The 506,195-nt window shown below is 42.1% G+C and overlaps 8 protein-coding genes and 1 pseudogene across 17 annotated transcripts; 5 read left to right on the top strand and 4 right to left on the bottom strand.

Annotated features, from left to right (window-relative positions):
* Positions 1-6,075: 6,075 nt before the first annotated feature.
* CYP26A1 (cytochrome P450 family 26 subfamily A member 1) lies at positions 6,076-8,924 on the top strand. The gene is made up of 6 exons (XM_074999554.1): positions 6,076-6,300; positions 6,526-6,813; positions 7,029-7,178; positions 7,827-7,961; positions 8,296-8,451; positions 8,583-8,924. Exons 1-6 carry the CDS (start codon positions 6,094-6,096, stop codon positions 8,922-8,924), a joined length of 1,278 nt encoding a protein of 425 aa, XP_074855655.1. The 5' UTR covers positions 6,076-6,093.
* Positions 8,925-92,582: 83,658 nt separating this feature from the next.
* Positions 92,583-101,614, bottom strand: LOC142015799 (endothelial differentiation-related factor 1 homolog pseudogene; annotated as a pseudogene).
* Positions 101,615-115,361: 13,747 nt separating this feature from the next.
* MYOF (myoferlin) lies at positions 115,362-245,185 on the bottom strand. 4 transcript variants are annotated; one of them, XM_075000384.1, is made up of 54 exons: positions 245,005-245,182; positions 227,540-227,595; positions 224,655-224,746; positions 203,305-203,413; positions 199,725-199,815; positions 193,454-193,614; positions 192,771-192,899; positions 190,203-190,265; positions 190,044-190,094; positions 187,989-188,019; positions 187,349-187,464; positions 185,775-185,901; positions 183,870-183,973; positions 181,838-181,906; positions 181,676-181,719; positions 180,673-180,755; positions 177,823-177,861; positions 173,769-173,893; positions 172,670-172,786; positions 172,027-172,204; positions 171,049-171,173; positions 170,409-170,515; positions 167,369-167,561; positions 165,873-166,028; positions 163,480-163,611; positions 161,266-161,429; positions 159,021-159,135; positions 158,553-158,658; positions 157,433-157,575; positions 156,952-157,125; positions 155,150-155,261; positions 153,088-153,165; positions 147,007-147,188; positions 146,753-146,911; positions 146,526-146,624; positions 144,527-144,688; positions 143,866-144,031; positions 142,416-142,492; positions 135,041-135,052; positions 129,729-129,827; positions 128,522-128,647; positions 126,870-127,025; positions 126,646-126,737; positions 125,552-125,722; positions 124,793-124,941; positions 124,384-124,523; positions 123,579-123,667; positions 123,378-123,473; positions 121,429-121,570; positions 120,926-121,025; positions 119,260-119,453; positions 117,647-117,756; positions 116,526-116,673; positions 115,362-115,969 (listed from the first exon to the last, which is right to left on the bottom strand). In XM_075000384.1, the coding sequence occupies exons 1-54, from the start codon at positions 245,090-245,092 to the stop codon at positions 115,934-115,936; spliced, it is 6,183 nt and encodes a 2,060-aa protein (XP_074856485.1). In that variant the 5' UTR covers positions 245,093-245,182; the 3' UTR covers positions 115,362-115,933. The 4 variants fall into 4 exon arrangements, 3 of the variants coding, with proteins under 3 accessions (XP_074856485.1, XP_074856486.1, XP_074856487.1); XM_075000385.1 differs by lacking the exon at positions 177,823-177,861; XM_075000386.1 differs by lacking the exons at positions 115,362-115,969; positions 116,526-116,673; positions 117,647-117,756; positions 120,926-121,025 and having other exon boundaries at positions 119,265-119,453; positions 245,005-245,185.
* Positions 245,186-251,700: 6,515 nt separating this feature from the next.
* On the top strand, positions 251,701-289,349 carry CEP55 (centrosomal protein 55). 2 transcript variants are annotated; one of them, XM_074999568.1, is made up of 9 exons: positions 251,701-251,883; positions 253,865-254,149; positions 260,049-260,055; positions 271,049-271,107; positions 273,919-274,060; positions 281,918-282,234; positions 283,991-284,062; positions 286,074-286,199; positions 289,143-289,349. In XM_074999568.1, exons 1-9 carry the CDS (start codon positions 251,701-251,703, stop codon positions 289,347-289,349), a joined length of 1,398 nt encoding a protein of 465 aa, XP_074855669.1. The 2 variants fall into 2 exon arrangements, with proteins under 2 accessions (XP_074855669.1, XP_074855670.1); XM_074999569.1 differs by lacking the exon at positions 260,049-260,055 and having other exon boundaries at positions 271,045-271,107.
* Positions 289,350-303,735: 14,386 nt separating this feature from the next.
* FFAR4 (free fatty acid receptor 4) lies at positions 303,736-318,679 on the top strand. The gene is made up of 3 exons (XM_074999551.1): positions 303,736-304,730; positions 306,147-306,275; positions 317,929-318,679. The coding sequence occupies exons 1-3, from the start codon at positions 304,065-304,067 to the stop codon at positions 318,328-318,330; spliced, it is 1,197 nt and encodes a 398-aa protein (XP_074855652.1). The 5' UTR covers positions 303,736-304,064; the 3' UTR covers positions 318,331-318,679.
* Positions 318,680-319,593: 914 nt separating this feature from the next.
* RBP4 (retinol binding protein 4) lies at positions 319,594-327,745 on the bottom strand. Its single transcript, XM_074999552.1, has 4 exons — positions 327,615-327,745; positions 327,339-327,445; positions 324,076-324,288; positions 319,594-319,768 (listed from the first exon to the last, which is right to left on the bottom strand). The coding sequence occupies exons 1-4, from the start codon at positions 327,725-327,727 to the stop codon at positions 319,755-319,757; spliced, it is 447 nt and encodes a 148-aa protein (XP_074855653.1). The 5' UTR covers positions 327,728-327,745; the 3' UTR covers positions 319,594-319,754.
* A 14,193-nt stretch (positions 327,746-341,938) lies between these two features.
* Positions 341,939-387,085, top strand: PDE6C (phosphodiesterase 6C). 4 transcript variants are annotated; one of them, XM_075000379.1, is made up of 22 exons: positions 341,939-342,418; positions 352,874-353,026; positions 353,137-353,226; positions 353,460-353,600; positions 354,122-354,196; positions 354,287-354,351; positions 354,466-354,532; positions 355,435-355,482; positions 355,733-355,882; positions 357,142-357,285; positions 357,369-357,437; positions 361,203-361,349; positions 361,785-361,892; positions 362,002-362,111; positions 370,544-370,631; positions 375,460-375,560; positions 376,890-376,997; positions 377,292-377,355; positions 379,109-379,183; positions 379,320-379,403; positions 380,363-380,516; positions 384,494-387,085. In XM_075000379.1, the coding sequence occupies exons 1-22, from the start codon at positions 341,939-341,941 to the stop codon at positions 384,550-384,552; spliced, it is 2,580 nt and encodes an 859-aa protein (XP_074856480.1). In that variant the 3' UTR covers positions 384,553-387,085. The 4 variants fall into 4 exon arrangements, with proteins under 4 accessions (XP_074856480.1, XP_074856479.1, XP_074856481.1 ...); XM_075000378.1 differs by having other exon boundaries at positions 384,479-387,085; XM_075000380.1 differs by having other exon boundaries at positions 383,796-387,085.
* A 150-nt stretch (positions 387,086-387,235) lies between these two features.
* Positions 387,236-446,387, bottom strand: LOC142016147 (protein FRA10AC1). Of its 2 annotated transcripts, XM_075000382.1 has the most exons (14): positions 446,147-446,387; positions 437,966-438,042; positions 435,736-435,831; positions 435,612-435,657; positions 429,679-429,755; positions 428,659-428,742; positions 428,073-428,157; positions 416,703-416,748; positions 402,954-403,067; positions 400,409-400,451; positions 393,371-393,495; positions 392,849-392,887; positions 390,183-390,267; positions 387,236-388,157 (listed from the first exon to the last, which is right to left on the bottom strand). In XM_075000382.1, the coding sequence occupies exons 1-14, from the start codon at positions 446,177-446,179 to the stop codon at positions 388,115-388,117; spliced, it is 993 nt and encodes a 330-aa protein (XP_074856483.1). In that variant the 5' UTR covers positions 446,180-446,387; the 3' UTR covers positions 387,236-388,114. The 2 variants fall into 2 exon arrangements, with proteins under 2 accessions (XP_074856483.1, XP_074856484.1); XM_075000383.1 differs by lacking the exon at positions 428,659-428,742.
* Positions 446,388-488,462: 42,075 nt separating this feature from the next.
* Positions 488,463-504,828, top strand: LGI1 (leucine rich glioma inactivated 1). 2 transcript variants are annotated; one of them, XM_074999550.1, is made up of 8 exons: positions 488,463-488,653; positions 489,004-489,075; positions 493,116-493,187; positions 493,283-493,354; positions 500,983-501,054; positions 502,772-502,941; positions 503,377-503,541; positions 504,388-504,407. In XM_074999550.1, the coding sequence occupies exons 1-8, from the start codon at positions 488,463-488,465 to the stop codon at positions 504,405-504,407; spliced, it is 834 nt and encodes a 277-aa protein (XP_074855651.1). The 2 variants fall into 2 exon arrangements, with proteins under 2 accessions (XP_074855651.1, XP_074855650.1); XM_074999549.1 differs by lacking the exons at positions 488,463-488,653; positions 489,004-489,075 and having other exon boundaries at positions 493,057-493,187; positions 503,625-504,828.
* Positions 504,829-506,195: the final 1,367 nt, after the last annotated feature.

Below are 506,195 nucleotides of genomic sequence, written 5' to 3'. Positions count from 1 at the left end.
ATAGTCTTAGGAAGAGACGCCAAGTGTGCAAATTCCTACACCTAAAGCATTGCCGGCCTCGAGCAGGGTGATGGCTGGTGGGGACCCAAAGCCACCGCTCTAGGTCTGGAATCAGAATCCCCCGGGCTTTAGATTCACGTGCTGCTTCTCACCTGAGTCTGGAGAGGTTCGGGGACGGCCCTAACCGCTGAACTGCCCCCGAGTCGCGCTGCTGTCCCGCCTCCCACTTCTGGCTGCGCAAAGAGCCGATAATGCAGATACGGCAGCGAAAAACCAGCAGTTTCTAGCACGGGTCGCTTACAGCTGCGGCCTGCGGATGGCCGGGGGTGGCCTGTTCCCTGTGGAGAGGAATTATGCCATAACACGCGATATTTGTAAGGGAGGGTGGGTTGAGCCACAGCCTTTTAGAAATGGCCATGGATATCGAAGAGACGGCTCCGAGGCGTCGCGATACATCCCAATTATCGGTCGTTTTCCAACAAGCCTCTAACTTCCCACTGACTGAGGTAACCAGTGTGTTTGCACGTCAGCTCACGCCTCTCCTTTCCCTTGGAGTCTGCGTGATAAAGATGCGTTCTGGTCCATCCGTTCATGCCGCACGTTAACACCCCTACAGAGGGACTGTGCTGCTAGTATTAAGGGGTCCTCTTTAAATCCCGTTTTCGGGCTAAATGTGCTAGACTCGAGTTCAGTTGCAGGTTGAGGCCTGCAGGGAAGACTCAGCTTTCAGCCGGGAAGGGATCGCTTTACAAGAAAGAGTCGGGCTGATTAACTGGTGGGTTTTCACGGGGACACTCCTGGTTGCGAAGAGCGTTTCTTGTGCCGACACCCCGGCACCTCTTCCAGCTGAATAGCCCCAGCGATAGGCGCAGGGCCCTGCGGATCAGAGCAGGCGTTGAGGAGTGAGACCATCTGACCCGCAGCACGTGGCGGGCGGGGGGCAACGGTGTATTCCCGCGAGTTCAGTGCCACTGGCGCAGGGGGAAGGGGGTTAGGGTGGATAATAGGATTTGTGCAGAGGACTGAACACATCGTCCCGCTTTCCCCGAGGGGCCTGAGGGCAGCCCGGCCGGGCTTTGGCTCAGGCGCACCCTACGTACAGCCTGTGTGAGCGGCCAGGATGTGGACAGGGACACATCCGATGGTTGCGCCTCAGGCGGTGTGTCCTGAACATGGCGCCTGCTCTCGGCCCAGCGCTTGTGTGGGATGGCCACGGAGCAGGCCCCTGAGAGGAGCAGCAGAACAGCTACCCCCCACCCCCGTCCTGTTCCTTTAGGATGTGGTTCCCTTGGCGAAGGCTCTGGGATGGGGGCTCCACGGAGGCGTCCCCAGTACACTTGCTTGGCCTTGCAGGGGGAGGGACAGCCGAGTTAGTCTGTGACTGCGGAAACACCAGGAAGTCCCGGGGCACCTGAGGGACTCGCGGGTATTTTGGAGCAGGAGCTTTCGTGGGCAAAGACCCGCTTCCGCCTCCCACGAAAGCTCCTGCACCAAAATACCTGCGAGTCTATCAGGTGCCCCGGGACTTCCTGCTGTTTCTTGCCCGAGTGCGATCTCCCAAAGGCGAGAATCCGGCCGGTGTGAACCCCCCCCCCCCCCACCGCGGCCGCAAATCCCCCCGCCCCCGCTAACCCAGCGGCTTCTGGATTAGCCGCCCCCGCCCCGATCGTTCACCTGCAGCGGCCTTTCTGCCCAGACACCGGAACGCGCGTCAGGCACTTCCACGCCGGGCACCGTCCCCGCGCCCCCAACGCGGCTCGCCGGTGGGCCAGGTCAAATCCGGGAAAGGTTGTACCGGGAGGCGGAGCTAAGCGCCGTTGGCAGGTTGACCCCTTAGTGAACCAGAAGCCTGTGCTCCGCTGACCTTGTCTATAAGGTGAATCTTTGTGCTGAAGGCCGGGGCAACCAGTAGGCGGCGGCTACAAGTGTCAATGACTAACTTTAATTAGCGCCGCCGCTGAACTGACCCATCCGAACGCCGCGCACGCTATTGTTGAGCCGCTATAAACGCCAGGCGAGGCTTTGAGCAGCTTCTAGGGCTGCTTTATTCAGCGGGAGCTGGCTGCTCACCTAGGCGCTACCGGCTGAGAACCCCCCGGCCGCCGCGGCTCTGCCAGCCTCCTGCTGCAGCTTGGCCGAGGAATAATCATGGGGTGGGGGTGGGGGTGGGGGGGATATTCTTTAGGGCTGAGCTAAAAATCCCCCCCCCCGCGCAGCAGCACTGTAACCGCTTTGTTGTTGAGTGATGTAATGTGAACCCAGTTAAAAAAAAAAGACTTGAAACCGATTTTGTTTTCCCAGTGAACACGCGCATTTGCAAGGGGAGTGTAGCAATTACTTCTTGTAATCAAAGTCTGTTCCTATCAGGCTGTTCATTTCTTGACCCCCTTCCAAGATGTCTTTAATTATCCCTTTCACTCTTTGCGATGTGGTTCTTTTCGGCCTGACGACTGTAGAATAGATGGCTGTGGCGGTAATAAAGGTTTCCTGTGGTAATTATCGGTGCTCAGGCCACCGTATCTCGTTATTTGATGGACAGTGAACTTGGCGAAGTTGCTCGCAGGGTTCATTCAGATGTCACGGTCCGTGTTGTAGGTCACAAGCGGGTCAGAGCATGGGAATGGGAAAGAGCCCCGAGGTCCTGCCACGTCTCCCAGCGCCCTTCTCCGGCGGTGCGCAGACACCAGAAAACGGGCACCCCTATTAGGCAGGGAGCAGCCTCGCCAGCTTTGCAGGGCTCACAAGCCGCCAGCCTCCCCCCATTGGTTGGGTTATATAGGTCAGAGGAGCGGCGGGGGGATGGGAGAAAAGTGAGGGTTTGACACACACAAGGGAAAGTTTTTCGACAAAAGGGAGAGAATTAGCGGATTAAATTTAGGCCGAAATGTAGATAGATCCCAACTTTGGGTCACAGCAAACAACAGGCACACACCCTTGCATTATTTGCAGCTACGTGGATAATAGTCACCCTGTGCTTCAACCCTTTCCCGAGCTGTGATTGTTAGCATACATCTTCAGGAACGAGGACTTCGTTGTATTTCAGTTAAACCCCAGGCGCTTGGAAAGCGCTTAGCTCTCCGCCTCAGCTTCTTCGCGGATTTTGCGCCATTTAAAATACATTTGCGTTTTTCAGCATAGGTCAAGTGCCTCGTTCCAGAATCTTTAAAAAAAAAGTCAAAATGTCCGCTGGCACCTTACAAACTAAAAATTTTCTTCTGGCATTCGCTTTTTTAAAACGATTATTTCGAATGTGTATGCGGGACAGATCTATCGGCTTTCCATAACTCCATTGTCAGGTACTGTCGGAGCAACTCAGTAGAAATACTTTTCCCCCGACTCTTCCAGAACACATCAAACGGGACACATCACAGGACAACATTAGGTTCTGTTTAAAAAGCCCATCGATCTAATGCTTATTATGACTGGGCAGGGAATCGGAAAGTGAAATTGACTAGACAAGACTGAAACTGATAAGTTCACAGGTACCGTCCAAGGTGAGTGAAATGGGGTAAAAATACGAATTACGGCGGACCCCAGAGTGACGGCTCTTTGGCTTTTGTCGCCGTGTTCTTTTTCAATGTGCTACAGTGCTATGGGTATTAGATGCAAGGACGTTTCCCAGATAGTAATATTGCTTTGATCCTCGGAGTGCCCCTGTAAACATTTCCCGGTGTAATCACTAATTCACAAAAGAAGTTCTGGGGATCATTTCAGCCAAGTGGGGAGCAACAAACGCAGGAGAAAGAGTTCTGTAACTGGAACGTTATCCAGGAGCTTGTTTCTATTCATTTGCCGCCTGCCTACCAAACGGCGCTTAAGCGGGGTACAAATGTCAGATTTTGTGGTAAGTGCTGATCATACTTCGGCTGGTTACTGCTGCGTTTATTGCACTCACGGTAACCGCGAGCCAGTGATTCGTGGCCAGGTGTTAGCCGGGGTAGGTGGTATACCAAGAGCCTCCCTAGCGCCCCAGTGTTCGAGTACCAGTACCTGCCAATGGTAAAGCTGCCGACTGCAGTGTGACGCCCAGGGCCGAGCTGGAAAAGCGACCAGTGTTTTAGCAAACTTTTGGCTGCTCTTCTGGCGCCCGGCCTGTGTCCTGCGGCCCTGGCTGCACGGAGCGGAAATCCAGCTTCCCTCCAAAGTACTCTGGAAGGCTTCGCCAAGGGACAAAGGGCAGGATCCCCAAACGAGCCGGGTCGTCAGACTAGCCCCGATCCTAATTTCCTTTCTGGCGCCCTCGTATAAATCGCCAGCCTTGAGTGGGCGGAGCCGGGGCCGGCAAACACCCTTTCCCAGGAGCCAGCCCTACCCTTCCGAGCTGCCTGGCGGGACGAGAAGCTGCTCAGCGTCAGACCAGAGGCGCGCAGCAGTCCAGTCCCCTGCCTGCGCTACACGTGAACGCCTGACCGCGGGCAGGTTCTGGGAGCACGCCGTCAGGCTGAAGTCCGCTTTCCAGGAGCCCAGAGCCGGCTCCCAGCCCGGGCCGGCAGATCTGATCGCCCTCCGCTCGAATTAAAGCGCTGGGAGAGCGCAGCGCTCCCCAGCCCCTTCCCCGAGCGCTGCGGCGGCCTGGGGGTTATCCACCCACGCCCCGCAAACCCCGGCGAGCGCCCTGCCTGTGAAAAAGGCAACCCCCGCCCCCCGCGCGGCTTGGCGCAGCTCCGATAACCCACTGTCCCAGTAGGGCTGCGGTGCCGCGCTCCGGGCTCTAAGCGCCCATAAGAGGCGGCGGGTGGCAGCCGGCGTGGTGTTCCCCGTTGGCCCTAACCTCTCCGCCCCTAGCTGACCCGCGTTTGAACCTGCCCGGATTTGCTCCTGCCCACGCTTCCCCCGCTTGGGCTACGAAAGCCGGGCCAGGCGCTACCGGCAGAGGCGAAGGACATCTCCGTGGCGCAGCTTTGTGGTTCTCTCCCCTACACCCTAACCTGGCTTTCCCGCCAGCTCTGAGCTTCGCGGGGGAGTCGTGGGAACTCAGCCCTGGCCGGGGCTAACCGGGACTGGAGAGTCAAAGCGCCGCGCCCCGGCTCGGCCCTCCCCCCTCGTGCGGTCACGGGTCGGCGCCTTTTGCACCCTGGGGCTGCAGCCACTGTGCTAGCGGGCGGTAGCCCCCCGCCGCACCCAGAGGAGATCGTATTAACCACTCCTGGCCGTGCCGGCAACTGCTCGGCCCTTCCAGTGCAGCGCCGCCCAGCACAGGAGAGACTGGAAAGCGAGATCGGTTCTGGGTGCGGGTCTCCCCTCGCCCCGATGAGCTGGGCGTCAGGCCAAGGTCAGGGCGGTGTTGCCCTGATCTGCCTCCGGCCGCGCTCGCAGCGGTAACCGGGGAAAAGGGGGCGCAGGTAACCAGCCGCCCTCCCTGGCTCCTGCCCCGTTCAACGCGCGGCAGCGGCGGATCCCGCCCGCACGGATCGCTCGGGGAGCTGGGAGGTGCGGCGCTCCGCGGGCCCCGGCGCAATTAGCGCCTCTCCCAAGCCCTCCCCGCGCCTCGCTTGTCCGCAGCTCCCGCAGAAGCCACCGCGCCGAGCAAACCGTGAAGGATGCCGGGGGGAGGAGCCAGGCCACACTCAGCAATTAAAGCTGAACTTTGGGTGAACTAATTGATCTGCCCAAGGTGGAGTGGGCAGCAACCTGGGGAGGGGAGGGCAGGGCTATAAAAGGCGCCCCGCGGCCGGGCTCGCCCTGTGCGCTCCAGCGAGCCAGGTAGGTCGGGGCTGGCCGCGCTGCTCGCCCGCCATGGGCTTCTTCTCCGCCTTGCTGGCCAGCGCCCTGTGCACCTTCTTCCTGCCCCTGCTGCTCTTCCTGGCCGCCGTGAAGCTGTGGGACGTGTACTGCGAGCGCGGCCGGGACCCCGGCTGCCGCCTGCCTCTGCCCCCGGGCAACATGGGGCTCCCCTTCTTCGGGGAGACGCTGCAACTGGTGCTGCAGGTAAGGAACGCGAGCTCGCCCGGCTCCGGGGAGGGGCAGTCCTCGGAGAGTAGCCCGGGTCACCAGCTCCTCCTCCGGCGGGGTCGGGCTGGCGGCTGCCGGGCGCGCTTGGTGGGACCGGCTGACACGGCCCTTCTCTCCCTCCAGCGGCGGAAGTTCCTGCAGATGAAGCGTCGGAAATACGGGTTTATCTACAAGACGCACCTCTTCGGGCGCCCCACCGTGCGGGTGATGGGGGCCGAGAACGTGCGGCACATCCTGCTCGGCGAGCACCGGCTGGTGGCCGTGCAGTGGCCGGCGTCGGTGCGCACCATCCTGGGCGCCGGCTGCCTCTCCAACCTGCACGACGGGCAGCACAAGCACCGCAAAAAGGTACCGCCAGGCCCGGCAGCCCAGCTCCCGCCGCCCTCGCCTGCCCGGCAGGCTGGGCTGCAGCCCTCCGGCTCCCCGGCCGGGCGCGCTCCGAGCCCCCGGAGCTGCTCCCTCCCGTGCGCCGCTAGGGAGGTGTCGGAGCCGCGGCCCGGCCCCTGCGCGCTCTCCCCGGGGTGGCGCCGTGGCGCTGGGGGCGGCGGCCTGAGCCTGCCCCTTCTACCGCAGGTGATCGTGAAGGCTTTCTCGCGCGAGGCCCTGCAGCACTACGTGCCCGGCATCCAGGAGGAGGTGAGCGCCTGCCTGGCGCGCTGGCTGCGCAGCGGCGGCTCCTGCCTGCTGGTGTACCCCGAAGTGAAGCGCCTCATGTTCCGCATCGCCATGAGGATCCTGCTGGGCTTCGAGCCGCGCCACGCGGACCCCGACAGCGAGCGGCAGCTGCTGGAGGCCTTCGAGGAGATGATCCGCAACCTCTTCTCCCTGCCCATCGATGTGCCCTTCAGCGGGCTCTACCGGGTAAAGCTCCGTCCGGCGGCCGCGCTCCCTCGGCTTCTGGGCGGGAGGCTGCCTCAAGGCCGGCCCGGGCGGTGCCGCAGGGGGGAGCCGACTCCAGGTGCTCGGCCAGGGCAGCCGGAATTGAGGGCGGGGGGAGGCCCAGGCAGCATGCGCCCCGGGTGGGAGGGGAGCGGCCTGGCAGCGGGCTGACCCGGAGCCCTTTGGGTCCCCCCCAGGGCCTCCGCGCGCGGAACTTCATCCACGCCAAGATCGAGGAGAACATCCGGGCGAAGATGGCCCGTAGGCAGCCCGCGGGCGGCTGTAAGGACGCGCTGCAGCTGCTTCTGGAGCACACGCAGGGCAACGGGGAGCCGCTGAACATGCAGGTGAGACGCGCAGCCGGGCGCGCCGCACAACGCGCCAGCTGCGGAGAGGGGAGCAGGATCGGCCCCGGCTGTCCCCTCCCCCAGCAGCGCGGCCTCCGGGACAGCGGGTGGGGGCGGGCAGCGAGACCTCGGCCGTAGCCGGGAACCGCTTCAGGGCCACGCATCTGACGATGTTGACCAGTGAGCGGGCAGCGCCTGGGTTCCACCCGCTGCCTGTAGCGGCCCCACCCGCCCGGGATTCAGGGCTCCCAGGGCGCGTCCCACTCGCAGCGCTCCAACCCCCCGGCGCTTCCCCCGGGTCCTCCGCGCCGTTCGGCCCGCCCACGGGAGGTGTCCAAGCCAGGGCGACCCTTCCCCGAGCGGCCGCCTCCAGCATCACTTCCCTGACAAGGAGTCTGTGCTCCCCTCCCCACCTCTCGGTGGCCTGCGGTGGCTTCACGTATACAGGTAGCCCCCTGTCGGCGTGGAGCCTAGGCTGGCCCTGCTGGCCCTCGGCGGGACTTCCTGCTTCATGGGGGTGCGGCTTCAGAAGGGGCTTGCGGGCAGGGGATGAGACGGCCCCGAGGCTTGGGCGCTTCACCCGCGTGCTGGGTGGTGGCTAGTACCACCAATAAGCCTGTTTTTTGTTCATCCTGCTCTTTGTCTCAGGAGCTAAAAGAATCTGCCACAGAACTTCTGTTCGGAGGCCATGAAACCACTGCCAGTGCAGCCACATCTCTGATCACCTTCTTAGGGCTCCACCGGGCTGTTCTGCAGAAAGTGAGGAAGGAGCTACAAATGAAGGTGAGGTCCTCTCCCTGGAAGCTAACCACATGCCTCTTTTTCCAGTGTAGTGTCTGTGCCTCTTGTCAGGAAAGGGAAACCTATTCAGTGCAGCAGACTACAAAATAAAAGCTAGTATTTAATGTCCCTAAAACAACTTGTCAGAGCTGAATTTCTCATTTGAGAAATGAGAATGCTCAGATAAGCTTGAATCGTTGCCCATTCTCTTGTGATAACTGGCAACTTGACTACTAGTTTGTACCCACCCCTTTACTGACAGCAATGCAGTGTCCGGTTATAACTGTAGTCTGATTTTTAAGTGCCCAGTCTTAGGTTAATCATGTTCTCTTCGTAGGGCTTACTGTGCAGCCTGAACCAAGACAACAAACAACTAGATATAGAAGTTTTGGAGCAGCTGAAGTACACTGGCTGTGTTATCAAAGAGACTCTCAGGCTGAGTCCACCAGTTCCTGGAGGATTTCGAGTTGCACTCAAGACTTTTGAGTTAAATGTAAGCTGGGTTGCTTGGGCTTTGCTTCAATTAAATCCCCTTTGCAGGCTAGAGTTTGTCTCCATTGTGATTTGTGACAGTAAGTCAAAACTGACAATTTATATAGATTTCATATGTATTTTTTTCAACAGGGTTACCAGATTCCTAAAGGCTGGAATGTTATTTACAGTATCTGTGACACACACGATGTTGCAGACATCTTCACCCACAAGGATGAATTTGACCCTGATCGCTTCATGTCTCCCTCTCCAGAAGATTCCTCCAGGTTCAGTTTCATCCCTTTTGGAGGGGGCCTGAGAAGCTGCGTGGGCAAAGAGTTCGCAAAAATCCTTCTCAAAATATTCACTGTGGAGTTGGCTCGGAATTGTGACTGGCAGCTGTTAAATGGACCACCTACAATGAAAACTGGCCCCACAGTGTACCCAGTAGACAATCTGCCTACAAAATTCATAGGGTTCAATGGCCAAATCTGAGGTCAAAGGTTACTTAGAACTTCATCCAGACCATTTAAAGTACATATAGCTTTTTATAGAAACCTAAATTCAGTATTAAATATTTAACTTGTAAATGTATAATTATTTATGTCTTTCTAAAATATTTTAATCTATTACATGGCAGAAGTATGGCTGTTTGAGCACTACAGTTATGGGTCACCATGGTCCATATTAAATAATTTATTTCTATAGAAACAAAAGTTTCCCTTCTATTTAAGAATCTTACTGAAAGCTTGTCAATTTTAGCATTTGAAGGAGCTTAATGACTATTCAGAGCCACTTACTTTTTAACAAGCATATGAAACTATCAGGACCTAACTGCACATTCTGTGACCAAAATACACACCTGGGTTATATTTAAGCAAGGAGAATGCATTCAGATCACTTTTTTGATACTTGGTTTTGTCTTCAAAGTTTATGGATTATTATGACAAAATAAAGTCTATTTTTGAAGATGCTTTGCTTTAACTATCTCTAGCTCTTTTTTTGCATATACTAAGCTGCTCCGTGTATAAACAACCTCCGCCCGCAACCCCTTCGAAGTAGTGGAGTTCTTTCATTTTAGCCTCCCATTCTTACCGCACGTGAGTTCAGTAAGAGTTAAACAGCTCACTTTTTAGAGATACTGAGGCTTAACCAAAAGAACCTAATGCACCTAAGCCTGTCCTAAACAGGTTGACTAATCCTATAACTTCTTCCCAACTTAGATTTATAGCATGCACTCAGAAAACTTCCCCTCTCTACAGCTTGCTAAAATCCCAAGGGGCGAAGAGAAAACAACACAGCCAATTTCCCTAACCTGCTGATACATCTAAATTCAGGACATGGTAAACTGAGACAAACACACTCAGTGCCCCCTAGAATAAGCTGTTAGCAGTGTAGGCAAAGACTAGAATAAAACACCTTTAGCATCTCTTCTCTTACCATATTCTCATTCAGCTCCCTGAATGTTCGACAATGCCTCAATTTCTCTGCCCTTTGAAGGTGTCCCTTATCAATAAATATATTGATAGCTAGGTGTCTTTCCACATATACCTAAAATGATTTAGATTACAACTGTAAATGCTGGAAGGGAAGATGGGGTTTGTCATTTAACAATTCTGGTGTTTCTTAAAAAGCGAAATACAAAAGCAGTACTGAATCAGGCCTGGTCAAGTGTACTAGAATCACTGACCACGTGAGTAGAAGAAGAGCAGCATGTTTGGTATGCCTGTCCTTCAAGATCAGCTTAATTTAAGTTAAGCCTCTCTGGCTACGTCTACACTAGAAGCATCTGTCTACAGCAGTTACTGTCAGAAGAGGTGTTCCGACAAAACTTCTGTCAACAGATAGTTTCAACACATAAAAGTGGATCGATCTTTCGACTGCTCTGGTGACAAGGGCCCCTTGGAGCATCTACGTGGTTTTTTTGTCTACAGTTTGTCAACAAAACTCATTTTGTGTGCAGATGTTCCCTGAGTTTTGTCAATAAAACTCTCCTAGTGTAGACATAGCATTTGTCATCTATCAGCGCTAAAAATCAAAATACTAATTTCTAGGAAAATATATTAATCACAATCAACATCTATTACAATAAATAGTTTTATTTTGTATCTCATATTAAAAGTGGTTTAAGTTCTAGAAGAAAACAATATATTGGCTCATTACAAGGCTCTATGTTCAAATAGTGTTGAATCCATTATAAAGATGCTTTTTATGAAACTCACTGTTTGCCAAGACTTTTCGGGGTAGTTTGCCAAATTTTAAGATCAATGGAACTTTATGTGAACACTGTGGATCTGACTGCTATTTATACTTAATTTAGATCCTTTTAAATTGCCAGAGTGGTATAAAGTGGCCTTGCTATAGAAGAGAATCAGCCTATCGATTGCAAACACTTTATGCAGCATCTACAGTCATCTGTAATGCAAAGGCCAGTCATGCACTTTTAAATAGCACAGTTAGAGTCCTGTTACCCTTTACAAGAGTCTGCACATAAAAATAGATATTAGATAATAAGTATTCTGGAATTGAAGGTTTTTTTTTTTAATGGTTGCATGTGGCTAGTCATGGATATGCAGGTTTTAAGTAAAAAGTGCACTTGCTACAAACATCTTTAACCAAGTGTCCAGCCATATAGACTGTTCCAAGAAATACACGCTGAAGTTATGTTGGGAGAAAAAATGGCTATATCACAGTGTCAGTTTAGGATGGCACTTGTACCACAGCAGTATTTTTTCTGTCCTACTGATGCCCACGTTTGAGCCATTCGGCAGCGATTTGTGTTTTCAGATAAAATTACGTAGCTGTCTTATTTATGTCAGGTTTTGCCAAGGTAGCTTGGGACAGATTCTCAGAGGGGGTAAATTGTAACAATATACCCTAGCGTCGGGTCTGCCCCTAAACAATTTTAGTTTTTCAACTAAACAGTAGGGCCAAAAGGTAAATTTTCAAAAAAAAGTCTAAATCCCATTTTCAGATTCATGAGCTACTTTTGAAATTTTTATCCAAAGATCTTCCAAAGTGCTAGTGCTACTGCTACTGTGTGCCTAACTTGAGACCCTCTTAAAGGGGCATGATTCTGTGAGCCTGTGGTCTGCCCTTTATAACAATCAGACTCCTAAAGCATCTCAGGTTAGGGCTCACATTTACTTGTAATGTTTTTTTAACATTTTTGGCTTGTATACACCTTTTAAAAATACAGATGATCAACTATGTTCTGCAGGCTGCACTTTATATGAAATGCTGTGCTTGCTTTTTTTTGTGGCACCATGATGGTTTTCTAGATGTAGCATGGACTACCCGATACACCCATCCTTAATCTATTTGAAGTAAAGCTTACCACACTTTAGTATCATCCATCAGATTTTTAAAATCTGCTGTGTGATGTTATATAAAGGTTAATTCATTATTAAATATGGTATTAAAGAATACATCTACCTGATTCCTGATTGAAATGCAGAGATCTATTTACATAAGGTCAAAGATGGGTAATTAGAGAGAGACAAAGCAGATAAGGTAGTATTAACAGAAGTTGATTCAATAAAAGATGTATTACCTCATCCAGCTTGTCTTTTCTATATCACAGGATCAACATGCCTACAAGAATACTGCTTATATGTATGGCTAATGCTGAATTTAAAAGTAATGAATCCGTGAATAAGCAACAACTGCATAAACAATGTAATGAACACTTCAAACTGAATTGGGAGAAAAGGATTAATGTTTGATTGAAAGAGAATTTCAGCCTATCGATTGCCATTTCTCAGTGAAATTATACAAGGCTCAGAATATTTTAACAGCTGAACAATAAAAGTTTTGCTTACTAGTTTTAAAAACAAAAAAACTGGACCACCTAGAACACTTAAAAATGTCCTTTTACAGTCAACATCTTGTCCTTTGGTCAGACTTTCAAGAAATCTGTTCCTATCTTTCAGAGATCCCATTTTTATACTGAGGTTTTTCTGCTTTGCATGCTTGTTTCTATCTGCATAATGTGTTCTTATGTCACTCTCTCTGATGACTTAGAATACTTTTTGAGGAGTACTGAGCAAAATAATCATTTAGAGACAACATGTACTCAAGTACCTAAGTCACTTGTGAAAATGGGATTTAGCCACATCTGGATATTTTTACCATTGGCAGTATTAATGAGGAGGGATATCATTTGAAGATTCCATCACAGAGGATTTTGGCCAAGGTTTGTAAAAATGGTTGCCTAAGTTAGCCCCCTAAATCCATATTTCAGCTTCTAAATAAAGCTGCATATGCAACAACAAGAATAGAACACCTTTAGCACCCTCAATTTTCTGACATGCTCAGACATTGCAGTTAACATTGATGTCAATGGGAACTACAGTGGTCAATGGCTCTGAAGATCAGGCCAATTTTGCTTCCTACATATGGCTTTAGGAGCCTAACAGCAGAGACGTGCATTTGAAAATTTTTGCCTTAATACATAATTATTTGGCATGGTCAGATAAAGCTAATATGGTGTTATGTTTAGCTTTGGTGCAACCCCTGAATGCAAGTGAGCAGAAAAAAGTTTGAAAGCACAAAAAGAATGAGGTATCAGGCGAGTCCAAACCAAACTTTGCTCTAGCAATATTCTGGCAATGTTTCAGAGATGAAAAGATGGTCAGAAACACTGCTATTGGTGCTTTGGGGTGTGCACAGTTTAAAAGATTGTGTTCCATCCCAGAAGTGGTTACAGATATTCCCATCTGCAAAACACTTAAGGATAAAAGGCTCTGTGTAATGTAAGGGACGTTTTTCCCTTGTGTAGTAAAAGGGGGTGGATAGGTTTGAATAGCATTTGTTAGTATGAAGAGTTTTGTTTGCCAGGTGGTCTCTGTTGTAAATTCTCTGTGTCAAGCTATATAGCCAGAATGCACTGCAAAACATATACAGATTAGTGGCAAAGATTCTTAAAGTTTATTAGTTGCAACCATTAGCCTGATAGATTAGGAGTAAGGCAAAGTAACTGGCAGCGAGTTTAGAGAAGGTTCATTACCACACTGGCTTGCCTAGCTTGTTTAATAATGTCGTATGAAAATGTTATATGAGAAGTTTAATGAATAATGCAGCCTTCATTAAGTGATGTAAATGAATGTAACTTCGTGGGTGGGTTTAAGATGAAATATTTCACAAATCTGTTTCCATCCAAAGAATAAGAGCAGTATAGACAGCTTTTAATGAGTTTCAGATGAAAATATTTAAAAGCTGGCAGACGATTTTGTAAGGTGACACAGTAGAGCCTCGGAGTTAAGGACATCAGAGTTACAAACTGACCAGGGAACCAAACACCTCATTTGGAGTTGGAAGTAAAAAAGTGAAAGTTTAAAAAAAGACCCTGTTTCTGTGCTTCTTTAATTTTAAGTTAAGATGACTAAGAGGGGCATTTTCTTCCACATAGTAAAGTTTTAAAGCTTTAATAAAAAGTCACCATGTTTGTAAACCTTTGAAAGAATAACCAAAACGTTTTGTCCAGAGTTACAAAAAAAACCCCAAAAACAAAAACCCCCACCAAAAATAAAAAAAAAAACAAAACCCACACACCACCCTCTTGTTCTGACGTGTTCATAATTCTGAGGTTCTCCTGGAGAACAATTTTAATGGACTTCTTTACAACTGCCTTTATAGTTGTAATATGAGCAACTAATATATTGAATATATTCAACTAATAGGGGTATTGGATGTTCCTTTTATTAGCATCCATACTATTGTCCTGCTTGTATCTTGTGTAATTTTAATACCTTAAATCAATGTATGGAATTTGTGATGTCTGCAATACTAACAAATTAGTATGATCATTTTAGCAAGAGTGAGTTGTCGTATATTCATACCTGTTTGCAAACTGATTAATACAGTACAGGCCCTAGGAATGATCTGATTTTATTTATTTATGTTATTTTATAATCAGTTTAAAATCAAAAGTGTCTCTCTTGTTGCTCTAACCAGCTTTTGACACATTTAAATCTAAAATGCCATAAAAGATAACACCACAAGCTTCCTCTTGTTCCAATACTAGAAAATAACTAACGAACCAGAGACAAAATCAAGCCAATGTGCTACCCCACCTGACTCATAGATACCATTCCGTATTGTGTTCTTCCCGCCACACACTATAGATAAAAAGAAGGGCTTGAAAGCAACCTTCAAAGGTCAAATATTTTGGAGGATATTTTGGACCCAAGGAGGGAATATAATACCAAAACTGCGGGCCCCTTACATGCTTTCTGAGAGAGAGAACCACAGAGCCACATAAAGGCAACCCCTTTTGCTCCCAGGAAGATAGCAGGCAAGTCCACAATGAGCAGTGGCAGAGAGATAGCCATGTTAGTCTGTATTCTATCAAAACAAAAAAGCAGTCCAGTAGCACTTTAAGGACTAACAAAATAATTTATTAGGTGATGAGCTTTCGTGGGGCAGACCCACTTCTTCAGATCTCAAGGGTGTGTATATGTGCAAATATAGTTTAGGAAAACTTTATGCTCTCTGATCCTGATTTAAATCAGGCTGCACAGAGAATCACAATCAGCAGTTTTTTTTTTTAGTAGCAAGCTATTTCTTCTATGCTGCAAAGAGGGGTTATAGTCTATTTCAATGTGTTTTAATACACATGCATCAGAAGAATGCGGTATTTTTTATTATCCAGAAATTATCAACTGAGCAAAAATCCGTTTGTGGCATTGTGGTGCCATTGATTTTAAAACATTTTCCCTATTTGATTAGTTGGCTGACCCTGTAGGGTGACAGAAAGTTGAAGGATAAGGTATGTTTTTCAGAATAATGTTTTGTGTTTATACAGTGCACACCCTGGGTTAACAAGTGGCTTGTATCCTGTTCTGAAAGAAAAGAGGGAGTTTAATGCATCGCAGGCTATATTCTATCATGACCTGGAGGCATCAATGTACTTTTTTTCCTCTTGTGTAAAAATAATGTATCGAGCTGTAAAACATGATTTTTGAGGGGCATAGCAGGCAGGATCTACTTGCCACCTAATAATGGGCCTACAGACCTGAAGTGAAATAGCCAATATGGACCCTACCTTTAAGTATTATTCCTACTTCCTCTCACAAGCATAGAGTTCAAGGAGTTGGGAGAAAAGCAGAGAGGAGCATGTGTGTGCTTAGAGAGCTGCTTCCGGCTACAATTCAGATGCCTTGGCCCTGTATGTTACCCTAGATGCCAGGCACTTGCCAGAACTGGTCACATAATGTATAGATTGTTTACATTTTAATGCCATGCTTCTTTCACTGGCTTCTCACTCTACACAATGTTATCATATTAAATATACATTGCTTGTGATAATGATGTCCACTTTGCTGGAAGCAACAAGATAGTTCACGCTTTATAAATCTAGTATTTGAAGGAAAACGTTAGTTAGTCTGTCACCAAAAAAGCTTGAATTAGTAGCATCTCAAGACTTTTTTGCCAGTGTGTGAAATTAAATAGATCAGATTTGTGATATTTCTATAAGAACTTTTACTGGGGTTGGAGCTGGGACGGCACTGGGTGTTCAAATTAACTCATGAGACAGCTATTTCTGAAACGATTTCAAACTACAGTTATGGAGAAACACAGAATAATGCATTTTTTTATCGTGCAAAAGTATAACTTCCTAAAATAATCACATTGTAAAGAAAGGTTTTATTTTGTTGTCCAGTTAGTCTTAAATATGTTTCTTTTTTCAGCAGTGGCTGGCATGTGCCTATTATCAATACCTTTAGAGGGAGAAAGAGCAAAGCAGAGTATGCAGACAAGGAGACATAAAAGCCCTTGGAAAGTAAAATGCAGATTATGAGATACCATCAATTTATTTTGCTGATCCCTAGGGCACTGCTCTTTTCACCTTTCAGTAACCTGCTAAGAGATCAGTCCTTGCAAACTAAAGAGGAAAGACCAATGCACAATATGCTGCCCCAGGAATGAGGTCACAAAGAGGGAACATGTCCTGAGTACAACCCCAAAAGAGAAATAGAACTCTGACGGCAGTTACACTAGGCTGCCATTACACTTTACTAGCGCTACTGTGATTTACTGTATCAGCTCTACTGCTGACACCTTTATGTCCCTCCCTCCTATCCCAGCAGGCCACAGAGACACAGTCCATGATAGATGCTGGTGAACTTTTCCTCTGATCACCTTCTGAAGAACTTTCCCATAATCTATTGTTTTCCATCACAGTGGAAAACAAAACAAGTTTTTTTCTTTACTTTCAGTTACCAGCTATTTTGCCCTAACTTTAAAGCAATGTACTGAATTTATTACGGCAGTGTGAAAGAAGTTTTAAACTCTTGTCTCTTTATCCCACTCCCTGAACTTAACATGGTCCAGAGTAAATCAACGTAATTGCTGTTAGTCTTACATTGTTGCAGGAATGTTTTATATTCCATGTTGTCAGTTATTTAGAACAGTTAATTGAAATTGCAAAGATAAAAAGAGCAAAGCTACAGTTAAGAAGTTAACTTTTTGTGCCTGTAAATACTGTATGAATTATACAAAAACCTAACATTAACATGAGACTTAAAAGGGATGACATACCTAAAAGAAAACTATACAGCTGAGGAGGCAAGGGGAATATTTCCGCTTATTGGTGCTATGCAATGCTATAAGATCCCATTCAGGGCTGAGGGGTGCAGGTATTAAACAGCTGATGTGGTGTTCCCACCAGTACCACCAAAATATGTGGCTGATCACTGAAAAATTTGGTGGGTTTTGGTATCAACATAATAATTGCCATGGACTGAACCCATTTTTCTCTCGTCAGCATTCGGTATCATTACCATAGCATGAAGGGGAAAGGAAAGTCACCAGAACACTAGGAGAGAAGATAATAAAGAGAATATACTTGGAAGGAACAAGAGCGAACTGTTCCGGGTTTGTTTATTCTCAATCTATTGCAAAGATTCTTCTTAGCTTATTCTGCATCCGTTAATTGCTATGCTGCCGCAGTCTGTGGATAGAAGCTGCAGTGATAAACATACAACCAACCATACCTGGCACACACACACACACACACAGCAGCTTGGACAGTGTTGAGAATTAGCTAACAGCCAGTGTGGGGAGGAGTGGCACGATGATGGGTGATCACCCGCTACAAAGAAATAACTGTGCTCTTCGCTGCTGCTCTGACCAATTTCATCCTTTGAGCTGCGAGATAGATCAGAGGAAAGTGACACTCTCTAAAGTTCTTCAACTTTATCAAAAGTCAAACACACAATTCTGTCTGGCTTTCAGCAGCAGACCTATGTACTCCTATTATATGCAGGGTAATGGACAGTTTTTGCAGCAACAGACTGTTCAGTTTATTTGGCCTTGAATGACATTGGTAGTATTTTTACTACTAGACTCTCTTTTGTGGGTTTCACTTTGTGTCATCATTCTCTGAGTAGAAGTATTTTGAATGGGCAGACTGTCAAAAACCAGGGCAGAACCTGAAACTGGTGGTGAATTTTAAACTTGGATTTCACCAGCTACCTGCACCAAGTACAAATTCCTCAGGCACATTAACAGCTTTAACACAGAGTCCCTGACTGTCCCCTTGGATACGCTGCTCTCTCTTGCCCATCCAGATGAGCATGTTTCTGTGATAGAGGGCTCCTGAGACCAAGAATCACAGCACTGTTCTGGTTATCTCTCATCCATTTACCCCAGGTCAGTTGTGCCACAGCTCTAACACCAAGGCCCGTGCCTGTAACCAATTCTAAAGGCTGGGTCTGCACTTGCTGTGGAAGATCGAATGCTTAGGTTCGATCTTCTGGGGTGCCGTTTCAACCCCAGAACTCCTTGCGAGGCGCAGGGATTAAGGAATGCTGACACGAGGAGTGGTCCCATCATCATTCTGCAGTGAGGACAGGGACAAATATCAATGGCTGAAAAACTGATTTTTGGTACGTAATCGGCATACCTAAAATTGCGCAGCAGCGGTAGATATTCAACGTAAGTATAGACCCAGCCACAGTAAACGATATGAAGATGTAGTGAATATAAGAAGGAAATTAGAGGCTTATTTACAAGGTTAGAGCAAGCGAACAGACTCACGTGCATTAGAGTTTTAGATTTCAAAAGGTAATATGGGGGCTATAATCAGCAGCTCTATTTGTCCTTTAAGGCTAAGCAGTTGGCTAGAAATACCTCCCCACCTCCAGACTCTAAGAAGTATAGAAATCCAAAGCATTTGTGATTTGGGGTTTTAAACCCCACCTGCCATGTGCTCTGAGCTGCACTCTCAGCTGATGAGAGAAGTGTACTTGCATGACTCATCTTCACAGAAAGGAGAGCAGAAAAACAATAAGGCTCTCAGTCTAGTCCTTGTGTTGACTATTTCTCAAGTGAACATAGGGAGTTTCCAGATATAAGACCTAATCACCACCTGACTGGTATGGATGGTCCCTTTTTTTGGGGATGAGTGTAACAAATTCCATAGAAAAGCATCTCGTCTCACAAATGAGTACCCTTCTCCTGTCTGGAGATTCATACAGACAAAGAAGCTTACAAAACAATGTACAACTATTACAATACAGTAAGGAACAGAGCTAATTCAAATAGCTCCAATAACGCATAGAGCAATTTGCAAGCATTCATCAGAGTTTAAACACTTTCTTATCATTCTAGTAACTATTTTACCCATATTAACCCCCAGGTGAACCAGATAGATTCCAGCTATATCTGTTATGACCAGATGGGACATGGTGACCTTGGTATTAGTGATGGAATAGAATTAGGCAAGACATAACTTTATATCTCTTGCTCACAAAACCAGGAAGACCTGCAGCAATGGGTTTCAGCGGGTACAAAAGTAGTGCTGATCACCCAGGCCTGCTACTCTCACAGCTTGAATTCTGAACGCGATATATGGCCTTATTATTGCTGTGTTCTCTGGGAAAACAAACATCTGTTTTCCAATACTGATGCCTACTGCTTAAGAACATTTCCCTGCAATGTCCTCTGTCGGGGTTAACACTCATACAGCTAGAAAAGGCCGGCGTGCACTTCCTGAATATTTCTTAGTCTTGCTTTCTGCCACCATGAAAGCATTAGCTGACTTTTAAGCCTACAGGTATGTGAACCATCATGCTTGGGAAAGGCCAGATTCTGCTCTTGCTTAGAGTGGTGCAAATCCAAAGGAATGGAGGGAAACAGAGTTCATATCCCTATAAGTTCTGAGAAAGATCTGGCCACAGTCCTTTTATAAAATTCAGAAGTCTTAATTCAGGCTCTCACTCTGCAAACTAGTCTGCTCCTGCTTAGCTCCCTTGGGCCCTGATCTCAAAGGTATTTAGGTTCCTAAGTGCCAATGATTTCAGTGGAAGTTAGGCTTCTAAACACAATTCAGGGTTTAGGTGTCAATATTTAGCTGCAGTTAAGGGTGCTTTTAGGGTCACCTACACATGGGTTCAGCAGATGGAAAATATTGAAATGACACAAGTGCCCAAACTCTAAGACTGATATTCTGGCTCTTCTTGTCTAATTCTAGGAACATATCTGAAAATGCTGATCATATCAGACCTGTTGTTTAGTAAGAATGTTTACTGGCTTTATATAAATGCATACGGGCTTAGAGAAATGCTCTTAACATTGCATTACTTCCACTGAACAAGTGGATGGAATTTTGCTCTGGAATCTTACCATGGTAACACCTTCAGAATATTACACTGTACTGGACATCTAAGCTCACAGTTAACTGCCAGCGAGAGCAAATATGAGAGTTTGAGATTTTTATTAAGCTGCAAACACCTCCATGTTGGTTATGACAGAGCACTGATCCTTCTCATAGTTAAAGAAAAGCATTATTTTCTTCCATTGCCTGACTGCTATCTTGATCAAGTGCACAGGAGTTCAGGAAGTGATTCTGGCCTCTTGCGCTAAAGCCATCCTGCCCCTTCAACAATAACCAGAGTGGCTGGAGGAAGGAACTCAGGCCACTGGGTGTGGACTTGCAGCTGCTTTTCTCCAGTCTCAGTTTGCCTGACTTGAGGACAAAGAGCTGTGCTCTTGAACCGGTACAATGGGAAGAGGTGACTTCTCTGGCTCCTTACCCAGGGATCTTACAAGTGCAGCCTTTGGTCTTCAGAGAGGGATAGGAGGGGCTGAAGGCGAAACTGTGTGCTCAGGAGGTGCTGACTTGCATGTCCAATGAACTGGTCCATTGTTTTGGCTGAATCTGTTGTGTACCTGTTGCTCATTCAGGCAGAAGTGACTCAGGTCACTAATTCTCTTTTGAGTGGCACTCAACTCAATACAGGCAAATCCTGGGCAAAGATTTTTTTCCAAAGGAAAATTGGTTGAGAGCTGCTTCTGCGCTGTCAGAGGCCGGGCCCTTTAGCAGATGTGCTAACAGTCAGTAGCCATACGCAGGGAGTGCATTTACTTGACTAATGTAGCCTTCCTGTCACTGGACTGTTTCTGACATGCTCATGATCTAAATCTGGATTTGAACTGGGCGCACATAGTCAAGAGATAGGAGCTTCATGAAGTCAGCTAAAGGACAACCTAGTAAGAACATAACTAAGCCTTTCTTCCCTACAGGGTCATTGCATATACGTACTTTCACCTTACAGGGTTACTCACAGGAAGCTATCAGGACACTTAGACAAATTGTGCTGAACTAATAGCCAGAAGCTCCAGGCTGACTTGAAAGTCTATTGTTTAGCTCACCTCATCTTACTGACCCCATTGCCTCTGCTAATGTCTGATCATATACAACCACTGAACTTAGTTAAATAGTAACAGAGAGGAAGCCGTGCTAGTCTATACACTATCAAATCAAAAAGCAGTCAAGTAGCACTTTAAAAACTAGCAAAATAGTTTATTAGGTGAGTTTTATGTAATATGTAAGCCTAATAAACTATTTTGCTAGTCTTTAAAGTGCTACTTGACTGCTTTTTGATTTGAACTTAGTTAAGACTCTGACATTTTGAGTTCCTTCCACAGGTATAAACAGATAAGTTAAATGTTTTCTCCTTCTGATCACCCATGCAGGTATGCTAAGCTCTTTCTGGGAAGGAGCTGAATATTACTGATTCAATGAATAAGCTTAACTATATACAAAATGGGAAATAGCTGTCTAGGAAGGAGTACTGCAGAAATGGATCTAGGGATCATAGTAAGCCACAAGTTACATATGAATTAACAGTATGACACTGTTGCAAAAACAAACAAACAAAAAAAACCCAAACGCCATTCTGGGATATATTAACAGGACTGTTGTAAGCAAGACACAGGAGATAATTCTTTCAGTCTGTTCTGTGCTGATTAGGCCTAGCATTGTGTCCTGTTCTGGGCTCCATATTTCAGGAAAGATTTGGAGAAGGTCCAGAGAAGAGCAACAAAAATGATTTAAGATTTAGAAAACGTAACCTATAAGAGAAAAGTGAAAGAATTGGGTACGTTTAGACTGGAAAAGCAGGGACCGAGAGGTGACATGATAACAGCTTTCAAGTACCTAAAGGGTTGTTACAAGGAGGCAGGAGGAAAATATTCTCCTTAGCCTCTGCGGATAGGACAAGAAACAACTTAAATCCATTGCAGCAAGGAAGTTTGTAATCAGGAAAAATTTTCTAAGTGTCAGCGTGGTTAAGCACTGGAATAAATTGCCTAGGGAGGTTGTGGAATCTCCATCTTTGGAGATATTTAAGAGCTGGTTAGAAAAACATCTGTTAGACGTGAACTATATGGTAATTGATCCTGCAGTTAGTGCAGGGGACTGGATTTGATGACCTCTTGGGGTCCCTTCCAGTTCTAGTATTCTACGATTCTGTATCAGGGATGGGAAACCTTGAGTAGTGGGTGGGACACGTGAGTGGCCCTCCACTTCAGTGGGCTACAACAGCACTCAGTCCACTGGGCTGCCACCTGCAGACCGCTGGCCCCATGGCTGCACCCCTCCCCCACGCAGTTCTCCCACACCAGGGCACCAGAGTCCACACTTATCTGCTCCCTCCTAGCACTTTCAGAGTACACAAATTTCCTGATTTGTGCTCCATCTCTGCTTCTTCCCCTTCCTCCCAGAGCTGTAATGCCATGAATGAATAGTCTGTGGCATTCCAGCTCAGGGAGGCAGCGGGAGGAGTAGGTGATTCATGGCTCTGAAACCCCTGATAGACAAGTGGAGGCACAGGAAGTCCAGGGCTCCAGTGCCCTAATGAATGAAAGGTGCAGAGGTTAGGGGAGCAGCCAGGGGGTTGGGTGGGCTGCAGGTGGAGTTCCAGTGGCCCACAGGCTGCAGGTTGCTCACCACTGTTCTGTATGACAGGATGCCTTTAAATTTGCTTGTGATGAATTGATAGGCTGCTTTTCATGCACAATTTAGTACTTGTACCTTCTGCAACTAGAACGCCATTGCAGTGCCTCTGTCCATGTATTTCCACGCAGTGCAGGGAAGCTCAAAAAGGGAGACTTATTTTACTTAAGAGACTGGCACATGGTCTCTTACGCTGACTGCGCCCTGTTTCATAGACAGTCCAGCTGAGCAGCGGCTGAAAGTTGTTACCATCTGAGAGATTGTCAATGACCCTTAGAAAACAAGCTGTTGCCCTCAATGCTGTGCTCAGTAAACAGGTGACACCAACCATAAAGTAAGTGCCCCTCAACCAGCAGCTTCAGAAACTAAATGGGAAAGAAAATGAACTGCCACCTACTCAGTCAGACTTGAAGCTTTTTGGGAAGAAAGGATGGGAAAAATATGCGTTGTTGCTAATATATGTCACAAACATTAATAAGCTAAAAAAACCCAAACCCTTAATTCCAACTGGCACAACATGTACCAGAAATTGTCACATCACTAGGCTCAAACCAAGTGTTGTCTTTAAAGCAAATACCAAGAAAACTGCCTTCTCTTGCACTCCGTCCTTGTCATAAAAACATAGTTTACCTCTCCAGCTGAGGAGATTCAGTGCAGTTTATGCTTCAGAATTTATAATTGCACTGGCATCTGCCTTCTCAGAGGTGAGATAAGTAGGGGTATTGCAGCCAACAAAGAATGTCTAAGATGATCACGGTTATTGCCTTTTTATAACCAAACTCTGCCATCTGGTGAACACCACGCCTCTGAGATCCCTTATGCTACAAGGAGATTATTGTGAGAACAGAATGTTCTGTATCTTTCACTCTTATCTTTTGCAGATTAGCTAATTTAAACTGAGTGCTACCGAAGATGTAACTTTATTTAGCACAGAAGCAAACACTGGAACTATTGATCAGATATCAACCAGACTGAAATTAAAGTCTTTGCAATTCCAATGCCAAAGCAGGACTGCCAGGTTTTTAATTTCCCCTCCTTATAGTTTTTGTTTATAAATCTTCTTTAACCACCATTTCATCAGTCACCTGAAGCTGCCCTTTTAACTATCACTAATCTCCTTAACTGAACCCAAGTAAGGAGTTTATAGTTAGGAAATGCATTATGCCTTAGGACTGGGTGACTTTGGGTTATGAGAGGTAGGGAGGGAGTGTTGGCCTTTCATCTTTCAGCTTTATGATCTGATCAAAGCTCCTGGACGATAACTGAGCAACATGCTCACCTCCCCCTCCTCCAGAGATGGTTGGAAACAGCAAGTATTTAGGGGGGCTTGAAAATCAAAGGTTTCTTCTTAAACAGTGCATCACTCACACAAACACACCACAGCAGTTCACATTTCCAACTGAGATTTGCAAGTAAAATGATTCAGTGGTTTCTTCTAACCAGTCAATCCCCTGTGGGGGCTGTTGGGCATCCATTGTGTGAAACTATGGCATAACTTGTGGGTGCAACTTCCACAACAGACTAAAAAGCTGCTCAAAGTTAGGGATCTTCTATGCAAAAGCATCCCAGTCTGTACCACAGGAAAATGATGGCAAAATAGGACCCACTACACAGGGGAAGATGGATTTTTAGGTATTCTTATAGACTTATCAAATCCTACATGGTATCTGTACATTCTGTGTTGTAGAATCTACAGAACGTAGATTTTTTTTTCTGACAGGAAATAATTTTAGGAAGACAATTGGAAGAGAATTCTAGCTGGGCTCTTGGCACTGCTGGCAGCCTGTTGCACCATTTTTCCATACCAAATCTCTTAAAACCCCCTCCAGGTTGTTTGCCTAATTTACCCTATGTGCTTGCCGAGATTTAGAGTTGACTTTAACTTTCCAACATTTTGTTAAGCCACCCAAATCAAGTTCACAGATAACAAAAATAGTTGTGGTCAAGGTAGCATTGTTTATTCCAATTGATTCAAAGGAGATTGCTTCATATATTACCTGTAAGACAAACCATAACATAAAGAAGAGAGAGGGTCACATTACAGCCCTGTTTAAGTCAGTGGCAAAAAATGAAAAACAAGCAGCTGAATTTAACACAGCCAGGATGTCGCACAGTAAACATCCATGAATTTCCCAATATACCCACTGCTCACTGTCAGTTAGAGTGGCCATCTTTAGTTACAGATAGTATTATTGTTTGTATTGTGATAGCATCTACCAGCTCTCTTCATATACTGGAACCGCACTGTGCTGGCTGCTCTACAAACACAGAATAAAAAAGAATTGCCTTCCCCAAAACTCTACCATCCAAGGAGACTAATTCAGCCATGGTGATTATTCTATAGAGCTTCTTTTTCATCTTATTCAGAACATAGAAAATGAAGGCAACTCCTTCCCCTTCACAAATGTGTTCCTGTTTCCATTTAATGTCAATACATCATTTGTTTTTCATCATGAAGTTCATGTTGTACTTCTCTACAGATGAAATGATACCTGTTGAGAATATGCTATGTGCGTTTACTGTACTTTACCTGCCTAAGTATTTCAGGTAAGTAAAACCACATGTCATGAGCTTCAACGTGCTTGAGAGGGAAATGTTAAATCCATAGAAACAATTCGTAAATATTAAGTAACCTTAATAAACGGATTGACAAGGTTTATTCCTAAGATAAAACCAGCAATGGTAGGCATAAATAGCTCTATGGATAAATAATAACTTAAATTAACACATCTGTGCCTGCAAGATGGCTATAACTGGCTGAACTGGTCTTGAGCTAGTGTGAACTGAGACCAATCAGCTACCTTCAATTCCTTTGATCACAAGAAATTATTGACTTCTCCGTGGACGGTAGCAGGTGTGGAGAGGCTGTTTTTAGGCAACTGCATTCCTCCCTTGACAAGTGAATGGTTTTCGGCAGCTACTCATCATGTCTAATCATAGGTGCTGGAACTAGGGGATGGGGGGGAGGGTGCTACAGCACCCCGCCCTCCCACCCAGCTTGAAGTGGTTTCCATTACATACAGAATTTACAGTTTAGGTCAGTGGCTTTGAGCACCCCCACTTGTAAAGAATTGTTCCAGCCCCCCTGTCTCAAATGGTGCTCACGGATGGAGATGCACATGGTTCCATCTCCTTCAGCTCTCACCACCTGTAAAATGCTCATATGTCATGTTAGTAGCTTAGACTCATGTGCAGGGCTGGCAACAGACTTCACCAGTCCCTAGACCATGTGGGATGGGGACCCTAAAAGGGACGGGGCCTCTGGTGTACATGGCAGGACTAGGGGCAGCCAGCCCTCAGCACTACCAGGACCACCCTGCACTTTCCCCAGTCAGCCCTCAGCCCCATCAGGACAACATAGTGAAGGGCTTTGGCAACAATTTAAAGGGCCTGGAGCCATGGGCCCTTTTAAGTCATTGGTCCCCAGGGCAACTGCCTTCCTTGCCCCTCCAGCTCCCCACACCTCCACTGGCACCACTGCTTACGTGACGCACGGTGTTCAGGAGATGTCTAAAGCCAAGCCTCACATGACTCAAGCAGTACTACTGAACATCTTTCCTAACATTGGGATCTGGATGAGCGTTAGCTGTCTTGAAGCCCAGATTGAGTAAGGCTAGTGTGCTGCTAGTAAATTGTAGGAAGCAAATATAACATGGAAAAGATTAGGTTTATCTGCCTAAGCATGTTCTACTGAAATCCATAACCAAAATATTTGATAACTGCCATCTGAGCTCTCTGAGAGTGGCCAAGATCTGGCTGAGATAAATTTCTGACAGGAGCATATTCCAAAGGGTGAATGCCTACCACCAAGAAGAGCTTAATTCAAAAAGGATCAGGCCTTGCCCTTGAAGACATATAGTGTATATGTTGCAGATGACGACTTTCAAGGACAGTGCAGTTGGAGGGCTGTCTGAGCATTGATGATAATGACGAACACTAAAGAGGAAGCAAGGGATCAGGAATGGTGGGGTTGGCTCAAAGCAGGGACACCCTGAAATCTAAATGGAAAAAAAACAGATGTCCCGCCAAGTGTCAGGCTTTACCTGCCTAAATACGCCCCTTATCCACTTCATCCCTGTGCAAGCTCACTTGAAAAGGTGACCATAGTAGTAATTCCAGGTGTTCACAGATCTGGACACCCATGGGTATTTTCCCATGGCATAGGACGACGTGATTAATAATTTTTAAATATGGAAAATGTATTGCCTTTTTGTTGTGTGGAAAATATAAGTTCTCCATTCTTCCAGCTTCTGCTCAGTATGCTTATTTCATTTCTGTCCTAAATGGGTCCAGTTTTGCAGTCCTGGCTCACACTGCTATTCTAACTGAGATAAATAAAATTACTTGCATGAGTAAGGAGCATTCAAGGACCTGAGTAAAAGTTGTAGGACAGGGCTCTAAATCATCAATGATTAAAAACTGGCATTTTTTATTATATGCCAGGGAAAACAGGACCTAAAATATTAACGAAAAAAAGACCCATTAACCCTTTTCCCCATCTTACAGTATGTACCTGAATATTGCCCTCAAGATATGACCAGCGTCAAGATTTTTGTATATTTCTATATTTACTATTGTTTTATGAAATGGATTAGTTTGCCAAATTTATTTTCTTCAGTATCAAATGGGGGGAAAAGGAACAGTGCTTTCTAGGTAGAATTGTATCAGGCATAATATTTCCAGCTGACAAATTCAGCTTTGTTATTCTACAACTAAGTAGTTATTTTAATATTTGTGCAATTAACCAAGAAACATAATTTACCTTTGATTAGGGCATTAAGTATACTTCCAGATAATAACACTCCTAGCTTCTAAAGATGTAAATGGTTGCTTTAATAGAAAATAGAAATCCTATGGAAGCATGTGCCATAAATCAAATATTCACCCTTGTACACCAAACAAGTTTGCTTGATCTGATAGGTGATCAGGGAACAGTGTAACTCATCTCAGGCTGATAACGAGGTGGAGCTCTGCACATGTTATTAAAAACAAAGCAATAGATATCCTACTTTCTGATTATTTTCTAAAAGATACCCTGCAGTTCTTATCTGAGCAAGCCTACTGTTTAAATCAATACATCTCTAGAGACACATGTACATTTCAAATATTTTGAGAGGACTGTCTAAGGGCACTGACTGGTTATTCTAGAATTCACTAATGTTTACAAATTGACTGTTCTCCCTCCCACTCTGGATAAAATGCAACAATAGGAGAAACTACTAGAAATGAGAATCTGATCTGCTTAGATGCTAACATAGGAGAATTGGAATGAAACATGGGATTCTTCAGCAAGGGTAAAATTCTGGCCCCAGAGACAATCAGGAACAATCTCCCATTGAGTTCAGGGGATTCAGGATTTTGCCCTAACTGTCTGTGCATATTTTTTTCCCTAATGACAATCTAGATTAATATAGTGGATAATTGGTACAATTCATTTGTCTGTGCAATAGTGATAACTGGTCAGAAAAGATAAAAATTGTGTGGCGCATGAAGGAATAAACATTTTTTTTATCTAATCTATATGTCTAATCCAAATCAATGTAGTATTTATGATGTGTATGTTTCTGAGTTACGTGTATGAGATAGACACATTCTGAGATCAGAATTTAAGATTGAAGAGAGGAATTCTCTTTTAGGTCTGTTATGGACACCCTCCATGCAAATCTGTTTTACCTTTTCAGTGGTATTTGTATACTACGTTAATAAGAATGTCATTGATGCTTACACATTGTTTAGACCCATTTACAGAATATCTTCAATGTATTCGCCATTTTCCTTTTAAAGTGGGGAATTCCTCACTTCCACATTATAGTTGTATGTATAAAGTTTCTTTCCACTTCAAACAATGCCTTCAGATATGGTGCGATAGAGTCAAAATATCTTTCCTTATTTTTGAATGACTACACAAACTCTATAAATGTTGAAAAACGTGACTGGGTAAGCATCAATGTTTACCTGTTTTGGCAGTGAAAGACGCCGTAAGCAATAGTTGGCTGTCCAAACAGGATCTTTTTTTGTAGTGCCATGATACCTGAATTTCAAACTGAAAAATAATAAGGTGAACATTTCAGCAAATGAATTTAGCCCCAGACACCTGGTTTTGAAGTTCAGAACCACCTGTGCTGCATTAAACAGGAGAGGAAGGAAGTACAGTATATAAGGTAAAAAGTACAGGGTGAGGTAATGTGCTGTGTCCCTTAGGTCAAACAAGAGGCTGTTGGTAAATGACCCGTTCTGAGGCAGACATATGACTTCCCAAGATTGTAGCATTCTACAAAGGGATGCATAAATAGCAGTTGTTCACAGCAAGGGTTATACTATATGGCTATTAGAGTGAATAGAAGCAGCTCAATTCTTGCCAATGACAGGAAATAAGGTCAAGTAAAGATAACAGGTCTTTGAATTAGAGGTTTTCAAAATATTAGTCTTATGCCTTCGCTGTGGAGTTGAATGAGTGGGTCTCTTCAAAATATTCCTACTCTGAAATGCACCCCTTACTAGAGAAACCCACAAGATGAAACAAAGCAACTCTCATGTTTTATATCAACTAACAACTCACTTTGCTAACTCTACAAGGCAATGCTCATACAACCAGTAGTGCTGTCAGTCCACATGTAAATAACTTTTATAGTGCAGCTGAGGTTACACATACGAACAAGAAATGTTTTTATTTTGGCCACTGCCATTACTGTATCTTCCTAGCTCTTCTCCTAAGATTCTTCTCTTAGTCCCGTGGTAGGTGTTTCAACCGAATCATTCGTTTGGACTATCGCTGTAAAAGTAGAGGTGAGAAGTCATGAAGTATCGTAATGTCTTATTATACATTTTGATGGTTATTAGACATAATTGCCTGGGAAAATAGTGGACTTGTGAAAAAAAATGTTGTTGAATGCCAGACTTTAAGGTAGGCTCTGTCCCCCTCACCTCCTGCTGTTAAGTTTAATGCACCCTAAGGATTACTGAATGCTCCTCAGGGCAGGGTAGATTGCACCTTCCTATTTGGCGTCTGATAAAGTGAAGGCTATATTCACAGCTGGAAACTGGCTCAGAGCACCTTATGTATCAAATTAACCTACCCACTTTCAGAAGTCATTGGCTTCCCTTGACTATGATGATAATGTTTGAAAAGATAAGAATTTAAATGAGTCATCATGGATTGTTAGTTAATTAGAAATATAATAAAATGATCTCCTCCTGAGCTGTTATATTTTTGTCACCTCTTAAGAACATAAGAACAGTCATACTGGGTCAGACCAAAGGTTCATCTAGTCCAGTATCCTGTCTTCCAACAGAGGCCAATGCCAGATGTCCCAGAGGGAGTGAGCAGAACAGGTAATCATGAAAGTGAGCCCTCTCCTGTCAAAGATTTATCTTCTTGCCAGTCACTTTTTAAAACACCACTTTAAACAAGAATATAGAAGTGATCCACAAGAACAAACTTTTCAAACCAGTAAATGTTTATTCTTGGACACCTTGAAAAGCACCAATAAGTGAGCCTATATAAAACATGCTGCAGAAGGGGTGAGATAAACTTGACACGGTGTGCTCTCTTTTGCTATCTCATTTAATGCTGTGTTCTTACTCCCACTGGTTTCAATGTCTGTTTACCTCTTTTGTGTGTGGGCACTTATGATTTAATAAACTTGTTAGCCAGTAATAAAGAAAATCAGGAAAAAATGAAACATACTGTATTTTCTAATTGCCTTCTAATACACAAAAGCCTGCCATGAATTTTGTGTTGACTGGAAAAATTAAACATAATCAAAACTAAGTTCAATTCGAAATTATTTGTTATATATGGCACACAGCTCTACTATAAGTGTAACTATGATATATTGTAATATATATAATTTTATCTTGCAAAATAAAACACCTTTCAGCAAAATTATTGCATGCTTACCTAATGGTGCCGTTTGGTACTTTATACTCAGTCAATAAACCCAGGGGGTATAAACTATACAGTGCATGTTTTGTTCTATTGTCTGTGTATATATTGTAAGTCTTGTGAAATGTATAAGGAATGATACATTATTTTTAAAAAGAAGAGAATGTAAATTCTCATGTCCTATTTAGCAAGAGAGGGTCAAAAAGTTGGCATCTTCATGATGGCCATTAACATGTGTTAGGCGCCCCAGAAAAGAGATGTAAACATCCTTCCATATTATCCCTTAATCATTGGCAATTTCCTCGATGCTGGAGTTTCATACCTTTCAAGGGGATGTCAAAATGACCCATCTAAATAGATCAGCTGCAAGACAAGAGGAAAAGAACTTCACACTCATGTGTTTTTGCAACGCTCTAGCATCTTCTTTTAAAAGGATGAAAAGTACATTTCTGCTTGAAGTTTTGCATTTAAACGAAAATGTCTTTCATTTAACATTTTTATATCTTATTCACCACTACAATACAATTTACGTTACCATAATCATACATCAGCAAAATATTTGTTTGCAGTGGAAATATTGTGTCCAAGCATCAGAAGTCTGTGATATTAATTTATAATTGTTAACTATAGAAAAGCTATAGTGATATTCTAACTGTAGAAAAGACAGATGCCACAAATAATGGGGGGGTTAAAGATAACTGCCACAGAAGCATGGTATGTAAGAGGCCCTATATCTGATTTTTTTTTATAACTCATAATAGGTGAGTGATAAGCAAGCAATGTGAACTGATTTTCAGCAGAAACAATCACTTTTTTGCCCAATCTGGAGAAACAAATATGATTACTTTTTTAAAGCTGATTAGAAAGAAAGAAAGAAAGAAAAGACCCTTCCAAAGCTACAGAACCGATCACTTTACAAAACTGGAGATATTTCTTCCAGCTGTGAGTCTCTTCCAGTTATTTTTACATGTTCTTGTCTGTGGCCTCGTGGGGGTAGAATTAAAAATGATATATTATGCTTTTGAGGCGGCCAGAACTCACCAGATCACAGTGTAAAGGTTCACTCTCCATCATGTGTGACATCCATGGAGGTTGTAGAAGACTCCATAATGTTCATAGTAATGGAAAGTTATTTGCTCTATTTGTGAGAAGTACAACGCGTATTGGAAAATGGCATATTTGTTAACTCTTTAGAGGAATGAACAATACAGTCATCTGTAACAAGTACCAACTTACGCAAGAGCCTCTCTCCACCCTTCTCCCGATGCGACACATTTCCCCAACCTTCCTCCACCCTTGACCCTCCTCTTCCTCTTTCCTCCTCACCCAAGTGCCCTAACTCCTCCTTCCCAGCACGTCCTGCACACCACTGAACTGGGAGGGAGGGGGAAGAGTTGATTCCCAGGGTCTCTGGGCCCAGTATAGAAACACTGTACAGTGGCAATCTTCAAACACAATGGAAAGAACGTTCAGAAAATCTTGGGTCTGACAAATCAACCTCGGGAGGGGCATCAATAGGGTGACTTGGCTAAATATGGGACTCCCTGGGGTGGGGCTGTGGGGGAAGAAACAGACAGAATGGGACAGATGATTATCCTGAGTCAGGCAGTGGCTGTGAGGGGCAGCTGTGGCGCCCGCTGCTCCATTCCCGGGGGTGCTGGGACCAGGCTGCGGCCCTGCGGCTGACCTCCCTGTGCCAGTGCTCCTCCCAGCTCCCCCAGCCATGGGGAGCCAGGAGCCAGTCACAGCTGCACTGGTTCTGTTCCCAGCTCCCATGAGCAGCAGGGAACAGGGAGCCAGTCACAGCAGTGCTGTCAGCTTCCAAGCTCCCACAAGCGGCAGGGAGCTGGGAGCCAGGTGCAGCCACGCTGGTTCGGTTCCAGTTCTGGCTCCCACAACTGGCGGGGAGCCAGGATTCCGGCGGCAGCCATGCCGTTGCAGCTGCCCCAGGCAACAGGGACCTGGGAACTGGGCAGCAGCCACGCCCGTGCACTCCCAGCAGCCGTGCAAATATGGGACAATTAGCCCTTTTGTTAAAATAAAATGGGATGCCTTCCTGGTGCCCAAAGTATGGGGCTGTCCCACCCAAAAGGGGATGGCTGGTCACCTTAGATATGAACAATAGGAGTGTTGTCTCTCACCTCACATGAGCCTTGTTTAAATCAGTATCCTCATTTAAAAAATGGAAGCAGATTCCTCATGTCCTGTAGCCTGAACTATCTTTCATATGAAAGTTGTTCTTCCTTTTCTTTCTCAAAGATGTTTCTGGTCATCAGACTTCTCCTCATTTTTGATTACAAATACCTCTGTCATTTTTCTAGAAATAATTCATATTAAATGTGCCTTCTGTAGTTGCAAATGCTGTACCCACTTCTTTTACCTATCATTTACTGTCTAAATACCTCACTGCCCTTTCTCTGTAATCCGCACAACCTACTCATCATTATCAGTAGATTCCAGATCCAAAAAGGACTCAGGAATTGAAACACCAAGCATCACATACCTAATTTCTAAGTGCCTGAAATCACAGGGACAATACTTTGATCCCCAAAGCCTGAGGTAGACACTAAGGTTCCCATTGCAGAGAATGGGGAGAGATAGCTACTGTGGACTGAGCCTGCAAAGCCTGCACACCAGGCATAAAGCCATCCAAATTAGCCTGTGGGTGACGCAGATGAGAGACTTGAGTTCTAAGTCCTGCCCCTCTCTCTTAGACAGAGTTCCAGTCTGGGTTGCAGGAATGTGCCTATCTCTGCTAGCAATCAAAAAACCTGGGGAAGAGAGGAACTCCTCAATGTAAGGTAGGTGCCGAGATAATCCAGTAGGCATGCTCAAAGCCTGCCTAACTCCACACAGAACAACAGGGGACTAGACCTTTGATATAACCTTTATCCCTGTGGTTAAGGTACTCCTCAGAGTCAAGGCTCCTCACTATCTGAGGTGAAGATCTCTCAGGAGAATGCTCTAACCCAGGGGGTAGCAACTTCTGGCTCCAGAGTCACATGTGGCTCTTTAAGGAGTCATTTGTGGCTCCAGACACCGACTCTTCTGTGGCTCCCTGCCCTGCCACTGCTGAAACAACAGAACTCAAATTCAGTTGGTTTAATGGCAGATACACAGGGCGCACAAGCCCATTTGGGCCCCAAAAGAGACCAGTCTGGCCCTGGAGGGGGGCACTAGAGGTAGCAGTTTTGGGTCCTCCCCCACCATCTGCATCTTCCACTGCATTGGCCAGCTCTGGCTGCCTTCTTCCCTCCCTCCGCCCAGCTGGTGCAGGTCAGCAACAGGGCAGCATGCCAGAGAAGGTGGGCGGGACTGAAGGCTGACAGGAGAGAGGAAGGCAGAATGAGCACGGGAGGATGGAGGAGAAATTGGTGCTGCTGGGTCTCTCACAGGGGACTCCTTGCAGCTGCCTCCTGCCTTGCTACCTGCCTCTGGAAGAATGTCCTGGTTCCCTCCTCAGCCCGGTTCCCTGCCCCACCTTGGCAAGGAATGTCCTGGGCAAGTTTTCAGCAAAATTTCCTCCCTTCCTTTGGCTTCAAGGAGCCCCTACCAACTCATTCAATACAATCAAATATTAATGATTATTTAAAATCTCCATTAAATTCTGAACAACTCATATCTAAACAGCAAATTATATGTGACCTCAAAAGGTTGGATAACTGCCCCTTTAATATGTACAGTGCATTGTGGGATGTGTGCGCACTGTCCTTAAAATATGGGTTACAAAAATATGGTTTGACATTATTCATTAAGGACTGTCTCATATTCACATGCACTGTGGTTCTTGAAGTATTGATTTTGTAACTGAATTTGAAAAAAATGGCTCTTCTCTCTATTTTGGTTGCAGACCCCTGCAGTGGTGGTCACCCACAATCTAGGCAAATACCCTAAATACTAGACTAAATCTTATTCTTTTCCCCCCAGCAGCCTTTGGCTGTTTTGTGTGGATTTAGGTGGCCTTTGAGAATGGTGACTGAATTGTGCCCTACATATGACTTCAGTGTTTCTTCATCTATCTTCTCCTGGTCTATGGATTGCTCTGGCCTGGGACTTACACAGGAGATAGGCAAGCAAGGGCCTACATTGAGGCAACAGGCAAGCACGCAGGTGCTAAGGAAATGTCTACTGCATCTGACGAAGTGGGTCTTTGCCCATGAAAGCTTATGCTCCAAAATATCTGTGAGTCTATAAGGTGCACAGGACTTCCTGTTGTTCTCAAAGATACAGATTAACATGGCTACCTCTCTGATACTTGCAAAAATGTAGGCACTTAATGAGTTTGAGTGCCTCTAAAGTGTTAGGTGGCAGCAAGGTGGGAGTTTGGGGACCAGAGTAGTACCTAAAAATGGGACTTGGGACCTCAGTATCTTAATGAAATGCCCCTGAACCTGATACAAAGTACGTTGCTATTTCTGTTCTTTCTGTAGAAGGAAAAATTGGTGTGATGAACACACACTCATGATGTACACAGAGACGTTGGATTCTGAGGGCCAAATTTTAAGGAAGGAACCTGATAGCCACATGGAAAAATGTATGGCCAATTGTGGGACTGCAGACAAATTGACTATAATTGTGAAGACAAAGACAGGCACACCATTTTTTTTTGAGCACTAATCAGAAATCCATTGATAACTTAGTCCTTGATACCAATTTGATTTGGAGAGTGAATTGGGGGCCCTCTTGCATACGTAAGGTGTAAAATCCTGGCTCCATTGATGCTAATGACAAAATGTCCATTAACTTCATTAACTTCAACAGGGCTAGGATTTTACCCAAGATGTTTTAGTGTTCATTCATTAATTATCGCCTTCCTGTTCTGCCCTGTATCTTAATACAGGATCTAAGTGTTTGTAATTACGCCCATTCTCCTTGGCTCCCTATTAGACTACAGATGCTTCATTTTGTTGTACACTGCTTTCAGACAGAATAGAGACCTCAGTTACTTGGATGTCTTTGGTTCTTTGGAGAGCATTCTGGTTTGGCTCCTTTGGCACAATGTCTTACTTGCTCTTGGGAAAAATTTCTTTCCTTCTTAGCTATCCTCTTGCTTGTCTGTTGCAACTGTAGGAGGTTTATGTGATCTTGCCTGTGTACCAATGTGTATTCTTGTGCTCTGCTTTTAACATGTGTTCACTTGGTCATTCACCGTCTACACTGTCTTCTGGAACAGTGCTACAAAATTCTACATAATGACTGTAATCCTGGGTAGCTGAAGAGGTTCATCCATCGGTATTGAGTGATAGTATGAAATTATCCTACTAGCAGTAACTTCTGGGTGTGCAATATTCCTGACAGGCAACAGATATCTCTACAAGTAAGCTGGTATCTGCAAAATGCCAGCAAGAACCTTGCATGACCCCTGTTCTACTGTACACTTATCAATTTTAACTCAATAGGAAATATTGCCACACCAGGGACCTATGTATACATTTATGACGAGCTTACTGGTGTTATGCCTAACAGCTATGAAGACAAGGTTAAAGAGCTGTTTATATAATTGTCCCTGAAACACTGCCAAGGCCAGTGCATTCACAGGTTATTGAGCATTGCAATACCAGTAATGCAAGAAAAATTACCCAGGGCATAGGTAGGTTATTGTCTGATGGAATAGCTTAGTAGACATGAATGATGTATTGTAAAAGATGGGCGCTAGAAAGTAACTAATCATTCTGGACGAGAGTCACTGCTTCTGCATTTTGACTTCGTGTAAGTATACGACAGCTGTGATGCTTTCAGTTTGCTCCTGTGACCTTGTATTTCAAGTAGTTTTTCTTGGTGTTTATGCATATTTTACAAGAATATTCTGCTAATTAAACATTTTTTTCTGTAAAGACCTCAAAAGCTGTCACTTCCAGCATGAGTGCATTAAAAACCTATTAATGAGACTATACATATATTGATAGCCTAATATAAAATGCATCTAGTGCTACTTTTAATGGGTAAACAGCTTAGAACATTAGAACTGCTCTGTGTAATAAATTAAAAAATGGAGTCTTGTGAATTGTCACACACAAACAACTCTAAACATCTCATCTGCTTTCTGGCACTAACTCAGCTGAGACCTATCTACCATGTAAAAAACAGATTAAATTAACATCCATCAAGGTGAAAGATAATTATTGCTTGTGTCAGACAACACCTGTTTTTGCTGCATTCCTCAACTCCGTTAAACTGGAGACATGCTGAAACTTTCCACTGAATTTTATATTTGACAGTTGCCGTAGGCAGTTGTGTCTGTGCAACACCTTCACCTTTGCCTTTGTTTACATTTTTGGCATAGCTTGAAATATTCAAATATTGAACATAACTTTGAAAAATCAAAACGTCATTCCAACAGCAAAGTATGTAAATGCCATAGAGGAGCATTTGTTAGAAAACACATTTGCAGGGATTGAAAACTGTAGCAATTAGGGAAGTATTTTTTAGAAGGCTTTTATTTAGGGCTGAGTCCTGCTCATGCGAAGAGGTCCGATGTCTTTAGAGGGGCAGTTCACAAGACTAAGGCAAATAAGAGATGCCCCTTTGGGCAAAAGTCTATCCTCAATTATACTTCATCCAATCCTGTTGTTTTATTGAGACTTCATGAGTCACAACTGAAGGCAGAACTGGGCCTTTGTTTGTAAATTGAGCTGCATTTTGCATACACAAAACTTCTTGTTTTGATTGAGTCAGATAGCATAAAGGAATTGTATAAATAAATGCTATAGATTTCATACAGCAGCAGATGGAAACTTTTGATGCTTCCTTTACAGATGTGAGATTAAATGATTAGTCCTGCAATTGTGGGGTCAAACTAGGTCCCTTTGATAAGAGATCAGGAAGTCTGTGCTGTAAACAGAAAGATTGAGTGGTCTTTCTCAGCCAGTGTCTACTTTGCAAGATACAATTAAAATCTGTTAGGCTAGCATATTAAGGGCCTGATCCAAAGACTACTGAAAGCAAAAGCAGACTTTCTAATGACTTTAATAGGTTTGGTATCCTGCATAATAGAAAAGCATTGTTCAATCTTTGAGACAGATTGTGCAGAAGTCTGACCACAGATGAGCAAAATAAGGAAAATGTGTTTTAGGAAAGGAAAGATGGACAACATACTACACACAGAGCTGAGGTGGACAGATAATGGACCTGGGAAGGCCTGTAAACGGCGTGGCATGCGGCAGCTCATTAAAAAAGTACCCAACACATGGTAAAATCCATTCAAAAGGTAAGTGAAAATGTCCCTTTGCAGAAATGTGCTTCCCAGGACAGGATCTCTGAGGTCACAGATGTGCTGTTTATTGGGGCAATAGATCCAGAGACAGCACAGCATGCTTCGGTGCAAAAGGAGGCAGCAGTTAACAGTCATTGGTACTGACTGTTTTTAAGGACACGGTACTTCTAACAAAGTGGCTGCAGCACTGAAAACAAACATGATCAGATGGGGAGATGGGAAAGAACTAAAATGGGTAACCTACAGGTCTTAAAGAAACAGGAACTTCTGCAAGCCTATTGTGGGAAGCTGAGACACAGGGCTCTACGTGGACAGGTCTCTTTGTCAAATCACTTTGTGGGAATGAATTTCTGCTGGGTGCAATCCTGGCCCGTAAAATACTGAGGTCATGCAACACATTTTACAACAAATGATACAAGCTGTCATACAAGAGCGACATGATCAGTAAGCAAACCAAGCTGCAGAAGCAACAACAGTACTGAGCTGGGTACAGCTTTCCTTATAGGTTTGAGGGGAGTGACATGTTACCTTTTGCATGAAACATTCACTTGAAAGACACAATTTAATCAGTACTATATGCCCTGGCACAAGTAGCAATGTTCTTCAGAGGGCTATTAAAAGAAGCGTAAACACACTAAAACCAATAGATGTGCTCAGAGGCTGGGTAAACTCAATGGTGCATGTAAGAAAACAAAACAAAAGCCCCACGCTCACGGGAATTCAGAATGTGTATGAATCCCCAAATTCTCTCTGAGATTATAATGCAGGAGCAACATCAGATGCTAACAATGGAAATAAAAACTGGTGAGAGGAGCAGGGTTAGTATTTTACAAAACTGGATTGTGGCAGTTGCAGTTAGATGACAAAACTACTCTGATACGTATTTCACACATCCCTGTGGCAACTTCCAACAGTGTTATATTACGCTCTAGATGTTTTCCATCACTGGACGATGATATTCAGAGGAATTGGTAGGGCCCAAATTTACATTGATAATACGGTTATTTGCGGGCAAGACTTACAAAAAAACATAATTGCAAGTGTACCGAAAGTGTACCGATGCTCTGGAGACAAAGCATCACTGTGGGCTGACAGTGGAGAAAACTGCCAGTTTGCTGAGCAGAAATGTACATTCTTAGCCATATTAACTGGTCTACTGGGCTGAGCCTGACTACATAAAACCAGTACAGGAAATGCAAATGATTAAAAACCATCTGTATTTTTCAGTATGATAAAATTGATAGACATGCTTATATGTAAGTTGGCACCTACTAAAGATGATGGATTTCTTTAAATTTTTAATTATTAATTCCTCTGCTTTTAAATATATGTGCTTAAGACATGAGCCAGATGCAACAAAAGTCTAATTCTTTTTTTTTTAAAATGCATCTTTAATCACTTCAGACAGGGAGTAAGATACACTGGGGGTAAAGCAGAGGGGAAGAAGCAGAGAATGCTTAGCCTCTCTTTAATGGAGAGAACTACTTATAGTTGAGAGATTATAATTCAGATGTTGCTAGAATACTTATTAGTCAAAAAGCTCTAGTACAATTTGAACAAACTATCAGATCCCAAATGGGAAAAAAACTAATATTTTGGGCATGTACGAGAACAGCCATTGTCCTGGTGTTTATCATCCAGAACACACTAATAGAAGCACAATGGACTGTATGCATTTCTGCAAGTATTGACTCCCACTCCTATATTGCACTGTCAGAGTTTGGTAAGAACTCACCAGGGAACAGCTTGCATCTTCTCAAAAAAACCCAAGACGTGTGGGCAACAGCTAATTGCAGGTGACTACAGAAGATGGCTCCAACACTACTGTACACATGTGAAACCTGGCCAACATATAAGTGTCATTGGAAGGCACTTGATCAATGCTGCCTCAGGAGAATCCTAACTATCTCTTGGGAGGATAGGCACACGAACACTAGCATGCTGGAAGAGCTGAACATGAGCAGCATTGAAGCCATTATCATTCACTAATAAGTGTGTTGGACTGTCTGATCAGCACCTCCCAAAACAGATTTTGTTTTCAAATTTGGAGGGAGGACAGAGGAACGTTGGGGTGAGAGAAAGCGCTAAAAGGACACACTGAAGGCACACACATGAAAAAGTGTGGCATCGGTATCCACAGTTGCGAGAACCTTACCCAGGACCGCCCCCAGTGACGAGCAGTAATCCGGGGGGTGGTGCAATTTGAGAGGTCCCACTGCTGCACAGACTAGGAGAGGTGGACAAGGAGAAAACTTCCCTGTGCCCCTGCAACAGCTACTAGCTTGTGCCCCTTCTGTGATAAGCCCTGCAGCTCCAGAATCGGGCTGCTCAGACATCAACAGAGTCAAAAATAAGAGGGTGACAGGAAGATGTCCTACTCATTATCGAGCAACCACTGAGAACAGAAAAGATGGCATGGGCACAGCCAGGGAAGCTGACAGTAATCTAGATGGGAAAGGATTGGTTTCAGCAAACCACGTACTGTGAATAGTAACAGAGAGGGAGCCGTGCTAGTCTATAAACTACCAAAACAAAAAGCAGTCACGTAGCACTTTAAAGTGCTACTTGACTGCTTTTTGTTTTGATACCTACTGTGAATTTTTTTTGTAAACAGTTCTGGAAATGAAGCAATAAATGTTTTGTTTTCCCACCTGAAACATTTCAAAATGGTAGTTAACTAATAGTTTTAAAAAGTCAAAATCAAAACAGAAAACATTTTTAAATTATCAGAACAAAAATTGTGCCAATGCCATCTTCTCTCTTCCCATAAACTGCTTATGTAGGTAAACCAACATCACCTTACATTACAAGGTATAGTACACCAAGCATAACGGGTCAGGAAAAGGTATATAGTCACATACACCACAACCTATTCCTTTAGGTTTTGTGGTGTGACTACTCACTACTCACTACAGAATTCATCGGGGAAGTGGGATATTCCCTTGTCAGCTCCTAAGTTTCCTCCTCATACAACCCCTGGTTGAAAGATGCATGGATCAACACAGAAAGCTAACCAGCCACCTTAGGTCTTGATTTGATTGATCCTTATGTAATAGATTACCAATTCTACTCTGACAATACATTAGAGAGAGATGGGAGAGCAGGGGTTAAATGCCAAAGGTCAACTCCCTAAACCTCATAGAGGATTCAGTGTTCCAAGCTGGAAATGGCTTTGACACACAGTTCTAAACCTCAGTGAGGAATTATGAGGGGATCTGGCAAATTGAACACACCACAGTCATCCATTACGTGTCATAAACCATGCAACAGCAGCCTCAGGGTTTCTGGCAACAAAATCCTTCCGTGGTTCCATTCAAGACACCAAGGTTACTCTCCCTGATCTTGAGATGGGTGCCAGGAAGCTGCTCTTTCCCTGCCTTCAACTAGGCCAAGCCCTCTCAACCTTCATCCCAAGGAAGCTGCCATACTTTCAAAGAAAAGGGGAGGACTCTCTCTTGCATTGCAGCTGTCTTGGTTTAAAAGTGAAAGTGGTGTTCACGAAGGCCTAACAGTAGGAAACGCTCAAGAACTCCGTGGAAATCATACATTAGGAGGTTATCTGCCCTGTGGAAAGTGAGTCAGGTCACTTACTGGACCTCCCAGATCACCCATGGAATGTTTGGAGGGAACGAAACAGTGGCAGTGGTCTTGCTTAGCCCTTCCTCAAAGATAGAAGTTGAAGTAGCAGTAATTAAAATTCACCTTACAGCCCAGAGCGAGAACAGTGAGTCCCTTCTTGAAAATCATACCAATAATATGGCTGAATTTTTTGAGAGAAAGTGTGTTTGGCAGAAAAGATTAGGGCTGGCTAGAGGAAGGATGTTTCACAGATTCACAGGTGTCCCTGCTGTGCAAACTACCTTCCCCTCAAGTTTGAAAAAAACTGTTAAACCTCAAATCCTGGCTCTCTTAGAGCGGGTATGCAGTTATACACAAATATTTTGGCCAGCTCTATTTGTTTCTTTCCATGGCCTGATGTCAGTCTCAAGTCCTCAGTGGTTTGCACAGCCCCATGAAATAAATGAGCCTTATCTTCACCTTCCCAGAGAAAAACAAAGAACTTTTGGAAAAATATGATATGCCTCATCAAATGCAAATGGCCAGGACTGTCTCATGTTACGTGAGGAGATGGAAGGGATCTGTCTTCCCCAGTGAAAGTAAGGAGGTTTATCATGCAGTGTCTGGGGCATGAATTCAGCTGTCTCATGAGGATATAGGAAACTGCAATAAATTATCCCGATGTTTTGCGAATATTTGATAAAAAGTAAACATCTGAGTGTACAAAATATGGCTGCTTTAGAATATGCCCTTAAAGAGAAATTCATAACTGGTCCTTGTTCTTCAGGTGATTGGGCTTTATTTACTTATTTAGGTGTGGGTGCAGAAGAAAAGTGAATTCCGAAGATACTGACTACTGAGCACAAGGTTTGTGAAGTGGGGTACTTCTTCCAAACAAAGATGTAAGAAAGGTGTTGATTGAATGCCTGTCAGAGCAAAGATATAAATGGTTTGCATAGCAAGGTTAGAAGAGGACCCTTGAGGGGCAGAGGAAATTGTTGCTCCACCTTCGACCTCCAGCCAAGTAGGGAAATGGTCAGAAAGCTCCTGGGCCCAGAGTAAGAAACAAGTGTAGTTGTCCCCACTAAGATGGGTCCCTGGGTGCTATGGGCCTGTTCTCTTCTGGTATTTAGTAGCATGTCCAGTGTGCCATGACTGAGAGGGAAGTGTTGAAGCAGCTTCAGTTGCTAGACCCTTTAGCAGTGGGAAGGAATAGGGAGGCAGCCAGTGGTCTGTGGGCCACAGGTGGCCTATCGGGGTTCCATATGCAGCATGTGAACCCCCCTTCCCCCAGGTCTTTTGTACTCTGGGGGCCCCACAATCCCTCTCCAGCACTTCGGAGCACCATGAATCAGCTGATTTGTAGCATTCAAACTCTGAGAGGGAGGGGGAGGAGCGTGGATGGGGTGCAAATCAGCCAATTCATGATGCTTCGAAAGTGCTGGGAGGGATGGGGAGAAGCAGGGACGGGATGTGCTTGGGAGAGGAGTCGGGAAAGAGGCCGGGCGGGGATTTAACAGTGTAAATTAAGTGGAAATGTTTCTTTTTGTGTTATGTGGAGCTCATGGCAGTTATCTTAATATATGAATGATTAAAGTATGACTACTTGTTTTGGAATATTCAGCATGCCATTGGTTAATGTATTTAATCTTATTCTTGGAGTCATAGTTAGAGCACATGGCCAATTTCAATCATGCGGCCCACTGAGATGAAGGAGGGCCAGTCCTGTGGCCCACTCACTAGCCTTGGTTGTCCATCACTGCTCTGTAGGTTGTAGCACCATGTTGCCCCCAATAGGAATTCAGACACATGGCTCAAACAAGATGACCTTCCTTTTGGCTGTCAGTAAATGTCGTAAAGCTCCTAGGCTTTATGACTTATGCAACTGAATTTAACAACAGCAGTGGTGTTGCCGAGGTTGGCTCTATCTGATAGTTAGTGCTCCTCAGGCCTAGTATCTAGGTTGCTCCTTTAAATCCACTTCACGGTAGAGGTGACGAGGGATCCTGGCAGAAGCTAGAGCCTATCTCTCTGATATTTCTTGCCAAGGGCCTCTCCATGCTGTAATGTTGCAGCTCCCACCAACAGGCTTTATTAAGTGTTGAATGGAAAGTCATCTGCTCCAACCCCTAAAGCACCATGTTTCATAAACTAATGGCCCTCTCCTTTGAGCACTTTTGTGAAGTACAGAGTGCTCTCAACTGCCACTGGAGACAATATTAGAGGACTTTGAGACTCTTAACTGCAGTACTAAAGTATTCATATATCTGCCTACTCGATTTGCACCTCACAGTTGCTGGGACTTCAACTGTCTGCAGGTTCAAAATGAGAGCTCCTGCCTAAAAATAAAGGCTTGTAACATGCATTGCATGAGTAAAACCTGTTAATGCACATGATCAGAAAGGGAGCGACAGTCTTTGGCAGCAGCCCCGGAAAGTGTAAAGTCTTGTTAAATGTAGTGTGAGGACTTCCCGAGTGGGTCAGACATATGAATGCTTTGTCTGTGCACATCTGAGGGTCAAATATGTTTCAGTAAATGCAGTGTAACCTAGAATGGATAAACTGGATCAAACCCTTTCCTTTGTAAGGGATTGTAAATGTCTGGTTAAGGATGTGCCCTCTCCGCCTTCCCTACAACACCATAGAAGGAAATAGAATAGGGCCTACCAAGCCCTATATACCATCCCATAATCCCCTTCTCTGCCTTGTTGGTTTGTTTTACATGTGGTTTCTGGCTGTTGGTGGGCGAAAGAGAGAGGTCTGATCCTACTCCAAATTCAAGACCTCCTTTTTGAGAACAACCATGTGAGCTCCTAAACTTTCCATCCTTCACCTATAAGGGTGGCCTTGAAAACCCATTCTCCATACCCAGATTTACAGGGGACAACTGACTTGTCTTCTCTCTTTTGTGTCTTTCAGGGCCATCCAATGAACCTGCTACTTTGACCCATTGAGGGAGAATCATCTAAGGATGAGTGGCTGCCTCCATCATTATACAGCAAAACATCTCATTAACATCTCTCCAATGGGTCCTGTTACACTGAAATTTAAGAGGCACCAGATGTACAAATTCCTTTCTCTATCCCTGCAAAAGGCTCTAATCTCCTGGGAATGGATGAAGGGAGAGAGGATCTTAGAAACAAAACCTGGTTAAAAAAATAAGTAAGATTTTAAAAGTGCAACTATAGAAATGTTCTTTGGTATTAGCAAGTTGACAGCTTTAGTAAGAAGGTGAAAAAGCTGGCTTATGTCCTTAAACTGCTTAAGCATTTTGTAGACTCCACAAATTATCTTGCCATCACTCTCCAGCTAAATAAAAGAAAAAAATCTACAGTCTTCATTAGTTTACTTAATGTTTAGAGGATAGTGTTACTAGACTAGTTTTACTAGTGACTGTCACTGCTAAAAGTGACTAACCTTATCTTAGCTCTAGTTGAGTTACTTCACTATCTGAAAGTCATTGTTAGATTATGTTTTAAAGCATATTTGTGTGTGGAAGAAAACTGTAATATTATATTCTTAGCAGTTGGGGTATTGAATCATATGCTGTATGATTGATTTCTCAAATTACCCTTTCTTGGGAACAAAAATGATTTTAGTGCTTTATTAGTAGTTCTTCAAAGTCCACCTTTCTCTTTAGGAGCAATTGAATCACTGCATGTCAAGTGACAGACGTGTCTTATCACATAAAAGATTATTGCCTATATTTGCTAGTGATTTAAGAAACAGGCCATGAACTTGAATTGAAGTACACTGAGTAAGATCATAATAATAATGTAAACAAAATTGTTATGCAGCAGTAGTTTTACAAAGTTGAGCAGGGAGATGTAAAGTAAGGAAGAACTGAAGAAGCTAACTAATGGTTTGCTCTTGCTGTCAAATCTTTAATTACCGTAGGAAGCAGAGCAGTGGCCACAGTCCTGGTTTGTCTTATTGTGTGGCTGTGGCAAACATTCACAGACAAGCAGGCTGAGCATTTGGTAGATGAAAGAGACTGCAACAAGAATCTTAAACATAGTGTTATTAAAGAAATGACTTGCTAAAATAGGTCAGGAATGCTGATAACAATATATTTCTTTTTGTACAATAAACACCCCCAAAACTACGTTAAAATGTCCCTTTTCCTAGGATAAAAAGAGTCCACAGCAACATAAGAAAAGAGAATTGCAATGCAGGGAGCTTGGTGAATTCTGTGTGCACTGTTAAAAAAGCCACTATCTGTGAACTCCCAGCCTTGGAGCATTTGAAATAAGATAGGAAGCTGCAGCCTTGTCACAAATCCTGCTACAACTTGTCCTGGGGAAGCCTTCATAATGGGGTCAGGTAAAGTTCAATGAACTACCATACCAGCACTATTTCAGAAATGCTAAGGTGCTCTTTCCACTGATTTCCCCACTCTCTCTGCCTGTTATTAAACTGGTAGTTTTTACAACATCAATAAAGAACTTTCCTACCCAATTGCCCCAGACAAAGGCCTGAAAGCTAGGTTTAAACTATGAAAACTTTGTGTTAGGTTCATTTAGATTGTTTTGCTGTGTCGAATACTCACTTGAGTTCAAAAGTTCAGATGAACCATGAACTTTGTCATTTCACAGCAGGCAGTTTTACAAATATAACCCAAAAGTGAAATAACATACAACATTTGATGCGCACTTGTTGTTTTGTATGGAATATACTTGGAGCTCTGTTTTTACAAAGTTTTACTTAATTTAAAAAATCTCTAGTCTTTAACATATCAAAAGATGGGGGAAAATAAACACAATTAAACCAAATAATTCCTTGATCCCTGACCTTTTAGGCTTTCAGACCAACACATATTCAGTGACTAATCATTAGTGCACAAGTTAAACACAGATAATCTTAATAAATTGTGAAGTCTTCTGGCTCATGTTTTCAGTGATGGCTTTTCTCTTTGTCTGGAACAGTAGAGAATATCAAAACAAACAGGTCATGGCTTTATGTATTTGTTTAAAGTTTGAATTCATGTCCTCTCATGATACAGTCTTGAGCTGAGTAGGTTATACAAGCGTATGTGGAGCATGCAAAGATTAGGAATGGAAATGTACTGATGCAGTTTCATCTACTAACTGGATACAAAGTAAATAATAAAAAATATGGGGACAAAGACAGTGTATGAAATACTGCTTTTAAAACAGGGAAATTCACCACCTTCAAAAGCAAACAGACAGACAGACTCTGTTAGGTGAAATACAACTGTATTTTTGCCAGGCAAACTTCCCAGCAGTATTGACAGCTCTCAGGAACAAGTTGTGTCTGCTTCCCTCATCTAAGTTTAGAATCTGAGATAGGATATGTACATGACAAGATTGTCAACCCCAAGCATTCAAAAGTCTTTGATTAGTCATCAGAAAACAAAAGATAAGCCTACAAATCAGCACAATTTCTTTAAAAATAACACATTTTAGATGGGGGGGGGAGTCATATGCTTTCTAGTTTTTGATCCCTTGGTAGTCACATTTTCAAACTTAACTCCCCAGTCATGAAGGCTAGAAACTCACTTCTTGAGATTCTCCCATAATCACAGGAATCCAAGAGCAGACAATGTAAGAAAAACACCAAATAACACAAGACTTGTGATAAAATTTCAAGAGTTGGCAACACAGTGTATAAAGGACATGTTGATTTATCATTTGTAGAAACAGTCCGTTTTAGTGATGGAATTGCTCGGAGCTGTTTTGCTATATTATGTGATTATGCCCAGATGTAAATAAAATCCACAAAAGAGGTGAGAAGAGAGGGCTTGTTTTCTCTGGACACCAGTGAAAAGGGAAAGGAGGGAATGCCAAGTATGGTGGTTGTCCTCAATAATTTTACAGAATGGAATTTTTTCAAGACGCGTCTCTCAAAAGCTAGGTACCGTAAGTGAAGAAATGCTCATTACATGTGATGGCTTGTTGCATAGATTACTAGGTATTTAGCACTTCCACAGAATCATGCTGTGGCTACTATAGTACCTCTACCCACAGTAACATTTCCAACAATTTTGTATTCCAACATGCCTGAAATAGATAATGCTACTACCCATCTTTGTCACTGCAAACAGGACCTTTTTGCTAAAGTCTAAGTGCAAAGCACTATACTGTGGGATTATGGATCATGGAGGAGAGGTTGACCCTCTTGAGTAGAACTCATGCATTGCAATGCTTGTGACTTCCTGCCAGAATTAGGTGGAAAGCATATTAGACTGCACTGGTTCTGCCAGAAAGACCGGAGGGGCTGAGCTAAAGACCTGCTCCAAGATAGGATGGGTCGTTTACAGCCAATGCTTGGAAATTTCTGGGGCAGGCTATAAAAGCACAAAAAGGCTTTAAAAGTGCTGGAACTGGCAAGGGTAGGTTGTCCTCTGAAGGCCCCCAGTAAGTCTAAAGAAGGCATGTTTGGGGTGGGATTACAACATAGGGCCACAGAGATGCTAGGCTGCCTTTTATAATTTAGCCAGACCTCCAGGCTATCTAAATCATGCTGAGAGCTACAGAGCGGTCCAAGTTCATGCAGACACAAAGATATCTTAGCAGAGACCTGATACTGGCTTCTCTCCTCCTTCCTTACTCCCTCGTCTCTCCAGGCAGTGGAATCTGACTTCAGCATTGATCCTCTTATAGCCACAACACAGAATGTCACTGAGTGGTTGAATTACTGTTGCTAGGTGAATATGAACCAAACAACGGTTTCTTACAATGCTATTTCCTTTTACATACACAGGGCCAAAGTCACATGTTATGGTTGAACTCTGGCTAAGGACAGCACATTCAGCTTCTACCTGGAGTTCAACACAGAGCTCTGAACATCTCAGCGAGGGGACTCTCTAGTGCTCTGGGTCCTGGGGTTGATGTAGCAGAAAAAGAGGCAGGAAAGCGAAGTTATTTCCATCTCCTTCCACTTTCATAGGAGAGAGGGGGCAGTAGGACATTGCTTCTGGCTCCCTCCTGGGGGTGTGACCAAGGGGGCCTTAGGAAAAGTGGTTTAAACTAATATTTATGCCCCATCCACACTAGGGAATAGCTGGATTATTTGACAATTATACTCTCAGTCTGCCTTCATTAGAATGGTTAGATTGCGGTGGGCAATAAGTGGTCCAACACAGTTCACCAAGGTTCACCTCTGGCAGGCCAGCAGACACGTTATTTTCCTGAGCGATGGCCCAGCCGGTGCCACTTCCTGCAGCTCTCATTAGTCGTGTCTACATGTGCACGCTACTTTGAAGTAATGGCACTAACTTCGAAATAGCGCCCGTCATGGCTACACGTGTTGGGCGCTATTTTGATGTTAACATCGACGTTAGGCGGTGAGACGTCGAAGCCGCTAACCCCATGACAGGATGGGAATAGCGCCCTACTTCGAAGTTGAACGTCGAAGTAGGGACCGTGTAGTCGTTGCGCGTCCCGCAACATCGAAATAGCGGGGTCTGCCATGGCGGCCATCAGCTGAGGGGTTGAGAGACGCTCTCTCTCCAGCCCCTGCGGGGCTCTATGGTCACCGTGTGCAGCAGCCCTTAGGCCAGGGCTTCTGGCTGCTGCTGCAGCAGCTGGGGATCCATGCTGCATGCACAGGGTCTGCAACCAGTTGTGGGCTCTGTGGATCTTGTGTTGTTTAGTGCAACTGTGTCTGGGAGGGGCCCTTTAAGGGAACGGCTTGCTGTTGAGTCCGCCCTGTGACCCTGTCTGCAGCTGTGCCTGGCACCCTTATTTCGATGTGTGCTACTTTGGTGTGTAGACGTTCCCTCGCAGCGCCTATTTCGATGTGGTGCTGCACAAAGTTGATGTTGAACATCGACATTGCCAGCCCTGGAGGACGTGTAGACGTTATTCATCGAAATAGCCTATTTCGATGTCGCCACATCGAAATAGGCTACTTCGATGTAGGCTTCACGTGTAGACGTAGCCATTGTGTGGGAACCGTGGCCAATGAGGGTTACAAGTAGCTGTACCTGTGGACACCCAGATAAATAAAATGTCTGGCAGCCCACCAGGGCCTAACCCTGGCCAACCATGTCTGGCCCAGGGGCTGCTTATTGCTGTTCCCTAGTTTAGATTCATTAGTTTCCAGTGTACAGAGACAGCCCTTTGGAGAAATGTGTTTCATACATACTAAATAAATATTAAAATCACAAGACAATTAGGTTTCATCATTATTTGTTCAGATCAACACCTGAAAGGCTGCAAATGCACCCAAATCTCTTGAGTTTGCAAACTTTGCCTAGAAACCATGCACATAGAACCTCCTCTGGGAGACTTCCAGTACTTCTTGTTACTGGCACACTTGGAAATAGCCAGAAAACAGCCTGGCCCAGGCTGTCAATTCCTGAAGTCCTATCAAAGGAAGGGCTACTTACAGCAAGAAAAGTGTAAATTAGCATCATTCCACATTTCATATAGCTGGTAATATATGAAGCTGGAGAAGACAATAGCCCTGTTGCTGCTAAAATAAATAGGGTATATTGTGGCTGATAGAGGTATATATATATATACCCATTTACATATATAGATAGATAGAAAGATAGATAGACAAGTGGGAATTAATTCCATGGAAATGTATAGACCACAGAATAAACTTACATAATACACATACATATTTGAACAATATAGTACAGAGTATTGTCAGCAAAAGGCCCCAGTGAGGACAACTAGGGGCAAGGCATGGCTTTCACATTCACATTCCTATCCTACAGAAGATGTTGATAATAGCTTCTTCCAAATGGCCTGATTTCCCTTTCATACAGAAGTGTGAAATTGAATTGCCCAGTTGTTTATATCTGTGCCACATTGGGGCTGTAGCTTGGGAGCAGTAGATTGTACAAGGGCAAGAAAGAAAAATAACATTTTTAATTTAAAATTCCTAGCAAAGTAAATACATTCAAGTTGCAAGGCAAAATGAAATGACTTATCAAGGATAAAATTTTCTTCCATAGGTCTATCTTTGCCTGAAGAGTGCAAGCTCGAATCAAATCATGGACCTAAATATCATATTTTGCTGAGGATTTCAGCTGCACTACTCGTTTGCCTCCTCCATTCTATGCTGATTTTGCCTCATATTTTACTGGTTTACTTTCTTAAATGTGTTTTTGGCTTTAGCCATTAAAATAATCTACTACTATAGCTTCCTCTGGCCAGCAGGAAATCAGAAAGTACCAACATCAGCCTAATATAAAAATGCACAACTACAGGCAAGTGACTGTGGGGGAAAGTAAGCAACCAGCAAAACAGTATTTTGCAGTTTCCACGTACAGCTTTCCAGGAGAGTGCAGCACTGCATTCTGCCACCAGATGGAGCCTTGTGAGGTTATAAATGAGTGACACTCCCAACTTCATTGACACGGCTCCAAGATGGCATCCCTCAGCATTGCTGACTTCTCTTTAATTCAAACAAAACTTAGAACACTAGGAAGCTGATTATTTTAAGGTAAAAACTCTGCGTGCTCTACCTCTGGAAGGTAAAGGGCACTGTGCAAGTACACACTGGGTTAGACTTTCATCACAGCCAGGTTTAACTATTTGTTCTTAGCAAGAAAGTCACTGCTAACAGTGTTTGTGGGCATTGGCATGCTTCACTGTCACTGACAAAGCCATATTCCATGGGATTCCAACTTCTACTGGAAATGGGTGATCTACACTATTATTGGAGGCACATCCCAGAGTTTTCACTTGCCTGCAGCAATACTTTGCTTCAGTAAATTACTGTAAGGATTTTACGGTAGCAGTTGGAATATTAATTTTGTTGAAAATCAGGTTGTTCATGATGAAAATTGAATGCAATTGGATGGATGATTTTTTTCAGTGTTAAACTTCAAATGCAGACCTTTAAACACAGATCTCAGACTTACCAGGCTTTTTACTTGATTTTTTAGAGGTTTTTACTTAAAGCTATATATAAAGTAATTTATATAGGTCAATGTTTAAAATGTTTGTGGTTCCCTAATTGTACTGTATGTGAAAAACTGTCTAGCAGTATCTTATTAAGCTATCTTAAATATCCATCTCTTGGCCATGAATGTTTTATAATTATTGGTAAGCTGTATTGCTCAAGATATTATTCTTTTAAAAAAACAAGAGTTAATATGCTGCTACTTCAGCAATGGGATTTGGGTATAAATTCTTTAAATATGTGTTTTGCTTTTGCTTGCTTTTTAATGTTTTGAACAAGCTCTGCTAGTTCTTTAACAGCTGCTCGTCTGGTCAATTGCATTAGTGTTCTCCCTTTTCAATGTTATGTTTTAATAATAACCTGGAGAGTTCTTAGTCCTGTAGTACTGTATTCCTCTGTAATGTCTGCCCCAGGAATCGATCTTCCCCTTCTTTAATGGAGGTGCAGTCTGTGGAGAGATGCTTCTCAGACTCTTACATAGTTCACATTTCCTACTGTCACTGACTTCTTTTTCAGTCCCTGTTTCATCTCATTTGCTTCTGACCTTTTTGCAGAGGTGTTTTCATCATGAAGTATGGATGGTGAATCTGAATGAAGCTCTTACTAAACAAGAACCCACCAACAAAAAACGGTATTGTGAACTATCCCTACTTCACACAGATAATACCTTGCTTTGTTTTTGTTGTTGTTTTTAACTACTTAGGGGCTACATATTCACAGAAGACATTGATTTTTCTCCAAGTTCAGCTAATCTCTTAGATTTGGTGCTTTTTAAGCATTATTTACATACCATCTAAAAATACCAATGCAACATCAGAAACCCTGTAATACAGAGAGTGTGTCTGTATTACAGGCACCAAATCTTCAAGGAATAACTTATATTTTACTTTATGTGCCAGAGACGCAGATGGCACAGCCTAGGAGAGGGGAGACAAAAGTGGCTCTATGTTACCTTATACATATATCTACTTCAATTTTACCTTATATGTAGACATAACTTGGAGCAGCCTTGCCTAGTTGCCTCTGGGATGCGCTGGAGTCCGTGATAGCTGGAGTACAGAGTGCTCCTGCCATGCCCGGTCTTACCTTCTCCTTTACTCCTGTACAGAGGGATGTGCAGGAAGGTGGCACAGGACTGTCAAATAGAATGGGAAGAAGGGAAGGATGGAGTCAGGTGCTACAGCAAAATGTGGTTCATGGAATTAGAGTGCAAAGGCAGAAGAGGCCAAAAGGTCAGCTAGTCTGACTTCCTGTATTTCACAGGCCATCACCACCACTCAGCCACCCGCACACCAAATCCAACAACAACTGAACTGAACCCAAAGTATGGTTGCCCACAGGAGATGTAGCTATTGTGTACCACGGATAGAAGTGCACCAATAGCCAAGGCCCTGCAATGCCAGGGAACTGACTCGATAGTTACATAGATGGTTGAGTGGAGAACAAGGATGGATGCATCCCAGCTGTTGGTGGTATTTTCTAACCTAACTAAAACTTTTGAGGTTCTTTTATCTGATCTGTATATGGAAAAATCTGCCCTCCTGTCCACTGGACTTGTGTAAATCACTTTTCCCAACTTAGACACACGCTCCCTTATTTCCCAACTTCATCATTCATCTGTTACCACCAGATACGAACTGGGTTCCTGCTTCTCATTTCGTTGCTCGTTTGAAATGCCCTTCAACTCCTCTCTGCTTTATGCCTCCTGGCGTACCATGCGTCTTCCTTTTCCCCTCACCACTTGCACTGGGACACTGCAAGTGATAGGCTTTTAATTTTATTGTTGGGCAGGCTACGTCAAGAAGGGAACTCCCATATGGAAAACACATTTTTTGTGGTATGTGATTTACCAAGGAGCTCCTTTTAGATTTAAAAAAGCATCTATTTTTTGGAGATGCTTCCTGATTTCATACCCAGTTTCCAGATGGACGGATTGAGGCACCAGTCGGCAAGTGACTGGGCCACAATCAGACAGTGAGTTGATGCTATGTGTTTGTACTGCTCCCAGTCCTTTCATCATACAGCATCTTTCAAAGCTTTAGTTCTGTTCAAAGAATTAAAAACACAGAGTTTGAGTGCCTAATTCCCAGAATGTAGTTATCCAGCCTTGCTCCGATTACAGTGAAAACATGTTTTTCTAAGTACATAAGCTTAGCCGTCATCTCTCTCTGCCTACTCAGTCATTGGTGATAGTGCAATCTGTTTACACAGGGTCTGATATGAGAGGGAAAACATGATGGGAAAGAATTCCAGAAATCAGTGATTCAGCAGAGCCAAACCTTCATGGATGTTTTAGGCTCAATGGTGAGGACAGACTCATATTGTTGTCGTGTTGTGTAGTTTGGGTGCCTGTTTTGTTGAATTTGGACATATTGCTTTTGGATTCTGAGATTCAACATCACCACTCCATTCGTAGTGTATGCATATCACACGCAGTTCCTAAGTCTGGATCCTATACATTATTTGCATTTCTAGTTAACTCTCTTTCCAGAATGAGAACTTGGGTGACTGTAACCTCCTTAAAAGTGATCACACAAAAAATTAAATGAAAAGAATGTTAAGGTTGCAAAATCAAGCATGCAGACATTAGAAAATTACAAAAATAAGACTGCCTGCAAAGCATTAATTCAGCCCCTTTGTATGTACTCATTATGATACAGTCTATTCACATATTATTTTTTCCATGTGACTCCTGTCTTGTTCAGTGTACAAGATGGACAATGCTCACTAAGTGAGCAGCTGTTCCATGCTTTGTTTGTCTCTTTGTTCGATGTGTGGCCCAACTTTTATTGACACACATTCCAGTCCGACTCCAATGGCAGAATTATTAATTCCTATGGGTTTTTGTATGGCACTCCTCACGAGACTAGAGCACTTGAGTGTTTTACAACCATTAGTGATCCTTCCGAATAGCCACATGTGATGAAGGGGTGTTATCTTCATTTTTTAAATGCAGAACTGAAGCACAAAGAGATTAGTGGATTCTTCTGCACCCAATTTAGGGCCCCCAGTCTGAGCTGCCTAGGCCTGAGCTTTCAGAAAACTTACTTTTCATAGCACTATCTATGATTTTAATGTAATTTCTTCGATTTTTAAAAAAGGAAACTGAAAAAAATATCCCTTATGAAATTCCATCAAATACAATACAAATACATGGATTATCAACAGGGTTGGCATTTTGGGATCCACAGCATAGTCCTCTGTCACTGAAGTACAGAGTGAAGGATAGCATTGGATGGTTTGTCTGTGGGTCAGCCACAGACGGGGAGCGACACTTTGCCCGCAGAAATCCCGGATATTTGCTGACACCAGAGGAATAGTGAGACACAGGAATCTTAGGCTCCGTCTGAGGATCTGGAGAGGAGTGTACTCTAGTGGGCACAGATGCTGCAGTCACTGTCTAGTCCATCATATCTCTGTCCCATGTCTCGACTCTCTGCCTGCTCCTTTTCCCTGTCTTCCCCTCCTCTGGGCTACCCACTTGAGCTACAATCTCCCACTTCCCCAGTTCCTACTCCCCGTCTCCCTTTCTGAGCTCCTCATACTGATCTGTCATGTCTCGTGGTTGTCTCCCCAGGCTGCCTTTCCAGTCTCAGCCTTCCATTCCTGAGCTCTGCATTCCAGTCCTCTCCATGCTCCTTATCTTAGGCTATAGCTCCACTACAGCTTAAATCAACAAAAGTTATGTTGCTCGGGTGTGAATTAATTTCCACCGATTTAACGACTGGTGTGAACAGCGCTATGGAAGCGGGAGCATTTCTTTGCAACAACTTAGGCTTTGCCTATATTATAGAGCTTTTAGTGACAAGGCCATGCCACTGAAAGGTTGTCAACAAAATACTTCCACTCCCCCGTGAGCGGCATTCACATTGTCAACAGGAAAGTGTTCCTGCTGAGAGTGCGCTGTTTTTACTGCCACTTGCCATGGCAAAACTTTGGTCTTTCAGGAGGGGTTTTCTTAGCACCCAAAAATCACAAAAGTTTTGTCGTTAACTGGAAGCGTAGACAAAGCTTTTGGGTGGCTCCACTAGGGCAGCGGCTCTGAATCTTTCCAGACTACTGTACTTCTTTCAGGAGTCTGATGGGTCTTGGCTACCCCTGTCACCAAAGATTTATCTCACTTAAAAACCATGTGCTTACAAAATCAGATAGAAGAAACAAGTGTGTCAGCCCACTAAAACTGAAAAGTTGCTTACTTGCTCAGTTTTACCATACACAGAAGCATAATTGCAGGAAAAGTCTTGTTTAGTTCCAAAATTCTCACCTTCACTTTAACAAATCTCTATTGAACATATGCAAATTGAGATTTTTTTTTCAAAGGATTATATGTTGACCAAATTTGGGCACTTTTTCACGGAGTCAGAAAAAGGCTCCTTTCTGACACAAAGGCAAACCCCACTTTTAAAACTCAAGACCTGTCTCCAAAGCATGGAAGCACCAGAGTTGCTCAGAGAAGCAGTTGTAACAATGCCAACCAGTGTGTTTCCCCCCTAAACTTGTTCTGGAAACTGGTTGTATAATTTTTCCTGACACTTTACAAAAATTTAGCCTAAGTCAGACACCCAACATGGAAAATGTTGAACAGATAGTTTGGCAAAGTTACAAGGTGCTGAAAACAGGGTCTCATAATGGGAAATGCTGAACAACCTCAACTGTTGGTGTCACTAGCAACTCTGCCTAAAATAAACCTGATCACAGAGTATCTGCTTTGTAAAGAATAATATGTCATTGCACCCAGATGGCAATGGGGCTGAATTCAGATGAAAGAGAACAGAATTTGACCCATCAACTCTGTATCCACAAATTTTTCTAGATATTCAGATTTTACTTTCTTTCTCGTTTTCTGTTGCACAGGATGAAGGTGCTTGGTTTGCAGCCTTTTGTATCAGCTCACAAGTTGTTAGAGGTAATTCATTTTTATGCCTGCAATACTGATAAAATTCTTATCCTCACTTTCCCCTTTGTGTCACACTGCTAATATGACTTCCTGATGGAACATTCTCTGATCCTTTGCAGTTATTTAAAATGCAGATACGTGTCTAGTTTTGAAAGCACAGAAGTGTGACCAAGTCACACCACTTTTGGTCTGGCTAAACAGATTATCTGTGAAATACCATGTTCAAAGTAAAATTTTGTTGCTGACCTTTAAAGCATTGAACTGGCAGGCACCATCTATTCAAGAGCACTCTTGAAGATATATGTTCTACAGTGCTCTTTATTCATCTCAAAAGAGTTAACCTTCGAGACAATACAATTTAGATTGCCCTTCCTGGGTGGCCTTTGTTTTAACAGGTTGGAGGCTTTCCCGCTAAACGTGGAAACTCAGCCAATTTTGGGGGTTTAAATCTGAATAATGTAGTTTTGAATTGCTCTTTAGTAAGACTTGGCATCTTATTTATTATGGTGGTTTTTAAATTTCATTGTAGAGTTTTGAGGTGCTCCGTGTATCAACACGATGTAAGTAACATTTATATAAGAGCTACATGGGCATATTTCAACAGCTGAAAAAAGTTAGCAAATGCCAAATGTTAGGACTGCCATGGCACGATAGGGCTGAGCATTATGCTGCATGTGGTGGCATTGCCTGCCGGTTATTTTTAGAAAACACAAGACTGGCCATACTGGGTCAGGCCAAAGGTCCATCTAGCCTAGTATCCTGCCTTCTGATATTGATAGTGCCAGATTAAGAAAGGGGCTTTAAGGCTAAGGGAGCCCGGTGCTCTGGGCTAAGGGAGACCCTGCAGAAAGATCAACCATGTGGATATTTTTGTGGGGTACCCTTAGCTCAGGACCCTGGGCTGCAGCCATGAAAGCCCCTGTGTTCTGGCCCTGCCTGGCAGATGGGGAGGGAGGGATGCAGCTCCATGCACCGCCATTCCCCTGCCCCTCTTGGCTGGAGCTGCAGGCATCTGGTAGCTCTGTCTGCGCACTTCCACGGCTATGATTCCCAGCCAATGAGAGCTGCGGGAGCGGAGCCTGCAGTCGAGCACAGGGCAGTGCACAGAGCCATCTCCTCCCTCTCCTCCACTGGGACCTGCAACACCAAAGAGAGTTGCCTCAGGTAAGCACCTCATACCCTAATCCCCAGCCCTGAGCCCCCTCCCACATCTAACTTCCACCCCCGCCCCCCATTCCAACCGCCAGCTCTGAGCTCCCTCCTCTACTCCAACCCCCTTGGCTCCAGTTTGGAGGCTCCTCCTGCTCCCCAAACCCTTTATTCCCATCCCCCAGCCAGAGCCCTCACTCCCTCCCACACCCAACACCCTGCCTCAATTCACAGCCCCTTCACGTTCTGTGAACCCTGCATTTTTGGCCCCAGCCCAGAGCCTATGGGGCCCACAAAATCTATTAGCTCTGGGCCCCAGAAGAGTTAATCTAGCCCTGGATATTGGCCAGTTGCAAATGCTTCATAGAGAATGAACAGAACAGAGCCATGTCAGCTGTTCAAATCTGCTTTCATCCAACCCCAGCCTCCAGGAGTCAGAGGTTTGGGGACACCTCGAGCATGCGGTTGTGTCTCTGACCACCTTGGCTGATAGCCACTGATGGGCTTCCCCTTCACGAGCTTTACTGAAATCTTTTTAAAACCAGTTATACTTCTGATTTATACAACATCCACTGGCATGGAGTTTCACCAGTTGACTATGGGTTGTGTGAGGATGTGTGCTCTTAAGTTTGGTTAAATCCACTGCCTAATAATTTTGTTGTTCTTGTGTAACCTAAAGAGGTAAATAACACTCCCCTGTTTGTTTTTCACACCATTCATGATTTTATGGCCTCTATTTTACCCCCTTTAGTGAGTTCTTTTCTAAGCCATTGTAATTTCTCACATGGAAGCTGTTGCATACCCCTGATGATTCTTGTTGCCCTTCTCTGTATCTTTTCCAAAGGGGGGTGCAGCCAAGCCTGACTGTCCTTGGCCACCCCCCCCGCCTTCTGGGGGCAAGGAGCCAGCCCCCCCCCCGACCTTGTCCCCCGTCCCACAGCAACTGTCAGCGCCATTGATTCCAGGTATGTGCTCGTGTTAATGACCAACTATGGTGCACCTGGCTAGCTTCTGGAACTAGTATTTCATACATGTTACCGCTTAGCCTGTATCCGCACTACACAGCTTTTAGAGCCAAGACTGTGTCGACACATCCCTGTTGCTAAGCGTCACCTCACACGAACGCTGTTTGGTAGCACGTTAGCCAACAAAATAGTTCCGCCTCCAACAAGGGGGTTTGCTGTGTCGTCAGGAGAGTGCTGCTGGTAAGAAAGCAGCAATCACATTTGTACTTGCCACAGCAAAATTTTGTCATTCAGGGCCTTTTTGCTAAGTACCCCTGAACAGGGCCCTCTTGGGGCAGCACATGGGGCCAGGGGCAAACCCATTCCAGTGCCTCAAGTGTGAGGCCCAGCGCAACCCCCCCTGCTGCAGGCTCCACCCCACATCTGCTCTACTCCTGGCCTGCCCCTGTTCCACCCCTTCCCGCCAGCCCCACCCTCGTTCCCTCCCCCACCCTGCTCCTTTACCAAAGCCCCCTCCCCCAAGCAACACAAGCCAGGGAATTAGTTAGGGAGAGGGGCCAGACATGGGGTGGCCGCAGTGGCTGGTCGCCCTCACGCACTCACTGCGGCAGCCCTGTCACACTCTGCTGCACCCTGCTTCTCTGCCCCTCTTCCACACTTCTCCTTGCTGGTGGAAAGCACAGAGCCCTGGGCCTTGGGCGTTGTGTTTCCCGCTGCCATGGTGAAGCAAAGCGCAGTGGGTGGTGAGGGGGCGGCAGGGCGGAGTAGGCTGCTGGGCTGGGGTGGGGTGACTGCGTGTGTATATGGGGAGAGGGGGTGGACAGCTGCAGCCACTGTGTGCCAGGCCCCTCCCCCCAAAGGTAATTTTCCCAGGCTGCCCTGGGACCTGTTCACACAATGGATGAGATGGCCACTGCAGGGCTCAGACTGTCCTATGGAGGGGATGGCTCTTCCTGTGAATGACAAACGATTTGTCAATCAATTGCAAGTGTAGACGTAGCCTCAGTAATGATACATGCTCAGAGCTGTTCTGTCTATGGGATAATTTGGGGCAGTTGCCTCAGGCTCTGCACTTCGGTGAGCTCCGTGGCTGCTGCCCCAATTGTCCTATAGATGGGGTGGTCAGCCTCGCGTAACCTGGGGGATTATCTGAGGGCGTCTGGAGCTGGCAGCAGTGTTTGCCCCGCCACCGCACTCACCACAGCAGCAGGAAACACAGGAAGTGGAGTGATGCAGCAGCAGCAGCTTACCCCTTTCCACTGCCATCTCTAAGCCAAGTCTCTCTGATTTACTGTGGCAGCAGGAAGTGGAGTAACCCAGCCTACTCTGATCCTCTGAGAGAGAGAGATTCAGGGAAGCAGAGCGGGCTGGGGCTGGGTCACTCCATTTCCAGCTGCCACAGCCAGATGGAGTGAACTGGCTGGGAAATGGCAGTGGAGCAGAGCAGGTTGCTGGCTCACTCTGCTTCCCACGGCTCCTGCTGTAGTGGTGAGCTCAGGGGGGACCCAACCCCTGCTGCTGCTCTGTGCTAGGCTCCCCTCTAATCCCCAAGTTTCATCTCTCAGAATAAGCCTAGGGGCTGAGTAATATATCAAATCCATTATATCAAAATCAGCCATTTTGATGACTGTTAGCTTTACTCTTCAACAAAATTGTAATCTTATCATGCTAACAAAATAATTTTTGTGTTAGAAATAATTGGTGCTTTTCCACACAGGACAGTCACAGACTTTGATACAGCGACGAAAGCAAAATTCTGTCAATTAGATAAAGGTTCTGCCATAAATTTCCTCCTCACTTACAGAAGAGATACAGCTCTCACAAAACAACGATAGTTATTTTAGCATAACTCTTAGTGGACAAGTCCATACTACAAAAAGTAGTGCAACTTTTAGCACTAATTGACACCCTTGGATAAGCCAAGAAGGTAAGGCCTGACTAGGAACAAAGACCATTGTAGCATCTCAGTTGCAGAGGTGGTTTCTCTAGGTGTGATGAACCCTCCCTGAGTTACTTTGGAGCCTGAGCCTGCTTACACCTGATAAGTATCAGAGAGGTAGACATGTTAGTCTGTATCTTTGAGAACAGCAAGAAGTCCTGTGGCACCTTATAGACTAACAGATATTTTGGAGCATAAGCTTTCATGGGCAAAGACCTGCTTCATCAGATGCATCTGACGACACGGGTCTTCGCCCACGGAAGCTTATGCTCCAAAATATCTGTTAGTCTATAAGGTGCCACAGGACTTCTTGTTGTTCTCTTACACCTGATTACATTCACTCAGGGTTCAGCCAGTCCACAGGCAAGAATCCATTCAGGTACCAGATATCCGAATCAGATATCTAGGCTCTTCAGGGAATAGTGTCTCCAGTCAGCTCAACCTTACTGTCTGCACTGGAATCCTCCCATGGCTTAGTAATTCTGAGAGACTGTCCCTGTTCCTACCCCATGCCTGTATCCCTGCTAGACTGTTCCCCTTTCCAGCCTGCATCTGCTGATTCCTCAGTCGTGTTCTTTGGTGTTTCTGACACTGGAGCAGGACTGAGACATGTTGGCCAAGGACTGCAGGCATGTTCCCGTTGCTGGTGAATGTGCTGTGGATGATGAGAGGACAAAGATCTCCATGGGTGACCCTATTCACAAGCAGTGGTTCACTTGCACAAAAGTGTATTTAAAACCTCTAATGGCTTCCTCAAGAGGCCTTAGGAATTAATTAAAAGACCCAACAACAAGTGCACCAGAGTTCCCTGAATTTCATAGTAATCTTGTATCCTAGCCTGGACTTTCCAAAACCAAAATCCTTTGTGACCTTGCTCCCACCCATGCCCTGGGATGTCATTCCCACCAGACTGTAAACCCTCTGTAATAGGGGTTGCTTCATTTACTATATATTTGTACAGCTTCTAGTACAAAGAAATTGGGCATTGTCAGGAACTACAGTAATCACATATTTTTATCAAAACCCTTGGAGACCCAAATCATCAGGGCCTGCAAGCAGAACATGCATTCATCTCAACTAGAAAAATATACAGAGTGACGTGTTTAATGGCTGTTTTTAGTGGGGAATGGGAGTGACTGATGTTGAGAAGGGCAGGAAAAGTTCTGTGGAACCAAAACTTCTGGAGCTTTGATTGCGTGCCAGCCAATTATGGATGCTCAAGATACAAAGTTTTTTAAGCCAGACCTTGCATAACTTTTCAGTTAATGGGAGACGTCTGAAATACAATATTTATCAAACTGAATACAAATAGCCCCTTCCAGGTACCACGCTAATGTCTTTAAAATGGGTATTTTAGCAAAAGCAAGAGCTCTAAAGTATGGGACAGTGGAGAGGAAGGGATGGGACACTTACCCTAATCCTCCTCTTTTTTCCATATAGAGATAGACCAGGAAGGCCATGTTTCAATCCGTGTTAGTTTGCTCCAGAATCTGAAGAAGTGGCTCTTACCCATGAAAGCTCATTACCTAATAGTAAAATTGTTAGTCTTTAAATTGCTATAGGACTGCTTGGTGTTTTTTAGTTGTTTGTTTTTTTTGTGAAGCTATAGACTAACACGACTACCCCTCTGAGAGTAGGTTTAGATAAGATTCCATTTCATGGCTGAATGGAGGCTGAGTTAGATTAGATGACACCTGTAGTTTTTAAGATTTTGGCGTGAAGTAGGGAATCATCTCAAGATTAGCTGTTGCTGTAAGACTTCCACGCTTTAAGGTTGAAGCATCATGAAAACTTTAGTTCTTGTGGAATTTCACCTGCACCCGAAATGGAACTTGGAAATAGACTCCTCCTGGTTTTGATTTTGACCTGAAATCAAAACCAGGGGTGGTAGCTGACCTCCGTGGGATTACTTTTATGGTTTACATGGAGTATGTTCACAAGTGCTTTGATGGAACAGGGTTTTGGATTTGAGGTTCTGGTTTTAGTCCATCACTAATACCAACTGCTCGTCAAAATGTGCATCCCAGCCTGCTCTGGAATGCAGAGTGCAGAGGGAGGATCAATAATTTCTTCTCCAAAATTTAGGTTTAAACGCTGACCGTAAAATTTTCCAAAGCTCCTAAGTGATTGAGGTGCTTTTGAAAATGAGACATAGATGCTGTTTTGAAAATTGTACCCTGGCAGCATAAACAATTCAACACATTCTTATGATATGCACAGCTCTTATATGAGACATAACATCTGTGGGCAAACTCTGTAGTTTACTCCTCCAGGTTCCTTGTTTTAATGTTATCTATTTGAATGACTGGTTTGGAGACTATCAAAATGAATGTTGCAGTTTAGCTCCAGTCTGGAGAATGTCAGAAACAGTAGACCAAACTTTATATTAAAAGGAAAATACTTTGCTTTCCAATATTAATTTTATGACATTTACTTTAATTTGAAGCTTAGTCATTTTCATTCTGAGGTAGCGAAATAGGAAAAATATGTATTTTGAAAAAGGAATGCATGTGTAATTTAAGCACAGTTAGCTGTGCAGTTAGTTTTAGTGCTAGTTTTGAATCTGTAAAGACAGTTTTTCTACTCACTGAATTATTACCGCATGCTCATTTACTTGTGGGAGTACAGTATAAAAATCAGTGTAAACAAATGCATTCAAATGATAGGAGATGAGGGTCAGTGAGACCCATCTGATTTCACCTGCTTCTGCAATAAACTTCTAACTTCGCAGAATTTGTATAGAAGTCCACTGGCGTGTTTAAATTACTGAGCTACCAGTCTTTCATCAAATCATTCAGTAACAATCAGTGCTTGGAATACTGGCAGTTGCTCCTTTGGGTTTCACATGTCTAGTGCTTGAACTCAATTCTACTTTCACTCCTTCGCATTCTGCTTTTGCTGTAGTTTGGTAACTTTCTACTCTTCTTGTCTTAAACACCAAACAAGACCAGCGATGGATTAATAAGCTTGGGCAAGGCTTCAGTAATTTTGGCTGAGGGGGTGGAGGCGGAGAGGAGATGGAAATATTTATCTTCATCTTTTTAGTGCATCTTTCCTCCAAAAACACTTTACAAACTACATAAGCACAACAATTTCAGATACAGTTTTTCACACAACTGGAATGAGGGTACTATACTAGAAAATGAAACATTTTTTTTCCTTTAAACTTTCCTCTTATTTTTATTTCAACTGTCCTGTATTTGTGTTCCAATATGTCTCTGGTCTCAAAAATAGCTTCTGAATGTTACACTGGGCACTTGTGAATCATACACTATGTCTCAATATTGTATGAAATAATAGGATGATAAGGAAAAGATTATATTAATCATGGATTAAGTTTTTTTCTGCAAAAACACGATGCCCTTGGAATACTTAGGTGAAAATAAACACTGTCCTCATATTTATCTCCATAAATATAATTGATTAAAATCACTTCAGAGGAAAACCTAGCAAATCCTTCCATCACTTTCAGATAAAAATGACGTACCCGTATAAATCAGACCCAGTCTAAAATTATATTTGCCTGGCTTGCTGGGTGGAGAAAACTCTTGTGAAAAATCTCTTTATAGCCTTTTTGAATTTTCTTTTTAGTTTGTTATGATGTGGTAGCCCAAGAAGGGCTGGATTTTTCCTTTCCCCCCACTGGCATGAATTCTCAAACAAGTAGCAAATTATTTAAGACAAATGTCTACTGCTGTAGACAGCTGCCAGAATAGAAGTGAAAATAAACTGGTGAAAGGAAACTGCCCAGTTCATGGAAAGGGCAGCAACGATATAGTGCAGCAAGTCCATGACACTTCTGGATACACATGCTGAAAGACTTACCCCGGCTGGCCTGCTACAAATCTCCCAGTAATTCATTAAGGGGAAATGCTCCTTGCAACATTTCACTCCTATTTTAACACCCTTTGTCTTTACCTTCCATACTCAGTGGGTTCATTCCTATGTCAAATGAGCCTCAGTCAGTCTCAGTGAACCTGTTTTTCATTCCTGATAGAGCACACTGTTTTGCTTTACTAGCAAGGTTAAATGGATGCTTTTACTGTAAGTATTTTAACAGTCTGCGGAATTTTTCAAGGTTTGGGATCAAAAGAAGGATATGATTATTGTGGTGGAGTAAATAATAGATAATAAAATAGCGTGACTGGTGACCGAAGTGGTAGGGAATGTTATCATGTCTTGTTATAAACAGGGAGAAAGCTTCAAAAGGAACAATCATCTTTTATATAAGATCTAAATACATTGTGCTAAGATAAAAATAGGACAAATGTAAGATGTTTTAAAAGTCTGTTTCAAGCATTTGAAATTATAGAATTAATACACAGTAGCCATCTCACCACTAGTCAGCTTTTTCATTCCTTTTTCAATAAAAGGTCCATTGACTTCCTTGGAAATTTTGCCAGAACTCAATCTTGTGTATTTAAATGACAGAGCCAGCCATTCCAGGGGATTTTTCATTTCATAGTGTGTCTTTACTCTCCCTTGTTTAACTTCACTACCTTAGAGAAAGTCAAAAATCATAGCTGAGTGTTTCATTCTAGTAAGCTTATATTTCTGAATGAGTTACGTGGCAAAATTTTAATGCATACAATGGCTATTGAAATACTCTGTTAGGTTGTATTTGGATATAGAATGGTGGTGCAAGTTGAGCCTCTCTTATCTGGAACTGTCTCAGCCAGTGAACTCTATAATCTGGCATGGTGTTAGCCAGATGTCCACTTATCCTGGGTTTGGCCAAGTTTCCCATGGTCCCATAAAGTTTGTTTCCAGCCACCAGTCCTGGCTCTCAGTGTTCTGTGCTGTTAATTTAGCTGTAATTTACCTGTAAATGTCTTCTCAGAGCCCAGTAATCAGTGGAAGTGTTGGTAATGTGCTAAACAATATTGACCTCCTGTCTGGCAAATTCTCGTATCTGGTACTGGTCAGGTCCTGAGGGTGCTGGATGAGGGGTTCAGCCTGTAGTTATAGCATAGGTTGGTGCAGCCAGGGATCAGAATCCTCTTCTCTTCTCCACTCCCTCAGCATACATACATACACTAAAAAGACAGAGGCTGCCTCAGAGAGCTTACTGGGTTATCATATGATGAGAGGACAAACAAATGTTGTGGGGTGGAAGGATGAGAGAAGAGAGAAACTAATATGTTTGGTACCTGATAGCAATTTTTTAAAAAAGAAAACATATAGTGAAATAATTATGCAAAAGATTATTGAAAACTGCTGCTATATGTAGCAGGACTTTGATTTTTATTAGCATAGGCTCCCATCCTACCAGGGGGGTCTTGAGAAGGCATGAGGACCAGCTGTTGCAGATCTGAATGCACGATTGGGTCCATGCGGGGCAAGATGAAAGGAATAGTTTATTTTACATGAATGTCTCTAGCCAAAGATAAAAGTCTTGTTATTTACCAGTCTACACACTAGTTCTTAATTGGTGACATTCCATGAGTCTTCTAAAACCCATTCACAAATCTGTTCAGACTTTCTTGATTTCCATGACCTTGAGACACGAAGCTGCATGAGAAGAAAGATCATATTACACACTCACCTCTGTTTAAATGAAGGAGACTTGTCTCTGGGACAGAGACCATGAGGCATCCTCTGATTCAGTGAAGAATATTCCTTCTGTCCTAAAAGTGTAACTATTTGTGTTGGTCCCCATTTTAAAAAGGAAGGATTGTCACTGTTAGCTCTGGTGCCTGTCTTATGTGATGCTGTAGTTTAACCCTTTTTATGTCAGTGGTATTGGTTGGGGGTGGGATAGCTCAGTGGTTTGAGTATTGGCCTGCTCAACCCAACCTTGTGAGCTCAGTCCTTGAGGGGGCCATTTAGGGATCCGGGGCAAAGAGAAAAACAGGGAGGGGGAAAAAAGGGATGGTGCTTGGTCCTGCCAAGAGGGTGGGGGCTGGACTCAGTGACTTCCTGAGGTCCCTTCCAGTTCTGGGATGTGCATATCTTCATAAGTAAGGGTGAAAAAATCCGATGCACAGTGACTGACATTAAAAGCTCACATCAAGTTCAGTGTGGAAATGCAGTGGATTGTCCTGACCAATTCTCCTTTTTGGACAGGTACTTGCTGGTACTGAGTACAAGCACCTCGTCAGCCCCAGATATGGGATTGATAGGCAGGTGAAGTGGGTACATACACACACACAAACACACTTGTTGTGACCCACTTATAATGTTCGTGCAGATGGATTTCCGTGGGCTTTTGGCAGAACCAAGATCACGTCACACATACAGCTACCAGGCCTACTGACTGGTAGGAGAGCAGTTGTAGGGTGACCATCTGTTGTGTACTGGGTGGGATGGTCCCATATTTGGGACGACAAAAAGGTGCCCTGATCTTTTTTTAAAAAGGGACTAATTGTCCTGTATTTGGGCTCCCCCACAGCTTTGGGGAAGCTGGGGGAACGTGGGCAGCTGCGTCCCTGGGGCTCCCGGGGAGTGCTGGCAGCTGTGGTTGCCCCAGAGATACAGGGGATCGCCAGTGGCTGCTGCTTTCCTGAGCTCCCTGGGAGCACTGGCAGCTACTGCCTCCTTCCTGGCTCCCCAGGGCTTGGAGGAGCCACCCCTCCCCCGCATATCTCCCTGTCCCGCATGTGGCTGAATCTCCAGGACTCTTAGAAATGTAGTGGAGCACTCTGCTGCCAGTCTGCTGCTTTGAGGGAGCATGGGGAGGACCCAGGGGTGACTGCACTAAGCCCAGCCCCTTCTGTCTTTGGCCCTGCCCCTTCTGGGGGGCGCAGAGCTGAGCCTGCAGCGGCTATTGGCACCATTGTAGCTACCACTCCACTTCTGTGGGGTTCAATATCATGGCACCTATTTCACTGCAACTTTGATCCCCTCTAGTCCTTGTCAGTGCAGAGAAAGCTTCTGGCTTGTTTCTGAATAGGTGACTATTCATTTAAATACCTGTGGTTCTAAAATGTATTGTTAATGTTTAATTAACCTAATACCGGTATCCTACTAGTGGCAGTGTTTCATACTGCACATATGTCACATTATTAATGTTGAGCCGTTTCTCTCTATATGTCTTTTTCCTTGTCCTTAATGTGTACCGTTTCTACAGAATGTGACTGTGTTTTGGGCTCGAATTAATTTTATGTGCTAGAATTAGTTGAGCATGGAGAACATTGCCTCTTATGTCAGATACGCCTATCCCTGCCTTTGCACATCCATTGTATTCTTTTCCCCATAAAAACAGAGTACAGGGTGAGGTGACCTGAGCTGGAGCACTGGGCATTTCACAGTGCTCCTCTATGCAGTTTTGGAATCTTAAATTTCCTTCTTCCACGTTGTGTAAATTCCACTGAATAATACAGAGTCTCTGTAAGAGACTATCCCATCCTGCAGAAGAGGTGGAATGAGAACAGTCCAGTATTGTAGGCAGAGATAATTTTTCCCTTAAAAAATGAAGAACTCACTTATTTTTAACCAGGAACATGTATATCCCTCTCTTCTAAATTTCACTCAGTGCTTTTCATGGCTTGTTGTATTTTAACTATTTCAGGTTAAGTCATTTGTGTAATAATGGCACAGATCATAGGTGCCAGAGGTTTAATCCTTTTTCAGCTCAAGCAGTTTCACAATCTATATAATCAATCTTCATCTAAAATGTGTTCCATACTGGTTTGATCTTCCCATGTGGTCTGTGCCTAGAGATTGTATTCCCCTTTGGGTGTGTTGCTTTTCATTTATGTTCCTCCCAGTATCCCCTCTTTTCATAATCCTGAATTCTGTAGCTGTGTGTAGTTTTCTCAATCAGTTATTTTAATGTTGCTCATATTGTCCTCCCTGATGGTTCTCCACATCTTGTTTGTAAATTGGGGCCTCAAAATATCCAGCATCAGCTTCTGGGCTGTCCTGTCAAAAACAAGTTGTCAACAGGCTGCCAAAACAATTAATATTAAAAAGAAAAGCAAATGGTGGTAAAACCAGACAAACTAAAATTTCCTAGTGAGATTGTAATCTTGCCAGATGACAGAGGAGAAATGAGTGTGAAGTCAGTACACTTTCTATGCTACTGTGATGGATATGATTTGAACCAATAGCTTATTTCGCTGAGACATTTGTAATGACAAACTAATGTTGCCTAGTAAACCTAGTGATGCTATTCTAGATCTGTCTTGTACAGCCAGTGTAATTAATTTATGAAGAGGTGTAGTCTTGATTATTCTTAGCAGGCATTATCAGCAAATGTAAACAATAGCACTTAGCCTAGCTCAGAAATGCAGGCTGTGAATCAAGTTACTATGCTAGTCTATATGTTGCTCCTTGATTTTATATTTTACTAACACTTTGCACTCTTCTTCGTTGACTTGGATGAAAGAACAGGACAAGTTAAAAAAAAATCAAACTGCAAATGTTACGTATACCATATATATTGACGCTGAACATTATGATCAATTATTTATTTTTATCATACATTTTTGTAGCATCATTGGAAGTCAACCTCTACACTGTTTTTGATGTTTTATATTATGCGATCTTGGTTATCTTTCTGACTGAATCTTCATAAAACATAAAAAAGCCCTTTCTGACTGAAAATACTGACCTCCTGTGGCACAGACAGCATGTTAATAAAGTAAACAAAGAAAAAACATAAAATGGTATTGTCTTTTCAGATTACTTTAAATCCCTTCTGAGACAAGGTCCACCTAAGCTCCACCTTTTAGTCTGAGTTCGTTTCCTGGTGGAGCATAGGAGCGGAAGGGTGTGCTGTATGGTTTCTCAGCTAGGTTGTGAGAGAGATTGTCAAAGAGACCTAAGAAAGTTAGAACCTATTTCCCCTTGACTTTCACTGGGATTTGAGCATCTTACTGCCCTTTGCCTTTGAAAATTTCCCTTTGCGTGTTTTATTTTGGAACCTTTGGAAAGTTAACTTTAATCTTCATGTACATGCAGACAAGATTATCTGTATGTCTGTTGCAAGGTTGAATTGGTTGGATATTCACGAAATGTCAGGTGATAGATTACTTTCACCTTATATGGTGAGTAACTCACTGGTTGACCAGCTTTATAAATGGTGATTCTAATATCGCCAAACAAATACGTGGTAATGTGGTGTTTCATCAATCAGGAGACCATCTCAGCTTTCAATATTTTTGTCTCCCTTCCCACCTTTGTCTGTGTTATCTGTTTAGATTGAAAGCTCTTCAGGGCAGGGACTATGCATTGCTTAGTATTAAAGGGAATTAATCTGGGAACAGGTCCCACAGGTATTTCTCCACTCCCATCATCTACTCAGGCAAGTTTCTGAAAAACTGAGGCTGGCCACCTCAGGAGACAAATGTAGGAGGACATGGTAAACAACAATGTGCAATGGAAGGTCTGTAAAAGTTAGATCAGCAACTTCTATTCACTCTTTTGCATAACACAAGTACACAACACACACAATTAATTAAAAAGAAATATGTCTTCTGAGCAGTGCTAACTTCTTTCTCAGATCTTGTTAATTGCTTGTGATTAGGATAGGAAAACAAATCTGAGACTCAATAAAATATACAGAATGGGGAGAGACTGTCTAGGAATGACTACAGCAGAAAGGGATCTAGGGATTATAGTGGACCACAAGTGTGATGCTCTTGCAAAAAAAGCAAACATGATTCTGGGATGCATTAACAGGTGTGTTGTGAACAAGACATGAGAAGTCATTCTTCCACTCTACTCTGTGCTGGTTAGGCCTCAGCTGGAGTATTGTGTACTGGGCACCGCACTTCAAAAAAGATGTGGAGAAACTAGAGAGGGTCCAGAAGAGAGCAACAAGAATGATTAAAGGTCTAGAGAATGTGACCTATGAAAAAAGGCTGAAACAATTGGGCTTGTTTATTTTGGAAAAGAGAAGATTGAGGGGAGACATGATAGTGGTTTTCAGGTATCTAAAAGGGAGTCATAAGGAGGAAGGAGAAAACTTGCTCTTCTTGGCCTCTGAGGATAGAACAAGAGGCAACGGGCTTAAACTGCAGCAAGGGAGATTTAGGTTGGACATTAGGAAAAAGTTCCTAACTGTCAGGGTGGTCAAAGAGTGGAATAAATTGCCAAGGGAGGTTGTGGAATCTCCATTGCAGGAGATATTTAAGAACAGGTTAGATAGACATCTATCAGGGACGGTTAGATAGTACTTGGTCCTGCCATTGGGGCAGGGGGCTGGACTCGATGGCCTCTTGAGGTCCCTTCCAGTCCTAGTGTTCTATGAGTCTATGTGAGAGTAACCATACTTATTAAAACAAGAAAATAAAGTTTACTGTACATAGAAGGCCAAAGCAACATCTTGGGGTTGTACTATTTCTAGCAGGGATGGGAAGTACTGAGGAGACAGCTCCAGGGGTGAAAGCTATCTGATTTTGGAAAGTTTATGCTGCCCCTACCCACTAGCAGGAGGCTGTAATTTCACCCTCAGTTAGCACATGGGATGAAAACTGCTCCTTAAATTCAAAATTAAAGAAATCTGAAGTTGCCCTTTATTTGACAAGACACAATGCAGTCCTACCACAGGGGCCATCTAATTTCACAGGACATCCTGTATTGGAATTCAAATTTCCTTTACACAGGTCTGACCTCTCTAGTCCGGCACTCTCTCATCTGGCAACATCTGTAATCTGGCATGATTTTAGCTAGCCGGATGACCACTTATCATGGGTGTGGCTAAGCTTCCCATATTCCCATAAAGTTTTTTTACTGCGATCAGTCCTGGCTGTCAGTGTTCTGTGCTGTTATTTAGCTGTAATTTACCTCTAAATGTCTTCTAAGAGTCCAGTAAGCAGTGGAACTGTTGGACAATATTGATCTGCAAGGCAATATTGATCTTGCCTGTGGTTTGGTAAATTCTCTGGTTTGGCACCGGTCAGGTCCTGAAGCTGCCAGACGAGAGAGGTTTAACCTGTACTGGAAGTAACTTCATCAAGGTCAATCCAGCATAAGGGAAATCAGATTTGGCCGTATGCCTCTGGTTAGAATGGAAGGGTATCATCTAGAGCCCAGTGTATCACAGAGCAGAACAAGCAATAGTGAGTAGCAAGCCTTGCCAATCCCAACAATAGTGATACATCTCTTCCTGATAGTGCCAATTGCTTGAAGCATCAACAGTAGGAAAAAACAGTCGCATGTGCGGAAATAGAATGCAACTAAAACAAACAAAGAAAAAAGTGAAATGTAAAACTGTAAAAGTGAAATGTAAAATGTCCCCACCAGGCATCTTCAGTGTGGAAGTAGAGACAGGTGCAAACAGCGAATTCACAATTGCCACACAAGCGAAATCACAAAATCAATGAGTATACACTCCTGTGAATTTACTGTGATGTAAGAATTGCGGAAGGGCGAACAAGAGAAGTTTGCTGCTTCCCATAAGTCCTCTTCCCCCTTCCCTAGCATTGATATGCTTGTCATCTGTGCAGTAATGAAAAATGAGACTAAGACAGGAGTTTCCCCTCTGTAATTAATCCATTGGTTAGGGTACATTAAACTCCAAGAAACTGACGAGGTGGAATGAGGAAAGAGGTACAATATATCTGTTGCTATGTTCATCGTTTTAAAGCGTAACAGTAAAAGCATTAACAGGACAGTCCCTACAACAGCATGACATGCTGCAAAGAACAGAAAAATGTGTGGCAATCTGAGAAATTAATCACCTAAAATCCTAGGCCTGGTCTACAGAACAGCGTGAGGTCGATGTATCTGCCTTGCATTGACCTACTGGTTGGTGGAAGTGTCTTCACTTAAATTTGGCTCCTGCTGAATAAAGTGCCTCTCTGTGCAGATTTATCAGAGAGGTAGTCTGTATCTTCAAGAACAACAAGAAGTCCTGTGGCATCTTATAGACTAACAGATATTTTGGAGCATAAGCTTTCGTGGGCAAAGACCCCCTTCCTCAGATGCATCTGACGAAGCGGGTCTTTGCCCAAGAAAGCTTGTGCTCCAAAATATCTGTTAGTCTGTAAGGTTCCACAGGACTTCTTGTTGTTCTATGCAGATTTAGTAACCCCATCTCTCTGAACGGTTTAGAGTTATGCTGATGTAATTCTATCAGTATAATTTAACTCTAGACTGCTTACATCAAGTGTTACTAGCTTACAGGAGCCATTCCACAATGCCTCACACTGATAAATGCAAGCTCTCTTTACGAGGACATGCACTGCAGACACAAAGAGCCAGGACTGCACATGCACAAGCAATTTAATAACTGGTGGCTCTGTGCAAGATAGGTGGATATAATTTTGTAGTGTAGACATGGCCTCAGCAATGAGTAGTGATGGACAAAATGAATAACTCTGTAAGATGGCACACAGAGTAGAGGTTTTGGTCAGCTGGCTATTCCCTGGATCGCGTAATAGTAAGGTGCTGGCTGTTAGCCCATTCTTACCCTTATCACTTCAAACAAGCCATTGGCTTCTTTCATTGTGTACTTAGACTTCTGGTAATGGCAGAGTCCAGTAGTTTTGTACCCCACAGCCAGCTGAGTTGTTCCCCTCTTTTGTGTTTGAGGGCCTGAAAATTATTTATTTCCCCATCTCAGTCCATTGAAAGGACTTCAGGGAAAAGGCTATTTAGGGCCTGTTTCTGCAAGAATTGGAGCTCCTCCTGGGATACAGTAAATGCCCTCGGTGCTCTTTAACATCAGGGTTGGAGGCTATTAAGTCATCTCAGCATGCGACCTTTAGCTGCCAAAGGTATTAGAATTAGCTCCAGGTTTTTACACCCTGTGGAATTTTGGCTCTGAAGTGACTAAACCCCTATGCCAGAGGTGAGGAAACTTTTTACATTGGGCCCCACTTTTCGTCCCTGTATTTAGCAGGGGCCTTTCAACTTGTCTAATGTAATCCAAACCGATGGAAATTTTTGTTATGTTCATGTGAAAAAGAAGAAAAAAAAACTGTTACCATATGTAAGGAAAATAGGTATGTAGGATGTAAAAGCTTTATTAATCGGTATAGAAAGGTGAATACACAAACCTAAAACAGTAATTTCTCGCATGTTGAATAGTAGCAGAGAGGAAGCCGTGCTAGTCTATATACTATCAAAACAAAAAAAGCTGTCAAGTAGCACTTTAAAGACTAACAAAATAATTTGTTAAGCTACGGTCTGAAGAAGTGGGTCTTTCCCATGAAAGCTCACCTAATAAATTATTTTGTTAGTCTTTAAAGTGCTACTTGACTGCTTTTTTTGGTTTTGATAAAACAGTAACATATTTCAGCATTTTTGATGAGATGGATGAGCCTGATACCCAGCACTGATCATGCTTTGCCCTTCTTATGACATTTCATGTCCCCCAAGGAGCCTGCCTCCCCACTTTGTGCACCCCGCCCTACGCCATGGCATCCAACCAGTTCTGAAGCTGTAGCCACATGGCTACTGCTACAGCAAACTAGCCATGTTATTCTGAAAATATATTTATTATTCAAGCTAACTAGCCACACTGAAATGGCCGAATAGCCACATGTGGCTAGTGGCTAGCATGTTGGACACCACAGCCCTATAGAAAATGGGGCATAGCCTGCTAAATCAGTTAGGCACTGTAACACTGAGTGCAGCTAGGCCTAAAATTCCTTTAAGAATCTGTGCCCTAGTCATCACAATCTTCCTTTTAGGTAGGTTTGGATCTGACCAGCAGACAGATACAAAAGTCTGTATCTGTGTGATTGGATTTGCCTTCCTATCACAGAACTAAAAATATGGCACAGAGATTGATTCTGTTTCAGCCAAACAAACTAGTGTTGAACTCTGGTGAACCCTTGATAGGCTGTGATGTTGCTGCTAACAAAATTAGAACTAGAAGTAGCACTTTAAAGACTAACAAAATATTTTATTAGGTGAGCTTTCGTGGGACAGACCCACTTCTTCAGACCACAGTCGTACCAGAACAGACTCAATATTTAAGGCACAGAGAACCAAAAATATTAATCAAGGTGGACAAATCAGAAAAAAAAAATTATCAAGGTGAGCAAATCAGAGAGTAGAGTGGCAGAAGGTGGGGGGAGCCAAGAATTAAATTAAGCCAGGTATGCAAACGAGCCCCTATAATAACCCAGAAAATTCCCATCCCGGTTCAAACCACGTTAGTGTTGAATTTGAATACAAAAGAGAGTTTAGCAGCCTCTCTTTCCAAAGTAGCATGAAAATTCTTTAGTAAGACGCAAACTCTTCAGTCATTAACAGAATGGCCCACTCCATTAAAATGTCGGCTGACCGGTTTGTGGATCAGGAGTGTTTTTATGTTTGTTTTGTGTCCGTTAACTCTTTGTCTAAGAGAATTTGAAGTCTGTCCAATATACAAAGCATCTGGGCATTGTTGGTACATGATGGCATACATGATATTAGTTTAGGAACATGACAATGTGCCCGTGATTCTGTGAATAACCTGGTTAGGTCCAGTGATGTTATCTCTAGAATAGATATGTGGACAAAGCTGGCAGCAGGCTTTGTTGCAAGGAAAAGTTCCAGGACTGGTGTTCCCGCAGTACAGACTATGGTTGTGGGTGAGAATCCTCATAAGGTTGGGAGGTTGTCTGTAGGAGAGAACAGGCCTATCACCTGTCACTTGTCATTCTCACGTTTCTCAACTAACATCATATATGCCATCATGTGCCAACAATGCCCACATGCTTTGTATATTGGACAGACTTCAAACTCTCTTAGACAAAGAGTTAATGGGCACAAAACAGACATAAAAACACTCCTGATGCACAAACCGGTCAGCCAGCATTTTAATGGAGTGGGCCGTTCTGTTAATGACTTAAAAGTTTGCGTCTTACTGAAGAGGAATTTTCACAACACTCTTGAAAGAGAGGCTGCTGAACTCTTTTACATTCAAATTCGACACATTAACACGTGGTTTGAACTGGGATGGGAATTTTCTGGGTCATTATAGGGGCTCTTTTGCATACTTGGCTTAATCTAGTTCTTGACTACCCCTAGACCCCTCTACTCTCTGATTTGCTCACCTTGATAATTTTTTTTCTGATTTGTCCACCTTGATTACTATTTTTGGTTCTCTGTGCCTTAAATATTGAGTCTGTTCTGGTATGGCTATGGTCTGAAGAAGTGGGTCTGTCCCGTGAAAGCTCACCTAATAAATCATTTTGTTAGTCTTTCAAGTGCTACTTGCCTGCTTTTTTGTTTTGTTAGAACTAGAAGGTGATTACTTAGAATAGTTGCCAAAGAGGGATAGGAAGTAAGTGGAAATGAGAGTAAATTGTAAAGAGAATGGATACATTTAGATGAATGGCTGGAAGTGGCAGATGCTGTGGTGTGGGAAAGGACCAGTTGTTGGTGAGTGAAGTTTTGTTTGCTGTGGTGAGAGTAACTCAAAGCACTTACTGTATGAGTAACGCAGTAGAGTAAGGGTGTATGTATATGTGTGAATAATAAAAGGAATCCATAACAACCATAACAGAGCTGGATTCTCCTCTTCATTGTTGTAAATGAGGAGTGAATCCACATGTTACAGTGTTGGTAAAATGGTGTATGACTGGTGTCAGATAAGAGGTGAATCAGTCTAATAGAGAAAACACAGGGATAAAAGAATAGCAGGTGGTGTTTAGAAGGGAGAATTCTGAATTTATATTCAGTGCAGATTTTATCTGGTAATCCTGTACAGGTCCAGGGGAGAGCTCATGGCTTTGATTCTCCTATACCTTTCACTTGGAAATCTGTACAATGTAGTTGTAAAGTGCTGCCATATTTGAACTGTAGAATGAAGTTGCAAGGTGCAGGGAACCAGGCAAAGAATGGTTTTGGAAGTTGTAGTAAATTTAACTGTCCTAAGTTTCATTTGATCCTGTGGAATGCTTCAGTCTTAATTATTGTCTTCAATTTTGTATGTGCTCATGAGTTTACTTGCCTCAGTTGCATACAGTGATAAGGAAAGGTGATAGAGACAGCTGATCTTTCTGCCTAAGGTAGCTGTGTTTCTTCTGTCTTGGCAGTCAATCAATAATGAGTAGGACATCTCTAGCCATGTCTACACTAGCCCCTTCCTTTTGGAAGGAGCATGGTAATCAGCAAGGTCGAAAGATGCTAATGAGGCACTGCCATGGATATGCAGCACTTCGTTAGCATGATGGCATCCACGGTAATTCGAAAGTGCCGCTTTCGAATCACGCCACCCATGTAGATGGGGGCCTTTTGAAAGGACCCCCCAGTCTTCAAAAGTCCCTTATTCCTATTTGGTTTGAGGAATAAGGGGCTTTCAAAGACTGAGGGGTCCTTTCGAAAGGCCCCCTTCTGCACGGGTGTCATGATTCGAAAGCAGCGCTTTCAAATCGCCATGGCCTCTGTTATGCTAATGAGGCACTGCATATTCATGGCAGTTCCTCATTAGCATCTTCCGACCTCGCTCGTTACCATGCCTCTTCTGAAAGGAAGGGGCTAGTGTAGATGTAGCCTTTATGTCACACTCCCATTTGTGAATACGTTCATGGCGGATCAGCCTGATTCTGGAGCCACAGGATTTACCACAGAAGGGTCAGGCACTGGTAGCTGTTGGAGGAATGCAGGGCAATCCATGCTGTTCTTTTCTCCTTCTCCACCTCTCCTTATCTGCGCTGCAGTGGGACCTCTTAAATTGTGCCACCCCCTCATGGATTACCGCTTTCCACTGGGACTGGTCCTGGGTGAGATTCTCCCAAGTGTCAACACTGAGGCTGCAGTTTTTCATGTGTGCCTTCAGCATGTCCTTAAATTACTTTCTCTGGCCCCCAACACTCCTTCATCTTTCCTTCAACTCAGAAAACAGAATCTGTTTTGGGAGGCAGTGGTCAGACATCCAGATCACATGACCAGTCTAATGACGTTGTTGGTAAATGATAACAGCTTCAATGCTGGTCATGTTCAGCTCTTCCAGGACACCACTGTTCATGCACCTATCCTCCCAAGAGATATTTAGGATTCTCCTGAGGCGGCATTGATGATATTGTTCAGGTGCCTTTAAATGATGCTTGTATGTTGTCCAGGTTTCACATGTACACAGTAGCATTGGAACAACCACTGCACGGTATACAAGGAGCTTTGTCTTGGCATACATACCCGAGTTCTCAAAGAACCTTTGTCTCAAGCAGGCAAAAGCAGAGTTTCTGCAACTCAGACTATGCTGGGTTTCTGTGTCAATGTTGATTTTAGTGAAAAGGTAACATCTGAGGTATGGAAAACACTCTGTGTTTTCCAGCAGTTCTCCACTGATTTCAAGAGAAGGTACATGACATTGTCTCATTGGCAAGAGTTGGTCGTGCATCATGATCTTTTTGATGTTGAGTGTGAGGCCAAGATTCTCATAAGCTTTGGCAAAGGTGCTTAAGGTGGTCTGAAGGTCTACAGGAGAAAGAGCAGCAACCAAGTTGTTATCCACATACTGGAGCTCCATGATTGAGGTTGTGGAGGTCTTGCTTTTAGTCTTTAGTCTCCTGAGATTGAAAAGCTTCCCATTAGTTCTATAGATCATCTTCATGCCATCTAGAAGCTTGCCATCAATGAGGTGAAGGATAATGGTGATGAAGATGCAGTACAATGCTAGGTCAATGACACAGCCTTGCTTGACTCCTATTTTGACCTCAGAGGGGTCACTTTGGGATCCATTGTTGCTCAGTACTGTGACAGTCATCTTGTCATGAAGCAGCCTCAAGATGCTAATAAGTTTTTTGAGACAACCAGTCTTTGAGAGGATAGTGTACAGGGTGCTATGATTGATTAAGTTGGGTGCTTTTGTCATGAATGAATGAGTCATGAGTCAATGAAATTCGTGTATAAGGCTTGATTTTGTTCACAGCATTTTTCAGCAGTTGCTGGGCAGTGAAGATCCTGTCCACTGTTCCTTGGAATGGTTGGAAGACACTCTGTGATTCTGGGAGAATTTCATCTGAGAGTGGCAGGAATAGGTTTGCAAGGATTTGAGCTGAGGTTTTCCCTGCTGTTGCCGGGAGAGAGAAGCCGTGACAGTTTCCACAGTCCAACTTGTTGCCCTGCTTGAAGAGACTGATGATCAGCGTATCTCTGAACTTTCATGACATCTGCTCCCTATCCTGGATCTTGAGAATCAGGAGGTGGAGCGTGTGGAGCGCTGGCCTGCCTTCTTTGAAGACTTTGGTGGGGATTCCATCTGGTTCAGTTGGCTTATAGCACTTCATTGCTTTGGTGACAGCTTGGACCTCATTCAGAATAGGAAGTGTTTTAAAATTGTCCCTAGTGGCTGCTGAGGGATTTGGTCACGGGATTCTAGGACCACAGTGGAGGGGTGGTTCAAGAGCTCATAAAGGTGCTCACTGAGAAGCAATGACTTCGTTGTCTTTCAAGAGTTGGGGACCATCCTTTGATCTCAGGGAACTGATTCCATGGTTCTTAGTACTTGTGTACTAGGAAAGAGCGCAAGCTGCAATGAATGGTGCTCCATTCTGCCTGGTGGCAAGTGTTTCTTTGGTTCATGCATGGCTCTGGGGATATTTAGTATTGGATGATAAATGGTTTTGTTCAGGTGGCAGGCCTGATTCTTATATTGTAAATTGAAGGCTCATTAGAGAGTATTTTTTATTTAAACTTCGAAAGTGTTTTCATAACCTGGGCTTCTGAGGTAGCACAACCATCAAGGATGACTGGTGGTCTTGATCTTGCCTTAAGAGAGAAAAGAATAACTGGACAGGCTTCCCAGTAGGCCCATTCCCATCTTCAGTGATCTCTGAAGTGGAACTGCCAAATAGATACATTTCTTTTGAGAGTGATTTACTTGTTTGAATCTAACCACATTGGAACACTGGGATTCTGGCCCTGTGTTCCCCGAGAGATTTGTTTATGTTGCGATAAGGCCACTAAACAAGACTGAGAGAAATTTGGAGTGTGATGTCCTCAGAATGCTTATGGCATGCTGTGTTGTGTTTCATTTCCATTAAGTAGCTAGCCAACCACGAGAAAAACAAGCCGTCATTGGAAATTGAGTGAGGGCAAACTTATTGAGGTACATTCCAAACAAAATAGAAATGAGATTAAAACTTTAGGGTCTGGGATCTTTTACTATTAGATGTCAGTGAGTCCTATTTTCTGAAAAGATTTATTTTCCCTTTGTTCTGGGGGTTCACATTTTGGGGTTCTCATTAGCTCTTGAAACTGTGTGTTGCATTAATGGTTATAATACCTCTCCTCACCTGTGGGAGCTGGAGATGTTATAAGGGGCAATGAGTCAGTTTAATATATGCCTGGTGCTTCTTGCACAAGGGAGAAACTCACTCACTTGTTTGCTTCAACCTTTAAGCAAACACAACTAAAAGGAATGATAGCAATTTGATCAGTTGGATGGTCCTAAACTAAGCAGTCAGTAGGCCTGAAAAGGAATGTGATACTTAGTAAGAACTTTGGCAGCTCTCTGAGGAAGTGGTTAAAAATGCTTTTCACACTCTAAAGAATCAAACAAATCAGGAGTAGAACCTTTTCACAATTTGTTGCTGTCACTTTTTTATTCTGGGTGCCATGGGGAACATCACGCACCATGCATTGCATTGATTACAGAGGGGACACGTGCCAAGTAAGGGAGTACGTTATTTATCAACACAGAGTTATTTTATTGCACCCTAATGTAGTAATTTGAATTCTCAGCCAATTCTTTTAACAGTCTTAGAGCTTGAGCTCTGAAAGGGTCTTACTAAGATAGATAGTCTCAGAGGAGCAGCCATTGTAGTCTGTAGTTGCACAAATAACAAGCAGTCCTGTAGCACTGTAAAGACTAACAAATTTGTAAGATCATGAGCTTTCGTGCGTAAGACCCCCATTTGACAGATCGTGAAAATGAGGCACAGAGAGGTTCTGGCACAGACTGTTGAGCCTTTACCCACACTGGTAAGCAACCAGTTTTGAGGAAAGTCCCTCGAAAACCAATGAAATTACAGTGAACGCTCGATTTAACAGCCCCCGCTCCCATCCACCTGCACAAAGGTAGAGCATGGCTGCCCCCACACTGCCAGCGAGCAGCAGCCTCCGACACCATGGCTGCTGCTCAGTGCCATTGCAGGCAGTGGCAGCTAGGTGCCAACATGCTCCATGCGCACAGGGCTGGGGGAGAAGAGCTCCTGCACCCTCCACAGGCCCCACTCCCTGCTCCTCTGGTGCTGGTGGCCTCAGCCACTCTGGCAGCTCCTCCAGCCCTGGCAGCAGCTCTGGTGAGTCTCAAGCATTTATTTAGGTGGTTTGCCCCAGGGATGGGGGGGTGCAGGGGTGGTGCTGGCAGACAGCGTCCATTATTTCCGAAGTCTGTTGTATTGGGGGTCCATTAAATCAAGGGTTTATTGTACTTGAATAAAGGGTCTGTAACCTGTCCCTTGCTAAATAGTCCCTCACTAAACTAAATAGTGCACGATCATGTGACAAATTGGTGGTTGTGCCCAGAACAGTCCAGTTCTTCTGGCTTCCAGTGCAGTAACCTATATATTTCCAAAAGCAAACCAGGTCACTGAAGAGCAAAAAGAGGTGAGTTTTAATATGTAGAGAGAAGTGCCGAAAGGCTATTATGTTTACATTTTAAACCTACTTGAATTAAGAAGATGCTCAGAAAACTGAAGTGGACAAATGAACAAAAGAAAATAAATGAAAAATTACAAGTTGATTATCTTTCATATAAATTCATTTTTATGAACTGCAGAACTATACAGTTAGCAAAATATATTTGCAAACTAGATTGGTCAAGCTTTTAAGCCTTTGTCTTTTTGAGAGATTTTCTATAATGAGAATTTTGCATAGATTTTAGTACGCTGCATTATGTTTCTTGCTAGAATTTATACAACTATTTAAAAATGTTTTGACCTGCTTCAGAGAATATGCCTGACTTATTTGAGTCCTTTTTAAATCCAGTTACACATTTTTAAAAGCTAATAATAATTTTTCTCACTACAAAAGACGAGGCTCTCATTGAAAAAGGCTTTTATATGATGATTGATAGGTCTAGATGTACTGTATTTCTGTTTTAAAAACTCACTTTGTTCATTTCTTTTCTTTGCAAAGTAGAGTAGTGTCAATATTACACTCCACTCAGACAAATCCAATGCACGCACTCAAATGTCAAAACGTTTCAAAAAACATATAAAAAATAAAGAAATGAATAGAAGCTTCCTTGTTCCTTAAATTATTACTGTGTTACCCTGAACTGTAAGTGAACCCTTTTTGCTTATAAAAGAAGCAGCTGTTCATGCGATTGAAACCATGGTTCATTACAAGCTGACCTCAAATTCAGGAGTAAAACTTCCTCTATTTTACTACAACTATTCAGACATGGACTGGAGATAAACAATAATCAAAATCAGGATGAAACTTGACTGGGAAACCCTCTATACTCTTTGGCAGAATTATAGCAGCTCTTGGATCACCAAGAGTGATATAATGTTAAATGACCCTAAAACATTCCCTTCTCAAATGCAGCAGGTCGGTGCTGCCAACTCCGGAGCAAACAAAGGCTTATTGTAATGACTCCTTAAGCCTATGAGTATAGAAACATTAATTATAACATTTTTTCACATTAAAGAGTTACTGAGAATCAAAATGAAACGGGCCTGTTTATGTTAATTTTACGCTCCCTTTTGGGTAAATGATGTGATTAAAACAGTTTTTCCTCACACCTTCCATTTCTGTATACAGGATCTTTCCTAAGTGGTTTCTCTTGTTAGCCAACTCTTTAATCAATCTAAATGTAAGACTAATAAAAATAAACAAATTTACATCAATTCTCTTCTAAGCAAGGATATATGTCTAACATAATACTGCACCATATAAAAAGTATTCTAAATTAATGCACTTTGCAGGCAAACTAGATAGATGAATTAAACCAGTTACCTAGTGCTTTGGATATATGTTTCCTTTTTTGGCCCATGGTGTATCCGTCCCTTTTAGTGCTTCTCTTGTTCATTGATGTCTAATTTTGAGACACAGTGATCCTTCCTAATACTATTCCCGCCCCATAAAATGAGACTTCTTTTAGAGATAAAGATTATCCAATTTACTGGAGCTTTAGTTATAATTTTTAAGACATCCTGATTTTATGTAAATAACATTAGCAGTTGATGAGGTTTGTTCATTTGTTTTGAGATGTTAAATAAACAATTTATTCCACAGAGTCTAGAGTAAAGTGTCTGAAATAGCTACACAAATGTGTGTGTTGATAATTGTGAATGCAGCTAACAGAAACATTAATAATTCTGAGTGTAATGTCACAAAGGATTCTTGCACTGATTATAGCTATATTAAAACAATTCTAGGTTCCGACCTAGCTTTCTTCTGGGAGACGCCAAAACAGTTGCAGAATTATATAACCTGTAGGCTCTCTAAATATCAGTGGGCTTTACCAAATGTTTTTTAAAAAGTCACAGAAAATTGTAGCAAAACTCATGTATTTCCTAGAGTGCCAGTGCTATTTTTTTTGTAGTCTAAAGTTTTCATTTTGGTCAGAAATGTACTGGTTAGTATGGTGCTGATATAGCCTGAGGGTTAAAGCTGATGTCTTCTTCCATTGATCACCCACATCCCTCTGCAGGTTGAACCTCTCTAGTCCAATACTCACAACACCTGACCAGTGCTGCAAGAGAGAATTTGCCAAACAATGGGAGGTCAGTGTACTCTAGCAGGATTACCAACACTTTGACTGCATACTGGGTTTGTAGAAGACATTTAGGGGTAAATTACAGCTAAATAATAATAGGGAACACTGAGAGCCAGGATGGGTGGTTATAAACAAACTTAATGGGACTACAGAAAACTTGGTCACACCCATGCTAAGTGGATATCTGGCTAACTGAAATCATGCGGACTATGGATGTTGCTGGAAAAGAGAGTGCTGGATTAGAGAGGTTGACCCTGTACCGTCAAAGATCATGTAGTGGTTGGTTCTATTTACAAACGAAGATAGTCGTGATAATGTACAATAATTGTTAATGTATGATACGGGGCATCCTATGTTGAGGTCTGTAGGTGAAAAGTGTTCATAAAGATGGGGATCATTCCATTATGCCAAATCAAGTTTAAGGACTTCGTATTTAAATGTTAGCAAGACTAAACAACTTGTTCTGCTGTATATGGTACAATATTGAAAAAACAAACTTAAGTAGAACAAATATTCAAATCTCTAGAACCATTGATGACCAGAGCGGGGGCTCCTTCAGCTGCTGTTTCCTTGCAATGCACGTATCACGTGCCTTCTCCCTACAAAAGAGAATTCCTTTCTCTTTTTTCACTTTTGCTTTTCTACGTATGCTGCCCCTCTTTGTTTCTCTTCCTCTTCCTGCTATTCTGTGTGCTCTGGGGTCTGTCTACTTTTAGGGCTTTGTATCATTCTGAGTGCTGCTTCTCTGCTGCTAGAGGCCTACCTTGCACCCGTCGTTATTCTGGGTGGTGGAGCACATTGATGAAACTCTGCTCCTCATGATTCCTTGGGCCAAATTAATGGTGGTGTGTGAAGTGTAATTGCAGATGCCCCACACGACTGCTAAGTACAGTACCTGCTGGAGTGCAGGGGAGTCTAACTTGATATTATTTTCACGCTGATGAGGCCAGGAGATAACTTGTATTCCTAATTTCCCTGTATTTTTATGACCTTTATGTCTGTCTCTCCTGTTCTTCACTTGCCTTTTTCCTTCTGTGGCACAAGGTTTACCCCTCAGCACAAAACTGTTCTGCTTCCGGCATCCTACATTCTATTTTTTCCTCTCAGCCAGCAAACTTTTCACTGCCATACCCACTGTTTCTGGTTTGCAAGCAGGACCTCTGAGCCTCTGATGTGTTTGTCTCTTCTCCTTTTTTCTCTCTCTCTCCCTGCTTTCTCTCCATCCCTCTGCATCTGGAATTCCAAGTTCTGGGTTTCTGAGATGCAGCCTTTCTTTCTTTCTTTCTTTCTTTCTTTCTTTCTTTCTATCCTGAGGCCCATATTTAACTTTCTCAGTGTATCTAGCACATTTTTTTCACTACAGGTGTGTGATTGTTTTACTATGCGATTGTTCAGTATTTTAGTTTTTCTGATTCTGTCACTGAAGCTGCAACTGGTCATCAGCTGAATACATCTGCACCATCAGAGATGTACCTTAGGCTCTAGACTGTTTAGACTCAAATCCACAGCTGTAACTTAAGCTAAAGAAATGGCAGGAGGGATGACTAAAGAAAAAGGATCCCTCTCCTCTGGGTCTCTCGTGCTAGCTGCCTATCCCTCTTTCCTTTCTCTTTACGTCCCAAATAATAGGCTAGTGGGTCACCCTTTATCTTTCTATTTTGTCATCTGAGTACACTTGAATGTTGGTAGATATGTTTGGAGGTATCTTTCAGATGCACTGAAGTATATGCGAATGAGAGAGATAATTGGGGGGCTCATAATGTAAAATGTCACTTGTTTATAAAAAAAAAGAGAGAGTTAATGTGAAGTAGATGCTTTACGCTCACTTTCTTGTCTGCAGGAGAGCACAGCCTTTTCGTTCTCACGTCTGTCATTTCGTTGTAGTCACCCTGCCATCTGCTCCAGGTTGATCGTTGCAATTTCTACTGAGCTAGTCTCAAAGAAACATTACTAAGTGCAATTTAAACGTCTCTGGCCTGATTCTCATTGACAAGTTGTGTTTGCACCCCACTGAATGTTCTCCTTTATACCACTGGAGCTGTATAAAATGTCTTTTCTGTAAATGAGAATCAGGCATCAAAAGTTAAAGTTGATTCTGACTGGAAATTTCAAAATGTATCTGTTCAAGCAGGTCTTAGATTAATTTCTCAGAATTTGCTCCTTCAGTGTGTGTTCAGCACTGCTGTGGATAGAAGAATCATATTGAATAAAGGGTTCATGCCCAAACACTGGATAGGAATAAATAGTTCTTGTCATAGCAATGGGATCACTTAGATAATGAGCGAGTGCCTGCTGGACCAGTCCCGAATTTACCAAGAACTTTACACCGAGTGAGTAAACTGCTTAAAAAATGGAGCCGGTACAGAAAAGAGAGGTATTTATTTGCTTAAATTCTAAGCACTGACGCAATTTCAAAACCATACCAGACTTCAACCCCTGCTGAGTTATTCATTTGAAACAGAATTGTTCATACCTTTGAGTTATAGAAACAAGACCGTAAACTGACATTGACATAATGGTGGTAATGTAATGCAGTGTGTGAACTTGATACACTCCGCTTTCTTCAGGAGATTAGTTTTCATTATATTCCTTATTTATGCAGCAGAGAATTCTACTAGAAATGGTACAATCTTTGAAAACAGTACAATTTTTTAACGTCTACTGTAAAGTGACAGCTTAAAGGTAGGACATGCATGCTGCTACACTAGGTTTATTTTATGTCTCATGTACACCAGTTCTGCTTGAACCTCGTTTCTTTCAGGTCGTGTCTACACTAGCCCAAATCTTTGAAATGACCATGCAAATGGCCATTTCGAAAATTACTAATGAGGCACTGAAATACATATTCCTATCTGCTGATAGGAATAAGGGGATTTCAAAGTTGCCAGGATCCTTTTGAAAAGGATCCCTGTCTGCATGAGCCGCATGGCAGCGAGCTGCAGTGATTTCGAAGTGCCATGGCCGGCAGCGTGCTAATGAGGCACTGAATATGTATTTGAAATGGCATGGCCATTTCAAAGATTTGGACTAGTGTAGATGTAGCCTCAGGGTAGTTACTCCTAATTTATACCAGCAGGTATGTCTACACAGCAAAATTATTTCAAAATAGCAGCTGCTACAAAAATGTCATGAAGTCTTTTATGCTCCCACATGGTCAGGAGCCTGCTTTTACCTCTCGTCTGAGAGATGGCAATCCTAATGGCATAGTGCTCTATAGAAGACCTACTCAAAGCCTGGAAAAATTAGTGGGAGTCTGTCCATTCATTTCAATGGGCCCTAACACCACACTGAGGTGTTGATTCAGTACTGACTCAGAGGCTGTTTCTACACAGGCCACTTCCTTTGGAAGTGACATGCTAATACACAGAGCGAAAGATGCTAATGAGGTGTGGATGCAAATTCCCCGTGCCTTATTATTACGTCACGTAATTTGGAGTCTGGAAGACTGTTTTTCCAGACTCCAAAATGCTGTGTAGAAGCATGGCCCCGGGGGGCTTCTGGAAGGAAGTCCTTCTTCCAGAGGCCCCTTCTTCCCAAAAATTTTCAGGAAGAAGGGGACTCTGGAAGAAGGACTTCCTTCCAGAAGCCCCCCCAGGGCTATGCTTCTACACGGCATTTTGGAGTCCGGAAGAACGGTCTTCCAGACTCCAAATCACTTGACATTATGCTAATGAGGCATGGGGAATTTGCGTCTGTGCCTCATTAGCATCTTTCGCTCTGTGTATTAGCATGTCACTTCTGAAGGAAGTGGCCTGGGTAGAAATGGCCAGAGAGAATAGTGCCATCTACTGAATCATTCAGACCAATGTGTGCCACACATTGGGTTTTCTGTGTAGGTCACCCATCCAAAGACCAATTCAGCTCCACGGCTTGGCTAATGAGATCTATTGAGAGCAGTCTGAAGTGATACATCTTGCAGACATTAACGTGTTTCCCCTCCTGAAACTCCCAAGTAACTGTCATAGCTGAGGCAGTCTTAGCTCATGCCTTTTCTTCACCCAGCAGTTTGAGGTAAAGAGAAGTGTCAGCTGTAACTTTGAATTTCCTGCCCTTTTTCATTTTAAGCCAGGTCTTTCACATTATTTAATCACACCGTGATATTTTAATACTGCTATTGACAAGCTGTACTTGCTCAGGCATGTTTTAAAAACAAACAAACATCTTCAAGTTAAAAAGTAAATGCCGCAAAACAGAAAAGTTCAAGGAACAAAGTTTGTTTGGTTTATCTTCCTTTACCTCTTTAAAATGAATGTGGTTATTGCAATCTAGCCAAGAATGAACTTTTAAAAATTACATTGAACTTCTGTGATTGGAAGGGGATAGTTTAGTTGTCAGGCTTGGGCTATCAGGACGTGATACAGACAGTTAAAGAAGTGGTTTAAAATGTCAAGCACCGAAATGGTTAATTTGAGGGGTTAAACTTTCCAATATTTTAAAAATTTCAAAATCATGAATGAAAATCCAAAGTTATTCAGTCTTGTTCAATATTCTTAAAAAAAGAACTGCTATCAAAATGTAACCTTGGAGTAAGGTCCAAGTAGCATTTAATTAGCTACTTTCAAAGCAGTTTTGTAAAATATGCTGTTTGATGTTGTCATGGCTATGGGAGATTTCCCCATGGTCATATTGGATTGACTGAGGAAAACATACAAGCACCTAAACATGTAAGAGGGAGGTCTGTGACTGACTAGCTGTTGGAGGTTGCTCAAGAGCAGTAGAGCTTGTACTCTGCTCAGTCCCCTTTCCTAAAGGCTCAGCATCACCCCTCCAAGGGAACATACTCAAACCCTAAGGTAACCTAAATATATTGTATTTTCACTGCCTTCTTTGTTCTGATCTGTGAACATCTGCCCCGGAAATGCTGCCCTCTCATTCACTCTAAGTATATACAGTATTTCCAGTGTCCAAATGTTATATAATGCAGTGGGTTTTTCTTAGAAATGTGTAAGAACGCTGCTCCTTTTATGAAAAGAACATAACGTAAATAGACAAATTACATGGATGGGAGCATCTTTGCCTGTGATTTTGTTTTGTCAGCCTTGCCTATTCTGCCCCTATTTTCTTTCTTTTGTTCCTGTTTATTTTCTCTTTACATGTACCTATCTGTCCTCTGGCCCTTGTTGATTTTTATTTAACCCTTTCATAATCTTAATATTAACCTTTTCCTGTCTTCTATGATTTACTTGCTTTTAATCCTCTCCTATTTTTATGTTGGTTTTAAAATGCCTTTTTTAAATTGTGAAATGTAACTATTTTCTCTTTTTAATGGTTTTATTTTAAACCGTGACCTGTGTAATTATACCTTATCTCTTACGAACCTTTAGCAAGCACCCATGTTTCTGATAAAAGTGCTAATTAGTCTGCTAGGCACTTCTGAAGTACTTGAGCCACTGGGTTCCTACGTGATCATGAATGGTATGTGTAAAGCAGCCATGAAAATTGCACTGTCCTTCACCTCTCCTGGTCTTCTCTGTACTTGAGAGCCTGCAGGGTTTTGCCGTGTAGATTCCCCGCCTGCTCCCAAGAACACAGCACACCGCCAAAGGAAACAGACGGTGTGGCCTGCACATGTTCATCTCCAACCAAAGCCACAGCTGCTGGGTGTAATTGTAAGACTCCAAGCCTTAGCAGTGGCCCCAAAGGTGATTTACTTTTATTTTGTATATGGTTGTTGAGGAGCTGAAGAAGAACAAAGAATATCAGCTTTACCACAGGTGTCATTTTAATCCCAATCCAACATTTAGCAAAAATTGTTTTACTATCCCAGCTAGTTTAGTTAAAGTGTTTCATAGGAAATTGTGTGTAATCTATATTTTCTTTAATGTGGCATATCAATAAATGCTGATATCCAGATACAAAATTCACACCTGCTTACTGTGTTATACTTGCTGCATTACATGATCTCAATAATTGGGCTATCTTTGTCATCTCAGATAAATTGTATATACTTTTAAATGTCCCAGGGTCAGCAAAATCACCCTATTCTGAAGCACTGCCAAACCATTCAGGAAGAAATTGCATTAATACATCCAGAACAATTACTAAGTGAAAGGAAGAGCTGTGCCAGCAAAGATATATTTCAGCTCAAAGTTCACGATCTGTGGGTTAGCTTAAGGCCAGAAACGGTGAGAGTTTTTTTGCTACTCCACTCATGCCTCTTTTCTTTTGATTGTTTATTTTCTGTAAGAGAAAACAGATTATGCAGCATAGCAGAGTGAGCAGGGATTGAATGGAACAGGTGATTTAGAGACATGGAGTTTCTGCTGTTCTTTGTGGAATAAATATATAAGAAAAACCAGTTTGTCAGCTAGGTAGGGTGTGAATAGGCAATTCATATTGAGAACAGTTTTTTACAATCTGAGAAGAAAGTACACTGCATATTGATTGTCCACATTTTGCAATGGATGGGTAAATAAGTATGGATTATACAGGAACTAACCTGAGGCATCCTTAACTTTAAATTTTGAAAACATCCAATGAACTCATTGGAACAGTTAGTGATTTGGCAATTATTGTCAAAGACATTATCAATACTGATTTTGTATTCCATTGAGGTAGTAATAGTTATATTCTGTATTTATAAACAAAAATTTTCATTCAAGGGTCCTAAATAGAGCTGGTGGGGAATTTTTGACAAAAATTTATTGAGTCACTTTCAATGAACTTTTTTTTCAAAACTATTTTTTTTTTTGGAAAAAAAGAGTCTCTGACTATGAAAACATTCATTTTGACAGTTTTCAAAATGAAAAATTCCAGTTCAAAAGGACTTTTTAAATTTTGAAACTTAAGCTAACGGCAGTTAAAATAAAAGCAAATTAAAAATTCATAGCAGTCAAAATTGAAACAAAAGGTTGTGATTGACTGAAAAAAATAGATTTTTGGTTTAAGAAAAATTGAGGACATACTTTTTACAATATTGCAGTATTTTTCAGGGGACAAAAACATTGTTTTCTGCAGAGTTGTAATCCTACAGTGCTTTTCAGCGGTGGCTCACTATCTTTTTTACAGATGGACAAAGTGAGGTACTGGGAGATTAATGGTTTGCCTAACATCAGACTGTAAGGCTGGGTCTACACTTGCCAGTTTCAAAGGGGACATGTTAATCAGGGCTACCTGAAATTACTAATGAAGTGCTGCGGTGAATATGCAGCACTTCATTAGGCTAATTCTCCCCCATGGCAACTTCGAAGCTTCATACTTCAAAGTGCTGGCATGCGTGTAGCCATGGGCACTTCGAAGTGCCCACGCTACTTCAAAGTCCCTTTATTCCTCAAAATTTTGAGGAGTAAGACAGTCAGATATGGAAGTAAGTCACATTTAGTCCTGGTATAAGCAGGTGCAACTCCTCCATCTTCATTGATGCCACAACTGTTTATACCAGGATTGAATTTTGCATCCGTTGCTCTGTCTCTCAAGTCCTCTATTAATCATGAGAGAGCCTCTCTCCCATTGTAAGTAATGAGATTTCTTTGAGCTGGAAGTCTTCCAGTATTAAAACACTGACACAATTCTAATTTTTCTTAGAATACTTGACACTGAATAAAGGCAGAAGAGTGAATTGTATTTCATATTCATGAGAGGAATGAGTGAGAATATTGGCAGAACCCTAGGGCATCACTAGGGCAAGCATACCAATTTACATATAGCTAATGCCTTCATTCCAAAGGTTCTCAGAACTTTGCAATGTTCCGGCAACCAAAATGCAGCTACCTTGTAGACTACATGGACCTATTTAATGGGTCTGTGTAAGAAATTAAGAAAGGTTATTGCCATCCCTTGTATCACCCAGTGTGCTGTAACGTGAATGCACACTTATCAGGGCCTATCTTTGTGCATCATTCAAGTCTGTGCACACCTACAGAATTAAAGCTCGTGCAGAAAGAGCCATGGTATGTTTAATGTCCACGAAAGGCAGGATTTTTATTTTATATCTCATCCAGAAGAGAGCAGCTCCTGTGGTGCATGCTGAGGGTTTGGCTCATTACTGCCTCAGCAGTAAGAATACATTGGTGCTCCTCCAGTTGCAGACCTGTAATGTCATCTCTGTCTGGAAGCACCATTAAGAATGCTGTGCTAATGTTTGCTGTAGTATCGTTTCTAAATGCATGCTCTCAAACAGCACAATGAATGGGAACTGTAGGGGCTTTCCTTTCAAGGTCTGCAAAATACACTTCATGCAGTTAATGTGCAGGCTGCTTTTGTGTTGCTGACGGTCTGTAAAAGAGTTTTTCGTGTTCAAAGTGGATCTTCTGTTGTCATCTGACCAAAACCAGCTCTAATATTTAAGACCCTTAGATGGTATAATCGCAACCAGAAACTACACGGAGTCGGAAGGCAGTAGATAACATCAGGTCACTCAGTGAGCAGGAGTTCAACAGGAGCAGCAGGGTAAATCATAGTTCATTGACGTGTTTTTATTGCCTCAGCTTTGTATCCTGTTTATCTGTTATAACACCCATGCTACTGGTGCCTGCTACTGCGGTGTAAAGTGCTTTACTAGGGCAACAGTGGTGAAGAACCCCTCCATACTATTGTGCAAATAGATCTTAGAGGAGAGGATTTTTGTCTGAAACAAGTGTTACCTTGTTCTCTTGCCTTAAATTATTTTAAAACAGGCTGGCAAAAGTAGTAGCTGCAAGAGGAATGTCCAGACTGCCTCAGACTTCTGTTCTGCCCCACTTTGATAAATAAAGATTCTGTCATTGGATTTCTCTGTTTTAACTAAAGGTTGTGACCTTCTGTTTTCAGGAATCTGAACTTTTTATTCATGGTCTTCTCACTTGAAATCTAAATTGTGAATCTATTCCATACGTCTCCTCTGCCTGCAGAGAAAGTGTTTACCTTCATCACATGTAAAATAGGATGTAATTCGTAAATGATTGTGCCCTTTATCTTTGTTAACAATCTGCTGTGTATCTTCAGAAGTACACAACAGCATGTCTGGTGGTATTGATTAAGACAAGCTTCTGCACTACAAACGTATGCCAGCCAGGGGTGTGAAGTGGTGGAATCAGACTGACTGACATAGCTGTGCCAGCAAAGCCCAGAATAGACACAATTATACTAATAAAACTGCACTTTTGCCAGTATAACTACAGGTTGAACTTCTCTAGTCTAGCAAACTTGGGACACGATCAGTGCCAAACAAGAGAGTTTGCCAGGCCACAGGAAGTCAATATTATCTAGCAGCTATACCGTCACTTCTGCTGTTTACTGGGCTCTTAGAAGACATTTAGGGGTAAATTACAACTAAATAACAGCACAGAATAGTGAAAGCCAGAACTGGTGGGTGTAAACAAACTTTATGGAACCACGGGAAACCTGGCCACACTTTTACGATACATGGATATCTGGCTAACTAAAATCATGCCCGACTATGGGTGTTGCTAGATAAGGGAATGCCAAATTAGAAAGGTTCAACCTGTAATTTCTCTTTGGGGTGGGATAAACTACAGCAGTAAAAGCTTGGTTTTGCTTAAGAGCCGGTAAGAGAGCTTGGGAGAAATGAGCATTTGACGTCCTCATGCTACTCCAAGATAGTAATTTGCCCTGGTTATAATGTGCTTAAAATTTGCTGTGAACAGGCCCGAGCAGTGCAACAATCAGGCTACATAACTGACCTGAAACTTTGGAGAAGAGGAAGGATTTACCCTGATGAATGCAAGATGCTACCCACCTTACAGTTTTAACCAGGTTAAAGTTATTCTGACTGTCATGTTTCTGTTTTGTCTTTTTACAATAGGTGGAAATTCTGCAGGTCTCTCCTCCCCCTCTTGTTCTGCTTGGCAGTACAAAGATAGATTCTGGTGGTTGAAGAGTACCATCCAGATGAGATCAGTTGGAACAAGCTGATTTAGAGGTTTTGTTTTCATTTCCCTTTTGGGCCCATCTCAAGTGGCTTTCCAATATCTCTTCCACGTAGCTTACGGCCGATGGCTCTTTGGATCTTGACCAGAACTTGGTTGTTGAGGATTGCCCTTCCGCATTCGTAGTCTGAATAACATGTTTTTTCATTGATTTTTGTGGCCAAATCTTTTTGTGTCAGGCCTTTGCTCTGTCGGCCCTGTTGGATCACGTTGTCAGCCTCAAAGGGGAGTCTGTCGTGGTGTAGCTCCTTTGTCTCCCGATCCAGCTTAGCTGTGTTCTTAGTGTTAGAATGCTGCTTGCTCTGGCCTACCACCCATTTCTTGGAGGACTCTACATCTCCTCTTCTGTGTGCTGCCATGATTCCCTGCTTGGACTTGGCCCGGGCTGCACTCGCCCCTTCTTGTGCAGCACCATGACCGTGTCCCGGTCGCTCTCCACCAGCTGGTGGATTGCTGAGGCAGCCTATGCTCCATGTTCCAACAGAAGACAGGCAGAGACAAGCCATCTATAAAGAGCCACTATGGGGCAGGAAGCCAAGTAAAAACAGAGAAAAATAATCAAAGCTTTAGATAGAAATCCATAGTTTAAATACAAATTTTCATTGATTCATCCATGATTTCCCCTTCACCAACTTGCGGTCTTCACTGAGAAGTCTGAAGGAATGCCTAATATAGTGAATGCTAGTGGGAAAGGGGTAGGGTTAGAAGTTGAAATAAAAAAAGAACAAGTTAAAAATCACTTAGAAAAATTAGATGTCTCCAAGTCACCAGGGCCTGATGAAATGAATCCTAGAATACTCAAGGAGCTGATAGAAGAGGTATCTGAGCCTTTATCTATCATCTTTGGAAAATCATGGGAGACAGGAGAGATTCCACAAGACTGGAAAAGGGCGAATATAGTGCCCATCTATAAAAAGGGGAATAAGAACAACCCAGGAAACTACAGGCCAGTCAGCTTAACTTCTGTGCCAGGAAAGATAATGGAGCAGGTAATTAAAGAAATCATCTGCAAGCACTTGGAAGGTGGTAAGGTGGTAGGGAACAGCCAACATGGACTTGTAAAGAACAAATCATGTCAAACCAATCTGATAGCGTTCTTTGGTAGGATAACAAGCCTTGTGGATAGGGGAGAAGTGGTAGACGTGGAATGCCTAGACCATAGTAAAGCATTTGATACGGTCTCGCATGATATCTTATTAAAAAAATAGGCAAATACAATTTAGATGAGGCTACTATAAGGTGGGTGCATAACTGGCTGAATAACCATACTCAGAGATTGATAGATTTCCACTCCATACGGCTAAATGCAGTACCTTGCGTGGTGTCAAGTATCAGAGGGGTAGCTGTGTTAGTCTGGATCTGCAAAAGCAATGAGGGTTCCTGTGGCACCTTATAGATGAACAGAAATGTATGAGCATAAGCTTTTGTGGGCAAAGACCCACTTCGTCAGATGTAGGTCATCTGTATCTGACGAAGTGGGTCTTTGCCCACGAAAGCTTATGCTCATCCATTTCTGTTCATCTATAAGATGCCACAGGACCCCTCGTACTCAGAGATTAGTTGTTAATGGTTCTCAATCCTGCTGGAAAAGTATAACAAGTGGGGTTCCGCAGGGGTCTGTTTTAGGACCGGGTCTGTTCAATATCTTCATCAACGATTTAGATATTGGCATAGAAAGTACGCGTATTAAGTTTGCAGATGATACCAAGCTAGGAGGGGTTGCAACTGCTTTGGAGGATAGCGTCATAATTCAAAATGATCTGGATAAATTGGAGAAATGGTCTGAGGTAAACACGATGAAGTTTAATAAGGACAAATGCAAAGTGCTCCACTTGAGAAGGAACAATCAGTTTCACACATACAGAATGGGGAGAGACTGTCTAGGAATGACTACAGCAGAAAGGGATCTAGGGATTATAGTGGACCACAAGCTAAATATGAGTCAACAGTGTAATGCAGTTGCAAAAAAGGCAAACATGATTCTGGGATGCATTAACAGGTGTCTTGTGAACTAGACACGAGAAGTCATTCTTCCGCTCTACTCTGCGCTGGTTAGGCCTCAGCTGGAGTAGTGTGTCCAGTTCTGGGCACCACAGTTCAAGAAAGATGTGGAGACATTAGAGAGGGTCCAGAAAAGAGCGACAAGAATGATTAGAGGTCTAGAGACTGTGACCTATGAAGAAAGGCTGAAACAATTGGGCTTGTTTAGTTTGGAAAAGGGAAAATTGAGGGGTGACATGATAGCGGTTTTCGGGTATCTAAAAGGGTGTCATAAGGAGGAGGGAGAAAACTTGTTCTTTTTGGCTTCTGAGGATAGAACAAGAGGCAATGGACTTCAACTGCAGCAAGGGAGGTTTAGGCTGGACATTAGGAAAAAGTTCCTAACTGTCAGGGTGGTCAAACAGTGGAATAAATTGCCAAGGGAGGTTGTGGAATCTCCATTGCTGGAGATATTTAAGAATAGGTTAGATAGATGTCTGTCAGGGATGGCTTAGACAGTACTTGGTCCTGCCGTTAGGGCAGGGGGCTGGACTCAATGGCCTCTCGAGGTCCCTTCCAGTCCTAGTGTTCTATGATTCTAACTATTGTGATAAATCCACCCAATGATTACATCCAACTCTAGACCATACTTCATGTAAGCTAGAGATGGCTGGATATTTTCAACTTAAAAGTATATTTATTAAAAGTGCTCATTTTTCTACAATAAAATGTGAACTTTGTTACTTTTATAGTTCTGGGGTTTTCAAAAATTGTTAAACTAAAACCGCTTTTTAAATAAAACATCTGACATTTTTTAAAAAGCAAAAGTTACATTCTTTTTTTTCCAGGAAAATACTTAATATGTGCAGACCAGCTATAATGACAAACAATATCTTAAATCAACAGCTATTTTCTTCATAAAAGAAGAGGAGGGGGAAACTATTAAGTCCTTGACTAGTTCAGATTTAAAAGACAAGTGCCTTTGATCTGATGGAAACTAAATCCCTTCGTAGGCTCACCAGCTGAAGGAACTGTTTCCAGTAGAACAATAAGGTTTGAAATTCAATGATGTCCTAGGGTAGACTGCATGCCTGTGAGCGATATTCCTGTGGGATGTTGGGGAGGAGTAACAAGTGCTTTCATCGCGCAGCACTGTGCCCTAAATTAACTTGCACCCCAGAATTCTGGTTTTTTTCTGCAAGGGAAATCACAGAATCATAAAACACTAGAACTGGGAGGGACCTTGAGAGGTCATCAGGTCCAGTCCTCTGCCCTCCCAGTAGGCCCAGGCACTCTCTAGACCACCTCTGATAGGTATCTGTGTAACCTGCTCTCAATTATTTCCAGTGATGGAGATGCCACAACCTCCCTAGGCACTTTATTCCAGTGTTTAACCACCTTGAGAATTAGGAAATCTTCCTGCCGACTAGAGAGGTATCCAGAGAACTTACATTTTTTTATTTCAGTTATGTGGAATGTTTCCCTATGCAAAGAATAGCAAATAGCAATGTAAATTTAGAGTGAGAAGGTGGCCAGGGTGATATCTTTTACTCTACTGATGAGAGAGAAAATTTTGAGCACATTGTGTCTTTTTCAGATCTAGAAATTGTACTCAGAAGATCTGTCTACGTTGCAGTTAGATGCCCAAAGCAGCTGACTCAGTCTTGTGGGGCTCAGGCTCAGGGCAATGAGGCTATATCCACACAGCAGCCTAAACTGGAAATAAGCTATGCAATTTATGTGGTTGGAAATAAGCTATTTCAGAATATGGTGCTGTCTAGACAGCTCCAAATGTTGAAATACTGTGCTATTTCAGGCATCCCTTCCTCCTCCTGCAATGAGAAGTACAGTGATGCTGAAATAGCACTCCCATTATTTTAAAAACTATTTTGAAATGATGGACACATGTCAAAGACATGGAGTAGCCATTTTGGGATACCTCTGGTATCCTGAACATAGCTCTGCTGTCTAGATGTAGCCTTTTATGGCGGTGTAGATCTTTGGCCGGGGTGCCACGTGCTGTTGTGACAGGTATGTATATGAGCCATGGAGCTTGAAAGGTGTGTTGTAGGGGTGTTTTCGTCATCATATCACTGGAGATACAGGTACAGTTTGGGGTTCTGTTGTTTTGGCTGGGTTTGGAGCCACTTTGAGCTGCAGTGGTCTGAGGGTAGCTTGATCTTCGAAGAGGCTGGGGGATTCTTGAAACAGGTTCTCTGAGTATTTGGGTGGCCTGTTCTCTGATGTGACTTTTCTTATCCAGTGGCCTGTCCCTGTTAGATGAAAGTGGTTTCAAGTGTGTTAAAGTTTATTTTTAGGTAGACCACAAAATGGAATGTGCCCCTCAGCCCCTCCCCACGGCAGCACATCACTAGTTGTCATCTGTCACCCCACACCGAACTCCTGTGGGTATCTTCAAACAGTTACATCTTGTTCTCAGTGGGGACCATCTCCTGAAAGAAATCTTTCTTGGCCCTCTAACAACCTCCCCAAAGGAGGGTACCTCAACCAGTGTACTCAATTCCCCAATAATAACTTGTGAAGAAGTAGGGAAAAGAGGGCCCAGCATCCAAGGTGTTAAAGAAAGCCCCTGGGCCCAGCTAGCCCCACACCACATTACCTGCAACCAATGCCCGGCTTGGAGGGAGGTGAAAAGGAAGGAGTCTGGCTCAGTTTGGGATTGACGAGTGAGGAGGCAGAAGCTTTGTTCAGCAGTCCCAGGGCGCACACTACAACCTGTCTGCTGAGCAGCCATGGGAACAAGTAAGCCCTTACCCCTCTGGGAAAAGTGGGAAAGCCCCAACTAAAGTGAATGTGGATTCTTGGGGCCACACCTCAAATTTAAGAGCTTGAATAGGGAGTGGCTCAGAGTTCTTGGGCCAGGGACGTAGGGGGACAGGGAGTCAGCCCCTAGCCTTTCTGCCCCCCTACTCGGCAACCTAACTGGTTGGCTGCACAGCCTTCAGGGTCCCAGCCACACAACTACATGGATGAAATGGGACAATCACAATGTCCTCAAATGAACTAGTACTGAAAAGTGACAAAAAGACAAGATCACCACCTCACCTGTGGGTGAGCACCTTTCACAGAGTGCGCATGGTATATCTGATCTTTCAGCTCTCATCCTCAGAGGAAACCCCCATTGCACGTTCAAGAGACAACCCTGACAGCTTAAATTCATAACTCTGCAAGCCACCAAAACCCACTAGCCCCTCCCAGTTTAGCTCCCTGTTCCCCAGTGACTGGAGAAGTGTTAACGTGCTGCTCCTCCTTGAATAATCCTTTGACATCTGTTAGCGCCTGATGTTAAATAATTTGGTCCACCTTGAGTTTAGCTCTGAGTATCTCTCCCATACCTGAAGCAGAGTCCTGTGTAGCTTCAAAGCTTGTCTCTCTCACCAACAGAAGCTGGTCTCATGAAAGGTATTACCTCCCCCCGTTGTATCTACTGAGACCTACACAACTACACCACCACTGAATACAGCAAAGTAAATGTATTCAGGCTTTTATTAGGAAATATTTTTTCATCTGATGCACCCAAGAAATGAAAACATAAACCATCCTTTGTTGCCACTCTCTTTCCTGGAGCAATTTTTCTCAGATCTGATTAATCTTCCCAACATCAAGACTTTATCCATAGGGTTGAAAATTAAATTTCAACTGAGAAATATTAAAGGGAAATACCATGGTGATAAGAGAAGCAATCCATGACGGGAGGAGGATGTCAATTTTCCTGAAGGCTCTTAGTCCACCCTCACCCCAAAGTGGTGGTTGCCAAGTATCTGAGGCCTGCTTTAGAGGCCAGGGAATGTATCTGCCCTCTTTTGTGGTTTAAGGTTGTTTCTTTATACTGGTAGATATTTTCAGATCAACCATTGTATCATGGAGCCTCAGATTGTTCCCAGGGATTTGGAAATCCCTTACAGGAGTGGGCATTTTCCCATCCATCATGAAGTATAATTAATGTAATTGGAGAAGGAGGGTCTAATAGGCACTGCAATGCTCAGGCCAGGACTGCACAAGGAGGTAAAATCGATTTTAGTTATGCAAATCCAGCTACAAGACTTGCTTAGCAGGAATCGACATATCTAAAATCAATATTTGCCACCATTCACAAATCGGGGTTGAGAGAAATTCTCCCATTGACTTCCCTTACTTCTCGTGACTGCCAGGAGTTCCAGGGTTGACAGTGGCACCATGACAGTTCACTTTAGTACATCCCCTCTATGCGTACTATATCAAACCCCTAAGACTGACCATCAGGGAGTCGATCTTCAGCTAAGTGTAGACGTAGCATCAGCATTTCCTTACCTCAGTGCCCCTTCTGATTCCCATTGTGCTTCACTTTGCCAACTGTAAAATGAGCATCATAGTACTTACCGCACTTCTCAGACTGCTGTGACAATAAATATGCTAATGCATTAAGTGGGAGGCACCTGTGTACTGTGGTGGTGAAGGCCTTATAGATACTGTCATAGGTAAATCATCAATGCTGCATATTTGACTCTCACTGCTGGATCTTATCTTGTTTTTCTGTTGTGGCACTTTAACGGACGTGTTTAAAAATTAATAACAAATGAGGCATCGCGTTAAACATACATGAAGAAGTCCAGATAAACGTAAGATCCCGTGTCACAATGTACTCAAAATTCAAACTGTGCTTTAGCTGGGACTTGAAATACATTTTTTCAGCATTCTGGCCGTGTCTACACGTGCCCCAAACTTCGAAATGGCCACACAAATGGCCATTTCGAAGTTTACTAATGAAGCGCTGAAATGCATATTCAGCGCTTCATTAGCATGCGGGCGGCCGCGGCGCTTCGAAATTGCCGCGGATTGCCGCCGCGCGGCAAGTCCAGACGGGGCTCCTTTTCGAAAGGACCCCGCCTACTTCGAAGTCCCCTTATTCGCATCAGCTCATGGGAATAAGGGGACTTCGAAGTAGGCGGGGTCCTTTCGAAAAGGAGCCCCGTCTGGACGCGCCGCGCGGCGGCAATCCACATCAATTTCGAAGCGCCGCGGCCGCCCGCATGCTAATGAAGCGCTGAATATGCATTTCAGCACTTCATTAGTAAACTTCGAAATGGCCATTTGCGTGGCCATTTCGAAGTTTGGGGCACGTGTAGACACGGCCTCTGTGTGTTTGTCTCTCTTTCGTGCCAGCCCAACCATTTCTCGGCTTGGTCAATATGAACAGCAGCAATATTGCATTCCTGGAATGAGGTCGTTTGTGACTGTGCTGGCACAATATTGTTAAGTTGCACTGGAAGACTCACAGGGAACCTGGCAAATCTCTAAACCCAATTCCTAGACCAAAAGGATTGTCCCAGAAAGTGTAGACAAAGCCTTGGATAAGAATCGATACGCTTGCTTGCTTATTCCAGCTGAATCTCTGTCCCTTCTGGTTCTCAGCCAGCTGTAACATCATGACAGGAGAGGAGGAGGAGTCCACAGGTTGTCACCCCAGACATCCCATAGGTCCATGTGAGGGTTGCTGGAGCCCATTGTCTCTTTCCACTCCTGGCACCATTGGCTAGACCTGCTGCCTGATGGTTGCCTCCCTCACATTCAGGAATATCCCCACCAAGAGACTTCCTCTCTCCTTGTGCTGATTAAGTGACTCAAAGGGAGAAAATCAGGGCAGAGAATGAGCCCCAATCAGGTGAAGTGGGTCTTACTCATGGAAGCTCATTACCTAACAAATGCTAGTCTTTAAGCTGCCGCAGGACTGCTTATTGCCCCACTATATGTGTTGGTTACTCTTAATTTGTCAAGTTTAAGGTGTACAGTAATAACAAGCCTTGTCAAATTGTTTAGTTAAGTCACTGAAAATGGAGAGGCAGTATGGCCTTACTGTGTAGAGCACAGAACTGGGGAGCTGTTCCCGGCTCCGCCACTGACCTGGCTGGGTGACCTTGGGCAAGGCATATAATTGCCACACGCCACAGTTTCAAAAAGGGACAACGATACAGACCTCCTTGAAAATCGCCTTGATATCTAGGCAGTGTTGCTGAAGTTGTACGTAGCACCAACAATTTGTCTCCAGTATAAGAATGTTCTTTGTGCATTCCAGTGCAGTCGCGTGCACATGCATGCATGCCCAGTTGGTAGCTGTTGGGTCGGTGCAGCACCCATTGGAGTAGCGCTGCTATAGTGCCCAATATAGGCACTGCCCGCCCCATCCCCCGCTAAGTTCTTTCTTGCCACAGTGTCAGTTGCTGGTAGTTCCCATTGCACATTCAAGCAATCTTCTTAGTTAGATGGTCGTGCTTGGGTCTTATCTGTAAACAGTTCCAATTAGGTGTTAATACGTTTAAATTGTTTAAATAGTTAATAGTTAAGAGGTCTGTTGCTATTAGTTAGAGTTGTTTGTTGGGTCCGGAGTAAGGAGGTCGCTCCACCTCCTCAAGGTCTTGGTGCTGGGGCAGGTCAAGGTCACCAGGCTTCAAAGTCTGTGTTGACTGTGGGGAGTGCATGCCAAAGGGTGACCTGCATTCAGCCTGCTTTAAAGTGTCTGGGTGAGAGTCACCAGCAGGACCACTGTCCAGTCTGTAAAATCTTCAAGCCAAGGACCTTGAAGGACAGGGTTCAGCGCCTCAAGGTCATATTGATGATGACAGCTGTTCAGCTGGAGAAATCCCCATCTGCTGGGCCAAGTGCATCTTCCTCAGTTCAGAGTGCACTGGCACCAAGCTTGGCTATGGCGTTGATGGAGAAGGGAGTCTGGTGCCATGGTGAAGGGCCGGCATCTCAACCTCCTCTGAGACATAAGTCTTAATCCCTAGTGTCTCACAAAGAGAAAAGGCATGATGGGGCCATTCTCCTGCAGTGTCCAAGCACTGGGAGAACTCCCAGATGGTGTCAGGAGAGGCATGCCACAGGCAGACTATGGAGGGTTGGGTGTTGACTTTGGTCCGTAGGTCCAGTTCCCACCCACTCCCCGCAGTTATCGTCAATGCTGGAAGTATTCCAGGCAGCACGGAGCCTCCTGCAAACCATGCTGCTTTTCTCATTGCTGAGGAGAAACCCATACCTGATGCAGGTGTTGAGTCATCCTCCGTCACGGGGCAAGCCCTCCACTTTGGCACATCTGCCTACACCTCCAGCGACTACAGTGCCGTCACTGTCCTAGCCGGTGCTTATGCAGGTGCCCTTGGGACTGGCACCTCCTTTGTCTCCAGTGTTGGAGGCCTCTGAGTCAGAGTCTGACTCCTACTTCTCCAGCTCTGGCAGGAGTAGGAGTGCTCACTCGTCGTCCACTTGTAATCAAAGCTCCGCACTCAGGCAGTGGCCATCAAACTGGCAGCCAACTTTGCAGCAGCTATTTTGGACCCCATGGACATTCCATGAGAGCCAAGGGTAGTTCAACTGCCCTCCATCCCAGGCTCCATTGCAGGTGTTGGCAGGTCCTCTACTACCACGTTCAGCACCGTCAGCCTCACTGGGAGCCCCTCTGTGGGATGGTTCATTGGAACAGCTGCTTCCCATGGAACTGTCCTTGTTGGTGCCATCAGTCATCTCGTCACCAACCGCCTTGATGCCATTACTGTTGTCAGCTTGGTGCCTTTCCCTTCAGTGCCATCTGCCTTTGCGCCAATCATGCCAGCATTTGTGGGACCTAAAGGGCTCCCGGTGACATCGTTGATGATGGCTCCTCCTCTTGTGGAGTGGGGCTCAGCACTGCCCTCTGTGGGCTCAGCATCATGCAGGCAGGCATCAAAACTGTTCCCCTTGCATCAGGGGGCAGATGGTCTGGACCTGACAGGAACCGTGGATGTGGACAGCACAGTTCAGGCAGGTGTGTCTTTGTCATCTTCCCTGGACAAAGCACTCACAGGGTCTTCTGCCTCCCCGGTCCTGGAGAACAGTTGGTCCCTTCAGCAGCTGCTCCGCCAGGTGGCCCAAGGCTTGGGAATACAGGCAGAGGAGGTGAGTGCAGACTCTGGAATGCCCACAATTTCATGGGCGGCCCTCACCCAAAAAAAGACAGGCAAAACATTTGGACCTGAATGGTAGGGAAGTTTATTCAACCGGGGGACTACAGGTGCACATATATAATCAGCAAGCTCTTGTGAGGAGATACTCATACAATACAGCTCCCTCCCGCTCCAAGTTCACAGAGCTGATCCCCCAAGATGCCAAACCCAAATTTATGGGTTTAGTGGAGAACAACCTGATTTCATGTGCAGCTTTGCAGGCCACCCTGAACGCTGCTGATATGGTGATAAAGGTCATGGCATCAGGTGTGGCCAGGAGAATGGGTGCATGGTTACAGGTCTCTGGCCTTTCCTACGAGGTATAGCAGACCATTCACTCAGGCTTTGCCCTTGGAGAGGCTGACCCGGGAGCAATGGAGGAGGTTCTTCAGCAATTCAGGAGCCAGGCATTTTACTCCCATTATTTTCTCAACCCAAAATCAAAAGGGGGAATGAGGCCCATCATGGACTTGTGAGGCCTGAAAAAATCTGTAAAAAACATCAGATTTCTTATGGTCTCTCTCTGGGGCTCATTATCCCATTGCTGGATCTGGGGGACTGGTTTACCACCCTCAATTTACAGGATGCATATTTTCACATTGTAATCAATCCTCCCCACAGGAGGTTACTCAGGTTTGTGGTGACCGGGAGGGCAGTTAATTGGGCCAGAGCTGTGCCAGGCCTTAAAAATGTGAGCAAAGGCTTTCCATAGGCTTAGAATCACATGGTGTGCGGGTGACACTTGATCTTATCCTACCAGGTGGGAAAGACCACAACAAATGGCTAATTCTTACCATATTAGCTCTTTTGCTTTAGAAAGCACTTTTCAATCATTAACTAGGCGCCAACAATCTGTGAGGAAGTAAATTAGTACTTCTGTCTTTGTGTCCTTAGGTGAAGAACCTTAGGCTATATGTCTAGATTACAGCGATTTATTGACAGAAGTCTTTGTTGGAAGATATCTTCTGTCAACAGATCGCAGCCAAATTGCCAAGCGGATCGCAAGAGAGTTTCACTTTGTCGACAGTGTGTGGCCGGACTGTCCATCCACTCTATCAACAAAACGGCCAACCGGAAGCACAGCAGACAGGGCAGCCTGGTGTCTCAAAAGCCCTGTCTGTTGACAGAGGGCCCTTCCCGGAATTTCCAGACCAGCTTTCTGTTGACAGATCTCTGTCAACAGAGGTCTTATGCCTGGTGGGGAACGGGATAAGACTGTTGACAAAAGTGCTGCATTCTGTCAATTTACTGTCGACAAAACCCCTAAGTGTAGACATAGCCTGGAGAGGGTATGGAGTGACTGGCCAAAGGTCATGCCATGAATGGGTGTCAGAACTAGCATTCAACTTCAAATGTTTTGGCTTCCAAAACAGAGGCAATGGCCTGCAAAGAGCTACAGGGATAATGGATTATGCCCACATGCAACTTCACTGGTGGTTATAGGGATGACCATTCCAAGAGAATAAATGACTAATAGCCACCAGAATCTCATTAATTGCATTATAGTCACTTAGCTTGGGGCTTGTGTTTTAAATGTATTAAAATTCTGTATGCGCAGTTTACAAGGGGGTTCACATTGCATAACATAACCAGTGTAAGTCCCAGTGAATTTGTACAAGACAATCCTATGTCACTGATTTCCACCTGGCATCACATTAGTTTCCAGCACAGTTTTAATTAACATGTTCATGAAAGGGCAAAGGGACATTAACATAGTCATGAAGGGGCAAGAACAGAGTGATGCAGAAGTTTCAGCCAGTGCCAGTGTAACCCACACACCTACTCTGTGTGGTTCACTGTCCCATCTAGTGGCACCTGGACCACGTAATATAAATACGCGGAGATACACATCTCATAGAACTGGAAGGGACCTTGAGAGGTCATTAAGTCTAGTCCCCTGCCCTCTTGGCATGGCCAAGCACCATCCCATTTTTTAAAAAATTTATTTGCCCCAGATCCCTAAATAGCCCCCTCAGGGAGGGGCTCACACCCCTGGGTTTAGCAGGCCAATGCTTGAAACACTGAGCTATACCCACTCACAGAGAGAAAGAATGAGTCTCCTCTACAGCTTTCGTTAAAGCTGGCTCAGAGACTGTAGAAGCTGTTACTAAGCTCCAGATGTCCGAGGTTTGACTCAAACTGTGGGCAGTTACACTAGCAGCATTAACTCCACTGGTTTGGCAGATAATCCGATGCTTCTGCAAGAAGGATTTTGCTATCTAGAGTAACTTCCTAACTCCGTGTCTCTGACCATCTCCTTCCCGTGCCCTTGGCAAGAAGACTTACTTCCAGGAATCTTCTGCTGGCTCACAGGGAGCAAGGTGCTCTGGCTCTGCGGCTACGTTTGTTTTGGGGCCTTTCCGTTACCCTGTTACTTTTATTTGCTTCTCTCTTCCGGTCACATCTGAGGGAAGCTGCAGGGTAAGAGGGTGAGGGGAAATTAAGTGAACGGATAATTCTTGTGACTAGATAATTCTTGCTCTGTGCAAGTAGACCAGAGTAGCCAAATTTACATGAAAACAGTAGTCCTCAACTTAGCTCTTTACATTTGAAAATAAGCTATTTCAGGTCTATTTTCTCTCTATTGTAATGTGTTTTGTTTAGTGTGAATGGAGGATGTTTTAGGGGGACAAAGGTCTTGTTTGGCTATTCAAATGCACTAGCAAGGTTTCCAGAGTCAAGGTGGGTGATGTAATATCTTTTATTGGAACAACCACTGTTTAAGCAGAGTTTAATCAGGTAATACTCAGAGCAGCATGGGTGGCACCTCATATTTCTAACTATAAACACACACACTTATGCAAGTGAAGTAATTGACATAGACAGTTATAAAGCTGAAAACTTATACCTGGAAATTACCAGACTTTCTTATTTTTTCATTTTTTTTATTTTCATGAGACAATGGAGCCATCGCCACCATTTTAATTTATGATTCATGGTCAGGAGACAAGAAATTACACCCAAAACACTCAGCCAGTTCCTCAGTTGTTGTAAATTGGAATTATTCCAAGGAGTTACACAGATTAACACTAGGTGAAGGTCTGACCCACTATCTGAAGTTATTTTCAGTTAACTTTGTTTCATAGCCATCTGTTTTTATCTTCCTCCTCACCTTACAGGCTTTTTCTTTGTTAATAGTCTGTGAAATTAAAATATTTAAAGTAAAAATACAGGTCTTAATGGGAGAACAGGAGATTTATGTAGTGAATTTAAATATTCCTAGCAGGGTGAGTCTAATGTGGATGTGGTTAGTTTTGAAAGTTTTACCAATTTGCTCCTAGTTCCCAAATAGGAACTTGTAGTTCTTACCAAAAATGTGTTGAAACTGACTAACTCTTCATGGTTGTGAAACGCCAACAGACCCAGGTTGCTGGCCCCAGGGATAGAGCCTCCAAGCATAGGGTCTAAAGCCCTGCACTCTACCACGTGAGCTAAAGGCCAGCTGGCTCTCAGCCAAGGCTGGAGAGCGGAGACTTCACTCTCTCCAGATGAGGTCTCAGTGCCTCTGGGTACTACAGTTGGATGATACTAACACGCAGAAGGTGGGTCTCCACTAGCAATTTCTTTTGAAAGAAGCGGGGGGTCTTTTGAAAAATCCCACAGAGTCTCTACACACACAAAGCGTTCTTTTGCAAGTAAATCAAAAGTGCTCTTCCACTCCCGTTTCAAGAAGAATACCCTCTTTTGAAAGCTTCTTTCAAAAGAAAGCGTGTGTAGACAGTCCGCGGGGCCCTTCTTTCGAAAGTGCAGCTCTCATGGGGCCTGATTTTTCAATCCCTGTCCTGTTCTTTTGAAAGACTGGGGGGGCTGGTGAAAGCTCTCTAATGAAAGAGCAGGTCACTCTTTTGATCTGTCTTTTTGTGTGCGGATGCACTCTTTCAAAAAAAAAAAGTTCTTTCAAAACAGATCTTCCGGAATGGCTTCTTTCAAAAGATCTCTGTAGTGTAGACATAACTAGGGTGACAGGAACACAGAGTAGGTGCTAACAGCTCAGTTTTCTAAAGACACAGAATATCTGCAATTTCCTTCAAACTTCCCAAGTGTGCTCTAGAATTCTAACAACTCAGGATGTAACACCTTACATGAGGGAACTAATTTGCCTGGGTACCAATACTCAGATATTGGGACCCAGATATCAGAACATTTGCTAATTAAATTAATTGAAAAAAACACTTTGTATATGCTGCTTCTGGTGCAAAAGACTATTTAAAAACCTCTGTATGGCATCGCTCAAAAGGGTAATGCAAAATGTTTCATTCTGCTGCAGCAGCTCAGTTCTGTTACTGAGGAATTGCATGGAAGCAGAGGTCTTGCTTATAGTTGTAACTTTAGTTGTCTTGCCATCAATATACTTGTTTCTCATTATTTTAGAATAAACTTTGAATCACTTTAAGAAATCTTTAACTGTACTGCCAATTCAGTCGCCTCATCCTAGTTAATCCTTCAAAGATATGTCTAAATAGTCATCAGAAAGAGGCTGTCTGGATAAGTAATGTTATTTGTTTGATAAAGGTCTATTGGGAAGATAGCAATAGAATACTATAAAGAACATGCTGTTTAAGTTACTGCTGGAGGATGAAATCTGCCTCATATACATTGACTGCAACAGCCCCAACAACTGAAATCCTAATTCTGGCAAACACATATGCGCTTATTGTTACAGGCTCATGTGAGTGCAGTTAAGCACATGTGTAAGTATTTGCAGCATCAGGACCCAAATAAGCCTCAATGAACCCCTTAAAATGGGTTTTATTAGCAGTGTGTTTGTGGTGTATAGGATCTTGCAACAGCACTCTGTAAGAGGGAATTATTTACTAGGATGATCTATGAGGAGTGTGTCAAACACCTGGCCACAGACAGTTTTGGAGCATTTGTTGTATTTGTGGCCCAAATGGCAGCTGCAGAATTCAGCTTAGTTTAAAAAAAAAGTTACTAGCCTGCATGGCTGCAAAATAAAATAAAATAAAAAATTAACTTAAAACAAAAATAATTTTATCTAAGTTTAACTGATGCAGTGTTGGCTTCCTAAGTTTGCATGCAGCCTAAAACAGTGCTTAGGAGGAGAAACACTGCTACCTCAATTAATCTCACTGGTGGTGTTGGCTCTGAAGCTGAATGAAGAGTCTTTACAGGACATCATAGATTATTTCTTTACTGATCATTTTATCACATGACATGAGTAATAAGTGAAGCCCATAAAAGAGAGGAAGTTGTGAGCTGCTGCAGAGAAGAATGTGCAGGGTGGAAAAAAAAGAGGAGAGGTGCAAGGATAGAAAAGGAGGAGAGAAACGGAAAGGAGATAGTGATGCTATTAGTAATACTTCTGTTATTGGATTCTGTAGGAGCTCTGGACATGTGTAAGTACTTCATTGTGCTAGGTGCTGTGGAAATGCAGAACAAGCAGGTGAGTCTATTTTCAGTAAAGAACAATGCTGAATGCTACAACTTAATAGTTATTCTGAAAACTTTAGTTAATACATATGGGCTGTGTCAGGGTCTGCAACCTGTGGCTCTGGAGCCACATGCGGTTCTTTTAAGGATTTATTTGTGACTCCCAATTCCATAATTGTAAAGTGTAAAAATCCCTCCTGATTATTTGAAATAAATGGCAAACATCTAAAAGCCCAATAATGAACAACTCATCTCTGAATAGGAGTTACAAAAAGTATGGTTTGACATTATTTCTTAAGGCCTGTCTTGTATTCCCATGCATTGCGGCTCTTGAATTATTGTTTTTTAATGTTTTTTTTTTTGAATGTGGATCTTCTTGCTACTTTGATTGCTGACCCCTGGGCTATATGTTATTTTTGAGCTTGTGTTTCCATCCAAGTCTGTGAGAAAGCTGCTGTGTTTCCCTAAATGCATGTCCCTCCCTATTGACTGTCATTAAAAAGGAGATTTGGCCCTCACAGAAATAAATTTGATGCCTTTGATTTGTAAAACAAAGCGCACCCTAATGGTCTGTGTAGCCCAACACATAGGTGATGAGAGTAGTCGGTGCATGATCCCTCAAGGATGAAAAATACCAAAACGTCTAGTTTGTGCAATACTATGCATTGTGAAAGAAACATCTTTTGCTCATGGAACATCTTCTGGCTGGGGATTCCTCCTTTTACGCTTCTTATTTCTTGGAGTGTAAGGGTTGATGGGACTTGTAATATTCACCTAACGAGTGTAACAGCAGGTGTTTTTAAAACTTTACTAAATAATTTTTCTCAATCATATCATGTGCAAGTGAGTGAATTGACTTTGACTTAAACCTTTGTACTCCGCAACAGCATGTCTTCTTCAGGCTCTTTTAAATCTTTTCTTTTTTAGTTTGTGTCCCTTGTGGGATTATTTTTGTTTTGTTCCTACAATGGGAAAGAATAAGGAGGCCTGTTTTCTGTCCGTTCGCATACTACTGTCTTTCTTGTTACTTCCCAGGCTTGTTTCATGATTTCTTAATTTCTCCCATATTAAAGCTCTCCGATGCCTCCATGCCACTACTTGTTGTTGCCCTGTGGGCCATTTCTTGTCATGTTGCTTTTTTGAGATCTTGTGACAGTACTGACTACAGTATCTGCAGTGATGCTAAATCAATGGTTGGTTTAATAGCATTGTAATAGCTTCTCTTATCACGCGTCCCTATTTAATGGTGTCTAGGACCTCACTAACTTTTTCTTAAGCATGTTAAGCCGCACTTAATGACACAAAGCTTTTTCCTGAGTGGTTACAATAAATTCAGTCCTTCAGTGTTTTCAAGAATATATTTCTCACCACCTCCAGAATATGCTTCACCTTGTACACATCTCCAGCTAACTTAGTCTGCTCTGATATTGCCCAGTTGCATGGTTTTGCCAGTCCTTTCAGATTTGAAAACCATCTGGCATGGAGACTAGCGCACTGCCCGGGGACTCAGGAGACTTGAGTTCTAGTTCAGACTTTGCAGCTGGCCTGTTCATGACCTTGAGCATATCCCTGCTCTCTTTTGTAGATAATGGTAGTATTGGGAGAATGATGCTGAACCTTTTTGTGAAGTGCTCTGGAATCGCCAGCTAAGAAGTAGCATATATTGGCATTATTGCCAATTCCTACCGGTTAAGGAGCCACAAACATCCATGAATTCATCTCTGAATGTGGCCATCTCATTATTCACCTTGATTTCAGGTTGTTAATAACTATTTAGGCTTCTAATGACTTTGGGATTGAAATCCTGACTCCATTGATGTCAATGGTAGAATTCTCATCATCTTCAGTGAAGCCAGGCTTTCATTAAGCTCTTTTCTCCTCTTGCCCCCATATTACACCTTGTTACAACATAAGATTCTTAGCTGTCAACTACTTTGCATTCTACAGAAGCCTTAAAGCATGTGCCGTAAGCTGGAACTGATTGTCTTAAATTTTAAAAGCACCTCATTCCACAGCTGTGGAATTGGACTGCATTCCTCCGCATTTATTTTGGGTTAGAGGACAAATATGTTCTTTTTCCCCTGAAGAGATCTGTGAAAACATGATACTAACAATGACATCTTGTGGGTGACTGTAGAAATGCAAGATCAGGGTATGGTGGTGATCTTTTTTTTTGTTTAACTTCAACCACTGTAGGTGCCATTTCTCCTCTTTGAGCCATGTAATGGTTCTTTCTTGCATGTTCTGTCCCATTGATCATTGTAATGTACATTGGCAGCACAAAGATTAGAAAGACTAAACCATGTGTTTGGGAGACTGTTTTCTACCCTTTTGTGTCCTGCCATGCTGAGAAGTCAGGGAGTGGGTTCTTTGGGTACTTTCTATTTGACACCTTTAGGGAAGTTATTGTAGAAAAACTGGTATAGAAAGTGAGGGCTTGCATTTTGCTGTGAAAAGAATAATGGTCACACCAAGCTTTTGGAGAAGGGAGTTCCACCATTATTAGTCAGCTACCAGGAACACCTGATCAGGAGCTATCACAGAGCGCAGAGAACACGGATGATGTGTTATCGTGCCGTGTTGGACGAAAGGCAAACTGAGGTTTCTTCATGTCAGTGACTGTTAACCTGGTAAAGCATGTTCCATTAGTCAGGTTTGGAGGAGACAAACACATGATTAGATTGGCAGCTGACACGAAATCACACTGCCTTCTGGGCAGCTGAATCAACTGATGGCCTCCTGTCCATAGGATGGTTTGGGGCCCACCCTAGGCCCTGTGCTTTGGGAGCCCCACAGCAGGTGCCTCATTTGTCCTGTGGATGGGATGGTCCCCTGTGTTAGCTGCAGGGCCCAAAGCACTGAGGGTGCCTTGGGTGCAGAGAGGTCCTGTCTATAGGTTGAACTAGGACAGCTGCCCCAAGCCCATACTTTTGGGGGCCCTGCAGCAGCCACCCTAGCCATCTTATGCATAAAGGGGGAAGAGTATCTGGGGCAGGGTGCGGCAGCAGCACTCGCCATGTGGGCGGTACAGGTGGCAGCCTGCTCCACTCTGCTCTGCCCCCGCAGCCGGCCGACCCCTGCGGCAGTGGGACACAACCTCCACTTCCAGCTGCCTGCAGAGAAGTGGAGCTCAGAGGGCCGGGAGGGCACAGCATGGCGGAGTAGAGCAGGCTGATACTTGCAGCAGCCATGTAATGAGTGCGGGGGAGGGGGAAGGCCGGGGGGGCGACAGCCTCCTCGTTGCTGCCACCGCCTGCTGCAGCACCCCGCCTTTGGTAGTCCCCAGCGTGGCTGGCCAGGGCCGGGGTAAGGCGACCGGCTGGGAGCGGGGGAGGGGGTGGGGCGTGTGGCGTGGGGCATTGAGGGAGGTCCCCCCCCAGGTCCTCTCCTCAGGAGGGCCCTGCCTGGTGGGGAGCCTGGCGTCGGGCAGCAGCTGGGCTTGGGCCTCCTATGCTCACTGAGGTGATGGGAGCTGCAGGAAATGGAGCCATGCCATGTCCTGTGTCACGCCACTTCACAATGGCAGCAGGAAGAGGAGTGACCTTGCCCCCAGCCCATTCTGCTTCCCTGAGTGATACAGGGCTTGAGGGAGTGGGCTGGGCCTGGGGCACCCCATTTCCCATTGCCACAGTGAAGTGGTGCGACCTGGATGGGAGATGGCAGCAGAGCACAGCAAGCTACTGCATGGCTCTGGGGTGCAGCTTTTGTGGGGAAAGGGCCTCAGAGAAAGGGTGCAATGGAACCAGGGGTGGGGGCAGAGCAGGGGTGGGAAGAGTTAGGGAGGGGGTGGAACAGGGGTGGGGTTTGGAGGAAGGGTTGAGTATGGGTGGGGCAGGGTGGAGGGTAGGACCTGGGTGGGCTGTCCCAGATCCTGTCCCTCCCTAGGGATGGCCCTGACATCTCACAAGCTCAGCCAATAACCCAGAAGGGCCCTGAGACAACATAATACCTTGATGCTCCCGGGGAAGACATCCGTGATTGGCAAGGTTTGTTTTGGCCATTGCTACAGAATATTACTGTCTGCCTGCCAGCTTCCTCTCTGCCTTGTTCTTGCCCTGGTGGCGTTCCAGCTAGCTCTGCTAACAAATCTCAGTGTTGCAGAGGCACTGGGAAAACTAGATGATGACACACTTCAGTTCTTGAGCTGCAGAGACCATCTGGGATCCAGATAATTTTCTCTGGGAGATGGGCCTGGCAGTCTGAGTTAGAAAACGAGAGAACAGCAGTCAGTTCACAGCCCAGAATATTTTTGCAGGCAATGGCTGTGTCATTGCTGTAGGAGAAGAGAAGTCTTTATTGTGGCTCTGGCCTGTGGGGCTCTGTTCTCCTTTTGCATCTCTAGGGCCCTAGCCCCTTCTCTTCATTCGGTCTTTGATGCAGGTGCTCTGTAGAGCTATGGGGTGGAAATGGCAGTGATTTACTGAGTGTTGTGGATACTAGCTGCTCCAGCAATGGCTGGCTCCCTCTGCAGGGCTGCACCTCTGTTATTAATATTAGTTTCCCAACTGGTTGGGTCCTGACACACATAGGATGTGTAAAGCTACTACAGGCCCTGAGTGGTGGCAGATGTGGCTTGAGTAGAAGTGGGATTCTTGGCTGTGAAGTGTCACCAACATTACTGATGCTGAAAGTAGCATTTCTCAAATCTGTACCTACTGTGTCCACATCCAGCCACAGCCTCCTGGGCTGTGATTTGGGGGAGAGCCTCAAAGCAGTGGCCGGTCTCCCTCCCTCGTTCTCCAGGAGGCAATCTTGGTTGTTGGTTGCTGGGACTACCCACAGGGGTTTGGCTCTGCCCCCGGGGGGAGCTACCAGAGACACAATGCTGGAGGAGCAGGCACCAGATGACCACACACAGGCCAGTAAGGAAAAGCCAGACGACTGCTCCTGCCAGGCACCTGGGGCTCTATTCCAGGCTGGCTGGCTGGCTAAGAAGCAGGTGGCCAGGCAGGTGAAAGGCACTGGCTATGGGCACGGCCCCCCCAGCCCCTAGCTCCCCCTGTACCCTTTGTGGGGTGGGGAGGGAGGCTACAGTCGCATGCACCCAGGAAGCTGCTTATCTTCCCCTTTCCCTGATAATCAGAGCAAGGAGAAAGTGTGCAGCTTGTGTACATGCCCCTCGCTCCTGGCTGCCAAGTGGGGGGGCGTGGGGGGTGCCACAGGAGTACTTCACGCAAGCTGTGCACTTCCCCTCGCTCCGTGACCATTGGGGAAGGGCAAGAACAGCCGCAGTCCCAGTATGTGCAGCTGCAGCACACACCCTCCATCCCCAAAGTGTCATTGCCCACCTGCACTTACCCCTACACATGCCAGCTCCTTGCCCTGACCCCGTACCCTTGCTGAGCCCCTCTTCACCCCCAGTACTGACTCCTGCACCCCCACACTCCAACCCCCTGCCCTAAGCCTCTTGCCCCCTGCTGTGACTCCTGCCCCCCCCACCCCAACAACCTCTGTCCTGAGTCCCCCACACCCCTGCCCTTGGCCCATCCTCCCACCAACTCCTCAACCCTGTGTCTAGTTCTATTAAAAATCTTTTCACTGTATTAATGACTGGATTTCCCTGTTGCTGACAATTCTGTGCTCCCTATTCGTGGTTTTGGTTTTGTTTTTTTTTTCAAATGACAGGTTGGGAGACAGGATGATTTCTGAAGCTGTTCAGTTATGTTTTTAATAACATCTGCCTAATAGCAGTGAAACTGCCAGGCCTGTACGTGCTTGGACAAAGAGCGTCTCTGGAAAAGGGTCAGCCGAGAAGGGCAATACCTGCCACTCTTCCAATCCTAGGTGCGCAGGACTGTTCAGATCTCTTACCCTGTTTTAGAATGGTTTCTGAGGAATGCTGTCCTTGAAATAACTCTCAAATGCTTGTCTAATTACAACACTCATAAGCTGCCCAGTTTCTAGCCTTATAATGAAAAACAAGCCTGCTGTGATTTTTATCCCGTCAGCTTTCTGGCATTGATTGAAGCATATTTTAATAACAAATGATCAAACATTAGCTGATGCAATTGCTGCTTGTTTCTAAAGTGTTATTTTGTGAATAGTGAAGTGTCAATCCATCTCGAGGGTGATTAGTTCCAGCTCTGAGCTATCATTTATAGGTCGAGACTCTAAAGAAGTTTCTTAACAGCCAAAAACAAGGGGGCTATTACTTTTTGACAGGGTGACTGCTGGTTATTTCATGCCAGCCAGTATTGCTCCACACTCTGGAAATTATTTCATGCACTCGCCTTTCTCCAGTTGGTTCAATGTGAAGTAAATCAATGTCACTTGCCCCGGTTTGCTGAAAACTGACACACACACACAGAGCAGTTGATGAGATATTTTGGGGCAGATTTGCCATTTCCTATAATCAGTGCAGAGGTTTTCAATACAGAAGTATTAATTCCTGCAGCTATGATTGTCTCATGTCTTCAATGCTAGCACAAGACTTGATCCAGTTGGAAATGAGACTGCATTACAAAATTTTGAAATCTGTTCAGGTGTCATGCCCTCCCAGGATTTGAGCATGTTCAGACGTACAATTCCAGCATGGCCTCTTATAAATACAGTCTTGAATCACAGTCTGGTTGTCAAGTATCAGAGGGGTAGCCGTGTTAGTCTGGATCTGTAGCAGCAACAAAGGGTCCTGTGGCACCTTATAGACTAACAGAAAAGTTCAGAGCATGAGCTTTCGTGAGTTAACTCACTTCTTCAGATGCTGGTTCTGGAAATCTGCAAGGCCAGGTATAAATAGGCCAGAGCAAGGCTGGGGATAACGAGGTTAGCTCAGTCAGGAAGGCTGAGTTGTATTGTCATCAGTAGATCTGGAGGTGTGAACTCCAAGAGAGGGGAAGCTGCTTTTGTATTTAGCCAGCCATTCACAGGCTTTGTTTAATCCTGAGCTGAGGGTGTTGAATTTGCAGATAAATTGTAGCTCAGCAATCTGGTTATGGGTTCCAGGCTGAATGTTTTTTCATTTTTTTGGTGAAGGTAGAGCTGGAGTAGGATATTGAGAATTATGGCTTTTAGTTCAACTCAGAATGAACACCTGGGCTTGGGTCTGAGTTTCAAGCCATTTGGATGTGCCAGTTCAAGAGCAGCTTTTAGTCTAAAGAACAGTAATGAAAATCTGCATCGATAAGCTTATCAGGAAATGAATTTCAAGAATTGAAATGGACAGGAGTGACTCATACAGAAATGTTAAGTAGGAAAATTTGCTGGGCTTTTTTTTTTTACACTAACGAGTATAAAGGTATCTGTTACAGGAAGGATTATACCACTTAACAAAGATAACTAGATTGTAAACTCCTTATGACTTATGTCCTTCAGTGAGTTTGTACATGGCCCAGTGCACTGGTATTCAATAAAGTGTGCTAGTTCTGAGATTTCTCTCTTTTGTTGGTAAGGTACTTAACAATTTGTATAATGAAATTACTCGGTCACAAGGTAACAGTAATTTAGTATTGTTTTATTTCATTTCTCTTCTCATCATTTTAAACTACAGTGTTCTAAGAATGATTTTAATATAGTAATATTGCATATAGAAAATATACACAGTGTATATCGGTGTTCTAACAATGATTTTAATATCACAAAATACAATGGTAGAACATTATTGCACTTTTGGTTTGCTTGCATATAAAAATAAGTAGTGCTTGTTTGGATTTTTTTCTAAGTTAAGAGACAGTAGAAAATAATTCTCAAAATAGAGTGTCCATTGTAAAAAAAATAAGAGCCACTACAGAATTTTTTATGAAAAATCTAGTTTAAAAGCAAGGAAGACCAAATTTCACCACATACAGATGTTATCAAAGTCAATACATAAATGGAACATGACTTTTTACACTAGTCATGAACCTTTGAGTAACCTTGGTTAACTTCCTATCACTTATCTATTTCCTTGTTTAACATATGTGAGAAAAAGTTTAAAACCACAATGCAAGCCTTGCAGAATTTGGTCCACAAGCTGACTGATGTAAAACACACTTTATTGCCATTCAAAATGTAAAAATAAATTCTTTCCTTTAGAGCGGCTTCACAATCTTCATTGATAAATAATTCTAGAAAAAAGGAAGAAAGAATCAATAAGCAGAGGTAGAAAAAATATGCTAGTCACTTAAATGTATACATTATACAAAGCAAATATAGTAATAAAACCAGATCATAATAGGTTATAATTAATCTGGTGAAAAAACCGTTGTGGTAAATTATTTCATAGTTGTTCGATCTAGCTTATAATGTATTGTATTTCAAATGAAAGTCAAATAAAAAAACAGTCTCCAAAATATATACTTCTATCCACATTCCTGCAGCTATGCAATCTAAAAAACACTTTTAAGGCACTTCTTAATTGCCCGACTCTTTTGCTTAGAACCAGGTAAAATACTCTATCCATCAAGGCATACATTACAAATAACTGCCCAACAGGTTGAAAAGTATGAAAATTTAAAAGTTGTAGATGTAAGGGTCCAATCTTGTGCTCTTCACCAAAAAAAGAGTTAATAGTTATTCTTAGCAGAATAAAGATGCAGGACCAGGTCCTGCTTTTGACCTTAAATAAAGCCACAGTTATATCACAATTAAACAACAACACAGGACATTTTTAAAAATGCTTACCGGCAATGAATATAAGAGTATTGCCAAAAACAAGAGTACAATCAGTAGGATGATAATGCCTATGAAGAGCCATTTAAATCTGCGCCACACAATAAATTTCATTGTCTTGCATGGATTTGTGAACCAAAGGAAGGAAGTTTCTGGTCGGCTGCAGTTTGAAAGAAACAATATTCATCACGTTATACAGGGAGAGTTAAACATTTCACGATAAGAATACAATACAATTCAATTAGTAAATAACTATATGGAGTTGAAAAAGGTACAGTACAAAGACAGTTTCATTAAAATAGTACAACTATGCAGAAAACACTACATTTTTATTCTGATGCCATAGAAAAAATTATAAGATAGAAATTATACATGATGTTTCAGATGTCAGCTGTGTGTGTGGCTACGTCTACACATGCCCCAAACTTCGAAATGGCCACGCAAATGGCCATTTCGAAGTTTACTAATGAAGCGCTGAAATGCATATTCAGCGCTTCATTAGCATGCGGGCGGCAGCCGCACTTCGAAATTGACGCGGCTTGCCGCCGCACGTCTCGTCCAGATGGGGCTCTTTTTCGAAAGGATCCCACCTACTTCAAAGTCCCCTTATCCCCATGGGTACACGGCTTCAAATTGTATTCCCCCATGGGAATAAGGAGACTTCGAAATTGACGCGGCTTGCCGCCGCACGTCTCGTCCAGATGGGGCTCTTTTTCGAAAGGATCCCACCTACTTCAAAGTCCCCTTATCCCCATGGGTACACGGCTTCAAATTGTATTCCCCCATGGGAATAAGGAGACTTCGAAATTGACGCGGCTTGCTGCCGCGTGTCTCGTCCAGACGGGGCTCCTTTTCGAAAGGACCCCGCCTACTTCGAAGTGCGGCTGCCGCCTGCATGCTAATGAAGCGCTGAATATGCATTTCAGTGCTTCATTAGTAAACTTCGAAATGGCCATTTGCGTGGCCATTTCGAAGTTTGGGGCACATGTAGACACTGCCTGTGTGTGGCAAATTATAGCTGACATCTGAAGTATCTTTTGCCAAATGTGGCATAAACAATATTTTGTAGTTTGCAGGTGAGAATCGCAGACTTCTTCAAGGTAACTAAAAATAAACAAAAAAATGTATCTCACTTTGGTGGATCTAACTTGGGGTTCATGTTGGGTTCGTCTCTTCCTTTACCAGCCGGCCTTTCTTCAGCCTCTCTTTCATTGAGTACTTCCAGAGTCATCTCAATTTTACCCTTCAATAAATAAAGACATATGATATCAAAAATAAATATTTCACTTAAACATATGTAAAGGTTTGTATGTCTGTAAATCTCCTTGTACAGTAAACCTTTGAGTTACGTGGGGGTTATGTTCTTGAAACCCCCCACGTAACTCGAATTTTCATGCAAGTTGGCGGGGAGAGGGAACCAGGCTGTTACTTGGTTTCCAGCTCCCCTCCACTTGCAGGACTGGAAAACTGACCAGCCCACCAGGGTTGGTCAGTTTCCTGGCTGCTTCTCTCTGCCTTCCTCCAGTGGCAGGGCTGTCAGCTGCCAGGCTGAGGGGAAGACAGAGGGAAGGGGCCACAGAGCAGCTTTAAGTTGTGCTTAACATGCATTAAAGCGAGTATGTGCAACTTGAAGCCGTGTATTTCAAGGGTTCTGGAGAACTGTTACATTTTAATCAGCTACTTCATCCCACTACTACGGTTTATAAGTAAATCTCTAGGAAGCAGCAATTGGATGCATTTGAAAAAGTCCAGTACTTTATCATAATCAGTATTGGCCAGTGGTTAATCTACAGTCTTAAGGCCCGAGCCTACCAACACTTGCTCATAAGAGTAACCTTGTGAGTTTAGTTTTACTACTACACTGTAAAGCTGCTCATGTATGTAAACATGTCCAGGATTATGCCCTTAGCCACCTTTACACAGCTAAAAGGCAAAACAGTTACTGACCTTTAGAATTGTGTTGGCCTGATACTTTAGCAAATAGTATGGCTTCAGTAACTACACATTATATTTGCAATGTAACAAAAACCTTTGGATTCAAGCTTTCCCCCTTACTGCACTCCACACGTGCAAAGAAGCCAACTACTCCTAGTGAGATATAGTGCACTAAACTCATCCCCAGAATAACTCAAATGGCTTTAATGGGGATATAACCAGAATGATTTTAGCGTAACATTTTCTGAACTCTACTAGAGATTTAAAAGTACTTTAGTATTAACTACTAAAATGATTACAAGTACTTTAAGAGGAAATAACTTCCCGGCCAAACAAGTCTTCCAAACCCTCTGTCTGCTAATACTCCCAATGGTCAATTGGTTCATCTGTCTATAAGTTTGAAAACATAATGGATGCATCTACACTAGGAACTAACTTTGAAGTTAGGCACTACACTACATCGAAGTAGCCAGCAGAGAGTCTACATACATTTCCCTTACTTCAAAGTTAACTTAGAAGTAGGGAGCCCAACTTTGAAGTCCTTACTCCATTCCCTGGAATGGAGTAGTGCCCTACATTTTAGTTTAATTTTGAAGTAGGGTATGTGTAGACGCTCAACTTCGAAGTTGCACTTTGAAGTAAGCAACTTAGAAGTTATTTTTATAGTGTAGACACAGCCAGTGATCACTAAAGTTATTCATATCTCTTCAAAGCAGCTCAGCTGAAGGGGAGTGCTGATACAATTAAAGAAACAGAAGGGCTGGCAGTAAGCATAGCAAGTAAGGTACTTTATGCAAGGAAATAATCTTACAGCCAAAACACGTGAGCCATCCTTGTTTGTGTAACACGGCCACCATCCCTTCATGGACTTCTGTTCAAAGAGTGAGACAGTCTTGGGAGCCTTGGGAGGGTTGTTTGCCTTGTGTTCTGGAATCATGTCTAGACTGCACTTTTCAGGAACTTTTGCTGGAATAACTGTGTTGTATAAATCAAGTTCAACAACACCTACCACAGAAAATGTAAGAGAAACACAGAAGTTCAAGTCAAATCCTCCTTGAGCCATACATGAAATGAGTCATCTAGTTCAGTCTAGCTGCTTGTGATTGTATGTTCTGTACAGCTAAAACAACAATAAACATTAATTTACCCTTACAATAAGCCAAGAAATAGAATAGCAAGATGCTGCTGGCCAGGACAAAAGTGCATTGGTCCCGGTGCATGTCTGGGAAGTGAGAGCCCTGTGAAGACCCTACCACATACTGTTAGTCATAAGCTGGTGCAGTCAGTAAAACTCACTGAGCAAAATTAAAGAAAAAATACACTAGACAAAATATTGTACACACACCTCTGATATTTATTTAATGGCATATTTTGATTGCTTTAGAAGTTATAAAGCCACCTTTATAACTTGTGCTTTCAGCTCCTTGTAGCTGTTTGCACCACGGCATAAATGTAGCGCATGCTGAGGGCTACACTAATGAACTGCAGGCGGTCAACCCTGCACAGCATAGCAGCAGAATTGGAGTCTGAGCTTTAAATGCCTTTTCATAACACCTCCAGATCTGTATTGTGTGCAATCTAGGATTTGTCCTCAAGGTTCCACTTGGGTTCAAGCAGCAAAATTCAGATTAGAAATCAAATATCTCTGAATATGGGATAGTGGCTTTGTGATAAAGAAGTCCTGGTACATTGTGCACTGGCAAAAAGAGTCCAGTTCCTCCTCAGGACGTTAAATGGTTAGGAAATGCTGACATTACTCAGCAGGAAATGAGATGCAGGATTCTGAAGAACGCAGTCTTATTTACATCACCTCTCCTGAACGAACAATCAAACTATGAAAAGGACCATGGGTAGCAGATAATGTAGGCAAGGGAAGACGCTGCCTACACCCTCCAGCCACCCAGAAGGCCTGGCACGGCAGCCCAGCTCTCTGGCTGCCTGGTGCTCTGACTGGCTAGGAAGTGTGGGGCCATGCCAGCCACTGGTTGCGGGGGACAGTATGAGGCCTGGGGATGTTCAGGATTGAGGGTTGCCTACATGGGATGGAGGTTGTGGAAGGGGTGGGGCTGCAGCTTGCCTTCCCCAGCTGGGCCTTCACCCAGGTAAAGGGTGGTATTTTGAAAAAGGTCCTCCACCCTGCCTCCATCTGCATGCGTGCAACTTTTCAAGCACAAATGATCCACAGAGGAAGATTTTTCATGTTACCTTTTGTCTTCACAATACAATATCAGATGAGTGGAAAAACTGCTGAGCTCAATTTGCCTGCAGAATCTTTGTGTCAAAATTCCACCATTTGGGATCCCAAAGGATGGTATATTGTATGCACAAGGAGTAATAAGATACAAAATTATGTATGAACAAAAGGACACTTGGTAGAGCTCCATATGAAAATTTGGTACTTCTGCTGTAACTTGCAAATACTCATTTGTGATCCCTCTCTTTACAATGATGATAATTTTTAGCTGTGAAAGTCATACCCAAGTAGTCATCCAAGGAGAACTTGTCGTTATCCCATATCTGAATGATCACTTTGGGTGGGATTCTGAATTCTGTTTTGTCAAGACTCCAAAAATGCTCCTAAGAGTAAAATAATTTCTGTTAACAACATCTTTAAATGTGTTATGCACTGAAAATGCAAAATAGCTTTCTGATCTTACCATGAAATTTCATACATGTGCATTTCACAACCCAATCCTGCCCTGCTTGCTAGCAGAAAGCTCCCACTGGGCTGGGAGCTGCAGCTCTGTAACTAAGGACTGATTTGTACCCAGTGAGCTCAATTGTAGTTTGCTTGAGTAAGGTGCATAGGCTAGGTCCCTCATTGAGCAAAATCAACTTACAGGGCTCAATTTTGCCCTCAGCTGTGGGCATCCAATTCTTTAATGGACAAATACAATTGAAGGCAGAAGTTAGCTCAACATGCTTTACTGCAGACTAATGAGTACACGAATTCTTTATATTGAACTCAAGAGAAACTCACCTTTTTGGAAACTAGACAGAGTTGTTCAGCTGGAAGGTATTCAAAAGGGAAAACAAATCTCCAGTTAAAATTCCCTTCACCATCCAGTGACCTATAGTGCACATCTGTTTTCTGCTTATTTTCTTCATTGCCAGGCATCCAGCTGAAAGTGAAGTGCAGATGTACTTAGCAGTAAGCAGCTAACCTCATTAGTGCTTGTTTATGTTGCAACATCTTGCAGTGATTACAAACATAAAGCATGGGATTTGTAGGTAAAACACTGGAGAGTGGTATTCAGAGTTTTGGCCCTTTAAGTCTGGTTCCATTCCAGCAATATAAACAAGAATGTAAGTTACCCTTGATTAAACCATTTCTCAAGCTATCCAATATCCTCACAAAACAAAAAAAGCAGTCATGTAGCACCTTTAAGACTAACAATATTATTTATTAGGTGATAAGCTTTTGTGGGACAGACCCACCTCTTCAGATCTGGAGAATACTGATAACTGATCACTGAGAGAAAGAAATGAAAGAAAAAAACCCAAACAAACCAGCTAGATAAGGTGGAAGGATGGTAGTTGGGGGTGGGGGAAAAGAGGAAAGGGAGGAGAAAGAAACACTGCAAGTGTCTCTTAAGTGGGATGGCTGCAGTCATTGCAAATATCAAAGGTGGGGAAATTGTCCTTGTAATATGAAAGATGATGTGTTTGAGTTCAAGGTGATAGGTATCAAACTTTGGTAATCACACACATCACACGATCTATCATTTATAGTCAAGCCTTAAGATACAACCACATCTCTCCAATCCTACTGACGGAGATCAAACCTTCAAGATCTCTACCAGGCATTCATAAATCTTAAATCTTTCTATCTTTTGCTTTAAATTCTCTTCCTCTCAGTTATCAGTTATGAATTCTCCAGATCTGAAGATGTGGGCTTGTCCCATGAAAGCTCATCACCTAATAAATAATATTGATAGTCTTTAAGGTGCTACAGGACTGCTTTTTTTGTTTGGTGAAGATACAGACTAACACAGCTACTTCTCTGAGACTATCCAATATCCTGTTAGTACTTAGTAGTAGCTGTGGAGCATGAGTCTGTGTATCCCTAATGTTCTTTTTTTTTTTCCCCTATCAAATGTATTTGTTTTCATAGCTATGTAAATGCCTCCCACCAAGCTGTTAATTATACACTATGTCTATACAGCAGCTGGAAGGTGCAATTCCCAGCCAAGGTAGAGGTACTAGCCCTACCTCTACTTGAGATAATGCCTAAGACAAGACTGAAGTGCCACAATCACATTGCTAGCCACCCAAGTATGTCCCCGGGGTTGGGTGGGATTATATGCTGACAGCTAGCCTGAGCTGCTACTCATGTCACCAAGGCTACGCTGCGAATTTAAGCAAACTAACCCAAGTGGAATTAGTCCATATATAGACACATGATCTGGGAATCAGACCTCCCAGCTGCTGTGGAGGCCTGCAGGAGATTTTGTGGCAGGTTAATTACTACAGCTACTCAGGAATTTTTTGTTGGAAAATGCGGATTTGTCTAAGTCAAAACTTAGCACAGAAATAAATTGTGATGAAACTTTCTCAAGGTCAGGATGGAATTTTGAGAAAGACTCGCCCACCTCAGTGCCCTTTCCTCCACTGGCTGGCATTCAAGGAAACACCCAGTAGGCAGGATTGTTCAGTGTTAAGATACAGGCACCAAGTTAAAGAATTTACAGTTTTAATACTTTCCCATTTGTAGACCTCTTTTCAAGCAGGATCAACCTCCAGTTGATGTCATGGATGGTTATTTAGTTAGACTTTATTTCAAAACACTGAGGTTACACTTAGACCACGACAGCACTGGACTTTTTGTGTGATTATTTATTTGTGGATTTCAGAGATGCTTGACATAAGACTTGGACATTGTAAAGATTTCATTAAATGCCCTCACATGAGCAGGGAGGGCGCCCTTACCCTTTCACATAGATGTCACTCATTTCTTCCCCTGTGATACTTTTTTCATCCAGAATGACATCCTTTGTGTTCCAGATAATCACCCGCATGATGTACCTGTGAGAGAAGATGATGGGGGCGGGGGGGAAGGTGGAGAGAGTGAATCAATCAACTTGGTACACCCACGTGTGTCCAGTGAACAATCAACGCATGGCTACTCACTTCTTGGCTTTGCGGGGATTGATATTGAAGGGAGGGCCAGGAGGTCCCAAGCTTTTGGGGAAAATATCCACCCACATCTGAAGCTTTCCCTGCATTGAAGAAAGCAAGTAAGGGATTTTTGGTTATGTGTTTGAAAAACATGCAGGTGTGAAAATTATGATTGAACCTATGGGTTTACATTAGGCTGTGCAGAGCCTCCTGCACATTCTACCCTGAATGAAACTGGCACAGACATTTGGGATAGAATCTTGGCTCCACTGAATTCAGTGGCAAAATTCCCGCTGACTTAAATGGGGCCAGGATTTCACCCTTGATATACTCAAAGAACATGTTGTTAGTCTTAACACACTGTAATTCACATCTCTCAAGCTTTTTCTCAGTCTAAATAGTTTACTATGGAGGAAATGTTGTAAATGTTCCTGGCTGGTACAAACTTCCCTCCTTTCACTCCTACCCAATGAAACTTGTGTACCGAGCCTTTTGAAACTGCCTTCTCTGAAGGCTTTGCAAACCATCCCCTTAGCTGCTTTCTTGTCTCATAGTTAGTTACTTGACTGGGTCGTGGATAAACTGGTTGTCACCATGATGAACTCTACTGGTGAGATAAAGAGATTTTTGAGTTGTGGTTATGCAGTCTGGTACCAGCAGTTCAAGGGTGAGAGCCCCTATAGTTGCAAGTTTATCAGCTCAGCAGACTACTCTTCTCCCCTCATCCACCACAATCACAGGAATGCCATGTGCTGTGAAATTAGGCATACAAGTGTTCTGCATTGCAGGAATCAAACTTGAAACCATTTTTTAGTACTTGTGAGATGTTGGGCTGGAAGGTGCTGTATAAGGTCCTTGTCTCCACATGTTCAGGGACCAAGCCCTGGGTTCTGAGGATATGAAGGGCTAGCCGCTCTTCACCTGGTCCAAGGTGCTGGTGCAATTTTTTGTTAGCCTCTGAAATACAAAATAAAAACTAAAATAGAGCTGAGCTCCTGACCCAGAATTTGCATGTAGGAATTGGCTGTATTCATACTTTTAAAAAAAAATCAAACTGCAACCATTCGTGTATTTACCTGGCCATACAGAGAGAGAAGGCACATGTTAGTGCAAAATGTACTTGATTTTTAATCTAATTCTTCACATTGTTATAACTTAAAGCTTCACTTTTCTATAAATCTGTGAATTCAAAAAGATAAACATGCAACAAATAGCAATGAGCTCACCACATTCCTCTAAGGTGTAGTCTCGTCCTCCATAGTTGATCCTGCTTCCATTTTCTGAGAGGATAGGAGGAGAGTAGCCTTTAAACTTGGCTACATTTTGCAACAACTGTGTTGGTTTCAGTTGATCCCGCCAGGTATTTATACCTGAACTTTTAAGAAATAGAGCAGATTGTGGAATTAGAACACTACATGCTGTTTCCCCCCTAAAAATTAAATATGTGATAGCTACATACTTGGTGGGTGAATTTTACCAGGCCTACATTTTGCCACTTCACTTTGATATATTACAGAGAGGGTTTTGTAAAGATCAAATTCCGTTCAAGGTCAGTTAAAGTCATTCAGTAAGTGTGTTAAATTTTAAGCTTCATCTTTGTTTATTGGGAAAGGAGAAATCATTGCAGCAAATTCATCTTATTGCAACTCATGTTTTTATATTTAATGCTCTGTGCTTGTCAGATAAGTCAACTACCTATTCTCGTTCTGCAAATAATACTTATTACTACTAACAAAAAGGCCATGTCTGGAGAAGAAACTACCTAAGAATGTGTGGAATCACAGTTTTTGTAAACTCTTTCTAGCATATTGCAGTTTATGTTTAGAATGTAGCTGATTCTGTAGGTAGACCCAAACAGGTAACAGAGAGGCATAGCACTTTCTATTAAAACCAAACAATGGTGAAGAAAGCCTGAATTTTTTCAATGACTGGGAAATCTTAATATACTGGCACAATGTCTGAACAGATGAAAAAGCATGACTTACATGCAATATTGCTGTGGTAAACCACAGTGAGCTCCAAAGCGAGAAAGGAACCTGTTCTCAAGATCAATGATGGTTTCGCCAACTTTTTCATCACGAGTCAGCATATCATAATCATAGACTGAAATTTTCAGATCCTTCTCTTGAGGCAAGAAGCAGCTGAGTTCATACATTCTAAATGTACAAGGTCCAGTTAACATTAATGGTCACGACAGTTTAGTTCTGAGAAACAGCCATTTAAAGAAAAACTCTTGGTGGTGATAGACCTAAAATTAGAGTACCACTGCCACTTTGCTTTGTGCCTACATACATTAATAAATCTGTATCTGTTCATGTGCATATTGTGGCTTTAAGAATCCTAGCCCTGCCTCCTGCAGATTCTATAGAAGCAATATAATCAGAGGCAGCCAAAATTGGGACTTAGACAAGAGTTATCAATAGTTTAGGGAATGCTCTTTCAGAGACACTTGTCTGGTGCCTGATCGCTACTTTGCACAATTCATGGTTATTAATCCAGAAACTGTAAGAGTACAAAAACTTTGAGTTTCCTCTTTGCAGAACTTCAACTAATTTGGGGCTCCTGTGCAGTAGAAATATCATAACACCTGAGATATGCACACTTATACAGATCCCACTGTGTCTCCATTGCACATACTTACTAGCAACTTCCAGAATGTTACAAAGAAAACTCACAAGCAATACAGATGTCTATTAGCAATTCACAATATATAGGTAGCAGCTCTTTATATGTATAGCAAAAACATTTATACCATCTTAAACCAATGGCTTGTTTAGACTTTGGGTGCTTAAAGTTAAGCTCCTAAATCCATACAGGCACTGAGAAAATGCAGGTTCTACTGACTTCAAAGGAAGAGCCGGGAGATCTGCATATTCCAGGAGATGCTTAGAATTTTACAGAATTGGGCACAAGTAAATAGCCTACAGATATGAGTAACATATAAGGGAGTTTAGAAAATACATAAAATAAGATGAATGTGGTATAATACTGAAGCTATGATGGCAACGTGATGATCTGTTCATAGACAGATGTTGTAAAATCATTTGAGAAAACACTGATATGTTAGAAAATGAGTTACCTGCCAAAATCTGGATTGATGGTATTGGGAACATAATGATCTCTGTCTTCAATTACTTTTTTGTTTAGTGTTATTTTTATATAAGGGTCACACTGTTTGGAAACAAGATGGGAAATAATAATGTTGGATTTTTTTTTCTTTTAGTTTGCCAATTTGGCATGGCATCACTAAGTTCTTAAGCATCAAAGTTAGCGCCTAAACCTCATAAAAGCAAAGTGTCTCACCAGCCCATTGTTATCCTGGGGTTGGAGATTTAAGGCTCTAATGATATAAATTCGCACAATGCACTCCTGAGGTCCACTGTCTGGTAACTCACGGAATTGACGAGGAGGAGCTGGTACAGTGGGGTCATCAGATAATGGATAGATTCTAAAGGAGCCCTAGAAAGAATATGCATCAGAGAATCATACAAGTTAGAGGTAGAGGAGACCATTTGTGAGGTTTATTTTGTCCGTCTCCTGCCTTGGTGAGAGACTGCGGTGCACATGCGCAGAAAAATTTGATCCTGATCTTGCCTGTTGAAGTCAATAAGGCTAAGTCTACACTAGGGAAATAAGTCAATTTCAGATATGCAGTTCTAGCTACGGCATTTGCGTAGCTACAATCAACATACAGAAAATGACTTATTTCCCTAGCGAAGACCTAGACTCTATACTCTCCTGTCAACCTCCCTTACTCCATGCAATAGTATGAAGTATAGGAGTTTAACCCTGACCCCAAAGAGACTCATTTTTGCCATGTCTTCACCAGACATGCAAAGTCAAACTCTGGCTGGGTCAGTCTTTCATTTAGTGTAGACAAGCCCTAATTGTCTTTGCATTGACTTCAGTGGGCTTTGGATCAAGCTCATAACACTGGGTACAATCCTCAGCTGGCTTAAATCTGTTCTTTTCATTTCACTGGAGCTATGTCAGTTTGCTCCAGTTAACGATATGGCCCAGTGTTTTTGTGTACTTCACCATGCCAAAGATGTCTCTGCAGTTTTCTGTCTGTGTACAAATAACATTGAAAATATTTTCACCTTTAAAATTGTAAATGAAGTCACAAAAAGAGAGCAGAATGGAGTTCATAAGCTGTCTTAGATTCAATTCCATAAGCACACCTGACTGAGAAACATGGGTGAAATCCTAGCCCATCTGGAAGTCAACAGAAGTACTGCTATTAACTTCAATGGAGCCAATTTCAATGTATGTCCTTTCATTATCTTAAAATTGGCACTGAATATCATGTCCTCTGCTGATGTAAACTGGCCTTCCTCCACTGAACTCCAGCTGAGCTAAACTTACTCATAGTAGTTGACCTGTCCTGTTTTCTTCAACTATATAATAATGTAAAATATATTTTCAACAGATACAGCCAAATTGTATTTTTTTTGTGGGTGTGGGAGAAGGGAGTTGATTTTTGATATGTTTAAGTTGATTTTATATTTTAAACCAATTATTTCAAGATCACTAGCAGTCACCTCTGAAAAATAACATACTTCTCAACATATGTGTTTGGATTTGTCTCTGAATTAAAATGCAGGTATACCTGTAAGGGGGAGAGAGATGCTATATTGTTCTCTCACTGTGCCACTGAAAACAAAGGGCCTGATCCTGAGAGATTCTACACCTGCAGTTCCCTTTCAGGCAAACATCCCTACTTAGCAAAGCACCTACACATGTGGGTAAGACCCAAGCAAGTCAGTGGGATTTCAGCACATTCAGAGTGCTTAACTGAACAAGAACGGATTCAAGTATATGCTTAAGTGGTTTGCTGAATCCAAGCTTGAGTAGGGGAGGTGAGTGGAATGCACCTCTCAGAATCAAACAATGTGTCTGGCACAGGAGTAATCTCTATGTGCGTGCCATCTATAGGTCTATATTTATTTATTTACCTTAAATTCTCCTACCACTGAAGGGTCATCAGTGTCCTCCGATTTGCCTCTGTATAGTTTAAATGTATCACAGAAGTCTGTCAAGTGTTTAAATTCAGGTATGTTCTCCAGTTCACAGTCGTACTCCTAAAGTAAAATTAATGTGACATTCAAAAATGTAATACGTATGCCAGATCCATTAAAAAGGTGGCATCATTTTAGCACGGCTAAGCTGTACACCATTTAGGAGATGTTAGGGCTCCAAAGCAGCCAGCATTATTTGCACTCTTGCTTCTCTACAGAGGGAAAATGGCAGAATCTTTTTGGAAATTGTGAGTTGTTTGTACTGCCAATCCCCATTTGTGTCTTTATCAAAAATGATTTTTTCCACAATGTCAGCCTCACTTTCATCTATACATTCATGGGAGGCATACAATTGGGAGTGGGTTTTGAAAGGATATTTCTGGTTCCAATTTATACCGATGTATGCAGAAATATATTAAACATACACAATTGCATACTCCATCTTTTCAATGTGCAGCTGACCTTTTATCCCAGACAAATCAATGGTAAAACTCCTGTTGAGATCAGCGGTGTAAAATCAAGCTCTTTAATATCTGTATCTAGCCAATGGAAAAAAAAAAAACAAACGCAAGACCTTTCCGGAACACCTTTCACTCCTTTTTCCTGTGCCTCCTCAGATGCCCTGCAGCATAAATAGTGGCACACTGGATATTACAACTGTCATTACGAATATTAAAGTCAGAAGGCTATTAAGGGTGTTACCTTAGTATTGGCTTCCATGTTGCACGCCTAAAATAATTACAGGTGGTTATGTACCTGCGTGTGTTTGTGGTTGCATCTGATAATGAGATACTTCACTAGTTTTGAACCTATGTATCAGGTAGGCAGACATCTAGATGCCTTTTTTTTTTGGATGGGAAATTGACTCCATTCCATTTAGGACTGTGCAAAAATACCAGTCTCACTGTTTTGAGTTGTGTTATGCACAATATGATACTTTGTAGAGCAGTTAGATGTACCCTGCGATGAGCAAACTCTAAAATCCCAAATTGCCATGGATTGGATTGCTCACAATTATGGCCGTCTGAAAAGACAAGTTTTAATCATTGGTTTTGGAGACTAACAATCACATATGATTATGTCAAACAGGGAGAAGGTTGTTGACCTACAAAAACATGTCCCTTTACTTTATCTTACATAGTACCTTTAAAGTATCATATCCTTTTTGAATGTACTGTCCACATTTTTCATGCTCTCCTGTTGAGGCATAAAATTTGCTCCACCAATCAACAATTTCTTCTTCCTTAAAAAAAGAACAATCCCTGTTAGTGGTAGACAAGAATGAACTTTATAGCATGCACTTCAGCCTCTATCATCTATGAAATGGATGGAATGTCTAATTAAAATTATAATAAAACCTATTAACATGACTCACGGGCTACGTCTACATTACTGAGATCTATCAACAGAAATTACAGTCAGAAGGGATTTCCTGACAAAACTTCTGTCAACAGAACATGTCTGCACATAAAAGCAGATAGAAAAAGTGATCTGCTCTGTTGACAGAAAGTGGCCACATGCTCTGGCCACTTTGTCAACAAAACCACAGAAGACAGGGTTACATGGATGCCAAGCCTTTCTGGGACCGCTGGCCAGGCTTGCCTTAAAGGCTTGCCCCCGTCTCCCAACCCACGTTGCCTGTCCATGCTGAGGTTTGCCTACCTCCTCAAGGGATGGCAAAGCTGTTGCAGGGATCCCTAGACATCTGTGAGAGACCCAGGTCTTTCCTGACCACAAGCATGTCAGAGAAATCCCTGGGCTCACCCTGGACTGATGAACAGCTGCTGCAAGGTGTGGCCAGTGATCATGCTGGCCGTCTTCTACCACATCCGGGGAGGGGAGAGCCTGCCAGCTCATTCATGGTACCCCAGTGCCCTGCCAGCCCTCACGTGCTCAAGTCAGTCTGGAGCAACCAGCAGTGGCTCCAGACTGGGATGACCAGCAGTGGCTCCAGAATTTCTGGATATACAAGGAGACCTTCATGGAGCTCTGCACCTGGCTCACCTCACCCTCTGACGACAGTCCTGCCCCGCCCCCCCCCGCCCTCAAAAAGTGTGTCACCGTTGCCCTATGGAAGCTGGCCATCCCCAACAGCTACTGTGCCATGGGCAACCACTTTGGTGTCAGGAGGTCCACCCTTGGGGCCAGCCTCATGCAGATAAGGCACTCTCAGGCTGCAGGCCCAGCAACTGGGGTGGGGGATGGGTTGGGGGAAGTCCTGTCCCTGGGGGACTATGCCACCCCACCCCCACACAGTCCTGCTGATTGTGGTGGGGGCGGGGAGTCGGTCCCAGGACGGGCTCCCAGAGAGCTTGGTGGGGAAGGGAGAGAGGATGGGAGGGAGCTGGGGAGCCCGCCAGGGCCCAGGGGGCACTCTGTCCCCTGGCCTCTCACGTGCATGTCTGGTCTCCCTTCACAGGTAGCGTGGGTCATTAACACACTCCTCCAGAGGCTCGTGTGCATCACCGACCTGGATGCTATCCTGGCCAGTTCAATGCCCTCGGCTTGCCCAGTTGTTTCAGGATGATCGATGGGACCCAAATCCCCATCTGGGCCCTGGACCAGATCAATCGGAAGGGCTAATGCTCTGTTGTGCTGCAGGCTCTGGTGGACCACCATGGACGTTTCCTGGACATCTATGTTGGATGGTCGGGGCGGATCCACAACATCATGGTGTTCTGCGACTCCAGCCTGTGCTGGAGGATGGCGGCGGGCACCTATCATGCCAGCACCTCTGCCCTCCTCTCCCAGGCTTCCCCCACCCTGCCCATACCTCCACATGCTCCCAGCCCCATCCCATCTCCGATGGGGACCCCCCCGAACCTGTGGGGGAGAGGATCCTGTGGCCCGTGTCACTGGGGGTCCCACTCCCTCGTGGGCTTGTTGCCATCCACCCCCTCCATGGACGAATGCCCCCCACCCCACCTACAATGTACGTATGTGAATAGTTTGTTATCTAAGAAGGGTTTATTTCAGTTACATTAATCTACAGTTTAGTAACCGTTCTGTTTTCACCACGCCCCATCCCTCTTTATTGAAGAGGGGCTGGGGGGCTGAGGAGGAAAGGCAGGGGTGTTAGTGGGGATGGGGTAGTCTTGGAGACCCAAGGCCCTTGTGGGAGGTGCCTCAGGGAGGGTCATTGGGGGCCTCACACGAAGCTTTCCCATAGGGCTTCCTGGATGTGCAACCCATCCCTGTGCATTTAGCGGACCAGAGCGGTGCTTGGTTGCTTGTAGGTACCTCCGCCATCGGCTCCACCCCAGGTGAAAGGCCTCCACAAGATTGCAGAGGGTGCAGCAGGCAGCCACAATGTGGGGGGTCATTCTGCTCCCCCACATCCAGCCATAGCAGGAGGCAACAGAGCCTTGCCTGAAGGCGCCTTCAACCTGTTAGCATGCTCAGTTGAAGTGGATGTTGAACTGTTCCTGGGTGGATTCCAGGTGACTGGTGTAGGGTCTCATGAGCACCGCATGGGGTGGGAAGGGGGCTGTGGAGGGATGCAAGCACGGACACCAGGGCTGCCCGGATGGCAAGGAGGCAGTCAATCCTGGCCAACCACTGGTCTGAGGCCCATGCCCACTCCCATCACCACTCCTGGTCCTCCTGTAGCCGTTGCTTCAAAATGTCATTTTGCCACTGGAGGGCAACTGTGTACTGCATCGTCAGCATGGTGCCTCTGGCCGTGGCCCGTCATGCTGGTAGTGGGGCGCTGTCCATGTGGGGTGCAGCTCCCAGGCTGGCCAGCTCCAGGAGCAGCATGGGGCTGGCCTGGCCCTCAGATGGTGCAGCTGTAAGGAGAGAGGTGGAGATGGGGAGTCTTTCCTGCAGCACAGCCCTCAAGACCCCACCTCCCAGTCCCTACAAGCAGCAGCCCCCACCCCCAGAGAGCTGTCGCAAGAGCATGTGCCTGGTGACTCACGGACCAGGCTGATGGCTACACCCCCTGCCCAGTGGGGTTGCAACCCAGGAGAGGGAGTAGCCGCAGAGGGGTTCCCGCAACTGTGGTGGGCAAGCAGGCACTTGTGCCCCCACCACATGCATGCAAGCCCATGGCATTGTCCATGGGGGCAGGGGCAGCCTGTCACTGTAGGCATGCCCTGCGAGTCAAGAGCTGAACCCCTCAGTGGTGTGTCTGGGGTCAGGTTGTCGTCTGTGTGACTAGCCTGCTCCCAGCCATGCAGGGGTAAGGCCCGCCCCTCCAGGGCCCTAGGGCTCTTGCCGTGGTGCTGGCAGCGGGCTGGTGCCTGTGCCCAGGGGCTGCCTGCTGGGTGCTGGTGGGATGCGCTGCTGTGCACAGAGGTGCTCATGCTGGGTCCACAGCATGGTAGGGGAAGAGACAGCTCAGTGGTTTGAGCACTGGCCTGCTACACCCTGGGTTGTGAGCTCAATGTTTGAGGGGGCCAGTTAGGAATCTGGGGGTAAATAGATTAAAAAAAAAATCTGTCAGGGATGGTGATACGTCCTGCTGTGAGGGCCGGGGACTGGACTCCATGACCTCTGAAGGGCCCTTCCAGCTCTGTGAGATAGGATTGGTGGGTTCCTGCCTCAGCCAGCCTGGCAAGGCTTGTGGCGTGCCCCATCTAAGCCCCACCCCAGGGTGTGCAATCTGTGGGGTACTCACCAGAGGGTTGTCCAAAGGTGCCCTGGATGTGGTCTTGCTGGAAGGCCCTGACTCCAGGGAATGGTCAGGTTCCTCTGGCTGGGCCGCTGCTGGCGTTCCTAGCTCCTCCAGCTGCATTGGGTGGGGCCTCCTCTCCCCTGGCCCCTTGGCTGCAGACATCATACTTGCACCCCAGGAGCTGGTTGAACTTGTTGCAATAGGGCTGGGGTGAGGTGGGTGTGCCCCAGGGCATTGTAGTGCTTGGCTGTGGGGTTGAGGAGAATGGTGCCCACACCATGAGAGGGCCCACTTCTTGGACCCCCAGGGTGGGGCCTGGAACCCCTTGGACTTGTCCTTTGAGGGACTGGGGGCGGGGTCTTAGGCAACCTCTGCCATTTTTGTCTGTCTGGGGAGCAGCTGCGAGGCTGTGGTCCTGCCTCTCTCTCTCTCTCTCACACACACACACACACACACACACACACACACACACACACAGAGCGCGCGCGTGCTTCCTGCCATGGGGTCTCCAGGGCTCCCTGTGCCTTTAAAAGCAGCTGGGGGCAGAGCATAGAGCTGTGGTTTCAGTGGAGAGGACACCTCCTTGGTGCCATGGAGAAAAGGGCCCCCCCAGAACATCCACACATTTTTTTTGTTTGTTTTTTGGACAGAAACTGCCGACAAAAACATTCTCTCTCATCCCCGAGAGGCAGAACACTGTCTGTGGAAGTGCCAAGTTTTGTAGACAGACTGTTGACTAAATGTATTCTGCATGTAGACGCTCCATGAGTTTTATCAACAAAACCCTCTCATGTAGCCATAGCCATAAAGAACAATAAAATGTAAAGTTAGGGCTTGTCTTATGTACCTCAAAAGAATTACAGTACTGCATCTGACCAATGCTTTGTTTTTACTGGTATCCTGCTTTATAGCAGTACATACTACTTTGGCTGCCCCTTCTTCTTGCATATGCACCTAACCGCAGCTATCTATGCAGTTTGCTATTGCAATGAATTCTAGATATTTTGGTGACTGTCCCCTCCAAAATCCATAGTACCTAAAGTAAATCGGTCATACAATTCATTAACATTGAGGTTAAATATGTCAGTCCTGACACAGGTACACCTCCCATTGAGTTCAATAATACTAACACAGTTAGAATTACACCCAACCAGATCCTCTGCTGGTGTAAACTGCATTCTCCCCACTGAGGTCCATGGAGGCCTGCTGCCTTTACATTTGCTGAGGATTAGACCTATTGCCGGTCAGGCTATGTCTATTAGGAAGAAGTAGCAGAACCATCAGTGAATTCTGGAAACTATTACCTCACTTTTTTCCCCTCATATTTCAAAACTGTATGGAAAAGAAATGTATTTTGTCCCTGTGCCACCCTATTAGAGTGACCAAGGAACTAATTTTAAGGGTTTCTTTCAATTATTTTGACTGCATCTTACCACAGATATTTTGTGTATCTAACTCTATGGGGATTAGACCTGTTACTAGTAGAAAGTAATCAATCTAGAGAAATAATCAAGGTAGTAATTGCTTTTATTCACTGTAAATATATGAAAAATACGAAAGGATTGTGGCATTTACAGAGGTGATTAGTGTTAATCAACTCAATAAATCTGTTTCTTTTTTAATAACTCTTGGACTATATTTTGGTTTTGCGTAATTTTCTACATTTTCCTTTCTGATCAAAAAATGAAGGCGGCATTTTATTTTGATGTTTTTCGGAAGTTACAAATCCCTCCTCCAGCCTCCAGAATCAGAGGATAAAGTTATCTTATCGATTTCTATTCAGAGCTTTGACTTTAAGAAAGTGCCATGCTATTATAAATAAAGAAAATTGTAATTACCTTTTCTGTAAGCTGCTCAAAAGGATCCATTCATAAAAAAGAGCAAAAGAAAAACAGAGGGTAAGTAAAAAAACAAGATTTACAATGTTCTACATTTGGTTGTAAGTAATCAACACAGAACAGTTATTTTTCATATAGCAGTTTTATATTTAAAAAATGTTTAATTTATTTACAAATTATTCCAAGATTATTTGTTGTTTTATTGGTTGAACTACATACCATTTTACTACGACATTTTACATACCCAATGAAAAGCTGAAAGTTGTCAGAATAAGGGAATTTATTTTTTGTTTTTTGTCACATGGTTTAAAAAAAGTAAAAAGAGAATATACGTGTATTTATATTCTTGTGGGACCCAAATACAGCATTCTTCTCTCACCCCCAATTGTCTGTCACTGATTGTTTGTAGTTTGCAAGGTATGCACACTCTAACCCATTCTTTGCTTGGTTGGTTTACTTACAAGGAGGTCCAAGACTAACTATAAACTGAACATAGTCATTTTTCATCCACAGGAATTTTGTTCCAAAGGATCTTCATATGTAATCATTTGAGTTTTGCTCTTTTGGAAGACCCTCATATCTTACTCCTTACATGTGTATAAAATATTTGCTAGTATTCATAAGTCTTTGTCTTTTTATTGCCAATTTGCAGCTTTGAAAATTGTGGGCATTCCACAGTCTGAAAAAATATGAAGAATTGTACTTGCAACAACCTTCACAATCACAAAGTTAATGGAAGATTCTGTTTCATACTAATTGTACAATTAACAGCAAGTATTGTACCAGACTTATTTAGAAACAATGATTACTGCTAGTGATTTTCTGACATCACATCACTCACTGTGTTCTAATTTAGAGGCATAACACTAGATTCTTACGCAAACCAAAAGAAATCCCCAAAATAGCATTTGAGTATATACAACAAGTGTACTACTTAAAATTCCTCATTTCTGTCATGAAGGTAATTGTCCTGTATTGTATTTCAGTCAGCATTGCTAAGCTTAAGATCAAATCAGAAGTATCCAATGGTTGCAAATAATTTCATCCAGTATGAGGATTTATGACAATTTCTAAAGGAGCAGTTTGTCTGATACCTGTAGTTGAACAGATAGAGAATGTAATGACTTTCAAGACCTTGAATTTTTAATCTTTATTTTTTCAAAACTAGTTCACAATGCTGAAGATAGCTGAATGAAAGTTTCCATGGGGGAAAAATCTGTTTGAATTGCTATACGAAAAGCTTCATTCATAATAACTAAATTAAGAGGCTTTACCACAAAATTTAGTTATTTATGGTCTATGAATATTTCATCAGATCGTAATGTTCAAGGAGCTGAATGGTTTAATATGAATTTTGCGTGATAGTTTTTGAAATATCTTTTCAAATAATATTTTTAATACCTTGGAAAAATGTTTAAAATCCAAACTGCACAAATCCTCACTGCAAAGTGTAAATATAATCTATATTTTCGGTGCTGTTATAATTAATAAGCAAGGGTCATTTAGAGAATGCCAGTGATTTAAGCCAAATCATTATTCGATAAACTGAGATTTTGGAGAGAGAGAGTCACTTGGCAACAATCAGCTATTCAGTGACTTCATTAGCTATTATTATAAATTTTCTTTCATAACGAGTATTTATTTATTTGCCCCAAGTTATGGAGACCTGGTAGTTTCAGGCACAGTGGAGTCTTAGCAAGATAACAGAATTACGTTTTTATTTACTCTTGATTAATTTTATCCAACAGTATGTTTTCCTGTTGGAAAATTTCATTTTAAACAAAATTCAAATAGTAGTAGTAGTAGTAGTAGACCAAAACTAATAATTGATTCTGAAGCATAGCGGTGACATTTAAAGGAACTGGAAGAACTCTCATGTAATAGTAAATATTCTGCTGTACTTGATATAAAAGCATCCTTCACTCCAAAATCTCTCTATAGAGGAATTATCAAAAGCAAAGTGAAAGCCTCATAACCAAGGAACCTCGATCCCCACTTCAGTTATCTTCATGCATTAGCGTCATACATACATGCACTGCTGTTGGAGAAGCCATTTTGCTGAGTGCTGTTGACATACTGCTTAAGCACTGGAAATTGGAATGTAATTGATGAAACTTCTACATCTGTATTCTTAGTGTGTTATCTGCACATCTCATATGCTTTCCAGAAAGGTAGTTATAATTCTTCTAACGAGTTCTTACATCATATGGATGCTACTAGTGTATACAATACAATAGTACATTTACTAAATTGATGTCCAGCTCTAAAACAAGTTGTCAAGCACACTACATAGTATTTTATATGTTTTCCCTTCTGAAGGTGAAATCCTGGCCCCACTGAAGTCAATGGGAGGTCTGCCATTGGCTTTACTGGGACTGGGACTTTTACCCTAGGTATCTCTTTTGTATATAATAAAGTGACATAAAAATTCCTAATATCATTGGGAACTTGGAAGGCATTGAGATGATTAGCACAAAAGTCCTGTTTTTATCTACTATTTTATGTTAAACATCAAGTTCCTATGCAAAACAAAGCAAGCAGTCCTGTAGCACCTTTACCTAATAAATAAAACTGTTAGTCTAAGGCGCTACAGGATTGCTTGCTTTGTTTTCTGAAGACACAGACTAACACGGCCCCTCTGAGACTATCAAGTCACTATTGTGTGAGAAATAAGAATGTATGGAAATGCACTATTATGAGGTCTCTAAATGAGTCCACCCTTTCTAACATTAAGATCCTGAATGAATAGTGAAAAAGGCAGATGTGTACAACACATTCAGGCCGTGTCTACACGTGCCCCAAACTTCGAAATGGCCATGCAAATGGCCATTTCGAAGTTTACTAATGAAGCGCTGAAATGCATATTCAGCGCTTCATTAGCATGCCGGCGGCAGCCGCGCTTCGAAATTGACGCTCCTTGCCGCCGCGCGGCACGTCCAGACGGGGCTCCTTTTCGAAAGGATGCTGCCTACTTCGAAGTCCCCTTATTCCCTTATTCCCATGGGGTCACTATTGTGTGAGAAATAAGAATGTATGGAAATGCACTATTATGAGGTCTCTAAATGAGTCCACCCTTTCTAACATTAAGATCCTGAATGAGTAGTGAAAAAGGCAGATGTGTACAACACATTCAGGCCGTGTCTACATGTGCCCCAAACTTCGAAATGGCCATGCAAATGGCCATTTCGAAGTTTACTAATGAAGCGCTGAAATGCATATTCAGCGCTTCATTAGCATGCGGGCGGCAGCCGCGCTTCAAAATTGACGCTCCTTGCCGCCGCGCGGCACGTCCAGACGGGGCTCCTTTTCGAAAGGACGCCGCCTACTTCGAAGTCCCCTTATTATGGGACTTATTGGGAATTATTCCCATAATAAGGGGACTTCGAAGTAGGCGGCGTCCTTTCGAAAAGGAGCCCCGTCTGGACGTGCCGCGCGGCGGCAAGGAGCGTCAATTTCGAAGCGCGGCTGCCGCCCGCATGCTAATGAAGCGCTGAATATGCATTTCAGCGCTTCATTAGTAAACTTCGAAATGGCCATGCAAATGGCCATTTCGAAGTTTGGGGCACGTGTAGACGTAGCCTCAGTGAACACAGTAGAAACAGGGCCAAGCCACAAATTTTGTATCTGAATATAAACTTTTCCTAAGTTCTAGAGTGCTTTCATTCATGACTTCTGTTATATTAAAAAGTCTTTGCTTGTAGAAGAGGAAAAATTGGAATCACACAAACCAACAAAAAGAAATAGTCAATCCTGAAGCTGTTGACATATGCTTAACTCTAATATGGATGTGAATAAGCAAAAGTTCCTATGTTTGAAACATTTGTCTTCTAAACCTGAATTTTATCAGTCTGCTTTTATTTTTTAAGAAAAAATTGATATCAAAAGTATGGACTAAGACTCTGCACAATTTAATGTTTTTAAAAGTGTTGAGGTTGTTTGTGTTGGTTATTTTTTAAAAGAAATTTGTTAATTAAAAGTATTTGAAATCATGTTGAATAGTAACAGAGAGGTAGCCATGTTAGTATATATTCTAACAAAACAAAACAGCAGTCATGTAGCACTTTGGTTAGTCTTTAAAGTGCTACATGACTGCTGTTTTGTTTCATCTGCAGTCAGTAATCTTTGAAAAAGGCTATAAGTTATGGGACAAATTTTGCAAACCTAAAATCACTGTGATTTGACCTCACATTTTAATAAAGAACAAACTTTTGTAATTAAATTACAAATACGTATAAAATAAGGTTTTATAATAGGATTGCTGAAGGAATCAGACCAGTACAAGAGCTACAAGACAAAAAGGAAACAAATATACAATACTCAGGGGCTGCAGAAACATTTCACTTGATGTGAGTTTGGAATGGCCACAATACTCAGGAGGTAAGGATGGTGGCAAAGCTATGACTGAGATGTACCTGTCATGTCAAATGAGCATTAATAAATCCTTTATACCAAGGTCTTGATTTTCCACTCCTTTCAAAAAGGAAGAACAGAGCCAGTTGTGGCTTCCTGAGTCACAGGTGTCAAATCCCAATGTCAGCTCAAATTTATGCCAGTGAAGGACTGGGCAATTCTTTGCCATAGCCGCTCAAATTACCCTATCACCACATTGCATTCCCTTCATTCCCAGTATGCTCAAGGTGAGGGTGGAGGGAAGATCAGATAGTTCAAGAAGAGGCAGAGAGTTCCCTTGCATAAGCCACTGAAACATTCCCTGATCTCTGGCTGGTTCAAGGTCCTTTTGCACTGCATGAAGACAGTTGACCAGAGAAATTCCTCCCCCTGCATTTGGTTTATTTCACTTATTTTTAAAGTGTTTGGAAAGCATTAATTGGTAATATATTTTGCATGCCACTACCCTAGTCCTTGTTTGGCCTTGCATCCACAAATCCATCCTCTCTTGGCTGTTTCTATAAAAACTTTAAGCTTAGTGTGGCTAAAATTAACAATGTGTCACTTATTTCTTCCTCCAAACCCTCTCTTCTTCTTGCTTTCTCTTTTACTGCTAACATCATAATCCGCTCTGTTTCTTAGAAAATAATGTGGGGATATCTCCACCTTCTTTCTCTTTCTGTTTTTCACATCCATAATGCAACCTTCAAACCAAATTAGGTAAAATATTTCACACAAACAACATAGAAGACTCACTATTTTGGTGTATTAATGTATTTGGTCAGCCATATGCAAACAGCAAATGATTTTCAGATGTGACTGTGTCAGTGAAAGGTAGGAGAGTGGACTGAATGTATACTGTTAACTGCTTGCAAATATTAATATCTGTGTTGATATACCAGCACTCCTGTGATAAACACCTGCTGCTTGCACAGACACTGTTTATAGATCATAATTACAGAGAAGTTATGCAACATGAAAGACAAAAGAAAATCGCAGAGAGAGGGAGCCTCAGTAAAGCAAGAAAAGCATTTCAAAACTAATGCACATCATAAGTGCAAACACCAATGACAAAAGCAAAAACGTTAAATAAGCACAGAAGTAGTTGTTTAAGATTCAGTGTGTTAAGCATTAAATCTGGGCAAATCTCTCAAAACTGTATAGCAAGTGTGTTCTCAAACACTTCAACCTGAGTGGTGTTTACTATTGAATTCACGTTGGCTTTTGTGGTTGCTTTATATGAACAGTTCAGAAAACAAGTGCATGGGCCAGAGTGGACACAAAAACATTTGAAACTAAGCAATAATATTCATAGAGCACAGGTTTAGAACTTGTCAATGCAAATATTCACAACAGAAACTTGATACTAAGTGTAACTCATCCAACCAGGAAATGGAAACGTGCTATATAACCTATGAGTCCAATCAAGCCAATCAACGTTTCTAGAATTTTATATCTGAACACCAATAAGAAATTGCTCATGAATTTCCTAGTGATTAAAAGTTATTCACCAAAGGTATTTAGTGAATGATTTGAAATAGAAAACTGTAAAATTATAAACTACTCACAGACAATTCCTGACCAGATAGAATAAACTGAGAACAGAATGCATTGGTTCATAGAATCCAGTGCTTTTTTTCACTAGGAAAAAAAGGAGCCAGAACTCAAGTTTGATGATTCCTCATAGGGGTTAGTGTATTCAATTTTAGAGAAAATAATTAAAAATAACGGTCTTAAAACACTTTTTTGATGGAAAGTGATCCACTGGAACTGTACATGCTGGACGTGTAAAACTGCCTAAAATATGTAACAACTATTTTAAGTTAAAGGGGGAAAAAGGCAATGTCGGGGGTTGAATCTCTGCCCCAGCACCTCCCACTCAGATGTCTGGGAATCAGCTCTACTGACCCCCTGATGTAGGGCACCCTCTGCTAGCAGTGTACCACCACTGTCACTTCCATTCCTCTGCCTGTCCAGACCCCACACTGGTTTCAATCCATGGCCCACGATGGGACACCTTTGTATTATTGCCCTGCTCTTCTTCCAATGGAAGCAGCAACCCACTGTCTTGTCATGAGTCTCAGGGGTCCACTGCAGTCCTCAGTCTAGCTCAGGGATGGGTAATAATTTCTGATGAGGGGCCATACCAAGAATTTGGTAAGTGGTCAAGGGCTGCCCCCTTCCATATTAATGGAGGAGGTGCAGGATCTGTGGGGTCTGGAAGGGAGTTTGGGTGAAGGAAGCAATTGTGACCTGGAGCAGGTGACTGGGATGCAGGGTACGGGAGTGGGTACAGGAGGGAGTCAGAGGATTTAGATTACATGGAATAGAGTGGCAGGAGTAGGGGTCAGATGATTGGTGAGAGGGCAGGTCTGGGGTGCCAGAGGCAGGCACTGGCCAGGAGACTTACCTGGCCAACTCCAAGCCAGCAGCTCTGCAGGTTTCCCAGGCAGGCTCCCTGACTGCCTGGACATATGGTTTGTGAATAGCTATGAGCTGGAGGTGAGCGCCCCAGCCGGAGGAGCTCCATTGCTGGAGGCACTCTGCAGTGCATGAGCCATGACTGGAGAAGCCCCGCGGCATGTGATCCGCGGCTGGAGGCACCCTGTGGCTGGATGCGCCCCATGGCTCTAAAATAATGGGGGAAAAGGTAGCGGAATGCTGTTTCAATGTGTTCTGCCACGCAAAAAGCCCTGATAGAATCATAGGTTGGGAATACATTATTCTTAATTATTTACTCAGCTCTACCTTGCATAGAATATGTAATTTCAATGGTAACCACAAAAAAGATAAGAATAATTAAAATACTTCCTTTGCTCCACTGCCACAGTACACATTTATTGTAAATGACACTCCAAAATGCTCCAATAATTTTACAGCTACTTCTCGAACTTGCGCAGAATGCCAGCAAAGTTGTATGCTAAGTAGTTATTAGTAAATCATGCATCCAAAATATGAATGTCAAGCATCAAATTTCAAAGATTACCTGAGCTGCTAGCAGTGGTTGTGCGTCCTCCATTTCAATGACCACATCCTGACGAGGCGCCGCAGACAGGAGGCTAACTGTGAATGAAACATGTTCCTAAGATGAAATACGCTGATCAGTTTTGTTATCAGAATTTAAATTCAAATGCTACAGATGTCAAAACGTTTATTTGGCACTTTTGACTTTTTAGAACAAGCAATTATTTGCCATCTTTTGTTAACTACTACTCAGAATTAGCTAGAATTAGTTACATACATACATATTTTTCTCTCACACACAAACACGTAACAAATCCAGTAGACTGTGACAGGACATTTTCAAACCTGCAAATGGCAGGTAGGCGCTAACGTCTATTGAAAGTCAATAAATGTTAGAATCTTATCTGCCATTTATGCTTTTCAAAATCTTCCCATAATGGACTGCAATGGAAAAAATGATGTCTCGTATACATAATATGATGATACAGCACAGTAAACTGAGGTGGTCTGTTATGAATCTTATCTTCAAGTTGATCTATTTGGATACTCAAGTGGCTACTTATGGTTTTTGCTTTTCTGTTTTTTAAAGCTATTCTGATGTTTCCATCCATTCTCTCGAATAACGATGATGGCTTTCTAAGAAGCACTGAATGTAAACTAGGTAAAAGGTGGGAAGTTTAAATGAAGAATGGCTTTGAAAATAAACTAACCCATAAATTGCAAAGCCATCTTTCTAATAACTTCCCCTTTGCTTTTCAGTCTTTCATCTCTCTGAGTGTGGTTCTTTGTATCACTACTACCAATTACAATGGTAATTTAAAGGCAGTCATACTGTATGCACATGCTACAGAAGCCTTTTGGAGATGTCATGTAATCCAACTGTCTGACACTGTCAGTTGTAAGAATACAGATGTTACCCTGTAGGTTGTTGCCTCTCTTCTAAGGCTCTATATCAGGGTGGGTAATAAGTTGGAGGCAGTTCAACAGGGTTCGCTGTGGTGGGCTGCCGGCACTTTATTTACCTGTCTCTCTTCAGGTCCAGGGACTTGCAGCTCCCATTGGCTGTGGATCACCATTCCCAGATAACGGAAGCTGCAGGAAACAGTACGGACCAGGGCATTGCTTCCTGCAGCTCCTATTGGCCAGGAACAGCTATCTGTGGCCAATAGGAGCTGCAGGTGCTTAGACCTGTGGAGGCTCAAGTAAACAAAGTGGCAGTAGCCCCCCAGAGCTAACCCTACTGAATTGCCTCCAGCGCATGGGCCTGTTATTGCTCACTGCTTCTCTGTAGACTGCTACATTGCTCATTAATACAGTGGGTTTGATTTTCCACTCAAGCCACAACGTCACAAACAACATACAGTACTACATGGCTATAAATCTACTCAGTATACATAGAAAGAGAACATTCAAGGTGAATTACTCCAATCTTCCTCAGGAAAGGATAACTGTTGTCTTTTTTAGCTGCCTACCTTTTAATTGTGGTGCAATGTCTTCTTCAGTATTATAGGGGTCACAGCGGAAGTCTTCCAGGGAGTCAATGGTACACTGTCCCACAACTGGTTTCCGCCCAAATTGTCTGTGGTCTACCACTTTAATAACTAGTGGTGGAGTGTAGAGCTCCTCTTTGGGCAAAAGCTAAAAGTAAAAAATAAAGTTTAGTTTCTTGTGTTTAGAACCATGATGGATGAGAATACAGATTTTTTTTTTGCCTGAGCAAACATTAGATTGGATCACATTTTCAGTAATTTTACATTGAATTCCCTTCATACAACTCCATTCTATACTAATGTAATGACAATATAACAATCTTTTAAAATGCATATATTTCTTTAAAATAAGATTTTTTTCAGCCTCGTATATACCAAAAATGAGGGCTTATAAATTCACACATGCAGCTGTAAACAGATAAGCAACATAATTATATTGATTAGTAGCTAATGGGAATACATGATTTGGTTAGAATGTATGTAGAAATGTTTAATTATCATTATGAGAACATTCAGAGTCAAAGATGAATGTCTTATGTTAAGCTGAATGTGCTTGTGTTATTGATTTTTACACTAAAAATTAAACCTAGATTGTAGAACACTTAATACCACTGCAGATCTTTGCACTGTAATGTTATCATACCACTTTCATGAAGAGAACAGAACATGGAAAATTTGGTGTTTTTTTTAGGTTTTTGATCACAACAGATTCCACCATTTCACCACCACACTCTACAATAAGACTTGGGGAAGTTACAGAAGCCATTTGGTAGCTTTTCATGTTTCGTAAACCCCAGGCAAGAATCTGTAAATAAAATATAAAGTAAGCGTTACTAAGGTTAACCAGTGTGCTAAAATGATACTGAAATACTAACAGAAAGGGGGAAACACTGTCTTTCCAATTATAAAGTATGGCTCACACATATATCAAGGTTTTTTACATAAAAATGTTAATGACACTGTACTGGAAAATAAGCCATTTGTATCTATTTCATTATGGCTACGTCTATACTAGCCCCTTTTTTTTGAAAGGGGCATGGTAAAGAGCGAGGCCAGAAGATGCTAATGAGGTACTACCATGAATATGCAGCAGCTCATTAGCATAGCAGCAGCCGTGGCCATTCAAAAGTGCCACTTTTAAATCGTGCACCACCCGTGTAGATGGGGACTTTTGAAAGGACCTCCCAATCTTTGAAAGCACCTTATTCCTAAAACCGAATACAGTAAGGTCGCAGCATATGCAAAGGTTCCGTTCCACGCACCCTTGCGTAACCTGGATTTCATGCAAGTTGGGGTCTGGCTTTTTCCCCGGCAGAACACATGTTCTGCAGCCAGGGAAGCAGCAGAAAGGTAAGTCCTGGAGTGGGGGGGGCAGTTGGGGAGCATTAAGCCTGGTGGTGGGTTGGGGCCACAGGAGGTAGAGGGGGAATAAAGCTGGGGTGGGTTAGAGCTGCAGGGGGGAGAGGGGTGGAGTTAAGCTGAAGCTGTGTGCGGGGTGGTGAGCCAGAACCCTTCTCAGGTGGCGAGCCAGGACATGGCAGGAGGCTGAACGGAAGCCAGAGCCAGGCGCAGGTGGTGAGACGGCGGGGGGTGGGGGTTTAAACTGGGGCGGGAGGATGGAAATGGAGCCGCGCATGGGGGGTGAACTGGAACCATGTGTGAGGGGTGGTGAGCCAGAGGTGAGGGTGGCAGGTGAGCTAGAGCCACACGCGGACGGTGAGCTGGGCCACGGCGGGGGTTGAACTGGAGCCAGAGCCGAGCATGGGTGATGAGCTGGCAGGGGGGTTGAACTGGGACTGCGCATCAGGAGTTGAGGGGGGTTAAACTAGAGCCACGCACGGGGGGTTTAAATCGGGGCAGGAGTATGGTAATGGGGCTGTATGTGAGGGGTTTCAATTGGAACCACAGGTGGGGAGTTTAAATCAGGGCAGGGGGTGGAGGGTAAACCAGAGCCATGCGTGAGGGTGGTGAGCCAGAGCCGGGGGGGAGGTGGCAAGTGAGCCAGAGCCGTGTGTGGGGTGTGAGCCAGCAGGAGGTGTTGAACAGGAACCAGGGGGTTGAGTCGGAGTCGCACCTGAGGGGTGGTGAGCTAGAACCAGAGGCAGGGATGGCCAGGGGGTGGGGGGGTGATCAGGAGCTACGTGTGGGTGGTGAGCAGAGCTGTGGAGAGGGGGAGGCTGATCCCGGGCCGTGCAGAGCCAGTGGGGTTGAGCCAGGACAGAGGGAGCGAGTTAAGCGCAACTGGAAAGCACACTACAGGGTTTACAATAAGAATCGGGGTCAGGCACATAAGAGCAGGGTTGCGTACTCTGAGTTTGTGTACTCTGAGACCTTACTGTAGGAAGAAGGGGCTTTCGAACTCTGGGGGGCCCTTTCAAAAGCCCCCATCTACACGGATGGCACGCAATTTGAAAGCAGAACTTTTGAATTGCTGCGGCTGCTATTATGCTAATGAGGTGCTGCATATTCATGGCAGTGCCTCATTAGCATTTTCTGTCCTCGCTCATTACCATGCCCCTTTCGAAAAGAAGGGGCTAGTGCTGACAAAGCCTGTGACATTGCTTATGGAAGCAAAGATATAAAGACATTTTCTACCTACACATGGAGATTCTTATTCAGTTTATTTCAGCAGCATATAGTACCTCAATAGCAGTGAGCTGCACAACAGGTCTAATTCCCTGAGGTACCATGTAAAGCTGAGGTGCTCTTTGTGGTGGAAGAATTGGAAGGTTGGAGTCATCCTATGAAGACAGATACAGAAACTTGTTTCTCTCCTTTTTCTTAAATAAAGTACAAGTATATAGGCAAACATACGCTGCTGTGGGTGTTTCAATATACCATTCAGATTAGATGAATATATTTAAATTACCTTGTCCCTCAGAATAAGCTCAGCAGCAAAGAGGATGTCTCCACAAGCTTTGCCACCATTCATTACAGGATACCAGAGAAGCTTAGGTGTGATATCCACTCCTGGATTTAGCTTTACCATTGGAGAACAAATACTTCTTCCTAGAAACTCATCTTTGCCCTGGACAAATTGGCCAATCAGAAATCATAAACTTAATTAATCTGTTACCTTCAAGTAAATAACCAAAGGAGAATCAAGACAAAAACTTCACATACCACTTGGTCATTGTCAAAAAGTTCAATAACCACATATGGTGGATTTTGTGCTACTGCCTGTGGGTCTCCATAGATTTCAATTTCATTAAATATAAGCGTTTGGTCCCACGTAGGATTCAGAGTTGAATGGATGATCTCAGTTGTTTTGCTTCGATGGAGGAATGAAACATGAGCGTATGGATCTGAAAGACCATACAAAGATTTAAAATATATACTTTAAAAAAACAGGGCCAGATCTTCAGATGGTAAAAATTAGCCAGCAAAGATGATCTGGCCCACATTGTTTGTCTTCCCTTTTTGTCTCTTCCTAGTTCAATTCACTATACCTCAATCCACAACAAAGCACTTATGGGGACTGGGGGAAGGGCACAGCTGGCAGAAGACATCCCTATTACAAAAGTATAACATTCTACTGTATTGATTAGAAACAGATTATCCTGCTAATATTGTACGCATTGCATGTAACTCTAAAATCCAATATTCACTGACACCACAGTGAAAGTGTGGTAGAAATAACTAGATACGTTACTCTCCACCCACCTAAAATGAAGTAGCCGCCATTTAGAGTGGAAGGGTTTTAACTGTGAACCTCTGCATGTGAGCTATGAACACTAATCCGACTTCGAGCTTCACCTACTCCTCCACTGAACCTCTTGAGGCTTGAAAAGTTCCCCATTTTTTCTTCACTTTCACATTCCTGTGCACTTCCTGTTCCAGCTTGACTCACAAATACTAGTGCCTAAACACCATCACACAGAAATAATAAAAATAATTATTTTTGGCCTGATGATACCCAAAAATTGTTGACAAGTATTGGAAGGGTAGTTGTGTTAGTCTGTATCCGCAAAAACACCAAGAAGTCCCGTGGCACCTTACAGACTAACAGGTTTTTTGGAGCATAAGCTTTCATGGGCAAAGACCTGCTTCGTCAGATGCATGTATTGGGGATTCCAGAGGCAGCTCATAAATATACAGGCTCATGAAAAGAAGGGAGTCCCAGTCAAGATGAAAGGCCAGAGTTGACAAGGTCACTTCAGTCAGGGAGGATGTTGCCCACTCCCAGCAGCTAATTTGAAGGTGTGAACACCAAGAAAGGAAAAACCTGCTTTTGTAGCTTGCCAGCCACTCCCAATCTTTGTTCAGTCCTTGATTGATGGCATCAAATTGGTAAATGAATTGTAGCTCTGCAGTCTCTCTTTGGAATCATTTTTTGTTGTAGGATGGCTACTTTTAAATCTATTACTGAGTGTCCAGGGAGTCTGTAATGTTCTCCTATAGGTTTTTGTATGTTACCGTTTCTGATATCTGATTTGTGTCCATTTATTCTTTTACATAGAGACTATTCAGTTTAGCCAATGTATATGGAAGAGGGGCAATGCTGGCACACGGTGGCATATATTACATTAGTAGATGTGCAGGTGAACGAGCCCCTGATGGTGTGGTTGATGTGGTTAGGTCCTGTGATGGCGTCCCTAGTATAGATATGTGAGTAGTGTTGGTACCAAGGTTTGTTCCAGGGATTGGTTCCTGAGTTAGAGTTACTGTGGTGCGGTGTATAGTTGCTGGTGAGTATTTGTTTCAGGTTGGCAGGCTGTCTGTAGGCAAGGACTGGCCTGCCTCCCAAGGTCTGTGAGAGTGAGGGATCATTGTCCAAGATGGGTTGTAGATCACTGATGATGTGCTGGAGAGGTCTTAGCTGGGAGCTGTAGGCAAGGGCCAGTGGTGTTCAGTTGTCTTCCTTGCTGGGCCTGTCTTGTAGCAGGTGGCTTCCGGCTTCCGGGTATGTCTGGCTTTGTCAACCTGTTTCTTCTCTTCCTTAGGGAGGTATTGTAGTTTTAGAAAATCTTGGTAAAGGTCCTGTAGGTGTTCGTCTATTTGCCCCAGACCCCTAAATGGCCTCCTCAAGGACTGGACTGAATGTACAACCCAGGGTGTAGCAGGCCAGTTCTGAAACCACTGAGCTATCTCTCCCCAGGTTTATGGATCTTGGGCAGTAGATAGAATAAACTTGGTTGGGGCTCTAAGACAGTGTCTGTGTAGATTTGTTCCTGTGCTTTTGTCGGGAGTGTCTTGAGCAGATGGTGTAGTTTCTTAGTGTACTCTTCAGTGGGACCAGAGGACAGTAACTTGTAGAAGTTGTATTAGTTGCCTGGCAGCCTCTTTTTTGGTAGTCTGTCCTATTGATGATGGCAACAGCACCTCTTCTGTCAGCCTCTTGGATTTTACATCAGAGTTGTTTCTGAGGCCATTGATGGCATTGCATTCTGCACCACTGAGGTTATGGAACAAGCGATGCTGTTTTTCCAGAATTTCTGTCTGCACACATTGGCAGAAGCACTTTATGTATAGGTCCAGTCCATTGTTTCAATCATCGGGGGGAGTCTATGCATAATTATTCTTCTTGTACTGTAGGTGGGAGGGTATCTGTGGATCAGTACGTTGTTTGGTGTCATGTTGAAAGTATTCTTTGAGTTGGAGATGGTGAAAGTAGTCTTCCACATCCCTGTAAAACTGCATTGTGTTTGTGGGAATGGTGGGGCAAAAAGAGAGTCCCCAAAAATATCGAGAACTTTCCAGTGAGATTTCTAAGCTGGTCTTGGGGAACCAAAGATAGCTTAATGGAGCTAACCCTGCAGGGAACAGAAAAAGGCTCAATCCCATTGCTCTTGCTATTTGCCCACTAGAGGGGCCAAAACTTAACTTTCAATTCCCCATGATAACAAATGTTCCAGTTTTGCCTTAAACACCCTTCATTCTGTGTGTGCTGCATCACATAGAATCATAGAACACTAGGACTGGAAGGGACCTTGAGAGGCCATCAAGTCCAGCCCCCTGCCCCAATAGTAGGACCAAGTACTATCTAAACCATCCCTGATAGATGTCTATCTAACCTGTTCTTAAAATATCTCCAGCAATGTAGATTCCACAACCTCCCTTGGCAATTTATTCCACTGTTTGACCACCCTGACAGTTAGGAACTTTTTCCTAATGTCCAACCTAAACCTCCTGTGCTGCAGTTTAAGCCCGTTGCCTCTTGTTCTATCCTCAGAGGCCAAGAAGAACAAGTTTTCTCCTTCCTCCTTATGACTCCATTTTAGATACCTGAAAACCGCTATCATGTCCCCCACCTCAATCTTCTCTTTTCCAAACTAAACAAGCCCAATTCTTTCAACCTTTTTTCATAGGTCACATTCTCTAGACCTTTAATCATTCTTGTCGCTCTTTTCTGGACCCTCTCTAGTTTCTCCACATCTTTTTTGAACTGCGGTGCCCAGAACTGGACACAATACTCCAGCTGAGGCCTAACCAGCGCAGAGTACAGCGGAAGAATGACTTCTCGTGTCTTGTTCATAACACACCTGTTAATGCATCCCAGAATCATGTTTGCTTTTTTTGCAACAGCATCACACTGTTGACTCATATTTAGCTTGTGGTCCGCTATAATCCCTAGATCCCTTTCTGCTGTAGTCATTCCTAGACAGTCTCTCCCCATTCTCTATATGTGAAACTGATTGTTCCTTCCCAAGTGGAGCACTTTGCGTTTGTCCTTATTAAACTTCACCCTGTTTACCTCAGACCATTTCTCCAATTTATCCAGATCATTTTGAACTATGACCCTACCCTCCAAAGCAGTTGCAACCCCTCCCAACTTGGTATCATCTGCAAACTTAATAAGCGTACTTTCTATGCTAATATCTAAATCATTGATGAAGACATTGAACACAACCAGTCCTAACACAGACCCCTGCGGAATCCCACTTGTTATACTTTTCCAGCAGGATTGAGAACCATTAACTACTACTCCCTGGGTACGGTTCTCCAGCCAGTTATGCACCCACCTTATAGTAGCCTCATCTAAATTGTATTTGCCTAGTTTTTTTATAAGAATATCATGAGAGACCGTATCAAATGCTTTACTGAAGTCTAGGTATACCACATCTATCACTTCTCCCTCATTAAACCCTGTCCTTTCTATCTAAAGGACTTGAGCCATCAAGTTCCTGGGATCCACACAGGTGAATCCAGTGGCAAAACCTAAGATGTCACAAGATTAGTAATATTTTTCACTATCAGACATGCCTGGATTTGAAACTACCACTTGAAGGTAAAAACCTCCCACATTTATTTACCAGTTCCCTGAGCCATCTGGTCCCCTTTTCAAAGCCTTCCATGATACACAAATACATCATCACACGCAATGGAACAGTTAACACAGAACTGATGATGAACTTTTAAATTCATATTCTGGTTACTGCAGAATTTGCATGCTGAACATAACACTAATATGTGAAATAATTAAAAAGTCCTATGAATCAAAGTTAATTTGAAAACTAAAATTAAATTTTGGCTATCCTAGTCTTCTCTTAAAATTATTTATCTGTATCTTTCATCTAAGCTTTTCCTTGATGTCTGTGTTGATGTACAACTCTATGGAGTCATAAATAATACAAAGAGATCATTCTAGTTCTGACTAGTTGCAGAACAATAAATTCTACCATGCTATTGCACAGATCAAGCTTTGGTCTCAGACATGCTTATTTATGGCATCCCCTTCCTCTTATGAAACAGAACTAAATGAATACAGTGTTCTAGGCCTACTATTAAGTATACCTCTAAATCATCTGGATCTCTGAAGAAGGTATTTGATGATGGATATTAACATTTCCTGTACAAATTGTCATTACCAAACACCAGAGGCTATTTTAAAGGTTATCTTTAGGTCAGTTTCAACAGCCTCTAGTTCTAAGTAATTAATTCACATTTCATGTGTTTTGTGTAACTCTTCAAACATTATTGCCATAGAAGTACAAGTTTAGGTTTACTTTTATCTGCATTTGAGGTACTGGTTTTGAGCTAGACGTACATCAGCTAGGGGGACTGTTAGAATTTCTTTGTATTTCTTTTAAATTGCTGTATATTCAAAAATTCCCAAAACAATGACACATGCAATGTAAACAAAAACTGATCTCATGCAATGTAAGAGAAAACAATATTGTGGCTACACTGTTTGTACTCATTCTACATTTCTGTTACAAATGATGGAATGCACTAGGCCTGTTCAATTCATAATAAAAAGGAAAAAAGAGTGAGAGGAAGAGGATGGAAATGTGGAAAAACAAACAACCCCACCCTGTAAAACTCAGCCCCTCATGTACAATGTATTCATTCTAATCCTACCCTGCTAGAAGTTCAAAGTTATGTTTATATGCTGCCCCACCAGGGGAATTTTTCATTGCAACTAACAAATATTAAGTACAAGATCATCCTAGAGTTAGTTTACTCAGATTACAAAGATACAGACTGGTACACCTAGAAGAAAATATCATACTTTCCTATGGAGCTATGACAAAGTCAGACAAATGAATACCATAAGTTAAAGCAATTTATCGGATCATCATGCTACCATGGATAAACTATTACAATTTATTCATCTTTACAGGAAATAATGTGTCACTATTGCCTATTGAGGGGTAAAGCATTTTTTACTTCCTGTACATTTAAAAACTGATGAATATGTTTCCACAAATAAATAAGATCCAGGCTTAGTCATAAGGCACATATAATTTGAAATTGGCATACAAGTCAATATTATTGCTTAAGTAAAGTAAAACTTTAGATAAGGCAAGAACTTGTTGATACAACAAGCAGCTATAGCTCCATTTACCATTGGTCCCATGGGCGGAAGGCAGGGCTACACAGCATACAGCCTTGGACCAAAAAGGGGATTGGTAGGGCCCAGAAGAGATTCACCTCTTGAGAAGTACAGGCAATGTTTGCATGGCCCTTTTCTCTGCAGGTATCTCCTGGGGAAGGCAGCAGGCAGAGCTGTCAAGGGGATGCTGCTGAATCAGTGAATTCCCCAGACACACTAACTACCCCTCCTTACTGGTTAGTACGGTTCACTTTGGGGATGTGCTCACCAGCTTCAGATCCCACTAAGTAAAGCTGTAATTATTGCCATAGGGGCCTACAGCAGGTGAAGCAAACTATCCGAAAGCTGAAACAAGCTATTTGTTCATTGTAGGGAAGGGCTTTGTTATTGTGGAAATATGCTGAGACTTTAATAGGACTTTTACATACCTGAGAAACTGTCTTTGTCTAAAGCCATAAGACTTCTTGCCTGATAGAGGTAGCAGCGAAGGTGGTAACTAAACACTCCTATACAAAATAAACAAAATGAGAATCCAAATGTAGTGCTAGAATTAAACAAGCATGATTTCTTTAATTAGACTATTTAGCATTTATAAAATGGGCATTCAATAGCTTCTCAACTAATATGTTACATAGTTTCTAACAATGTACATTAGGGGATTTGTGGTTTGAGCATTGGCCTTGTAAACCCAGGGTTGTGAGTTCAGTCCCTGAGGAGGCCGTTTAGGTATCTAAGCAAATAGATTAAAATATATATATATATATATATATATCTGTCAGAGATGGTGCTTGGTCCTGCCGAGAGGGCAGGGGACTGGACTTATGACCTCTTGACGTCCCTTCCAGTTCTATCAGATATGTATATCTCCATGTATTATTATAAGCACAAGCAAGGTTAGCACTATATGTTAACATGATTATTCATGATCAATATGCTGGCATCATCAGGCTCATATGTAGGAGCTCCTTCTACAGCCCAGCACAAAGTAGATCATGATCCCTTGTAGGGGTCAGCAACCTTTCGGAAGCAAAGTGCCAAAATTTGACCTTTTGACCTCTGTGTACGGTCTGAGTGCTGGTGGTACTTTTAAAAGTCACTAGGAACTAACTTCGAAGTAGCCAGCAGAGAGTCTACACACATTTTTCCCTTACTTCGTAAGTTAACTTCGAAGTAGGGAGCCCAACTTTGAAGTCCTTATTCCATTCCCAGGAATGGAGTAGTGCCCTACTTTGAAGTTGAACTTCGAACTAAGGTGTGTGTAGATGATCAACTTCGAAGTTGCTTACTTTGGTAAGTGGTAAGCAACTTCAAAGTTATTTCTGTAGTGTAGACACAGCCTAACAGTCCTACTTACAGCAGCTTCATTAATAAATTAATAAAGATGCAGAGCTTTACCATTTAGGTGGTGGTTGGTAGCATTAGCTGGTCTTTTGTTAATCCACAGGCAGCATGGCTTTGAGCAAGCTCCCAGCTGCATGGGAGAGGAGGAACAGGGATGAGAGCCTGCCTCACACGCCAATGAAATTTGGCTCGCATGCCACTCTTGGCACCTGTGCTAGGAGTTGCTGACTCCAATCCCTAGCATCCTGTTTGAATCCCGAAAACCAGTTAAACAGATTATAATCCAAAACTATGGGACCTTTCCCTCAAGCCACTCTCAGATTTGACTCTGGTTAAAAAGAAGGTAGAGGTCTCAGAGGTACCAGTAGACTGAAATAAGAGGATGTGTAAAAAGTAGCAGAGACAAGCTGACAGAGGATCATTAAAATCAAGATCTAAATTATGTTGTCTGGATCTAGGTTAGGTCTGAGACTGAAATGCAACTCAGTTTTGTATTCTGATTTGGCAATGGAAAGTCTGGTTGACTTCTTTGATTGCATAGCCAATAAAACACACTTTTGTTTCCAAAAGAGTAGAGTGAAAGGAGGGTCAATTGTACAATGGTCTATACTGAGATGTTATTAATATGTTACATCTTTTCTATCAATCTACATTAGAAATCTGTAAGGCACTTATCAACACTATTACTCATTACCCCTAAGGCTGTGAAAGTTTTCATTATGATTATGAGCTGTGAGAGATTTGGCCCATGTACAGCCCAGTGTATTGGTTTTGGTCCTGTTCACTCAAACGTATTTATTATTTTTTCTCCTGATAGGATTTACAATTAGATTTTCAAATGATGGAAAAAGAGTTAAAATTCTTAGTTGTATTATGTGTTGTTTGTCTTCCAGTAGCCACTCTAGGGTTCCTGTCAGGGATCATCTTATTGCTCGGAGCTCTACAAGCATATAATTAAAATACAGACCTTGTCCTAAACAAATTACAATCTTGGTTAGTAACAAGATGCAACAAGTGGATGACAGAAATAAACAGGTAGGATGTGGGCGAAGGAAGATGAGGTCCACTACTTGGCTACCGATTATCAGGGATTGGAATGTATAACAACAGAAGCGTGTCAGTGAAGAATATATCTGGCAAAAAACTTACTGTCAAAACTGCAGGAAACAATTGGAGTGTTGGCACCAAATACATGTGTAGCAGACTCTTTGGCTTTTTCTGAGCTCTTCCCCTCTCCTTCATCAAGGCTAGTGTCTGCTCCCTAAAATCATACACAAAACCAAACTCCTGATTTTCATAGACAGAAATAACCTGATCTTCATGTGAATCGCTCCTTATGTACACTGTGGGCCTCATTCACTCATGCTGAGGCAAGGAGAGGTGCCGACTGTACCTCCCTGAACAAAAATGAAGCCTGGTGTACAGCAAAAGAGCTTCACGCTTGGCTGCAGCTAAAGGTGTTTGAAAAAAATTTAAATTGCAGTCAGACTGCTACGGAAATCAGCCTGGTGGCCACGTCCACTTCCTGGGTCAAGGCTGCCTATTTTGGGGAATAAACTGGCCACTCACCAGCACGGCAAATCAAGAGGAGAAAAGGAGGGAATAATTCTATCATAGGCCTGAGATGAGGGGGGGGACCACAAAATGTCTAACATCTGTACAAATAAAGGGAAATGGAATGGGGTGGGGAACCAGGGAACATGATATACTAGGGCCCCATGTGTCTCTCAGTGCAAGCGCCCTACTACAGGAGAGGCTGCAAACACTCTATATTGGCCACCATTTTCCTGTGGAGAGCTATTCTATTTCTGGGTTGGTACCCCCTCAGTTACACTGGCACAAGCTGGCAGCAACTATGAGCTGTGTCTGTCCCAATGTTAATAGCATTAAAAGGAATAGAGACACTAAAAAATGAATTTCCAAAATTCCATGGGAGTCAGGACCAGGGGAACTGGAGGACAGAAGATAGGTATTATATACTAGATGCCTGTTGTCTGCTGCTTGTGAGGCAAAACAGGAAAAATGTAGAGGCACTGCCACAAATTGGATTTTTCCTAGTATGCTGCAAATAACCCTTTCAGCATTCAATATCCTAATAAATTACATTATTTTCTCATTCTACATTCTTTATAGTATCCCCCAGTTAATGCTTAGGGTTTAAAATATATCTTTCAATAAACCTATACAATAATTACATCCTGATGATCTGTTAGTGAACTTACAAATACCGTCTGTCTTCTTTCATATTGCACTGTCCCCCTAGTAGTTTGATTGCCTCATCTAGTTGCAGCTATTCACCAAAGGCAATGCTTGTCCGTATCTACTACTGACACAATTATTCTTTATGCATTTGATTTAGACCCTGCCTTGAGCAGCTTTACTATAGTTCGACCACTTCTTTTATATCTCCAGCAGGGTTAGTCGCTATTTGTTCAGATTCTGCCACCCAGTATCATAACATGCAACTAGATAAACAATTCTAGGAGTCAAATAACATATATATTACGCTGGACGTTAGATAATATGGTCATAATGGTCCCTTCTTGACTTAAAACTTATGAACAGCTCAACAAGAAGTCCTGTGGCACCTTACAGACTAACAGGTATTTTGGAGCATAAATTTTCTTAGGCAAAGACCCTCTTCGTCAGATGCATGAGTGGGCATTCACTCATGCATCTGACAAAGCAGGTCTTTGCCCATGAAACCTTATGCTCCAAAATACCTGTTAGTCTGTAACGTGCCACAGGACTTCTTGTTGTTTATGAGGATACAGAGTAACTCGGCTACCTCTCTGATATATGAATAGCTCAGTCACATTGCAATTTAATGTTTATAAAGCATATCATTCGGTAGCTTGCTGTATTTAATATACATGCAAAAGTTCCATCACTAATTTTAAAATCTATTTTCCTGTTATTTAAACATTTGCTGCTGTAATTTTGCTACTTACAAGAGCACCTTCAAGTTTAAAGATAGCTGCTGCACCATGAGTGTCTGAAGGAGCCATTTTTCTCCTCCAGCGTCTACGGCGGAAAGTATCAGAATTGCGTTGTTTCCAGTGAAACTTCCAGCCAATCAAAGATGCATATTCCCATCCTTCTCGATCTTCATAGGATGCCATTAGCTAGGATATATCAGCAGAAATATAAACCATCTACCCTGTACTTACAAAAATGCCACAAAATGTCTGCTAAAACAATCAACCCCTTTCAAGATAAACTTTTAAGTGAAAGATGCTATTCCACTGCAGGAAAGGGAAACTGACAATGTCATCTAAAGTTGGTCTAAAATACTTTCCTTTCGGTAGAAACAGACTGTCGCTCTGCACCCAGCAAACTTATCTGTGAGATAGATGGTTTTAGAGCTGAACATGTTTGAAATTAGCTGCATGTAAGAAACCTGTAACTACAGTTTAAATCTGCTCCTATTACCTTTCCTCCTGTCGTTGCTTGATTTGGATCCTTTTTGCGTTTTCGCACCAGTCTTCGTCGTCTGTGCGTATGATACATTTTCTCTGCAGCAACCCAGGACTTTGGCTTATTGTCTGGAGGAATGGTAATTCCATATTCCCACCCTAAAACAGGATTTGTTAGTTATCTTTCAGTTAAACAGTGTAAATTATAAACAACAGGAATTTGTGGATCAGGTGCAGAAATAAAATAAATTTACAAGGGACTATTTTGGTATTGCCAACACTAAATATTTAAAAGTCATGGGTCAGGTAACCCGCCACCCAAAAAAAAAAAAAAGAACAAAACCCCCAAAACCCAGCAATATTTTGTCTTAAAATAACAAAATTGTATTGTTTAAAAACACATTTTGAGTTCTTTTTATTTACTTACTGGGTTTTGGGCGTTAAAAGTGTTTGGGGGCCATATTTTTATGTTCTAACCATTGATTCCTCGTGCACAGGCTGGCTTAGAAATATTTCCTGCAAACATCACTACAGTATCCTAACAATCATCTCATTACATGATTTACGTAACACCCTCTTGAACCACTTGCTGCTGAATTGATGGGTCCATTTTGCATTTGGACTAATTCTGAACAGGTGAACATAAAAGTGGTTCTAGTAACAAACAGCGTCTCTTTACTGTGCTTGCATGCTCTTGGTTGCTTGTAAAGGTTGAACCTCTCTCGTCTGGCACCCTTGGGACATGACCAGTGCCAGATGAGAGAATTTGCCAGATCACCAGAAGTCGGTATTGTCTAGCAGCATTACCAACACTTCCACTACTTATTGGGCTCTTAGAAGTCATTTAGGTTATAAATTAGAGTTAACACAGAATGCTGAGAGCCAGGACTGGTGGCTGTACACAAACTTTATGGGACTGCAGGAAACTTGGCTAGACCCACGATAACTGGTCATCCTGGTGGCTAAAGTCATTCCAGATTATGGATGTTGCCAGATGAAAGAGTGCCATCTTACTGCCTGCATTTCAAAACACTGTAGTGAGACATAATTGGCTCAAAGTTTTGAAATATATTCTTCTATCTGGTTGATTGTGAAGAGTTTGTTCTAATAAGTATAGTCTAAATAGTTAATCTTACCTTTCTCATCCACTGCTCGATTTACATCATAAATCCAAGCATCATCTTCCCAGATCCATCCCAGGGGACAGCTAATGTCACCAGGTGCTACAGCTTTTTCTCCATTCTTTCAGGTAGAAAAAGACCAAAGAGTTATCATACCTTAAAAGATGTAAAAACTTGCACATGTAGCATAAACATTTTGTAGAGCTGAATAGGAAGTTGCTTTGAGCCACTCTCAGCTGTAACTCAGGATGAAGCAAATAGTTTTGTAATAATTATCCAGTGAAACATCCCTGTATTATTCTGTACTCATTTGTTTTAGGACACTTGTATTTTGCTAAAGTCAAAATAAAGTATTAGACATTTCAAAAGCCCTTGATGCAGTGAAAATTTAGGTCACTGGGGAACAAGATAGCTCACAGCTGACCAGAACCATTGTAACCAGAACTTTTTAAAATGAAAAGTGTTAATTTGTAAGAATCTCACCACATCTGTGTAGGGCTCCTCTGCTGCTTTCCATTCTCCTCCAGGATAACGACTCTCATTTTGGAACACTTCATCTGTAAACTCACTGTGCCCTGCATCGGCTTCAGTCAGCAAGCTGTGCAGTCAAAAGCAATTATGTTATCAAAGCAAATCGCTAAATGTCCATTTCCAAATAGAAGTACTACAGAGTGTATGCACATGTGCATGCATACACTTACCTCCACTGCACAACCAAGTGATTCGTTTTCTATGTGCCAAAAGCCTGACTGTTGTTAGCTATTGGAGATTTTCCTTCACCCATAATGGCAGAAGCCTGTGCTTTTGGAGCTCAAAGATTTGAGCTTTGTTACTGTGAAGTTCCTAAAGCCACAGAATATATTTTTTCTAGAATTTCCCATGATTGCTATCTAGACTTGCGCTGAACTCTCAGAAAGTGCATATATGTAAATATATCAATTATTAATGTATATTATACGTGTACACAGGTATATCATATAAACAATTCTCACAGAGTTTTCTTTCACATTTTTTCAGATCATCAGATCACTTATTCTATGTAAATCACAAATATTTTCCAAATTTGTTTTGTCTACTTGCCCTGCACTAAGTGCAATAGCTGTATCATCGTTCTAGTTGAAAGCCTGACAAAATGCAAAAATCAACATTTCTCTGAAGACTACATACATGCTACACATGTACATAGCAATTAACACAGGATAAGGAAGGCAGAGGCAATTAAATGGACTGCTGATTCTTTTGTCACAGCTAGTCTATTTGTTCATTAAAATGTCACCAAAATGCATCCAATATCAAATTTTCACCTACATTAGAGTACTCAAATTTCCCAATTTTTCAAAAAATGTTAGCTGTACTGTGAGTTTGGACCAACAACTTTTTTTTGTCTCCTAGTTGTGATTAAGTTTAAAAACAAAGTTAAATGTTTGGCTGATATACATTTAAAACTGCAAACATGATGATTATAAGATTACTTATTATTTCAGATGAAGTAAATATCTCTTGTTTTATCTTCTTATCAGATCTGATTTCAGAAGGAGCTGAAATCTGTTTTGTAATGCCATCTGCTGGTCAAATAAAAGTACTTGAGTTATTTTCAGTCTCGTGGAATAGATAGGCATAAATGCATATATTTCATATTTTTACAGGAGGCCTATCCTTTATCAGCTGAACTTATTGTTTTTCCAAATATCGTAGCCCATCTTGAAAATCAATCCTTTCATATCAAAATTTAACTGCTCCATTTTAAGAAGGACCCAACAGGAGGAACTTCCTATTGTACAGAGGCAGTCATCCTGTGCTTGCTCACTGCCAGAATACAAAAAGAAAACACCAGTGAAATTCTTGGCCCCACCAAAATTCTTGGGCCAGATTTTCACCCTTAGTAACTGTTACAGTTTAATCCATTCCACCCTTGTGTACATGACCACACCCTGTTGTTAGGCAGCATTCCAAGTAAAACCTTCCAGATTCAGAATGAACCCAGGGAAAGTTTCTGGCCTGGAATTTACACTAGCAAATGATAAACTGCAAACTCTGAACTATGAGTGAGAGGTCAGCCTCGATCTGATAACTGTGATAATCATTTAATGAAGAGCACAGAAGCTCTTAGCACACACAGCAATAAATACATACAAAAAGTCCTTTGAGATGATCTCGTCATGATGATAACTGCAAGTTTCTAATAGATTCCACAGTAAGCCAAAATATGAAGCTTTTGTTAAACAGCCACCTGATCTATCTTAAATACTTATATGGCCACATCACTGTTTTAATCTATGCTGCTCACAGCTGGCAGTGCATCCCTAGTGTTATCCTCTCAACAACTCAGCTGTACCTCCATCTTATAAATGGAGAACAGAGGCATAGAGTGTCTGAGTGACTTGCCCAAGGTCACATAGAAATTCTGTTGCAGAGGAGGGAACAGCAAAATTGCGTCCAAGTCTTTAGTGTCCCAGACTAATCCTCTTATCACTGGAAATAATTTTGGCATTTTCACAGCAGAAGGATCATCCATCCTTCTAATGATGTAAATACTGATTGAACTGTTATTAAAAAACTTTGACTGCCCAACTTACTCTCCCGCAAAACCTCTTGTTTAAAACCTACCCAAGCACACTTAAACCCAACAGGTGAGTTTGTTCTGCACATTCTGAAGTTCCATAACTAGGAAACATTGAACCCTCCCCTCTTCATTACTGTATGATTGCGTAGGAATAAGAAATCTGACCTTCTTTCAGGATCAACCTTCCAATCTCCTTCCCACTCCCAGCCCTTTGGGGGCAAAAAGAACTCTTTTTTCAATTTGATTCTTCCTGTGACATCAGAGGACTTGTGGCGACCGACTAGTCCTGAGGTGCCCCACTTCCCAAACATGAGAGCCTGATTTTCATACTGTGTGAGAGAGAAGAAGAAAAGAACAATTTAGGGTCAAAAGAAAAGCTCTTAGGGAAACAATCATATATTTACATAATCATTAGAATTCAAATATTCTACTATATATGGCCCGTATCTGTAAAGCCCTGAAACCTGCGGCTATCTACTTTATATCCATGGGTATCCACATCAGTGGATGTCACTGCGGGTATCTGCAGCTCCTGTTTGTGGATATAGATGAGGATGCCGATACAAATTTTGTATCCATGCAGGGCTCTACATATCTGAAATCAAAAGGATCGACCTACTGGATAGGAAGTATGGGTAAGTCAGGCTTACAAACACTATGCCAGGTAAACAGAGGGAATGCTCTAATTTACCAAATCTGGCCATATTCAAATCCAAACAAGCAGATCAATCAGACAAATATTTGTTCCTTTGAACATATAGAAACCACTCTATTTCACTTCATTATTCATTACTAACTTCCCAAAAATGGCACTAGAATAAAATAAGAACTACTGACTGGAAGAAGCTAAAGATGATACTTCGAGCATGGTGTTAAAGTGTAGGTCTCATAGAACTGAAATACAATGTAACTAACAGCATCCTTTTTGTGCTTCAGGGACAGCTGTTAGTAAATTCACTGGCAGGACATATTTTCATACTGCAAACAAAAATGAATGGGGGTGCAGTCCCCTCTATATCTGCTGTCTCTGTCTCCTACCACATTTTGTCCTCACCCCTATTCTGTCACTGACAACTTCAGCGATCATTTCATTTTTTTTCTGCCTACTCTCATCTCAGGGCTTCTTCAGTGTTGCAGTGAGTCCTCTTCCAAACTGCATTCACTCTTCATTCAACTCTACAAACTTACTGCTTCCACGCTGCCTACAAGAGACAGCAGCTTTCACTTTTTGGTAAATAAATTTCCATTACCATACAAACACGCTGTACCATAAATGAGTCACTGCATGATCTTGTTTGATCTCCTCCACGTCCCCCTTGTCCTCTTTGTTATACATCTTGTTGAGTCACATGTAAAACTGGCAGGCTTCCATTGACTTTAATTAAATTATTCTAGATTTACACTGCTGTATGTTGAATCAAAATGTGATCCCAGATTGTTTTTGGTTTGGGCTTTTTAACCCTTTCCTGCTGTAAAATTTCTTTTTGGATTAATGTACAAGAGTAAAAATGTTGTGCTGAACCATTCATATTTTAATCTTAACAATAATGGAGTCTGACATTCATTTTCCATGTTAAATTACTTTTGCTACAAGTGCCTGAGTACTGCCACCTCAACTAACTGTAGGGGTAACAGCTGCACAGGCTGCTGTCACGATGTCATATGAGCAGTGCATGGATGGTTCATCAACTATATAGTTGTTGGTGTCCATTACTGGTTCAACACACTGCAGCCATTGGTAGGTAGGGCATGTAAAGAATGCTCACACCTTATCATTAACAGAAGAATAAAACTATTTCCTAGATTAGTCTAGATTCTTCTGATATTTTGGTCTTTACAAATACAGCATATTAAGAAGACTAATTTTAAATGGTACACATGGTAACTCTCACCTTGTTATTGTATATTCTATTACACTGGAATTTGCTGGGTTTGCCCCACTTTTTTCTGTAATGTTTGTTTCAGTGAGTTTTTTGCTTCTGTGGATTAGCCCTTAATAAACAGTACAACCTATGTTCATCTATTCTCTGCTCAAATACGAACAAGCAATTAACGTAAAAAGGGTCTTCATGGAGTAACGTGCTAGGGGCAAGATTTTAATCTTAATTATGCAAATATAAATCTAGAGTCACTCCAGTGAAGTTGATGGAGATGCTCCAGATTTCCACCTTTCTAACCAAGATCAGAATCTTATTTTATGAGTTTGTCAGAGAAACCGTTTGGAGATGTTGGGGCTGATTCTCCACTATCTTGAACATAATTTAGGCATTTATATCAGTGTAAAATGACATCAGTAATTTATGTCAGAATTTCAGCATGTTCCAGAGTAAGTGACAAAGTTTCACTTAACAGGAGTAAATGTAGCATTAGCAGGCATACCATTTCTGCAAAAACACTGAATGTTCCTTCCGCAAAGCTATTAAACTTCTTTTCAACTGCAGTTAGCCCAAGCCAAATGTTAACTCGCAGCTGCACTGGAATTTTGGCACCTTTGTTCTTGTCCTGTGGGTACTGGAGTATGGAAAAAAAGAATAGGTATCTTCTGTTATCTTGGATAGTAATCATAGGCTCTGAATAAATATACAGAATAGCTCATACAGAAAATACATGGCTTATCCAAATACTCCAGCACTGCAGTTTCCTGTTTCAGCAGTTATTCAAAATGTCTTTATCAGCAAAACCCCTTTTGCTTAAGAGTTAGCACCAGAAAACATCTTAATTTAGAAACCCCTGCCCCCTGCCCTGCCCTTGATTTACTGGCATGTAAGAGCCAAACACAGTATAATTGTTGCTTAACTCCTTTCCTGTTTTTCCTTTCCCAAGTCTCACCCCCCTGTACTTTGCCTCAGCCCAGTACTGAGAACAGCTTCATTGTTCAGCACTGGTATTAGTATTGCTTTGTCACAAGAGACCTGAAACACAGAGTTCAGAAAGACTCTTTCACTCAAATAGGAGGCACAAACTACATGCAATATACAGATGCGCACGTTGGAAGTTTTAAAGTAAACTTGGGAAATTTCCTGGCATAACTATGCTGATATACCAGTCTAACTCGGGGGTGACAGTAACTTAAGTTTCTTACAGGTACTGTCTATTGCACCTCCCCGGGTGGTGGGGTGGGGGCCCTCAAGGCAGGGAGGTGGGAGTGTACATATGACAGTACATGCAAGAAATTTAAATGTGGAGTGGGGTTGCTCAATGCAGGAGGTTGGGAAGTGTTGGGAGGCTTGGGGGTGGGGATGTGGGGGGTGCAGGAGTCAGGGCCAGAGATTTGTGGTGGGAGGGCAGGGGGCTGGAGGTGTGTTTGGGGTGCAGGAGTCAGTTGGGGGTGTAAGGAGGGACTCAAGGCAAAAAGTTGGGGATGTGGGTAGTGGAGAAGTCAGTATTGGGAGGTTTGGGGGATTCAGGAGTTAGAGCAGGAGGCTGGGAGTGTGGGGAGAGGCGCAGAGCTGGGGGACATGGGGTGCAGAAGTCAGAGTTGAAAGGTATGAGTGGGGGTTCTAGAATCAGGGCAGGCACCTGGGAGTGTAAGAGGCTCAGAGCAGGGGACTAGGGGCATTGCTGGGGCTCAGGATTCAGAATGCCTTTTTCTGATTTAATTCACTTTCAAAGAAACAAGCTTAACCAAGGTCATTCTAATGCTGGACTAATAGTATATGCCTGGAAAGTTATACCAGTGTAACTATAGATACTAATTATACTGGTATAGCTATGTGGGGAAATTTCCTCATGCAGACAAGCCCAAGTATTAGGTTCAGATTAACATCCAAAAGGTTGAATCTGCAGACTCTCTGAATTACCCAAACCCCACACATTAAGAGTCCATGTGCCTTCTAACAGTATCAGCCCCCACACTGGCAAAACAAGCAGATTATACATCTGAGCTCTCGGATGAGGTTTTGAGCCAGGGACCAGACACTGATTCTGATTATCGTTACAATGGGCTTACCCTCTGGCTATGGCTAAAATAGTGAGTTTTTTCAACAAATCCAGCATTTTGTTGACAAAACTTGCTGCACTTCCACACACAAAATGCATTTTGTTGACAGTCTGTCAACAAAACTCGACACTTCTGCAACAACCTTCTGCCTCTCCCAGATGAGGAAAAGTGTCTTTTGCTGACAAATTCTGTCGATAAAAAAGCTGTGTAGACCCTTTGGGGTGCCTTCTGTCAACAAGCAGGGCTTCCAGGACACTGTTGTGCGTCCAGTCTGTTGTTTTGTTGAGAGAGTGGCTGGGTGGTCCAGCTGCTCTGTCGACAGAGTGGATTGATCTTTTGATCCGCTTTTGTGTATGGCCGCACCCTGTTGACAGACATTTTGCTGGAAAATCTCTTCCAACACAAATGTCTCTCAACAGATGCTTCTAGTGTAGCTGTAGCCTCTCTGATCTGAGTGCTGTTCTGGGGAAAGTATATGTAATTTTGCTGTTTGTGGCTGATTCCTCCCACCGCAAGTCTTGCGGTTTCTATATCTTCAGAGTCCTTACTCCTCTCCTCTGCTGCTATCAGACTGTGCCATACTGAGGTGCCAGCAGCAAGCTGCTTAAGCTACTGTCACAAGTTCTTCTGCATCATTTTGTAGCAAACTGCATTATAAATATCTTGCTTCTGTGCTGAGGTACAATAGGGCCTTATGTTAGTGGAGGTACACATGTATTTAACTTTACATAAAAATAGCTAAGGGAAAAATTCAGATGATAACAAAAATAGCACATTAACCACTTCAAATTGAATTTAAAAACAATGTGACACAATGATCTTATCAGAATACCTTTAGAAAGATGGTCTGGGTTTTTCCACAGTATTTACCAGATGCTTCAGTACTTGTAGTAGAATACAAAACTTGGTGCGCAGGAATGCGAGCATAAGCTAGTCTCTTCTCCCCCCGGATCATCCAGATGATCACATCGGGCATACTGTTTTGTGGCTGATATTTTTCAAAGGAAAAAAGAATCAAAACTATATTCTGCAGTTAGCAGAATTTCAAATTAATCCAATATTCAGAGAGAAAAACAGAAAAATGGATTCATAATACTAATACATGGGAGGAAAAAGTCTTTTACCTGCAAATAATTAAATGTCACCTTGTTCTGAGAGGATAATTAGAAAAAACAAATCAGGTATCTGGAAAGCCAAAGAAGTTCTAAAGAAGCTGGAGGCTTTTAGGAATATATTCCTAAAACAAAAGGTTTATAATGAATAAGCTAGGCTATATCATTTGAGAAGGTGGCAGCATCTTGGCCTGGATAAAGCCTAAAATCAATGGCACTTAAATACACATATCAAGGAGAAAGGATGGACTTAGACCTATGCTTAAGTATTTTCCTAAATCAGGGCCTCAAAGATATCATTGTAACAAAAACTTTAGCGGAAGCTAAGTGAAGAGCCTGCCAGCTCTGTGCTGACCCTTAAACACTTCCGTTGGCTGTGTGTTAACTGCACATTTAAAACTGGTTATCCTGGTTCTTCATCTGTGATTTTTAAAATTAGCAATGGTCAAGAGAAGATTAATATTGCTATACATGATAGGAAAACAAATTAAAAGCAACTATCTAATGTGAAAACAGGAATTTATTATGCTCTAAAGTTACACGAGGAATTAAAACAAACTAGAATAACTGGTCTAAGACCAATTTAAACAGGCTTCTATAACTGCTGACCCACAGAATTCTGGGTGTACAAACCCTAAGGCATCGGTTCCCAAACTCTTTCCGGTCATGGAACACTTGGACGTCACAGCACTCTGCGCAGAACACTTTATTGTTTTTACATCATCATACTACGAGGAATATTACCTTCCCTGAGAATGGGGAAGAGACCAACATTACTCTATTTCAATGGTGGAATACTTATAGCTCAAGAAACACCAGTGTTCCACCAGAACATAGTTTGGGAACAGCTGCGCTAAGGAAATTTGCAATTCTGCAATGAAAGTGAAATACTCTCCTCCTTTATAAGGACTCTAAACAGGTTTATTAGGCAGACAGTGCTGCCACTCTATCTAGATTAGACTCAAGTCTCTGGGACTTACTTTTCTAAGTCAAGAAAAATTCTCAGTGATGTCTACTACAATTAAAAGCTTTACAATAAAATACATTTTAAATATGTTCCTGGAAATTATTGGGACAAGAAGAATGGATGAAAGTTTCTTTTAAGTACTGTGCAATACATCAGCTTGAATCTACTTTATATGCAGGTAATTTAGTCATTTTGCTGAAACTGTGTCTTTTTAAACCGACTGAATAATATATATTTTGAAGTACTGACCTCTTCGGTCAGTTGCATTAATTTATCCAACCAGTCTTCAATTTCTACCAACGTGGCCTTCACATCGGTAGCTGACTGTCTCATCCTTGTTGCTGCTTCTAGAATGCTGTTGAGAGTCTTGAGGCGCAGCTTTTGTATCTGTGTGTCAAGGACTGTAACATTGGATTTGCCTTCAAAGACAGGTAATGGCTTACTGAAAAGAGAAACAAAATTTTAATAATATAAATCTTCTCTCATAGCATCTAATTTTATGAAACAAAAATTTTAGGAGCATAGGTGTTCATACTCAAAAGGAAAAAAAATAACTAAAGGCTAGCCATGATACATCATGCTAGAGGGTTTTCCCATGGTGACAAAAATAATCAAAATCCAACAGAACACCACCACTATGGACCCCAGTCCTGTGGCCCCTCCTATTGGGCCTAGAGCTTACTACAGAGTTTAATCCCAATGAGTGCCAATCAAAACTTATCAATAGTAGAAAACAACCTCAGACAGATGTAATTTCTTTTGCTTCACTTTTCATTTTCTACATTTATCAATGTAGAAGATTCATGTCTAGAAATGGATTTCAAAGATAAATTCAGCAGTTTCAAACTAAAGTTAGACTCCTTTCATTGACTAAAAGTTGTGTGTGCTTGGCAGTTCTGAAAAGTAAACCACTTATTTAACAGTTCAGCTATGAAGTAAGGTATCTAACTTTCAGGCACCCAAGTCTGAAAATTTTCACCAAAGTCCACTGGATAGAAATTGGTGAATGATCACGAGCACAGTTACTGCAAGCAATGAGCATAACACGGAAATTCCATTGAACAACGGACTACCCTGGGAGAGAAAGTGATTGTACTGATTTGCTAAAGCAATAAATAGCTTTTCTGAGGTCTTCAAATATTTTCCTTTCACAGGAGCTCCTTGATTCTCAGTTCACTAAGGTGCATTTAATAGGGCATCAGAAAAAGATCTTCTTCACAGCATTTTTCTGAGCTGTTGGTAAGACTGAAAAGATTTACTAATCTCTGAACTAAGCAATCAGAAACCAGGTATGCAAAACCTTAATGCTGGCTATATCGCATATTATTATTAGCAATCTCATTGCCTTCAGCGTAATAGTAATAAGTGCTTGTGGCACTGGGCCTAAATACATTAGAAGTCAGACTACAACAGCTACCTCTTGAAAGTTTCTGCCAATTTCAAGCTCATAAAGGGTCTTAAAGCTTCTAGCAAACTTCTAGTCACCTAAAATATAGGGTGAAAAGGAAAATTCTTTTACAAACAATGTATATCAATTTGTGTTTCCTTAATGCAATTTATATGTTTATTGTAAACTCCTTGGTATGTGTCATTTACTGCATGTTTGTACAGTATCTAGAACCATAGGGCACTAACTTATTTGAGGTCCCTGGGTATTACCAAATAAATATGTTTAATAAAGCCAGAAGAATTGTTTGAAAAATTATGTGTATGTGCACAAGCGAGAAAGAGACCCTCATTTTTCATGAAGTTGTAATGATAGGAGATGAGGGTTGGTCATTGACTGCGTGCAGTCCCAAATGAATTTTTATTATACCAATCTCCTTTTGTCCCTCCCCTTATTGACTATTTTGTTGGGTCATTTAAATTTAATCTAGGAATTAAACTTACTAAATATAGAAGTCTATTTTGTTAGTTCTTCTCTTTCCTTCCTTATTTTTTCCCATCCATTTGCTGTGTATCTTGCTGAATCTCATCCTTCTTCTCTTTGTTTTCTCTCCATTTCTCCCCCACTTTTTTCCTGTTTTAATGTTTTTCTCATTCATTTTTCCCCATGAATTTTCAATCTCTCTTTGCACACTATTCATTAATCTCGCTCTCTCTCTCTCCTTTCTTCTCCAATCCTTTATACTTTGAACGTGAAACTATAAAGTACGTGTGAATGTGTAAAGGGAACAAAGAACACAGCATCTCCACAATTTCAAGAATGGCCCTACTCAACAGATCCTTTTCTTAAAAAAGTTCAGTTTCACTATTACTATTAATATAAAATGGAATAATACGGCAAGAGAAATGGGTTCTTAGGTGATTTTCACATTGTGTTGTCTTCACGGGTTCTTTTGGAGTTCCGCTTTTCAGGTCACTTTATAAGCATAACCAATTTTGCAAGCTCTGGAACTTGCCTCATGCTCCTTCAAGAACAACAGTCAATTTTTGGGTGGCCCTAGGACAGGAGTCAGCAACCTTTTGAGGTGGACTGCTGAAATTTGACTTATTGACCTGTATGTATGGTCCCGAGTGCTGGTGATACTTTGATACTTTTTAAAGTCATGAATACAGGTTAAAACACCCAAATCCAGCACTCTCTCATATGGCAGGATACATTGTCCAGCAGGACCATGGATCTTGCAGGACCAGAGAGTCCCAGGGCTGGGACTAGGAGGGACCAGCCAGACCAGCAGCAGGAGCCTAGGGCAGGGCAGCCACAGCTGGTCTGGCAGCAGAAGCTGGGGTGTAGCAGCAACCAGAGAGCAGCGGCCCAGGCTAGTAAGCTGGCAGCTCGTTGCCAGGGCCAAGTGGGAAGCCACAGCTGTGGGAAGTTGCAGATGATGGGGAGTGGGTGAGAGGCCAGGTGCTGCAGCTGGGAAGCCAGTACCAGGGCAGAGGGGGTCAGAAAGCCATTGGCAGGGAGCCCAGGAGCAGGGGCTGAGGCCAGCAGGGAGGCAAAATTGACTATCTCAGTATGGCAAAATCCCTAATCTGGCACTGCTCAGGTCCCGAGGGTGCTGGACCAGGGAGGTTGAACCTGTAGTCCTACTTACAATAGTTTCATTAGTAAATAAAGATGCAGAGCTTTACCATTTAGGTGGTAGTTGGTAGCATTAGCCGGCCTTTTCTTAATTAGCAGGTGGCATGGCTTTGAGCAAGCTCCTGGCTGCAAGAAGGAGGAGGGGCAGGTCTGAGTTCCCACCTTGCATACCTATGAAAATTGGCTCGCACGCCACTTTTGGCACTGGTGCTGGGGGTTGCTGACCACTGCCCTAGAATGATGAAGTATGCAATAGCTTACCTTGTATCTTCTATAAGTTCATCAATCAACTTCAGCCGTATCTTTGCCAGCTGGTTTTCAGAAACATTAGCCTGTACTCCTGACTTTAAGGCAGCTATGTTGGATTGCTGGTGGATTTAAAAAAAAGGTGCAGAGCATATACAAACTTAAATTCTGTTAGTTTTAATGTAAGTTTAAATCCTACATTCAGCAAAACAATATTTATTCTGCTAGAAAAACACAGGCCACAAAGACAGATGTTCATATATAATTCATACTCAGTAGGCTGGATTTCTTGCAAAACTACTGAAAATTGAGTGCACAGTTAGGCCCAGTATGCTTAACAGTGTATAACATTACACCTACTTTCTAATTAAAATGCACTCCTATGGCTCTGATTATCCCCTCCTGCACACCCTTCCTTCTGGCAGGAATATACTAGAAGTGGGATGGCTGTCACTTTCCAGAATACTGACATACAATTAACTCTCCTTTTGCAGCATTAATATATTATTCTGAAGAGTGAAATGAGTGTGCTAGAATTCAGTTCCTGAATTTGCTTTTAAAGCCTTCCTTTCCGCCCCATCCCTAAATCTTAAATTCACATAAACAATTTACATAGAAAACATGAGAATAAAATAAGGAGTCCTGAGTCCCTTACCAGTCTTTCAACCATGGTTAGGATTAAGTTCACAGAGTCTAGTCTATGACTTATGTCCTCCCAAAAGGAAGTCAGCGTCACCACTGGCTTTATGTTTCCCCACGGCAGGTAATAATAGTAGTTACCTGATATGAAATATTCATGTGTTAGTGTTGGTTTTTGAGGGTATGAATACATATTTACTAAGGACTTGACACAGTCATCTTTATTTTTGTTAAGTAGTTTCTTATTCTGTGAGTAGCACCATTGGTTTCAGTAAGCCTATGCAGGCAGGCAGGTGTTATTCAGTGGGAAGGTGCAGACTCTTACCCTAATTTATCTAAAGGTTAATTAGTGTCCCTTGGCGAATAAGCATTTGACTTGAATCACTTAGAAAGGCAATAAGGTTTTTATAATCATTTGATACTATTTTTTACAGTATTCTACCTAATAATTTGCTTAAGAAAATAGATTTTACATATACATTCTTTAGAATAAAAAACTCAAGCTAATTTTATCAGGCCAAAAATCTTTGTTTTGTCTAGTAAATTAACAAAACATGAAAACAAAACAAAAGTGTGCTAAAATAAAAATGTTAGTTATATTTGTTTCTAATCAATCTAGTCTAATCAGTTTAGTCTATTTGCTTGTAAGATGTTAATCACTTGTCCAAGTACTGAACTAGCATTATTATGAAAGCACGGAAAAGTTCAAAATAATATTTTCCTCTTTCATATTCCTAGTTTTTCTGTTTTTGTGTTTATGCCCATCGTCTATGACGTCAACTGGGATTTATATCAACCTCAAAATATGGACAGGTTTCATGTGCAGTATATTGGAAGATATAAAGAGCAAATACAAATTTACATATTACATTGTCATATCTTCAGTAGTCTTTCAACAAATTAAGTTTGTTGTGATCCTACATTTTAAAAAAAGATTTGTTTTCCAAAACTAGAATTTTGTATCTTTAAAGCCACACTTCTGTAGTGTACTTACCATCAAATACAGCACGGCTATACTGAGTTGTTGATGCCAAAGGCTTACAGGTGGTGTCAAACTTGTTCCCATAATTACCAATGCTAACCTCCAACTGGATAGCCTCACCAGTATCTTGCAGCATGGAAGCAGAATGAAACACAGCAGACAGGCTGAACTTTCGTCTGCGCTGATATTTCTGGACAGTATTACAAGAAGTTTTTGTTTTAACTGATTAGCTGTGTGTAATGGTAGAAAATTGGAGAAACGTAGTAGTATCTGCATGGAGATTACATTTACCTTAATACTTTTACACCTTCATATGAAACTCACACATATATATATATATATATACACACACACACACACACACACATAAACTCCAAATAAGCAGAGGTTAAAAATAGAAATACGTAGTAAAATAATACATCTGAAATAGTAAAGATTTCTTAAATTACAATTTCTAAGCTGGAAAAAAAGAGAAAAAGTAACTCTTGCAGCCATATAATCAGTAATTTTTGTGGGGAGATTGTCCGAGTGTATTAACTACCTGAATAAACAACAGATTTAATTAGTGCAATTTTAGTACATCATATAATTCCCGAAAAAGTGTAAAACAAAGCATTGTACATCTATTCCTATTGACAAGTGCACCAAGAATTACCTCAACAGCCAGTACGTCATCACTGGAGATAGCCTCAATCTTTTTATTTAAAGGTTTACTTTCAAGTACTGTAGACAGCGCAACTAAGATTCTGCCTCTGTAAGCAACTCCTTCCTCCTGTAAGACAATCACACACAACTCTATAACTAACTGCTAAAAACACCACACTTCTTTGCTGGCCAACAATGTTGGAGTTTGAAGACAGTCTTCAGTACCGCTATTGATTTTAATGAGGTCAGGATTTCACCCAGTAGGGTAAATAAACTTACATAATTACATAAATAAACTTACATATTTTACATGTAAAATAATAATGGGCTTTAATTTCTATGATAAATGAAGAGCATGCAGCGCCCAGACGATTGGTATTAAGCAAATATATTTGTAGAGTAATTGAAAACTGCTTTCCCTTAGTAACAGAAAGAAAGCCGTGCTAGTCTGTATACTATCAAAACAAAAAGCAGTCAAGTAGTACTTTAAAGACTAACAAAATAATTTATTAGGTGAGTTTTCTTGAGGGGCAGACCCACTTCTTCAGACCATAGCCATAACCAGAACAATCACTGAGTCCCATTAATATGAGAGTGTTCAGATATGCAAAATAGGAGATACTTCAAAATAATGTTGGTGTGTTCCACCTTCTGTTATTGCTACAACATCCCTGGGGGATTGGATGTGACAGTCATGGAATAGTCCATAGCCATCAGATGGGACATATCTATAAAGAGGGGGCTTCTGTTGGAGAAGAGGTACAATATGCAATTAAATTGCTGTTCTCCCCATAAAGTTCTTCATCTGAGATCTGTCCCATTTCATTCCTCTATGCCAATGGGACGAGACTAGCAATCTAATGGCTTCAATCTAGGATTTAAATGCTCTTTCAGAAATACATATAAAATTGAAACTTCCACAAATAAAAAAAAATCCTGTTCCATGTATTAAGTGGTGACATTATTGCTAAATGTATGTTATTCTGAATAATAATAAAAAAAGTTCTTTCTTTACATTTATCTTAAATTTAGTAATTAAAACAAATTCAGTTTTCTTTTATTGATAACAATTGTTTTGATCTATTTGTGTTTATAAAGGAGAAACTAACCTTTCCGGAGTTTAGTTCATCATAGGGGTCCGGGAATCCAGTGTATTCCCTTGGGCTTCCATAAAGATTTAGGTAGCAGGGTCCAAACGTTGGTAAAAAGCCCACCTCTGATTCCCCAGTGTTTACTAATAGGCAAACATCATCATTAGAAATTAACTAACCACACTTTATAGCCACAAGGGCATTGACCTTCAAAATCAGATGCAGTAAAATAAATATTAGATATTAGTTGTTAGTAAAGTAAGAAAACTTTTGGTTGCAAGATTTTTTAAATTAGATAATACTTGATGTAACAAAACCCCATAGAATAAATTACCTTATGCTACATATCCACCATCAAAACTTCATTTATGTGAAAGACCAATATAATTTTAACACAATGAAAAAACTTTAATGTAAAAAAATATTTTCACAAATAGATTAAACTGAATACCATTCACTTAAATGTACCAAGAATTATGTTCTAGGTAAAAATAAAGATGTTCACAGTAACTGGGAGATTAGTGTTCAGCATCACAGAATATGCCAGGTTAATCTACTGTTTTCAGTGTGCTATGGAAGCAACTTGAGTCTGTTAGTAGACGGACTAGAAAAATGAAAATTACTAAAGTATACCACCATATGTAATACTACTAAGTAGCCTATTCACTGTACCCAAAGGTCGAGTAGTATGTCTTTGGGATTTTTTGTTTGTTTTTTGAAAAATAGAGAGCAAAATCAGGTTTGGGGGGCACTCATCTAAAAAAAAAGATTTTCCATTACTGCAAAATAATTAAAAGAACTGCTGTATTCTCAGATCTCAATCCTGCTCCCAATGAAGTCAATTACAAAACTCCCATTGACTGAAGATGGAGTATAACTAGGCTTGGAAACATTAGATTTACATTAGTAAATGTGAATAATATTGAGTTCATTGTACACATAAAAACAGATGAAAAATATTTTCCTCTATAAGAGAAATGTACAGATAGGCAAAGTTAGAAAATGGTTGCTTGAGAACTCAGTAGTTCAAATCCACTGATTTAGACTTTTGAATTAAGCTTGTTAAAAATGGACTAATAAACGAACAGTAAAAACGTGTATGATCTGATGATGTAGGGATATTTATAGTTTGATACTGATTTTGGTAATTGTGTTTTAACAGTTTCTAAAGCGTTACCTGTCATTTGCATAGCTAGAATCAACATATCTGCAGTTGACCGTGAGGTCTATCCGCACAATAGCAGTACAGGGGTTCAATTGCTTATCCCAGAGATAAAGATGCATGAAATTGAACTCCTGAAGATCGACCCTAAATATGTCGATCTTCTGATAAGTATAGATAAGCCCTAAGAGAAACAAGTTTGTTTACATTTACAGGAGGTAATGTTGCTCAATTCTTGTTTACAATGGCACCCGTTACAGCCTCTGTAATAAAGGCCTTCATATTCCAAACTCCTTTCTGAATGTCTAAAATTTCACTGAAGCAGGAAAGTCTACACGTTTAGTTTACACATTCAAAATGGCCAACATAATTTATATATTTTTACTAATGTTTGGGTTAAGAATTTGTGTGCCAAACCTAGTGCTATATCAAATCATCATGCTACAGGGACAAGAAAAGGTGTTTCTCATTTACTATTACTGTAACTTGAATTTTATGCTACCTTTCATAATCTGATGTTTTGTATAAAAATCATTTGTAGATAGAACCACTACTCAATTATTGCTATAGCATTTTCATTTTGTAAAGATATACTGCAGCATGTACAGGCTGAATCTCTCTAGTCCTGTCCTGTCTAGTCTAGTCCTTTGCGGTCCACAAACATCCATGATCCAGTATGTTTTTAGTTAGCTGGATATCCACTTATGGGTATGGCCAAGTTTCCTGCAATCCCATTAAGCTTGTTTATAGCCACCAGTCCTAGCTCTCTGCGTTCTGTGCTGCTATTTAGCTGTAATTTACCTCTAAATGTCTTCCAAGAGTCCAGTAAGCAATGGAAGTGCTGGTAATTCTGCTAGACATAATTAATCTCCCATGGTCTGGCAAATTCTCTGGTTCAGCACTGGACACAACTACTTTTTCATTTTAATATTCACCCAGACAGCTCATGTTACATTCAGATTATGTAGCTGTTTCTCTTTCTGAGCTGGGTTTTGAACCCAGAGAGATTCAATCATAGGTCTTTATTTGAAATAAAATCAGTTTACCATTGCAGAGGGGGGGAAAATCAGGAATTGGCCCAATGACCTTGTAATGTAAAACTAATTGAACATAAGGAAGGGTAATTATTAAGTGCCCTAACTCTTCTTATAAAGTCCTCATAGTTCACTGAGGTTGCATATGTGTAACTGAAGACAGAATTTGGCCCAAAGTTGCATTTATCTTGAAGGTGAAATGCTACTATACCGAAATTTGAGCATTGTCTTTTGCCTTTAGTGGTGCAGAGGCACAAAGGTAGTAGTTGGGAATAATTAGTGGTAAATGCTTGGTCCTGTAGAGATTTGTATATTGCTTGTACATAAGGCCCTACATAACTTGCAATATTACAGAAATTTTGGATTCCACCATATTGTGCTTTCACCACAATTTTGACAGCAGGAGCTTACTCTGAACAAGACTGACAGTGGTAGCCCTCGCCACCTCCAGGCTAAAAGCAGGATTCCCTGTTCTTGGCTCCAGGAGGCCAACAGAGGGAACCCCCTGCTTTCATCCCACGTCCCCAACAGTGGAAGACCTCACTCTCAGCCCCAGGAAACCAACCCTGACAATGGGAGCTGCTGCTCTCAGCCCCAGGCAGATGACAGTGGGAAAGTACAGAAGAGTAATAATGGACTTTTAGTACATTTTTCTGTGATTTTTCCATGGCTTGCCTGAAATTCACAGTAAAATGAGCTTGCTTCATGAAACTAATGATCTGTATTTGGTAAAACAAATCAACCTAGTTTCCTAAAATGAAGGTCTGTATGACCATAATTTTGCTTAAAATTGTGGATGCAGTATATTTTAAAACTGAATGTAAGCAGAGTAAAACTTTAGTGCGAGTAAAATTCAACTCTGTGCAAAAGACTAAGAATCCCCCAGACTTTTGATGAGCAATACTAACTAGTGTAGAAATTTCTCTCTCAACCCTAAATATTTTAATTTTCCTGTGTTTCTTCTGCCTTCATACTAATACCACTGAAGTCATCTTCCAATGATTGCTAAATAACCCAGAAACAGTTGTCTCATATTAGAAGCAAACATAGGGATAATACTAACAAAAAACCCTTTTTTCTAAAAATAGATTTATATTTTAAATTAATATGTCCGTCATATGCTGATAAATTCATACAAAGGCACATTTCTAAAGAAATCAATGGTGTTTCATTTAAAAACAGCATGCTTAAGAGCTGATTATCAAAGAGGCTGGAAAGTGCTTCAGAGTAAATCATTTCAAGTTTTATTCACTATAACTGTATTTTTCATTAAGCTACAATTGGTGCACTATGCTGCACTTTCATATCTGAGATCAGAAACAAAGATTTTGGGTGGATAAATTTATTAATATTTACATTTCCGCTATATTTAAACACTTTTCATTTATTTCTATTAAATAAATGGAATTTTTAACTTTATGCAAAGAAAAGTTGTCTGTAGTCAGAGTAAGTCAGTTTCATTTTTCAGAGTAATTTATTTACAGTTAAGCATAATCAAAAAAGCTATGAAATCTTTTAGGCAGTTATTTATTTACAGCAAGCTCTAGAGCAGCACACAGTTAATGCTTTCATTGCTAGCTGAAGAATTGCAAGCTATTTGTTAGAGTGCTTAATAACTGAAACATGCTCAGCTCTAAAATGCAGCACCACACATCAGCCAAACAGAAATATTTCCAAACCAGTTCCAGGGCCAAAAATTATTTAAATAGCAAGTTACATTTAAAGTCTCCAAAAGTAAAATTGTACCTTTTGAAATATGTTTAAATCACTTCTTTTAAATTAAAAACTTTTTAAATATCTTTTTGTTTTGTTTTGAGATAATATTACTCAGATTGGCACTGGACACCAAGATCAAAATAAAGACCAAGATGTAAACCTTCATATGATGAAGCCCCAGTTCCCGAAGATGAAAATTCTATATTATGAAAAGACAACAGGTTATATAACAAGAAATTATAGAGCTTAAAAGATTAAACATATCAAAGTTCATTCCGCATTAAAACTAAATTAAAACTGAAGTGATTCTGGAGTTTTGCTGCCTGAATAAAATGGAGTGTGATATTCCTGTAGATCAGGGTTCAGCAACCAAAATAGCAAGAAGAGCCATATTTTTCAAATTTGGTGAAAACTCAATAATTCAAGAGTCACAATGAATATGAATACGAGATGGTCCTTAATAAATACCTTCAAACCATACTTTTTGTAATTCTTATTTTAGGAACAGTGCAACACATTGATTTGCAATGCAATACAAGTTTACTGCAGGATGTTCACAAACTTTTTACACATTCTGTTTCTTCAGAATTTACATGTGTGTATTTGTATTGCTGTTTTCCTTACTTTCACACCCAAGCCCACTTTAATTATCCAACGTATCAAAATCACGTATCATTTGCTATTTAGATATGAGTTGCTCATTTGGGGGCTTTTAGATGTTCACTGTTTATTGAACATAATCAGGAAGTTTTTTTTTATTTAATTTTACTTTTTTGTAATTTTGCAATTTTAGGACTGGGAGCCACAAAGAAGTCCTTAAAGAGCGACATGTGGCTCTGTAGCCATAGGATGCAGACACCTGCCTTAGCTTTATAGATTCCAAACAGTGAAAGACGTGCCTAGGGTTGACATCAAAATATAATTTTAATGGCTGAATTTCAGCACCTCTGCATGGGTCGTATGGATAAGATATTTTATCGAAATACTTTTAACTACTACCTTAAAAACTAAAATCATACGAACTATGATTTATAGCTACCAGGTTTTTCACTGAAGGAAACAATCAGGCTACAGATGAGAGCACAGTAGGATACTTTCATTTAGTGGAATGATCAGACTAATTGTAATCGGCTGCCCTCTTGAAACCCAATTCTGCACCCTTGAAATCAGTGGTATTTTGCCATTGAGCTCCAGGGCAGAGTAACTAGGATCTTATATTGAAGATCTGCCACTGGAATAGCAATTTTCAGAAGAGAGAGAAATCCAAGCAAGACTTTTCAGGTAAGTATGCCTCCATATTTCAAATCAGAAACAGAAAAAATTAAGTAACTCTATCGAAGGGGAGAAGGTAGGACCTGATTCATGATCCCACAAGGATGGTGCACATGTTTAACTTTACACATGTAAATAGTTCTGAGATGAGTAGAAGTATTCACATGTATAAAGTTAAATACCTGTTTGAGTCTTCAAAGGATTCAGGATAATGTAGTTTTGTTTTTTAATCTACTTCTTATCTGTCAGCTTACTCATGGACAAGCAGGGCTGTTCTTAGACAACAACTATAAAGGTGTTTCATTACATAGATCAAAGAAAACTATGCAGAATTCAAATAACGGAAATTATTTGGGAACAGCTTTCTTCAAGATAAACCACCCTACTTCTTATATTATGCAAATATATAAATATCAAGCATGATTTACCATGAATAAATTCTATGAGGAATTAATATACTGTAAAACTTTTATGACAAAGATTAAATATGTATTTCTGACTAAACAACACAAAGTGCTTGACATGAAGTTGGCTCCCTAATAAAAGGTGTGCTGCTATAAACAGATAACTATAACTATACACCCCACCCCCAATTAGGTTATATGTAGCTTATAAAGAAATTATTAATAAAATAAACTACCACATATTACAATTAAAGGGGATAAAAAAATTACAGTGAAATCGTTATAAATGTAGCATAGCAGAAACAGAAAGGAAATCTCAATTTTGTCTTTCTTTAATTAGCAGTGGCAAGAATAATGCTTTTGAAGTATATATTTCTTGTAATATTTCAATAATTTCACAGATCACACAAACCCTGACAGAGAATGTATCTCAGGAGGATAGATACCTTACTTATCTAGACAGTTCTTTTGTCATCATCATCAATTCAGTTTTTAATTTGTCCCAATAAGTAGCCAATCTGTTTGACTGAACTGACCAGAAAACTTTGACCAATGCTTGGGCCCACTTAAACAAATAATTTAATTGAAAGCTGTCAAACAAATCCACTGATTTGAAGTTTAGATCCAGTGATTTTGGAGTCCTAGATCAATAGTCTGATTAGCAACCCAAAGCACTGTCATTTGACCACTATTCAGTGGCATATATGGGAAATGAGGGGTGATCTTGGACAGTTCTTACCAGATAGCTGTTCACATCACAATTGGCATCTTGGAGGGAGTCTCAACAGGAAGACTGGCTCATCCTCTCTTGATTTTAGGCTGTTTTCTATAATACCCGAATTTGGGCACAATGCCAAAGAAGTGGGGTGGGGGGGCAAAGTCATATTTGCTATGGTTCCCTCCCCATCCCATATTGATTCTGAAATGGAAAACTTCAAATTGGCCCTTTTCGTAAAAACTAAAATTCACTAAAAATATCCTGTAGTACTCTGGATTACAGATCAAAGTTTAATAAATGACATGGAGTTTGAAATATTCAGTAAAGTTTTCTATATATTCCAGAAAACTGAGTTTTGAATTATCTAGCATATATAAGAAAGTATTCTGTATTTTGTGAACTAGGCATTAATATCTCAGTACCCTAAGATTTCTTAAAAGTAGAGTTATTGTTCTGGAAAGTGGCCAATTTGAAAGCATTAAAAACAAGGTCTTCTTTTAGCCACAGAACTGGTATAATATAGGGAACTCCACCAAAGCAAACTACCCAACACTCCCACCATTTCTTTTAATACACAGAAAGTGATTGCTGAATTGTGTGATGATGAATAACTCACCTTCTACTTCTCCACCAGAAGCAGCGATTTTGGAGAGACTTAAGTATGTTGTTCCTACTACATCATTTTTTGTCAGACGATCCCTATATGAAATGTAAGATTGTCATTAAATTCAACATAAAGGCATCCTAAATAGCGGTGAGTTACAAATGCTAAATGCATTTACAGTGTATATAGTTTTAGATGATCTGGCATGTTTTATTAATAAAACACCAGATGATGTCTGGCACTTACATAGCTGTGTACTAGGAGGGGAGAGCATAAAAAGCTGTTTCCAGCATTGCAGAGTTTTATGTAAGGGTCAGGCTGAATTTCAGTCTCAGAACTAGCAAGCCAGCTAGAGAAAGCAAGTTTCATCCCATAAAGGTGTGTAGTAGCTAGAAATGTGCAATCTCAGCACACTTGGAAACATCAAGCAGTAGTCTGCTCTGCTTCATGGGAATTAGGTGGCCCTACCTCATCCTATGACTACAGCGAGCAGGAACAAATAGGCCCATAATAAGAATAATAAAACTCATAACTCAATCAAAAGTTGGACACAGGCTTGATGCACTCAGTATCAGCCAATTTCTTATTAATCAATGCAATATACATTGCTAATGAGAGTTAGGCAAATAATTACAAAAACAGTCACTTAAATTTTGGAAATAAACATAATATGGAATTAATGTGTGCTTGCAAACATTGGTAACATATTTGCCTACCTCTACATGCTGGGCAAATACTGGGAAAAAATTGTAAAATAAATTATTTAACCCACTCTAATATTGTAGCATACACAAAAACAAACAGTGCTCCAATGCCACAATATATGACGCTACTTTGGGAAATCATCCCCAATCAAGGAGGGTAATCACTCAACCATTTCCTTAAGTGTGTTGCAGAATCAGGGTTTACCAGTTCCAAAACCCTGTGAATTATATAGAAACAGGATTTTTTTCCACTCAATACAATTTTAATTAGTCTGATACTTTACACACATACAACAAAAGTCAAAACTCACCAGTCAAAAACTGTTAACCTTATTTTTTCACACATTGAGGGAAACTGGAAAAAAGTAAAGAAAATAAAGTGATTCATTATGTATCTTTCACATTTAAAAATAATTTTCTGAATAAATAAATACTTCATGGTGGATTTTTAGAGAAGCAAAAGGAACCCTAACCTTGATGTGAAGATTAACAACTTGATTCCACTCTGGATTAGCATTCTTCTCAATTATATTTGTGCAAACCTGCAAAAAACAAAATAAACCAAAAATCACCTCTAATGAAACAGAGTTTATAGTAACTCAAGTGCAAAAAGCAGAGAAGCATGAAACCTGACACAAGTTAAGATAATGTCTATTCAGGCTGGTCACATGATATGCCATCACAGATTCTTGCAGGCTACATCTACACTAGAAGCAGCTGTCAACAGAAGTTACTGTCAACAGAGAAATCTCAACAAAACCTCTGTTGACTTATTGCTCCTACACACAACTTGCTCTGTTGACAGAGAACTACCAGACTGCACTGCCCTTTGGTGACAGAAAGCAGAATATCAGAGAGGTAGCCGAGTTAGTCTGTGTCTCCAAAAACAAGAATTCCTGTGGCACCTTATAGACTAACAGATATTTTGAAGCATAAGCTTTCGTGGACAAAGACCTGTTTCATCTGATGCACCAAACTGGCAACAGGGGGATTTAGCCAGCAGATGCATGTCCACACGACCTCGGCAGTGCTGGCACCCCCTTCCGAACTCTCTCAGGGCTATGGTAATGAGCTTTGGGAGTATGTTACTGGCACACCGTTTACAGTCTCGAGAAGCTCTTTTTGCATAGCTCTGCCAGCAGCAGTGCTGGTCGAAGAGCCATGTAGACCCAGTCTATGTGTGTCGATGCTCCCTGAGTTACGTTGACAGAAGGACCCTTCTGTCAACAAAGCTCTCTAGTGTAGAAACAGCCGCAGTGATCAATGATGAATATTCAGTTTTCCATGCTTTATTGAAATATTGCTAATTACTTCTGATCTGCTAATAAAACCTAAATGCAAAACTATTCCAGTGTTGTCAGGACAATGGTTCTCAGTGCTGGAGTGAGTAACTTGGGAAGAGAAGTAGGTCATCAACTCCCCCAGACATAAAAAGGCGCTAACAAAGTGGAACCTGGATATGACTGAATGACAGCAGGAAAACAAAACCAGAAGAAATCCTCAGACATGGTGAATTCATGTTTGGTTAGCCTAAATGTTGAACAGGATTGTTTTGGCAACCAGATTCCCTTTGTGGTTGATGGCTATTATTGGCCCCATTGCTGTAGCATTATATGCAACTGTCTACACCACCTGTGCTTAAAACAATTGCTAACTATAAGATGTTTGGATGGATGTTAGTTTTTATTTAATGGAAGCAAGTCATTGTGACAAACTAACATACACAGGCTGTGCAACTATGCCCTTAGAGTTACTGTCCCAGAAAATCTCCAATCAATTACACAAAGCAACTAGGAACGCCAGATAAACTAGTTATGCCCCCTACATCTTCGGCTGCTTCTACACTCTCACCTTCCATCAGAGGTGGCATAGTAATGAGGCAGTTCAAAGCAGGCTAATGAGGCACTATCGTGCATATTCAGCAGCTCATTAGCATAATGGCAGCCACACAAATTTCAAAGTGCAGACTCCGAATTACAGATTGACAGTGTAGATGCAGGCAGCTTCGGAAAAAGCCCCCTATTTCGACATTCCCTTACTCCGATCTAGTGAGGGACTTATTTCAAAGCCATATCGAATTGCCTCATTATCATTTCACCTTTGATGGGAGAGTGTGAGTGAAGAAGCAGCCTCAGTCATGCATTCTTTTAATTGGGATCATTAGCACACCTTTAAAAAGCCTTTCTACAGTATGTTATGGTATGTTGAATATGCTTTTTTGGCCCATTCCTATAAATGCTTATGTAGACGACTAACTTTAGTGTCTATCAGGTAAAGTTCCCCATGATTTTATTATTTCATATTCCATGTGTACACCTAGATTTTTAGCTCCATCTATTCCTATTTTGGCAAAGTGTTGAAACAGATACGCGAAAAGTCATTTTCTTCTGTTGGCAATGCACTGTGGATCTACAGTTCAATCATTTTAGGATAACTTAGCCATGTGAATATAGTTTTCAGACATCTGACAAATGCAAAATTTTAAATATTAATTCAGATAAATACCTTTTTCCCAGCAAAACAAACTTCCACAAATGGATCTACTAGGTTTTTCTTGTCTGCATCACCTCCAAACATTTCCTTAACAGTCTGTGCAAAAGCATCATCCACTGAGGAGAAATTATAAGGCAAAAATTAACTCTGACCCTTCTCTTAAAGACTTCTTACAATCTTACTTAAGTTACTGCAATTGCATAGACATAACTAAGGTCAGAATCTAGCCCTATGTATTCAATTTTTACAAATAAATATTTGCTGCTACAAATGAAAAAATAATTGAGACTTAGAAGCTACTTCTAAAATCTTGGTCCTGAGAAGACCATAATTAGCTGTTATATTAGCTTAGAGCTGGGTAAAAGGGAGTTTATACAATCCTTTCACACCTTCAAGCAAGTAGCAGTAGATCAGCAGTATAGGGTCTGGTGGCCTGCTTGTCATAGCAAAAGCAAGAGTGAGTTTGAAGGCGATGGATAAGATCTGGAAAAGCAAAGTGATTAGCTTAGGAATAATGCGGAGTGTCTTGAAAACGTGTATTCAGCAGCATGCTGTATGCATGTGGGACACAGGTGATAATGAAAGATTCGAAGAAAAGGATACTGGCATTCAAAGGAGTTGTTACAGAAAGATCCTGAGAATAGGATGGATGCAGAAGGTCACCAACGAGGAATTATATAGGAAGATACAAGTGAAAGAGAACCTACTGCAGAAGGTTATACAATAGTTACAGCTATTCGGACATACCTGCAAAATGAATGACAAGCCAAAAGTCAAGACCCTGGTATTCAGCATAACGGACAGAGTTCGAATAGGAGACGCAGACCCCACAGAGAATAGGTAGATGATATAGGAGATTGGTGTGGAGTTAGTCTACAGAAACTAAGCCACTCTGCACTAGACAGGGAAAGATGGAACGAGGCATTGGACTCCAAACAGGCAGTGAGCCCATGGTTGTCGATGATGATGATGATGATGATGATGATGATGCTTGTCATCCCAGCCATAGGGAGGGTGCAATGAAGGGGAAAGAACTGAATATACTGTACTGTTACCAAAAATGGCATAAAGAATTTCCAGGGACACACAGTACTTTATGTATTAAACACAGGTACTACTTCCATTCTCCCAGTGACAAGGCCAGTATCTATGAACAGAATTCATTTTCTGTTGTTTGCATTTAGAGTAAGTTGGAAAAGTGATAGGCATTGATAACTTTTTTTAGGAACAATTTGTTTAACCTATTGAGTTTTGAAATCTTCTCAACCCTTTTACTTGGGAGAAAGTGTCAGTAATTAAAGAGAAACAATTCAGAATAAAAGGATGGATTTAATACACAGACTTCCTAGTTAGTTGTATTACCATCCTGAATCTCTGTTTGAGGGACAGATCAAATCATACAGCCCAGCCATTTACAATAAAATTTCAGCTCTGACATGACAACATTGCACTACCCATTAGCAGAGGTGGAAAAAAGCACCCCAAAAGTTACCTGAATAAAAGTTAGCTGCTTTCACTTCTGCATACTTGAGCAGAATACAAATTGTGTGTGTGCGCGTGCATGTGCGCACACACATTTACTCAAGTAGTTTTCCAGAGGGACACCGGTGACTTCTACTTAAGTATACCCCCCCCCCCCCCCCGAAACAGCTCAAGTAACTTTTTTACTCAAGTAACATTTTAGGCACTTTTGCTACCTCTGCTCATTACACAAGTCACATAGATTAGACTGATTATTGGGAAAAAAAAGAAATAGGCTGCTTAAACCATTACAGAATTAATGGCTCCTCAAACTATGCAGTAATCCACATTATTGCTTGTTTTATGCCTGGAAGTTTTTTAATCAATTAACACAATTCATTAACTACAGCTTATCAATTTCAGTGTTGTACAATCCAGAAATAAGAAGCTATATACTCTGGGGAATATCCTCGGCTCTGTAGATTTTAAGAAGGAACGTGACCCATCGAAGCACAGTTCCAGCTGGCAGTAAAAGATTACTCTCCACATCGTCATTTTCATTATCTCGCTCTCTGTTTTCCATCTGTTGGAGATACATTGGTGTATATTATCAACCTGTATATAAGAAAAGCATCATATGCTAGACAGTCATGTATAATAATATGTAATTGGTAATAGCAGTATCCTTTAGTCACACCATAGGTTAAAATCTATCAGCACTTACATTAAAATCTAGGGTTCATAAAATGGCATAACTATAAATACTCTGCTTAAAATGTGTTATTTTCAGTATCAGCCTCATCAGTATTAAACTGGAACAACTATCTTTTTTCTAAGCATTCCATATAGCTATTTTTAAATAATGAGCATAAAACCTGAAGATGTGATATTTGTATGTTTCAGGTGGTTTTTTGCATTCATATGCAGTACTGACTGCATCAAATTTTGACCATCCATCACCAGATTTCCTGACGAAGCGAGTTACTGAGGACGGAAACTGTGAACAACTCTGAAGAAATTTGGGAGAATTTATAACTTCCCTTTTGAAACAAAAACAAACTGTCGAATTCCCACAAAAAACCTTGTAATTGCCAGAATCGCCAGGACAGAGAAGGGGAAGACACAAGTGGAAGTCACTCTGCAAATACACCAACATATTGGGAAGAAGACAACAATGGGAACAAGGAAACAGCAGAAAGAGGCTTTAACAAGGGACTAAGTCACCACAATATGAAAGCTGGTATGGCAGTATTTGGGCTGAAGGCAACAGTGGAGTGAAGTAGTTAGGAAAAGAAACATATTGTAAGTAGGTTCTATATTTTTAGCTCTTTCTGGCTAGTACCATGTATTTCAAGGTCAAGATTTTCAAAAGGTAGCTAATGTGGTGAGTGCTGAACCTGAGACGCCTCAAAGGCACTTGATTTTCAGAAAATAAGAGTCCTTTCAAGGTACCTTGAGTTAGGCACCAAAAAAATCAATGGTTATTTTGAAAATCTTGGCCATAGTTCCTGTTGAAGCTCACAAAGACCATGTCTACACTAGTAAGTTCTTCTGGAAAAATCAAGCTCTTTTCTGAAAGAACACACGGTGCATCCACACACAAAATGTGCTCTTTTGATTTGAAATCAAAAGAAAGTGGCTCTTCTTCTGGAACCCCTCTTCCGCTCCTGAATCAGGAAGAGCACCTTCTTTCAAAAAATAAAAATAGCACATGTAGACATTTTGGAAGCCCTGTGTGTGAAAGAGCAGTCCTCATAGTGCCAGATTTTTCGATCCCTGGCCTGTTCTTCAGAAAGAACGGGGGCTGTGTGGATGTTCTCTATCCTAAAAGCAGATCGATCTTTTGATGTGCCTTCTTGGGTTTGGATGCACTCTTTTGAAAGAAGATCTTCCAGAAGACCATCTTTTGAAAGATTGCTATAGTGTAGAAGCAGTCAAAGTGAATTAACCAGAACAAAGCAAGTAGTATATAAGTAAGAGGGTTCTGCGTACATGATTAGAAGACAAACATATTTGCAAATTGAACCTACTGGTGGCTCATCTCCAGCCCCCAGGACAAACATGCTGACTTTCATATAGCCTTTCGCTCCTGAATTTGTCTCTTCGGGATCACTCAAAAGAAGCCACTTTCTCATGACTGCATGGCCTGAAATAAAGCAAAATAAATAAATCAGCTTTCTCCTTTTCACTAAAGTAGAAGTGTACAACATACAATCAAGGCCAATCATCCCAAAGTGGAATATCTCCTAAACATAACTTAAAAATAAAAATCCTTCTGATCTTGAAAAGTCCATTCTCCAACAATCTGTGCAACCAAGTTAAAATGTGAGTGGCATACTAACTCAGAGACACCATTCTCTCTTCATGTTTTTGCATGACTTTTCACGCTTCATTTTTAAGTTAATGATGTAAAAATTAAAATCCTCTGTGGGGAAAAAAATAAGCTATTTACACACTGCATTTGGAAATCCCTGAAGTGCTAAATTGATATGGTCTTTTTGTACCAAGTTGCTGCAGGCATGAAGCATCTGTCTCAACTAACTTTGCATCCACATATTTTTAGGCCTGGTTTTCTACTTCAGAAACACAGCTGAAAGGTACAGCCATTTTAGTTGGCATCTCAAGCCAAAGGAAAAACAAAAACTTAGGTTTGTGGAGACTGTTACTTACCAGGTTCATCATAAACATAGCCAACGTCAATCTGAAATAAAGGTTAAAATATGATATCCAAGTAGCAGCAAAATACAGTCAGAAATGCGTGTGTTTTGCTCCAATAATATAATCTTAGAAACTTAAGAGACTTCAAGGGGCCTCCAGTTTATCACTGCTGAAGCAGGACCAAGTGTACCTAAACCATCCATGATGAGCATTTGACTAACCTCTTTTTTAAATCATCTGATGATGTGACTTTCACAACCTTTCTTTGTAACCTATTCCAGTGTTTACCTACCCTTATCGTTAGAACTCATACATTAACCTAATCACATTAGGTTAGGGGGTTAGGTTGTAATTCCTTTCAGTTTTTCATACTGTTATTATATTGCTTCTGGGTTCTGAAAACTAAAAGCCTTGTGTGGCATGCTCCTCTGAGGACTAGAAAGGAACAGAGGCAAGAAAGGGGACTGATTTGTATAGTATGCCGGTAAGTGATGCTTTGAAAACATAATGGAGAATATGCCACTTCGTGTGGCAGGGGATGCAGCCTCAGGAAGACTAGATGAAGGAGACATACATTTATTTAGAAAAATATTCCTTTCTACCAAAATAAAATATTCCAGAAAGTGACTTACCTGGACATACATAGATAAACAAGTTAAACTATTCTTCAGGCTAATTTAATTGACCTCACCAGCATTAATGTTATGCAACTGACAAAATTAAACACTTACCAATATTGACCTTGTGGAATTTATAGGAGTGGACTGTCACCAATATGAATTACAACTGCTGGATATTTTCTTCTACATTGTTTTGGGTAAAAACATCCATGGTATAATTCTCCACTTCCCGAGGCAGATGCTTAGCAGGTGTAAATTGTCATAGCTTAACTGGTTTCATGAGAGCTAAGACAGTTTACACTAACTGAGGAGATTCCCCTGCCTTTCTGTTACTACACACTTATTTTTAAAAAGGGACACATTTTTCTGCAGTTTTGAGATTCTGTATCTCATGATACAACATATGGCAAAGTATTAAACTAAGGGCAGTTTGTTTCGATTCCTCCTTCAAAACCCAAGTGATACAAAACAGCTGACAGTCACCTTCCACAGCAGTTGTTTTACCTTTTAAAGACTGAAATTTACTTTTGTCTTCTTAGATTATCCAGATTCTCACTACTAGCTTTGGGGGAGATAGTCTTATTGCTTAAGGTAGGAAAAATAATACATATTAGTTGTTCATGAAAGGTACATCTGTTATACAGACCTGGTAACTGAACTTGCATTTTGCATTTAGTTATATTACAGTATGGAATAATTCCCCTAAACCTTATTTAGTTCTCTTAACTGTACAGCAAGGTATCCTCTAATTTTTTCCATCTGTGTGCAGAATAAATTTTGTTATGTACACCAGCGCACCGGCAGATACGTACTACGAGTAGAAACAAAACTACAGGCTGTGGACGCTCTGCTAATCCAGCGGATGGCAGTTTAATCTCTCTTGGGTGGCTACTCAAGCCCTCAGTTAACAGAGAAAACTGCTGTGTGGGCTGTGCAGTGCTACCAGGCAAAGACAATGGTCAACAAACAAAACAGTAGGACTGACTGTCTCAAAGCTAATGGCCGGAGCAAACGCTCACTAGCATTAAAAGCAAACATTGTAAGGGTGACTTTTTGTTCCCTTTCAAACACAAACTTCGAAGTGTTAAACTTTGAAGTGCTGGCTCGCGTGTAGCCATGGCTAACCCGCCAGTACTTCGAAGTGCCTGGGCAACTTCAAAGTACTGGCAGGTTAGCCGCAGCTACACACGAGCTGGCAGTTTGAAGTATAACACTTTGAAGCTGCCACAGGGGAGAATTAGCTTAATGAAGTGCTGCATATGCAGCGTGGCACTTCATTAATAATCTCCCGACACCGTACTTAACCATCCTCCCTTCGCACTAGGGAGGCAGTGTAGACACAGCCAGTATCTAATAATACATTTAAAACTGATGCTTTAAATATTCCTCTAATAATCCTTGGAGCCCCTTACATATATGCAGAATATGGAAGTCTGCTTGTACGCACCTTAAATTCTCCCATCAGAGAGTCTGCTCGTAAAGAATAAGAATCATACACCTAAAAGAAACAAAAAGGAATGAAACCCCTTCCAATCTTTATACAGCACTGGCTCACCAGAGTCATGGTGCATCCAGTGAGTTTGCTAATGTATGTATTTTTCCTTACCCGAATGCTTATTGTTTCATCGAGCAGCTCCAAAGGGGTCATGTGGACATTGTAGAAAAACATCTGTTAAAATAATGTGAACTGATTTAGAATTAATGTCATGATTTGCAGCTACCTACAGTATGTAAGTAGCTTACCAGACATACATCTGTTGACATACATTTAGGCAGCTTCTTATTTGGATGTTTTGCATGGGAATTTAGCACTGCCCTGAAAAGTGAAATTCACTGTTTATCCACAGAACAGGTAGCATGGGGAATTGCACTGCCAATCTGCCAAGGGGATGGAGCGCTTCAGTCTGCAAATTCAGCCAACCTTTAGCCTCTCTGCTCAAATTACCAACTAGGATGCTAATTAGTACCCATTAAGATAATTCATGCCCTAAGAATTTCATGACTATCTGCACAGAAATAAAATTAACTTTGGTAGCACGGATTTTGTGGAATATTTTTGTTTATAAAATACACTTAAAAAATAAAACTTAAATTAAAAAAAAAAAAAACAGGCTTGACATGCAGGTACAATCAAGCTATGTTCAGCACTTCCCAAAGTGGCAGGGGAAGATGCAAAGAAGTGACTGTACTCCAGGTTAGCCTGCGTATTGATCCTGAAGCTGGCCAGAGGTTGGTTTGAACCCCATTGCCCTTTGCACTGGCTGGTATATTGGCCACTTGCGAGCCATTATCAGGCAAGGGTGGGTGAAATGCACAAGTACTCCAGATGCATTATCTTTCCCATGTGCTCCGCTGATGTATTGCCTATGCTGGTGGCAATGGTGGGATAGGATGGTATAAAACAAGAAGCTAGGCATTCCACCAGGCTGGAAAAAATTCAGCTAGTTAGTTAATCTTTCATTGTGGCTCCTTCGTGTCATCACAGGAGTGAAAGATACCATCGTTTAGCCCCTATTCTTTTATACTGTAACAAAAATAAATGCCACTTATCTCATGAATACTAATTATTCAGATGTCATATACTAAATTCTTCCATAAACTCAACCCCACATTCAACCTCTTCTCTTCAATACAAAGTCTGTGGGACAGATTGTCTCCTGTACCCATGGTTTGAATCACTTCTCAGATATTCTGAGGTGAACCTCCCCCATCTCAGTCTCATCCGAGCCCAGGCAGAGACCACATCACCTGTATTTGATAAAGAAGAGATAGAGACCTGCACCTTATCCCTATATGGTGGTGTCATATCCCAAACTGTCTCACATATACATGTTGAGCAGGTAAAGTGACAATAGAATTTGGTTGAGCTTCAGAGGAGAACAATTTTTTAACACCACTCTATGTCCTTTCTCCCTATGAGAAAAGAACAGAACCATTCAGGGAATTGGTCTCCCCAAGTCACTGTTACATTGCATGATCAGGTGTATCCCTGTAATGGGAGGTTGAGTCTTGCCAGAAATGATGTCAATTGAGTTTTTTGATGTGAAGAAATTTTTTTTAAATTAACTTTACACATTAACCAGAATTACCTTAACACGTTAAAAAAATCATAGAATCATAGAACACTAGGACCGGAAGGGGCCTCGAGAGGCCATCAAGTCCAGTCCCCTGCCCCGACGGCAGGACCGACCACTATCTACACCATCCCTGATAGACATCTATCTAATCTGTTCTTAAATATCTCCACCAAGGGAGATTCCACAACCTCCCTTAGCAACTTATTCCAGTACTTGACCACCCTGACAGTTAGGAACTTTTTCCTAATGTCCAACCTAAACTTCCCTTGCTGCAGTTTAAGTCCATTGCCTCTTGTTCTCTCCTCAGAGGCCAAGAAGAACAAGTTTTCTCCCTCCTCCTTATGACACCCTTTAAGATATCTGAAAACCGCTATCATGTCCCCCCTCAATCTTCTTTTTTCCAAGCTAAACAAGCCCAATTCTTTCAGCCTTTCTTCATAAATCATGTTCTCCAGACCTTTTATCATTCTAGTTGCTCTTCTCTGGACCTTCTCTAATTTCTCCACATCTTTCTTGAACTGGGGTGCCCAGAACTGGACACAATATTCCAGCTGAGGTCTAACCAGCGCAGAGTAGAGCGGTAGAATGATTTCTCGTGTCTTGTTCACAACACACCTGCTAATGCATCCCAGAATCATGTTTGCTTTTTTTGCAACAGCACCACACTGTTGACTCATATTTAACTTGTGATCTACTAGAACCCCTAGATCCCTTTCTGCTGTACTCCTTCCTAGACAGTCTTTTCCCACTCTGTATGTGTGAAACAGATTATTCCTTCCTAAGTGCAGCACCTTACATTTATCTTTATTAAACTTCATCCTGTTTACTTCAGACCATTTCTCTAATTTATCTAGATCATTCTGAATTATGACCCTATCCTCCAAGGTAGTTGCAACCCCTCCCAGCTTGGTATCATCTGCAAACTTAATAAGCGTACTTTCTATGCCAATATCCAAATCATTAATGAAGATTTATGTTTATTTGTTAAGCAGAGTAGGAATGCTTCATTATGAATGGGGGATCCCTCTTTCCCTTCTGAAATAATAGATTTTTATTGATTTGACTGTGTGTGCTAACTGTATTTTCTAAATGCTTACCTCGTCAAAATACGGATTGTTTCCTCTTTTGATTCTTGTTCGGTGTGTCTGCCCACAAATGTGAACTTTGACTACTGGTTTTATGTTATTTCCGAGCAACTGACGACCTTCAATGACCCTAACACGAATCTGAAAAATTAAATACACAAGGCATGCAATAGTTGATACCTTACGCACATGTGATCATGCCTATACCAACACCATCTCTCCCTTCCATTATCCTACCAAAATATATTAACACCAAAGCAGCTAGCAAATTTAGACTGGTTAGCCATTTCAGACCTCCCAGCTACAATAATTACAACACTACTTTTATTTTCTTGCTAGTTCTGTAGTTTAATTTTACAAAATATTCTCCAGTGAACTCTGGGACACAACTTTCTCAGACAGCATCCTGAGTTTTAGACATGCTCTTACAACAGTTACTTTTGAAATCTTTATTGTTCTAGTTTAAAGTCAACAGTTCAGCAACAGGTGAAGTTCCCCCATATTTTAGTAAGAACTCCGAAAAATACCTAGATTTCGTTTTGTGAATACTTGAACTTAACAGACATGCTTGAAAGATGGGCTTGCAGGCAATCCTATTAAGCTAATCTGCATCCCTTTAAATGCAGTGGCTTGTATTTGACATTCAATGGATCATAGGTTGTGCAGGAAAAGTGCAACATTTAAAACTCAACTACCTGGAAGTCTTGGGGTTTGTTTGAAAGAATTCGACGTGTTTTCTTCCCTTTAGTGACACGCCGAGCAAGCTGGGCTTCCTTTGTGTCACTTGGACCTGCTGGGGCAATGCCACCAACCGTACCACCCGTCTCATCCTCATAACCTCCCTCTTCTTCTCCAGCTAACACATGAGAAAGCAGCACAATTAGTAAACACATAGTTTAATATTAAAATTACAGTAATAAAAGCATGAGGTCAAAGACTTGCACTGAAAGCGTACTAATACTGCTTCATTGTAACAGTTTCAATCAATATGCTTCCCTCCTTCTTGAAAGCAGGTGGAGTTGGAGACTCTGCAGCTACTTCTATACTTTAAATGCAATAACTACGCAACTATCTAAGGGAGCCTCCTTGCAATCTACCAGATCTGACTCCTAAAAGCTGCTGGAAAAGCAGAACCCAGGCAATATCCTCACCACACCATTACATGATTAGTGCCTGCAAAGCAGGGGACCAGTTCTGCTTCAATGGCAGTTAATTTTAATGGGAATAAACTGGTCCTTAACATTTAACAAAACGTTTTACATCAGGGTCCTGTTTGAAATAGATCTGATTATTTTAGACTCTTCCCACTTGCCCATGGAGAGTAGTATAATTGTCTTTGTATCTGCTGGTGCCTGTGTAATATGTAGCTTATGAATATCGGTAGGTTTCTGTATAGATCACTTAAATATCAACCTTTTAAATGAATTAAACTTGGCACGACAACACTGGCTCATTCATTAAAATCCTGCTATTGCAAAACTTCCACAAGAATCAAGCCACAAAAGGGTGCCTGTTCTTGTCTCCTTTGTTCATTAAGGAATAGTGTATGCTATAAGCTTTACCAGATTGATGAAGTGTCTAGATGGTATTAAACACAAAAATGCAAACTAAAGTTCAAGGTGCTTTGGTTAAATTAAGTTTTTTAGTTATCCAGAAAAACAACACTACTTGAGAACTTAGGAGAACCTTAGACCAGTACCAGTACACTGTGCAGCCAAGAAAATGTTCTATAATCCGTAGGGATGTACCACAACTCTTCCTCCATTTTCCCATTGGCCATAATTGAATTACCTGAATATCCTGTCACTAGAGAGAGTAACATTTAAATTTGGAGGCACAAGAGTCCTGCATAGAGATAACTCAGTTGCCAGAGAGCTGGGCTGTGCCAAATCCAGCAGCCCCAATGGTAATCGGTAGCTCTACAGCAGCAGTTCTGCAGGGAAAAACAAAATTCTGCATAGAACATTAATTCCGTGCAAATTCTGCATTGCATAATAGTGCAAAATTCTCCCCAGGAATAAGAAAGATAGCTCAGCTGCTGGACCCTGTACATTTGTTAGCTAAAGAAAGGGTCTTGAGGGTAACATGAGATTTATTTTTGGATGAAGTGATGGAAGTTTAGTAAATTGAGCCATCAGTTACAAAGAATCTGAAGCTAGCAACTTATGGATAGAAGAGAGTCAGCTTCAAATGTTGAAAAGCACTGTTTCAGGTAAATGAACTTTAGGGAGACAAGCAAACTTGATGAAAGCCAATGTTATATATAGTGAATTATTCTTCACTGAACTTTTCTGTGTACTTCGTCATTCTGCATGTAGATGAAAAAAATTAATGACTTGTGAATGTATCTTAGTGGGATGTGAACCTTGATACGTAGACAAAGTAACTATACTAAATTTGTCTATAATTTCCAACAATGCACAGTTCCCTCTTGCTAACATGTGTCATAATCTGTCTCCAGTGCTGACCATGAGACTGCCTGGTGACGTGGCTCTACTTACAGGGCTGTCCTTACATTTTGTGAGTCCCTGTGCAACTGATGCGGCCCCTGCCCATGCAGCTTCTGGTAGGGGTCTGGATCTTCTCTCCCCCACTGATCCCCCTGCACGACTTCTGCCTGGAGGCCAGGGCTTGAAAAGGTGGCTGCATTTAAGTGCATTTATCTATCTAAAATAGGCACAGATATCAGATATTCATCAATGTAGATTAGTTCTTTTGCAGTTCAAATCAAAGTTTGCATAGTCCTGCTCTGAACTTCAGAAATTTTCACCAAAGTCTTTGTTAATTTATAGTATCGCACCCCACCCCTCAGGGAAAACTCACATTGTTTGGGCAAGGACATCACCTAAGATATCTGTCATTTTATTTTCTCTCATTGTTATGAAGACCTAGCTGATTCACTTAATACAGTGCAATCCAAATATTACAGATGACACATCCCTAAAGTCAAACTAGAGGAACAGGTTTCTGTAACTGTGGGGAAAGGTTACGCCTGGACCTAAGTATGTGTTTTACACAGAACACTCCCATCTCGCATGTACACTAAATCCCTATAAGCATATTGCAGACTATGCAACAGTCTTTCTGCATAACAACCGAATTTCAGTAATAAGAGGCCAAAATCTAGGACAGACTTGAAAACTACAACATTAAATGCCATCAGCAGTATCTGCTGAATACCACAGTGAAGCAGTTAGTTTCAGGCATAACAAGTTTCAGAACTGGCTGCAGAATGAGGTGAAAGACATTCAGCAGGGCTGGTTAAGGGCTAGAGAAAACAGAGTATAACTGATAACTTGGGGAAAATAATATCTATAATCCAGAGGTCCAACAACACTAACAGCTTTGTATACTGTCATTTTCTATACTTTGAAAACAAGACTAATATGGGGGGAGAATGGAAATTATCAACACTATATTACAACAATTTATGCACTGTTTAAAAATGTTGCATGTTTTTTGAGAACCTATCAGTTCATTAAAAAGCAGTATTTTGAAGCCATGAAATGAACCAGAATTAAACTGATTTTTTAAAATATTTCCTATTTTCACAGAATCCTTTTTAGCAATCATGAAAGATAAATTAAATTGTTTGGAACCAAAGGATTTGCACAGCAATGGCTCCTCCAGCCTTCCATCCCTTGTGGGTTAGACTCGCCCCCAAATATAGCTTGTGCAGTCAGGATACATTGGGCTGCCTGTGGAGCAGGTGTCTGGGCACAAAACATGACTCTCCCACATTCTGCTGTTTACTTGAAAAACAGAACCATGCAGATTCTCCTTCAAAGTGCCCTCTGCTCCTACACAGGTAACAGGCAGATAAGACCCACAGGGAACAGGTTGAATATGTTTAATTTTCTGATTTCATGGGTTGGAGGAATTTCTAATAAGTCTTCATCTTTATATGTGACTTGGGAGGAACTCAACTTATGGGAATACTTACTACTGCAAAGCCGTGCCAGGGCCCTATTGATTTGTTCTGTATCAGCTTTGGAACAGATATAGGGGAACTGGTCTCTTTGGAAACTGGAGTTATCAGTTATTACTGACTGCTTACACCTGGCATTTGGTAAAACTAAACTAAATGATTGCTTAGACTAGTGCAGGAGTGTCCAACCTTTTTTTCATAGGGAGGCCACGTGGCAATTTTTTACGTGTTCTGGGGGCAAAAAGCAGAATACCCCCAAACTTCGCCCCCACCCCAGGCTTAATCCCTCTCAGCCCCCAGGCTTAAACCCCCCACAGCCCCTAACCACTGCCCCCTACCCCCAGGCTTAAATCCCTCATAGCCCCAAACTGTTGTCTCCTCCATCCCCAGGCTTAAACACCTCACAGCCCCAAACTGCCGCCAGCCTGCCCTCATAGTCCCAAACCACAACCCTTCCTCAGACTTAAACTCCTTGCAGCCCCAAACTGCTGCTCCTCTGCCTGCAGGCTTAACCCCTTGCAGCCCCAAACCTAGGATTAACTTACTTAACGCAGGTGTTCTGGGTGCTGCTGTCCCCCAGTGCACCTTCGCCGGGCCACCATCTCCTCCTCAGCATGACTGCATGACTCTCCCCAGCCCTCCTACTCCCTCCCCCACCTGCAGCACACAGGACTCACTGCACTGCTGTCCTGAAATAATGGAACTCAATTTAATTGGTTTAATGGCCGCATCCCTTCTGCTGGACATTAAACCAACTAAATTGAATTTTATTTTTTCAGTGTGGCATGGCAGGGAGCTGGAGGAGTGGGACCCACAAATGTCTCCTTAAACAGCCACATGCGTCTCGGAGCCACCCAGCGAGCTTTCAAAACGGTGATGCTGCCAGTTCTATGGGCTGGATGTAAAAAGGCTCCATGGGCCAGATTCTGGCCCACGGGCCACGTGTTGGACACCACTGGACTAGTGTTTCTTAAACAGAACACCAAACAAAATTTTGAGGAGTAAAGCGACTTCGAAGTTGCACCAGCACATCGAAGTACCGGTGGGTGAGCTGAGGTTAGACGCGTGCAGGTACTTCAAAGTTTAAAACTTTGAAGTTGCCATGGGGGGTGGGGGGGAAATTTGCCTAATGAAGTGCTGCATATGCAGCGCAGCACTTCATTAGTAAACTCCCAACACCCTACTTACCATCCTCCCTTCGAAGGAGGGTGGCAGTGTAGACAAGCCCATAGTTTAAGAAACACTGGCTTATTCTGACCCATCAGTTTAAGCTACATAATTTATCCTAAACTCTACAGAAGTTAAACAGATGAATTCCCACACAATGTTTTGAATGGAAGGTCATTCTCTCCCTCAGTAATTATGATCCTATACAAATAACTTCGTCTAGTAAGAATTCTGTATATTTTTCAATGAATCTCAGACCTTTACCTGTACAGTTTTTATATAAATAAAATCTGGCCATGACACAAAATAAACATAATAAATTATTCTGAATTAAAATGCTTGAGACAAGCAAAGTATAAATATCCACACAAGATGTCAATGGATAGTATGAATGATTTAACTAATCTATATTAGCAGACATATAAGTCATTCCTTTGTTGCTCGGCAAAACACAGATCAAAGCATTATTAAATTAATGATTTAAAGTTAATAAAGATTATAACACTACCTTCTATCTTCATTTAGTCCTTTATTAAATAAAAGAGAGCCTCTATTGCTTTTAGAAGTACAGGTTGAACCTCCCTAGTCTGGAACTTTCTTGTCCAGAAACATCCACAATCTGGCATGATTTTAGTTAGCCAGATGACCATCTATCATGGGTGTGGCCAACTTTCCTGTGGTCCCAGAAAGTTTGTTTAGAGTCATCAGTCCTGGCTCTCAGTGTTCTGTGCTATTATTTAGCTGTAATTTACCCTCAAATGTCTTCTAAGAGCCCAGTAAGGAGTGGAAGAGTTAGTAATGCTGCCAGACAATATTGACCTCCTGTGGTCTGGCAAATTTTCTCATTTGGCACTGGTCACATCCTGAGGGTGGTGAACTAGAGAGTTTCAACCTGTACCACACTACTGAATGTATCATACAAAAAACCTGAAGTGCCTTTATTTCATCTAGCTGACATTTGGTGCTACAGAATATAGAAAGGCCTGACAGACTACAAGTTAACACAAACTTTCAGAGACAAACAAATAAATATAAATCTTCAGATAAAGTGGCATTCTTGCAATACCTTTTAGTGGATTGTATTATATGTACTAACAATAAACTTCTACTATTTAACTGATTAAAAATTATATCCATGCTCATATACTACCATAACTTGTGTGCACACTGTTAGCATAGACCTTGGTATTAGGGTTGGTTAGTTAATTGGCTGTTGCCAAAAATGACAATGACAAATTTCACATCTTTCTTCCATGGTCTGCAACACTGGAAGCTTTTTAAAAACATTCTTAGTAGGTGAGCAATTAATTTAAAATATCTTCAATAAATAGAGACCCAAGAATTTTCCTTACTAGTTTATAAAAACAATAGTTAAATCTGAAGCATACCTCACAACAATATCCTCCAATAACAGTCTACTGTGGACAACATTTTTAATGTTTTTGCAATATGTCTTGGTGTGCAAGGATTTAGAGTATATTCTTAGTAGCTATGCACTTCTCTCTTTTTTTTTTTTTTCTGGCCTTTCCTACAGCATTAGATCTCCTTATTATTTTTTTTCTGTTTCTTAGAATAAAGTTTCTTTCTTAAAAGAAATACGGCATGTCAGCCTTTAAAGTGCTGTTGATCTAAACTGTCCTGAGTAATAATGTTCCCATTGAAAACAATAGTGTCAAAGAAAGTATGTTCTGTATGCAAGCTTTAGCAAGAATCAAAATTCTGGTTTTCAGTTCTGAAGCTTTCTGACTACCTGACCATATGCCAGTACTGACATGCTTGATTGTCTGCTACTTTCCATTCTTTCTGATGAACATTTCTGTTTCCCTAACAAGACCTTCTGAATATAAAATTTTGGAAAAAAAATTATATACCTTCAGTGTCTTGTGCATTGGTCCCCCCTGGATCATTTGGATTCGCAGGTCCAGCGGGTGGCTCATATCCCACCACTAAATCAATTGTTGCCTGGGTGGAAATTTATAGTTACATATGTAATAATTGACAAAGCAGGATAAACAACTGATCCTACAAGTAAGCATTAACACCAAACAAATATTATTTGACTACAGTTTACAATGAAAAATTGAAAACAAAGAAATAAATACACATTTTCCCCTGCTGCACTATCATAAACCTACAAACACTAGAGACCACACTATTTCCAATTAACCTGAAAATGTATTTAAGAAATTGAAATACAGGCTGACCCTCTTAAATCCGGTAACCTCTTGTCTGGAAATATCCAGGGTCTTTCTGGACTACGGATGTTGCAGACTAGAGAGTCCCGGGGCAGGGGCTGGAGCATGATTAGTGGCCAACAGCCTGGCCAGGGCCAGAGCTCCTGCCAGTCCCGCTGCAGCACGGTGGTGGGGGGCACAGCCCCCACTGCAGCATGGGGCCAAGGATGGAGCCTCCACCTGATGAAGCCCTGGTGGTAGATCCAGTAGCGCAGGGCTGAGGGCCAAAGCCCGGCGGCATCTTGGGAAACCTGGCACTACAGGGAAGCAGAAGGCTGGGGCCGCCCGGGGCAGGAGCTTCTCTGGTCCAGCAAATTATGTCATTTGGGACCTGTAAGGTCCTGGCCATGTCAGACCAGAGGTGCAACAGTAACAGAGAGGGAGCCGTGCTAGTCTATACACTATCAAAACAAAAAGCAGTCAAGTAGCACTTTAAAGACTAGCAAAATGGTTTATTAGGTGAGCTTTCGTGGGACAGATCCACTTCTTCAGACCATAGCCAGACCAGAACAGACTCAATATTTAAGACACAGAGAACCAAAAACAGTAAGCAAGGAGGACAAATCAGAAAAAGATAATCAAGGTGAGCAAATCAGAGAGTGGAGGGGTGGCGGGGAAGATCTCTGTGGAATTCTTCTAGAGAGACTTTAACAATCTACACCCCACCATCAACTTATGTCTCGATTACAACATGCAAGAGATACGTTTCCTGGACACTACAGTACTAATCAAGGATGGCCTGATCAGTACCACACTGTACCGAAAACCTACTGATCGCTATACTTATCTACACCCTTCTAGTTTCCATCCTGCACACGTGACTAGATCCATTGTTTACAGTCAAGCTCTTAGGTGTAATCGCATTTGCTCTGATCCAACTGACAGAGACCAAAAACTACATGAACTTTACCAAATATTCATAAATCTGAATTACCCACCAGGAGAAGTAAAAAAACAAATCGACAGGGCCAGACGAATACCCAGAGACCAGCTACTCCAAGATCGGCCCAAAAAAGCCAAGAACAGAACACCACTGTTCATCACCTACAGCCCCCAACTCAGACCACTGCAACGAATTATTAAAGACCTACAACTTACTCTTAATCAAGATGCCACACTCCAGAAGGCCCTGAGTGACATACCTGTTCTCTCCTACAGACAACCTCCCAACCTCAGGAGGATCCTCACTAAGAGCCACAGTCTATATCCCAGGAACACCAGTCCTGGAACCTTTCCCTGCAACAAAGCCCGCTGCCAGCTTTGTCCACATATCTTCTCTGGAAATACCATCCCTGGACCTAACCAGGTTACTCACAGAATCACGGGCACTTTCTCATGCTCCTCTAATAACATCATATACGCCATCATGGGCCAACAATGCCCAGATGCTTTGTATATTGGACAGACTTCTAACTCTCTTAGACAAAGGGTCAATGGGCACAAAACAAACATCAAAACACTCCAGATCCACAAACCAGTTAGTCAACATTTTAATGGAATGGGGCATTCTGTCAATGACCTAAAGGTATGCGTGTTAATGAAGAGGAATTATCGCACCGTTTTGGAAAGAGAAGTGGACGAGCTGACTTTTATATTCAAATTCGGCACATTAACACGTGGTTTAAATCGTGATGGGAACTTTCTGAGTCACTATAGGAGTTCGTCTGCATACTTGGCTCAATCTAATTCTTGATCTTCCCCCCCCCCCCCCACTCTCTGATTTGCTCACCTTGATTATCTTTTTCTGATTTGTCCTCCTTGCTTACTGTTTTTCATTCTCTGTGTCTTAAATACTGAGTCTGTTCTGGTCTGGCTATGGTCTGAAGAAGTGGGTCTGTCCCACGAAAGCTCCCCTAATAAACTATTTTGCTAGTCCCCAGAGGAGCAACATGTATGGTATTTATGACATATAAAAAAATCATATCATACGGAGTTCCAACAATTTAACTGTATTCTATGCACTTATTTAATTAAACCCTCATAATATCCAGGCAGGCTTGGTGAGTGGTATGATCCCCTTTTCTTACAGATGACAAAATTGAGGCAGAAAAAAAGAGAAAATGATCTGTTCAGTGTGACACGGACTCCAGATGAATCTAGAATATAATTCTCCTAACTTGCAAGCTATGCTTCTACCCTGCAAATGAGCACTGTGTCTTTTTCCAGTCTCTTTGTAATACTGATTATACCAGTGTCTGTGGCACTTCATTGCACTTTTCATCCTGGAAGTCTTAACAGGGTATGACAAAAAGTCAGCACAAGGAAACGTGAAAAAATACAGACGACTCTGAATTGCTTCAAAGAAGATAACTGAAATTGGCACCGACGTCTCACTCTTGCCTCCGAGCACATAAGAATGTTTCGCCAGGAATCTAAATTCAGCTACACTTCATTCATGTACTATGTTCCTGATGCAGCAAGGCACCCCTGTTCAGGACAGCAATTAAGCACAGGCTTAACTTTAAGCACATGCTTACACCAAAGTATTTAAGTTCTGTTCTGAAGAGGAATGGATTAAACCGATTAGGTGCTTTCCAGAATCAAGGCCTTTCACAGTAGCTGATGTTTACAAGATATGCAGCAAAATATGCATATGGGTGTGGAAACTGTCAATTAAATAAGTAAATGCCATTTGTTTCCTGCAATATCTAGTGTTGCACAGGGGAGCCAACAGACTTTTGGGGGGAAACGGACTGGCTCTGTGGTCCTGGAAGGGGCAGGGCCTTGGAAAGGAGGGGCAGGGCTGAGGCAGGGCTGCTGCCTGGATTGTGCTGTGCCAGGCTCCGGTAGCAATTTAAAGGGACCAAGGCTCCTTGCTGCTGCTGTTGCCACTGTGGCAGCAGGAGCCGGGAGCCTGGCCTCTTTTGCATCAGCAGGCTCCAAGGCATTTGCCCCCTTCCTTGCCCCTCCCATTGATGGGCCTTATGCTTTGTTATTTCTCATTAACTATATATTCTATGTCATAGTACATATTATTGAAAACTGACATATTTAGTTAAAATGTATTTGCATATATTGAATACCAATTAGATGGTGTTAATGTAGTTGTACTTTAATCATCTTTGCACTCAGTGCTTTTGCCTATAAATTCACTAATAATTCTATCTATAAAGCAAAAAGTGACATGATCGTGAAATGTTTTTGTTTCTTATTAAACCCTCTTGCTTTGCCATTTAATTCAATAAATCACTAAAACAAAGGTAAGGAAATCACTCACTCCAATGTTCTCTCCCCTTTCATTTAGCAGGGGAATAAGCTTGAAGGGAAGAGATCTGCTCTGGCTGCCAACAAGTTCCTTAAGCGCTACTGATGCACTTGCAATTAATCTGAAAAATAAGTGAGAAAGATATTATATTAGCATATACTCTGTATTATGCACAAAGAAGGATCCTGTTCTCTGTAGCCAGTTTATCTTTGCTATCCCTAACATAACCAAACAAATCCAAAAGAGTAGAGCTTATAAAGACTTGAAAACAAACAAAAGCAACTAAAACAGAGGTTGAGCCTCTCTTGTCCGACACCTTTGGGACTGGACCAGTGCTGGATGAAAGAATTTGCTGAACCACAGGAGGTCAATACTGTCTAGCGCATTACCAACACTTCCACTGCTTACTGAGCTCTTAGAAGACATTTAGGAATAAATTACAGTTAAATAACAGCACACAACACTAAGCCAGGACTGGTAACTAAACAAACTTTATGGAAGCACAGGAAACGTGGCCACACCCATGATAAGTGACTGTTTGGCTAACTAAAATCATGCCAGATCACAGATGTTGCTGGACAAGAGAGTGCCAGACTAGACTAGAGTTCAACTTTTATTGCAATTATTCTCTAGTTCTACACTATTAACTATTAATTTTTTATTTCAGCCCACACAGTGTTCACTTTCTTTCACTGAAGATACAATTCTTACCTAAATGAGTTTATAGTTTCAATTTAAGACTTAACAATGAATGTTTGCTAACCTCACAGTGAATGAGGCAGGCAAACACTGGGGAGGAAATACCACACAGGAAAATAAGGATTAGAGCTATATGAAAATGCATTTCCCAGTGTAAGCATAGGCACTTACAAGTTCTATAAATGTTATTAACATTTTCACGCACTGCATAGAATGTAATATGCATGTGCGTGTAGCCATCAGGGCAAATTAGTTCACCTCTCAGCAACAGAGTTCCTGTTGATTAACTGGAGATGATGATACTCATCTTCCTTTGTACAGCATTTTGAGATCTACAGATGAAAAGCACGACATCAGTACTTGGTATCAAAGCTTTATATATATGGAGAATAAAGGAACAGATGGCTATAAGTGAATCACTCATTGCAAGCAACACTAAATTAATTTACCGGCTTATTGACTACATAGAGACTATGCCTTGGCTTAGGCCCCTCTGCTGTCTGGGAGCAGACTGCAGATTTAGAGCATGGCTCAATACCAGCCATGCTGAGAAAAGCTGCCCAGGCAATTTTCTAGCTCATGTCCTCTCTCAAACCACCCTTGTCCACTTTTAGGTTGCACTAGCAAGCTCCGACCTCTCATAAGAATGCAGCTGTGAACACTTTGCACCAGTGCAAATCTCCTTTCAGAAAGAATTAATTCTAACGCTGTGATCTCCCTGTCCACAGTTATGTTGGAAGAAGTTGTAAAAAAGTGGCCATCCGTCCCTTTTTTTTTTTTTTTTTTTTTTTTTTTACCAGGACAGTCCCTTCTTTAAGCTGTCTCATGGGTACCCTGACATTTAAAGAAAATGGACAAATTGTCCCATATTTTATAGGGCTCCTGTTCCATGGCACCTGGTGTCTCAGGGCAGCAGCCCCCACTGCCAGGAAGCTCCTTTGTGGAGCAGTTGCTCTGTTCTCAAGGTGGCACCCCTTGCTGCCAGCAAGCTCTGCCATGGGGCAGCTGCCTCATGCCCTGGTGCCCTACGGCTAGGGGAGGCAGCTCCTGCCTTGGGAAAGCTCCTTCATGGGGCGGCTGCTCCATTCCCTGGCATGGCAGCCCCTGCTGCCCGGGACCTCAGCAAGCTAATTGATTCCCTGTCCCCACCTCCACCAGGAGTCTGAGGAGCCCTTACTCTTAGCATCCTCCCACCAAAGATTGCAGATCCCCCCCATCTTCCACTGCCCCTCATTGGGAGGCTTTAGAACCCCCATCCCTGGTGCCTCACCATGGGGCAGCAGCCCCATAGCCAAGAAGCCCTGACATGGGACAGCAGCACCTCATTCCTGGAAGCCGGTGTCCCATATTTGCCATAGGGCAATGTGGTCACCCTACGTTGTAGTCATATTACCAGATTTGGTGTACTTAATCCTAAAAAAAATAAAGGTGTTTAACAACATACAAACCTTGATAGTGCAACTGATCTGTAAATGTAAAAAACAAGACATTCCCTAAACTGAATTATACTGCAGGTATGTAGTGCTGATTTGTTCAAATCAAGAAGTAGATTCCTAGAATAACTGAGATCTCTGCAGATTTGATCACCTGAGCCAAATTTACTGTGCAAACATTTAACATAGCACAGCAGTATTCCTGCCAAAATGAGAAAAAGTCCTCTGCTTCAGAGCTTAAACTGAGGACCCTTTTGACAGACATTTGTAGCTTTCCAGGCTGAAGTTAAGATCTTTCCAAATTTAAGAGGCAAATCGAATATCATAGCCACTTTTCTGTGCCTTAGTAAAATATGTCAGAAGCACCTAGTTTATTGTTTGCAAAGTGCTTTAGGATTAATTATGTACAAAACATTTAATGTAAATATATATATATATATATATATATATATATATATATCTATCTATCTCATAGGCTGTTCCAGTCTATTTACTTTATTTTTCTATGCAGAAAGACTAACCGTATACCTTCAGCCTGAATCACTTCTTAGAACAGATTAAGGAAAACAGACCAAGAAGTACACTAATTCTTCCCATAGGCTGGTCGTGCGAGCCCTACAGCTTGCACATGTCACATCCTATCTGGAATAAGAACATAAGAATGGCCATACTGGGTCAGACCAAAGGTCCATCCAGCCCAGCATCCCATCTGCCGACGGTGACCAATGCCAGGTGCCCCAGAGAAGGAGAACAGAAGACAATGATCAAGTGATTTATCTCCTGCCATCCATCTCCTGCCCTTGTTATGAAGGCTAGGGCACCATACTTTATCCCTGGCTAATAGCCATTTATGGACCTAACCTGCAAAAATTTATCAAGCTCTTTTTTAAACCCTAATAGAGTCCTGGCCTTCACAGCCTCCTCGGGCAAGGAGTTCCACAGGTTGACTGTGCGCTGTGTGAAGAAAAATTTCCTTTTATTAGTTTTGAACCTACTACCCATCAATTTCATTTGGTGTCCCCTAGTTCTTGTATTATGGGAAAAGGTAAATAATTTTTCTATATTCACTTTCTCCACACCATTCATGATTTTATATACCTCTATCATATCGCCCCTCAATCGCCTCTTTTCCAAACTGAAAAGTCCCAGTCTCTCTAGCCTCTCCCCATATGGGACCCGTTCCAAGCCCCTAATCATCTTAGTCGCCCTTTTCTGAACCTTTTCTAATGCCAATATATCTTTTTTGAGGTGAGGAGACCACATCTGCACACAGTACTCAAGATGTGGGCGTACCATAGTTTTATATAGGGGAAGTATGATATCTTTTGTCTTATTATCGATCCCTTTTTTAATAATTCCTAACATCCTATTTGCCTTACTAACTGCCACTGCACACTGCGTGGATGTCTTCAGAGAACTATCCACTATAACTCCAAGATCCCTTTCTTGATCTGTCGTAGCTAAATTTGACCCCATCATGTAGTACGTGTAATTTGGGTTATTTTTTCCAACATGCATTACCTTACACTTACCCACATTAAATTTCATTTGCCATTTTGCTGCCCAGTCACTCAGTTTGCTGAGATCTTTTTGTAGTTCTTCACAATCTGTTTTGGTTTTGACTGTCCTGAACAACTTGGTGTCATCTGGAAACTTTGCCACCTCACTGCTTACCTCATTTTCTAGATCATTGATGAACAAGTTGAACAGGATCGGTCCCAGGACCGACCCCTGGGGAACACCACTAGTTACCCTCCTCCATTGTGAAAATTTACCATTTATTCCCACCCTTTGTTTTCCGTCTTTTAACCAATTCCCGATCCATGAAAGGATCTTTCCTCCTATCCCATGACCACCTAATTTACATAAAAGCCTTTGGTGTGGGACCGTGTCAAAGGCTTTCTGGAAATCTAGGTATATTATGTCCACTGGGTGCCCCTTGTCCGCATGTTTATTAACCCCTTCAAAGAATTCTAATAGATTAGTTAGACACGACTTCCCTCTGCAGAAGCCATGCTGACTTTTGCCCAACAATTCGTGCTCTTCTACGTGCCTTGCAATTTTATTCTTTACTAGATGCAAGAGAGAAAGCCCAAAAACCAAATCCTCTTTTCTTTTATGACAGCACAAGCAGCCAACCTGTATTCTTAGGACAACGCTGATGTCACAGATTTGGGAATGGCCTTTAAGAGCACCACACATAGGTCAGTGTCATGGAAACAGAATGCTGTAATCTATGCAAATATGCATCTCAGTATTGTATGCTAGGATAAAAAGAAAATGTGCCAAACCAGGGCTGCATGCTCCTGCGAGGTACAAAGCACATTCTGAAGGGTGGTGAATGCCTCTTAGATTCACATTGAAATCAACAGGAGCAGCATGCTGCACTTTTATTGGACACTCCCTCAAAGAATTAACAATACATTATTCCTACAGTACTTCAGGCTGGGACTTTCAAAGGTGGCCAAGAGATATGCCTATGCTACAGTTTGAAGCTGTAGCAGAGAGTCTCGGCACCTGGATTTACTGGCTTCAGTTTGTGCTGTGGCACTAAAGACAGCTGTGTAAGCACTGAGGCTTGGCGGTGGGGGAGGGGGATTGGACTCACAAGTCTGAAGGGGAAGGTGAAATGCAGTGGCAGCTGTGTGCCTTACATGTTCCTCTGAAAATCCCAATCCTAATTCATAAACTTTCATAAACTTGGATTGTAGAAAACCATAATAATATTGCTAAAACTGCTTCATTTGGTTTATAGAAAGCAACTTATTCATTTAATAAAGCTACAGAATTGGAGGTATATGGAATTGTTCTATGAAGAAGTGACTCACAATACAGTTTGAGTTGCAAAAATGGATCCAAAAGAGTAGAGTGTAGAAGAGCAAAAGTATCTCCATGGCTCTTCCACGCAGCTGCAGCATTTCACCAACATTTCAAACAAAACTCATGAGAAATATGTTGCATCCTAACTGATTAGAAGCTTCTGGAATAAATCACACAGATGCAGTAAAGTAAGATTCCACAAAGTGCTGGTTTACTCCTCTAGCTCACAGACACACCATGCAGCTCCTCCTGTAGCTAACTAAATCAAAACCAGGAATGGATTCATGTGACCTGAATACTACACTCTATATGCTAAAAGACCAACATAAATAATGGAATGGATTCTGTATAAGTATCACATCCATCCTTTTTCCACAAACTTTAACAATAATTATTAAACTCACCACTTTGAAATACATCCACCTAATTAATCAAATACAAGCACCATAGGATAAGTGAAGCCATGTCAAAAGACTGACAATTGTTCAACATGTTGACAAAAAAAAACCTTACGTTTAAAGCTAAGAGTTTTATCATGGTTGATTTTAGTTAAAAAAAAAAAAAGTCAGACAGGTCACAGGTAACAAACAAAAAATCATGGAAGCTGTGACCTGTCCATGACTTTTATTAAAAATACCTGTGACAATATGGGAAAGTGGAGGAGACGGAGGAGAATACAGAAGCCAATGTTGCTGTAGCTCTGTGGTTTCCCACACTGCTGTGGTGGCTGGGAGATACAGGGCTTCCTCTCTGCCCGCAGCATCTGGAAGCTGCTGGGTGACCTCCAGCTACTCACACCATCAGGATGCTGTTGCCCCTTTTTCAGGAGGTTGCTCATTTTTCAGGCTGTTGCCCTGGAGAGAATGCTAAGAATTCAGTGTGTAAGGCTGTCATCATGAACATCTTCTTGTACCATGGCAAGACAAGTTCCACAAAGCTGTCTGACATGAGATGCACTTCATGTGACTTCATGGGACCCTCTCTGAGCAGTGACCATTGTGCTTCTGACCACTGTGGTCTTGTAAGGCTCAGGATCAAGAGAGGTGGCAAGTTTGTTGCTCAGCTGAAAGTCTCTGTCAAGAACTGTATCTCTCATGTTGAAAGATAACAGTAATGGCCCTTGCTGGTTGGCATATAAGTGACAGTCACAAGGGGCTCTCTGTGACTGAGCCCATCACACAGGGGTTTTTTCCTCACCCAATCCCTGGTGACCTTTGTGACCCAAATTAAACGTGAGATCCCACAATGAATGCAGAATAACAAGTCTTGTATCTTAGAGTCGGAGATCTCAGCCCAATTTTAAAATGGTCAAAGTATCATAAACCTGCTTGTGTTTCAGGAGTCAAACACTGTAGACTGAGCAGCTTCCCAGACTTCATTATAAATGGTTTTGATGATTGCTTTCAGACGTGTCAGTCTCTGCAGCTGATTTTATTAGTTGTAACAAAAGAGTTTTGCAAATGGTGTTAGAGAGTCAACAGGGCCAACAACCACCACAGGCCTGGGGGCAAAAGGGGGGGGCTCAGCCCCCTGCTCCGGGGTACCCCACACACTCCCTCAGATCTGTGTGCACAGTGGTGGCACAGCACTCCACATTGTTTCAATGGGGCCCAGAGGTCCAACCATGACCACTGCTACTTCAACTGAAATGCCAGGCCCTGGTGCAACTGCCCCCTTTGCTGCATCCCTCCTCCCCACAACCCAGTTGGCCGGCTCGGAGAGGGGAGGAAGTTTACACGCACTTTTACTTTCACCATATGTTTGGGATCGTTCAGTGTTTCACGAATAAGGTGCCTGAAGACAACAAACAACTTTGTAGTCATAATCTGGTAGTATCCACGGCTCAAAGAGAGCTGCTGGGCAAAAACAGGATTGCTGAACATAGGCCGGTTCAAGGGTCTTGTGATTAGTCAGATTCATGAAAAGACACCTGTAAACATACAACTGAGAATGGGAACATCCCCAGGCTACAGTCTGAGAGCATCATTGTTTCATGGGTGAAAGAGCCTTTCTCCCATAAATAGTTATGTGAATTTGACCACATTAGTCAACCTGTGTGAGGCCTGCTTCTAATCCAACAGTTCAGTTCTCTTGGAATCAAAATATGACACGACTACATCATAGGTAAAGGATTTCCTTAGTTCCTCAAATTTACTTTGATGTTCTTCTGATCATGCCCTCAGTCATGTTTCCTGGTTAGAGCGTTCAGAGTCTGTGTGATAGCGGCTAACCTCAGAATGAATTTGCCACAACCACTTACTCGCCCTTGTAGCTACTAGTTCAGGTGGGTTCATGGGCACAGTGAGGGTTTATCTACACAGCAAAGCTATTTTGGAATAACATCCACTATTCTGAAATAACTTTGCGAGCCCATGGACAGCCACACAGGGCATGTGCATGGGAGGACATGGGGGGAGGGCAGACCAAGCCTTGCTTACGTCCCGCCCATGCATGGACCCCTCCGTGCCCGGGATGCCCCAGGGCCTCCACCCCCATGGGCAGGAAGGGATGTCTGACAGGGATGGGGCCCCTGGCCCACATAGCCTAGCTGCTCGACTGGTGGGGCACCCCGCTCTTCTGTTCTGTTTTTAAGGCCTTGACGTCTGGGAGCCAGCCCAGCCCCCTCGATGTCCTGAGGAGCCCTGCTGCAGCTGGCAAGGGGGACAGGATGACACCCCCAAGCACCAACTGCTGCGCCCGGTGGGCATGCCATCGCAGCTGCCTGGAGGACCTCATGGCGACATTCATGGCTGCGGGGTGGGTGCAGAACCGTCTCCTGTGGGAGTGGCTCTCAATGGAGCGAGCAGCCTGGGCCTGGGTGACCAGCTCCCTTCATGCCCTCACCCAGGATGTCACCACCCACCCAGACCAGCCGCCTCTCCCGCAACCCCTCCAGCCACCCCTGCCTTGCTGCCCTGCTCCCACCCGCCTCACCCTAGCTGAACGGGAGGAACTGGTGCAGAGGCTGCAGGCAGGAGCACCTACCTCAGGCATGATTCCTCCTGCTCCCCAACCAAGGCTGAGGTCGCCACATCCCCACCACGCCCCTACATACCTTGGTCCTGGCTCCAAACCAGCCCTGCAGGAGGCCCCACATCCGGGGTGGTCGTGGCTCCCATGGGTGCTGTGGGTCCCATTCCCCAACCCTAGCAGATGAGTATGGCATCCCTTGCCCCTCCCATGTACAGTTGGAGTTACGGTCAAGTAAACCAACAGTGATCTTATTGCTACAACAAGTGAAGTACGTGGTGCCCATCATGATTTGGGTAGGAGCGGTGAGGTATGTGAGTGCAGGCAGGGATGAGGGTGGGGCAGTGGTGAGGGGTGCATGTGCAGGAGCGTGGTCATGGGATGCAGGCTGGTGGCAGTCACAGGGACCTCTGGGCAAAGGCCTGTCGAAGAGCCTCCCTCACACACACCCCGTCCCGGTGTGCCTGGTGGCACAGGGTCGCACCCAGCTGTTCATAGTGCACTATGGCCTCAGCTGCCCACCACACCATGAACAGCTTGTGCTTGCTCTCCACTAGATTGTGGAGAGCACAACACATGCCCACCATGGTGGGCACACTGGGAAGACCAACCTCCAGGCGCATCAATAAACACCGAAGCATGCCTTCAGGTGCCCAAACGCTTGCTCGACGGTATTACGGACCTGGTTGAGCCAGGTGTTGAAGCAGTCGTGGCTTTCATTTGTGTGGCCCGTATAGGGCTGCATTAGTCAGTCCTGGAGGGGTATGCGGCATCAGCGACTATGGATAGAGAGCACAGCTGTGTCTCCCACCAGGAGCTCCCAGCAGGGAGGTAGGTCCCATCCACCATCCTGCGCCTGAGCCAGGAGTTCCTGAAGATGCGAGCATCATGGACCCTGCCTGACCAGCCCACACAAATATCCATAAAGCGCCCCCTGGTGTCCACAAAGGCTTGGAGGGCGACTGAATGGTACCCCTTCTGGTTGATGTACTATCCGCCACTGTGTGGTGGGGCCCAGATGGCGATATGGGTGCTATCCACAGCACCAAAACAGTTGGGAAACCCCAGCTGCTGAAAGCCAGCCTGGTGGCATCCAGATCCCGCAAACGGGTGAACTGGTGCAGGAGGATGCTATTGAAGGCAGCGACAACCTGCATGGGATAGAGGGCAAAAGCACACGTGAGCATGTGGCAGGGTGCATGGGACACCTGGGACCCCTTCCGTGGGACCCGTAGAGGGTGGATGACACAGGCAGACATACTTCAAGGAGGACGACACTAATGGGGGCCTTCCCCACCCCGAATGGGTGGCTGACTGAGTGGCTGCTGTCTGGGGTGGCCTGCTTCTTGAGGGGAAGCACGGACCACATTCGAGTGTCCTGGTGCTGAAGGCTGGGTGCCAGTCACTGACAAAGCCCCAGAAAGGTGGCCTCGGTCATATGAGAATTGTGGACCCACCGCTCATCATCCCACTCCTGCATGATAAGGCGTTCCCACCATTCCGTGATGGTGGGTACCGCCAGAGGCGACAGCATACCTGGGGAAGGAGGTGCTCCGGTTGCACCGAGGGAGAGGCCTGCAGGAAGCCAAACACATGGTGGACCGTCCGGAGCTGCAGCTGGACAGCCACAAGGACACCCATCAGGCTGCCCATTGTGGATGCAAGACATCCTCATCATGGAACTGCTGCAGATCCATGCTGCAGTGTGGTGTCAGGGCTGAGCAGGCCTCTGTCGGTGCTGGGCTGGAGAACACGTGCTGCATGCAGTCTGAGCCCTCAGCATGTGCACAGGGAGGGTGTTTGGGAGGGGCCCCTTAAGGAAGCAGCTGGCCTGTGCTCCCAGAAGGGCTTGTCAGCCATTCTACCCTTTCTGCGCCATTTTCTGACTCTTTACTTCAAAGTAAAGCTCTGTGCTGGGTAGTCACTCCCTTTCACAAGGATGGCGAAGGCTTTCGAAATTGCGGATCACAACATCAATCCACTTTTTGTATGTAGTTGCTCCATTTCGAAAGATGACATTTCAAAATGGTTATTTGGAGTTTCCCCTTTTGAAATGTAGTGCTAGTGGGGCCACAGCCTGAGAGCAGGGGAAATACTCCCAAACTGTTCACATCAAAATGATTCTGCTGTGCAGAGAGGAGCGACAGTCAAAACACTGACTACACACACTCCTGAACAGGATGTTTGAAATTCAGATCCAGACTAGCTTCAAAATGAAAATTCAAACAAGGGTGTGTTTTCGACATGCACTATGTTAATTTTCTTACTAAATTTCTCACACTGCAGTATTATTTAACAACAAATGAAGGGCAAACCTCAAAGAATGAAGGGGTCATTTTACACAAATACCCAAAAGATCGTATGCTAATCAAGGATTTCATCTGAACGACACTATTTAAGCTTCAGAGGACTGCAAAACAGTACTGAAATCTCACAGCAACAGGAGTACTTTCACCTTTTAAAAAAAAAACCAGATTTCATCATCAGGCTAGTAGAGCGCGCACTTGAGGGTGGGACCAGAAGGAGATATCTATAATGTACGCTTAGGAATAAGCATGTTATATATTCTTAGCTGCACACGTTAGAAAACAACACACATTCAACACTAGCCTAGAGGCCAAAGTAAAACATGTAGTAGGTATAGTTGCCAATCCTCCAGGATTAGTCTGGAGTCTCCTGAAATCAGCATCAATCCCCCGTGCCTGTTGAAAGCAATCCTGAATATTTTAATAGGCTATTTAAAGATATTTAGGATTTTTTTATATTATAACATGCTGGGGAAATAAATCTGTAATTACTACAGTCAGAGTTGGCAACCCTAACAGGACTGCAATTTCTGTCACCACAAATGGACACTCAATACTGCTCAAAAAGTAATTGATGAATGTTTTCTGGTTCACTGTTAATGTAAAAACTTTCACTTATCTTTCTTTGAAATAAAGGCCGGCAGGCATACTCAACCAAGTAGAAATTTAAACTGAAATTCCTCTTCGAGGTAGAGTAAGGTTAGGAAAAGCCAGAATGAGATAGTTAATGAATGCACAGAATATTTTGTACTAGGAGGTTTATTCTTAGTTCCCACCTGTCCCTTCATTTGTGTCTTGCCTACTAAGAAGAAAGATGGTAAAATCTTTGTTACCAAAATTTGGGAATGGTTGTTAATCGTAAGTAAGGTCAATTATGGCTTTAAATATTAGCATAAATCCAGCTTATAAAACAATAGATGATTTTTCAGAAAAAAAAAAGACATAAAAATTGCCTTTTTTTTGGGGGGGGGGGGTCTCTCCATGTCCCGCAATATGGTGCAACACGGGACCATATTTACTTGAAATTTTGTACAGAGGAGAAAAAAAAACAGACCTCAAAAGGTATTAAAGCCACCTTTACTGTGTGAAGATCAGGAATCCCAAAGACAGTAACTGAAGCTGATGGACAAAGCTGAACAGAAAAATAGAAGAGGATCTGGCCTTCGACCCGTGATTCCCAAAACTGTGGAGCCATCTATTTTGAGAGTGCTAGAAATCTATAGAAGAATTTCATCTATCATCACGTGCACAGATCAGTATTAACAGATGTAAATAACAAGTATCCAAATTTCACTTTTGCTGGTGAGGGAGATAATCTGAGCTGACCTGTCCATAAACGGTAAAGCCAACTCTGATTCTGTGGAGAAACAGAGGCTTTTTTGGAATTGATTTTTTTACTTAAAGAGTTTCAGAAGTTTTGATAATTTGATGCAACGTACCTGGCAGTGATTACCTGACCAACTCAATATGCATAACTGTCCACACACTTCAGAGAGAATTTATAATGCCAGATAAGACTAGGCTCACATGCTTTCTGAATGCGTCTCATCAACCACACCCTTGGAACCCATGACACTTGCTCAAGAATAGCTGTACAATCATGATGGTATTGAGATTTTCCAATTTAAACTTAACTCTTTATGCCTGCCTACCATGACTAAACACAATTATAGTGGAACACTTGTTTGAATATGCTGCAAGTTTCAAACTGCACAATGGGAAGCCTCCTGGAGTACAATCTGAGAAGTATAAATAATTTGTGTAATCACATTTAGCTTTGGAGCTCTATAGTGGATCTCTTTACAGTAGCAGATTTCAAATAATAAAATCCCAGTTTCAAGTGTACCTGATCACTGTGCTAGGCCTGCAGCATTTCCCCTATATGAATAAAGTAAAACCCATAAACTACAGGTATGCAACTGTTAAATACAGCATTGTACTTTTGGCATAGCCAATTAACCCATTGGTGCTGGGCTTTACACTTCCCAACAGAATCCCAAATACTAGAATTGAAACCCCACAGCTTTGGCAAGTGTCAGAAAATGCTAATCCATAGCAATACCTAACAAGTTTATGTTTCTCTCCAGTGTAATATGAAGTATCTTTCTATAGTATTCCTAAAATTGCCAGACCCTCACCAAGTAAGGCTACTCTATAGCATCCCTTGTTGGCCAAGCATAGCTCTGATAATGCTCCCTTCTTTACTTTTCCTCCCCAAGGTGAGCCTGCGCAGTCCTCCATGCATACAGCTGCCCTAGTAGTATGGCTTAGCCTTCTAGGCAAATCATAACACCCCTTTCAGGATACCAAAAGTCCAAACTAAAAAGTGCCCACCACACAAAAATATTCCCCTGCCCCTTGGGTTTTCTCTTTGACATGCTCTTAGATCCTGCTCCTTGCCCTTTCTGGATTCTGTGCCTCACATACTTCCTAGTTCCAACGTTGTTTCCCTCAGGACACCCTTTTCTTTACATTCCCTGGTCCAGGGCAAACCCTTATTGACCACCCAGGGACCCAACTCCTAATGGGGCTTGCTCTTGGTCCTGTTATAAGGCCCAGCTGTCCATTAACCCAGGATTTCCCCCTTTCATAGTCCCATCTGCTCAGGCTGGGAAGCAAGTAAATAATTATGATGCAGATGTGGCTGGCCCCATATCCTATAAAGAAGCTAGGATATCACCACTACTTTTAGTGGAGGCATACCAACATCCTCATTTCTCCTGCACACATTATAATGGCTACATCCAAACATTCTTGCTGTCTCTTATCTGTCACAAGGCAAAATGTAGCCTACACTTTCAACACCATCTTTTAATATTTACTCTTGCTGTTAAATATATTTGTTCAAACAGAAATAGTACTATTTTAATGAATTATTGGATACTACTTTTTGAAAACAAAAATGTCATGCACATCATATACAAACGTGAAATCTTCAGAGGAAAATTAAAAAGACATGAATAGGTAAGACTGCAAACCGCATTCAGGTCTATGCAGGCTGACTCTGACTTGCGTTCTGTTTCACTGTCAAGCACAGAGGCCCACACATACAGATCCAATTGCAGAGGGAGGGTCCAATTATTTTTGGTTCCAGGTTAAGACATTCATTAAACAACTTTAATTACAAACCCAAAAGTTAGCTGCAGTTAATGTTCCCTGCAGTAGAGTTCAGACTACACTCTTCACTGAAAGAAGGGTGTGCCCAAACTATTTTCTGCCAGTGTTGCTAGGAGACTAACTACTCAGTCTGGAAAAATTTATACAACTGGTGACTTGCCCTCCTACACATGGAATAAAATCACTTCACTCAGACCACAATGTAACTTCCTGTTGAGAATATGGTTTTTTGTAACTTTGTAATCTACCCTTTCCACTTCAGTTGCTAACAACTATCCTAAGTGATACATTTTCCTTAAACTGTGTAAAGATTCATTTTGCTTTTTGGAATGAGAGATTTTAAATTCTAAGTTAACACCACAATGGAAAACAGATGTGTTCTCTTCCCAGCCATTTTTATGTGGGAAAAGCCAGCCCTGCGCTTTGGTCACATGTAAGCGCTCTTTGTCTGTCCCCGGAGTGATCTGTTTGAGCACACTTTGGGGCTGGGGGTCTTTTTAATGTAAATATTTTCCCAATAGGTCAGTCTTTGTGTCATGATGCTTATTTAATATTAGTTTGCTCTTACAGTAAAATTGCTGCAGGTAACACTATATTCTGATCGCAGGAGAAATAGAAAAATACGCATAATGTTCACATTAGCCTAAACAGCAGACACATTACATACCACAGCAGTGAGTAGTGCTTTGGCAGTGTGTAAAAGCCAGGGAACTTCTATTGCACTGATTCTCCTGCTCTGTGGAATTCTGGCCTATGTGCTTTGCTGTGTAATTTTTCAGGAGACCATCCCCTTGTTCTACAGCAGGGGTAAGCAAACTTTTTATTTTGGGCCGCACTTTTCATTCCTGCAATTAGCAGCTCCCCCCCCGTATAATCCAAACTGATGGAAATTTCGGTTATGTTCATATAAAAATAAACTTTTCCACATATGTAAGAAAATAAGAATGTAGACTGTAAAAACATTATTAATCGGCATATAAATGTGAATACACACACACATAAAAACAGCAACATACTTCAACATTTTTACTTAGATGGATGAGCCTAACTCCTACCAGACGAGCATGGTGCATCCCCCAGCTTTGCTCTCCCCTCTTCTACAGCACCTGCCCAGATTTTTGCAGCAGAAAAGTTAGGGTTGTATACCTGATGCCTCCCTGGGAGTAAGTAGGCAGAGAAGGATGGCAAGGTGGAATCAGGTGAGACCTACAGTTCCATTTCTATCTTACATGCCAGTCAGAACTGGTTGATGCCAGGTAGGGAGTAGGGTGTGCACTGAAACCAGTTATATCAATTACTGTCCCCGCCTCACTCCAGCACAAGATAAATGAGGTCTGTTGGAGAACACTCAAGTTAAACCTAAAAATTTACCCTCTGACAGCAAAATAAACAGTGAATAGGAATGTGAGCTCTTAGACCTGGGGGGAATATGGGCACAGTAACAAATCCTGTTTGCCTTACTCATTTGAACTAGTCACATTGATTTCAAAGTCCTTATAAGCTAAGGTGAACAGGATATGGCCCACAGTCAGCATGTGCAATAAACTTTCACCTCCAGAAGCCTGAGTCCAAATCATAACAAGTTTCATCAAAGTGAATGTGATGGTTTCCTATTCTCCACTGTGATGGTGATTTGCATTACAGTAGTATTGTGTTTGCACAAATCCCCAAACTGCCATGTGTGCTAGCCTAAAGCAGCCTGTTCTGCTGTCTCCCCAATAGTGTGTATCTCCTGGGAACTGTGCAATGGCACCGTTCAGGACTGAGGTGCATCTGAAGAGGCAGGCCAAGAGGATTATGGGCATTATTTTGGCTGCTCAAGTCATGGAGAAACTAAATCATTCACAAATAAAAAATAAACTCTTTGTCCAAATTCACAAAGCTATTTTAAAAATAAACAAGAATTAGGGTAGAATGAACAGAATTATGTAATCCGCACAGAGTTCATTTACCACATCTTAAAAACCGTTGATAACTTCTAAATAGTTCCATTTATTTACGCATATTGGGTAAATTCCACATTCCACTGGTGTCAATGGGAGCACTACTAATGGAATCTTTTTGGGGAAAAAAAATCATTTCAGTAATATACAGCTAACACCTTAAAAAGGAAAAACCTATAGCTGAGCTGTTCCTTGCTGTAAAAGAGCATGAAACTCTGCCTTATAAAGCGCAGGTCTAGTTATACAGTAGTGGACGATTTAAACTAGCAAACAAAATCCTGCAATTGACTACCCCTGTTGCTGCTGAATGTGAGGCACTGGATTGCTTTAGAATCCTGTTGAACAACACATATGTAGCTATGTTTAGAAAAACCTCTTACAGTGCTCTTTTTTACATGGTGCAGTGAGTGAACTCTGTCATCTTTTTATTAACTCTTTGAGGCAGGACCATCTCTTTGTTTTGTTTATACTACACCTACCGCTGTGGGGTCCTGCTCCAGGAATGGGACTCTCAGGCACAGCCATCCCTTGGGTATGGTAAACGGGGATAATCATTCTGGGCCAAGCCTTTGGGGGAGCCTGAAGGCCAGTGCAGGTGGCCAACGTGATTGGTCCCACAAGATATAGATGCAGGGGGCACTATAGTCCACAGCACACCTGGACTCTAAGTTTCCAAGTACATGTGACTGGGGCCTTGGCCGCTGCCCTGTGTGGTACGTGGGTCCCAGCTGCCACCCACACAACTGGGGTCTTAGCTGTTGCCCTAAACAACTGGGGCCTTGCTCTGCAGCAGATGCCCCGGGCCGGTACAGTCTGATTTGTCCCTGGCCCTACACCCCTCCCTGGGGACAGCCCTATTGTAACATACTACAGTAATACAATAAATAACATTACAATGTTTCACACATCAATAGAATGCTTATGTTCCACCTGCAAATTTTTTATCTCAGGCTGCCACTTTAACTATACCTGTAATATACTCCAGTTAAGTCAATACTGCATGAGACAGAAAGACCACGGTGTGGCTTTCAGATCCTTGCTTGATCTTACAGGCCTGGCAATTAAAAAAAAATCTCATTCACTGTAAATTGAATGGATTTCCTCTGGACTCACTGAGAGACAATAAACGTGAAAGACCACAATACAATTTATATCAACATTTGAAATGCATTTGTTCTGTATTATTGATGGTGTATGAAATTTTTATAAAGTTTACTTATTTACATAAAGTATGGACTACTGTATTTAATATGAAAAGTTGCTAAAAGAACAGAAGTTGTGAAAGACTAGTGTGACTATAGTGTGAAACCCTAATGACTTTTGTCCTAAATCCTACTAGTTTATGCCTTTTCACTTTGGAAATTATGCTAGCTATTTTTACATTAATGGTCAACATCATGTGCACAAATCAAATGAGCATTAGTTCCTGACCCTTAAACAGTTGATGTGAGTAAGAGGATGGTGAAAAAGCTACTTCCTAAACTTCTCATGAATATGCTTTTCACAACTTACATATTGTACAGTAAATAGTTTCAGAGGGGTAGTGTTAGTCTGTGGCATCACATAAAAAAAAGCAGTCCTGTACTACCTTAACACACCCTGTTTTGCTCTTTTCTGCTCCAGAATCTGAAGAAGCGAGTCTTACCTACAAAGGCTCATTACCTAATAATAAAATTATTAGTCTTTAAGGTGATACAGCTTGTATCTCATTCTCACATCTAGGTGTCTTTGTAGAAACCAAGTCACATAAATTGCTTTACTCATCTATAAAATGTGGAAAATTGCTACTTCTGTGCCCAGATACAACACATGAGAAATTTAAAAATAAATAGAAAAGTTTTATGTTAATGAAGGGCTAGACTTTATGTCATAATAAGTACTCTACATCTGAAAGTTGTCTTCTTCCCTCAGTCCCTGATTTTGTCAGACTTAGAGAAATAGTTCATAGCTTACCTCAAATATTAAAAAGCTAAAAATTTTGATTACTCATGTATAACTAGGCCAAATTCAACTAAATGGCAAAAACTCCCATAGAGCCTGGCATCATCCATCTGATTTACAGAAACATGGGCATAGCCATGTGGAACCACAGCAGTGGTCCAATCTTCTGTCTGCAACTTCATAAGCAGGTGTGAGAAACCCTGCAGTAGGCAGATGTAAAACACCTGTCCACAAGGAAAGTTTCTTTTAATCCCTAGCAGTGTTGCTCATTGATGAATAAAGGTTTCTATCCCTTCACTTTCTCCATGTAAAGGCTGCTTAGTTTTCTCAAATATTGTACGTCGCTGTCCCAGGGGTCATCTTTGTTCTGTTTTTATGTTTGCATACATACTTCAGTGTGACCCAACTCCCATCAAAAAACAAAAAGTCAGTATTTATAATGATCAGCCCTTGATCATTCTTTTAAGACATACAAACAGACACAGCCGATGTTTGCAAATATAACTTTGGATTAAAGACAGATTATCTCATCTGGAAAAAAATAAGAATCAACTGGAATCTTAGTCCAAATATTGCGCTGACAGGGTTCAAAGGTTCAGATAAGAATTGTCCCATCTTTTGGTGGTGGCAAGCAATCTCTCTCTCAAGAACTCAGCATATCTGGCATATTTTCTTGTGTCAGTTTCTTTTTCAGATATGTGGACTTCCTTGAGCTCAGACACATCCGGTGCATTCTGGGCCCCTCTAATTTTGGTGAACCTCAAGAAGATATGAGATTCAAATACAACTGGCCTATCAGTGATACAATGGTGGGATTTACTGGGTATCACCAAAGGCAGGAGAGTCACTTGGATATCGAAGGAGGAAAGAGAAGTGGAGGTTCACTATGAAAAGAGAACTATTACCAGTTCATACAGAATTTGCACATTAGTCAGTACCATAAAAGCTCAATACCTTAACTGAAAATAAGATAAAAATAGTATCCATCATCACAATGTCAGCAGTACTACTAGAAGAGAGAAAGAGGTGTTCTACATGCATGTGGTACCACTGCTGAGCATAAGCACTTTGCAGATGTTTCCTAGATATTTACTCTAGGACTCCTCCCCACAGAGTACCAGCAATCAGTACAGATTGACCCTCTGTGGTCTCTGGTGTTCCTGCTGCTCTCCTCTGCTCCTCTCAAACCTGTTCTCTCACTGCTCCTGCCTCCTTGTGTCTCTCTGCTCACCTCTCACTCTCGCTCCCTGCCCTTCCCCCTGTGAAGGGTTTTAAAGACCTCTTATTCGCCCAGTCATTGGGGCCAGGTGGTTTTAATTAGGCTGAGTCATCTCCCACCCAGCTGTCTGATTGCCCTTCTGTCTGTTTGGGCTCCCTCTGAGGGGTCCTTCACCCTGGCTCTGCCACACTCACGACAAATACTTTGCCAAGTGGTAGCCAGCAGAAGGTCCTGAACATGATGGGAACAGAGTGGTTCCATTGTGTAATGCAGAGGTGAAGGCAGTAGACAGCCTGCACAGACAATACAGATATGCTCTCCAGGGATCCCATCTGCCCTGGCATATGGCGTGTTGGGTGGATCAGAAAGAATGCAGAGGCACTCTCAGAGAATCTATGCTTTATGGATTCATTGGTTAAACCTTCCATGAAACACAGGAGATTACATGGGGGCCATGAAGCAAACATTTGGGGGAAGGTTTGGGAGTCTCCATGACTTCCCACACACAACAACCTTAGAACATGTCAGCACAGAACCCAATTTATTTAGAGTTTGTGCAAAGGAAAGGGTTTGCTTCATCGGCTCAAAAACTTGTGTTGAGATTCTTTAAATAAAAATATAAAAAATATATTTTCTTATCCTAATGAATCTATGGTGTGTGCAGTTTTTAGCATGTTAGAGATGGAAAAAAATGTGATTGCAGTGTTGGTGAATGCAGAAGACTAGAAATATCATATAATTACAAAGATTCCTCTTTTTATGCTTCTAAAGGTTGAAATGGTGGCCCTGGTGAAGTCAATGGACATTTTACCACTGAGTACAGAGAGTACAAGACGGCACCAAAAATGCACATTATTCCTTACTCTGGAGTGGGGAACCTCCAGCCCACAGGCCATGCACAGTTCATCAGCGATAGCTGCTGGCAGGCTGCTAGATGGTTTGTTAACCCGAGAATCCCTGCAGCTCCCTCTGGCCACAGTTCACTATTCATGGCCAAAAGGATCTGCAGGAAACCACATGGGCTGGGCCACCACTTCCTGCAGCTCCTATTGGCTGGGAATGCTGAATTGTAGCCACTGGGAACTGCAGGGCTCTGTACTTGTGCATGCTGAGGCAAACAAACTTGTCTCACTGCCTGGAAGTGGCTAGCGTTCATGAACTGTGTGCGTGTGGCCAGCATGCCAGAGGCTCCCCACCCTACCTTGCTCTCTCTCTAAAACAAGAAAAAAAATTATATTAATAATATCATTCCCCAAAGAAACTTTACTTCTTATTAGCTGCAGGGAGCGGGATTGCCACAAATGATGAATCATAGAATAATAATACACTACAAGAGGTAACTAAACTGTCATTAATACTTTCATTTTTTGTAATTTAAACATCCTCTTATGAGGTGTGCTTACATACATTGTTTTCGGATATCCTGCACAACTTCACTTCTGACATTAAGAACATACTAAAGCTTCAGTCATACAGACCCAACCCATCTCTATTTTTTCCTGTAGCACTGCTTGTGGTCATTGCCCTGTCGTACCACTCAGAACCATGAAAACATGTTAGAGAACATGTTCTGTGTTCGTACAGTGTCTACCACAATAGGGTCCTGGTCTACAACTAGGACTCATAAGCACAATGGCAATATGAATAATAATTATGACAAAATACCAAATATCCATACTGCAGTTATCTATACACTATATGTAACCAGGCCATGATTTAATTGCAGTGAAACTTTTCCATGCATATCGTATAGTTTTATGCAAAATGCATTTTGCAACATAACCAATTTCTGTTACATGTCTAGGAAACTATTATAAGCATATACCATAGCCAAACACAAATGTTTTATGTTCCAACTACACAATCCCCCTGGGAAAAAAATGATTCTTTGGATTTTAGTAAGTGCCCTATAGAGTAGCGTTTTACTTGTTTTTGTTATACTGACCAACTTAATTTACAGGATCTTATATTTATATTTAATTTTAGCTTTCAAACTTTTTTTCCTTTTTAAACAATTCAACAAATTAAATACTTCCGATGAGCATTTTTCTTGATAGTTATGCTAATCGCTGATTGCAGTCTTGGCTCATTCTATCAGCAGACATGTTATAAAAATGTAAGGATAAAAAATGAAAACCCTAGGATACAAAATTTCCCACTCCAAAAACAAAGAATATTGCATTATCCCCTGACCTTTTAGTTATGTCTTTTCCCTTTCATGTAAAAATAGCTGCCTTTATACAGCCTATTTCTTTAATACCATTAATGGTAAGAAAAATACAGAGACATCCTTGTTCTGAAAGATCTTCCACCGAGGAAGGAAGAGACCAGAGATACAGTACTTTCTACAAAACCATCTTTCAATAGCCTATAATTATTAGTTTAGTGTTAATTTATCAGTGCTTCATATAGTATTCATCCAAGCAAGAATGAGTTTAACTACCTTTCATTTATTACACTGACATTGTTGAAACTAACTAGAACTATTTCTCTGACTGCTGTTTGGAAGGGTTTTTGTCTGATGCATTTGATCTAAACCTGACGAACATCAACTTCATGCACGAAGTTCAATCTGTAGCCTCTCAGGGCAGGCAAAGGGAGGAAGGAGCACAAGGAAATAACTTTATGGACAAGGTCAAAGGCCTGGAGAATCTGGTTGAAATCCCCCTCTAGAACAACAACACAGAAGCACTGGATGAAGGAGAAGACCCTTCATATAGGAAGGAGAAGACTCGTCATATAGGAAGAATCATTAAAGCTCAATAAAATAATAAAATGTCAGCCAATTCAACCAACTAATCAACCAACCTAATAGCAGCAATTATTTGTGTGCAGTGAAATAACAGCTTCATGGTTTTTGTTCCGCCTTTTTAATTGCATTGAAAATAGAGGAGCTTAACAAAAAAGTACATACTTGTTTTGCCCAATTGTTTCAAAATCTTTCACAATAATTGTCAGTGATGATGAAACATCGAGTGCTATCCCCTTCAAATCAAATTCAAGAATCTGTACAAAGACAATTGAAGCAAAAACAATTAATCAATTGAGTTAAAATATAAAATACCTTAACATGAATATTGTATTTGGTTGGTTTTTTTTTTTTTTTGGTATTAAAAAAAAGAGGAGATGGTAATCAGCCAGCTCTCCACCCACCCCACCAGGCCAATCCTGCAGCTGGGGCTGCCAAGGTGCTGGTACTCCAAAAGTACTGCATTTAGTAACACCTGACTGATCAGAACATATCTGTAGTACATTTTGACTAGTTACCAGTACATTGCAATTCTAGCTCTTCTAGTTCTGTTCCTTTTTATTGATATAAATAACTTATTTTCCTTCATAAGTCCTGATCCTATTCTCATTGTGGTCAAGGGGGAAAATGGGTTGCCAGTGATTTCAGGCCTTTATGTTTCTACACCTTTCTCTTATTAGTAGATATGATGACTCATGACCTTCATGAGCATGTACTTTAACCTCTCTTCTACCTCATTAAAGAGAATGCTAAGCATAGCTAGAACACTAACTTATGCAGCACCCATTTAGATACCTATCCTTAACCTGTATTATCCTTTTTCGTTACTTTTTGTGTCCAGTTAATTATCAAAGTGGCAGTGCTCATATCAGGGACCCAATCATGCCACTATTAATATCAATGCCAAACCTTCCTTTGAGTTCAATGGCAGGAGAAACAGCCTCAAATAAACTAGAAATCCATCTTCCTTTACTTAAAATTGGATGAGACACGATTGTCACAGCTCGTAAGCATGTAATGGCAATACCAGGTTAGACCAATGATCTGTCTATGACAGCTTGGAGTTGAGCAGCCACCAGCAGCCATGCTCCGCCCTCTGTCTCCCTTACCACACTGCTGGTGGCCCCACTGACCAACTCCTCTCCTGCCCCCTCAGCACTTCTAGAATGCCCTGAACAGCTGATTTGCAGCATTCAGGAAGCTCCAGGAGGGGGATGATGTGGGGTAGGGGCAGTAAAAGGTGGGGGGGGTCTTGAGGAAGGGGCTGGAATGGAAATGGGGCAAGGGTGAGACAGGAATGGGAAGAAGCAAAGCAGGGGAGGTCTTGGGGAAAGGGAGGTGTGGGGGTGGGGACGGAGCAAAGGGGAGGTTCTGGTACCCTTTGGTTAGAGGCGAAGTTAACACCTATGTAATTGGCATCCTTATTTTTCATGGTGGTTGGTGCCAAATGCTTCAGGGGGAATGAACAGTACAGGGCAATTTATCAAGTCCCAGTCACAGCTTCTAGTAGTTGGAAGTTTGGGCACATCCAGAATATGGGATTACATCCCTGACCATTTTGGCTCATAGCCATTAATGGACCTGTGTTTATCTAATTGGTTTTTGAACCTAGTCCCACTTTTCTCCTTCGCAACATCACTTGGCAACAAGATCCTCAGGTTGACTGAGCACTGTGTGATGAAATACTTCTTTATGCGTGCTCTAAACTTCCTACTTGTTCATTTCATTAGTGATCCCTGGTTCTTGTGTTATGTAAAAAGGTAAACAACAGTCCCAATTCACCTTCTCAACACCATTCATGCTTTCATAGACCTCTGTTTTAGCCTCTCAAGGCATCTCTTTTCTAAGCTCCATAGCCACACTATTTTTAATCTCTCCTCATATGCAAACTGTTCCATACCACTAATAATTTTTCTTGCCATTCTCTGTATTCTTTTCTTTTTTACAATTATATTCATCTTTATTTTAAGAAATGGAGACACCAGAACAGCACGCATGGTCTGGGCATATCTTACCTTTAAATACTGAAATAATGATATCTTCTGTCATGTTATCTATCCCTTTTCCCAGTGGTTCCTAACATTTTGTTAGTTTTTTTGTCTGCTGCTGCACACCGAGCAGATGTTTTCAAAGACCTGTCCATCATGACTTCAAGACCTCTTTCTTGAACTGTAACATTTAATGTAGACCCTACTGTACTGTATGTATAGTTAGGATATTTTCCAGTGTGCATTACTTTGCAATGATAAACACTGATTTTCATATACCGTTTGGTTGCCCAGTCGCCCAGTTTTGTGAGATATCTTTGTAACTCTTCACAGTCTGCTTTCGATTTAACTAATGAGTAATTTTGTAACATCTGCAAAGTTTACCACCTTACTATTACCCCTTTCAAGATCACTGTGAAAACACAGCATTTATTCCTATTCTTTGGTTCCTATCTTTTAAACAGTTACTGATCCATGAGAAAACCTTCCCTCCTATCCCATGACTCCTTATTTTGCTTACAAGCCTTTGGTGAGAGACTTTTTCAAAGGCTTTCTGAAAGCCTGAAGCTACATCTACACTTACTGTAGAAGACTGACTACTCCAGGTCAATCTTCCAGGGTGCCATTTCGCCCATGTGCAAAACAGCACATTCCAGGGTCAACACTGACCCCAGAACTCCTCACGAGCCACGAGAATTAAAGAAGGTCGATCGGAGAAGTGCTCCCATCAAATTTCTGTCCAGAAGACAGGCACCTAAATCGAGGGCTGCAAAGTCAATTTTTGGTACACAATTGGCATACCAAAAATTGTGTAGCAGCTGTCGACCTTCAAGGCAAGTGTAGACATAGCCTAAATACACTATATCCACTGGATTACCCCTCCCACTTACTGTTTGTTTCTTCAGCTGCAAAACACATTTACTGTCACCTTACATCAAAGTATTTTACTTTCACTCCTAAATGTATCTCAGATTCATAAATGTAGTGACTGATGTACTAATTTTGTAGCCATAACACACCATATAGCATACTAAAAACAAAAACGTTATGAGAACAGGTCACCTCGTTCCAAATAGGGTTGAGTTCACTATCAATTTTCTTTGTTTTCTTTTTTTCATCTGCAAATAAAAATAAAATGTGATTGTTCACTTCCATTAAAGGATTAGACTATTAAGTAAAACAATAATAGAATCTTCCCATTTTATTTCATAAAAGATTTTTTAAAAGCTTAATGTCATCAAATTATTTTTGGCCTATCCAATATCTGTAGTTTTTGTTGATAAAAATTTCTTTGGATAGTTTTTAGTTGGTGTACTTGCACAGTAATTTGTTTTCATTTATTTTGTTTATGCACAAAAAATATTTCATGCAGACTGGATCCTGTAAAACCTCTGTGTCTTAGTCCTTTTTCTTTTATTTGAGTTTAGCATTGACGAAACATGAATCCAACAGCCCAAGACTAACAGCTGAACTTTTTCATAAGAACATAGCAATCATTTTGGCTAGTCACTTGTTTGTGTTCTTGGATTCTTTTTGCTTAATATTTGTAAGCTTCCTCTGAAATGGCAGCAATTTAAACAAAAAACAGTCTAAGCAGAGGAATGTAGACTTAAAATTGAATACATTCGCTGCTTCATGTGTGCAGATATTGATACTAATGAGAGTGACGTATGCAGGACTGCCAACAGAGAGGGGCAAGAGGGACAATTGCATAGGGGATTGGTGGACTCAAGGGGTTCTAGGGCTGCCACTACCACCAGTGCTGCTGAAGCCCTGCCTGGGCCCCAGGCCCTTTTAAATAGTGCTGCTGTATCAGTGTGGTAGGACTGCAGGAGCCACAGAGCTCAGATAAGTGGACTTGCAGGGTGGGAGGGGGCCTGGATGTTGTAACCATGTGAGTAAGTGGAGGGGACGAGAACCAGGCTGGGAAGAGGAGGGTCTGAGCCTTGGGGATAAAGCCGGGCACAGGACTGCAGGGAGCAAGGGCCGAGGAGGGTGGAAGAACTGGGCTGGGAATGGAAAAGAATGGAGTGATGGGGGGCAGAGGTAGGCAGGGATGGCTGGGAGAAAGTTGCTGAGTGGGGATGGGCACAGGACCCCAGGAGCAAAGGTGGGCTAAGGGTGCAGAGAGGGGAAGGGGCCAAGCTGGGCACAGGAAAACTGGAGGCAGAGCAGGCCAAGAGATTGCTACGAGGGCAGAGGAGGAAGGAGCCAAGCTTGGCACAGGACCACTGGGCAGGGCGGAGCTGTGACAGTGATGGCAGAGAGTGAAAGGAAGTTTACAGGAGCGTGTCCAGGCAGGTGGGGGATGAGGTTGTGATTGACCAGGGGATCTTCTGATGGGGGGGCTTGGGGTTTTCCCTGGGGGGGTGGAGTTGTGGCTCTGTCTGAGGGACAGGGACAGGGACCCCATTGATTGTGCTACCCTGGGGCCCAGAATTCCTGTCAGCAGGCCTGGATGCATGCACATAAAGGGGAATTCATCCCTCTGAGTAAACAGGCTCTGTGCAGAGGTTTCTAGGAGATTAAGTAGATGAAAGTCATGGTTCCAAATCGCAATTTTGCAATGTATCACCACCCTGACAACAACTGCAGCATAGCAATTGTAATAGTTGCTCCCCACAAGTAAAAGCTCCCAGCCACAGGCTCTTCATCAGTGTAAACCAGTCTGGTACACCTGGGGTAAAACCATGGTGCATGACAAGGGTAGATTATTCTACCATTCTACCCAAGTTCCTCCCTTTCAATGGCTCTTACAAAACCCTTCAAGACCTGTGTGAATTTCATCCATACAGAGGGGAACAGAATCCAAGAGGATTCTCCTGTTACAACAATTCCACATCAGCTAACATTTAGGTGTCTTGACTTTTTCTTTACTGTTATGCTTAATCTTAAGCCTATATATAAATATATATATGGAGGAAGGAAAACATTTGTCTGTTGCTCAATGCTTGACAGCATAAAATGCAGTACAGTTACTGAACACATGCAAATTTAAAAAGGGCAGTATAACCACATCTAAAATACATTTGCCTTATTCATTAATTGTTGAGTCATTGAATACAAAGAAATCACTAGAAAGATTGACATACATACTTGTTCCTTGCTCTTTTTCTTACCTTTACTTCACTCCTTTAGTGAAGCAATATTACAAGCTCACAGTATCATTTGCAATTTACAATTATACATTGTCAGTAAAGCTTTGTGAAGATCTGTGTAGCAATAAGAAGTCAGTTTGCACATTGGTGGTGGGCTTTGATGGTTTTTTCCACAGGATGAAAGAGGAAGGCACTGAAAAATTAGCCCATACCATACATTGCAGGGAACTGACTCACATTTCTGTAACAGGAATTGGCTACAAAAGTTTCAGGATACTGACTCACAACATACCACAAAGGAAACAGCACTTATAATCCATGGTGCTGTAAATTCATACCTCATAGAACAAAGAGCTAATTCTCAAATAATCAGCCTGAATTCCACTTAATAGTTAGAGCTAGTCAAAAAAAGAAAACCAAAGGACACTCTGAGGATAATATAAATGTTTGGTTTGATATCTCTGAAACAAAACATTTTGATTTTTCAGATGACTTTTGGTTTAGAAATTTCCTTCAATTTTAAACATTAAAAAGCTCAAAGCTGAAAGTTTTCAATCTGAAATGCTTTTCATTTTTAAATGCACCAAACATTCTGAAATATGTATTTAATTTTGACCCAAATGTATTGTTTTTTAAATTTAATTTTATTATTTATTTTTCAGAAATGCAAGTAAACTGAACAGTAAGTTACTCTCACAATCCTACATACTGAAGTCATCTAATCAAACATGCTGCACTGTTGAGCATGGCTGTCTGGAAAATTTGGGGTTCAGGATAGGTCTGGAGATTCTGAGGTTGTCAGGGAAAGAATGCTCTCATTACTAGTGGCAGGGTCTTGTAATGGGGACATTGTACCATAGACATCTCTGACTGAACTGACAGATCAAAGCACTGCAATCCCACTCAAACCAGCCTATATCTTGTCACAATCCTGTAATGTGTGGAATGGTATAGTGTACACACAGGACAAGATTATTCTTGACAATGGTCAGAGGCATAACAGGGTACCTGTGTTAGTCTGTATCCGCAAAAACAATGAGAAGTCCTGTGGAACCTTATAGACTAAACCTGGGTCTGCACTGCAGAGTTCTGTCAACAGAAGAGGCCTTTTTCCCAGCAGCTTTCCCAGCAGAGCTCTGTCTTGACCATACATGGCATAGCACCTCTGTTGACAGATTCTATCAACAAAAAAATAATGTAGGTGCTCCTGAGGGGCCTCTGTTGACAGAGAAGGCTTCCAGTTCACTGGGCTGCCCTATTTGCAGAGCTTCCAGTTGGCTGTTCTGTCAACAGAGGGCTAAGCAGTCTGGCTGCTCTCTGTCGACAGAGTATGTTGACAGGGGAGCCTGTATTAGATGTGGATGTGATCTGTAGACAGAGGCTGTGTCAGGAAATATCTGTTGATATCAACTTCTGTTGACAGAACTCTGTAGTGTAGACACAGCTTAACAGATATATCAGAGCATAAACTTCCATGGGCAAAGACCCACTTAATTAGATACACTGGAGTGAAAATTCCAGAGGCAGATATAAATATACAGGCACATGAAAAGAAGGAAGTACCAATCCAGAGGAAGGCCAGAGTTAATGAGGTCAAGTCAGTCAGGGAGGATGTGGCCCACTTCCAGCTGCTGGTGTGTAGGTGTGAACATCAAGAGATGAGAAACTGTTTTTGTAGCTGGCCAGCCATTCCCAGTCTTTGTTCAATCCTAAATTGATGGTGTCAAATTTGCAAATGAATCATAGCTCTGCAGTTTCTCTTTGCAGTCTTTTTCCTAGTTAATACACCTTGGCAATGGGGAGACCGCTTTTTTCACTACCAGGTACTAATTACTTAAAAAGTGGTAAAATAAAAACGAGGTCTATGATTTCATTTCTACTGTACATATTAAAGTGTATGCGAAGAAAAATATTTTCTGTCACATATTTGAGAGTAATGAGAAGGACTTTGTGGTGTATAGGTTAAATTAAAAGGATTTTGTTAAACAACATACATAATCTGAGTCAGTCCATGGGTGAAGTTAACACATTTCATGTTGATTTTTAGCGTTTATTCCCTTCATTTTATGTTGCCTCTTTGTATTAGTCTATTTCACCATTGTCTTAATGGCAGTAATTTGACTTAGTTTCTGTACCTGCAGCAAAGGACTTTCCCCTTTCCACCTAAGATACCAAGCTATAGCAACATTTCTTGGCTGAGAAAACTCTTTGGGGGGCCCTTCAGCATAACCCATTCTTCAGTGACTGGGATCACTTTTATGTCAAATACTCACTACTCTACTGGCTATGACCCTAGCCACGAAAAACAAAACTCAAAATCAGATCATTTGATAAGAATCAAATCTGGGTAAATTACACAGAAGGGTCAGTGGGCCACCCATTATTTTTTCCTTTTCTCCTCACCTACAGGCAAGGAATGACCACATTAATATACTGTATATGGGATACTGCTTACACTACTTTGTTGCCAAAGCACACTTAATATGCTGATAGCAGACAAAAGTCAGCTTATATCACTCCTGTTTCATCTTTGTTACTTTCAGTTTACACACAGAATTATTGTAGTACTGTGACGCTGGCACGCCAGCAGCCAGTTCTTGCCAGAACTGTAGGCACAAGCTAAAAATTGACAAAGGCATAGCTAAAGACCAAACCCTTCAATTACATTAGTGTTGATCAAAATACGTATTAGTCTTATAAGAATGTGTTTAGTGATTAGATGTGACAGACAGAATGTCTGCAAGTTGCTGCATGATTTTATTTGGTGAATAGTCACAAGTTGCGTCTACACTACAAAGTTCTGTCTACAGAAGTCACTGTCAGAGTTTTGCCAACAGAACCTCTGTCTACAGAATACATCAACACCTAATAGGGGCTCCCCCTCTCAACACCCTCTGTTGACAGAAGCCAGACTGCCCGGCCCTCTGTCGACAGAACAGCCAACTGGAAGCCCTGAAAACAGGGCAGCCCGGCGACCCAGAAGTGCTCTCTGTCGACAGAGGCCCCCTGGAGTGTCTACACTACTTTTCTGCCTACAGAATCTATCTACAGTACTATGCCTCAAACTTTCAAGACATAACACTGCTAGGAAAAAGATTATGTTCTGTCAACAGAGTCTAGACAGAATGCATTTGTAGTGTGGATGCTCCTGTTTTGTCGACAGAATGCCTCTCCTGTGGACAAAAGTTTGTAACGTAGACACAGCTACAGAGAACTAGCCATGTTAGTCTGTATCTTCACAGAACAAAAAAGCAGTCCTGTAGCACTTTAAAGACTAACAAAATAATTTATTAGGTGATGAACGTTTATGGGACAGGCCCACTTCTTCAGATCTGGAAAGTTTCCAGATCTGTCCCATGAAAGCTCACCATCTAATAAATTATTTTGTTAGTCTTTAAAGTGCTGCAGGACTGCTTTATTGTTTCACGATCTTATTTGTTATGACCACACTCCACGTGATATAGGAATATGTAAATTCTGCTTTAAAACTTAGAACATGCTTGCTCTAAACTTGTGAACTTGAAAGGAAAGAGTGTTCCCCCTCCCATCCAGAATAACTATCAAAATCAAATGACCCATCAAGAAATATGGCAACACAAAGGTCTGATGAATGCCCCTATTGTACCTTGGAAACACTACATGCTAAAGAAATTTCTCCTATGCATGTAGAAAGCTGAATGAAGGAAATAAAACAGAGACAGGTAAATTATATTTTCAATGTTTAAACTCTCATAGGGCCAGAGACAACACACTGAAACCAGAAATTCCCCAGGAGTTACCCCTGCGTCTGCCCTGAAAGACACTTTGATTTGACAGATGACTCTAACTGTGTCACTCTTAGGATTTATATGATAACTGTGTATGTTCACATTTGTTATTGACTTGATGAAATCTAATTATAGAACACATCACTAGTTTGGGGTTTCTGCATTGTTTTTGACAGTCTGCCCTGAGGTAGGCACTCAGGGTCATGAGCTACTCCAGGCAATATGACAACTGGTGTAGTCTTGGCAGAATTCATATGCCACAGATCAGTTGGATCTGTTAAAAGCTTACATTTGACCCTGAGAGATTTTAAGCATTAAAGATCAGTCACAATGAGTGAATTGCAGTCTTACGTGGGTCTTGATAAAAAGAACTTGAAAAATTATGTGACAACAGGGGATTAGCCCATAAAAAGAAAGCCTCTGATCAGAAAGAGAGAGCTTTGCTCACAGATTTTGAACAAGGAAGAGGATCTGTGCATCCCACTGCCTCAGATGCCTTAGAAACTGCTGCAGCAGAACTGGTTCTAGAACAACTGTGCACGGTACTGATGAGGTAAAAGCTGCCATCTGTGCTTTAAAAACCTTCCCATTTTGGAGGCAGCAGAAATTTTTCATAAATAGATCACATCAAGGGCGCTTGGGAGGAACAAACACAGGGAAAAAGGAAATCCTTCTGCTCCCCTGATTAAGAGGGCAGAAGGGTCTAGGAATAAACCTAACCCCAACCTGATTTTAAAAAAAAAAAAAAAAAAAAAAAAAAAATCAAAGGAGGCCAGATTTAAATACCTCTTATCCCAAGAAAAAGCAGGTTGTCTGACATCACGGTGGGACTCTTGGACATATAAACCCAAATTGCCTCAAACTTAAGGTCTCCCCCATAATCTGTACCCAAATCCCCCACAATGACTGTCAGTGTTACCACCAAGAATGCGAAAGCTAACATCCATGATCCCAGAGGAAACAGTACAGGACATATGGCTTCAATAAAGTATACTAGGGCTGAGTCTTGGTAAGATAGCGAAGAATTTATTAAGATTCTAGAATAAATGGCATTGAATGTACAGACATCCCAGGTCACTTTGGCTATGGAAAGTTTGATAAAAGAAAAAGACACTTTCTGGCTCATCTTAACATTTTGCATAATTTTCTGTGGCTGTGCCCTTTAACTTCCACTTTAAATGGAAGGATTTTAAGGGTGAAATTTGTTTGTCTGTCATTTTAGCTACATCTAACCAGGTTCATGTTATTATATGCAGCCAGAGAAAGTATGACTCTGACTCACCTGCTCTGTTTATAGAGAGTGGGCAAATTTATGGGTGTGGGGAAGAACGCCTTCAGTCCTTTGCCTATTGAGGTAAGTAGCTTCTAAGCAGGAACTTGAGGATTCTTCTGCAACTGCTCTAAACTTAAGTGAGACTAAGGCTTGGTCTACACTAGACTCTACAGTCGACTGCAGATATGCAATTCTAACTATGGCAGTTGCATTACTAGGATCGACATATCTGCACTTGACTGTAAGGTCTGTCCTCACTGAGGGAGATCGACTTCCCTTGCTCCTCATCAGAGGAGGAGTGCAAGGGGTCAACTACTGACCCCACGGGTATCAATTTTGTGCATATTTACCAGACGTGTGAAATCAAACTTCGGAAGATTGACCCTGAATAGGTTAATCTCCCGGTAAAGATAAACATACCCTGAGAAGGAGTTTGTGAAAGCGTAGCAAGATAACCCCTCTCTGGACAAGAAGATTGGGCTACAGCTCAGAATCAAAGTAATACTCCAGCTGACAAAGGAAATGTTTTATAATTTGTATGAGACTTGTATAACAGGGAGCGCGATGCCTTTCTGGGAGGGGGATGCTTGCCTCCCCCACAGTCAAGTCGAGCCAGGACATGCCTGGTGTCAGTCTGCAGGAGGATAAGGTGCTGGATAAGGAGGCGGCCAGCCAGGTGACCATACCTACTGGCCTGGAGCTTCTATTGACCCTGGAGCTGATCCACCCGTCCCAGGATGTCTCCCAAGCTTCCTTGCTCCAAGGACTCAGGTAGAGCACCTCAGGTGACTTCTGTAACTTTCCCCACCCACAAATGGGGTAGGCAAAGGGCTATGAGAACCTGCATGCTCCCATTTAGCCTACTCAGCCTGAAGGTTGTGTAATCTGGCTGCACAAGAAGTGCCACTCAGCTCCCTGAGGCTCTCACATAGCAACCCCTCACTCCTTCCCATGAGGTTCCTGGAGAGGTCTGCCCCATTCTGGCCTCCATGGTAGGATGTCATCCATGACAAGCCACCACTGAGTGGCGGCTAGCCTGTCCCAGTGTCCCTCTTCTACTCCCAATTGGCAGCCAGTGCTCCTCTTCGAGTCCCTGTACGAGGGACTGCAGGCAGGTCAAATGCTCCCTCATGAGGTCATCTTGGCCGCATTTCTATTTACAGATTCCTTGCAGTGGGGGACACACCAAAGTTGCAGCCCTCCTAGCTGTGATGAAAGGTCACAGTGGCAGTCATCACAGGCCACACTGTGTATGAAGCCTAGCCCTGATCACTGAGCTGACACCAAAGGCCTCAGTTCAGATCATGACAGTGTGCTTTGAGCAAGGCAACATGTTTCCTAGACATACACACACAACAATGCTGCTCACCGCCTAGGGTCATGTCCACACTCAGACAGAATTTGCAGTGCAGTGACTGATCTTGTGCATAAGAACCTGCTGGTGGGGAGCAAGAGTAGGGGAACCCATTAGCCCCCTCTCTGGCAAGTGATGTCTGCCACTCACACACACCTTCCCCCCCACTGGCAGGAATAGAAGTTTTCTCCCTGCAGGACACCTCAAGTGCCAGACCTGGCACTCATGGGACACAGGAAGATGTTGAGATGCTTGTTCTCCCTCCTTCCCTTCCCCACTGCCCACACGATCCTGGCCTAGACAGCAGTGACCCCATGTCATGGGTGTTGCGATGCTCCCCTGAGATGTCTGTGCCTCCTGGCAAGTGCTCATTGTCTAGGAAACATGTTGCCTTGCTCAAAGCACACTGCCATGATCTGAACTGAGGCCTCTGGTGTCAGCTCAGTGATCAGGGCTATGCTTCATACACAGTGTCTCCTGTGATGACTGCCACTGTGACCTTTCTTCACAGCTAGGAGAGCTGCAACTTTGGTGTGTCCCCCACTGCAAGGAATCTGTAGACAGAAATGCACCCAAGACAACCTCATGAGGGAGCATTTGGCCTGCCTGCAGTCCCTTGTACAGGGACTGGAAGAGGAGCACTAGCTGCCACTTGGGAGTAGAAGAGGGATACTGGGACAGGCTAACATGCCAACACAAATTCATACGCTTCACCCTCACTACAAAGGCTCATCACCTAATAAATTATAGTGTTAGTCTTTAAAGTGCTACAGGTCTGCTTTTTTGTCTTCTGAATGATGCAGTGCATGGCATTGTGCCTGGAGCAGGCCACCAACAGCAGAACCTGTTCTAAGTCAGGAATGGCAAAAGCTTGTTATAACAGAAATTCCAAAAAAAAAGATAATTTAATACTGCTTATTTAGCATTAGTGGCAATTTCAGTGAGAACAAACAAAATACAGGATTATTAGAAAGAACTTTGAAGTGATGTAAAGAGTGAATCAAATCACTTATGATTTAAGGAAACAGTATGGCAAGGGAACTGTACAAACAGTACCTGCCAATAGACGAAATGTTTACCACAGAAGGAAGATGGCAGTGAATCTGATTTATAGTGCTGATGAAGGAATGTTTAATTCTTAATTAATTTGGTCAGGGAGAGCAAGGAAGAAACTCCCCTGAAGTACATTTCGGTCAGGGAGTTTGGCTCCAACCCAAACACAAAGAATGCTGGCCTTTTGGAAGCACCACAAACAGGTATTTTCTACCTGGCCAGGTTTAACTGACAGAATTATACACTCCACTGAAAGTGCAGGGCTACACCCTGCTCATAGCAAGGTATATTGTTCTAAAAGGGAAACAATCCAGGAAGAGGTAGATAGTATGCAGATCCAAGATGTAAATAGCATGCTGGAGACAGGGGTAATTACTAAGTCAGAAAGCCATAGAGTTCCTGTTCTAATACCTAAAAAGGACAAAACAATGAGATTTTGTATAACACCTAGCCTGATGTTGTATAACCTAGACCACAAACACCACACCCCAAATAGAGGACATAGTGGTTTTGTTGGGAAGTACAAAATTCTTAAGCGCATTGGATTCAACTCGTGTACTGGCAAATCCTCTGGGATGCTAAAGAAAAATCAGCTTTTATAGTGGAATGTGGCTTATTTAAGTTTAAGGGTATGGCCTTTGAATTAATCAGTGTAACTGCTATATTTCAGAGGCTTATCAATGAGGGGCTGCAGGAGTTACAGACATTACCAAGACCTCTGTAGATGACTTGGCTATTTTCAGTAGTCTCTTAACTCTCATAGGAATTGTATTACAAAGGCTACATGAAAGCAACTTCACTACCAATATCTTCAAATGCAAAACGCGAACAGCAAAGTTATCCTACCAAGAACACAGAGTGGGCAGTGGTTTTGTTTGCCCAAGGGAAGAAGCTATTGAGAAGTTTCCTGCCTCATGAATCCAAAAGCAGCTCCAATCCTTTACTGGTCTGGCCAGCTATCAATGGAGATTTTAAAGAAGTTGAGAGATGTTGTGGCACTACATAGTACAGACAAAGGTCTGTGAAAAAAGGCTTTCAGAACATGAAACGTTTTGTCCAAAAAGCCTGTTTTGGCCACTGCTGATTTCATCAGCTCGTTTATATCATGCCAGTACACGAGTTGAATCCAATGCACTTAAGAATTTTGTACTTCCCAACAAAACCACTATGTCCTCTATTTGGGGTGTGGTGTTTGTGGTCTAGGTTATACAACATCAGGCTAGGTGTTATACAAAATCTCATTGTTTTGTCCTTTTTAGCTATTAGAACAGGAACTCTATGGCTTTCTGACTTAGTAATTACCCCTGTCTCCAGCATGCTATTTACATCTTGGATCTGCATACTATCTACCTCTTCCTGGATTGTTTCCCTTTTAGAACAATATACCTTGCTATGAGCAGGGTGTAGCCCTGCACTTTCAGTGGAGTGTATAATTCTGTCAGTTAAACCTGGCCAGGTAGAAAATACCTGTTTGTGGTGCTTCCAAAAGGCCAGCATTCTTTGTGTTTGGGTTGGAGCCAAACTCCCTGACCGAAATGTATTTCAGGGGAGTTTCTTCCTTGCTCTCCCTGACCAAATGCTTTTAACATCAGGTTAGGCAAGCTCCTAAAGTAGAATGGCCATGGGAAACAAGACCCAACCCATTGCCTTCCTGAGTAAAAAACCCTAACCATACTGAACAGAACTATGCTGTCATAGAGCAGGAATGCCATGCCATTGTTCGGGCTGGTAAGCAACATACATCTTATTTGTATAATAAAAAAATCTCAGGTGTTGACAGAACACCACTTTGACATGGTTGCACTGAGCTAAGGGAACCAGTCCTAATTACTTTGTTGGAGTCTAGCCACACATGAATTCGATAAAGGAGTAATTGGTTTCAAGGGAAAACAAAACACAGTGGCTGATGCTTTATTAAAAATGGACTTATTCTGGTACATTTTCAAGAGGGTCACTAATAGCCCTTCCTACACCTGTTTTGCATTAGAGGTGCATCCCAATAGCCAGTTACCAGATTATGCAAAGGCTGCAGGCATTAACTGAGAACTGACAAAATCACAGCTGTTCACATAGGTGTTAATGTTGCTCAAAATAGGTATTAGTCTTACAAGACTATGTTTAGACAGGATAGAATGTCTGCAATTATCAAAATCAGATGAGCCATCAAGGAACATGGCAACACAAAGGATTAGTGAATGCCCCTATGTACCCTGGGAGCACTATCTGCAAGGAAGCTTCCCCTGTGGACTTGGAGGCTGAATGAAGGAAATAAAACAAAAATACAGGAAAAAATGTTTTTGCTGTTTCAACTATCACAGAGCCAGAGACAACAAACTGAAGCCAGAGATCCCTGGTAGGGAGCTGAGGAAGATCCTTTGTTTGCACTTTGAACTGGCAGATCACTACAACTCTGTAATTCCTAGGACTCAGATTCTAACTTATTTGTGTATATGTTTCCTTGTTTTAACCTGTAAATAACTCTTTCATCTCTTTTGCCTAGTTAATAAACACTTAGGTTAGTTTATTACAGGATTAGTTTACAAGCATTGTATTTGGCGTGAAATCTAAAATGGAAATTGATCTGGGGTAAGTGACCAGTCTCTTGTAACTAGAAGCAAGCTGAATATTTTGTAATTTTTGATTTAAGTAATTATCTATCACTAAGTGCACCTTGCCTGTGTGGCCAGATAGATTATAGATTTTAAAAGAAGTGGACTCTAGGGCAAGACTGTTACAGTGATCCAGGAGTTTACATTTGCTACTGGCTTGATGAAATCTAATTATAGGGCATACCTTTAGTTTGAGGTGTCTGTTCTGAGGTACGTACTCACAACTGTCAACCACTCAAGACTGTGCAACAATTAATTCTATCCATAATTTTCTAATACTTTGTACTGGTATCCATTTTTAGGGTGAATTTGTCAGTACAGTAAGCTATGTGCTATCCGGCAACCCCAGGCCCAGGAGGTTGCTAGATATTCAAATATTCCAGTTAATGGAGAGCTGCTGAGGAAAGGCACAGACAGTGGTCAGTGCCGCCCCCCCATAAGAAAATTCAGCTCTTCCCATCCCCCAGTGCCAGCTCCTGCTCAACTACTGCCTCCGTCTACTTTTTGGTGGGAACAGCAGGAGCTACTTGTGGGGAGGCAGACACAGCTGCAACCTGAGAGGAGCCACTTGTGGGCAGGGGGACATAACCTCACAGATGGCCATGGGGGGCTCCCACTCAGCCTGGGGTGAGGGCTTGAGCAGCACCCTGAGACTCTCAACGAAAAACAAAGGGGGCGGGACACACCTTGTTTGCTGGTGTTATGCGTTATCTGAGAGTTCCAGTTGATCAAATAGTGGATAAACAAGAATTTACTGTGTCCTTGATAAGTGGTGAGATAAGCATGCTGACCAGAAGAATTTCGTTAACTAGATATGAATTTTGTTTCAGATAAAGTGTTCCTCCTTTTAAAATTCTATCCTTACCCCTATCAACCAAACTCAGAACTCAGATTGACTCACATTATTATAATTCATCGTTATTTACTTCAGTGAGTCACACAATAGCAGAAATAAGTATTATATGGTGTTCCAAAATCCTGATATCTGCCTTTTAAAAATCATCTGATAGTGGTATCATAAGGACAAATACACCACACTCCCTTACCAAAACACACTTTAAAAACCATCATCCCTAACTTTAAGATAATTAAATATCCCCAAATGTCTTTAAGACAGAGTTATGGTGATCCAGTGATCCTTTGTGTCCTTTCAGAATGGGGAGAGTGATTAAACTTCTAAAATCCAGTAACTATCAAGTTGCTATGGATTCAAGCAGAATAAAGTCACTATTATTCAAAGTGCATCTCTGTGGAAGTTTGCACAGGCATAGCTATAGTTTCACAATTATACCACTATAATTCTGCCAATTGATTTTCTCAGGTGGAGAAGCTCTTTGACACAGCAGAGAAAATTAAAAAATAAAATAAAATAAAATAAAAAGCGCATTAGCCCTGTTGCCTCAACAAAGCAGAAGTCATAGCTCCAAATATGGTTAAGTCAAAACTAAATGCTACAGAGATATGTTAAAAGGAAGCAACAAGTCAATAAATATCATTCCACTGATTACACACATAAGCAAACATCTTTAAATTACACCTAAAGGAAAGAAATGTCAAGCTTTTTTTTTATGTTTACTATATATCACATGTAAAAATATTTTATTGCCTTAATTTTTAGTGTTGACTGCCATTTTGGCATGATTTCACACTTTTTTCCTTATCCATTTCCGCAATGCTTTTATTTTGTACAAAATGATGCCAAGCTCAGAATTCTGCTGTATCAGGCTTGGTGTCTGCAGGATTGGTTTACACTTGGGTGTGTAGTTCTTTTTAAATAACGAGCTGCTCCTTATGTAAATAAAAAACAGAGATACAGCTCATAGTGTCAAGAATAAAAGTTCTTGAGGAGAAATAGAAAAGCTACTGCTGATACAGTCTACTACTATAGGGTTTTGTGCATATTCCCTAATAACATTTACTTATAAGATAGTGTATAATTACACCAGCTATACATTACTATGTAAAAATTAATGATTTCTATTCAAGGTGCAGATAAAATTGTACTTTTACACCTGATACACACATCAGAAACCAACAAAAAAAAAAAGCCCTAAGGCCATGATCCTGCAAATGAAAATGAAAGTGAGACATTTTCACATGAGCAGAGTCACGCTGAGTTCGCTAATCTGTACAGATGCTGATGTCCATAAGGCTGTGTCTACACTAGCCCAAATCTTCGAAATGGCCAGCGGATAAGAATAAGGGGATTTCGAAGTTCCCGGGGTTCTTCAGAAAAGGACCCCCATCTGGATGAGCCACATGGCAGTGAAAAGAGGCAATTGCAAAGAGCCATGGCTGGCAGTCTGCTAATGAGGCGCTGAATATGTATTTCAGTGCCTCATTCGTTATCTTCAAAAGGGCATTTGCATTGCCACTTCGAAATTTGGCCTAGTGTAGATGTAGCCTAAACGTTTGCATGACCAGGGCTTAAACTGATATATCTTTTTTCATAACTGGCACGTGTAAGAGCCTAATCCTAACAGGTACTGAACACAAACAAATCTCACTGAAGTTTTACGCCAGGGTCAGCAACTTTTTGGAGGTGGAGCGCCTCTTTTGACCTCTACATATGAGCCAAATGCCAGTGATACTTTTTAAAGTCACTAATAGTCCTACTTCCCACAGCTTAATTAATAAATAAAGATGCAGAACTTTATCATTTCAGTCTTTAAATCTCTGCCCAGCTGGGGTTTCTAAATATCTAAAAATGTCCAGGATATTAATACAGGCTGAACGTCTCTTATCCCGGATTCTCTAATCCAACAATATCCATGGTCCGGCACGAACACAGATGTTACTGAACCAGGGAGTCCCAGCCACAGAGACTGCCTAGAGAGAGGCTTCCCCACTGCTCTGACTCTCTGGCATTCCTGCCAATCAGAGCAGTTGGGGGAAATGGGAAGTGTCTGGGAGTGTTGGAGAAAAGTCTCTTTAGGGCACTTTTCTCTCCGCTGAGATCCCCGATGGGGGAAGTGACAATGCTGCAGGGAGATAAGCACCCTCCTCTTCACCCAGCCTGCTCCTGTCCCTTCCTCCTGCCCTGACCACCTCACCCTACTCCTACATCCCCTCCTGCCCAGACACCCCCACCCCAACCCTGCTCTTGCCCACACCCCCACCCTCAGCTGGGTCCTGCACCCTCCCTCCCACCCAGACCTCTCACCTCCAGCCTGCTCCTGAACCCCCCACCCACTGTTGCACCTTACCTCTCACCCAAATCCCCAAACCTCAGTCATTCCTGCACCTCCCCAACCAGACCCCAAACACCCACCCCAGCCCATTCCCGCACACCCTCCCACCCAGGTGCCAAACACCCATGTCCAACCCACTCCTGCACACCCTTCCCATCCAGACCCAAAACACCTGTCCCCAGCTGCTCCTGCACTCCCCCTCATGACCAGAACCTACACATCAACCCTCAGACCAGCAGGGAGGGAGAGCGAAACGAGCCTGCAGCAAGTTCTTCAGGGTTCCACGGTGGGAGCTCCAGCCTCAGCCCTGCACCAGAGTGGGGACTCCAGGGAGTGAGGGGGTTCCAGCCCCAGCCTATCTCCATACAGAGCTCCAGCCCCAGCCCCATGGCAGGGACCTGTGAAATGAGAACTCCTCACCACTAGGTCCACCTCCCCAAATGACAAGATCCTGCTGTTTTCTGGCCCCTTGTGCTCCTCTGGCCAGAACGCAAAAAAGAGAATTTGGAACATCATGTGTAATGCAGGTATGCAAAAATAAATGCACTATAGGATAAGAAATTATACAGTCTATTAAAACATTCATGAGACTGAATTTGGGGGTGTTAAAGGTTAACTGGCTAATCAGTAAGCCTCACTCTAAACAGATGAGGTTTACCAGTTACAGTTAACCTGTACAGGCTAGAGCAGCCACCCCCGCCACCGCCCATCTACCTGCTGTGGACAGCAGATTGCTCTAGTCCTGCAGGGTCACTGCAGGTGGGGCACTCCAGCTGTGCCAAAGTGGAAGGGGAGGGGCAGCTGGGCAGGTTGCTCTAGCTCAGCTGGGCTAGAGAGGCCCCTCTGCTGTAGACAGGGGCTGCTCCAGCCAGGCTGGAGCACCTCACCCATGGCACACCAGGACCAGGGCTTATTCAGCCCAGCAGGTGTGCCCAGGGCCACTAAAGATGTGGGCTGCTCAAGCCTGGCAGGAGCACCACCGCCTTGTGGTGCATCCAAGACTGCCTCAGATAGGAGCTGCCTTGGCCGGGCTGGAGCACCCTTCCCAAAGTGCTCCCAGGCCAGGCTGCTGAAGACGGGGGCTGCTCTGGCCACAATGGAGCATCCCCCACTTGTGGGAATAAATGGGTGCGCATCTTTTTGACAATAAATTACTTCCAGATTGCAACAGTCTCTTCAGCTATTCTCAGGGGATAGACCACCTTTCCCCATGACTTTTGGGTTCACTCTGCTGAGGTACCAGATGTCAGCAACTATTCTTATCCTTTAAAAAATTTATTTCCAGTGCAGGTCACATTGGTGCAATAATACTTTCATGAGTAAATTTAAATGTTGGCAAGAGTTGTTTGACGGCTGATACAAGTTTATTTGGCTCCTCCACATCCCGTGGGGGACAACACTAAACTTGTAACTAAGCCAGTTTTGGTGCTGGAGGAAGAAGAAGCAAGAGCAACTTAAATCAGTTTCAAAGCTTATATAAAATAAAATTAACTAACCTACATAAGATTGAATATTAATAAGTTTTCTCTTCCTCCCTTAAGCAATAAGTATGTGACCTTAAAAGTGGTGATATAGAAAGTTAGATTTCAAGGTAAAGAAAGCCCCCTCCCCCAAAAAGCAACAATAAAGCTGTAAACAAAAGAAAATAAACTTCTACTTATACTAAAAGAAATTCTAATATTTTAGTAAAATAATTACAATAAAAGGGAACTGCTGCAGAAGCAAAATCGGTAACAAGCAGCAGATGCTGTGCTAAATCAAAAAGAAACTAAAGATGAGAGATTTTCCAGATAAACATCAATGGTGCTGGATTGCAACTCAAGGTCACATGATTTAGGCTTTAATTAACGATATCATTAAAAGTAGATTTATAAGTAAAAACAAGGGAATAAGCCCTTTAAAATATATTGGAAACTGAACCTTGGGAAAGCATCCCCAAAGGCAAAAAAAAAAAAAAAAAAAAAAAATCACACCCACAAACATTCTCCACCCATATCATGCCCTGCACAGTTACCTTCAGCATTTCAGGAAAAGAGCGTCTTTGCTCATACTATGAAGAGGTTCAATTTTGTGCATCATCAGTATTTTATAATTTTAAAATACCAACATAGAACATTTTGTTATGTAGCCACAAAAATATCCCAACAGAAATCTGATTGAGAACATTTGCTAGTTTCCTTACCTTTAAAAATAACAGAAACAATAGGATCTGGTTTTCCAAATTTGGTTTTTGGGATATTGGTAGCAGATTCCACAATCACCCGAAGCATTGTTTCAAAATGTGTATTAAACCACTGCTGTCAGAAAAGGAACTTTAAGAAAGTCTGTGCTTCAGACGCCCTGTGTCCTCCTCCAGATGAAGCTAGGAGGAGGAGGCAGCACGGAACAGTTTGCCTACAATGAAAAAGGGCTGATGGGTGGATCTAACTGACGGACTAGTTACTAAAGGCTATAGAAAAAAAAGTACCTGTAAACTGACACCATAAATTCCTGTGCTGCACAAGCACCAACCTGTGAAGTTACATACAATCTTAGTATGAGACACACCACAGCTCCCTTTTTTAAACAATAAATCTGAATGTACTATATCACTGGAGCTTTATGATGGTCTACTCTTCTCATCTTTTCTTTCAATGTTTCAAGTTTTAAGATATTTTCCATGTTTCTTTCCTATTTTGTAAATCTACAAAATATCGCCATTCTTGAAGACAGTTTAAGTATTCCCCATTCTGTAGGGCTCAAGAACATTTTTAATAACCTCTCCCATACTATGAAGGTACTATACAGTCTGCACTTAATTGCACAGTTATATAAACATTAATTTAGCCCTTTATGATCAATAATAAAAATAAGTATGTAATAAAATGGAGTGTGAAGAAAAATATGAAAGTTGTTAATCCAAAAGGAGAGAAGACTGTCTCTTGGACAGTGACCTATAAATGATTACTCTTAACTAGGGAAAACTGGGGAGTTGAATCCCCTGAAAGGAAAACAATTAGAAATGGTGAGTCATAACAAAGAATTTGTTATACCAGTTCAAACCATTAGTCTATTTAGTCCTGTTTCCTGCCTGAAGTCTCAGAGGAAAGAAAACCAAGCCAGAATTACAAAATATGTCTGTCTATGCAACAGAAGTACATGGAGATGAATTTCATCCTGATCCCCGTAAATGTGACATTATGCCATTGAACCTCAGATCTTATTATTTTTAGCCAGTATTAACTGCCTGTATTATTGTCATAAAATTGTTTATTTTACATGCTGACCTTCAGATGAAGTACATTCTGTATATTAACTATTTATTGCTTAGCTTTTGTGGGACAGACCCACTGTCCCACGAAAGCTCATCACCAAATAAATCATTTTGTTAGTCTTTAAAGTGCTACATTTCTGCTGTTTTGTTTTGTTGGAGTAAAGACTAACACAGCTACCTCCTCTCTGTTACTATTTGTTGCTTGAAGTAGTATTTTATCTCATTGGGTCTATATGAACTGGGAATTTATCACTTTGCTCCTTGTAATTGCATTATGAGACTGACCTATGTGGAGAGTGACTTTTTATTTCCTAAGATCTCTGATGGAATGAATACCTCTGCTTCTGAAAATTTAAGCTAAAACCTCCCATTACAAAAAAAAAACATAGCACAAACTATAGCAAGAATTTTTAAAAGCATGCAGTCAAAATGGAGTGTGTACCACACCTAAGCACAAAAATGTTACAGAAAACAAGTTTTAAAATGCCTATGAGTGCCCAATTTTCCTAGGAAAGGAATTAAACTCAGAGGTATACCTCACCCCATTATACTTACACAATTCTGCATTTGGTACTGACTCAACTCCCACTGAAGTCACTGGAAGTTTGATCAAGCTTCCCCAAAACAGCAATATTTATGCATAACAGCACCAGTTTTGGCAGCTACCCTTTCGCCTCACCTTTTTGATGAGAGAGGAGGATTAAATACTGTTATAATATAAGAATGTTCACTTACACTGAAATTAGATGAGGTTTGTTCTGTTATTATAAATCCACATTTTATAAACCAAAATTTAACTCTGTAAGAAAAATTCACCCAAAGGGAAATTTAATTTGAAACCTCAGGGCCCAAAGGAACATGTTTGTTTGCAGTTTTTAAAACTAGATTTAAGGGTTAGAAAATCCTCAAAGCCAGATATTAGACATTTAAGGTGGCAGTAAATTTTCCTTACATAAAATAGTATGTTGAGTACCTGTTAGTCATTTCTGCTATTTGTATTATATTATTGTAGATGATGTGGAAATTTCTTCCCACAGCTTGATGATGTATAAACACAGGCTCCTGGCTCAGAGTGGGGGGGGGGCTCACTGCACTGTGTCAGTTTTTCATTGTTCAGACTGACTAAGCATATCGGCACTAATAAATGGGAGCAGATGTGATCATACAGATTTATTATGCACATGGAGCACTCTGGAGCTGCTACAGAAACACAATGATGTAGCCAGGGTCTCAGACCCCCAGAAATGCTGCTCTTCACCCCACTTACCAGATAAATGACTACAGAAGTTCTCCTTCCTCCCTGCCCTGGACACACTTCTTCCTACCGGGCCTCTTACCCACCCCGTTCTCTCGCTCCCCCTATCCCCTTTGCCCCTCAGCCCCACCCCAGCTCCCCCTCGATCTTTCTCTCCCTTAGTCCCTCCCACCTCTCCTTCCAGCCCCTCCCTCGTTCGCTTCCCCGCCGGCGAGCGCCTGCCCTTCTCCTCCCGCTCCCGCCCTTCTCCCACAGGTTCCAGCCCCTCCCCATCCACTTCTCCTTCTACCTCATTTCCGTGTGTCCTTCCCGGCGTCCCGCCTCCTCCCGTCCAGCTCGCGCTCTCCACCGTTCCGCCCACCGCGGCCAAACCGAGGCTGTAGCAGATCCGTGGTTCGCTTCCGGGAGTGAGGCTCACTAGCGGAAATGACGTTTCCGGAGCCGCGGGATTCAAACTCCCGGAAGCGGAGTGGTGGCTGAGTGGAAGGAGGGTTGTAGTGTTGTTGCCCTGGTCGGGGCGGGTGTAGCGGTGTTGCTGCTGGGGTAGTCCGCGGGGAGAGGTAAGGATGGCGGTGCAATTTCGGGGGTCTGCATGCTGTGGTCTGAACCCGGCGCTGCCCCGGGCGCGCGCCGCTTGTGGCAGACGAACAACGAACTGCCGGTCCTATGGAGGGCGGGCAGCTTTCTCTGTCAGCCCGGTGGGCTCCCCCGTCTGTTTCTCCCGCGGGCCCATTGAGCTTCCCACGCCTCATCTCCCTCATTGTTATGGTGTAAGTTCTGTTAGCTCTTTGGTAAACATTTAGGGTAAAAAGGAAGGGGCTTAAATTGCAGCAAGGGGCAGGCTGGGCATCCGGAAAAGCTTTCCAACTGCCATGGTGGCTAAGCACTGGCACAGATCGCCTAGAGAGTCTGTGGTATCTGCATTGTTGGAGTTTTACAGAGCAGGTTAAACAAACACCTGTCAGCGATGGTCTACAGGGTGCTTGTGTTGCTCTGAGAGCAAGGGACTGGAGTTGGTGATCTCTCAAGGATTGTTCCAGTTCTATTAATCTCTTGCAGGCCAAGTGGTTAGGCTTGCCACGCATCCAGTATTGAACTGGACAGTCTGGTATTTGGGTTTTCTGTCCAGTTAAAAAAAATCTAAGAATAAGGGACATGTGAATGCCTGGTATTTTTGTGGAGGACATCTAGCCAACCCTACCACTGCTGATGGCCAGGGAGGGGCTGCCCTGAGGTGGGCAGGGCACTGCATGCTCCCTGCCTGCTCAGACCTGCTAGCCAGGGTAGGTATGCCCACCCCCCGCCAGCCCGGCTGCTGCAGCTCTAGCTGCTAATGCTGCCGTGGCTGGACAGGCAAGAGGAAGGCGGAGTAAGGTGCACCGTTCTGCCTAGCTGGGCTCGCAGATGTCTGGCTGGTGCTATGCCCTGTGGACCGGGGTTGGTGCCCCCCCAGTGCGGCTGGTCTGCTGCTCCTTTCCTCACTGCTACACAGCCTCCATGGTGAGCTGGGGCTGGTGGGCAGAGCAGGCCCAATTCTGTGGCAGGAAGGATCCGGTGAGCCCCCCTGCACTGGGCTTGCTTGGTGGGATTGGGATGCTGGGGTGAGAAGGGGTTTTGGTCCTGGCCAGCCTCACCAGGCGATACAGCCTGCACCCTGCCCCCACATGCAGCTGTGGGCCTGCAGGGCCCCCTTGATGTCCCAACTCAGGGAGCAACTACATTCTGACCTTTTCTTCTCTCTCTCTCCCCCCCGCTTTCTTAGAGGGGTCTGACGCACACCCAGGAGCCTCTCCCAGGACAGAAGGCTTCTTGAAACACCTTCGGGTTGGAAGGTTATAAATAACCTGTTTTCAATTCTATAACCTCCATCCTGTCTGTTTTTTGTAAAGCCTTTGGGCTGCCAGCTCCGCCCTCTACCCCAGAGCTCTCTTCACCCACCAGGGGCAGCCCTCAAAGATCAGGGGTGGGAGCACAAAAGCAGGCTCTCTCCCATGCCAGCCAAGGAAACGTTCCCCTTGCCAGGAGGTATTTTTAATGCCTGGGTTGGCCATGGTGGAAGTGACTATAAATGAGCTGAATTCCTTTCAAATGCAATAGCTGGTGTCTAGCTGGAGATATGGCCCCAAGTTTCAGGATCAGGTGTGTTTCTGGCCAGGTGCACCCACATTAAGATCTTATCCTTTGTGAGCAGTGCGCATTGAAGCTGTCATCAGTGTAGATGTGGTGTAGACAGCTCTGCTAATTAGGAGTTAAGTGTTCTAACAGTGTTGACTCCAGGGTGCAAGAGAGATGAGTTTGTCCCAGCAAAAGATTTTAGACCATCTTCTGCTGATGAAAGAGATGAGGTCAAAAGCTTGTCTCAGCAATGAAAGTTAATTCAATGAAAGATATCTCACTTGTCTCACTAAAGAAGTAAAAATGCTCTCCTGGACACCAGAGCTTACCTTACTGATAGTACTGGACCATGTGCACCCTTGTTGTTCAACAGACATCTTGTAGACAAGGAAATACAAGCTGAAAGCCAAGACAGGCTATCCAACTTCTGACCAGTCCCTGTTGTTCTTAGCTCCTTTTCCAGCAGCTAGTGTTGTGCATTGATCTTCTTTTTACAAAAGTAACAGGTTTTATTTCTTCCAGTTAGATCTTTTGTAAACATTTCAAGTCCTGAGTTAGTAGTAGTTGAAGATTAATGTGCCTGGCCACCTTTTTTGCTTTTAAGGTGGGGGGGTTTTGAAAAGTATATCAGACACATTCTGACAAAACACTTTTTCAGGGGAATTTGCTGCTTAGTCAAAAATTGAAATGTGCCATAGGCTTCTGTTGGAAATGGTACTCTGTTCCCTTTCACAGAGAGCTTCTGAATGTTCCATTTCCCATCAGAATCAGAACAAAACCGCTTTCAAAACAACAAAACTCTGTCAAATGGATTTGCCTTTTTGTGCCCAGCTCTACTGGCTATGAAGGATAAAGGTCTTGTTCCATCAGTTAGACTACATAAACTTTTAGTTGGGGGTCTGGATGATGCTAAAGAGGTTGGTGGAGTGAGGTCTTCTCAAAAATCAAAAGGGGGTGGGGAGCGTGATGCTGAAAAATTTGGGAACCACTGCGCTAGACCTTGTCACTACTTTCAAGTGAGAAAGCAGCATCCATTGCAGAGAAATCTGAGAAATTAAGAATGGAAGTCTACCAAACATGGTTTAATTGGCGGATATCTTCGCTCAGGTCCACAAAAGATGTTTCATCCCATGTCTTGGCCTGAATCCAGCTTGTGTGGTATTTAGGATTTTGCTTTGCTTCAATTAAATAACTTGTAACTGACCTTTGGCTGCAGACTAGGATTCAAGACCATAACTGCATTTCACTTCTCTCTTGGTTGGCATTTGCGAGGTTACTTCTACACTCATAAAGACTAAGCATTTAATAATTAAACAAAAGCTTAATTTATAAAAACTGATGTACTGATTCCTCTTGCATAAAGGGTGTGGGTGTCTTCAAGCTCTGCCATTAATGCTAACCTGTAGAAAAATAGCTTATATTAAAATGTTTTGCACTTCTATAATACCTTGTATCTGCAAACCAATTAATTTAACCCACTATTGTTGAGACTCTTCACAAACATTTGAGGGAAGTAAAGCAATATCATCTTCTTATTGTGCATGTGAATACAAGATGGTCTTTAATAATGTCAAATCATACTGTCTGTAACCCCTATTTTAAGAGCAGCACACACACTGATTTGTAATGTGATACGTGTTTACTGCAGGACATTCACAAAGCTTTTACATATTCTATTTTCTCATAATTAAGGTGTGCATTTGTACTTCTATCTTCACTTTTACTCCAAAGCCCACTTTAATTATGCCAATTTTACTTCACATTAAATTTGTTTTCTTTCTTAAAATGCATCTTGCCTTTCACAGCAGGAATTTTGCCAGCTTCTATTTCCTTTTCAAAATCAAGATTTCATTAGCAATATGATCAAAACACAGATACATTATCGTATCCCACCCACAATGCATTGCACAAATTAAAGAGGGAGTTATCCAGTGTTTCAGGATCACATCATGTTTATTTAGATATGAATTGTTCATTGTTGGCCTTTTAGATGTTCATCATTTATCAAAAATAACCAGGAGGTTGTTTTGTTTTGTTTTTTTGTTTACTTTGTAATTATAGTGTTAGGAGCCACAAAGAAGTCCTTAAAGAGCTGCATGTGACTCTGGAGCTGCAGGTTGCAGACCTCTCCACTACAGCATGTCTTACTGATTTTGCATAAAGTATTTTTGCTAGGTCTCTGGAATCTTTAATATTAAACACAGGAAGAGACCATCATTTACATTATTCTTTTATTTTCACAGAACACTTGGAGGATGACATCAAAGGCCACCAAAGATATAATTACTGGCAAGTGGGGATTCAAATCTGGTAACTCTAAATCTGAGACTGAGTTGGAGAAGTACAAAAGAGAGAATGCAGCTCTCAAAAAGTCAATGGAGGAAATTATTAAAGGGAAAAACAAAATGACAGATACAGAAAGGAATAGACTTCTAGAGGTAATGTGCACAGTGTCACTTTGGGCTCATCTTTTATGGTGCCATAATAGTTCAAACATTACAAACCAGTGACTATTCTCCTTGTAACTTTAACATCATATTTTTAAAATGTAATGTTCTAATAGGGTGCACGCATTCTTAGGTATTTCTTAGTTGTCTGCACTAAAATTCCTGTATCAGAGGGGTAGTTTTACAAAGTGGTTAATATAGAGGCCTGAGGCCAAGGGCCTCAATTAGTAACAAAAAACACATCTTCTGTAATGTCTTGATGCTTTTTCAGTATGCTAAAATGTTGTTAATTTTGAACCTTGCTGTTTTGGATGATTATATGCACCTTGGTGAATGAAATGAGCTCTCATAGGATAGCATATCCATGCACTTAATTTGAACTCTTGTGCAGTTCTGCTCCCATTCAGATTCATCTAAAGGTATGCAACCTCAACCACTATGAAATTGATAGATTTCCGTTCCATACAGCTAAATGCAGTCCCTTGCATGTTGTCAAGTATCAGAGGGGTAGCCGTGTTAGTCTGGATCTGTAGCAGCAACGAAGGGTCCTGTGGCACCTTATAGACTAACAGAAAAGTTTAGAGCATGAGCTTTCGTGAGTTAACTCCAGCATCTGAAGAAGTGAGTTAACTCATGAAAGCTCATGCTCTAAACTTTTCTGTTAGTCTATAAGGTGCTACAGGACCCTTCGTTGCTGCTACAGATCCAGACTAACACGGCTACCCCTCTGATACTTAACCACTATGAAGTGTCTTTATGTTAGGACAGGCAGAGAGCAGGAACTTGGGGATGTCTATTGGTGCCCTTCTGGTCTATTTGTTTTATTAATTAGCTTAAATATATTAAGCACTATCTTTGTAAGGCTTTCTTGCCTTTTAGTCTTGTGGCTCCACTGAGGCTTTCCTTACTCCACTCAAGACTGTTTTGCTAACTTAAATGAGCAGAAACAGTGTGTCAGCTGCAAGCTGTATTCTTCCTGTGATGGTATCATGTCTCTGACTGAAATGCAATAAGTCTCCTCTTTGCTGTGAAAGAACACAGTCCCAACAAGGGCTTCAAGTGTGATCTTCACCAGCTTCACTCATTGAGTGAGCTACATTAGTTCTGTCTCCAGATTGCACACTCCACTTGTGCTTCAGGCCTCCAGTAGCTTCATAGTTTCAAGTATCTAGGCTTGAACCTCTACCTCTAGTGTACAGAAACCTGTGAAATGATGCGCACACATTAAAGTACAGGATCAAACCCAAAAGAGCTGTTCTAATATCTCATGTTAGTCATCAGTAACTGAAAATACAATGAAGTGAAGCACAGTTTAAAGCTGAAAGATCATATTGTATGGAGACAGGATTTAATCTGTTCTGACATCACTTACTTTTTTTGGTGTTGGGGTTCTGGCAAGCTAAATTGCCAGATGAAGAGCCCCTATTTACTGTGTTCTAATGGAACTGAAAAATGAAAACATGGCCTCTAAAAAGCTACCTGATGCAGCAACTGTGATAAGAAATATGCCAGAGAAAAATATTTCACCTCCAAAGACTCATGCAATGCTCGTTGTATATATGTTCCAAAATAATTTTAATTTGGAATAACTTCTTTTTTTTTTTTTTTTTTTTTTTCAACTGGAATGGCATGAGTGTAGGTGCTTAAGAACAACAGAAATTTCATTGAGTTGGTATAATTTCCATGGCTACATCTGCCATAGACTCATTAGTGTATGTGTGGTTTTTTTTCATTCTGTACTTAGTCTAGCTTTTCTTGTCTATTAGTGGTAACACTGTATTTTCCAAATTATTGCATATGTGTTATATGTTTCAGGTAACTTCTGTTCAGAATAAAATAAACATTCACAACTAAACAAAAGTGCATCTTTCAAAATTCAAAAGTTTGGATTCTTGGGGACTTTGCATCACATGTCCATGTAGTAATTTTTATTTGCTTATCAATAGTAATGCTTTTGTTTTGTTCCATGTAGAAAATACTTGCCCTTGAAACTGAAAAGGAAAAATATATTTGCCATCTTGGGGAGAAGGAAAAAGAAATCCAAAACCTAAAAGACAAGCTTAAAACCAGAAATAAAAGTAGCGATGTCATGTCACTACTTGGTCAACTTGAAGAAAAAACAAAGGAAGCAGCAAGGAGAGAACAACTACTTAATTCCTTGTCAGAAGAGACAGACCATTTGAAGCACAATTTATCTGCAGTTACTGCAAGATGCTCTGAACTTGAAAACATAACCAGAACCTTTCAATTGTCCCAGGTACATGTTGCATAAATACCCCATTCATTTATAAGCTTACTTTAGAATTCTTTATTGTGAAGCACAGAAATCCATTCTGCAACAAGATGCACTGATATCCTACTTCCCTTTCTCTGAAGTCCTATACATGTACTACAGCATAAGGGAGAGACAGTGACCAACATAAACACTCTACTATAGCAATAAATGGAGTAGTCCATTTACTAGTTACTGTCTGAGGGAGTCTCCCCTTTCAAGCATACTTCGTACTGCCATAGCAGCTTAGAAAGGTCCCTAAATGCCTCACATATAAATATATTGTTTCCCAGCATGGACATGGAGCAAGGCACCTTACACTGCACTCTGAGACCCCAGCCACAAGCTGGTGTGGGTGAAGGCCTTGCAGGGAGTGAGGAGCTGTGGCTAGAGAAGATGCTGCATCTGCCATTCTGCCTGTGCTGAAATTCATAGGGCAGTCAGGAGGCTGTCAGAATTGAAACATGTCAGGAAGTGTTTGAGTATCCTAACATTCCAGGACCACAGAGCTGTCATCTTGGCTGCCCTCTCACTGAGCTGCTCTGTTTTGCCTCTTTTTTAGTTTGAGAGTGTAAAGTAGTAAAATCTCATTCAGTGGGCAAGTTAGTGCTGGAAAGGAAAGGGGAGGTGTCACTGGATTTGTTTAAAAAAAAATACAGAATCATACATTCAATAATGTTGCCCTCTGCAACTCTGGCTAGGTATATCGGACCTTTTGATTTTTTTTGCCTGAACCCTGTATTCCCATTCCTGGTTTCTGCCTTGCTGCCTAGTTTCAGATCCCTGTTTTTTTTACCTTCTGGCTCTGGATTCCAGTTCTGGCTAAAAGGCCTGATCACCACTGTTCTGATGATTAGATCCGATTCTTCTGTCCGGCTCTGACACTTTCATGCAAGTATGACATAGCTTTTTTTCATTGTGACGTTGAAGAGGTTTGTGGAGTCAATTATTTTTGTTTAGGACAGGTGCAATACCGATACGAATGAAGCTTTTTCTCATTTATTGAGCATGTATCTCATATATATCAACTGTGGTTGCCATGCTGAAAGGCCTCTGCTGGCATAAATTATGTGTGTCTCTTGTGATAGGTACTAGTTGAAGAAAACCATGCAAGATATTCATTAGCTTGCTTTTTACCTAGGATATGAGCATTGTTTCATCACATGCAAACTTTGGTTGTGTTAACTTGGAGAACTGGTATTTTTCCAAAGTCTCTCATAGATCAGCATCAAGCTTGAGGTTTGGACATGACCAAGAGATGAGTAAACAACCTATCTGAAGTTAGCTCAGTTCCACTTTGGTTTTCTTCACATTCAAGCACAGTTTTAATCTGCTTTTTGTTTTTTTGTTTTTTAAGACCATGGATTGATAAAGCCTTTGGTTTCTAAAGGCTTCTTGCAAGTAATGAACTATTCTATTAATTTGACAGACAAATTTAGCTATCTCATTACTGAAGAGTGTGTGTGTTGTGGGTTTTTGCTTTTTGTCATGAAATTTAGAAATTTTGGTCCATTATACTCGTTCTTGCAACTAATTTGTGTAAGTTCATTCTGTAGCTTTAAAATTGCCCTTATTGGCATTTAACAACACCTAGTGAATCTAGATAGTGCTTGGTTACTTTTATTTAAAAAAAAAAGTGGATGCTTCTGTGTGCACGAAGTCCCCTGCCCTGGCCCCATCCTCCCAATAACTTCCATGGCTCTATTTTTATGTTCTAGGACTTGGCCTGAACAAAGTGTACAGGAGTGAACTGGCAAACTTGTATCAATCCAATTTCCTTTTGGAAATTCTTTCCATATGTCAGTGTGAGTCTTTTCTACACCTCGTATTTCAGGGAGATAGCTAACAATTTGTTTCAGGACAGTTACGGTAAACCCTCAATTTTACGGACCCCTATTTAGCAGACTTTGGGAACAACAGACGTCCACCAGTGCCCCTGCCTCCATTCCCAAAATTTGCTGGGGTTCATAAAATCCAAAATTATCCCTCCCCCTCTCCCCCCAGAGGTAAGTGAAGGGACTTACCGCTGCCGTGGACTGGAGAAGCTGCTCCTCTGTGATGTGTGCGGTTCCTAGGGCTCTACTGTCATGCGCACAGATTCCTAGGTTCATCTAGTGCTCCCTAACTGGGTTAGGCTGGAATAAGGGGTTAACTAAAAATGGGTTAACTGAAAAGGGGGGTCCCAGTAGTGAGTCTGACTGCAGCCCACCTGTCAGTACTGACAAACACACACCACTCTGTCCTGTAGAACATAGAGGTTCAGCAGGGCACACTTCCCAGCTGAGGCAGCTTGCTTTCAGAACTTTCTGGTCATTGGGCCAGAGCTCTTTTGGGGGTCCTGGGGCATCTTTGCCTCAGCCTTACACATCGCCCTTATAGGCTCATGAGCTAAGACATAAACACACCACGATACACAGTTAAGGATACCTTTCCCTCTGACAGCTTGTCAGGGTACTGGGTTAAAAAAAGTGGATATGGGTGACGAACAAATAAGAGAGAGACAAATTTAATACAAACAATATTTTTTACTTACATGTAAATTGTGTAAGGTACAAAGATAAAACAACAAACTGTTGCATTATATTGCTAGGGCTATACTTATACAGGTTTCTTCACAGTACCGATAAGTATTTGCACACTACTCTAACTCGTGAGCAGGCAGGGGGAGCAGCATAGGGTGATCAGTCCTCAGCGCAAGTGACGCTCAGCTTCTCCAGGGCATCGGGAGCTCCCTCCTGGGGCTTGCTGTTGCACTCCTATATAGGATTTCTGATGTCACTACTTCCCACAGTGATATATGCCTGTACACCAATCACTTTAAAATATTTCACTTTTTCCCTTATATGGGATATAGGAGAGGAAGGGTATTTTAATACATTTCACTTGGTCCCTTACTTGAGATGTGGAATGGGGAGGGCTCACCAGCCTTAGCTTGATTATCATATTCTTTGTTATGTGTTTAGTAACCGCTTCTGCTCCTCCAGGCTCCGTGTTTGTTGCATGTGGTCAAAGAGGACTCTGCACTTCCCTTTTTCTTCTCTTTTGAGACACTTACCCATGTTCTTTAGCTGAGGTCACAAGCTGAGTGCCTGAGCTATGCACCTGAGGTCGGCAGTGCTGATATGGCCTAACCGACGTTTGACACACTGGAGCTGCTGTGCACTCCTTTCACCAGTGGTGGGGTGCATACGCGCCCCATGTCTGGTGGAAGGAGTTCACGGCGGCTCTGGCGACAGCTCCTCCAGGCTGTGCGGTGGGTCCAGCAGCTCCAGCCATGCGGAAAGGTATCTCAAGCTGTGCAGCAGGGTCCCAGCTGAGGGTCCAGCAGCTCTAGCTGCTAGGCGGACTACAGCAGCTCCTCAAATTACTTCCTCCATTCTATGATATTGCAGCTCTCTCTTGTGCACAAAAGGTCACCTTGAGTAGAGTGGACACTGGATGTGTGTAGCTGGCATGGAAGTCTAGTACCATTTGGAAATTATTTCAAATTGCTCAGTTTGCTTCTCAAAAAAAGACATCAGTTTTATGTTATGTACTGTAACTATGTGCACACCATTTGCAGATGGAGTCCACTGATTCTGGCTGCATCTTGACCAGTGCCGCATTACTTCTTTTTTTGACATAATAAACAAAGCTGATGATCAACACTACTGAACTGGTTTTTAAATAAATAAATCAGCTGGAAGTTCCCCTTCCATTTACAGTAATCTGTAACATTAAAAAACTTGGCTATGTTCTGAGCATTAGCAGATAATACAGAACTGTCTGTTGAGGGCCATGATTTAAGTTTTGTGAGGGCTGGACATTGACCTGTTGTTGGTAAAGTATAATTTAAGGTCACTTTTCAGACGCTTTCTTGAATCTCTATTGACCATACATGTTCTAAGTATGTCATGTTTGGTATCATTCTATTTGTGGAAGAATGAGCTTTTGAATGATACCTGACTTGACACTGTGTTATCAAAATTTCCACCAACCAGAGAACCAGGATCTGCATGAAAGGAGCAGACAGGGTAGTAAGACACACTCCTATATCCATGTCATTGAGGTAAGACCTGTGAAATTATGATTTTGTAGAATTTTACAAATCAGAGACCTTCCTTATCTCTCCATTGTTAACTTGCTCACGGACTTGCACGTGCTCACAGGCTGTTAAAGGGGCGGCACATTTTCATGCTGCCATTTTAAAGAAATGCTCATTTTATTCCCTGCCTGACCCTGGTGTGGTTGGGGGCCGGGGGAAAAAAACATTGAGTTCCTCTGTTTCTTTGATTTTTTGCAAATTTTTATTTACTGCTCATGCAATTGTGAGAACTGGCCACTTGTCATGTGTGATGTAAACCACAAAACAGTACATGACTGTTATGTGCTCACAGAAGGCCACAGGCAAGCCCGCTCAGTCTACATGAGGAGGTGGGTAGCATGGGAAATGTACTACAGCTGCGTATATTCAGCAGTCCTTTTTTTGAAGACCAAAACTGTTCCTTCTAGTGAACATAGGTGTGTGATTAAATTACATTAGCAAAACAGTTGCAGCTATTCAACCTAATGTAAAGAAAAATTTCCAAAGGACCAGACTTGATTTTTTTTATTCTCCCCCCCCACCCCCCCGCCCCAACAGGTGAATTGTTCTAAGAGCTTTGACTTCCTATTCTTGGGGGTGGGGGAGGGGGGAGAGGAAGGGATGTAAAGCGCTTATACTGTAGGTAGGGTCATAGAATTTTTTCAAATCCTGTATTTTATCAGTTCAGTTCTGTGCTGCCATTCCCTCCCCTTTGCTTTACAAGTGACTAAGTACTGTAAGAATTAAGGCCTAAACATCACAGTTTCATACACTCTAGCAGTTAGATCCATTAGTTAAAAGTATATTTGAGGTGGGGTGGGAAGTTAGGAAAATGTAGAAACTGTAAGGTCCTGCATCCTAAGACTTGCCAAGACAAGAAATGCTTCAGCAGTTTCAATAACAATCCCTTCTCTCTGAATCCAAAGGCCTCTCTTACTTGAAAATTCTTCACCCTTCCCATGAGACGCAAATCATCTCCTAGAGCAATAGCTAGTTTTATGAACAATTTGTTTTTTCTTTCTTATACCACTGTCACCCCACTAGCATTGTGAAAGAAGTCTAAACTGGGAGTCAGCGGCCTTTCCAAGATGGAGTGCCAAAATTTGACCTTTTGACCTCTATGTACAGTCCAAGTGCTGGTGATACTTTTAAAAGTCACTAAGGCTGCGTCTACACGTGCACGCTACTTCGAAGTAGCAGTGCCAACTTTGAAATAGCGCCCATCACGGCTACACATGTTGGGCGCTATTTCGAAGTTGAAGTTGACGTTAGGCGGCGAGACGTCGAAGTCGCTAACCCCATGAGGGGATGGGAATAGCACCCTACTTCGAAGTTGAACGTCGAAGTAGGGCACGTGTAGACAATCCGCGTCCCGCAACATCGAAATAGCGGGGTCCGCCATGGCGGCCATCAGCTGAGGGGTTGAGAGACGCTCTCTCCAGCCCCTGCGGGGTTCTATGGTCACCGTGTGCAGCAGCCCTTAGCCCAGGGCTTCTGGCTGCTGCTGCTGCAGCTGGGGATCCATGCTGCATGCACAGGGTCTACAACTAGTTGTCAGCTCTGTGTATCTTGTGCTGTTTAGTACAACTGTGTCTGGGAGGGGCCCTTTAAGGGAGCAGCTTGCTGTTGAGTCCGCCCTGTGACCCTGTCTGCAGCTGTTCCTGGCACCCTTATTTCGATGTGTGCTACTTTGGCGTGTAGACGTTCCCTCGCAGCGCCTATTTTGATGTGGTGCTGCCCAACGTCGATGTTCAACATCGACGTTGCCAGCCCTGGAGGACGTGTAGACATTATTCATCGAAATAGCCTATTTCAATGTAGCGTGCATGTGTAGACGTAGCCTAATAGTCCTACTTACAACAGTTTCATTAATAAACAAACAGTAAAGCTCTGCATCTTTAATTTAGGTGGTGGTTGGTAGCATTAGCTGGCCTTTTGTTAATTCACAGGCAGTGTGGCTTTGAGCAAGCTCCAGGCTGCATGAGGAAGGAGGGGCTGAGCTCCTGCCTCATGTGCCAGTGAAAAATCAGTTCAAGTTCAACCCTTGTCACCCATGCTGGGGGTTGCAGTCTTCCACAATCAGTTCTTGCCTCTGCAGGGTTCACATACACAAGGTTCAACTTGTGTCTTGGTCTACCCTCCTCTGAGGTTCACTCCTTTTTATTTTCCAAATTATTCACTTCCTCCTATGTAACCTGTGGCCAATTCATTCACCCTCCCTCCACGTCTCCCCCCCAAAAAAACAAAACAAAACAAAAAACACGTTTGCTGAAAATCTAACCCTGGTACAAGGGAAATAATGTCTAACTCTTCCTCCTGTCCTACAGTGTTCATTCCAAAGGTGGGGGGGGAGAACACACAACCCACGTTCCTGATAACGGTGCCCAAAATAAGTGCCTTCTCTCCTCTTCTCCCCAGCAATGCTCAATCCTGGCTTCTAAGTAGTACTTTTTCCTCTCCTAACTTTATCCGCACTCACTTCACAAACCTACAAAACTATCTCTCAATTCCAGTAAAATGGTATTCTGCAGGTCCCAAGGTGCTACTGGTATGTTACAGTGAAGTAAGACATCTCACCTGGGATTAGGAGATCTAACTCTCTTGTTTTTATATATAGTGTGTCCAGGTACAACGAGATTTCCTGCATTTATAAAGGTATTTGTTCCTATTTCTGTCAGTTCTGCACTTTCTGAAAAGCATAGGCACAAAGTAAGAGGGGTGCATGTAAACACAGTTGGCAAACTCAGCTATAAACATGTTCGGTGTGCTTTTTCTGAGTCCTGGTGTGAATGAGCACAGAAAGGTGGTTGTTTTTATTTTTTGTTTTTCAGCTCTTGGTCAGTAGATGGCACTGGTCACCCTAAATTTGCACGATTTTAGCTGAATAACTTCTAGAAACTTGCTTTATGACAGATACTTGTGCTTTCTTATTTAAGAATCAGTCCTCGCTCTTGATTTCAAAGAAGGAAGCTTTGTTCTGAATAATATGCTGTCAGAAATGTCCTGTCTTTCTGATGCAATACCACTCTGAATTTGGCCTGAATTTTATGTGGGCTACTTCATATTATTATGCCACTCTTAAGCAGAGTTCAGGAACGTTTTATACTTAAATAATGAAAATTCAAGCTAACTGAACAAAAAGTCATTCAAAATAACCTAAAAAATCAATAACTATTATAGTAATCACTTGTTTTAGTGGGGATATCAAAACAGTGTATAGTCTGAAGTCCGAAACTCATACCTTGAAATTAGGTGGTAAATAATGTCAGGAGCTAGACAGTCTGTTACTAGATCCATAGTGGATAAAAAAATCAGATTTTTTAATTTTAAATCTGGTTTTAAAAAAAGCAAAGTACTAAATTGCTCATTTTAAAAATAAGTTACAATTAAATCTCATCACAAACATGCTACACATACTTGGTCTCATAAAAATGAATAAATGGCTTTAGTCTGTCCAGTCTTGCTTCTTGCAAGTTCTGGGCTTTCAGTTTCTGCTTCTCAACTGACTAAAATGTAAAGAGAGAAGCTGGATAGGATTGCTTTTGTTCAGTGCTTTTGTGGTGGTGGTGGCCGTTTGACCTTCCACAGTACAGGTGTTAGTTAAGGTTTGTTGAGAGAGAGAGAGACAATATATAGGAAAAGACAGAGGCAGCACAGAAAAAAACAGTAGAGTAGACCTAGAAAGAAAAAGGGAAGATCTTATTCAGCGCATGCAGCTTTGCGTATTTCTCCACACTTTTACCACAGAAAAACAGTGATGGCATGTGGTATAAGGGAGGCCTTATCTGGGAATATTTTGAAGAAGTTCATTGCCTGAGTAAAAAAGGAAAATGTGCTAAGCATAAGCTGTGCAAGAAGATGTAGGGCCTAGTTGCAAGAATGAAACATAATAAAGAAAACTGCTTATTGGGAGAAAATGATGTGGATATGTCTGAGTAGATCAATTGGTTATTAACTCAAATAATCCACTTTGCAATGCATCATTCTTCAAGATTCTCTGTGCCTTTTTAGTACAACTGTGATTTGACAAGTAAATTCCCAATCTGTTTGCTGTGTTGGATGTTGCTAGAAAAAATGTTTAGCTTAGCTAATCCTTTATGGCTTGATTAGCTAACTAGGTTTAGAAGCTAGTACTCAAGTATACGATACAGAAAGCTGCAATAAGAGAAATCTAGATTTGTGAGTTGGCATTTCCTTATTTTATATTACATAATATCTGCCCCTTATTTTGGAACATCATGGCCACAGACCATAATGGTGATATCATAAGTCTTCCCTATTTTACTTCAGTATAACTCAGCTTTTTCAAGGGAACCCCCTTCTATAATTGTTTTCTCAAAAAACAGAAGTGACTGAGAGTTCAGTAGAGCTTACTCCAAAATTAAGTGCACTCTAAGCTCAGTCAGTCTCTGAACTTTTTTGGTAAGTTGATTTTAAATCGGGAATTTCCAATCCTTTTTTTTTTTTTTTTTTAATATTGGGGTGGGGGGGGTGTCACAGCAATTTTTTACATATTCTGGGGGCCGAACACAAAATAGCCCCAAACTACTCCCTTTGCCCTCAGCCTTACCCCCTCTCCCTGCCCACCCTGTGGCTTAATACTCCTCACAGTGCCAGACCACTATCCCCCAAACCCAGGATTAATTTACCCAGGAGCTCTGCGTGCTGCCTCCCCGGCTGCTTCTGCCCTGTAGCTGATGGGCTTAACCATCTCCTGTGGATTCCCCTGACCCTTGTGACGTTCCACTCCCTGGCCCCAGGGTGGCCGGCAAAGTTCTGCTCCCTGGAGGAGTTCCCCATGCCCCAGGGCTGCCGGCATTGCCCCACACCCCAACAGAGCCCCAGGGCCAGCTCCTCAACAGAGCCTGGGGCCACTGTCAGAGCCCCTCATGCCAGGGCTGCCACCAGAGCGTGGTTCTTTCAGTGTGGCAAGGTGCTGGGACCTGCTCCTGCTGCTCTGTTTGCGAGCTAGAGGCAGATTGGCAACAGAGGTGAGAGCCTCAAATGACTCCTTGGAGAGCCACATGACGCAGAGCTTCCATTTAAAAATGGTGCCGCTGCCAGCTCAGCGGGCTGGATAAAAAGGCTCTGCAGGCCAGATTCTGGCCTGTTGACCTGATGTTGGACATCCCGATTTAAATCAATGACTTTTTTTTTCTTTTTGTGATTTTTAAATCAATTCACCCTAGCTAGATCTCATTGTATACATCTATCGTAGTACATTATAAAGCACAGACTAACAGATAAGTGTTTGTAAACTTACTTACAGTAAACCCTCCACATACATGGCTTCAAGTTGCGTGTAACTCACTTTAACACGAATTAAGCATAACTTGACACTGCTCTGCAGCCCCTTCTCCCAGCCACATGGCTATCAACCTGACAGCTGTGCCACTGGGGGATGGTAGGGAGAAGGCTTTTAGCTCACCTAGCTGTCCTCAGCAGCAGGCAGCTAGGAGAGTTAAAAGCCCCTTCTCCCCTGCCTTCTCTGAGCTGCTCGGCTGTCAATCTGACAACTGCGCTGCTGGTGGAAGGCAGGGAGGAGCAGCCAGGAAACTGACTAGCCTTGATGGACTGTTCAGTTTCCCGGGCCTGCAAGCAGAGGGGAGCTGGGAAACAAACAGCAGCCTGGGTCCCATCTCCTCCCCACAACTTGCATGAACACAACCCCTGCATAACTCAAGGGTTTACTGTATTGGGTCTTTCTTGATCTCTCCCTTTCTTCAATAAAATACTATTTCTTTGCTTCTGGGTCACTCACTTGTGGAGGTCCTACTCTTTTACCCCATCCTGTTTTACTTCCACATGAAGTTATTGGGTGGAGTGAAGTATACAGATGACAGGGTATGTCTATACTGTAACATAGGCCTGAGCCCTGGTTTGAGTCTAAACTGTCCTCCAGTTCTATGCACACCTCTCTCTGGCTTGGGCCTAAGATTCTAGGATGCTGCAAGGCTTCACAGTTTGACCCCTGTTGCTCTGCGGTGTAGACACAGCCCCCCCAGTTTAGGTTCTTGGAGTCCACCAAAAGTGTCCCACTATAAAAAAGGCCAACTTTCTTTGTTCTCTCTGCACTAAGAATCTCCAAGGAAACAGAAGCAGCTCCCCTTGGTTTGAAGAGTCAGTGTTAAATGTTTCTACCATATTGTCTTCTGAACACTAATCCTCAAAGTTCTCATAAGAGAGCCTTCTGTGCTCACGATGAAGACTGAAAAAGAAGCTCCTTCAGGAGCACAGCCAGATTTTATTAACTCTCTGGAGTTTTTAGCCTGCAAAACAGTGGACTTGAAAACTAACGGGGCGAGCGTGCATATCAACAAATAGTGAAGTAGGCACAGTTGCATGTTCTTCAGGATGAAGACCAATGCAGGGAGTGGATTAAGCAGCTCACAACTGAGTGGAAAATGAGGGATCAAAACCAATTCACCAACATCGTGCCCATTTTATGATGAGTTTGAGCATGTGCTGGGAACTGCACTGACCACAGAGTTGAAGTTAGTGCATGAAGATGTGGCCAGCTAGGTGTCCTCCTGGCCCTAGAATCTTATGCAAGGACAAATGGGAGTCAGCAACAGGCACCAAGTGAGGACAATGAAGCGGCTCTTCCTGAAGCCAATTCCAGAGAAATCTTGGAGCAGCTGCAACACATTCTGGGATCATATTCAGAGAAGCTGTTTGGTTGCTTCCCCCCTTCATTCCTCCAGTTCTCTCCTGGCTGAACAGCCTGCTTTGGAAGCCTGTTCCGGACACAGAAGGGACAGATGATGCCCCTCAGTGTGGTAAGTTTGTTGTGTGTGCGTGGGTGTTTTTGTTTTGTGTTTGTTTTTTTTTTTTTAAATCTTCATTTTAATGTTTAATACAGAAATGGAGGGTTTTCTGTCCTAGAAACCAATGCAAAAGCTATTAGAAGTCTCAGATAACCGCATGTGTCGGATAATATGGCACCAGCACCAGGTCTCCCCCACCTCCCATCATGTGGGGTTCAAAACAGGTAAACAGTAAAAATGCCTGGAAAGTGAACCTCTGTCTGAGAGAGCAGTTTTGCTAAGGTATTCCTGTTTCTTCAAAATGAGATATGAATTGCCATGTCTATAATTACCCAATGTTATATTAAGCTATCTGGAAACAGCAACCTGGTGGGGAAGGTGGAAATGTGTTCCATTTACAAATCTAGTTCATTTCAGTTAAAGGTAGTCCATGGTCAACAACATTGTTTGTGCCAAATTCAGTTAGTGTGTGTGAAATATTATCCAAAAGTGTGGTGAGGAAGGTTAGCTGTGGAGTTCTGCCTGTTTTGCATGCATCCACATGGAAGTCAATTGTTCATCCTGGTGATTTACCTCATGAATTCTGGCCCACTCCTGGATGCAGATAGCTCCACATTTTTCTTGAAGTAGGAACTCCAGGTATGTCTGTCCCTGCAAACTACGTATCTTATTGGACCATTTTGGTAGCTATGTGAGTGGAACGGGCAGGTCAGTGACGGAACGCATTTTTGTTTTAACACTTAGCTTGCACGCACACTGCAGGTTTCCCATCAGCAGCTTGGAATAACAATCTTCCTTTGTCAGCTGGATACCACAAGAACTGCTATGCCCTCCAAAATGTGGAGTGTCAGAAATGATGGAACAAGCTTTTGTAGCAAGGCCATTGATGGCACCTTTCTTCTTCCCCCTCCCCCATCTAGTTAGGTCTGAAACTTTTTTTTAGAGAACAAGAAACAGCTTTGAATTTTTAATATACCACTGTGTCTGGGATTTTCACCATAGAGATTAATGAGGCTGTGTCCACTGAGATTTTGTGGTTTGACATATCCCTTTTACAATGTTCTGAAGTTCAGTCTCAAAAAGAGTAGCATTTTATGTCCTTGAAATTCCATAAGGATTTTTTTTTTTTAATCTGCTCCTGCACTGAGGTATTTGAGATAACCCTCTGTCTTGTGCATGTTTTTCCCCAGGCCCCTTCATTTTTACTGGCTACTTCCACAGCTTCCCATGCAGCAGCAGAAGTCTTGGCTATTATAACAACACAGACTTCCAAGAGGAAACGTTTCTGTGATGAACTGATGGTTGAGGTCCTGGACGAGACGCCAAGCAAGTCTAGTACCACACGTAGAGGGTCGAGAGGCGTAGTGAGAAACAAGAGGAAATGCTGGGGCTGACCACACAGCTGAAGGATGGTGTTTCAGCGAAGAAGGCACTTGCTTCACGGTTCCAGGAACAAGAGCCAAGAGAGGAGGACAGAGCTCAGCAGAAGTCAGTGGCTCAAAAAGTCGTATCACTAATGACTGCAAAAGAACTGACTCCTACTGCATCACCTGCACCATAGCCTGAGTCCCTTACATGCTACCTTGTGTGATGCAGTACAGAAACAGCTTAAAAAAAAAAAAACCATGCCACATAGCTCAGTGCAGCCCTCAAGATAGACCTCCGTGGATATCTCCACCTCTGGCACCAAGTGTGTGGCAAACAGGGATAGAAGGGCAAGGACACTGGGTGAGGCGGTGGGGGAGACATGCCATGGTAGAGGGTTATATCTTCTACATAGCTTCGTTCTTGAAGTTGTTCATGGTTGTGTTTATTTTGTTTGTTTGTTACTGGGGTCTTGGTGTGGTAATGGCAGCTGGCTTGCCTGGCAGTGGATTGAAGTTGTACTTTTTCTAATACATATTTCTAATTTTTATTTTATGAAGCGTGTTTTTCTTGTTATCACTACATCACTTCACATAGTGTGTATTTAAAATAGTACAATATGCGATCAGAGAACTTGTGTGCAAATACTGTTCCTCGGTACAATTGTCTGCATCAATCCATACTGTGAATTGATCCTTCCTCCTGCCCTTATTTAAAAAATGGTCTTGGTGTTTGTGAGTATATTGCATGGCAATTGCTCTCCCTACCCCCGACACAATGAATTAGGCTTATCCCACCCAAGCACATTCATAAAGGCTCTGTTCTTCCTCCTGCCATTGGACCTTTGAAGTTTGCATGTCAGTTTTTCACTCCTCAAGGAGGACTATGGGCATGTAAGTCCTGTCAATGGCCCCAAGGTAGTGTGGAAGCCCCATTATCTCAAAGCCAGCAGTTACTTAAGGAGTTACTACTACCTGCCATCTTGGCTTAACCCATGTGCTTGCTTGCCACAGAAACCTCTGCCATCTCTTTACCACCTGTGGCAGTCTGGGGGTAGCCAGCTTCTGGATTGTTATAGCCCCGAAGTGAATTGGTAATGACTTCTGTAATTCATGTCTTTATGCTATTCACAAGTTCTGAACTGGATGTTTGTACCACTACTCCAAAAACACCAGCCTATACCAGGGGTGTCAGCAGATGGTCATGAGAAGCACAAGCTAGCTCAGGTCTACTGTATCTGTGTTTGTTGTCATTCTCTATAATATGCTCTGTTAGGTGCCTATTGTTGGTCAGAAAATGCCACCAAGATGTCCATCAGTGTCTCAAAGGCTCTGTCTGCTTCCTGGCATGGGTGTGAGAGCCTAAGAAAGAGGATTTCTTCCAAAGGTGCCTCATCCATGTTGCTGGCTCAGGGAGCTGGAGTGCACAAACCAAAATGACTGCTTGGCAGAATGTGTTGGCAGGCTGTTTTGAGCTTCCTGTAATGTACAGGGTGAACACTCAAGTTTTCCTGCAGTGCAGCATGTTTAAAGGGCTAGAGAAGTCATGTTTTCAGAGTGCTCTGGGGAGTTAGATATGATTGGTTTGATTCAGGTTTGCTTGCTGCAGAGTAGACACTGGAGATGCAGGTTTGAGTCTAGGTCAGAAAATTCTTAATGTAGGATTGTTACTCAGTTTTGACACTTTAGTCTTGGATTCTCTAACCCTGGTCTGCTGATCTGAGTCCTGCTAACCCTGGGCTTACATTGCATTGCAAACATACCCACAGTGTTCTCAGGTGCTAGAAAGATGCTGATAATACCCAGTTCTCAGAAGTCAAATATGCCACTGCAAGCTATCCCCCGGGCATACGTGAGATCAGCACCTGGATAAAAAGTGACTAGCTTCATCTGAATCAAAGCAAAATGGTTGGAAGAAAAATTAGTATTTTGAATGCTAACCCTTATCTTAGTGTGACAGTGTGTTGAGGAAACCTACCCTTACCTAACACAAATAACTTCTGAATACTCATGGACTCTTTAGTGAATGCTGCTTCCAGAAATGTATCGTTCATTCCACAGCTGGCCAATAGTTTGTAAATAATAGGGCTACAGTCATAGGTCTTTAACTCCCCCAGTCTGAGCTGCTGCAACTTGATAGCCTTAAGGGCAAGTACATAGCCTGAATGTTTTGGTTAGTTGCCACAGCCTGCTTCCTTTCTTCTGGAGATCCTGATGGCAGATCCAAACATCTCTAGTTTCAGTGTTAAATTTCTAGATTGCATTTCCTCAACAAAGTGGGAAGAACAGATAGAAGGTGAAATTTTCTGTCTTCAGGAAAGATACTGTTTTTGAATTGGTTTTGTTCAAAAAATTCATGCTGCATTCAGTGCTTGTATCTTCAGAGGAAATAACTAGGAACTGACTTTGTCCCTGTAAGGAGCTACTTTCTTTAACAACAAACCTGAACTGCTGAGGATGGCAAATCAAAGTAAACATCAGTTGGAGCTAGGGCAAAAATCTTTGTAGTTCGTAACAGCCAGTTGTTAGTTTCTTTAAAGCTGTGAAATAGACCCAAAAATTATTCTGCTATTAATCTGTGCTAGTTTTCCTGCATAGCCACAGCTGAGAGATGGACTTAGCAGTCAGTTAGTTATATAAAGGATTCCTGTTTGCTTAATCTTAAACACAAAGCACAATGGGGCAGATGAGTGGACTACTGCCCTATCCTTTCTCGTCACTAATCTTAAAACAGTACAGCAGACCCTTGACTTACATGATTTCGATTTATGCATTTCTTGCAATAACACAAGTTGAAATCATGAGTGGCACGGAGCTGGGAACCAGTCATTAGCCTGGCTCTCAGCTACCCTCTGCTTGTCAGAGCTCAGAAACTGACCAGTGCTGCTGTGCCTGGTTCCCAGCTGCCCACCACTCCCAGGAGCCAGGAAACTGACCCATGCAGGAGCAGTTTCCCGGCTTCGAAAGCAGAGGGGAACCGGGAGCCAAGCTGCTACCTGGTTCCCAGCTCCCTGCCACTCCCGGGAGCCAGGAAACTGACCAGTAGTGCTGCTCCTGGCTCTGCGTTCCCTGCCACTCATGGAAGCAGGAAGCCAGATGCTGCCAGGACCGGGGAACCCAAAGGTGGCATGGCCTCTCCCTCACCCGGTTCCAACTTACATGAAATTTGATTTATGTGTGGTTGCCCAGGAACGCAACCTATGTTTAAGTCGGGGTCTACTGTACCCCACATGTTCTTGGCTGACTATTCTGAATGGAAACAGATTGCCACAAAAGTAATTTTTGCCAAAGCAATTTGTTTTATCTGTGGAGCAGGCTGATTACCAAAATAACTTTAAAGACCTTCTTTCAAATTGGGGTTAAATTAAGTTTAACAAAGAGTAAACTTAAGACTTGGATGTTTTCAAAAGTTTGAAAACATATATTGTCATGCCTCTTATGACTGCTAGGTGGGGAAAAAGTAGCATGTATAACGCTAGGAAAAAATGAGGACATTCTTAAGTCCAGACATCAGACACTGAGTGTTAATATAATATATATTTGTAACGAGTGTTCTTTTAAAGTAACTTCTAGCACATGTAAATTGGAAGGTTCTTCAAAACATAAACAGCGTAAAACTAATGTGTTGATGCCATAAACTCTGCAATTGCCACCTGTTGTCATAATTAGGTCTTAACCCTGAAACTCTGACAGCTTAAATTTCAATACTATTTCACAACTGATCTTTCTTACAGGAACACCTGCCTAATTATGTCCATCCTCCCTTGGCTTTCTTTCCCCTCATTCCCACAATCTCATGCTGGCTCCCATGTCTTCCAGTGTACTAAAAAGGCCCTACATAGCTGTTGAAGCCTTCTCCTCCCAGTTCTGAATTATCAGTAAAAATTCTTTAGTGCAGTGACAATTCTGCAGCAGAGCAAAGGTCAGCTTAATAACACTTCACTGACTTTTATTGACTTCCATATTAAAGTTACACTTTCAATTTTCTTAACTTCTCGGAAGCTACAGCACAATACCACAATGTCACAGAAACCAAGACAGCACATATTTTAGAAACGCATTCTATCTTCACCAGGATTTATGGCTGCATCTACACTACAAAAATAACTTCGAAGTTGCTTACTTCAAAGTACAGCTTCGAAGTAAGCAACTTCAAAGTAGAGCGTCTACACACACCCTACTTTGAAGTTATGCTTTGAAGTAGGGCACTACTCCATTCCCAGGAGTGGAGTAAGGAGTTCGAAGTTGGGCTCCCTACTCCAAAGTTAACTTTGAAGTGCGGCAAAAGGTGTGCAGACTCTCTGCTGGCTACTTCGATGTAGTGCTTAACATCAAAGTTAACTTTGAAACTAGTTCCTAGTGCACCCTATGGGCTTGATGAAGGAATTGAAACAAAATTGTATGGCCTCTGTTTTGCAGGAGGCTGGATTAGATAAGTCAGTTCTGATCTTGAAATTTGTGAGGGTTCTACTGCGGAAATTAGATTCGCTTTCATCCAAATACAAGAGGGTGAATCAAAATGTCTGATATTTGGCACACTTGTTATAAGATGACTTCTTTTGGGCATCTTCATGATATTCGAATTACATGTGTTAGTTTTTATTGGTGCTGCTAAGTGCTTCAAGACTAGCTGAGTACACTTTTTCTAGAGGAAAAACAGATTGACAGATTCTTCTTTTTCTGCAGGAAGCTGTAATTTGTGCTGCATCACCAAGTAATCTTAATGAAGTTGAAAAACAATTGAAAGATGTAAGTTTCTTTTATAATATTCTAAATGTGTATTCACTATTGTAAGTATCTCCATCCATGAGGATGTAAACAATACATAGCACACTTGAAAGGGAAATTGAAAGACCTATTTCACTCTTTTAAAAAAAAAAAATTCAGTATTGTTAAAAAATAACCCTTCAAGGTATTAGAATTGGCTTTGTTATTCATGTAGTCAGTTTAACTAGTTTTGTGGTGCATATGTACTTTTAGTTTCCCATCCTGCTGGGATTCCACTGTTCACATGTGTTCTTTCCAGGCCTTGTCATTAGGTATGTGACAGGTTTAGAGCTACATCAGAACTGAGAACAAAGAGGCATAAAGAGCAGGAGCGTGGGCACATTTAGTGCTGTATTTTCAGCAGGCCTGAAATCATCGGTAGGGGAGCAGAACAAACTCTTACCAAATTTGTGGTTACTGTATTTAAAAAGAAAAAAAATCCAAACATAAGCCATCAGAAAATGGCTCTGAGTCCATTTTAAGAAAGATCAAGCTGACAGTTGTCCTTTACAAAGAAACTGAGAAAATCATTGCCTTCTCAGAATGGAAAAAGACTTGCTAAAACCTTATGCCATCTTCTAAAAATTCCTTGGAAGCATTCCATCCTGGAATGTTACACATTAATGAGCAGGTGAAGTGTGGAAGCACTTCCAGATGCTATCTTTTGACTGCTTTATTTGAGGTGTTCTGAGATAGGGAGGGCACTAAAACCTAAGTTTGAAAAACCATTAACTGAGACCACATTGCTTGTTGCTTTTATGTTTTGAATACTGGACTAAAAGCAAGCAATTGGCTTTGCTACTGGCTCATATGGTCTTAGGCAAGTTATTTAATCTCTTAGGTGTCCCTTTTTTTTTATTACCACCTCTCCATGATTTCAAATGGACATAAGTTTGTACAGTGCCTACCTCCCAAACAGTATTGCACTGTTGCTCCTTTCTTAAACAGAATAATAAGTGTGAGTGTGTTACAACTTTATTTGGCATTTCCAAACTCTACTAGAGTTAAGACCTCTTGGGAAAGGCTAAATGTTTTATCTGAGAATCAATAGTAGTGGACACACCCTTGTAACTAATTTTACACACTTCATGTATTGAAATAATGTTATGCAAACATTGAATGTCCTCTTTTAACATTTTAATATGCATTGCTGTAACCTGCATTATAAGAGAAGCAACCCTTGGCTGATCTTGTAAGGAAAATCCATCTGTACTGGCTATATCAGGTCACCCAAGTTATCTTAGTCTTGGAACATTGCATCACCTACTTTACATTTGTTTGGAGCATTTTGTAGCTAGGTAGCTATATAGTACTGCCAACAAGCAGCTGATTTGGTTTAAGTTTAGGACCTGGAAAACTGAGTTGTGTTGTGGTAACACACGCTTGTAAATATTATATTAAATTCTGTGACCTTCCACCCCCATGTAGCCTGTGGCCTATGCTCCCCCTTGCCATGCTGGAACAGCCACATTTATTTATTGACAAATTAAAATAGGCAGAATTTTGCAGAAAATAGTGTACACAGAAGTTCTGGGTTTTGGATCAGAATTTCCTCAGGAATATTAGATAGGAAACATTGGTCTCAGAATTGGCAAAACAACTTCTGTTGAAGATATGTGGGTAGAGAAAAGGTTCTGTACGGCAAGAGAATGTACATTTAGGGAAACTTGCATCCATAGGTGAGTATAAGTATGAGTATAGCACTCCCAGGTTTTGGGCGTCCCAGCCCTACCTGTCTGCCACCTAGGGTCCTGGCCTCCAGGCTCAGGTACTGGACCCAGCTCTAGGAAGTGGTGAGGGTTGCAGATAGAGGGAAGGGCAGCTCAGCACACCTATTCCAAAAATTGTTCCAGTGCCCCTGCTTGCATCCTGAAACTTCAGTATTCTTGCTCTTCATCTTATGTTATGATGTTTATGGTACAGACTTTTCACTTAAGTAAATGGGAGACATCTGTCAATATGTAGTGTATCAAAGAGCAAATACAGATTTTTATTAAGCCTGTATTGTTTCACTCTAAGGGAGAGAGATGTCACCTTGGGGAAAAAAAGGCTGTATTGGTATATGTGGGTCATTTGAAGTAATTTGATAACATTAAATGTTTGGGGGTATTAATTTATGCTATGGAAATAAGACTACTTTCCATAGTTAAATCTGTGAGTAGCTTTCTGATATCCTGAGTTTGAGATCTGCTCAAATTTTAACTTATTACAAAATTTTTAATTTGTGTCCTCCTCCATAAAGAAGATTACTTCCTGAATGTTTGGGGACTGATTATATAAGGTACATTTTATATATCAAAACCTGAAAAACCCAAAGTTCTCATTTTTGCAAACTTTTTCTTTCAAGTGGAACATTCTGTTTCAAGAATGACATGATGTAAACTTCAGCTTTGGTTTATTCTGTCCTGAGGGACTATTCTTTAAATCAGTCTTTCCAAAAAGGATTAATCATTCTTTCATTTTAAATTAACTCCTCAATCCCTGGCTTTAAGTAACCTTTTCTACTCTAACAGCTAAACTAATCTGTACTAGCACACCTAATGCATGTGTAGGTAAATGCAGATTGTGGCCTTCGAAAACACTTCAACAAACTCATTTATCCTTTTACTATATGACACACAGCAGAGATGTCAATATAAAACTGAAATTCCAAAATACAAAAAAGTTACTAGATCTTGCAAACTAGAAATTAACTAGCTTTCCTTGGCTGTATTTTTGAGTATTGGAAAGAAAATAGGATGGTAATGTTTTAAAAATGTGACTAATACTGTTTTTTTTTCCCCCTACATGAAGGCTCTGGAAAAAAACCAGCAGTGGCTGTTATATGACCAGCAGCGTGAGGCATATGTCAGGGGCCTGTTGGCAAGGATCTTTGAACTTGAACAGCAGTTAGAAACAGTTAACCAACTGCAGGCAAAAGAGGCCACTGCAGAAGGTATTAATTTAAAATTTTCTTCAAAAGAGGACAAAAATTTTTAGGTTTATATGATTGTTTGTTTGCAGTATTGCTGTAGCAGTGTTGGGACCCAGGGTATAAGAGGGTGAAAATAATTTTTCTTATTGGACCAAGAGACAAGATTCAGGCTCCACATAGTTCTTCCTAACAGATTGGAAGAAGAGCCCTCTGGCACTTGAAAGCTTGTCTTTCACCCACACAACTGGGTCTATTAAGATTGCGCTTCCCCCTCTCGTGTCTTGAGTTATACAGTACAGGTTGAAACTCCCCAGTCCAACACCCTCAGGGCCTGAGCAGTCACACACCAGCGGAGGTCAGTGTCTCCCCGATGGCACTCCAGCCTCTGCCCCAGGGCTTAGCCCCCACTCCCACCCCACCCCAACTGTCACCTGCAGCTTCCTGACCCGTGCAGGCTCTTCAGCCACTAGCTGCCATTTCCTGGCCCCAGCCATGGCTTCCCGCCCTCCTGCTTCTGGCCCTAGCCACACTCTTCCCAGGGCCATGGCTTCCCACCTACCTCCAGCCGCAGCTTACTGGGCCGTGACATCCTGCCCTGCCCCAGCAACAGCTTCCCACCTGCTCCTGGCCATGAACTGCCACTCGCTGGCCTGCACTGCCAGTTTCCCAGTCCTGGCCACTACTCCTGGGGTGAGACTTGCTGCCAGCCCAGCTGTGTCTGCCCTGCCCTGGGCTCTGGCCGCTGGTCTAGCTGACCCCTTCCCTCCCAGTGCCAGGACTCTCTGAACCAGGAAGAGCCAGGGTCTTGCCGGTCCATGGACGTTGCTGCACGAGAGAATCACAGATTTTGGACTTTCAGCCTGTATTATGATGTGATAGAATAAGTCTGAGAAATGACACAAAAGAAAATCACTAATTTTTATATAGAATTTAAGTATTTCCTAATCTCTTCAGTTCCTTCATACTGAAAGATGAGGAAGAGGATTATACTTACCAGACTTGGCAAGAGTTCATTGCTATCTAGCTACACTCAAAACTGAATTCTCTGAGTTTCGTGCTGTTCCTTCAGTGTGTGCCAAGGAAATGCTTTTTATTGCTTAAGGGTAATCTTGCCATAAAAAGTCATCAATCAGACTTCTAGGTGGACGTTTTCTTGATGGTAACTTGGCATCCTTTTTGTTTGCATAAGTAGTGCTCTTTTAAGCAAACATTATGCCACCCATTCTGCATGTTATACTTCTAAGCAGTATTGTGAATGTATTGAATTATTGCTTAGGTGTGGATTTAATTTTCTAAAATACACCTTGTAAAATGACTCATAGGTAGTATTTGCGGACCTAAGAACTAACAATTTTTACAGCACAAAACTTTTCTGCAAAATGGTGTTGATCAGTCACTGGCAGTTGCTTGATCTGAATGTCTAAAAAGCGAGGGTGGACCATGCCTCAAATGTTGGCTAAAACCTAGGCTTGCGTCCATGTAGCACAGGTGTGGGCAACAATTTGTAATGCAAAGCCACTCCAAAGTTTTGGTAAGTGGTCAAAGGTCACAATTTTTCTATGGTTTGTGAGTTCTGAGATGGAGATTGAGTGCAGAAGGGAGCTTGGGCTAAGAGGCTAGAGTGCAGGATAGTGTGTGTTGCCCGAAAGCGTCTAGGTGAAGGAGGGGTTGTGACCTGGGGCAGAGTAGTGGGATGCAGGGTCTTGGAGGGTATGGGAGAGGAGTGTAGGAGGGAGGGAGTTGAGATTTGGGAGGGGATGGCATACCAGAGGGAGGCTGTAGCTGGGAAACGCTTACCTAAGCAGCTCCTGAACAGCAGCACTCTCAGGCAGGCTTCCCTGCCTGCCAGCAGCCAGAAACTGGCCACTGAGAGTTGAGAAATTTTGTGCTCCACTGCCTCCACCCCCAGCTAAAACTCTCAGGTCCCATTGGCTGGTTTTGTACATTTTCCTCTGCTTCCAGCAAAATCTCTCGGCTCTTATTAGTCAGCAATTGGCCACTGGGAGCTAAGAAATTTGTGCTGCACTCAGCTGTACCTAGCAGAATCTTTCAGCACATGCTCCCCACGCCATCCCTTTCCCCAGTTCCCTGCCCTAGGTCACCACCCAAACCTTCAGGAACCCCTCTTCCCCAGGTCACAACTCCCTCCCAGGCTGTGTACTCCCTCCTGTACCCCTTCTGCAGGCCAGAATCCTCTCCTGCCCATGATACCCTCCTTCACCCAAAATCCTTCTTAGACCCCACACTCTATCCTGCACCCTAGTCCCTTACCCCAAGCTCCCTTCTGCACCCACCATTGTCCCAGACCCCACACCCCTCTATGGAAAAGTATGGCATTTGGCTGCTTACCAAAATCTTGGAAGGCCTCCACCTCAAAAAGTATTACCCACTCCTGCTCTAAAGCCTTTTGAAATTTAGAAAGTTAATACTATTTCATTTGGTTTTGTGGATGGAATGAGGAAGAGTTTTGGTGAAACCAATGCGCTTAGGAGTTTGGAAATGCTGGGTGGAGTGAGGAGGAAGGTAAGAGTGAAGACTCAAAGATAGAGTAGAAAAAGAAAAAGAAAGAAAGAAAGAGAAAAGTAATGGTGGTCCTTTAAGGAGAGTTGTATCTTCTCAATGAATGATGCAAAAGACTAAAGTACTGAATCAAGGATGCCACATTTCACCTATTGATCTTTGTGCAAATAAACATCCTATTGGTATCACTTGGACATCTGCTGTGATTGGGTAATTGTAAGCAAGCTCCAGCGCCCACCCCATCTCATAAAACAATGTCTGGTCCTCCCCAGAGAACAAATGGGATATCCCTGTTCTTTTCCCTTGTGTACTGCTGTGATTGGTTAAGCGACTCCTTCCTATAACTGCAATTAAATATTCCAAGGTATAAACTGTCCCTTCACTCAGTACATTTGTGTTTTCAGAACTGCCATCTCAGGAGCTGCTGTTTGGCTACTGAGCTAAAGGGCATGGGCTAGTATAAATTTGGTGATCCTTTGCTGGAAGGACCTCTTGCTAGTATATATAACATTAGGAGTTGCAGACGTGCACCACTACACCTTTTAAAGGAGCCAACCCAGTACACCTGTTTTGTGGAGAAAGAAAAGAGTGAAAATGAACAGGGAATCCATGATGGATCTCATTCAGTGCTACATACGTTGTCCATATGTCCGTCTTGCATTAAGCAGGCTATAGTGGGTTACTGCTTTGTGGCAGGAAAACATATATGAAGGTGCAACAAACAAACAGATAACCTGACCTTTTTTGGGGGGAACTGTATTTCCAACGAGATTAGCCACAGAAACTAATAGTGTGGACATCAGAGAATATGCACTTGATAAAGAACCTGTCCCTCTAAGGAGACTAGATCTCTACCTGACCAAAAACATGGTAATGAATGGGATGAAATAGATGGCCAAGATTTGGGTGTACAGTGATCTGAAGAGATCAGCTGACAAACATACTGGAAAGGGAAATGTAAAAAAAGAAATAGTCAAGAAACTATATTCTACATGTGACATAACTAAAAAAAACCTTTGTCAAGATGTCCATATCTATCACATCACGGCTGATGCTACACGGGCACAAATCTTCGAAATAGCCATATTTCGAAGATTACTTATGAGGCACTGAATTGAATATTCAGCGCCTCATTAGCATTAGGACGCTTCCGGCCGCAGCGCTTTGAAAGCACCACTTTTGAAAGCGCGCAGCTCAGTGCTGCTACACGGGGGTCCTTTCCGAAAGGACCCTGCTCCTTTCGAAATCCCCTTATTCCGATCAGTGAGTGGGATAAGGGGATTTCGAAAGGTGCAGGGTCCTTTCAAAAAGGACCTCTGTGTAGCCGCACCGAGCTGTGCGCTTTCGAAAGCGGCGCGTTCAAAGCCCCATGGCTGGAAGCGTCCTAATGCTAATGAGGCACTGAATATTCAATTCAGCATCTCATTAGTAATCTTCAAAATGGCCATTAGCATGGCTATTTCAAAGATTTGTGCCCGTGTAGACACACCCCACGTGAATAGCTTTTCTTACTGATTTACCCATCGTCCTTAAGAATGTCTTTGTTAGTTAAGTAGTAGAATTAGCTATCTTGCAAGAAGTGACCAGATACCTAATAAACTAAAGAGCAGGAGGAACCTTAAGAGCACAGCTGATAGTTAACTGATGTCAGGTGCATAGCTGATCAGTTAGAGATAAATAGTTGCTGATGCAAAACTAGTACAGAGACCGGAGTTGTGCAGCTTTCAACTCATCTCACATTAGACATGAAATGACCAAAAATACTTGGAGCCAAAGGTCACTAGGATGTTCTCTGATTACTTTGTACATGCTGCATGTGCCCACCTTTCCAATGTATCAAATAACCAAGCAAAACTAAGGAACTGCTTCACCATGATTCTCTAACTTTCCATGTGAGGGATGCCTTTGCCTTGGTTAAGAAAATAAAATCACCTGGATGTTAATCTGCATGGATGAGCTTTTGATAATGCTCTCTTGCTGTGGCACATGTGTTGTGGTACAAAGTCAAAATTAAAGGCTCCCTCACAGGAGAGCTCCACGTTACCATTGCTTCAAACAGATGCTCCCATTGACCTTTAATATTACAAAGCAAAGTCCTTAAAAGTAAAGCCACAGTCAGAGAAAGATCAAGGCCCTCCTATGCATCTGCACCCAGTCTGTTTTCCTAATATAAATGAAATGTGAACTTTAACTCTTATAATGAAATCATAATGGCTTCTTCAAGTCATCACTGGAATATTATTGTGGCCTGTCACTTACCTATCCTGCTATATAACCTGGTTAATCCAAAGACATATTTGCATTTTCCAAAACCTGCTTATTGATTCAGGTCTTTTAAATATTAGCTACCAGTTCAGATACCAATAAATAGTGGCAATCTGTTCTAAAAACAGTACACCTCTTCTTGGAATTCTTGGTATTATATAAAGTAGTTAGATTTTTTTTCACAACATAGGTATATCTAAATTTAATTTGGATTAGATTACTTATAGATTTGAACAAATGGTGCCAGTCAAAAAGAAATTCTGGTGCGATCCAAGCAGAGTCCCCAAATACAGGACTGATTGCCGTATGTATGAAAAGTACTTAGGCTACCTAAATACGCTTGGCTACTTTAACTGAGAATTCTATCAGCACTACACACTACTTGAGAAACCAGATTTGAGTATTATGAATAATATACTGGTGCCCTGTAGTGCCATTGTCCTGAGCTAAGCATGCCACTTTTCAGTTTTTCAGGTATATTTTCTGTTCAGAGTAAAACTTTACATGGATAACTTCCTTTAATTCTACCTTTCAGTTGAATGATGTATTTTCAAATCCTGCCACTAAATTTTGACTGAATAGAGCTACTCTTTAGTCAAATTAATTTCTACTTTTTTCATGACTTTGCTATGTTGGATCACAGTGAAAATCACCAGCTGTGTCTATACTACCACCTTCCTTCGAAGGAAGGAAGGATGGTAATTAGGGTGTTTGGGAGTTTACTAATGAAGTGCTGCCATGCATAGGCAGCACTTCACTAAGCAAATTCCCCCACACGGCAACTCCAAACTTTTAAACTTCAAAGTACCGGCATGCGTCTAGCCGCGGCTCACACCCCGGTACGTCAAAGTTGCCCTGACACTTCGAAGTACTGGCGGGTGAGCTGCGGCTAGACGGATGCTGGTACTTTGAAGTTTAAAACTTTTTGGAGTTGCCGTGTGGGGGAATTTGCTTAGTGAAGTGCTACCTATGCATGGCAGCACTTCATTAGTAAACTCCCAACACCCTAATTACCATCCTTCCTTCCTTCCTTTGAAGGAAGGTGGTAGTGTAGAGAAGCCCACCATGTATTGATTTCATAGGTGCTATTCCAATCCCTATGGGAAGCAATAAAATGATCATTCCTGTTAATTTCATGCTGCTGCTGCTGCTGCTGCTTTTAGAAAGCTTATGAGGGGCACTAAACACAGGCATAAGGGATCTGTTCACTGGGGCTTTCCTTTCTGGATGCTCTTCTCCAATCTTTTCAGTAACAACAAAGCCCTGGATGAATAAAGGAAAAACAGCTAGTGAGGAGTAGAGTTAGTTTCACTTTTATAAGATTCCTAGTATCCAAGTCAGAGATGGATATGCTATAAACACAACTGGAATCCAGGAGCAGTGTCCTTTTAAAGATCTGTCTCTTTCTGAACTGCCAAAGCAGGTGTTCCACCCAATGCAAATATAAGACAGGAACTGAAAAATCCTCATTCCAGGCAAAGAGACCCCTTTTCAGGGTGTGTCATTTGCTGTGGAAACTAAATTTTAAATAAGAAAATTTTCTAGTCCTTATGATGAGAACCTTTCAAAGCCAAAGTGAGCTGAAACCAATGCACTGCTCTGTTCTTCAGGCTGTAACCCAACACCTTTCAGTGCTAACAAAACAAAGCAGTCATGTAGCACTTTAAAGACTAACAAAATAATGTATTAAGTGATGAGCTTTCATATATGTTTCTAGTACAGCACTATCTCCATATCTGTAGAGGTGGGTTTGCCGCACGAAAGCTCATCACCTAATACATTATTTTGTTAATCTTTAAAGTGATACATGACTGCTTTTTTGTTTTGTTAGGATACAGACTAACCCAGCTACCCCTCTGTTGCCTTTAGAGCTGTAAATTTCCATTGCTGGCTTCATAGATTCTTAAGGATAGTAATGAAAATGACATTTGAGTGAGGTTTATTATGCATGGGCTGCTGATGGTCACCATAAGCCACAGCAGGGGATGGCATTGGGAGTATTCTCAGAAGGGGTATCCAAAGAGAGCCTGTGGAGGGAGAGGTGGAGTAGCGGAAATTCCTCCCTTGAAGCAGCTGAAAAGCTAAGAGTACTAGAGACAAATCCCCCATCCCTCAACACAGCAGCCTGGGTGAAGCAAAAGAAAATCTTTGCCCTTTGGAAAACCAAGAGGTTAAATACATTTCAGTAAAAAGATTTGAATAGTGCTGTGGGATTTATTAAATAGCTACATATATTGTTGCCACAGTATGATCGGCCTTAATAGTAAGTTACGTTTTAAAACAGTAATTAAATACAGTGTACAAGAAACTACAGAACTCTCTTTATTCCTTTTCAATTACAGAGGACATGGCTTTCTTCAGAGGCAAGAGCGTGACTACACTTCTGTTTTTACCCTCATTAGTAAGCCTTGTTCTGGGGCTTACTAATATTTAGTATACTTAGCATGTATAGTATGCTTTTCAAGCCCCGATGTAAGCAGTAGTCCTTGGCTAGGAAGCTGGCACTTACACTCAAAGAATATATTCTGTGCTGCAGCATTCAAGATCACGAAACTCCTAAATCCTTCAACTAACATCAAGGAGGAACTGAGGAGGGCAGCATGTGACCAGTAGGTGGTCTGGCTCACCTGTTCATGCTGACCTAGCAGTTATGTGAACAATGGGAGTTTTGCAGGACCTGTATTCGGAAACCTAAATCCAGGGTTGAAACTCCTGTGCTGATGGTGGGGACTGCTCCATTGCCCCCTGTGTCAGTGCATTAGTGTATAGCAAGACGCATAAGAAACACAAGAGGCTGTAGGAGAATTCCTCCAACACAGGAATTGCTGGAGCCAACATAAGCAATCAAGTGCAGTTCTCTTACAAGCCCTTCCAGGTTAGGGTTGGTGGGAATGTGCCTGTAGCAATGAGCACTGTACGGAATCTGGCTCTCTGTGCTCTGAGTATCCCCAGGGATCTGGAACTTGCAGCATCCTAGAATCCAGCAACCATATGGGTTGCATAATGCTGTTGCAAGGTATGGTACACATCTAGCCCAGTGTCATTAAAGAATAATTTAGAAAACCACTGTTTCGTGATTTCTGTCTTGCGCAGGTTACCTTCAAGAAGAAAAACAAAAATATTATGACAGACTTTTACTGACTGCCAAGAATGATCTTGACACTGAAAGACAAACTGTAACACAGCTGAGATCTGAACTTAATGAATTCAAGAAGAAATATGAAGAAACAACACAAGAAGTAAAGTGTTTAAATAGTTTATTGGAGTCACAATCCAATGTTGCTGTGCAGAGTCTAAAAGATGAAAATAAAATCAAAGGAGATAAAATGCAGAGGTTAAAGCAAGAGAATGAAACTCTCAGAGAAAAACTCAAAGAAGAGAAGAAGAAGACTGAAGAACTGTTACCTCAGGTGAGCAGATCCCATATGTGAGTTCAATAACATTAGCAAAAGTAAAAATATCAACTCCTTCAGCACAAAAGGAGGTCAGATTGGTTTGAAACTATTTTACTCTCTTAAACAGTAACTGCTTTCTGACATTTAGGCCTGGTGTACGTGACTCAGAGGTATGAAAAACCCACACCCCCTGAGTAAAGTATTTAAGCCTTCTTAATCCCCAAGGTAGACAGTCCTGGCTTGACAAATCTCCCACCAATTTAGCTTCCACTCCTTAGGAAGGTGGAGCAGCTACACCAACAGGAGAAGCCCTCCCATGGGTATAGCCCTTATGTCTACATTAAGGCAAGGCAGCTGTACCACTTCAGTGTTTTAAGTGTAGACAGACTTTCAGAGCTCTTTTTTTTTTTTTTTTTTTTAAAAAGGTGAGATCATATTTTGCAGTTTGTTGCTTTGGGTTTGCATCAAAGGCCTCATGAAATGGCCTCTAGCACTTTCCTTACTACCACCAGTTATTAGAATCTTTAAAAATCTACAGGATACAATGTGCATGCAAAGGTAACCTTTTATGAAGCAAATGCCAGACAAATTATTTCTGTCCTTTAGAGAAAACACTACACAGCAGCTACCCTGGTTCAACTACATAAGCTCAGTGATTCAATATGCTCAAGTGTCTACTAAAATCCATTGTTATGTATTAAATATTTAAAGCACCTGTCTTTCTGCTTGCACTTGGCTGATCACCATAGTCCTGAGCACCTTTTGACACAACTGTTCACTACTTTATTCTAGTGCTTTTTCCCTCTTGTGGGAGCATTGCTTGCGAAAGTACAGTTGTTTTGCCAGAACTATCTGTTAACATGATACCTATGGACTACACTGTTATATTTGATGGAAAGCCTTTCACATCTGTGTCAAACATTTCATGGGCACAATGGCTAAAACAACATCTGAGTAAGACTAAACTTCTTGTAGTTATTATGCAAAGCACAATTCAAATTCAAGTAATTTATTGTGACTAGTTTAGGCTTTGGCCAGACCTGCAGAAATGCTCTTATCAGTATCAGTTTTAGGTATTGTATATTGGTTTCCTTGTACAGGGCACAACACTATTTGTACTGCTTCATTACTCACAGTATGACTTCTTCTGGACTTCTGATCAGCAAGAGCTGATCAAAACTCTATATAAGGTCTAAACAGAGGAAAATATGCATATTGACCAGGAATCTGGGTGTGAGGCTTGACAAGGGAGGTGCAGAATTAGGAAACTGTAGACCTCATACATGTGGATTTTGTGGGCCCAAGGGAAAGCTTTAGAGTTTAGCTAAATTTCTATGGCTGTGTGAGTTACTGAAGCTAAATTTCTTGTTGGTGTCTGCTCCTGGTGGTGGCTGTTACCAAGGCTGAGGACCTGGTACTTGGAGGAGGAGAATATTTGCACATGGCAACACAGAGTTAATTTCCTGTACTCTGAGGGCCTGAACTAAAGCCTGTTGAAGTCAGTAAATTTTCCATTAACTTCAGTGGATATTGATTTAGATTGTAATCACTTATAAAAATTTTCAGGAAACCTGTTCCCCTTCAGTTGGACTTCATTTCACTGAGTAAGAGTGCAGGCAAATTCATTTGGCTTGGATACGGTGTACAAGAGATTTCTTGTAATGCTGAAATATGTAAACTTCTAGTTAAGCCTGTTACTAAAAAAAAAGTCAGTCTTTGAGATTTAATAATTACTTTTCATGGTTACAAATGGCTTTTGTCTGCATTATAGGTTCAGCTTCTTCATAAATCTTTGTTAAAACAACAGGAAGAACACAACAGGATAGCTTTGTTGGAACAACAGGTACCAAATTATATTCTAAAGTAGTAGTTGTTATAATTAGGTATATTAATATGTTTGATTCTTAAAGTCCTTGAGTTTTATTATGCACATAAGAGATTTTAAAATGATATCCTCAAAGTGCAGCTAAAGAACTACATTTCCTATTATTGCTGTACTCTGTAGAACATTATTGGGGGTTATTTCAGTCTAATTGCAGGCTTATTAATTGCACATAGGCTTTGGATAAAATCACTTCTGCTTGAACACTATTTTGAAATTGTATGAACATTTTCGAACAATTTTTAAACCTCTGCTGTTGTATAAATAAACTCTATTTCTGAGGTCTTCTTCCACTTTAAATAAATAAGCTCTCAATCTGTCTGTTCACATCACTAAATTATTTTGTCAGATCAAATTTGTAACAGCTAAAGAAAATTAATCAAGTGCCTTAAGCAGAATATGCCAGAATATTTGTAATTAAGTCAGTTATTAATATCAGCTACACTATGTCAATTAAAATGAAAATCTGTCTATAAAACAACAACTAACTCCAGTGCTCTCTAAGAACGAACTCAAATGCATGGCTTTTTTGCAACAAAACATTTATGTTAATAGTTTTTCCTTTATATTACCCTGAATTCTTCTTGCTCAACTTTTTTTAAATAAATGCCTTTTAAAGGCAAGGGGATGTGGGGGGGTGTGTTGGGACTCAAGTTTAACAGACTTGCATCAGGTATGGATGTTGTTCAATGTCATTTTGTTTCACTTTGATAAAAATGTTGAGGTGGCGGTAGTTTCTATTTTCTAAACAAAGGTTGTGCCATATGGTCTTCTGTAGTATGTTCATAGTCATACACTTAAGATTACAAAATCTCTTCCTACAGACACATTGATTTATAGCACTGTGTAGAGAGAAACTGTGCCATTTATGCTGTTGAACTTTATGCAGCAACTCAATCGTTAGTCTTAAAATGTAGAGGAAGTGTATTCATCCCCTAACATTTAACAAAATGAAAACCATTCAACCTGTGAAAACAAAAAGTGGATTGTAGGGAGCCTCAAGCGAACTCTTGGCCCATTGGAGTCTATGCGTGTACCACTGAATTTGGCACAAATAGGCTTGCTCCCCAGGTTTTGAAAGTAGGTAATGTATTTAGAAATGCTGAAAGATTTATTTTATATACCAGTTTTCCATCAGGACATAATACAGTTTTAATTACTAGAGGTTAACAGCTGCTTCCAGCTATTTACTATCGAATGGCCATGTAAGAAATAGTAATTGGGAGCAGAGTAAACAAGGCTGCTTGCTGAGAATGTTATGCCTGAGGGGTTAAACAATATACTAACAGGGTGATTGATGTTTTTCATGTTCCACAAACTAGACTCAAAGCTCAGGGTGCGCATTCTGGAAACAGCTCTCCTTTTGAGGAAACCTTCAAATATTTGTACTCAACTCCTTTCAAATATCATTTAGTATACTCACATCATTACTCATGGTTGGATTAAATTCTGTCCAAATACCTTAACATTTGTACAAGATGTTTTCCTTAGCTAATGGCCTAATCCTCTATTTTCTATATTTATATAGTGGGATTGGTGGTGGTGGTGTTTTTACATCTATAAACCTCCAATGGCCTTGTAGCAAGTCTCTCTTTTACAGGGTAGTATCTTGTGAAACTCCTTAGTCTTGTGTCTCCTTAAATTCTATAGACATTAATGGGAAACATGTTTACAATACACAAGTGCAGATGTCACTAGTATTAATGGGTGTTATACATAGGCCAGTGGCTTGTGCATTGCACAACACTGTCCTTGAGAAGTGGGGTATGTTTCCTACCCCCATTCACATGCTATCATACTACAGTTTGCAAACATTAGGTGACTAGTAGAATTTTAAGCCTCCTTAAAGCACTGTGTTGCAACTTTAATCAGTGTTCAACCATAGTCAAAAATTGAAGCTTGTCTCCAATAGGAATTCATATTCTGTAGTTCTAGCTATCTAACTTCTTATTTTTCTCACTGGATTTACCAGATCCAAGTGTGTACTACAGATTTTGAGAATGAAAAGCTTGATCGCCAGAAATTGCAGCATCAATTGAATAAAGTTCTTAAGGAGCTACGCAAGGCAAGGGAGCAAATAACACGCCTGGAGCCCTTGGTGAGTGCTGAATGCCTTACAACTGATTTAAAGAATTCTGCCTTCACTAAGGGTCTTCTTTCTGTGCGTATGCATGGAACACCTGTGTGACAGAGTTGCTTACGCTCCATTAGTGAGAGAAAAAAAAATCAAAAAGTCTGTAGATTACATAGAAAAACTGAGGAGCAGGTAAGAGTAACTTTATAAACCCCAGGCTATGTAATTTTCCCTGAAGTGCTCCTTTCCTTGATTGAATGTCCTAGACTAAAATTTTTCCAAGGTACTTAATGGTCATAGTGGTTTTTTTTGTTTTTTTTTTTTTTTTGCATCCTTTAAGTTAGTGACAGAGAAGTAGCTGTGTTAGTCTGTACTCCAATGAAACGAAACAAAACAGCAGAAATGTAGCACTTTAAAGACTAACAAGTAAATCATTTTGTTAGTCTTTAAAGTGCTATATTTCTGCTGTTTTGTTTTGTTAGGCTAATTTAGATCACTTGCACATACACAGCCTTCCTTAGCTGGCTGCTGTTCCTGCTAACTTACTTTAACGATTTGTGGCTGTGAAACTCTAAGGTAAATAGCAGTAAGTGTTATAACAACGAGGAGTCCAGTGGCACCATAAAGACTAACATTTATTAGTGTGTAAGCTTTTGTGGGCTGCAGCTCACTTGGTCAGATGCAAGATGTGGAAGCTTCAGTTTGGTAATGATTTCTACATAAGTACAGAGATAGGAGTGTTACATAATGAAGCTAATTCAGTCAGGGTGAATCTGGCCCATTTTGAACAGTTGATAAGAAGGTGAGAATACCTAAAGAGGAAAAATTCATTTTAGTCATGAACTAGCCATTCACATTCCCTAGTCAGTCCCATTTTGTTGGTGTCAGGTTTTTTGCAGGTATTGGTTCCTGGATTTGTGTTCCTGTTTCATGGTATGTAGTTTGCGTGAGTATGTGTTTATCTCTCTGTGAGTCAGGGCTGGCTTTCCTCTCAAGGTCTGTAAGAGCAAGGGATCATCTTCTAGAATAGGTTGTAGATCCTTGATGTTGTGTTGGAGAGGTTTTAGTTGGGGGCCACACACAGACCGGAACCAAACCTTGTTGCCAACACCGTCTGCATATCTATACTACTGATATCGTCAGAGGACCTAACCACATCAGTCATACCAGCAGTGGCTCATTCACCTGCACATCTACTAATGTGATATATGCCATCGTGCTCCAGCAGTGCCCCTCTGCCGTGTCCATTGGACAAGGACTGTGTGTCTATGCAAAATAATAAATGGTTACAGATCAGACATCGGGAACAGTAACATACAAAAACCAGTAGGAGAGCACTTTAACCTTCTTGGAGACACACAGTAACAGACTTGAATGTTGCCATACTTGAGCAAAAAAAAAAACTTCAAAAAGATGGCAGGATGAAACTGCTGAGCTGGAATTCATGTGCAAAACTGACACCATCAGAATGGTGGGAATGGGTCTCATTACAGTAAATAACTTCCCCCTTAAGGTGTTCTTACCATTTTGTTGATTGTTGGAAATGGGCTATATCCACCCTGATTTAATTTAGCCTCATTAGCACTGATGCAACACTCCCATCTCTGTATGTATGTATCCCTGCCAAACTGAAGCTTCCTCTTCATGCAACTGAGGGTGCTGCTACACTACCATTCTCCCATCGGCAGTGCCATGGTAATGAGGCAATTCGAAGCAGGCTAATGAGGCGCTAACATGCACATTCAGTAACTCATTAGCATAATGGCAGCCGCATGACCAGACTTCGAATTGCAGATTGACAGTGAAGACGGGGGCAGCTTTGAAATAAGTGTCCTGCTTTGACATTCCCTTACTCTGCTCTAGTTCTGTGGGAGTAAGGGAATGTAGAAGCGGGGCACTTATTTCAAAGCTGCCCCTATCTTCACTGTCAATCTGCAATTCGAAGTCTGTTCATGTGGCTGCCATCATGCTAATGAGTTACTAAATATGCATGTAACTGCCTCATTAACCTGCTTCGAATCGCCTCGTTACCATGGCCCCTCCGATGGGAGAATGGTAGTGTAGCAGCAGCGTGACAAAGTGAGTTGCAGCCAACAAAAGCTTATGCCTAATAAATTTGTGAGTCTTTATGTTACCACAGGACCCCTTGTTGTTTTTGATGAAATAGACTACCACATCAACTTCTATGAAAAGTGTTTTGTTTTGTCAGAGGCTGATCTGTTCTTCATTCCTTCTCCACCCTTCCCCCCAAAACCCAGCTCCAAAAGTCACATGAGCAAAAGGAATGAAAGCATTGTAGTTGCTTTATCCTAAGCCAGTTTAACAAATTAATACCATGGCCTCTGCAGTCATGCAAAAGATTGGTGCTGCAGGCAAATGACTTTAGAATAAAAATGTTTATTTTGGTCAGAGGTGCTCATGTCTTCACTCCCAACCTCACTGTAAAATGGTAGAACAGAACACTTCACAAAAAGAGGCAAAAGAAACCGTATTTATACTATGTGGTATCTTTAACTGAATGCTGTATTTCTTCCATGTTCCTGCAGGCTACATTCTTCTTATCTCAGTTAATGCAATAGTTACCTGTAAACTGGTTGGCGGGTGGGAAAGAATTGTTCATGTCTTGGTACACAGTGCCGCTGAGCTTAACAGGAACAGTGGTAATTTCTGATACACAGTGTGGGGAGTGGAGTTTCTGCCAAGTACACAGTAATTTAAAGGAATATAAACATGAAATCTAGTCAGGTTCAAAAAGACTTCATAAAAAAAAAAAAGTTAGAAACCAAAAGTACACCCAGTGCCTATTAGCTGTATTTGTGGTTGTACTGTTAAATTCTGTGAGTGTGTAGAACTTCACCTCTTGGATACAAATGTGCTTTCAGATGCACCCTGTGTAATATGCTTTGGGCTGCCAGTTTTTTCTCAATATAATGGCTTCAACTGAATGCTTTTTTCCCCCCCTCCCAGAAACTCCAGGAATTTGGACGTGTGGAGCCATCAAATGGTTTGCAAGAGGCATTTGAAGATATGTTGACATTAAATGAGAAAAATCCCTCACTGAAATGCTCAAATCTACTCGATGAAAGCTTCCTTGAGTGTCCCAAATGTAAAGTGCAGTACCCAACAAGCCATCATAGAGAGTTGCTAGCTCATATTGATTTCTGTGCAGATTAAACTCCAAATGGAATTACCATATGTATACTGCATTTTTAATGCAGCCAGGCTTCTATCCTACAAAAGGAAATAATGGCTTTTTAATTCCTTTTCCAAGGTTATATAAAAGACTAGCTCATGGGTTTCATATTTCAGTTTAACAAGAATGGAAAATTATTGTAATTTATTTGGCTTTGTATAAATATTTCACTGAGCTTCTTTGTGAAAGATTATATGGAACCACAAGTTCAGTGAATGAGACTTCATCAGAAATAGGAATATTTTTAAATTGTAAACTACTGACTTTTGCTTTTGCACTATTAAAGGTATGTATTGGGACCTGTAGAAATAACAGCTATCTCCCATAAACAGTCTTCCTCTGTTTTCCATACCCAACTACCTTGGGACACATAAAAAGGCCTCAAAATGAAGACTGACATAATTCTAAGGACTCATAGGTAGAATCAACCCAACAGAGAATAGCTATATAAATTTGGTTTTGGCCCTATTACCATAATTACATTCCACTAAAGAATGGGTTCAATATTTTGATATCATAAACTATTTGGCAAAAGGAGTTGAGGGGTTTTTTTTTCCTAGTGATGCAGTGAGGGTCTTGCTCATCCCTAGATCCCCTGTATCAATCTGGCGTGAGCTAGGGTTGTTAGTGTGCAAATTCTTCTCAAACAATGTTAAATGTGGTGGGGGGGGGGCTTCTTCCCAGCAAATACTAGTCTACTGAAAAATAGGGAACCCAAGATTCAGAGAGCAACCAGGCACCTTTTTAGAAGCTGAAATGTCAGTTTGTTGAAGTACACTCCTGTTTGCACTTCTGTATCGTATTGCTTAAAGCTGTAAAATATAACCTACCAGGAAACTTATTTTATTTTGGGGGGGGGGGGGGCGGTGCTCATGCATGTGTGGAGGTTAATAGTCCTATTTTGCAAATGGAATATTAATAAAATGCAGTTGGGTGTCTCATTCTGAAGTCACTCTGCCTTTTTTTTTTTTAAAAAAAAAAAAATAATAAGGAAAACTAATAAAGGCTTGCTCCTTGGTAGGTAATACAATAGTAAATTTGGACCCTTATAAAATGTTTCTATGAGGCTGTGTCTAGACTAGCCCCAAACTTCAAAGGCGACAGGGTAATTAGGATGTTGGGAGATTACTAATTAAGTGCTGTGGTGCATATGCAGCATGTCATTAGTCAAAAATCTCCCTCACAGCAACTTCAAAGTGCCGGCTTGCATGTAGCTGTGGGTCAACCACAGGTATTTTGAAATGCCCGCGCTCCTTCAAAGTCCCTTTACTCAAAATCCAAGGTAGGTGGTGCACCTACCAGATTATTCAGTTTCTCTCTTGTTCCCTAGTGCCATGACTATACTACATATGTGAGAGAGAAAATTTTAATGAAATAGTCGCATAGCAACCCTTCAGTTGAAGCTATTTTCAAATACCAAGATCATCATCCTGTAAAATCATTGTCAATTCCGAACAGTTCTGTTTGCTAATGTAAGTCTGTCTTTGAATTCCATGTTGTTTGTTTCTTTGCTAACACCTGTAGTGCTAGCTGTTTTATTTGCCATGTGCAAATAAGACTTTTATAAGTCTTCATGCAAGGAATGCAATAAACAATTTGTTCTTAACTAGTCAATTAAAGTCCATTAAGAAAGCACATTAATTGTGCATGTAAGGAAGACTATCAAGTTGAACCCGCCCACACATTTAGAGTTGATTGTGCATCACTACTTACCTGAAAGGAATCAGAGGGAAAGAAGAGCACAATGTCTTCAAGAGCTCTATTGGACAACAGATTCTCCTGCCAAAATGTAGCAGAGAAGGGATGGAGAATTCTACAATGAAAGTGTGCCAAAAAAGCTGATGTAAAAAAGTGTTTCAATATTGACCTATGTTCTGTCACATGCTATAAATATGCTCATTGTGATACAACTCAAAGAGCTTTCAAATCTATGCAGCAAGCTTTCCAGACATTTGGCCTATCCACATGGGGCCAAATGTTGGGAAAACCCCTCTCTGCCAAGACATCCCTTCTTTGTCATGGAATAAAGATGACCCAGATGTCAGCAGAATGCTTCTGGAGTGCTTCCACTAGAACCCTGCAGTTTGGACATAGCCTCTGAAATTGCATCCCAAGCAAGAGGGAAAAATCATAGGGAAGGGCCGCAGACCAAGCTGGAGGAGGAAGCACCTCACATAGGTGAAAAAGAGATGATAAAGCCTGCAACGAGTGGAAAATGGGATAGATCATCAAGGAAAGCTACCTCTTGGGCGGCAGGGCTGGTGAGAAAGTGTAGTGATAAAGCAAGACCTGCCAAAAGCTATGCACAGTTAGACCTTGCTGAGGGCATTAGGACCTTTTTTGCTTTTATTGCCTTCTATATAAGAACAAAAAAAGGAGAGAAGTGGGACTTGCTAAACACAAGTTAACAGGGAGATTAAAGATCATTTAGGTATGGCTTTGCCTCAGTTATTAATGATGCTAATGAGGATCGTAGGGATAGTGTCAAACTAGCTAATGGGAATAAGGTTTTGGATATGGAAATTACTATGGCTGAAGTGGAAGTCAAAATCATACATCTTAATGGAACTAAATTGGTGTGGATCGGGTATAATCTCCATTCAAGAATATTAAACTGGTGCATGGTTTTTAATTAATATAAACTCTGGGGTCATACCCCCGACTGGAGAATGGCTAATACAGTTCCTATTTTTCAGACAGGGAAAAAAGGTAAAATAGGAAACCTGGTGCCTGTTCGTTTGACCTCCAGTTGTATACAAGGTCTTGGAACAAAAAGAAAATTAAGAACAGGGATGTTTTAAAAGTCACAGTGATAAACTACAGCATTGTTTTACAAAATATAAATCACGCCAGACCAACCTGATCTTGTGTTTTTGTTTGTTTTTTTTTGAGGTAACTGATCTACTGTAACGCATTTAATGCAGTTCCACATGGGCATTTCTAGTTAAATTGGAGATGATGAAGGTTAATGTGAGAATTGAAAGGTGGATAATAAACTCGTTAAAGGAGAGGTTACAATGACTCCTATTGAAGCCGAACTGTCAGGTTTGAGGGAGACTCATAAGTGGAGTTCCTCAAGGATCAGACCTGGGATGCACCTAATTTTAATGTTTTTATTACCTTCACACAAAGTGGGACTTTGCCAGTAAAATTTGCATATGACATAGATGGGAGGTGTTGCCAGTATGCAAGACAGGAATATCATACAAAAAGATCAGGGTGATGGAGTAATAGAAATGGGATATTTAAAAGTTTGAAGTCCAAGGTGCATGAATGCATTTAGGAATTAGCAAAAATTTTTGCTATAAACTAGGACTCTATCAGTTGGAAGCAACAAAATAGAAGACCTGATGGTGTTGGTTTGATCACAGAATAACTGAGCTACAAATGCGAGAAAGGCTAATGTGTTCCTAGGATGCATCAGGTGCGTTACTTCTAGCAGGGACAGGAGACACTGATGAGACCTTGTCTGGAATACTAGGAACTGTAGACCCCTGTTCTTGCACAACCCCGCATAAGTCAAATTTTGCATTACTTGGGGGAGCCAGGAAACTGACCAGTGCAGTGCTGGTCAGTTTCCCCCCCCTGTAAATGGGAGAGCTGGAACCTGGCTCCCAGATCTACAGCAATGGTTGGTTTCCCAGTTTCCCTGATTGACGGGCAGCCCAGAGCCAGGCACAAGCTCCCTAACACCCTGGCTGTATCTGCACTACAAAAATAACTTCAAAGTTGCTTACTTTGAAGTAAGCAACTTCAAAGTTGAGCATCTACACACACCCTACTTCAAAGTTAAACTTCAAAGTAGGGCACTGTTCCATTCCTGGGAATGGAGTAAGGACTTCAAAGTTGGGCTCCCTACTTCGAAAGTAGGGGAAAATGTGTAGACTCTCTGCTGACTACTTCAAAGTAGTGCCTAACGTCGAAGCTAACTTTGAAGTTAATTCCTAGTGGAGAGACAGCCCCTGAGTTGCATTAAACTGAGACACGTGCAACTTGGGTGTGTGTATCCCAGGGTTCTACTGTACAGCTCTGGTCTTCCTTGTTTAAGAAAGATGACTTCAGACTGGAACAGATGTGGAGAAGTGCTACTGAGATGATCCAAGCAATAGAAAACCTGCCTTATGAGAGAAGACTCAAAGAACTTGGCTTGTTTAGCCTAACCAAAAGAAGGCTAGTGGGAGAGAGATTGCTCACTATAAATACATCAGAAGAATGAATAAATAGCGAGAAAGAGGAGTTATTTGTCAGTGTGGACACGATCTAATGGATATAAACTGGCCATCGGCAAGTGTGCACTTGATATTAAAAGTTTCTAGTCAGAAGAGTGGAGAGCTGGAAAAATCTTCCAAGCACAGTCATGGGGGCAAACAAAGCCTACCTGGTTTCAAGACTGAATTTGATAAGTTTATGGAGGAGTCGGTATGGATTTGTGACTGCTAGCAGCAAATATGTATTATAGACAGTGAGGGAACACTAGATGGGGGGGGGGGTTGTGTCTCTGAATTACTAAAAGGAATTCCTTTCCAGGTGTTTGACTGGTAAGTCTTGCCCACATGCTCAAAGGCTCACTGGTTGCCACATCTGTGGTCAGGAAGGAATTTTCCTCTGAATGAAATTAGTGGAGACCTTGGGGTGGAGGGCATGTCCTTCCGCTCCAGCCTGGGTCACAGGTCACTGGCAGGTTTAAGCTAGTGTAAATTGGGGTGTGTGTGTCTGTAACCTGAAATCTTTAAACCATAATTTGAGGACTTCAGTTACTGAGCTAGAGGTCAGGGTTCTATTACATTGATGGTAGGATGAGGTTCTGGGACCTGCAATGTGAAGGCGATCAGACTCTATAATCATGATGGTTCCTCTGACCTTTCTGTGAGTCTAACTTCGCTATGCTGCAACTACAAAGCAAGGCAGTAACCTTATGGGGGTGGGGGATAACAAAACTATTTTTATGTACAAGGGCCTGTAAAAGAGATTGAACTTTTCCTATGAGGGGAAAAAACACCAATATAGTTAGTTTCATTATTTTGTATTGACCATCTTTGTACAGCTATAAATGTGTACTGTACATGGTGTATATCTTTTACTAAAATATTTCATCTGACCTAAACCAGCAAAACTCAGAGGTCAGCTGTATGTAACAAATCATTATATGAAATTTTATCCAATCTCTCCTGACTGTTTTGGGTCATAACATGAATGTGATCATTCACCATATGCAAAATTAGCAGCGATGGCACCCAGGAGAGTATGATGATTTACTTTGCCAGCCACTGACGGTTCAAGCTCTAATAACTGCCCTGATGCCAAACTCTTAGTTTGAATAGGTAAAGGCACTTGTTTTGGGGGGGAAAAAAAACCAAAAATATCGTGTGTGTGTCGCCACGAGACAACTTTCATTAAAAACAAAAACCAAACAATTCCTAAAGTTGTATAGTAAAAGTGTTTTCATGTAGAGGAAGCTGGAAACACATACCATCTTGGAGCTGTTTGTCATGATGATGAGTCAAGAACTCTAATGTTCTGATCTCAAAGCACTTAGCAAACACTAAGCAGCACAACACAAATATTAAGTTGGTATTATTTACCCATTGTGGCACAGGTGCACTGGGTGACTTCCTGCACCTTCAAACAATAAAGCTCTGCAATAGATGGTGTAACCAAAGCAAGGGTCTTTCCTGGGTCAAATTCTCCCAACAAAGCAAGCATTGCTCAGTCTAACAGGTCTCTCCTTCCTAGAACAGTAATTCACTAGAGACTTAAATAAACCAAGCTATCCCTTTTTTCTGTTAAACTTTTCCTGGTTGTCAGGAGATCATAAAACATTGTCATTGTCAGCCAGACAGAAGAAGGAATCATACCCCCTGTTCAACCATAAAACAGTGTCCAGAGGCTAATTAGGGTCATGTGAACTCCAGTTATTTTCTAACAGAAATCAAGTGGGCTCTTTACCAATTCAGGTTTCAACCACTGCCAGGCAGAGCAGCATTTACTCATTTCTCCCAAAAGGAATGTTTAGCTGAACCCTGCCTCTTTTCCCCAGGTTGTGGGAGATTTTCTCCTGTCTTCCTTAAGCCCCAGGCATTCTGTCATCCACTTCTTGTCATGGCCATGTATGTTACATACAATTTATAACACCTGAATTGTTACTGTGGGCAGGAGCATTGGTATTAGATTGATCACAGCTAGCACCTTTGGGTGTGTCTATTCAGTAATTAAATACCCCAGGCTGGCCCAAGTCAGCTGACTCAGGCTCATGGACTATGTCTGTACAATGTTGCTCTGTCAACAGAAGTTACTGTCAGAAGATATTTTTCCACAAAAATTCTGTCGACAGGTTACAGCCATACATGAAAGTGGATTGTTCTGTCAATCTGCTCTGTTGACAGATAGCGGACAGACTGCCCAGCTGCTCTCTCAACTGACTGGCCCCCAGAACACCATCAGACAGGGTTGTATGGCTGGCAAGCCCTTCCAGGAGCCATGGCAAGGTGTGCCCTTAAAGAGACACCCTGGACACACATTCCCTGCTCCTGCTGAAGTTTTGCTACCTTGTTGAGGGACAGCACAGCTGCCACAGCAGGGCTCACACACTTGCTGAGACTAGCACTTTCCAGTTGGCAGACAGGGATGTGAACACGGCTCCCTGCATCACGGGCGACGCTTCCTGCACCTTCATGCCTTGGTTCATGAAACCCTGCACCTGGCAGCTGGACCTGAGCCAGGAACTATTTAATGCCTGACTCATCCAGGCACAGCTTCAGGCCCAATGTGCCTTTGGCCACCTGGAGGCACGCTTTAGGTGCCTCCTCACCCACCTGGACATGGGGAATCACAACATCCCCCAAGTAGTGGCAGCGTGTTGTGCCCTGCACCACCTTGTGGAAGGGTATGGGGAGGCCTTTCTCCGAGGGTTAGGGGGTAGGCAGATGCCAGCCCTCCCCAGGGCACCCTACCCGCTCCCCACCACAACCATTCCCTTTGCCCCCTGACCTTCCTCCTCGACCTTGCCCCAAAAAAGAGGGAAACGGGGGTGATGATCAAATAGCTCTGTACTCAAACATAGATAAATGTGTTTAAAATAAACATTGTGATAAAAAATATTCACAAAGTGCAATGAGTGAATAACAGTGGGGAGGGGCTTGGCATAGGGAGTGAGGGAACATTAGTCCATGGAGGGGGTGGAAGGCTGTGACCCCCACAGGGGAGTGGGACCCCAAGCAGCATCAACCCCTGGAACCGCTCCTGCTATGGGTTCGGGGCCCCAGCGGAGCAGGGTTGGGGCTGGGAGCATGGGATAGTAAGGAAGTGTGGCAGGGGCTGCGGTAGGCTCGGGCTCAGCAGTGGTAGGGTCGTAATGGCAGGGGAGCCTGGGGTGCAGTGGGTGGGGGAGAGCAGCCATGGCCATCACCTATCGCAGCACATCCAGCGCACCACACAGGATGGCCAGTGGGAGTAGGGGCAGGGGCAGCAGTGGCATTGGGGGGAGTGGGGACACCTGGAGGAATGGGGGCAGCAACCGTAGATGGCTGAGCCAACAGGTCCTGCCAGACACCAGTGGTGGATCAAAGCAGAACATCAGTTGGTCCCAGGCCCACGTCTGCCACTCCTGTTCCCACACCCGCTACTCCCTGTTGTCCCACAGCCACTGCTCAAGGAGGTTGGTTAGCCTCCAGACGTGGCAGCGTGGGCCTGCCAGAAGTTCTCATCTGGCCGGTGATGTCCCCTCCGGCCGTGGGGCTGCCCTCGTGGTGGTGGGATGCCACCTCACCCTGGTGCTGGGGTTGGGCTGGCTGTCCTGGCTGGGAGGTGGGGCTGACCCAGCCCTCAGATGGTGTAGGTGCAGCTGTAAGGAAGAAAAGGAGGAAAAACAGTGAGCCATTCATGCAACACAGCCCCTAAGGCCCTGCCCCCTCCCCCCCACCACCAGTAGCAGCAGCCAACATCCCCCAGGCCATGGTATGGGGATGGCTTGGGGGCAGAGCCATGTATGGCCCGCATGACTCTGGGACTGGGCTGACTGCTGCAGGCTCCCTCCCACTCTGCAGGCACAGCCTGGCCCACCCTGGGTCCCACCCCTGACCCATATGCATGCGGCTCATGGCACTGTCCACAGAAATGGGGTCTGTCACCTATGGGCATGTGCACATGCTGGGAGCAGCACTCCTCAGTGTGTTTGGCAGCAGGCTGGTGCCCACGGGACTTGCCTGCTTCCAGCCGTGGCAGGAGTTGGCAGGTTCCTACTCCCCTGGGCTTGCGCAACCTCCTATGAGGCTGGCAGCAGGCTGGTGCCCATGCCTGGGGTGGTTGCCTGCTGAGTCCAGGTGGGACAAGATGCCTGGCACATAGGTCCATGTGCCAAGCCCACAGTACGAGAGCCTGTCCCAGCTGGCCTGATGAGGCACATGGCACCCTGTCTGCATCCTGGCCCCCTACCCTGGAATGTCTGATGCTTGGGGTACTTACCAGAGGGACCCTCAAACAGGTCCAGCGATTCCCTAGATATGCCTGGCTTGAAAGGCCCAAGTCTAGATCAATGGTGAGGGTGCTCTTGCTGGCTTCTGCCCATGTCCGCCTCCAGCTCTGGTTAGATCTGCGGGGGGGGAGGGGGTGTCCTTGGCAATGTCCACAGAGGTGGGTGGAGGAGAGGTGTCATCATCCCCCAGGAGGTGATGGAACGCCATATAATAGGGGCAGGTGGCAGGCCCCACCCCTGACCTCCAGCTGGCATCCTGGGCCTGGACATACCCCAGCCAGAGCTCTTTTACTTTGGCCTGCACCTGCTCCATGTAAAAACACAGCTGTTTTCTGCAATGTTGGGGAGGGGAGGTGCAGGGAAAAAACATTGCTTGTGCTTGAATGGGTGTTACACCTCTCAGGGTGATTCATCTGCCCAGGGTTGGCTGATGCTTCTGAGAAGATGCCTGACATGAGTGGTGCACTTCACACCTCTCCTAACGTCCTTTGACGTAGAGTGCCCCCCCCCCGCAGTTCCTGGCATATGAAATCTGGGGCTCCTCGTGCCCCCTCTTTTGCCTCCAGGTGGTAGATGTGCTCTCACAGCCTGCTAGTTATCACACCTTTCCTCTTGCCTAAGGCACTGTTAATCATACTGTGGCATGAAGTGGCTAAGAAAAGCACTTCTAGTTCCAGGGCAATGACATTTGCCAAGAAAGTCATCTTGTGGGCCCCTGATGCGATCAGAGGCACACCACAACGCCTTCCTAAATAATACCACCATTTCCTCAAAAACAATGGCAATTCTCTGCCCAAAAGTTTCATAAATACTAAATTAACATTGACTGGCAGTGCCTTGTAATCTTCCCTAACGTTGGTTGCAGTCACAGTTAAACTTCTGGAAAACAGAAAGTACAAAGTTATAGGCAAATTTAAACTTCAAAAAACAGGAAACAGAGCTACAATGCACAAAACCTCACCGGCAACGTTAGCAACTCTTTGATTGAAATCATAACACTCAAGTCTTCTAGCGGCTTTGGAACACACCATGTCACTAACGCATGAGAAAACGGCAGATCATAACGTCACGATGGGCTATGCTAGGGATCAAAGTCAAGCCCAGATATGCAGTTCTAGCTACGCTATTAGCATAGCTAGAATTGACATATCAGAATTGACTTTCTTCCCTGGTGTAGATTGGGGTTCTTCAGGCTCACGCCAACATCCCTTAACCCACACAGCAGCATGGAGTAGCAGGGTCAACAGCCAAGCCCAGAGAGATTGATTTTTGCCATATCTTCACTGACACAGCAAAATTGATCTCTGGAAGATCAATCTCAGCACATCGAACACCCCCCGCCGGTAAATATAGACATATCATTAGTGAATAGCTGCTAGTTACATCTACTCAACTTCATCTACTCTGAGAAATCAACCTAATTGTTATGACCTAGTTGAATCTCCGAAAGATTTCCCTTGCCCCTACTTCAATCCTGCAGTGCATATATGCTATCAGATTGTTATTGATCCCAAGAGCAAGAATACATTATGTCTGTGGTGTCCAGTATGCTAGCCAGTAGCGACTTGACTATTTGGCCAGTTGCGTGTGACTAGTTGGCTTGAACAATAAATATATTTTCAGAATAATGTGGCTAGTCCACTATAGCAGTGGCTATTGTTGCAGAAGGGTTGAACACCATGGTGCTATGTGTTCCTCCTACGTGCACAACTGACTTAACTCTGCAGAAATGAGGGTACATCATCTCTTTCACTGAAACATTATCCGTATCACTCTTCTATAAGTGAATTCTTCTCCACTCAGAACATCTGTTCCTAACACAGTGAAGAGCAGTTGGACAGCACGTGGCTGAGGTTTGCCTTAACTTGCTAGTTTCTGGTTTTCAGAAAACATAATTCTGCTCATACAGGGTCAGACAAAAGGTCTATCTAGACCAGGATATGTCTAGATGGTGCCCTAACCTCAAAATAAGCTACCAATTTGCCCTACACCAATTGTGTAGCTTATTTTGAGTAGACTGGCTAAATGGCATGACATGCTGAAATAAAACCCTATTTCGAGACATCCCTGTACTCCTCATGCAATGAGGTTTACAGGGATGCCAAAGTAGTGCACCTGTTATCTTGAAAACTGTTTTGAGACAGCAGGTGTGTTGTGTAGATACAGACCACTATTTAGAGATACCTTTGTATCCCGAAATAGTGCCCGCTGTGTAGACATAGCCCCAGTATCCTGTCTTCCAGTAGTGGCCAATGCCCCCAGAGAAATTAACAGAACAGGTAATCATCAAGTGACCCAGCCTCTGTCACCCATTCCTACACTGACAAATGGAGGCTTGGGACCAAATGCCTGCCTAACAGCCATTGATGGACTTACTCTCTATGAATTTATCTAGTTCTTTACTGAACCCTGTTGAAGTCCTGGCCTTCATGACATCCTCTGGCAGGGAATACTACAAGCTGACTGTGTGGTGTGTGAAGAAATACTTCCTTGTGTTTGTTTTCAACATGCCTATTAATTGCTTTTTGTGACTCCTAGTTCCTGTATTGTGGGAAGGAATAAATAACTTTTCTTTATTTTCTTTCTCCACGTTAGTCATGATTGTACAGATTTCTATCATATCCCCCTTACTCATCTCTATTCCATGCTGAAAAGACACAATCTTATTAATGTTTCCGCCTGTGGCAGCCATTCCATATCCCTAATAATTTTTGCTGCCATTTTCTGAAACTTTACCCGTTCCAATTTATCTTTTTTGAGATGAAGCGACTACTTCTGCACAAAGTATTCAAGATGCGGTCGAACCATGGATTTATATAGAGGCAACGTGATGTTCTGTCTTATTATCTACCCCTTTCTTAATGATTCCCAACCTTCTCTTTGCTTTTTTGGCTGTCACTACATGTTGAGTGGATGTTTTCAGAGAATGATCCATTATGACTCCATCTCGCTCTTTAGTGGTAACAGCTAATTTAGACCCCATCATTTTATATGTATAGCTGGGATGTTTTCAAATATGCATAACTTTGCATTTATCAACACTGAATTTCATCTACCATTTTATTGTCCACATAGATTTACATATAGCTGCAGTCAACATTTTGAAAGTATTTATTTGCTGTCAGTCTTAAATCTGCAGTAACAAAGTTCTCAGTCAATAAACAGATCACTTAATTAAGGTGCGCTTAAATTACTTGCCCAGAGTCACAAACAGTGAGCCCCTGGAAAGCTCTCCAAGAGATTCTTTTCCAGGTCCTTGTTCTGACTGCTGGACAACAATCCTTCCTTTGGTATCCAAGAGCTCATTTCCTCTTCACTCTTCCCCAAAACACCTCATTATGCTGGACTTTCAGTTTTGGTGGCAAAATACCTCCTCACTTTTCATTTGGAAGAATAATTTTTTTCCTAGAGCCATAGACTTCCTTGTGGCTTGTGTACGTGGGCAAAGAAATGATGATTGTCTTTGTACAAAATAGTTTTCCTGTTCAGCTCTGCTCTACGGTTCCTGCCCATATGATGGAGTACTGAGACCAGTATTCTGTTCTATTTGGCTCTGGGGTCTTTTGTAGGCTCCTATGAAGTAAGTGAGAGATTCTCCTTCATTTACTTCATAGGAGCCTACAAAAGACCCCAGAACCAAATAGAACAGAATACTGGTCTCAGTACCCCATCATACGGGCAGGAATCCTGGAGCAGAGCTGAACAGGAAAACTATTTTGTACAAAGAAAATCATCATTTCTTTGCCCAGGTACACAAGCCAAAAGGAAGTCTATGGCTCTAGGAAAAACAATTATTCTTCCAAATGAAAAGTGAGGTGGTATTTTGTCACCTCAATCACAAAGACACTGGATCACCTTTCAAACCCATTTAAAAAAAAATAAAAGTGCTGCTGACTTTCACAGGGTAGTCCCCATAGTCCCAGGCTCTTTCTTATATTATTCTTCTCTTCAACTCATTCATGACTGATAGCATCTTGTTTTTTTCCACAGTCATACTGCTGCAATGATGCAAATTACAGCTGCAGTTTCTCATTTATGTTTTTTTTCCAGCCTGGGTTTTCCCTATTTTCATCTTCACCCAGAACTGAACACATGGAAAGTATTTGTGTTTAGGCTTAATTATCATTTGCTACATGCCCTCCAATTCTTACTAACGTCATCTTAAATATTTTATAATGCTCTTTGCATAGTGGCAATAAGTGTGCTTGGGAATTCGCTCCTAGCTATGTACTATCTTATATTCAAAAGTGATGTCCTGCTCCAGCTGAGGACAGTGCTGGGACTATGGGGTTTATCTGGTGGTTTCACTCAATCCAATCCTGAAAGGTGCTGAAATCAGTGGGTATTGGATGGGGCTCAATACGTCTCAGGTGACCATAAGTATCTCATGGGATCAGGCGTATGGCCTGGACCCATGGTTTTGCCTAGGGAGAATCTCTTGTGGTATTACTAGGCAGTTTGCTATGTTTATTTACAACATGACACACACAATTCTTAAACCGGCCAAATGGGAGTGCATCAAAATCTGTGCTTCTGACTATGTACTATCCACAGTCACTTGCACTGATGGCTAGCTGGTATCTCAGTGTGTGCAAAGTTTCCTATTACCTTAAGTTCATAATGTTGTAGGCAGCCACTTGCTTAAAGATTTTCAGTCATCGTCTACTTTTCAGATTCAAAGATTTTAAAGCCAGCAGTGACAACTCTGATCTAGATGACTTCCTACATAATCTGGTCCATATATTTCACCGAGTGATAACTGCACAAAGTTAAAAAACTGTTATGTAAATTGCTCTGAAGTTACCTTTCTTAGTGAGCCAGAAGAGATATTTGCAACTTCAAGAACAGAAATTATTTTAACGTAATGGACATAACAACATTTGCTTTAATGGGAAATACATTGGTAATGCACACGTGAAAGGTGACTCTATTTGCCACACTTTATTAGGTGTCCTATTATAATGGCCAACGATTCTGAAATCCATTTAAAGGCCATTAAGGTTTCATTACAGGTTTGCATAATAACTCATTGTATCTGGTCTGATGCACCGTAAGTGTTTAAAAGTCCTATTGACATCAACTTGATTGTGCTTTCAGGCCCTGTATAAGTATACCAGAATAGAGTAAAAGAAATGTAATAGCTAAAGGCATAATAAAAAGCTGTAATGTAAGGTGCACATTGCTGCAACTGAAACCTTAACCATTTACAAAATTGATTCATTTTTATATACCCAAACAGATTCATCCAGATAATTAAACAAAGCTTTTTACATCCATACAGTGCTTTGTGAATATATTTTAGTAGCATTGTATGACTACTCTTAGCTCTTTGTGTGTGAGAGAGATGATCTATGCATCTAACACACACACCATCTAACTCCTCTCCACTGTGATATGTAGTTCTTACTTCCTCCTTCCTTTTGATCACTTTCAAACTATGACTGATAAGAAAATCCTTGGTGTTTTGTAACTATTAGTGAAATGTCCCCTTACTGTTCATTTTACTGTCCTAACTTTTAGTTATGTTGCACTCCCTGATTCACTCACTAATGTGAGCAGGCTTTGTTCAGCACCTCACTTCGAAGTGGGCAACTGGTATTACACATCTGTGTTGTGTGACTTCCTGGCCCCTGTGGCAGCAACAAGGAGCTGGGGCAAGCAACCCTCAGACGTGGAGGGAGACAACAAGTGCCTTTAAAAGATATGAAACAATGCCAAACTTCCCCCGTTTGGGTTTTAAACAGTCTCGGTGACGCTGGGCTATGGAGAGCAGCAGTTCTTCCAGCCCATTCTCAGGGCAGCTCTTCAAGCCAAGGGGAAAGCAGGAGTGACACTCGCTTCTTTGGTGTCGACCAGCTGCAGAAGGGAGCCGAAGCATCTGTGGGGAACTGCAGGGCGGCCATTGACTTCTCCAGGGGTCTCAGGCGGCCAGGGGCGCGCCCTGCCTGGCACACCGGGCAGAGAAGGAATCCCGGGCAGCCCAGCGCTGGGCCGCTTCCCTTTGGCCGCTTGGGAAAGCCCCGGGCCCAGCGCGTCCGGGACACCCATTGTAAAGCACAACGCCCTCGCTTTTGTGTAGCGAGCGGGGCGCGCTGCGTGTTTACCCTCCTCACCTGCTACTTCCTTGTTCCCCAGGCAGGCCAGGTGCTGCAAGCCGCCCTGCGGACGCCGCGCCTGGCTCGGCTGCGGTTGTAAGAGGAAGAGGTGGAGATGCGGCTGTCTGCCCATGCCCCCTGCCAACATCCCCCCATGGCACCCGCAAGCCTCCGCTGCCACCCCGGGGCTTGGCACCTGGGCGCCTGTCGTGGGGGCAGCAGCCGCGGGGCTCCTTGCTCTCGAGTCTGATGTCCCCGGTGCCAGCCCGATGCCAGGCGCCCGCCCCCCTTCCCGGGGGAACTGCACCCTCTTCCCCTTCTTCTCGGACTTCAAGGGCCAGAACAAGGTGGCCCTGAGCATCCTGGAGACAGCCGTGCTCTCCTGCATCTTCCTGGTGTCCCTGCTGGGCAATGCCTGCGCCATCGCGCTGCTGGCCAGGGAGAAGAAGCTGCGCGCCGCCAACTGCCTGGTGATCAACCTCTTCTGCGCGGACCTGCTCTTCATCAGCGCCATCCCCGCCGTCCTCGTGGTGCGCTGGACCGAGTCCTGGGTGCTGGGGGAGCCCGTCTGCCACATGCTCTTCTACGTGATAAGCCTCAGCGGCAGCGTCACCATCCTGTCCCTGGCGGCCGTCAGCCTGGAGCGCCTGGTGTGCATCGTCCGGCTGCGGCACACGGCCCACCGCAGCTGCAGGCTGCTGGCCGGGATCCTGCTGCTCATCTGGGGCCTCGCCGCCCTCGCCGCCCTCCCGCTCTGCCTCTTCTTCAGGGTGGAGCCGCTGCTCCTGCACGGCGAGGTAAGGCGCGGCGAGCTCTGCCCTGCGCCCGTGGGGTCAGCCCAGCGCCTTGCGGCACCAGCCCGCCCGCCAGGCGGCTTCCTGGCGCCCCCCGGGGGAGGACGGACTGGGGTGGGAGTCTCCAGCCTCGGCTCCCGCCGAGCAGCCGGAGCGCGGCCTCGCCTCAGCGCGGCAAAAGCCGTCAGCCAATAGCAGCCGCTGTCAGCCTGGCTGGGCTCAGCCTTCGCCCCGTGCCCCCGCGCCTGGACGCGAGCCCCGGGCGGGCAGGGCGCTCTGGTGCCCGCGGCGCCCCGGTGTCACGCCGAGGCTGGGCCGTCGGCTGTCGCTGGGCAGAGGCCTGGGGTGGAACTCGGCGGCTGAGGACTAGCTCCGGGCTCGGGCCAGGCTAGAAGAGGTTACGTGCCCGAACTCGGGGGGTCGCTTTTCAACAAGGCCTTCAGTATACTGCTGTACTGTACTGCTAGGGCCCAGCAGTGTAGTGCGGGTGCTGAGAGCCACTGACCCCAGCTGCAAACACCGTGCACAATGGAAACTGCTTCAAGCCAAAACCCCCGAGTGCCAGGACCCAGGGTTTGCCCCTTTTGTTAAGTGACCTTTAGCCACTGGACTCAGTGGAAATAAATTTTTAACAAAGGACCCGATCCTGATCTGTTGAAGGCAATAAATAGCAAAAGTGTCATTCCCCTCCGTGGAGTCAGGTGGTAACTGAGGTCTTCAGTAGGCCAGTCCCACAGTCCCGCTGGTTTTTTCCCTTTCATAGAAGAACTGTGCCACCAGTTACTTTGTTCTGTCCTGTTTGTGTTGCCTCACCCTATCTTAAAGCGAGTTTAAATAGGGGGGGATTGTATTCAAGATTAAAGCTAGGAAATACCCTGTTCCCCATATTTCTCTTTTCAGAATGATCAGCTACCTGTGCCTATGGAATTAATTTCATGCAAGTGCTTTTTTCCTGAAAAATGCAAGAACTTTTTTCTTTTCAGTATACAATAATACCAAGTGTATGCAAAAAACAAAACATAATTACATTGAGAATACAATAAACAATGATTTAATTACCCCTTCCAGGTTTTTAATGGGTGTTTCCATTTGCTTATTTACAAGTTGTAAATTTATGTTTGAAAATTGACCCTAGCCTTAGCTAAGCAGTTTGCTTATTGCAACGACTCCATGTTTGCATAACAAATCTTGAGAAATACACACCTGTCATCACATGTTATAAAAACATTCCATGCTGAATCAACTCATTTGTTTTTGTTAGTAATGATTTCCATAGATCCTGTTTCCGTAGTGGTCAGTGACAATGATGAGCACCACATTAGAACAAGTGTAAACATTGAGGTATGGTTTCCAGAGAAATACTGAAAGTAAATATCTAAAACATAATTTTAATGGTTTTCTTTTATTATTTGTAAACAGGAAGTTCGAATTTGCACCTTGGTTTGGCCCAGCATTGCAGGAGAAATCTCTTGGGACTTCACATTCACCTTTGTGGTCTTTGTAATTCCAGGATTAGCCATTGTGATCAGTTATACAAAAATTTTACAGGTATTTTTTATAGTTTTATTACAGAACTATGAGAACCAAGCAATAATTAAAATGTCGAGTGGAAGTAATTGTATGACATCTGGCTGGCTAGTAATAGAAAGATGCTAAACAGTATAGATTTTTTTATTTGCTCAACTATGGAAGAGTACATAATATAATGAAAAAGGTACTTCCAACTAGTCATAACAGTTTCAACTGAGAGTACTGTTGCCATTATAAAAAACAGGAAAACTTGAACAGTGTGTTACCAGAAACCCAAGATACAGTTAGTCTTCATTCATGTACACTTTAGGGCACCTTATTTAATATCATATATTGATGATAATTAAGGGCCTATATAAACTTGCTAGTGATACTAACAAACATATCAAAAACCTCAAAAATCTCTGTTGACCAGATCCTGCATTACTTGTACTCGAAAATGCGAAATGGATTTAATGGGAGTTGTAGGATAATAAGTGAGAGCAGCTCTGGGCCACAAAGTCCTTAAATCTGTATTTCCTATACCTCCTTTGAATCTACTCTTTTATTGCTTTAATTATGTATTATAATTAAGACTTCTGATTTTATGTTTGCCCAATGAACACCAACACCTAATATACAAAAGAAAGAAAGAAAGAAATCGGAGTGTTGTCCAATAAACACCACAAATGGTTACTTATGGGGTGTGATTTCGCAAGTGCAATAACAATTCAGTCCATGAGGACTGCTGGTGCATTCTGGAGGTTCACTGACCAGTGTAATTTAGTATAGTGCTTTTTCAAACAGTATTACATTATAGCACATTAGAGAATACAGTAAGCCCTCAAAATGAGCGATTTTGAGTTGCACTTAGCTCGCATTAACACAAGTTAAGCGCAACTCAAAAATCTCACTCCCCCCTGGCCCTGGCTCAACACAGCTCCAGCTCACTCCCCAGCCCTGCGCCCGGCTCTGGCTCCAACTCACCACCCCTCACATGCAGTTCCAGTTCAACTCCCCTGTCCTGATTCAAACCCCCCCCACCCCCATGTGCAGCCCTGCCCTGGTTTAACTGCCCCCCTGTGGCTCTAGCTTAACTCCAACCCTCTGCCCACCTTGCAGCCCTAACCTGCCCCAGGCTTAACCCCTCTGCCACCAACCCACCACCAGGCTTAACCCGCCCCAACAACCCCAGGACTTACCTTTCAAAAGCAGCTCCAGGTGCTCCTGCTGCTTTCCCTACTGCAGAATGTGTGTTCCACCAGGGAAAAAGCCACCCCCAACCTACATGAAATTCAAGTTACATGAGGGTGTGTGAGAACAGAACCCTCATGTAAATCAAGGCACTACTGTATTACATAGTGAGTTCTCGAAGCATCCCAAGCCCTTGATTTTGGGTAATCTATGTAAAACTCAAAAATTGCTAAGTCTCCAAAATTAAATTAATAAACCCCCTAAAAACAGAAACCATAACAGTTACTTTCTCCCAACCCCTAGGCTATTTAAAAAGTGTTAGCAAAACAAAGGCCATAGGCCACTGCCTCACCAAAAACAAAAAGGTAGGACAAGAAAAGCAACATTTTTTGTTCTCCTTTTTATTTCTAGGAGGGAGGTGTTGCCTAGTGTCTTAAGCATGGGCCTGGGATCCAGAACGGATGAGATTTAACCTGTATTCTATTCCCTGTGTGACATTCAGCAAGTCACATAGTGCCCATGGTACTGCAACCTCTCAACTGTCATTAATGTCAATGGGAGTAGAAAGCACACCCCCCCGCCCCCCGCCAGCACCTTGTAGGATTGGGCCAGATTGTGGCTCTGCAGCCACAGGCCATGTTGGGGACACACTTGTGGGTGTCTTCTGGTATGCAAAAAGAGCACAGCTGCTATGACATCCTTGGAGAGCATAGGCCACCCTTCCCTGATTCGCAGTTGCTACTGCTGCATGTCAAAACCTTCACCCTTCTGCAGGGCTCACCAAACGGTCCTCTCACTTGGCCCTCAGGGCTCCCTCTTTTCTACTGGTTTGTGAATTTCCTCACTTCACAGGCTCTTTTCATCACACCCCCCTCCTGGACAGCCTCCCAGTTGCCTTGCTTGGCTCTGCTCCTGTGTCTGGATTCTCTTTCTTCTCCTTATACTTCCTGGCACTCCTTTCCAGCCTGCCTTGCAACAGCCTACAATTTCCAGGGTCCCTCAGGGAAGAATATGACAGGATTTCTTTGTTCAGTGCTTAATTGGGACCTGGACGTGATGGACCCATCACCTCCCTGTGAGTCAGTGCACCCCCTGCTACTAGAATCCACAGGTCTGAAAAGAAGTTGTTTTCTGGAGTTAAGCCAGAGACAAGAGAGGAGTCCACAAATTAACCCTAATCCTCAATGGACTAGCTAGGTTACAGGCCAGCAGACAGATCTGTTTTCCAGTCCAGATCCTATCCATTGCAGATCAACCTCACCCTCCGCCTTGAGCCACCCTCCCAAAGAGCACAGACAACAGCCATCCTTGTCCTTCTCATTTGTCTGTGCTTGGAGCTCTAGAACAAAGCTGACTTCAGACCTGTGGGTCTTTAATGTAAGGCCTCCCTAAACAGTCTTGCATATGGTAGGTGGTGCTAATGCATTGCTTTCAAGCCTTCTCAGTCTGGGCTAGGTCTATAAAAGGAGGTAAAAGCTATTTTAGATATGCAAATCCAGGAACAAAAATGACGTAGCTGGAGCCGATGTAGCTAAAATCAATTATTGCTGCTGTCCACACAGCAGGAGGTCAATGTGAGAAACTCTCCCATTGACTTCCCTTATTCCTCACAACTGCCAGGGTCAACAGTGGCACCATGACAGTTGAATTTAGCACATCTCTACTAGGCCCATTAAATCAAACCCCAGAAGATTGACTGCTGGCAGGTCAATCTTCCCCCAAGTGTAGATTTAGCCTTTGAGTCCATCAGTTCCCCACTTCCAGCTCTATTGCCACATGAAAGACACATTTGGGTACTATGCAGTGGATCATGGGGTATGACAAATTGTGTCACATAAATTAGAACAGAGTAGCATGCCAAGTAGTATAATTTTTAAAAGGAGGCAATTCCTGGCAGTGGATGGGAGAGAGAACACCTTTTGGCAGCAGCAAACATCTTTCCCTGCTAGGGCACAATTTTAATTGCCCAGGCAGACTTGTATGCAACCCAAGCCCCACACAGCAATTCATCACAATCCCAGTCTCAAACCAAACTGATTAGCTAAGAAATACCATAATTGTCATTGCCACCTGAGGTCTCAGCTCGCACTCCAGAAATCAGCAATCTGTCTCCACAGAAAGTGAAATCCATGGTGGACAATTAATTCCAGCCCTAGATCTGTAGTCACATATACTGTACAGACATATAACTGATACAGCTCTGCTGGCTGAGGGGGAAAGAGGCAGATTAAGGACAGGGTGTAATAGAGCATAGAAGGCTGGGCACTCCTTTCAAGGCATTCTCCCTCCACCAATAATTCTGCCCCTTGCTAGCATGAAAGAGTTTCTTTGGTTTTGACTTTCTGCATGGGAGTGATTTTCACCTGAATAAGGGCCCAAGCCAGTGAAGTGCTACAAGCCTCCTCAGAGAAGCTGAATCCTCTCACTGTCCCCTGAAATTAACAGAAGCTGAGGAAACTCAGTATCTCTCAAGGGTTCTCAGAAATTCAGTAGACCAAACCCTCAGTATCTCTGCAACAGCAACAGAGCCCACAGCCTGCCACAAGCTGCAGTTCATAAAGTCAAAGATGCATTTGTTCTAAACGTTGCCCTATGCTAACAACATGGAGCTGTTGGTGGCCAAGACCTGGGTTATAACTTCCTGAGTGCCTCTGAGCAAGTCTGTTAACCAGTTTGTGCCTGAGCTTCTCTAACATTAAAGTAGGGACTGTGCTTTACCAGCCATATAATGTGCATTGAGATCCTATAATGAAATGAATGACATGAATGCTAAAAGACCTGCCTTAGGGATGCTTTGCAAATGCTTCACCAGCACCTCTAAGCCCATAATGGGCAGAGGCCAGTCTTGTTCTCCTTCAATGTCACCCATTTCTGTGGCCAGTGTGAGATGCATCATTAGCTGCTCTTTCTTGCTCCAGCATATTAGACCATGACAAAGCAGCGCCAAAGCCCAAAGCGGCTCTAAACCCCAAGGAAGCTCTAAAGTGGCTTTAATTGCAATTAACATGCCTTGTTCAGAGTTGATAATAAGGAACCAAAGTACTTAAGTGGAGAGGTTGATCAATGTTATTGGTAAAGATTAACATATTTAAATACCAAATGTCGCATCTAGTGACCAGTAACCAACACTAGTCAGGTCCCACTTTAACTGAATTTCAGTGACCTAAATCAGTTTCACACATCACAATCATTGCCATGCTCCTATAGCACCTCTTTGCTGCTAGTGGGAGTTGTGCATGAGAAAGGAGGATTTTTGCCCTAAAAGAGGATATTTTTCTAACTCTCCAGCACTATTTCCATACAAGCTTCAGGATCACAAAACAATGGGAAGACAGTATGTAAAACAGCTGTCTTTAATAACAACACAGCAATGCATTTAAAACGTGGAAAGAGGACAACGAAGCAAAAATGTTTTTATAATAGTCAAACAATAAACAAATTACACTTCAGTAGGAATAAAGGTTTGTAGTCTCAAAGTGAAAAGTACTTATTTTCAGTGCACTGGGACAGATATTCATGATTCTGTTTAATTTAGTTATTTTAGGTAACCTGCCTTTGTTTGATTAAAATGTTCCCAGGAAATTTCTGTGTATATGTCATGGGCTGTGTCTACACGTGCCCCAAACTTCGAAATGGCCATGCAAATGGCCATTTCGAAGTTTGGGGCACGTGTAGACACAGCCATGTACAAATAAAATCTCTTGATATCAATAGTAATGAAAGGACAAGTTGACATTACTTGTGTTTTCCTTATCGTTTCCCTAAATCCCTGTCGTGCACACACCCCAGGTGGTTGGATTTAGCACTGATGGTATAGTGAGCTCATCATCAGCAATGGAATGATTTACACAGGTTGTTTAAAAGGCCAGGCTGCTATTTAAAATATTCTGTTTAATTTAGTTATTTATATTTTCTTCAAAAGCATATTTGAGGATTAGGAAAGTAACAGACAGCAGCACCAACAGCAACAGGGCTGAGTTATAGAGTTGAGAATTCAGGGAAGGGTATGTAGGAATTCCTTGCCCCCAGTTTGTGGGTGTAAGTTTCACCTTCACAAGCATTCCACGTTTTAGCTATGTATGGCCCACATATACAGATGCTTTGCAGATTTCACTTGATGTGAGTAAGGTCACTGGCTTATTAAATATATGCGTTATCTAAAAAGGTTTAAAATCTTGGCTAAATTCCGCAGTGCTTATCTGCGTACATTTCTCAGTGAATTCAGTGAGCATTTGTCTGCAACAAGGCGTAGACAATACAGCATTCTGTTCCTTTTCATTGGCATTAATGAAACTGGAGAGGTCCTTTAAGGCAAGGCAAGGCAAGTTAACTTGTGACTTGAATGGCCAGCAATTCCAGAATGTGCACTGTTACAATAAGCAGCCTGGAATAAAGTGGGATGATGAATACGAATAAACCAAAAAAGTTTTGGGTTGTAAATTACCTCAGAAATTTTTCAACAGGTGTTAAATGTTTCTGAAACATGCTTTTGCTTTATAAATTAGCATTAAATCTATTTGTATGTTGCAGAGTGTAACCACTAAGCTCTTGGGTATGCTGTTTAGTGTTAGCTCTCTTTCTTCCAAATCTGGTCTGCCACCCCTGCCATTCTCTTTCCCTTCCTGACAACGCACTTGTTTCCTGTCTGTATCACTTTGCTTCTGCAACTCCCTTTTTATCTCAGGTTGCTTCTAGGACTTCCCACCTTCCCTCTGTCTTCCTCTTTCTGCTTCAACGGGAATTGCCATCCAACCTTTTTCCCTCACCCTAGCCAAGAACAAATATTGTTTACATGGAATTTGAACCTTAAAAGTTTTGATTCATTCTAGAAAAGGGGCCTCTTTTTCTCCCTGTGAGACACCAGTACGTTCTGTTGTGCACAATGGAAGTTATTAGTGTCCTACATTAGGACTAGCAGGCTCCACAAGTAGGTCCAGATTCCAAGTACAGTAAACTCTCAAGATAAGAGCAACCTGATTGCACGTGTCCAGGGTTAACGCAACTGCCGCCCCTGACAGGAGTGGTTTCCCAGGCCCCAGAGTGAAAGGGAGCTGGGAACCAGGCAGCAGCCTGGCTCCCAGCTCCCCTCTGCTTGCAAAGAGGGGAAACTGAGCAGGGCAGCAGCCCTGGTTAGTTTTGTGGTTCCAAGGAATGGAGGGGAGCTGGGAGCCAGTCTGGCTCTGGTTCCTGGCTCTCCTCCACTGGCTGGAGCTAGGAAACTGGCTAAGCTTGCTGCCCTGCTCAGTTTCCCCTCTCTGTAAGAGGAGGGGAGCTGGGAGCCAGGCTGCTGCCTGGTTTCCATCTCCCCACCACTTGTGGGACCCAGCAAACTGACCAGCTGTTCAGTTTCCTGGGTCCCACAAGTGGCAAGCAGTGGGAAGATGGGAACCAGGCTGTCCCTTGGGTCCCAGCTCCCTGCCACTCTGGGAGCCAGGAAACTGATCAGCCCTGCTGTAGACTGGTTCCTGTCTTCCCTCGACTTGCACGAAAATTTGAGTTATGTGGAGGCTGCAGAAACACAGCCCCCGCGTAACTTGAGGGTTTACTGTATCCCTTCTCCCTTCGAAATTGTGAACAGAAAAAAAGGCAAATGGGTCCGAGGGCTGGAGACGTGAATGCAACTTCTTGGTTAGTGAAAGCACACCATATAAACGTCATGAAAGCAAACATTTTCAATCAGATGCCACCCATGATTAGCTGAACTGACTGGCCAGCTGTGCTAGGCAAGAAATATTTTAAACAGCAGCCTGGCCTTTGAAACAACCTGTGTAAATCATTCCATTGCTGATGACGAGCTCACTATATCATCAGTGCTAAATCCAACCACCTGGGGTGTGTGCACGACAGGGATTTAGAGAAATTATAAGGAAAACACACGTAACGTCAACTGGCTCTTACTTGTCCTTTCATTACTATTGATATCAAGAGATTTTATTTGTACGTGACATATACACAGAAATTTCCTGGGAACTTTTTAATCAAACAAAGGCAGGTTACCTAAAAGCATCAGGTAAACATTATGTTTTAAAGGCAGATCTGCAAATAAAATTCATGGTCAACAGTAAAGACGTTTTGAAATAAAAATGTCTTAAACCCTACTTTAAAGGGCTTCAGGGCTTCAGATCCAATAAAAGGGTAAAGCCCTATGTTCACAAAAACCTGAATGGTGCCTCTTCTGTCCCTGAAAGCTCCACGCTAGAACAGAACACTTCAGAAAGAACAATGATAAATAGGAAGCCAGAGGCTCAGAAAGGAATCAGGAACCTAGTCCATGATGGGCCTTAACATTAAAATCAAAATCAACCACTGGTGAAAAACAGTGCTTCATGTGTGCAAGGGCTCAGCCCTTGGAACCTCTAGACTTGGCAGCTCATAGCCCTGGCACCTTTGCCCTTGCTGTGTCAGTTATGAAAGTAAAAAAATCCTTTAATCCCAACACCTAATTGCTTGAGCCCCAGCACAATTTCATTACAAATTAAACACTGCTAAGAATTTCATGGCCACCCTGGATCAGGTCTATCCAGCCCAGTATCCTGTCTCTGACAGTGGCTGGTGCCAGAGGCTTCAGTGGGAATGAAGAGGACAGGACAATTTAATAGATGAATCCATCCCCTATTGTCCAGTTCCAGCTTCTAGGCAGCCAGAAGCTATTGGACACCCAGAGCATGGGGTTATGTCCCTGTCCATCTTGGCTGCTAGCCATTGCTGGGTCTGTCCTCCATGAATTTAGCTAATTATCTTTTGAATTTGTTATACTTTGGGCTTCACAAAATTCCCTGTCAATGAGTTCCAAAGGTTGACTTGAATTGGGTGGAGTGCTTCCTTATGCTAGTTTTAAAACTATTGCCTCTTAATTTCATCAGATGACACCCACCCCCAGAGCCTTTGTTATGTAAAGAGTGTATGTAATAACACTTCCCCTATTCACTTTCTCCAGACCACTTATGATATTATACTCTGTCATATCCCCTCATGGTCACCTCTTATCTAAGTGTAATCAGTCGTTTTATTTTCTCCTCATATGAGACCTGTATCATAAGCCTAATAATTTTTCCTGACCTTCTCCACAGCTTTTTACAGTTCTGGTATATTTTGTTTGACCAGAACTGCACAGAATATTCATGAGGTGGGAATACCATGGATATACATAGTGGCACTGATTTATTATCAATCCCTTCCCTAATGGATCCTAATATTCTGGTATGCAGAATATCAGGTCATCCCTGGTTTTGGTCAAAGGGCTGCATTCTACATTAGCAGCAGACTAGACGTTTTGGCAGCTCACTATATAGATGCCAGCAGGGGGCTAACCAGATGACACAAAACATAGATGTTTAAAGCAGTTGATTGAGACACAGCTTCTCTCTCTCTCTTTCTCTCTCTCTCTTTGGTGATCGCTGGGGGTAATCTTATAATCGTAAAAAACAGCTCTGATTATTCAGCTTCCATTTGCCCTTTTAACATCAAATCCTGAGTAAGAGCTACCAAATTACATTTGCACATTGAAGCAACACCCCAGTAAAGATTGGGAAGCATGGAAACATTTCGTCTTGCCACAAATCAACCTAAGCCATCCAATGTTGGAATTTTGTAATACAAGGGCAGAGATGCACACTATCTCACCAGAGCTGAAGAAAATGGGATAGATAACTGGACTTCATCTGCACTATAGTTGCATCTAAACTAAGTCTCTCATGTAACTCTCCAAGAGACAGCCAAAACTACATGGGGGATCACCAGATATAACTGAACCTGTGACTAAGAAGACTTACACAGATGAGACTACTCCTTGGCAATGATACAAAGTACTATTGGTGTGGTGTTCAGTGACCACACAAGGTGTAGGGTTGCTCTCAACAATTCTGCTTATTCCATGTCTGTGCATAACAAGGGCTCCACAGCATACTGCCACAACTCTAAATACTGCAACTAGGACCAGTTCAAAACACTTATAATCAGATTCTCAGGTAATAAAGCAATGTCTGATTATCAGATACCACAGACACCAGGCCTACTTGTCCATGCTGCTAACAAATGGCAGCTCGACAAATATAGTTCCCGTGAAGTTTATCAGGATGAATGTTATCATCTACATCTCCAAGTGTTTCTGCAGTTGAGTGCTATCACCTTCTCAAGAGCCTTGGCCCACATGGCAGGTCAGAGAGCAACCTGTAATCTAATTGTCAACTTGGCCCAGTTCTCCTGCCAGGCAGAATCCAAACCACAAGGCTTATGTTATACCTTCACCAATTCAAGAGCTGAAAACTGGTCTCATATCCTCTCACCAAAGCCAAAAATTTGAGCCCTCTACATGCAGCAATAACCTCTCTAAGGGGGGTAGCACATTTACGAAATCATACTCAACAAACCCAGAGAACTAGATCTCCAGGGATTATAGATAGTCCAGATACATAAAACACATACATACCCTGAAAGGGATTAATCAGTAGAGAGCCAGGGTAGATGAGGTTATATCGTATAGTAGACTAACTTCTGTTGGCGAGCGAGACCAGCTGGTGAGCTGCACAGAGTTCTTCTTCAGGTCACTTCCCCCATTTTATCTCACTAGTATTCCGGGAAGCAAGGCTGGCCTAACAAAAGGGTAACGTGGATGACTGCCCTGGGTGGATGACTGGTTGAAGGTGGGGCGCTGGCATCAAACGGCAAGGAGCAGGGCAAGCCTGGGGTTTGAGGCTGCGAAAGGAACGCAAGGTAAAGGTGGAGGGGAGGCAGCAGGGTTGTGAGGAACAAAAAGAAACAGGGGGAGCCTGAGCCAAAGGGGAGTGAATAGGAAGGCAGTAGGGACCAAGGGGAGGGATGGATGGGGAGACAGCAAGGGGCAGGGAGTGACAAGGGGGCAGAGTGGATGGGTAGAGAACCTGTGGAGGCGGCAGGGCCCAGAGGTGACAACAAAGTACAAGACCTCCCCAGGCACCATTTTCCGTAAGGCTGGCCCTGCTGGAACCAATAGTACTACAGTAACACCAAAACCCACATACCAAGCAGAGCCCCTGGCTCCCAATCTCACCTTCAGTCCGCTAGTTCATGTTGTTTTTTCAATAAAAATAATGTGAGTGAAGAGTAAATCATTTAGAGAAGATATATTAATGGAGTAATTACACTGCAAGTGTCAAATGTCAAATTCTGGAATAAAAATAAAGAGGCCAGATCACCATAGCTTTATTGGCTTCACTAGAGCTGATTTACATCAACTAGGGATCTGGCCTAGGGCCAGGTGAATTTAGTGAAATGCGTGTCTGCTAAATGTTGGGGGCAGGGCTTAGTTTTACTGAATCTACAATCAGAACCCTTCAAATAATGACAAGTTTTAATTTTGTTTTGCTCACTTCCATGAGAATGGACAGATTAGAGGCTGATGTTTCATTAGCACTAAGTGTACAACAATAGGAGCTGTGGATGCTTAGTACTCTGGAATATTAGACAACTTCCCCTACTCCCCCAAGCTCCTGACATGCTATAAGGTGCTTAGCTCCTACTGAAACCAAATGAATTGTTCATCATAATCAATATGGATCAAGGCCTACATGCCTCAATCTTGCTTATGCTACTACGAAAAAGTAAATATTTTCATAAAGAATACACACAGGATGCACAAAATGTCAGGGTTGTTCCAGACAAAGTAATTCTCATTAGTTTACTCATAAAGCATCATACTGAATTTTAAAGACATTCTCATCCAAGTTAAGAACCTGTCACCTCATGGAAGTTATTTGCATCTGATGGCTCCAAGAAACAAAACAAACATTTTTGAATAAAATAATTAGGCATTAGAAAGACCTTTTTGCTTTATCAAATAGACCACATCACTGAAATCCCAGACACAGAGGAAAGTCTGAGCCAATCTCTACATCCAGGCACTCAGATTTTGAGCATGGGAAAATTTGAATTGAAGTCTAAATTCTGAAAATGGTTCACCCTAAAATGTATTGAATCAGGATTCTGGACTCAAACACCCAGACACTTTTTTCAGGAGTCAAAATCCAGATCTGAATTTGGAATCTCAACCCTCTATTTTTAATTGAATCTTACTGCAGCACTTCTCTGAAAATAACAATGCAAAAATGGCACCTGCTTACTCACCAGGTCTGCTTTCTTTGTGTAACAGTCATATTTGAAGGTGATGGGCTTTCACTGCCTTCAAATGATAATCAAGAGGGCCAAATGTGACGACAAAATCTTTATTACTTTATTCTTTAAAATGCAAAAAGGGTGAGAAGGTAAGAATCAAACATGACTACCAGACTGAGGTAATTTCAGGGCTGGCAGTTAAGAGAAAAAAAAACCACACCATTTTTCTACAAGTTAACTGAGCACTTTGGCAATATACTCATTGAAAGGCAATACACCTAAAACTCTTGCCTTTCAGAGTCACTTTCAGAGCACAATCATGATTTGCCAAGATTCACTTCAACAGCTTAAAAAAAGCTATTCAGCAAGAATTCTGTTACAATAAACATCATTTTGTTTTTGAATGCAGGTTACAAAAGCATCACGAAGAAGATTAAATGTCAGTTTATCCTATTCAGGAAATCGTCGGATTCAAGTCTCCCCAAAAGAGTACAAACTATTTCGAACTTTGTTTGTGCTGATGATCTCTTTCTTTATCATGTGGAGCCCAATCGTCATCACTATTCTCCTAATTTTAGTTCGGAACTTCAAACACGATTTGAATATTTTGCCATCAGTTTTCTTCTGGATAATGGCATTCACTTTTGCCAACTCTGCCGTCAATCCAGTGTTGTATAATGTTACTCATTTCAGACATGAATGGTGGCAAGTTCTTTTGTGTTGTGCAGCTCTTCCCAGAAGAAGGACTAGTACAGAAACAACAGGAAGAAATGACCACAGATATCCTAACATAGCTGTAATTTCCAACTAATGAATGTACAAACTGTTTCAGTGGTAGCTTTGGCTGCTAAGCCAGATATTGTCCCACACTGACCAGATCCTCATTTTATGGTATTATATGCTAAAGAAAGCAGATAGAAAAATAAATCTATAGTTCATCTTCTACATTCCTGACCTAGGCAAAGTGCTACTGTCTTGGAAATTTTGCCTTACTAAAGATTGCAGAATTTAATCCCATGGGCCTAGTTCTCTTCTCACCTCACACTGTTGTAATCAAGAGTAGCCATTGACATTGGTGGAAGCACAGAAGTATAAAACAGTTGTACTTCAGAGAAGAATTAGGCTCTATGGGGCAGATTTTCACATGATGAAAATTATCCATTGACTACAATAGAACCATGGCAATTTACAGCAGTTGAGGATCTGATCTAGTTTCACTATCCTCACCTTTTCAGAATGGGTGAACTCTTTGCACCCTCAAAAATGTCTGTGCACTAAGCCTATAAAACAGGTGTGTCCAACCCGCGGGCCACATGCGGCCCTGGACAGCTAGTAATGCGGTCCCACAAGATCGTAAACTTTTAACATTATTATGTGATTTATATACATTAACTATATTATATATTTTATATGCGGCCCAAGACAATTCCTCTTCACTCAGTGTGGCCCAGGCAAGCCAAAAGGTTGGACACCCATGCTATAAAATTTAAAAAAGGTATTTGCGTGCACAAATCGGGCAACTGGCTGCCTGAGCATGTTTTTCTGCAAATTACCTTATACGTAACAAAATGCCAATATGAGCAAACATATGTGAGTTTTGCTGGTTCAATGAGCATATGATCATTTTTGCTGATATGTCTTACATCTGAAAATTTGGTACTTAGAACTAGTCAGTGTCTGGTACCATTTTTGCTGGATTAAACAATGTTACAGTAGATATAGATGTTTGTATTTCTTAAGGGTGTAAAAATGGGGTCACTACAAATGGTGTATTTTTATACATCTTCAGTCCAGTATGAAGTGTAATAAAACTATTCTGTGATGCAGTCAATGAATTTCCTTTTGTATTTAAATACTATTTTGCTTTCTAGTGAGTCCAATAAAGAATATGCAATAGGTCAAAAGGAATTAAGGCAAGATTATTGGACAAACTCAAAAACCAATAATAAAAAGAAAGAAAAGAAAGAAAGATTAGATATGTATTCATTACCCTAAATATCCCAGTAAAGTAAGTTTTGCCAAAAAAATCATCTCTCTATATTTACACATTGTGTTCTCTGTTATCCACATTTATTAAAAGTTTAATTGGTTTATTGACAGTGAGCTACAGAGCTCAGATAAATATATTTTAAGTCTGAATGAAGCTGCTTTAAAGGTCCACAACACAACAGTCAAACTATAAACTTTACATCCATATTGATATTATGTGATTTGCTTCCACAGTTTCGAAACTCCTTAAGAGCAGAATCCTGAAACAAAGAAAATAACATTAATGTTACAAAACTAGAACTACAAATGCAAAAATACCAAAATGTAAAGAGTGTGTAAATCTATGATTCCTTTAAAGTAGGCTTACACCTGTCAGTCTAGTGTTTAAAGGTTTTCTGTTCTTTAGATTTATATCACATAATTTCAAAGTATTTTCAGCTCAATGTATGACAGGAATTAATTAGACCCGTTCCATTTGTTCCAGATATTAATGCTGAGGCAAAGAAGCAGCTAACATACATCATGCATCAGAAAAAATGCAAAATGTATTTAATTCAGCAATACTTACCATACTTTTTATTTAAAATCACAAAAATGTCAGCAATAGACTATCCTAATGCACACAAATCTACACTCTTGTGGATTTTTGTTTTTAGTACATGCTAATACAAGGCCAAATTGCAATGCCCTGGTTACAGTGAAATAGGTTATTCTGCAACCAATCCCACGGTCAACATAAATATTTGTGATGTTTTTGTCATCATTAGGAGGACTCACAAAGGACAAAAATGTGATACCTTTACCCGCATTAGTAAACACAAGCAGGCCACTGACCTCAAGGTACTAAGATAGTACTCAATGTCAGTAAGAGTAGTTCAACCTGACCCACAATCAGTAAGCGATTTGGCTTCAGAAACTTAAATGGCAAAAACAGCCTTTTTCCTATAGCTTCATTTGCTTTAAAATATAGTTTACCAAGAATTGTAATTCAGAGATAACTATACTTGCACCAAGCCAAGATGTATAATTAGTAATTTATTTATTGTGCTCACTTCAGCGTAGTATTAATTTAAAAAGGCAATGAAGACTCTTTGGAAACAGGATTTGACTTCAAGACACAGTCTAGAATCAAACCCTGAAAAAGTCTGTTTCCTTCAGTGGAAGTTTCCTTCAGTGGAAGCTTGGTAAGGCCTTCATAACAACCGAGTAAGGATACAGGTGATGTGTCTGGGATACCCAGAGAGGGGGTCACATGCACCCCACAGTTCCCCCATACATACTCACCACCAGCCCCCTGCCGCTTCTGATGAGTACAGGGGCAGTCCTGCTCCTCTGCCGGAGTGCAATGGCCCAAGAGTAGCATGAGCTTGTTAGTTTGTGCTACTCAGGCCACACCACTCCAGGGGAGGGAGGTGAATGCCCCACACTCACCAGATGCAGAGAGGCACTTCCACAGGAAGAGGCAGGCAGGGGCAGAACAGGCAGAAAGAGGAAGAGGCACAGGTGGACCAGTGTGGGAGGTGGTGGGGCTTGGGCAGGGAGGAAGTGGGGAAGGGGCACATGGTTGGAACCTCCCTGGAATCTCTGCTACGGACATGAGCATTTGGCTCTCTTGCTAATTTTAAGGTTGGCGCTGGAACATTAGAAAATAAATTTTTAACTTTTGTACCTAACTTTTGTCATTTAATATTCTATTAATTTTTTTAACATACAGTGGGTGTATTTGCAAATTTAACTGTGCTTAAAAATAATGTTAAAGAGAACTGAAAATACTTTGTGGAAAATAAAGTACTCTTATCTGGAGAGAGTCTCCTGAGGTGTCTGTACTCTTTTTAATCACAAGCTATAAATATTTATGAACTTACACATTTTCTTTACAACGTGTAACTTCTTGCAAACATTCAAAATTGATTTAATCATGTGCAAACACTTCATATACTATATGTTTAAAAGAAATACAGGATGGACATAATGGAGCAAACCAGTGACCCACCTAGTCCACTGCCTTGTCTCTCCCAGTGGCCAGTACCAATTGGTTTAGAGAAACATGCAAGTAGGGATGTTAATGTTTAACCAGTTAACCAGTAGGGGCTGGAGCAGTCCCCCACCCACCATGGGCAGGGGGTTGCTCCAGCCCAGGGGTCAGCAACCTATGGCTCCAGAGTCACATGAGGCTCTTTTAAGGAGCCACTTACAGCTCCAGACGCTACCGCCGCTGACTCTCTTGCAACTCCCTGCCCTGCTGCAGCTGAAATAATGGAACTAAATTTAATTAGTTTAACAGCCAGCAGGGTGGCGGGAGGGATCTGGCTGTTAAACCAATTACATTTAGTTCCATTATTTCAGCACAGCAGGGCAGGGAGCCACCCGCTTTGCAAGTGGGGGAAGTGAGGAGAGCTAGGTAGAGGGGCGGCCAAGTATGACCCTGCTGGAGCAGCGCAGCCCCACTGAGAAGGAGGTTGGGGGAGAGGAGCAGCAGGAAGGGAGGCGGCAGCTGGGGAGGAGCAGCAGCAGGGCCCAGAGCTGGAGGAGCTCGTCGGCTGAAGCAGGTTAATCCTGGGGATGGGGGAGGGCAAGATTTGGGGGCTGAGGCAGGTAAAGCCTAGAGATGGGGGGCAGGTTTGGGGCCGAGAGGGGAGTTAAGCCTGAGGGTAGGGGAGCATGTTTGTGGATTGGGGGGTAAAGCCTGGAGATACAGGTAACAACTTTCTAACTGGCGCAAATCTTTGTGTGTGCGCACTGTTGTTAACATAGGGGTGACAGAAAGTACAGTCTGATGTTATTTATTAAGGACCGTCTCGTAGTCACATGCACTGCGGCTCTTGAAGGATTGCTTTGGTAACTGAATTTGAAAAAATGGCTCTTCTCCCTGCTCCAGGCCCATTGGTCAACATGGGCAGGGATGCTCCAGCCCAGTTGGAGCAGTCCCTGTCCCTGGTGGCTGGTGGCATGGGGGCACTGCTCCAGCCCAGCTGGGTTGGAGTGGTCCCCCTGCCACCTCCCCAGTACAGCCATCCCCCTTCCCGCTGGGAACAGGGGCTGCCCTGGGCAGATTGGAATGCTCCTGCCTGCGACGTGTCAGGGACCATGGCTGCTCTGCCCAGCTGGAGTTTCTCTGTCCATGGCACTGCCATGGGTGTGGGAGCATTTCCAGCCCAGCTGGAGCAGCCCCGGTTCCCAACTCGCTGCAGATGGAGGTGGCTGGATGGGGAGAGGGCAACTGGGGGACCTACTCAAGCCCAGCTGGAGTGGACTGGCCTCCCCAGCTGCCCCCCATTTAACCAGTTAACCAATCTAACAGAAATTTACATCCCTACATGTAAGAAGTCACTTTTCCACCCTGCCTCCCAAACTGGAGCCGAAACACAAGCCTGGGTCCTATTTTACATTCTTGCTTCACAGATAGGTCTCTCCATGCCTCTAATTTTAATTTCCCATCTTTCGGCCCCTCTATTTCTGCTATATTTTATATGAAACGGGGTGAAGAGAAGCAAACACTTCATTCATAGTGAAAAAATACTACTGATACAGACAATGGCATCATATTTTCCACAGTTTTCTCTCCTAATCCTTAGGCACCCAAACATTTTGTATGCTTTTTTGATTCCAGCTGTAGACTGAGCAGATATTTTGACTGAGCTGTCCACAGCAACACTCAGTTCTTTTTCCTGACTAGTTAAAGTTAATTCAGAATGCAACAATATGTATGAGCACATGTCTATTGCTTTGTACCTATCAACAGTGAATTTCCTTTGCAGTTACGCTGCTCAGTCAGTCTATACTAAATAATTTTGTGTTGTTTGCTCCTTTTCATTATAGACAACATTTATTTTCATTCTGTTAACCCACCATTTCTGGAACATCACTAAATATATTCACTACCACCTGTCCTACTAAGTCGTTGCTGTGTGTCACTGTTGGCATATAGCCATGCTGATGAACTATTTATATTAGTCTTTGTTCATTTATTCATAGATTATGAGATTCATAATTGTAAAGCCAGAAGGGATCACTCTGACTGTCTAGTCTGATCTCCTGTATACCGCAGACCACGGGCCCTCCCTGAATGAATTCCTGCTTGAATAAGAGCATGTCTTTCAAACAAACTGGGAATCACACCCTTGGCTTGTAGTGCAGATGTAGGCCATGACTACATATTCTCCTTTACAGTGTCTTGTGAGAGACTCTCAACGGCTTTTAAAAAGTCTAAATAAATTGTATCTACACTTCTCTGCTGTCTCCTCTTTTGCTGACACCTCCAAATAATTCTAACAAAGGCACCCTTTTTCTTGACAGGAGCGCTGATGGTTTTGTCCCTGGCAAGTTGTATTAATCTAGGTGTTTTGCTGCTCTCGTCAGTGTTAGTCTCCACCAGTGGGATGGGCTACAAAAGAATCCACAGAGCAGTAAAAACGACAATAGCACATCTGAGACTCTGAATTTGCAATAAGAAAATAAGAACTAATAAGTACAGCTCATCCTACTATACCTGCTCATTAGAGAAAGTGTCCTACCATGGCAATCCTTTCACCTCCCAATTATTTTTTTCTTAAAAGGAGATTCTTACCATTATGGGCAATAAGTCTATATTTTCTGTCCAAGCAGAGGTCCATCTGCCTTTGTCTGACAATTCTCTGTGCCTCTGGTGGCAAGCCCTTCGGGTCCCGGGAGAACACAAAGGAGTAGCTGTCAGCACAGGTGCCATCCTCATTTAATTGGCGGCAGGAGTAATGAAGGGCATAAGTGTCATAATCTGTGTCAACCACCCAGTGATCATCATCTGGAAGAAACCATAGGGAAGGCACAAGGAAGTTATAGAGGTAGGAGGAGAGATGAACCTAGAGAGAATTCTGCATTTACCCAGTCACAGAAGAATACCACAGTTTTGTACTAATGATGACAAATGGTCCATAATGGTGCTGATCCTGACAGTTGCTAGGCACCCACAATTCTTAATGGACTATTGGGAAGTTGCTAGCGCTTGGTACCACTCAGGCTCGGACCCTAGAAGCTAGCATCACCACAGAATTTGGGTTTGTATTTAACCAATTAGAGGAAATAAACCATCTGGAGGCAACCAGACAAACATGGATTCACCTCTGGACTCTTCTTGGCCAAGAGGTGGGATGCTCTCACTCTGAGAGAAGTATCATGTTCAAGTCATATGGACCCTCTAAAAATCATTCCATCTGCATGACATTCAGTTAACATGGAAAGAACCTGCCACCCACCTTAGGAAGTTTCCCTCAGGATTGTTTCCAAGTACCATACAGATCGTGAGTCAACCCTTCAAAGGGGAGTGGAGCACCCTTGGCCAGCAGTGTACTACCAAAACTGGCACTGTGTTGTTTCTATCACCTTCACAGTCCAACACTCATAGCCATAATGTGGGCCAATACCTGGGAAACCTACCTTTATATTGGATACTGAATTTTACTATTTTTAAATACATACTATAACTAAAGATAGGTCTGAGTTGCAAATCTTAAAAAAACAGATGCAAATTTTCCCAATATACTGGAGCCTTTGCAGCCAGGGTTTGTGTTCAAGCTTATTTCTAACCAAAAAAGGTGGGATAAGTATTTCCAGACACTACTTCTCTCACAAAAAAGAAACACGTTTTTAAAGCAATACAGTTTTAATATTCGATTGCAATACAGAATTCCTGTGTATAGTATCGAGATAAAATCTTATACAGAACCCAGTAGAGTTCTGCCTCTTTGCTTCATTTTTGGGATTTGAATTTAAATCATGGAAAACATTTGCCATCCCAACCAGACTCCTTTTACTTATATTTCAGTGCTATTATAATCCTTTCACAAGCAGTGTCACAGCACAGTATGAAAGTTCCACAAGATGAACAAATTAAACTGTATTATTTTACATCTCTGCCAATGTAAAGATAAAGTCCACTGGGCCAGGAGGGTTGCATCAACTTCAATTTTAAAGTAACTTGGTAGAAGTTTGCGTCTACTTTAGGTGTGACTAATGGCACCTTAGTCATTTTTAATTTAAAAGCTGAAGTACTAAAAAAAATCAAAGACACAAGTATTGCAGCTCTTATCAGGCAGAATAAATTCACGATCTTTTAGACCATGCAAGCATCAGGAAATGGTAAGTGCTGATTTTAAGCCCAGCTGATTGCTCTGGGCCAAAGGTCAGCTTGATTTGGACTGTCAAGGAGAAGGAAAAATGCCTCTCCTGCATAAGCTGTGGAGCTGGCAGTGGGAGGACAACACACGAAAACTCTCATACTCCACAAGTTGCCATCTGGATCCACCTCCACAAGCCACCTGCACGGACCACAAGTGTTTATATGCAAGGAGACAGATGGGTTCTGCAACCAGTCCAAGGAACAGGGTTATCTTCCAAAGCAATCTCAGAGGGTGTCTCCCGTAATCTCTTCTCAGCCCTACCCCCAAAGAAATCCTACCCACTTTTTCACCATTATGAGGAGCGTTTCTCTCAGACTCTAAGTCCTTTCCATTTCCCTGCTTCTCTGTCTTTTTTGCGTCAGCCTCAGAGATAATGTCAACACAGCACTGAAAACACTATGCATGTTCCAGCTCTGGGAAAGTTAGTTAATGTGACATCAGCCACAGTAGATCAGTCACTAATATTGTTTCTAACTTAGGTCCTATTTACATAATGACTATTGTTGCTGAGGTTCTTGTTTTTAATCCTGCTCCTCTACCCACGAATGAAAAACAATAGATATTTTTAATTTTGAGGAAATTGCTGTCACCAAATTGTAACATGCAGGTCAAATACGATGTCTAAACTAGACTAAAGTAATATTAAAATTTTAAGTCTGTAATAAAACTAAGAAAATATAATGTTGGATTCTGCGACACATTAATGTCGCTCATAGGCCATGTCTACACTAGCTCCAAACTTCGAAATGGCCACGCAAATGGCCATTTCGAAGTTTACTAATGAAGCGCTGAAATGCATATTCAGCGCTTCATTAGCATGCGGGCGGCCGCGGCACTTCGAAATTGACGCGGCTCGCCACCGCGCGGCTCGTCCCGACGGGGCTCCTTTTCGAAAGGACCCCCATGGGACTTCGAAGTAGGCGGGGTCCTTTCGAAAAGGAGCCCCGTCAGGACGAGCCGCACGGTGGCGAGCCGCGTCAATTTCCAAGTGCCGCGGCCGCCCGCATGCTAATGAAGCGCTGAATATGCATTTCAGCGCTTCATTAGTAAACTTCGAAATGGTCATTTGCGTGGCGATTTCGAAGTTTGGAGCTAGTGTAGACGTAGCCACAGCTTTACTGAAACATGGGAGAATTTTACAGCAAAATAAATCTTTGTGGAAACTTTTGTTATACTTCATTGCAAATACTTTTGCCTAATGGGCTTTATTTTTATCCTCGTTGCCCTTGTGCACAAAAGCACATATGCACTTTTAAGGACTGAAAATGTTATGTTTAAAATGGTCAGCCACAGGGTTAAACTGAAGAAAATAAATATGTTCCTGCTGGTCATGCACCAGATTACTCACCACTCTCCTTGTTCCATTACCTTCTGGAAAGCTGTTTTCCTACCACAGAAATATTTTACACAGTGTTTGTGTGGAAAAAGCATATCACACTATTGCTTATTAGGTTTGTTATAAATGTACATTTGCTAGGCAAATGCAAAGAGCTGTATCACAAATCCTAGCCACCATCTGCTTTGGAATTTCAGACAGTTCTCAGCTATTTATCATTCAGTATACCAGTTAATGCCCCCTCTTTTTCCTTCATGAAGCTGCACAAAAACAGACAAGGGTGTACATGTAGTCCTGAGTCTCCCATTGTAAAAAAACCCACTCTGTATGAATACTTACTTCCCTTCTGGAGATAAGAGGCTACACCCCAGTAGCGCATCTTGAACTTAGCAGGATCCTCAGTGTCAGTGAAGAAGCCAACCATGTCAGCACAAATATCCCAATTACTACAAACAGGGCAAGAAAAATGACACTGAGCTCAAATCTGACAGCCTGGATTTGGGGTCAGTTAGTGATGAACACATGGGTATCAGGAAGAGTGAAAATTGTGGGGAGCAGAGGTCAGGACCTCGGGGAAGTGGAGAGGCAAAAGAAGAAAGGCTGCCCGAAACCTACTTGAACAGCCGGACTCTGCCCTTAGCAGTGGCGGTCATCTTTCCATTCCTAACAGTAAACTCGGCTACCACGTTGTCCTGTAGGAACAGCCCATCTGGGTCTTTCTTGGCCATGGCGTACCAAGTGCCATGATACTGTAGGGAGGGAGAAACGTGAAGAAGACTATAAAAGCTGGGTCGAGCTAGAACGTGCAGGACTCTGCCAATCTTTAACCACAAGCCTCCAAAGCACACCCTCAAATTACAGAATAAATCCAGCTGCTCCAGCCACCCAAAGCCATCCAGATACAATCCATCAGAGTGTTCAAGCACCAGAAAGGCTCAGATTCAGCAGCTGGTTGTAGCCAGACTTTGGCCCTGTCCTCCAATCTCCAAAGCCTAAAGAGACAACATGGACAGCAGCTCTGACTGTACAAACCCATTATGTAGCTTGCTACAATAACAAAAGCAATCAGAGCAATAGTACTGGAACACAGCACAAGGGGGGCATGATTTTGATGTAGAAGTACAGCAGCTGAATTTGTTTCTGCTGCCAGAGTCTCTGGGTTTGAGGCTTTTAAAACAGCTGGATCCCAGAAGCCTAAGACCCTGGATGAGTGGGCTTATGGAGCTGCTGCCCCATTTGAAGCAGGGGCTAGTTCTTTTGCTGCATAAGGAGCTGCTGCCTCTACCTTCTGTTTAAACTATACCATATGGGCCTTAGAATTTGGGGATCTGGGCCACAGGCCACCTGCATATAGGTGCTGGATCTGGGTTTTGTGCTGTTCAGCATTGGAGACTGGGTGTCTGACACAGGAGGGGCTGAACTGGGTCTTTAATTTGATAGTACATTTGGGGTGTTGGCATGAAATCTGGCTGGATCCAAGGAAATCCAGCCTCTGAGGACGAGAGAGCGTGGGGGGGCGGGGACCAGATACCTACACGAGTCTTGTTGAAGTTCTCCTGGACTTTGAAGCTCCTCACTCTGCAGTCCCGCTCAGCTCTGCATCCACAGCCTAGCAGGCCCAGGGCCACCACTACCAGCCAGACCAGGAATCTCCCCTCCTGCGCCATCTTACTCCTACTACAACAGAGAGAGACACACACCAAATCATCAGCAAGGTGGGGGCTCCAAGGCACCTGGACAGGAAGGCTCCCAAACATACCGGGTGTCCCCGTGATGCTCAGATGGGCCCCAGAGCAGCAGAGGGGTCACCCAAGGCCTGCACAGTAGAGTGCCCCCCAGCACATAGGGTGGGTGCTCCCCCAGGCACCCAGACATGGAGTGCCAAGACATCATCCCATTGCAGATGGCAGGGCGTCCTCTCGGGCTCCCTGCAGGAGGCCTGCAGCATCTTCTGCCCGCCTCTCTAAGCCAGCCGATTCAGCACCCGCGGGACGAGAGCGGCTGAAAACGGGACTCTTACCCCGCAGTCATCCAGTCCGCGGCCCGAGCGCGGCGCAGCCGAGAGAAAACGTGCGCGCGGCGCGGGCCTGCGAGCGCTTTATACAGCTCAGCCGCGGGGAGGCGGCCTGGGCTCTTGCGTAACTCCGCGGGGCGAGGGACCCGGGGGAGTGGGAAACCTGCTGGAGCCCGCTCGGCTGGGCGTTTGCATAAGGGCGGGCGATCTTTAACCCCTGCCCCGGGAGAAAAGTTTTTATAACACAACCCCAGAGGCGGGGCCCCCAGTCGGGCAGGGGCCAGGGAGAGGGTCCAGCGGTCCCTCCGTAGCTGATTACAGAACTACCATTGCACGTGCCACTGACTCTCCAAATATCGGAGGGGCAGCCGCGTTAGTGGATCTGTAACAGCAACGAAGGGTCCTGTGGCACCTTATAGACTAACAGAAAAGTTTGGAGCATGAGCTTTCGTGAGCTCAGACTCACTTCATCAGATGACTCTCCAAAGTGCCGCTTGCCCGACGCTTCCGGGGGAGCCACAGGCCGGGGCCTCATTGTCTGCCCAGATCTGCCATTTCCCCCCGTGACACCCGTGGCAGCTGTCTGCTTCGGAGCCCCAGTCCCTGACGTGGCTGGTGACCGAGCAGCCAGGGCCTGGTTCCGGAGACAGCTTCCAGACCCCGCGCGCTGTCCTGATCTGCAGTTGCAGGCCTTTGCTCTGGAGTTCAAAGGACGTGTGCAAGCCCTGGGGGACATTTCTTGGGGCTTGCCTTCCAGGCAAGCAAAAGAGCCTTACTCAGCTCAGTCCTTTCCTTACACAAGCCTGCTTGGGATGCTCGTGATGACCCTGAATCTGCTCATGTTTGCACACAACCCACTCTGGTCCCTTTCCACTTAAATTATGAGGCAAAGTTCTTCCAATTTCTTTCTTGGCAAACTGTCTTTAGTTATATAAAAGATTATTTTTCTCTTATCCAGGCAACTGGTGGTGCCTCTAGGTCAATATTTGTTCTGTGGTTTCAACATCTTTAGAAGCATTAGAGAAACCCTGTTAAATATTTTCCTGCTGTGTGACCCAGAGCAGATAGTAAAAAATCTTTAGCAGCAGCAGCACCAGTTCATTTATGTCTTTCACTTCAGTGTTTTTAAAGAATAAGGGGCTAAGGCTGTAAGGTGAATCCACTGCCAAGTGTTCGTCCATTTCAGGAAAGAAAAAAAATTAATTCAAATTCTGAGCTGCTCAAGAAGAGGGGAAAAGTGCTTGTAAATGTACATGTTGGGCAAAAATAGGGTATTTACTACAGTGAACATGGCTTTCCCTTCAAATTTATCTCAACCCTTCAGTTTCCTCTGTCTCTTCATAAAAATGTTAAGCAGTATGATTTAATCTTTTTTCCAATTTATATTCCTTGACAAGTTCTTCCATATAGCAACTACTAATCTTGTCAGATAGTTTGCCTGAATTCTTCTTATGCCCCATTTCCTGATTCTGGGGTTAAGATATTTGGTATTTGAATGCTTTGCACTAAGAGCCGTTTATTTTGGTTCGCCTTCTCAGTTCTAATCTTACATTAGTTCCAGGTCATCTCTACTGAGAATAAGTTCAAACTCTTGAAGCCAGTCATAAAAAATATTCTTACAATGCTATACAATAAACTTGTATTCTTTATAGTAAGACCATATAAAACAGTTTACAGTGTCTACACTTCAAAAATAACTTCAAAGTTGCTTACTTGGAAGCACAACTTTGAAGCTGAGCATGTATACACACCCCACTTTGAAGTTAAACTTCAAAGTAAGGGACTACTCCATTCCCAGGAATGGAGTTAGGACTTTGAAGTTGGGCTCCCTACTTTGAAGTGAACTTCAAAGTAACGGAAATGTGTGTAGACTCTCTGCTGGCTACTTCAATGTTGTGGTTAATTTCCAAGTTATCTTCAAAGTTAGTTCCTAGTGTAGATGCACCCAGGAGAATATAACATAAGAACTTAAGAATGGCCATTACTGGGTCAGACCAAATGTCCATCTGGCCTAGCTTCCCATCTGCCAACAGTGGCCAGTGCCAGGTGCCCCAGAGATGGGGGGTGGGGGTTGGACCAAAGACAATGATCAAGGGACTTGTCTCCTGCCATCCATCTCCAGCCTCTGACAAACAAAGGCCAGGGACATTCCTAACCTCCATGAATTTATCTAGCTCTTCTTTGAACTCTCTTATAGTCCTAGCCTTTACAGCTGCCGCTGGCAAGGAGTTCCACAGGTTGACTGTCCACTGTGTGAAAAAGAACTTTCTGTTATTAATTTTAAACCTGCTACCCATTAATTTCATTTGATGTCCTCTAGTTCTTATATTATGGGAACAAGTAAATAACTTCTTTCTTCACCCTCTCCACACCGCTCATGATTTTATATACGTCTATCATATCCCCCCTCAGTCTCCTCTTTTCCAGACTGAAAAGTGCCAGTCTTTTTAACCTCTCCTCATATGGGACCCATTCCAAACTCCTAATCATTTTAGTTGCCCTTTTTTGAACATTTTCTAAGACTTAGGTACATGGGCACATATCTCCATATAATTGATCTACTTCACACATCTCCCAAGATGAATAGCAACAGTGAGGAGATCTAACTGTAGTACCCAGAGGTACTGAGACCTCATCTGGGGTGAGTGAAGTCTCTGTTTGAGAGCCAGGTGGCTTTTAGCTCACATGGTAGAGTGCAGGGATTTAGACCCTATACTTGCAGGTTCTGTCCCCGGGGCCTGCAACCTGGGTCTATCAGCATTGCATACTAACTAACTTTATTACCTTTGATAGCACCAGGCTGTTTCTTTAATGTCAAATAAAACATATCTATACTTCCACTCTGCTATTTGCTAAGCACTGTACCCAGCCATTGTCTGGCTTCTGATGTCTGTAAAATCTGTATCCATTTTTAATCCTAATTTTTTTCTGGAACAGTCTGTGCCTTTAATATCACACAAACATGATTCTCCTTTGAAAATATTATGACTGGAATTTTCAAAAGGGAACTGGGCACCCAAATCCCATTAAAATTCAGTGAGATTTGTGTACCCAACTGCCTCAGGTTCCCTTGGAAATCCCGTCCTTAGAGTTTATTACATATATGCCCAGCATTTTTATAGACAACAGGCCTAATCCAGTTTTCAACCTGGTTGCCAGAGATCCTTTCACCAGCACTGTCCTGACTCCAAGACACACCCACAAGCAGGATTCAACACTGCAGAGGGAACTCAGTGCAAATTAATGTTGACTAGTTTAATGCTAATTTGCACTAGATTGATCTGTGAATTTGATGGCAGCATACTGCCATCTTTCAGCACCATTCCATCCAGATCCATAGAGCCTGAGAGCAACCCCAGCAGGTGTTATATCCCTCCACTCATGAAAGAGGATGGAAACATTTGGGCCAACATTTCTATTAATAGCAATACGAGTTTTGCACACAGATTATACGGATGAAATTGAATGAGCCATAGATTCTTGGGAAAGCTTATGAGAACCTAAAAACATTCATATAATTCCAATACAATGTAAGCAGAAGAACTATTTATAAAACTCAGTATCAATTTACAAAATTTATAGCAGATCAACATGAGCCAGTCATCAAACCTGTGCTGCTTCACTAGCCGATACGTAAATTTTGTTAGCATATTGTGAAAAGTATGGACATTTTGAAACCAGAATGTATTTTTTTCAGCTGCATTTGAGTGAAAAAAAAATTGTATTCCACCTTCAAATTCAGTAAAGATTGGGGTGGTGGGGGAAGGGGAATCTCTGGGACTGATTTTCCATTGAAATTCTTTTTACATGAATAGCCGGTTAAAAGTAATTGATATTTTCCATAAGGAATAGTGACAGTAAATACAGTGAAAAGGTCAGATATTTAAAGAAAACTAGAAAATAAAGCTTTTATTGTATGATTTATTTAGCTTCGTTATGACAATAAAAATAGAAAGGAAAAGGGGAAAAATAACTATTGAAACATTTCTAGTACTGAAACAAATACTAAAAGGACTAGATTGTATTTATGGCAACATAGGAAGATTCTAGTTCTTAGGAGAAAAGCAGGCTCAAAGCATTGGCAATAGGATATAGAGCACTTAGTTTCTAAGTCTTGTTCAGCATGATACTGATAGAAAGACTTTCTGTTCCCATCTTTTGCTTCTTTGTTGGCTTGTTCTTAAATAGGGCCTCTTTCACAGGCTATGTCTAGACTATAGGGCTTGGTCGGCAGACGTGTTAGTCAGAAGATATCTTCTGATAATGCTTCTGTCAACAGATCACGGCCAGACTGCAGGGCAAATTGAAAGAGTGATCGGCTCTGTTGACAGAGAGTGGCCAGCCAGCCAGAAGCACACCAGATAGGGTTACCCGGTGTCCCAGAAGCCCTTTTCCGTCGACAGAAGGCCCCAGCACAACATCCAGACCAGCTTTTTATCAACAGCTCTGTTGACAGAGGCATTCTTCCTTGTGACAAGTGGGATACAGCTGTCGACAAAAGTGCTGCATTCTGTTGACTTGGGAATCTGGAAGTGCTCTGGGGTTTGCCAACAAAGCAGCTGTTTTGTCAACAAAACCCTCTAGTCTAGACACCGGCACAAATAGCAGCACACAGGGCATTGCAAGAGACTTAGTATTTTCTGAGATCAAGCCCTGTTCTAACAAGAGACAACAAATGACATGAAATGAACCAGTGATCTCAATGTACATCATGGGACAGAAACATCCACATCACTGCCACAATTCCCCATCTCCGTTCCTCCCAGTTGGCAGCAGTTAAAGCATATAGGCCAAGGACACAATGGGCTGGAAAATATTCGGACTTACACTGTTCCTGCCCATGTATTTGTTTTATAGTTCAAGGACTTCAGCTCCTAGTAATGACAACCTGTTTCTTTGCTAGAGGACTATTTTTACCCCGGGGTCTTCAGAAAGAGTAATTAAAATAATTTGGTTTTTAAAATGTTAAGTGCATTTTCAGCAGCAAAGTGGTTTCCCATATAAAGATTGTGATTTGGTGCTCACACATTTCTCTTCCAGATTTCCTGGTTTTGTGCAGCTAAAATTAAACAAGACAAGTGTGCCTTTTCTTCTAAGAGAATGAATACAGATACATTTAAAACAGCATTTAAATTACACTTAAAACAACATTACATAAGTGTATGGGAGTTCTGCAAGGAACGAGACAGAACTGCAGGCACTGATCTCTCAGGACACATCTACATGACAGCTGTATTTTGAAATTAGGTGCTGAGATAGATATTTTGAATTATCTTATTTCAAAACAACACAACAAAACACAAAATGCATTTTAAAATAGCACTTTGCTATTTTGAAATAGCGTTTCTGGTCCATAGCCCTATTTCAGAATAGTGGCATTAGAGCTCATTGTGGCCTGTTTTGAAACAGGCGTAATTTTTCAGGGCACGAGGTTTACCGCAATTGACATAATGCGCCCATTATTTCGAATTTATTTCAAAATAGCATGTGAGTCATTTAGACAATGCCAAAGTTATTTCAAAATAACAGCTGTTATTTCAAGATAACTTGGCCATGTAGACATAGACTCAGAAACCACTAGGCCATCCTCGTCCTGGGGGCACTGTGCTCCGGAAGAGACATAAACACAAGTCCTGCAAAGCAAAGATCTTCACAGGAGTGGGGATATTAATCCCAGTGTGCTGCCCAATTGCCAACCTGAGGAACTGCATTCCACTTACCTACCATCATCTTGCAGCTTCAATTACATAGAATTGTTCTTATACCTATATTGTACTCTGGCATTAGTCTATGTTTAGTGTAAACCAGCAACTACATTTAACCTCAGTAGTGGATGTGTTTCAGTGGAGATGTGGAAGGAGGCAAAGATCTCTCACTTTTAGTTTGGATATTGGTTACGTTTTTGAAAGTGCTTTGGGATGTTTCAGAATAAAAGGTGCTCTATCGGAACATGGGAAGTTATTGTTTATTGTTGTGTTGTTATCATTTTGTATTTATGAAAGAAAAGCATAAAAGGCAAAAACAAGGAAAGTCTGGGCATTATATAGGATACAACATCAGCAATTCAGAATGGAGAGTTTCCAAATGTGTTAAATCTGTTGTGGAGCAGGTTTATCACAATTAGCTACATATGTCTTATACATGAAATAGGCATGAGGAAATCTCAGTATTTAGTTCCTTTCTCTGACTGGCAGAGGGCCAGCTGGTGTTTGCTATCTAGTGTGCAACAAGTAAACACAAATGTATTCTTTTGTGGAACTGTCAACAAGGCATATTGTCCTGTCAAGACAATATCAAAGATCAGTTCAGAAGGGGATTTCTGCTGGCAAGTGAATTTCCCTAACAGCAAAAGCGAAGTTGTATCAGAGAGTTTTTTTGCTGCTTATTAAATCATCGTCATTCAGTTTTCTCACAATGTTTCTTACTGGAAGCTTTACACTTATCTTTCCAATTAGGTGACTAGTTTGAGCACTATTTTTAGCAATTCAATATGTGAGTGAGAGAGAAAGCAAAAAAGATGAACCAGGTGAATTTTATTTGCCCATTGTTTTAAAATCACAATGTGCAGTACATGTTATAAAACTGTTTTGGGTCAAGAGATTTATTATACATTTTAAATACTTTTGAGATTAGATAAATGAGCCTGCATATTGCAAGAGAGAAATGAGAGAGAGATTAGATAAAAACAGTGAAATAAATAGATGTTTTACAACAAGTTAAGCACCGTTTTTAACTTTGTGTTTAAGAAGTCAAGGCAAAATTTTTAGATGCATATTTTGTTAACTCTATAATTTTTCTTGTGCTCTCAATAGAAACATGCACTATCTTTTCTTGATATGTAATTCTTTGGAGATATTCTTCTAACAAAACCTTTATACATAATAATGATGAGGTGAATTTTAGTGCTCATAAAATGTTTTACAGGCATTACATCCTTAGGTGCTATATCATTCCTGTCAAAGAGGGAAATAGTCTCATCCTCATTTTGCAGATGGCTTTGGGAGAGGGGTACCGGTGTTTTGTGTCAACCACTTTGATTTTTCCTCAGAGGCTGCCATGAGCCTCTCTGTCACTTTCTTCTACCCAGGGAAAATCAGGAAAGGAAGGGTGGGAAAAATGGGGGTCACCTGACCCTGATCTACCCAGTAACAGTAGGGCTTATAAGGGGCATTCTGCCATCCCTCAGGGCCCTCTGTGCACTGACTGTAACTCTGCAGTGCTGGAGCAGCAGCTCAACCAAGACCCCTTACCTAAGTTTGATGGGCTGCTAGAGCAGGACAAGCCTAGGATTGTGGGGGGTTGGGGGTGATTGGCTCTGGGGGAACGGTGGGAGACTGGGTAAACTGGGGAGCTGAGGGGTGCCTGGATCTGGGGGAAGGGGAAGGCATTGAGCCATGTATTATATATGTATTTTTATATGTCTATATATCTCTCAATGTATATCTAATATAAATATATTAAATTATATATAATCTATACTATCTATAGATATATAAAACTAAATGTGTAATATGTGGCTCTTTGCACTCTATCCACAGCTATTTTGGCTCTTAGTCTCTAAGTTGTTGGCCACCCCTACACTAAATTAGTCTGCTTGCTTGTTTGTCATTGAGAGACGGGGGATGTCAAGCCAGACAGAATGTCTGGTACCCTCCCTCAGTGGTGGAGCAAACCAGTATCCCACACCCAATAGCTGTTGTTGGCACAGAGTCAGTTTTGTTTACGACAGGGTAACGGTGCAGTAAACCCTCGGTTTTACGGACCCCAATTTAGCAGACTTCAGGAACACCAGACGTCTGCCAGCCCCCCCGAACTGTCATTCACATTCCTTGTCCACACTCTTCACACATGACAAGAAGTCAAGAAGGGAAGCATTGAAGAAAAGAAGAGAGAAGATTGTCACCCATCTACCTGAGCACCTGAATCAGTGACCTGCCTTCCTGAGTTCCTTACCTGCTGTGTGTCCTGTTCCAGTGGCATCCCTCTACCTCATCACCCTCCATCAAGAAAATGGTAGTATGATTCCCTCCTTATTGTATTTTGCCCAGTTATTTGTATTTGAGATTTTGACTTCATGGCACTGTTTGCTTTGATAACTGGACTTCTATGTTTTATTTGCTATTACCAAATAATCCTATTAGTTTTGGTATTATGTAAAATAAAGCTTTTTACTGGACCCACTCACCCTGTTGTGTCTGCCATACTTGACTGATAGCCAGTGAAAAAGATGTGGTAAAGGTGGACAACCTAGACCTGGGCTTTTCTGACCAGGTGTCCTAGCCCAACATTAATAAGATCAAGTCTTTGCCTAACGATTGGGATACACGCAGAATTAAGGCCTAGATTTTAAAAGGTATTTAAGTGTTGCTATGCTGAGCATTCCAAAGCCTCACTGATTTAGGAGCCTAATTCTCATATTAAAATATGTAGGTATTTAGGAGCCTTCATCTCATTGATATTTGATGAGGTTTAGGCTGCTAAGTACCTAAATCACTTTAAACATGAGATGTAGGCACCTAAATCAATTAGGTGTTGCAATACCAAGTGCAACAAAGGCTAAACACCTTTAAAATGCAGGCCTAAGCATCAATGCCAAGATTACAGTGCTAGTTTGCTGCCCCATGCTTTGCCCATATGCTAATTTGCTTAACGTTCTACCGAGTAACCCTGACCACTGAGCAAATACTACATTGCTCAGGAGGCCTCTCAGTTCTAGACAGCCATCAGGGCAAAAGTCTGCAGAAACCCTAGTGCCACCAGTGGCACCCAAGCAACACCTTCCACCTTCAACAGCATATTATTCCACTGGTTCCCCAGAATAAGTGAGGGGATCCATAAACATTTGTTTGACAGGTCCCCAAAAGTAGACAATAGAGTTAGCCGGGAACCATGAATAAGCCATAATGTTCTGGAAAAATATTACTGACAATCTTTTAAAAAGTAAAATGAAAGCTGAGAATAGCCTGCGCCTTGTTAGGCCCTCGCAGTGTGGAGGACAAATGGCAAGAGGTTTTATAGGTTTCAAAAGCTAGCAGTGTAAGGAACACAGGTTTGACAGGCACAAATGCACCATATAAGAGGATTGTGGTGATTATGTCACGTGTTGTGAGTAAATCCCTTATTTTTAACCCTACTTCTTTGATTATTAAAAAATTATTAAAATCCATCAGATAAGTAACTATGGTGGAATCATGGGAGTTAGATACAAAAGTCATTTAACCTTATTTTATCCAGCCTTGTGCTTGTGCCCTAGTGTTTCCTTCAGGATATTCTTGTCTAATCCAGTTTTCTGTTATTCAAGTTATTGGAATGCCATGACTTCGCTTTTGTTTTGTTTTGTTTTTTGGGGGGAGAGGATTAATTCTACAGTCCATTAGACCTCACACTTAGGAAATTACTCCTTTTTCATAGCCTAAACTTTCCTTTTGCTTAATATTATATTAGTCCATCGATTAGCTGCATTGCCTTAGAGTGTCTTAAAAATTCCATTCCCTCTTTTGTATTTACACCTTCCTTGTAGATGGGTTTCATAACCCTTCCATGTTCATTATTTAGGTAAACAAGGTACCTTTAGCTCTTGTAAGCCAATTCCTTAGCTTCTTAATGATTTTATCTCTGAATTATTATAATGTGTAGATATCTTTCTAGCATCAAGGTGTCAGGTGCTCAGACACAGCAGTACAAAGCAATGTAGGTAGATTATTAATATTATGACATTGGTTCATGCCATGGTGTGTCCCTATATGTAGCACAAAAGTGTATTTTTTTCCTGCTGCCATAGAACATTGTAACTTCATTTCTTAATCACTGTCTATGATTATATTTATGTCATCTTCAGCACTATTACTTTCCATATACTTCCCTTTCATTAGATAGGTATGTTTTGAAAGTTTTTAGCTAGGTGCACTATTTTGCATTTTTTCTGGGGTATTTTGTCTTGCTTATATTTATAACCTCTGTTTATACCCCTTTGTATTAGCGTCTTCAGCTGTATTCACAAAGCCTCTGCATTAAGTATCGTGCCAATTTAGTTAATGTGCTATCTATCCCAAGTTCTGGGTTATTACAAAATGCTACACAAAACCAGGGTTAGCACAGATGCTTTTGGTATCTCACCGAACATCTTCTTCCTGCTCAGCATTGTCATTTATTGTTGTCCATTGTTTATAGTCAGTCATTTTGAAGCCTATATGATAGCATGCATATAATAACTACGCCAGCTATTTCTTCTTATTTAGCGATTTCTTACCTTTTAGCTTCCCCTAATCATGTTTATTCTAAGATTTATAATATAAATCTATCGGAAAGTGAGGCAAACATTTCTGATACGTTATTTTTTAATGTGTTGATGCTTTTCCAAACATATTCCAATATAATACATATGTCCCATGTGAGTCTTGTGATTCTGTGTTGTACCAGTATTTTTGCAAATTGTTGCTAAACATTTTGAAAAATTATAAAAAATTCTGAACATTAATATTCTGGATTGCTTATATCAACTTAGGGTGCCCAGACAACATCCACAGAAGTACATGCATTGGAACTTCTACAATTAAAGTGAAAAATTTACATCCATGTTTGTTTTGAAAATCTTAGATGAATTAACCCTATTACTTACAGTCAACAGGGAGCTATACCACATTCAGACATCAACACTGAGCTGAGTGGGAAACCTAAATACCTTTGGCATTCATATGCTACTTGAGTCTATTTAAATAACCACATCTGTCAGTTATCCGTCTTAGGAATTTCCATGAGAGCTCAGGACTAGCATGCTGCTAAGAACTGTGCCATAAATAGTTTTATGTGATGTAGTAACTGTAAACGTCAAAGGTAGACTACGTCATACGTTAAAATAATAAATCTTGTATACGTCAGAATTACTTTAAAACAGCAGCACTGTCCCAGAATACGGTGGATAGTGTGTCTTCTCTTTAAATCAAATAGCATCAGCATGGGAAAGGGCCAGCATCAAGCATGTGTACTAGTTTTTCTATTCATGTTGCACTGAAAAGGATTATGCTGAATGAGTCTGTAATGTTGAGCCTCTGTATAACACTTTGTACATTCAAATCTCATAGTCATGAAAAATGTGTTTTTTATTGACACCTTTTAGGAAACTTGACAGTAAAATCCTATACCAGGAAATCTGGGAATATGCAGACTTTTTTAGATACAACTTCTTGTGATAGCAGCATAGAGTCTATGATAGATATGTGATGTGTTTCTATGACAGATACATACAAATATGGAACTTTAGTATTATTAATAAGAAAAATGTTTTAAAATTGTAGAAGGAGTGGAGGATCTGTAAAAGACCTCAGATGCTTTACAGGGGCATGATGAAGTAAAGGAAGATGTGGGTAGACTCTCTGCTAGCTACTTCGAAGTATTGCCTAACTTTGAAGTTAACTTTGAAGTTATTTCCACGTGTACATGCACCCCACGAGAAGCATCTGTCAACAGAAGTGACTGTTGGGTCGTGGGTGTTTTTTAGATATGTTTCCCCACACAGTTTATCTGAGCAATTGCCATTAGCTGAGATATTCAAATCAACATTCACCATTTTTAAATATAAGCTTTCGTGGGCATCTGACAAAGCAGGTCTTTGCCCACAAAAGCTTATGCTCCAAAATATGTTAGTTTATAAGGTGCCACAGGAATTCTTGCTGTTTTTGAAGATACAGACTAACATGGCTACCTCTCTGATATTTTTAAATATTAGCAAGCAAGCAGGTTGCATGTTCTGGAGACTCCAGAACTCACTTGTTGCCCACCGGTGGTGTAAGTAAGACAGCCCAAGTTTGTTGACCTTACAGACGTGATTCTTGTCCATTCAATCAGGCTTTTCGTCATGAATCCATTGAAGAGAGAAAGTTTAAGTTGGTTACAGGGTGAATTTAATGCAACTCTTTTCTATGATGTTTTATTATTGTGCAATTTGTGATTTTATTTAATGTTTTTATTAGATGCTGATGATTGGAGAACAAATATAAATACAAACCTATGTATTTCATTCATAGGAAATTCTGGCCAGAGTTAGGATTTTGCCAGTATGATTCAACATTGTTATTTGTGTTTGGGTCGCTTTTTTATTTTACCCTTTTTGTTTATGTAAAGAAGTAGCATGACAGTGCTGTTTGGTTTCCTACATTTATTGTACCAATTGCTAAGGCTTTCCATGCATCCTTACAAAGGTAAAAGCCCATTAACTTGAACAGGTTCTTACTGTATAAGGCCCATTTATAGCTTTATATTTCTTAACTACCAACACTGCTAATAAACCATTATCAATCACCTCCCAACTACCTGGAAGGTAAGAAAATCTTGTAATTTTAAACAATTTTGCTGTGACTCTTTTTTTTCCTACTCTCTCTTCACAAAAATGTGTGTCAGTGCATGTGCGTATCTGAACACGTGTATGTAACTAAATAGTAATTTGCAAACATATGGGAGAGATTCTAAGGGGGCATTTCCCCGTTTAACTGGCAATGGAAATCTTCTGTACAGTTCGTCATATATAGCCTAAGCAAGTGAGAGCATGTGTGTATATACATGAACATATTTACGCATTATCACATTGCCGCACAGAGCCTAAGACTGGATTCGTTAGTTTAAAATGGTAAAATGATTCCCTTGGGATTTATGAGCTAAGAGTTCTCAAGGGTTTAGTGTCCTGACATCTCTTTAATTAGCAGCCTCCAAGATCTCACACTAAGAAGACACTAAGCCAGGGCCTTCTGTCATATCTCAAAGGTTCCAGAAGGCTTGGAAGCCACAGAGCAAGCCTACTATACTATGCCGTGAGAGCTACAGTATGTGCAACAGACCGTTTTGCTACTAGTACCAAATTAGGACTTCTTGCTGCTGCTCCTGCTTCTAGGGTGATGCAGTTCTGAAACGCCATAACAAAGAGCCACACAAAATGGGTGGGATAAATCAAGATGATGTTGAGAAATACTTAGAGAACAACCCTCAGTTTGCCAAGGAATATTTTGACCGAAAGTTGAGGGCAGAAGTGCTGGGAACTATCTTCAAAGTCAGCCCTGGGGAAGTGAAGGATGGCGTTTCTTTCAAAGAGATGTCCCGGCTGGAGGAGTCTCAACTGCTCTTTGAGCTGCTGACAGAAATCCAGGAGGAGGCAAACAGTATGGAGAAGATAGTGCATAAGGCCCTGCAGAGACTGGCACAACTGCTGGCAGCTGACCGGTGTAGCATGTTCATCTGCCGCGCCCGCAATGGCACCGCTGAAGTTGCCACCAGGCTGTTCAACGTCACCACCACCTCCAAGTTTGAGGAGAACCTGGTGGCCCCAGACAATGAGATTGTTTTTCCTCTGGACATTGGGATAGTGGGATGGGTTGCTCATACCAAGAAGTTTTTTAATGTACCTGATGTGACAAAGGTAGGTGAATGTCTTGTCCTGGGGAATGTAAAAAAGGTAAGTGAATGTCTTTTCCTGGGGACTGGGACCCCACTCCTTTGCTGGACTTCTTGTAGAAGGCTGAAGGCCTATGATGCCAAATGGTACTTTTTCAAAGATTTATTCCTCCATGTGCCAAATCGCAAACAGTGGACAGAAACCCAGAATGAGAAACATGAGAAAAGTAATGGGATATGATGTTTAAAATCAGGTGGGATCATTTTTATCTCGTGCGGTTTGTTATATTATATTTCCTGATTTAATATTTGTGATGTAAGTAATTTACCATGCAACAAGGAGGAGGAGATCAGATTAGTTTGGAACTGATGTAAATTTGAGTCCTTAATGACCAAGGTAGAGTCCAACGCTGTTGTCCAAAGCAAACCAGTAAATGATTTCTCTTATCATTACATAAGTCTTCCATACAGACGGTACTGGATAGATCAATCACTAGCATTTTGCTGCTCAGGTCTAGGGCACTGCTTGTCTAGTAGTCAGAGCTGGCAGTGATTTTTAAGACAATGAATGATCTGAGTGTAAACACAGGCACAAGCCATAGTATTCAAAATGAGATCTAGGTTTCAATGCAAAACACCTGGAAAACTTATGGGTGTTCACATACAAGATTTCAGTTCAGCTCCATCCCTAGCTGAGACATAACTTGTCAGACCTGCTCATCACCTTTCAGAGTACCTAGGCCTATTTTCACAGACACATCCATTTCACTTGTACCTTAGGCAAAGGTTACGCTCTAAGTATCACAGGGTGATCATTACCCACATTCCAAATATATGAACAAGGACCATTTCAGAATGTCGCCTCTGAACAGGCCCACGGACAGGAATTCCAGGCCCCAGGACAGCACAGTCAGTAGGCTCCCATCCTCTCCCTTGGACAGACCCACAAGCCCCCTCTTCCCTCCTACTCTTCAGGAAACCCTGAGTGCAACCCCTCAATCAGAGGACCCTGGTCAGCCACAACCTCATCCCCCACTTGTGTGAAGATGCCCCTGCCATCCATCTCAGGACCCCAAACACTTCTCCACTGCTGTCCCCTAGGGGTCTGATGCCCAGTTGCTTCCCCTTTGTGCCCCCCAGCCCACCTTTGCCTCCCCAGTGGTCCTATGCCCCACTTGGCTCCTTTCTCCTGCCTACCTCTGCCCCGCCTCTACTCTTTTTTCCCTTCCCAGCCTACTGCTTCCTCCCTAATTGGCCCTCCTCCCTGCAATCCTGTGCCCGGCTCTGTCCCAGAGCTCAGTCATCCTCTTTTCACTCTGGTTACAACCTCCAGGGCCCCACTCCCCGCCAGCAGTGTTACAGATCCTAGCTCCAGGGCTCCCCACAGTCCTACCACACTGCTACAGCAGTGCTATTTAAAAGGATAGCCCCAGGCCCCCTTAAATCCATTGCATCCTGATGCAATTGCTTCCTTTGTTCCCCTCTGTTAGCAGTCCTGGCTCTGAAATAAATAGATAAGTTGACACAGTCTCTCATAGATATTGACAGCTGCAGACTTGCCAAATTTAAGTTATCAAACGGTGACAGATATTTCACTACCAGCTCATGAGCTGGACATGTGGAATATTTAAATGGACTTATGCCAAACAGATCAATTGAGGATTTGGTTCCATGACATTTAATTTATAATTTTATAGCATTTTTGAGAGCGAAGGCTTGACCCTGAATTCAATGAGAGTATCCATATAGGATGGAAAACTTCATGGACTGCTACTATCCATGCCTTCCTGGAGATAAACAAGAAATTGTACTTCATATCATGGTGTTAAAAGCCAGTAGAAATCAAGTCTATTTTAATTACAAGCTCAAATTGGCCTGGTTTAGGATTGTTATTAAAAGTCAAGAAAGGAGGCAAGTACATGTGAAAAGAAATTTCCTTTGAAAAACAAAAGGTCCACGTCTGCACTCATTTTGTAGACTAAAATCCCACTGAAGTCAATGGGAATTTTGGGAGCCAAAGTAATGCAGGAGTGGGTCCAATAGTTAACAGACTAATAAGATGCTGCTGTTTTTGTGACACAGAGTAGCTGACTTACTGCATCTTACAGTGCAAATGGAGAGACTGGTGGATAATCCTTCTAAATTCATAAGGCTGATTACGTGAGAAACGATCAAGAGGATCAAGAAAGATATGCATTTCCTTAGCCCTTGCATTGTTCACTTTAAATTATCATGTGTAACGGTGCTCATGGGGGCAGCCCATGTTGTTCCATTGTTGCAAAAGAGACTATGCTTATTCTGTGTCCAAAATAACTGTGTCGAACTGAAACTAATTTGACTGGTTTCAGGGGCAGTTGTGTTAGTGTGTTTCAGCAAAAACAAGTCCAGTAGCACCACAAAGACAAACTATTTTGTTATGGCATAAGCAACTCAAGAAAGCTCATGCTGTGATAAAATTGTTAGTCTTTAAGGTGTCACTGGACTCCTTGCTTTATTTGCTGAAACTATTTTGAATGTTTTTAAATAAGATTGCTATGATCTATTTGTCCCTACAGAGGCTCTGAGTGTATGTAATGGGGCCAAAGTCTGATGTACAATTATTCAACTACCTAATTTTAAAAGTACTTTAATATAATTAATGAAATTATTATGTTTTTACTCATTCATGCATTTGTTGGGGAAATAGAAATCAATGCCAGGACAGCAGCACTGGAAACTTGAAGGCCAAATCCTGGTGCCACTGACCTCAATTGAAAAATGCCCATGGACTTCAGTTATGCCAAGATTTGGCCTTTAAAAATACCTATGCATTCCGTAACTGATCACCATCTCCATTCTACTAATAAAAGAGTTAGAGGAGCCAATCCCACACACCTTACTTATGCAAAACTTCCACTGACATCACTAGGAGGTTTACCTAGGTAACGACTGCAGGATTGGGCCTTTAATCAGTAACGTTTCTTATGTCATGAGTTCATTATACTGCTTAGGCAGGGAGCTGCTGCTGCTGCTCTGACCTTAAATCCTTATTGCAGACTCTTAAAAAGGGAGTTATTTTCATTCAAGTTGCATTCTATGTGGTTCCAGGAAAATAGGTCTGTCCAGTGCTTGAGTACTAAGCAAAAAAATATGACAATGGTCCTTTCTGGCCTTAGAATCTATGAATCTATAAAATATTGACACCCATATACAGTTGAACTATTTAGTGTGTGAAATAGCATTATGTAGTTATAGTATCATCTCATTGTGCAAACATAGTCGTAGCAAGCAATGACCAAACATTTTCACGTACTGTTGTCTCAGGAACATTTATTTTGTGACTTACTGAGAGTAGGATTTAACAGTGCTTACCACTCTGTATTCATTGTCTAATTTTTAATTGTGAGTCACTGATTAAGGAAAAGAGAATGAATTCATCCCAGTGTAACTTTGCTCAACGTAATGCAAGAACAAATTTGGTCCATTGTGATCTTCTACCACATCAACTGCACAACAGTTCAAGGTTGCTATCATGCTATAGAAACTGTCATGTTTTATACAGTTAAATGTGAAGCTGTTGGATGAAGTTGTGGGGGGTTCTCTGATCCACATTTAGGAGCGAGCAGAGTCTGGGAAGGAGCTGGACATGTAAGAGGAGGATGGGGGAGGACACCCTACCTGCGCCAGGTGTGTCCCATGTACCCGTATAAGCGGGAGGTTAATGTGGGAACTACGGCGGCCTGGGCATTGCTGGCTCTGCATCCTACTGTATTTGCGTTGCGGTCCCCTTGCATGTCTGGGGGCCGTAGGGTCTCTAGCGCGAAGTCCTTAGTGTCATTTCAGAGTTAAAGCTGATGCTGAAAGACTAGGTAAACATACGAATGTTTGTAATAAACACACGGCCTTCCCATGCTGCTAACCCCAGGTGAGATAATGAACACAGAAGTAAGGATGACATTTTAATGTGCTTCTTGTTTTTATGCCAGCTGCCTTCCCCTGGCATTTCTCACAGTTATGGTTATCGAAACCAGATCATTGGTTTCGCTTCCTCCTGGTGTTCCCTCTTAGGTAGGTGTTTGGGGGAGAGTCTAAGCCCACCCAGCTGATTGGCCTCTGAGGATAGAACAAGAGGCAATGGACTTACACTGCAGCAAGGGAGGCTTAGGTTGGACATTAGGCAAAAGTTCCTAACTGTCAGGGTGGTCAAACCGTGGAATAAATTGCCAGTGGAGGTTGTGGAATCTCCATTGCTGGAGATATTTTAGAACAGGTTAGATAGATGTCTATCAGGGATGGTTTAGACAGTACTTGGTCCTGCCATTGGGGCAGGAGGCTGGACTCGATGGCCTCTCGAGGTCCCTTCCAGTCCTAGTGTTCTATGATTCTATAAACACAGTATTTCAACAGCAACGTATTATTAAAGTACTAAGTACTCACTGCAGGAAATGAACAATATTTAAAACAACAATGCTACACCTAAAAGAAACAAAAGAATATAGAGTAATAAAACACTTCCTGGCCATAGATGTGAAGAAGGAATCAGATTAAGCTAGGGGCATATCTAATTCAATATTAACAAATCACCAGATTCTTAAATCTTTACTCAAAATAAAAAAAACTTTGCTCTGGAAGTAGTTCTTCTGAAGCTATGTGGAGTAAAATACTATTCTATTGAGTAAAGATTGCAGAATCTGATCCAAAATGTTTATGATTTTCTCTATGGCAAGATACTCCGGGGCAGTGCGAGGTGGCTGGCCACTTTCTTTCAAAGAGAAAAAGAAAACAAAAGGCAAGGAATGAAAAGTGATTTAAAACTACAGTGACTGTTATTGTGTGTGTGCTTGTACACAAACTGACATGAGAATGTGTTCACTGTTTTGTGACTTAATATTGCTTCATACACTAGTAGGAAACCCGGCTGTTTGTTTTTGTTTTTTTTTTTTTGTGCGTATGGGATAAATGGTTTGAGGTGTAACAGGAAATAATTCAAACACTAAAAGTGACTGTGGAACGACATGACAATAAATAAACATTTAAAACATGAGATATTCCCTTGCAGTATCTGGTAATGAGTGCATGAAGGATTGTCTTTTTTTCAACCTGGAAGTGTACCAATAAACGTGAGGAAGCTCCTCAGCCTAACAGTTCACAAGACAAAACCAGAAGAAAAGATCCAGACGTTCTATAATTGCTTTTGTAACAACAGCAGTTCCCTTCCCCTGAGGATTAGAGACCTGTTGATCTCTGGAGCTAATACTGTTTAATCCAGGATTTAATAGTAGTGAGAAACAGAAGGCAAGCAGGTCTGCTGTCCTACCAAAAGGCATTCGTTATTCTCAGCGATTGGTAGTGTATATTGCTTCTAACATACAAATACAAAATAATGGCTTCTCATAAACCTTTATATCTTGAGTCTATTAGCTGAACAGAAGCCAAGAAAACTTTAGTAAGTGTAACTGAAGGCAGTTAGGTGCACAGTTATCATGCATTGTACCAACCATTCAATATGTCAGAATTCTAAAAGGTGTTATTCCTTGTTATGGGACTATTTCAGCAAGAAAAGGGATTTTGGAGACTAACAAATAAATCAAAGGTCCCAGCCTTTAAGTATATATATATGTATGCAATTCTGTAGTGAGATCATCATATTGTTTTCTTTTATGCTTTAAATTTAAACCAGTATATAATATGTAAATTAAGCTAACCTTCTTTTAAAATGTACAAATAATTGAAGGTAATACGTTTGGCAACAGGTTAGACTTCAGTTCAAGAAACAGTTTCCAAATTCAACCATAGCTTTAATGTTGTCGTATGAATGGTGACAAAATTCGTTTAGAATAAGTGAAAGCTGCAGTGGATATTGAGAACTGTGAAATCAGAACTTTGTTGGGGAGTCCAGGAAACTGTTTCCTGAAGTAGATTTCCTTAGATTCAAGACAACATAATGGTCATGTCTGAAATTCAAAAGGACCAAAGAGGCATTACCCAGGATAATGCAGAAAATTTTCTGAGAGCTCACCATTTCAAGTTTCTGGCTGTTTAGAAGAGAAAGCTTAGTCACTTCCATAATTAACACAGTATTATAATAAGGTGTGTCCAGTGGAGAAGGAGAATCTTAAACCAAGCTTTGGAAACTGGAGGGAGATTATTGGAACAGCCTTGGGACGGGAGTTTCCAAGAAACGAGGTCAGGATTATCAGAGATTACAGAAGGCAAGAAAAAGTGCTGTTGTAATTCTTTAGCAATTCTGCCTTCTTGAAGATCTGAAAGGTAACAGAATTTGAAGAGATCCCAAGATCAATGAAAACCAAGGAAATATTGCTTTCCTTTTATTCTTTGCAACTTCATTTATGGTGAAGATATTTTAGTTCCTCAGAAGCTCAAACATCCTATACAGGAGACCTCTCTGTAAATATGGTAAAAGGCATAAAATACCTTGGTTAACTGAGGACATCCTTATTCCCTTCCCTGTTATACAGACAACTCAGCTATCTGATGTAGCAGATATTCCTTTAGGACAGAAACATGCAAATTTTAAAAGATGGGATGCCAAATGACTATCAACAGCTGGAGTCCTCTTCCAGGGCACAAATCTGAACAACTCAGCATTTCTGTATTGGCCTGGAAGTAAAATATATCCTAGCAACAACTAGTAAAGGTAAAACTTCCCAAGTGGAAAAGCAGAGATAAAAGGAACACACACGTGGTGGACTAATCCAAGTATACTTCCACCTCTGCCGTGAGACTTCTTCACTGAGAGACTCTCATACACTCTCTTCCTTGAACACAAAAATCTTAAAATTCCCCTTGAGACTACTTAGTGGCAGAAAAACAATTGAATACGTGTTGAAAGCTTCTAATGGCAAATCTTATAAGCAGTTTTGATACATTGTACTCCACAAATTATACTATTTCCCTTCATTTTGGCCCCCTTTTTTCATTAAGATACAATATTTAATTGTGCACTCACAAGGATTTTCCCACAGAATCCCTAACTCATTCAGTTTACAATCTGGACTGCACTCAATTATTGAACAGTTTTTCATTATTTTATTTTACACTTATTGTTCAACTTGTAGCTGTCCAAAGACACATTTATCACTTTCCACCCAGCCTTTTCTATGGTGCTCATCAATATAGTGTCTGAATCTTCTTCAACACCCTTGCAAGAAGAGCCATTATCTCTATTTTCTAGATGAAAACTTGAAACATAGAGAGGTTAATGTCATAACAAACCACTGGGTTTGGGGAGCCTCATTTGAAGTAGCTGGGACTTGATTTTTCAGACTAGCTAGTATTACGCAGCATGTTAAATATTTGATCACAGCTCCCATTAACTTAATTTGCAGCTGTGAGTGCTCAGTACTTCTGAAAATCAGGCCTAGGGATCCCAACTTGGGCACCCAGAAAATGAGGAACGTGTAGTTACTAAGCACCTGTGAAAAGTTTGACTTAGGTCACTGGCCTAGCATCACACCAAATGGTATGGTAAAGGCAGATATGAAATCCAGTTTTCACTGACTCCCTGAATACCTTTGAGGCACAGTGGGTGCTGACTGGAGTGCTCTACCTGGATGCTTAATTTTCATCCTATGAGCTCACTCCCATTCCTGTTTTCTCCTTTTCCCCCCCACCCCACCTCCTAAACAACTGAAATTTAGACTCAGTGTTTCCTCCCTTTACTAGAGAGTGAAGGCCTTTAGTTTTGGGCAAGCCTATACCAGCTTGTTTCCAAGACTTTTAAATAGCACATATATTCCAGCTGGCCGATCTGTTGCTCAGTCACATCTCTGGGCAGTGTCCATTGAATTACTGGATACCTTTGAAGAGCAGTGGATACTATCAAGGATTCTTTATTTCATGTCCTATTCTGGATCCATGTTATTTTACCTTTGCTCTCACCACTATGGCTTGTTTTTTAATTTTTTTTTTTTTTTTTCATTTCTTGTCCCCAGACTGAATTGTGACCAGAGTTTATTTTTTCCCTACCTTTAAATGAGAGGCTGGACCTTCAGTTATGGGCATGCTTACCCCCACCCACCTACCCCCAGACAACAAATACTATATACCTCACAACCTAGATGACATAAGAGTCGAGGGTCCTACAGACAACATTGTACCTCTTTACACAGTCTTGATTAATCTTCACACTAGATCCAGCCTGGATTAGGCAGGGATCCTGCGGAAGACAACAGTTGGTGTTCATAATGCATATGCACAAGGGGACCGAAGTAATGTTGCAAAGGTAACTTTAGTGTCATCTACTAACTTATAAGGGTCGCAATTTGCAAGCATATTAATGTGCTTTAAACTTAAAGTTTGTATGTGTGCATGTGTGTTTTTGTGCACTCATGCACAAAATTTTCATGTTGAGGAAAAAAAAATCAAACTGCACAATAGAATTGCCATCATGTGGCATCATATTAACTAGGGCTGTTGATTAAATGCAGTTAACTCACATGATTAACTCAAAAATAATTGTAATGAAAAGAATTAATTTATGATTTATCACAGTCCTAACCATACTGTTAAACAATAGAATCTCAATGGAAATTTATTAAATATTTATGGACATTTTTTCTAAATATATTAACTTCACTCACAGCCCAGAATATAAACTGTACATTGTTCACATCATCTGATTTTTATTCCAAATATTTACACTGTAAAAATAAACAGAAGTTACAGTTATATTTTTAATTCACGTCAATACCGTAGTGCAATCTCTTTACCATGAAAGTGGACATTACAAATTACATAACTGCATTCAAAAACAATCCTACTTCTTGTTCAGCCAACAGCTAAGGCAAAAGAAGTTTATTTTTAGGGCGGTAATGTTGCCCTCTTCTTATTTATAATGTCACATGAAAGGTGTTCACATGGCACTTTTGTAGCTGGCATTGTGAAGTATTTAGGTGCCAAATATTATACACATTTGTATGTTCTTTCATACATAGGTGCCATCTCCATGGGTGCTCTGGAGATGGAGCACCTCGGGTGGAAAACTAGCAATTGCTGAGCGCTCTCAAACAACGATGCATCCCACCTTTGCCTCCCATCCCTATGGTCCTGCTGGCTGACACCTCCCCCACCCTCCCAGCACTTCTGGAGTGCTTTCAATAGCTGATTCTCAGTGTTCAGGAAGCTCCTGGGTGGAACTTGGGGGGAAGGGTGGAATGGGAGGCAGGGTCTGGGCGAAAGTGGGGGTTTGAGCCCTTCCCCTCCCCAACTAGAAGAGAAGTTGGTGCCTTTGCCTTCCTGCTTCAGACACCACCATTCCGGAGGAGATGCTGTTAGTACTTGTTAAAAATAATGTGTTAATTAAATTTATTACTGAGCTCCTTTGGCGGAGAATTGTATGACTCCTATTTTATTTTACCCATGTTGTGCCATATGTTTCATATTTTAGCAGTGTCATATAATGACCCAGCACAGGTTGTTCATTTTAAGAACACTTTCACTGATTGGACAAAATGCGAAGACGGTTCCAAGTGAGTTCTAAAGATAGCTAGCACATGAGTCATTGTTTAAGAACCTGAAGTGCCTTCCAAAATCTGAGAGGGATGAGATGCAAAGCATACTGTCAGCATTTTCAAAAGAGCAACACTCCAGTGCGGAAACTTCAGGACTCAAACCATCAGAAAAGAAAATCCACCTTCTGTTGCCGGCATCTGACTCATGATGAACATGAACATGCATCAGCCCGCACTGCTTTGGATTGTTGTCAAACAGAACCTGTCATCATCAAAGATACATGTTCTCTGAAATGGCTGTTGAAGCATGAAGGGAGATATTTATCTTTAGCTCATCTGGCTTATAAATATCTCATGGCACTGGCAATCACAGTGCCAGGTGAATACTTAGTCACACTTTTAGGTAACCTGTAAACGAGAAATGGACAGCCTTATCTCCTGCCAATGTAAACAAACGTGTTTGTCTGAGCGAATGGCTGAACAAGATGTAGAACTGAGTGAACTTTTAGACTCTAAAGTTATAAATTTAATTTTTGAGTATAGTTTTTTTTGGTGCATAATTCTACATTTGTACATTCAGGATACAGAGATTGAACACATGCTTCACAATTGTAACATACTTAATATCAAATTATTTTATCTACAGGAATGGTTAAAAACTAAGTATTATTAGTCAGACATACATAAATATAAATAATTTTTTCAAGTCATAGACACTAGTCTCCCAGATGACCACATAGCTGTATTATTCTTTTTTTTTTTTGGTCTTCTTTCCTGTTTGTCATTGTCTTAAGGATAACCTGCATGAGTTGAGTACCAACAAGTATGCACATACTTAATGTTAAAATGAAACACATACACAAATATTTGCAGGATTGGGGTCTCTGATCAATCTGGGCTTTGGAGCTAGGAATTCTCTTTCCCTGTATTGTGAAACCTCATTCAAGTATATAGCACTGTGTGAATAAGTAACAGAAATAATAAATGATCATCATCCTCATTAAACATGGGTCTGCTTTTTTTTTCAGAATAACCATTTTTCTGACTTTGTGGACAAGCATACTGGTTATACAACTAACAACATGCTGGCAGTCCCTGTTATGCAGGGCAAAGAGGTGCTTGCTGTTGTAATGGCACTTAACAAAATAAATGCCCCCGAATTCTCTAAAGAGGATGAAGAGGTAACTGTAGACATTAAAACAGAAACATTATCTATCTTTTAACAACAGTGTGGCAGCACCTATTAGTTAGTTTGATATTTCATGTTATTTTTGTTCTCTGTCATTTATAGGTCTTCAAGAAATACCTCAATTTTGTTTCTGTTGCCATAAAACAATATCATACTACATATCTCTACAATATTGAAACTCGAAGAAGTCAGGTAAAGAAGGATTTATTAATGAGAACCTTCATTAGCTTTACTTATGTGAAATCATTACTAATTTTATGTTTTCACACTGTTCCACAGATAATGCATAATGCTAGGGTATCAATATCTATTAGTAAATCATTCTTTAATATTTAAAATTCATGAGGCTCTATTTTCTTTTTATCTGTAATACATACACTTTTTGCCATCTGAATCCTTACCCATTTTTCTCTCATTGTAACCAGATGCTTTTATGGTCTGCCAACAAAGTATTTGAAGAACTGACAGATATTGAGCGACAGTTTCACAAAGCACTGTACACTATTCGACTTTATTTGAACTGTGAAAGATACTCTGTTGGTCTGCTCGATATGACCAAAGAGAAGGTAACCAGCAGTTTACCAATTACTTAGAAGTGTAGAATTCACTTAACGCACGCTCATTATGAAAAAATTAATCCCTCTACCGAATTTCTGTCATGAATATCTCTAATGTGTCTTTCTCCATGGAATCAATGTGCGATGATTTCTAAGTATGGTTTCCAAATCTATATTCAGCTAATATGCATCACCAAAATTACCTATGAAATATATAAAAAAATAGGGTAGGCAATATGAGAGAGGCATGCATATTGGGCTCAGGTGATTATTTTTGTTGTAAACTTTTCCCACCCACTAAAATGTTGAGCAAGTCATGCAGTTTTTTGGATTTGGGTTTCAAGATAACCTCCAACTTGCTAAAACTTTTGCCTGGTGTATATTTAACATTGTTTCTGCTTATCGTTTTGAGATGTGACCAGACGAAGTGGGTTTATACAATCAAATTATTGTCCATAGATTTTATGTACCTATTGGTACATAACTGAGAAATACATTTGTTTTATTAATCTGTAAGTAATTATATTTAGGAGTTCTATGATGAATGGCCAATCAAACTGGGTGAAGCAGAACCTTATAAAGGACCAAAAACCCCAGACGGCAGAGTAAGTACAAATGCTTCCTTTTTACACATTGCAATTCTACTGTTTAGGTGCACAGGTGAAGTAATGCATGGTTTTTGCCCTTTTTTTTAGGAAATCATCTTTTATAAGATTATTGATTATATTTTACATGGAAAAGAAGAAATCAAAGTCATTCCGTAAGTATTCATCGCCAGCTTAACTGTGTAGCAGTTAGCAACACTACTTAGGAGGAACTTCAACATGTTTATGTGTGTGACATTGATTTATTTAATCTCATTCTGTGTTTACAGGTCACCTCCTGCAGATCACTGGTGTCTTGTCAGCGGGTTGCCAATTTATGTTGCTGAAAATGGATTTGTAAGTTAATTGGAAAAAAAAAGCCTTACACATTTTATAGAGTTCTTTGATCAAGCAGGGACTTCACATGCCATCGTCAGACGTCCTTATATTGGCTAAATGCCTGAAAATACAATAAATGACTATGTGAGAATAGCACAGAGTCCCCATGATCCTGGCTGCCATGGAGAACAAGGGTCAGTCAGTAGCCTGGAAGGTCAAGCTCTCTATGCAGATGACCTGTAAACCAGGGATTTCTACAAAGATCTTAGGACATCTTGGGACATCTTGTGGATAGGAGGGCTTAGTCCTCTGGCTCTCACTGCAGGATAGAAACTCATGCTCACAAAAGAATGATATATCAGCAACATACCAAATGGAAATTTGCAGAATTTTCTGATTAGTTTTAGTCCTGGTATTCGGGTATAAGTGGAAGGATGGCTTGATGCCAAATCAGTGCTGAACCGAGACTTGAACATGATGTCCATGATGTCTTTCAGAGGAGACATGAAATTAAGGGTCTCCACATACTGTACTCATTGCTGATTCTCTGGCACATTTTAGAACATAAGGGGTTGGCTCTGGTAAGCTGAGTTCCAGCTCATGTATTTACCTCTTCCTAAAACTCCTCATGCAGTTTCAAATTGGATATAATATTTTTTACTTCCTGCCCTACAATTTTGCCTTCTTCGTGCATACTGTTAAGTAACTATAATGCTTAATAAAATACATTATGAGACCCACATACAAGTCAGAGTGCTTGGCAGAGCAGCTATAATAGTTGTAATTTCTGTAAAATGAGAGTTAATTTTCTCTTAGGAAATGAATATACCTTTTTAAAATGCCAAATTATGGATTTGAGTATATATACTGCACCTAAACAATGGAGGGTTTTTGGTTTGTTTTGTTTCCTTATACTACAGATTTGTAACATGATGAATGCACCAGCAGATGAATATTTTTCATTTCAGGTAATAATACAGTATTTTCATTATTGTAATTATTATAGGAAAGCACCCTAATGCCATCTACCCATTAGACATATAGTTGATTGCATAAATATTCATACTATAGCGGCAGAGGTGATTGATAATTTTGCTGTTGCACTTATTTGCGATCTTTGGGTCCCACCTACAACATTTACAATTATACCATCAAAATATTTTATTGCTATTTTAGAAGAAAAATGCAAAAATTCCTTTTCTTCTGGTTTTCCTGTAGAAAGGGCCTGTGGATGAGACAGGCTGGGTTATCAAAAATGTCCTATCTTTGCCTATTGTCAACAAAAAAGAAGAAATTGTAGGAGTTGCTACATTTTACAACAGAAAAGATGGAAAACCTTTTGATGAATTTGATGAACAGATCATTGAAGTAAGTTTATGAGACAAAAGACTTTTTTAAGATGATCATTTAATGTTCAGATATTTTTGTTAGATCTCACTTAAAGTTACTAAAAGGATTATTTAGCAATTCCTGAAACTTTGTTAGCTTCTTCATCACAATTTCCAAATAGTAAAAGTATTTCCATTAAAACTATTTACACACAAGTAGAGTTATGATGGATTATGAACTTTTTTCCCAGTAGTGAACAGATGGCAGATACCATAACAATTATTCTAACAAGCAAACAAAAACCACTTCTTATTAGATTAGCTAAGGATGACAGCATAATTCAACTGACATTAATTAGCATTTGTAGTCTGCAGGGCAGAGGTGACAGACTGGCTGATTCAACGTATGTCATTCCTAAGGTCCTGCAAAGAGCTCCTCGGAACAAGCCTATGTAATGTCCCATTGATTTCAGTGGGGTTCTGCACAGGTGCAAGTGTGCACCCATGTATATTGGGAAAATCATTTAACCTCTGTGAACCTTAGATGCCCCTTGGGAAAAATGTTGCCTTCCATTATATGGTTGTCACGAAGCTGCGTGCATTAAAATTCGCAAGGTACTCAAAACATAGGCATCAACTTTGCAGAGCCCCCATGGCAGAAAAATTAGTGGGAGCTTAGCACCAGCAACCAGCTTCCCTCCCAACATCTCCCACGTGTCACAATCAGCTGTTCCATGGTCTGCAGGTGGCACTGGGGCAGAAGGCAAAAGAGCAGGGTTAGGGCATGCTTGGGGAAGAGAGTTGAACTGGGTAGTAAGTGGTGGGGTGGTGATAGGAAGGGGATGGAGGCTTGGGGGAAGTGGTGGACCTGGGGCCAGTGGCACCAACAACCACCGGAGGCCTGGCTCCCCCCGTCCCCCAGAAGGAGGAGGGCCAAGGGCCAAAAGGGTGGAGGTTAGGGCAGTCAGCCCTGGACCCCACCATGCACAGAGCCACAGCACAGAGCTCTGCTGATTTTTAAAGGAGCCTGGAACTCTGTCCACTGCCACTGCTGGAGCTTCAAGGCAACCGCTCTCTTTGTCCTCCCCACTCGTTGGTGTACCTCTTGCAGCAGAGCAGCGGTTGGGTGCCCCCCGGGCACTGAGGAAGGCAGTGCCTGTGGCTCAGAGGCTGTAATGGGGGAAGACACAGAGGTATCCAGGTGGATATTTTAAGGAGCTCATACTGTCAGTTTCCTTTTACTATTAAGCTAAATGAATTGTCACTTCACCATCTTCCTTTTCCTCTGCTGTGTTCCAGACTCTTACACAATTCCTTGGTTGGTCTGTTTTAAATACAGACACCTATGACAAAATGAATAAGCTTGAGAACAGGAAAGACATTGCTCAGGAAATGCTCATGTACCAGACAAAAGCCAACCCTGAAGAAATTCAGTCCATATTGGTGAGTATGTGTCTCGTACCACAGAATTCAGATAAGAATCTTGTGGGACAGAGACTTAATTTTTCATTTATTTTCATTTTTAGAAATACAAAGAGAAACTAAATGTAAATAGTATTGAAGACTGTGATGAGAAGGACCTCCTCAAGATTTTGGTAAGTAATGAATCCTGATTCTCAAACTTTGTGTTAAAATGTGTAATTTCATCTTCTCCTGTTTAATACAACATTTATATTAGTTCAGGAGCCTTGTAAAAATATTTCTAGCAGCATGTTAGGTTCTGTCATACACTGATATGCAACTTCTCACGGCACCAGCTCACTGAAATACTCTCCCTGGTTTACATATAAAAAATCTATCAGAGGTAATATGAGAAGTAAAGACTTTGTACTGTTTCAGAGGAGCTGGAGTATCCAGGGATCATTGTGATAGTATCCCAGTTCAAAGAAAATGGTCCAATTCTGTTCTAAGCTGCATGATCAGCATCACCACATGCATGACGGGGTGGAAACTGAATACTGTGCTTGATTGCTTTGATTAGAAGAAATAGGTAAAAAGGGGCAAAATGAAAAATTATAAACTAGAACTGACCTGATGTTCATAAAGCAACAATTAATTTTCAGTAAATATACAACTGCTCACTGGTGGACTGTCTTAAGCTGCGGTATCATTTCAGGTTTTGGTGCAAGGGGGGGAGGCAGTGGGGCTGAGAACAAGGTGAGTCTGCATGAATGAATATCACTGAGTTTTGCATGGAGTCTATTGTATATAAGAATGGCAAAAACAATTTAAAGACATATATATGTATATATTTGTCCATATATCTATGGAAGAAGAAATTGTCAGGACAACACAGTAAGTAGTGATAGGGTGTGAAAGGGGTTAACAGCAGTAGTACCTGATGTTTATAATTTGTTCGATATTTGAAAAACTTTAGTTAACTGTTTTTTCTTCATTTTGCCCTGTAGCAGGAATCTATGGTTAAAAATATAGATATTTATCAGTACAAAGAATTCTTTCTCTCTCTCAGTACTTCTTCCTTCTTCTAAAACATTGTAGCTATCAAGTTTAGCACCATGCAGTAGTGTCTCTCATATTCGGCAGCCCCAGGAGTGGGAGGTTGCTGTATAGTCAAATATTCGGAATAGTAGAGCATGATACCTAGCAATGCTCAACACTAAAGAAAAACAAGATTAGCTAGTAAGAAACAAACAAAAATGTATGCAGAATACTTTATTTACCAACAACAGTAGTATTGTACACTGTAAACTTATACTGTAACTTGCTGTATTTATTTGTATTTACTCTCACTAAACTGTACTTATGCCAAGTGTAACTTAAATTTTCTTATGATTAAAATGCCAGTTATTTGAGAGTTCCAGATGATAGAATGCTGGATATGAAAGAGTTTACCATACAAGGTATTTATACTTAAAGAACTTGTAAAATTACATCTGATTATCTAAGCACATCCAATAGTGAAACCAAAAGTGTCAAAAGAGCTTTTTAAAGTAAGACCGTTGAAATTTAAGAATTCTAAAAATGTGTAAGTCGAGGTACCATAATTGCCCTTTGGGGGCATCCAAGTGAAACAAAATACTGGGCTGAATTTTTAAAATGTCTATACATTAATTTATATAGATTTTTCTATAAATGTCAAGAACTGAAGGCCTGACAGTTCATGCAGTGCCAGGCTACAGACAAATGTTTAATCCTGTTAGGAAGTCTGGAATGTCAGGTCATTAATGGGATAAAGCAGGTGTTTTCTAGATCTGATGGCTCACAAAACATTGGTCCTTTAAACTGTCACTGCTCCAGGAATGACTGTGTGTTCTTCTTGAACTGAGACCAAATTAAATATAAAAGGATATTCCACAGTTGGGAGACAAGGACGAAATATTTTTGCATGTACATAAATCAAGATTTACAGCAAATATTTTACAGCAACAATTGCAAAGACGTGACAGAATTCTTCCATGGACCATTCATTTCAATGAAGTGGGCACTCTAACTTGAATGTGTAGTTTCTTATTTGTGTTTTTTAAACACAAACATTAAACATAAAAGCATCCATATCCAATGAAGGCTCTCTTTTAAAAAAAATCCAAATTAGACTGCTCATCCTAACATTGCCCACATTACACTTGTAATGTATTCATTTACCAATTTCCTCATCGGTAAAATGGAATCTGACAATTCACTGACTCCGTTTGTAAAGGGTCTGAAGCGCATTACCTATGATGTAGGTACTTACAATTATTATCAATAGGTGATTAAATGTATATGTATATTATATGTACAATGTAGGCAAATTAGTTATTTCATAAGCTTTAATTTCTGCATTTCCAGATTTTTAAGCATCATGAATACGTACCCTTTATGTGTTCTTTGTGTGTGAGAGGGGGCAATTAATATGAATAAAGCAAATCATAAATAAAAATAAAGTTCTTTTGTGTTAATAACTCTAAAGGCTAGACATTCATACACATCAAATCTGCTGTGTTGGCGGGCCCTCAGTGCAAAGCAGTCATGACCCCAGCAGATAGGATCGTGGGTAGCTACAGTTGTCTCTAAAATAAAGGGTATTCATGGGGAGAAAGAGCATGCATTCAGGCGGTCTCCTGCTGCCAGAATTATCCCTTGGGGGCATTGGAAGCCAGTGTAATTTAGAGCAGAGTTTGCTCTAACTGTACAAGGGCCAATTGGCACAGAACCATCCACAGGGAAGGAAAGAACAAGTAACTATGATGGAGTTTCCTGTAATCAATCAAATAACATCTGTTCTATGTTTGTCAGAGCACTGGTAAGATATTTACTATACACGTATATTGGGTTAATAGCCAGATGGTAAGAAAACAAACCAGGAAGACAAGCAGTGGCCTAGAAAGAATGTCCCACAAACACCAAGGAGTATTACCGCATACGCTACTTCGGCTTCCCTTGTGGGCTTGCCAAACAGACTGTTTTTCCCAGCAGCAAGGCAGACACTTTCTGAAGGGTGGGGGTGCTGAAAGGCTGGGGGAATGTATAGGGACACTGTGTGAAGGGGAAAGGCACTGTTTTGTGAGATTAAGGGGAAGAAACTGCCTTCCAGTGGTTGGGAGTATCTCCAGGTAGCTAAGAGAAGACAAGTCTTTAGATATGATAAACACACACATAGAACTTTTATTATCCTAGAAGGGCTTTTTGCTTGCTATGCTCAATTCTTACTGTTAAGAATCAACAATATATTATTTTAAGAAGGCTGTTTGGGGTAACTTTATTCGCTGCTAATCACAAGTCGCTGAAGGGAACAACAGGGTGACTGGGAGAATCAAGGGATTCTGCCATAGAGGGAAAGTAGGAAATCTAAGACTTAGAAGTAGGTGCACTCAAAAGAGACCAGAGAAGGGAGTCAGAGGTCCAGGTAGCCCCAAACTATGACAACCCCCTGGTCACCCTCAGTTGCACACATGACTTACAGGTTACAGTTGATTATCCCAAAGATTCACTCATTTCCTACATGGGAGGTATGTAATACAATAATATAACCTGAATTAGTTCAATAATTACATGCATAATTAAGACATGTATTCTAAAATAAAGTAACCATTGATTTTACCTGGTATCTGATTAATGAAAATATAATTACAATGTGGATTGTGCTGGAATGCAGGAGAGGAAGAGATACTGGTTTGCAGGAAGCAATGAATGATACCCATGCCCTTTGTTTGAGTAGAAAAAACGCTAGTGCTCTAGAGTACATATTAGAGGTGAATATACACTAGGGTGTATTGAAACCTGAGAACTACGTGCACAATGGGCTTGACCATTAAATCTTTCTATGGGGATAGAGTTAAAAAACTAGTAAAAACTGAATTTACTTTCATTTCCTTCTTACAAAGCAAATCTGTTGTGGTCTTTTTTTTCTCCCTTAACAGAGAGAGGAATTACCTGATCCAAAAGACGTGGAACTCTACGAATTCCGCTTTAGTGACTTTCCTGTTACAGAACATGGCTTGATTAAGTGCGGAATACGATTATTCTTTGAGATAAATGTGGTTGAAAAGTTCAAAGTCCCAGCAGAGGTCAGCTATGTTTTGTTGTATTAGGCATATTTCCCACCCACCCCCCCTTCAGTTCTCAGTTCTTTTAACTAGACCTGTCCTACAGTAAAATATTAGGAGCAACACTAACATACATCAGTTCTTAGCTTTCTATATATAAGTATTCTAGATCATTTACTTTTCCACTGTTGTGAGTAGATATTTTTCACAGATTCTTAATGTGTGTAAAGCTAGGTGGCAAATTATTGCATGGTTTAGATAGGAAATTAAACTAGCATTAATTTGTATGACAGCCGTTAGCTTCTACATTTATTTTAATTAGAAACAATATTTGAGCTTTGTAAAAGCTGCCTATTTTCCTGAAAGAACATGAAATTCCATCTTAATCTTAGACATTCCGGGACTTTGTTATATTTTATCAAATGCCTTTTATGAAATGCCTTTTGTTTATTACAGGTACTCACAAGATGGATGTACACTGTCAGAAAGGGCTACCGGGATATAACTTACCATAACTGGAGGCATGGATTCAATGTGGGGCAGACGATGTTCACCTTATTAATGGTATGTTTTGGCACAGTAAATCTATTTTATATGCTATTTGTAGTTCTTTAATTTCAACTGTAAAACTCAAGCAGATATGTACTCAGAAAAACCCTTTCCTCCTTTGTAGACAGGTAGACTAAAGAAATACTATACTGATCTGGAAGCCTTTGCCATGGTTGCAGCTGCTTTCTGCCATGATATTGATCACAGAGGAACAAATAATTTGTATCAGATGAAGTAAGTTCAAATACAGTAATATTTGTGTGCAAACACCTGAATATCTAATATTTGTACCTATAACTAAAAGAAAGATACGAACATATCGCTACATGCAGCAATACAAACTATATTGTTTTCTAAAACTTTTATGCAAAGGATGGGACTTGTATTCAGCACTTTGCAAGCACATCTACCAAGTGAGTCTGAGTATTTATAACCTACAGTAAAAGCTCTATTATTTGACACTTCTGGAGAACTGGGGTTGTCAGATAATCAAATGTGCCAGATGTTGGAGTGGGACCAGTGGCCCCATTCCACCAGCACCACTGCTATTGCCCAACCAGCCAGCTCCCATCCCCACTGTCACTGGCCAGATAGCTGACCCTGGCTAAGGTGACCATCCATCCTGTATTAGGCAGGATGATCCCGTATTTGGGATACCAAAAAGGTGTCCTGACTTATTTTTTAAAAGGGACTAATTGTCCCATATTTGAGCCTTCCTCCACTGACCTCTTCCACTAGCAGCTGTGCAGGTGCAGCCACTGGCAGAAGTTACTTCCTCAAGCCTTGGGGAAGCATGTGAACATGGGAGGCTGCCGTGTCCCTGCTAGTTCCCTGGGCTTGGGGAGTGCTGTCAGCTGCTGCTTTCCAGGGGCTCCTGGCAGCTGCTGCGTCCCAAGGGCTCCCGGGGAGCGCCGTCGGCTGCTGCTTCCCTGGGAATGGGGCAGTGGCTGATGCGTCCCTGGGGCTCCTGGGGAAGGCTGGTGGCTGTCACCTCCTTCCCAGCTTTCCATGGCTTGATGGAGCCACCTCTCCCCCTCCCCATATCTCCATGTCCCATATTCAGGACAGGGAGACATGGTCACCCTAGCCCTGGCCCATGCCAAGCAGCCAGCTCCTGGCCCTGGTGCTGCTGCTGGTGGCGGCTAGGTAGCCAGCCCTGCAGCAGCTGCCCCCCCGCACCGACCCTCCCCAGCAGCTGGCCCCAGCACCAATGTGCTGGTTATCCAGTTGCCAGATAACTGAACTTTTACAGTATATGAAAACACCAGGACAACACACACTGGAAGAACCTGAGGAAGGAGTCCCCTTTAGCTAATGCGTTTCCTAATTTGTCTTAAAGACAAGGCAAGCCACTTTTATCTTTGGATTCTGTATTAAGATGTGAAGCTAGGAATGGGAGAGGGAAATTAAATGGTATTGGAGCTAACAGTGTTGGCAGAGTGAAGCAGGTGACAGGGAGCACAAAAGGATACAAGATTTAAGATGTAGGCCAGGGTAGAACTGTGGAAGATGAAGACCAGAAACTTAATCTCATTCCCTCTGAAGTCAGTGGCAAAACTAACTGAACCCAGCTTCACTCAAGCTATCATGCAAAAATCATGGAAGGGTTGGGCCGAATGAAAATTTGAGGTGTCTAATCCATCACTAAGGCAGGACTATGTATGTCTAGACCATCTCTGGGAGCAGTTTGTCTAACCTGTTGCTAATAACCTCCAAGAACTGTGGTTCCACAACCTCTCAGAAGCCTGTTCCAGAGATTAATTACCCTTCTACCTAATTTAAATTTCTCTTGCTGCAGATTAAGCCCATTACTTCTTGTCCTACCTTAAGCAAACTTGAAGATTGACTCATCACAGTCCTCTTTATAAGGTCCTTTAATGCTATTTCAACATTGTTTATCAAGTCCCTCTCAGATTTCTTTTTTCCAAGACAAAGATGCCCCGTTTCAACTTTTTCTCATAGGTCACAGTTTCTAAATCATTTATCCTTTTTTGTTGTTCTCCTCTGGACTCCCTCCAATTTGTCCACATCTTTCTTAAAGACTGTAGCTCAGATGTATATACAGCCAGTATTCCAGCTGATTATTCTACCAGGACCAAGTAAAGCAGGACAATTAGCTTCTCTGTCTTACAAATAACACCTCTTTCCATAATCTTCCAGAATATTAGCTGTTTTTTGCAACTGTACTGCATTGTTTATTCTTTCAGTTTGTGATCCACTATAATTCCCCAGATCCTTTTCAGCAGTTTTACCAACTAGTCGTTCATTCCCTACTTTGTAGTTGTGCATTTTTCCTTCCTAAATGAAGTACTTGGCACGTTGTTTTTTTAACTGATTTTCATTTTATGGGTCGGTACTCTAATTTGTCCCAATAGTTTTGAATTCTAACCCTGTCCTCCAAAGAATGTGCAACTCTCTGGTTTGGCATCATTTGCAGATCTTGTAAGCACACTCTCCACTCCATTATCCACATCATTGATGCAAATATTGAACAGGATCAGGTGCAGAATTAAAATCAAGCTATACCACAACTACTGTTTCTCCCTATCTCCAGTAATTCTGACAAAGAAGAGAATTATGTTGGCTTGGCAGGATTTGTTTTTAACAGCCCCAGTGCCTTTTTGTAGGAAAAAAAAAAAGATCTAGTACACAGCTGGTTTCCTGCCCCACCAGTACCAGCACAAAAAAGCACTGAATGGAACCACTGTGGCTATTACTGAATGGAACCACTGTGGCTATTACTTATACGCATTATTCTCCGGGTTCTTAGAAAATGATTTAATAATTTATTCCTGATATCAAAGCTCTGTTGATTTTTCTATAATTTTCTGAGTATTCTACATTCCTATTTTCCACAGTATTTTGCTCTAGTGTTGTGGGACATCAGCCACCTTCAGTGACAGTAATCATTAATGATTACAGGGTTGTTTCAGTTAGTTCATCTTTTAAATACCTTAGGACAAATTTCATCAGATCTTGCCAACTTGAACGCATCTAAGTTACCTAAATATTCTTTAACATGTTCTTTCCTTATTTTAGCTTGCATTCCTTCCCCCTTGTTAACATTAATTATGTGAAGCATGTGACCACAAATTAGCTGTTTAGTGATGACTGAAGCAAAATAAACATTCAACATATTATGGTGTCCATTATTGGCTCTCCTTCCCCAAAACAGTGCAGAGGACCTACACATTCCTTCCTCTTTCTTTTGCTTCCAATATATTTACAAAACCTCCTCTTATTGCCTTTATATTCTTTGCTATGTGTAACACATTTTGTGCCTTAACCTTTCCATTTTTGTCCCTAATTATTTACTATTCTTTTTATACTTTTCCTTAGCAATTTGTCTGTATTTCCACTTTTTTAGGCTTGCTTTTTTGTTTTTTAGCTAAAGAACTCCTGCTGGAGGAACTTTACTATCGCTCCTTTTTATCAGGATTGTTTCTGGTGTTGCACCTTCAATATTGTATCAAAGGTCATGCCTACACTACAAAAATAACTTCGAAGTTGCTTACTTCGAAGTACAACTTCAAAATAACAGACTTTGAAGTTGTGCATCTATACACACCATACTTCGAAGCTAAACTTTGAAATAGCGCACTACCCCATTCCGGGGAAAGGAGTAAGGACTTCAAACTTGGGCTCCCTGACTTGGGAAAACATGTGTAGACCCCCTGAAGGTTACTTCAAAGTAGCACCTAATTTAACTTGGAAGTTGGTTCCTAGTGTAGCTGTAGCCTTAGAAAAACTGCCACTCTCCTGAACTCCTTCTTCCCGCTGATTTTCTTTCAATAGCATCTTACCTACCTCTTTGAGCTTAAGTCTGCATTTCTGAAATTCTGAAATTCATTGTCTTTCTTCTGCTATTCTCATTTCTTCCTCTCCTTAGGATCAGGAAATCTATCACTTCATGATCCCTTTGACCCAAGTTGCCTTCAACCTTTAGATTCACTACCTATTCCTTCCTACTGGTCAGAATCAAGTTTTAAATGACCACTCCCTGGTTTCTTTCTCTACCTTCTGAAACAAAAAGTTGTCCCCAACACATTTCAAGAATTTACTAGGCAATTTGTGCTTTGCCACATTATGTTTCCAACAGATATCTGGGGAGTCCCCAGTCATTACACTGGATATTTATTATTTGTTTTAAAAATGCCTCATCTATTTCTTCTTGCTTTTTTGGTGGAATATACTAAATCTTCTACCATGCCATCTCCCATGTTTTATAGCCATCCAGAGTCTTTCAACTGGTTGGCCTCTTACCTCCTTCTGGACCCAAGAAAAAGTTTTGTGTATATTCTTGATGTATAAAGCAATGCCTCTTCCCTTTTTCTCTGCCAGTCCTTCATGAACATGAGTCATGAGAGTTATCCCACCAAGGTTCTGTGCCATCAAGTAGTACCTACTTTAGAATAGGTACTACTACTTCCGATACTTCCTGTTTATTCCCCAGGATCCTTACATTTTTGAACAGACATCCACAATTTTAAGTAGCTTCCTCTCACCCCACGCTGCTATCATTCTTGTTGCTCCTATGGACCCTATTGTAATTTTCCCTCTTGGCCTCCAATGTTCCCTCTAATCTTTTCCATCCATATTAAGGTTTTTTTTTTCATTCATGTGAAGAATAATTTTATGTGCACTGAGGCATGTGGTGAATGGGCACCATCAGTAGACACAAAAAACCTAGCTGTGGGTGCTCTGCTAATCTGCTGGGTGGCATCTGAATCTCTCCTGAGTGGCCACACAAGCATACAAGAAACATTCAAAACAAAAAAAGCAGTTAAAAAAAGCAGTATGCCTTAAAAATTTAAGGCATACAGAACCAAAAATATTGAGTCTGTTCTGGTCTGGCTATGGTCTGAAGAAGTGGGTCTGTCCCACGAAAGCTCACCTAAAAATTATTTTGTTAGTCTTTAAAGTGTTACTTTACTGCTTTTTTGTTTTGATAGTATATAGACTAGCACAGCTCCCTCTCTGTTACAGGAAACATTGTGCTCCTCCCCACTGAACATTTAAGCCTTTTTTTAAGGCCACTTTTTATACCAGCCTGTGGGTTTTTGTCACCTGCCCCCTTTGAACCTAGTTTAAAGTCTTCCTTATTATTACCTTCCTTGGAGTAGGTGAGGTAGTGGATGAAGATCTTTTACCCTTCTTGTCACTGGATGTTCTGTCATGGACAGCGGTGGGAGATCAGATCCAGGGGTCATGGGAGCATGAGCTTGTGCCACAATGTCCATCTTGCTATTTTTGGTGTGCTAGCGTGAACAAAGCTAGCACTTGTCTGTTTACCTTGACTGGAAGGCATGTTCTAAACTCCTGCGTGGACTTGTCCTAAAAGATCACTGCTGCCATTAGAGGTGTAATTACAGCTGTTGTAGACCTACCCTAGACATGGTTAATCTAGCTAGTGTGGTTAACATAGCAGTGAGGCTGTGGCTGCATGCACTGTGAAAGCTACCCCAAACTGCTAATACCCCTACCCCACACCAAGGTACACACCACCATATCTTTGCTGCTATATTTCCTCATGCTAAGTAATTGGATTAAAGCTAGCACAGCATATGAGCTACAAATCACATCTGTAATGGCAGCATAGACACAGCGCAGGCTTGGGACAGGGCAAAGCTGACTTAGAAACATTTCAGCTTCCCACTCCACTAAATTCTCATTCTAGAAATTTAAGCTGGATATTTTGTGTAAGGCAAATCCAGAGGAGGCAGCTGTAACATCCGATCAATTGACAAACCAGGAATTGTGGTTGTAGAAGGCCAAAGAAGAGGAAGATGTAGTAAAGATGGGAGATTAAAACACTTGTCTATGGTGTCATAAGTGTCAGGGTAGAAAGATAAAATAGAATTTTCAACATGTTGAAGACATGGCAAAATGTAACAGGAAGTTCCGTCTGTGGGAGAAGATTCATAAGGACATTGTCATGGCTGGAATGCAATAACAGAGCCTAACCTACTTATTTTTAAAATAAGGCAAAATACTCTGCTAGTTTAAGAATGTGCTCAGACAGAACAGACTTCTGCTTTCTACAGGGATTTGAAAAAATTATACAAAGACTCAAATCCACAGTTGGTGTAAAGAGGTGTAGGTCTGCTGACTGCAATGCAGCCATGCTATTTACACCAGTAAGGGTCTGAAATTCATAGCTTTGTGTATAAAGTACTGTAAATTATGGGGCGAGGTTTCCTTTTCACTCATAAATGTTTGTAATGAGCCGATATTTTAATTTTTTTCTGATCTTTACATCATTGTGGATAACTAGGGCCCACTTTTCATCTGCAGGTCAATTAATCTTTTACTGTGCATCATAATCACTTGCTTCTGTGCATTTGCTAGTCAACAAAAACGCCATACGGTCTCAGTGCCCACTAGCTAGAAAACATAATAATCATGATATTTTGGAGAATATCCTTTCAGTAACAGCAGAATGACTTATTAGGTAATACCTCTTGTCCCCTCACATGAAGGGATTTTCAAATTCTACTCTGTGGCAATGATGTCAAGGGATTTTCTGACTATGGTCAGGGATTCTCCAGATGATGCAAGGGAGCCTGATTCTCACTGAGCATCACTCAGCCAAAGCACTTTAGAAGAGCTGAGGCCAGGTCTTCCCTCACTGAAAGGTCCATTCATGAGGTCAGGCAGGGTGCGCAGTCTATGACAACTATTGGGCTTTACTACCACACATGTACAGATTAATAAATGGCACTCACATTCCCTCTTGGTTCACCCCAGAAATTAGTCTGTTAGTCAAGGAAAAGGAAGAGAAAAGCTAAGCACAGCCCATACTCAAAACAACTAGAATAATGGCTGGACATGCCCCTTGCCTTCACTGCTCAAAACTCTGGTGCAGAGCGACAACTACTTCTGCTTAACACTCAGCATGAGGTAAGAAGAAGGGTTTCTGTGACAGGCTGCAGGTATATGAACTCTGTGGGACTGCATAGTCCATAAAGCTTTAAGTACCTTCTGTGGGCTAGGGCCTAAGGACGTGAAAGGAAAGAAATAGCATTGCAGAGCTGACGTGGTAGTTCCGTTTGTTTTAAGCAAACCATAATAAATTAGCAATGCAGTGTTACAGTCCACTTCGAATTGGGTGACCATATTTCCCTATGCCAAATGCGGGACATACTGCCAGGGGAGGCTGGAGGAGGGAGGGAGCGTGGCTCCTCAACTGTGGCTGCCAAGAAAGTACAGCTCCCTGGCTGCCCCACGCCATGGGGTGCCAGAACAGAGCTGCCACCCCACGGGGGAGCTCTGTGGTTGCAGTGGTGGTTGCCCTGAAGAAGGATTGGGGAGTTCACTGGGTTCCCCACACTGCCAGGCTCCAGGAATACTGAAGGGATTCTCCCTGGTTCCAGTGGCGATTGCCCTGTGGGGACTGCCATCCTGAAGGGGGAGGGATGTGGCTGTGGCTCCCAGCTGCCCCATGCCTCTGGACACTGGGAATAGAGCCTCCCTGTGGGGGACCTTCCCAGATGCCCCGTGCCTTGGGGCACTGGCAACGGGGCTGCTGCCCTGCTGGGAGGGGAAGCTTTTTGGCTGCGAAGGGTGGCTGCTCCACACCTCAGGACACTGGCAGTGTGGCTGCCACCCCACAGGATAGTTCCGTGGCTGTCCTGTAACTTGGGGTGCTAGCAGCAGTGCTGCCGCCCTGCAGGAGAGCTCTGTGACTGCCCCATGCCGTGGGGTGCTGGCAACAGTGCAGCTGCCCTGCAAGAGAGCACCCCAGCTGCAGGGGCTCCCTAGCTGCAGAGGAGGCTGCCCTGTGGGAGGTGGGGGACAGCTACACAGGAGGCTGTCCTGTGGCAGCGATTGGGCTACCTCCCTGCAGTTGTCTCCCCAGCTGCGGGGGCTGCTGCCCCACAGAGGGGTTGCCCAGCACTGATGGGGCACCAGATCCCCTTTAAAATCTTGTGAGGGGAGGCTAAACACACTACCCTACCCCCAACATACCCTGCCTTATCTCTGTGACAGGGCCCCTGGCTCCCTCTTCTGCTGCTGCCTGTCCTGGCCAGCCAGTACGTACTGTCCGGCCAGCTCCTGATTGATTTTACCTGCAGCTGCACTGACTTGGGGAAAGGGCAGCTCAGCAGGGGGAGTGAATATACAGAACAATTAGCTTTTTTCAGGGGAAAAAAAGGGTGGGACACCTGCCTAAAATATGGGACTGTCCCAGTGAAAACGGCCCACTTTTCATCGGATGGGACGGATGGTCACCCTACTTCGAATAACACCAACCAGAACAGAAGTCTAGAAAATGCCAAAATGATACATACATACAGCTGGATGATAGGTACATTTCTATAGAGTGAGGATGTCTTAAATAAAGAAACAAGAACTACACACCCACAAGACAAAACTGGGTACTTTTCAAAGGCATGAATTGGACCTACCTGCCTTGTGGGGCTTTGCAACTCTTTCCCTTAATCTTTGCTCAATGACAAGCCTGAAGTCATTTACCTATTGTGTCATTTTTTACCAGGTATTCTTCTGTATCGTACTACAGAACTAGGCTAGTCAAGCAATGTTAAACTATTTCAAACTCCCTTTGTGGAATCTGCATCTTGATATAAACATTAATGCTGCAAATTTAATACATAGTCATAAAAACATACTCAAAATTTTGTAAACATTTACTTATTTTTCAACAGGTCAGCTGCTCCATTAGCAAAACTTCATGGCTCTTCCATTTTAGAAAGACATCATCTAGAGTATAGTAAAACTCTGCTACAAGACGAGGTTAGTCTATAAACACTTTCCATTAAAACTAATAAATAGCAATGCTCTTGTATAGATTCTGACCTTTCTAAGAGGCCTGGGTTAAACATTGTCGCTCTCTGATGATTTCATTACTTTTAGGTTGCTGGCTGGCGATTCTGTTTGAATGAGATTTCTAAGCATTTTTTAATTGGCCATATTCAAATAATGTTAAGGCTTTAACCAAAACTTACACTAGCTAGGATGTCCAAACTAAACTCTTACACATTGAGCTAAATTCTCATTTTAACAGTGACAGAAATGTTATCTAAATAGTGTCTGCATAAGGACTGCTGGCTTTACCCTTTATACTTAACTCACACTATTAACACTTTTCTGTACAGGGAGCATTGAACTGTCACACAAAATAAAAGCATGTTTTAGGGATTAAGATGGTAGACGGACATTCCAGAGATCTGATTCAGTTTTTAGCAATGGTATCTGGCACCCAAAATAAGTGGTTGAGCTGGGATTAGCAATGAGATTCCAGGCTCCTCCAAACCCTTGCTTTCACTCATCGATTTCCCAAATAAAACCAACTAATTGAATGGCTGGTACTCTTCCCCCTCCTTCAGTAGCTCCTGTGCTGTTAGTCTCACCACTGTTTCTCCTCACTCCCTCAGTTTCCCCTTCTTGGGGCCTGCGGTTGCTCCTGAGAAAGTGACTGGGAATCTCTAGACTGAGACAGTTCAGACGCTGACACTCTGGATATGTCTACACAAACACATGTGGCTAGCCCGTGTCAACTGACACGGGGCCAAGGGGCCCAAGCTACAGGGCTAAGGTCCAATACCTACATATTTACCTGGCATCTACACTGCAGTTTTATAGCCCCACATGACTCCAGGTCAGATGTCATGGGCCAGCCCCAGAGTCATACAATATAGATAGCCTTTGGGGATAACCAAAAAGCAGCCTATGAGCATGTGCACTGCTCAGCACAGCTTTATGCGTTCAATAGAGAGAAGAGACCATTAGGGTGTGGAGACCAAATACCCTCACATGCACCTTCATCTTCAGACTGCACCTAATGGTGTTGCTGTTCTGAAGATATTACCAGTGCTGCTAGCCCAGGGGTGGGCTGATAAGGAGCCATGCCAAAGGGTTGGTAAGGGGTCAAGAGTCACACTTTTCCATTATATTAATGGAGGAGGTGAGGGGCATGGGATGGATGCTGGGTGCGGAAAGGAGCTGGGGGTAGGTGAGGGCAAGGGGTCTGAGGAGGAGTTTGGGTGAAGAAGGGGGCTGTGACGTGGGACTGGGGATTGGAATGGAGTGGTGTGAGTGCAGGAGAGGATTCTGACCTGAAGGAGGGAGTGCAGGGCCTGGGTGGGTGTTGTCACTTGAGGCAGGGGATGAGGGTGCAGAAAGTTTGGATTACTTGGGCTAGGGGTCTGAGAGGGCAGAGGATTGGGGGTGGGAAGGGGAATGCCCCACCTGCACCCAATCACAGGCAGGCTGTGGACAGACGGTGCTTACTTTGATGGCTCCCAGCAGTTCCCTCAGACAACCTCACAGACTTCCCCACCCTCATGCACTGTCATGGAACAGCTGTGGGGTCCATGTGCTTCTCTGTGTGCAGGGTGTCGGGATAGGGGGAAGAGGGTTTGTACACTGCCCCCAGCACAGTCTCATAGCCACAGGCTGTATTTTGCTCACCTGCGTTTTAGCCGCTTTCTCCCCTGAATGGTGCTGCACTAATGGGCTAGACTCCCTCTCACACAGGCCCCATGCCCTCCATTCTCTGCCGTGCTCTACACTGTGCTACTCAAGGCTAGTGGAGGTGGGGTGGGGGAAGGCATCTGCTATGAAGGGTACTTACTGCCAGTTAGCTGACAGGAGAGGGCACTTAACAATTGCAGCTCTGCCCGTGATTTCCTCTTCCACCAGCCACCACTTATTCCCAGCTCTGACAGAAGCTATGTCCACACTGCACTCCTCTGGTGGGAGGAAGAGGGACACGTGCTGCCCCTCACTTCAGTGAAAAGCAGGCTGCATCCAAATGTGGCGTGTAGCTACACGTTGCAGCGAAAAGACACTGGCAGGGACAGTCTTTAAGGGTAGGAAAGCAGCAGAATACTGCATTGCTAAAAATAGCAGTATAGATTGGTTAGGCACTGCTAGTGTGGGTAGAGAGTTGTACAGGTTTCATACCCACAGGATTCAGGTGTGTCTTTACTCACTGTCTATGCTGCTATTGGCACTCCGTGAGGGTGTATAGTACATGCTGTGTATAGTACACAGCACTATGCCTCAGGTTCCCATCTGTGAGGGAGTACTACTTCCCTGCTGCACAGTGCATAAATCCATAAATACCTGGGGCCAACTTCAGTGCTAGAGGAGTTTTCTGAACAGACAGCCTCTTTTTTTAAAATGTTTTTCTACTTGTTTTTTTATACTAGAAATATCAGACCCTAATTTCCTCCTGTTGCTGGAGAAACTTGTCAAGATCTTTGGGGCTCCTGAGTATTGATATCGTAAGAGGCTTTAGTTTGCACTGCAGCTCTCTTCTCCACACACCCTGCCTGCGCTTTAAGAGAGAAGGAGAAACTAATAAGCTTCTGCAGCTACAAAATATATCAAAGTCTGAGTCAGTTGAAGGCTCAGTATCCTCATTCCTTTCAGTGGAAGGGAAGGAGCAGCAGCAGCTTAGGGCGGAGTCACGTGTGATATATTAATAGTAGTACTTACATGGGAAAAAGAATCATAGTCCCAAAAGGCTTAAAATCTAGAGGCAGATGAAGTGTGGGGAATGTGGATACAACATACAAGCAGATGAATATGGGGAAGAATTGGCACTTCTATGTTACATGTATTGTAAGTTCTATTGTTTCTAACCATGTAAATAGCTAGCAAAATTACATCTTCATAACATCCCCAAAACAGACAGGGTCCTGTTGCTAGGGCAATGGGGGAAAATAAAATCTGGCCCATGTACAGTGTGCTGACATGGGATAAGGCCCATCACACAGCCACAGGTCACCTATTCCATATCTTTTCCCCATGACTCATTCAAACATAAAATATTTTCTGGTGACTGGATTCTTACTGCTCCACCCCAGCCGCTCCACCCACCCCTCATCTCTCTTCTTCCTTAAGCAAGTTAGCACACTTGGTAAACAGTCCCTCCGCCCCGTATCTTAAAAGAGGTGCTAGTTAAAGGCTTCTGTTCTCCAACCAATAAGGATAAAGAGCAATCACATCCTTCATGACTGAGTGAAATCACCAACACTCCCACAGCCTTACAGCCAGCACCACTAAATCGAAAGCAGAATTACTGTGCCATAGTTTTTTGCTTTTAAATCCACAAAATCCTGCTGAGTTTTCTATACTACAGTAACCTGTAGCAGCTTCAAGGGTATTGCAGCATTGTGTCTTGTAGGAGCTCCCCATCTACTGCACTGGAATTATCTGTCATTTACGCCTCTGCCCTCAATTTAGCAACAGTAGGAAGGGAAATATACCCTCTGATGTAGAGGATGGGTAGGCTGCTAGCCATACTTGGGAGTTTCAAAAAGCCATGGGAGCCTCTGACCAGTGTCATGCCCTCCCTGGCCACTCAATCTGGAAGACGTGTGAAAGAGCAACTATGCCCAAGAGGAACTGTTCAGTCTGTTTGTGCTACCAAGGACACCAAAAAAGCTAATAGAAAATGATGGACTTGGGCATCTCTTCTAGGTTCAGTTACTATGAAAAAGCAAATTTCACCCAAGCAAGTTTAGCCACCATCAGGAATATAGGAACCCCTTTGTACATATTTTAAATAATACTTTATTAGAATTCCATTTTATATTCCAAGTAAATTCTTGTTCCATTTGAAGTTCAACATGACCTTTATTGTAAGTGGTTTGAATAAGAACAAGCACATATCTTCCAAAAACAGTGTAGTCTGGATTACATAGGGGATGGGCAGGGATCCAGCCAAGAAAAAAAAAAAATTAAGCTACATGATGAACATGTATTGGCTTCATACTGTATTATACAGCAGGAGGTCATAGTTGCCCAGATATTTTAATAATTTAGCATTCCCCAAGAGCTCCAATGTTAGTCTATTTTGGTTCCTCCAAGGACTGAGAAGTATTTGTCATTTTAGAGAAACAAGGTGATATCTTTTATTGAACCAACAATGTTGCTGATGATACAAACAAGCTTACACAGAACTCTTCAGGTTCTTCTGTAAAAGTTGTAAAGATTGTCACCAACATAAACTAGTCCAATAAGACATACTACCTCATCCACCTTATCTCCTCACAGTTCTGGGACCAACAAAGCTATAAGATTGCATATATTATCCATTTTGTTATTTTACTAAAAATTCAAGGATCTAACTACAGTTCCTCCCAATTTCAACTGCTCTAAACCAAGCTATTTTAAGACATGATTTAACATTCATAGGCCTTTTCAGAAACTGAGGAAAGTGTGTCAAAATCTCACTTATCTCTGTAAACACTGTCCTTGTATATTGCTTTCAAGAGTGCTAAATAAAATGTCTTCCTATTGTCACTATATCACGTCACATCAATAGTAACATTTGTTTGGGCTGCAGAATATAAAATATACTCAAGAAAAAATAATCTTGGTGTTTGTATTAAACCATTTTCAGCTCTCCTCATACTACCACATAAAAGTTGTCTGATTTTTTTTTAAGACGTGTCTTTCAGAAAATGTATCTAGCATTTTATTTTGATGTAAGGAATCATACAAGGCTGTATATCATGTTTATTGTAATATACAATGGTACAGCCTATATAGTACAAAGGAAAGATAATTTTATAAGAGGAACTGAATTTGTAAACTTTCCATCTTGCAGAGTTTAAACATCTTCCAGAACCTAAATAAGCGTCAGTTTGAAAATGTTTTACATTTATTTGAAGTTGCAATAATAGCAACTGACTTGGCTTTGTATTTCAAGTAAGTACTAAATTATGTATAACTTCATAGTGAAAAAAATTTCAATCCTGTACAATCTATGACTGTAGTTTTTCCTAGTTATAAACAGCTTATGAAGCTATATTTTAAAATGAAGTTATTCTGAAAAACTTCAAACTGATTATAAGGAATAAAACATATTCTTTGACTCACTTTAGGGCTTTAAATTTCAAATCATGAATTTTCATCTGTGTCTCAAGCTGATATATAGGATACATTTATTAGGCCATCCAAATACACTTTCTATTGACAGTGCACACTATATTTTAAAAGGTGCTAAATATGTTGATAGTATACTTCAATTAGTGTGTACGTGATATTTCTTGTAGAGCTATTTTACTAAATTACTCACTCATACTGAAATTGTCAAAATGCTGCTATAAAATTAAACAGGTATGGCCTATAGCATAGAAATTTATGTCTGATAAAAGAAATCCAGACATTAAAAAAATTAGTGTCAAATGCATCAAGAATTCCAAAAATCATATAATTTGTCTATTTGCTCTCTTATCAACCTGATTCACCACTGCCTGAAGTTAATGGAAATATTCCTACTGACTAAAATGGATGCTGGATTGGGCTCTAAGAGCTCTTACATTTTTCTTAAAAAAGACACCTGGAATGCTTTAACTGTTTTTTTAAAGATTTTTGACACTTCAAAGCTGGCTGATAAGAGGGAAGTCAACAAGTAATTCATGTTCAACACACTTTTTATAGTGAATGATAAATACTTCTAATTATATTATAATGTTTTTTGTATGTTACAACTCTGTGCAGAGAGAAGAATTTCTAAATGTAAATGAAGAGAATTATTAAGCAGCAACTACATATACATTTCTCTCTAATAGCACCTCTCATCTGGAAGGATCACATTGCAGGTTACTTAATTTCACTACCTAAACAGTGATCTTTCCACCTTTTCCAGTTTCCTTCTTTGCTGAATGAATCACAAATGAATATATGTAAACCCTGGCAATATTTGGATATGGTTTGAAAAAAAATTATCACAAATCGCAACACACACATTTAGGAAATTTTTTTGCTTTTCATTCATGTTAGAGCCTGGTATATTAACAAGTATTCAGATAGGTAGGCATCCTTCAGTTACATGTCAGGAATATATGGCAGCAAAAAAAGAAAAAAATCTGAGTTATATAACACCTAAATATAACTCCCATTAAAATAAATGGGCTTCAGTGGGAGTTGGATCTTTTTTGAAAAATATCAGTATAAGAAGCACCTGTTATGCAAAAGCTTGGACACTTGTGGATACAAATACTTTATACATGAAATATTCATACATTTTTACAGGAAAAGGACTATGTTTCAGAAGATTGTGGATGCAGTTGAAAAAATGGAAACAGAAGAGGAGGCAATTAAATATATATCCACTGACCCAACCAAAAAAGAAGTTATCATGTAAGTAGTTAGTATCTTACTCTTCTTTTAGTAAGGTGTGTAGGGCCAGATTTTTAGAGGTATTAAGGAGCCATAAAGTGCTACTTGGCTGATTTTTGTTTTGAAGGAGCCATAAGATTCAGATAGCCATCTAATTCCTATTGTCTTCACTTTGGGGTTAGTCTCCTAGACATCTGACAGTCTCACTGGTACCTCTCTGCACCTTTAGGTGCCTGAATAAGTTTTAAAAACTGTCCCCTAGTTTGTTTGTTTTTTCCCCTCTATTATACTTATACTATTTCTGTTTTTTCAAAGGGCTATGATGATGACTGGATGTGACTTGTCAGCTATAACCAAGCCATGGGAGGTGCAAAGCCAGGTTAGTATCTTCAGATTAAACTATTTGTATAAAATACTTTTCTATTTCACACACATTTATTTTTACTATCTTTTTCACCGCATCACTAGTGGATAATACAGAAATTTCACTTTGTATTGCAGATCTCTAAATATTTGCATAACAAAGCATAACCACTTGCATCTATATATTGTATCTGAGAACTGGACACCATTTTCTGGAAGCAGGGACACATAAAGGCAATCTGGGACACTACGCACAACACGCCATGGAGCATTAGTCCTTTGCCCCCAACTTCCTACTAGCTAATCAGTCAGTATAGCTCTCCCCACCACTCATGGTATCCATTCTAGCTTCTGTAAAGGGTCTCTGACAACAAAATAAAAGTGAGCGCAGTTTTTACAGCAGCATGATCTTAAACTAGACACCAACATACACAAATGAAGATCTTTGCTTTAGTTAAGTATGACTAAACCACTCTAAAATGGATTCAACAATATGGGCTCTTATGGCTTTGAAGCAGTCATCTCACACACCACTATTTAGAAATGCTGTCAGTGCTTGAATAAAGGTATCTAAACAGACAAGATAGCTTTAATCAAAGCTGATTTCTTCATTACTTCCTTGAGCAATTCTAAAAGTAGAATTAGATTTCTAAGCTCCACTGGGATGGAACAGAGTTGACAGTGACCCATAGTAACCAAAAGAGAGCTCCTTCATGCAAAGAATGAAACCCTATTTATTTTCCATTAGGCATCTGAGCCTACTAACAGTAGAGTTTCCTAGTCTTGACTTCTTGAATCACCTATGTAAGAGAAGACCTAGCAAAAAAGTCTTTGTCAGGCTCATAGACACTGATTAGGCTGAAGATACCTATTCTAATAATGTAACACAGACAAAGTTGGAAAGCGTTCTAAGCAGTATTCTTTAAAATTAGATTATGTTGCTCTATTGTCTCAGAACTCTATGGAGATACTATTTTCAACAAACTACTATTCCGTCAGCATATCTCAAAATACCATCAAAATGTCAGATATCTTCCATTTACTGACAGAAGCCTCAGAATGCAGCTCTCCTGTTCTGTAATTCACCTCTCTCTGTGCTGATGGCCCCATAAAAAACAGTATGGAGTAGTTTTATGTCTACACATTTTACACTAAAGAATGGTATTTTGCTGTTTATTTACCAGAACTCCCTGCAAAAATCTTTTTGGGCACCTCATGGATAACATTAGCAAGAAAACTTGCCAGTGGGGAGCTGGTAGAAAAGTTTAAGTATTTCAGTGAGATACAAAAAACATGTATGCACTAGCTTAGTCAAGCAGTATTAACCCTCTTTGTCTTTGGAAACAATATTCCAAAATGTGCCAAAAATAGGGGTTCTTAAAATATTTCCTCTCAGTTCCTAGGTATTTTTGTTTAGTTTATACATACATAATAGTCACCAGTAAAAACATAAGCATTACAGCAAACATCATGTTGGAAATATTCAGTAAATAGCTATGGTACCATGATTATACATTTTCCTTCTTTCTAGTACATCTATGTTATTGAATATATTAGGAATCATTCTGTCAGTTAAAGGACCAGCAGCAATCCAATCCTGGAAAGAGTTGGTTGTTTTCAAGATGAAATAATCAAATTAACTCTCAGTTAATCCTATGCAAAAATGTTTTCCAAGATATTCTGGAAAGACTAATACATTCCAGCAACATTCTGCAACTGTACTGATCAATAACTACAATATCAGTAACGCAAGAAATTCTCACTCCCAGGTTGCCCTTATGGTTGCGAATGAATTTTGGGAGCAAGGTGATCTGGAGCGAACTGTGCTACAGCAACAGCCAATTGTAAGTATTTTAATGTGTTAAACAGCAACATCTTCAATATGAAAAAATAGCTATTGAAAACACATCAGTAACAGTTGTCTCATTATTGAATCAAAATGTAACAAATTCACATTAAAATATGAATATTCTTTTGTAGCCTATGATGGATAGAAACAAAGCAGATGAATTGCCTAAGCTTCAAGTTGGTTTCATTGATTTTGTGTGCACATTTGTATATAAGGTAAGAAATGTTTATTCTTCCTTTGCATTGATTGGAATGGCACAAGTGACAAGCAATAGTCAAATATTATAGATGTTAGCAGAGCCTGCCTAGTCATTCAAATAGTTTTCATTCAAAGGGTCATGATTTTTCATCTTCTATACAGTACTACACACTCCTGAAAGGTACTTAGCATCTTCTGGTTACCCGGAGACCTTCTAAGTCCCAGGGAACTCAAAGGAACTCAACATTTCCAGAAGTTGCTCGGTTCCCTGAAAGATTTGAGTCAGAGCTTAAATCACAGAGCAGCACAGAGCCCCTTCTAGTAATGAAGAGCATAACCAATGGACGGATTGGGTATCAATGAACATTATGTATCCGTGCTGGTTTGGCATAGGAAATACTTGAGTAGTTCCCGTTTTCTGAACAGCAATGTAATCTATGTTCCTATATAACCTGGATTTAAAGACTCTTCCAAAATGTCATTCTGCAGTAGAATGAAATGTAATATTTTGAACAGCAACAGGTAAATGTCCAATCTTCAGATATTACATGTTAGAGTGAGTATAGACAAAGATTTGCCAGGAGAGTGTGCATTGGGATAGGGGGAGGGTTAAGGAGAAAGGTTGCATTTACAGCACATAACATGGGTCTTAGATGTTAGTGACCCAGTTGGGTGCTCCCACTAAATTACTCAGGCATCACCACCAGTGGAATGGTACCACAAATGTACTTCATCTTCTCCCGAAAAACACATGAGCTAGGCAGACACCAACAAAATGCTAAATTAATAACACCAAGCAAACCTAAATGTCTCTTGCTGTGCCCGGTACTTCATCAAATAGCTAAACCTACTGTAAGGAGAAAGCAGATGAATGAAGTTTCTATACGAATCAATGATAGTTGTATATTCGTGCTAGAACCTGAAAACAACTATATATCATAAATGGACAATTTTCTAACTCATATTCTTTATTTAGGAATTTTCAAGGTTTCACAAGGAAATTACACCTATGTTTGATGGTCTTCAGAACAACAGAGTAGAATGGAAAACACGGGCTGATGAATATGAAGAAAAGATGAAAATCATGGAGGAGGAAAAGAAAAAGCTGGAAGAAGCAGCAGCCAAAAAAGGTTAGTCCCCTTTAAGATTTTCATTCCTTTACTAGGCAACCACTTGGCATGTTCTGGCTGAAGCACATACCCCCAAATGCACATTTATTTCAGTGTTCAAGTATTATGTGAGGCTAGAACTAGCAGAATTTGCTTTGTGTACAGTGGAATGATGAGACTGCCATGTTGGAAAGTCTGACAAAGTTGCCATGGTAATGGGAAAGAGAAGCTGCCATTTTCAAATTTAACTAAAACTGCTGCTTACCCAAGGATGAAGCAGGTGTAGGCACCAGAAGACCTGAAATGGTTCTCTCTGGGTGTCAACTTAGAAGATTTTTCCAATCTTTGAGATTGATCTTTTGTCCTGGTCTCTTTTTTCACCACATTCACTGCCAAAGAATGCAAAACCTTCAAATAAGTCGAACACTTTCCCTTCAACCTCCCAGGTCTGAAGCCAAAACTACATTCTAAGAAGTCAGAGGATCATGATCCACTTGAAACAACACCCGCCAAAGGCATATACTTAATCTTCTGGCTTTGAGATTTCACAGACTATTTATGAAAGTCAGAGAGGAGATCCATGATCAGGATAAACTTACTTCAAAAGATCTTGATCATATTGTGCTATCACAACATAGTAACTGGAAATCATCACTGATAGTGTAGCAAAGGAGTAAACATTTTTCTTCCTGTAAACTAATCCTCAAAACAGTCTTGTAAGGAATGTCTAGCAGGAAGCTTCCCTTATTTATATATTTCCAAGTATGCAGAATCTACTAGGAACCTCAGAATATTTGCTGAGGAACCTAGTACAAGCTGGTCAGGTTTTCTGGCTGTTGAGAGAATTGATGGTACTTGTTGCCAGGTCTAGAAAATTAGGTCCTGTTAACTCTTCATTAACAGACAAAACCATCTTATCTTTTTCTAGCATCTAGAGATCATCAACATTTCATGAAAAGTCTATTGATGGAAAAGAAAGAGGGAGAAATAATTCTTTAGATAATTCAATGCATGTGAACTTCCAAGAAATAATCCTTTTGATGATTCAATGCGGGTGAACTCAGCAGTTTTATTTTCTTGACGAACTGGAAGTTCTAACTAAGCCCACACCTTTTTCTTCAAGGGATGACTAGAAAGAATTTCTCATTCGGTAAAACTAAGGTTATAAAATTGAATGGAGGGTATAAGAGTGAATGAAGAAAACTATAATACTGTTAAAACAACTGCATTTGGAACATTTACTTTAAGGGCCAAAAGTGCCACTCTGTCAGCAGCTGAGCTACTCTGAAAGGCTCAGAGATCACAAGATACAGCAAATGACTTCAAAAGTGAACAACTGTAGACAATTTCATAAAAAAAATTTCTCTTGGTATTTTACATCTTCAAGGCACTGTGCAAACATGAGGTCATTCATTAATCTTCATAATATCCATGGGAAGTGGGTAAGATTATTTTCCATATTCTACAGATTCCTTAAGGCCACGTATGAACTCAAAGTTAGAGGCTGGACCAGAACTAAAGAGTTCCAGACTCAATGAAGACAAACACAAAATTCAGGAGGCTACTCTCTAAAACTGGCTTATGTACGCTATAAAATGCATCACTTACTGAAAACCAATTTTTGAAAGAGAAGTTGAGCAAAGTGGGAACAGTTAAAAACAAAGACTGTCCACATGAATACTTTTTAAAGTTTTATGTTTTAGAATTATGGCTTGAAGAGTGCAGTACCTTAAGTAATTGTATCAGGTTTAGCATCACATGAACATACCAGGTTCTGTATAAACATGCATGGACTACTGCAACAGTAATTCATTCTTATAGTAAAACCATAGAAGATAAATTATTTGCCAGAATTGCAGCAGGATATTTGTTACAAATACTTCATAAGTGTGGAATACATTCCATTTTGTTCTATTGGATATGCACCTATATATTTTTCTGATGTAGTAGCAATCCCATCTCTTTCAAGATGGATCTACTGATAAGCACCATACAAGAGAAACCAGACATGGGATTTACAAGCAAAGTATCATCTTGTTGTACTGGGATTTAAGGATATAACTTCTAGAAGTGACAGAGACAAAGACCACTGAAAATAGCAGTATTGCTTACACACACAGTTTAATCTTCCTAAATTCTTGGCAAAGAAGTTTATAATTTAGGATCTGATCTTATGACACACTTCCACCGATTTAAATAGATGCAGAATCATGCCCTTAGAACTAAGATTTCATTTAAAGAACTGTCAAACCTGTGTGCTCTCTGGATACTTTGACCATTTTCAATTACTGGTACATGAGGTTACTCCGTTAATGAAGTCTGTGTGACTTACACAACACTTGACAAACCCAAAGAAATACAAGAAAATATAAGAAATATCCTGGTGCAATGTGGCAAACAGTTTATCTCCTGAAGTTTTACTGCAAGAATAAATTATTGTTGCAGTAGTCCATACATGTTTACACAAAAGATGGCATAGTCATGGGATGTTAAACCTGATATGATCACCGGCACACATCTCAAGACACAAAGCTGGTCCCTTGCAGTCAATGAAGATATTGCCCAATATGCAAATCATCATAACTGAGGGTACAGCTTGAACCTTTATAGTCTGACATGCTCTGGTTTGGTATGATTTAATTAGCTGGATGTCCACTTATCATGGGTATAGCCAAATTTCCTGCAATCCCATAAAGTTTCTTTACAGCCACCTACCCTGGCTCTCAGTGTTCTGTGCTGCTATTTTGCTTCAATTTACCCTTAAATGTATTCTAAGAGCCCGTCGGGTTCCAGGGGTACCAGACTAAAGAGATCCACCCTGCATTATAAAAGGTGATGAATTATCCAGTATTTTGAAAATGCATACTAGGATGAGGTACAGGTGCAAACTAAAGGTACAGAATGGGGTAAATTATTAGACCACCAAAATCAAGGCTATGTAAGTACTGAACAGTGGCTTAATTTTTCCAGAATTTTAAAACTTCTTCTCCATTTCAATGAGTTGGTTGTGGGTTTATTAAACAGCTTCATACAAACAATTCATAAATACATATATTGAAATATAGCCATATCCCACGAGCACACTGACCTGGTTCTGATACCTCCTTGTGTGTAACTATCTGACATACACAAAAATAAAATACATTTATTTGCTGAACCACAATAGTGGAAAGTTCAGATCACAAAATTAACAGGACAAGATATTTTAAAATTAAAACAAACTATTTTAATATCATATTGTTAATATATCCACAAAATTCAGAGGATAGGGCACTGATCATGTAACATGTTTTAATGCAGGTGGAAAGGGTCGAAAATAACCTAGTAACATGATGATCCACAGCTTTCAAATGTAAGTTTTAATTCTAATATTGGTATGTTAACTTAAAATGAAACTGAAAACAAGTTACTATACTGAACAGATTGGAACTTAGATGAATAAACATCTGTGGATTCATTTGAGAGAGATGTTAACATTGTTAGTGACAGCAGTTATTGAACATACCAAAAAGTACCTCTCTCTTGATTTGGTAACAGATTTGTATATTATCAACCTTTCAGTCAAGGGAAAGTTTCCATATTCCCACAACAACCTACAAGATCATAACTAAGCTATGAGTGGATGCCCTTTCCAGGCTTTCATTATTCAGTTGTGAGCACTGGGTACAGAGGGGAAGGATTAAGTGTCTATATAATTGCTGAAACTTTCCAGTAAAAGTGGTTCAGTGTGTGTTTGTCCATTGATAAATGATGATATTAACTACTGCACCATTTGTCAAGTGTTTGGTTGTTCAGTATTCCATTAATCAAGAAATACAAACAAATCCTAAAAATGTGTTCAGTTTTCAAGTGGACAAACACACTTATGTTATTGAATAAAATTAAAATTCATGCACAAAAACATTTAGCAAAAACGAGGCTTATTAAAATTAAAGGACCATATATTCACTTATTGTTCACTTCTTTTTCCTGCTTTTTATTAGCTGAACAAGATGCAGCGAAAGGTGGAAGTGGCGGAGATGATGATGGCAAATCCAAAACATGTGTAATTCTGTAATGCATTTCAGTGACACTACACGAGTCTCAAAGTCTGTTTCTACCAGAGGAAAAATAAAACAAAACATCTAGAAAAAACTTGCAAGAGCCTCAATGGATTTCTGCAAAGCATAGGGTAGCATAGGCCAAAAAATCCTCTTAAACAACTGTCACCTATTGGGTGTCATTATTTATGGCATAAGAGAAGCAGAATCCAGTGAAAACTAAAAATCATGAAGACAAAATGGGAGAAAGTATGAATTATGCTGCAAAATGACTCGATTCTGAGTTCACTTCTTGGTATGGTTTCTTGTCATGAAATTTATATTCAGTATTTTTATTAAAGTGTACAAAAGCTGCAGGTGTCATAAAATATACGTGATTTTTTAATGATAGCTTACAACCAGTAATTTAAGATATGATCTAAGTTACATACACCATAACCAAAGAACTGCAGACAATTTCATAACTCGTACCTTACATTTTTTATATTATTATTTTTTTCATCTGGACTGAACCGCAGCCCATTCCTGTATCTTCAATTCTAGATACAATCTTAGAGTTGTCCCTTCCACCTCTTCAGAACACCTAAACGCTAGCAGTTGTGTGCTACAGAATCAGGCCCATGGCTCAAAGCTCCCTGTAAAACTACTACTGCCAGTTTGTAACTGCAGCAGTGGCTTTGGAGAAACCATTCCCAGTTCCATAAGTACAGGAGTCTGACCATCATTTAACTGCCCATAGCCCATGAACCTGGTATCATAAACCACACTGGTGTCTCTACATAAAGTTGAAATGCAGGCCATAAGAATCGTAAGCTTTTTATTTAGTATGAACAATTTATTAAAGTATTCACACCAATATCCCTATAACAAAGCTATATACTCAAATATCTTCTTAAAAGGTGTATGAAATGTTGATACAACATTTTGGGACGGAATAACAAGTACATTTGTCTGATATTTCAGAATCACTGAATTTACCCCAACAAGATTAAGGAAAAGAACCTGTCATCACAAATCCTCACTTCACTATACCCTACTAAGCTGGTTCGTCCATTAATGGTCTTTTCATAAGCAAGTAAAAAGAACAGCAGTGGAGCTTTTCCACAGCCACTTTTCCCACTCTTGGTCTGGAGTGTCTGCCATTCCCACAGGCAGGAAAAAGGGGAATGACCAGTGCATTTATGTACTAAATTCATATTCCAAAGTGTCCATTAGACCCAGTTCCACATTTAACAGTGCATACTTACAAAGGGTGGCCCTGCAATACACAGGAATTATTCTCTACATCTGCAGGCTCCCCAAATCCTGCCACACTTCCTTTCCCTGAAAACAGGATTGTATAGGTTTTACTGCTTGAAAGGAATCTAACACCCACAGAGGCAGGGGGAATATTTGCTCCATGATAAATACTATTACTGTATATTAAGTTCCCTTAAAAGTACAAAAGGAGAAAAACAATTTGCAATTTTCTCTTCAATTGTGATGTGCAGTTACTAATCAGTGCTGCATTAGTAATTGTGATTTGGTAAACCCACATATTAAATACTATTTTTCTACATATGCACAGGTAACACCCGAATTATGCTGTATACATGGCATGATGAACTATATTCTTCCTTCTCTCTTGCCCCATAGCCTTCTATGTTCTACCATACACAAGACATAGATATTGTGCAACTATAAAGAGAAATAAAACATTATTCCAAAATATACTGCTTACTAATGAGCCAAATATTTTATGCAGACTTTAAAATGCCGTAAAGCAGGGTATAATATTTTCTGTAATAAATGTAGCTATGTGAAAATATAAATTTGCTTTTATCATCTACTTTTAATATTTTAAATGAAACAGTGCATTTAATATATATTGTACCATTTTATAACTACATTGTGAAGGCCCAGAAAAGACTTAGGTATCCAAAATACATGCCTATTCTACAGTATTTGCACCAGCAAATACAGCAACAGACTCTACTAAAGCTCCTGCAGACAAGTTACATAGACTTAAGCTGATTGCTGCAGATTGGATTTGGCTCCCAACCAACCTTGCGAGATGACAAAGAATTAACCTTTAAATCCATCTTCTTACCTAAAGAAGACTTCACACACACAAGGCTACCTTTACTTGTTATTCAAGGACACCTTAAATGTGTCTCTGTACTCTCATCCATTCTGTATGTATGAACTGTTAAAATTGTAATTATGTTAAGTAATACTAAATCTAAATAGAGATCTGTGGATATGCACAAATCATGCACACATTCATGGATATGTTACAATCATGTCTGCAGCTGTGTTGTCTCCACCAAGTACTTTGCTATATGGCATCTATAGTATGAATAACTCATCCAATTAAGTTTTCTGCTTTCAAAAATACAGACAGTACCTTATAAAACTTTAATTTTACCAAGGCTGTTTTAAATGTAAATTTCATCCAATGCTGCGGTAACACAAATGTCTGAAATAATCTTCCATTGAAAAAGGAACAGCCATTGTAATTAACCTTGTGCAGACTGTTTCTTTGGAAACGTACAATAAAATGAATTTAAAATTATGCAGCCATTTTAACAGGAAAAAAGTATGTCTCAAGTGTTATTATATGTTCCTGTTTTGCATACTCAGGATTACACTTTAAAGTAGGATTACCATTCATTCACTGCTAAGGGGATCAGAAACCACAGATAATGCATAAGCCATACGTACTTTTCCCAGAGGCAAAACATGTGCCTTATTTATTGAAACAAATGTGACAAACTAACATCGTGAACTACTCATGGAGTGACGATGGGACTGTCATCAAACTTTTAAAATAAAAGACTTAAAATGACAAGGGTAGCAGTGAACTACCACTTATAAAAATTATTACAGAAAACATCATTAATTTTAGGGAGAAAGGATTTACTTAGGCCAAACCAAAGGTAAGTTTTATAGAATCAGAAACTTCAGTATCAATGTTTCAAAAAGATTTACATATATAGATATTTGAGTCTTAAACCTCATGTAACTGATGGATTTAAACCTGAGAAATCTTGTTGCATGGTTAGTTAATAAACGTAGCTCTCTTTTAAAGAGTTTAGTAGTAAATTCAGAATAGAGAGTCAACTGTAACATGTCTTTAAAATAATTTAAAAAGTACAGCATGGAAGAAAGTACTTCACACAGCTGATCCTTGTCAAAACACTGGATTCTATCAAATTTTGTCTCATATCTCCTCCCTCTCTTTTGAGGTTAATTTGCACAATCTTCTATAATTTTTTAGATTTGAACTCTACAATGCACTCATCTGAAAATAAATTATAACAAGGTACACTATAATGACATCCTTCATTAATATCCTGGGTATCTATTGTCCTCCAAGAAAAACTGCTTATGCCCCAATCCTGCAACTGACACATAAATGGGCATGACCCAGTGAAACCACTGATGCTCTATGCAAGCAGGGTTACGTGTTAATGTACAGTCAACTGTAGGAGCAGTTCCTTTAATGGATTTTTTACAGAAAAACTATAGGTTCCTAAATCTGAGTAGTATCCTGATATAAATACAAGAAGAAATTAATCTAGGTTTCCGCATGGAGTTTCAGAGAAACAAGTCTTGAAAATACTCATCAAACTCTTCCTCCCTGTAAGGAAAAACCAAATAATAATATTAAAATATTTCAGTAGTGAGTGCAGGCCTTTTTATCTGTGAGCACACAGCCATTATTCCTTATGATGTCAAAGTTTTATGACATTTATGGTTATAAGAAGAATGAGTTGGGGATGGCCTGCTCTGAGCAAGGAGTTGGACTAGATGACCTCTTGAGGTGTCTTCTAACTCTAGCTTTCTTAACTCTTAACTCTTAGCTATGCACACAAGGTATACTGCATTTTTATTTTTGTCCATTTCCTCCTCTGTCTCCTGGAAACTGTGTTTTGGTATTAAGGAAATATTCTTAAGTTACTTAAATTATATTGGCATGACATTACTCTTATAATAAATATTAGGAAGTGCACGATAAATGATCCAACATTTATAGATAACTTACATCTGAAAAGTAAAGGAATAGGACACAATTTATCTGGCTGGGGTTTTAGAAGAGCTACAACGTTTCTCTTCATACGTATTAACTATAGTTTCACTTCACCTGCCTTAACACTAAATGGTTTTGGGAATCAATAGTAAGATTTCTTTTTCTGCTTGTCCCATGAAATAACTATCCCGGAATTTGAGAGTCTGCAAGCCCAACAACAACTTTTTTGGGCATTTTCTATCACGATGTCTAGCTGAGTGAGTATCAAATAGAGTTATGTGCAAGTAATCTTCCCTTTGAGGGAGACCACAATTCCCTGGAATCAAGCCCATGAAGCTGTAGTAGTGGGAAGCTGTTTTTCACAGTACAACGGTAGATCCCTGCACAGATCCAAAATGTATACTCATGGACGCAGATAGCCATGTATATCAATTGGGCATCTGAGGAGCTGTGGAGCTCTACCAGGAACAGCACCAGCAAAAGCAGCAGCACATGAGAATGCTGCTCACAGGAGCCAGCAGCCCTTGCGGGTAGGTCTTCTGGCATGGCTGTACAACCCCCAGCCTCATCCACTGGGGCAGACACCAGGTTCATCACCAGCTGTGCTTGTTCACGCTAGTGTATACAATTAGCTTGCCTACTCCCAGACAGGAACCCCTTCCACACAGCAGTCTGTGGCTTCTATCCAAGAGCACACAAGCCCCTTGGCGTACACTAGCATGACTAGGGACAGCTGCCAGTGAGTACAGCCACATTAGAAGACCCCTCCATGTGGGGCACTGGCTCCTGTGAGACAGAAGCCCAACATGCTGCTGCTTTTGCAACTGCAGTTCCTGATGAAGTCCTGCAGGTATGTTGATACAGATTTTGGATCTGCACAATGTTCTATGTATCTTTATGCCCCCTCTGGCAGCTGAACTGCATGAAGGAAGCTATTTCCTCCAATGCATTTCAAAAACACAGGTTTCAAGTAAATTTTTGGACAAAAAAAAAATGAGAAAATACAAATACAGCTTGAACTCTTTGCTTAAAACAAGGACAGGGAACTTTTGGGTCGGGGACCACTGACCCACCAAAAAAAAATATCTGCTGGGGGCCACAGGCAAGGGAGAAGCAAAAAATACCCTCTCAGATATGGCTCCCAGCTGAGGCTAGTTGATTTTGTGGGCCCCAACTTGTTTACGAGGTGGGACCAAAAATGAGAGGTTCAGTGCATGGGAGGGGGCTGCTGTGAAATGGGATAGAAGGAGCGGGTGCCAGGTCTGGCCAGGAGGGAGGGTGCAGGAGCAGGCTAGGTGTGGGATCTGAAAGGAAGGGTGCAGGGGTAGGTTAGAGGTGAGGATGTGAGGTCCGGTCATGGGTTCAGGAGCGGACTAGGTTAGGGGTGGGAGGTCTTGGCAAGAGGAAGGGTGCAGCAAGGTTTTCTAGGTATGGGATCTGGAAGGGAGAGGGCAGGGGATGAGGGCAGGAGTGCCTACCTGGAGCAAGTCTGGGGGAGGGACACATATCGTGCCATGCGTCTCCGCAGAGTACAGGGAAAGCAGCCAGCAGCACTGCCCACCCTCACTTCTCTCACTAGCTACAATGTGGCCTTAGCTATTATAAGATATGAAAGGTACTGGTATCAGAACTGACCGTGATTTTTCATCTGTCTCTTGTAGCGGACCCTTCCAAAAGTCAGCGTCTGAAGGCACATCTTGTTCTTCGCTTTCATTTGGGTCTGTTAAAGATTATTAAAATGTCCACAAAAATTAATTTTCAAAGAACATTTTAATTCAAAATTTACAAGACATTACAAGCTTCTGAGTCAAAGAACAACTTTAAATGTGAAAATTGTTGAAGAAAATTTTGCAAATTGCTTGTTGTACAAGTGTGCAGCTATCTCCCTAGTACCTTTCTCATGTTGTGTGCAAGCTTAAAAAGGAAAGTTGATAAATGAATTTTATTATTTTCTACCTTAAAATAAAACATTATTTAAAAAGAGACATAAAAGAGAGAGAGAATAGTGTTCAATTCAGCTTTCAGGGTCTAATTTTTAAGTTGAATTGGGACCAATATTGGTAGACTGCATATCAAATCATCTTTTGCCAAAACATAACAGATTATGGCAAATGCATCTGACAATCATTTCTGCATGTCAACCTAAAAGTGTTATGTTACAGTATTTGTATTTCAAAAGCCTTATTGATTTGGGATGGTGGATCTAATGCCTTACTCTGTTGGACTCTGCTCCAGAATATTGATCCTTATATCAACAGCAGTGTTAGCACTTTGTTCTTAAAATTAAACAAAAGAAATGCTGCACACAGTCCATGTTGGCATACAGATCCCACAGGATATGAAACAGAATTATAATCTGCCTGCTGTCTAAGAACAAAGATATAATACAAAAACTTAGAAGCATATTGGCAAATTCATCAAGGATCTTCCACCTTATGTGTTCTAATCTCATCAGCAGAGACCAATGTAAGCATCTAAAATTGCACTAATACAGTGTTTTGGATCATGATAATCAAAATAATTAACTATTCAACTTCTATTTAAGGGCTGATTCATATAATCAAATTATAAAATGTAATAATACAGAGAAACTAACAGATTGCCTTAAGCGTCTTAAACACTTAACACTTTACATCTTGAACCTCAAAATCTGTACTGCTTGGTAAGAGCACAATGTAATTTTTTACAATTATTTTATTGTAGCGGGAGGGCAGGTTATGGATTTCTAGCCCTCAACCAGGAATAAGACCCTTTCTGATAAATACTCCCGATGGCTTCTTTCTGGCAGCACCAGGAGGCAGCCCAAAATCTTCCACTGTGGAGAGAGGGAACCACTCCAGGATACTCTGTGCCTGGTGGAAAGCAAAGGGTCTGGAAGGCACCTCAAACTCTTCTATTTAAGGAGGTCAGGTAAACAGGAACTATCAAGTCTCTTTCAGACACACTGCAACAAAAAAATAGCAGGCCCAGAGGCAGGAGCCCCATAATAAAACAGGCCCTGGGGAGTGGAATAAGTGAGAAGCAGGGAGCACCACTGCCAGAGCAGGTATTAAGACTCTCATCTCTCCTTACTGTAGCAGGTGGGTCCATAAAGTGCTGCAGGTGGGGACTAGAGTTTGGTTTAGAGCACAGTGGGCAAGGTGCTTCCCTTATACTGCTCTCTATTAATTTATTCTGAAGTTACAGATAAATTGTTTTTTAAATTCTGAGTGGAACTGTAGTACTTAAAATACTATTTATCAGCAGAGTAGTATCATACTTATTTACTATCCTATAGTGTATCTGTACAGACACACATACCTCATGTATCGCGCCCCTCCCCATGTCCTTATGGTGATTAGCATAATAATATTTGTTTTTATCCTTATCTTTCTTGCACTAATTTAACTATTTTTCCTAGTATTACTTTCTAATCCCACAATTTTTCTTCCTTCCTTAAAGGCAAGCACTCTTCATCTATCCTTCCTCTGAATTTAATCAGAGGCTCTCAACCTTTTCACACTACTGAATCCCTTTTGAGAATCTGATTTGTCTTGTGTATCCGAAAGTTTCACCTCACTTAAAATCTACTTGCTTACATCTGTATACAACTAAACAGACAGATAAAAATAAATATATAATGTGTGGCTCTAATTCAGTGCCCTACCCCTCTCCCAGGGCTGGGCATCCCCAGTCTCCTACTCTAACCCAATCCCTCTCCCCTCCAGAGCCAGGCACCCTCAGCCCCCTGCTCTAACCCTATGCCTTGGTCTCACTGGAGCTGCTGCAGCCATAGCCAAGTGCTTCTCCCTCCAGGGGCTGAGACGTGTGTAGAGCGGTGGTGAACAGTCCAGGAGCACAGCTCCAAGCGGGAGCCGCATTTCACTGAGCAAAGGGCCACATGCAGCTTGAAAGCAGCGGGTTGGACACCCTGGCATATAGTATATAAAGCAGCATATCCTATATACCATCAATATATGAAATTTCAGCTTGTATTGACTTCACTAGCGCTTTTTCTTTACCCTGTTGTGAAACCAGGCAAATACCTCAATGCATTGACATACCTATGGAAGACCCTTCTGTACCCCAAAAGGTACACATGCCCCAAACTGAGAACCACTGATTAAAAATCAATTATTTTTTGTTTGCTGCATATAAATTATGATGGCTTCTCTTCCTAAAACTCCATAAACAAAACTTCAAATCATTGTAACACAAGTCCCAAACTGCTGACAGATAGAACTGAAAACAAGGACAAATCGATTAGAAATGCCATACAAATTTTAGTTAAAAAAAATTAGGAAGTCATTTGAATAATTTACCATCATCAAAATCACCTGAAACTTCTGAGGAAACTTGATCTGAAAAGAAACAGCCATTTGAAGACCATTAGTTTCCTGTGATTTTATACACTATTTTAGCATGCTTTACAAGGGTATACTTACCACATAATAAACAATCTAAATACACACACTTTCAAAATAGGCAAAACAGAACGTCATTAGTTTAAGGTAAAATATGTTGTATCTCCGTATCTGTGACGTCAAAATGGTTATCAAAGTTACCAAAGGCTTCCAACTCCAAACAGAGCCAAACATTTTACCACTCTTTTTGGTATACTGCTTCCTTCTTTTGGACATGTCTTCCTCCAAATAATGAATTACTCTAGAGGTTCTGCCTTTCTATGAATCATGAGAAATCCACAGCTTTTTCTTTCCCGTGACAATCTATTTAGTGAGCCACTGAAGTCCAGAAACCAAAATGTATATCTCTTTGAAATGGTTAAAAACTCAAAATTCATATTTAATATTTCAAAATACAGACAATTTAAAACCTTGTTTTACCTTTCTGTTTATTTCTCTTAGACCTGTGTTTCTCTGGATGAGATAATCTCAACTTTGTACTTTGGGGCTCTTCAGAGTTGTCTTCAGTTCTCTCTTTTTTCTTCTTTGGTTTGACTTCTCTCCTCCTTTATAATAAAAAATGCCAAAGTTCTGCAAAGGTACTCCTCCAGCAACAAAAAATGATCAGAAATCAAGTCCAGTCAAGAGATAATATACTAGTTCCAACATTTGTTTAATTACAGATTAAACATTTAAATGAATGTCTAATGCAAAAAATCTTACTGTTGCCTTAAGGCTGTATCTCTGAACACAAAAAGGCAAGAAATGTTAAAATGAAGATTATGTATTTATAATGCAATTCTTTGCAACAGCTGTGTATATTCACACTTATAAGTAATGCACCAACCAGTGCAGCCTAATGATAGAACCTTTTCCAACAAATGAGTCCCCTCTCAGCCCTTTCCTCTCCATCTTCAAACCCTGCCTGTGTCTACAATAGGGAAAGTAAGTTGATTACACACACACAATTCTAGCTACCTGTCCATCCTCATTGAAGAAGAGTTTCTCCTGTCGACCTCCCTTACTCCTTGAGTCTCGTGAGGAGTACAGGGGTCAATGCCAGCCCTGATAGGTCAATTTTGCATGTCCCTTCCAGATGTGCAAAATCAAACCACGGAAGATTGACCTTGAGTGGGTAGATCTTCTGGGGTAGTATATACATAGCATTACGGAAATAGCATTGAGCCCTCTACTACCTCAGTTCTTTCTACCAGAATTAAGAGAAACCAAAACAGAAAAGGAATGTGGACGGGATATGAGAATGTACAAAGTCGTCTCAAGCATTCCAGTTACAGGTAATCTTCATTTCTTCTTTGGGTAATTTGGCATACTCCCATTTAAGGGTAGTCTGCAAGCAATGCTGAAAGGGCACAGAGTCCTAATTAAACAACGACGGAAGCACTGTTACACCTAATCTAGCATCTGCTCTTGAAGGCAAATACAAAGCCTAATGTTTACTAATCAGTTGGACTGACTTCCAGCTAGAATCCTTGACAAGCAAACAATGCTGTCACTGCCCCAACAGAATAAAATCTCATAACAATAGGCGCACAGACTGCTTCTAATGTGACACATTCAAAGATACATTATGTAAACAGTTTGGAAAATAACAAATACATTATATGATTCTTAGTATACAAAACAAAAAAAAACTAAAAGACATTCAAAATCTTTAGTTGATTTAAATTATATGCTTAAACCATTCTAGCATCTATAGTATACTATGTAGATTCCACTTTATGAGAATACAGCATTGAAAAAAATACTAACACATTAATTATCTGATTTATCTGAAACCACGGTAAAAATCTCAGATGAGACATAAGAATCACTTTGTCTTTACAAAAACCTTGATATCAGGGCATGTAATTTACTGGTTCTTCCGAATGATGTTATAGCAAAAATAAACACACATTAAGAGATTAAAAAAAGAAAGAAATCTTTGCCAAGGGAAATAGGCAGCTTCACAAGCACTGATCAAACCAAATGAAGATCCTATGATGACGTCAGATAACTCAAAAGATAGATAATGCCATTATACCATGCATAATGCCATAATACCATACATAAATGATGATCTATCCTCAAACCAAAATATAAACTGAGAGAGTCACCAATGAATTCTTAAAAAAGAATTAAATAACCGCTCAGATTTTAAATATATCAAATACTTGAATATACGCAGAATACAAGCTACAGGAGATTGCATTCTCCGGTACCACAGGTAAGTTGTAAAAGGTAATAAGAATCTGCCTAGTGATCTTGGAGGAGTTTTAGGAGGAAAAGGAGGAAAACTACACCTAGAAAAAGACTGACAATGTTCATCCCCACTTTCTGGTGAAGGAGATTTAAATCTTGCAACTAAAAGTCTTCTTCTTTCTTCCCCCTGACGATTTCTCTCTGAGATCTGAAGAACATTTACGGTGCGTCTACACTAGTAACTAACTTTGAAGTTAACTGCAAAGTTAGGCACTACTTCAAAGTAGCCAGCAGAGAATCTACACACATAGACTCAGAATCACAGAATCATAGGGCTGGAAGGGACCTCAGGAGGTCATCAATTCCAGCCCCCTACTTTAAGCAAGAACAACCCCCACTAAGTCATTCCAGCCAGGACCCTGTCAAGCTGGGGCTTAAAAACCTTGAGGGATGGAGAATCCATCACCTCTCTAGGCAACGCATTCCAATGCTTCATCACCCTCATGGTGAAATGTTTTTTCCTAATATCTAACTTACACCTCTCCCTCTTCAACTTCAGACCATTACTCCTTGTTGTGCCATCCAACACCACTGATAACAGTTTCTCACCCTCCTCTTTAGAGCTTTCCTTCAGTAAGTTGAAGGCTGCTATGAAATCACCCCTAAGTCTTCTCTTCTGTAAACTAAACAAGCCCAAATCCTTCAGCCTGTCCTCACAGGTCTTGTGCTCCAGCCCCTCAATCATTTTTGTTGCCCTTCACTGAACCTGCTCCAGCAAATTCACATCCTTTTTATACTGGGGGGCCCAAAACTGGACACAATATTCAAGATGCGGCCTCACCAGTGCTGAACAGAGGGGAATAACTACTTCTCTAGGTCTGCTCGAAATGCTCCTCCTAATGCACCCCAGTATGCCGTTAGCTTTCTTGGCTACAAGGTTACACTGTTTACTCATATCCAGCCTTTCATCCACCATAACTCCTAGGTCCCTTTCCATCATACTGCTGCTGAGCCAGTTGGTCCCCAGCCTACAACAGTGCTTGGGATTCTTCCACCCCAGGTGCAGGACTCTACACTTCTCCTTGTTGAACCGTGTCAGATTTCTTTTGGCCCAGTCCTCCAATTTATCCAGGTCCCTCTGGACTCTCTCTCTACCCTCCAACATATCTACCTCTATCCCTAGTTTTGTGTCATCCACAAACTTGCTGAGAGTGCAATCCAGTCCCTCATCCAGGTCATTAATAAAGATGTTGAATAACACCGGCCCCAGAACCAAGCCTTGCGGCACTCTGCTTGAAACCAACCACCATCCAGCTATTGATCCATTGACCATTACCCACTGGGCCCGACCATCAAGCCAGCTTTCTATCCATCTTATAGTCCAGGGATCCAATCCATATTTCCTTAACTTATGGACAAGAATGTTGTGGGAGACCGTATCAAAAGCTTTGCTGAAGTCAAGGTATATCACATCCACTGACTTCCCCAGGGCCACAGAGCTTGTTACCTTGTCATAGAAGCTAAAAAACTGCTTTTATGAACTTCCCAAATTATGTTTCTATTTTGAACTCACAACCCTGGGTTTACAAGTGGCTCAAACCACTAAGCTATCCCTCCCCACTCCCCACATTTTCCCTTACTTCGAAGTCCTTACTCCATTCCTGGGAAAGCAGTAGGCTGTGTGTAAGACACTCATTTTCAAAGTTGCTTACTTTTAAGTTATTTTTGTAGTGTAGAAACAGCCTTAGATGACTCATAATGAACATCTGTCACCACATCAGTCTTCTTCAGATCTGGTATTGGCACCATAGTACGTACAAACAATGGCTCTGGTCTGACAGGTGTAGGTATTACTAGATCCAGAGAAAGGTTCAACTCCATAGCCCTGGGACATGAAGCCAAATCCTGAATTGACTTAGATCTCAGAACTGGTATAATAAAAGATGGGCCTGAATGGATGGCTATGATAAGTCTGAACGTTGGGATTTGGCACTGTTGTCAATGGATGTGATTTCCTGCCCCCACACCCCAGAACCTATGGATTTAAAACTAATGACTAAATCATAAAGTCCTTAGCTGCCAAATGAAGAGATGGTACCTTCAACACCACAGTAGCTTTAAGAGCAGGGTCTGTTTCTGATCCCCCCCTCCGCACTCCCCAGTAAAAACACAGACACTAGGATCTTTTAGGCCCCTCAGTCAGAGATGAAACAGGCTGATTAGTCTTCAGATCAAACAAGCTCCCAGAACCCAACTGTTTAGCAAGACCTTTCTTAAGTAGCACCCTTCTCTTCTTACTTGGTTTGAGCTAAATAGACTACTCAGAAGCAGAGTGACTTTCTCTGAAGCAGATAAGGCAGAAATGGGCAATAATTTTTGATGACACACCACTACGAGATTTTGATAAGTGGTCAAGGGCCACACTTTTCTACGGAGAAGTGGCCAGGTCTGCGACAGATGTTGGGTGGGGAACGGAGCTCAGGATAGGGCACTGGGGTGCAGGAGAGGATGAGGAGTCTGAAGAATTTTAGTGAAGGAGGAGGTTATGACTTGGGGTAGGAGATGGGAGGTGCAGGACAGAATTCTGTCCTGAAAGAGGCAAGTAGGAGGGGGTTCAGTGTCTGGGAGGGAGTTGTGACCTGGGGAAGAAGGGGTGCAGAGGATTGGGGTAGAGGGTCTGGGAGGGGGCACAACAGGTGCAGAAGAGGATTTTGGCCTGGGGAGGAGTATAGGAGGGGGTCTAAGGTCTGGGAGGGAGTTGCAAACTGGGGCAGAGGGGAAAGGTCGGTGCAGAGGGTTTGGGTGGTGACCTGGGGCAGGTAGTTGAGGAGTGAGAGGGGGTGGCCAGGAAGCACTTACCAAGGCAGTTCCTGGCCAACAGCCCAGCAGTACCCTGAGGCAGGATCCCTGTCTGCCACAGCCCAAGGCTGTTCAAAACAGCTAGAGGTTCCCTTCATATGCCTCTGTGTGTCATATGCCTCTGGGGGAGAAAGGAGATACTTCACACATGGGCACTGCCCCTAGCTCAGTCACCACAGTTCCCAGTGGCTGGTTTACTGTGCACAAGGTCCCCTGTCCCACCAAGGAGTGTGCAGAACCAAGAGGAAGCTGTCAGCTATTCTGAGCAGCCTCAGCTGCAGCAGGTAGGGAGCCTGCCTCAGTATCCCAATGAGATGGGCAGTGGGCCAGATCTTGCCTGCTCTGGAGTTAAGGCAACTAACATCTAATGCCCAATGTCAGGTAGAAGACTGAGCAGGAAGAGCAGCTCACAAATCCCAGCTTTTTCTTCTTCTTTGGCTCTACCATATCAGAGAACCAAACTTAAGAATTAAACTAGCTATAACTACAAACACCCTAAATAAACTAACACTAGGGACTACCAAGAACAGCTAAGGAGCTTAATACAAGAGAAAGGAATAATTAGGGATAGGAAGGGTGCACATATGCTCTAACAGTTACTGCTTACAGAAAATTCCACCATTAGGCTGCACTGGTAAGTGAGAATATGCAGAACCACTTGAAAAAGCACCTGAAGTTACAAAAGCAACATTAATTCAGCCTCGTTGTTTTACATTGAATAATCTAAATCAGTAATCAAATATAATGCAAGCAATATGGCCATGTTAACACTTCTAATGAAAGTTTAACTTTGTATATACAGATTTCTGTGTTAATAAGACAAAAAGGCAGTCCAGCAGCACTTTAAAGACTAACAAAATGTATTAGGTGGTGAGCTTTCACGGGACAGACCCCCTTCTTCAGACCATAGCCATACCAGAACAGACTCAATTAAGGCACAGAGAACCATTTCTGGTAGCACTTTAAAGACTAATTTCTGGTTCTCTGTGCCTTAAATATTGACTCTGTTCTGGTATGGCTATGATCTGAAGAAGTAGGTCTGTCCAACAAAAGCTCACCACCTAATAAATTATTTTGTTAGTCTTTAAAGTGCTGCCGGACTGCTTTTTTGTTTTGACAGAATACAGACCAACACGGCTATCTCTCTGTTGCAAACTTAATAGTGCACTAACAGAGTTTGGCAATTTCCATTTTTAAAAATAGAAATTGACAGAAAAACTGTGACATTGAGCATAACTGATTTCTGTGCATGTTTCTGTACAGTTCTGTACATTTAAAATAAAAAAGTGAGAAATTATAATCTCAAAACAATGAAACAGCTGTGGACTTGAGTGATCTGCAACTGATTTCCAGCTCTGCCAAAGGCTTCAGATGTGTGACCATCCATGGGCAAGTTACTTAATCTCTCTGGGTTTCAGTTTCTCATTTCTAGAGCAGAAATAATTAACACTTCCCCATCTCAAAAAGAGGTGTCTCTGTGAGATTTTCCAGATCCTAAAGCGACTGGGATGATATAAACACACAAACACACAAAACTACAGAGCAGTCAAAAAATGTAAAAGCTAGATGATCTGCTGGTCCTCTCTGGTCTTAAAGCCTGCAAACACCAAAAACAAGAAAACCGCAAAAACGTAGCTGAGGCTATAGTTGTGAATAGAGGACAGACAGTTATAAAACTGAAAATGTAATTGGATTTTGTAATATGCATGACTATAAGTGAATTTTTCACCACACAGACTGTGTCTACACATACAAAAAACTTTGAAATGGCCAGGCTAATGGCCAAATGGAAGAATGCTAATGAGGTGCTGAAATGAATATTCAGCACCTCATTAGCACTCTGTCGGCTGCGTTTCACTCGCCTGTGGATCATCTACACAGGGGTCCTTTCCAAAAGGACCCTGCCAACATCGAAATCCCCTTATTCCCATAACCACAATGTTATTTAAGTTTTTCCCCAAATATTGCCTAGTGCATTTCCTCACTGAGAAGTAAACATGTGAGTATGACATTTTGAAGTTCAGCTATTTGAGCTGTGCACAAGCAGACATGATATTTTTTTAAATAGGAAAAACATAAAAAAAATACCTGCTTACCTAACTCAAAAAAATCACTAGGCAGATTTTCAACAAGCTTTCCAAAAATTAATTTTTGGGCTAAAATCTAGCACAGAAAGTTAAACCTAAAAGGCAAATCTGAGATCAGCATTTGTAAATGAAAAATGTTACAATTTGAGTTACAACTGTCATTAGCACAAAAATATATAACTGGCAATGCCAGAGTACCTATCCTATTAAAATGATGAGGAAGTCAGCATAAGCAAAAGTTACAGAAATTTTTGCATCATTTTTAGCTAGCTTTCTTTTGTGTTTAACTGAAAGTTTTATTATTTAATCGGAATTTCTCAAAAGGCTCTATTACCTGTGATGAAAATTTAATTTGCGTGAACATTCTGGGCACAGTCCTAGGAAAAAAAAGACAATTTGAAAATGAAAATGTCATATACCATAGCAATATTCTTTAATTATCAACATTGTTATCCCTATCTTTATAGACTTCTTTCAATTGCACTAATTTTTACTACAAAAAGAAAAATGCTATAGTTATAGCCAGGGTTCACGAAAAGGAACATTAACTTGTGATAAAACTGCCAGTATGATTCCGAAGTGTTGAATCACCTTGAAGGAAGATGGGAGATTCAGCATTTGCTACTGCTCCCAAAAAATAAGTACCACTTACTGTTTTGCAGGATTGTGCTATAGTATGTTTTGGATGTGCTTTTGTTGGCAGGATCAAACCACATTATGACACAGTAAAGAAATACAAATACTGCTAAGGTATGGGAATTATTGTTAATGCAGTTAAAGATTTATTGGGAAAAATAATAAAATCATAGAAAAGCGGAGCTAAAAAAGACTTTGAGAAATCATCATATACAGAGTCACGTGCATTGGCACAACCAAGTGATTCTACACCAGCCCTCAGAAGTATTTGTCCAACTTCTTAAAAACCTCCAATGATGTGGGAGCCACAATCTCCCTTGGAAGCCTATTACAGGTCTTAACTATCCTAGTTTCACAGTTTTTCCTAATATCTAACCTAAATTTTCCTTGCTGCAGGTAAGCCCATTGTTTCTTGTCCTACCTTCAGGGTATGGAAAGCAAATGATCACAGTCCTTTTTATAAGGGCTCTTAAAATATCTGGAGACAAAAGAATCCTCTCTTCAGGATTCTTTTCTCAGGACTCAACATGCCCAGTCTTTTTAACCTGTCTTCATCGGCCACAGTTTCTAAATTTGCTCTCCCCTGCACCTTTCTGATTTGTCCACACCTTTCCTACAGTGTGGTACCCAGAACTGGCTTCAGTACTCTATCTGAGGCCTCACCAGCGCTGAATAGAGCAGCACAAATACCTCTCATGACCTAAATACAATATTCCTGTTAGTAGACCCCAAAACATCCTATTTTTTTTTACAGCTGCATTGCACTGTTAACTCAATTTACTGTCCACTATAACTCCCAGATCCTCTTCAGCTGTACTGCTACATAGACAGTTATTTATAGCTCTGCATTTGATTTTTCCTTCCCACATGTTTTACTTTCAACTTTTTGTCATTGCATTTCATCTGGTAGATTTCAGACCAATTCTCCGATTTGCCAGGGTAGTTTTCAATTCTAATCTTACCCTTCCAAGTGCATGCAAGCCTTCTCATCTTTCTATCATGTGAACATTTTATAAATAATACTCACCACTCTATTATCCCAGTAATTAATGAAAATATTGATGAGTACTAACACTGCAGAACCCCACAAGATAGGCCCTCCCAGTTGATGGTGAAGCACTGATAAGTATTTCTAAGTATATTCTTTCAGACAGTTATGCATCCATTTTATGGTAGTTACATCTAGATCACATTTGCCCAGCTTGCTTATGAGAATATTACATGGGACCACGTCAAACAACTTAGTAAAATCACTATATACCACATTTAGGCTACGTCTACACTAGCAATTTTTTTTCTAAAAAAGCTGGGGCACTGTTGAAAATCCCAGACAGCAAAAATGCAGACTTTTGATAGTAAATCAGAAGAACGCGACACTTTCTCTAGGGGGCCTCTTTTGATCCAAGATGAGGAAGAGTGCATTTTTTTGAAAGATTCTTCCCAAAAAATGCATGTAAGCACCCTGGAAGCCCCTCTCCTGACAGAGCAGTCCTCCATGGTGCCTGATTTTCTGATCCCCAGAGCTTCCTGGCCCATTCTTTTGAAAGAGCGGCTGGAGTGTGCCCACTCTCTATCAAAGGAGCGCATTAATTTTTTTGATCTGCTGTTTTGTGTGTGATCGCGATCTTTGTAAAGAAATTTTTTTAGAAGAGAGCTTCTGAAAGAACTTCTTTCAAAGAACCACTGTAGTGTAGCCTAGTCTCACTGTTTCCCCTAACCTCCTCTAGCTCAGTAACGTTTTCAAAGAAGGAAATTAATTATGCCAGAATTAAAATTAGGAAATGTCTGTATCAATAATCAAATTAAGTAAACTGAATGCTTGTAAAAGGTGTCTGATGACCCTACAGACTATTTAACCACAGAACTTGTTCAGCATGGGCTATGATGAAACTTCAAGTGTGCCACACAGTCCTTCTATTTAAAAAATAAATTAAGAAGCTCTTTTGCAACATCACCAGAACAATATGTGGTCTAAGAACTAGACTGCAAAACATATTCAGGCAACATAGAAATTACAGGTTGTATTGATGGAAAGAGTTATTTCCCTAAAGCACAGCCATTATTACATTTCTAACTAGTTCATCCAAGAGCATCATGTACAATAACTTATTTCCCCCTTGCCTGATGTCCAAAACATGACTACCATTTGTAGGTTTTTCACTAAAGGATTAAATAGCAAGATACATGCCTTCATTTGCATGTACATAAACTTGAAGGGCAGCTACAAGAAGGGGTTAACTTACTCAGTTTCACAAGTGCATTCCTCTTTTCACCATATTCGATGTACCCAAAATTCACCTCCCAGCTCTTCAGTCCTTCTTTCTCATCACAATGTTTATTTCCACAGGAAAACTGACCTGTGATGAGATCACAAGATTAGACATAGTTAAATCATTGGTCATTTGTCCTTGAGGGTGTATATATACACAAACTTCCTTTTTATTATTATTCAGTATTAAAAAGCTAGAAGGAAATGTCTAGATGTAATGTACTGGCAGCAAACAACACTTGTAAGGACACAGCAACAATATTTGTTTAATATTGCACAACATTTGCAAAGAAAAAACACTAAGAAATTAGGTCAGTTGATGTCAGCTCTAAACGCTTTGGTATTTTTGTGGGGGGGGGAGTAAGTTAAAACTGTCAATATCAAATTTTGATAAAGCTACCAGCTAACGATCAAATGAATGTCATCAGTTTACCTACATCCTAAACAAGTATTTAGTTTGTGCAAATGACAGATGAGAGGGTGCCTTTCAAACGTGTCCACTTTTAACACCATCAAATGACAAGTATGAATTATGTGCAGAAATAAAATGTCTATATCTTTATTAATCTGCATGCTTCCTTCCCTGTTCTATTGGGAAGCAATCTGCTTTCTGAGATATTCTAGACAATCTTCTTTTCTCTGTAGTTTCCAAAAAGAATTTTGGCCCAACGTAATGAGTTAAAATATGAAACAACTTTCTGGTTTGTTATATTAAATCCTAATGTTAAAATTATTTAAAGAGTGTACTTATATCCAATTTTGTTGATACCCCTTTGTTTCTACAGACTGTACTTAATACAGACATCCTCCTCCTCAGGCACTGGACAACATACATCCAGTTGGTAGAGGACACATTCATATGCCGAGCTGGTGACAAGTATCTGTATTAATAGGCTCACCTCCAGTACTGTTTTCGAAAGATTAACCTCAGAATGTTCTGCTAAGCTGCTAACTGATGGATTGACAGTGTCCTCAGATACTTCAGTTCTGCACTATAAAACCACTTGGAATGCTAATGCTTGAAACAAAGAAACCAGAACTCCCAATTAAATAATGCTTCAAAATTCACTACACCAAGAGAAAAAAGGTGTTTTTTCCTTTTGGTCCTAAAGAAGGAACAATCAGTAAGCAGCGATTTATACCATGTATGATAGAAAACAGCTAGATTATTTTTTTTAGAAGTTAGCTACAACTACCAAGAAACACAACCCACCACTCATCAGTTTTATTACCAGCTAGCCTCTGTTTTAAAGGTGATGTCTGGAAATATGCAGTCAGCAAACACAAATGGTAAGTTCATGAAAACTATATTAAACAGAATATTCTCTCTTCATTGTTCAGTTAGTGAAGATCCTCTTATTTATTACACACTATCGAAATCCTGTACTGAACACAGAATTATCCATTTTCCTGTGACCATTTTTGTGTGCTTATGGCCGTGTCTACACTAGCCCCAAACTTCGAAATGGCCACGCAAATGGCCATTTCGAAGTTTACTAATGAAGCGCTGAAATGCATATTCAGCGCTTCATTAGCATGCGGGCGGCCGCGGCACTTCGAAATTGACGCGCCTCGCCGCCGCACGGCTCGTCCCGACAGGGCTCCTTTTCAAAAGGACCCCGCCTACTTCAAAGTCCCCATGAATAAGGGGGAAGTTCCCATGAATAATGGGACTTCGAAGTAGGCGGGGTCCTTTTGAAAAGGAGCCCCGTCGGGACGAGCCGTGCGGCGGCGAGGCGCGTCAATTTCGAAGTGCCGCGGCCGCCCGCATGCTAATGAAGCGCTGAATATGCATTTCAGCGCTTCATTAGTAAACTTCGAAATGGCCATTTGCGTGGCCATTTCGAAGTTTGGGGCTAGTGTAGACGTAGCCTATTACTATGATATCTGACAGCTTCACAAACACTAATGAAATTCTCTGTGAGATGAAAGTATTATTATACCCATTCACCATTATATTATCTCATGTCTATAAATTTTAATTGTGATTTAAGTAGAGTGTCTCTAGCAATTTAGTATTTTAATCTTGCATATAATTGAACGAGCTTAAAGAGTTCAGTAATATGGCTTTATGCAGCTTAGGGTACAAGAAAAAGATCTTTTAAGAAATAGTTATGCTAAGGTTTTCTCACAGAATACTTGGTAACCAACAATGTGTGGGGTCTGGGGAGAGTCCCATGGGTCACATGCCCTGCTCCCCCGGACTCCCAGATTTCTACCAGGGTTCAGACCAGAACTTTTAAGTTGCTCTTCACCACCCCCAAGAACAGTTATACATTGCCTCTGCTCACAGCCATCTAGTGAGGGCAACTGCCATCATTACCTCTGCCTTCTCAGGAGCTGCTGGCCCTTGTCTTTGCAGAGCTTACCCCTCCCCACTTCTTCTCACCTGAAGCTGGACCATACAGTAATGCTGGCCACTGACACAGGCTGCTGCTGGCAATTGACCCAGCCCAGTAACCTCCTGCTCCCTAGCAGTACAAGCAGGAAGTGAAAGTGAATTGGGTGAAGGAGGGGAAATGGAGGTGCCTCCTGCCCAGGTAGGCCAGCCTCCTGCATATACCCTGGCTGCCAAAGGTAAGGAAGGGATGGAGGAGCACTGCCTAAGGAGAGAAGGGCATTCACATATATACCCCCAGGTTAACAGAAATCTGGGAGATCTCAGTGCAGCATGGTTAGCCATAGAGACCGGCTCACAGGGCCACAGAGCAGCAATTAGCTTGTCCTGATCCAGCAACATCACTCCACGAGTCTCAAAGCACTTTACAATCCACAGTGTACCCCCAGGAGTGAGACAGGATTACCCCATTACAGAAGAGGAGGCCTTGCAATTAACTTCATGGGGCTGTGTGGTGATGTGTGTGCACTTATAATCCTAAGAATTGAGTCTAGCTGCTTTGTCCAAGCTCACAGATTCCATCAAGGAGCCAGGAACATAGCCTGGAGGGCTTGGATCCTGGGGCCAAAGGTCAGGTGGCACTGAGAGCCCCTGGCCAAATGTGGGACTGGCCAGGAGCTGGCTTAGAGCTGGGTGGTTCTAGGACGCTACTCTGCATTGCGCTAAAGAAGGTGCAGTCAGTGACAATGAGGCTGTGCTGCAGCCCACAAGGCCATATGAGGAGTAGTCAATAGGCTGTCCGCAGACCAAATCCAGATCACTAGATACTTTTGAATAGACCATGAAATATTTCAGTTTACTTATTATCATTACTGTCAGTTTTTTTAATTATTTTCTCTGGAAAATGGACCTTGACTATACCTTTGATGAAGAAATTTAGACCCTGAAAGCAGCAACAACAATCGACTAACCCTGCTTTATATCATGACTTGATGAGTTCAGTAACTCAGCCAGTGGTTATGGGTGGATAAGTTCTGTTGCCTGTGATATGCAGGTCAGATGAAATGATCAAGAATCTCTTCTGTCCTTAAAATCTATGAATCTATATGGGTATCAGAAAAATAACATGCACACTTGACCCAGTGATCACACTGTATGGGTGTTGGTACACTAATGCAGTATGTGTACTTCATGCTATTGCTAAGGATAAGGAATGAAACGTAAATTCTGAATGGTCTATGCAGCACTTCTCCAGTTTATCTGGAGTGCTCACTAGTTATACCAGAGAGAAGAGGTGGGAACGGTAGTATCTTTTATTGGACCAACTTTTGATGTTGAGAAAGACAAGCTTTACTGATCCCCAGACCTGAAGAAGAGCTCTGCGCAAGGTGCCAAGGCCAGATCTACACTACATACCTAAAATACCAACTACATTTCTCAGGGATGTGAAAAATCCACACTACTGAGCAAAGCAGTTATACCAAACACCCCATGTAGACAGCGCTGTGCCAGTGGGAAAGCTTCTCTCACCAATGCAGCTACTGCCTCTTGGGGAGATGGATAAACTAAGTGGATGGCAGAAGTTCTTCTGTTTGAGTTGCAGCATCTTCATATACAATGCTACAGCGGTGCAGCTGTGTCACTCTAGCGCTACAAGTAAAGACAAGACCTGAGACTGTCACAGCTATACACAAGATCTAACTAGAGAGTTAAGCATAGGAATAGTCAATAGACAGGTTGTGGGCCAAATCCAGACTATCAGATGTTTCTGAATAGAGTCTAAAATCTTTGCAATTATCATCATTATTGTTACTGTTTTTCTTTTTTCTATTTTCTCCTGAGTCTGGACCTTGCTGATACTTTGACCAAGAAATTTGGACCTTGACAAAAAATAATAAACTAAACCGCCCGTACATTGTTTCTGCTGCCAAAGTTCACATCAGAACCTTTAAATTATGCACTAACAACAGCTACCTCTGTTCATTTTGCTGGTGAAACCTCAGGTCACATGTAGAAGAAGTTAGGTAGCGGACCATGAATCCAACTGATCACTGAACCCAGTGATAACTCTAAACTAAAAGCAATCACACGTGTATCTGTTTTCATCATTTCACACTGTCTCATCACACATTCTGGGCTTCAAGAGTGATGTTTGGAGTTAGTGTGTTTGCAAGTTACGAAACTCTTGCACTTGTAAAGAAAACAACATATGTAGGGCCATAAACTAAATTTGGTACATTTAGCTTTCAAAGTTTACAATTCATTTTGTTTCTACAGCATAATTATTACACAAAATAACTAAGATATAGTTACATGTACTTACACTGTTGACAATTGGGACATAAAACCATTGCTCTCGCTTACAAATGCTTGTTGACACTGTAAGCTTTTAATTTGGAGGAGACACTTCCATTACAGTTCAGTGCAGCTCTAGGTTTGCCTGTTTACAGCTGACCTACACAAACCAATTTGTATTTGAAACGCGGTTGTTGGCATAAAGCAGTCATTGAAAAGTGTTATTTTCTACTATGTTAGTCAAAAATTCTCTTAAATTACAAAAGATTAATACAGTTTTAAAGTATGAACTCTGCACTTGTATGTGATCACAGTTAAAAGATGTGAATATTTACTTTATACAGTCTTATCACTGAAACTGGGTGCATACATATTACAATTAGTGATCACTATGTACACATATGATTAAAGCCCTGCACAGGAAGAAAATTGGGATCTGCATCTGCAAAAATGACCCACAAATTTGAAGGTTCTAAATAAAAGATTTGTATTTGCATCTGCAAAACTGAGACACAGCTATCCGCATTCACATCCACGGATGTTGACACCCATTGATATAAAGCTGACATCCACAGATTTGCAGGGCTCTACATATGATTCAGTTCTAGGGCACATTTTGATTACCAAACATGATTTCCCTTCATAATATCCCATGGAAAAGATAGAATTAAAAATAAAAAAAATTAAAAAAGAATTCTGGATTTAAAGGAAGAAATTTAAAATTTATTTTATTTATATATAACAGTCCCTACAACACTGTATATTATTGAATTATTGTGCCCCTTAGTGGTGAAGTGTTTTACTGCTCAATGCTGCTTAAATTATGGGTGTCTCTATGGAATAAGCATTAATTCTTTAATTAACATGTAAGAAAGAATGGTTTTAAATAAATTTTGAATTTTCCACCAGAAGTTAATATGTAGTTCCAGTTATAAAATATCAGACAGTTGAAAAAAATCTCCACCTACGACATTTATAAAAAGTTTGTGTTTTTTTCTGTAGTACAATTACCCTACTGAATGATTAGGGCATATTTACTGCATTAAAGTTTACTGTGTTCCACCACCAGTAACATACAAACTTGAAAACATATAAGAAAATTGAAAATATGACAAATGTATCTGTAAATTTAAAACTACAAATTATAAGATACAGTACAGCACCTATATGAACTATCACATACACAACAAATAATGTCCAAAAAATTAGCCATTTATGATTTACCTATCAACAGATAAACCTTGCCCACAGTCCTTATCAGGCCTACTCCACAGGAGGGGAACCTGCAGTCTGCAGGCCAGATCTGACCTATGGTCTGCCTGGATCTGGCCAGACATGCTGAGGGCTCACCCCCATAGACACAAAGGGGGAAGCCTGCGCAGCAGAGCGGGAGTGTGAACGCTGGCTCTGAACTGCAGGTGGTAGGACCCCCAAGCCTCATGGGCTGCATCCAGCCCCTGGGCTCTGTCTGGCAGGGGGAGGAAGCAGCTGTGCACAGTGTGGTTCCCACTCTACCCCAGCTGGAGGAAGGCAGCACAGTCGCCCAGAGGTCTTTCCCCAACTACTCCCATTGACCAGAATGGTGGCAAATGGGAACAGCAGGGGGCTGTTCCTGGGAGCAGTGGGGCACACAGAGCCACATGTGCCTGCAGGGAGCTGCTTAGGTAAGCACACCCACATTGCCGTCACACTCACCCTCCTACCCAGACTCCTGACTCCTAGTCCACTCCCGCACCTTCTCTCCAGCACAGATCCCACACCTCTGTCCCACTTCTGCAGTCCCATCCCCATCCAGATCCACCACCCCATCCCACTCCTGAGCCCCATCTCCAGCCCAGATCACCTACCCGCAACCCGCTTCTCCACACACACTCATTTTTAACCCCACCCCAGAGCCTAGAGGGGGCCCACATAATCTACTAGCCCCAGACCCCCAGAAGAGTTAATCTGGCATGGCAGAAGCCCTGAGCCTCAGTCCTCTCACACCTCACTGTGGAGCTGGAGTGCAAGGGGAATGATGTATCTCGGCTGAGGGCCACATCAATGAGGGCTGTTTGGGGGGATTTTTAGTTGCTTTTTTGTCTGTTTTGTACTTCCGTGTGGCCCTCAAATGATCTTTCTGTTGATCAGTGGCCCCCAAATTAGAACAGGTTCCCCACACCTGCTTTAGGAGTTTGCTTCATTAAATAGAGTGTTTAACATTTACCAATAAAATTCATACCATCTCCCACAGAGATCATTATAAAAAATGAATAAGTGTACAGTACTATAACTGACCTAAGAAAATTCAGCTATATAATAAAAAGCTCTATTTGCTGAGCCATGCTGATCAACAAATATGCCAGTTCAGTTATTCAGAAATTAAGGTAACTAAACCCACATCTGCACCTAAGATCACTTTATATTTAACAAAAATGCTGAACCTTCTGCACAAGAAAATGTTAGCTACGGTTCTAAAATAATGAATAATAAGTACTGGTTTCTCAGAGTCCATACAATGATGTTTCCCAGCTCCAGAAAATGATTACTAATTCCCATTTTTCTTTTATAGCACTGCTGGGCAACCTGCAGCCTGCAAGCTGCATGCAGCCCACTGAGGCTCCACTCGCACCCTGTGGACCCCGGCTGCCTTCCTCTTCCATGCTTCTTTTGAGCACTGGGGCCCCACATCCCCACACTCCCTACACCTCTCCTTCCCTACTAGGTCTCTTGGCATCATGAATCGCCTTATTCACACTCTATCCCCAGACTGATTCATGGCATTCCACCTCTGGGAGAAAGGGGGAGGAGTGGGGATGGAGTGTGAATCAGGCAATTTGCATGCTCAGAAAGTTCTGGCAGGGAGAAGAATAGGTAAGTGTGGGGTCCCAGTGCACGAAAGGTGCAGGGAAGGGGCTGTGGCTCACCGAAATGAAGGAGGGCCGCTCATGCAGCCCTCCTACTATTCAGGGTTGCCCATCCCTGTTTTATAGAATAGTGCAGTAGTTAAACTTGTTCACAATTTAAAAGGTTCAGGTTACTTAAGTTTAGAGGACTGTGAGGAACTCCAATCAGTCTACCACCACCCGGTAAATTAACTATCATTAAATACCAATCAGTCAAATGTGCTCTGTGCCATGTCTTACATAGCCAACTAGAGATCCACATTGTACATCCCTAAGTGGTATACACTCATCCCTCATTTAATGAGTACTTAAAAGTACTCGTTAAAACGAGGGAGACACACATCTACCAACGTTCACTACATGAGTGAACTTCACCTGCTAATACAAGCCACCCCCGCAGCTGGCTCTGCACCAGCCACTGGTGAGGGGGCAAGTCTGTCAGCCCCGCGGTTGGAGCCGAGCTGGCTGTAGGGTTCCTGGCCGGGGAGTGGGGACATCCACAGCCCCCCACCCAGTCCCAACATTCCACCAGCCCACAGCTCCCCATGCACCCTCCCTGCCTGTTCCCAACACCCACCCCATCGCATTCCAAACTCCCCGGCCCCCGCGAAGCCCCTCAGGTACCTCTGCTGCAGCCAGGAGGAACAAGCCACCACCTCCTCCACCTGAGCCGCCTACAGGTTTTAACTCTCCCTCCTGCTCATGGCCCCAAACTGCCCCCAGCCTTTAACCCTCCCCAACCCCAGGTTCACTTACCTTCCAAAAGCAATGTCATCTGCTGCTACTTCAGGCACTTGGAACCAATCAAAGACTTTTACACATATTTTAATAGGAATTTAGTGTCCCTCTTATGAGTTTTCACCTACGAGCAAAAAGTTAGGAACCAATTGTGCTCGTACAGTGAGGGATGACTGTAATTCCGACAAAGGATTTATGTTACTAATGGTTACTATTTGTATTACAGTTGCATCTACCAACTCAGTTTGAGTCCCGCTGTGCTAGGTGCTGTACAAACACATACAAAAAGGCAGGCCTTGCTCCAAAGAGCTTATAATCTAAACTGAAAAGATAGACAATAATTGGGAAAGGAAACAAAGTCAGAGAGATGGTCAGTGGTAGTGCGAAGAATAGAACCTCGACCTTTGCCTTCTAGACCAGTGTGCTCTGTACTCTGGATCATGTTGTCTCCTAATATTTCCCAATCAAGTTTGTTTGGTGAATCTGTAAACTGCATATCAGGGTTCGTTTAATGAATTTCAATATAAACTGAGTCTTCCAGAATACGCACAACAGTAGTTGCAACCTTTCAACATCTGCTCATGATAGAACACCTATTAAGATGAATAAAATATTAGATGATTAGAAAACAAATTATTAAAATACCATGATTTACCAATTGGTATCAAGAGAGGGGAAACTGCCTTTGTAGCAAGACACCCATTCTAAATTGTTATTCAGGCCTAATGTATTTGTGTTATATTTGCAAATGAATTGCAGCTCTTCTATTTCTCCTTGTAATTTGGTGGTGTGTTGTGTGAGGTTTTTTGTTTTTTGTTTTTTTTGTAAAATGATGGCTACTTTTAAATCGATTACTGAACATCCAGGAAGGTTAAAGCGTTCGCCCACTGTTTATATACTCTGCCTTTCTTGATGTCTGATTTGTTCTCGTTTTCTTTGGTGCAGACACTGTCCAGTTTTGCCAATATAAAAGGCAAGGGGCATTGTTGGTACCTGATGGCATATATGATATATATGTTAGAAGATATTCCAGTGAATGAGCTCCTGACAGTGTGGCTTATGTGGCTAGGTCCTGTGATGGTGTGGCTTATATTTGTATGTAGACGGAGATGGTACCAAAGTTTGCTGCAGAGATAGACTCCTGGGATAGGTTCCTCCTGATAGTCATAACAACAGCCTGGCCTTCTACATAAATTGCTTTCACGGATGTACACAGGCTGAAATTGTGAACTGACATCATCACAGGCCCCATAACCTCAGCTGTGCAGACTGTAATGCTATCCACACACTCAAAAGCAACACTGACGTGATAATCAAAGATGCTGACAAACGAAGTGCCATAATCATCATGAATAGGTCAAATTATAAATGGGAGGCTGCCAGGAAAATCTCCAACACAACATTCTACAGGCCACTGTATTCTGAGCTCACTGAAGAATACCAGAAGAAACTACATCATCTGCTCAAGAAACTCCCTGCAACAGAACAGGACCCAAATCTACACAAACACTCTGCTAGAGTCAGGTTATTCTATCTGCTGTAGATCCATAAACATGGAATTCCTGGACACCCCACCATCTTGGGCATTGGCACTCTTACAGCATAGCTGTCCAGCTCTGTGGACTTTTTCCTCAGACCCTTTGCTACCAGCACTTCTAACTATCCTCAAAACATCATTGACCTCCTGAGGAAACTATAGCACACCAGTGATCTTCGTGAAAATACCATCCTAGCCATCATAGATGCAGAAGCTGTCTACACCAATATTCCACATAAGGATGTATTACAAGCTGCCAAGAACAGTATCCCCGATAATACCATGGTACTTCTGATGGCTGAGCTTTGTTCTCACCCACAACTGTTTCAGATTTAGGGACAATTTATACGTTCAAGTCAGTGGCACTGCTACGGGTACCTTCATGGCCCCACGGTATGCTAACATTTTTATGGCTAACTTAGAACAGCTATTGCCTCATCTTAGTTTACTTATAAATTCTGAATACACAGCTTGACATCATCTACAGACTTGGTAAGTGTACTCTCTATGCCATTTTCAAAATCACTGATGAAGATATCAAACAGAACTGGCCACAAAACTAACTCCTGTGGAATCCTACTTGGTATTGCCTTCCAGCATGACTGTGAGCTGTAACTACTCTCTGGGAACAGTTATCCAACCAGTTATGCACCTACCTGATACTAGCCCCATCTATGTTATATTTCCCTAGTTTACTGATAAGAAGGTTATGCAATATCAAATGCCTTACTAAAGTCCAGGTACACCATGTCCACCACTTCCCCTTTATCCACAAGGCTTGTTATCCTATCAAAGAAAGCTATCAGATTGGTTTGATATGATTTGCTCTTGACAAAACCATGCTGTCACCTATCACCTTATTGTCTTCCAGATGTTTGCAGATGGGTTCCTTAATTATTTGTTCCATCATCTTTCCTGGTACTGAAATTAAGCTGACTTGTCTGTCATTTCCTGGGTTGTCCTTCTTTCCTTTTTCATACATGGGCTCTCCATTTGCCCTTTTCCACTCTTCCGGAATCTCTCCTGACTTCCATGAATTTTTAAAGATGATCGCTCAGTAGCTCCACCTCCTCTATCAGCTCCATAAGCATTGTAAGATGCAATTCATCAGGCCCTGGTGACTTGGAGACATCTACATTTTCTAAGTACAGTAAGGTCTCAGAGTACGCGACTCCTCAGTGCCTGATCCCTCAGTTCTAGTATCCTGGGCAGCCTAATGGTTCTCCAGAACATGGTGAGAAGGTTGGGAGCAGGGGTGGCACACTAGCTGCTGTCAGAAGTAACCAGCTGTCAGTGCCCCTAGCCTCTGAGACAAAGCCATCTCCTCCACCAGTGGTGTGCCAGCAGTCCTCCATAGCAGGATAGATTCCTCACCTTAAATGTCTCCACTTGGATACTCCCAAGGAAGTCACATGAGTTCAGATGCTCCTCAGCCTAGCCACTTCCTCCTGCAGCTCTCCCACATGCTTCCTGAGAGATTCCACCAGCAGGCACCTTTCACATTGGATGTTCCATTCAGCCTGGATTTGTATAAGTGGAAAATGTGAACCACAGTCTCTACTAAACCACATGAAATTCTGGGTAGAGAGATCTATGGTCAGGTGGTCTGGCTGGCTACAGGCACAGGGGAAGACATAGGAGCAGTTCTGGCACAGGTGATGTAAGTCTTCCTAACTATAAGATTCTCTCAGACACTCTCTTACAAACTCTACCTCAAACTGCTCTTTTAGCAACCCCCTGCTGGTCACAAGCTCCTGCTGGTTGGTTGGCTTCTGGCTTTTAAAGCCTTCTCTCTTTGGTTTCTCCTATTCCCTGGTGAATCACAGGGGGAAGGGCTCAAACACTCCCACACACACTAACTGCCACAGTAACGGAAATCAAACAGTAAGTGAAATTCAAATTCAAATAGTCCACCAAACTCACTCAGCCAAAAGCACCTGAAATCAAACAGTAACTGAAATTAAACACACCGGCCAGCAAACTCACCCCAAGGCTCTCACTTGATTTGTCCAGAGAGGGGGCGGAGGGCATCGCCTTCTTTCCTTCTCAAGCTCTCCAGTCAGCAGCCTTACTTGCAGCCCCCTGATTACATCCACCCTCCCTGTATTGTCCTTATTATCACTCGTCCTAAACTGGACAGTATCTCCCTTCTTCTGATACACAAGTACCTTACTAAATTCATTAGTATTTAAGCTGCCACAGGACTCCTTGTTGTTTTTGCAAAAATTAACATTACTCATGCAACCTGAATTGTGTAAGAACGGAAGAATGGACAGAATGTGTTAGGCCATTATATAGCTGTGTTATAATAATTACATGACCACACGCTACTTTTTCCATTTGACTTCAATATATACACACACGTGTTGAATTAAAGTTGCAGAGAGAACTTTAATTATGGCATTTTTAGCTTTTGAGTACTTGTCTTTGCAACCATGACAGTATGTTAATATTTTTGTATGTAATTTCCTAGCTTTATGAAAAAAAGAAAAAAATTCCATCATGTAGCATCATATTAACGTCTGTAGCAGTCATTATCAACACTGGAAGAGTTAGATCCACAACGAAGTCCTCTCTACTGAGTAACAGACAGCAATATGCTGCTGTTCTTTATCTGGCCAAGCACACACACAAAGAGGGAGAGAGAGAGTCTGCCAGCGGGTTTTACATAATTTTGCAGACAGAAGAGAAACACACTGACCCAAATAAAAAAAACCTGAATTTCATTCTGAGCTGAGGAAATCAGTGTTCTTTAGTGGTCACAGACCTCTCTATGCTGGTTTCTTCCACATCCAATCACCCCACTTCCAGTCCTGTCTCTTCCTTACCCAATCTCAGGCTTCACACACAGTCCCAGTTTTCTAACCCCAGCCCTTACCCCCAGTTTCCTTGTCACGCTTTACTCCCTTCTTATCACCTCAAAAACCCAGTTCTTATTTCTTGCATTCATTCCAAGTTAATTCTTCCTCCAAGTTGTCTGGATGCCAGCAGAGGGAGCAATGAGCACACAGGACAGACTCTACCAATCCTTTCATTTCTAGTGCCTGGCACCACAGTCCAAGCCTGCAGCAGGTGGAGCAACTGCAGGGAAAGATTCTTATCCCCTGTAGCATTCTAAGTGATGACAAAACCTTTAGAGAATGGGACTTCCAAACTCAAGAAAAACTCTACTGAGCATATGCAAAGTGAGTTTTGTCAAAGGCCAAATTTAGTCAAATTTTTACAAGAGCAGAAAAGGGCTCCCAGACAAAAGGCAACACACTGGTCAAATTTCTAACCCCTGCTCCAAACCATGGAGAGCTAGAGTGTCTCAGTTAAATGGTTTTAAGAATTTTTGTTTTGTTTTGTTTTGTTTAAACATGTGGAAAAAAAGCCCCGATTTTTCCCTAACCTTATTCTTGGAAAATACAATTTTTTCATGGAAATTTACAAAAGCGATTCAGCCTGAGGTGCACAATTTGCATAAGAAATTCTAGCCTAAATGATTGAAGTTTGGCAAACTAATAGGCACCTAAAAAAACGAGTTTATACTGGGAGGTGTTGCGCATCCTTAACGAAAAACAGCACTGAATAATAAAGCACTGCAGAAGCAAAAGCTATTGGCCAGTGCCATTATAAAGTTACGTACGTGAAATCTCATCTTGTGAAATATGATATACTTTCACCAGTATAAAAGATTTTTTTCTCCTGCATACATTCTGCAAGATTAAGTCAAAGTACAGTTTTCCTAAGTCCCTACTGATGTAGATGAGCAAGAGCTCAGAAGATGTAAAATGATATAAAGCAAGTGGTGCTCAGAATTATTAGACATGATTTCAGCATTTTGAAAAAACTCATCTGCACGTCAACTGTCACAAGTAAGACAGCAAGAAAAACATCAAAATCACTAACCAAGCAAGAACTGTAATACAAGAAAAAAGGATATATTACCTTTTCCTGAAACTACTTCTTTCTCATGTCTCCATCTAAATCCAAACTGTTATAAAAATAAAAACCGAAATTAAATTCTGAACAGTCAAATAAATTCAGAAGAGATACAAAATGTTAAGTTAATTTCAGCTGCTTCTTGTCCTTAACACTGTTCCCCGTTTAGCTCTGTTTAATAAAATATTAATCCTTCACTCAATAAAAAGAAACTCATTGATTTTGATTGCTTGAAACACATGCATTAAATGGAATCTGATTCAATAGACAAGGATGAACTAGTCTAAAATGTCTTGCTTGCAGGCAGGATACTGGACTAGATGGGCCTTTGGTCTGACCCACTATGGCCATTCTTATGCTCTTGCGTACATTTTGGTACAGATAAGTGTCTGTACCAAAATGTACGCAAGAGCATAAGAATGGCCATAGTGGGTCAGAACAAAGGCCCATCTAGTCCAGTATCCTGCCCTCTGACAGAGGCCAATGCCTGATGCCCCAGAGGGAGTGAACAGAACAGGTAATCATGAAAGCAATCCCTCTCCTGATATCCCTTTCCACCCTCTGACAAATAGAGGCTAGGGACAACATTCCACGTATCCTGGTTAACATCCATTGATGGACCTAACCTTCACGAATTTATCTAGTTCTTTTTTGAACCCTGGTAAAATCTTGGTCTTCACAACATCCTCTGGCAAGGACTTCCATATGATTTTATAGACCTCTATCATATCCACTCTCAGTCTCCTTTTTCCTAAGTTGAAAAGTCCCAGTCTTTTTAACCTTTCTCCAGATGGCACCTGTCCCAAACCCCTAGTTATTTTTGTTGCCCTCTTCTGAACCTTTGCTAATGCCAATGTAGCTTTTCTGAGATGAGGTAACCACATCTGTACGCAATATTCAAGATGTGGGCATACCATGGATTTACACAGAGGCAATAAGATATTCTCTGTCCTATTCCCTATCCCTTTTTTTTTTAAATGATTCCTAGCATTGTTTGCCTTTTTAACTGCTGCAGCCCACTGAGTGGCTGTTTTCAGAAAACTATCCACAATGACTCCAAGATCTCTCTCGAGTGGTTATAGCTAAATTAGTCTCCACCATTTTGTATGTACAGTTGGGATTATTTTTTCCAATGTGCATTACTCTGCATTTATCAGCACTAAAATTCATTTGCCATTTTGTTGCCCAATCACTTAGTTTTCTGAGATCTTTTTAAAGTTCTTCAAAGTCTTTGTTCTTAACTATTTTGAAAGGTTTAATATCTTCAGCAAACTTAGCCACCTCACTGTTTACACATTTTTCCATGTCATTTATAAACAGGTTGAATAGCACTGGTCCCAGTACAGACCGTTGGGGGGACACCACTGGTTAACTCTCTCCATTCTGAAAATTTACCATTTATTCCTACTCTTTGTTTCCTGGTTTTTAACCAGTTTTCAGTCCATGAGAGGACCCTCCTGCCTATCCCATGACAACTTATTTTACTTAAGAGTCTTTGGTGAGGGACCTTATCAAAGACTTTCTGGAAATCTAAGTACACTGGGTCCCCCTTGTCCATATGCTTACTGACCACCTCAAAGAAGACATGATTTCCATTTTACAGAAACTACGTTGACTTATCCCCAAACAAGTTATGTTCATCTATGTGTCTGACAATTTTATTTTTTACCATAGCTTCATCTAACTTGCCAGGTACTGATGTTAAACTTACTGATCTGTAATTGCCAGGATCAACTCTAGAACCATTTTTAAATATTGGTGTTGCATTAGCTATCTTCCAGTCAATAGGTAGAGAAGCTGATTTGAAGGATAAATTACAAATCACGGTTAACAGTTCTGCAATTTCATAACTGAGCTCTCAGATTTGGAGAGGGGTGTGTGAGAGCCCCTCTAGCAGAGAACAATACTTTTGGGACAGTTGGCAACACTAAGGACTTGTATTCACTTCTACAAAGATCGACCTGTTCAGTTTGATTTTGCATTACGGGGCTCTGGTCCTGACTGGAGAGTTAACATATTTACTTAAAAATAAATTAATATGTACTTAAACTCACCAAAAATGTCTCACAGATTTAGTGCTTTTCTCAATTATTTCAATATAGAATGTGGGCTTTTTTAACCTTCCACTTCTCTTATTTCTTAGGTTTTAGCAAGGAAATGGCAGGGTTGTCAGGGAGTGAATTCTACCTTTTTGTCAGCCGTAATAATTCATTTAAAAGATATTTTTTGGTTTGCTACAAAACATTTTCTGAGAAAAACAAAATCCTGGAGTGTCCTTTCAATTCTCCAAATACTCGCTAGTTTCTTTTTAAACAATCTAATAGTGATCAGACTGCATTTTTTGCCTATTGATAAACAATAAACACAAAGTAATTCTAATAGCTTTATGATGCACATCTTCTCCTGACTTATTGATTAATCACCAAACTGCTCACATGGTGTATCCATAATGCAATCTGCTAAATGGAAAACCCACAGAGAATTTTTGGAATGCTTCTGGGAGAATTTCCATTCATCAACTGAGAGTACAGCTGCTGACAGTAAATTATAGAGCTCCTGTTGAAGTGGAAAACTCAACTGTGTTCGGAGGAGGCTATCGCACATTGTAACGCTTATCAAAGGTGATACCAGGCAGAAAAACTACAAGTGTCATAAGCAAATGTAGTTAACATCTTGATATAATGCATAAAAACAAAACAAAACAAAAAATACACATAAGAAGTAAAAGATGCCATTAATATACACATATCACTGAGAAAAAAAAGTGAGGTGCAATGGGTACCACCAATATGCAGATGCTCAGTTCCATATACTAAAATTGTACCCAACTCATATTCAATAGCTGTCTGCTTCCCTAGCCTTGTCTATAAAGGCAAATGTAGCTTTAGCTAAGGTAGGGCTCAGATATTTCTACTACATTAGAAACACAGAGTTATGAATACCAGTGTTATTGTATGACCAGCCAATCACACAACTCATTTGGAACCAGAAATACACAACCAAAGACAGCAGCAGAGACAAAAAAAGAAAATAAAAAAGCAGTAAATACACAGTAAATACAGTACAGCACTATGTTTAATATTAACTATTAGAAAACTAAAAGGAAAAGAGCACTTTTGTTTTGCAAAGTAAAATGTTAACACTGCATTAAGTCAATGGTCATTTGTAAACACACGAAAAAACAACCATAATGTTTTGTACAGTTACAAACATTCAGAGTTACAAACCTCCACTTCCAACATGTTCATAACTCTGAAATTCTACTGTATCCTGTCATCTAACTCTACTGTGTGGTAAAAACACCTTAGCCATGCCTGCGAAGAGATTCCATGGTTGCCATCAGGGCTGGAGCAGCGCTGGAGGTGATTTATGGTTATGCAGACAAGAAGTGTTAGCCGGCAACAGGAGAATCATCTGTAGGAATGGGTGAGAATGTATTGCTCCTCTCTATTCAAGGTATATACTTGCACTAATTAATGTAATTTTAAGACTTGGGGTGCTACTGAATCCATAGCAATTTCCTGGATACTCCAGGTGCAAGTGACCCATATTGCTTATTTATGGTCAAAAGGAAGCAAACCACCTCAAGAGAGGTTGATCATTATAATCGAACTAGCAGATTTACCTAGTGTTGCTTGGGTCCTTAACGTAATTATTTTTAATAAAAATAAAATATACATACTCTATTTAAATGATTATATTTTTCAAAAACACAATATTACTTTTATTAGTTTTTATTCCAGATTTCTTTAAAAAGGGATTGTTAAAATTTTTCCAGGTTTTTTCTAAGTAATTTTTAATGGAAATTCTGTCAACTATGTTTTTCCTTCATTCCTATAAACTCTTATTATTCATTACGCACAAAAATGGGCTATAGTCAATTTGGTTTCCAATAACATTTTCTTCTACTTTTTCAACCTTAGGCATTAATATAGCTGTGCTAAACCAGACCACTACTCCAAATTTCTGTTTAATCTCTTTTCTATAAGATTTATTGAGAAGCAGTCCTATTCCAGGTTCATCCTATTTCTCTGGCTCATCTGGTTCAGTCTCTTTCAACATTCACCATACTTGATTTGGTAATGCTGTCTCTTTTGTTTTGTTTTTTTGAGAAGCAACGTCATTCCAGGCGCAATCAAACCCTTATACATTGCTTTAAGTTATGATAAGAGAAAGCTGTATACCAAATTTGCTGGTCCTAGCTCTTACTGATTAGTACTTAATCAAACAGAACAAACATTATAATATATAGTAGATTATATTATATCACTACTCCATCCTTTTTTGTGTTTACTTTCAAGTGAAATTTAAAGGCTTGGTTTACATTCTTTAAACATCTTAATGGTCTGGGACCTGTCTGAACAATAATAATCATAATAAATTTCAGTTATTTATACAAAGTTACAAGCTACAGTTAAAGAATATATAAACTTTACAATACAAAACAAGGTAAGTACGATGCCCTAAAGAACTTACAAGACAAGACACTTAGTAGCTTAGAAGAAACAAATACTAGTGAGGAAATCAAGATCAGAAATATTTTTAAAATAAGTTACTTTTAAAGAGGGATATGATTGATAAAAAAAGAATGTCAAGTACATAAGCGTTGGGAGTATGCTTCAAGGTACATGAAAAAAGTTGTAAAGCTGAGAGAATACTGAAGAGAGAGAACTGAAGAGACAATACTGGAAGAAAAAACAGAAGAGCAAGACTACACAAGCTGCATCTACATTAGGCATTATTTCCGAAAACCTGGGCCCTCTTCCGAAAGAGTGCGCAGTGTGTCCACACATGCCACATGCTCTTTCAAAAACGGAATCGAAGGAACATGCCCCAGCATCCAAAATCGCTCTTCCAAACATGAAATAGGAAAAGCCACCACTTTTGAAAGCTTATTTCGAAAGAAGGTGCAGGTAGACGTTCTGCGACTCACTCTTTCGAAGAGCGGGGTCCACCATGGCAGCGATCAGCTGATAGGCAGAGACATGCTATCCAGTGCCTGTGGGACTCTATGCAGCCCTTAAAGCCGCATGCACCCGGAAACCCTGTTGCAGGAAGCAGACAGCATGCAGGCAGCAGTCACCGCACATGGTGCCCCTGCACGTGTCAGCCAGACCCACAGCGGCTGCCAGCACAGAATGGCCAGCAGCCAGAGAGGAGGGAAGCCCCAGGGCTGCCCCCTCCAAGTGTGTCTAGGGCTCCCAGGGAGTAGCTGGAGTTGGGCGGGGGTGGGTGGGGGAAGAGAGCACCCTCCTGGACAGAGCACGAGCTCCAGAACTTGAAGGTCCTGCATGAGATGGGCATGAAGCGGAGGAATGCGGCTGCTTTCGCCCGGCTGGCCAAGGGCCTGACAACCCATGGCCATCCTGCTTGCACTCCAGACCAGGTACACAGCAAGGTCAAGGAGTTGCGGCAGGGTACACCGGGGCTCAGGACTTGGCCAGCCGGTTGGGAGCCACCCCTGCTTTGTGCCCATTTTACCGGGAGCTCCAAAGCCTCCTGGGCCCATAGGACACTGTCTCCCCACCCTCCATACTCAACACCTCCGCAGAGGAGCCCCAGCTGGAGAAGCCTAATGAGCTGGGACCATCAGCCAGTCCAAACCCAGCAGGGCCAGACCCAGAGCCCGCAGCAGCGGCTGAGTAGTCCAGCAAAGAGGGAGACCTTGTGATAGATCTCCCCTCCAGCTGTGCTTTGGCCAGCCAGGCATCCCCCAAACTCGGCGGTGGACCATTAGGTACATACCCAATAGGGCACATCCCACTATATACGCCTCATTCATTCATTCGTTCCAAATCTTAACCTGAAATAAAACTTTCCCAAGCAAACTTCTAGTAAAACAACAAAAAGACTGTTCAGAACACAGTGAAATACAGTTACTAGAACTGTGTGACTACTCCAGAACATTCAGCTACTTTTGTACTGCCACAGCATATTAGGACAAGTTGATGACAAGGCCAAAGCAAAATGCAATTGATATTCTACCCATGGAAGACTTTTCTAGGCAGAATAACTTAACAGTCTTGTAGCATTCTAACTTGTGCCAAGGACCAGATTCTACTGACAAAAAACATAAAAGTGGCTCAAAACCTCCTTCATCGCCTCTATCCCCAACTGCGTCTTCAGCTACCTTGGTACAGCTGAGGATTAAACCTGCTCACTGTATTTGCATTTCATATATAATGATGTATTTGATATCAAGCATTGCCTTCATTTTTTTAATGCTTCTAGACTCAGTACAAAAATGTATTGTACAGAACTATGTATTTTTATGATAAATTATCTTTAGCCATAAAGGCAATAATGCAGAATGTTTTTGTAAAAAAATGACACATGGAACACACTACACAGAAAAGAACCGCGAGTCAAAAAGTTGCTGGGTCTTAAGTCAGAGTACAATCGTGGACAAGTTATTTGCGCTCTTTACATGTCAGTGGAAAATTGGGCAGAAAATGGCACCAATAATCAGATGTTCCATCTGTACTGAATCTACCCTAAATACATATATTACAAAGATGATTCTTAACACTTCCAGTTTTTTCTGAAGGTCAAGATTTTTCATCAATTCAATTTTCAGACATATGGAATTCAAGACTTAGTATAATTTGAACAAAAATATTGCTTGATAAGTATTAACTGGAAAATCGTGTAACAAAAACAGAAAATACTAGCGTCCATATTTTTCTATTTATGCTGACAATTTGCTAAGGAAGGAACATCTTGTGCTTGGCTCCATCAGCAATCTGTAGTGTAGTCTAAAATAAGTTTCACTTGAGCCATTTCCGCTTCAACCTAGCCCTAATAAATCAACTACATAATATGAGAATTGTATTAAACAACTGCTAACAAAACAAGAATACAAAACAGGTTTTTAACAGGAAGGTCACTGAAAAATCCATTATGCCTATTTTTTTGATTTGTTTTTAAATAACTTGTACAATCTAATGTATTGTTGCCTATTTCATAAAACTGCAGAACATTTTCTCAAGATAAATACCATAGTAGTAAAATGTTTTCATTATTGTTGCAGCCATGTTAGTCCCTGGATATTAGAGAGACAAGGTAGACAAGGTAATAGCTTTTATTGGACCAAGTCAATTGGTGAAACAGACAAATTTTTTAGCTTAAACCGCTCTTCTTCAGACCTACAAAAGACAAGCTAAAGACAAGGTGGAACAGATTATTTAATGTAAGTAGTTATACATAAATCTTTATTAAGTCCATAATTTTTTGCAAAAATTATTAATTTAAGCTCAGAGGCTCACTTTTTGAAAGTGATATGCAGGTTTCCCTGAGGATGAGAACTGAAAGATCAGACAGGGACTAGTCAGCTGAGACCACCCACAGGTAATATAGAGTTTTTGTCTTTTTTCATTTTTCTACATGAGTTCACTCAGGAGCATAACAATTGCTTTCTTTCACCCACATAGCTGTTTGGGAATGGCATTTAGTGGAGGAGGAACACCACAAGTTGTGATAGGCATGTGTAGGACCCTTAGATCTTGAAAGGGGTTTTGTGGGAGAACTGAACATCACAGCAGTGGGAGTTTAGTGAAACTGGGGGGTTGTTTGAAAACCAAAAGAGTAGGGCTGGGAAAGATTTTTTTCAGGGTGTGGTCGCCACTGAGTATGGGCTGTAACCATTTTCTGATATCTGCTGTGGACTATAGGGTGGGGTGACGATTAGCGGTGTGCAATTAGAGAGAGTGCCCCCTCCACTGACGCAAGCTGACTGAATCACTGAGTACCCTTCTCAAACCTTAAGAGCTCCGTACATGTTAAAGAGAAGTTAGTCAAATAAAAGCCAATACTTCACCCATTTTGTCACTACAGTAAAAGATGTAAATTTTAACTTTACTATGACCCTACTTGCTTTAATGAAATATTTGTTCTTAGTTCACACAACATCTTTCATTGATTTCACTAAATATTGAATAGCAATCTTTGAATTATAGCCTGGTTTCCACGTCTGAATTTTTAGTAGCCTACTATGTTACTAGGGTCCAGAGAAGAGCAACTAAAATGATTAAAAGGTCTAGAACAGGGGTGTCCAATGCATGGCCCATGGGCCACAATCCAGCCTATGGAGCCATTTTATCCGGCCTGCTGAGCCAGCAGCGGCACCGTTATTAAATAGCGGCTGGGCGACTGCAAGCTATGTGGCTCTTTGAGTAGCCATTTTCTGGCTCTCACCTCTGCTGCCACTCCACCTCCACTCTGGTGATGATCCTGGGGCTCTGTCAGGGCAAGTGGCAGTGCCGATGACCCTGGGGCATGGGGAACTCCTCCAGGGAGCAGAGTTCCACCGACCACCCTGGGGCCAGGAAGTGGAGCTCCGCAGGGGCCAGGGGAATCTCGGCAGCCTCAGAGCTGAGAGCTGGCAGCTCCAGCCCTGGGACCTCGACAGTTAACCCGGCAGCCCCAGGGTGGAAGAAGCCTGGAAGCTGGCAGAGAATGGCAGGACATGGAGCTCCTGGATAAGTTAATCTTGGGTTGGCAGGGGAGGGGTGGGGGGGCAGCAGTTTGATGCTGTGAGAGGGGTTAAGCCTGTGGGCAAGTGGAAGATGGTTTGGGGCTGTGGGGGGTAATGGTGATTTGGGGCTATTTTGTGTTTGGCCCCTGAAACATGTAAAAAAATTGCCCTGTGGCCGCAAATGGAAAAAGGCTGGGCACCCCTAGTCCAGAAAATATGGCCTATGAAAGATAGGGTGACCATATCTCCCTGTCTCAAATACAGGACAGGGAGATATGGAGGGGAGGGGCGATGCCTCCAACCCCTGGGGAGCCAGAAAGAAAGCGGCAGGCACCCGTCCTCCCCGAGCCCTGGATCAGCACTCCCAGGAGCCCCAAGGAAGCAGCAGTGAGGGGACAGCCACGGTGCTCCCCCGCCCCCTTCCCCAAGGTCCAAGGAAACTGCAGGGATGGGGCAACTGTGGCGCTTCCCCTCCCTCCCCAAGCCTCAGCAGCAGGGAAGGGGCAGCCGTGCCTGCCAGGGGAAAATACAGGACAATTAGTCCCTTTTCTAAAATAAGTAGGGATGCCTTTCTGGCATCCCAAATACGGGATCACCCTGCCAAAAACAGGACAGATAGTCACCCTAATGAAAGAAGATTTTAAAAATTGGGTTTGCTGAGTTTGGAAAACAAAAGGCTGAGAGGGCATATGATAGATTTCAGATACCTAAAATGGTGTTACAAGGAGGAGGGAAAAACTTTTTCTCCTTAGGCACTGATGACAGGACAAGAAGCATTGGTCTTAAATTGCAACAAGGGAGCGATAGCTTGGACATTTCAAAAAAAATTCTAACTGTCACAGTGGTAAAGCACTGGAATAAATTGCCTTGGGTGGTTGTAGAAATATCTCCAATGATGGAGGTTCAGAGCAGATTGGATAAATATCTTACAGGGATGATACAGATAATGCTTGGTCTTGTCATGAGGGCAGAGGACTGGATTTGATGACCTCTTGAGGTCCCTTCCAGTTACAGTATTCTATGATTACTTCATAGTATCATGTCCCAACTGATTTTTACAGCAATTAAGAGGCTACAAGGAACAGCTTCCTACCTAGTGGTTAGTTGATGCATGGAAACTGGAATCCTGGGTCTATGTTTGTCTCTTGCTCCTAGATACAAGATATTAATTCTAATGTATTTATGCATAATATTTGCTTGGCCACGGGACACTTGGTCACACCCATAATAAGTGGTTGTCCAGCTAACTAAAATCATGCCAGACTATGGAGTTTGTCAGACAAGAGAGTTTGGATTATGGAGGTTCAACATATAGCACGCTCCGCTGAGTGGCAGATTGATTTCTAACAGTTACAAGAGCTAAATCCTGAAAGAGAAATCTAGTCCTGGAACCTAACTGGCAGGCTGCTGGTGGTCAGGGTGTATGTGTCTCACTCATCCACAACTTTATATAGACCCAACACATGAACAGGAAGTTGTGAAAAACTGGGATCCACCCTGGTCAGGACCATGTGGTTCCTGCTCCTATGGACCTGCTTTGACCTCCTGGCATCCCAACCCACTTTGACTTGTGGCATCTGATTTATGGTCCCACAACAACAAACTCTTTCATATACAGCAGCCCTGGGACCGGGAGGTTGCTGGATATTAAAATATTCTGGGTAATAGAGAAGTAAACCTAGCAATGCATAACACTAAAGAAAAACAAGATTAGATATTAAGAAAACAAACAAAAAACGTATGCAGAGTATTTTATTTATCAACAGGAGTACTGTATTTATTTGTATTTACTTTCACTATAATGTACTTATGGAAAATGTAACAAATTTACTTCTAGTTAAAATGCTATTATTGTTATTTGAGAGTTCGGGATAGTGGAATGCCGGACATGAAAGAGTTTACTGTATCTGGTTGGTGTCTCATCTCTCTGTATCCTGACCTAGCATGACTCAGACTCCCAACGCATGGCTCTGATCTCATTGGTCTCCTGCCTCTGACCACTTGGTATCCTGACTTAGGTTGACTCTGGTTACAGATTGATGGTTCTACCCACAAATTTGTCTCCTGCTTCGGATCCTGGTATCTTGACCCAAATGACTCCTGACTCCCATGCCATGCCTGGCTCTGAACATTAGGAATGGCTGCTCACAACCCAGCCATGGCATCTGAAAAAGTATTGTTGCACCACAAGGCTATGTCTACTTGGCATCCTAATTTCAAAATAAGCTATGCAATTTGTGTATCTTATTTCAAGTAGATTTCAAAACAGGATATTTCAGCATGTGGTGCTGTCTAACCAATACCAAATGCTGAAATAAATCCCTATTTCAAGGCATCCCTGTACACCTCCTGGAATAGCACACCATTTGTGTCAAAAACTGTTTCAAAATAATGGGACTGTTTCTCAGATGCAGGCAGCTATTTCAGAATACCACCGAAATACGATAAACACATGGAACAAGTTACTGGGCATGATAATAAAAGAAAAAAAATCTATAAATGAGTTCAAGGGAGATTGTGATTATTTTCTGAAGGTGTAAGGGATTGAGAGATATGACAAATGTAAAAGATGAGATAAATATCAACCAAAAAGCAGGGAAGGCATCTTAAGTATTTTTCTGTTGCTGAAGGTCTTAAAAAATTTATTTTGCAATAGACAAAGTTAGGGCCCCTAAATTGGAGACATTTACCATGAATAGTCCCACTGAATTCAACAAAGACAGCATTTGAAGGACGGGATCTTAATGCAACATCCTCTCTCAATATATGTTTACATTCAGTACAGCGCCTTCCACAATCACAATACACAATTTGGTATCACAAGATGGCAATTTTTAAATGAAGATTTTGCTTAACAATTAACATGTTTTACAATCAAAAATATTAATGAATGTGAACTGTACCTTGTTCTCTTTGTATCTGCTCAGATCTGCTATACAGTACTCTTTGAATAATTTATCATAGTATTTCTTTGCAAGTCTCTTTTCCCTGTAACCAGAAAGACAATATTATCGATTAAACATATGGAAAGTGGAGTAAGGTCAAATAATATATACCTTATTACACAGTTAGGGCACTGACAGGACGAGGCATCGCCGTTTTGTTTTCTCTAACAAATACAAGTTATAGTGGTAAAAATAAAACAGAATACAAAAATAAACAGCTCAACAAGAATAATTGCCATGAAACAGTTTTTGTTTCTCTTAAAAAATAATTATATACTTTAAATATATTTTTAAAGGACAAACTGGAAGCATAATTTTGAGGTTGTACTCTTTTTTAGGGGAATAAGCAACAGTTTGTTTGGGTTCTGTGAAATCAGTTCATTTTGTCACAGAGCTGTAGTAGTGTACCTCCTACGTTTATTTTCATGTTTTCAATTTATCAAGAGTTTAAAGAAATAAGGGAAAATATACATGATAAATTTTAATGAATGGAAAAAATAAACACAAAGTAATTTAAAAGATGTCTTCTTATAGCCCAAGTTACCAATTCATGTCCACTGTATCTTCCTCCTTCCACAGGAATCTAGCGTTTTCTCTTATAACATCAAGATCTGTCTTGTCATTTGCCCTGTGAAAGGGTATATTTTTCTTAAAAAGCAGATCTAATATTAGAAGGAAATGATACAGCAGCAGAAATAAAATAATATCATAATATAGCAAATGCTGGTATCCAGTATGATAAACCGATTTCCTCCCTAAAAGAACAATAATGTTTGCTTCCAACACTGAAGTCATTAATAATTATTAAAACTTAGTCTAGTCTACATAAAAAGTTGTGCTTCAAACATAAAAAGACGACAAGTTGCACCTGAGAACAAGAATTTAGCTTCTATGAACAGATGTGCAGTGATATTTCAGACTTCACAAATGTCCTAGGTTTAGATTTCCAAAACGGTGCAGGGGAGTTATCCACAAATCTTCATCAACATTAATGACGACTGCGTGAATAACTGCCTATACTTCTTTGGAAACCTCAATCCTAACATCTAGTATCTCATAACTTTGGTAAAACTTAGTAATTATCCTTTAGAACTTGACTGGTGTTCCAAATGACAAACAATTATGCTATCTGCAAGCAGTTATTCCAGCACTAAACAGAAACCTGAGTTCAAGATTGTCCTTTTCTCTCTTCATTGCAGCAGAAAGCATTTGACCTTCAAGGAATGACAGCTCAACACGCAGCAAACACTGGATTATTTTACTTTTCCCCACCAGGTGTTGTCTTTCAATCCACATCATATAAAATAAAAACTCCCAACTGAATTTCATCTAACTTTTCACTTACAGATACATATTTTACAAATTTAAATCAAGACAACTAACAATTCTCGTCGTTTAATACAGATATTTACAACTACCACATTGGTACATAGTAGCCTAGTTAATGATTTGACACACAAAGAAACTTCTAGAGACAAAATTAATCACAATATTAATAGCCGAAGGAGAAGGTGCTCAGCCTATATTTTAGTGGTGTTACAAAATATTTCCTAATGGTATTTACCCTGAACGTTTGAAGTCCTCCTTTTTGCCACCATAGTATAAAATGTAGTCATTCACAAACTTTGTGTGTCTTGCATACTGAATGAAGCAAAATTAAGGAATTCATTTTCAGTGTCCTCTCCCACTTCAGAGATGATTTACCTTGGATTGTACTCTCATTAGCTCAGATAAGCAAATTATTACAAAACTGTTTCTACAATGGAAGAGATCTATAAAACCTATTGCCATAATTAAATTTAGTAGAAACAGAGTTTAAATGATAACTTATTAGAATAACATTCAATTCTCAAAAGAAGAATTTTAGAGCAGAAGTCAAGCTTTAAACCCATCCACATGCCACACCCTTATAAAAGTTTCAGTATATTTGAAAATGTACAACAGATCTTTAATGCAGCCTTTACTGCATACTCTATCCAACTCAAACTAGAGTTCCGGGCAACTCAAACTTAGGCTTAAAATACATCTATTATTTTGCCAGATATAAAATTGCATTTTTGTACTTTTAAGCATCAACAAAAAAGCAATAACTTACAATATTTAAATTTGTTTAGGACCCCAATATCACATTGTAAGAAATTATATCGTGATTGTTAGGAGAATTCTGTCTTACTGATGTAACTTGCAACATTAGTTTTATATGATACAACAAGCAAAAACAAAATCATATAAACAATCAAGTTATTCTGGAACAAGCACATCCACAAACAGAAATAAAACTGTAAAACAGACATTTATGGAGCTACAGAACTGGCATGACCTCAAGTCACGTTACATTGAGTTCAATAAGAACTCATTTCTGTCAACCTTCTGCCACAACTAAAATCATTTAATGAAAAAAAATACTGTACGTGTATTTTCTGCCAGATGTTGCCAAATGTTAACTCCATCTGAACATGTTCCTTTCTAAAAAATCCAGAGCTAAATTCAAGAACACAGTTGGGACCTTGATTTAGCAGAGCTCCAGCAGCCCACATACATCATGATGAAGCTGACTAACAGCAGGGAACCCCAGTTTCTTTTGTCAGCTGCCTACCTTTACAATAGTAGGAAATGGACTTGCTCTTTCAACTGGAGGAAAATATAAGATGGTAGCAGTAGAGAAATTATCCAAGTCAAACTACTATACAAGGCTCCATGAAAACAACAGAAACATTATGGCTAACAAGTTCTACCATGGGATCTATAATAATAGCTTCTTCCTCAACTGCTTTGTTTTTACAATCAAAGAATAATCAGCCAGATGCAAATGATTTTAACGACACAGATGACATAACAGGGTTAATTACCATGGAGGAGCACCCACTTTTGTTACATATACATAGTTCCCTCACCTAGTGCTATTGGGTTTTATCCTTTCTCAGTCAATGGAGCTTCTGGCCTTCAGCCAATACATCATATTACAATAAAACATTTATAGCTCAGTCAATTTACACAGCACAAACAAAACACAAGAAACTCCCTGCTGCAAAGAGCTTACACTCTAAATATAGGACCGGAAATGGATTAACTCAGTTCAACACAGAGTAGTCCCACCTTATAAACACAACACATATGATTTTCCCTTCAGTTTGAATTATGAGCAACAGCAGCAGAGGTAAAGAGGAATGCAATTCATAATAGAGGAAGCAAGCCAAAGAAGTTGCAAATGACACATGTTTAACACCAAAGTCTAATTAGTGCATACAACTTGGCAAAGCTATCATATCTGGATAATAGATAATAGACATCATTATGTTATTTACATTTACTAAGATTGATACAAAAGTAATATTAACTTATCCCTGTTCTATCTGTAGGATTGTACTTTTATGCATACTTTACAGGCACATGAGTGATAGCATACATAATCTTCAATATATGCAAGTCAGAACACACAAGACTCTACTCAGACATTCATCAGAAAGCAATAGTGCAAATTCATCTGGCCTCATTCTCCCAATATTGTAAACTGGTGGTTCCAAAACAATGGGTTAGGAAGCCAAAGCAGGTTGTGACTGACTCCATTTTAATGGGGTTCCCAGGATGAAGTCAAAGCCCCAGCCCCATCACCATCACCTGGGGCCATTGCTGAACCCCGAGGGCCTCAGCCCAGGATGGGTCAGCTTTATTACTAACCCAGCCAACCACCAGGGCAGCTGGGCTTGGGTAGGCTCAGACTTCAATCCACCCCTGGGAGGTCACATAGTAAATGTTGTCAGATGGGGGGGCCCTATCTATACAATTACCACACTACAGTAATAAAAGGTACTCCCAATTCCACTAAAATATAAAAGCAACATGTAAATATGCCTTTGGCTCATGGCACTGTGTGTACTCACATTTTTGTGAGACAAGATAAAGAGCATTTTTTAAAAATGAAGACCTAGCTGAGATTTAGGCTACATCAACACTAGAGGGTTTTGTCAACAAAACTCGTGGAGCATCAACACACAAAATGTGTTCTGTTGACAGTATGTTGACAGAACTCTGCACTTTCGTTGACAGCCTCTGTCTCTCTGCCATGAGGAAGAACGCTTTTGTCAACAGATTCTGTCGACAAAAAACAAGTGTGTACACTCCAGGAAGAGACTTTTTTTGACAGAGTGCTCCTACATGCTGCCGGTCAGCTGGCCAGGGGGGATGCCCTGTCCACAGACATCACAGCTCTATGCTCTTTGCCTCCGGCCGCCCTTAATGCTGCAGGAAGCCCCAGAAACCCTGTGTCAGGAAGCTGAGTGTGTGTGAGCAGCGGATCCAACATGCTGTCTGCACACGTGACCTCCCAGCCACTCCCAAATGAGGAACACAAGGCAGAGGCCAGCAGAGATCCCTCTGGACCCCTGCAGGACTTGCCTGAGGGGTGCCAGGACCGACTCCAGGGGTCGAAGAAGCAAGCCCCACTCGTGATCCAGCCCTGAGCTCCCAGATAGTCTAGGCCTCTGAGGCCATTCTGATGGACCCCTCAGCTAAGAGGTGGAGTGCGGACTCCCCACCCACACCCTGGAGCAGGCGTGGGCCAAAATGAAAGAGCTCCACCAGGGGTACATGAGGGCCCAGGACACATGGCACAGGTCGGGGCAGGGACAGCCACCTGCCCATTCTATGAGGATCAGCACCAGCTCCTGGGGGCCAAGGACAGTGCCCCCAGCCAAGTGACCCAGTACAGCTGGAGCCGGAGCCCCAGGCAGAGCTAGAGTCAGACCCTGAGTCCTGCCAGAGGACCTTGGTCATTGCCCTGGACTCAGGATCCCCCAGTGAGGTGATGTCCAAGGATCTCCTCTGGGGACTGTCTGCTGAGTATCCCATGGGTCACACACCCTGGCGTATGGGGGGGCACAGACAGGGTGTGCCGCAAGCCTCGCTAGGCCAGCTCAGGCATCAACCCACACTCCGGGCCCAGCATGTGCAACCATGTGCATGGCAGCGTGTCCCACCTGGATCCAGCAGGCAGCCCAGCCCTATGGCCCAACCCCAGAAACATCACCAAGGACGCCTGCAGGCAACAGTAAGCACCTGCTCCCCATGGACAGCACTGCAGGGAGCATGCATGTAGAGGGCTCCTGGGGAAGGCCAGGCTGCACCCAGCTCAGCTGCCATCCACGTAGGGACCCCTCTGTGGCTGGACCCTTCCCCATGCCCCGCAGCCAGAACAACAGATCTGGAAGTAACATGGAGAAGTCATCAAGACCAGTCCCCTGCACTCATAGCAGGACTCAGTGCCATCATAGCAAAAATGGCGGGGGAAGAAACTGTAAAAGAGAGGAAGCGACATCATCACTTGGCCTCTTTCCCCTCACAATTCCACACCTGGCGACATAGCTGTCCTATCACTGGACAGTTTGTGGCAGCTACCCCAGGCCCGACAGGGTAGGTTACCAGTTGGCCTGCTGCTGGCAGCAGGTGCACTCTCCAGTAGTGTTGAGAGCCACAGGAAGTGCAGTGGCCCTCTACAGGCAGCTCCACTTCGACACCTCCTAGCAGGGTTTCTCTGCTTCAACACAGCAGTAAGAAGCTGAGCAACCAAGTCCCTGCCTGCTCTGATCTCCGAAGTGCCGTGGCTGGGAGCCGGGGAGTTGAGCAAACTGGTACTAGGTTGCTCTGCTTCCCATTGCTACAGCGAGTGCTGTGGGGGCCTTGCTCCACCATCACAAGGCCCCCTCTAGTCACCCACTGGCTCACATTGCTCAGGGAAGGGAGAGGAGCAGGGCTGAGCAGAGGAAGGGTGCTGGCAGAGCAGTGGCAGGGCTAGGAGGATAGGGCAGTGCCTTGGCCAGAGCAGGTGTTGTCCCAGGTCCTGCACCCTTCTAGTGACATCCCTGCCTGAAGGAATCTCTGGAGGTCAAAGATTTAGAACTGGGGTCTTGTGTCCATCACAGGCTTGAGACATCATTTGGTTCTGTTTAGTTTGCAAAACTTACATTGCAAATTTATTTTTGCTCTTAAATAACCAACTCTGAGCTCTGCACTTGCTGCTCATAATCCCTTAAAATCTACCTTTCTGTAGTTAAGAAACATTTTTTTACTTAGTGTGTTTTAGTGTTTGGGAAATCTGAGCTCAGTTTACAAAGGCTATCGTGTTTCCCCTCACATCAGGGCGGGGTGGACTAGACAATGAACTTACACTAGCTAGACCTCTGATCAGTACATAATGACTCAGTTCTCAGGTGCAAGTCTGGGGATCTGAGGCGCTTTGGTGGAGCCTCTCTATTCTGCGTTCACAAGTGACTGGGAAAACATTCATGCAACTTTGCAGAGTGTGTCTCCAACTGTGAATGTCTGTCTGTCTAAGGGCAGTATCTGCCAGAGGTTTGTGGCCTGACAAAACATCATCGAGTGAGAGGGATACCCCAAAGTTGGTGACAGAGAAGGCTCGGCAGTCCCACAATTCAGGTTGTGCTCCAGGGACTGTCTTACCATTGCTCTTCTGTGCTATGAGAGTAATATAGGCACAATATCACACAGAAGCAGCATTACTATAGTACCTTCAAAATAACTATTTCAAATAATTATGGAACAAATCCATATTTGTTTAAGTCATAAAGTAAGTATTAACAATCCTCCAAATACTGAGATGGTCGTACATATGTCCTGGAGGATGTTTTTACCCAACTGGATTGGCATCTTATAAAACAGCTTCTATTACCCATGGCTATTAAATCATAAAAATTGGTCAGATGTGTTACATTCTTTTCAATTCAACTCAATGTGGAAAATCCCTACTGCTAAATTCCAAAGAGCAACTGCCAGGCAACAAGAAAGGGGATTTAGTAGAAAGTTCAAGGAGAATTATATGATCTTTCCACAATCTACTAAACAACTGGCTAGTTTCACTGTAGCACTAATTATTTTTCAGGCTAAAGATCAAAGAAAAATATTTTAAAAGAAATATTTTGTAGATGATGAAGGCAATAATTTAGAACTGGACCATTAAAGTAACCAAACTTGAAGAGCTAATATAAACAAAATGTGATATTCAATAATGCTACAGTATTATATCTGTGGAGGACACTACTATGGATAGTCCTTTCTTGAACTGTCTTTGCGATTAATCATTGTGTTCTGGGTCATACAGCACAAGTATAAAGTACATTCAAACAATGAGAGTCTCAGACAGACTTGTGAAGCAGCAAGGTCTGCTTGTGCTAATGCAACCTTGAACCAATGCCATGCATGTAATACTTTAGTCTAAAATACGAGACTCACAGCTACAACTTAAACCACAATTTGGGACACTTTGTAAAACCATTTGTAGGTGGATTTCAAATATCTAGTCATTGATGACAGATAAAATATGATCTGAAACAACACCCAGTCTTTGCTGGTGCACAGACTTTCCCCAGGCAACAAAGAGACTCACATGAACACACTCCTGACAGGAACATTTCTCTCCAAGTGATGCAACAAAGTTGAAGCTGAGAACGTATTTTATCAATATAAGCAAGTAATAAAGGATACAGCATCCATAGCTATCAGATGAAATCTCCTATTTCTTGCTTCTTCCCTGTTAACAGAAATAATAATTTTCTTTAAGTAAAAGATCGGTTTAAATAAAACAATCTCTGATAAAAGTAATCATTACCTATCCCATTCTTCAGCTGCAATTTGTCTGTGAGCCACCTTGACCTGTTTAACTTTGTGGAATGGTTTAACGAGTAGGGCATCTTCATTAATCGTCCTATGGGTAGGAAAAAGGTGAGGAATTAATTATTTCATATACAATATGCTTTAGTACAAAAAAAGTCATCTGCTGAAATCAGCAGCTTGAATGTTATGAGGAAAAGGTTGCTCTAAAGACTAGGATTGCTTGCCTCTTGTTAGGGCAAGTCTACACTACCATGGTGCATTGGTGCAGCTGCACCACTGTAACACATCTCGTGAAAATACACTATGCTGACAGGAGAGTGCTTACATACATATATACAGAGTTTCTCACATCTCTGGTCACTCCAGAGGCACATTGTAGGAGTCATGTAGATAGTCAGCCAGGTGCTGAGAGACAGGATCATGCTCAGTTCCTTTGTACCCTATATTGTACAGGCTAAGGATAGAAATATCTCATTCTCATCTAACGATCCACAGTTTTTTCTCTACCTCAACAGCTCTACATAGATCTAGGGAGAAGAAAAGAGAACAAAAGATTCTGTTGATAACTCCTTTTTAACTCCCTTCATTGTATTGTCTCCATAGAGCTTCACTGTACCAGATTAATGAGCACTGATTTCTCTGAGGATGCAGGCTGATGAGGACGGCTAGTTGAACAGTGACTGAAGCACCATCCTCTGAATATCAACATCTGTTCCAAGGCAAACTAAAATATCAAAAATTCAACAAAACCAAACAAAAGAAGCTTTTAGGCTGAACTTAACTCGCTAGTGTTTTAAAATGCATTCAGATTTGCATAACACTATGGGTAAAAAAAAGGAAAGCCTGGTTCCACGATAGTAGGCATAGAGGCAAAAACCCACAGAGAAGGAGACATTTATATTGTCAATCTAAGGTCCGTAGGATGTGAGAAAACCAAGCAGACCAGTTACTTAAAAAGGCCACCTGACCATGCATACAACTCCTGCACTGGTGCTCTGCTGAGGTAATACCATGGCGTCTTTTTACATTTTTCCCAAAGAGAAAATAAGCTTCATCATGAATCAAGAGTACAATGTGCATCAATCCCTCAGGAGAGTACAACCAAGATCTAAACAGAGTGTGCCAGAACAAAGGATATCAAAGATGATTTATTTGAAACAGCTTCCAATGTTTAATATTCCATCTAACAACTAGAATGATGTAAAGTATAGTGGCATTTGGATAAACAAACTAAAACTGAACTAAAAAGTCAATATATTTAATACAAGACTGCTAAATATTCTAAGAGGAGGAAGAAAACTCCTAAATTTATTTTAACGGTTAAAATACCTTAAAGGTCAGATACAAAATGCAATCAGACACTACAAAACACTTCCTCCCAACGTCCACTACAGAAAACATAAAAACCTCCCAGACAAAATCCCAGAAAACCAGACTGGAATAGGGGCTGGCAGAAGCATAAGGAAGAGTCACAGAAACAGATCGTTGAAGTAAAAATAATTCCTGAATCAATTCAGAACAAATCTGCAGTGCTGTAGATGACCTGTCAAGGAAGCATAGTGCCATAGCAGAAAAATTCCCAATGAAAGAAGATGTTCATATAGCTAAATTCAGGGTCACAAAGTGTATGAATCACTAAATGAAACTGAAAAGATTGAGTTTAAATGAACATTTCAGTAGCTAAATCCTTGTAAACTTGACCCCATTTGTTGGTCTCTTAAAGGCAGGCTTAGCAGAGAGAACAGGCTAGAAGAAATTAAACAACAATCAAGCGTTTCCTTTTTCTGTGTTAGGTGTTTTATTCCTACAAAGCCTGCTGCCACCTGGCCTTAGCAGTTTTTATCTCTCGCTCTTTGCAGCTCCACAAGTCCTAGCAGGTGGTAACAAAGAGATAGAAAATGAACAGAGCAGCCAAAACCCAGCCATTGATGCTAGTGCTTGGAAAAACGAAGCACTCAGCTGTGAGAAATGAGAGGCACACAGACACCAGATGGACGTGGCAGAACTGGTCTTTCTCAGTTGCTCCTTGGAGACAACCTGCTCTGACAAGCCTGAGGCAGCAGCAGCCTAGGAATCAAATGGATATTTTTATTTTTCACAAACATCTTCACTATGTCAGAGGTAAAAAACCTGGATCTTTATATATACATGCATACATACACATAGAAATAAGTCATTGGCACACAAGAAATACAATGCACAATGTTAGTGTTATAACGCATTACCTTTTATTCCTTTGGTCGGACTTCTCTCCACTCTCATCATCACTAAAATCAGAATCATAGCCTCCTCGGCCATGCACCTGGAAATAATAAAGAAATAAAGGAAAATTATCTCAATATAATAATATTAGAATTTTAAAAATGTTGGATTGTAAGGGACACTGAGTGGTCACCTAATCCAGCCCTATGATCAGAATTAGCACCAAGTATAGCTATAACATCCATGGTATGGATTTGTCTATCCTCCTCTCCAATGATGGGGATACCACAACCTTCCTTAGAAGTCTCTTCCAGATGGTGCTTACTTAGCCTTATAGTTCTTCCTAATATCCAACTTAAATCTCCTTTGCTGCAGACTGAGGGCTCTGGGTGGCACTACAAACTACATTACAAAGGTCTATGCTCTGTGTTGAACTCTAATTGATCGCCTTCGTAGTGCAAAGTAAAAGGTACATAGCTTTCAGTTTCAAGACTATATCGCTACAAACTATATTCCAAACCTTTCCATTTGCAAAATAAAATTACATCAAACACCACAATTTAGGTATCTTTTTATTTACGCCAGTAGGGTCTATGTAAGCTGTAAGAGCACAATATGTAAGTGAGCGCTGTTCAGTGGCAAAGATAAAATAAATAAAATGAACAAGATGGCTCCATTTCCACAACCATTATCCTCAGACAAAACCTGAGAAAAAAGGTGATCCTCCCATGTTTGCTTTCAAGGTCAACAAACTTAGATTCCACTGAACCTACAGGAGAATTAAACGTCAGGGACAATGTTCTTTCAGTCTCCAAGTGCTAGAAGCTCTGAATTGTTACTTTCCATAAATTGTGGCATTTTTGCTGAGACAATTTCTTAGGGTAGCTAGGATCAAACCGTATAGTATATCAAAATTAGCCTCTTTATTGCACTAAGCTGCAAATGTGAAACTAGCACACACTTTAGAGAATATGTACAATATGCTCCCCTAATTAGCACAATGTTAAGATATTTGCAAAACAATATGTTATTTTCCTTCTGCTATCTCTGTATTTTCTATTTACACTGTTGGCCCCAATCAGCTTATCTTTTACTCTGCAGGCTGCTTAGCACAAATGTGACCTTGTACTTGGTTACTCCCCCTTCTTGGCATGGAGCTAGTTTTTCTCTCTTGTGCTTCCCTTTAGAACAGTGTTTCCCAAGTGTAAAACACTTACATGCCCTATTTGGGACTTCAGCATTATTGGTGTACCCCTTCTCCCAGTGCATCTCAGTGGTTATTTCCTGATTTTTAGCAATTTATTTTCTGCCACATACCAGTTGAAATCCTTTCATGTGCCACCAGTGGTACACATACCACACTTGGGGAACAATGTTCTAGAAGACAGAGACAGAGCTTGTCTGAAGTGATTAACATGCTTCCAGGATTCTCCATGCAACTCAATGAATTTCTCTGCATACCATCCCATACACAATACTCTGGAGCCCAGAGAACATGTATGTTCTGGGGGAAAACCAGAGAGGTGGTAAATGGGTACTCGCTGGAGCAAAGTGGAGAGATAACTGGATTTAATCAGCAACACGGGATCAACTTGCTGCTCCTCCACTAACTAAAAACTCAGTTATATTCTCTTTTTCACATTTCAGAAATGTAGATGTCGCTCAGGCATTATCTAAAGAGTTGTAATAATTCCAAGTAAACTACATATATTGAGGAGGTGCACCCACATGTACGGATTTCCTATTTAGCCATTACTATTTCTGTTATTCTTCATGAAACTTCCCAAGAAACTAAATAAAAAAATAAGAGACTACAGGTGTCATTCCACATAGCTGCAGCGTCAGCGAAGCCAGCGTGTGCTGACACAGAGCAGGAATGGCAACGAAGGGTCCTGTGGCACCTTATAGACTAACAGAAAAGTTTTGAGCATGAGCTTTCGTGAGCACAGACTCACTTCATCAGATGCTGGTCTTGGAAATCTGCAGGGTCAGGTATAAATAAGCCAGAGCAAGGGTGGGGATAACAAGGTTAGCTAAATCAGCAAGGGTGAGGCTTACTACCAGCAGTTGATCTGGAGGTGTGAACACCAAGGGAGGGGAAGCTGCTTCTGTATTTAGCCAGCCATTCACAGTCTTTGTTTAAGCCTGAGCTGAGGGCGTCGAATTTGCAGATGAATTGTAGCTCAGAAATTTCTCTTTGGAGTGTGGTCCTGAAATTTCTTTGCTGTAGGATAGCTACTTTTAAGTCTGCTACTGTGTGACCTGGGAGATTGAAGTGCTCTCCTACGGGTTTTTGTATATTGCCATTTCTGATATCTGATTTGTGTGCGTGTATTCTTTTACGTAGAGACTGTCCAGTTTGTCCGATGTATATAGCAGAAGGGCATTGCTGGCACATGATGGCATAAATTATATTGGTAGATGTGCAGCTGAATGAACCCACGACGGTGTGGCTAATCTGGTTAGGTCCTGTAATGGTGATTTGGCAACGATATATACCTTCAAATCAGCGGCACAGCTATGGGTACCCGCATGGCCCCTCAATATGCCAATATTTTCATGGCTGACCTGGAACAGCGCTTCCTTAGCTCTCGTCCACTAACACCCCGTCTCTATTTACGCTACATTGATGACATCTTCATCATCTGGACCCATGGGAAGGAGACTCTGGAGGAATTCCACTGGGACTTCAACAACTTTCACCCCAACATCAACCTCAGCCTGGAACAGTCCACACAGGAGATCCACTTCCTGAACACCAGGGTGCTAATACACGATGGCCACATCAATACCACTCTGTACCGTAAACCCACTGACCGCGACACCTACCTTCATGCCTCCAGCTTCCATCCTAGACACACCACATGATCCACTGTCTACAGCCAAGCACTAAGATATAACCACATTTGCTCCAACCCCTCCGACAGAGACAAACACCTACAGGATCTCTACCAAGCATTCTTGAAACTGCAATACCCACCTGAGGAAGCGAAAAAACAGATCAACAGAGCCAGACGTGTGCCACGAAGCCTCTTACTACAGGACAAGCCCAAGAGAGAAACCAACAGAACACCACTAGCCATCACCTACAGTCCTCAGCTAAAACCTCTACAGCGCATCATCAGGGACTTACAACCCATCCTGGACAATGATCCCCCACTTTCACAGGCCTTGGCAGGCAGACCAGTCCTTGACCACAGACAACCTGCCAACCTGAAGCAAATCCTAACCAGCAACTATACACCGCACCACAGTCACTCTAACTCAGGGACCCATCCATGCAACAAACCTCGTTGCCAGCTCTGCCCACATATCTACACCAGCAGCACCATTACAGGACCTAACCAGATCAGCCACACCATCGTGGGTTCATTCAGCTGCACATCTACCAATATAATTTATGCCATCATGTGCCAGCAATGCCCCTCTGCTATATACATCAGACAAACTGGACAGTTTTGCCAGGTTATACCATTATATGATTATTTTATGATTAGGACTGTCAAGTAATTGCAGGTAACGCAAGTGATTAATTCAAAACAAATTAACAATTTAAAAATTAATCAGTATTAATCTCAGTTTTAATTGTACTGTTATAAAATAACAGAATACCAATTGAAATTTATAAAATATGTTGGGATGGTCTTCTATATTTTCAAATACATTATCTTCAGTTACAACACAGAATATAATGTATGCAGTGCTCATTTTATATTGTTTGTGATTACAAACACAGTAAAATTCCTTTAATCTAGCACAGCCGGTACCAGACACGTGCTGGATTACCAAATACTGGACGTCACCATAACCCTCATCCCCTAGTTCAAACTCTCTGTTGCGGATCAGCACCCCCACACCCAGTGGCAGCTCACCTCTCCTGCACATTCCCAGTTTCTTCTCTTCCCTGCATTCTTGCTACTTCTTCACCACCTGTGGGCTTCTCAGCTTCACCACCCCCACGCTCCTGCAGCTTCTGCAGCCCCATGCTTCCCAGCTTCACTATCCCCCGGGGCTTCTCAGCTTCTTCACCCCCATGCTCCTGCAGCTTCTTTACTGCTCTTGCAGCTTCTGCACCCTCATGTCTCCAGATCCAACTCCCACATGGCCAGGCTCAACTCCAACCCCCAGCTCCCCTGCAGCCATAACCCACCCCAGGCTTCATCCCCCTTTCCCCCCCCCCCCACAGCCCCAACCCACCACAAAAGCCCTCCGACTTCTGGAATTTCAAGGTATTTGTATCTTGGGGCATGCCAGACCATCAGAATTTCTGGACCATCAGAGGCCGGATTGAAGGAATTTTACTGCATTTGCATTGTAAACATGATAAACCAAAGAAACAGCATTTTCAATTCACTATTTATGAGTATTGTACTACAACTCATTCTTGTGAAAGTACAATTTACAAAAGACGATTTTTTTTTTTTTTTACCAGAACTGCACTCAAAAACAAAACAATATAAAACTTTAGGGCTCACAAGTACACTCAGTTCTGCTTCTCCTTCAGCCAACTGCTATGACAAACAAGATTCTTTACACTTACAAGAGATAATGCTTTCCACTTCTTATATACAAAGTTCCCATGGCACTTTAGTAGCAAACAGTGCAAGGTGTTTATGTACCTGATGCTAAACATTCATATGCACCTTCCTGCTTTTGCTACCATTTCAGAAGACACACTTCAATTCTGAGGACACCCATTAAAACAAGATGTTAATTAAACTTGTGACTGACCTCCTTGAATGAAAACTGTATGTCTCCTCCTCTATGGTTTTAACTGCATTCTGTCATACATTTCAGGTTATAGCCATCTTGGATGACATCCCAGAATATGTAGTTCACTCAGAAACTTAGTGCATTAGGTCTCAGTGATCAATTAAAAAGGTCTAGCAAATACATTTTCCCAAAATGGGAAAACAAAGCACCTGAAAGTCATCTAATCTATTGACTAACATTCTTTTTGTTTCTTTCCTAAAGAAAATATCATTCCTTTTGAAACAAAGAAAAATATAGCAAAATTAAAATAAATTACTACATTGTGTTCCCAAATTAAAACATGAACACTTAAATCAGCCTGAAATTTATGGCTCAACTCAGTTAACAGACTGGTGTATACATATTGCATACAAATCACAATGAGCAGTCACCCCCACTAGTAACCTCAAAGCAGTACAGACCAGGCACTGGAGCAGAACTACTTTCATCCCAAATGGAAATGAGATGTGGCGACTTCTACGGGCCTGGTGCTGTATATTCCTGGCCCAATGCCCAAGTCCAGCAAGTTTGGGGCTGGGCATCTCCCCCTATCCCACCTGCTGCCTCTATGCACTCCCTACAGTGTGTCCCCTAGCCTGCCTGCTGCCCCCAGGCAATTTCTGACAGCCCAAGTGCCCCCCACTGTCCCACCAGCAGTACAGCAGGACTAGAGTGGCTTCCTGCATGCTATAGCTCTGCACACAGCTGCTGGCACATCCCTGCAGCCCAGACCAGGGCAGGCTGTCTCTCTCTGCATGCTACTCCTGTCCGCAACACACACCCTCTCCCCCAGGAAATGGGAGCTTCAGGGGCGGTGACAGCAGGCAGCAGCCCAAGATTTCCTGGCCCCACAGCCTAGAAACCACTGCCAGAGGAGGGTGCCCCAGGTTAAGTGCTGCACCCCACATCTCTGCTATGTCCCATCTGTAACCCCTTCCTCCTTTACCCTCTCCAGCCCCCAAACACCCCTCCAGAGCCTCCAGTACTAAGACCATTCTACACCACCACCCCAGAGCCTGCACCCAGCACCTCAATTCCATCCCAAAGCCTACATCCCAGACCCCTGTCACACCTACATTCCCTCCCAGAGCCCAACCCTTCACTCCCTCCTGCACCCCCTCCTACATCCCAATATCCTGCTCACAGCCTGCACCCAAACTCCCTCTTTGGATCTACACCAAGCATGTCAAACATGTGGTCCAGGGGCTGCATGTGGCCTGCTCAAATTCCTTTTGCAGCCTGCAACTACATGTTGATAAAGTATGTAAGGGCGTCCTCCACACCTGCACCAGGCATGCAGCAGGGGAACCAGCTGCTCCACCCCCTGCCTGCCTGGGTGGGGAGCCTTGAGTCGGGGTGGCAGCAGCTCCTCCTCCCCTCACTCCCATTGATGAGGGCAGCAGTGGGCTGAGGAGCTGGCCAGGAGCCACTGCTGGGTGCAAGAAGCCATGGGCGGCCAGCCCCCAAGCCATATCCCGTACTCCAGGAATGGCAGTGGCAGCAGTCCCAGCCTGATGCCCATCCTGGGGCAGCAGGAACAGCACAGGGACCTTCCCCTCTTCAGCCCCAGCACCTTCGAGCTCCTGGCGCTGCTCATTGCTACCATCAGCATCCTGGGCTTGTGCCACAATCTGCTGGTGCTGTACGTCCACTTCCAGCACCTGCGCCCCTGCACCAGCCTCTTCTTGATCAACATCAGCCTCCTCCACCACTGGGCCTTGGGCATGACCAGCTGCTTCTGGGATGGGTTTAGCAACAGCCTCTTTGGTAAGGCAAGGCACACCTTCCGCACCACATCCCCCACTAATGCCCTCCTCCCTCCAATTCTTCATCTTCCCCCCCATTACAAACCACCCCACCATCAGAGATGAATTAGCAGGAGATGGGGACCAGGGTATGGGGGCATGCCCTACTCTCCAGCAAGAGTACCAGGCAGCTAGAGCAGGTTGGGCACAGGGCTGGCTACTTATTTTTATGGTTACTCCAAGCTGGTTGGGACCCCTGTTCATAGCAGGTTTGCTGAGCAGCTAATCCACCACTGTCCCCTATCATCACCCACCTCATCATAAACTCACTCCATTTCCCACCAGCTCTTCTCACTTACTCTTCCCCAGCCCCAGCCTCCACAGCCCCACTATCCACTTACTGTACAATCCTTTTCTCTCATTTCACCTCCTAGCTCAAACCTACATCTGTTCCCTTCTGATTCACTTGTTTTGAACCTATGACCTCCACACCCACCCCGTTTTCTTTTTAGATGTCCCCAGAATCATTTGGGCTCCATACTTTTTAGCTGATCCTCCCTTGTAGGGGGATTCTTGTAGCTGTGGGTGGGCACAACATTCTCGGTCCCCAGTAAGACCTGCATTCGCACTTTATCCTCTGCCTTCCACGACCACCTTACTCTAACTCCATCCCTTTGCCTCCATTTCTATAACCTTCTCTATCTCTTCTTCCCCTCACCTGAACAACCATGTCTCCATAGCAGCAGTATATTTTCTCATATCCCTACTGACTCTATTCCAGTTTCTGTCCATCAGTATATTCTGCCAGTTTCCTTCTCTTAGACACTGTTTCCCCACCACCTTGTCCTTCCCTGTTTCCTTCAGCACCTTCAATTTATATTTAAATTAAAAAGTATATATGAGCAAACAATTTACACATCAGATTTTATAAATCATTAATGCTAAATCAAAATTGAAATGATTGCATTATATACAAACAAAACTTGAAAAATATTATAAAATATACCTTAACCCATCTAGAATAAATAATAATTACAACTTTCTGATAGAAGTACATTTTTGGTGGCCTTGAAAGCTATCAGTTTTCATCTGTGCGGCCTTCAGTAGGCTTTGAGTTTGACATGTCTGGTCTACACCCTCTGACAAGGGAGCTCCCTTGGGCAGGTGGGGGGAGCTCTCGGCACTGCCAGTACTTCTGCAGACCTGCTGCCCGGAACCCCTCTGCCCCGGGGGAGGGCACCACGGGAGGAACGGCAAAGCTGCAGACCCGGGGTTCACGAGGCGCCTTTGCGAAGGGACATAGGCCGAAGACCAGGCAGAGAACACAATGCGCAAGGGGCGGAGACCGGCGGCTTGGCCAGGCCGACCCCGAAGAGTCGCGCTGAGCGTTTCCCAGGGACTGTACTCCCGGATCACCGGCAAAACAAACGCTCGGGCTTCACAAAGCCGCGGACTCGCCGGCGTGTTCCGCAGGGGAGCGGGAGCCCAGCCCGTTACGGGGGGCTCGCGGGAGCCCGCTCTCAGCCGCGCCGCGGTACTGGCCATTCGCATCCACTCTTGCCAGGCCCGGTGGCTGCAGGTTTTTGCCCCGTTCTGCTAGGCACGGGCACGGGCACGGGCACAGGCACAACCCCAGCGAGGGGCCGCTCCCTCCCCGCCTGCCCCCGGGAACGCCCCTTCCCCAGCCGCGGCCGGGCGGTGACTCACGGCCTGAGAGCGCAGCAGCTGGGCCGGGACCATGGCTGCCGTTCGGCGCCCCGGGACTTGGGTAGGGCGGCAGTTGCTGCACGCGAACCAGCCGCTGCCAGGCCCGACCGAACGAGAGGCTCCCAGCGGCGTCCCTCCGCGTGAACAGCCCGGCCGGAAACCCGCGCCGGGCCAGGAGAGAGCCGGGGGCAGGGCTCCCTTGGCGCTAGGCAGTGAGCGCCCCAGCCAGGCTGGAGCGGCGGGCGCTGCGCCCCTGTGAGAGTCCTCCGGGGGCAGTGGGAAGGGGGGTGGGCGCGATTCGAACGCAGAGCCGGGCTCCGATTCTAGCGGAGGCTCGAGACTGAGCAGGGCCGGGAGGCTGAGACGGTTCAGCGAGCCTGCAGTCACGGGAGGGCAGCGGTACGCCCGGGCGTGCTCCCAAACGCACACCTAGGCCAGGCCTTTGCAAGCGTCTCTGTTCCAGCGCCGGGCGGGCGAGTGCGGCCCTTTGGCGCGCCATGCTTTTGCGGGTTCCCAACACCTGCCGCCTTCCTGGCCACAGCGTTTGCAAAAGGCCTTGGTCCAGCCCGGCTCTGCAACACCGGCCTGCCAGCCTGGTCTGGAGCACGTTCACCGTACTGAAGACGGCCGGAAAGAAAACTGAGTGCCAGGAACGTGCCAAGGGATTGAGTTAAAAGAAGAGTGCAAAGTAAATAGGAGTTCCCCTCCTCACAGAGCACCATGTCAGGGACTTGCCCGCCTCGCCCCTGCTGGCATGATAAAGCCTGAGGGAGCTCCTGGAGCAAAGCCTCTCAAGTGACCAAGGCGTAGTCTGACTTCTGTACCTGGGGTGGGAGGCAGTTCCAGTGAAGCCAACGTAGCTGGGTGTGTGGGGGAGGACAAATTTTGTGCCAGCCCTCAAGGGTACTCTTTCAGATGTGAGGGAGTGGATTTGGGGATTTTAACTGTGATTCCAGGGCCTACTTAGGTAACAAAACCTTTTTTGCAGATAACTTAGAAATAATTGACAGGTGATCTGTATGTAATTCCTATATCAAGAAAAAAAATTAAACTAGTATTAGAACCCCTCAGCTCTAATACTAACATGTTCTTACATCTTGTAGCAAGCCATTTAAAGTGCATTGGCTATGTTTAAAACAGCAAAGTATATTCACACTGCAGGCCACAGAACCTTGCCCATTCCTGTAATAGACCCCTGCTTTGTGGCTGATTTACTGAAGTCCTCAAATCATGGTATAAAGATTTAAAGTTACAGGGAATTCACCATTTACACTAATTTAAACCTGCAAGTGACCTATTCCCTATACTGCAAAGGAAGTGAAAACTCAGCAGTCTCTACCAGTATCACACAGGGGAAAACTCCTTCTTGATCACTGTTGTGATAAGCTAGACCCTGACATGTGAGCGAGATCCACCAGGTAGATACTTGGGAAAGAATTCTCTGGAGTAACTCAGAGCTTCTTTCCCTGTCCACAGGCATCAAGTTATGTGGGCCCATGGTGCCCTGGTACCAGGAATATTTCTGACATGGGGCCCCTGCTCCACCAAATTTAGGAGCTGGACCTCTCCCCTGGTCCCAACTGCCACTCTGCCTGATCCTTTGCCCCCTTCACACTCCTGTACATCCCCTAGCCCTCTTGTTACCCCCAGGCAATTTAAAAGGACTTGGGGCCCTGCCGGCAGTGCAGATGGACTAGCGCAGGGGTGCCCAATACATTTGCCAGTTGCCACATGTGGCGAATAGGACAATGCATTGTGGCAAATACAGGCATGGCCATCCTGCAGCTCTTGAGCCGCATGCAGCTCTTGGAGCCTTTAAATGCCGCTCTTCCTGAGAGCACTATGCAGGGAGTGCCAGCTGCATGCTGTGCACATGCGCCCCACCACTTGGTGGGAGAAGCCTGGCAGCAGTGGTAACAACCCCAACCAGCACTGAATTAATATGGGGGTAGGGCTGGGGGGGCTGGTTCTGGGGGAGGGCATTTATTTAGAGCAGGGCTGAGGGGCTCGGAGCGTCTAGCTCTATGAAGTTTTGTACAATATAATGTGGCGAATATGAAACGATAACAACTACAAGTGTGATGATCTTTGCATTCCCGTTGGACACCACTGGACTAAAGCAGCTTCTGACACATCATTATGGCCCTGGTGGTAGTTGGGGAGGAGGGGTATCCATGCACTGTTCCTGCTGTGGAATCTTGGGAGCAGCACACAGAGACAACCCACCCACACCAGAGCTGCTAGGACACAAATGCTGGTGTACTGGGAGTGAACAGCAGGAAGTCGCTCTAGCCCCACTGTGCTGCAGTGGTGGCAGCAGGGCCGCTTGGCCATTTAAAATTGCACATGGGCTGCAGGCAGGCCAGGGGACACATGGGGGGCGGGGGAGCATGTGGTGGACAGCAGCGGAAAGAGAGAAGGGAGCTCCAGGTAAACATAGCACCCCCTTCGCCAACACCCTCTTGCACACAACACTCCCTTCCAGAACCTACACCCTCTCCCCCACCCCAAAACTTGTTTATCCCCTCCAGCCCCAGAGCCTGCACTCTTCATCCCCTCCTGCATCCCTTGCCCAGGGCACAGCCTGCACTCAGCGTCCCAGAACCCAATCCCTTACCCCCTCCTGCACTCACATTCCCTCCCTCCCCTCACCCCCGACTGCACCCAGACTCCATCCCACACCTCCTCCCCCACCCAAACTCCCTCCCAGAACCTTAGGCAGATGCAGAGGAAGATCTCTGAGTGGGGGAGGAGTGTGCATTCTGGGCACCACCAACATTTCTGGAAATCTGCTGCTCCTGTCTGCATTTAATATCCATCTCCAGCTTTTAGGGATATTCACTGCTAGCTCACAGCGAGGCCTCATGCCATTGTAGGCAGTCACATTATTCCATCTCCTCCACAAAATTTACCAAGCTCAGTCCTCAAGTCATTTAGGATTTTTTTGCTCCCACTGCTTACTTTGGGAAGCTGCTTCAGAACTTCACTCGGATTATTAGAGACCTTCACCTAATTTCAAGCTTAAATTAGTTGATGGCTAGTTTATGTCCATCTGATTTGGGAACCATATTAGTGCTTAGCTTACTCCTCCCCAGTCCCTGGTATTTATCCCTCTCATGTAGTTAGAGAGCAATGATATCTCCCCTCACCCTTCTCTTGGTTGGGCTAAACAAGCTGAGCTCTTTGAATCTCCACTCATAAGGTAAGTTTTCCATTCCTCAGATTATCCTAGTAGCCTTTTTCCACATCTCTTTGAGTTTGAATTGCACAAGGACTCCAGATGAGGTATCACATTGCCTTGTAAAATGGTACTAGCACTCCCCTGATTCTACTAGAAATACTTTGTGATGCACCCCAGGCCACAGTAGTCTTTTCAATGGCAGTATCACATAAATGGGTCTTAGTTATTCTGTGATCAAATACATTCATGTCTTTCTCCTACATTGTCCCTTCCACCTGTAAGTCCTCAGCTGATAGCAAAAAAATCTTGTTTTTTGTTCCTAAATGCATGACCTTGCATTTTGTACTATTACGTATTATCCAGTTTTTATTACTCTAGTTGGCAAAAAAAAAAAAAAAAAGAGAAGTTCTGTAGTACCTTAGGACTCCTCATTGGTTTTACAGATACAGACTAACACAGTAACAGAGACAAAGCCGTGCTAGTCTATATACTATCAAAACAAAAAAGCAGTCCAGTAGCACTCTAAAGACTAACAAAATAATTTATTAGGTGATGAGCTTTCGTGGGACAGACCCACTTCTTCACATCATAGCCATACCAGAACAGACTCAATATTTAAGGCACAGAGAATCAAAAAATAGTAATAAAGGTTGACAAATCAGAAAAATATTATCAAGGTGAGCAAATCAGAGAGTAGAAGGGCAGAAGGGTGCCAGGGAGTCAAGAATTAGGTAAAGCCAAGTAGGCATAAGAACCCCTATAATGATCTAGAAAATTCCCATCCCAGTTCAAACCACGTGTTAATGTGTCGAATTTGAATATAAAAGAGAGTTCAGCAGCCTCTCCTTTATATTCAAATTCGACACATTAACATGTGGTTTGAACCAGGATGGGAATTTTCTAGGTCATAAAGCCAAGAACAGAACACCACTGGTCATTACCTAAAGCCCCCAACTCAAACCACTGCAACACACTATTAAAGACCTACAACCTATCCTTAATTAGGATGCCACACTCCAGAAGGCCCTAGGTGACAGGCCTGTTCTCTCCTACAGACAACCTCCCAACCTTATGAGGATTCGCACCAACAGCCATAGTCTATACCAGAGGAACACCAGTCCTGGGACTTTTTCTTGCAACAAAGCCCACTGCCAGCTCTGTCCATATATCTATTCTGGGGATACCATCACTGGACCGAACCAAGTTAGTCACAGAATCACAGGCACATTCTCATGTTCCTCAACTAACATCATATATGTCATCACATGCTAACAATGCCCAGGTGCTTTGTGTAGTGGACAGACTTCAAACTCTCTTCGACAAAGAGTTAATGGGCACAAAACAGACATAAAAACACTCCTGATCCACAAACTGGTCAGCCGACATTTTAATGGAGTGGGCCATTCTGTTAATGACTTAAGAATTTGCATCCTACTGAAGAAGAATTTTCACATGACTTTGGAAAGAGAGGCTGCTGAACTCTTTTTTATATTCAAATTCAATACATTAATGTGGTTTGAACCGGGATGCGAATTTTCTGGGTCATTATTGGGGCTCTTTTGCATACTTGGCTTAATCTAATTCTTGACCTTCCTCCCTCCCACCCCTCTACTCTCTGATTTGCTCACCTTGATAATTTTTTTTCTGATTTGTCAACCTTGATTACTATTTTTGGTTCTCTGTGCCTTAAATATTGAGTCTGTCTGGTATGGCTATGATCTGAAGAAGTGGGTCTGTCCCATGAAAGCTCATCACCTAATAAATTATTTTGTTAGTCTTTGAAGTGCCACTGGATTGCTTTTTTGTTTTGATAGACTAACACAGGTATCCCTATGAGAATGTCCAGTTTGTAATGTCATCCAGATGTTCTTGTATTGTGATATTCTGATCCTTCTCTATGTTGGAAATGCATCTCAACTTTGTGGCATCCTGTAACATTTTTAGCACATCTACACTTTTTGTGCCAAGGTGAGTAATAAAAATGTTAAATAAGTTTTGACCCTGGACTGATCCCTGTGGAATTCCCTCTAGCTTGACTGTTCAGCTTTCAATTTGATCCACTGTCATCTCCCCTTCAACCAATTCCTTCTCCATCTTTCAGTTCTTATATTAAACCCATCTTCTCCAATTTAACTAACATTTTCTGATGTGGAAGTATATAAAATGCTTTACTGGCACCAAGTTAGATTAGATCTACAGGATTTCCTTTGTCTAGGAAAGTCTGTTATCTCAAAAAAGATGTTAGTATCTTTGTTACCACCTCCTGAATGCAATAATTGAAACAATTATAGAAAAATCTGCAATTACTTTCTGTCATTTAGGCTACTTATTTAAGAAACATTCTAACGACCCTTTCTTATTTTAATCACCTGTTAATCACACTAATAAACACTAACAGAGAAGAAGCCGAGCTAGTCTATACACTATCAAAACAAAAAGCAGTCAAGTAGCACTTTAAAGACTAGCAAATTTTGCTAGTCTTTAAAGTGCTAATAAACACTAATAAAGCATGATTCTGACTTCCTGCCCCAAGGGCCCAAGTTGAGAGAAGTCTCCTGTCTCCTCTTCAGAACTGCTTCAACTTCACACTCAGACTGCTTGTCTGCTTGAAGATTGCGGGGGTGGGGGTGTACAATGCTCCTCCCTGACCCCCCAAATTCTACCCATGGGAATAACTTCCCTCAGTGATTCCCAAATGGGAAGACTATGAGGTTTGTACTGACCCTGAGCCATTAACAAAAAAAACAAAAACAAAATAAAACAAAAACAACCCCAAGAATATTTGCTGTTGAAGCAAGTCCGGAGGCAGCAGCATGAGAGTCCCTCACTGAAAATGATGGTTGGGATACTTCTTTCAATTTGTTTCTGGAGAGGTTAGAGGTTTGGGCAGGGGTGGGCAAGATGTGGTCCACTTCTGTGGCAGGGAGCAGCCCACTCCAAGTGGCTGGCTGCTCTCTGTGGCTCTCTGTGCTCTGGGATGAAGGAGGCAGGCCTTTGTGTGCTGCTCCCGAGCCCAGAAAAATCTTTCAGTTCCTATTGGCTGGAGAGAAGCTCATCCAAACTCCCTCTCAGACACCACACCTCCTGCACCCCAATACCTAACACCCCCTCCATAGATAAGGATGACCCTTGACCACTTACCAAAATCTTGGCCTGGCCCCCATCAAAAATTATAGCCAAACACTTGCTTCATTCATGTCAGAGAGAAGCTATCATCTTAGGGCAGAAGCTGTCTAACTTTTTTGGTGTGACCACATTTTGAGACAATGGATCCACTTCCCTTCTCATTCACAATTGCACAGATCTCCTAATCTGATTCATAATCCCATGACAGACATGAGGCCACTAAATAAATACTTACGTGAAAAATATATGAAATTTTATATGAAGTATTTTAACCATTTCCCCTTTTTAAATACATTTTGCCTTTAGAAATAAGGAGGAAAGCCAGCATTTGGACATCATAAACAACAATTAGGTGGCATGGAGCTGTGTCTCTGTGCTCTAGAAAAGGAGCAAGATAATGTCTCAATGAGAATTATGTGACTACTGAAACTAAAAACACAGCCTGTCTCTCTAATCAGGATCCACCTCTGTTGTGGCATACTTAGGGAGCCCCACAAATCTGGGAATTTTGCTTCACAGAAGCTCTCTCCCAGAATAAACCTGCACTTCTAATGGAAATACTGTGGTGTTTCCAAACAAATCTATTTTACTGAACACATATGACTTTCATTAACAGGAAATATATTTCACTCATCTTTAAAGATAAATGATAATAAATTACAGCTGCATGCTACGCTATGTGCCAGGAGTAGCATCGAACCTTCGCAAGAACTTTAATGGACTTCCCCGCCTCTTCTGGATTGTGAATTTCATTTGTAAGAATGTAGAATGAATTTTGCCCTATAGATCTGGTTGCTATGTCACTCGTTATGTAAGTCTGAAAAGCCAGAAAGGAAATGTTTACATGCCTCAAGAAGAGAAACTGGGGCAAATTCTACCCTCCTTTGTGTGTGTGAAATATTCCATTGAAATTCTATCAACATGGCCCATTTTCATTTGAAAAAAAAACATGACACTAATTAATAATTTAAATATTTCAAAATAAATAATGTATATACACTGTGCCGTAACAGCAATTGTCTTCATTTTGTAATTCAGCTCATAAGGAAATACCAGTCATGTTGTAGAAAGAATGAATCCTGACATGATTCCAGAAACTGCACCAACACATCACTGATTATGCACTTTGTGGGAAAATGGAGGAAGATAGAGAATATGTACAGTTCTTGAATTTCTCTTCATTGTGTTGTGTGTATAAAAGACTGCATGCAGCCAAGATGAAATTCTAAAGGCTGGGTGCTATTCTACAGTGAACATTTCACCCAGCGTTGTTTTTAATTAAGTTTAATATAAACAGTTTTTCTGAGAATAACATCTAGAAAATTTCATATTAAAAGAGCGAACTTTCATATGCTGTGAGGTTGCTTGAAAATACTCAGAGCTCGACTGCCTTTTGCACAAGGAATCCTATATTTCATAGAGCATTAAGATGCCTTAAAAGAATAGAACTAGGGAATATCCCCTGCCAGGCCTTCCCAAAGAGGGGGCAAAGGGGGCAGTTGTCCCTGGGCCCAGTGCGGGCAGCAGCAGGGACAGAGCTCTGGGCCTCTCTGAAAAACCACGGAAGCCCTGCTGCAGCTGCATGTGGCTGTCAGGGGTGGGGGCAGGGGCACAGCCACAGTCTGAACAGCACTGAGGGTTGAGTCCCCTTCTGCTCATGGCCCCGCCCCTTTGAGGGTACAGAGCCAGGGCCCACTCCCACCTGGCCCCAACGCCCACAGTAACTGTTGGCAACGCTGTCCCCTGCGCAGTGAACATTCCCAATTGACATAGAAACATATAGGGTGCGTCAACACTAGCTGGGTACTTTGAAGTAGCCAGCCCAACGTCGAAATAGCACCCGTCACGTCTACACGTGCCGGGTGCTATTTCGACATTGAAATCGACGTTAGGCAGCAAGACGTCGAAGTCGCTATTCCCATCCGAGGATGGGAATAGCACCCTACTTCGATGTTGAATGTCGAAGTAGGGTGTGTGTAAATGATCCGCGTCCCGCTACTTCAGAATTGCGGGGTCCTCCATGGCAGCCATCAGCTGAGGGGTTGAGAGACACTCTCTCCAGCCCCTGCGGGGCTCTATGGTCGCCGCATGCAGCAGCCTTAAAGGCACCACCGACCCGGATTTCCTGTGGCAGGAAGCTGAGAGCGTGCAGGCAGCAGCACAGGCATGTGCTAGCCCTGCAAGCTTCTCACAGGCCCCAATCCCCGCTGCCTTTACCCATGGCCTCCAGCCAGCCCCCCGAGCACCCCCAGGGCTCCCCTCCTGAGGGGACCCAGGCATCCCCAGCAGCCAGGCGGGGGGCCAAAAGGATGCGGGGCCCCTCCTGGTCAGAGGCCGAGCTCCAAGACCTGCTGGGGCTCTGGGGCGAGGAGGAGGTGCTCCACGTGATGGGGAGCAAGCGGAGGAATACAGAAGCATTCGCCCGACTGGCCGAGGGTCTGGCTGCCTGGGGTCACCCTGCCCGTGCTCCGGATCATGTCCGGAGTAAAGTGAAGGAGCTGAGGCAGGGGTACGCCCGGGCCCAGGACTTGGCCAGCCGGTCTGGGGCGGCCCCCGCCACTTGCCCCCATTACAGGGAGCTCAGGGCCATCCTGGGCCTCCGGGACACCTCCTACCTCCCGGCCACCCTTGACACCACGGCCAGCAAGCCCCAGCAGGCCTCGGAGCCAGAGGCCAGCCCCGCACCCCGGGGCCCACCCGAGGAGCCCCCCCTCGGGACAGTGGAGGGGTCCAGCAGCGAGGAGGGGGGCTCCTCATTGACCTCCCTTCCCAGAGCAGCAGCCGGGCATCCGCCCACCGGGCTTCCCCTGACCGCGGCAATGGACGGTCAGGTACGTACCCCACAGAGCACACACCCATGGGCCACAGGGCGGGGGCACCAGCCACGACTGGGAGACTCACACACCCCCAGCGGACCCCAACCCGCAAATGCCCAGCCACAGCACAGTCCCAGGACGGCAGCACGACCATCAGCACCCATCAGCACCCATACCCATGGACAGAACTCAGTCTTGACCCTGGGGGCGGGGGGACAATGCCATGGCGACAGCCAACAGGGACATCAAACCCACCGATGGGGATGGAGACCCAGCACCCAAGAGGGGGCGGGGAGAACGGGCCACGGGCCAGGGCACTGGACTAACAGCCTTCCCCTCCCTCTCTCCCTCTCTCCAGCTGCAGCATCGGATGCCCCAGGCAGCCAGGCACCGTCCATTGTCCCCAGCAGCCTACCAGAGGCCAGCCACTGCCAGCGGCCGGAGACACCCCCAAGGCCAGCAGGACAGTCCTGCCACCGCCAGACTCTTGGGATGGCCCCGGTGGACCCTCAGCTGCTGGCAGCTCTCTGGCAGCAGACGGACGTGGCGGAGGAAAGGCTCCATTTTGAGTGGGAGGAGTCCACCCGGCGGTGGGCAGTGTGGGAGGACTTTATGGGGGTTTTCAGGGACATAGCTGGGTCGATCCGGGAGGCCGTCGCCCGGCTCCCGCCCCCCGGGCCGCCCTCCCTGCCGCTCCACCCGCCTCGCTGCCTGCTGCCCCACCTACCGCTCCACCCGCCTCGCCGCCTGCTGTCCCACCTACCCCTCCACCCGCCTCGCCGCCTGCTGCCCCACCCGCCTCACCACCAGCAAGCTCCACAGAGCCCACTGGGGCTGAAGACCGGCCAGTGGAAGCATCCCGGCCCTACCTGCCGGTCCTCCCAGCCCCCAGCCGGCCACGCCGGGGACCGCGGACATGGGGAGGGGGGGTTGCAAGCCGTACCTGCTGGGGCTCGCACCCCTCTACCCCCACCCTGGACTGATGGGGGCCCAGCAGACCGCTCGGCTGTTGGCCCATGTATATAGTTGTCCCCCTTTTGTAGATTAGTTTCAGTTTCTTTGTTTAATCAAACAAGTTATCCAGTTAAAAAAAAAAAGTTTTTTTTTCCAAAAAGCTGGAGGCGTATGCTTGTTGAGGGGGTGGCGTGCGGGTGTTGGGGGCAGTGTGTAGGCATTGCGGGCTGTGTGTGGAGGGGTCTTCTGGGGAAGGCCAGGGAGGTTCTCAGGGGTCTCCCTGATCGAAGTGGGCCCGCAGGGCCTCACGGACCCGTACCCCCTCATGGTGGGCTTGGCAGCTGGGTGTGGCGGCCGGCTGGGGGAAGCCCATGCCGGTGTCGACCGTCCACCCCTGGACGAAAGCCTCCCCCTTGCTCTCAACGATGTTGTGCAGCGTGCAGCACGCGCCCACAACCTGGGGGATGTTTTGGAGGCTGACATCCAGTCGGGCAAGGAGGCACCTCCAGCGGCCCTTCAGACGGCCAACTGTTCTCTCCACCACCTAGCAGTCGTGGCTCAGTCGGGCATTGAACCGCTCCTGGCTGGCATTGAGGTGGCCAGTGTACGGGCGCATGAGCCACAGCTGGAGGGGGTAGGCCGCGTCCACCACGAGGCAGAGGGGCACGGTGGTGTCCCCCAGCGGGATCTTCCTCTGGGGGATGTAGGTCCCCGCCTCCAGCTGGCGGCACAGGCCCGAATTCCTAAAATCACGGGCATTGTGTGTGCAGCCAGGCCAGCCCACGTACACGTCCTGGAAGCAGCCCTGACTGTCCACCATGGCCTGCAGGACCATGGAATGGTAGCCCCAGAAGTTGATGTATCTTCCTCGCCTGTGGTCCGGGGCATGGATGGGGATGTGGGTCCCATCCAGGGCCCCGAAGCAGTTGGGGAACCCCATGGAGGTGAATCCAGCGATGGCTGCGTCCAGGTCCCCGAGTTGGACAACCCTCTGGAGCAACATGGCGTTAAGCGCACAGACTACCTGTGGGGAGGGAACACAGGTGCCCATGAGGCTGTGCAGGGTGCCCTGGGGCCCTTCCCCAAGCCCCTCTCCCAGGCACCTCCCCGGGTACCCCACTTGCTCAGCCTATCCCTCCCCGGTACCCCTCCCTTTCCAGCCCCACACCCGGCCCCTCCCTCGCCCCCTCTGTCCCTCCCTCCCCAAGCCCACGGCCGGCCCCCCGCCCCCCAGTGGGTGCATGTCCGGGCCTCCTTACCTCCATGACGACGACCTCGACCGTGGCCTTTCCCACTCCAAACTGGTGTCCCACAGAGCAATACCTGTCTGGAATGGCCAGCTTCCGGACGGCTATTGCAACCCGCCTCTCGACGGGGAGGGCGCGCCGCTTCCGGGTGTTGTGGTGCCTCAGTGCTGGGGTGAGCCACTAGCAGAGCTCGAGAAAGGTCTGCCGGCGCATGCGGAAGTTGCGGAGCCACATATTGTCATCCCATTCCCGTATTACGAGCTGCTCCCACCACTCGGAGCTGGTGGGGTAGCTCCAGAGGCGGGGGAGCACCCAGTGAGGGAGGAAGAGGGGAGCCCGGTGGTCGGGGGCGTCCTCGTCTGCCTCCGGGGTGGGCTCCTCTGGCAGGAGCCACTGGGCGGCCTCCCAGGCAGCACCTAGCAGGGCGCTTGCCCCCTAGATGACTACCTGGAGGGCCTCCGCTTCCTGCTGCTGCTGCTGCTGCTGCTGCTGCTGCTGCTGCAGCTGCTGCTGGGTGTCCATATCTGCTGTGACTTGGTCTGTGAGAGAGTGGCTACTTCTCTGCAGACCTTGTGCTGTGCAGGCCAGGTGTGTCTGGGAGGGGCCCTTTAAAGGAGCGGCTTGCAGCTGCCCCGGAAGGGCTAGTGTGCTCTGTGACCCGGTCCGCGGTCTGTCCTGGCCCCTTATTTCGAAAGAGGGTGCTTGTGTGTGTAGACTCTCTGCATTTCCTTCCAGGGCGGCTCTTTTCGACATTCCCCGTCGCTACTTCGATGCTGAACGTCGACGTTGCCAGCCCTGGAGAACGTGTAGACAATATTCGTCAAAGTAGCCTATTTTGATGTTTTTACTTCGTAATAGGCTACTTCGACGTAATGTGCTAGTGTAGACGTAGCCATAGTGATTTGATGCTGGTTCTGGCATGCTCTCCATGGCCAGGGTGCATTAGTCTTTCCAGAATAAGTACAGGCAGATCAAAGGTGACTTACAACCACTTTTGTCCTCCCTCAGTTCCTGCCCAGACTCCAGGGATAGTGTTATTAAGAGTACCACTGTACCATCAAATCCAATACAAACATTATTTAAAATTGTTAAGGAATTAAATGACTCATCTTGTGTTAATTTTTTAAATCCTCGAGAAATTCTATACAGAATTCTCAAATGTATTGTGTCAAATAAATACACACCCAAGTTTTTGAAAACTAACCAGGCATAATTATTGCATGGCTAGTTTCAGAAAGAGCATTGGGAATCACTGTATCAACAGAATATTCCTAATATTAGTAAAACATATTTAATATGCATGGCATCGAGTATTGCCAGGAGCTTAGTATCTGCTGCAAAGCTGTACAGTTTTCTTCCAATGCAAAATGTAATTGCAAAACTTCTGAGATTCCATGGGTATTAAAATAATTTTAAAAAAGTATTCTAGTTTATTTAAGCTATGTACTGCCCTCCGTCAGTGGCAGAACTCTGGTATCAAGGGATTTCCATGTACATACTGAGAAAGTCAAAGTATATGGCTCTATATATTTAAATAACTTGTTCGTGTTTTTTTCTATCTAAAAGTAAAACATGTCAATCAGATATGCAGAAAAGTCAACTCATCATTGCTATACTTCCTAAAACAATAACCAGCAGACTTTGAACCGCGTCCAAATAAGCCAATAAAACTATATTTCAGTGAGTGTAAGTCTCCCTTTTAAGGTGCACTTCTACAGTAATTTAGGGATATTGTAGTTTGCACATTTAGATACAGCCTACAGGAGGAGAGTGAGTAAAATGTCAATAAACACCTTACTATTTAGGAGCCTAGATTCGACTAAGAGTGAAGATAAATGGTGCTCAACTGAGCAGTGGGAACACCTTACCCCCTACCATTTTCCTTCACAATGCTTTTGGAATAAGATTATTAGTTCTAGCCTAAAATAGAGATTATCTAAAGAGTGGGCAACTGACATTCAAATTAATTCTGCCTGTCAGGAAATTCTTTAAAATCTTTTTGAATTAGTGTGGTATTGCTGTGCTGAAATGCAGATTCAGTGAAATTTATTTGCATGCTACATAAATTGTAGCTAATAAAAGTTCCTTTTTGTGCTCATTGTTGGTAGTATTTTTAGCCTAGACATACATTTGCAGCAAAAGCATCACAAACAAATCCATGGTTCATGCATTACTTTTTTATGCTATTCTGGAAGTTATACTTCTGGCACAAAGTGTGATGTAGCAGAAAAATTACTTTGTAAAATAGCATCTGTTCAATCAACAAATCTGCTCCCAGTTTTTAGAATCTAATGAACCTCAGTGACAAAAATAATTTGGGGCAGGGGTTGGTTTTTGTTTTGTTTTTACTTCTGTTAGGAGTATACAGTCAATGTACCTACACAGGAGAAATTATCCAGATTCTATTCTGGCTCAAACATCACTAGCAAAATTGTTACCTAAGTTCCAACTTGGGAGAGGGAAGAAGTGGAGAGAGTGCCAAATTTTCCCCTCTGTTATTCTGGTTCAACAGTACTGAAGACAAAAAATACACCAGCAACCCAACACTCTAAGGGTCAGATTTGCAGAAGTGTGCAGCACTAAGCTCCTCCCATTGTAATACTTTGGATAGATTTTTGAAATACCTCAATTTAGGGGTAGTGCCTTGATTTACATGAGGGCTGTGGCCCCTTGTGTAACTGGAATTTTGCATAGGTCATGGGCTGCTTGTTCCCCTGATGGTACATACTTTGCGCAGCTGGGGAAACAGCAGGAACACTTGGCACTCCTTTTGAAAAGTAAGTCCTGGGACTGGGGGGCAGTTGGGGAGGGTTAAGCCTGGTGGTGGGTTGAGCCAGAGCCATGCGTGGTGCAGGGGGCATTTGAACCAGGGCATGTGGCAGGGGAGGGAGCTGAGTAGAGCCATGCACAAGGGTGGTGAGCCAGAGCTGTGCTCAGGTGTGAGCCGGGCCATGGAGGGTTTGAACTGGGCCAGAGGGCTTGAACCAGGGCTGGGCAGTTGAACTGGAGCTGTGTGTTGGGGGAGCTGTGAGTTGGAGCCACTCGTGGGGGAGCTGGGGCCATGGGAGGGCATTTTGAGGGATTATGGTAATGTGTTTGTTCATGGGGAAAATATTTTTCCAGGCTCCCAATGTGATGATTAAAAGTATATACTATATATGTGATAAAGTCCTTGCTTTGAACACTGTACATTGACCTTGTGCATTTTCTATTTGGTATTAAGTTCCCTGCAGAGTTGTCTTAACCTTTATTATATTTGTTTTTATTTTATTATTTCGTTGCTATTTTGTATAAATGTGTCTGAAATGTTAGACGATTGTTGTTAAGCAGCAAAGTTAACAAGATTTGGGGACAAGTATCACAGAGGTAGCCGTGTTAGTCTGTATCTTCAAAAACAACAAGAAGTCTTGTGGCACCTTGTAGACTAACAGAAATTTTGGAGCATAAGCTTTCATGGGCAAAGACCCTCTTTGTCATATGCCTGGGGGGCGGGGGTTCAAAGGAGGATTTAAAGAGGTGGGTCCCAGTGAAGGGGAGGGCCAGAGCTGACAAGGTCTATTCAGTCAGGGTGGAAATGGATCATTACTGGTAGATGAGTAGTGAACACCAACAGAGAAGAAAACAAGTCAGATCAGTCAGGGGATGTGGCCCATTGTCAGATTCTAATGTAGAGGTGTGAACATTAAGAGCTGAGAAACTGCTTTTGTAATGGGCCAACTACTCCCAGTCTCTGTTTAATCCTTGGTTGATGGAGTCAAATTTGCAAATGAATTGCAGCTCAGAAATTTCTTTCTCAATTTTATTTCTGATTTTTTTATTGTTGTAGGACGGCTACTTTTAAATCTGTTACTGAGTGTGCAGGGAGATTGAAGTGTTTTCCTACAGGTTTTTGTATGTTACCATTCCTGATGTAAGACTTATGTCCATTTATTCTTTTACATAGAGACTGTCCAGTCTGGCCCATGTAAATTGCAGTGGGGCATGGCTGGCACAGGATGGCCTATATTATATTAGTAGGTGTGCAGGTGAAAAAGCCCCTGAAGATATAGTTGATATTAGGTCCTGCGAAGATTGGGGGAGAGATTCTCCAATCATTAAAACTAAAGTCAGTATTCTGCAAATAATTACCCCCTGTATAAAATACAAAGATAAAAGGGACCAAATTTGCAACCTGTATAAACAAACATTTCCTGCTGGTTGAAGAGGAGAGAAAAGACATCTGAATGAATTATTAGTTACTGAGTAAAACACAAAGGCAGAAATGCTGTCCCCATTGCTGTTAAGGAGTATCAACATCATCCCTGTTGTGAGACCATTGGAATAATGGGATTATACTCAGTGCAGGACCTGCCTCATGGTTCACTTAGCATTACCTCACAAAAGAAAATCAAAATACGTTGGAAAAAATTGTGTTATGGATATGAACCACCACTGAGACATCTAGGGTGTGTCTACACTTGCATTCCTCTTTCGAAAGAGGTATGCGAATGAGGTAAATCAAAAACGCAAATTATATATAAATGTGCATATTCAGCACCTCATTTGCATATCCTAATTTCGAAAGAGCTTCTTTCGAAAGAAGAAAGCTAGTGTAGATGCTGCTCTTTCGAAAGTAAACCCATTTTCGAAAGAATCCTTCTTCCCATTAAATAAAGGGAAGAAGGATCTTTCGAAGATGGGGTTCACTTTCAAAAGAGCAGTGTCTACACTGGCTTTCTTCTTTCGAAAGAAGCTCTTTCGAAATTAGAATATGCAAATGAGGTGCCAAATATGCAAATTTATAGCTCTTTTGCATTTTCTATTCACCTCATTCGCATACCTCTTTCAAAAGAGAAATGCGAGTGTAGACACACCCCAAAGGTCTTTTTTTTTTTTCTTTTTCAAATTTCTTCCAGGATGCCATAAGTCCCACTGATGGCTCTTCAACTATAATGTAGCTGTAGTCTTCTTTGCTTCTAGCACACTGCAAGAAGCTTAGGAAAAAAAAAAAAAAGAAAAGTAAAGAAAACACTTTACATTCTTTATAAGTTCACTCTTTTTCCCTTAGCCAAGCCTTGAGCCTCACTGATCCCCCTTGATCAGTTTAGAAGTTTTCCACAGCAGTGTCTCCTCCAGGCTGTGAAAGGGAGGGGTGTGCGCTGCCTCACCACAAAGCCCTCCAGAGATTACTTCAGAAATGTCAAACTGTCTTGGGCTACATTATTTTCCCACTTCTAGTGTCTCCTCTTCAGGGAGGCTGCTGAGGCAGCCACTTTCTGGAGAAGTCCATTGCATGGCTCTCTGCTTGTTTACCAGCATGAAATTGACATAGTTATAGGAGAGGATCAGTTACCTTACCGGGCATTCCCTCTTTCTGCTGGCTAGCTCCTTCTAAAAAGGACAGAAAAAATGTAGGGTCATATCTAATCAGTGATTATGGTTTCAAGGTAATTGTTACCTTTTGTATAGAAGCATACATTTTTAAACTATGTCTACTCAGAAGCCAGAGGACTTTCCCCATGATTATAATAATGCTTGCGTAGGTCAAATTTTATCTTAAAACTCTTGCTAATGCCTAACTTTCCTGAGACAATCACCGTAATTGAGTCTGGACTGCATGCTTCTGGCTCATGTTTTGGCCGCTGCAAGAGTCATGGGAGGGTTTCTGCTGTTGCTCTTGTGCTGAATATTTCTAAGATCACCATGGAGATTCCTGTTCCCCTAACGACACTGAGATAGATGGCCTCTTCCCATTTGAAAAAGAAAAAAAAAACATGCCCTTGTGTGAAGGCTTAGAGGAAGAAACTCTTTGTGCGAATGCATTTTTGCAGATTCTCTTTATTCCCTGGTGGCAGTGATTTGCCTAAAACTGCATAAAGTTCCATACTACTTATCCTCCCTGCTCCCAGGAAACCCCCTTGAAGGTAAATTTCTAGCACCAAATGTCCATGGGGGAAAAAACAAGAAAACAAAAAACCCAAAACCAGCCTACTGCTTTTCTTAGCAATCTTTGCAGGGCCAGAATGCACATGAGTGACACACCACACGTGTATAGTTACATGTATGGCTGTAGTAACTGAACAACTCAAAATCGTCCATTTATTTTCCTCAGGATATTGCTGTGAGGCAGGGAAGTGTCCCCAGTTTAGAGATGGGAAACTAAGACTCAGAAACAAGTGTTACCCAGAAAGTCTTTTTTTTGTATTATGAAAAAAAAAAGGGATCCAGTACTTGGTCAGCTCCCCAACACCTCCCCAGCCAATGTTGCAGCTGGGGCTGCTGGGGTGCCAGGGCTCAGTACAAGCAAAAAATTGAACCTATGTTTTCTGACTCCTAAACTAGAACTATAACTGCATCACCCTTTCTCCCCTGACCTTCCCAGATGCCATGAATCCACAGACTAGTGGAGGTTCCTCCATAGCTTGAAAAGCATGATGCTGTGAAGGCAGCTAAACCCCTCCCTACAGGGGATGGGGTAGCTCCACAGACAGATGTCTGTCTTGTCTGGTGGATAGGGGGTGTGTGTGTGTGTGTGTGTGTGTGTGTGTGTGTGTGTGTGTGTGTGTGTGTGTGTGTGTGTGTGTGTGTAGGGGGAGGTTGTATGATCTTTAGCCTCTATATTGGTGTCAGAAATTACCAATTTTAATTTTTTTTTCAGTTAGGTGCCTGGCACAATCCATTCCTGTTTTAATTGACTGAGAATACAGTTTGATGTTTGTCTCAAAAGTCTGACTGTTTTGTTTCATTATAGGATACTTATACTTCTCTCAGAGCTCAGATACCAGGGTGAGAGGTATCTTAAATGTATTTTGGATAGAAAGATAATATTCAGTGTATAATTTCTCAATAATTATAATAAAACACTAAATTTTATATAATGTGAAATATAACACCTAATCTTTTCAAGGTCAGTTCTAGTCTGACTGGAATTCAGTATTATTAAATGAGGGCTCAGCATAGTACCCTACAGACTGAACCGCTCTAGCCCGGCACTTTCTCATCTGGCAACATCTGTAATCCAGCATGATTACAGTTAGCTGGATGACCACTCATGGGTGTGGCCAAGTGTCCCATGGTCCCATAAAGTTTGTTCACAGCCACTAGTGTCCTGTGCTGTTATTTTGCTGTAATTTACCCATAAATGTCCTCTAAGAGCCCAGTAAGCAGTGGAAGTGTTGCCAATGCTGCTAGACAATACTAACCACCCGGGTCCAGCAAATTCTCTTGTTCACCGCTGATCAGGTCCCGAGGGTGCTGGACTAAAAAGACACAACCTGTAGTTTGAAAAGTAGATGTAAGTGGAGTTTCACATTAATTTCACTGCAGTGAACAGTCTTTTTATATCTCAGTCCTTCACTGTCCTCATCTGTTTGTTACTTTGGACTTGGTAGTGCCACCCTTGCAAATGCTCTGTATTACCTTGCTGTTCTACTAATCCCTTTAAAATAAAATGTGGAACATAGGCAGATTCTGCCACCCTTAAATTTTATTCTGCCTTATATTAAAATAACTCTTAAAATCTAACAGCATGGTCTCAGACATCCCAATACACTGCAGGTTGAACCTCTCTAGTCCAACACCCTTGGGACCTGACTGGTGCCAAACAAGAGAATTTGCTGAACCACAGGAAGTCAATATTGTCTAACAGCATTACTGACACTTGCACTACTTACTAGACTTGCAGAAGACATTCAGGGGTAAATTAGAGATAAATAACAGAATACTGAGAGCCAGGCCTAGTGGCTATAAACAAACTTCATGGGAATGTGGCAAATGTGGCTATACTCATAAGTGGACATCCGTCTAAAGTCATGGCAGACCATGGATGTTGCCAGACCAGGGAGTGTCAGAGTAGAGAAGTTCAGCCTGTACTGTAAATTCTACAATGACCAGCTAATAGAATATGGTAGTCTTTTCTTATGTTTAAGGGAAACAAGCTGATTTATTTTGGTTGACCTTGCCACAGATTTCACCTATTAACTCCTACCTCAAGACCATAAATTCTTGTTGAACCAGAGTATGGTAGGTGGCTATGCAGGCACAGGAGTGGAAGTGAAGAAATGCAGTTGCAAGATTGTGGCTTTTGTTCCACTTTACTACACTACTGCTTAGATTGTAAGATCTTTGATGCATGGCCCATGTCTTGTTCACGTTCCACACAATGTTAGGTGCACTGCGGATGCCTAAAAATAATTCAAAAATACTGACTTGTCACTGACTTCTTTTCAGTGTTCAACATGAACAAATATACAACAATGCTGTGTCTATTGTGCACAAAACTACCTGCATATAAAGAAATGAGGGAATGCAGGTATATGTTTTACTGTCCTTTAAAACTGAAATGTGCTGTGTTCTGCCCACATGCTACCAGCTTATACAAAACAAACCTGACAGGCAAGGGTCACTATAGTTTAAAGAGAATGTAAACCATGGTTCTATTGCTTTCATTGTTAGAATACCCACCTGTCTTTGCTGCTGCGCTCTGTGGATTCCCCCTTGGCGAGTATGGCGTAGTGGTCATGGCTGCAACTCCTGCCTGCCAAGAGGGTTGTGGGGAGGGGAACCCAGGCCCTCCCACTCCACTGGGCTCCACGTCAGGGTCCTTTGGACAAGTAGTAGTCTGGCAACCAAGGCTGCTTAAGGCTGTCCTCCCTACCCCCTCTTACCCTCATCAGCTTAGTCTACAGTTTTCCCTTGGTGGGGAAACGTAAATCACAATAGGTAAGAGGTGGCTAACTATATACAAAGGGTACATTCTTCCCTGGTAGTCTCTAGGGTGAGTCCTCCCCTTCCCACAGAGCAGGTCCCTTAGGGCAGCTGTATCAGACTCTCTTAGGCTTTCCTCTGTCCACCGCGAGATCTGACACCCAAATTAGTTAATTCCCTGCCTTGTAATTGCTCGAGCAGATGAAGCATTTGCTGCAGTGTTGGGGATGGGGGCTGTCTGAGCCCAAAATAATCCCTCAACCCCTTGTTGTGTGTGTAGTGGGGTGTGTATTGTACATCACAGTTATGGCTACGCTACAATGACCTGTCAAGAGAAATTATTATCTGAACATATCTTCTGATAAAACTTCTGTCGACAGATCGTGGTCACACATGAAAGCAGATCTCTGCCGATCCGCTCTATCAACAGAGCGGCCACTCTCTTGCCAGAATGGCCAGCTGGAAGCACAGCAGACAGGGCTGCCTGGTGACCCAGAAGCCCTGTCCACAAACAGAGGGCCCCCTGGAATGTCCACATGGCTATTTTTTTTGCTCAACAGATTCTGTTGAGAAAGACATTCTGCCTTATGGAAGAGAGGCAGAAGGCTGTTGACAAAAGTGCTGAGATCTATCAACAGTATATTGACAAAACACATATTTGTCACCAGACTCTCTGGTATAGCTATAACTCACATGTGCTTATAGCTTGTGTTATGTTTTCCCCTGATACTTAACTTCTGGTACAGAAGTTAAAAGCATAATTATCCTACTTGAATTAATTTATCGATGTACTTGTCCTCAGATTTTCACCAGAACAACTTTATGGAATAATCTGTTTATACATTCTTTGTTTCTTATGAAAACTTTTAAGTTTGGGGATTTTCAGTGTAATGTGCTTTTAAAATGTTTTCTAAATTTACAACTGTAATTAATTCCTTTCACTGCATATGCAGGAGGTGTTAGCTTCTGAATACTCTTAATTGCATACAATTTAATAAACTATAAAAACAGTTTATGAACAATCATAATAACTTTTTAATGAAATTCTTGGTAGGCTAAATACATTATATAAATGTGCATGTGAAATGCATCTATAATCTTTTAATGAATATAATACTAATGCCAAGTGCTAGCTTGAAAGGTCTAGAAACTGAAATTCTCTGCCACAGAATAAACATGGCAGACACCATAGCAGTACAGGGACAGTAAACAGATGTTTACATTATAGATTCACTATGGGACCTTTTAGATGCTATTACAAACCTCTATATCAATGTAGATGAATGCTCTAGCACTGAAAAGACACGGCATATCATAATGCTCTCATCAAGTTCAAGCAACATACACTGAAATGTCAATTGAAACAAAATTTTGTTCACCATTTCACGGACTGAAAATGTGTAATACTTTGCATGCTGTAATGCACTGATCACGTTATAAGGGAACTAAGCAGTCAGTTTTGCTCTGGGTGTTGGCAGAAATCTGTCCCTTCTGCTGCAGGGGGGAGGCAGGTGAACTGTCAGCTGCTTCCATGATACCATTCCTTACTCCTCAGGACTATACAGACAGGAGATAATCAGTGCAGAAGATGAGGGTAGAGCAGGGATCAGTCTGGGATCATTATGGTTAGATGACCTAATAAGAACTCCTGAAAATAATCTGCAATTGTGCTTCCATGTTTACTAGCACTGGTCGTGCTATTCTATGCTATGCAATAGTGAAAAATACCTTAGTGGACATAGTACCTCACTTCATGATCTCTTCCTAGACAGCCTCCCATGCTTCCTTTCTTTCATTCAGGCTCTCCCATCTTCTTCCTTCCTTTAATGCCTCCCTGTTTCCCCATATTCCAAGGGGCGCTGTTGCACCTGGTAAAGCAGGGATATGCCAAGTCTTCTTTTTTCTGCCCCATATTGCCTCTTCTTTCACTTGTCTCAAGAAGGTAAGAGATGGCTGGATAGATATCTCTGCTTACCCACCTTTGCTATGCTACAGCTTCTGCCAGTGTTGATGGTGCGGAGGCCAATTCTCCTGCCCTTCTGTCCCCAAATTGGATCCATTCAGGTAGCAGCAGCCAGTGCTATTGTTAAAGGTGCACAGGCAGATTCTGTCTTCAGTCATGCTCTTGCCATCTATTTATAGCTGAATTAGTTTTTCTACTAAGTTATCCTTTTATTACTGGCAGCTGCTGTACCAGCTCATTGAATGATTGGCTTAGCTGCCAGCAAAGGAATATGCATCAATGCTGACACTGCAGATGGCAGCCTGGACAATTCCCCCAACAGCAATGAATTGATCATGGCTGTCCAGGAGATACTGGGTGGCTGTAACAGAGAGTGTGAATAACTGAAATGATATTAGTAGTAATTTTCATTTAAAAATTAAATATACTTCCACAACAAATAAAAATAGAAACTCAATTTAAAAATTATTTCTGAGCCTAGGATTAGCTTAGAACTGAAATTTTAAAGAGTACCAAAGTTAGGGAACTCATCACCATAGGTTTTGTGGGCCCCAAAGATTGTCCATGATTTTGCATGGTAGTGGTTTTTAACTTCCTGCTTTGAGTGGGAATGGACTGGGTGGTGACATTTTTAGGAGTGGTCCACAGAAACATAAAAGAAGCAAAGGGAAATCCTGGGGTGATCTACTCACACATAGTATCTAGAAACATGAGCTACTGGTACTTATTATTGTGACCTTATTTTTAAAAATGTTCTCATAACTGCTTTTGAGAAATATTTTTTAAATGACAAACAGGACCATTACAACTGCAGTTGAATCAGAGTCTCAGTGGGGCCATGCTGCCATTATCGGCTACATAAATATTGCCATTGGCTCACAGCCCAGTTTATTTTAATGTTCTTAGTTTAGCTCTGGAAACTTCATGGAAATGCTAGGCCCATGATTCTTGCTTGGATTGTTCTCCTGAGTGTAGCAGACTCTACTGTAAGCTCACTAAATAATGTAGCTTCCATAGCACAATGATGTTCAAACTGAGAGAAAGCTAAAATGGAGCTGTTGTGAATTAAAACAAATGTAGTGCTTCACACGCCCTTGACTCGTATTAATCAAATAACCCATAAAAGCAGTGTTAGTGTCAAAAACATAAAGCGAACACCAAAGTCTGCATAATATTAAGGGGAATTCAAGGATACCATTGCATCAGTAGCTGCCATTGTGTCAACTCAGAATTCCCATTTCAGAGTTACACTTAAAGGGACAGGTTGTCATCTGGTGTAAATCAGTGTATCTGCATTTAAGTCAATAGAGCTATTTCAGTTTATGCCAGATGACGACCTAACCCAAAGTTTACTTTGTAAACTGAGTCTGAGAATGGCAGTATAGGCGCCATGCAGTTTGCTTGTCAGTGACTTACAGATCAAATTGGCTCAATTTTTAAGAGAAAAGATTTTTGTACTAACATCCGGCACTGCAAACTCAAATTGGAATCCGAAAGGCAGACTGAACACTTTTGGAGTTTTGCGTTATCACACAATAATAAACGATTGTCTATTTATCTGAAGCCAAATTCTCCCTCTCTCCCATGCAATCCAACTTTGCCCATAGTTACACAGACCATATGTCATCCAAGTCCACTCCAAAAGTGGGTTCAAGTTCATAGCCTTAAACAAATTGTTAACAAACCCAGACTTCATTCCACGTTTCACACTTCTTATAGCTCCAGATCTGAGAAAGTGGGTCTGCCCTATGAAAGCTCATCACCCAAAAAACTAGTTTGTTAGTCTTTAAAGTGCTACATGACTGCTGGTTTGTTTTGTTAGAATACAGACCAACACAGCTACCTCTCTGTTTCTACTGCTTAATGTATGTGCAATGTGTATCAGGTGGTACCTGACAGGATCATCAAATTTGGTCTGCTGGTTGGACCATTAGTTTCCCCAGCCCAGGCCAGGAACTGACAGGAAGCAGTACAGGAATGCTCACCTATGTCCTGACATTAATAGTTACATGATTGCCATTTTACCTTTTGTTTGCAGATCCCTCTGTGCTGCCGTATATGAGGTAAGGACGTATCTAACCTTAACCCAGCAACCCATCACTCACATCACTTTTGACAGTGTCTATTAGAAATACACAAAGAAATTTCTCTTCAAAAGTCATCCTACCATTTCCAATAACCAATTACCTATAGATTGTCATAAGCAAATCATGTTTTTAATATTTGATTATGCCACACAAAGGAAAAAAATAGATTAAATATTGAAACAATATTGCTCTCCAAAGGGTCTTGAAAGTAACACATTCAGGAATGGTCTACGCTGTGAGTTCAGGTTGAGCTTAGCCATATTGATTTTCTAAACGAGTCCAAACTGCCAAGCCTGTCTCTGACTTTTAGGGTTGTTAAAGTCGATTTCTATACTACTGCCTGAAGAGAGGAATAATGGTAAATTCAATCCTGTATGGTTGACTTTGGGGTAGTACAGACTAATAGCTATGAAAAATCAATCTTCTTTAACCCACTGTGTCCCACAGTGCCCCATTATGACGGCTCTGGTCAGCACTTTCAACTATGCTGCTCTTCAGGTGCACAGGAAGAGCCCTGTGAAAAACTGAATTTCATTTCCTGGTTGGCCATCATGGCAAGCACAGCAGCACACCTCAGCCACATGCCTGACCATGAAAGTCCAGAGTCAGAAATGAGCTCTAGCATGGAGCTTGTAAGCCTGGATCTGATTTTTGTGTGGGGAGAACTGTGAAGCAGCAGAAGAAATGCTGATATCTACACCAAATTTGCACAAGGTATGCTGGAAAAAGAATACCCCAGGGATATCCAGCAATGCCACGTGAAAATAAAGGAGCTAAGGCAGGAGTACCAGAATACAAAGGAGGTAACTGGACAGTCTGGATCAAAGCCACAAACACGATACTTCTCTGAGCAGCTGCATGGGCAGAGTCCCAAGCTGTCCATGGATAAGGCCCAAGTGACTCTTCAGGCAGCCTCAGGCAATAACAAGGAGGACATTGTGGATGAGAAGAGGAGGAGGACAATGCTCAACATGCAACAGTCAATCTCTGACATCCAGGACCATTTTAAAACTTTGGAGCCAGTTCTTTCTTCCCAGGACATGTTGCTGCTGGATGCGGATGGCACAGAGGGAACTTCTAGTGAGTTCACCTTTTTAGTCATGCCACAAGTGGGATAAGCTGACTGCATGAGATTTGTGGTGGCCACTCTGCCTGCGTGGCAGGGGCTCCACAGAACAGTTTATTAATGTGTCTGGAGACAAAGTGGGAATCCTCTCTGCCCAGCTCCATAAAGCTCACAGAGGTACTCTTTCATTGTCTCACAAGATTGCTGGGGAGGCCTGCTTTATTCCATCCTCCACGGTAGGACACCTTTCTACACCAAGCCTGCAGTGATGATCTGGCAGCATTACAGCACAAAGCATTGCAGGATAAGGTCCAGGTTTCTGGCCGCATTCAGTCAGCGTCTGCTCCTTATTATTCTGTGTGATTTGGAGAAAACCGATATCGCACATGGCAACCTGGATGAAGCAAGGGAAGCTATGTAACTGATGCCACTAAGGCACTACACCTCCATTTGTTCATCCCCAACAAAGCATGGTTTGCTGGTCATGTGATCCCCTGCTGCCACACCTGGCCTTCCTACCCCATCAGTCTCCTGTGGGAACAGAAAGTTATGCTGTGTTGGAAAACAGGGACTGGAGAACACAGTGACTGCTTGAGCCCCTGCCCTGCTGCCACAATTAGCCCCACCCCTTCTCCTGTGCAAAGGGAAAGTAGCACCCTCCTGGCAAATGGTGGGGTGGCAAACACACAGTGGCTGCTTGAGTCCAGGCCCTGTCACCACAACTGGCCCCTCTCCTCTCAGCACAACCCCTCACAACCCAGGCTCTCCTTTGCAAGCATAGATGATCACCTAGCCATGGGAGCTGCAGTTTTCAGCCACTGTGTCATACATGCTTTCAAAGCAGAGAGAGGCAAAGGCCCAACCTGTTGCTTACCATTCCTGCCACCAAACTGAGTCCAGCTGCTCCCTTAAGATCTGTGTGTTGTACCTGATGTTTGTAAACGCGTAAATAGATAACTTTGGCCTTGTATGTAACATGTTCCTATTGTTTGGGACAGACCATAGGGTTGAGACCATGGCAAGAGATTAGGTTCTGTGTTCTACAGTGAGTCTTCTATAAAGTCTACCCTTTACTTTTTCTGAATACTGAAATGTATCTCCTTTGAAGTTTGCCTTTAATTTTTTTCATTACAATAGCTGAAACAGTGAGTCTGTTGCCAACTCCATTGTCTCCTCCAGCTATTTGGCTTTCACAAATCCCAAGGGGAAAAAACCATAATCGGGATGACACATTTAATGAGCAAATGCAGTCCATGTGCATCGACAGGGTGCAATTAAACGTATGGAGGAAAAGGATGCTGTGGGAGATGTGAATGGAGTGGGAGAAGAGAGTGTTCAAGGAACATGAAGCCAAGACACAGAAAGAGCTAATGAGGCTTGTGGGGCAGCAAACAGAGCTGCTGAGGCACCTGCTAGAGGCACAGGAGACGATAGAGCACAGAACTCCCTCTGCGCCCCATACTGAACCACCTGCCTTCCTCACCAAGTTCCATAGCCTCCTCTCCCAGGAACCCCACAGTGCAGGGGAGGAAAGTCAAGGACACCCGTGGATTCTACTCCCAGGGATGACTCCTAGAACAGAAGGCTGTTGTTCCCACAGCTGTGACTGCTGAACAGGGTGATTGTAATTTACCTTTTGCCGTTGCCTGCTCTTCTTCCTCACCAGAGCTAAAGCCCTGAACTCATTTTCTGTCTCTGCTCCCTGTGTTCACCAAAAAACTCACTTGATTTCTCAACAGGAACATGGGGCCAGGAGGCTGCCATGGGGTTGGGGGCCAGAGCCTCCACTTGCCCTGCAGCAGCACAGGCTGAGATCTGGAACCCCCACCCTCCCACTAGCAGCCCCAGCTGCAGGAACCCTGGCAGTAGGTTGGGGGTCTCTCAATAGCATCTTCAATACTGGCTTCTCTTCTTCTACAAAAAACAAAATAAAACCAACCAACCAAAAAGTACTATTGCTGCCTATTAATTTCATTTGATGACCCTAGTTCTTGTGTTACGAGAAGAAATGAATAACTTTTCCTTATTTACTTTCTCAACACCAGTCCTGATTTTACAGACCTCTATTATATCCTCCCTTAGTCTCCTCTTTTCTAAGCTGAAAAGACCTAGTCTTTTTAATCTCTCCTCATATTGCAGCCGTTCCAAACTCCTAGTCATTTTTGTTGCCCTTTTCTGAACTTTTTCCAATGTCAAGATATCTTTTTGAGATGAGGTGACACATCTGCTCACAGTATTCAAGATCTGGGCATGCCATGGATTATATAGAGGCAATGAGATATTCTCTGTCTTATTCTCTATCCCTTTTTAATGATTCCTAACATTCTATTGATTTTGTTAACTGCTGCTGTACGGTAAGGCTGTGTCTACATGTGGCACTTCTTCTGGAAGCAGCACGGTAATGAGTTATCTGGAAGATGCCAATGAGGCATGGGTGCAAATTTTCTGCACCTCATTAGCATATCAGCACATGGTTCAGAGTTCAGAAGAAGCTATCAGTTCATGAGAGGACCTTCCCTCTTATCTTCTGATGGCTTATTTTACTTAAGAGCCTTTAGTGAGGGGCCTTGTCAAAGGCTTTCTGGAAATCTAAGTACACTATATCCACTAGATTCCCTTTGTCCACATGTTTGTTGACCTCCTCAAAGAATTCTAGTAGATTTGTGAGGCATGAAACAGATCAGAAACCATGTTGACTTTTCTCCACAAATTATCATCCACATGTCTGACAATTTTATTCTTTGCTGTAGAGTCAACTAATTTGCCTGGTAATGATGTTAGACTTACTGGGCTGTAGTTGCCAGGATCAACTCTAGAGCTCTTTTAAAGAATGGCATCATATCATCTATCTTCCAGTCATTTGGTACAGATATGGCTCTGTTCATGGCCTCCTCACATATTTCTTCACTGAGGCACCGCCTGGTTAGTCCCTGGATGTACCACAGCATAATGTGTGAAATGTTTACAGTGCTTGCCACAGTAGTTTGAAGATAAACAGGGTCCATGTTTACCCAACTATGCAATCTGTATGGATAGCCGGGGAAAAAGGGCTTGAAAATAATGTTTGCCATTGCTTTCAGGTACGATGGGAGGGAGGAGGGTGAAGACAGGTACCCAGAAGTACATGATGCACTTTTTTGTCCCATCAGGCACTGAACCTAACACAGGGGGCAGCAGGAACTGTGTGATAGCTACTCACAGTACCTCACTGTCAGAGTTGAAGGAACCAACCCTACTGGAACATGATCTATTGAACTGATTTACACAGTAGGGACATGCACCTTCAACTTTACAAAACCAGATGCTTAAAAAAAAATCAGTCTAAAAATGTTGATCTAATCTGGTATTGTAGACCTGGCCTCACTTACAGCAGAGGGCATATTATTGCTCAGAAAGCCACATGCCAACCCCACTCAAGTCAATAGGCATTTTCATAGAATCATAGAACACTAGGACCGGAAGGGGCCTCGAGAGGCCATCGAGTCCAGTCCCCTGCCCCGACGGCAGGACCGACCACTATCTACACCATCCCTGATAGACATCTATCTAATCTGTTCTTAAATATCTCCAGCGAGGGAGATTCCACAACCTCCCTTGGCAACTTATTCCAGTACTTGACCACCCTGACAGTTAGGAACTTTTTCCTAATGTCCAACCTAAACTTCCCTTGCTGCAGCTTAAGTCCATTGCCTCTTGTTCTCTCCTCAGAGGCCAAGAAGAACAAGTTTTCTCCCTCCTCCTTATGACACCCTTTAAGATATCTGAAAACCGCTATCATGTCCCCCCTCAATCTTCTCTTTTCCAAGCTAAACAAGCCCAATTCTTTCAGCCTTTCTTCATAAGTCATGTTCTCCAGACCTTTTATCATTCTAGTTGCTCTTCTCTGAACCTTCTCTAATTTCTCCACATCTTTCTTGAATTGGGGTGCCCAGAACTGGACACAATATTCCAGCTGAGGCCTAACCAGCGCAGAGTAGAGCGGAAGAATGATTTCTCGTGTCTTGTTCACAACACACCTGCTAATGCATCCCAGAATCATGTTTGCTTTTTTTGCAACAGCATCACACTGTTGACTCATATTTAACTTGTGATCTACTAGAACCCCTAGATCCCTTTCTGCTGTACTCCTTCCTAGACAGTCTTTTCCCATTCTGTATGTGTGAAACAGATTATTCCTTCCTAAGTGCAACACCTTACATTTATCTTTATTAAACTTCATCCTGTTTACTTCAGACCATTTCTCCAATTTATCTAGATCATTCTGAATTATGACCCTATCCTCCAAGGTAGTTGCAACCCCTCCTAGCTTGGTATCATCTGCAAACTTAATAAGCGTACTTTCTATGCCACTATCCAAATCATTAATGAAGATATTGAACAGAACTGGTCCCAAAACAGACCCCTGCGGAACCCCACTTGTTATGCTTTTCCAGCAGGATTGAGCACCATTAACAACTACTCTCTGGGTACGAATAGCCAGCCAGTTATGCACCCACCTTATTGCAGCCTCATTTAAGTTGGACTTGCCTAGTTTGTCGATAAGAATATTATGCGAGACCATATCAAATGCTTTACTAAAGTCTAGGTATACCACATCCACTGCTTCTCCCTTATCTACGAGTCTCGTTATCGTTTCAAAAAAAGCTATCAGGTTGGTTTGACATGATTTGTGTTTTACAAAACTATGCTGGCTGTTCCCTATCACTTTACTACCTTCCAAGTGCTTGCAGATGACTTCCTTAACTACCTGCTCCATTACCTTTCCTGGCACAGAAGTTAAGCTGACTGGCCTGTAATTTCCTGGGTTGTTCTTGTTCCCCTTTTTGTAGATGGGCACTATATCTGCCCTCTTCCAGTCTTCTGGAATCTCTCCTGTCTCCCATGACTTTCCAAAAATGAGAGCTAATGGCTCAGCTACCTCTTCTATCAGCTCCTTGAGGATTCTAGGATGCATTTCATCAGGCCCTGGTGACTTGCAGACATCTAATTTTTCCAAATGGTTTTTAACTTGTTCTTTTTTTATTTCAAAAACTAACTCTACCCCTTTTCCACCAGCATTCACTATGTCAGGCATTCCTTCAGACTTCTCTGTGAAGACCGAAACAAAGAAGTCATTAAGCATCTCTGCCATTTCCAAGTTCCCCATTACTGTTTCTCCCTCCTCACTGAGCAATGGCCCTACCCTGTCCTTGGTCTTCCTCTTGTTTCTAATATATTTGTAAAAGGCCTTCTTGTTACCCTTTATGCCTGTAGCTAGTTGGAGCTCATTTTGTGCCTTAGCCTTTCTAATTTTACTCCTGCATTCCTGTGTTATTTGCCTATGTTCATTCTTTGTAATTTGTCCTAGTTTCCATTTTTATAGGATTCCTTTTTTAGTTTGAGATCATGCAGGATCTCCTTGTTAAGCCAAGGTGGTCTTTGCCCATATTTACTATCTTTCCTACATAGGGGAATAGCTTGTTTTTGGGCCCTTAATAATGTCTCTTTGAAAAACTGCCAACTCTCCTCAGTTGCTTTTCCTCCCATGGGATCTTACCTACCAGCTCTCTGAGTTTACCAAAATCTGCCTTCCTGAAATCCATCATCTCTATTTTGCTGTTTTTCCTCCTACCAGTCCTTAGAATTGTGAATTCTATGATTTCATGATCACTTTCACCCAAGCAGCCTCCCACATTCAAATTCTCGACCAAGTCCTCCTTATTTGTTAAAATCAAATCCAGAACAGTTTCTCCCCTCGTGGCTTTTTCAACTTTTTGGAATAAAAAAAAATTTTGTTTCACTGAAGACATATTTCCTCTCCAACTAAGCATATGTCGTCTGTACCTCTTCCCAGAACCTAGGGTAGCTATAGCCAAATTTTCTTGGAAGATATGGGGTAGGGGGAGAGGAAACCTGAGGCATTTCTTTATATAGGATGTGGTCCCTTACTCTTAATTAAAACAGACCCACACAGGCCTTGAACACCAGACTGTCTTCTCATATTTTGTATGTATATCTATTGTTTTCTGTTTTAAAATCTTTTCTGTCCCTAGCTGTTTGTCTGAATTTTCAAGACAAAAACCCCCAACAGATTCTAAGTAGGAATACTAGGGCTAGATCTGTTAAAGGTAATCAGCATTCAATCTGACCAGTTAATCTTAACGCACTTAAACCCATGCTTAACTTTAACAGTATTGCCAGTTCCAGGTATTCAAAAATCATAAATTATTCCCCCCCACCAAAATATGAGATTGCTAATACTCTTGATTTTAAGCCATTAAAAAATGTTGGATTCTTTTTATTTGCCTTCTGCTTTTTGAGCTTTTCCAGCTTACATTTCAAAGCTCCCCTTAGCCCCATACCCCTACAATCATGAAGAATAGAAACTACAATTTTAATAACTAAAACTCACATTCTTTTTCATTCTCTAATATTCTCTGGTATCTACTTTTCTAATACTAAAAATAAAAAAATAAGAATCCTAAGTGTGTCACAGAAGAGTTTAGTTTTAACAGTAACAAAACCTGAACAGAGGCAAATTTTAGATATTTTCAGTTTTTGCTGCAAATAGGGTGCACACCTCTGTTTATTGCTGAATTAAAACACAGAATGTGTTTAGGCAACATTTTCTGTATACATTTCCTGTCATATGTAGACATTTCTATCATTGACATGGGAACTATGTTACAGCAGATCCAAGGAATCAAGCAACAGAAAAAGTATCAGTGTAGACAATAAGGCACTGTAGTCCGCATCACAACACAGGTGTGATGAGGGGCTGATTCTTCTTTCATTTACAGGTGGAACTCCACCGAATACAATGCAAATTGCCCAGCCTTTAGTGAGAGAAAAAGCCAGGGCTGCTCTGCAGTCAACACTACTGCTGTAGCATAGAAAAGAAGGTTCTCCACAGCCATATCCTTATGGAGTCGTTAGTCCAAATCAGGGGGTAAATAAGAACCTTCCAGTTGAAAGCTGACATTCCCTATGATAGTCCATTAGATAATCAACTATCAAATCAGCTCAGGGGTTGTTCTAGCCATCCTGTACAAGCACAAGGAATTTTTGGCTCTCAATGACTGCAGCTCCAGAAAGGGTAACCTTTCAGAACTGGTTGTTTTTAAAAGGACTTTCTCGTGTTTGAGGGTGAGGTAAAACAGACCCTCAGCTGGTTTGAATTTGGCATTTGCTGCAGAATTTGTTAAAAGGTCAGCACAGGCTTTGTACACTCAGACTCAGAGATTTCTGGAAATCTCTGATCTCAAAATTCATTTTGCTCTAAGCACTATTGCAACACAGGAGTGATATGCTTGTCATTAGAAACCTACCCCCCCAGCCCTGAATTTGTAGGTGCCATAGTAATAGCTCATGCAGTAACCTATATGTGATTATGACTGTTATCCATCTGCCAGACCAGATATTCAGGTCCTGATCCATTGAAGTGAAGCAGGTCCTATGTGCCTGAATGTATTAAGTGAGCACAGAAGGGATTGCTATTTTTTCTAAAGCAAAATAAAATAATGACAATTATAGTAGTACATATTTCAGCAGAGAAATGTAGTCTCAATCCACACACAGCTTATTAACATGTTGCTATACATTAGTATTGAAAACATATTGTGCTAATATGGATATGCAAATATTGTTAAAAGAGCATAGTTAGTACCTCAAAACGTATTAAATTATTTTTAAAAATTTGGCTATGATTCCTGAAATTTTTTGTTTGCTTTCCTCAAATAGTTTACTATGGGAATAGTCACAGCAACAGAAAATTTTAACCACCTAGTTATGAACATGTGTTGAATGCAGTTTTTACTTCATAAACATGTACAGCTGCACTAGAAGCACAATCAAGTAACAGAAGTGATACCATGTGATAGATACATCCAATCAGAGCTCCCCGATCCACTGAAAAATGGTCATTTAAACAAGATGTTCACCAAGCAACTTCAAAGAAACATATTCAAGAAAATTACCTGTTTGAAAATAAATTACTAGCAGAAGTAGATGCAGTCTGCATTATAGATTATTTAGCAAGAGTTTAACAATAAATGGAGAAATATCAATTTACACCCTCACTCTTCAAAGGTACAAAACACTAAAAATCTGATTTGCTTAAAATAATGCAAACTTTGACTCTGGAAGAAAGGGAGTGAAAGTCAAAAAGATTCCCTCAAAGGGAGAGAGACTAAGACAAAGAGCAGAAAACACTGAGACAAACAAGTTCCTGTCTCCAAGGAGTAGACTGGCCCCATTCCACTTCTTTGTTTTTGGAGCGTTGTTGCTCTCTGTCCTGCTTTAGCTACTTCATGCAACAGCAGCACAGTAAAAGGGGAAACAAGTACTTAATACATGTACCATCCACATTTGAAAGTTAAGGAAGATGCACAGCAAATGCTAAAGGAAAAGCTAATGACCGGAGTTGGCAGTTAAGCCTTAAGAGGTTTAGCAGAACGTAGATGACTGCAATTCTTCGTGTTGCCAGGTTACAGTAGCCACCTACCAGTAGCGATAGTGGAGCAGAACACAAAAAGAACACAGTGAGATTCAGATTTAGCAACCACTGCTTATAAAGCTCAGTCAGTTTTATGGATAATTTTCTATAAAACCAAACACACAGCACATTTCTGCACTGGTATATATAGTTCTGCTTCAAAGGATCAGTTGGGGTGGACTTCATTTATAAATATCACAGTGAAAACAAACTAGAGGCTAATATGAGCCAGCTGCACAGTACAAGCTCATCTCTGCCCGTTCTGAAACATGTCTGCCAATGTGCCTTCAGTTGCACACCCAGGTGAAGATTTTCTCAAGTACTGAAAACAATGCCTAAATCATGCCAGCCATGTAAGCCTACCCTTACAAACCTCATTGAAAACAAGGAAGAAAATTATGAATCACTTGCTGTCTAATCAGAATCACAAGCAAAACCAAGATAGTAGGGGTTTAGAAGCGGATGAGGCACTCTGATGGGGGACACGGTAGGCTATAGCTTGCTCTGTTCAGCCAGAAAAATAACAGTGACTGCAGTGGCAATGAGTAAGTCAAATATGGCAATGATTGAAGCATGAGTATGCCACTGCAAATCCACAAACCACACTGAATTTTATACAGATTCACAGAAAGGACGCAGATGCAGAATATAGCACAAGAAAGACCTGGAAAATGTAATTTGTCTCACTTTTCTTTTATACGACTGTGATAAACTAAACATTTATAATATCTGTGGCGAAACACATTTTGATAAATAATCAAAAATAGAAGATATATTTTAAAGGTCCTCAGGGTAAAAAAATTAAACTAAGAATCGTGGCATTGTCTGTAACTACTAGACATGATTTTCTTACCAAAAAGTCTCACTATTAATAATTTAAAATGGAAGATATATTTTAAAGGTCCTTAGTGTTTTCATAAGGTTCACAATATTGCTGGCATATAGATTCAAAAGAGGGGTTGGGATAATCAATGGTTCAAGTAAACGAGTAATTTTAAAACAATGGAACTCAGGGCTTCATCAGTGGTAAAATATTGCCTCTCTAATGGATTGGTTTGCCAGACAGAATACAAAACCTTTTTCCTCAGCATAAAAACTTGGCAACAGGCTAGAACAGTGACTCTCACCAAGAGCCCACGTACCCCTGTGGGCACACAAAGGTCTTCCAGAGGGTGCATCAGCCCATCGAGACATTTGCCTAGTTTTACAACATTACATAAAAAGCACTATTGAAATCAGTACAAATGAAAATGTCATACAGACAATGACTTGTTTATACTGCTGTAAGCAGTGAAATGTAAATACAATATTTATATTTCAGCTGATTTTATAATTATATGGTGAAAGTGAGAAAATAAGCAATTTTCCAGTAATAGGGTGCTTTGACACATTTTAGTCGTGGAGGAAAACCTGCAATTGTTGCATTTGAAGCTATAGTAAAATTGCAGATTTCCCCCAGGACTGACTTTTGGAATTTTATGTCTGATTTTGTAAGTAAGAAGTTTCGAAGTGAGGTGAAACTTAGGGGTGTGTAAAATCAGACTTCTGAAAGGGATACTGTAGTCTGTGAAAGTTGAGAACTGTTAGATTAGTGGATCCATGCAGTAGTGATTCCTCAGGCTCCTTCCACCAGGAATCCTTTGAGTGGTTGCATGCAGGCAGTCCTGACTGAACTGTACTCTACAGCATACAAAGTGCACCCTGTTCAAGCTCCAGAACTCTTGCCTCCCTCTGAACAACACAGCTATGCAAGTTCCACTTCAGGCAGGAAACTCCATGCCCATGAGAAAGGGACAACACTTCATAACAGCATCAGTGTCTTGTTACAATGAGCAGCAGCTTGCCTTTTGCTGTCATACTGGGACTACCTTTCCCAGACTTGAAGAGCTCTGCATTGCTTGAAAGCGTGTCTCCTTCACCAACAGAAGTCAATAAAATCATTGGTGATCCCTCAGAGTTCTAGGAGATTGGTCTCATTACCCGCCTGCAGATCCAGCATTGATAGCTGGCTGTCATTTTATGGAAAACAATCTGGTATCCACAGATCTTGACACAGTGGGGGCAAACATTTCCCAATGGAAGGGATGGATCTGGATCTAGCTGCAGCACATTCTGTCCTTCTTCCCCATTAGTCCATTTCCCATTGTTGCTGTTGGATTGAGTGACCATATTTCCCTTTGCCAAATACGGGACACCCTGCTGGGAGGGGAGGGGCTGGATGGGGCTTCCCCGGCTGTAGCTGCCTAGCAAGTGCAGCTCCCTGGCTTCCCCAAGCCATGGGGTGCCAAAACAGGATTGCCACCCCCGAGGGGAACTCTGTGGTTGCAGGGGCGGTTGCCCTGCAAAAAAGCAGGGAGAGTTTGCCAGCTGCCCTGCACTACTGGGCTCCAGGAATACTGAAGGGATTCTCCCTAGCTGCCCTGCCAGGGGAAGGGTGTGGCTGTGGCTCCCAGCTGCCCCACGCCTCTGGGTGCTGGGAATGGGGCTGCTGCCCTGAGGGGGGCCTCCCCAGTTGCACCGTGCCTCAGGGCTTTGGCCACGGGGCTGCCGCCCTGCCAGGTAGGGGGGCTCTCTGGCTGCCGATGGTGGCTGGTCCACCCCTTGGGGCACTGCCAATGGTGCTGCTGCCCCTCAGGAGAGCTCTGTGGCTTCCCCATGCATGGGTGTTGGCTACGGTGCTGCTGCCCCATGGAAGAGCTACCCAGCTGCGGGGGCTCCCTAGCTGCAGAGGAGGCTGCCCTGGGGAAGGTGGGGGGCAGCCCACAGGAGGCTCTCCTGGGGTGGGGGTTGGGCTACCTCCCTACAGTTGTCTCCCCAGCTGCAGGGGCTGCTGCCACACAGAGGAGCTGCCCAGCACTGTTGGGGTACCAGGTCCCCCTAAAAATCTGATGGTGGGGACAAAACACACCATCCTCCTCCCCAACATACCCAGCCTTACCGTCTGTGGCAGGGCCCCTGGCTCCCTCTCCTGCTGCTGCCTGTCTTGGCTGGTCAGTATGTGCGGCGTGAGCTGTCCAGCCAGCTCCCGATTGATTTTACCTGCAGCTGTGTTGACTTAAGGAAAGGTTAGCTCAGCAAGAGGAGTGACTGTACCGGACAATTCGCTTGTTTGTAAAAAAGGTTGGACACCTGCCTAAAATATGGGACTGTCCTGGTGAAAACAGGATGGATGATCACCTTGCTGTTGGATCTTGAAATACTGGGATATTTGCCATAAGGTCCTTTCCCATTTTGGTCAGTTGAAGGTTTGGGTTTCCAAGGAGTTTGTGTCCATATTGTACTTCTTCATGTTGGCTTTGAGAGCGTCTTTGAAGCACTTTTCCCCTCACCCTTTGTTCATTTGCCTTGGCTCAGATATGAGACTATAACCCGGTCTGGGAATTGAAATGCTGACATTTGAAGAACACCATCAGCCCCATGGAGTCGGTGGCATATGATCATAGCTTCAGTGTGGGTGGTTTTGGTTTGGGGTAGAACACTTAGCTTGGTGTGTTGGTCATCTCACTGGATTTGGAAGATCTTGTGGAGGCACAATTGATCATTCAAGTATCTTGAGTTGTCTCCTGTACGTGAGGTGCAGGTGATGCTGCACAAGGTTTCACCACCTTACAAGTCAGCAGGGATAACATTAACAGCCTGCTGCGTGAGAAGCTCAGTTTGATTTTCTCAAGCACTCAAAACCTGCACTGAAGTGCAATGAAGATATTACCTCACCCTCCTTGACTCTCTCATATCATGGGACCAGGAAAGCTACAACTGCACTGCATTCAGCTGTGCATGGCAGCATGTTGAAGGATCTTATGGAAGACACATCTCTGGTTCATCTGTAAGAAGCGGGCTCGAAGGAAGTCTACACCTCTAAAGGAGTCTGATCTGCTAGTAGCAGCCTTGCAATCTACTGTGGACAAGACAGGTTTTTTGGGCTATATACTGCACAAAGCTGGATTTTCCATTATAAGGATCTCCCATCTGAAGTACCTCATACTCTTTAAGGACAGCAAAGCAAAATGTAAATGCAGAAACTAGGAATCTAAAAAAAGAAATGTAACAGTCACATATCCCTCTAAGTAGATGCATGCTTTGTAATTCAAACTGAACTATACATAAAACACAGCATTCCTGAAAGTGCTTCATCAGAACTTTGTTGTTATTTTTACTAGGTTTAGCAGAGCCCACAACATGGTTTCACATGCAGCCTAATCCAAATATTGTTATGTAGTCTGTTGCCATAACATGAAAGAAGAACATTTTTCCCTGGGAGCTCCAGTGCAATCCATCCTGCACTCATTTTTGCTAACACTTTGTCTTCTTCTTTACCTTCTCTTTCCTTCTGTCCCAGCTGGGCTGGGAAGAGTCTCCCTTCATTTGTTTTAAAGGCATGCTGTAGTGGGCTGACATCATCCTCGGTATTCTTCAGTTCAGGGATTCTTAAACTTTAATGCACCACAACCCCCTTCTGACAAGGGATGTTACCACACAACCCCAGAAGACGGTCCGAAGCCTGAGCCCATCTGAGCCCAGTGGACCCCTGCCACCCCAGTCAGGAAACCAAAGCTCAAAAGTTTCAGCCCCAGTCAGGTGGCCTGTGACCTGAGCCCAATATGCCTCCCAGGGCTGAAGCACTGGGGCTTCTGTTTCAGCACCAGGTGGTGAGGGTCAAGATTTGGCCCTAGGCCCCAACAAGTCTAAGTCAACCCTTGTGATCCATTAAAATGGGGTTCTGACCCTTACTGGGGGTCCCAACCAACAGTCTGAGAACTGCTACTTTAGTTTCATGAACTGACTCTTCAGTGGACAATGAAAGACTTCATAGGAATTACACCAGGAATAAAGTTGATCCACTGATTTTGCCATGACCCTTTATCGATAAGCATGTCTATATGAGGTGTCAGTACTTGGCAACTTAGAGCTCATAATGTGCTTGGCAGGAATGCACACCAGGGGACATTTAATACACAGCAGCAGAGTCCATATGGACAATTAATGCATGGCGCACTGAAGATTCACACCCCTTACTGGATATTAACTCACTATATAAACAATCTCTAAGGTCCAGACCAACAGGAAGAATCTTTACAGTAAGACACTTAAATCTCTTTCCTTCTGCCCCACTTTCTCCACACTACCAACTCAGGCCAGCAGAAGAGTCTCTCTTATCCCAGGGTCTTTCCTTCTGCCCCTGTTCCTCCACAAACTTAATACAATTCTGTGGTGACCTTGAAGCCTTCTTTCACCGCCTCCGTCTAAAGGAATTCTTCCAACACACCTATGAACAATAGTCTGACTCTCTTGAACCCCCACTACCAACACCAAAAGAAGAAGAACTCTGTGTGGACTGCCCCTGCCGGTCGTAGTGAAAGTCTGGACTACCAACTCATTCTGTTTAGTTTATCAAAAAGGAGATCAAGATGTGACTGTACTTTCCAGGAGTGAGAAGGGGGAGAAAATATGTAATATTAAAGTCATGCTTAAATTACCAGAGGAAGACACAACAAAAAACAATGCCTGGAAATTAAAGACAGACAAATTTGAATTAGAAGTAGGGGGAAGATTTAAACTATAAGGCTATTTAACCATTGCAACAAAGCACCAAGGTTGATTTTCCATTCCTTTACGTTTTCGAATAAAAACTGTACAATTTTTAGAAAGATATGCTTTAGTGAAACACAAGTGATAAACGTAGCAGAGTTAAATTCTATGTCTTATGTTAACACGGGATCAGATTACATAATCAAATGGGTCCCTTCTGTCCTTAACATCTAACTCTTACATGCCAGAAGTAATATTGAAACTCAGTTATGTACACAGCCACTCTCCCAACCTGGATTGCCGAGGCAGCCAGGGCTGTGTTAAGCTCTCCACTTTTCTTTCTCAAGCAAAGGTTGGTGTGCCTGTGTTTTCTGTTCTGTAAAATGGGAATAATGACATTTACCTCACTGAAGCTGTGTCTACACGTGCACGCTACTTCGAAGTAGCGGCACTAACTTCGAAATAGCGCCCGTCGCGGCTACACGCGTCGGGCACTATTTTGAAGTTAACTTCGACGTTAGGCGGCGAGACGTCGAAGTCGCTAACCTCATGAGGGGATCGGAATAACGCCCTACTTCGACGTTCAACGTCGAAGTAGGGACTGTGTAGATGATCCGCGTCCCGCAACGTCGAAATTGCCGGGTCCTCCATGGAGGCCATCAGCTGGGGGGTTGAGAGATGCTCTCTCTCCAGCCCCTGCGGGGCTCTATGGTCACCGTGGGCAGCAGCCCTTAGCCCAGGGCTTCTGGCTGCTGCTGCGGCAGCTGGGGATCCATGCTGCATGCACAGGGTCTGCAACCAGTTGTCGGCTCTGTGTATCTTGTGTTGTTTAGTGCAACTGTGTCTGGGAGGGGCCCTTTAAGGGAGTGGCTTACTGTTGAGTCCGCCCTGTGACTTTGTCTGCAGCTGTGCCTGGCACCCTTATTTCGATGTGTGCTACTTTGGCGTGTAGACGTTCCCTCGCAGCGCCTATTTCGATGTGGTGCCGCGCAATGTCGAAGTTGAACATCGACGTTGCCAGCCCTGGAGGACGTGTAGACGTTATTCATCGAAATAGCCTATTTCGATGTTGCTACATCGAAATAAGCTATTTCGATGTTGGCTTCACGTGTAGACGTAGCCTGAGAGTGTTACAGGGCAAACTCACCACCAGAGTGCCTCTGGCTGATAGAGGAGGGAATCACCTTGTTCTCCAGAATTGCATCTCCCTCTGGTCAGTGTGTCATCCACCATTTCTATCTGCTCTAGTCTGTGCTCTGTTCAGGACCCGCAACACTCCCAGGATTGCTGGGTCCTCTTCAACACACGGTCCACTACAGTCCCTTGCCCTTTCCAGGGGTCTCAGCAGTCCTGGTCTAGTGCACTCACCAATGTGGCCAGCTACCTCAGGAGCAAACCACAGTCCATATTGGCCACAGTTGGTGTGGCACAAGGGAGGAGGAAAGGGAGTCAGGCCCACCCACTACTCTAAGACCCTCTGGCAGCAGCCTATCCTGCCCTCCTCTTTACCCTGACTACATCTCACTCCCTGGGCCACTTCCCTAGTGAGCCCTTTCACTTTCCAGGCATCTATCTGACAGCCAGCAGTCTGGCAGGAGTCAGGCTGGAACCTTCCCCAAGTTCCCCTTAGCCTGCCCACCACTACCCTATCTAAGGGACTGGTGACCTCTCTTGGAGCTGGTTCTGCATCTTCCCTGACCAGGACCCAACTGCCCCAGCTCTACTTTCAGCCCTCCTCCTCATATCCAGGGCTCTTCCAGCAAGCTGCCATCTGATTGGCTCCCCTCAGGAGCCCTTCATCCATTGGCTGGAGGTGTTGTGCAGGCTCCCTCCAGTCCATATGACCCCTTCCCCTGCAGAGAGTGATAAGGTTAACTACATTAAAGTTCTCTGAAATCTTCAAATTAGGTATGCTGCGCAAAGTGACAAACATAGCAATGAAATATGTCTTTCTAAATATTTCACTTTAATTAGTTCTCTTTCACTATTCTTGATATATTTATCATTAATTTTGAAATTTTAACAGTTTATATGCAATAGTAAATGTAATTTATTGTAAGCTCTTTAGAGCAAGGCCGATTTCTTTCTATGTGTTTGTGTAACACATAAGGGAAATAATTTCAACTGCATATTTTAGGCATTGTAATACTAATTGAAAAATAATGACAATGATGATAGGTCCCAATCCTGCTCACTGAAATGAGGTCCTTTCTTCATTTTCGTTGTATTGTATCTAGATGCTTTAAAAAACCAGTTTTCCCTTTTTCTTCTAAAAATGATCAAACCAGGCACCAACCAAATAAATTTCTAAACTGACCTTTATTGAACATTCTTTATTTTGAACATTTAGAGATGTATCTTATTTAACAGATACGTGAGACAGGTAAGGATGTTCTTTATAAAATGCAGCATGGCAAGAGCTCTTCATGGTAGAATATTTTGTTTAGAAATGACAATTATAGGCATTCTCTCGTACTCAGTAATATTTTCCATGTGTGCCTGTTTGTTTTTCAGTGTGATACAAACGTGCAATAAAGGCCAAGGATAGAAATTAATCTAATAGCTTTTGTAGCAATGCTTTTGATGGTTTCACTCTATTTCATTTTCCACTAGATATTGGCTTTTTTTTTTAACATCTCCTGTCACTTGTAATACGTGAAGCACAATTCCCAAAGGTTTATGAGGTAGTAGGGATCCAGAGAAAGATGACTGTTTCTCCCCACACATGTACACTCCACCCCACACCCACTCACCCACCCACCAGCAAAACATAATGCTGTACTATTTTTGGTAACAAGGAAGGGCCTCCCTATGAAAACAGAAAGCAGTGTATTTTCTCAGTTACATCAACTTGCAATCTAATGCTGTGTTGTGCTCGGTGTTTTTGTGGTGATGCAAGTCTTTTTTTTTTCTCCTTCCTCCCTACAGCTGGTTGGATTTTCCCCATCTTACAGCACCTCGCAGGTCCCTTCTCTGAGCAGTACATTGCCTGAGTGAGTAGAAACACAGAGATCAGCTGCAGGTTTCTGTCTTCAAAAACAGATACAGAGGGAAAGGGAAAAGGGTTGGAAAAGGAGAGACAAATACTGACTTGGCCTTGTAGAAAAACATCCAGCGACTGAATAAAGAAGCCCTGTTCATGTTTTGGGATATTCTTCCAACTGGCTGGAACCAGAGAGGATCAAAAGAATGGGAAATGCCAGCAGACCCTTTAGAAGAATTGCTTATTTCCTATGCCTTTTATCTGTGCTTCTACTGACTGAAGGGAAGAAATCAGTGAAGCCAAAATGTCCTGCCTGGTGTACTTGTACCAAAGATAATGCTTTATGTGAAAATGCCAGATCTATTCCAACCAGCGTTCCGCCTGATGTTATCTCACTGTAAGGGCTGTAAGCATTTGGCTATTTAATTTATTCTTGAAAATGAACTATTATGTTTGGTGTTTTCAGCACAGACTGAACGATGCTTGCAGTAGGGTATATTCCTTCCGCATTTAAAATCATCAGCTAAAATGTTGAAATTGTGTTGCATCCCTGAATGCTCATGTTTACCTCTCCTTCTTCTATATGTGTATCCTTTTCTGCCTTTTTCTGAATTATGTGAAACCTGTAAAAGATTTGTTTTATTGTTAATTAATAGCTCTGTAAAGAAATTATAGGGATTCACAGATTAGTGTTTTAATGATGAATATTTGAGATCACATTAACATATCTTCCCCCTTCTTTTCCAGATCCTTTGTGAGATCTGCTTTTACTAAAATCCCAGAAAGGAGTTTTTTGTTCACACCATCTCTGCAGCTCCTGTGAGAAATATTTATATCATATCATTATTTGTTATGAAACATATCTATCTAAAAACAGTATAGTAAGGGTCTGAACACTCTTTTTATGAGAAATAGCAAGGGTGACTCCCTTGCACATCAAAATACACAGTTAGACTTTGAAGTAAAGGTAATTTTGACAATGGCATATGTTTTAAGGGGTTGGGGGTGTATTAAACTGTATGTACTTATTTAGTGTGTTGGGAGTTTATTAGTTGTTATTATTTGCTGTCAGTGCTACCTGGAATAGATTAAATTCTGAAGATTGCCTTTTGTGAGGAGAGATGTGCTATCCTCTTATGTATTGTACTTTAATGGGTGCACCTGAAGGGGTCTGAGCATGACAAGAAGCATGCCTTTTTCTTTTCTGCAATCTTTGGGCCTGAGCCCTTTGACCAGATGTTCAGGACATCTCAGGATCAGGCTCTTAATTTCAATGGGATGGATTCTGAAGTCCTTACTCAGGAAAAATTTCAGTGGATATGTAGACACTTAGGTAGGAGTTGTACCTCAGTAGGGGTGGATTTGGGCCATCATTTCTCATTTTGCATTCTCTAAAGTAGTGAGATTTATGAACATGATAAATTCTTAAAGCAGTTATTACAAAATCAAAAACTAGAGCACTGTGTGCAGTGACAGAACACCAGAATATTGTTAGATGTCTATATTCATTTACATGTAAACATTTATAGATCCTCTAGAGAAATAGCTCTTTAGAAAACTGAAAGGAGGCTTATATAATCACCATCTGTGTAAAGCTATAGGAGACATAAACCTGAACTGTTTGTATTGGGTTTGGTATCAGTTTGAGATGTATCCAAATTTGTTTCAGAAACCTGACAAGAGACTTCTTTTTCAGTCTGCCCAAAAATGAAACAGGACATCTGTGTATGACTGATTTCACACATGCAGTAGACTTGTTCTGAAGTGAAATGTGGATGTATAAGAGCACTAAGGCTGTAACATTTAACTATTGGTGTTTAGGTAGCTGAAGCCATGACTCAAACAGTGCTTTTCTACCTCAAGTGGAGCTGATAAGAAGGTGCAGGCAAACTACAAGTTTGGTTACAGGGTAAATAGGTAAATGCAGTTACTGTGGAAACCTGAATACATTGTGCATTATGCCCCATAAGATTTCCTGAAGTAGTCACAGATCGCAGAAGGGACAAAGCCCACGTGACTTCTGAGCTGGGCCTTCCAAGAAAAAGAAAATGAAATAGCTGTAATTGTATTATATTGCTTGTATGCCAGTAAAGTAAAAACGACATCATAACTGCCTCTCTTGGCTGTGGCACTCCATCTACACTTGCCAATCCTACTTCTAGCATAGACCAAAAAATAGGTAAAGTGGAATAGACGGGGAGCTCCTTGCAGCAGGGGCCATATTTTTGTGCTGTGTTTGTACTGCACCTAGAACAATGGGGTCCAGGTCTATGACTAGGCCCTATCACAATAAATAAATAAATAAATAAATTCTTCAGGCAGTACAGTAAACTCTTTCATATCCGGCATTCTATTATCTGGACCTCTCAAATAACTGGCATTGTAACCATAAGTAAATTTTCATTACGTTTTCCATAAATACAGTATGGTGAAAGTAAATACATATAAATTCAGCAAATACAGTATAAGTTTACAGTGTACAATACTACTGTTGTTGGTAAATAAAGTACTCTGTGTACATTTTAGTTTGTTTCTTAACTTTTTTGTTTTTCTTTAGTATTATGCATTACTATGTATACCTCTCTACCATCCAGAATATTTGAATATCCGGCAACCTCCTAGTCCCAGGACTGCCAGATATGAAAGATTTTACTGTATTTGTATGATACACCATTTAACTTCACTAACACACGTGCCACATGTTGTCACTAACAAAATGCTGTAAGTTACAAAAGCAGTTTTTGTTCCATTGTGGCCTTTGACAAGCAGTACAATAAAACAATACAAATCATCCCTGGCTTGCTCACTTAAGAAACCAGTTTGTGACTGGCAACAGAAAACTTCAATGCATTCCACAACTGGGAGAAGATGAAGGAAAGAAAACTTCATGTACACCTTGCTGCTCTGGCTGAGTTCAAGCAGCTTCTAAAATATAGACAAAATAGTCAATGCCACTAGAGGGCTCATAAACTATTTAAACAGATACTATACTATTCCAAAATATTACACAGTGGCTATGTCTACACTTGCTCCCTTCTTTGAAGGGGGCATGGTAATCAGGCTGATGGGAGATTGCTAATGAAGTTCTGCGATGAGCATGCAGCACTTCATTAGGCTAATTCTCTGCGCGTGGCAACTTTGAAGTGTCAAACTTTGAAGTGCCAGCAGGCATGTAGCCACCACTTGACACTTCAAAGTTGCCACAGGGGAGAATTAGCCTAATGAAGGGCTGCATATTCATCCCAGCACTTCATTAGTAATTTCCCATCAGCCTGATTACCATGCCCCTTCAAAGAAGGGGGCAAGTGTGGACGTAGCCAAAGGGTAGATTTCTAAATTACTTTTAGAAAATGTTAATACTAAATCTGAATTGCTGACTGACTGTGATGCTCACCATGTGGGTCTCAAGTAGGATTTGGTCTCAAACTTTTGAAACATTATGTGAGGAAATCTTTCCTATTAACACCATTCCCATAAATCTATACAAAAATCTTTAACTGGAGAAAGCATAGCCTATAGTACCAGAGTGAGAAAATAATTGTTCTGGAAATTATTTTTAATAGAGGATTTCAAGGAAGAAACCAAATCATTAGGTTAAATATATTAACTCATGCTTTGTAATTTGAATCTTTGAGTGTCTCTGGTTTTACATTGTAACTCCATGTACCCTTCAAGTCCAGCTGATTTTAATTCCATTGAAGAAAGTGAAGTAGATCTTCATTGACAGTCCCCTGGCATATTCAAGGTGTGTTGGTTCAAAACTGATTTTAAAAGGCCAAATGCAAACTTGTCTGTTCATTATAAACAGAACAGAATATTAATCAGTTGCATGAAAGATGAAAATATTTGATAGGAAATATTAAATGCAGTGGCAGTATTTTTGACAGATAGACCAAAAGAAAAAATACACATATGCAGGTTGAACCTCTCTCGTCCGGCACCCTGGGGACCTGACTGGTGCTGGACAAGAGAATTTATTGTCTAGCATACTACCAACATTTTTGCTGCTTATTGGGCTCTTAGAAGACATTTAGGGTAAATTACAGATAAATAATTGCACAGAACACTGAGAGCCAGGACTGGTGGCTGTAAACAAACTTTATGGGACCACAGGAAAGTTGGCCATGCCCATGATAAGTGGTCGTCTGGCTAACTAGATCATGCCGGATTATGTATGTTGTCGTATGAGAGAGTTCCAGATTAGAGATGTTCAATCCATATAATGAAACCTGCACTATGAACCACCTTAAGTAAGCAAAATCTGTTTTAAAATATGGTTCTACTCTGAACACTAAGTTAAAATGGATATAAGGGAGTCCACATTTATTTTATCTCAGATTAGCTCATTTCACAAGTTAATTTTTTTCCCTAACTGACAGCTCTGCAAACTCAACCTGGAATCTGAATTTCAAGCTAGGTTCTTCTCCCACATCATTATCAAAAATAAAGGTTCTGCAGGGCAGCTCAGGCCCTTAGAGATACCTCTGCACCTAATTGTCATCTAGGTACGGCTATAGTTAAACTTGTGCAATCCTGTTACTTTCAGGGAACTTGCATAAATAGCTGATTGACCTGATAAACACAAACTTGAATCCTACTGAATTCAGTGGAGCTACATCAATTTACATCAGCTTTATCCTAAAAAGCAAATCATTTTGCTGCTCCTCAAGGCCTTTGCCTATGGATAGTTTCATATGATGCCACACACAGACAGTGCACTTCAGTCATATTATCCTGCAATTTTTACACAGACAAATCTTTGCTGTGGTCAGCGTGGGTTTGGTTTGCATGAAGACTCCTGGATCATGGTCTAAAACAGTATAAAAATTTAACAGTTTATTTTTTATTGCTCCATATAGGTTGTTTACATCAAACTCTTTTGAAGTTATTAGTGATGATGCTTTCATGGGCCTTCCTCATCTAGAATATTTGTGAGTAGACAAAATGTTTCTAGAATCATGGACAAGGTAGAATTTCCAAGTTACTGGCATTGCTTTAATGGAAATGAATTTCTGACCTATTACAGGTTCATAGAGAACAACAGCATTAAGTCAATTTCAAGAAATACTTTTCGAGGACTGAAATCTTTAATTCATCTGTAAGTAAAGTGTTTTCTTGTATTTCTTAGTAACTTGAACCACTGTGTGGTTTAATTTATCATTTGATATATAATCATTGATGTAAGTTTTTTAAACCGTGTCAATTTCTATACTGTGTAGAACAGAAACTGCAAAGAACCTTCCTCTCCCCAGCTATGGCGCAGAAATGGTCCAACTTGGCTGCTTTCTCTTCTCTCCCACAGGCTATGTCTACACAGTGGAACCTACTTTGGGATACTGCAGTATCCCAAAATAGCTGCCCCATGTCTATGCAACACACCCCTCATTTTGAAATATTTTTTGAAGTCATGGACATGCTATTTCGACCTCCCTGTACACCTCATCGCGGGAGGAATAACAGATTCCTTGAAATAGTGCTTTATTTCACATGTGATGCCGTTTAGACAGAGCCACATTCTGAAGTAGCCTATTTTGAAACTGACTCAAAATAAGCTACGCAATTTGCGTAGAACAAATTGTGTAGCTTACTTCAAGTTTAGTGTGTCACGTAGACGTAGCAATACAGAGAAGTGAGGACAGGATTGTGATCATGCTGTTCAAGAGCAGTTCTAGAAAGATAATCAGCTGAACTTCAAAAAGTTCAAATTTCAAGTTAATTCAAGAAACAAAAATATAGAAGTAGAAAAAGAAAGCCTATAAGCTCAGGGCAGTATACTGACACCTATAACATTTATATACAAATTCATGAACAGTATTTGCAGGCTATAATTTATCAAAGCTAAGATACTGTCATATTTAAATTAAAAGTGATGAGGCATTTTCAGGCCAGATTTAGAAACTATAGGTAGCCATATCAAATTAATTGTTTTTTAAAAATTGAATAGAACTTCCTTTCAAACTATAGCAGCTACCTTTTCTATATAGAAAAATATACCAAAAATAGGTGGGCATTTTGTTATGTAGATTTTGCTGTCTATAAAACCTAAATAACATTAATTGTCTAAAATGTGGGGGGTGTGCCTAACATATGTATGAATGCCCTACTACACTGATCATTTGCATTCACAGACATATATCTTGATGTATTTGTCATAGGCAGGGGGAGTGTATTCTGACCTTTTGGCCTCCACATAATAGCCTCTAAGAGGAGTACAGAGTCATTTGGCTTTTTGTTTCATATATGTTCAGACATAAGGGAAAGCACAATTTCACCTATGTATGGTGAATGCACAAATAGAATGTATTACATTTTACTCAGTTCTGCACCATCTAACAAATGCAACATAGGATACTATAGACCAGATCCTTAGCTAGTGTAAACTAAGTTTATTGTGACTATTCACTTGTGTAAAGTTATTCGCATGCATAAACATTTTTAGAACTAGGACGAGAGGGAAAGAGAGAAATATAGGATGTGTGGTATATAAATATAATCTGTTTTATACTTACAAATATAATTATGGCACAGTTAAAAAAGACAGAGGATGGGATAAGGTTGTTTATAATGTGAAAGGCCCCTAAACTGGAAAAAATGAATGTGAATAGCTTTATATGCACTAATAGTCCCATTAAATGATGTATTTTTTATTAATTTATTTATTATGTGGCTGTTATATAGTTGTGCAAGGTGTTTTTCCAAGATCGAGGAAGATATAGTCCCTATTCAATTTAAAATTAACGTCTTAACTGTTGTGCCAGCTTGAAGGGATTGCTCAATAGTTTCCTAAGAAAAAGCACATGTAGGAGATGAAAGGGTATTCTTAGCAGCTATTGTTGTCTACATGTGATTGCACGTACAGTCTTGGGAGATGGGCTTATATATCATGCAGTCACTTTGCAGGAAGAGCTCAACTTCAATACAATGGGAGTTGTATTAATCTAGACTAATATATATGGGTTAAAGGTATTAACATAACGCAGCCGTTGTCAAACAGTGAACAGTGTTAAACAAGATTTAGGGTCTTGTATACAGAGACCTCAGACTGCTTAGAGTCATGGCAAACCCACCATTAAAATCCTTTTAACCTTATATTAAAGATAAAGAAAAGAAGGAAAACCAGATAAAACATTTGAAATGTAAATATTAAATAAGGTTTTCAGTTCAACAAACATTCTTTATTCCCTCTGCTGGAGAGAATTTTTGAAGGAACCTGCCCCCACCACCCTCCCATCTGACAATCTCATAGATGGTATAAAGGATAGTAATAACAATTCTTTTGTAGAACAGAGAACAGGTTAGTTAAAATCCAATCCTGTTTCATCCCACGGTGTTTAGGATTCAGCTGGAGCCAGTAGTGTGGCAATGTAATCTTAGTACTTTTTTTCTGTGTGGGTGGGTGCGGGGGATTATCTAGAGGGGTGGCATCTGAGAAAAAGGAGTCGTATTTCCCAGAGCTTCTGCAGCACTGGGGTAAGTCCACTTTGTTCTTTTGAGGGTTATTTATGGAAAGCATTTTATCTTACAAGCATTTACAGACCTCAAGAAAAAGAACAGAATACAGCCACAATCAAAATCAAAATGCAAAAAGTTCAAAATCACAAATCATGAGGACAAAAGGAAAAAAGAAATGTTGAAACACAATTTAAATGAGGCGCTTGGATAAAATGTCTGAAACAAAATCAAAATAAAATTCTGGAATATTAATGTGAGTGAAACAGTTGTAGTTTCTTGGGCTTTGTGCTCCTAATCTTTTTAAGGTTCTTTCACTTCCCAAACCTAATTATGAAAATATTCAGTTGCTTGTCAAACAATACAATTGCCACATTTGTAGAAACCTTTGAGACTGTAGTAACAGCATCAATAAATGCTGTATTGATCTGAAGGGCCAAAAGAGTTAAGAGGTGTTATAAACTCTTTCACTCTTGAACACTGAAGCAGTATTACTAAGGTTTGGGGAGTGGAAAGGGTTTCTACAGGGACCCTAGTTTACTTAGCTTCTTTGGCAAACATCCAAAGGCACTCATTCTAAAGTGGGAAATGAGTTGATTAAAACTCAAGAAAGAACAAGGAATGTTGACATTAAGATGAAATTGAATAATGATAGAAACAATTAAAGGCTATTAAAGTTCTTTTGTCTTTTGGAGGTAAATTGTCAGAGTCATTGACTATACCTGCAACCTTTCTGTGATGACAAGAAAAACACTAGAAATGTAGCACTTTAAAGACTAACAAAATAATTTATTAGGTGATGAGCTTTCGTGGGACAGACACACTTCATCAGATCACTCTCATTTCCAATACAGACTGACATCTATAAGTGCAGAGGTCCAAAAAAAATTGCAAAAACTGACAAATCAAGTACATAGTACTGAAAGCAGGGGCAGAGGGATGGGGGATGTTAAGTACCTTGCCCGAGATAATTACGAGCATCAAAGGAAGGGAAGCCGTCCTTGTAATGCGTGAGGCCACTCCATTGAAGTGTTCACTGACCAGCTTATGGGTATTGAGATTTCTGATGTCTGCTCTGTGTCCATTCATTCTTTGGCAAAGACTTTGCCCACTCCATCCAATGTACATTGTACAGGGGCATGGTTGGCACATAATGGCATATATAATGTTGGTCAAAGTATATGAGAATGTGCCTTTGATCATTTAACTGTTAAAGACCTGAGAATATGTGTCTTAGAACAAAGAGACTTTAAAAACAAGTTACATAGAGAAAGTTCTGAACTGAAATTCATATTAAAATTTGACCCATTAACACTTGGTATGAACACAGACACCAATTACCTCACTCATTACAAGGACTTCTTCCCTTCCTTTGATGCTCGTAATTATCTTGGACAGAACACTTAAAATACCCCACGGCTGTGCCCTCTCCTTCAGTCCTACGTACTTAATTTGTCAGTTTTTATTGCAATTCTTTTGGACCTCTGTACTTACAGATGTCAGTCTGTATTGGAAATGAGATTGATCTGATGAAGAGGGTCTGTCCCATGAAAGCTCATCGCTGAATAAATCATTTTTTTAGCCTTTAAAGTGCTACATTTCTGTGTTTTCTTTTGTTGGAGTACAGACTAACATGACTACCTCTCTGTTACTATTCATTGTGATGAAAAGGATTAATTTTACTCTCAGTCCTGACATGTGAAGGGTATTTACTTCTGTTTTTAGAGAAGACACAAGGTAGAGAAAAGACAGGATAGAAAAGGTGTGGGAATAAAGCTTTTGTTAATATCCTTGGAATCAGTTTTCTGTTACAAATGGATGATTTAGACTCGTGTGTCAGCCAAAATAACTGTTGCCCTGGTCCCGGGCTCACACTGTAGTCAGAGATATCATCTAGGTTTGGACTTTTCCTCTGAAACAGGGCAGGGCTGGATAAGCCATCATCTCATTGTATTGTTCCATGCATTGGAGTTGATTTCAGGATCCAGTGGATACCTGAGAGAGAGCTTAAACAAGAGGGCCGGCCCTCCCCTCAGAAAGAAAACCCATTGTTCAGTCTGCTTTTTCTGTCTTGGGTCAGGAAGGGACACATAAGCCATGTTACATCAAGTCAAGATGAGATATTTCAAGATAGTTTAGAATCCCAATCCCAAAGGATGTGGAACGTCGGCAACATAGCTCATCTCCTCAGTATTTTGTCCACCAATTAGGGCAACTGTCCAATACAACAATTTTGATTCTTTAGCTTCCAGATGTGCATTTTCTTGTTTGGACTCAGTCAGTCTATCCGTCTAATTTTCTTGTGCCAGTTTATAGTATCATTTATTGAAAATAACTTGACCCACTTTTCATGATTAATTCCCAAGTAGGGAAAAAGTTACAGTCTTAATTGTCACAAAAGTGTTTTGCAAACAGAATAACTACAGGAGCAGGCCCATAAACTATCGAATGTGATCAGTTTAATCCCTGTTTGTACAAACCCTCTCCTTTCCTAGAGTGTGTCTATACACACAGACTGAGCATAATAACTAGATTCTCTGAGGCACATTCCACTTGAAGAACAAATACTATTGCCATGTTAAATACATCAAAGAGATTCATGGTAATTATTCATTCTAACGAGTTCCATGACATGATGGCACAATATGACTTCTGCTCCATATACTCCAGCCATTTCCTCTTCACAAGTGAATTTTTGCATTACAGTAACATTTCCCAAACATCTGTATTTTTCATTTATGCAAAGAACTTTGATAACTGGCATGTGTCATCCCTGGAGCATAGTCATACCTATCAGACTTCTTCAAGAAAATTCATTTTGCAGAGTAGAATGTTTTTTGTTTTTTTTTAATGCAGGGGGATGGTACAATTGCACTTTTGACTCATTAAATGCCATAACACTAAACTGTAGACTATCTAAGTGTAGAAAATTATTTCTGTGCACAAGATGTAATTTTGATAGTTTTTCAGAAAAGCAAAATGTCGTTCTGAAATTTAAAATATGAACTTTCAAACATAATTACACACAACTGAACATTTTGTCCTTCATTAGCATACACCCTTTCCAACTAAGTGCTTTCTGCACAGGTGCCACCAAGAGCACCATCTAGAGGTTATATAATACAATCTTATGGCATGTTTTCTAATAACTGGAGATACAAAGTGCCAACCTTTCATCCAAGAATTGACTCAGTATATAAATCTAGGGTTTGTTTCCTGTTATCCTGATCCACATTAAAATGACCCATTATGTTGCTTTACAGTGATCAAAGAATACATTGGGTTGTGATCCTGTATGGTCATATATGTGCTTAACTTTAAACATGTGAAAAAACAAAACAGCTGTCATGCAGCACTTTAAAGACTAACAGTATGATTTATTAGGTGATGAGCTTACATGGGACAGACCCACTTCTTCAGATCATTTCGTTAGTCTTTAAAGTGCTATATGACTGCTGTTTTGTTTTGTTAGAATACAGACTAACACACCTACCTCTCTGTTACTGTTTATTCATGTGAGTAGTTCCATTGACTAATATCAAATAACACACATGCAGAAAGTTAAAAAATGCATAATTGTCTGGCAAATTTCAGGTTAGTTGAAATAAACCAAATATGCTACAAATGCAACTGATGTCAGAGAGGGCACACTATACTCACACACACAAAACCAATACTAAAATTTAAGCTTTAACCTTAAATATGTTGTTCAGTGCCTTACTCAGAATTATTGTATCTAAATGCTTCCTTGTCAGATGTGTGCAGTTTACAGGAAAAAAAACAGTTTTTATTTCTAATTCTCAATGCCATGAATTCCAAGTAGAATCTGAAAATCATGCCAGGTTCTTTCCTTTTAAAGCATCATTACCAGTTATCAAGGTTTGTTTGACCAAATTAGGCACTGAATTACACACTCACAACCATAGTCTCATCTAGTTATTCCCTCAGTGAAACTTGTGCAAACCTCCTTTCATCAATATACTTACACAAAAGCACCTGATGGAAACAATGAATTAACTATTTAAAAGGTATATTCATATCTTCTTCCTCCTTTAACCAGTTGAGACTCTTGGATATTCTCTGGCTACATCTACACTAGAAGCATCTGTCTACAGAAGTTACTGTCAAAAGAGATGTTCCAACAAACTTCTGTCAACAGATCTTGTCCACACATAAAAGTGGATTGATCTTTTGATGCACCTGTTGACAAAAGGCCCCCCTGGAGCATCTACGCAGCTTTTTTGTCAACAGTGTCTGTCTACAAAACATGTTTTGGCTATGACTACATGGGCAGCTTCCTTCGACAGATTGAAGCAGATTTAAAGAGCAATCTGATCTGTCAACAGAGAGCAGCCACACTGCTCTGCTGTCTCTCAACAGAACAGTTGACCAGAAGCACTGCAAACAGGGCTGCCCAGGGAACTGGAAGCCCTCTTTGTCACCAGAACTGTCTACATGGGTGCTCTGTAGACAAAACACTGTCAACAGAGGCACTACTCCTGATTGGGAGCAGAGATAAGGCTGCTCACTGAACAACAGAGTTTTGTTGACAAACTCTCAACAGAGCGCTTTAGCTGTGTAGAGGCTCAACAAGTTTTTTTGACAAAAGGGCTGCTCTGTCGACAGAAGCTGCCAGTGTAGACGCTCCACGAGTTTTGTCTGCAAAACCCCAGTTTTGTCTGCAATACTCTCTAGTGTAGATGTAGCCTCTTCGTTTGAGATAGTTTTTGTGATAAAACCATAGTATTGTCATTTTTTGTTTCTAAGTTTTATCCATTTCTAACCCAAGCAAGAAGACTTTGGGGTTTAACTTGATATTGACTTCCAATTTCTGTTTTATAAACTTATTGACTCCAAAAATATTAATTACTGGATATTTTCAGAAGCCATGAGCCAACGACAGGGAGCTACAGTATCATGAATCATGAATTTTAGACTGTAGTTCCTAGAAAGTAGATATGAAGGCAGGACATTGCAATATTATAACATGCTGGGTGACCCACAGGGAAGACATTTGTGTGTCCACTCGTGGCTAATCATTTTAAAATAATGGCGTTGGCAAAATACCAGTGATGATCACATTTTCTACCATCTTGAGTGAAGTACTATAAACGCTACAAGAATGTTGAAAAGCAAGAAAGCCACAAAGTAAATGAGGTATTCTTCACAGTAATCTTGTAGAATTAAGTACAGAAGTACATTATTCTTGTTTTCCATAAAAATATTGCAATTTATAGAAATGTAATATCTCATAAGCTGACATATCTTCTTTTACAGGAGTCTTGCAAACAATAATCTCCAAACACTTCCAAAAGACATATTCAAAGGGCTGGATTCTTTAACAAATGTGTAAGAAATAGCAATTTCTTATTTTCAAACACTATGGTTAGAAAACAGCAGGCTATTGCCTTTTGGTGATGACTGCAAGATATTGCAAAGTATTTGGTTTGGGATTTTGGGCGTATTAATTTTCTCCTCTCTTTTACTGATGTAAAATATACAAGAGATACCTTAATGTGGGACACTCTTAGGAGTCAGTGAACAATCAGTCCAGTGGGCGGGAGGAGGGGAGGAGCGCCTTACCACATTTATGGGTAAAGGTGGTAAAGGCAAGGGCGGGTGCTATTTTTGCATATTGTTGTTAGTACTATATATTTTCCAAGATAAGATGATAGGTGTTGTATAAAATATATATTTAATAAGAATTCTGTATGGTCATAATTACAATACTATGACACTTATGTTTGGCTACTGATATAAAAAGCCCCACATCCTTGGGAATGCATGGGGGACATGATATGAAAGAAGGTAAAAGGATGCTTGATGAGAATGAAAATATTTTAGATTTGCAATATATTCTAAGAGGAGGCTAACTTTAAATGCAAAGATCATTTTAGATCTCAGTACAAGTACTTTACGCCTGACTAACTCAAATTGCAACGAAAACAAAATATAAACTAGTTTTAAATATTAAATTTGTACACCAAAGTATCTCAAATATATGTTAAAGTGCAAGCTATATTTGGACTGAATCTTGCAGTCATTCCATTGGAAGAGTCCCATTATAGACAATGTGCAAAATTCTGGCACCCCACCAGTACATTCACAAAGGAGTTTGCTACAGTAATACCTAGTGTTCCCTGCAGCAGTAAGTCCTGGAGTTGGTCCAATAGGACTCCATGGCTATGTGGGACACAGAGGAGGGACTGGGCTGCTTCCCTCCCTCTGAATGCCTTCTGGCATCGGGCAACAAACAACATGGGTTTTTGCACTGCTTCTGTTTGCAGTAGTTCTGCAATACTCCAGTATAGTTCTTCATCCACACCCTACAGTACTCCCAGAGAAGTTCTTCAGAAGGTTGCTAAGTGTGTGGAGAGGGTTTCAGAACATTGACAGTCAGCCACTGTAGTTCCCTACTATAGTTCCTCTTCCCAGGGCACTCAGTCCTGGTGAGGCATAAGAACCCTCCTATATACTGGGGTCTTAGCACTTGTAAGAGGTGCTCAGTATCTTGTAAATGGCATAGTTTGACCAAAGGGAGTTCAGATTATATTCCTTATGGCCTTAAATGAGGAAGTAGAGATGAAAAAGGGGTAACTCAGAGGAGCCGTCCACTAATCATTAAATTAATCTATCATGTCACAATAACTGTGATCGTGTGATCAGTAACGTCCTTGTTGGGAAATGCTAAACACAGAGAACAGAAAGCCCCAAGATTTGAGCCAAAGAGTTGGATGGAATTTAAGTGCCTAGAAATTTGGGAATATCAGTATATTATGGAAGAAGAGATACTCTCACTGATCCTGAATCTTGATTTGTCTTGATTTCCTAATTATCATTTAAAGTATTTACATTTTTGCAGGTAGTTTTAACAAACTACAGTGGTGATTTTATTTGTTTGGTTTGGTTTGGTTTTTTATTGATCCAGTACAAATTAATTCAGGAAAGTCCAGCTTTCTCACAGGAGAAAGTAAGAAGTCAGACATTTATAAAGGCCCTTGTTATTGTTGTCATTTGATGTGACAAAGATATTTCATCCTGTGAAGTGTGTGGTTTATTTTTACAGGGATCTTAGAGGGAATGCCTTCAACTGTGACTGTAAACTGAAATGGTTAGTCGAATGGCTGGGTAGTACCAATGCAACAGTTGAAGACATTTATTGTGAAAATCCTCCAGAATATAAGAAACGCAAAATCAATAGCCTCTCTCCAAAGGAATTTGATTGTATTATTACAGGTAATGTGTTCCAATTTTTTTTCATTTCATTACTTTAAAATCAAGGCTATATTTTCTAATTAAAGGTCCAGTTCTGCAAGGTGTTTGACTATGCACCTCTCACTGAGTCAAGAGGAATTCCTTGCAAAATTCAAGGGCCTCTTACAGGAACCATTCTGGGGGGCCTGTTACTATAGTCTTTACTCAAGATTTTTATTGGGAGTTTTGCCTATGTAAGAACTGAAGAAGTCATAACGTATAACTGTAACAGGTAGCCTTTTTTCAGTCAGAAAGAATGGTCAGATTTTAAATTTCTCTCATATTAGACTACTGATTAAATCTATTTTTTCAAAGTAAATCAGTATCATTTAACATGACATTACTTTAATACAGTGAAAAATGCATAAGGAAAGAAATGCTCCCTTTAGTTGTCAGATATTATGTGCTCTTTTGCAGAATTTGCTGTTTATGAATCCCTGCCATATCAGTCTCTGTCAGTAGATACTTTCTCATACATGAATGATGAGCATGTGGTTATTGCCCAACCTTTTACTGGAAAATGCATCTTTCTTGAATGGGACCATGTAGAAGGGTCCTTCAGGAATTACGACAACATTACAGGTATGAATACAGCAGCCAAACAACATTATTTTAACTGATTAAAAAGACAGTCCTAATATTACCCTATATCTTTCTTTTTGTAGGTACTTCAACTGTTGTTTGTAAACCCATAATTATTGAGACACAGCTGTATGTCATTGTTGCCCAACTCTTTGGTGGTTCCCACATTTACAAGAGAGATATTTTTGCTAATAAGTTTATAAAAATTCAAGATATTGAAATTCTTAAAATCCGAAAACCCAATGACATTGAAACTTTCAGGATTGCAGAAGACTGGTATTTTGTGGTTGCAGACAGTTCAAAAGCTGGCTTTACTACGGTTTACAAGTGGAACGGAAATGGCTTTTATTCCCATCAGTCTCTGCATGCGTGGTATAGAGATACTGATGTGGAGTTTCTTGAAATTGCTGGCAAACCTCATTTAATTCTCTCTAGTAGTTCCCAAAGACCTGTGATATACCAATGGAACAAAGGACAAACTGAATTTGTTAAGCATCTGGATATCCAAGATATGGAGGATGTGTATGCAGTGAAACACTTCACAGTGAAAGAGAATGTGTACATTTGTTTAACAAGATTTATAGGCGATTCCAAAGTAATGAAATGGGGAGGTTCAGCATTTCTGGATTTACAAAGAATGCCATCCCGAGGGTCAATGGTATTCCAGCCTCTTCAGATAAACAATTATCAATATGCCATTCTTGGAAGCGATTATTCTTTTACTCAAGTCTATTATTGGGATACTGAAAAAGCAAAATTTGTGAAGTTTCAAGAATTAAATATACAGGCACCAAGATCTTTCACACATGTTTCCATCGATAAACGAGATTTTCTCTTTGCTTCAAGTTTTAAGGGAACTACGTTGATTTATAAACATGTCATAGTTGACTTAAGTGCATGACGCATAATTCTGAGATTATATCAGACTTTCTACTTTAAGTGGACAAAATTAATTTAAATGCATGATGACTCTTATCCTACTTCCAGATGAATGCCTTTAAAAGTTGAGATTGCTAGAACAAAATATTACTAGTATCTTCATCTTTAATTGTCAAGTTTAGTGATGTTGGAAGATGCATTTTTTAAAAAAAGGAAATTAAATTGTTAACTGTTCTTTGCATCCACAATATGTAAATATGTATGCAACTATATCTGTTGCTAGAAGTATTAAGATGTACTTTTCCATTTATTTATTCACCTGTTTGACAACTGCCAAATAAAATGTTTACATTTTCTGTCTTTCACATTCCAAATATAATTATTTACAGGTGATTATTTTTATTTGTGTATATATTATACACATATATAATAAACAACAAGGTGTATTGTACATAGCAGTGTTTTCTTAGGTGTTTGTTTTAACATTGTAAGTCACGGTAAAGTACAACATATAATCACAACCACATCCAAACCTTATAAACAGCCCTGTGCAGACAGACCCTTGCACTCACATGAAGCTTCGGCTGTTTAAATGGGACTCAGACAGATATAAGTATGGATCCAATTTCAGGATGGGGCTTCATACTGTGCACAGTTAGGAATTCTTAATTTTTGAATAACATTTGTAGAAATCCAAAGAATAAAGCCTTGTTCTCAAGGCCTATCTACTCCTCCTGCTGAAGCAGCATAAAACAGTTTGACTATGTCTAGATTAGAGCAACTTGTCGACAGAAATTTTGTTGGAAGATATTTATTAATGACCTGGATGAGGGACTGGGTTGCACCCTCAGCAAGTTTGCGGATCACACAAAACTAGGGGGAGAGATAGATACGTTGGAGGGTAGAGAGAGAATCCAGAGGGGCCTGGATAAATTGGAGGACTGGGCCAAAAGAAATCTGATGTGGTTCAATAAGGAGAAGTGTAGAGTCCTGTACCTGGGGTGGAAGAATCCCAAACATTGTTACAGGCTGGGGACTAACTGGCTCAGCAGCAGTACGATGGAAAGGGACCTAGGGGTTATGGTGGATGAAAGGCTGGATATGAGTAAACAGTGTGCCCTTGTAGCCAAGAAGGCTCATGACATACTAGGGTGCATTATGAGGAGCATTTCAAGCAGATCTAGAGAAGTAGTTATTCCTCTTTATTCGGCACTGGTGAGGCCACTTCTGGAATATTGTGTCCAGTTTTGAGCCCCCCAGTATAAAAAGGATGTGGATTTGCTGGAGCAAGTTCAGCAAAGGGCAACAAAAATGATTGAGGGGCTGGAGCACAAGACCTATGAGGATAGGCTGAGGGATTTGGGCTTGTTTAGTTTACAGAAGAGAAGACTTAGAGGTGATTTAATAGCAGCCTTCAACTTCCTGAAGGGGAGCTCTAAAGAGGAGGGTGAGAAACTGTTCTCAGTGGTGTCAGATGGCAGAACAAGGAGTAATGGTCAGAAGTTGAAGAGGAAAAGGTGTAGGTTAGATATTAGGAAAAACTTCTTCACCAGGCGGGTGGTGAAGCACTGGAATGCATTGCCTAGAGAGAGATGGTGGATTCTCCATCCCTTGAGGTTTTTAAGCCCCGGCTGGACAAGGTCCTGGCTGGGATGACGTAGTAGGGGTTGATCCTGCTTGAAGCAGGGGGCTGGACTAGATGACCTCCTGAGGTCCCTTCCAGCCCTATGATTCTGTGATTCTGTGTGACAGATTGTGTCCAGATAGCAAAGAGG

This window comes from Carettochelys insculpta, chromosome 7 (assembly GCF_033958435.1).
Source record: "Carettochelys insculpta isolate YL-2023 chromosome 7, ASM3395843v1, whole genome shotgun sequence".
NCBI classification, from domain to species: Eukaryota; Metazoa; Chordata; order Testudines; family Carettochelyidae; genus Carettochelys; species Carettochelys insculpta.
This window is presented reverse-complemented; position numbering and strand designations above follow the sequence as displayed.

Coding starts and splice junctions, on each gene's coding strand:
- CYP26A1 (XM_074999554.1), top strand. CDS start 6,094: ATGAAGCGTCGGAAATACGGGTTTATCTACAAGACGCACCTCTTCGGG. Junction 6,301..6,525: donor AGCACAAGCACCGCAAAAAG/GTACCGCCAGGC, acceptor CTTCTACCGCAG/GTGATCGTGAAGGCTTTCTC. Junction 8,452..8,582: donor TCAAGACTTTTGAGTTAAAT/GTAAGCTGGGTT, acceptor TTTTTTCAACAG/GGTTACCAGATTCCTAAAGG.
- MYOF (XM_075000384.1), bottom strand. CDS start 245,092: ATGCTTCGGGTGATTGTGGAATCTGCTACCAATATCCCAAAAACCAAA. Junction 192,900..193,453: donor ACAAACCCCAAGACTTCCAG/GTAGTTGAGTTT, acceptor TTAATTTTTCAG/ATTCGTGTTAGGGTCATTGA. Junction 125,723..126,645: donor ATCAATCCAGATTTTGGCAG/GTAACTCATTTT, acceptor TTGTACATTTAG/AATGTATGAACTCAGCTGCT.
- CEP55 (XM_074999568.1), top strand. CDS start 251,701: ATGACATCAAAGGCCACCAAAGATATAATTACTGGCAAGTGGGGATTC. Junction 274,061..281,917: donor AAAAGAGGCCACTGCAGAAG/GTATTAATTTAA, acceptor TGTCTTGCGCAG/GTTACCTTCAAGAAGAAAAA. Junction 284,063..286,073: donor TAGCTTTGTTGGAACAACAG/GTACCAAATTAT, acceptor TGGATTTACCAG/ATCCAAGTGTGTACTACAGA.
- FFAR4 (XM_074999551.1), top strand. CDS start 304,065: ATGCCCCCTGCCAACATCCCCCCATGGCACCCGCAAGCCTCCGCTGCC. Junction 304,731..306,146: donor CGCTGCTCCTGCACGGCGAG/GTAAGGCGCGGC, acceptor ATTTGTAAACAG/GAAGTTCGAATTTGCACCTT. Junction 306,276..317,928: donor GTTATACAAAAATTTTACAG/GTATTTTTTATA, acceptor TTTTGAATGCAG/GTTACAAAAGCATCACGAAG.
- RBP4 (XM_074999552.1), bottom strand. CDS start 327,727: ATGGCCAAGAAAGACCCAGATGGGCTGTTCCTACAGGACAACGTGGTA. Junction 327,446..327,614: donor GGCAGAGTCCGGCTGTTCAA/GTAGGTTTCGGG, acceptor CCCTGTTTGTAG/TAATTGGGATATTTGTGCTG. Junction 324,289..327,338: donor CTCTTATCTCCAGAAGGGAA/GTAAGTATTCAT, acceptor GGTTTCTTCCAG/ATGATGATCACTGGGTGGTT.
- PDE6C (XM_075000378.1), top strand. CDS start 341,939: ATGGGTGGGATAAATCAAGATGATGTTGAGAAATACTTAGAGAACAAC. Junction 342,419..352,873: donor ATGTACCTGATGTGACAAAG/GTAGGTGAATGT, acceptor TTTTTTTTTCAG/AATAACCATTTTTCTGACTT. Junction 376,998..377,291: donor ACCAAAAAAGAAGTTATCAT/GTAAGTAGTTAG, acceptor GTTTTTTCAAAG/GGCTATGATGATGACTGGAT.
- LOC142016147 (XM_075000382.1), bottom strand. CDS start 446,179: ATGGTCCCGGCCCAGCTGCTGCGCTCTCAGGCC. Junction 403,068..416,702: donor AGAAGTAGTTTCAGGAAAAG/GTAATATATCCT, acceptor ATCTCATCACAG/GTCAGTTTTCCTGTGGAAAT. Junction 390,268..392,848: donor TTCAGGTGATTTTGATGATG/GTAAATTATTCA, acceptor AATCTTTAACAG/ACCCAAATGAAAGCGAAGAA.
- LGI1 (XM_074999549.1), top strand. CDS start 493,162: ATGGGCCTTCCTCATCTAGAATATTT. Junction 493,355..500,982: donor CTGAAATCTTTAATTCATCT/GTAAGTAAAGTG, acceptor CTTCTTTTACAG/GAGTCTTGCAAACAATAATC. Junction 503,542..503,624: donor GAATTACGACAACATTACAG/GTATGAATACAG, acceptor TTCTTTTTGTAG/GTACTTCAACTGTTGTTTGT.